The sequence below is a fragment of the Callospermophilus lateralis genome, chromosome 2 (genome assembly GCF_048772815.1).
Source record: "Callospermophilus lateralis isolate mCalLat2 chromosome 2, mCalLat2.hap1, whole genome shotgun sequence".
In the NCBI taxonomy this organism is placed as follows: domain Eukaryota; kingdom Metazoa; phylum Chordata; class Mammalia; order Rodentia; family Sciuridae; genus Callospermophilus; species Callospermophilus lateralis.
In genome coordinates this window covers 63637890-64214605 of record NC_135306.1, presented here as the reverse complement: position 1 = coordinate 64214605, position 576716 = coordinate 63637890, and the positions used below count along the sequence as shown (strand labels likewise).

Here is a 576716-nt window from a genome sequence, read left to right as displayed (position 1 = left end):
TTGATGGTGCCACAAGTAGGAATTTTCACACCATGAAACTTTGTTTTCTGCATAAAATTATTTAAAGTGTTGGATAAAATTACCTTCCAGCTATGTTTATAACATAGATGAAACATAAATGAATTTTGTGTTTAGATTTAGGTCTCACCACCAAAGATATCTCATCATATATAGGCAAATATTCAAAAATTCAAAACACTTTTGGTCTGAAGGATTTCAAATAAGGGATACCCAACCTGTGATTCCTCCAACACTGATACACAGATTAATATAATCTCAATCCGAATCCCAACAGATTGGTAAATGGAATTGGATAAGCTGATCCTAAAATTTTATTTTTAAATACAAAAAGCTTAAAATAACCTAGACCATTATTTAAGGAATATGTTAAAGATACCTATTAAGAACATCATCAGAAGACTTGCTCTACCTATTATCAAATGAGTGTGACAGTGGCATAAAACCATACCAATGTTTGAATAGACAGAATAAAGAAACAGATATACAGATATCTGGACACTCAAATTATGACAGAGGAGGTACTGTAGTGAAGAATGCTAAGTACTTTTTTCAATAAAAGAAAGGAGGGCAATTAGATAGTCAAGGAAAAACAAGATCTTAGGTTTATTTCACCACATACATATATCAATTATAGATATAATATAGACCCAATGTGAAAGGCAAGACAAAAATATTTATAGATGATAATATTGTAGGTCTTCATGACTTTGCATTAATGGAAGCATTTATACATTTGCACCCAAAGACCTGTGTTGATATTAATAAGGGCTTTAAGTGGGAATTGACTCAATCTGTACTCAAATTCCAAGAGCTTTTACATTCTCACTCCTGAGCTTTCTATATTCTTTGATCATGATTCCCTGCCATACTCATCTAGGACCACTAAGAACCAAGAGGTACCTTGGACCTGAAGAGATGGAGCCCCAGTACTTTTATGTGTTCATAGAACTGGGCTTCTCTGGACTGAGAATCTGAGTACTGAACACCAATTTTACAACAAAGACACTGAACACTGATAAAAGAAAGACAATGTTTACTTCTTTCCAAAGATTCTGAATTTTATCTATCAATAGTTTTTTGTATGTGTGCATTTATTAGGGATATACAAAGTAGAGTTACAGGAGCAGAAGAAAATGAGTTCTCTGCTAAATTTATAGTTTAAAATAATTTTTTTTTGGTGGCCTACATAACTGCGATTTGTTTTACCTTTAAACAAGAAGAGCTTCAGCATGTAAGCAAAGGAAACTGGACTTCAACAAACATGGACTGAAATGCACCTAGAGGACCAGAATTGATTCTAAAGGACATTGTAGTTTGGGCAATTTCCATTATCTTTAAAGAACTAGCTATTAGCAATAGGCTGACTGAACAAGTCATCACTAAGATTAATAAGCATCATAAAGTTCTCTCTCTTCATACCCCATCCCTAAAATTCCTCTGACCTTTGCTGCAATGTTTGGAATTTCAGCTTTGAGGAATTTCTTAAGGTTTGGTCTCAGTTAACACTGTGAGGAAGATCTATGTTGTTACTAGCATTTTGGTATAAATAACCTAATTGAGAGAATAGGTTCTGATGGGAAGAAAGCATGAAGCACTAGCAGGAATGGAATAATGGGCTTCCACATGGCAGAGGCAAAAAAGTAAGAAAGAGAACTTGCAGAAAAGGTGCTTGAAGAAAAAGTGGGGTGGTTATAGGTCAGGCTTGGAGTCTGGCAGAAAGATCTGGGTTAGGATTGGGGATCTATTGGGCTAATGATTTAACCAATCAGAGCCTCATTTTTCTCAGCTGTAAACTGGAAACCTATGCTACCTGCCTTTGTTTAAGAACTAAATGTGGTCATTATGTTAAGAACACCTGATTCAGCATTTAGAGGAGAATAGGAGTTTGTTAAGTGTTAGCTCCGATATTGCAAGTTTGGTTTTGCTTTCACCGGGAAAATCTCTTTTGAGTCAATTCTGTTGTCATATCTTATGTCTTTCTAGACATTTAAATGTTTTCATTGAATCTATCCCTACTGGACAACTTAGAAACTATTCTTTAGAAAAAAGCAGGATGAGTCTTTTTGGAATTTCTCTTCTCTTTATTTTGGTACTGTCTTTCAGAGGAGCTATCAGCAATTTGAAGGAAATGAAAACATCATTTACTTCACTTGTTTTCTTACTTTAACTGGACAACGTTTCTTACCTCTTTCTCCTGGTGAAATGTATGGATTACGGATAAATGCACATCATGATCTAAAATAAAGCTTGAGCAGTTTGGTGATGACTCAGGGACAAAGATCTTGATATAAAGTCTACATTCCCTAGGAGCAAAGGCCCTTTCTTAGAACAAGCCAATAGAAAAATATCAGTTATTGAAAAAGAACCTAGACATTTATCTTTGATACTTTTTTTTTTTTTTGGTACCAGGCATTGAAATCAGGGGCATTCAACCATTGAACCACATTCCCAGTACTATTTTGTATTTTATTTAGAGACAGTATTTCATTGAGTTGCTTAGTACCTGATTTTGCTGAGGCTGGCTTTGAACTCATGATCCTCCTGGCTTAGCCTCCTGAGTTACTGGGATTACAGGCATGTGCCACTATGCCTAGCTGAGAAGTAGCTTTTATTTTTTTAAACCATCCAAAATAAAAAATATAATTTATATTACTACCCAATACACACATATGCATTTTGTATCTGAAATAAAATTTTCATGGAATAAAGCTTACCCTTACTATTTTAATACACTCTGAAATGTTCCGCTTTATTTAAGTTTTTGAAATACTGTTTGAGAACATTATTTTAGTTTTATGTTCCACGCTTCAAGAACCACTGCTTTAAGTTTTTACTTATTTTGCTTTTCTGAGTAACAAGGCTTCTCAAGTTGGTTTTAAAGGCATTTAATTTTATTATTAATAAAAGGCATTTAATTTTATTTATTAATCTTCTTTTTTCTGGGATCTGTCTCTCCAAAGGTAAATATGAAGAGGATATTAGTTAAGATGGAAGAATTGGTAAAAATCAGTTTATGATCAGCTTGGTTAATTTACCTGATGCACAAGTTAATGCACTGGGGAAACACTCATCATCTTTTAATTCCCTGCCCATTTAAATTCTTTCATTCTTCACTACTTCATCCTTTTCTTATTTCCCCCAAAGACTGACTTTCAAGTTGTTATTCAGCATAACAGGCTTCTTCAGCTGGGGAAAAAACTAATATTTAATGGGCAGTGATTATGTATAAAATACTTTAGTGCATTATTTCCTCCCAATAAGCACTTACAATATTTTTTTAAAAGTTCATCTTATTTTACTTATGAGGAAGCTGGGATTTAGGGAGGTAAAGCAACTTGCTCAACATCTAAAAACTCAAAGAGTTAGTTTGTGGTAGAACTGAGCCACAAACCTAGGTCTGGCGAACGCTGAAATAACTGTGAAGCATTTCCTTGATATCCATATGAAGTTAAAACCGTGAAAAAAAATAGACCTTATGCTTTTAATCTGCTAACTCTAAAAAAGCATGTTTGTATGCTTCTCTTTGAATTTTTTTTTGTTCTTTTTGTTAAACTCTTATATTTACCAATCATTATATAGAACATATGTTGAACTTTCCAACATGTATATGTGTGTACATTCTCCCTGGCACACCATTTATTCATTTTAGAGTACTCCAGGGCTCATAGCTGGCTTATGCAACTTTCCCCACAAGGATTACATGCTTTCTGTTGCCTTCACAAAGGAATTCAGGATTCTAATTTATCTTTGCATCACAACATTTGCTTTTATTAACTTCTTCAATATTGAAGAGAAATCAAAATAAAATGCTTTCCTTCATAACCCTTAGTTCTAAGTAGAGCTCATTAGGGACTTGAAAATAATCACTTTTAAAGCTAATTCTTGCATTGGAAAACACTCTGTGTGATGTTAAATAAATTTTGCCTGTTTGAGGAGTCAGACTGCATTAAAAAATAGTGCCTATCAATTTGCTTTAGGAGCAGGAATAAAGAGTGGACTGCGTCCATCCCTCTACTCCCATGAAGCTGTAGAAACCGGACTGAGGTTCTAGGACACCTCTCAACCTCCAGGAGACACCAGATCAAAAGCTGAAGCAGGTACCCAGCGCCTTTTTCAAATTAACAGCTCTGGTTTACCTACTACATGAATCCTAGTACTGTTTCCACCTACAGCAAAAATTTCAACTCTGAAATGTAAAACAAAAGGAATAATTATAAAATTCATGCTTTCACCAGTTTGCAATCAACCAATGTCCCTTATAATTTTTTTCTCCCTCTCCCCTCTTCCCCGCTAGTATGTGCTCTTCACATCTTGTACTGACCCGTCCTTCCTGGTCTTTTCACACACAGACTCTCAAGAGTTTCTTTCTGATAATTCTTTATTCCAAGGCAGGGGCAGTCATAGGGTCACATCATTAAACTGGAAAGCCCAGTCATCCCTGGGCAGAACTGTCAGTACATCTGACACCTTTACTCCAAAGAAGAGCAGTGGTGAAGAGAGTGGAATTTGAGGTTAAATTTCACATTGCTATTAATGATTAGCACGTTTCCCTAGCAGGATATGAGGGGCACCGAGGATGGAGGTGTCCCCAAGTCCTGTGAGATTCCTGGTGTACTCGTGATGCAATGCCAAAGTGAGGACCCTGGAGTCACCTTCTAAATAATGTCCTCTGTAATGGTGAGGTCTTTCTTAGGTCTTGATACTCCTTATACTAACTCTCTGACTCATCCAAGATTGTTAGAGAAATAGACATTGCTTTAGTATCCAAAAGATGCTATGGGAAAAAATCAACCTTTGCTTCCTCACATGAACTGGAAGTCCCCATCATTCTCAGGCTTACAGTGGGACATTCCATATAATAGGATGTCTGCTAGAACTGAACTAATGTGTGCTTTTTATTCCTCTGTGAGAGAACCTGCTTTGGAGCTCACAGGTAGTCAGAGGAAATGGAGTGTGGTGGTACACACTTGTAATCCCAGAGACTCAGGAGGCTGAGACAGGAGGATCACAAGTTCAAGACCAGCCTCAGAAACTTCATGAGACCCTGACTCAAAATTTTAAAAATATAAATGAATAAATAAAGGAAGGAAGGAAGAGGGGAGAAGAAAAAGATTTGGCATCTTGGAAGTCAGCTACACTTCAAGAGCAGGTGCAGGGCAAGTGACCCTGCAGAAATGGTAAGATGAGGCTCTGTACACCCATCAGTTATGAAGGAGAAGCTAGAAACTGAATCTCAGAATAAGTAGACTTTTGTCCCCCAAAAGAAGTACCATCAGCCGGCCTCTTTTCAGGTTAAGAAAGCGAAGGTGATCCAGACTCTCAGAGCATAGATTAGCTGAGTATTAATTAGGAACTAAGGAAGAACAACTATAGAAAACTTATGTCTGAGATCAAGATGGAGAGTTGAGCTGCTTCTCTTAAAGAACCACAGAGGTCTGGACATGGGGTAGCTTCTGTAGACATGAATCTTCCCTGGTACTGTCAAGGACAAGTTCATAACAGTGACACGAAGGAGAGGAGAACACTTAGATATTTAAGTTTCACTGACTTGTGGACTACATATGGCCCAGGAATTTTGGGATAATTTTATGATGATTTATGCATTAGTTTCTTATTGCTGCTATAACCAATTATGATAAGTCAATTATAACAAAATTTGTGATTTAGCGGCTTAAAGTGATACAAATGAATTATCTTACAGGTCTGTCATTTGAAGTCTGAAGTGGGTACTATTGGGATCATCAAGCTGTGGTCAGGGCTGCATTCCTTCCAGATGCTATAAGGGAAAATTCATTTCTTTGCCTTTTCCAGCAATTAGACACTGCCCATGTGTTGGCTGATGACATTTCTTCCTCTCATCATGTCAGGTTGTTTTTCTTACACTGCTCTCTCTCCCTCTGGTTGTTTCTCCTGTATCTTCTTGTACTCTTAAGGATTTTTGTGATTATATTGGGATCACAATGGTAGAAACCTTAATTCCACCTGCAACCTTAAATGTCTTTTGCCATGTAACCTAATAATTCACAGGGATTAAGGATTAGGCTCCAGGGATTAGGACACACACATCTAGGGAGAGGGACATTTTTCTGTACACCACACAGAGTAAACCCAATAGGGAGATAACTGAATTTCCAGGTAATAGGTAATTAACACAAGCTAGCTAAAGGACAGATACAGTTCTGGTTCTCAATGCCAGCTGCATATGTAATCACGTGAAATCTTCGAAAAAACACTAATGTCCAGGTTATACTCTGACAGTCAAATTTAATAGTCTGTCATGGGTGCCAGATGTAGTAATGTTGGGAAACAGATCTAGATGGCCCAGGCAATTTTTACGTGTAGGCAGGTTTGACAACCACGAGTAGTGGACATGGGAATTCATCTCTTAACTCTAGGGGATGAGGACAGAAATCCAGACCAAGTATGTCTTAGAATCCTATTTCTTTTTAATTTCCTTTTATTTTTTAAATACATGACAGCGGAATGCATCACAATTCTTATTATACATATAGAACACAATTTTTCATATCTCTGTATATAAAATATGTTCACACCAGTTCATGTCTTCATACATGTACTTTGTTTGGATAATGATGTCACATTCCACCATCATTGCTAACCTCCTGCCCCTTCCCTTCCCCACCCACCCCTCTGCCCTATCTATTTCTCTCATACTCCCTCTCCCTACCCCACTATGAGCCTGTCACCTTATATCAGAGAAAACATTCACCATTTGTTTTTTGGGGATTGGCTAACTTCACTTAGCATTATCTTCTCCGACTGCATCCATTTACCTGCAAATGCCATGATTTTATTCTCTTTTTGTTCTTTTCTAATTCCTATCAGTTACTTTTCTTATCTATCTCATCCCACTTCTTTAATTTACCTCGAGCTATCAAATTTAATATATGAGCTTAAAATACTTTTAGAAGTAAAGCAATCTTCTCCTAGGAAAATATTATTTTAAATTGCACTTTATACATTTTAATTTACTCTTCCAATCTGTCTAAACTTGTTTCCCAAAAACTGTTTTAACTAAAAAATTACATCATTAAGAGTTCATCAATAGTAATTTATTTCATGATACATACCTAGCTCATTTGTAGTGTAGAGTTAAGCTATATTTCATTTACCTTAATGAAATCTATTTTTATGAGGCTTCACTCTACAGTGTTTACTTCATAAACACTTCATGGTATTTGAATCAGTTTATGCATTTTCCATTTTGTTACTTTTCTTATTTTATTTTATTTCATTCTTGCATATAAAATTGTTGGTAGTTGCCATGGCAATTCTAATTGATTTCTTTCTGCTGTTTTTGCAGGCTTTTAAAAAGATTTGCACAATACATCCTTCATATTGTTATTTTTATCTTTGTAAGTTTGTAATGGGCTCTCAAAAAAAAAAAAAAACTGGGTAACAAGAGAATCAGATGCTACTTTGCTCAGTGTCAGAGGCTGTGAAGAACAGAAGAAAACTGAGGAAGAAAAGCCAAGCTGAAAAGGGCAATGAAGAAGAGGGTTAGAGTTCAAAAGTAAAAGTGTGTGTGACATAAAAGAAAGAGTTCAGGTGTGTGAGTCAGAGCCATGCAAGGGCTGAAGATGTGCTTTTAGAGAGAATTGAACTTGACAATGTGACTCAGCTCTGGAAGACCCATTAATGATGGAGGGAGAGGAAGAAGAAGGGAAATGTGAAATGTCACTATATTATTTATATCCTTGTGGATGTCAAAACCTCCTGCTACACACACACACACACACACACACACACACACACAGTAGGGGGAGACTAGCACACATTATGGAATGCAACAGTGTATCTTGCATCAGGATCAGCTCACATTCTCATTTCAGTAAACCAGAAATGCATACTCTGAGCAGAAACTGTGCTGTTGATTATCTGCCTTCTTCTAGAAGGTGTGCTACCATTTGTAGTCCCAGAGATCCTCAGGAAGAGAAGAAAGATCCTTGGGGATATGGAATGAATTGTGTTTGGTTTCAGTTTCACTGTATAACTCCAGAATATTTACAGATTTTTTTCAAATGCTAATTGCTATGGACTTTGAAAAAAAATACAATAAAGTAAAAAAAAAATACTAACTCTTGTAGAGTAGAGAATAGTTAGATTTAGCATATAAATATGTATACTATGAGGATTATGCAATGGTTAAGACCAGTTGTGACTTTTCCTTTGAGCTTCCTGCTGCCCAAAGCAAAGAAGCAATCATGATCAGATGCAAGAGTACAAATGTCCATGAAAGAGAAACATTTGTCAGGTAGATTGGGGGAAAAAATGTATTTCCAAGAATTGAGACAGGTGAGAAATTTCCCTAAGGAGTTGATATTTGTGAACAAAGACCTTAACAATATTCCTGCAGTATGAGATAGCAAATTTCAAATATTTCCATCAACTGAGGTAAAAGACACAATGCTGGAGCACAACTCAGAAAAGGCTATTTAATAAGGGCTAAGAATCCTCAAGGTCAAATATCCTGTTCTTGGATGGTCTTGGTGATCAAAAAGTTACTCTAGGTAGAGAGGACTACATATCTATTTTAGAAACATGTTTTGCTCATTCCTTTTCATGCTAAAAAATCAAGAGATTTAGTGAAGCCATCGCCTATAAGCCATTTCAGATTCTCACTTTTCAACAAAGAAACATCACTTCATCCTTGTGTACTCAGATGAAAAAAGATCTCGGTGATAGTAAATGTGATTTATCTGAGGAACTCATTGTAAAACTTACATTACACAGGCTTATGTGAAATATGCAAAAGCTTTGGGAAATAAATGCCTAGAATAACCTACCATAAAACTTTTAGATAAATTATTATGACCTTGTTCTTCTGGAACAAACATAAATGTGTTTCCGATAAATGCATTTTATTATGTTTTGCTTTGTAAGACCACCCTATTATAAATTCAGGATGGTTAAAAGAAAAATTTAAGATCCTCTCTTCTTTTGGCAGTCAGAGCAAGGTTTTTTAAACCAAAAACATATGTTTAAATTTAGCTCCACATGTGCCAGCTATCTATTGACTGAATGCTGACATGTGTTTGAGCTCTAGGGATCTCAAACCTCTCTCTGCTTCTCTCCTAAGTTCCCCAGAACCACACCTCAAAACCACACATCACACACACACTCACACACACACACACACACACACACACACACACACCACATAGTGGGAATTCAGATAGTTGGCAGGTAATGGGGAGCTAGCATTCGGAGAAAACACTTTGTTTGATGGAAGAACAGCATGGAACACTGGGTGTAGTACCTTACCTGAGAGGCACAAATGAATGATTCTTGGTAAATTCTGAATACCCCTTGAGCTTGTTCATTAGCAAATTGTTTTCCTCTGTTTCTCAGTGGTGTACACAACATAGTAAAATCAGTGAATTTCTTAATCAGGTCTTTCCAAGGTAAGTGAAAGCATTCCACTGGCAGGGTAATCATAGCAGAGAGAATATAGCTTTGAAAACAATCTGGTTTTGTTCCCCTTGGCTGCTGAATCCTGAGTCTGGTGGCCATGGTAATCGCCTCATAAACCCCAACTATGGGGAGCTGTTTGACCAGCTGGGGCGGTCCAAAATTCGTCCCGTATCAGTGATTGGTGCCCAGGCTGTGTTTCCCACGCTGCTGTCAGCCAATGGCCCAGCCGGGTAGGAATACCCAGGAAGGCCAGTTCCTGGGATTTGTGGGACTCCCAGACAGTCACAGCCTAGGATGTTTCTCTTTGACCTCTGCTTTTTCTTTCCTTCACTGGGTTCCTGACTTGTACTCCATCTGAAGACTCTAATCTTTTTTTTTTTTTCAAGTTTCTTCCCCATTTGCTCTTATAGAGGGCAGTTTCCTAGTAAAACTTTGCCTTTTAATCATTAGACCTTTATACAGTCGTTGAGTTCATGCCATCAAACTCATACACGCAATGAAATGTATTTCAGTTCATTATCCACCTTGACCCCTTTTCCTCCCGTCCTCCTGCCCCTCTCCTGTTCTCCTTCCCCTGCTCTATAGACTCCTTTTCTTGTCTTATGAATTTATATTTGATTGTTTTTTTTTATGTCAACCTAGGTATCTATCTTAGAGGACCAAGATTAAATAACCATACTCTGTCTTTAAAAGTGAGTGGTGTTACCTACACTTAAAGAAAAGCATCATCACACAAGTAAGACTAAATTAGTATTCTGCTGGAAAAGGATATTGCATTTTCAGCATACTGTCACTGTAAGTTTGGACCCTAGTTTGAGCCAGATTGAAGAACCTTATAAGATGACTTCCCAAAACAAATTCATAATTTGTTCTCTTGTCCAAGAAGCCACAAGCACCCATCTAATTCTAAAGTCATCAACAATCAATCCATTCTTCCTAATAGTGCTGAGATTTTGTTTTCTAGAAAACTGCTTTCACATAGAAACACACCTATAAATTGTATCAATAAGAATTTGTATGAATTATGGGTTGGGGATGTGGCTCAAGTGGTATCGCACTCACCTGGCATGCATGAGGCACTGGGTTCGATTCTCAGCACCACATAAAAATAAAATAAAGATATTGTGTCCACCTAAAAAAATTAAAAAGTAAATATGCATATATATAAAGAATTTGTGTGAATTAGAATATCTTCTGTGGCTCAAGCCCCAACTTCTATTTGATTAGAAGTATTGGCAGTGTTTAGGCTTATATTGTTTTTATATTACAGAACCATCCTGAAATATTGGAAGGTCTGTATTAATTTACAGCCCTCAAGGAAATGCAGCCTTTTAGAGTTCTGTGAGGTTAGTAGGAATCAAACCCTTCTCTCTATAAATCTGGAACCTCCTAAAAAATAGACAAACGAGTCAAAGACCAAAACATCAACTTTTAAATATTTGGTAGACCTTGCATCTAGACCATGGATGACATTTGCCCATCTAATCTTAGCACAAAAATAAAACCATAGAACTCCTAGCTCCAGGCCTGAGGATGGCAATGGAAAGAATGCTACCTGAATCCAAGGAGCAGATTCCAGAGAAACATCAAGTGCTGTCAGAAAACAGGCCAGCTCAAAGATAAAATTGCAGGAAAAGGACCAGTCTGTTCTCTGCCTCACAACTAAGTTACTCTTCCTTCCGTGGAGTGTAGTGAGAGAGGGGCAGAAAGAAAATTCCTAATTCCTCTAAAATGACAATTTTATTGTGTGGGCCATGCCAAAAACACAGAGAGAGGGAAAAAGTTTATCCTATAAAGCCCCAAACTCTTATCTACCTATGAAGCGGTCAGTGGCATCAGCTTTGCATGCAAAGGTCAGAACATCATTGGCCATCAGTTATGGGCCAGGCAGAAGGGATGTTAAGCAGAAAAAGCAAGCAAGCTTTGCTTTCCTTCATTTCATTACTATTCACATGTTTCAGAACAATTCATTCAAGATTCACATAAAGTTAGCTATGGGCTTTTCTAAATAGAGCTCTTACATCTTAAAAATAAATCCAAGGCTTTTAAAGCTCTGTAATTATCTTGTCTATTATCTCATCTGCTGCTTCATCTTTCATTCCCTCCCTTGATCTTTTATCTGTATGGGGGGTTGCCATTTTTGCATAGCTTTTAAAGCAAATTCTGGATATTTTCAGAGATGGGGGAGGGGGTAGGAGAATAGATATGTCACAACTCATGTTACTTACTCATTTTTCTGGAAGTTAACTCCTCAAGCACTTGATGAGTTATAGGCACCTGGGCATTTGGGTTGGGATTAAGAATTTAAATTGTGTGGTTTCGTCAAGGTAATCGCATGTAAGGATAAAAATGCTTATGATTTGGGGCACTGTGGCAGTTACACTTTCATTTAAATCACATTTTTAAACTGTACAGTCTTAGGGACTTAATGACTTATGTAACTTAGTGATCTCTCTTTTCTGGTGGGGAAAATGTGTAGAAAATGTGGTATGCCTCAGTACAAAAATCATATTCAACTAAACTACTACATAAATAGACATAATTATATACAATTTTGTTTTAAAAAGTATTAAATGCTCATGCAAAATTTAGAGACTACAAAATATATAAGATAAAAAAGACTATAAAGCAGGATAAAAACCATGTTTTTAATTATCAATTGATGCAACAATTATTAGCATTTTGGTGTGTGTATTTCTATGATTTTTACAACACATCATACACAATGCCTATACATTTTGGATCATACTAAGTAAAGTTTTATATTTATGTTTTTCATTTACCATTATGTTGTAAGCATTTAACCATGTTGTTATATAGATATAAAAGTATGTTTTTGATGACAGAATGTATAAGAATTTATCTAGTATTTTACACACCACTCTTAGGCATACAATATTTGTTATTCTGAAATTTTCCTTATTGCAAATGATGTTGTCATAAACATTTTCATATGATGTTATTTTTTAAACCATATTGCTGATTATTTCCATAGGATATAAAGTTACTCATTTAAAAGAATTAATATTTAAAAACCAATGATCAAATGACCAATTATTAACTTAGTTTGGGGGTGGTTGCATGAAAACCCTTCCTTTCTGGTTTCAGAATAAGTAGGAGGCCAAGTTAACAGTCGGAATGTTCATTCAGGAGTGTAGAATCAGGGCCAGGTTGGCAGTCTTGAAGGATATTTTCTCAGTCATAGTGAGGTCTGATAGCTATGACTTATTCAGTTAAAATGATGTCTTCATGCTAAAACATTTTGCCATTACCATCCCTATTTTTACTGCAAACTAGATAGTTCTTGGCTTGTGATGTTTACCATATTATGAAGCACTTCAAAACTCTGCATGTGCCCTGGTTTCTCTGCACAATCAACAAAGGGCTTTATTTTTCCCAGTTGAAATGCCAGCTACAGGGCCACTGCTGGGCTTGGGCTTTTGGAAAGAGAACACAATCATGTAAACTACTAAAAGAGATGGTCTAGGTCAAGGCACACTGGAGAATTAAATATTCACTAGGCAGAACAAAGCATCTGGCCTTGACAGTGACAGACTCACATGACAAGAACTAAAGATGAGGAGGTATTGATTGCTCAGATGTAGTTATGATAGCTTTTCCTATTGGTGAATGAGGGATATGTCTATTTTTTCACATCTGACATGCATATCTGATTTAATATGCACTCTTGACTATTCTATTTTTCTCCTAATGGTTTTGATATGTTTGTATTTCTCCAGGGAGTTGTAGAAGTATATATCTCTCTCACTTTCTCCCAGTCCAACCTTTACCCAAATATAGTTTTATTGTTAGATGTGAAACCAAATTCAGACTTCTGCAGAGATTGAATAACAAACTAGTGAGGAAAAGTCCAGGCCACTCAGGCCTGGGAAGTTCACTGTTGTCTTTATAGTTCTCATAGATATGCCTGCCTCTTTTAAAAGAGAAAGTCAGGCACCCTGATGTGCAGCTCTTTGGAGACTAAATTAGATTAATTAGTTCCTTCGATCATTATCTCTTGGGAGTTTATAGACTATGGGAGTATCTTTCAACTCGACAGATTTTTTTAAATGCTGATAATAGAATCAATATTCTACAAATACAGAGGGAACAAATACTTGATGGAATGAAGAGCGTTCAGAATTCTGAATTCAACCAATCAAAAGCTGTGATTCATTCATTCTCTCAGCAAATATTTATTGAGTATCCAATATGGTGATACTAAACTAGACAGTGTGAATACAAAGATAAGCATATAGACAGGACCCTTGTTCAATTTTTTTAAAACTCACATCCTGATGAAAGTATAGAAAATAAGCATACTCTTATAGTTTGGATATGAAGTATCCCATAAAACCTCCTTGTGTTAATACAGGAATATTCAGAAGTAAAATGATTAGATAATAAGAACTGTAACCTAATCAGGCTATCCTGATTAAGTGGGTTGTAACTGTAGGCAGTTGGAACATGGCTACAGGAGGTGGGTCACTGGGGGCATGCCCTGGAAGTGTTCACCCTCCCTGGGCCCCCTCCTCCTTTTCTCTCTCTACTTCCCACCTTCCATGAAGTGAGTAGTTCTCCTCCACCCTACCCTTCTGCCATGGTGTCCTGCTTTACCTTGGTCTCAGAGCAATGGACTCAGCTGACCATGGACTAAACCTCTAAAACCATGAGCCAAAATAAAACCTTTCCTCCTCTTGTCAGGTATTTTAGTCATAGTGATGCAAAGCTGACTAACACACATACTCAAAATAGTACAATATGGGGAGCTGATAAGTACCAGAGGGGGAAATGAAGCCACGTAAGGGGATGGGGAGTGATTAGGGTGCTATGTTAGCTCAGGTATCAGACCTGAATGAAATAAGGGAGCAAAGCCATTAGAAGGCTCAGAAGAAGAGTTTCCAGGGTGCAGGGAAAAAAAAAGTTAAAATCCTGAGGACAGAATAAACTTTGCATATTTGAGCTGCAGCACAAAGGCTACTGTGGATGAACAGAGTGAGAGAAGCAAGGGAAAGAATGATCACAATTGAGTTCAAAGAAATGAAGGAAACCAGGGCCTTTTAAGTAATGTACAAAGGTCTCAATTTTATTCTCAATGCTTTGGGGGGTTTGATTTAAAGAGTAACCTAAACCAATATACAGCTGGGAAGTAGTGTTCCAGCTGCTCTGTGGAGGAACAGGAATAGAACAGGAAGACCATGAGTAGTCTGGCGAGGGTAGAGGGTGACAGGGACTATGGAGATGGAGAGAGTAGTCAGGTTGATGATATATTTGAGATAGCAAATGAAACCTGCCAGAGATTGGATGTGGGTTGAAAGAAGAGAGAGTACTAAGAGGGTGCAGCAGTGTTTGACTACAGAAACAGAGGTAATGGTGTTGCCTCTGGCTGAAAGTGAGAGTGATAGAAAAGGGTAGGAGAAAAATGCAGGGGAATTGTAAGTTCTAATTTGGATTCATTAAAGTTGATCTGCCTATTAGATATACAAGTGGCTGTGCATCAGACAGTCAGGAAAGGTGAGGTTACAGTTCAGGAAGAAGTCATAGGTTGAAGTATGTTTATGAGTTATCAGAATATAGATGGTATTCAAATCATGGGACTGGATGATATAACTTAGGGGCAGCGTGTGGATGAAGAGGAGAGTAAGAATTCAGTTGAAAACATGGCAGTGTGCCAACATTAACAGGTCATTAAGAAGTACTTCAGGGAAATTGAGAAAGATCAGTATGGAGAAGTGGCAAAAATTGCAAGATGGAGGTCATTGGTTGGCTGATTTATTGTCCATGTAATTTATAGTCCAATCCACAGTTGTTTAATAGTGAGAGGGAAATTATTAATAATTTTGCCAAGACATTGTGCAAACTGGGACTTTCTTGGGTAAGCAAGACCATATGGTTAGTGAAACCATTGTTGACCTTGATACAACAGGTTGCAGTGGAGCTGTGGTAGTAGCAATCTGATTTACATGGCTGAGGGTAGAATAAAAGGTGAAGAAAATGAGACAGTTCTTTTGAGAAATTTTACAATAAAGAAGGGAGCAGAAAAATGGGACATGGCTAGAGGGTATATAAAATCAAGGACAACTTTGTTTTTAAATAGGAGATATTAACCATCTATGTATGCTAGTGTGAAGGATAGAGGGGGCGATTAACTGAAGAAGCAGAGTCTGTGAGCAGGGAACAAAAATGGGATTCTGTGCTCAAGTGGAGTAGCTGACATTAGATGTGAATGGATTCAGTTCACCCCTTTCAATGAAGGGAGGTGTGTGTATATATATATATATGTGCATATTTGCTAGATGAAGCAGTGAGAAGATGAATTAGCTCCTTAGCCAAAGCAAGAGATTCTACTTTTTGTGGAAATCCTCTTTTCCCTCCCAGGAGAAGTCACAGCTCGCTATTTGGGGGCAATTTTCTTTACAGGCGTTAAGAAGAGATATGTGAGCTATTTCTTCTCTCAGGAAAATGCCCCAATATGGGCCCTTAATAGTTTAGCAGCAAATGTGGAGATTCTCCCAGGTCCAATTTAGATCGGGCAAAGAAGATGAATATTACTAGTCAGTCAGCAACTGCCTATAACAGATGTTTTTGTTGAATGTGAACATTAACAGTTCTATTTGGCCTTTTCAGAACTGGAATTAAGAAATACAAGAAATAGCCAAGGGTACATTGAGACCAGGATGAAAAAAAAAAAAAAAACCAGTCTTTTGACCAGAGCTACAAAATATAGCATCTAGTGAAAGCTTTAGCACCCAAGAACTGTGTGACCCTGGGGAAATCACTGTGCCTTCATTGTTTTATCTGTAATAGAGATAAAAAAAAAAAAGAAAGTAAATGTCCAGCTGAAGACAGAGGCAGGTGGACATGTGGAGTTTTATCAAAAAAAATTTTGTAGGAATTTTAGGAAAATTAATACTTCTTGTGAGGGCAGCATAAATTTACAAAGCAAATATGAATTTCAAATGATTTAAATCTAGAATTAACTTGGTTCAGCTGATTCAGTAAAGAAAACCAGAATTAAATGGTTTATATTCCAAATGACATTCTTTCCAGCATCAAACTTTTTGAGTCTGTTCCAAAACAGGAATAATGGCAAATCCCATTACCTGCCCCCCCCACTTCTGATCTAAACTTCCAATTTCTCCAGTCAGCCAGGTACAGTTGCTTAACAAGAATTTATTCATCTGGCACATGATGCCTGAGCAGTCATTTCCAGATGTGCATTTAGCTAACACAGACATTGGCTTACTGCAATGAACTCATGGTGTGGGTCACCTTTAGTGTTCTCTAGCTAGCAGTTACATCTGCTAAGGTACGGCAGGTAGGACCCAGGCCTTCATCAATAAGACATTGCCACATGCTCCTTACTACCCTACCACTTATGTGTGCCACTGCCATGGTGAGAAATGAGCTATAGACTCTACCAGAATAAGATCAGTGTTCTGTAAATTGGTTCTTGACATTGTTAAATATTATGTCCCTAAGAATAGGCTTTTAAAATGGCATAGAAGTAGCAATTTATAGATGATAAACTGCAAGATACTTTAAAGAACTGGCTACTATTCTTAGTTATTGATTGTATGGACCATGCATACAGTGAATGACTAAGTTCAACCTTGTCATAACTTGCTATCCATTGCATCCCAAACCTGCTCCCTCATTCTTGATGGGTTAAAAGCAAAGGGTGTATTACATAGTAGCTATAGGTAAAAGCTCATTATCTTGAACCCATAACTCCAATAATGACAAACATTTACTCTGTGACTATTTACCATAAATAGCATTGGTTTTAAAATTGAAACATGTTCTTTAAACTTTCCATTTTCTATTAACACAATATAAACTTTGAAAAATTAGAATAACTAAGGAATATGGTATTTTATGTTAAATTTTCAGTTAGGGTTCAGGCTCAGATGCTTAGAAACCAATGCATTTGGAGCCATTTCTATGGGCATTGACCTACCACTCTGAATTTTTCTGTAAGGTGAAGAGATAATAATCACCCTGATGTGAACTATGATGGAGCATTTAGACAGTTGTTCTGATAGTTCATTGACCCTATGAACTCTTAACTTTTGGAAACCTCTCTTTTTTATACCTAGTAAAATATATTTCAAATTAAATGTAATATATATTTGAGTTACATATATAGGTCACCTCATCTATGTGACCTCATGTCACAGTTTAGATACATGGAATTAAATACTTGTTAATTTCAAGGGTGCTACCTTCCTTACATATTGTGGAGCTAATAAAACGTTTTTTACATTTCAAACATTTCAGTACAAGTTGAATTAAATACTTCCAAATTTTAATATTGCAATTTTCTTTTTTTTTTAGATGGACACAGTACCTTTATTTATTCATTTTATGTGGTTCTGAGGACTGAACCCAGTGCCTCACATATGAGGGGCAAGTGCTCTACCACTGAGCCACAACCCCAGTCCATGCAATTTTCTTTTTTATGTTTTTAGAGTCAATTTTTATTTTTTGGTAATAGCTCAAACATTTTATAGACCCTTGAAAAACTTATGGGCCTGGAGGATGGTACTTTAGGCATAGATAAAATAACCCAGGCTGTAGACAAGATCCTTGACCTTGAACATTGGGTGAAACTTCAGGTCTGTAAGATTTTAGAGAAATTGCACTGGAATGTAAACATTTCCTACAGTGTCTCACTTTTAGTTATCAAATAAAAGTGAATACTTTTTCATAACTTCTCTATTTAGACTCTGATTTTCTTCTGCCAGTCTTTCACAAGTCAGGCAAAAACTATTACAACCGAGGGCCAACAGATTAGGCTTACTGAAAGTTAGTCAATCAGACAAATATATTAATATAATTAATTGGTTAATTTAGTTAATCAAATAATTAATCAATTAAACTGAATACCTTGCCTATTTTGTAATCAATTGCTATGAATTATTTCTATTTAAATACAAATGTTCAGCTTTATCGAAAATATCTCTTAACTTCCCAACAAAGATTTTCTACTTACTTTTTTTTGGGGGGTGGGTACTGAGGATTGAACTCAGGGGCACTCGACCACTGAGCCACATCCCAGCCCTAATTTGTATTTATTATTTAGAGACAGAGTCTCACTGAGTTGCTTAATGCCTCTTTTGCTGAGGTTAGCTTGGAACTCACAATCCTCGTGTCTCAGTCCACTGAGCTACTGGGATTACAGATGTGTGCCACCAGGCCCAGCTCTACTTACTTTTCTTTGACTATGCTTAACACTTTTCACCATTGTTTGTCCTTCAATTCAGTCATTAAACAAATATTATCAAGTACCTACTAAGGTTCAGACATTGTATTAGTGAGGACTTGACAATGAATAAGAATAATAATACCAACCTTTAATGTATTCCTATTCTAGTGAAGACAAATAATAAAATACCTAGACAAACCAAAATGACACCAGTTTTTTGACATGTACAGGCTTCCATGCAAAACACAAAGTTAGAGTGGTCAATTTGTTTGATTTGGTGGGAGGGGTGCAGGGAGGAAGGTTCAGGAAAAGCTAATTTCTGGAAAATGTGTAGCCATTTACCTGACATACAATTGGGCAAAATTATCCCAAAGAGATGTAGTAATATGAGCAAGGGCATTAAGCAAGAAATAGGTTTAGGAGACATTATTGAATGCATGAAGTTTATCTTCATTAAGCCAAGACAGTAAAATGAAAATAAATTATATTTTTTAGTGTAAGTAATCTATTTAAACTTAAATACTGTTGTGAGTTTTCATACACCTACGTTTTTCAACTTTCCAATATATTTTTTTAGTTATTTTAATGTTGTGGAAAACAACCATTTAAGAAAACATATAAAAGCATGTATCTGAGCCAGGTGTGTAGTGCCCACCTATAGTCCCAGCTACTCTGGAGGCTGAGGCAGGAGGATCATCTGAACCTAGGAGTCCAGGACCAACACATAAAGACCCCATATCTTAAAAAAACATAACACACACATATACACACAACACATGTCTAAGAGCATATATTTTTCTGTTGTTTCGGGCTCCAATGTGACTTAGCACAGCACTATTAGACCCTGTTTTTATTTAAAATTCTGTTTCACTTGAAGTTCATCATGGATTTTTTGCATTAATTTTTAAAACATATTTCATTAGAATGTGAGTTATCTTGATGACTGAATTTTCCAACAATTCCTTATATTTTTGTATCCAAGGTGAATGTTTTCTACCTTCTCCCTATTTCTAGCCCTAGGAAAAGCCATTAGATCTCTTATTTTAAAGATCACTTTTTGACCATTTTGAGCATGGATTGCTGAAGACTTTGGTGGTTATAAATGGAGAAGTAGAATAACATTTTAGGTGGAAATTGATGGAAACCTGAACCAATGTAGAGAGGGTGACAGAAAGGACCCTGGGAATAAAAAAGGTGTTAAGGAGAAATAGAGAGAACTTGCTAAAAAGTGCATGTATGGAAATATTCTCTATCCTGGGATTCACTCTCTGAATTATGACATTCATGCCCAACACCTTCTCCTTCTTTCAGCGATCCCTTTTAGGCCATTTCACACCATGGCAAATTCTTCCTTCTCCACGTTTTCTCTCTTCAGTTGGATTAAAAATCTCTTTGTTGTCAAAAACCATATCTTATATTTCTTTGTTTCTCTTATTTTAATTACAAAGTAGATGTTCAATAAATAAATACCTGTTGAAAGGACTAGAATTATCAGCACTTTTGAACATTGCCCCAAGAAAGAGCACATAATAATTAAGCCAACAAAAGAAGTTTGAATTGTCTTCCTTGGATATATTTTTAAGGTTAGGGCACTCATTTGTCTATCCAAGATGGCACAAATGACTTCTTAGGGCCCTTTCCAATGACATGATTAACAGCTCTTTTCTGAAAAGAGTTTTATGTATGTTACTGCTAATAGCAAGAGAACTTCTCCTGGGGCCATTTCCCCTTTTATGTGATTACACTGATATTTTAGAGAAAAAGAAATTACTACATCCCAGCTGAGAAGTTCTTTTGAATTTATAAAATGCAGAGATTTTTTTTTATAAGCACTGTAAAGTTGAGGCAGGCCTCTTATCCAATCATCAATAGATAATTTTGGTTATTATAACCCTTCTTAAAAAAAAGTTCTTCTGTGGTTACCAAAGTCCAAAATTCAATATTAGTGTTGCCCTTGACAACTGAATGTAGAGGGTTTCTCTGGGAATTATTCCAGTTATAGTAAAAAGATAATTACAATTGTAGAAAAATCTTGACTTAATATATCTGAGTGTGATTTTATTAGCTTTCCATTTGTGCTAATATCTTGATCCATTTTACCAGAATCTATTATTATTATTATTATTATTATTATTATTATTATTATTATTATTGACAAGGGGGCTTTCAGTAAAGCTCCTTAAAAAGGGATTAGATCAATTCTGTACATATTTCTCATGTCCTACCTTTTTCTCTAGATGGTGGATATAATACTGAAAGTGGACAGGACACCTGGTACAGAAATGGAGCTCCCTTACTAGCCCTGTATTATCTGCATCTAGGCTTCTCAAAGGAAATCATTACTATGTTTAAGCTACTGTTTTTCAAGTTACTAGAATCAGAGCTCCACATACTATGAAACCAATAACAGAATTTGGTGTCTCAAAGAGAAATGCTTTATGCAAACCTAAAATATAGAATTGACTTTGTGGAAGAAATAGGGCAATGAGGACTTGGAGAAGCTGGTCATTGTTGTTATGCTGTGGCAGAGAGAGATTCCCTTGATGGAATTTTTGCCTGCTTTCATGGAATGCAGGCAATGAGCTGAGGCTGTCCAATTAGGAAAAGTGGTATTAAAGATTTTATATCTTAGCATGTGCTATTTCAACCACTTTCAGCAAAACTGATTGAAGTGATGATCCAGACTAGAGCTACTCAGGCTGCCGGCAGAGAAGGAAGGAAACGCCTCCCCCCCCCCCCCCCAGGGAATCTTTTCCTGCCAATGGTCTCCATAAGTTGTGGTGAAAAAAGTCATAAAGGTGGCCACTTCTGTTTTCATACTTGAAGCAATTATAAACAGTGGTTGACAAACCACAGGGTAAGTACTGGTACTCCATTGGAAAGAGGCCCAGAGCTTGCTGATTATGATGGGATCAAGAATGTTGCCTTTCTTCTGGAGCCTGTCGTCTCTGTTTGCCTCAAGATAGCAGTCATTGAGGTCAAAGCAAGGCCAAAGGGCAGAGCATAAAGACATGCAGGTAAAGAGGAAATTACTCAGGCTTGCATCCTACATCTGGATAAGACATTTGGCTGATTTCTTAAACTTGGACTTAACCAGAAACAGCAAAACTGAACTATGGTAAAAGGAAACTGTATTTCCAAAGTACGTCCCTCTCTTCAAAACTGGCCTGAAATAGTATATGTCTGGGCAACTCTTAGAACAGTTCCTGATCCCTGAAACTACATCAATAGAAAGTTTTCTTTAAGAATTTGTAGCCCTGAGAAGGGCATCTTTACCAACCCATATCCAAAAGGAAGAACCAGAAGATGAGGGGCAGGGATCCTAGTAGATCCTTCCAGAGAGGCCAAGTTGAGCCAGATTAGCCAACCACGTTGTTTCATAGCAAGACAAGGAGTCGTTGCTACTCTGCCATGTGAAATTGCTTAACTGGCATGGATAACTGATAGTTCTCCTTTCCAAATGGGATCTTGCTACAGAAGTCCTGTTTTTTCTTCGTACATTAAGGGCAGATTACTTATCCTTTGGTTTATAGGCCAGCATTTTTCCATCTGTATCTGATGAAAAGACTGCAGATCATGCAGGCAGCCTTTATTTTGAGCTGATGCAAGAGACTTTGAGGTTCTATCACTCTGATATTCTTTGTCCAAAAAGAAACTGGTATGCTGATACTTGAATGATTGGCATGTGTAGGATTGTATATATTTATGTGCAGATGTGAGTTTATTATAAATTTTATATATAAAAGTGGAGTAACACATACTTCAAATATAATAACACACATCCTACTCTTCATGGTAAATTGCTTACAGTCAATTGATTCTCACCATACTTTCTTTTTAAACAATTGAAAAATGAGTGTTGTTCCCACATGCATGTTCATTGATGTTTTCATGAGTAAGATGAAAGTGAAGCACTAAAGATGTGTTCAAAATTCCATCTGTTTATTGATGATGTGAGTGACTTTTTTCAGATCATCATTTTCAAATACTGGAAGATGATTTTCTCATTTTTAAAATGCTATTTACAATGAGTATACAATGTATAGACACAAACATGCTTTTAAGTTTAATTTGTATTAGTAACATTTTCTTCATCATTTTTAGGACTAAACAATCAACAAGACCATAAATCAAGCCCTGATTTCTTAAGTTAATGACAATGAGTGTGACTTCCATAAAATATCCTTATAGGTAGGCAGGGGAAATAGGCATTTACCCTTTGTCCTTTGCCTGGCCCATGTGTATTAGTTAGATTAGTACAGATTATGCTGCAATAACAATTTAATCCCAGCATATCAGAGGCTTAACATGATGAAAGTATGATTTGCATTTCATGTGCATTGTAGTTTGCTTGGGTAGCTCTGATCATGAATCACTTAGGGATCCAAGGTGTTGGGGCTCTACCATCTTACAGATGTACTCTTTGGGCTTGTTAGTTTTCATGATTGGTCTTTTGTGCCTCAGCCCAGAAATGAAATACTTGATTTCTTCATATGGTCCAATGGTCAGAATTATTCATAAGGCTTTATTTAACTGCAGGGTGAACTAGGCCACCCTGCAGTTAGATAATTACATGGGGAAAAACACATTTAATTCATGTAAAACTATTATCATTATTATTATTGTTGTCGAGGATTTAAACCAGAGGTGTTTAACCACTGAGCCACACACATCCCCAACCATTTTTTATATTTTATTTAGAGACAAGGTCTCCCTGAGTTGCTCTGGGCCTTGTTAAGTTGCTGAGGTTGACTTAGAACTCACAATCCTCCTGCCTCAGCCTCATGAGCTGCTAGAATTACAAGTATGTGCCACTGTGCCAGCTAAAACCATTATTTTGGAATTTCTGTTATAATTAAATGAATTCCAAAGTGATAGAATGGGTACTAAGTTTTATAAATGTACTATAGGTACAGTCAATGGCATATAGAATGTGTTATATTCTAATTCTGCTAGAAGTACATAAAAGACCAACAAATGAAATAAAGTTGAAGGCTGCTACCTTAAGTATTCCTTCGTCCAGGAGAAAAACATACATTCTAACAGGATACTACAGTTCTTGTGTATAGTGGACCCTTTGTATCTATGATTTTCATATTTGGGTATTCAACCAACTGCAGATCAAAAATACATGCTTTTTTCAATTGCATCTGTACTGAATATGTATGGAATTTTTCCATTATTATTCCCTAAAAAAAGGCAGTATAAAAATTATTTATATAGTTTTTATATTATATTGGTATTATAAGTTAATCTACAGATGATTGAAAGCACATAGGAGGATATGCCTAGGTTACATGCAAATACTCTGCCATTTTACAAAGGTGCCTTGAATACCTTGGATTTTTGGTATCCTCAGAAGTTCCTGGAACCAATCTCCCAGAAACACCAGGAATGACTATACTCCCGAAGCAGAAAGAGACATGCAGAGAGCAGTTTTTATATGAGAACTAATTTTAAATAGCTTTTTCTTTTGCATTCCTAAGTATAAGACGTTTACCATAATCTGTCCCAGGTATCCATCTGAGAGGAGATTAGAAATGAAAGCAGGGAGGTATGCAAACAGAAAGAGGAAATAATATTTAGCTCTTGATATTAGAAATCAGATTGTGAAACAAGAGAATGCCTTGCAAACCAGATTATTTTCTTGAGAAGAATTTTTCCAAGTTCCTGCATGACCCATTTAGCATACCAAGGTCAAATGTGTCCTTAAGGCTGATCTGCAGTCACAAAGAACAAAGATATGACATTGAGTTAAGAGAAAACCCATCCATCTGATCCAAAAATTATTAGGAAAAGAGGAAGGACAAGAAACAGGGAAGAAGAGTTTGCAATTTGACAGGAATGTACTGGTTTTCCCTCTTTGGGCTTAGGCTAAAAGGCCACTTTCTCAATGCATTAAATCAATGATACAGCATCTGAGGGTAAGGAAGAGTTATTTGTCCCCACTGCCCTGGGGTACAGTCACAGAAGTATAACAAACAGATTTATAGAGAGGAGCTCCTGCAGGTTCGCATACCTAAGGTGTTCTTAATTCTTGTATGATACAGATAGATACTGAGTTGAAGTCAGTGGGCATTCCGTGGGGTCTACCGTGACTGGATGAGATGTTGAGGTGAACAAAACAGGTGACACAGCTAGAGGGTTAGTGGACTGGAGAACTACAGAAACTGAATGAGGAAGCAAGGCAGAGAACTCTGCATGAGTGCCAGTGGAGTTAAAAGAATGGATCTGAGGTTAAGCCATCCACAGACCCCAGTGTCCAAGGACGGTAGGGTGAGGATTGCATGAGGGGGCCATAGACAATATTTTCCAGAGCCCCAATAGGTTCTTACTAGCATGCCTCTGAGGTGCAGCATGCATTTCTTCCCTACCCAACATTAACCTCCACAAAGATACACTGGTTCCCTTGCCCCTAAACACACAGATGTCATTAAAAATAAATAATTAAAAAAAAAAGGACAGGATCTTTGAGAGCAGGAACATTTTTTTCCCCCCAGAGACACTAAACTTTACTTCAAGGGAATACTTAAATTATTGGATTGAGCTAAATTTACTGTAGATCAGATTATTTAATTTATATTCCTATAAACCAGTTAGTATATACTGACCTTCAGGAGGAGCCCGAGTAACTGTGGATGTAAAGGAACTAGATATTCTTGGTGCTGCTGTTAAATTTTGTGTCCTTATCACAGAAATTCTGCTGTCAGCCTCTCTTCATATGATTAGCTTGCAGGGTGTGCTGCTGGTGCTGTCCCGGGTACAAGACAATCAAATTTGCCCCAGTGGAGGGACTGGTGGCTCACTAGTCAATATTCAACTTTGCTTCCTGTGTGAGTAGCTTACAGATGTAGCACCAGGCTTCCATCCTTTCCCAAATTATCTGGTCAGTTATCTAGTGTTTACCAGTAAACAGCCACAGTGCTATTCCCAAGTAATGACTGTGTAGGGCCCCTCCTATTCCTAACATATACACATGATGGGCAGGGGAATGGTGGTATATGTGTGTGTCTGTAAGAATGGCTACATAATTCACAGGGCCTACTGAGCAAAGAAAATGCAGGATTGCTTGTTCAAAAATAACAATGTCAAAACAGCATCAGGTGATCATTAGACTAAATGTGAGGGTCTTTTTAAGTGCAGGTGTGTATGTCATGGAGGACTATGTTGTGTGATTCCTCTTGGAGATCTGCATAGTGTATTATTTTTTATTCTTCTGCTGCAGTTTTTAGAGTTTAGATGGAGCTTCATGTGAGGGCCTGACCCTTTATTAATAGCTTTTGGCCTAGGATAATGGTGGAGAACGTGTGGACCCTGGTTCAAATTTACAATACTAGCTGTGTGTTTGAAGGTATGTTACTTATTTTCTTTGTGCTTCACTTTCTCAATCTGTGAAATAGGATATAAAAATATTCTGAGGTATAGACTATTAAAGGAACTATAATAATTCAGTTAATAACTGCAAAGTTCTTAGAACAAATCTTGCCATATAGTAATCACTGTGTAAGTGCTAAAGTAAAAATTTAGGAGGCACTATTATGTGATGCCTTAAAGTTAATTCCCCTCCCTTATTCAGGACTACAGAACCATTAACCTTCATCAGAAGCATGCCTGTAATCCCAACAGCTCAGGAGGTGAGACAGGAGGATCATGAGTTCAAAGCCAGCCGCAGCAACAGTGAGGCACTAAGCAACTCAGTGAGACCCTGTCTCTAAATAAAACACAAAATAGGGCTGGGGATGGGGCTCACTGGCCGAATGCCCCTAGTTCAATCCCTGGTTACCCTCCCCCCACAAAAAGGGGGACCATTTATGACCAAAGGGCTATCTGGGTCAAGAAGGGACTGGCAATTTGGGAGTCTCCTAAGATGTTAATGGATGTGAACAAAAGGCTTTCTATTTGGGAAGCCTAGGACACCTGGGGCTGATCACCCCATTCTTCACTGATGTTTCCTGCTTTCCTTACATATAAAGTAAATAAATCACAATAAACAAAAAGAAAACCAACAATAACAAAACATCAGTACATTCTTTTAGTTGCCATGGCTCTTTAAAGGCTTTTAGAGTATTGTAGAGAAACAAAACCAGTTGACTTATAAACTCTTTAGAGATTCAACTGGTATAATGGTGCAGGAGAAGAGCTAAGGAGTTATATTGCCTAGCTCAACAGCATGTGAACAGGCAAAGCTGTGTCTGCAAGTGTCTCTATGGGAACAGAGACAATCTATGGAGATGGGGAAAGACAAGGGAGAGAGTGGAAGGCAGAGGAGAAGGGGTTTGGTGGAGAGGCAGAATGTGGGCATGCCATTTGCTGATTACAGGCACACGTGGAGTCCAGATGATCGCCTTCATGTCTCTTTATTTGGACAATCAAGTAAGTACCCTTCCCTTCCACACAGTCTCCACATCTGGTGTCCTTGTTTCGTTTCCTCCCTTTACCTTGCCTGGGGCTTCAAACTTCAAGTGGATTCACTTTGTTTTTCCTTAACCTTCTCTTCAGCAGTAAGAATGTTCATGAAATTGTGGTTTTGATGACACTTTTTTTTCCCCCTCTAAAAACTATATCAAAACTAATGTACAGTTACTATTTTTTAAAGTTGGTCCATGCATCTCCTAAAATATCTTGAACTACTAGGGTTCTGATCTAATGAGGTTGATTCTATTCCCTGGCCCCCTAAAACAAGAAGTATCCTAGAGGTGTGAAGGAGCCTTTGGACTAAGAATGAAGTGAGGCCATTCTCCAGGATGGAGCATGGTGTGGGCAGGTCTCCTCTCTTTCTCCACGAAGAAAGCAGAGGGACGGATGGGGAGGTGAGAGTTCACTCAGGGCCAAGAATTGGAAGGAGCTGTACTGTGATAGCAATGAAATATTAACAACAAATAAGACTAGAGCAAACCATGTCTACTGTTGTGCTAAAACCTCAGCACCAACAACCTGAAGACCTTAGGAAGTTGTTGAACTCTCAAAAAGACTTGACCTTCAAAGCCCTTGCCCGAGTAACAGTAGGAGCAGTGGTAGATTAGGAGGGTCAGAGTTTCCAGAGTTTTGGAAATGTTGAGCTTGGAATCATGCTAGGCAAGAAAACCTGGTCATCCAGAGGTGGGTCGAAGGATAGAGAGAAGCAGGAGGGCTTGTGTGTCTGTATGTGAGGACAGTGTTCAGTGAGACTGGACAAACAAGAGGATCAGTTGAATAAATTCATTCTCTCTCTTTTTCACGCATGTGGACACACACACATGCAAACACATTCTTTCCATCTAAGGTTTTTAAATGTCTATAGACTTTCAGTTTGATTTTAAATCCCCTTTTTAAAAAAAATAAAAGGGACAACCCTTCTTTTGACATAAGCTCTGAAATTCATAAGAAGTGCCTTGTAAAAATTTATAGCATTTTTGAATGGATTTTTTTTTTTGATATTTTCAATTACAGATTTACGGCAGAATTTTTCATAGGCCTGAACTGTCTGTTTAATATTAAAATGCTTCTCGTAGGGAGCCATCTGTTCTATGATCAGGCATGGAAATTCTTTACAGGGCTTTACATCAGCGCTCGCTCCAATGTTTGTCATGCTTCAAATATCCTCAGGCACTTGTGTTTCCATTTAGGGGAGTAAGGTGAAGGACTTAGAGGCAGGACACGATGTCTCCCTGATTATTCAGTGGCTGTTACCAAAAACACTGTGTTCAGCATATGGTTTGCTAAATTGTCTTTTTCCCTGAACTACCCTCAACATTCTCCTGTTTTCCTTTACAACAACAAAACAATACCCCGAGAAAAAGGACATTTTGTTAATCTTTGAATCTCCTCTTGGAACATGCCTTGCTCAGTGCATTAATCAATTCATTTTTTTTCTTCAAAACTGTTCTTTTAAAAAAAATGAATATGCTTCAGCTCACTCCTCCCCACCCCTGAGTTCTATTTACCTGAGCACTATTATATTTCAGCAAAACCTATTTTAACCAAATAGGTTTCATCTCAAATTCTCATTCTTGATTGGAGCTGGCTGGAAAAGCTTGGTAGGAAGGATCTTGAGGCTGTGTTCAAAATTGATTAACACAATTGATTACTTATGTCTGCAGTGGATATGGGAGTTGTGAGCGCGGGTCACATATGCCATGTATTTGCACTCTCTAGCCTATACTTTTTACTTGTCCCCCTATTACTGGCTCATGAATAAACACTGTGAAATGGCTGGCCTTGAGGCAAGCATCCCCAAGTAGGGTTAACTTCTCTAGTTTGAAAATGAACTTGAACTTGACCTCACAATAATATTAACTACAACAATAATAGCAGCTGCATTTGTCCAACATTTGCTTTATCTCAAGCATCACTGCGGGTAATCTACAAACATTCAGTAGTTTCATTTACTTCTCACAAACATTTCATAATATAGACAATTTTTCTCCCAGTTTCAGAGAGAAGAAATGAAGGTTTACAGAAGTTGAATAATTTTACTGAGCTCATCTCTTTGCTCAAAGCATCTACATAAATTCTTATTGTTCTGGATCCTTTGAACCAGCACTGCCTTCCAGACCAACTAAATCACTTCTCTCCTTACATTCAAGTCTTAGATTGATCTTTCCCTCTACATGTATCTCCCATGCCCATGGACTCCCTTGATACAGTAGAGAGAAATGCCAGCCTAGTACACCTAGGATGGACACTCTCTGACTCATGATGAGATCTTCTCCATAGCTATGAAATATTATTCCATATGGCTCATCATTCAGCCAAACTGTCAATTCAATTTTTAAAAAATTCTCTTTTAAATGGTTTTGCAAATTTGTCTACATTTTCAATTTAATTAAAGTGTTATATATCTCAGATAGGTTGTAAATTCAAAACATTTAAGTGGATCCAACTGAGCTTTTCAATAGTTGGTCAAAATAAATAATCAATGCCATCTACCTAGTAGTCCTTCCAGGAAAATTAATTGTGATAATAAGGTGAAATGAACTTATGGTCATATTCCTCTGTAAAAATGAAGGAGACAGTCATTTTCAAAAGGTGACTATATTCCTTTCCTTGCTGGAGGGCCAATAATGTTGATCACTGGCTTAAAGATTCTCAGGCACAGGCATGAACCAATGATATGGATCCATTGAATTTGCCTGATGACACATAGACCTGACTATAACTTGCATTTACACCTTCTCAGGAACTCATAATAGTTCACTTCCTCTTAAAAAAATAAAAATAAATATCAAAAGGAAATGTCTGTATAGTTTAGAGACAAGATCTGATGAGTGGTACACTGTTGTTTATATGCAAATCCCAAACAGGAAAGAAAAATCAGCCTAAGTTAATACTTTAGGTTCTGTTCATGTGTCTGTTTTCAAGGCTGTTTGTGCTATTTTGCCTAAGCAAAGCATTTGTTTGCCTTGTTAAGGTTTACTTTGCTTTAAGATGTTAGTACATGAAAGGGTTTGGCAAACTTATCTTGCTGAGGCAAAATTTGAAAAATGAGAAATTCAAATACATGTAAAGTGTAGACATTTGCTTTTACTAAAGTCCATTTTGGGTCTATCTAGGTTTGTTCTTTAACCTGACAATTGCTTGGACAGAAGAAGTGTGAACCTGCCCAATTTACACCCTGACTCGTCCACTCCCCGGGACAGACATTATCTGATGTTTGAGCTGTAGCACTAGTTTACCATTCCCATCAAGGAGGCCAGTTCTCCCTCTTCCTGTGTGTGTGTGTGTGTGTGTGTGTGTGTGTGTGTGTGTATGGTGTGTGTGTGTGTGTGTGTGTGTGTAAAGGGAACTAACATAAAAGGTTTGTATCAAACTTTCCTTTATTTATGTATTTCCAAGGATAAGATAATATACATTTTTTTCTATCACCTTAGTGGTGAGTTCAAATTCTACTATCAGGACTTTGGATTTGTGCTCCCCAGCTCTTACAGAAAGGCTAGAATTTTAATTTCCTAATTTAACATAATGCTAAAGACTTTTCTCCTTCTCTTTCCAGTTCTAAGAACAGATTATTCTTTTTCTATTCCTGAATTGAAGATACTAAACATTTTGGTCTTAACCTGTTTTTGCTTATATCACATATGTGGACCTTTAGGAAATTGTAGTCTTATTTCTAGACTTAACTAATGTACTCTTTTCCTTTCTCCTCTGCCCACAGACTCATTCTTCCACTTATCAATAAGCATGTTCAAATATTTCATCCTCTCTGTTCACATTGCCCTTCTATGCCCTGCACAAAGTATGTTAAAATTTCTCATCTTTTCCTGTACTTGGGTTGGGCCATTGTTTTTTTGAAGGTATTAGTTACATCCCCAACAGGTGACACATGAAAATCAAATCTTCTGCTTCAAAGTTACCGACATTAACCCCTCCTCCCTCAATACAACCCCAAGTCTCTCTGCCTGCCTTTGTTTTTTCTTTAAATTCCATAACCAGACTATTTCTCTGTGTGGGGGTGGGGACCATCGGACCATCGTTCCCTCCAAATAACCTTGACCTCTCCTTGCCTGCATTCTTGTTTATTTGCCAACTGGAATGATATGAAAAGGATTTAACATGAATGGGGGCTCATTCCTTCCATGTTCTTCAAAGTACTACTTCAAGTTAAATAGTTTTTGAATTAGTTTAGTGCCAGTCACTACTCAAAGATAGACTTAAAAATCCTTTGCCCTATTTTTATCCCTAATTCTTTCCCATTAAAACCTTTGTATAATGTGTTAGTACACTCAGTACATTTTCTTGACTTGGGAACTAATTATAAATGTTAGAAATCAATTCGGGTCGTGTTGCTAGGGCCTGGTGCTGTGCTTCCATTTGATTTTCCCATCACATTAAAGAAGAAAACAGGCATATCCCCTTCTCAAGAGATAGGAGGAGCAGCAGGCCCTGCCATTCAAGGCTCAAGGAGTCCACAAATTGCTTGCCTCTGTGACATCATGTACCCGAAAGAAATGAAAATCATTCCTCCTCTCTCTAATTCCAGAAAGGGATGTACCTTGAGTAATTAGCTCACATTCATGGCTGTTAAATTAGAGAACAAAATTATTGGCTCCATCTCCACTTTTTGCCTCCTACTTGCTCCCCAAAACTGAAATCAGAATTATTTCATAGTTTATAATTCAGTTCACACCATATAATCAGCTTAATAGCTCTCCTTGCTAATGTTGATAAATGTCTATCTTAACCCATCTTTAATAATTCTTGCTGTCAAGGGTAGGGGCCAAGAGAAGTGATAAAACAAACCTTTGAATGCTATTTTTTTTAGCAGCTTTAGGTACAGGTTTGATGATCCCAATTCTACTCAAAAAATTATCTGTCTGTAAAGCATTTGCCTATTGGCAATTTTCAGCTAATCCCTTTAAGCATTGTAAGGACATTTATCTCTAGCTTTCTCTCTGTCTTTTTATTTTAATCTCTTGTTTATCTCTATTTTCAGAAACGTGTTAGATAGTAAGGTAAATTTTTGATTTCAAAATAAGTCACCTTCTGAATAAAAGAAGAGAGAGTCAAATAATGCTGTGGAAGAATGTTTCAAGGTCTACACTGTATTCAGTGAAAAGTGTTGTTAAAAAAACACATAGGGACCATCTCATTTTCCTCATCTGTCTATCTTTCTCATATACACCCATATTTAGAGAAAGATTATAAGGTAATACACTAAAACCTTATTAGGAAATAAGATTATTGTGGCTGATCTTTTTATCTTTTTCAATTTTTTTTATAGCAAGAATGCCTGGCTTATATTAAAAGTATTTTTAAAATCAGTAGTATTTTTATTCTTTATCATATGCTTGGATTGTGTCTAGAAGATAGATATTAGAATATTTCTTTGTTTATAATTTTGAATCAGTGAGATTCTTTCTTTGCTGCTCTATCCTTTCCTTTTAAATTTTTAACTGATAAGCTACCAAAGTCAATAAGGAAAACAGGCTAACAGAAGGACAAGAGAGAGTCATTTCACTTGTCAGAAATCACTAAACAATTAGAGAACACAGAGCTCTTTGCCAGCTGCCTGCTCTAGCACGTGGTAGAGAGATGGTGTTCTGTTCCCAACGTGGAGGGAAGGTACATCAGGAGTGGAAAGGATTTAGAAGCCTCCTCCTCCCTTATTCTGGGAGTCCCTGCCCTAGACATCTGATAAAAAGCTGACATTTATTGAGCTTATTTTGTGTCTGTAAGGTTCTAAAAACTTGCTGTGTTAGGTGATTTAATCCTTCCCAACACCTATATGGTGGGAACAACTAATACCTCCATTTTGCATATTCAGAAACTAAGGCACAAAGACATAATAATTTGCTCAACATCTCAGTCAGTAAGCAGAAAATCTGGGGCTTGAGTCAGCCAATGTGGCTTTAGGCTTGTGCTCTTCAGGGCTGTCCCTTACTGCCTCTCTTGTGTCCCTGCTGAAATGAGGTCCAGTTGTCATTTAAACACCTCCGCTAATATGAAATGTCCCACCTCCAGTGATGGCTAGTTCCACCTTGATACTCTCTATCCTATCTAGAGCTGTACCAAGATAGGTGGGTGCCCAGGCAACAGGATAAGTAAAGGAATGGCTGTGTTTGGATCCCTCTTTTCCCAAAGCAGATACTAGTTGGAGGACTTGGCTAAAGAAACAGTGCCCCCCACTATCTGCAGGTGATATATTCTGAGACCCCAATGGATAACTAAAACTGCAAATAGTAACAAGCTCTATATATACCATGTCTTTTCGTAACCATGATAATGCATAATTTAAAAATCAAGCACAGGAAGAAATTAAGAATAACAATAATAATAATAAAACAATGACAACAATACATTGTAATAAAAGTTAACTTGAATGTGGTCTTTCTTTGTTTCTGCCTCTCCATTCCTCCTTCTTTCCCCATCTCCTGCAAATATCTTACTTTACTGTATTCATCCCTCTTCTTATTGTTAATTTTAGATAACTGAAACCACAGAAAGCAAAACCACAGATAACGGGAGACTACTGTAGTTTATTTGGAAGTGATCCTGGAAGCAGAAGTGAGAGATCAGAGAAAATAAGACCAGGAAGGGGAAAAGCAATAAAGGGAACCTTGTTTGTTATGGGCAACTGAAGTTTGATCTTCCCCAGTATCTAAAGAATCACAAAGACCCACTCAGCACTGACCCACTCAGGATCAGAAAAGCTTGGATCTTTACACACCAACAGCTATTCTTTGTTAGTTGAGGGTTTTCATGGGAGTGGCAAATAGGCAGAACTTCTGGGATGCTCCAGAGGTTGAACAAGATGCCCTGGTGCTGCAGAAAGCCCTCAGCAGAGAAATAGCTTGGGCACTTGGGTAGGATGATATCAGTGTGTATGGAAACTGCCCAGCAGAGCTACAAGAGAACTCAAAGAGTTGTGTGGTGGGGCCTCAACATTTTTCCTCCTATGAAGGAGCTTCAAAGCAATATTGCTAAAGATTTCTTCAATGTATTATTAGAGGGAAAGCTGAAGAGTAGTCAAGGGATCTCAAGGAGTGGTCCCATATCAGTGGCATTAACATTGCTTGGGTCTTGATAGAAATGCATATTCTCAGGACCTCCCTAAATCAGATCTTCTAAATCAGAAACTCAGACAATGCTGCTCAGCAATCTCTGTGTTAAAAGCCCTCAAGGTGATTCTGATACAGTAAAATCCTATGAATCACAGAGTTCAAGATGGAGAGGACCCCATCCACAAGTCAATTTATCTTCTGGGGAAGACAGAGATCTACAACTTTTCCATTATCAAATATATAGAGCTCAGGTCTTCAAACCTTAGGTTTCCCAGGGGATTGAAACAAATATTTACCCCCTTAGGTTTGTGTATTAGTTAGGGAAGATGCTAAGCTGCTGTAACAAAAAGAATCCCAAAGACAGTGGTTTAAATAAGATAGAAATGAATTTTTTCTCTCAAGTAACAGTTGAGTCAGTTTAAGTTGGTGGGGGAAATCTGTTGTACAGAATCTTTCAGAGACTCAGGCCCTTTCCATCTCGGGCCTCTTGCCATCTCCTTGGGTGACGCTGTATGCTGGTTGGCCAATGCTAGGGAGCGGTCTTATTCAAATGCTGACCCCAGGGTGTGAGGGATGGAGAGGATGGAGACAAAGTCCAAAGCCAGAAGCTCAATAATTTGCAAGTAACAAGTATCTGAACATGTCATATCACCTAATATTCAGTTTTTTCATACTTGGTCATGTGACCACATGTAGCTGGCAGGGAGGTTAGAAGCTTGGTATCTCTATTCCTTGGATAAAGGACTCTAGAAGATAGTCAGCAGACAAGTCACCATATGTGCCACAGACCATCCTCCTGACAAAAGAGCTACTGCTGCTGCTCTGTTTTGTACTTACTTATACTCCTCCTTGTTCTGGTAAGACATTGAGTCACCTTCAGGATAAGCATCAAAAGATCTTGGTCAGGTGGCTTGGTAAGACAAACACATATCACCTTGAAAGGGAAAAATATAACACATTGATGTCTTTTAAACAAATCCATGCTCCGGTATAACAGACCAGAAACCTGTCACCCAGTAAAGAACGAATTATTATGAGAATGGGACAGAGATTCCTGAAGGTAATGAAGCATACAACAGCATCAAAATTTCTAGATGGATGTGGGAACGAAAGGGACAAGAAAAGGATGAGCCCAAAAGAAGCAAACAGAACCAAAGCCGTTCAAACCACAAAATTTTCTGGCTTGGCAGGGCCAAGTTGCTGAGGTCACCCTGTAATTTTACTTATGTGTCTCTCATCTATGGGTTCCAAATCAATCTAGCCAAGTCACTTGTCCAGCAGGTTAATTCCAAGGGTTGGCTCCCAACAGGCTGAAATTGGGTGATTGTGATTTGCAATCCCTGGCAAGATCAGGAAGGCTGAGTAAGGCTAAGTGCTGTGGGACAACAAGGGTCCAGGTACAGACATATGAATGAACCACAAGTCCAGATGGCAGAAGTTCAGCTAAAAACATTAGGATGCAAAAACCAAGTGAGAGACTAGGGGGAAATGGAGCAGAATAGAACAAGTTGGAAAGTAAAAGGAGATGGGTAATGTCTGAAAATGGAACTGAGTGGTCACATTCTCTGGTTGATGGACACGTTCTGTGGGTAACTTGGAATAGCAAAAGGAGTCAGGGGAGATGTGGGACAGGAAAGCACAGAAATAATGCTATTTTGAACAGTGTAACTCTCAGAGCCAAAGGCAGAGAACCGATCTCTATTATTTCTTGAGTAATATGTCACCTCCACACAGTCTCTGGGCATGGATTTAAAATAACAATTTAGAATAAATCATAATTAGAAAGCTAATTAACTGAAGCAAGGCACAATAAGAGACACAGGCCTTGAATTGTGCCCCTGAAGCCAGCTGACTTGTGCTTTTGTATTTTTTTTCTTTTAAGAGGAGGGACGATAGATTATATCTAAATATATCACAGTAAACCTAACAACTAAGCATGAGCACAATTAAGACACTCTACATAAAGCAAAAAGCTTCTCCAGTGTCATCAAGCAGCAGTGTTCTTTTAAATTTAAAGCTTCTATGAAACTTAAAAGGAAATACCAATCAGCAACCCTTTATCCTTTTAATGAAGGCCAGCACTCTCATATTTTTATCTTTGCTTTACAGTACACAGAAATAGCCTCTGAGTATGTTGTTTTCCCTCTGCTCACTACAGAATTAGCAGAAAATCATACATCCAAAACTATTACTCTCTATTCCTTCATCCCTTCTTTTAATAGATGAGAAATCTTCAGCACTATTTAAATATGCTCACCTGCAAGTATAACATATTTAGCTTCAGATACACAAAAGAAATAGACTTGTGTAGATATTTTAAAGGTCCTGGCAAGCCTTAGGGTTCCATTAGTATGCACAGTTCTCTCCTTGGCAAAACAGCAACCTAGACAGGGCTTGTCTTTTGTACCCACTTCTCCTTCCAAGTCCTGTGTGTCTTCTTTCTATTTTCTGCTCAAGATCCAGATACTTTCTGATGATGTATGGTGTATGTGATCTAGAAGCTTGGAGTTTGGAACTATAGTGCCTGAGGTCACCCTGTAATGAATTGGGTCGAGTAAGTTACATAGGCTCTCTCAACTCCACTTTCCTCATCTGTAAAACAAGGACAAACTTAACAGATGTGTTGTGAGGATTTAGAGGGTTGATATTGAGTATAAATAGTCAACATGTGAGATGTTTTCCACTATTGCCTCTGATTGGTCAATGCAATAGCACCAAACATGCTTGAGCTATAAAGATAGTACTAATAACCCTTAGGATATCCTGCCTGCCTGTCTCAAGGCTCAACTTCCTTTAAGTCCTTCCTTCAACCAGCTGACAGGGAAAACAGGTTGGACATGGATTGGGCAGCTTAGGAGGCTTGAGAAAGGAGGACTGCAAGTTCAAAGCCAGCCTCAGCAAAAGCAAGGTGCTAAGCAACTCAGTGAGACTCTGTCTCTAAATAAAATACAAAACAGGGCTAGGGATGTGGCTCAGTAGTCGAGTGCCCTGAGTTCAATCCCTGGTACCAAAAACAAAGAACATGGATTGAAAACAGGCTCTCAAATGTGAATGTCAATGCAAATCATATGGGGAACTTGTTAAAATGCAGATTTAGATTTAGTAGGCCTTGAGTAGAGCCCCAAATTGTGCTACTCTAGCTGATCCTTGGATCACAGTTTGACTAGAAAGAGGAAGGGATCATCAGAATCTAGGTTCTAATCTACCGAAGAGCTCTTGGACTTTGGCAGCCAATTTCTCAACTTCTGCTGGTTTGTTTAAGCTACAAGGGTACCAAAGTGGATTAATGTATAGATTAAATGAATGAATGGATATTAAATGTTCAGCAAAATGCCCAACATATAGCAATAAACTTCCAATAATTAGTAGCTACTAAGTCATTAGGAGCAGGTTTTTAGACATTAATCCCCAAGGGAATTTACATTTTAAAAGAGGAGACCTAGGGCAGTTGAATTTAATTGCTTTAATTCATAGTTGTAATATAAAATGAAAAAACTACAAAGTTGATCTGATCACTAGTGTTACCACACCCAATTTTCAAGTCAAAGGCAAAAATGTACAAGGCAAGCTCTGTAATTCCTAAACAAAATTTCAGCTCTACTACCAATATAGCACAGAATCTGTTATCCTTGAATTCTCTGTCAGTCAGCAACGTCAAATTCTTCCACTTTAAAACTTCACCAGTGACTTCTGCTTCTGGCCAAAATGATCTAATACAGACAGTAATTTCTGAACCAGAAATATTCAAATATCCAAACAAAAATTAAAAAAATATAAAATGTATAATATATATTATATACACATATAAAATATAAAAATAAAATATATATTATATATAAAATAATAACATTGAGGACACTGGCATCAGGAAAAGATAGACAGTGATTCTGGAGAGAAGGGGACAAATAGAGGAGACCTGGGAATTCTCAGCTTATTGATTGCTTTAAGAGCATTTCCAGGCCACAGTGCAGAGAGGAAGAATTCAGGTAGAATCCTAGAGAGTCCCTCTTTCAGTTGAGGAAGCAAAGCTAAGAATCTAGGGAGATCTTAGCAGCTGGAATTTTCAGAAGAGAGTACCAGAGAGAGCTGCATAGGAAAGATGACTGGACATCTGAAGAAGGTTCAGCTGGAGAAGGCAGTGGAGTACTGAGAGGGTGCGGTTCTGAAGAACTACTGAGGCTGAAAATAGAACCATAGGGGAGGATTGAGGGCATAGGGCCAGTGCTCTCACTGTGTCAGGAGTAGCAACCATTCCCATAGACCAACTTGGAAAACCAAACAATTAGTGGAGTATTTGGTAGAATACCTAAAAGTTCTTGCCTCAGTAATGGGTAACAGTTATCCCTAAACTAAATGCTACTTTAAAAAAGACCTAAGAGGATCCAACTATTTCCAAAGTAATTCAACTGTATCACACAACAAATATCTCTTGCATTCAACAAGGGAGAAATCACAAAGTATGGCAGAAAATCAAAGAATATGAAGTATGCAAAAAGCTATGAAATTAGGACATATAACAAAGAGAAAAATCGAACAATTCAGAAATGACAAATATTAGACTTAATGGAGAAAACAGATGTTACAACTTTATACTACTAGATGTTCAAATATTTAACTAGACATGGAAGTGTAAAAAGACCCAATATGAACTTCTAGAGATGAAAACTGTTAATGTGTCAGATGAAAAAATGTTGGCTAGTATTAATAGCAAATTAGAAATTACAAAAGATTAGAAAACTTATAGGTCTATCAATAAAACTCTCCATATTTAACACAGAGAAAAAGATTTTTAAAAAATGAACAGAGCATCAGTAAGCTATGTGTTAGTTTCAAATGGTCAAATATAGGTATAGTTGGAGTTCAGTTCTATCCAAAGGAACAAATAAATATCAGAAATGATAATTACCATGTAAGTGATCAAAACCTCAAATAAAAGGTAAAGATTATCAAATTGGACAAGAAGCAGAACCCAACTATAAATCGAAGGAAAATTAGAAAGTGTTTTGAATTGAGTGAAAGTGAAAACATACCTTGCAAAAAACATGAGTGCCACCAAGTAAGTCCTTAAGAGAAATTCTACAGCATTAAATGCATATTTTACAAAAAGAAGGGTCTCAAATCAATGATCTCATCTTCTTCCTTAAGGCTAGAAAAACAGGAGCAAATTAAGCCCAAATAAACTTGAAGGAAGGAAATAATAGAAAGTGGTAATCAACAAAATAGAAAACAGAAAAGCAATGGAGAAATATCCATGAAATTAAAAAAATTAGTTCTCGAAAAGATGAATAAAATCAATAAAAGTTTAGCCAGGCTGATGAGAAAGAGAGAAAATATGAAAGAAGGGATGTGTACAGGGTAGAGACACAAATTAATATTACCAGGAATAAAACAGGGCACATCACTACAGATCCCACATTAAAATGATTAAAAGACATTTTAAAAATGGGGTTGGGAGGGAGAGCAAGGGAGGAAGATTACCTCTAGATAGGGAATAGGGGTGGGAGGGAAAAGGAGGGAGAAGAGGAATAGTATGGAAGGTGAAAGGAGACCCTCATCATTATACAAAATACATGTGTGAAGATGTGAATTTGGTGTCAACATACCTTATATATAATCAGAGATACGATAAATTATTGTATAATGGTGTATTAAGACTTATAATGCAAAATAAATGTTTAAAAAGGCAATAAAAAATAAAAATAAAATAAAATTAGAATATCATTCAGCCATAAAAAGGAATTCCTGTCTTTGCAACAACACAATTGAAAACAAAAAAAGAAATTTTTAAAAATGGGAATATTATAAATAATATCATGCTACAAAACTTAGCAACTTTTAAAAAATGGACATATTTCTTAAAAGATACATTACTAAAATTCACTGAAGAAGAAATAACCAGAATTGCTCTATATCAATTATAAAAATTGAATTTATAGTTAAACATCACCCACAAAGAGAAATTCAGGACCAAATGGGTTCAATGATGAATTCTACCAATTATTTATAGAAGAAATAATATCAATCTACACAAACTCTCCAAAACTGAAACACAAGGGAATAATTTACAACTCATTCCATGAGGTCAGCAATACTTTGATATCAAAACCAAAGACATTATTAAAAAAAACTATACATCAATATTTATCATGAATACAGGTGGAAAAATTCAAAAAGAAGTTGAGCAAACTGAATTCAACAATATATTAAAAGGAAAATACCTCATGATGAAGTAGAACTTATCCCAGGAATGCAGAGTTGGTTTAACATTTGAAAATCAATAAACGTAATTCAATGATTTAGCAAACTAAAAAAGGAAAATGATATTATCATCTCAATAAATACAGATCCACTTAAAAATTGAACATACACTTTTTATTTTAAAAAATAGCAAAAATAGGAATAGAAGTGAACTGTCTCAGTGGAAGAACATTAATGGAAAACCCACAACTGGTGTCATACTTGATGGGACAGTTTCTTCTAGTATTTAGGATCATGATAGCAGTATCTGCTCTCATCTTTTCTTCTCAAGAATGCACTGGCATTTCTAACCAATGCAATAGGTCAATAAAAAGAAGGTAGAGGTCTTAGGCTTGTGGCTTAGTAGTAGAGCACTTGCCTAGCATGTATGAGGCATTGAGTTTGATCCTCAGCACTGATATAAATAAATAAAATAAAGGTCCATTGACAACTAAAAAGTATTTTTTTAAAAAACTAAGGTAGAGACATCTGACTGGCAAGTAAGAAGTAAAATTATTTATTCACAGAGAATATGACAGTCTAATAATGACAATTGTAGAATTCTACAAGAAACATACTAGAACTACCAATATAGCTTATTTAATGCAGCTTCAGTATACCTGGAAAATACAATCTACCATGTCTAAAGATTATCAACCAATGATCAGAAATGGAAATTTAAGAATAAGACAATTTACAGTAGAATCAAAAATATAAAATACATAGGATAATTCTTAAAAATAAAAACAACTGTGTAAGACCAGCACATTGAAATTACAAAACATTGCTATAAGATAGTAAAGAAGATTTAAATAATTATTCAGTTATTCATTGTTAAGATATTAGTTCTTTACAGATTGTTTTGTAGATTCAATGCAATATCTATCAAAATCCCAACAGGCATTTTTTTTCCTTTTTTCTTTTGGTAGGAATTTTGAAATCCATATGGAAATAAAAGGGACTGAGAATAGCCAACAAAAGAACTGTGAAAAAGAACAAGGTTGGAGGGATAACACCAGCTGATTTCAAGACTCAAAAGCTACAGTGATAAAAGATAATGTGGGTGTCAAGATGGATCAATAGAATCTATCAAATGGATCAATGGGACAGAATGGAGAATGCAGAAATAGACCTGCATGTTTATGGACAACTGATTATTATTATTATTTTTTTTTTACAAAGGTGCAAAAGTAATTCAGTGGAAGACTGGGTCTTTTCAACAAATGGTGCTGGGTCAATCCATATCCGAAAGCAAAACACAAAAACAAAAACACTTCAACTTGCTCCTTATGCTGTATACAAAAACTAACTTAATAGGCCTAGGTAGAAAACCTTACAACTATAAAACTTCTAGAGAAAAAAAAAAACAATAGGAGAAAACCTCTGTGATCTTGGTTTAGGCAAAGATTACTTTGATATGACACCAAAAGCAGAATCTATAAAAAAAAAAAAAACGATTGATAGATTTGACTTAATAGAAATTTAAAACTTCTGTTCTTTAAGATTATGAAAAAGCAAGCCACAGTCTGGGATAAAATATTTGCAAAGCATGTGTCTGTTAATGGACTTACATCCAGAGTATATGTAAAAAATAATAAACAAACTGTCAATGCTCAGCAATAAGGAAATCACAACCCAATTTTTAAAATTGGCAAAAGCTGCTGAGATCTATTTAGACCTTTCACTAAAGACAACATGTGGATGGCAAAAAGCATACACAAAGCTGCTCTACATCATTTGTCATTAAGGAAATATAGATTAAAACCAAAACGAAACACTATTACAGATCTATTAGAATGACCATAATTTAAAAGACTAATTAATTGAGCAATAGTGAGGATATGAAGGTAATACAATGATCGTGGAAATGCAAAATGGTAAAGTCATTTTGGAAAACAATTTGCTGGTTTCTTAAGTTTTAATATATCATTCTGCTCCTAGGTATCTATTAAATAAGAAAATATGCACATGTTCATATAAAGACTTTCAAACAAATGTCCACAGCATTTTTAACAGTATTAGCCAACACCTGGGAACAAGCTACAGGTCCACAAATAGATGAATGGGTAACTTCATCATGATGCATTCACACAATGGAACCCTGTTCAGCAATGACAAAGTACTACGGATGCCTGTTGCAACACAAATGAATCTCAGGAAAATACTGAGTGAAAGAAGCCAGACAAAAGAGAGTAATTGGCACAACTGAACGTATGAAATTTATAGAAAACCAGAAAATACAAACTAATCTATGTTAATAAAAATCAGATCAATAGTTGAGTGGGGAAGGGCAGTAGAGGGAAGGAATAGTTACAGAGAGGGACCAGGAGGCTTTGGGGGATGGTGGGTAAGTTCATTGTTTTGATTTTGAAGCATGCATATGTCAAAACTTCTTAAAGTCTGTCCTTTATGTGCAGTTTATTTTATGCCAATTATGTCTCAATAAAACTTACAAACAACAAAATCCTCACCTGCAACCTCGGTGTCTCATTGTCATGTAGTTCCAGAAAGCTGCTGATATCATTCACAGATGAAAGCACCATGTCATTTAAACACAATTAACTCCTTCTTCTCTGTTCTCTAAGCTCTATTCAAAATCATGTCAAATTTGACATGAGAGTGATTTCAAAATCATAACCTCACTTTATACCTTTATCATTAACCACAAGAAGTGTGTCCAGCATTTTTAAAGTGCCTATCATTCAGATACAGCCCTGTGGAGCCCTGAGAATCGGCCTGGCTCTGGTTAAAATAAAGAATCAGGCACCACAGGCTGACTAAATGGTTTTAGACAAAATTAGCATTGACATACAATGTAACTGGGCCCTGGAAATTTCTTAATTTGGGTCCTTGTTGTTGTATGTGTTCTACCCCTGTCCCCATCAGCCCTGAGGAGACTTCCTATTATCCATGAAATCTTCAGAAAGACATACACACACCAGATAATTCACTCCATAACAAATTGCAAGATAGTTTACATGTTGGATAAGGCTTATCTCTAGATGAAAAATATCTTGATATTTGACATTGAGAATTAGGCAGCTGAATATTTTTTCTTCTCGCTTCTCTACACTGTAAGCATCTGATCCAATTATGTTTATTTTTATATTCCACTGCTTTTCACCTTGATCCAAGCAACTGTCACCATTCACCTGATTACTGCAGTGGCTTCTGAACTAGCCTCCTGCTTCTACCTTAGCCCCCTTCAGTGTATTTGCAGCACAGCTGCCAGAGACATCCTATAAAAATAGAAGCCAGGTCACATCACTTCTCTCTACTCAAAGTCTTCTTTAACTCCTATTTCTCTTAGGATAAAATCCTCATTCTTCCGTGTGTTCAAGGACCTTTGGGACCTGATATCTTTTCAGAACTCATGTCTATTTTTCTCAGTCTTATTCTTCTCAGTTCCCCTGGTCTTTGCTCCTAAGACTTGCCAGGCATGTTGCTACTATAGGGCTTTGTACCTGCTATTGCTCCCATTAGTCCCACGGTCATTGGTACAGCTGGCTCCCTCATCCTCTTTATGTCATTGCTCCAGTGCATTATCTCAGTGAGCTCCATCCTGACCATCCCATTAAGCTGCAATCCATGGCTCATTTAACTTACTTATTTGTTGTTTATTATCTGTCCATAAGGGCAGGGATTTGGGTATGTTTTATTCTCTGATAGATACCACGCTTCCAGAAAAGGGCCTAGTGCATAGTAGGAGCTTGGTAAATAGCTGTTGAATGAGTGACTAATTCTGTATTCCTTGATCGAGACGAGAATTAATACCCCTAATGACCTCAGCCTGCCTATGTGTAAACAGGCCAAGATCACCTTTCATCAGGAGGAGAGAATCTGAACTCTGAATTTAGGCAGGTTAGGAATAAGTCTAGGTCACCACAGATGACATTTTAACTATTTTATGCCAATTATGGCATAAAATTAGCTCTTAGCATTTTAACTATTCTCCTTTCATTGTTTTTAGAGTTTTGTTAGCATGGCTACATTGCTTGTTCTCAGAGAGGCCCATCTGTCTCCTATCTCTTCCCCACTCCATCTGTCTTCTCATTGCCTGCTCTCTCTCCCACTTTCTCTCTCTTTGACCTTATTATTTGAATAAGTGCAAAATGTCTTTGGCACTACCCAGAGTGAATTAAAAGCTGAAAGCTCTTTCTGTTGATACAACAGAGGGAAGCCAAGTGAATCAATTAGAAGAACGGGTGGAAGAAAGTGTGGTGTGAGATGTGTGCTTGCTTATTTGTTTATTTATTTATGTGTGTGTGTTTAAACTTCACTTCATTTAAAAAAAAGAATTTAAGCTGAGCCAAGGACAGAGTTTTTTTCCTTCTTATTTTAGTCTAAGAAAGGGAACTAACATTTTCAAACATCTACAATTTGTGATAGGTATTCTGCAGACACATATATAAATTAAACATATGTATCTGATTCAGATTATAAATTTAGAACACTGTATTTTATTTTTCAACTTTTGATGTAATTTAAAAAAACTCTCAAATATACAGAAAAGTAGAAAAAAATAGTAAAATGAACCCTCATGTTCATAATGTTTAACAATTGACCATATTTGTTTCATCTGTTTTGCTTTTATCTTTTATCATATTTGTTTTATCTATTTAACCTTTTGTTGAGTTATTTAGAAATAGATATAATGACATATCACTAATAAATATTTTACCATCCATTTCTAAAAATTAAAGATATTCTTTTACATAACCACAATAACATTATAACACCTAAAAATAATTTCTTAATATTCAATCTATATTTAAATTTCCCAAATGGACCACAAAATTTATCAAACAAAGATGTAATCCAGGACTATGCATTCATTTAGTGACATGTCTTATATCTCTTATAAGAATATTTTTCCTCAGCTGGGCACAGTGGCACACACCTGTAACCCTAGCAGCTCGGGAGACCGTGGCAGGAGGTTCATGAGTTCAAAGTCAGCCTCAGCGAGAGGCTAAGCAACTCAGTGAGACCCTGTCTCTAAATAAAATACAAAATAGGGCTGGGGAATGTGGCTCAGTGGTCGACTTCCCTGAGTTCAATCCCCTGTATCCCCCCCAACCAAAAAAAAAAAAGAATATTTTTTCTCTATGACGTTAGCCCATTGAATAATTCAGGTCAGCCGACTGTAGAATCATTCCCCTGTCATGTTAAGCTTTTCCCCAGCAACTCCTGTATTAGCTGTAAGCTAGAATTTTGGATCTTAAGGCTTGATTAGATTTGGATGAAACATTTTAGCAAGATTTTCTCAGTTACTTTATGTATCACACTAGACAACACATTATAACGCCCAGTTGCCACACTTTCAGTGACATTATGTTTGATCAGGGGATTAAGGTGGTCACGGGTCAGATCCCTGCCTTATAAAGATGCAGTTCTCCCTTTGCAATTAGCAGCAAATGTTGAGTTTTCTATCAACCTTTGATGTAATAGTTTTAATACTTGCTGATAACTTTGTGGATGTCAATTATTTTGTCACAGTTGCAAGATTTTATTTTTCTAATGGTATCATTCACTACATGTATTAGCTAGCATTTTTTTAAAAATCTGTAAAGAAGAGATTACTTTCATTGAGGTTAATTCTCTTCCCTTAGTAGCCAATTTCCAAAGTAAGAAGTTGTATAAGTCACCCCAACAATGTGAGGTGAAATTTTTCTGTTACTTTGTTTTGTTGCTTGGGGTTTTTTGTTTTTTTTTTTTTTTTTGAACCAGGGATTAAATCCAGCGGCACTTAATCATTGATCCACATATCCAGTCCCCCGACCCCTTTTTTTAAAAAATTTTGAGACAGGGCCTCATTAGGTTACTTACAGTGTCTCACTAAATTGTTGAGGCTGGCTTTGAACCTGCAATCCTCCCGTCTCAGCATCCCTAGCCAGTGGGATTACATGCGTGCACCACCATACCTGGCTTTTTTTTTTTTTTTTTTTAAATCTTTTTGAGTATTACCTATAGTCATAAATTTGACGTACTTACTGTGCTTTAATTTGGTACAGTTATGCTCTTTGATGTTCAAATTGTCCCATCTGGGCTGTGGAGCTGCTTAAATCTGAATCTTTTTGACATTATTCAATTAATCTTTAAATACTTCTTAGCATTTTGGCCTCAAAGTGTTCCAATTTACTTGTGTAACCCCTGGCCCAGAATACAAAGCATATATGTCTTTAAAGAGCTATGATTCCTTTGAGTAGGAAATAATATTTATAAACCAAAATCTTCAGGCCAGGGATGCTTATTCTTATTGTGAGTCATTGCTTCTAGGTCTGTCAGTATTCAAACCTAAGAAATATTTTTTTTTTAAATAGCAAGAAGTAATAATGATATTCTAAAAGTTCATTTCATGATCTGGAGTTTTTCCTTAATTAATTGTATATTTATTTTATTTAGAATGTCTTGATTTCTTTCTTTCTTTTTTTAAATACTGGAGATTGAACCCAGGAGCATGTAGCCCCTAAACCACATCCTTGGCCCTTTTTATTTTGAGACAGGTTCTCACTAAGTTGTTGGGGCTGGTTTTAAACCCACAATCCTCCTGCCTCAGCCTCCTGAGCTATTGAGATTATAGGTTTGCACCACCACACCTAGCTAGAACGTCTAGATTTCTAACAACTTTTTTTTAGCCTATAATAGTCATAAAATGTTTTCAAAATAGAGATGCTAATGCTACTACCAATAAACTTACTGAAAAAAAGTTTAAGATATCTTAACAGTATATTTTTGTCCTTTGATATTTTTGCGCTTATTAAACCAAGAAGCTGCACATCTTGTTTCTTGTACTTTAATTAGTAAGTGGCAGAACTGAGACTCTGCAGATTTATTTCACTCCAACTTTTTCTTCCTTTCTGGACATTCTGCCAAATTATAGGTAGAGCTGGTGGTAATAGCCAGTTGAGGCAAATAGATAGACAATGAGGAGCAAAAATTAACAAACAGCAAAAATTAACCAACCAAACAAATCCAGAAAGGAGATTGAAATACTTGGTGAACCTGGAGGCTGACCAAAAGTCTGGTGGAGGTGCATAATTTGAAAAATCCCCATAGATTCCACATCCATCCCCCAGGCTTCTTCTTTCCCTGCATCTATTATTCCTGAAGCATGGTCCCAGATTAGCTGCATTGGCACCTCCTGGGAGCTGTGAGAAATGCACATTTGCAGGCCCTGCCCCAGACTTACTGACACAGAATCTCACGCGCACTGGGCCAGTGATCCATGTTGTCACAACCTCTTACAGTTTCTGATTCATATTACACAATATTACCCATACATCTCCATTTTTTTTCACTCAACATTATATCTGGTATATATAAGAGAAGGTACTTTTTGTGGTGATTAAAGGGATTGGAGACACAGGATAAGAAATGAAGAAGAGAAAAACCAAAGAGGAACGTTTGGATCAACACTGACGATATGCCATAAATGAAGGGCTAAATGAAGAGCATTCTGAAGCACTTGGTAACATTTCAGGTTTTCAAATCTAGCTATGTAGAGGTTTCTTCTCAATGTCATGATCAGGTCACAATGTACCTCAGACTGAATTTTTAGAACTGTAAAATGGGAACAGTTATAGCCTACCTTACGAAGTTGCCAAGGGAAACTTGTGAGAGTTTTATGAATTGCAAAGAGCTGTGTAATTATAAAGTATTATGAGGTGTTATCCATTTAAAAAAATAATTGTTTTGTCATGAAAGCTGCGAGAAACATGGCTAAAAGGCAGTTTTCCTTATGATATCAAAATAAACAGGAAGAAATAAAGCTTGCTTCTATTACAAAAACATTTCCCTAATTTGAAGTATGTCAATGATCAGGTTAGTAACACACCAAGGGTCACCAAAGAAGGAACAGCACATTTATTTTTCCCTTTAAAGCACCTGTTGTTTTTGTTGGGATAAGAACATCATTACTGATGATGTTCTTAGCTTATACTTGTTTATGCAACCTGTGGTCCATTGTTCCCACTCCACAGTAGCCACAGACACAGACTAGGGTGACTGGTGGGTAAGGAAGATGCTCAAAAAATCTCAGTATAATTAGACATAAAGCCAGTCCCCTATTAAAAATTTGCAGTCTCAAATTTTAGTTCTCAATATTCTTCTTTCTCTACACTTTTTTTGGAGGTGATCATTTAAATAATTTGCATGGGACAATAGCACTTTTATGTTAATGAGACACAAATTTACAATTTTTGTCCACAGCTCTTTCTTAGACCACATCCCCACAGGTCTAATGGGTTTGTGAACATCTTTCAGTCTTGGAGAGCCATCAAACTTGATATATCCAACACACACCCATCATCTGCCTTCCCGACCCCTACTACTTTAGTTTTATTATTTTTGGAACATCACTCTTTTTCCATATGGCAAGGATAGATGCTTCTGGGTCCTCTGGATCAATGACTAGTGATCAAGTTACTTCCATTCTACCTTTAAAATATCATTTGAAGGCTATCTCTTCCTTTTTATGCTTTCATCCCTGTTTAGGTTCAGCACTATTTTTTAATGTAGACTTTCGCTACAGCCTAATTTTTTTTCATATGACTTTGATCTCCTACCATATTTCTTGTTCCAGAAAATATCTGACCATAACAGTCAACATTCACTGAGAATTTCCAATGTTCCAACCACCATTAGCACTTTCCATGATTATCTCATTTAATTCTCACAGAGCACAGGTATTAATAGATGATTCCATACCTTTGTTAAACCTCCACCTGCTCCTCATCATTTCCCACAATAAAATCTAATGCTTTGTTAGTGCCATCAATCAGATCATAATGGAATTAAATTAGAAATCAATGATAAAATAAAAAACAAAAGCTACTCCAATACCTGGAGACTAAATAATATGCTATTGAATGAACAATGGATTGCAAAAGACATCAAAGAGAAGATTAAAAATTTCTTAGAGGTGAATGAGTACATACAACATATCAAAATCTCTGGGACACTATGAAGGCAGTACTAAGAGGAAAGTTCATTGCATGGAATTCATACCTTAAAAGAAGAAAAAGTCAGCAACAACAACAAAAAAAATGGCCTAACATTACGTCTCAAAACTCTAGAAAAAGAAGAACAAATCAACACCAAAAGCAGTAGAAGACAGGAAATAATTAAAATCAGAGCTGAAATCAATGAAATTGAAACAAAAGGAACAATTGAAAAAATTGAAAAAACAAAAAGTTGTTTCTTTGAAAAAAATAAATAAAATTGATAAACCCTTAGCCATGCTAATGAAGAGGAGATACAAAACTCAAATTACTAACATCCATGACGAAAAAGGAAATATCATGATGGACACTAAAGAAATACAGAAGATATTTAGAAATTATTTTGAAAATTTTTACTCTAATAAAATTGAAAATATCAAAGACATCGACAAATTTATAGAGTCATATGATTGGCCCAAACTGAATCACGATGATATACACAATTTAAAGAGATCAGTTTCAAGCAATGAAATAGAAGATGCCATCAGAAACCTACCAACAAAGAAAAGCCCAGGACTGGATGGATACACAGCTGAGTGCTACAAGACATTTAAAGAAGAACTAATACCATACTACTCAAATTATTTCATGAAATAGAAAATGAGGCAATACTTCCAAACTCATTCTATGAGGCTAATATCACCCTGATTCCAAAACCAGACAAAGACACATCAGTAGAGATATTTCAGACCACTCACCTCCCATCTCTTCTCATATTCACTTGGTTCCAACCAAATGGGACTACTGTCACTTCCCCGGCCCATCACATTTTCATGATTGCTTTTACCAACACTATTGCTCAGCCTTTCCAGTCTTTAACAATGGTTACCTTTTAAACTCCAGCTTAAATGCTACCTTTTTTTTTTTAACCAAATGTTTACTGTTTAATGAAGAAAATAAATATTTATTGAATAAATATTCTTTCAACCAAAATTTTATTGCTAAGCTCACATGTTCCCATACATATCTCCAGCACAATCCTTAGAAATCTTTGAGTAAAGGTAAGATTAACATGTCTATTTGCTCTTCATGATCATAATCTCCTTGAGGATAAAGCCATGTCTTAATTTTTGTGGCACAATCTACCACCCTTTTGACTAGAATTCATGCATGATGTATTCATTCATTCAAAAGAATTGCTTAAAGACTTATGTTCCAGGAACTAGGGATGGAGGACAAACAACATAGTCATTGCCTTTTGATGTTTCTAGTCTAGGGGGCTATAAAATTTTGTTTACTATAATTAGAATACAATGTGATACGTGCAGGAAAAAATAGTGATTAAACATGTTTACTGAGGGCAAAGGTAGGTGACAAGAGATATTGAGTCTGTAGGAATGAGTTGGAGTTCACTGGGGGAGGAAGACCATCCAGAAAAAAGAAACAGGATGCCAAGGGCTGTGGGAATGGGACATTATGATATGGTCAAGCAAATGTCAATAATTCTGAATCACTGGAACTCAAGAGGTCAGTAGAAGTCAAGCAGACAGATCACAGACAGACTATGATAACTTAGGTACCAAGTCCTGCAGTATTTTTGGAGGAAAACGAATACATATTTGTTGAATCAAATAACACATTTCTAGGTAGCTGAAGCATATTTTCTCTGGATTTGTATGATCCTAGAATCTCAAGCCACATTATAAATCAATTCCTTTTATCTAATTGCATTTGTGGATTACTTAAATTTTGCAATCTCTTGTTTGGCTCCACACTATTCTCTGAACTGCTCACATCCATTAGCAAAAACTGTCATGAAGCGAAGCAGTCATTCTAAAAGCAGAAGGGACATGTGAGAGGCATGAAATTGGAAAAGGCAGCTTCCTCCCAAGCCAGGAGAGTCTGATGCAATCCTCTAAGGAAGACTGTATTATCGAGAATGATGTAAATTGCATCAACTAAGTTTAAGAGTTTCTCTCTCTCTCTCTCTCTCTCTCTCTCTCTCTCTCTTTCTCTCTCTCTCCCTCTTTAATGAGGGAAGAGCTTGTTCTTTAAAATTGGTTGAATTGTCAGTAAAATTATTAATTTTCCTTGGCAGCACAATATGCAAGCAATCTAAGTTTCAAGCTAAACTGCTCATATCAGCATTATTTTTTCAAATTAATTCTTTGTTTTTAAAACCTGCCCTTTTTTAAGAAGGAAATCTAGGATCAATCATGGGCTCTAAATCTACTTCCTTCCCCTTAACACAAATCTATACACAAAATGTCCAAATGCCTCAAAGACTTGTTTAGACAAAGGCGAAACTTGAAAATTCATTAGTCTACAGGTGCCAGGTCAGCCTGGACTAAACAGTGTGCGTGCTGGTTGTGCCCAGGCAGCAGATGCATCTCCTATGGAGATGATGTGGCATTATAGCATAGTGGGCTCTATAATTAGGTCTAGTTCACAAACCTGAGCTATAGCTTCCTATAACCAGGCCCAAAAGAGCTTCAGAGTGTAGCCACATAGTAGGACAGAATAAATCTTTCTTAGGCTCCATGTTGAGCTCATTCACCAAAAAAGACTAAATAATCTGGCTGGGGTTATATGGCTAAGAGGAAAGGGGTGCAAGCAAAGTTGAGTCTTCAGAATCACAATGCTTTTCCCATTAAAACCAAAAAGAAACTTGTTTTGAGTCTAAGGATGGAAACTGGGAGGTAAACCTTGATTTGGTTGCTAAGACCTTATATCATTTTCAGCTGTTCTTTGCAAAGGACAATTCCTTGAATCTGGGGTGAGGAGACTCATATTTGGTGGCTTAGAGCACATAACCTTTAGTTTTAAAGGTATTTTGGAAATATCCTCCAACACTCTGTGCAAAGCTACTTTTCTGCCTCAGCGACCTGCTGACATTATGCAGAGAAAAATTTTTAAATGCTAAATTTGTTCAGTCAAGATAGGTACTTCATATACAGATGATAATTAAGTGACATTCAAGCACAATATAAAGATTTTATAATGCATCCCATCTGGGTGAAAAGTCTCAGAAAATACTTGTACCAATTGAGATGTATAGTATATAAATCCTTGGTAATTTCTTTGTGTTTCAGCCACAAAGAAGAATATACACTCAACAAGTGATATCATGATAAACCCTTTAAATTATATTTTTTCTAAATAATAACTTCATTGAAACAGGCAATGAAGTAGTAAACATTAGATTCTGTGATTAAAAGCCAAATTGCTTTTGCTAATTTGAAAAGTAAACTTTAACAATTGTATAAATTTCCTCCAAATTGAGTTGTTCCTCAAATTCTTATCAATATTGCATCATATTCCCTTCCACCTCACTTTTCACTTACTAATTTTTTTGATACTCTCAAGGGTGATGTGGTCCCCTCTCCAAAGACAAACAGACTCAACATACCCCAAGGAAGGCAGAGTGATGCAAAGGATGGACAGCTGGACTGGGAAGCAACAGATTCCCGTGTTCAGCCTTACTCATTAGAGATAGCACCCAATTCTAGGTTTCAGGTGTTTATTTGCAAAATGAAGCAGGCAGTGGAGAAACTGAATTAGATAACTTCTAAGGTTCTCTTCACTTTTCAAATTATAGACCTCTAGCAAGTTGATTAAATTCTCGGAATGCCAGCCTCCTCATCTTGAAGGTGAATACTACTTTATATGGCTGTGCTTATGAAAATGAGTGTTTGGGGCTGGGAATTTAGTTCAGTGTTAGAGCACTTGCCTAGTGGGAGAGCACTTACTTGCCTATAGAAGGTCCTGGGTTCCATCCCCAGCACTGTATAAAAAAAAAAAAAATGGAAAAGAATGAGTACTCATGTCTTCTTGAGCCCCTATAAATCCCAGTGGAAAGACCAAGATGGCTATTCAGGAAGCTTAAGCTTGCTTTGGGGACATATAATGTTACTCATTTTTAAAAATTTAGTTGGTATTTTCAGAGAGAAATCAGAGAGAAAAACATTCCACAATTGATGATGATTTAAAAGGAGGAGGGGACAGGGAATAAATTCAATAATTCAACACTCTGTGTACACAATCTGCAAGACATAAAAAAAAAAATACCTCCAGTCCAAGTTACAAAAACTTAAAAGCCAATCCTTATGGTACATGAATGACTGATAAGGTAAACTGTATAAGGAGTTTAAACTGTTAGCATCCCACTCTATTATAACCCTACCAGATATGTTCCATTCTGGTGATTACAAATAGTCACCTGGCCTCACCACTTTCATGATTGGATGCCTGGGGTATACACTAAAATGCTCACACCCCTATCCTTCTCTTACAGTAATAATTTTCCTTCCTCCCCTGCAAGCTGACAAAACACAGCCTGCTTTTTGGCTCACAAGTACCACATGCTGGTCATACACAGCTGCTTACAAAAGCACAGACTTTTTCTGCAGGGAAGAGTATTTCAGTGGTACTTGGGAGTTACAGACAAGTGATTACCTCAAAAAACTGATTTTAAATTTGGGTTACACAAAAAGGTTGGTTAATTCTTGGTAACTCTTCCCCCGCAAAAGTATAAACACATACCTAAACTGAAAGAAAGTTACAGATCTTGCTTATGGAGGCCACTGCATTCTTTCATGTCCCATAAATAACAGTGTTCATGTCTAAGAAGTCACTGCACTGACATAAAACAGTGTATGCACACACATTTCTTAATCTCTGCCAACAGAGATCATCAAAGTGAGATTTGTTCAGAAGGATACAGATGCTGCGAGTCTGTAAGGTACTTCTGCAATACAAATGAAACAGGCACTCAGGAGAAAATATCCTTTGCCTCACTGGAGAGAGGAACCAGCCAGGGGGCCGCCTGCAAGGGAATCTGTGGCTCTCGCTGCATTTCAATGCAGTGCTTAGTTTATTCACCAGGGGTCATCAAAGGTCTGGATTTTCTTTGTCTACTTGTTGACTCCTATGTATACTTGCACTTAAGAACCATTGAATTCTTTAGAATTGTACAGGGGGACTGTGGCCTGCTATTCCTTCTTCCCACCTCCCAGCCCACCCTACTACTTAGCTTCAAATTATTACTCTCTATTGATTTTTACCAACACTACGCAGCCAGCAAGTCCATTAGATACATATGGAAATGCCTTTTCTAACTAACCAACTTATTAAAGAAATGAGAATAAGGAAATACTGTATTTAATTAGTTTTTTTTTTTTTTAAAAATCGGTTTTTTCAAAGTTTAAAAAAGTAGAAAGCTTGTCAAACGGTTGTTTTCATGAACCAAATTACACATATGGAGAGCAAGGAGTCAAAACTCAATCTTGTTAATTTTACTCACCAACTGGGATCCTGAGACCAGAGCAGGTTATTGGAAGAATGGATCAACGTTATTTGGTGAAACTTTTTTGGCCCTGTTGGAACAAGTAAATAGCAATGATTTTCCAGGACAATTTTGGCCGTGGCAATGAAGGACAAGGATTTCATAGGTCTTGGGGAGCTTGGTCATGTTTAGATTGAACATGCCCTTTTAGCAGCTCAAAGTATTTAATCTCAGTTTTTCCTTGAAGCACCCTTAAATATCTTTATAATAGAGTTATTGTATGCAGTTTGATCACCTGTACTCACTGTAAAAACCAAACTGTATTTGTTGAAAGCTCAAAGGTAAGGCATGCTTCAGCCACCACAGGAGTGGCCTCAGCTCATAATCTTCCCAGGCCTGCACCCTCCTATTTAAGCATTAGCACTGATTCCCCAGACCCCTCTCCTTCCCCAAAGTAGACAAAAGAATAGCATTGTTATTCGGGTGGAGATATTCGATCTCTATTCTTTTTAGACTCTATTTTCAAGTACAATATTTTTAGTGCCCAAAAGTCACCTGGCTCTAGAATATGAGAGTTGGAAGTGGCCTTGAAATCAAAGTCAATCCTTTTATATTACATGTTTGGAAATTGAGCTCCAGAAAATGTAAGTACTATTGTAAGTGAGCTGCTAACCAAAATGGATCTACTTGCTTCTGTTGCACTGTTTGCAAATAAAAATGCAGAAACCTTACAATACAAAATATACACAGTAAAACCGTAGAAAACAGGCAAGCAAGAGTGTGAGATGAAGAAGGAGTCAACTGTGACAAATGGCACAGTTGATGCATTTTGCTCTGAGAACTCTGGGGCGACCAAGGGCATGTGGGGGCCCTGAGGACTGCTGACTCCTAGGACTGCCAGTCATTTTCTTACAGGTTTGTCAGTGATGCTATAAAAATGCTGTGAGACACCCGGGACCATGGCTGCATCAATAGAAAAAGAGGGTTTGCTAAGTCTTGCTATTATGAGAGGGATTGTAAAGACTGATACAAGACAGGGTTCTCCCTCTGAGAATCCTGAAGGCTTTGGAAATCTTCACTCCACACCAGTTCTGAAACAAACACTTCAGCAAAATGTACAACAGCACAGGACCTGGTTTTTAAGTTAGGAAACCACTACCTGTGACCCATTAACCTCATGGAATAACGTTGATTTTCCGATCTTGAAAGAAGTGGGAGGTAAGGCCAGGTCAGTTGCTTTCTATTTTCTCTTGGCATGAAGTATTTCTTAGAAGAGGAACTAGAAAACCCTTAAGAAGCAGAACTTGCCCACTGACCTTACTCTGTTTAATGGGAAATCATATAACCCAACATCAACTCCTGCAAAAGAACTATTTTTTTCAAGTATCCTCCAACTAAATAGCAGGGACAGTTATTTCAAAGTGACATTTACACTGTCAATGGGGAACTGAATAGCTGAAGGGTAAGATAGTGATCAAGAGAAGATTTAATCCCAGGACTAAAAGAAGGCAGGTATCTGTGAAAGAGATAAGAGAGCCTGAAGCTGCTCATAGCTTCTTATGTTTAGACAGTTGGGAAACACTGCAAGCTGCACATGGCTTTACTGGGGTTTGTGTGTGTGTGTGTGTGTGTGTGTGTGTGTGTGTGTGTATGTGTGTGTGTGAGAGAGATGATGATCAATTTTCTCATCCTCAGATGTACTCATTTTTGCTCCACTATGCCCATGTCCAGGAAAATCTCAATCAATTAATAAATATTTTGAGTCCTATAGGTAATAGACAGTATAAGGACACAGATCTATTTTTAAAACCCTTGTTTTCTCTCATTTTTAGTTTTGGGGATTTAAACATTTTGGAATCTATATCAAAATTTTGTCCTCTCTACCAAGTTATTGTGTATTTTCTTGTTTGCTGTTCCTTGTGTTGTGGGTGGTGGTGAGGTTTCAACCTCCTATTTGATAGAGATTAAATGTTTTTTTAAGAGGCATTGAGGAAAACTGGTAAGTTTCTGTTTTATGAAAAGAAGAGAAGACTACAGTGAGCACAGATCATAGCCACCAATCATCAAATGTGCAGATGACCATCCTTTTGTTTCTGTAAAACACAACATAATGAGATGAATTTTTGCATGTAATTATTAATAGTCTAGAATACATCAATGAGCAACCCAGAGGTCTAAGAACTACCTGGAAAGAAGAGGAATTGAAAGTATTTAGCTTTAAACACAAAAGAAGTTAGGGGAATATGTTAGGTATCTTAAATAAAACAAAAGCTATGAAGGGTGTTTTTTTTTTTTTTTTTTTTTTTTTTTGGCTTATAGAACTATAACTTAGCTGGTAGAAGTTTTGAATTGGAAGGTTCAGAATCAACCCAAGGAAGTCCTTCCCATTGACAGAATGGGCCTCCTTATACTTCAATACTCTCTTAAAACCAAAATGTTTTAGCAGAGGCTCAATGACCACCTTACAGGGATGTTCCACAGAAGATTCCTGAAATGGAAAGGTGTTGCATTAAATAATTGCAAAGTCCCTTCTTACTCAAATATTATAGACTCAATGTAACAAAATTAGATGAAAACAACCTATAAAAGCAACATGTCGAGTGCATTTAAACTCAGATCTAGATCAAACTAAATGATTGTCCTTGCTTTTGGTAATTCGACTTAATATCAAACAAACATAAGACTTTTTTCCCTCACCCCAGTCCTCCACATTGCTAATCCATTTTCCCCATCCTTATCAGGAATAGATTTTCAGCCAATTTTAAAGATATATTTAAAAAACATAAGTTATATATACCAGAAATACCCAAGTAACACTAGTTTTTATGGGAAAATTATTTGTCTATCATATGACAAAATTCCAAATTAGGCATTTGGGACTGGTATGGGAGCTTCATGGTGATGTCAAGGACCCAGGCACCTCACTCTTTTTCAAAACCAATATGTGTTTTTTACCTCATGGTGCAAGATAGACTTTGGAGATCTTGCCCTCATCTCAGGGAGCAGGAAAGTGGAAGGGGAGCAAAACCACTTACATACACTTTTAAGTAGCTTTTCTAAAATTCTCCCAAGATGCTGTTACTATATTATCAGCTAGATATAGATTCTATATTTGGATAGTACTGGCCCAACTAAAACTCAGCTTCCTGTTACTATGAGAGAAAGAAAGAACTAATATTGACAAGCAACTGGTAGTTTCTCTTGAAGAGAATTTAGGTATTATACAAAACAACATAATGTTATTGTGTTGCTTTCTATTTTCCCTGAAAAGTAAATTCATTTAAAGCAGAGATCAAATGGTAGTGGTGATGGGGGAGGGGTTGAATGGAATTTTACCTTGAAGAATGATACAAAATTTGTGCAAGTATATTTATATTGTTTGATACTTAATGAGATTTACCCTAAAATATCAATTATTCATCACTTTTTTCCAGAATGAATTGTGATGATTATATAATTTCGTGTCTCTCTAATAAGAAAATAATTCGATCTAATAACAGGGCATTTGTTGTTTTCATTTGTCTTTTGCTACATGATCGTGGAGAGAATATTTGTGAGAAAATATGTTTCCTTTTTACCAAGAGACTCTCTCGTGTCTTTGATAGCCAAATCATTCTCTTATTCTATCACCCAATTCCAGATGCTTTACTTCAAATTTTTTTATTGGTTTTCTTCTGTGAGATGTTCATTTTTCAGGGACTTTGGGTATGATATGATGAATTTTTCAATATAAATTAATTTTGTGAAATCTTATATAATTTATTAGACTTGCAACCTCAATTTGCAATTGAGTCTTACTACCAGATGTTCACAATTTATTATATGGCAGAGATTCATCTAAAACATTATGACAGATGTGTAGAAATAGATAAAACTCTTTAATGATGAAGCATGTTTAGTTGGATACTGATATGAGAAGTGGACAATTCATTGGTAAGTATTTTTGTGTCATGAAGGCACTCGACTCCACACACAATTTTAAGTGCATAATTTTAAAGTTTTGGATAAGGAGAAATTTCTGGACTTCTATTGTAATTGTTGCTTGTTTGTTTTTGTCCTGTATGTTGTACTTAATTTAGGAAGTGAAGACAAGAAATAGATGTGAGATTTATATAATTATTACCATATATTAAGTGATATGCTACAAGTATTCTTCCTGCTATTTTATATAGTCCTCACAACAAGCTTGAAGAGGAAGATCTTAATTTCCATTTATAAATTGGAAAACCTGGAGAATCTAAGTAATTTGCTATTATAGACAGTATTATAGAGTTCTCCTCTAAGTCCAGGACTGTCTGACTCCAAAGCCTGTACTCTTTACCCTAAAAAATATGTTATGCTTTAAGTTTTGATCAATGTGTTTTTATGAATTGTCATCATTAATGGAAAGGACAGACAGGAAAGAATACTTGTTTCTGGTTAGCTCAACATAAATCAGACTGGAAAATTCTGAGAAGGCAGAGGCCTTCCTATCCTTATGTTTTCTCAGCACCATATAAATTAGGATGCTTTCAGCAGCAAGTAACCTGGACCAGCAACATCAGCATCACCTGGAATCTCGTTAGAAATACAGAACCTCTGCTTCTACCCTGAACACGCCAAATCAGAAACTGAGGCTGCAGCCCAGCAGTCTATACTTTTACCAGCCCTTCTGTTAATTCTGTTGAATGTTAAAGTTTGAAAATGTTTCAGACAATAAGGAAATTCATTTTTTCACTAAGCAGGAAGTACAATGACAGTGTATCTCTAGGTAAAGCAGGATCAGGGCCAAGTTCTACTTTTCCTTGACTCTTTTTTTTTTTTTTCCTTTTGGAAACAGCAGTTGAACACAGGGGCACTCAACCACTGAGCCACACCCCATATCTTTTTTATTATTATTATCATTATTATTATTATTTTTATTTTGAGACAGGGTCTCAGTAAGTTGCTGAGACTGGCTTTGAACTTTCAATCTTCCTGTCTCAAATCTCCTGAGCCACTGAAATTACAGGCATGTACCATCTCATCGGCCTCCTTGACTCTCTTGCGTCTGTCTTTCCATATGTTGGCTATTCCTTCAGCTGATAACTTCATGACCTCAATGTACAGAGGCAGAAAAGGAGCCATCTCTTCCTGGGTCTTTTTCAAAGATTAGAGATACCTTTGCCAGAAGCCCTCCCAGTAGACTTGTCCACATGATGCAAAGAATCCTATTACCTGCCCATGTCTTGAACCAATTACCACAAATGGAATGGGACCCACAAAGTTGGCTAAAAACCTCAAGACCCACCCTCTGTGACTTGGCTCTTACCGAAAAGGAAGCATACTTGAAGAGATCCCCATTGGAAGAAAGCAGAGCAAAGAAGCGGCATGTGGAAGTGGACAGTACATGGGCTTCTGAGACTGGCACCTACAGACAGGAACACAGTTGGTCTACACCACAGCAAATTCTTTTATTCCACCAGGACTTCAATTTAGAATCTGCACACTGGTTTCAAAAATCTGATCATTCTAACTTGTTAGCTTTTTAAAATTGCAGGTCAAAGATAGCAACCAAGAGATCACAACATTTTTACATTGTGGTGATTATGGTCTGACATTTAAAATCAGCTAGGCATAATAACATATTAAAAAGAGTCCTTTACTAGCATCATTTAGTGATCTGTTTTATCTATTTTAGCTAAATGTTCTATATTTTTATACCAGAGCTCTGAGATAATTATAATTAAAAGGACACAAAACTATGACTAAAATATATATTTTCCTTCTACAGTCTTTGAGCTTCTTCAAATGACAGGTGTTTCTTAAAAAAGGAAATTCTATTCATTGCTATCTCTGCTATCTTTCTATAGCAAAAAACAAATTTTAAATAATGACTTTTTAAAAGAGAGAAAATCTGAAACGATGAACAGATTGCTTTGATCAATGCTTTTCTGAACAACGCAGACAGTTGTTTGGAGACAGGTAGGAATACATCAAACATTTATTTTTTGCTTGATTCACACATGAAGCTATTAGCCGGGAAGATTAGTAATTACCAAATCCTCTACTCAATCAGACATGAATGCCGCATAGCTCTGCAATTGTTTAGCTGTAATATGGAATTGATCTCAGCAGATGTAGTAAACTGTAGTTCATATCCATAATAGTCTACAAAATATTCACGCAGCCTGCATTTCATTGTTGTTCTGCACTCAGGCCCTCCTCAACCCTCCCATTTCATGAGTTTTTCAATTAAGGGTTTGCCTCATTTATATTCTACATCTGATCAAACACCAAAAAATGTGGATTAGTCACATTCCTACATAAATTTGAACATTATGTAACGAGCGTCCCCGCAGTTTGAGAACAAACCTCAACGTGGTATTTTGGAAAGAGCCCTAGGCTGGAATAGCAAAACTCTCTCTGGCTTCTAACCGCTACTCTGCCACCAATCTGCCCAATAATTTGGGGTGATTCATTCCCTTTACACTCTTGGGCCTCAGATTTCAGGGACAGAATTAAGTTGGCACTCAATGTCTGTAAATTCCCTGTCAGTTCGACTGTCCGGATCAGACAAAGATCAGAGGAGAGGCACCTTGGCAGAGTGTGAAAAACTCTTAGGTTCACATTTCAGCTGAGCTACTTATTAACTGTGTGACCTTGGGCAAATTATTTAAAACCTCTGAGAGTGTTTTCTCATGGGTAGAATAGAGATAATATCAACCTCACTCTCAGGTTATGAGACTGAGAAAAATACCCTGGAAGTAACAGAGTTGGATGCTGCAGTTGCTATTATAATTTAAATGGAGAAGAAGAATTCCACCTTATTTTCCCTCCTCTTCACTACTGAAATTCTTGGGGCAATAAAATAAAATAAGTTAAAAGGTAGTGTCAATATCTGCCTCCAATTTTTTGGTCACTTATTCATTAACCCTTTACTGTGAAGATATGGACAGTTGACCATGTTTTTCTCATCCACACTAGTTCTGTGGTTCTCAAACTTAAATGTGCATCAGAATCACCTGCAGAGCTTGTGAAAACACAGATTGCTGAGCCCAAGTTTCAGCACTATTAGTGCAACAGGTCTGAGAACCTGGATTTCTTACATGCATACAATTTATATTACTGCTGATCTGAGGACCACAGATGATCATCAGAATTTGAGAAGTTTACAAAAGAATACCAGTTTCTAGACCTACGATGGAAGTTCTGATTTAGAGAGGCTAGTTGCATCCTGGGAATCTCTGTTTGTAACGCTCCAGAGGTGATTCTCATGTTTAGCAGATTTAGGAACATCTACTCTAGCCAGTGCTAGTTCCCGTGGCAAGTAGCCTGGTGGATTTGTTGATGCAGCAATTTCCTCTTGCAATTCTTAATCCTGATGGGCCTCTCCTTCAATTTCATTGTCAAATATCATTATTCAGAGTCAATTCAACTTTTCTTGATTAATGAGAGTGGCTCCTTGTTTTGATCCCTGCTATTATTAGAAGTTAGAAGTCCTGATACTTTATAAATACTGTGTTTCTGCCTTTTAAGACATGTATTATTCTGCATCTTTTGTATTGTTCATTTTTCTTCACTCTAGCTCTTTCCCCTGACATACCTAATAAGATTTTCAGGGCCCAGACTGTGTTCTATGCAAAGAATGCCCTAGTTATAAAGACTTGCTGAGAATAGGTGATCAAAACAAAGATATTGAACTGCTGGGTACAGTGGTACATGCCTTTAATCCTAGGGACTCAGGAGGCTGACGCAAGAGAATCACAAGTTCAAAGCCAACCACAGCAATTTAGTAAAGTGCCTCTGGGTTCAATCCCCTGTACCAAAATGTGATCTTCAGGGAAAGCCAGTCCCCACTATGTCCATCACTATTGTCAAACCTGTATGTTACCCCTAAATGTGTCCATAGTGATAGCTAACATTAATTAAGCTAACTTAATGTACTTTTTGAGTGTGAGCCAAACATAGCACATATCATCTGGCTTAACTCATCTTGCCAACATCCTCATTGTTTCCCTCTTAAACTACCCCTTTCACTTAGAACAACCACAGCCATCTTTAGCAGATGGGCAGAAGTGAAGAGATCAGAAGAAAAGTCAATGAAGATAAGCTAGAGGTCATAGTAGCTGGAGGAGTTGTGTCTCTACTGAGTCAGCAAATCCTAAACCCTGCAGTGCTGGCTCAGCAGCCCTGAATCCAGCCCCTTCACACAGGCTGAACAGACAACCACTCAGGGAAGACAAATGCCCCCACCTTTCTTTTAAACAGATTTTGTTTTAAAGAGTAGTTTCAGGTTTACAGGAAAATTGAGAGGAAAGTACAGTGATTTCCCACATGCAAACCACAGTCTGAACTCATTAACCTCCCCCACCCGTGTGGTACATTTGTTGATAGATCTTTATCCCCCAGAGTCTGTAGTGTTCACTCTTGGTGTTGTACACCTGGGCATGTCTAGATAATGACATGCATCATCCCCCACCAGGGGTCCAATCAGAGCATTTACACTGCCCTAATCCTCCACGCCCCACCTATTCACCTCGGCCTCCTCCAAACTTTGTTTCTGCATAGAGTGTGAGCATGGGATCAAAAACGCTAAAACAAGTACAAGAAATTAGAGGCCGACACAACTAATTACAGTATGTGTGTGTTATTAAGCCTCTATGAGTCTATTTCCTTACTGGCAAAAAATGAAAATAACAGTATCCATTTTTATGAGATCCAGTGAGATAATATCACTTGAAAAAGAGTCATTTTAGAAACTAACTACATAACACTTGTGGAGTTCAACAGGTGCAGCCCGTTGGGGGTGTTTTAAAAGTGTGGAGGGGATTGTGGATGCACATGCTCTGAAGAGTATTCAGTTGATGGGGATCAAGGGTGCTCTGTGTCCTACAAGAGGCAGGTGGTCCTGATGAATTTTCCTATTGTAAGTGAATTTTTAAGTTATAGACTTTTTAATTTGAGAAGCCAGATAGTCATGTAACAGAAAAACTTACATGTGATAGTCCAAACATAGATCCTTACTTGGTTTAATATGCAGACGTCAAAAAATTTTGCATAGTTGTAATATGCACTTAATTTTCTAATATGTTGTAATATGCACTAATTTCCATGTGGTATTCAGATATTTAGTTAATTTTAACTGTAACAATTCATAGTGATTTATATATATGTATATATATGTACATGCATGAATACTCATGTGTACAAGTATGTATTTATATGCCTACACAAATATACACATATATGCATATGTAATTGTCACAGTGGTTTATGAATTTATATGTATATACTTACATATATATCCATATGTAATGTTCAGTGATTCATATAAATATATAAACAAATGCATTTATACTCATATATACATAGATATACACATATATTTGAGTATGAGGCCCGATTATATTGTTGAATACGTATTTTTTACTATAAATCTTTTTTTTTTTTTTTGCCCTTTATGCTAGAGCTAAAACATTACACTGACGTTTTTGAGATTATGCTTGTAAATAAGCTTTTTTATCCATGAAGTTAATTTCAGAAGAGTGAAAGGGGCCACACAAAACACTCTCTACAGGGACAGCTGGGACAAGAAGGTTCAGAACTGCTGCACTAAAGAATGTGAATGCCTTGTTATTTGTCCTTGGTTTTGCATAGGAGACTGACAGCATTAGAATTAGCTAGGGAGAGCTGATTCTCTGCTCTTAATAGTGTCAAGGACATTCTATCTAGCATCGCTGTACTCAGTTCCTTTGTCCTAGAGTGTGTGCCCATTCATTATGGAGCGCTACAGTAATCTATGGACAGATCAGAAATAGCTTTCCCAAAGATAAGTCAGCTATAGGTGTAGGAGGTAATCCTAAAAAAAGAATGGCGGCTGGCACATTTGCATCCTTAATTTAATATCTGTGTGTGCATTTGTGCCTGGGGGCTTAGGGAAAATACCACAGTGTCTTTTGTCAGCAACTGTGCAAAATGTCAATTACAGCATTTATCCTAATACGGTTACATCCCACACTGCGTTTAAAATATTATTCTACTTTTAACCACCTATTGGAGATAACTTTTTCCTCAAATGTGTCAATAAGTGCACCAAAATGTGTCTGAACATTTGAGATGAAAGAGGTCTTGGGCCAAAAATCAAGACTGAGACTGTTCACCTTACCCCATGCCCTAGGCATGTCAACCAAGAGTAACTTCTTCACTCTTAACGGTCACTTTTGGAACTGTGGATCATCACCTCCAGTTACACTACAGGAAATAGAGACAAAGGATCAGGGGCACATTTAGAACTCTTAAATAAGTGGGAAAAACTGGGAATCAAACCCATATCATTTGATTCCAAAGTCAATTGTCCAAGATATTTCCCTACTTTCTGTCCCCAGGATGCATGAATTTTCTATTTTATACAAAAAGTCTTTGAGCTCCTCACCTGGAAAGGACAAGCAATGGGTGTGATCTTGGCTCTGCCTTTTAATAACTTCAAAGAATTTATGGTAGACCAACAAATATTAATATCCCACAGAGCCACAGAAGAAGTGGTAGTAAACTATCCACAAAGATGGTGCCATCAATTCCTTTTCCCTTACCTGGGCATGCCTCTTCTTGCATCAAGAGGTGAAATCCATCTCTCCTCTCCTTGAATCTAGATCGTCCTTATAACTGGTTTTGGCCCAGAGGGTGCAGCAGAGGTCCCACAATATCAATTCACCATGTAGGTCTTAGGAGACTCAGAGAACTTCCTGCTTTGCCCTGTTGGAACCCTGAGCTACTTTGAAAGGAAGTTCAACTACCCTTCTTGCCAATGAGTTTTAGCCATCCTCCAGCTGTCCCAGCCCCTCCAGCTCAGGCACCCCGAAGCTGAAGCCATCTGAATCCTCCAACTGCAGTGGAGCTGCCCCTAGCCAATATCACATGACACAGAGAAGAACCACCCCTGCTGAGCCCTGTCTAAATTCCTGATCCTTAGAACTACATGAGCAAGAAAATGTCTTATGTTCTAAGGCATTAATTTGGGGAAGATTTATTAAATGTCAATAAACATCAGAGATGGGACTATCTAGAGGAATGAGACTACTGGAGTTAATGTGAGAGGGATTAAGAGAAGTAGCAGAATTTGAGCAGAATTGAAGTAGAATTTAGTCCAGCAATGCGAGTTGAAGGGAGGAGTGGACCATGAGGGTCAAGCTTCCATAGTCCTCACCCCGCCTCACTGCATAGTAAGAGGAGCATGTGTCTATTTTAGAAGGAAAACACAACAATTGACAATGCATTAAAGACATAAGAAAAAGACTTGATGACAGGAATTTTTGCCTTTGCCAGGAGGAGAAATACCTATATTCTGCAGCAACCTGTAAGAGACCACAAATAGTGCAGGCCTTAGTCCACCATGTATTCACACAGTCCTGACCCTCCCCTCCCCAACTTCATGTTTGTTTCTGCCTATTTCTCTTCAAAGGTACTTCTCATCCTTACCAAGTTCCTTTATTTGCAGCCATAAAATGCACACTAAGATTTTCCCCCTTGTGTTTTAATTTTTATGACTTCCAAGGAAGCACTCTCTAGTGCATTTTTCCTAGTAGATTCTCTTGAAACGGGTATGGAATTATATGGTACCCAGTGTGCAATTAATTTGTTAAAAAGAAAAAAAAAAAGATTTTTTTTTTTTTTTTTTTTGCAAAGGAAGCAATAAAAGCCAATGACTTTTGCTAACTTTCTTCTCACAATTTCTAATGAGTCAACATGTGTTGAGAAGAAGAAATTAGTCAGAGAAGAATGTATCCTATTATACAGCTCCACTTTTGCAAGCATGAGTCAGAGATTCCCATGCTGTGGTGTTCTGGGCACCTGGCTACCATGAGTAGAGTTGGGGGTGAAAGAGCAACTTTTCTTGAAAACTTAAAAGGAAACTAGCAAAGAGTCTTTTGAATCCAATTGAGGAAAAGAACAAACTATCACCAGACTTCGGTTCTATTAGCATGGAAAATGTATGATATTGTTTTCTCCTATCTGGGAAATCATCTCAACTTGTGATTTGCCTGGGGGAAGCCACTGCCCCAATACACAAGGCAAACAGAAGCCAGATAAGCATTCTGCATGCAAGTCTCATAGCCGATCTGGCCAGATCAACAATTGTTTTTACCAGTGTATTTCCCATGTGCCTTGTTTGTGAAATTCTTCTGCACAAAGCCCTGAGCTAGGAGAAAGGAGGGAGCCCAAAAAGAGCAAATCTCTGCTGCCTTCTCAGGGGTCAGCAGAGGAGACAAACATAGAGATAATATAATAGCAGGAATTAAGAGGGGAGGTGGTGTGAGTTTGTAGAATGCACTATGAGGATGGAATTTGCCAGCATCAAAACACTTGCAAATTGGAATGAGATGTTTGTGGTTGGAGTTGCCCTCCCCCTCCCCTCACCCCAACAGTGTAAATAGGATCAGAAAAAAGAATGCAAGCTATCTTCTTATATTTGGACAAACACATATACACTAAACATATTTCTGGAATCAAATAGGAACTGACAAGAAGACAAAATCTTTGAAAAATGAAACTAAGGGTTGAGGAGCTATTGCCCAGTGAGGCTGGGAAACACATTCATGTCAAAGCCAAGTTCAGGACCCTTGCCAATCCTTGTGCCGCCTCACACAGTTGAAAATGTTCTTGATACATTCCACCTCGCCAGTGATTAATAATATCATGGCAAGAACAACAGCATGTCTGAAGGCTGCCTTTTGTAAAATTTCAAAATCTTGATTATTATTATTTTTTAATTGAATTAGGAACTGGAAGGAGAAACATATGGGAGGGCACAGAAGTGGTAAGCAATTATTTTTAAGTTGGATATATTCAAGTAAATATATCCAACCAGTAAATATCAAGGACCCAACCAGTAAATATCACTGTGGGAATGCTAACATGGAAACTGGTTTCATCTTTGTTTATTTTGTATTTAATAAACATTTATGGGGAAGCTGTGTTCAGGGTATTGTGCCTCCTACAGACCTGCTCAGCCATCTGCCTGGTCAACCTTTCTGCAGAGAGAGATGGCCGGGACTGCAAGCTCAGCATGTCCAAAACGAAACCCATCTGGCCCCAAGCCTGTTTCTCCGCCTGCGTTCCTTCTCACAGTCCATGACGTCACCATTCTCCCAAACGTTCAGGCCCCCATCCTTTCGATGATCTTCAGCCTTCCCCTTCCCTCTCACCGCCCCCCATGCCACATGGATGGCCAGATGTGATCACCTGGCCTCACCCTTCCATTTAATTCTTCCTGTCTTTCTAACTCCATCTGCATAACCCCTTCATCCCATTGCGAAGGCCACCGTTCATTTTTCCCTCTCCACTTCTGTTTGCACTAGCAATGGGGAGGAGAATTCTCTGTCCCAGTGATTTGAAGCTGAAAGTATGGAAGGCCTAGAGCTGCGTCCAGGGTCCCTCGGCCACACCGGGAGGGTTGTGTCCCAGGGCAGAGCCAGCCCAGAGAACACGCACATCATCCTCATCCCTTAGAAGGGGCTCAAATATAGACAGAGACCTACTTTTTTCTTTTTCCTTCCAATGAAATACACATATCCCAGCTTATTACTCTGACATGAAGATTTAGGACACTACACTGGTTGAAACTGTTTTTTTTGTTAATACCCTAGCAGATAAAAAATAACTTGTTAACATTACATAGAATCCCTTTACAATCTGGCCATCTAATTTTCTGTCAGTTTCTTGATTTTTAAACCTGAGTCTTCCAAATAGGCTCTTTGCTCTCATGGTTCAGTAACTTTTCCCTCAGACTTTTATTTCTATCTGTAATATCCTTTCTTCTGTATTTTGAACTCCTATTCAAACTGTGATACCCATCTCAACGGTTGTGCCAAAATAAAGGCTTTATTCCCACTTTCATCCTCTTGTTTCCCACCTTCATCCTCTGTGTACAAGAAACATTATAACATTTTCCATGTTGAGTTTGTTGTTACTTGTTTGTAACAGCCAAGTGTGTTACAAAAAAATTTTATACAATTTAACCTAAATTATGAGTCTTTTGAGGGGATGAGCCAAGTCTCATCCTTTCCCATCTCATAAGCCTTCAAACAATCGTTGCATTAATAAATAATCCTATTTTCTTCCCAATAATCAACATTCTAATCTTTAGCATCATCTGATCTTAGACATTGTTTTGTTTATAACATAATTATAACGGTGAACATGTATATAGTACTCATTATGTCCTGGGAACTATTATAAATGCTTTGTTTATTCTATCAGTCTTCACAATAACTCTATGAGACTGGGAATCATTATTATACATATGATAAATGAAGCACAGAGAGGTTAGGAAACTCTCTTATGGTCTCACAGCTATGCAGTAAGCAAGTACTTGAATCCAAACATATTAAATCCAAAGTCAGGACTCTTACTTCTACACTACTCTACCACTCATAAGACTACAAGGAAAATATTCTGGCTCACTTTCATTTTGTGCAAAACAGACAGTTAAAAATGTGCAAATCATTCGATAATGCCATTTAAAAAAAATCTGTCAACCAAATATCAGTGAGGAATATATAGTCCTGGGACTGCTCATTTGCTGCTGGTGGTGAAAATTGGAACAACCACTTAGGAAAGCTCTTTGCCATTATGTAGTAAGTCTGCAGATACATAAAGCTTATGATCCATCCATTTCATTCTCAGCCACAGATACCCTAGATAAATCTGTGCCACATTCATCAAGATAAAATGCACAAGAATGTTCACACCGGCATTGATTTTAATAGTTCAAACATCCCAGATAGCCGTCAGTGGTAGAATGGATGAACATATTGTTAGATTCTTATGATAGAATACTACAAAGCAATGAAAATTAATGAATTACAAATTCTCCCAACCACACAGATAAAAATTCATAGATAAAAGGCTGAGGGAAAGAAGTCAGATACAAATGCATTTACAGTATCTGATTTCATTTAAAGGATGGAAAGAGGCAAAACTAAACTCTACTGTTATGGATTCATATTTGGATGAGAAGATTAAGAATGATCAAGAGAGTGATGACTACAGAAGTCTTGCTAATGGTGACCCTGGGGCAAGAGGGAACTGTGGTCTGGAAGGATTCAATCAAGAACTTCTGGGGAATGGAAAGGATTATTTTTTTTGACTGGGGTGCTAATTGGTTAAACTTTAAATATAGCTCTTCTCAGCATGTCAGTTAAATTTTACCGAGAACAATGAATTGTTATTTTTAAGTGATAAATGAGAGAGTACCTTGAGAGAAGCGGGCAGGGATGGAAGGAAATGAATGGGGGACGTTACATCTCTCTTGTTGTCCCTTTGTCTTTGGATCATACGCAAGATACAAAGTCCCAGGAGACAGTGCCTGGGTGTGGAAGACCATACCCTTTGCCTGTAATTGTGCCAGGGCAGGGAAAGCAGGCAAAGGCCCTAGTGTGGGGGCCCCCTAGGGGCAAACCAGGGTATTAAAAGGAAGGGGGATTTGAATGCCAAAGGGGCCCAAACCAACAACATCTTGAACAAGTTCTAGAACCTTCAGAGTTTTTTTTAACATATTAAATGGGAGGTCATACATCATTGTCTCATCTCAGTGAGATATAGATCTAAATTTTTTTCTGAAAATCTGAAAGCTCTGCATAAAACATTCAAGAACTTTATTTGGGATAGCGACCCAGAGAGGACAGCCAAAGATGTGGTGTGCTATATTTTATGGTAAGTCTTTGAGGGGGCCAAACCCCATTTCTAGAAACAAGGGCGGTTGTGGCCAAACTGGAAGAACACACTGACTGGAAAACAACTGTGAAAATAAGCAAGAGAATTAAATAAAAAAACAAAACAAAACAAAACAAAACCCATTTCATTTTTTCTGTCCTTCCTTTGCTCAGAACAATGAAGCCACAGACCCGGTGAGTTTTGGCAACTTTGCCACAGACAAAACCACCACGGGGGCCCGTTGCCTTCTAACACACGATTATGGTGGTGGTTTGTTTTGAAAGTCAGAACCTGCTGCATCATTCATTTCAAAAGCTTTTAGGGCTTGTGCTTGTTTTGTTCTCCCTTTCAACAAGAAAAGCAGGGAACAACAAAATTCCACAAATTCTTTCATATAAATTATTGACCAGCTTTTAGGGTAACCTCTGTTATGCTGCCGTCGTCATCTGGTACAAATGCACTTCCTGGAAGCAAAACAGAAAGGAATGGGATTCCTGTCATCCCCACTTGGTGTAGTCGTCAAGGTAGCGCAAGACTGGCAGCTCTCTCTCCAGGGCGTCTATTAAAGGGGCAATGATAACATCAGTCCAACAGCCCTCCAATATGACTAAGACTTGGGACTTTAAAAAAAGTTTTCAAGTTTTTCCCCTTTATTTTCTTTTCACTGCTTTCACTCTCTGGTCTTGGGTATGCTTGGTGATCTGGCAGTATGACATTAACATCAAGACAAGGTCATTACCCCATTTAGAAGGAATTTGCAATGAGGGAAAATAGAAAGGGTTGGCAGTTTATGAGGCTTATGTTTTTCAGATTGTATCACGGCACAGATACAACGATTTCCCAACAAATAACATCCTTCACTGAGCAGATAGGTGCAGTTTAAGCATGAAATAGATGCTTTAAATGATGCATTTAAATGCTGACCAAAAAAAAAGTATTGTTGTGGAAAATTAAGATGTGTTTCAGCACTGTGGGCTAGTTAGCACTTAAAATTTTTTTATTTGTTTGCTTGCATTATAAAAACTGTATGCACATTGAGGAATATGAAGAATACAGAAAAGGAGCAAATCACATATGAGAATAAGTCGCCATAACCTTGCTACACAGGCAACCACTTGAGATTGTGCTGTATTTACTGACTTTCACACCATATTAGGTCATTGTCCAATGTATCTCACTGGAAGTTTCACAATATGCCTAAATAAAAGATTGAAAAACGTCCATGTTAGTACACATGGATTCATCCATTATAAAATTCACAGAGAGTTCTAGTGATGAAGTCTGCAATCTAGCTTACATCAATAATAAATCAGTCAAACTTCAGTGTCCCTCTCCTCAATTTCTCATACTGTTCCATCTCAGCTGGTGGGTCCTCATTTCAGGTCTGGAAGGACCAGGGCTTGGTCATACTGTGTCCTGGCTTATCTCTGTCTTCCACTGGAATAAGCAACCTTGGCTAATATCTTCTAGTTTTTAAGACCCCTGGATTTTTGCGGTCAGAAAATACAGTCAATCCCCAATCCTTCCAACAGTTTAACCAAAACAAACGCCCCCAGAACCAGCATCGCAGTTGTCAGTTTGGATGCTGTCAGACACCTCATGCCATGACAGGGGAAAGGGACATACGGCAGCTGCAGATATTTCCCCCATGATATTGTGTGCTTCTTTCATCTGGTTAATATATTTTTGGAAGCAGAGGGTTTTTTTGTTTGCTTCCTTTGAGGTATGTGTAATTAAATCTATAGATATTATCTCTGTGGCATATTCCATTGCTTAAGATTTTTCTTATTTATTTTTTAAACAAGTTAGCAAATGTTCAAGTCAGGGGTGTTGCTCACTGTATCCCAGCCCAGATATTTTCAACCACTCACTTCAGTACTACCCTCATCACAAACAATGCAGGGACCAAAATTCCCCACCTCCGCAAAAGCAATTTTTGAGCTGAAAAATATCTTGTGATATTGTAGGGAGGGAATGTCCACACCACGCAGTGTGACAGGGATCAAGCCTGCTCTGGTGACACAGATGGGTGCAGTTAATTGATGAGGCCCACCAGGGCCAACTTCCAACCTGTACCTCTGGAGAATCCACTGGCATGGATTCCTACTTTGTGGGTCAGGGCATTGGCTGATAGCACTAAGTTCTCTGAGACCTTTGGACTCTTCTCCAAGTTCACTTGGCCTCTTCCTTCCCCAGGATCAATTCCCAGGATCATGGGAACATGTCAGGTGAATTTCTTATTCCCCCTCCATCTCTCTTTCTCCATTTCCCATTCCTACTTCACAACTTGAGTGAGGGAACTAATGATTTCAGTGCCCTTAAGTCTGGAAGTGGCAGCATCACTAGCACCAAACAGGAAAGCTGTTTCCCCTCTTCCTTGGGGCTTTGTCTTCATATTCCTCTGAGGCAGAGTATTTTTGGGCCAACCTGCAGGCAGTGCTACCCCTTCCTCTGACTTAAAATGTTTAGAATAAGGGAAGGCAAAAGGAGAGAAAAAAAGAGCAGGGTTCATATTAAAATAAGACAAACAGAAATCAAAGAAAATTCATCTATACAATAAAGTTGCATTTATATAAGTTTTCTAAAGTTAGCATTAAAAATACTTTACATCATCCAGAGTTTATTTACATTAAGCACATTGAAGTTTGATATTCAGCTGGTAGGAAAAAGGAAGGGTTTAAAGAATAATCTATGTGCAGATGTCTAGTCATTCCAACTATTCTGCCTGTAAAATAACAATGAAATCCCTAGCAATAAATTGAGGAATGGGTAAGAAGTTTCTGCTTTCCTTCAGGGCCATTCCACTCTGTTATGATACTAAACCTATGACCATAATCCATGTTAAGGACTAAACAAGATAGTGGAGTGCAGTTTACCATAAGTTAAATTACCAAATAAACAAGTAAATCACATATTTATCTCTGATAGTTAGACAGATATACAGAGGACTCTACTGTAATCCAACTAATGAGTTATGCTGCTGTTACTATATTGATAGTTTCCTTCCATGTTTTTAAATATGTATGCATACCTCTTTACCTGCATCTCAGTATGAGCATACATACACATATATTGTTTCTATTCCAGTGAAACACTGTTAGCTGAATACTTTCACACTCCCTAATTATTTTTCAGGTTCATTGTCTTTAAAATATGTATATCCCCAGGCTAGGATTGTGGCTCAGTGGCAGAGTCCTTGCCTAGCATATGTGAGGCACTGGGTTTGATTCTCAGCACTGCATATCAATAAATAAAATAAAGGTCCATTGACAACTAAAAAAATTTTTAAAAATATGTATATTCCCTTTTCGGACACACAAACTAAAAATATTTTGTAATCAACACAGACATTTAAAATTTCATGGCATTCCTCTTTGTGCAATGTTTTCAAAGAGTCTTTGAACTCCAAAATAAAATTAATGGCAACCTGTACTCTTCTATCAATAATAATGTGTTTTTTGGGTAGAAGCCTATGAAAGTTTTTGTGGTATAGGTGTTGGGTGGGGAGTCAAACTTTTGCTCACAAAACAGCTGGGTTTATCACCACCATTTGTTCACTAATTTGTTTCTTTCCATTATTTGAAATGCCCATTATATTATAAATTAAATTCTTATTCTGTTCTTAGAGATTTATGGCATTCCAGTAATCTGATTGTTTATTTCTACACCAGTATCATATTGTTTTAATTATCAGGGTTTTACAGAACATTTAATGATTTAGAAACTCTTTTTGTTTTCCTGTATAAATGTTTTCCCCTAGGTTGTAAGCTTCTTAAAAACAAGGTCTATGTCATTTAAATACTGTATTTATTGAGTCTGTACATAGGCCCAACACAATATTATGCAATAAACATACCTTTTATAGGCTGTGTAATTTTGGTTCCAAAGCTTGCTTTATATACTCTTCTTATGATTTCTTCCCATCCTAATTTCCTCACAGGAAAAAAACAAATATATACAGGTTAGACTAAATGGTCAAAAGCTCCTTTATGTATCAAACACCAGCACACAGTAGGTCCTCAGAGAATCTCCATTGGTTAGTCCATATTGCCCCCTGCCTACTCAAGTAGAACAAGCTGAAAAATAATGAGAACCACTTACTTACAGCCAGCTTAGCATTTTGATGGAATGAACCATGAAAAAAGTTTTATCCTAAGCAAAAGAAAAATCTGAAACCTCCTGAGATTGCTAGATCTGCAACTGCAGTTGCAACTGCCCTAACAAGGCACAGAGCTCTGATGTCCATGAAGCAATCAATACAAAGGTACCATAGTGAGTGTATTAGCTTCCTATGACTGCTGTAACAAATGACACCAACTTAGTGACTTAAAACAATGCACATATATTTTATTATAGTTCTGGAGATAAGAGGTCTGAAAACAGTTTCACTGGGCTCAAACTGAGGACCATTTACCCTCCTGAGACTCTAAGGGAAATCCATTTTCTTACCTCACTCTTTGCATTTCTTAGCACCTATCCACTTCCCCCATCTTCAAAGCTGCAATGGAGCATCTTGCTTCCATCATCATACTGGCTGCTTCTTCTGCAGTCAAATCTCCTCAGACCCTCTCTTCTGAGAACTCTTATGGTAATATTTAGAGCCACCCCAGATAATCTAGGATAATCTCTTTGTTTCCAAATCCTTGATTTATATCTGCCAAGTCCCTTTGCCATATAAAAGTTTAGAGCCTGGATTATCTCTGGGGTCATTATTAAGCCTACCACAATGAGTGATTCCAAGCCTTGGGTTTCAACTGCTCCCCCAGGGAAGAATCCTCATCCAGGGAGACTCTTGCTCCTTCAGTTATAGAATCTGAGTCCTGCTCTTAGAATTTTCATTCTAGTTGACAGAGAAGATAACCTACACACACCTTTAACCAAATAACATATGTATACAATAATATGTATTAATAAGAACTATTTCTTTAAAAGTAAGGTAGTAGAAATGGAAAATTGCAGAGCAGAAGTGGTGGTACTATTTTGTATAGGGTTGTCAGAGATGGCCTCTATAATCAAATTATTTTGTTAAAAAAGGAAAAGTAAAGGAGCAAGTCATATGGCAGGTAGGGGAAGAGGATTTCTGGCCAAAGAATTCACTCATGCACAGACTCTGGTCCTTTAATATATTCCTATGTTTAAGGAATAATAAATAATAAATAGGTCAATCATTGTAGCTTCATCTTCTCAAATATTCCACAACTAAATCCTCCTCCAGAATCTCTTTCTCTCCTCTCTTGTTCAGTCAACTTAGAGCTTCACATGCAAAGGGGATAAGGCTATGTCACCCCAAAATATGCCATTTTGGCATATTGATTATTTTGAGCTGGAAACAACTGAGAATCAACACATGAAGGAAATACTTTCTGCCTAAGAGCAGGACCTAAATTTCCTCCTTGTGAAGGTAGTATAAGTATCCCTACTCTTCTTATACCAGGTTGGAGACAGTGATTCTCATTATCAAAGCTAGAGAGCTGATGCTAAGCTGAGTCTGCATGAATAGAATTGCTAACATCAATAAGCATCATCTTCCTGTTTTCTGCCTTTTGTTAGTTTAATTCAGATTCTAGACATTTAAATAGATACAAAGGTAACTAAAACTTACTTCCTGTCTTATACATGGCATTATATTATTTTTCTACGGTAATTCCTATTGATTGCCTAATGTGTAATAAGTAATGTCCTAACTACCATCACAAAATTAATTTCCTTCAACAAATGGACAAACTGAGGTAGAAAGAGGTTACAGCAAGATTGAGCTGCAATTTGAATCCAGGCAATTTTGTTCCAGAGCCTGATTACACCACACCATCTCCTCCATCCCCTACCATTTCCATAGACATCAGAGCTTTTGACTTTCCCAAGAATGTTTTCCTCTACCCTTAGACTTTTTTTTTTTTTTTTTGGTACTGGGAATATATGAATATAGGGGCACAAAACCACTGAGCCATAACCTAGCGCCCACCCCACCTTTTGTATTTCATGTAGATACAGGGTCTTGCTTAGTTGCTTAGGGCCTAAGTTGCTGAGGTTGGCCTTGAACTCATAATCTTCCTGTCTCAGTCTCCTGAGCCACTGGGATTACAGGCATGTGCCACCATGCCCAGCCCTAAGATTATTTTTAAAACTCACTTGTATTGCTTTTCGAAATTTTTCCTTGAGATTTCTCCCCTAACTCCCATCTCCCACTTCTCTATAGTCTGATGGCATCAGCCCTGTCCATCTAGTTCAGGTGGCTATTGGTCCTTTACTTCCAGGCATGATCACTCTCCCAAAGGGAACCATATGTTCCCTGACACAGGCCTACATCCCTTACTTCCACACAGCATCCAAAGGGACTGGCGCTTGGGAAATAATCCTAGAATAATGACTTTTCATCAGTTCAAACATGCACACTTTTGTTTCATTAAACATCTTTGAAATCAGTCTTCAGTGATAGTGTGTCAGAGTTAATGGTGATGGGTTTTTTTCCCCCTCCTTTCTTCATGGCTTTGTAGATTTGATAAAATATACTAATTAAAAATCTTGACCTTGACCCTTCATTTGGTGATTTTTGTATTATGAGAATGTACTACACATGGTGGGCTGTAGAGAAAGTGGCCTTGCTCTTTTCTGACCACACCAGTGCTGTAGCAGAAAGCTCTTTGATACTATTCAACACTCAGTAAAATTCCATTTATTAGGCTATTTATGTGACTTCTTAAATAAAGAAAAAAATTTTACATGTAGAAACTGGTAGTGAAAAACTCGAGACCTTTGTTAAACATTCAAGGCCCATGTTGCTGACTATAAAAAGAGGAGCCCACTGAGCAATGGAGAGCGTTTCTGAAGTACACAGATAATGTCATCTACAATTTATTTTCTCTGCTGAAAAAAGAAACTCATGCAGGAAACATTTTAAAACCAAGTAAATAAAACAGAGATGCCCGTAATTTCCTGCAAGACTGATTAAAAATAGGAGCTCTGCAATCATGAAAGTTGCTCATCTGGCAGCTGCAAGGCCATACCTCGGGAAACTGAAATCGCTGGCAGCTGCAGAAAGCGGTATGAGGCAGGTGTTCACACATGCCCTTTGGGGGAAAAGGCTATATTTCAGAGGTTTATGTGAGCAAATATATAAGTTACTTAAAACAATTTTTTAGGTGCTGGGGATCAAACCCAGGGCTTTTTGCACATGCTAAGCTCATGCTCTACCATTGAGCTATACCTCCAGGCTCCCTAACTTCTTAAAATACAAGGTAGTTGTCAAAAGTTAGCTAATTTTTCATTTCCATGCCCACCCCAAACCCTGTACCTCTGCACAACCCAAGCTCTCCATAGTGAATTCTAATTCTAGTACCCAAGAGAGACTGAAGTTTTCTCCAAAAAGAGGGCTGCAAATAAACATCAGAGTTTTACTCTCCCTTCCTTTTCTACACCAAAAATATCACAAACCAACGCAGATGTTAGCTCTGTTACAAATATTTATGGCTGTCCTTTTTTTTTTTTTTTTTTATTTCCTCCTGAATTACAGGCACATGGATTGGATCTTCAAAGCAATGTACAGGGTTTAAGCTGAACGGTTCTCATCCAAGTCTATGGGAGGCACACAGCAAGAATCCTGTAATATCTCAGAGGATTTATTTCTTTTTAAGTTCTTTTATAAGAAGCCTTTGCAAAGGGATTTACAAGAACTAAAGATTATTTAGTGATAATAGATGAGAAATGGAAGTGTAAAAGGCAGCCACATTCCCACCAAAAGAATTCCGTATAAATAATGTCATTATGGCACAAAGAATACCAGATGAATTTAATCATTAGCTTCTAATTGAAGAGCTCTGCCAAATTTGCTTCTCCTTGCTACTTGAGCTATTTTCTGTTCGGGGGAACTCTGTCAAATGTAAACAAAGAGTACATGAAGGAGCGTGATCAATCACAGAGCTGGTGAGACAAGGCTGGACTGAGGAGATGGTGGTGAGCTCTGGACATTGCATCTTTTATTTCTCTCTTGCCCCTGTGAACTCCCAGAGCACCCTCCTAATCGATGAATTTTCACCAGTGGAAGTCAAACAGAGGCTTCCTGAGGGATGGAAGGACAGGATTCTCCCAAACAAAGCAAGGACCAAATAATGCTTCCAGATTAAAACAGTGCTGTCTTAGAATGAGGGTTTTCACTGAAAGAAAAAAAAAAATGTAACTAAAATACACACCACATTTTTAAGGCAAGGACTTTACAACCAAATAAACATTTCTAGGCATTCTTAAACAGGGCATGCATATACCCAGATTTCTATAGGAATCCTCATAAAGTTTCAATTACTCAGAAAGTTCATGGCCCAAATCAACTGAATTGTGTAAATTAACTAAACATTAACCAAAAATGTTCCCATTTAAACCTCGAACGCTGGAGTTTTTATAAATGCTCAACTTTCTTTCATGTCTTATCCAGTATAGTGGTAAAGTGACCACATTTGAATTATTTCTTCTGATCATTGGAGATCTTCTAGTTACTTAGGTTTATCTTTGACTTTTATTTTATTTATTTATTTATATATTTGTTTTTGTGTGTTGAGAATGCAACCAGGTCTTTGAGTAGGCTCAGCAAGAGTTCTTCCACTGAATCACACCAGGGCCCCCTGCACATTCAATTTACTTTTTAAACATCAGATCCATTTCTACAGAAGTTGAGGTCTAGAAGGTAAATTGATACCAACGAATCCCTTGGAATTTATTTAAAGATCCTTAACACAAGTTTCCTCTTCTGACAGAGGGAAATTCCAGTTAGCTGAAGATTTTTGTTAAAACAGACACTAAATATTCCTTTTAAATAATGTCCTTATGGTACAAAGAAGGCCAAATTTATTTACTTATTTTTGTGATGCTGGGGATGGAACCTGGTTCTCCTACACTGAATACTTATTATTCTATGCTCTTCCACTCACCCAATTCTTGTCTGCATTAGACTCTAGTCAAACCTTTTAATTCAGATTATTCAAACAGGCTGCATTCCGAAAACTGAAAGAGGGTAAATTGGAAACAAGTCACTCACGTCTGTACATATGACAACACAGCTACTCTAGGTAACTGTTATCATGTGAACTGGTACAATGCTCTCGTGTTTTCACAGGTGAGGCCAGTGTTGAATGAAGATGCTCACTGTTCCTGGAAAGAATGGGAATGCTGTGGGATGGAGAGGAGTCAGCTGACTCATGACAGTTCAGGGGAGAGAAGCAAGTGCCAAAGCCATGTTTGGTTACCTCGCCACCAGAAAAGGAGGCACTTTCTTATGAGTAACACTCACTCCTTAATAAACCCCAAGGTGAATGCCTATCTCTTAAGGACTTTGTGGGAGGTGGACAGCAGACCTACTATGTTCTCTGAGGATTAAAACTTGCTCAGGGACTGAGTGAATTCACTCAGCTTCTCAGAGAAAGAGCAATATCAGACATGCAGAGGAAGGTTTAAAGGTTTAGTGCTTCCAAAATCATTCTCTTCAAGTTTGAGAGTATACGCAAAAAAAAAAAATATATATATATATATATATATATATATATATATATAATATAATATATAATATATATAATATAATATAATATGTATTATATATATATATATATATATATATATATATATATATATATATATATATATATATATATTATACACACACACACACACACTGTTCCAGAAATTTCCATCTAAGCCACTGCTCTGGGTTTTCTGCCACTCCTACATAGTCTGGATTTATTGAGTATTGCTGGGAGTCTATAAAGGAGAGAGAGAGAGAGAGAAAGAGGGTGAGGGAAAGAGGAGGGGAGGGGAGGGGAGAGGAGGGAGGGGCCAAGTAGCCCTGTTGTTCCTGCTTCCCTTCTACTCAGAACCTAGCTGAATGCAAGGTCCCTTTGTGTCCAAATGTAAACACAATTCAGAGCTTTCCTACACTGTTTTACCCATACCATCTACCTCATTCATTTTTATCTATGTTTGTCTCTAGCTTCATTAGAGATACAAAGCCACATCTAACCTCCGTTTCCTTGTTCTTGTGTGGCACTGATGTAAAACCAGCCTTTGGGATTCCAAAGAATTTGGAATTCAAATGGGATTGTTTTCAGAGAGAAAGGCAAGAGAAAGGGATGTAAGTATGTAAGTAGAACTTTCTGTTTTCATTTGCATAGAACTTTGTTTGCATGGGAGTTTACGTGTCCAAAAACTATGAATGGAAGGTGAACACCCATGAGGGTAAATTATGCTACTGATCAATTTATCATCACTCCTCTTCTGTGAAAATGGAGCTTGCCATTTTAAACATGTTTCCTTTGCTATTTAGTATAATATTTCTTTTTTATATAAGGTCTTATTTTCAGTTCTTTTATTGAGACTTTACACCAAATTTGTTATTTTATGGTATACAATTCTGTGATTTTTTTTTAAAGTCAAATCACAAAGTTGTACAATTGCCACTAAAAAATTGTACCATTGCCACTAAATCTATACCATGTAGATGACCCCCAAAAGAAACCTTGTAACTGTTAGCAATCACTCCTAATTGCCCTTTCCTTCCCTGACTTCCTGGGAAAATTAATCTATTTTCTGTCTCTATAGATTTGCCTTTTTATAAAATATGTCACTTTTTGTTGTCTCTTGCTTTTTCACTTAATACAACATTTTCAAGTTTTAGCCATGCTATAACCTGTAATAGCACACCATTCCTTTGGTTTGGCTAAATAATATTCTGTTGTATAAATATGTCACTTTTTGGTTATTTCATATTTTTATTCACATTTCTGCTCATTCAGTTGAGTTGTTTCCAGTTTGGTGCTATTATGAACACTGATGCTGTGAACATTCATGAACAAATTCTCCTGTAAACATTTGCATTCAGTTCTCTTGAGTTTATAACTAGGAGTGAAATTTTGGGGTCATATGATAATTCTATGTTTAACTTTTTGAAGAGCTGTTTTCCACAGCAGTTATACCATTTTACATTCCAACCAGGAATGTATGAGAGTTACTATTTAAGTCAGTTTGAGTTGCTATACAATTACCACTGACTAGATGGCTTCAAAACAAAACTTTCTTTCTCACATTTCTAGAGGCTGGGAGTCCAAGGTCAGGATGCCAGCATAGTGGGGTTCTGGTATGGGCCCTCTTTCAGGTTGCAAACCGCTGACTTCCCACATCTTCACATGGCAGAAAGAATGAAGTACAGAGAGATGCCATACGGTTTTCAGTCACCTTCTGAACTTTCTATTTTATTCCATTGGCCTATAGGATCTCACTGCCCTGTAGTATTTATCTATTCATGTGCCAATACCACATTATTTTTATTATAGGAGCTATATTTTATTCTTAATGACTAGTAGTTCTAGTCCTTCCTTGTGTGTGCTATTTTTTAGTGTTTCCTAGTGATTCTTGTAAGTTTGTATTTTCATATGAATTTTAGTATCAACTTGGATATAAAAGTTGGGATACTTCATTGTTGTTTTGTTTGGAATTGTATTGAATTTATAAATTAGGGAAAACTAATTTTTTTTTTTTTTTTTTTTTTTTTTTTTTTTTTTTAGCAGGGATTGAAACCAGGGGCACTTTATCACTTAGCCACATCCCTAGCCCCTGCCCTTTAAAAAATATTTTATTTAGAGACAGGGTCTTGCTGAGTTGCTTAGAGCCTTACTAAGTTGCTGAAGTTGGCTTTGAACTCTGTGATCCTTCTGCTTCAGCCTCCTGAGACGCTGGGATTTCAGGCATGCAGCCCTGTGCCCAGCAACTGACATCTTTTTCATGTTAGCGTTCTCAAGAACAGGAAATCGATTTCCAATTGTTGAAGTCTGTCTCACAGGAGTATTTCAGAATGGTCCTCATGTAGGTATTGCTCACCTCTATTTAAACACATTCATAATTATTTAATCTTTGCTGCTGTTGAAGTGGGTATTCATTACTATTTTATATTTCATAGGGTACTACATATTATCTACAACTAGAAGTAGCTTTCCTGTTTATTTTCTCATCCTCTTTTAATTGATCTTTCTTATGTAACTGCATTTGCTAACACATTTAGTGCAATATTTAATTCTTGCCTGGATGCTGATCTCAGTGAAAATACCTCTAGAATTTTCCCACTAACTAGAATACTAACTAGACTAAGGTATACATATTTTATCATGTTGAGAAAGTATCCCTCAATTTCTACTTCCCTGAATGTTTTTATTATAAGTGGATGATAAATTTAGCCAAAGGCTTTCTCGGATCTGTAGAGATAGACACAAGATTTTTTTCCTTAGATTTATTACTAAAGCACATTGTGTAAATAAATTTCTTCATATTGAACTAAGCTTGCATTCCTTGAATACACTCTCCTTGTTGTATTATATTATGTATCCAATTCTGCTTGCTAATATTTTTCTTGTTGTGTCCCTCAACTTTTGACATACCTCTATAAAAACTCTATTCAACAAATTTTCTTCAAATTTCTAGCTCATCTGAAATTATTTATTTAGAATTTTTTCATGAATGTGTCATGGCTGACAGTTTTCTGTCATTTATTTTTATAGTCTTAGTATATGTATAAAGTTTTATATTTGCTTCATGTCAGGGATTAGAAATTGTTTCTTCTTCATTAATGGAGTAGGATAATTTGTAGAACACTGGGACAATATGATCTTTGAAGATTTGGTGGAATTCATTTATGAAACCAATGGAGTATGATAACTTTTGTGGTGAGGGCTAGTTCCTTACTATTATTTCTTTTATAGAAATGGATCTGTTCAATCTTTGTACTATAATAACCTCAAATTCAGTAATCTAGATTCCCCTAAGAAATCATACATTTCACTTAGGATTTCAAATTTATGTTTGTTTAGAAATCTGCAAAGAATGTCTTATAATTGTTTTTAATTTATTCTGCTTCAATAGTCCTACCTCTACTGTCATTTCTTAGTTGGCATGTTTTGCTTTACCTATTTTGCTAATTATTTTCTTCAGAAATTACAATTTTGGTTTGTTAATTAGATCTGTAATTTCACTCTTACTTGGGTACTTTATCTTAGCTCAAGGGGGTATGGCTGCTCCTTATATCTGCTACCCCTCTAGTTTTTAGAGTTTTCCTCATTTCTTACTACCAAATTCCTGGTAATCTTTTTATAAATGATTCTTTACATTAAACATTTCCATTCATATCACTGTGTGGTTTCTACCTCCTGATTAGACCCTGACTGATATAATTGACGTCTCTTGGATTTGTTCCCTCCTTCTACCTGGTTGGCTACCAGGCTCCTCCAGCCTACATCGTATCACGTCTAGAGTACTGCAATAGTCTTCCAACAACTTTTTGAACTCCACATCTCCTATTACAGTCCCCCACTAATTTTTCCTTCATAGTGTCCTCAGGTCACTCTCTCTAGAATTCTATTAATCCATTATTCAATCAATTGAATGTTTTCTCCAATTTAAAAGCCATGAATGAGGGCACTGCCCTAAATGTGAAGTCTAAACTCCTCAGCCTGGAACATAAAGCTGCTTATGCTGAATCCCTTAGCTCTGCAACTGTGTCTTATTTTGTTCCCTTCCTCTATCCTTTTCATTTGCACTTTAGGCCCAAAAAATAATTTGAAGTTCCTTAACAATTGGGCTATCTCATTCTCCTCTTTGTCCATTGTTAAGCTGATCCTTCTACATGGAAATCTGTCTCTGTCTCCTATCTGGTAAGCATCTACTACTTCCTCAAGATTTAAAGATATATCTTTATTTCTTTAGGTTTATCTCCTCCTAGAATGGAAAATTTCCTCAAAGACAGGAACCATATCTTGTCTTAAATTTCCAAATTCTGCCCTAAAGTGGCACTACATAAATGTATGCTCAATGCTAGATGAATGGATGAATTTTTATAAATGCATTCATTCTTGGTACAATGCTGTAAGGGTGAGAAAGTTTCAGCTATCTAAGAAACAACTAAGTCCACTCAGGGGTAAAAGGGCATTGTTTTTCTAAGACCTTTCCTGTGTCCATAAGATGACATGATGAAGGCAGAGTTTGATATGTTGGGGCCAATCCCTGGATCCCCTTCATTATAAGTTGGACGTTCTTGTGCAAGACATTCTGAGCATGGCACTTCTTTAATTACAAAACAGATAAAATGTCAGAGTTGTCTGTATGACTCAGAAGGTGTCCTCAGCTTGGATTTGAAGAAAAGTTATTACTGGAGTCCTTATACAGGCATGGGAGAGATTAAGGAAACTAACAAGGAAGGTAAGGGAAAAGAAACTACCAACAAGAAGCCAATGCCACCTAGCTGTCAAGGAGAAAATGGAAAAACAGTATTCCTGAACCTGCTGAGAACTGCAGCTATAATGAGAGGAATATTACTCAGCCATAAAATAGACTGATGTTGACTACTGATGTCGACTTTGACATTTTTTTTTTTGCATAAAATGTATAACATATTACTTTCATTTGCATTTTCTCTCCACCACAAATAAAAAGAGGTATTTTGTTGTTTGTTCTTTACTTGCATTTATGACTTTTGCCAGTAAATGGATGGATATGGAGACTTATGCTAAGTGGACTAAGCCAATCCCATAAAACCAAAGGTCGAATGTTTTCTCTGATATGCAAATGCTAACATACAACAAGGGGGAGGGAGGAGAAGAATAGAAGTTCAGAAAATTAGACAAAGTTGAATGAAGGAAAGGGAGGGAGACAGGTTTAGGGAAGACAGTAGAATGAATGTGATACAGCTTTCCTATGTATGTGTATGAATACACCACAGTGAGTCTCTACATCATGTTCAACCACAGACTGAGATCCTAATTAGAATAAGACGTACTCCATGTTTGTATAAATATGTCAAAATATACTCTGTCATGTATAACTAAAAAGAACAAAAAGAAAGAAGAAAGAAAGAAAGAGAGAAAGAAAGAAAGAAAGGAAGGAAGAAAGAAAGAAAGTTACTGCCAGAACAAAGCCCAGAGCAGCAAGGTAGAAGGGGCATAAACACCCCCTCTCCATCCTCTAGTCTTTTACTGGCATTTCCCTCTGGGTGAACACAATTAGAAGCCAGAGCTTAGGGAGCCTGGTGACAAACGACAGAGTCAGCTCCATCTTCCTCTGAGTTCAGAGCAAGGTGGAGAAGGGCAGGGGACAGCTGGGAAGATGCAAGTGAAGAACAAACAGCACAACACCTCTTTTTATTGTTGGTGGGAGAGAAAATGCAAATGAAAGTGATATGTTATGAATTTTATGCAAAGAAATATTGTTTGCCAAAGTCAACATCAGTAGAAAGCTCTGAATATTCAATTTTTTTTTTCTAGAAGGGAAGCTTGGGACTAATATGAGATCTCTGATTGTTTGTCTCCCATTTGTGGCTGGATGACTCTTTTGATTAGAGTCGGGTGCTGAAGAAGCCAAATTCAGAGTTCTAGAACATGTGCACGGTTCATATGGGCACTGATTACAGCCTAGCTTTGGTCTGGTATCTGCCGTTATTACAAGGAGGCTTGAGCACATCTGTTACCACTGCCTACTAAATAATTTGCAGCAGTGTGTGCCCTACCATAGGTATAGGTTACAAGTGAGATACTCAGGCATGAGAAACAATTTTTCTGCAATGTTTTAAAAAAGCTTATACGCAATTTCCAGTAATTATCCAAAGATAACCCAACCCACAACTTTCATACTTCTTAAAATAGACAGTGCTTCTAGGTGGTGTTAGAGTGTAAATCCAGGGCATTATCTGAGGAACACCCCAAAGTCCACCTCCCAAAAGAGCTTTCCCAATCCATTGCCCCAAAATTCTCATGTGAAAACCTCTGGAATCCTCACACAAGTGATCTTCCTTTGGGTTATTTGCAGTCCCACCCTAAAATACACACAACTAGTTAGGATTATTACACATTTGCATGCAGCTGTATTTATCAAGTCAACTCAGTCACTTGTTCGCTTAGTCAATATAGTCAGCCCTTCCCCCACAAGTTGCACATCCACAGATTCAGTCACATATTGAAAATATTCAAAAAAATATTGCATCTGTACTGACCATGTACAGACCATTTTCTGGTCATTAACCTCTACAAACAGCACAACAGCTATTCACATAGCATTTACATCAGGGTATTATCAGTAACCTAGTGATGCTTTAAAGTATATGGGAAGATTTTATATATTATGCGCAAATACTATATCATTTTATATAATGATCTTGAGCATCCTCATATTTTGGTGTTCTGTAACCAATATACCATGATACCAGGGGATGAGTGTATTACCAAGAGCCTACTCTGCACTAGGTACTATGCTGGGAGCATTTGCACAAACCTAGAACAGCACCATGGCATAGGCTATTCAGAGATGGCAGAAGGTTAAAGAGAACTGACAAAATGTCCAGAGCTACAGACCTTATCAGAGAGGATTCAATACTGTGTGCCTGGTTAGCCTAATTAGGGAGTGAAGAGACCTGTGGGATTGGGGCAGAGATAAATAATGTGAGCTCACTTTAGCTTGGCACAGAGATATGTCTTTCAATAATGGCATAAATCATGATACTTGCAATCATTTGAACACTTATTATGTGCCCAATAAAATGCTAATATGTTAGAGATTTCTTTATTTCTGATTCTTTCCTTCCATGAAGGGTATTGGAATACTCATTCTTTTAATGTTAAAATTGAGGTTCAGAAGGGAAGTGATTCACCCACATCCACACAGCTGATAAATGGCACAGTCAGAGTCCACGTCTGCCTTGGGTCTGTGCTCTCTCCACTCTACAACAGCGTCCTTCTGTGGGTTTGAACTAGTAAAGCATCTTCTTCTCCTCAAGTCTAGCTATTACAAAATGCTGAGATGTTACTGGCCTCTTGAAAAGAGAAAATACTAAAGGGGATTTCTCATGGTGTTGCCCTTTACTGTTTTGTTTTCTGAGAAAAAAAAGAAAAAAAAAAACAAAAAACGAGAAAAACTCCCTAACAGATTACTCAACAAATGTTTGGTGAATGAATAGCTCTATAATTAAGCAGCTAGAAATCATGCAACATTTTAAAACACGTAAAACACAAGAAGATGTCTCAATTCCTCCCCAAGAGTCATTTCCCATTAAATCCCAATTTTCCACTTGATGAACTGCAGACCCTCCCAATATCAACAAAGATTAGGCAGCGTCTCCTTGCCAGGCGGAGGCTTTCCCTTGCTTGCTGTCAAGAAGCAAACTATAACAAATTGGGGTTGGACCAAATCAAGGACCCATAAATGAGTAACTTTGCTCAATGGCCTTCTGGCTTTCTTGGCTTGGCACATTCCATGGAGAAATAAAACAAGGCAGAGAAGATGACCCAAGAGTTTCAGGAAGTCCTACCCCCTTTCTTGGAATTTATCAACTGGGTTAGTTCCCATGGATGGCCTGGCTTTCTTTTAATTGCACATTGTCAGGCTTAGAGCCATGAATTTCCATGGGACAGATGGGCCCACAGCCAAATGTTTGTCTCTTCATCTGACTTAACAAAAATCACCCAAGACTGTGCCCACTCAGACCACAATGGGCAAGGAACAGAGACCTAGGTCAGCTACTTCTGGAGATGTGGCTGCTCCCAACCCCACTGTTTCCAGGACATGGCTGATGTAACTCAGTAGCAAATGTCTACACGGCCTGAAAGTGATAGAAAAAAAAGGGGACATAGTTTTCCCCAACAAAAACTAGGAAGCCCAAAGCAGACTCCACCTCATGGAAACAAACCTTGCTGAGACACCATTTCCACTGAAACTCTGTGAAAGACTTCAAATAGAACTGGGGGAACATAACCCAACCCCTCCCCATGATTTCTACGAACTAGGTACATCTTGGTGAACATACTCTGGTTCTTGCTCCATCACGGGTAGGAAAAATAAAGAAGTCAGGGTATTCCTACCCAAACCACTTGCCTCGCCTGACTTCTGCCTGCATCTCCACTGTGGAGGGAAGGCTGAGCATCCTTCTTGAGACTGATTTCTCTCAGTCAGGCCCACTGTGGATCAATTTCTCTCCAATGGCCCTGGCTCCTGGGCTGCAGCATCACCACCTCCTCTTTTTGTCCTTCTGGCCCTACAAATGGCGAGTACTTAAGTGCTTCCTATTATTATTGATGTCTGGATTGCCTGTCTTATTTGGTTTTTCTGTTTCTCCATCATCTGTGAAGCCAATTCTGTTAATAAATTCAATCTGTTGTCAATCGTTGACGTGATTCCTGTCTTCCCAATTAGACTTTGACTGATGACATATATATTCTTCCTCTTGTTGAAAGGTCCCCAGCCAGGAAGGCAAGACATCAAACAAAAGCTTAATCTTCTATCTCTCATGTCAATATGTTCCCCCTTCACCTGGCTGACAACTAGTCTGTGGGTTCACATCAAGTGTGTGAGAAATTAGAACTGTATTTAGAGGTCTCTCAAAGAATACCTGCTGGGCAAATGAGTGTCCAGAATATTATCATCTCTTTCCTGGTCAGATGATGGATGCAAGGATACACAGAATCCAAGATGTGACAACACACTGGAGTTTCTGGACAGGAAAGAGATGCTACTATGTTGGACTGATGAAGGGTGTCTCCATTGACTCTGTTACCAGGTGTAATGGTGGAGCTTAGTATGACCTAAAATATTTTATAAATAAAAGTTACCTTGGACACATATGCTATAGTTTGCATTTGGTATATCACTTTAGATTTATGCAGAAGTTTAATCTCCAAAATTATGTTAATGGTACCAATAGAATGGAAACTTAATCCAACTATAGTGTTTAGAGGTGGGATCTTTGGCAAGTGGTTAGACAAGACCATTAGGATGGAGTCCTGTAACTGGATCTTGCTTATTTTATTAGAGGAGGAGAGAGGCACATATGTATAGATGTATATTCCCTGTCTCTTGCCATATGATGATTTGTACCACCTGCAGACTCTGCCAGCAAAAAGTCATCACCAGATGAGCCCCCATAGATTGTGTAAGTCTGGAATACTGAGTCACGACAAACCTTTTCTTCTTTATGTAGTCTGCCTCAGGTATTTCATTAAATTAATAGAAATGGACTAATACAACATGTTAGACCACTATTGCAATGAATGACAAAACCCAAATAAATTAATTTAACTATAAAAAGAATTAATGTTTCACAAGATTGAAAAGTTAAGAGATAATCCAAACCTTAGAAAGCTGGGTCTGAAAGTTCTCTCTCCACCTGACTTGCTTTCCTTTGTGTTGCATTTATTCTCAAACTCTTCCTCATGACTGCTGAAAGGACTCCTATAGCTCCAGGTTACACAGGATTGTAATATCATTGGTCTCAGAAATACAGACATTCTCTCTCTCTCTCTCTCTCTCTCTCTCTGAGTGTGTGTGTGTGTGTGTGTGTGTGTGTGTGTGTGTGTGACTATAAGAAAAAACTCTGCTGGCCCTGCCTAGATTTTGTAGCCACCTCTGAACCAATTAGTGTGTCATGGACTGCAGGCTCTGGGAGGTCATGCCAAATGAAGTATCCAAGTCCTCAGCCAAAACCATAGGAGGAGAAAGAGAATCCCTCAACTGAAGGAAAGGGAAATGTGGGCCAGTGACAACTGTTGTGTAATACCACCACAAACAAAAAGAAAGTATCAGCTTTGAATTAGACAACTTGAAATTGAATTCTAATTCCATCATCAATTCGCTGTGGAAAGCTAGGCAACGAATTTCATCTCTCTCAGCCTTGATTTCCTCACTTGTAAAATGTGTGTACCTGGCCTTGGAACAGTACTGTGTAAGCCTTTTTAACTAAAGACTCTCTATGCAAGTAAATACTTATGCAAAACAGATAAAACCTTACAAAAGCTGGTGGGAGAGGTGACAGAGGGCTGGGAGCCCCCCCTTGTTGGGGTTTCTTGTGACTTTTATCCCCCTGATGGGACTTCTCAAAACTCCTGGGATCCTCAGAGCACTGTGTGAGAAACCTTGAAGCAGCTGATCTCCAGGGCCTCTTCCAGATTGAACTTTGGGGAATTCTGTGTAGATTGTTCAACCCTCTTTAATCTAATTTTTCTCACTTTCCCTCTATTTATTTTTGGGCCCAAATCATGGACTTTGGCTATGTGTGAGAGGCCACTTAGGAAAAATAATCATTTATTCAAATACCCTGCCAATTTACTTTGGCCTATTTGGAGCTTGTTTTTCCTGACGAGGAGGGAATAAATTTCCCAAACCCACTTTCAAGTTGGGACTAGAAAAGGTGAGTGTACAAGTGAGGAAAAGCAGGCAACGGAAGTTGCCAACGCTGAGCTGAGCTGGAGGCTGTGAATTCAAACAACCTCCTATTTCCCCCTCTTGGCACCTAAGGCCAAGTGCACGCTCTGGAACGGATGGAAGAGGGGATGCTGTGGGTTTTGGCTTCTCAGCTTGTGAAAACTTGCTCTTGGGGAGACACCTTTAGCTCCAACATGAATGTCTTTGATTGAGATACAGCATCGGGAAGAGGAGGGAAGGAGGCAGGAGACTGGGCTTTCCTATAGCCAAAGGTAAGGTGAAGGAGGATTCTTTGATACAAGCTCCACCACGAGTGAGAAATTGGTTCCAAGGAGATTTTGAAGGAGGCCAGGACCTTTGGTTTTCTTTTTCATATGATTGTTTATTCAGAAAATATTCAGATAGAGGCTAAGAAGTGTCAGACACTCTTTGGTAAATAATAGTGGTCTCTGGCCTATGAGACCTTAGAATCAATTGTAGAGACCATGCATCAGGCATGTGGGAAGGCCAGCATTCAGCTGGTGCACTCAGGCTGGCTGGTGACTCATGGTGTCTATTCTGATTGGCTGGTTCTAGGCTGTACTAACACTTCAACATTTTAATATCATCCCTGCTCTGCGATGTGAGAGAAGTACCACCAGATATATGTTCCACTCTACAGTAGCACTACAAAGAAGGAAAATGCCCGGGGGAGCTAAACAAGGTTTTATGAGAGATGGCAGCATTGGGTCTGTGTCCTAAAAGAAAAGTAGGACATCACCAAAGGGTAGAAGAGGAGAAGGGAAAGGATATTGTAGAGGACAGAAGAGCAGGACCATGCTCTATGGCTTGGATATGCACACAGAGCTTGGGAAGAGAAACATGTAGCTTGGTGCCCATGGATGAATTGGAAGTGGACTGTGATAAGGCCTGTAAGTTCTGCTTAGAATCCTGGTCTTGGTCACGTGAGCAGTTGGGAGCCATTGAGAGCTGAGTGAAATATACAAGCTGACATTTGAGCAGATTCCCTTAGCACAGGGATAGGAATGAAGCACAGGGGAAGACAATGGGAAGGCCAGTCTAAGCCACCTGTGCCTATATACCTAACAATTGGTACAATTTCCTTTCTAATCAAATCCAACATTTATTGAACATTTACTCTGTGCCCAGCCTTTTCAAAATGTTCTCTGTCCTGAAATTCTCAGCACATTCCTAGCTCTACTCACTGACCCCAAGTTAAAGATGAGAAGATCGAGGCTTTAAGAAGCAGCAACATCATGATCCATTGGGAGACAGGATTAGGAGGGAAAAGCAGAGGCTGGTATGGAAGAAGGGACCTTTAGCAAATGTCCTGTATGTGCCTGATCCATGGAATGAGCCTGACAGCTAATTTTCACAAAACAGTCTGCACCTTGGTTGATGGCAGTTGCACTTTTCCTGTTACTCAGGCCAAAATTTTTGGAGTCATTTCTCTCTCTCACATCTCACATTCAATCCATCAAGACATCATGTTAGCACTCAGTGTTCAAAATGTATCCAGAACGTAACCAAGTTTCTCCCTACCCTATTGCCAGCTTGGCTCATCTCATCTTCATTTCTTCCCTGGATTCCAGTCATAGTCTTGAAAGGGGTATCTTGTGTCTCTCCTGCCCCCTATAGACTGTCTTCCACACAGCAACCTGTGCAATTCAGCTCTGATTACCTAAAATCATTCCTCAAAATTCTGAACTCCCCAAGTCAATAAAGTCAATGTTCTTGATTTGCCTCTCATGACCAAGTTAAGCCCACTTCTCCATTACCTCCCAACCTCCTCTCTTACTCCTTACCCCATTGTTCACTCCACTCTGGCAACACAGTCCTCCTGCCTCTTCCTCAAATTCACCAGCAGTGCTCCTCCCTCAGGACCTTTGATCTAGCTCCTCCCTATACCTGGAACTTTCATTCTACCTCTATATATCCTCTCAGGTTAGCCTCTCATTCTCAGATCTTTTCTCTTAAAGATAATGCTCACTATCCTACTTAATGTTGAAACCTGATCCCCCACTACTGTGAAGCTATCCCCACTGCATAGAAATTACCACTTTCTAATATAGTATACATTTTCTTATGCATTATGGTTATTGTCTTTTCTTGCTAGAATGTAAGTTCAATGAGAGCAAATATCCTGTCTGATATTTTCTGTCTGATATCTGATTCATTGACAAATTCAAAGTGGCCAGATCTGTGTTGGGTATTTAGTAGACACTCCATAAATGCCTATTGAATGGCAGGAGATGGGGCTATAGTAGATTTTCCAAATAAGTGAAATAGAACCAGCACTTGAACTTAGATGTACCAATGACAAGTCCTGGCTTTTGCCATCACACATGAGTGAGAAAGGAAAACCAGCTGAACTCTTGATGATAATAGCACTGACAGTGGGATTTTACACCAATCATGCCATAATGAGCCATCATTATGGCGGTGGCTGCAGCAAAGAAGAAAGTGAGCTTTGCTTGCTCAGTTTTGTTGCTGTGGGTTATTTTTAATTTTAAATAATAAGATTCATGACTGGAAAAGACATCTTTCGTGTGTGTATGTGTGTGGTGTGTGTGTGTGTGTGTGTGTGTGTGTTAGAGGCGTTGGCCTTCATCCTAGAGCCTTACCTCATTTAGCAGGCATTTAACAGAAGCAGCATTGTTGAATACCAACTAATTATTTGGCAACAGAGGAAAAGACTGAGAAATGGGTGGGTACAAAGCACCTGACAGGATGAAATGTTGGTCATTCACAAGCATCTTTCAGAAGGAGGAGTAGCCAACAAAGGCTGCACTAGGAGCTCCCTGTAGGAACTACTAATTTTCTATCAAGTTGTTGAATCTGGGAGGTGAGGCTGAATTTGCAGGAAAGAGTCCCCAGAATTAACCAGGATTGCTTGGACTCCCCTGGATTTATGGCCTGGAGCCTGGGACCTGGGACGGGGTTAGCTGTTTATCTACACTCCAGGCTTTTCCTGATTAATACTGAGGAGTGCCCCTGAGTGTCCAGAGAATGCAGTGGCCACAGGAACACTGTCTAGAAGAAAAGTTGGGTTGGGAGGGATCAGGGGTCAAATAGAAGAGTCAAGACCAGTCCTCACCCTGGCAATGTAGTTAGGATCTTTCCTTAACTTTATACTTGCTCTAAGTGTGCAGACCCAGATGTGGCTTGGTGAAGAGTGCTTTGCTAAGACACATAGGCTCTCCCGCATGGTTTCTTTGAGCCCTACCTTCTAGTTGCAGTGATGTGTTAAGTGAGTAGGATCACCAAGTACTCAGTGCTCAAAGGACTTTCCTCCTTCTTCCTACCAAATCACTGTCATCATTATAAGATAGGATGCTATGGATCAGCTCCCACTACAACAGAAACAAATTTATTTTGCATATACATCCAATGATTGCCCTTCCCCCAAACTTTCCAACTTACTAGACTGCCAACCACCAAAGATGATATCAAAATGTGATCATCTGTAGAATTAATTTTTTTTCTAAAATAGCTGCTTTACAATAGTTTCTTCTACAAAAGAAACATCCCTGCACTTTTACTCCCAGTTCACTTGTGTTGGTGTGCAGCAAAAACCACAGGTGTTCATTAAATCCCAGTGCAGTTTTAGTTTCCACATTTGTCAAAGGCCATATTTGACTTACTGCATGCACCATTTAAAATTTGCATCCTGTGTCATAAAAGTCCTTATGAGATACCTTCCTGGTCTTACTAGTGCCTTTTCAAATTTCTTAATTATAAATGCTAATCTTGTCTATTCCGCAGTTTATGTTGGCTTTGGACACCCTCCGTGCTGGCAGTTCTCCAGCTGCAGTTGGCATCTGAAACCCCTGCAGAGCTGGTTCAAGACTAGATTGCTGGGTCCCACCTCAGAGTTTCTGGTTCAAGAGGTCTGGAACAGACCTCAAAATTTCCCTATGTTCATATATGAATACACCACCAGTGAAACTCCACCACATGTACAACCACAAGAATGACGTCCTAATTAGAAAAAGTTATACTCCATTATATGTATAATATGTCAGAACACACTCTAGTGTCATGTAAATCTAAAAAGAACAATTTATTTATTTATTTATTTTTTACAAAAGTTTGCACTTCTGATAAGTTCCCAGATAATATGTGTGCTGTTGGCTCTGGGGTCTCACTTTGTGAATTTCTGTTCTATGCTCTCTACTTTTTTCCTTGAAAACAAACAAACAAAAAAAGTTCATTTAGAACTGAATTCAGCTGGAGTTAGCAAATTCAATGGCCGTGAGGTCAAATGGCTGTAGGAGGGTAACTGGGAGGGAAGGGAGATCAGGGCTTAGAGATGCATGTGGATGTAGTTCATGTTTCTCATGGTTCTATGTAAACTTCTTCATGGAGAAAGAACCCAAAGACTGAAGTGATGCATATCAGGAATATTCCAGAATGTAATATTAAAAATCAAGCCAAATAGGCTTAAACCAATTGGCTCATCTTAACCAAAAGGGCACCGATGTTCTCACTTCAGGCATGGATTGGTCTACATGCTGGCCGCTGCTTCTTCTCTGTTTGCTTCTTTTCAAAGAGATTCTTGATTCTGGTCACAAGATGAATAAAAACCACTGGCCAAATCCTTTAGGAAGCCTGCCGTTAAAGTTGCTTCAGAAGCACAGGCTGTGGGGGTGGTGATCCAGAAAAGGAGAAGGGCAAGGAATAGATACACACATCATATCTTAACTATAATGGCCATTCCTACTTGAATACCAAGGAAAATCTGTGGCAATCTAAAAATAGCCAGTACAATTTTAATTATCAAGGCTTCCTGTTACCAAAACCCACCCTCTATTCAGCTAAGAAAATGCCACTAAGACAATTTACCTTGGAACTCTCACATAACCTTTATCTCCTTTGCCACTGGAAAGTGTAAAGTTTATCTGGTGGCCTTCACGGTGGGACCTGTCATTTTAAAAGAAGAATTTACTGGAGAGGGTGACAGGCAAGGGGAAATCATAGCCATCATTTTTCTCAGATCCGCACAAGTACTTTAAAAACAAAATCTTTTCTTCTGCTAAAAAACACCTGCCTAGCTACAGAGTCAAATAGGAGACTCTGAAAGGACATAATGCTATTTTAAGTGCCATTTTCAGTCCCGTAGAGTTTTCATTTCGTTCTTCATGTAATAGGCACATGCACAAAGGCAACTAAGTAGAACAAAGCAGAAAATACCAGCAGGCAACTGACTGCCTTCAGCTACACTGCTCCCCACCCAGAACACTGTCAGTCACTGGTGGGGCCTGCAGAATTAAGCCAGTTGAGAGGTTTCTGCTGTAGTTGTTGCTGTTTATTGTTGGGTCGGTGTGTTTGTATACATAAAGATATATAATATGTACACACACACACACACGCACATACACACACACACACACATTCTTCTGAAGGCTGCTGGTTTCTCAGAACGCTGTGCTGGAAGCAAGGATTGGGTTGAATTTTAAAAGACCCTTTAGAAACAAAGAATGATTGCAAAATTTGTGCTAGTTTTCTGAGTTGTAGTCTGGAGAAAAAAAAAAAAATTATTGGGCCCTGGAAACTTGCCTCCTTGTATAAGACCCTGGACTGTGTATTTCATTATGCTAAGTTGTCACAGTAAACATTTTTCCACTATGATATAAGCTAAAGGATGGGTTGGGGGTGAATTTTAGATAAGCTTGGTTGAAGTAACAGGAACCCACTTATGTATGAAGGGATATGTTAGAAAGACAATGGAAGTTACTAGAATGAAAGGGAGAGAAATCGCTGGACCTTGGGACTTGGTACTGCCAAGCCTCTTTACTTATACTCTTTGTCTCATCCTCCAACCCCACATCTCTCCACTCTGTTTGCCTCCGCCCGACTTCATTCTTTCCTGCTGAAAACAGATTTCCACAGATGGTGGAAGATGGACATTAGCAGCTCCTTGTTCCTGTCCTACAATTTCTATGACCCCAAAGGCAAGACACCTCATCCTTCTACATCTAAGGACAAACTCTGAAGAAAGAGGAGTCTAAAAGGAGGTGAGCAAGGAGTGACCTGAGAGTGGGGGAAAACTCAGCAGAGACTGATTGCCACAAAAATGCCAGCAGGATAGAGCTGCAAGGAGGAGGCAAAAGAATTAAACACCACAGAGGGACCAAGTAGAATGTGATAGAAGCATTCTTGATAAGGTTGAACACCTCCCCCCACCCCCATTAATGTTACATTTGTTTCTGTTCATAGTACCTGGATATACAAAGAATCACATCGCAGTGCCTCCCTTGATTATTGTTGCAAACAAAGTGAAATACATCCCAGAAGGGCCATGATGGGCCAAGCTCCCATCACAGGCTTCTCTTCCCCCTTGCCTTATAATGGTGGACCAGCTATGTCATGTCATGTTTGCTTCTAGAGGAAGATGCTCTAACTCACTGTCCTACCAGGATTATAATTGGAGTTGAGGAAAAGTTGTTTTCTAAGGAAGAGAAGGAACAAAAGTGGTGGGCAACCGATGAAAGTGGTTATAAGATACAGCCAAGTGTAAGCATGGCCCAGCCATCCAAGAACAACAATCATTCGTTATTTAAGCCAACATTTGTTTTGTACCTACTAGGTGTTCTACCTGTTTAGGTGTGTTACACAGACATAAATGGGACAAGATCCAAAACTTTCAGCATTCAAGTTATTTCTGGATAGACATGTGAAAATAAATTGGGTGCTATAGGATCAGTGCTATACAGGTTGAATAACCCTTATCTAAAAGGCTTAAGACAAGAAGTATTTCAGATTTGGGGTACTTTTGAATTTTAGAATATTTGCATATATGTAATGAGGTCTCTTGGAGATGGGACCCAAGTCTAAACATGATATTTTGATCATGTTTGATATACATTGTATATACATAGCCTGAAGGTAATTTTATATGATATTTTTAGTGCACCTGCATTTTGACTGCAAGCCATCACATGAAGATGGGTATAAAATTTTTCACTTGTGGCATTGTGTTGGCAGTCAAAACCTCACAGATTTTGGAGCATTTTAAAATTTGTATTTTTGGATTTGGGATGCTCAACCTGTATTAGAAGAATTTGAAAAGTAGCAAGGGAGTAGGAGAGAGAGGAATGGATTCTGTTGGGAGAGATATATTGGGCAGTTTCATGGGGAAGCAACATTTCCAGAGAGAGCTTAGAGGCCTGGGAGATTTGCAGGTGAACAAGGTGGGTTCTCAAAGAAGTCTCCCTAATTAACCACTGAGCTTAGAAATTAAGTGATTTCACCAAAGTAACTCAGCTAGAGAATGGCAGGGCTAGATCAGAACCCACATTTGACTACCCCAGGAGTGCATTGTCCTCTCCACCACATGAAATTTTGAGTATGGAAGGTCGAAAAGAAATGGTGAGCACTGTCCTGGTTTCAGTATATAATGTCTAGAATCACAGATATTATGTAACCAGGGCATTACCAACTCATTAGCTTTGAAGAATGAGCAGTAGCAAATGCTCCAATAAATTATAAATTTATGCAAAAATTGTCAGGACCAATCTGTTTCAGAAAAACACCACTGGCCACCATAGGCCCTTGAGTGCCCCCACATATTACATTAATAGACCTTGAAGTGCATTTTAATAAAATGATAAGGGTTGAGTTTTAAGACATGCTATTTCCTTATTGAAGCTGTGATTCATGGTGAGGGCAGGACCCTTTGGTTCCCATTAGAAAACAAAAATGCTAAGTAGAGGAGCATTCTGTTTTACTTGTACAAACTAGAAGGGCAGACATTTAGACCTGACAGCTGAGAACTCAAATGTCACTGGACTGAATCAGCTGTTATGAATTTAGCTTTTTCCAAGAGAAGGTTGAGAAGAAGATTCATCTGAGTTCCTGAGCAGAGTTTCAGAAATCCTGTGAAAAGCCAGACTGGAAAAGAGCTGCCATGGGTGGGTCTCTTGGGCTGGATGGGCAGGAGGTTCAGTGGCAGTAATAGCTGGGAAAGACAGTAGTGGCACTAATCATGCCTGATAGAGCTGGTGTGCAAGTCACCGCCCCTAAACCACCAGCTTGGCAAAGGCAGCTCCGGCTCCACAAATATAATGCTTAGCCAGAAACTGACAGAAGGCATCAGGTAGACACTACTTTTGAACTGAGCAAAGGCTTCATCTGTGGCAATGTGATCCAAGCAGAAGTATCAGGAATACCATAGACATCATCTTTCAAACCGAAGATGCAATTAAAGCAAAACAGATTAAGTATTATGCTTTTGTGGATGGCTTGTGGGAGAGAACACATCCCCTCCAAAGTCTCAGTACACTTTCACTCACATCATTCCAGAGAAAAGAGGAACACTGACCATTGTCAAGGATGAAGGGAAAAACCATCAAAAAACATAGTAAACCAGCCACACAATTTGTGAAATGAATTGCCACTCTCTGCAGTTGCATCAAAATTCTGAATTGTCATCACAATAAAAAATAAAAACAAAGCCTCTGAGTGCCATCTCATGGAGAGACCTAACCCACTCATGTCAAGGCTTTTGTCAACCTCTCTTGCTCAACCCTTTTAAGCTGTGGTTATGTTATTGGTGTGCATCAGGTTGGGGAACTTGGAGCCATTTCCTGTCTATCTAGTAATGTTTGTTTGGTTATTTTTTGTGATTTTGTAGATAGACTTTCAAACATATGAATCCTGGATCTACCGTTTACTGGTTGTACAGTCTTGAGTAAGTTACGTAATCTCTGTGAAACACAACTCAGGAGTCTTGGAAAGAATGATTATATGAGACAATAGCTACAAAGTGCTGAGCACAGCACTAGAACACAGCAGTTGCCCAACACGGGAGCTATTGGTATTGTTCTGGATTATTAAATCATGGTCTCTGCCTTTTAACACCTTAGAATTCAATAGGAAAATCTGACTGGCTCATGCAGGAACAACTGAACAGTCCCCCAAGTGGAAGTTGTGGGTATTTCTAAATTTAAGATTTTTTCCTAGTCTGCTGCATCTGGAGGTTTCTGTCCAATAGACAGTGACAGCATTTGCAAAAAATTCAGAGAAATATCACAGACTCTCACAAGACTAAAAAAGTGTTCTGGATTCTAGAACATATCAAGATGTTTATCTAACATGGAAAAGCGAAAAAGACCTAGTGATGCAAACATCTTTGGGCAGTGAGAATATCAACTTTGGCTGCACCCAGGAGATTTTAAAATTCCAATGCCATTCAACAAGATTCCAAAACAATTCAATGGAAAAAAAAGACATTTTTTTCAATAAATGATTCTGGGAAAATTGGATATTCATATGCAACACCTCACAATATACACAAAAATAAACTCCAAATGGATAATAGCCCTATAATCCACTAAAAGCTAAAAGTTTGGCAGAAAACAAGGGAAACTTTCATGACATTGAGTTGGCCAAAGAGTTCTTAGATATGACACAAAAGCAACTCACAAAATGAAAAATTGATACTTTGTACTTTATCAAAATTAAAATGTTTGTAACAAAAAAACATAAAAAAAATGAAAAGGTCAGTCATGGACTGGCAGAAATACTAACAAATCACATATCTGATAAAAGACTTATTTTAGAATATATAAAGAACTTTTATAGTTTAATATGAAGACACATAATCCAAGATGATTTCAATAGACATTGCAACATTTACAAATGATTAATACATACTTGAAAATATATTTAATATCATTAGTCCTTAGGAAATAAAAACCAGTACAACAGTGATATATCACTATGCAGTAACTAGAGTGGCTAAAATTTTAAGACTGAAAATACCTAGTATTGACAAGACATGAAGAAAATGAAAACTTAATTCATTGCTGGTGAGAATGAAAAATAGTACACATTGGAAAACAGTTATTTTGCTCTTAGAAATATACTTAAGAGAAATGTAAACATATTTCCACACAAAGGCACATACACTAACATTTAGCAATATCATTCACAATAATAATGGAAAAATCCAAATGTCCATCAACTGAAGATTAAACAAAATGTGGTAGATTCATACATTGGAATACTGTTCAACAATAAAATAAACATGCTATAACATCAATAAACCTCAACAATATTATGAGATGTGAAAGAAACCAAATCAAAAGACTATATATGGGGGCTGGGGTTGTGGCTCAGTGGGAGAGTGTTCACCTAGCACATGCAAGGCCCTAGGTTCGTTCCTTAGCATCACATAAAAATAAATAATGAAGGTATTGTGTCCAACTACAACTAAAAAATAAATAAAAGTACCTAAAAAAAAAAAAAAAAGACTAGGGCTGGGGCTGGGGCTCAGCAGTAATGCACCTGCCTGGCATGGGTTTGATTTTCAGCATGTAAATAAAATAAAGGTCTATCAACAACTAAAAAAAAATTTTAAAAGACTAAATATGATACGATTCTATTTGTATGAATGTACATAAAAGATAAACTGATAGAGATCTTAGAAAGCAAATAAGTGGTGATCTAAGGCCAGAGATAAGAGTAAAGATTGGACTAAAAATTGGGAAAAGGGAATTCTTAGCAAAAATATTCTAAAACTAGATTTTAGTAATCTCTGTATAATTATTTCGTATATATTTTTAAATAATTGAATTTATGATTATAAAGGGTGAATTTTATGCCATGTAAATTAAACCTCAATAAAGCTTTTTCAAAATTTCTAGTGTTCAAACTTCCCTCCAGGTCTGTTACATTAGAATCTCTGGGGCAGGGACCTGAACATCAGCTTTTCTACAGTTTCTTCAGATATTCCACTGGGCAGCCAATGAAACCCACTGAAGTAGAAGAAAAAGTGTAAATTTGAAATACATCTGCAAAACTCGCCAGCTGTGTGGCTCGGAGAATATTATCTAATCTCTCCAAACATTATTTTTCTTGTTTATAAGATGAAGACATTAATACCTACATCACCAAGTGTATTAAGGCTAAAATGAGATGATGAATTTAGAATTATAAATAATGTCAACTATTATATCTTGTAAATTTCCTGGGACCAATAGAATCTAGAAGGAGATGACAGTTATGTGATATGAATTCATACAGATAGATGTCACTAGTAATTTGGAGTTGTTTTGCAGTGGAGATAAGGTCACATGGTTGAGGTGTTGAAATCTCAAAACCTTCTGCACAGCCTTTCTCAGCTGCTGTAAAGATATTCAGATGATCTTGTACCAATTAGAGTGTGTTCAGCTGCAAGTAACAACATACCTAATTTTTAATGTCTTAAATTGTGATCATTTTTTATTTTAACAGATAATCCAGTGGGCATTCCAAGTTTGTTTTGGAAATTCAAGGACCAAGACTTAACATTTTTTAATTTTGTCATTAATTCCCCAGTAGGCAGTTTCTTCCCACATGGTCAGAAAATGGCTGCTGGATCTCCAAAGAACTCATTCTCATGTAGGACAGCACAGCAAGCAAGGCAGCTACAGAGGAGAAGGAGAAGAAAAAAAAAGTTTCTCTTCAATTACCTCTTTCTTATTGGTAAGAAATGAAAATCCTTTCCATGAAGTCCCAAGAAACATTCCTTTTATATAATCTTAGCTTCAATTGGGTCAAATTCCCACCCTGTTTGCAAGGAAGGAGGAGGAAGGGTCACTGGGGAGGAATCTAAGAGCATCTGCCATGTTACTATCTTCAGATGGTGTTTTACAGCTATGCATATGTAGCAGACAGTGTTCTTAATTACAAGCAACAGAAAATGTCCCTGACTAATTTAGCCAGAAAATGACTTTATTCACAAGATTTTGAGTAATTCAGAGTCATCAAGATGTCTAAAGAATGAAGCTTGAGGTTAAACTGCCAGAAACAACGTCCAAAACCATGTTTGAAATCTGTTCTAATGAAGAAACCCCTGCTTCTGTCGGTCATCCCACTCTGGAGCTGCAGTTTGTACCATTGCTCTTTCTCTGATGAGAAACTGATCTTGTTTTTCCCATTAGGGCCACAACCATTGAAGATGGAGAGTGAGGAGAGAGTTCCCTGGCCTTTGGCTGTTGTGTCAGTAGCTCCCCAGTCGTAGTGTATTACCATGACTGCATCTGACAGAAAGGAGCCTAGGTCATACAATTTTGCTGGCTACAAGGGAGTTTGGGAAGGTGAGTAGCTGGCATCTTTTCTACTTTTAATGTAAGGAAGTATTTGAATGAAGAATGCCCAACTTAGGTGGAGATTTAGATACTAGAGAAGTAGAGGAAATGACACACACATGTTACAGTGTTAATTATCTCATTTGATTCTCACAACCTTCTGGAAATGGGAACTGAAGTCCAGATGTACTGTCCATGTCCAAAAATCTAAGCTCAATAAAAATACTCATACAAGTAAGTAAAGAGATGTTCAAGGACATTCATTGTGCATTATTCTAGAAAATTAGTTGAGAACAAACCAAATTTCCATCATTAGGTATTTTTAGAATAAATTGTGATACTTTTATACAATGGAATGCTATAATCCTTTACAAAATGAAGCAGATTTATATGTGCCAATAGGAAAAGATTTTCTGGATTTATTAGTAAGTAAAGAAAAACCACAAACTCCAAAATGTCATATATAGTATAACTCCAGGATAGTTGCAAGAAACTCCACTTTTATAAGTACATATAGCTATATAGATCCTACAAATATTAAACATACAGTTGGCTCTTCTCACCATTACTCATCATAGATTCAACCAATTACAGATTGAAAATATTCAGGAAAAATTTCCATCTATACTGAACATGTAGATTTTTTTTCTTATCATTATTCCTTAAGCAATACAGAATAACAACTATTTACATAGCATTTACACTGCAGTAGGTATTGTAAGTCATCTAGAGAAAATGGACATAAGATATATGCAAATGCCACACCTTTTGTATAAGTGATTTGATCATCCACAGATTTTGGTATCTGTGGGAGGTCCTGGAATCAATCCCTGTGAATACCAAGAGATGATTGTACACATTTTACACACACATACACACACACACACACACACATACACAGAGACACAAAAACAGATCCATGTATCCAAACTTTTAGTAGCAATTGTCTCCTGGAGATATGAATAATAAACCTAACTTTTTTCCATTACATATATTTGTAATTTTTGAAACTTTTTTTTGCAATAGCTATGTGTATGTATTCAATAAATGCAATTTTAATTGAACCAAACTGATCATACATTAAGACAAATTGTCCATAAAGGTAAAGGTTTCAGTCATTTAGAGGAGGGAAATGGGGATATGTATGTTTATCTTTGCCTGTTTAATCATCGTTGCCTCTAGTTCTGAGATATCAAAATTAAGATTAATGAGTCACTCAAAAAATGTGATCAGTGGGAAAGAAAAGAGAAAGGGGGTTCATCTGTCCTAGAGTGACTGGGCCAGCATGACTAGAGTCAGTGGGCTCACTGTGGGCTGAATGTCAGGGAGGTCATGGGATGGATAATAAGAGGGTTCCAGGCAACAGGACACTCAGGAACAAATGCTTGGTCACAGATGAGGAAAGGATCTGGAGGCTGAATATGGTCAGGCAGATGGAGTAAGACTGGTGCATCTGAGTCAGAGGATGGACCCCACTTAGAGACTGAGCAGGAAACCAGTGCCAGGCCAAGAATAACATCAGGTTTTATTCTCAGGCATCACTTCGTGGACAAGAGACACAGGAATGCCTCTTTTTTAATAGTAATTTTTTCTACCACCATCTATCATTGATGAAAACTGTTTCCAGCTATAGGAATCTTATATTTTATTATGACAAAGGTTACAACTGAAAATGAAAATACTGAAAGAAAGACAGTATAGCTCAGTAGAGAAGAGAGTGGACTTGGGCTTGGTGATTTGGGTGGTCTAGAGATGACCCTGAATGACTGTAGAGAAGAGTCTCTAAATGAATGGTTTGACTTTTCAGAAGTCCCTCTTGGAGAAATGACTTCATTATTTACAGGGAACATCCAACCTAGGCTTCTCTTTGATTTGTGAATGCCCTGGGCTTCAGCTGTGGGAGCTGCAGTGGTGGGAATCCAACACATTCTAACTCTCAAAAGTCTCAAGCATTTGCTATAGAAGAACAAAGAAAGAATGGTTTCAATGAACCAGACTCCAGTTTGTGCTGTAAGTCCTATTGATGTGTCTGAATGAAGAACATCAAAGCTAGTGATGTGACTCATTAGTAAGTCAGACTGCCTGACTCCCTGTGAAGATAGGAGGACAACTGAGGAAGGAGACCCTGGCTGAGGGGTTCACCACATTGTCATCTTTTCCTGTATTTTATATGATAAGGCTTGATGTTGGCAGCTCACAAGACCCCCCGCCCCACTACACTTATGGTATCTGTCAATGCAGGTATCACAAGTAACTGGTGAAGAGCTGGGATTGCAGAGGCAAGGTTCTAAAAAGACAATTTGAGCCAGTAAGGAGTAGTGTACCCTGCTGGAGTAACACTTCAGTCAATATCCATGTAGATTTATGGCTTGGTCTCCCTGGTCCGTTCCCATTCTGAAGACATGACTTAGGTGAGCGATTTGCAAGACAACCTACCACATATCACAAGTATTGTTTTTGTTTTTTTCTTTCCCACTTTGTTTTGCTTTGTTTTCCAATATCAAAGCAACTCTTACACACTAGACACTGCTTCTCCAAAGACTTCAGATGAACCATTTCCAGATGTGCTATTTGTAGCCTGTCCAAAATATTAGTTGTAAGGATGTTGTCAACCCCTGGAGGCATTATAGCATAACACTAGAGCACAAGCTTGGGAACCAGAATGCCTGGGACTGGATCTTGCCTGTGCTGCTTGGGCAAGTTTTTTAATTTCTTTGTGTCTCAGTTTTCTCATCTGTAGAATGGTGATAATCCCACACGGATATTGTGAGGATCAAAGAATTAATTTTCTGTTTTTTTTTTTTAATATAAGAATATGTAGACTAGTGCCAGGTGTATAGTAAACGCTTGATAAATAAATATTATTATTATTCAAGAATCCTGGGCTGAGGATGCAGCTCAGTGGCAGAGTGCTTGTCTAGCAGGTACCAAGCCCGGTACCACCAAAAAAATAAATAAATAAAAGAAAGAAAGAATCCTTTCAGCCAATTGTATAGAACCTAATAGGTTAGAGAAGGATAAAGTCATCACGACCCCAACATCATGGTAGGATAGTCAATTTTGGGAATCTAGAAATGTGATTTTTGTTGGTGCAAACAGTTTAGGGGGCCCAAGGGTTCATCCCATTTAAACCAAACTCAAAAACTGACAAAAGATTTTGTTGCTCCTGTATCAATGTGCTTATTTAAAGCTAGCTTTAAAGGAGGCAAGAGGGCCACCAGATATGCATGTCACATGTCAGTGTAGCCTTTCTTCATATAAAAATCTACATGGGAAGTCAGGGCTTCATTTGAAGGTGACTTGGTGAGCATGGAAGTAGATAGAGCCTGTAGCCTCATGCTGTACAGATTAAATGCAGTCATCTCCACTGTGCATATATTGGGTAGGTCCCCACAAAAGGGAAAAAGTCTTCCAGTCCTTTAGTCAGGAAAACCTCTCTTATGAGCAAGGCTGACAATTCTGACTTATTTCCTTTTTTTCTGGTTCTATACAGAATGTCCCATTGTGATAAAATGCTTTCTTTGGGATTGTGGAGAATATAAAAGGGGCAGTGTCAAAAGCTTTAGATATGCTAATACAGCACTTCTGGAACTATATTCGAGTAAGACCCTCAGTATATCTGAAATGTTTTAGACATTTAGGCTTCAGATGAGTTTCTTTCAACCTGACCTAAGGCAGAGTGGAGTTTCCAGTCCACTGAACAAGGAGGTGAAGCTTTCAATGTACAATAGGATGGAGAAATGTATGTTTACTTGAACTCTTCTAAATGACAGACCTTTATATATTTTATAGGCCATTTGGTGTCAGTTTGCGTAGGGTGAGGGATTCCTCATGAGGACATATTTAGGCTGCAATAGATGGTCAATGAACCACATTCTAAGGACTACAGTTCTATTACTACAGGGCTTTCATCTTTAAAAAGTTGGAAGCAGAATTCAGACAAGTGAGCATGGTGCTATGTACAAGAGAGGCCCACATACAGGACACATAAATAGAAAAGTGGACTTGTCAGATGTGATGTTTGAGTTTGTTTGCTGTGAGGGTGGGCACAGAGGAAAACCATTTTCATCTACTTTTAAAGTGGAAACTGCAGGGGAAGCCTAACTTCCATATCAGAAAATGTGCCGTGTGACTCTGAATAAGGGACAAAGGATGTGGCATCTTCCAAGATGTGTTGAGCCTATGTAGATAAGAGGACTGCCATAGATCTGAATTCCCTGTGAAAGAATAGTATTAACAATCCTCTCCTCCTTGTGCACCCCCTTAGAAGTCCCTCTGCTTTTTGTTTTGATTTTCCTTTCTTTCCAACCCTCCTTTTCCCCTTCCCTCCCCTTTCCCCCATCCTTTCCCCTTTTTCCCACTTGGTTGGTACAACAGGGGGACTTGAGCCCACCTGTTAGTCCTTCAGCCAGAGCAGAAGTCTTTGTCCCTCTCTTGGAATAACTCGCTGAAAACAAAGTGGATTCTAAGAAAAAAGAAATCACGGAGCAGATTGTTGTTGCTTGCTTCTGGCCTAAAATTTTAACCAGAAAGGCAGAAACATCCTTGAAGCTCCTATGTATTTCATTTTCCAAGGGAGAAAACTAGATAAGGGAGTGATTTTTTTTAAAAAAAATTTTTTTTGGCTACTCAGTGGTTAGAATCTCAGCATTCTTCCCTTCATCATGATTAGCTGTGAGAACACACACACCTCTGATGCTACAATTTCTCTATAAATGAATGTTTTCGGTGGGCAGTTACATATGACAGTTATGTACGACTTTAATTTCTAGATCATTTCTCTGCCAACCATTCTGCTTTGAAAAGAATAAGGACAATTTTATTTTTTTAAATTTTCTCAAATCCCAATCTCTCTCTCCCTCCCTCCCTCCTTCTCTCTCTTTTTTTTCTTTTTCCATCTACAGTGGATATTTATTGGTTGGGGTACATAAAATCTAAACACCCATTTTATTTCAGAGGAATCCCAGCAAACCCCTCCCCCAGTGGAAAGACCCTGGCGTACAGGAGAGCTCTTTTCTCCCTGGGCCCTGAGCATGCAAAGCCCTCCCCAGGCCGGCCAAGCTACAGAGCCAGCCCCATCTTCCCTGACTCTTCCTGTGCATGGGTGTGCCTCAGAGCTAACTGCCCAGCTTCTCTGGGATAGTGCCTACTTTTGAGTCTTGTTCTCCACCCTTCCCAATAATTTTGTGAGCTAAGCTAACAGCTTTCCCATAAATTCCTTTAAAATTAATTAATTTATCTGTGGTGAAGCTAATTAGAATTCGTTTCTGTTTACAGGCATAACTTTAAATGATACCTACTCATTCTCCCATTTAAAAAAACTAAATCTATTCTCTCTCTCTCTCTCTCTCTCTCTCTCTCTCTCTCTCTCTCTGATTTGCACAAATACTCAATTGCAAAAAGGAGTAAGTAAGCAAATCATGACAAAGGGAAAATTATGGTAAGAAACAAAGGACAGAATCAGAAATGAGGTCAGTACATATTTTTTTTTTTTAATAAATGGGTAACAAATCTGAACATAAGCTTCCTAGTAGCCAAAGTAATGATCAGAACATAATTTGTCACAATAGTCTGTTCTCATAAGAAGAAAAATAAACCAGTAGCCCCAGGAAAGCATAGCTGATGCTCATACCAAAGAACAATTTCTTCCATGAGTCCTTTTAACGAGGGCAGAGAATGAAAAACTGAACAATATCTGTGCAACAAATGCAATAAAGTTTCGTAAAACCACAGATGAGTAGAGCTAAGCACAGCCTTTTTACGAAACACCATTTAATAAGATCACGTCTCTGGAAGCGAAAGCAATACTTGCCAGTTACTGAGCTCCATGGTGGTCTGGCCTAATTTAGGGCTGTATTTGAAAGAGTAACCCTTCAAGCAGCTCTCATTTAATAAGGTATGTTTCTCAACTAATCTTTTGAAGGGTACTGAGGTAGCAGATTATCCTTTCAGACAAATGTGTGTACAGCTATCTACTGTTTTCATCCCTCTCTCTCTCTCTCTTTTCCTCTCTCTCTGTTAATTGCAAATTCATGTGCTTCCATAGTTGATTATATTGACAGGGTTTTTAAAAATATTTATTTTTTAGTTGCAGTTGGATACAATACCTGAGGATTGAACCCAGGACCTTGAATGTGCTAGGCAAGCATTCTACCGCTGAGCCACAACCCCAGCCCTATTGAAAGGTTTTCTTATGAGATATTAAGAACTTGAGGAGGTGGTATGCTTGAAGAGAAAACCAACCCAGCTATTATCAGAGGAGGGTCAGCAGAGTACCTATGAATTTGACCAAATCTTTTCTTAAAAAGTAAATTAGATTGTACAGCTATGTTCATAGCAGCATTAAGAAGCATCCAAAGTTTCCACCAAAAGAGAAATATATCAAGAAAATATATGTATAATGGAATACTACTCAGTCTTAAAAAGAAAGAAAGGAAATTCTGACACATGCTGCAATGGTTGATGCTTCAGAACATTATGTGACATGAAATAAGCCATCAATAAAAAGGCAAATTTTGTTGGTTCCTCATATATGAGATTCCTAGACAAATTTACAGAGACAAAGTAAAATGGTGGCTGCCAGGGGCAGAGGAAAGAAAGAATAGGGAAAAACTGTTCATGGATATATAGCATTTCCACTGGGAAAGACTAAAAGGTCCTGGAGGTGGATGAGGGTGATGATTGTACAACACTGTGAAGTACTTAATACTATTGAACCATGCTCTTAGAAATGATTAAGGGGCTAAATGTGTGTTATGTATGTTTTATCTCAATAAAAAGTATGAAAAATTAAATTAGGAACACTCCAAAAAGTGGATGAATGGCCCCAAAGTTGGACACTATAATGCCTAGCCACAATAATTTTAATTTGAAAACCTATAAAAGTAGGCACTGCCAAACACCCACCTTAGCCATAAAAAAAAATCCCAATAAATCTCCCAGGTTTAAAATGTCTAGTTTTGAGCAATGAAGTTTCCTGGTGAGCACCCAAGATAAACTGATTCCAAAACACACATTTTGGGTAAGTGAATTTATTGGCCTGCTGCCTAAGGTTGTTCATGATAGCCAGTTGGGAACTTTATCTTATTAACCTCTACAAATGCTCAGGATGAGTGAAGTCCATTTTCCAGATGAGCCAACCAAGAGTCCAAGAGATCAAGTAGCTTTTGTAAGGTTACATAGCTAATAAGTAGTGAACTCTGGATTGGACTCGACCCTCTCCAATGCAGATAGCACCCACATAGCTCTACAAGGCCCTAGCTCCATTATCTTATATTACACTTAATGGATCCTAAAGCAATGGAAATACCACCCTAATTTATGGGTTCTATAGGCTGCTTGGGACTAGTACAAAACAAATAGAAAGGCTTTGTTTTCATCTAAAGGTACCCTGCCCTATTTTTGCCAAAACCCTCACAGCTTACGCAGAGGGTGAGAATGGACGGGAAGTGTATGAATTTCCTTCAACATTTCATTCCATTTTACTTCCTCATTAGCAAACAGACTTTCAATAGAAAGTCTACCATGAGTTGAACTGCCCTGGAAACTGGGAATTTAGAATAAGTCACAGAGAAAATATTTGGTAACTTGAGTAAGAAAATCCCCTTTGATTTTTCAATCTCTGTCCTCAAGCTTTTGAGCCCAGAGCCTGAGGTGAATTCACTTTCCCAAAGCCTTAGCAGGCCACTCCCACAATTCTCTGGGGAAGTTATTACCCAATCAAGCCAGTTTTACATTCTCTCTTGCTCCCCTCTAACCCCTGTTAATTGCTCCTAATTATATACCTCAAGAATTCCTCTCTCTCTCTCTCTGGTGTGTATGTCCCGAAAACACATTGTGTTTTGTCTTCTCCTGGGTTAATTAGAATTTGCTCAAGGAAGCAGCAGAGCTTGGAGCCCTCTGATCTTCTAGAGAGGTCCTGCCCTCATTTGTGTTCCTTACTGAATTTCCTCTACTGTTTTTCTCTGTTTGGACACCTCAACTTCATAGGAATTCACGTGCAACCATCCTAGGACTGGATGAAAAGAGTCTCCTCTCTTTGTTCAGGTATCTTGAATGTTGGCAGGCTGAGGAGTGCTTGCTGGCTGTGCTAAAAGCTCCATTTAAGTCACTTTCTCTTTTTTGCATTGTTTCAATGCAAGCTCTGCTTTATGAAGTTTCGGTCTCCATAAATAATCTGAGAAACTGTGAATTTTTAGCATAATGTCTTCTGTTCCATCCGAGCATGCAATATGTATTGATCAACTACAAGTTTATATTTCACCAAATTTTTTGATTGGTTTTCTCTTGGTGGCTATTAGAGGCATAGAAGATTCACTCCCCCTCCCCCGCATCCCGCCCCAGCACACACCACCAATTATGTGCCCATGACTTTCCAGTTATGTCATTTCTCCTTGGCCTGTGCATCTCAGTTCTTTTAAGAGTTGCTGTGCTGGATCGCCTTGAGATTCAGGAGTGTTCTGATGACCTTTAGGACAATAGTATGTTGTGCTCGTAAAATAATAAGAAGAAAGTCAGAAACTCAGGGTTCAAGCAATGATTCCATCAATATTCTTGGGAAGGTGACATTTTTTTTTTCCTCTGTACTTCAGTTGTGCCATCTCTAAAATGAAAACCTGTTACTAAGATGACATGTGGTGACCTGTGTCTTCATTTGTCTCAACTATTTATTCATCTTGAGTTATGGAGATTTTCTTAATTTTAACATACAAATTGAAAAAAGCTAGAGTTGATTTTTATTTAGTTTTGCTCTCCCCCACAACAAGTGGTTGCTGGAACCATCAATTTCAACTCAGCCAACATTTTTTTTATTGACCATGAATGAAAAGTCTTTTGAGCTCCACCTGGATCTGTGACTTCCCCTCTCCACCCTCTGCCTCCTAGAGGCTCCTAGCTCTGGATCACTGCCCTTTCTCTTGTAAGAGGTATTCTTGCTTTTTATCCTGTGGAAATTTGCCTTATTCCTGCCTCAATTTTAATTTTATTCTGCTCAATAGCAAAAATTTGCCCATGTTTCTCTGAAAGAACTATAATTCACAGAATAGATATAAAGATAAAACTTAAAGTAAACTCTTACGAACATTCGATATTAGTTTTATATTAATCACATGAATCCAGAAATAGACTCTCCTTTTTAATAGAAATAGAGAGGTACCTGCTATAATTGCACCACTTGCCTTGGCTTAGAGGTTGCCATTTTGGACAGCAATGTGAGTTTCCTTTCTTCTTTTTTCCTGCCTATGTGAACAAGGAAATGCCAGAGACCTTCCCACCCCCTCAGCCAACCCAGTACTCCCTGTTCAGGTGCTTCTGCCAACTAATTAACACCTCCTTTGCAAGTTGTAAATTGGAAGGCAGATGCGCATAAAGCAGAACCCAGTGGGGAGCCTCTTGCTTTCTATATACATATATTTCATGAAGGCAGGAAGTGAAATCAAGTAAGTTGATGGGAAATGCATTTTGCCAAAATGGCCACCCCCAGATTCTTAAATAAATTTATGGGCTTTTAACACAAAATAAATTTCTCATGTCTTTGGAGGGAAGTCCCATTTTTATTGTTTTTTCAAACAATCCAATGGATTCTCAAAGTTCTGGGAAAAGGATTGAACATCTCTGGGTAGCACCAAGATAGTCCTAGAGATGCAGGCACATTTGTATGCCTACCTAGGTCCATTAAATATGAAGGCTCCAACCCTCCAAAGACCCGGTTTTGATCATTAAATCCCTTCTTTAATCTCAATCAGCTCCAATCTATGCTTTACCTTGCCATCAGTGTGGGTCTATAAACCAAATAGGATTATGTCATTTACAGAGTTACAATTGTTCTAAGTTTCTCCAGATCCCATAGGATACATTCTAAACAGTTTAGGGAGTGCCCACAGCCCCTGAGGATCTGTCTTTCCTGTCACTCACCTCATACGCACTTCAGAGATGGAGCTCTTTGCACTTGCCTGCACAGATGCCCTCCTTCACAATTCTACATGGTAGATCTGACCCTGCCCATTTTTATCTGAGAGCTTAATGGAAGTTTCAAGCCAGAATTCCCACTTTCTCCAAAGAGCTTGGAAGTAATTTTTTCACTGGCCTGCAACTCAGCTCAGTCCAAGTCAATTCAACAATGCATACTGGGGAATGTTTCTGAGTCAAGTACCGTGCTACGCTTGGGATTTACAGTAATGAAGAGGCATAAGGTTTCTCTGAGGAGTTCACGAGATAGTGGAGTGGTAGAGGGATGCCCAAAGGCCTGTGGCAGCATAGAATAACTTATTTTTCAGGAATGACTTCAGTTTGGGGAGGGCAAGTGTATTGGGGAAGGTTTCACAGAGGAGATGAACATTGGACTGGGTCTGTTGTAGCTTCCTCATGCTTCTTCCATCTCTGGTGGGCATATGTATATGTTGAATATACATATATCAACATCTACTGAAAATTACTAGTCTATCTTTTTAATTTTTTTTTAACTACACAACAGCAGTGGAAAGCGTTACAATTCTTATTACACATATAGGGCACAATTTTTCATATCTCTGTATATAAAGTATGTGTAAGCAAACTGTAAGAATGCACAAGCAATTACTGATAAATTTAGCCAAAATTTCAGAAAAAAAATTGACTTCTACAAAACATGTGAATAATGCAATAGGCAGGTGGAAACAAAAATGAAAAACAGTATCTTTGTCTCCACTTTGTCCTTATTAAGAAGCAAGTGATGACATTAACCAGGTGTCCAAGGGGTAGCCTCTCAGCGAATGTGGTCCACATTTTTGCAGTTCATGTGGGTTGGCTTGATCTGTGATAGCCACTTCTTGATTCAGGTGCTGGCTGTGTCTCTGCATTTGTTCTCAAAGCATGGGGCCTAGATTGGCAGTACACCATCACCTGGGAACTTGTTAGAACTGTAGAATCTCCGATCATTCTGCACATCTACCAGTGGGAATGTGCATTTAAGATCCTCCTCACATAATTCAAATGCCCATTAAAGGTTGACACCTCATTCAAACTTAACAATATCCCTATAAGGGGCCTCAACTCTTGACCTCTGACTTCAAGAACACAGACTAGGCCTGGCTAAATCCCTTATAGTTTGCATATTCGTGTGCAAAGCATAAATGCTAAAGGAGGTGCCCCAGATTGTATTTACTTACATTTCCTCCCCCATCACATATGTGCATCACACACATTTTGAAAAGTAAATCAATAGAAAATGTTTTCTCCATTAAAACTTCTCCCCTGGCTCCCCCCCACCCACCCCACACACACATACTTGTTGCCAACTTTTATATAGCAACTAAGCCAGGGGAAAGTGGCATTTGTCAAAGAGGTCCATAATTTGAGTTGGAGAAATAAGGAAAAAGTTAAATTACTGTTCTCAAATTGTAGCAAGAAGGGAAGCCATTGGCCCTCATATTTCTTTTAGATGTTACTCCACCAGTGGAATGTAACTACCAAATGACCTCTTATTCCACTTAGGAAAATAATAGCAACCAGGACAGGACAGCAGCAGCCTAATACTTTTTCCTTCAGTCCTAAATTCATACCTAAGTTTTCCTCTAAATACCCAAATTCTAACCTATTTAGTAAGAGGTAATATGGAGAGTATTTACTACTCAATCAGTAGCAAATTTTATTCCCTCCCTCTCTCAAACTCTCTCCCCTCTTGTTCTTCTGAAGGAAGTTTTGTTCATTATTTGGAAGGGCAGGACTATACAGTGAGAAACTCTTGGGAGAAGGGAGAGCAGAGCTAGGCTTAGATGAGTGCCTGGTACAAAGATGCTCAACTGATATTTGCTCAGATTTCAATGAAATGACTAAATAAAGATACCCTTGAAAGCTGCCTAAGCAGAGGACTGGCTCCACCCCAACCAGCAAAGTCCTCTCATTTTTTTATCTTTTCTTGGAGGAATGCTGGCCTCACAGAGAGATTACAACCACCATGGTAAGAATATGGTCCTGGCATATTCAGCATAGAAAGGCAGAATGTACAGGACCATGTGAACAAAGCCAGCATTTCTATAGCTAGTTGAGGGAACTAGAAACTTCCATTAAACTCTCAGATAAAGACAAAGTTCTTAAAAAATTTATTTTGAACAAATACAGAAACAACTAGCACCTGAATCAAGAAGTGGACGTCTGAGTACAGACCAGTTTTAAGGACTACATAGATACAGACCACACTCTCAGAGAAGCAATTTTCTTTGTTTCCCTGATTCAGATTACCACTTGCTTCAGATTAAGGAGAAAATGAAGACTTAAACATACTGTCCCCTTTTATATGTGTTGCCACCAATGAATATAAATATGTGACCAATTTCACAAAATTGTTGCTATAGGTTGTAGGCTCGCTCTTTCTTGACAAGTCCATTTCTCCTTGGCCTTATAGTCCTGAGTTAAGAAACCCTCCCTGTCTTGCATCTCATGGAGAAATGTGGCCTGTGTAGACTACATGAGTCAATCTTCTAAGATCTACAACGTGGCAAATAGGTATCTAGCTTTTTCCTGTATACAGATACATGTTCTGAAGAAGCTTATTTTTGTTTGGCCATGTTACATGTTACCCAGATATAGACAGTCTTTGAATTGAACTTTTCCAAGCTACAGGAATTTATTCTTGATGAAAATGAGCTGAGGGAAAAGATACTGAAATGAACATAAAGAAGTCTTGCAACATGGAAGTCTGAGAATAACCCATCGATGACGGCAGGGACAGCACACATAGAAAATGGAAAGCAAAGGGCAGAGGCTAAAGCACTAAGTGAATCCATGTGTGGTGGTCCTGCAAGAAGGGCTGGGGCAGCGGAAGTGATGAACCTGCTTCAATTCTAGGGGCTGGAGAGTGGTCTAATGAATATGACCAAAGGGAAAGAGGCTTCTCAGAAGGCAGAGGAGCTACCCATTAGGGGCACCCCATGGGGCTCCAGAGGGGAAGGACTGAGTGTGAATTTTCCCTGGAAAATGAAATTCTATTTCAGAAAAAAAAGATGGAGAATCTCTTCTCTCTTTATCTTTGGTTTTCAGGATGACTAAGCACATGAGAGTGTAGCCAACTACAATTGAGGAGTCAGATCTTTTCTGAGCCCAAATTCTAAAGAAATCTCTTAAACCATCCTAAACAGGAAATCTGGCTAGCCAGGATCCGTGATCTGCTCTTTTTTGTGGAAGAACCATTCTCTAAGGATGCTTCTACAAATTATTAACAGTGCATCCCAACATAGATCTTTTTCCCTTTGGATTTCTTCTTTTTGCAACTGAATAAAAGGTTTTAAGAAAGATATTTATTAAACACACAATATTTTCTTATGCTACAACAGACACCCTTGCCCATCATTCAACTTACAGGAAATAAAAGGTTCCCAGTATTTTTTCAATCTTTCCTGTGTCCCTCTGAGCCCTTATATTCTTCCCAAGGTACCCACTAGCCTGGATTTTATTATTATCCCTTTGCTCTCTCTATAGTTTTACCACATTCTTATCCTTAAATGGGATTATAGTGTATGTTCTTTGTGATTTGCTTTTTTAAAAAATAAAGTATGATCCTGAGATTAATTTCTGTTGTGTATAGCCATAATTCAATCCTTGCTGTTGCAGAGGATTCCTTTATATGAATGTTTCACAAATAATACATAAATTCTGAACATGACCATCAACTGGCTTGCTTCGAATTTTATTTATTATTATTATAAACAATGTTGCTCTGAATATTCTTGTCTCTTATGACATGTGAAAGAGTTTCTCCAGGATATAAAATGAGAAGAATTGCTGGGTCTTTGTGTGTGTGCATATTTACTTTTATTTGGTACTGCTAATTATATTTATTTATACTCCCACCAGCAGAGTATAGGTGTCATATCCTCACCAACTTGATATTATTAGACTTAAATTTTTTGTCAATCCGGTGTGTTATCTCATTTGATTTAAATTTGCACTTCCCTTTTTAATAATGGGTCTGAACGTCTTTCTACAAGTTTATTGTGCATTTGAGTTTCTTCTCCTGCTAAGTGCCTATTCAAATCTTCTGCCTTTTTTCCCCCTTTATGGAGTTGTTTTCTTATTGATTTATACTTTCTTTATTCTGAATGCTATCATTTTGTTCATCTTATATCCTGCAAATAATTTTTTCCCATTTGTAGCTTGTTTTCTTTCTTCAGGTGTCTGGGAAAATGCATATTTTAAATTGAATGAAATCAGATCTATCTTTTTTTATGGTTTGTGCTATTTGACTTTATTTAAGAACTTCTCAAGTAGTTCAATGTCACAAAGATATTTTCCTATATTTAAAGCATTTTTTCTTTCACATTTAAATCCTGCAGAGACTTATTCATATTTATCGTATGGTGTGAGATAAGGATCCAATTTTAATTTTCCACGAGGATAAGTAATTGTCCCAGCATCCATCATTGTTTCCTCCACTGATTTCATCAGTTATAAATTGTTTCCATACATAGGTAAGTCTGTTTTTTGACTTTTTATGCAGTTTCATTTCTTACTCTTCCTGTAATAATATCACATTATATTGTAATAATTTTGCTATTTGGAAAGGCAAGTAATCACTATTCTCAACAACTCCTTTCTCTATTCTTTCTGTTCATCCTCTTCTTCCCTTCTCTTTTTCCTCCTCATCTTCCTGATCAACTGCTGCTTTCTTTTTCTTCAAAAGACTTCACTATTTTTACATTTTTTTCCAAATTGAGCCCCATTTCCCATAAGTACAAAGACTCATTGGGATCTTAACATCAAATTGTGAATATTATAGATCAATCTTGTGATAACAGGTGGCTTTTGTGACTTTTGAGACTTTAAATCCATGAAATGCGGTGTTTCTTTTCACTTTATTTTTAATCACTTTTAAGAAAACTGTATTTCTATCTCCATGAAAATTTTTACATAGTTTGGTAGATTTATTTCTAGGCCCTCATTGTAGCTTAAAATTATCATTGTGAATGATCTTTCATAAAGTGACATTTTTCTAAGCATTTTTGCTGATTATTTGAAATGAAACAGATTTATTTATATTGCTGTGTAATCCAGGAACATGATAAACTTATTAATTCTGATAATTTCTATGTTTATTATCTAGGTTTTTCAGGAAGATGATCATATCATCTGAAAATAATGAAATTCATTTATTACTTTCTCAGCTCAACTCTGTACCTTAAAACAACACCAGCACCACCCAGCATCAGAGGGCGGAGTCAATCACGTTCTGTTCATAGCACGCTGCTCTCATCAGCTTTCAAGGGCCCTTCTCTTCTTTATTGATTTATATGTTATCTTTATCCCCATACTCTACTGCTGTTTTCCTTTCCCATAGAGACACTTATGCTAATGTGTTTGAAATGTATGTGTGTTTTTGTACCCATGCACACATTGTACATTTATATAAATATATTGTGGCATGTTTTTACTTTATTTTCCTATTTTCTTTCATTCAGAACTAGTTTTTAAAGATTTCTCTATTTTGCTATGTGCATATTTAGGCCTTGTGGATTTTCTCTTTCATTCAATTGCTTCTGGTAGGCATTGCTGCTGTTACTGATATGGTTTTCTATCTCTTCTAGAATATAGGAAAATACAATTTCCCTGCATCTTAAAGTTGGGCATAACCCTGTTAAGTTCTCTATCCAATGATACAAGAATGGAACTCTGCCTCTCATTGCCAGATGAAAGCATGTAGAATCCTGAGTGCAGTGTCCACACTCTCTTCCCAGTCATGGAAGTTGTGAAAGGACTGGTTAATGTGACGTTTTCAGAAGATTAAAGCAAACCTAAAATGCCAAGCCAATTTGACTTCCTCAGGTCTATTTTTATAAAATTCTTCTATATAAACCCCAAAGAATGTGAATTATATGCTTCTATTGCATATACTTCTGTACATATCAGCACAAGCCTATCTGTTGTGGCACATTTTTGAGAAATGTGCCTATTTTTCTGCCTGATTTACTCATTTCAATTCCTCAAATTAGTGTGTTAAAATCAGCGACTAACATTAACGGACATGTCTTTTTGGTTTTTTTCAATTGTTGCTTGCTAATTATTTAGTGTATATGGTTAGGTATAGATGTTTATGATCAATGTAAAACTTGTAATGGAACTACCTTTTGAACCAGTTATCATACTTCTTGGCATACACCCAAAGGACTTAAGTATCTGTTCAGCTCCTTATTCTTGTAATACAAGGTATTCTTTGTTTCTTAAATTATATTTTTCTTAAATGACTACTGTTAAAAATTAGGATTGCATGCTATAAAGATTTAATGCAATTCCTATTAAACTTCCAATGATATTCTTCACAGAAATAGAAAAAGCAATCATGAAATTAATTTGGAAAAATAAGAGGCCCAGGATAGCCAAAGCAGTGAGAAAAGTGAAGCAGAAAGCATCACAATACCAGACCTTAAGTTATATTACAGAACTATAGTAACAAAAATGGCATGGTATTGGCACCAAAATAGACATGAAGACCAATGATACAAAATAGAAGACACAGAGACAAACCTGCATAATACAGTTGTCTCATATTAGACAAAAGTGCCATAAACCTGAATCAGAGAAAAGATAGCCTCAACAAATGGTGCTGGAAAACTGGAAATCCATATATAACAAAATAAAATTAGGCCCATATCTCTCACCTTGCACAAAACCCAACTCAAAGTGGATCAAGGACCTAGCCATTAGACCAGAAATCCTGTGCCTACTAGAAGAAAATGTAGGCCCCAAATCTTCAACAAGACTCCTAAAGTGCAAGAAGTAAAATCAAGAATCAATAAATGAGATGCATCAAACTGAGAAACTTCTTCAAAGCAAAGGAAACAATCAAGAATGTGAAGAGAGAGCCTATAGAATGGAAGAAAATCTTTGTCATCTGTAACTCAGATAGAGCATTAATCTCCAGGATATATAAAGAACTCAAAAAACTTAACACCAAAAAAAAAAAAAAAAAAAAAAAAACCAAAGTCCAAATGGACTAAGGAACTGAACAGACACTTAACAGAAGAAGAAATATGAATGGTCAACAAATACATGAAAAAGTATTCAATACCACTAGCAATGAGAGAAATGCAAATTAAAAACTAAAGTTTACATAAAATTATATTTTATATAATTCATATCACTCCAGTCATAATGACAATTATGAAGAATATAAGTAACAATAAATGTTGGCAAAAATGTGGGGGAAAAGGTACACTCATACATTTTTGGTAGGACTGCAAATTGGTGCAACCATTATGGAAAGCAATACAGAGAATCCTAAGAAAACTTGGACTGACCAGTTATCATAATTCTTGGCATATACCCAAAGGACTTAAAATTAGCATACTATAATGACAGAGCCACATCAATATTTATAGCAACTCAATTCACAATAGCTAAGCTATGGGATCAACTGAGGTGCCCTTCAACAGATGAATGGATAAAGATAATTGTGGTACATACACATACGGGACTATTACTCAACCATAACGAAGAATGAAATTATGTCATTAGCTGGTAAATGGATGGAACTGGAGACTATCATGCTAAGTGAAATAGGCCAATCCCAAAAAACCAAAGGCCAGTTATTCTCTCGGATATGCAGATGCTGACTCATAAAAGTAGATGTTCATCAGATTGGACAGTGGGGAGTGGAGAGAAAAGAGGGGCTGGGAATGAAAAAGACACTAGAATAAATTGGACATAACTTTTCTATGTTCATATATGAATACATGACCAGTGTAACTCCACATCATGTACAACCACAAAATGGGAAATTATACTCCATGTATGTATGATAAGTCAAAATACATTCTGTGGTCATGTATAACTAAAAAAAACAAATTAAAAAAATTAGGGAGATCCTGCTTTGACTGGTCTCCCTGACGCGTCTGATTGTCCTCCAGTGAGGGAGGGCTGGGTGCGGGCGGTCAGTCGGCCCTCTCCTTTCTTGGCTTGTCCTGGTCAGGGTGTGCTCTCCCCAACTCTCCCACAGGTCAGGAGGGAATGAGGGCTAAAAACCCCAACATCTGGTGCCCTAACAGGGACACGAAGAAGTCAGTTCACCAACAGCGAGACAAGCCAAGCCAGCTCCAAGGAATGAAAAGACCATTCTGGACACTTTGCCTGGTTGTGACCGTACTCCTCATTGTCTCCCTCGTGGCATTCATCATGGCCATGGGAATGGAAACTGGACTTGCTGGCCTCTTTACAATAAGCTTTCTCAGCAGATGATAGATGATATGCACCATATTGCCAGCACTGTCTTGGACCTGCAATCTCAACTTGATTCCTTGGCTGCAGTAGTCCTCCAAAACCGTCATGGCCTGGACCTGCTTACTGTACGAGAAGGGGGATTATGCCTCTTTCTAAAGGAGTAGTGCTGCTTCTATGCCAATCTCTCTGGTATCGTCCAGAACAAGATCAAGAAATTACAAGAAGACCTTGAAAATCGACGAAATGAGCTGCAATCCAGCTTCTTATGGACTGGGTTGGATGGATGGCTTCCTTACCTTCTCCCCTTTGTAGGTTCCTTGGTTACTATAATTCTTGTATTTACATTTGGACCTTGTGTAATCAACAGGATCCTCCAGTTTCTCAAGGATTGAGCCAGAGCTGTTCAACTGATGGTGGTCTGGCAGCAATATGCTGTCTTACAAGATACTGACTGGGAACCCTATGAGGTTGGCCACGGCCCCTACCAGGATGTGCAGGTATAAGCCCGGAGCAGAAAGGTTTCCTTCGTAGGTGATAGCCATCTCCCTTCCTTGAGGCTTCCCATTGGGTCTGGCGACCCTGCAGGTGAACTGCCTGAAGAGCCAGAGTGGTAGTCAAGGATGGGTAAGATCCCCAAAGGGGGCCAACCTAAGACAGGCACACTCTCGAGTAAGGCAAACACCTGCTAATAAAACAAAAAGGGGGAGATGTAGGGAATGATGTAACATGTGGGGCATGTTGCATCAGAAAAGAGGAAACCTAACTTGCTGGCGGCTATCCACTTCCTGGTCTTGGGGCCACATGTGGCTAAGATAGCACCTGGCGATCAGCCAGAAGGCATTGCCATGGTTATGATGAAAAATCGGACCACCCCTAGGATAGGCTCAGAACCCTTCTGCCCTCGTGGACAGCTCCTATCTCCCACTACTGCTGTAGGATGGGTGTACACGTAAACTCACCCCACCCTGCTGACCTTTATCCTGATTGGCTCCTGTACATTATATTAACTGTATGTGTTTTCTCATTAAACGAGATCCTGCTTTGAAAAAAAAAAATAGGATTGCAACTTTAGCCTTACCTTGGATAATATTTTCCTGGTATATTTTCCTATCTATTTATTTTAAGCTTTTTTGTTTGCAATAAGTTAACTTAGTCCCATATAGTTGAAACCTCTTTTTTTATTATTTATTTATTTATTTATTTTTTTGGTGGTAGATACTTTCATGTTTATTTTATATAGTGCTCTATTACTTTTATGTTTTTCTTTAATTTTTCTTTTCTTTCTTTCTTTCTTTCTTTCTTTATTTATTTGATTTTTTTCATCTTTCATACATTTGATTCAAGTGAGTTATGCACTTCCATTTTTACTCCAAATACAAATTGCAGGATCACATCAGTTACACATACACAATGTTTACCTAATACCATATTAGTGACTGTTGTATTCTGCTACCTTTCCTATCCCCTACTATCCCCCCTCCCCTCCCCTCCCATCTTCCCTCTCTACCTCATCTGAAACCTCTTTTTTTATTAATCCAATCTGAGAATCTATGTCTTTTAAATGAATTTAAGTATCTATTATAATTACTTTCATATTAGAACATAATTTCCTTGTCTTGCATTGGGTTTTCCAGCTATTGTGCTTCCTTTATGCTACTTCTCTCTGTTCTTCTTCTTTCCTCTATTGCCCTGAAAGTGCTGTGTCTTCATGGCTTGCCTCTTGCAGTGGCATTACTATTGAAAATTGTGAGATTATGTTCACCCCTTTGTGGCTGAGCTGTTCTTTCTGTGTAGAATTACTGGTTATTTTTCTTTGCCTTTGGTGTCTGCATATTTTTCTGTATTTAGTTCTCAACTTTTCTTCATTTCTTGTGTTTGTCAGTACATAGGCTTATTTAATCCAAAGAGTTTCATTTTTATCCAGTTAAGAAAAAGCTATTTTTCATTTTTTCAAATGTTTTTCTTCATTTTAATTTTCTTCGGCTTCTAGAGTTTCTAACTTCTGGGTATTAGTGTTTTTATTTATATGACCCATTTCTTTGGATTTTTTTTCATCTTTTCTTCCTTTTCTCTTTTAGTATTAGCTTTTAGGAGGCCTTAATATGATATTCTACTTTATTAATTCATTTCTTCCAGTTGTATTCATCCTTCTGTCTTTTCTTTCCAAGAATTCCATCTTTCTTAGCTAATATTTCCCCTGATTATTTATATATTTTTTTTTGTTCTTCTTCAATAATGGTAATAGTTTTCCTCATTTCCTTAAATATGTTCACAGGTTTACTTTAAATTTTGTTTTCTCTTTTTCTAATATTTGCTTCAAATGGCATTTGCTGCAGTTTGTGGCACTACACAGGAGTCTAGTTATTTAGCTTGTGAGCTCAAGTCCCCCTGCAGGGATCATTGACTCGTCTGGCAGTGCGTATTTTAAAAGGTCACTATCAGTGCTGGGAGGTTTAAGGGCAAAAGGGTGGGCGAAGCCCAAGGTACAGTGCTACAGAAAGAACTGCAGCACCGCTGTTGGCCATTACATTTCTTTCATCAGGCTCCATGGGGTTTTGAGTCCTTAGACCAAAGCAGTATCGGGGGGCAACCTCCCTAGGCTGTCCTCAGAATCCCTGGGGAAGTTGAGGTGGGAGTAGGATAGAGGGATAAAGTTCACGAGGCAGCTCCCTAGAAGTTTTCATCTATCTCTCCTCCTAGCAGGATTTTTTATAACTCTCATACTCCCCAATATTAGTGCACTGAGATGTGACAACTGACTTCTAAGTGAGAAGGCAGGCAGAGTTGGTCCCAGGGAGATGTAAGGGAGAGGCAAAAGCCAAATCTGAAGTCTTCACTGTCATCTTTTCCTTCGGTCATCCTTTCTCAGGGCTTTAGCTACCTTCCTTCACACCGTCCCACCTTCCAACTCTCACTCTGAGTTGACACTGATTTTGACATCCCCAGGAGTTTCTCAGGGTTTCAGATTTTGTTGCTCTTTCTGTGATCCACATTTCCTTCTTGCTTTTAATTTCTACAGATTTGACTTGATGGGAGGAACCAGCAGTCTACAGTAGTTAACCACCGTAGCAGGAATAGAAGCCTTTATTTCTGTTTTTCTGCCCTCACGGTGCTGAGCAGGATCTCCAATACAACACCAAATGGAAGTGTTGATAATGGATGTTATGCCACAGGGGATCCTAAGACAGTGCTCCAGTCCAAGATGGGAAAATTTTCTGATGCTTTCTTGAATCCCCAGAAAGGATGAATAATAATTAAAGAGATGATTTTGTCTCTGATTCAATATGAGAACTTGAGAACTTGTGGGACTCGTAGGAGTACAATTCAGAATGACACCTTATCTTCCCAGAAATCCAACTGCAGAAGTTCAATGGAATGCTGTTGGATGTGACAGGTATGATGGATGAGATTTAAAAAACCCACTGAAGAGAGCATGTGAAATTCCTGACATGTTAATAAGTAGTTTTTTTTTTTTTTTAAGGTGGTGTAAGCATGGTTATATGGTCAGAAATGTTTAGTAACAGGATTTTCATTCGAAGTTTTGGATAAAGGAAAGTGCACTCAAACAGCACATCTGTTGCTCATCCCCTTGATGCCCTCCCAAGTATTGTAAGCCCATCATCTCAATGCTCCCAAAGCTGATGGTTCTTCAGAAAGAATGCAGCTTCTAGACAGAACATGAGTCATGCAGAATGCACAGGATGGGGAGAGACAGTGAGTGATGGCACTGTGCGTGTACCTCTTGGGGAGACTTACTGATAAAGACCTTCCTCTCAACTCCTGACTGGTCTGAATTCAGAATAAATGATGCAGCAAAAACTCGTGATAATAAAAGAGGAGCAGATTTGCCTGATGACAGCTCAATCAAGTCAGGTTTAGATAAGTGTCTGCTGACTAAGGATCACTGTTCATTCACTATGTTGGTATGTGGTAATCCTGGAACTATTGGACTCCCCTCGACTGTTAGAGTCATGATCCTGGCTCAGAGTGGCCCAATTCATTAGGCCACTGTGGATACCTTTTGGATCACATGCTTACACTCATAAAAACCCAAGTTCTTGCCCCCTCATTCATTGTGAGGTCCCTATTAACTAACATACCAAGTGCTGGGGATGATTGATTAGACTAAAGCTGGGTACCTGAGCCCAATGGGTGCTCAGAATCCTTTCTTTGTGACTTGAAACCCAGATGGATAGGACAGACATCTGTATCTATCTCTATCTATAGGTACATCTTTCTAGTTATCTATGTATATAGAGGGACTGACTGACTTACTGCCTTTTCCCTCTTTAGGTTGGTTAAGTGCAAGCTTGCAAGTGTAGGAGAAACACCATTTGCCAGTTTTGTAGATTAGAGAAGCAGAAGAGTCAGGTCTGCAGAGATGGTAGAACTAGGTCAAAGTGAGAAGAGAGAAAAGACGGAAAGCAAGGGAGCTGAGCACTGGTTAGCTTTCAGTTCCATTTCTGATAGCTCATTTTATTGACACCCTGTGTCTGTCTCTTCAGTAACTTTCCCTTCTCAATTTGAGCAAAGGAAGGTTGGTTTTGTTACTTGCAAACAGAAGTGTTATTGCTTTCAGTCTGGTTATGTAGGATTTCTCTTTTACCCTCTGACAACTTGATTTTTACTCCCAGAACTGTGCTCTCTGCATCAGTCCTGAGGTTGAGCCCAGGAGTAGGGAGGCTAAGAGAAGAAACCTGGACATTGTTCTGTGCAGTTGTAGCCTTTCTGGGTGGAGGATACCTAGCTGATATAATCTCTGTGGTTCCCGTGCTTCAGAAGGGCATGCCCTGTGACTTCAGATCTCACGTGAAACCTCTTTCAGGCATCACAGAAGGCAATCCTGCCACAGGTCACTCCTGGATCCATCATATCAGTGAATCATTGATAGTTCTAACTGCCAGGTAGATTGGCCCTGGCTACACAGTCCCTTATGGCCTGGGAAGGTGAGCAACAATAGTTTCATAGCAAACTTTTCAACCGAGGCAGCAGGCCTGGGAGGGAGGGGGACGACCCAATAGGAAAAATAAAATCATGGATCCTGGAGAAAATACTGGGTTGGAAGCCAAGTGACAGCACAAATGCATGTCTGAGTGGTATAGAACATTTGCTTCAACTCCTTGAATTTTATAGGAAGGGAAGTGAAACCAGTATTTATAGGTAGCCACGAAGCCCCCAAGATTGCTGCAACTCAAGTATAATCCTCATTGACTACAGAATCTGGATTCAGAGTGGTAGTAGTTTGTTTAAGTGATGGAGATGGAGTAAATTCTGTGGCTTTCTCATTGTGACACTCAAACTCCTGGCAGAAGTGCTAGAGCTTGGTCTCCAGATTGTTAGACCAATGCTCTTCTCATGTTGTTTCTATTGTGGTGTTGTTTCTATAGCTGCAGCAGCACTGATCTTAGACCAGCTGGTCAGAGCCCACCCGGGCAGCTTAAGATCTATGGTAAAGAGAAGAATGGACCAACAGTACAGGATTTCCCAAAGCAGGTTTGCTTCTCCCACAGTTATGGACAAGTGTTCCCAATAATAGCTCAGTACAGTTGTTTTGATAAGGGGCAGGGGCAGAAGAAATGATCACAGAGGAAGAGGAAGAGCTAGGCTTACTGTTTTGGTTGTTTCATTCACTAGCTGTTACCTTGGATAAGCTACTATCTTAGCGTTTCAGTTATATTGCAGTATCAAAGGAGGCACCAGGACTAGATAGCATTCAGTGACTAGCTCTAATTGCTCAGACAGGCATGCAGGTCTAGAACATGAGTGGTCCTCTTCTGCCATGGACCTTTGGCTTCAGACATAAACTCTTTATGGGGAAAGGAATCTGGAAGTCTAAGGAGAAGTGAGCATAGGGTATATGCAGGGAGAAAAGAGGAGATGTTGGAGTTGATGGTAAAAGAACCAGCTGTGCTGGGCATGGTGGTGCATGCCTATAATCCCACTGGCTCGGGAGGCTGAGGCAAGAGGATCAAAAGTTCAAAGCCAGCTTTGGCAAAAGGGAGGTGCTAAGCAACTCAATAAGACCCTGTCTCTAAATAAAATACAAAATAGGGCTGGGGATGTGGTTCAGTGGTTGAGATCCCCTGAGTTCAATCCCCAGTTCTCTTCAACACCAAAAAAAAAAAAAAAAAAAAAAAAGATCCAGCTGTGTGGATGGACAACACAAATGTACTCCACAGTACCCCAGAGAGGCTGTTAGCTTAACATGCCATGCACATTTGCAATAGAGGGGAGGGGGTATCCCAGAAAGCAGTTCATCAGCATAGAGTGTAATGATTCATTCTAGATACATGGGCAACACAAAGAACTGAGCTGTACAGATGTTTGGTATACCCTGAATAGGGATGTGGTCTACAGATGTTCAGTTAGCTATAGAGCACAGCCAACCCAGGAAGCACTTGGATTAGAAATGACAATGCTTTATTCTGTTTTATACAGTATTAGACTACAACAAATGTTTGCAGTGTGCACTATTTGCTGTCTGGCAACTGTCAAGGTATTTGTTGAGTCCTGCTACTCTGACAACTCCTTAACGATTTTTCGTGGACTTTACAATCTGCACTGCACAATCTTCTCTCATAGTATTTGGGGTTGTTGACTCGAAGGCTCTAAGAATTCTCCCAGGTCTGCCTCTAATATTTACAGGGCCTGGGGCAAGTTTGCAAATGGAGGCCTATGCACTCATAAATCTAAATATTTAAAAAATTCCAAAGCAAGCTAACAAAACCTTTTAAATAAAATATGTGATCTCTTTTTATCTTAACAATTATACTATCACAACATTCCGGAAGGCCAGGTGTCATTAGTCAGCTTTCCATTACTGTGAAAACCTGAGAATCAACTTAAAAGGAGGAAGGGCTTGTTTGGGCTCACAGTTTCAGAAGGGTTAGTCCATGGTCCTCAACTGGCTCCTCTGCTTTTGAGCCTGTGATGGGGCAGATCATGAAAGTCTGGAGGGCAGGGTGGACTAAGGCTACGCACCTCATCATGGCTGGGAGGCAAAGAGAAAAACAGGAAGAGGCTGTGGTTCCAATATCCTTTTCAGAAAGTGTACCCCTAGTGATCTAACTGCCTTCCACTAGGCCCACCTCTGAAAGGTTCTACTGCCTCCCAGTAGCACCACAGGCTGCTCACCAAGCCTTCAATATCAAGTCTGTCGGGGGGCTTTCAAGATCTAAACTATCAAACCTGGCTTGATTTAGAATAATCTGAGATCCCTTGGATTTTCCTGACAAGAGTATGCAAGAGGCCAGGAAAGCCCATCCCACCTGTGCCCATCCCCGTTTCCTTCAAACACCCGGATCCATCTTCAATCAGTCTTCATTTGTCATATGTAGACACTCTATATCTAGTTCCATCTATAACCCCCCACCCAGCTCTCAGGCTTTACCCTGGCCTCCTCTCAGGCTTTGGGATGCATGTCCTAGAGACCAAATCCACTCATGGAAGAATGAACTTGAGAAACAGTCCTTGCTGGCCCTGGAAGCAGCACGGTGTCATTTGGACAGGGATGTGTAGGAGTTCTAGATATCTGGTATAAGTCCATGAGGGGAACCCGAGTGACATTTGGATGGAGACATTTCTTTGGCCACATAAACTCTCCATTGTGTAGGCTGCATGGCTGAAGGATGGCTGGAGGATGGTCCTAATGGAGCCCTTTGAGCATGGGACCAGTATAGGAGGTTCTCTCTCTCTCTCTCTCTTTTTTTTTTTTTTTTGCTTGTAGACATGGTATTGTACTATCTTTTTGATGGACCCCTAGAAGGTACTAAAGATGCCTCTATGTGTACCACAGTTGGAAATGAGCTTAAGATAAAGACCTATCTCCATAGGCAACATCACTGGAGGATTTTACTACTGGTGCATCCTGGGCTAGCTCATTTCCTTTCTGCTTCTGTACATTGATCTCATAACTATGGTCTGTGCATTGGTCTCCTACTGAATGATCATCCACTCAGGGTGCAGGATCATGATTTTTAAAAAGATGATAGCGACCTTTTAGTAGCACTTAACATGTACCTGGTACTATGTAACAAAAACTATATATGTATCTCATTGTCTGTGAGATGAGTGCTATGATTTCTGCTCAAAGAAGTGGGCTCCGAGAAGTGGAGATTAATAACTTGCTTCTGGGATTGCAAAACATAAGTGGCAGAAAACAAGATCTGCCTGACACCCAAGTCCATGCCCTTTCTTGATGTCTTCCAGGAGGAAAACACAATAGGTTGGCCACTTTCTCTAAAAGAAAAATAAAACCTTGCTGTTCTCAGGGCGCAGTATGTTAGCCTTCAGAATAAATAGTTTTGAGATTCTGAAGTCCAAGTGCCCCCCACTCTGTGTGTGTGTGTGTGTATGTGTGTGTGTGTGTGTGTGTGTGAGAGAGAGAGAGAGAGAGAGAGAGAGAGAGAGAGAGAGAGAGAGAGAGACAGATAGCCAGTAGGGGAGGAGTTGAAGCAGGAAACCCTTTTCAAAAGTGTGTTGAGTGTGTGAAATGTATTCTTCTTTACAAATTAGTCAACATAATGATGGCGGATCTATGTGTTTCTCTGTAATCCATGTGGCAGGCACAGAACAATGCTGATCATATCCTCAGCTACCTGGATTGGGGTTAAGTGGACAACAATGATTCTTTCACAGACCTCATTAGCTTTGCAGCACTCTGGAAGGACCCTCAGTAATGAATGATCAAGACAGTAGTAGTCAAGATTCTCTTCACAAGGGGGTGCTTCAGCAAGGGGGCGCTACAACAGCCTTGTTGTTTCTGCTCAACACAGAACTCTTTTACTGGGTAAGAGCAATCTTTGCACAGGAGCATCCCAATGGTCTGGCAGAGCTTCTCTTTGTCCGGCATCATAGTCTGATGGCACCCTCTGTCTAATCTGCTCTGTTCCTTTCTTAGGTAAACCTTTATGCTTCCATCTCTGTCTTAGCATCTCTTTCCTGGGGAACCCAACTTTGTGCAGACCCCCATACTGCAAACAACCAAAATAAACCACTTGAAATGCCAGTCCACTAGAATATGACATTGTGGGGACTGTGATATGGGTCTCTTCTGCCTTGTCTTCTGAACCTAGTATAGTAACTGGTATGTTGTTTAGATACAGGGCTCAGCAAACAATTGTTAAATGAATGAAATTCAAACAAATCTCTGCATTTTCTCACATTGGGATCATGTAGATCTAAAGTAATGAATGCTTCTGGAATTTTCCCTTAGTTCACTACCTCCTCCTTCTGCTACACTAATATCCAGCCCCCTTCCTTCCACATTTTCTTTTCCTTCCTTATTTTCCAAGAATTCACAGCAGTCACAATCATGCAAACTTAGAAACCCTTGTGCAGTTCTTTCAAACCACCTTCTCATTTCCTCCTTAGCTTCTCTTCTCCTTCCTTCTTAGCAAGCCAGTCACCATATCCACCTGTCAGTCCCAAATACTGGTCCAGGTTGGGTTCTACTCCCATTTATCTGCAAAGGAGGGGAAATTTACAAAGAATATTATAAGGAATGCTGCCCAACAAGGTGCTTGCACAATTTTTTAACTGTCTACTAGGCATTAGGCATAGTGTTAGGTGCTCTTTGTGCACAATCTTTATTTTAAAGTTATGATAAAAATATGCATAATAGCTGGGTTGCAAGCTTGTAATCCCAGCAGCTCAGGAGGCTGAGATAGGAGGATCACAAGTTCAAAGACAGACTCAGCAATTTAGTGAGGCTATAAGCAACTTAGTGATACCCTGATTCTAAATAAAATATAAAAAAGAGCTGGGGATGTTTCTCAGTAGTTAAGCATCCCTGGGTTCAATCCCTGGTACCATAACAACCAACAACGAAATATGTGTACCACAAAATTGATCATTTAAGCCATTTTAAGTATATAATTCAGTGGTTTTAAATACATTCACAATTTTCTGCAAACATCACCACTAGCCATCTCCAAAAAAATTCATCTTTTCAAACAGAAACTTTGTGCATGTTAAATAATAACTCCTCGTTCCCTCTCTCCCAGTCCCTGATAACCACTATTCTATATTTGACTCTTCTAGGTACCTCATATAAGGGGAATCACATAATATTTGTCCCTTTTTTGCCTGACTTTTTCACTTAGCATAATGTCTTTGAGGTTCATCTAAGGTTTAGCACATATCAGAGTGTCCTTTTTAAAGACTGAATGATATTCCAGTATATGTATAAACCACATTTTGTTTGTCTACCATCTACCCATTATTGGGCATTTTAGATTGTTTCTACCTTTTGGATATTGTGAATATTACTACTACTACCATGGACATTAGTATACAAGTCTAGTCATGCACTGCTTAGTGATGGGGACACATTCTGAGAAACAGACGATTTTGTCATTGTGTGAACATCATAATGTACGCTTAACCTAGATGGCAAAGGTCAACACTCACCATGGCCTCCAGATACAATCAAGAGACATGGTGGGGCTGGAGTTGTGGCTCAGGGGTAGAGTGCTCACGTAGCACATCCAAGACCCTGGGTTCGATCCTCAGCACCATATAAAAAATAAATGAATAAAGAGACACAGTAAACAAGAGGCATGAGCCTGCTGCCTGTGTGACACAAGCATAGTTTTATGGTCAGCTTCTTTAAAAAAAAATAAGCATAAGTGGTGCACTCTGAAATAACGATAAGAATATATGTGGTAAATATATAAACCAATAACATAGTGGTTTATTATCATTGTCAAATATTATGTACAGTACATAATTTCAAGTCCTATCCTTTTATAGGCAATAGACTAGGTTTGTTTATGTATTGGCATCACCCACAAGTGTAACGTGTTGTGCTGTGACCTTATAATGGCTGTGACATCACCAGGTGATAGGAGTCTATCAGTTTCATTGAAATATTACAGGACCATCCTTGGACATGTGCCTCATTGTTGATCAAACCATCGTCATGTGGTGCCTGGCCCTGCCTGAATTCTTGCTTCTAATTCTTTTGAATTAAGAGTGGAACTGCTGAGTCATCTGGTAATGATATGTTTGACTTTTTGAGGAGCCATGGAACCATAGTACTAACAAGGTGATTTGGGGAAAAAGGGCCCCTGACCCCCTCTTGGAGAATCACGATGCACATTAGCGTAGGGAAGTCTCTGGGAAGTCCTAAAGCAAAGACATCTATGCAACATTGACCCATCATTCCTCAAACTAATTTGATGGTGGAACCCTTTTGGCAGAATAACTAGGAACATACCATCTCCTGCTGGTTTGGGAAACAGTGTTCTGGGCTTGGCAAGCCTGCATGGAAAGGGTTATCATGGTGCGTGTCATTGTGTATATCATAGTGTATGCTCACACAAACCCTATTGCAATTGCATTGGTCATTCACTCCTTGTGGCCTCTGGATGCAATAACAGACATGGAAATCAAATGAAGCTGCTGACCATACGGTACAGCATACAGTTTTACACTCAGAGCAGAGATGGGACCACCTGCGTCCCTCTAATTAACCTATTGGGTGACTTTCTTCTCTTGATGGTTCTGCACATGCTCTGTTCTCTCTGGTGTGCCCTTCCTCTGCTTCTTTGATTCTTGAAGTTCTACTTTCTCTTCAGGGTTACTTCAGACACCCTCTCTCCTCTTCTGTAAAGCAAGGTGCTTTTTGACCCTGTCCTTCTCTCTCTCCAAGAAGGAATTGGGAACCCCTCTTCTGCAGAGCTGTTCTTATACACAGTTGTCCTGTTGAATAGCCTGTCTCCACTATATCAAAGGAGTTTAACTTCAGTTTGCCTAAACAAGGACCTAAAGAACCTATTAAGATACAAATGCCTCCATCTCACTAAAAATTCCAATTCAGTAACTCTTGATGTACATTTAGAAGCTCTAGAATGTGCGTTTTTAACAAGCCCAAGGCAAAATTCTCAGGCACATGATTCTCAGAATCCCCTTTAGCTATGTGAAGATGAACCACCTCTGCTTTTGTTTGTTTTTCATATAGTAGGCATAAAATAAATGTTGAATGAGTAAATGAACGAAAAAAATGAATGAAAAAACCCCCAATTTCCTCCTCTGTAAAATGATGAACTCACTCAGTTTTCTCCTAATTCAACTTCTCTTTAAAATTTTTGAGTTATTTTATTCCAAATACCTGTACCCTCTGTAATCTAAGTAGCAGACATACAAAATACAAAGCATGTGAAGCCATCAGGGAAACCTGCTGAAGAGGATTTAGTCCCAGCTAATATTTAGCAAATGACTCAGGACTCACAAAGAACCATATTTGGGGAACAACCAATTTCATCACAGGCTAGAGACACAAAGAGAGGCATACACTTGCACCCATGTGAATTCAGCCTCATTCTCTCCTGTAAGTATGAGAACCCAGCAGGCAGCACTATCAGGCTTGACAAGCTCCCAAGTTAGGCAATTAGGGAGCTGGGTATTATGGGAAATCAGGGTCAAGGAGGAGGGCTTGGGATGGTCAGCTGCCATCTTGCCAGGCAGAGGGCACAGACCGTCAGAGCTGTCAGAGACCCCGACTCTGCTACAACCACTTCTCAATGGATAGAACCCAGGGCCTTGCTCACGCGGAGCACGGGCTCTACCACTGATACACCCCCAGCCCTCTGTGGCATCTTTGACTTTCCTTTCCCTGTAGGTTTCAAGAGGCAATTCCAGCTTCTTATAAGAGCTGTGGCCTGAGAAAAATGAAGTCTCCCATTACTTATAACCTCTCAGCATTTCAGAGGAAAAAGGTTAGCTATGGCTGCCAAGATCCAGCAAATATTTGGTTAGCTTGGAAAGAATGGGTGCTCATTTTCCAATTCTCACAGATTTCTCGATGCCCAGTTCCTTTTATTAAAAACGTTAAATCCAGAGATAAAGTCGAATGGCACTCCAGGCTCTAAGCATTCATCTGTATCCCGGGGAGCAGAACCCAGGATCTAAACAAAGAAAAGCTAAATCAATAGAACTCATGAATTTCCTCTAGGAACAGGATCCAATGTAGCAGAAGAATAAGCAGAGAGGCTCCTCTCTGCCGTTTTCTTTGAGTGGGTATTTATGGGAAAGGCTAGGGAATGTTCTTTCGCTTGATGAGGGACAGCAACCATGCCTACTGCCTACTGCCTTTTTATTTTGTACAACCTGTGAATTAAGAATCTTTTTTTTACCTTTTTAAATAGTTGGTAAAAAAAATTAGAAAGAGAATATTTTATGACATCTGAAGATGAGATGAAATTCAGATTTGCATTCCCTAAATAAAGTTTTATTGGAACCCAGCCACACCCGTTTGTTTGCATATTGTCTATGACTGCTTTTGAGCTACACTGGCAGAGTAGTTCAGACAGAGACCAGATAGCCCTCAAAGCCTAAAATACGTACCATCTGCCTCTTCACAGAAGTTTGCATACCTCGGGAGAAGGGGATGAAAGACTTGCTGCTCACTGTTATTTGAATGGAATACTACAAAACATATATGTACAGTTAAATAATTATAAAGCAAACATCTAAATAACCTAACATGTGGATCAAGAAATAAAACCTGTTGGTCAGCAGCCCAGGAGTCCCCTATGTGCCCTTTCTCCCTAACTGGAGTTGATAAGTATCTGGGTAATATTTTTCCTGCTGTTCTGTATACCACCAAAACTCTGTAATTGAATTTTGCTTGTTTTGAAGTATGTGCTAATAGAATAATATTGTGTATTTTCCTCTGTCTGCCTCTCTCTGTTTTAGTCAGCTTTTTTTGCTTCTGTGACTAAAAGACCCCACCAGCACAATTGTAGAGGAGGAAAAGTTTATTTAAGGGATCATGGTTTCAGAGGTCTCCATGCATAGATAGTGGGCTCCATCTCTCAGGGCTCAAGGTGAGGCTGAACATCACAGAAGAGGAGTGTGACAGAGGGAAGCAGCTCACATGTCGAACATGCAGACAGCAGAGAGAGCAACTCCACTCACCAGATAAAAATATATACCCCATAGCCACGCCCCCAGTGAACCACTTCATCCAACCACACCCCACTTGCCTCCAGTTAACCACTCAGTTAACTCCATCAGAGATTAATTCACTGATTAGGTTAAGGCTATAACCAAAACATTTCTTCTCCTCCTCTCTCACATTGTCTCACACATGAGCTTTTGGGAGACACCACATCTAAACCGTAATACTCTAGTTTGTGAGGCTAAACTCTTGAGTTATTTTGTGTGGCTATAATTCTGTCATTTCTTTTGCCACACAGCTTTCACCATGTCCCTCAGGCAGGGTTCACTGATTCATTTTCTTCTTGGTGGACAGATGGGTCATTTCCAGTTTAGGGCTGCTATGAGGCTATCACTTTGAACATCTTGTATCTGAGCCATTTTGACTTTGCAGTTTCTCAAGAAGAGTGGAACTGTTGGGTCATTGGATAGACATTTCTTCAACTCTCCTACTTAATGCTGAACTGTTCTCCAACAGGTTGGACCAAATCACTCCCACCAGCCAATGTGATTTTAAGAAGTATAGGAGCTCTTTGCATCTTCTCAGTCAGAGCTTTTTCTACCTGCAAATCCTGAACCACAAGGTGTCTGTTCACTCATCCCTAGGAGCCTGACAGGGTGGGTACATGAGACCCTTGTCTCTTATGTTTTTTCCTTTTCCTTAAAATCATTCTCAAGTCTTAAAAATGTATTGAGAAATTCAGCTAAGAATGCTCCAGATGGGAGCTTGGCTAACAGGCCATCCAGGTGGGAGACTATCTTGACCCCTCCCATCCACTAAATGGATAGGCCCAGAGGAAGGACAGGATGGGGACACCAGGAAAGGGGTCACTGCCCCTTTCTGATCTCCTGGGGAATCAGAAGGTTGAAAAGTCAGGGAATCATCTCTTGAGAAGCCCATGCTTGTGTCTTGCTGTGTAGGGTTTTAGGAAAATGGGGCTACAATTCCCCTCCTCCAGCATGCTGAAACCCGCACCCCGAGTACCAAGCACTAGAGGCATTTCTGAAGCATGATGTAGCGCTACACTGAAAAGGCACAAATAAACCCCAAACCCTAGCACACATTTATCCAGTTTGTGAAGCGGATTAATAGAATAACCAATAAAACATGTATAAAAGCTTTAATTAAATCTGATGAAATAAAACTTCATGTTTTATTTATGGACACTCCCAACATGTAAAGGATTCGGGGAGACATTCATTTTTACTGCCATTTCGTCCTCATATCTATAATTAAATCCAGGCTGCAGCTCTGGCCCAAAGCAATGCGGCATTTTAAAGCTGGCCTTGGACCCTTCCCCCTCCCATCTGCTTTTAATTATAATTACCATCCCAATACATAGGAGGCTGATGGCAAAACAAAACAAAATAATAAAATAAACAAACAAACAACAGTCTCACTGCCATTGTGTTTCAAAGCAACATGCCAAAGGAGATCTCAGGCAGGAGGGCGTATTCTCTATTTCCAGTTTTATTCTGTACCAAGTGCACAATCCCTTCATTTCACTTTTGACATATAAAAAGGACTTCATGAAACAAGACAAAATAACTTATGATTATATGAAACATAACTGTGACAAATCACAAAACTATACATATTAATAGAAAAAAAGTGTACCTAATTCTTTAAAAGATTTATGACAATAAGCACCAGATGTGCCTCTAGAGTAAAATCGGCCCCATATCCAGTATGATATACGCAGTTCACTTCTCTACGTGAGTGTATATAACTATGTACAAGAGCTGTGTGATTTATGGAAAACAGATTTCCACTTTTTCCCCCCAAAGTGCTTTATGTCAGCAACATTACACAGGATGCTTTGCTGTCTATACAAAATAAATCTCTTCTTTTTTACACTCATCATTTCTCCAATGAGTTTGGTTTTTCTTTTTTGCTTTATCCATAGCAAAAAAAAAAAAAAGAAGAAGAAGAAGAAGAAGGAGGTAACTGCAGAAATTCCACACCACCAACAAAAAGTGCCATTAAGAAATGCTGCTAAAAATGATGTAGCCAAAACAGTCAAATAAAATAGCAAATAATTACACTGAACATTTACAGTCACTATTCCCAATACTTTGTGGCAACTGGAAAAGTCCAGGTTCTCTGAGGGGAGAGTTGAACAGTTATCCTTGTTCAGAACTGGTATCAGTGTACTCGTGTACTTGACAGCTGCTAACTCAAAAAACAATGGAACAAAACCAACACTCCATTATCAGTGGATCTATGCTGTGACCTACTGAAGACTTCTCTTCCATGTTAAAATTACCTATGTAATTTGGGGAAGACATGGGCAAAGGGAGAGACCTGACAAGCCCATTAAATATTTAAATAATCTTTAAATGCTGATCAGAGGCTAAATTACAAGCTACATGTTGATGCAGTCCCTTTAGGGAATCAAGATAATGCAGCAAATGAAATAGAGGTCTCTAAGTGTACTGATTTTTTAAAATTTTTTATTTTTCAGTGTGATAGGATAATTGGCCAAAGGGGCTGTGTGTGTTTTCACAAGCACCGCTTTTGTGGTTGTTTGTTAGTTTGTTCTTAAAGGGGAATGACAATCTCTGGATGCTTATGAAAATGGCTACATATGGAGACTTAAAAAGGCCAGGAAATGGAAGGAAATGATTTTCTGAAGTTCTGCTTTCACTGATACAAAATACTGGTGAAAGTACATAAAAATCTTCTGCAGTGTGAAAGGAAGCAAGGGACACATCTTAAGTCAGAGAAATTCTGGAGTCTAAGGACAACTTGTGTAGTCTGAAGGAACCTGAATGTGTTGTGTCCTAGGCCCTAATTGCCAATGTGCAGTCATCAAGAAACCCTGAGGAGCCATACTGGGCCCTGCTCCTTGCATGTTCCCTCTGACAGCACATATCTCTCTTAGGGGCCAGGCCTTGAAATCCTTTTGAGAAAGGAGGAGTTACAGGTGCTGCTGCCACCTGGCCATTCTTTGGATCCCCCCAAGCCCAGCTTAGACAAGGAAGAATCAGGGTCACTGTGATAGACAACCATGAGACCAGAGCCTGGTTCACAGCATCTCCTCTCAACCAAAGAGGTATATGACATCCCTGATCTCTGAGGTTCAGCATCATGCTTTGTCCTTTCCCCTTTCTACTTGAAATTAATTAAACCACAAAGCAGGGCTGACAGCATCAACTGCAATAACAACCATCCATGCCTTAACATCATTTTTCTCCTCATCACACAAATAAAATACATTTCGAGTTACTTGTAAAAGCTTCAGTATTTAAGAACAGCTAGATGGTCTCTCTAAAGATAGCAGAATCTTCCCTTCTTTCCAGAGTGTGACAGAGGACAAATGAGGGATACTAGTGACCGAGCCAATGTTAGCATGCATGTTTCCATGCTTAGGCCAAGTAACACAACCCACCAAGTTTGTAGCAGGGTGGGATTTTACATGCAGCCTGAGAACTCACTTATCAAGGAAGCTTGATGTGCATCCTTTTGGAAAGCACAGCAGATATTTTTATAAAGTGGATAATTTACATCTTTTGCAGACTTGGACACCTGCATGATAGCTCTCCTTAGAACACAGCTCACTAGCAGGAGAAACTAGATCAACTGTGTTGAAAAAATGGAATCCACACTTGGTTCTTTATTCCCCTCATTCCACCATGAGTTGGAATGAATACTGGGATCAGGTAGAACATTTCTGATTTTGGAACCAGAATGGAGGGACATGTCTATCAGGATACAAACTGTCACAGGATCCCAAGTCTGACAATGAGCTATTTAATTGTCTTGTTGAAGCCAGCAATTATCTCAGTTGGATAAATAGCATTATTTCACTTTTGTTCAGAAATTTTTTTTTTTAAAGAGAGAAAAAGAAACTTGAAATGTGAATGTACCATAATATTGTAATAGACTGAATCTTTGGGGTATGGCCAAGTTTTACAGCCTATGCCCTAGGACACAGTATCTTTTAAATACCTTTGTAAAGGTGTCACTGAAAATTACTTCCTATTTAGGCTTGATATAAAACTGTCAATTGCACTGTGAAAAATTCCAAGCCTTTAAACTAGAGTTCCGAAAAAGGGTTCCCTTCTCAGCCCACCTTTTGTGAACCATTTCCTCTCTTCTCCAAGAGTTGATAGGACAAGGCAGGTGGTGGGCATGTCTTCAAAAAGAGAGAGGGAACAAGTACAGAGGAGACAGAAGTGGACTCCCTGAAGGAGCTGAGCAGAGGCTATGCAAATAAAATGGATATCAGGCCTCCCTGGTTTGGTTTTCCAAGAGGACCCTGGCCATGATGCAGTGCATCCTGTTCTCCTGTTTTCTGGCACATCTCAGGCAGAACACAAGAGTGCAGGCAATGGGGGACCAATCAAATGACCTTTTCCACTGAATGTTTTCAAGTCGATGAGCAGTCAACCCAGAAGGGTTCTTGCTATAGCACTGGGAGCAGGTAGGTGTATGCGTGCGTGCGTGTGTGTGTGCGTGTGTGTGTGTGTGTGTGTGTGTGAGAGAGAGAGAGAGAGAGAGAGAGAGAGAGAGCCTACCCTGTTTCCCTCAGGTAGCCTTGTGCTAACTGTAAAACTAATATTCCAGGGGTGGGGCCAGACAGAGCCACATTGTGGCAAAATAAATTTAACTGGGTGATTGAATTAATAATGATTTCTATCCAAAGAACAAACCTTTAAATTTTTTTCTTTTTAAAGAAGATGTAAGTAACAAGTCTTTAAAATCCAAGAACAAAGTAGAAAGCTGACATATAAAAACTTATTTTGTCATTGGAGAAATACTGAGAAGCAACCGGTTAGCATGAGGATATCTAAGAGAAGAGGGAAACCCAGGGAGTTGCCATGTGTTAAGACCACACTGTGCTTTGGAAATGGATTTCCCTCCTTGTGCCCCAGCAGCCATGAGGGAGAACACTGGGTGAGACAGCTCGATATGCCCCTGCTAATGGGCTGTCCTTCCCTCTTTGGAGTTTTCAGCAAGGGTCATCCCCAAACTACTTTTTCATATGCACATCATTTCATTGGTGTCCTTTGAGGGCTGACATCCAGGAAGTAACAGGTATCCAGTAGAGTGAGACTCTAAATTCCCTTTGAGAAGACAGTCCTGCTGGCCTCCTGGTCCAGCAAACCCAGAGAGAAAAAGGAGCAACTGCAAATATTCCTGTAAAGCCAGCTCTGACCATCCAGTCCTGCCTTCCAAAGTCAGTGACCCTACAGGTCCCACTGATTTGGTTGACATTCTTCTTCGTGCACTCTGTAAGAGTATGAGAACAAAAGGTGGCAAGCAACCAAAAGGTTCTGGATGTGCAGCAGAGACCAGGGATGTTTCTAGCCTTCAGTATAGACAGAGGAGAGCTGGCTAGGACAACGGTCCACAGCACTGATCTGCAAGAACGTGTTGTCTTCAGGACCATTGCGAAGAGACTCCCCAAAAAGGCTTGAGGAAGCTGAAGGCAAATCATACACTGGAAGAGAAAGAAGGCAAGAGGTCAGTAATGCCAGCCATGCTACACAGGCCAGTTGTGCAGTACAATCATATAGTTTCCTACACGCTGGCTGGAGGCCGATGAGGCCACAATGCTAGCCTGATGTAAGCCCTTCAGCAGGTCCCTGTCCTTAAGGAACTTAGTAGGGGAAGAAGGACTTGAAGGCTGCTGGCTAAAACATGACTCAGCACAAAATATGATATAGGTTAAGTACAAGAAAAATGTTCCAGGGAAGGATGAGGGTGGCCTCAAAAAGGAGGCAACAATAAAGTTGAGACATCAAATAGAATGGGGTTCTCACAGATGGAGACATAGGGAAGAATATTCCAGAAGGAAGAAATGGAACAAAGATGGAGGGAGGGATCCAGGGGGCAGGCAAATATCAGGAGAAGAGTGTGTAGGAAAGATATGTGTAGGGAGGTCTGGAGAATGGATGGGCCTAAGCCACTGGGGCTCAAATGTCAGACTTGAAAGAAGAGTTTGTTCTCTATGCAAGTGCAAACTATTTAAGGTACTTGAGCAAGAGGTGGTTGAACTTTGTACCTAATTTTTGGAACACAGTGCTCAAGGTAGTTTGGGAAGCAGAACTATAGAGATGGAGAAGTGACTGGGAATTGGATGGCCATTGCCACAGTCTGGGAGATATGATGGCAACTGAAATGGAGCGTGGGTGAGGCTGAGATGGGATGGAGATGGGAGCCCTTTCAGGGGTACCCCAGTGAGGATATGAGGTTCTCAGGTGCTGGTCAAGGCTGGTCCAGTCCAGTCACAGGAAACCCACCTGGTCTTTCCTGCTAGTTGGCCCGAGTTTCTAAGTCAGAGATACCCAACACACCTGCAATGCCTGAGTGAGTCGAGAAGGCTCTGTGGAAAACATCAAAGCCAGCCTGGCCCATGGACGTGGGGACCAGGCAGTCCTCAAAGGAAGGCACCACACTGCAGGAGCTGCCAGGCGGTACAGTTCTCTGGGAGTCGGGGTAATGTGGGGGGCAGAAGGTCTGCAGCTGTCCATAAAATCCTGAAATGCAAGCAAGGCATTGAGTTACTCCAGGGCACAAGATCATTCCATCCCAGCCAGAACCTCACTCAGCCTGGGTTCATATAAATAAATGCCTTTACCTCTTGGGGCCATTTATAAAATCTTCCACACAAGCTTCTGGAACATAATTTGGGCTGAAGCTCTTTGACTGCAGAGCGATTTCAAGATGTGTTGGCTTACACCATTTTAGTTTGTACTCTAGTATCCAAAGCAGGAGGGCTTCTTACCTACCGTCAACTCTCCAAGAGTCCTGGATACCTAAAGCCTTACCTCCAGGGAACATTCCCACCCCAGGTCTTCCTATCTGGTTTTGAATGCATCTTTGTTAATGTTCTTTATCCTATGTTTTATTCTGTTTTCACATTTGGCAAAATCCTTCAGAAAGCTCTTAAGAAGGCTCCCCTAACACACAAACAACAACAACAACAACAACAAAATAGATCTATTTATCCATCTACCTGTCTTTCCAATGGATAAAATTCATATTTATATCTTCCTAGTTATTTTAAATAGGTACATAGGACTCCTTGGTTGGATATACTATACTTCACAATTATTATTGTTGATCTTTGTAGTAAGCTGGAAAACTGAAAGTGATTACATAATAAAAAAATATGAGGAAAGACTTCTTAATACTTGAGAATTACCATCAATCTCTTGATGATCCTACTTCATCTATCCTCTTCAATTTTTCTTCCTCCCTTAATAAAATTTTCCTTGGTTCCCTATGTGGTCCTAGTCTGTGGCTCTCCAAAATCTTCCATAATTCCTTACCTTTTTCTTCTTTCTCTTTTGCTTCATGATACATTTGAATCAAGAGATTATTTTCTTGTAGTGTAATGTGCTTTTAAAAATATAATAATGCAATTTTAATTCTACACTTTATTGGAGGGAGAGCCGCAGCTCTGCTGCTTTCTAATGCTACATTTCATTGTGCCTGTTTCCTCAACTGTAAAATGTGAATGTCATAGTCTACTTCACAGGGCTATTGTGAAGATTAAGTGAGTCACTGGATAAGGAAGTCTACCTAGAAGTTTTAAAGTGCTTTAGAAATGTCAGTTTATTATTGATATTCCCATTCTGTCTTTGATAGAAAAAGTGAAGGCATTAATAGAGAAAGTGCCCCAGGATCCCATCCACAAACACTACATCATGGACATCACAGAACCAACTCATGGACTTTGGATCCCTAGGTCTGTCTGTCTTTTTCCACTAGATTTGCCTCTTCTTAGGGTTAGAAGGCTTTATGCCTGTAAAAGAAATCCGAGCCACCCGTGCACAGGTAGGAGTGGTGCTATTTGGGTTGTTCTTAGCTGTCTTTAAATAAAACCTGGATTCACTGATACATCTGGCCTACTGCACTCACCAATCTTCTCACTGCTCTTTAGGACCCTCAAGCAGCCTGAGTAAGTGCTCAGATCACACTGGTCTGGGAGGTGTATTCTCTGGTTCCTATGAACATTAACAAAGAATGTGTGCTTAACTGCTCCAGAGACACAGAAAGGCCCCCTGGGAGTTTATGATCCAAAACAGATCAAATGCAGATTTATGCACAGGCTATACTCAGAAGCTAAAATAATAATATTTTTTATAAGCAGACAATAGCCCACCTTATATAGAATTGACAGAAAAAAAATCCACATAAGTTTTGGGGGATGATTTAGTTCTTGCTAGCAATATAGACTACAAAAATAAGGAAATTCCATGTCCAGGAAGGAGAAGAAGGGGAAACTATTGACTGTTCTCTTTATGATTCCCAAAGGACTTTGTATGATCTCAATAGACAAGACAGGCAAAGGACCCAAATAGAACACTCATAAATATTCATATAATTGATCAGCCAACATGAACAAACTGCCAACCCTCAAGCTATCAAAGAAATAAAAATCAAAACATCAATAAAATGCCACGTTCTACCTATCACATTAGCAAAGAGCTCTAGAAACTGTTGTTAGTGCTGATATGTGAGTGCCGAAGAAGGTACAATGCCACAGACATTGCAAAAAGTGTATTTTCCCCAATTCTTTTGGAAAACAATTTTAAAACCTGTATGTAGAAATATCCCAAGAGTATACATTCTCTTGGATTTGGAATTTTACTTCTGAGAAAGTATCCTAAAAGTATAACTATGAAGAAATTCTTCATAGAGATAGACATCACATAGCTGGGCGTGGTGGCACACTCCTATACTCCCAGCAGCTTGGGAGGCTGAGGTAAGAGAATCAAGAGTTCAAAGCCAGTCTCAGCAATTTTGTGAGGCCCTAAGCAACTTAGCAAGACCCTGTCTCTACATAAAATACAAACAAGGGGCTGGAGATGTGGCTCAGTGGATAACTGCCCCTGGGTTTAATCCCTGGTATCATACAAAGAGAGAGAGGGGGGGGGAGGGAGGGAGGGGGAGGGAGAGGGAGATAATCATCATACTGCTAGTGAGCATAACAGCATAACAGAAATTACAGGGGCCAAAATGACCACAAGAGAATGGTTAAGCAAAGAGCGGCACGCTTGCGTGATAGGAACATTAAATGGCCATTAAAACAAATTTTATAGGGAATATTTAACAACATGGAAAAATCATTATAAGATTCAGATTTTTTTTAAAAGCAAGATACAAAATTGAACATAAAGATTAGGCTCAGTCATGTAGAAGTGTCCACAGGATAAAAATTACAAAATGTCACGTCTCTAGATATTTTTTTGCCTTTATATTTTTCTGAATTTTAATAATGGTGAAGAGCAAGTACTGGAGCCAGACTTCCTGGGTTCATATCCAAGCTCAACTATGTACTGTGATCTTGGTAAACTATTTAGCCTCTTGAAGAGTCTCTGTTTCCTAATTGGTAAAATGGGATTAACAGCAGTAAGTATAGCTCAGTGGGTTATTATGAAGATTGAATGAGTTAATATTTACATATTATATAATTTTTATCACTAATTAATAATTTTATATATTTTAATAATACAATTAATATAATGAATATATTTGCTGAACAAGTAAAATAAAATGCAAAATTGTTTTTCAATGATAAGGTTCTCGAAAATAAGGTAAATTTTATTAAGAAAAATGAAATTTCCAAAAAAGCAATTGAGTCCTTCAACAATAACCAAATATAAGAATAGATACAACAGAAGGCATGTGGCACAACCCCAATATGGGATTAAAATTTCAACATTATATTTTTAAAAGGAGACTATACTCCAAGAAAATGGAATATTCTTGGTCCTTCAGAGACCTGAAGCTATATTCTTCTTGCCTATGGTTCCTAGATCCTGCACTAATTGACCCACATCCACTATTTGACACATGCACTAGTGAGAGTCCAAAACAGTAACAAGTCTGAGTGGTTTGAAGGAACCAGAAATTGAAGCTGTGTGGTTTGGGGAGTTCCTTGAACTGATCTTGACTTTGGATACCTGTTTGTTAGACACATGTAAACACAGCATACTCATTAGGAGGAAGGCACTTCCATGAACCATTCGCAGTTGACCTATTACAATGTAATCTCTCCTCAATGAGCAAAATACATGATATTTGCTATCTATACGCCTATGTGGCTCTCAAAATCATCACCCATAAATTCCCTGACAGCAATCCTCAGTGTGATATTCTCCAAGAAGAGAAGACATTTTCCACTAAATTCCCCCAACTCCCCAAAAAGGGACATTAATCATTCAGAGACAGTGATAGAGACATTCACTAGCCTTTTGTGAAAACCAATCCATTCTCCCCTTCTTATCTTCTTTCCTATTTCTGAGAGTGATCAGAGATGTCATATGGCTCCAATCTATATTTGGGTGTTACAGTGTGTGTAAGTTTAAAAGGTCTGTGACATGGTAAAATATATGTGAGGATGTTCAATATTAAACCCAACTCTCTGGACTCCATCTCCCGGTCTGCATTTGAGTGAGGAGGGCAAAGTAGACTGTAATTCCTGTCTCTGGGTATCTTGGCCGATGTGAGAAACTGTTAAAACCAGAATGGCCTCACAGTATGTTTTATCACTCTAACAGCCAACCCAAGAAAAGAAAATCTTCCTTGTTAAACCCTTCCAAGTAACCAGTTACTAGAGATGCCAAATGCACTGGTGTGGATGGCTGTGGTCACTCAAAATCAAAGAGTTTTAACACATTCTCTTCCAGCATATTTCCATAAAACTAACGGAATTTTAAAAAAATTCCATTAGGATCTTGCCACTCACACAAACCTAGAGAAGGAAGGTCTAACACATTTTCTGATGAATGGTTCCTGTATTTCAGTGGTGGGATTTCATGTGGCAAGTTTGGAAGGAACATGACTTCTCGGACCCAAAGCAAAATGAGGCAAGATGTTAACACATTTCGTGAGCCTGAAACCTAAGAGTGATGGCAGGGTCAGCCAATCTGTCAGGCAGTCAGTTGACAGTGACTGTTAAGTGCCAGTAAGGGCACTGCTGGAGAGACCAAAGAAACCAAAGATGATACCTTGTCCTGGAGGACTGATGATATAGTTGGAGTGAGAACACACACATTTATTAATAGCAAATGATCGCACACATAAACATAAGTTGGCAATAAATGTTAGTTGTCACATTTAGTTACAAAATCATCCTCCTCCTTCACTTCAGAAGTTATTTTACCCCCAAGAATGGAAGAGGGGAAGACTTTGCAAATAAACTCATCCTACCTAAATTGTGGTTCTTGAAGATCACAGAGAATCAGTTCCCTTCTGTTCTCAATTTTGAGGAGTTATATTTCCCCTTCTAAAAATGAGCTTGCTTTTCTAATTATAAAAATACTTAGTGCTAATTATAACAACTAGAAAATGTCAACTAGTATAAATAAAAAGAGGAAAAAAAATCATCTTTATTTCCATGATCCAGAAATGGCCAGATACAGATACATATATACAAGACTGAAAATTATATATTCAATCATATGGTAATATATAGTCAATTATATGGTTATATAATTGTATCATGGTTTCTCCTCTAATGCCATCTTAGAGTTTCCTCACATATCAGTAAAATTCATTTGTAAAAGGTTTTCTCCTTACCTTGTCACATAGGCTCACTGATGTCTGTGATAATAGGTGAGACAGAGAGTTCACATTCACTCTTGCTGCTAATGATGACAAACAGCCTATGAAGCTAGGTGTGGATTTCCTTCCCAAGAGGAAGGATAAGTTATAGAAGAAAAGAGTTGCATGACTAAATATGACAACAGAAAAGTCATACCTAGGACAGCACTGCCCAATGGAACTTTCTGGAAGGTAGAAATCACCTTTACCTTCAAAGTCCAACAAGTAGCTACATGTGGTTACCAAGCACTTTAAATATGGCTAGTGTGGCTGAGAAACTGACTTTTACATTTTACTCACATTTAATTATTTCAAATTTAAATAGCTACATGTGGCTTGTGGCTCCTGTATGAGACACATAACTCTAGGGCAATCTGGCTTCCCAGGTTAAGCAGACCTTATTTCAGGAATGTTTCTGATTAAATTCCTGAGAGAAAAACACATGATCCCAAAAGGGTTTAAGGGTTTAAATAAAGGCCAAATCTCAGGTCTCAGGGGTCAACAGTTCCTTTGATTTTTCAGAAGAAACATTATCTGATGAATGTGCTTGATGCTCCTGTTGTGTTTGTATAAAGTGGGTGTGTTAACAATACCTATTTGTAATCACTGATTAAAGAGGATTAAAAGAGACCATCCCATGTAAAGGGATGAGGATGTGCCTGACACACAGTACACACACTAGAAATATTCCTTTTCATTTTCCTTTTTCCTATTCTTTTAATGATACATTCATTTCAATTTCTATGCTTTTACTCACCTGACAACTATTTACTAAACATTGGTTTGAGTTCTGGGGACACAGTGGTGAATAAAATACAATCCATGCCTTCTTGGAGCTTACATTTCAGTAGGAGAAAAAAATAATAAACATATAAATAAGAAATCAAAATAATGTAATTTCAGATCACATATGACAATACAAGGGAATTTTTCTTCAAGGGATTTACAGAGTTGCAATTTTCTCCTCCATAATGCATTCAAGATATGAAGAATGAGAGGCAACAAATGAAGAAGTTTAGACTATGGTTCCTTTGTTTGACCCTCCCCTGTGAGGGCAGGTGTAATCAGGAGGCCACCACATCCCTGGCAGAGAGGTCTTCCTGTCTGTGGTACTAAGAAGTTCACGGCTGGGTAGGGAATCAGATACTGGTGGCAGCAGCAGCTTTGGCAGCCCCTTGGTTTCTTGATGGTATGATTGTTTTCTAGCCAAGTGGAAGGAAGGATGTATATTTAAGAGCTTTACAACTCTAATTATTTTTCTGCAGAGACTATAATTTTGTGGGTTACTTTAGGAAGTGTGGAGTTTTGGGCCTTAGTCATCTGATTGCTGCATATGCAGGGATATGGATCAGCCCAAGTGGTGAGCAGGTGGGGAAAACTCTAGATACAGGAACATATAAAGGAGGTACATGACCCCACTAATTGACTCCTTGGATCCCCTCTTCAACACTCCCCAGGTCTTTGGAGATTCCCCTACTCTCTGGAGATCTGTGATCTGTTCTTCCCTCTTTGTGTGGTATTAAAGTACCTTCTATAAGCCAAGGCCAGGGAAAGGAAAGAGATGTTAGATGGGAACCCCTTGTACTTTCCATGAAATTTGCTGTGACCCTAAAAATGCTCTAAAATATAAAGTCTGGATTTTCTGAAGGTGGCCTGTATGCCATGTTTCTCTGTATTACATGTTCTCCCCACTAAAATATATGTTCCATGAAGCAGGGACCTTGCCTAGTCTGCTTGCTGTCAGGTCCACAGCACTCAAAATCATTCCTGGAATGTCACAGGTGTTTCTCAGTAAACACTTACTGAAATCCACTCACACTTTGTTCTTGCTCTGCAGATTCCTTGGTTTCATTCACCATTGGGATGCAGGGTCAGTGGGTAGGCATGAGGAGGGTTTGCTGAATCCAGGGATTCTGCTTCCCAGTGCATTAAATGGGAATGGGAAGGCAGAGGACAAAGGCAACAGCAAGAGTAAGAAAGATTCCCATGAAAAATGTCCCCTCTGCTCACTGGAGATAGTAGATTTGCCTGGGTTAAATAACTCTTTCTCAGAGATTCAAACACTCCTTGCCTACGTTAAAGCTTGCAATCACTAATAACAGATTAGGAGTTACCCCACTCAACCACATTAAAACAGTCTCTAAAAATATAAAGTTTTGATGGGAAAGAAAAGAAAGGGACAGAAAAGGAACAAGAAGATAAATGTTTTCACAATTCCTGGCTCTCCTCATTTCTTCTCTAACACCCCAGCCATTTGTGAATTCCCTTACTCTCTGGGAGTACTTTGTCTGCCCCCTTTGAATACTTGGGAAATCCATGTCAGAAACGCATGAGAATCAAGAAGAAAAACCTAAGTCAGTCTCTGGTAAAGATCCTAAACATGGTCTCTGGAGTCAAAACCTCTCAGCCAGAATCTATACATTCAAACCTTACTTCAAGAAGACTCAGGGAATCAGACACGGACCACTCACATGATATCTTAGTAACAAGACATCTTAAAGATTCCTTTTTAGGTATCTGACATTTCTTTCTAGGAAGCAGTCAATTCAAACAAATGTTCCCATTTTATAGACAAAGAAATGGAAGCAGAAGAACTGTTGAATACCTTTTATAACCAATATTTTATTTACATGATACTATGAAAGAAACAGAGGCAAACTCACCTAACCACTTTAATATCTTTAAATACCTAGATATTTGGAATTATTTCTGGATCTAGCTTTCACCTTCACACACGTGGGCAGCAGAACTAAACAGCAATCATATGACTCCTACTGAGTCCAGAGCTTCCCCACCGGAAGGTCCTACCCATTGGCACTTCTGTGGAATGTGCTGGTTAGCATTATACCAGTCACTTAGAATTCTGCCATAGGAAGCAAAGGATCTAGTATTTATTTTCTAGTAGACAAGCATTGTCCACATGTTTTACACCAAAGAATTTCATCCTTAGAACAACTTCTTAGTCAAGTAGTATTGTCCCCAGTTTACAAACAAAAGAACAGAAGTTAAAATAACTTATCCAAATCCTTACAGCTCCCATGTATCAGAACCAGGATTCAAACCCTGGTCTATTTGCTGACATTGTTTATGAAGATGACTGGGGCTGACACTTTAGGGACCATAGGAATCTCAACAAGATCTGGCCATTTCAGTTCAGGTCCTTTGTTGGCAAATTGTAGGCAAAGTTAATCAGGCTGGGGCCACATGTTAGAAAGTACATTCTTGCTTGTGGGAAGAGTATTAAATCAATAAGCAAAATTGGTTAGGTCACCTAATGACTGAAAAATTCTAAAAACCTTTGAGAGTAGAAACAGACATTTCAGGAATTTTCTTATGGCCATTTTTTTCTGATTTTTGCCACTATATTATTTCTGCTGATCGTATGAAACAACTGGGATTCTAGTTGGATTCCCAGGTGACCCATTAACCAATTGCGTGTCTTAAGAGTAATTCTTTTCTTTTATGAGCCTCTTTTTTGAAAATAATATCCATTTTATCAGACTGTGGAAAACACATATGACCGTGTTTATAAAAGCATTTGGTGTGTTCCGTGGCACCTCAGGAGGCCCATGGAAAACAGCAGCAACTCTTACAGTGAAATAAAGCTCAGTGAGGTTGGAGGTCTATGCCGCATAAACAGCTCACCAGCAACTCTCACACAGACCCTACACCCTTAGGTGTGCAATGACGCTGCACCTCTCGGTGAAATCACCAGTTGGTCGTCATTTTTGCCTTTGCCCCTCGCCGGGTCCATCAACATCATCCATGTCTTCATTTGATCTGAAGCTTGACTAAATTTCCTTCCCGGAAAGGGCAGAGAAATTGACTCTTTGTTTAAATAATACGGAGTCTATAAACGGGGAAGCTACAGGAACAGCTCACAGACGGTGTTAGGAAGACAGATTTTTCTTTGGGCTGAGAACTGAACCAGCTTGCAAAGTACTGGAGCTATTTAGGATTGACATTTAAGCAACTACTCTACTAAGAAAAGAAAATAATGGAAATAATAACCCTTAAAATTACATTGTGCATGCTTCCACTGAGGGAAACCCATAATGGTGCTCTAAAAGTTAGACAATAGAGTAGTTGCCTGGTCTTGGGCCCTCTGCCCTTGGACAGAGAGGTTGCAGCTTGAGGACTCCAAGTTGGAAGTCTACCTGGTTCTAAGAAGTGGGGCCATGTTCATCTGCATCTCCTGCCACCAACTTGCAGGCCACGGGGAGATGAGCTCTGAATACTCTAGGTGCTCTCTCCATGTGTTCCTCCTCCAATCCACACCTGGTCTGCAGCAAGCTGGTGACAGCATTGATCACTATGAAGCACATTCTGGCCCTTGGGCTTTTCAAGTGATTTCCAGAGATGGGGAGGGGAGGAGGCTGTGGACATGCTACAAATATCTGCAAAGGGTTCAAAACAAGGAGATGGGAGTGGGCAGAGTATGTTGCCAAAAGGGACAATAAGGAAATGAGAAAAAGCAGAGTGGGAAGGAAGGCATGTGTAAAACACTCTTGGTTAAAAGATGTAATCAATTTTCATTTAAATACCCCTAAACCACCCAAAACCCTAGTGCTTGGTGGCCTATGGCTTCCAAATTCTCAAAATGATAAGCTGCCAAAGTAAACTAATTGCAATGTGTCTCAGTAATTGCCATGTGTGGATATATACAGTTATAGTAAAATGGTTCAGTGAATCCTGATGGTGAGAATGCACATTTGAAAATTACATTAAATAGAGATTCTCAAAACCCAGAAGACCGGCAAAGTCTAAGATGGATTTGGAAGCCAGATCTGCTATTTACTGGCTGTGTGGCTTGAAGAAAACCATGGTCTCTCTGAGCCTATGAGTCCTTCTTTATATATGGAGAATAACAGTACTCATAGGCAGCAGAATCCACAGAGGGAAGGGGAAGAAGCACAGAAGACTAGTGAAAGGGATTCAGTGCCCAGGCATTCACGAGCTGCTACCTGTACTCTCTCACCTACAGACTATACCCAAAGCTTCACAAATTCTGAATACAAACAAAGCTGGAAAGGAAGGACAGAGGATTTGGACACTTTGCATTTGATGGCAGTATGAAGTGGGTGACCACTGGTTAAGATTGATAATAATGAGATGGTATTTTTTCCACGAGAAGGGACCGCTCATTGCTGGAATATATGCACCTACTGGGTGACCAAAGGACCAAATGAAATAATGAGTGTGAAAATAATTTGCTAATGGTGAAACCACTGAAAACACCAGCACCCACTGTCTAAACCTAGTGTTACTTATCAACCTACTTTCTCTGATTTACCTTATACAGGTAAATTTTCCCATGGTTGTGTCACGCTCCTTCCCATGATACCCATGTTAGACTTTGGGGTAATTGGACCTAAAGCAGAACAAGGGAAGCACTGTCAAGAATGAAGATTAATACTATCTGCCCTTATCTTTTCATGAGGGCCATCCTGGTGCTCTATGGCTTTTAAGTCCTACTATATTTGTAGGACTTCCCCAGGATGGGGAAGGAGAAGGAAGCTAGAAAGTATTTACCTCCGTCATAGTCAGATCTCTTCTTTTGGATTGCTCTGACTGGGCACCCATGGTGAGGGGGCCCAGGCCAGAGATTTTTAAAGTGAGTGCCAGCAGCATCAGTTCCACCTCTTCAGGTCTGTTGAAACTGAACATTCCTGGGTTCTAAGGAAGAATCACCCAATCAAAACCTCTGGAAGAAGCCTGGAAATGTGTGTCTTTGAAAAGGTATTTCTTAACCTAAAATTTGACAGCTTCTAAGAACACAATGAGAAGGTTCACAAACATCTGAAAATTTTTCAAATGAAATCACAATTGGAAATAAAAAAAGAAAAGAAGGACTCCAACTCCACTTGAAATGGAAAAGGAGGGCTCTTCTAATTGGCATCTTTCCCCCTTGGGCTGAGCCCCAGCCCTTTCTGCTGGATCCAGGATCTGAGGATACAGTGATGATGACTGTTCTATAAAGTTACCCTGAATTACACTCTCAGCAGATATATGGGTCAGGATGACGCACCTGGCTCCTCTCTAGTGCCTTTCCTTCACTTGCAAGTTCTTCATCAAGGTGAAATCACATGACCTCATTTGGTGACTCACAAGTCTTGGTCTCTTTGTCAATGCTGTACTGATTTTGTGGCCTAGACTTCTGTCTGCTGCAACTAAACTTCCACATTATATCTGCTCTGTGCACTAGGTGACTTTTTGCTTCTCTGAATCCAAGTCTGATTATACAATTTTCCAGCATTCTCATCTAAGACTGAGCTCCATGTCATCCTTCCCAGTGAGCCAATCAATGCCTTGATTGTTTCTTCCCCTGAACTTCTGCCTCATAGCTTAATCTCTACTACACACTGTTAGGCCTCCCCAGATCCACTGTTTAAAAACACATGTTGAAATTAAATCTGGGCTCAAGATAAAAGAGTACAGAAATCTGTATTTGTGGATTTGAGATAGAAGAGTGGACGTCTTATCTGTGAAACCTGACAGATGTCCCTTGATCTCAGGATCCCATCACCCCCTTCCAACTGCCACCAGGAAACTTGCCTTTTTAATCTTGTCAAACCTTGCAGACACCAACAATCAATCTGGACAATCCAATTTATGATCTGCCATCTCTGCTCCGCCCCTTCTGTCAAACAGCCTTCATCTCAGTGCTATCTGGGAACACCACTTTGATCTGTGCATCTAGTCTACAGGGTCCTTCCTTTTTTGTTTAATCTCATTCCATTGGACATCAAACTCCTGATTTTTGAGTATGTATTAGGCATCTCAAAATGTGTCAAGTGCTACAGAGAACAAACAGATGACATGATTCCATGGAATATGAGGAATATTCTCTCACTGTTGTGCTCAGAGGCTGTGCTTGCCAAAAAACACACCTACTAACTAATATCACATACCACAGATACCCCTTTGAATAAACAATAGCTCAAGGTGGCAGGGGTTTTGGGTTGTTTTCTATATTTTTGTGGCTTTAGAAGCCAGGACAGGACTTGCTAGAGTACAGGAATTAGTATTTGAGAATGAATCAATGAATGGCACCACAACTAGAGACTTTGGTGAAAATACCATGGTGAAAGGGTCACCATTGAGTTCAAAGATTATGGATTGTGAAGCTTATTACATAAAATAGCTCATCTGAATTTGAGAATATAATGTGACTTCCCTTTCCATCATTGAAGTTTTTTTTCTCTTAAGTGGAAGAAGAGAAACTAAGGTGATGAGAGACCACTGAATCTGAAGACAGAAAAAAAAGAGTGGGAAGGAGAACTGAGTGACCAAACTCATCAAGAGAATACTTTGTGCTCTTTTAGGAAACCATTCAACATCAAAGAACTTACTCAATTACCCTAAACTTCATCTCTAAATAGGGTTAACAATATATATATATATATATTCTTTCTTCACAAGATTAAAATAAAGGTTTAGGCATTCATCCAACAAATATTCTATTGAGTGGTTTCTATTCAATTAACTGGCACTGCCAAAAAATATGTCTTGTCCAGTGGCTCAGGAGGCTGAGGCAGGAGGATCGCAAGTTCTAAGCCAGCCTCAGCAAAAGCAAGGTGCTAAACAACTTGGTGAGACCCTGCCTCTAATTAAAATACAAAATAGGGCTGGGGATGTGCCCCTGAGTTCAATCCTTGGTACCCCGCCCCCCCCCCAAAAAAAAAACATATCTGTAGGGTAATTTATAAAACATATATTGTAATATAAATGCAGATATCGCCACTGAATCCACTGATGCTGATAAAAAATGCTGCATCAGCCCAGATCCATAGATGCAAAGGACCCTGGGTAATTCCTTGGCTAATTCAGATTCCCTGAATCATTTTGCCATAATGACAAGGAAATTTAAGAACTTGCTTTAAGATGTGTGATATGAGGTTGGGTTTGGTGAAGGAATGTAGAAAGGGAGGGGGTTGGTGGTTACACTTAAATGATTTTAAAAAATGCTTAAATGTTTTTACTTCAACAAGTTTGCATTGTATAACATCTAGTTCTCAAAACCTTGCAAAAGAATGAAATGGAGGGTTTATTCACTGGTTTGGTTGAGAGGGAGAATTCCTGTAATCAGAAAGAGCAATGACAAATGTAAGTAAACCAACAAGAAATTCTAAGGTAACTGAGACTGTTTTGCAACATGGTGCAGGGCTGAGCTGATCTGAAGGGGAACACAACAGGCCATTTCTAGCGTTCCACTGTTTTGTTTTGTTTTTATGTTTTATTAACATAGTGGCCTCAAAACCAATCACCCAGATGATCCTGATGTGGGGTTTTTATTTGTCCCCTTTATTTTAAGAAAACTTCACCCATAATTCTTCACAATTTTTTTCCTTTGGAACTCTCAATTGTTTAGCATATTTATAAAGAACATTCCAATTAAAAATATAAGAATTTCAAGACACAGGTTACCATTAACACATTTAGCCCCAAAGAGTTCAACAGAACCCCTAAAATAGAGTTATAAGAAAAAAAATATTTGATTTTAAAGAGTTCCACTCACTAGATGAGCTTTAGGTATAAGAATATTTCTTTCTGAAAAAAATACCTTTACTTCCTCAAAAGGCTGAAAATGCTCTAAATATCTAATGATGTTCATCAAACATTTATCCATAAATGTTTTTAAATGACAGAGAAGTCACAATAGTCAATGAAATGGGGATATTTTTCTAGATAGTTCCTTCTCTTCAATAAAATTTTGAGAAAACAAACTACCATGCTCCAAGTGGTACGGCTTGACTGCAGGGTGAAAGAGCAGGTATATTACTTAATAGAAAATACAAAAAAAAAAATCAAGTTATAGTTCCTGTCATTTAACCCCTATTGTTATTCAAACTTCTTTTATTTTTATTTATTTATTTATTTATTTATTTTTTAAAGAGAGAGAGAGAGAGAGAATTTTTTAATATTTATTTATTTTTTAGTTCCCGGCAAACACAACATCTTTGTTTGTATGTGGTGCTGAGGATCGAACCCGGGCCGCACGCATGCCAGGCGTGAGCCACATCCCCAGTCCCTCAAACTTCTTTTAGTTCAATGAAAATGTAAAGATGTTCAATCATGTTACTAAGAAAAATTAAAATAACTGACTAATCTTTGCGGCACACATTGACAACAATTAAAATACTAGGCAGTGTGAGAAAATGGACACTCCAATTTACTGATGGTTGGAGTCTAAATTTGCATTGCCTCTGTAAAGAAACACGTGGCGGTATCTATCCAACTCGAAACCATGCATATCCATTAATGCTGCAATGTCTCTTTAGAAACATTTCCTGAGAAAATGTGCAAAGGTTTATGTTTGCGTGTTTATGTAGACACACATACACAAACATATACATAAGAAATCAGAACAGTGCTAGAAAAAGAAGAAAATGAAAATAGATAAATGTCTAATAACCAGAGACTATTTTAAAAAGATAATGGCATATTTCTGGTAGAAATATAGAATGGGGGGAGAAGGAGTACATCTATGTACATTGATTGACTTGGAAGGCAAAAGCCTGTATTTTGCAAAGTTAGTATAAAAAACAAAAATACAGAATGTGAGGCTATTTTTATAACATAAGATTTACATATACACATATTCATTTTGTTTCTATAAGCATTAAAAAGATGCCAAAGAATGCTCATGGATCTCTTAACAGTCATTACCTTTGGGCAGTAGAACTGGGATAAGAATAAGGATGCGAGGGGACTTCAATTCTTTATAAACTTAAGTCCTATAAGAACTTTAAAAAAAGAACAGGTAAAATTTTTTCTTTATAATTTAACAAGTCAGTAAGTATTTCTAAATTATAGTTAAGAACTATGCTAAAAGTTCAGAAACCCAGGTTTGTTGATTTAGTAATCAGGCTTCCAAAGTTTCCCCAGCATACATGTACTTGCAAAAACATGGCACATGTTACATAACCCCAAATTGGTCATATTATCTCTGAAGAGATTACCAGAAGTGGAGATTGTGACATGTTCAAGGTGACAGAGTCAGGAAAACAGAGTCGTACAAAAAAGCAGAGCCAAGAAATTTGGAGGGAGACACACGGTTCTCAACTGGAATCCATTATGTAACCTAATAGTTGTAAATGTTTTGAAAACAAAATGCTTTTCAAGCAAGGGACCTGTATTTCTTAGTACTGTGAATCCCTCAAAATATCCCTTCCACAGGATGCTGCCCAGAATTGCACTACTGGACACGCAGCAAGGACCCTCAGGGGTCCTCCTAAAGTGAAAACACTCACGAGAAGGAATCCTATATCAAATGAGCAAGTTATCATCAGATTATCTGGATTTCCTTTAGGCAGAGTGTCAGGCAGTTGATCAAGAGGGGAACAGGCAGAAATGCCCAGAGAAAAGAAGGACCATGAAAACCCCAATATAAGGCACAATTTTGCCAACGGCTGGCTCCACCAATCTGAATAAGTAGGCATGATCAAAAATCCTCCGTTTCCTCTTTCTCTTCTATTCATTCACATGTGTTCAGCAAACATTTATTAAGTACTTACTGTGTGCAAAGCACTGTGCATGGATGCACTCCCTGTGCTGAGGAAACATACGATTTAACAATGGTTAGTAGGCTCAATCATCTTAACATCCCTATTGATCAAATATGGCACATTAATTTGGTGAATTTAATGTATGTATGTGTGCATGCACATGCTCATGCACACACACACACACACACACATCTGTGTTTAGATGCTTTAGACGTTCAGACTCAAATATATATATACACATATTATTCACAGTTCAGTCATTTCCATAACCTATCATTCATTCAAACAGTTCCTCTAGTTAAAATGACCATCTTACACTCCTCCCACAAAACCCAACCTGTTGAGATGCCTACCGCACCCTGCATACACACCTAAATTTAACTTTTGTTTTTTAGACTTCGCACCCTGTCAGAATTTATCAAGTACTACTTATGTAAAACTGTTCTTGGGGTAATTTTGTAGTAATTAAGAATGTGAGAGTAATTAAGGAGTTCTCTGAATGTAATCATCAATCCCTAGTACTATATAGGCATTAATAACATCAGGGCTGATACTGAAAATTATTCCTGATTATGACTGCTGATGATAACATCCGAGTACCATGAAGAGCACTCACTGGCTCATTTCTTTTGTGAATGTCACAACTTTCTCAGTGAAGACTAGGGCACTGTTGATTTATAAGTAATTACATGTGCCTTTTTGAGATTTCAAGAAGTTGTGACACGCTCAAGTTCTAAGCAATACAACTTCTAGACTTACTACTTTATTATTTCACAATCTTGCATATATGCAGTTGTGACTAAATTTCCTGTGGAGGGGAGTATGTTTATTGTCTTTAAAATTTGCCTTTAAAAAATAACCTTTAACGGTTTAACACTATAAACCCCCAGCAATGAGATCAGTCATGGCAGGAACCCAAAGAGCTCTTCCTGGAAAATGCTGCTGCACAATCACTGTGAGTAAACAGCCACCGGAGGAAGAAGTTAGTTAAACTCCTACCTGCCACCTCATTTCCATTTAAATATCAGAGCTCTGCAATTTGATTTCTATAGTTTGAAAGATGCTTTGGTTCTTTGGTAGGACAAGCCATTTACAATGCCCGTTGTATTCTTAGAGGCCTGTTGGTGGTTGGAAACCCTTTGTTTCCCCACACAGTCAATTTGAACTGGGTTGACAAGCTTACAGCTCCATACTGAGGTAGGAAAATGCCACCATTGTCTGGAAGCTGACTGGCCTGCTTCTTTGGGGCCCACAGGCAGGGCATGCTTTAAATCATGAAAAAGATAGCTTAAAAACCACAGGAGTTGTGAGCAACAGAGCAGGCTCCCACTTCCTACTGCCACTGTGTTGATCTCAAACAGCCTGGGCTAAGGAGGTAGCCTCATGGTGTTTTCCTAATGAAATCTAATAACTGGAGCATGGATGATGGAAATCTTTGTGTTGGCAACTAGAAACTCTAGAAGGGTGAAAATAAAAGCTAGCAGTGGAAACCCGAGAGAAAACTAAGACAATGGAGAAGGTGGGCATAAAATGGGGCAGAACCCCTCAAAAGAGCACTGATTTCCAAAAGGTGGTATCATTAAATCTTGTTTTGTGAGATAGGTAGTACTTATCCCATTTTACAGATAAAGAAACTAGCCCCAAGAGCACTTGGAAGACCTTATAGTGTATCTGCCTGCAAACATTATTAACAGAACCTCAGTTTTATTAGGCATGAGGATGCACTAAAGCATCCATCTTGCTGGTCTCCCTAGCATCTGCGGATATCCATGTAACTAAGCTTGGGGTACACTTGTACTTTACTCTTTACCTTCCTTTCTGCCTGAAATGGGAAAAGGTTGTGTAGACATCAGCATTTACACTGTGACCAGGAGGATGGAAGTTCCCTGTTTCAGATGACAAAGCAGAAGATGGCAGGAAGCCTAGACACTGTTGGTCAGGAAAGGCAACTCCTCCACCCAGCACAGTTTCCTGTTAGGCATCTTGTTATGCAAGGAGAGTAAACTCATAAAAAGGTGTTGCTGCTATAACATGATAAACAAGTTCTGTGATATCTTGTGCTCTGCACAAATGTTCATTTAAAATAGCAGGGTCACCAGGTGCCGTGGTACACGCCTATAATCCCAGTGGCTCTGGGGGCTGAGGCGGGAGGATCATGAGTTCAAAGCTAGCCTCAGCAAAAGTGAAGCGCTAAGCAACTCAGTCTCTAAATAAAATACAAAATAGGACTGGGTATGTGGCTCAGTGACCAAGTGCCCCTGATTTCAATCCCTAGTACCAAAAATAAATAAATAGATAGATAGATAGATAGATAGATAGATAGATAGCAGGGTCATTGGGAAGGTAGGACTGAAACAGACCACTCAAAATCTATGAAACCTTCTAACTATAAATAGGAAAAAATTATTCAAAGGGGAATTTGGGCAGCCAGGGCAGCCAATTCAGTGTGATGCTGGACTCCTGAGTGCTCAATAAAAATGCATAAAACATTGAGTGGAAACAGTGTCTTGCAGGAACTAAGACAACAGATGATGGGGGTCCAGTGAATAGGAGGGAGAGAGTGTGATGTACCACTAAATAAGGGGACTGCAAGGCGTGGTGTGCAATTCTCTTCAGCAAGAGCCCCCAGTCTCATTCCAAATTCTTATTAAAACATAGCTGAAAGGGCTTCTGCCTATATAGCAGCTAGATTGAGGATTGTTTGTGTGTGTGTGTGTGTGTGTGTGTGTGTGTGTGTGTATGTGTGTGTGTGTTTCATTTTCTTCTCCTGCTATTCCAGCCCTCCTTAAGATTTTGTGTGAATAAACACAATTCCATGTTATTCTAATATCATTGCTCAATTTACCAGTCACATCCAAGTGAAGCGATCTCTGTTTTGTCCTTAGGAGTTCTACACATGCAGCCCAATATAATGCTGACAGTTACAGCTTAATGTTTCTACCTCTCCCATTCCATTCTCTTTATGGTGCTCCACTTGACTTTCCTAAAATACCACACCTAGTTCTTCATTGTGTAGCACAGCACTGAGCATTGCACAAAACCCCAGCATCCTCTCCCTCCACAGCATGGCTCAGCTGTGCACCTCAGCCACACATAATCTCCCATCACACACACACATTTGTGATCTTCCTGGTGCCCTTTGCTTTCCCTCTGCCTGGAATGCCTTTCCCCACTTGGCCTGCACAATGAACTACTATCTTCAAAACTCTATTCAAGTGTCACCTCTACAAACCCTTCTCTGACACCTTCCTCTGAACACACCAGGTGCCTTCTACTACTGCATGTATCACAGTACACTGATTCAATGACATTCATGTTTGCCTGGCACATAGAAGATGACCAGCAAACACTTGCTGAACTGAACTTGGCCTCTCCTTGACAGACCCCCAAAGCTGGAAGTTTGTGAAAATGCTCTTCTAGGAATTCCCATGGCATCTGAATAACCTGGAGTGAATAGGGGATTTAAAAAGAAATTAGCCATTAGGACCATAACAAAATGTACAAATATCAACTCTCAGGCAACTAATCCAGGCAAAATTCTGAAGCTTGCCTGGGCAAGAGAATTGTCCTAACAAGAAAGAAAAGACCAGAGAACAAGTTTACATCTTTATGTTTACATCTAAAATAAAGGACTAAAGCATACTAGAGATAGCACCCAAACAGAGACTGGTAAATGCTAAATCAGAATGCAAACTTTAAAAAGAAAGAACACCTTATCCACCTTACTTATGAAGAAAATATGAGTGGATGGAGTGGATGCAGAATCAATGAAGTCAAGGTGAGAGAACTTGATAAAGCAATGCTGTTCATCTTTTCAAAGTATATTTTTCACAAAATGCCTCTTCATAAAAATATAACTTGAGCCCATAATGCCTAAGTTTCAGTAAAAATTAGTGACATGACTTAATAAAAACTCAGCAGACCTCATTTTTTCTCATCTGTAAGACCAAAGCCTTCTGAGTTATAATCTTCATAGCTCTAGATAATGCAACAGCATCTACATACAGACATCTACATTTCCACGTGGACAAATGTAAGTGAATATTTCTTTTGGTGTGCCTTTGACTTAGAAACACACTGAATAACAATGTGGCTTGGAAATGCAGACCCCTAGTTAAAGCTGCCTATATACTTTACCAAAGTGGTCATGCCTAGACATTTTATATTCTTACATGTCTTAGTTTCCATCTCTAAAAATACAGTGATGACATTTCCCCCTGACCTTTACCTACTGCAAGGAGGACAGAGGAGATGGGTTGATGATGCTCATTAAAGACAGAACACACACTCACTATAGCTACTAGGTTAGAAACCCTGACACTGCTTGGACTTTAAAAATTGAGTCTTCTAGGGAATGAAGTTCCCTGTCACCAGGCTGTTATATAACTTCAAACAGCAAACATGTCCAACAAAAGAGGAAAGGCCTGGACAATAAACACAATTCACTAAGAAGAGCTCCTCACCCCACTGGGCATAGTGGTGTACATCTGTGATCCCAGCAACTTGAGAGGCTGAGGCAGGAGGATTGCCAGTTAAGGCCAGCCTCAGCAACTTAGGCATCCTCACCCCCAGTACTGTAACACCCATTTGAAAAACAGTTGATTAATTCTATCCTTCTTCTACAGTAACTGATGAGAAATGCTGTTACTACAAAGTTCCAGAAAAATATTTCAGAGGGGCTGGGATTGTGGCTCAGCGGTAGAGTGTTCACCTAGCAGGTGCGAGGCCCTAGGTTCGATCCTCAGCACCATATAAAAATAAATAAAATAAAGGTATTGTATCTAACTACAACTAAAAATAAAATATTTAAAAAGTAAAAAATAAAAAAAAATATTTCAAAAAAATGCTTGAAGGAGAGAGAAAGGCAACATCTAGATTCCTACCTCTCACATCCCCGCGGTGGCCTAGGGGCTAATGCACAGGCATTCTGTTTGCAAGTTCATCACAAAGGCTATTTGCCTATTTTCCCGAAGAAAATTGGTAAAGTCATAATATACCAATTTGCCAAACTATATCCTGAATCTAATTTAGGGCTGATGTTAGCAATTTCTCATTGACTATGAGAATTTTAACAAGCAAAAGAATGAAAGAAAAAAGAAAAGAGAGCCAACAACTTCAAATTGACAATGTATTCATCCATTATTTAACTAAAAATTGGAAATGTGGAAAAAGTATTTTGCCAAAATGATAGGGTAGATCTCATTTTCTGTGTCCTCTTATTTCATTATTCATTTGTTGAATGAGAAAGTGTCAATTACTTATTCAGTAAATATTTATTGAATCCCTACTTTACACCAAGTATTATGCTTGCCCTGGAGCTACAAACATAATCCCTGTTCTCAAAAAGTCTAATAAAGAAAAGGAAGGGAACAGAAAGAAGATAATTAAATTAAATAAGCTCCTACTCTGTGTCTGGTGTTTTTCTTAACAAATTCTCCTAAGAACCAATGAAAGGAGGTGGATGAAACTCTCTCCACTTAGGGAATGTGAAGTGAGGCACAATGATTTGCATGGAGTCACACAGTTTTATAATTGACTGGTAATTTGCATTCAATTTGGTCTAATTCCAAAACATCTTTAGAAAGACAGACAGAAAGAAAAAAAGATACCCATTATCCCGCCACCCTGATGCAGAAACTCTTAATATTTCAATGAATTTCTTTCCAATTTTTTTTCTACACATAGGTCAATCTTTAAGTTCTTAAAAATTTATTTCACAGTTATAATCAAAGCACATTACACTGCATTTCATTGGAACTGTGACACCCTGAACTGTGAAATGCTCCATTATTCTATATTGCAAAAGAAAGAAAAATCACTACCAATTATATGATGCCACTGATTGTGAGGTGTGTCCAGATTTCAGCAGTGCTAAAATGTGAAAGCCAAAAAGCATGTCTTAGAGTCAGTGACCCGTTTGGGAATCTACACAGCCCACACCCATGCTGCCCACCTTCTGCCTGGCATGGGGCAGGAAGCAGGCTCTGTTTACCATTCTTACAGATATCTTGCCTTGGGCATAGCAGGTACTCAAAGAAATACTTCTTGGACAAAGAAGTATACGACTAAAGCTTGAAAAGAAATGTTTAGAAAAAAGGTTAAAAACTACCATGGGCCTGAGGAATGGTGAAAGTTCAAGTTGTACTGGGCAACTATGGATTTGTGGGGCTACACTGGAGAACTGGGGAAAGGGAGAGATGGATGGAACTCTGCACCAGAGCCCAAGGACCTGGCTTTTCAATGATTTTTCTTCCTACAGGTGGCCACCGTCTTTACATTGCCTCCTCTTTACTGCTCCAGGCCTCTACTATGGGGTGCTTATCCAAGTTTAGCTCTACAATTTGGCTTGCTTCTGCCATCTTGGGAAATCAGTCTTTCAAACTCAGTCTGAACACTGATTTAGGTTGGTTTTGGGATCCATTAATTTCAAGAAATAATGAAAATGAAGCCCAATTCAGGAAATAGCCAGTGTCCTTTCTGCTTACATCGAAGGTCTGACTGCTCCAAGAAGTAACAGATACTGATAGTCTCAGGCTATACAATGGAGCATTTCATCATTCTAAGCAAGTTCACTAGAATATGTGCCTGCATTGACAAAATGGGTTTAAATTAAAAAAAAAAAATTAAGCCAGACTTCTTTCTCCATGCATGCTCCTCATTGAGATCAGCCCACTCGAAAACACTGTGATTTCCTAAATCCTTACTCCTTTTCTTCCTTCATGTACCTAACACCTACCCGTGTCTTCTCTTTATCTGTGTGTCTCCCCAAGAGATATGACAACGGTCAGGAAATTCTGCCCTCAGGATTTTACTCATAGATAAATGAATTACAACAAAGAGTGAAGAGAAGTTCTAGTAGACAGATGCAGATGAGCTGCCATCAGTTCAGAACCAGAAGAAATCAAATCAGCTGTGGGACAAGGAAAGGCTTCAGGGAGGAGGTTTCATTTCATCTGGGCTTGAAGGATGAGAGGATCTGGCTTTAATGGGGCTGAGGACAAAGACCCAGCAGAGAAGGCAGGCGTGGCACCACGACTCCCAGGGTCTTCTTTCACACGGGCTGTTTATTATTTAGGACGCAGTTGCCTGGGTCTGTACTTGAGCGCTGGGTCCAGGCAACAGCGTCCTATTCCAGTTTGCCCTGGGCTGACCAGTGTAGGGTGTCATAAGTTATGTCATCTTAGGGTCGAAGCCAGGAAAATAATATAAGATCTCACGCCTATTAAGTGTGAAATTTTAGAGGAAAATTCTAAAAGCCTAAGTCTGATGTATAACAATATCTGAAACCCGTAACTGGTAACTAAGACACTTGATTAAAAGCAAGAGCACGGCAGCACTTCCCAGTACTCAGGGGATTGCTGCTCCCGCTTACCATGGACGTGGATACCATTTGGTTGAAAAGAAGAGTTCGTCTCTGGCTGATAGGACTTCAGGTGTGCACCCGATGGTTGCTGGGTGTGGGGAGGCTGTGTTCTCTGCAGTATTGAGGAAGGAGCCGGAACTCTCCGGGGGCTGATGTGGTGAGGAGATGGAGCAGAAGGTACAAACCTGAGAAAACAATTATAAAGGGCAACATGAAGGACACAAAATAGCAAAGGCAGACAAACCTGCCAAAGCCAGGGCTCTGGCCCTGCACAAGTGTAACAACCAGCCCTTTAAACCAACCTTCAGGACTCCTCTCTCTCCCCTTTAGCCACTGAGTTCTTAATTGAGATATTGAGGGAATAAAAGATACCAACAAAGAAAAACCTAGTCACAGTTTAGGTTTGTCAAGCTTCTTAAGCTGCGTTTCAAATACCCTGGGTTTGGTGAAATGCAAAGCACATCTTTTGCCAGGCCCTCTTTCTGCTAATTTTTAAATCCTCTTGCATTTTAGGGATCTTTGGGGGAAATTTGATCCTGATGTTTCTGAATCATTTACACTTAGCTCATAAACATTTTGTTTTGTAAGACATATCTGAGGTCCAAGAAGTGTTACAAGTCCTTATTATGACCCTCTCTAATCCTATTCTCTTTAAACAATACATTTTCTTTTGCCAAAAATAAATTAACTTAAACCTCAAAGGTCAAGTATGATTTGAAACCCAGAACTCAAGAGGTACACATGAGTTCTTTGCTTGGCAAAATCATTCCTGAGGTTGTAGCAAAAACACCAAGTAGGACATCTTTTGTAGTAACATGTGCCAATCACAAGAATATTGGCTTTGGGGAGGAGTTGTAATGGTGTTTAAATGAGGTGAAGTCTTCACATAAGCAGGGATTTAAAAAAATGGATGAGTACAGATTGATCTTTCAATTTTAAGGGACAATTGGCAAGATCTGACTCATTAGGTTTAAAAAGACAGTGTATTTTTTCCTAACGTTGAAGGGAAGGTACACTTGTGAAAATAAAGTTAAAGTTGGGCAATGTCCATAGAAAACTGAAATGATCAACTTGCCAATTTGGTAGAGGACTGGCACAAGCATGGGGAAGAAAGGAGAGGGTCTGTTAATGCAGTGAAATACAGCCGAAAAATTATTTTGGGAAAAACTATACTAGCAATGAGTTGTTTAGTCTCCATCTCCAAATAATAATAATAATAATAATAATAATAATAATAATAATAAAAAAACAAGTCCATTAAGCTGAAAACTTTTAATCATCTCTTTTTTGTACAGGCTTTGTTTTTTCACTAACACATATAAGTCACCATCTGTTTATATCACTTATTTCACAGGAACAAATAAATCCACTTGGTTGGGCTTTTGTGTAGTGCCACAGATGATAAAAAGGGAGATGAACAAGTATATAAAGTAACTTGAACCTTCTGAACCAGAATATCTAATAAGACATTTGTATTGCAGCAGTAAGAAAGCATGGGACAAAATGCCAGGTTCTTTTTGCTTTTCCCCTGAGAGATGTGATGAGTCTATGTTAAAGAGAGCAATGTAGAAACCAAAAGCAGAGATGTGGACTCATTAACCTCGGGAACAAAGGAGTCAGGGGAGGCTCAAGTAAACCAGCTGAGGTGGGAAGCCTGCTAATCCATCATTTAGGTTTTCACTCTGCCAAAAGAGAATAGTCACCGAGTATCCTGAGCTGTGTAAATATCAGTTTTTCTAGGCATGTCATCTTAATTGGAATTACCCTGAAAAGATGTGTGGAATGGTCCTGAGAGAAAAAAGACAGCAAACAATTCTGACACTGCCTGAGAACATCCAGCAAACTGCACAGGCCCGGATTTCTTATATGGAGGCTATTTTTTGGGGGAACAAGTCCTGAGTATGTTCACACGTCGATCTGCAGTTATGGGAGAGGAAGGAAGACTGTGGAATCAAGACTTTAGGGGCAGAGGGAGTCTACATTACTACTCAATCCTGGAATCTCCTGGTCCTTCAAAGTCCCCAGAGATGGAGAGGGGGATGATTTGAATTGCAAGACAACCTATGTCACTATCAAATTGTCATCTTTGATGTCTCAATTTTGTTTTTTTTTGGGAAAGGGAGAAAGAGCCTCTGATTGGCTTTCTAGTTCTGTTTCCTCATTTTAGAATAAAAGCAGCAAAGCACAGAGGGTTTTTTTTTTTTTTTTTTTTTTGCCTTTTCTTCTGCTACTCTCTTCATGTTGAGGACTGATGGAGCAGACAGATGTGTGGACAGGCACGTCAGCAGGCTTTGGGAAACACGACCTGCCATCATCTGTCTGATGCAGGAGAACAGTTTTGTTTCACAACCCCCCACACCCATAGCACAATAAGACTGACTCACAAACATGGGTTTGTTTAACAGAGTAGAAAATATGAACAAAGAAGAGAAAGGAGGCAAAGATTCTCACAATATAAAAATCTATAAAATATTATACTTTCAGGACTTGGGGAATTCTATGGACAAAGGGTAAATTAGGATTAGTAGCTATAAAAAGCAGAAATACTTAGCCAACCAAAAGAATAGAATCCATCTCAACATTTTAGGAATCATTTACAATGTAGGTTCCATATTTACATGTAGATTATATATGTGTGTGTGTGTTTATGATTTTATATAATTACATACTTATTACAAATTATTCTTTCCTATTCATTCATATAGGTTCCCAAAACTGGCCATTCTGTCTTATTGACCAAATGTTACTCAACCAAATGACAACACTGAGTACAGGGGAAAATGTGGTTAGGTACACAATAAGATTTTAACACTGCTATGGCAGAGAACTGGGAAATAAAATATTATGTCTTCCACTGATTCTACACGTTGCCTTTTGCAATTCAGACTGGATTTTCCTGTTTTTCAAACAAATGAGATTATATGATACAAAGTTAACATAATTTCAAGATATAGTGTAGCCCCGCATAACGTATTAATGAAATTTTAACATAAGGTATTCTCAGTGAAATAAATGTACACATAAAGGAGGCTTTGGTTTGGAAAAAAAATCAAGTACACAAATTTTAACTTCTACATCTACAGAGAAATGAAGTGTGACAAGAAGTAATCGCTGTTTTTCAGACAATTTTGTTAGGAACCAGGAAGTATGAATGTGACTTCTTCACTAATAAGTCCAGCATCAAAAGAGAGTGCATATAAATAGGACAGATTTGAAGCACAGCAGATAAAATCAATTTTGTTAATGCCTAAAACGCTATGTGGTATTTTACTGAAAAACTCTCATGACCTATTAATTTAATTTTCATAAACTTGGTCACTTGTTTACTTGCTCATGTTAAAGCAGAAACAGTAAATTAAAATGTGAGGTAGGAGATACAATAAGAAAGCAGGTGAAACCCAGTCCTATTGCTAGAGGCGAGGCCCCTGAGAGCATCTAAAAAGAATCACAGACAACTCTTAGCAAGAGAGCGGTCAGAAAAGTGACTTCAAAAGCCAAAAGAACTTAAGACACTGGGTAGTTTTAGGCCATTTAATGCAAAAGCAAACAACAAACATGCAGAAGCTCACTAAATGGTAACTTTTGTCACTGTGGTTCAAGGCGGTGGGGCCTCAGAACCCCATTTTCTAACTGTCTGTACCGACTTTCCAACACATACCCAAATTCTTATGCTCTGAATATTCTCCTTCAAATAGTTAAGGGAGGGCTTGTTTTTTAATGAAAAGAAGGTTGAATTAATTTTTGATGCCAAAATAAATTTAAAAATTTAATACAAGGATCGACTGAATTATTTCCAGTTTTTCCTCTATGGAATATCTTCTTCCCCAATGACATCAGGCCAAGGTGACATCACTCTAATTCATTCTGAGATACAGAGTGTCCAAGAGCAGGAGAAAGACCTTCTGAAGTCATTTCTAAGTCCAGTCCTGTCCACCAGCTGTGGATCTGCAGTGGACATTTCAAAGATTTCCTTCCACAGAGTTTATTATTCTCTTCTTGAGCCTTTTACAGGTCCCTAAAATACATGATTGCTGTGTACAGAGGCATAACAGACTAGAGGAAAACATCACTGCTTACCAGAAACAGATCACACAAAAGCAAACCAGAGAACTGACTCAACCATTTCCACTCACTTGGTGGGGGAGTTTATAACCTTAGCAGGAGCAATGGTTTGCCAAGAAGAAAGGCGGGTGGCAGTGGTAGGGCAGGGAATGGGGGGGTTGGTGATGGTAGGGAAGCAGGTTTGAAATGCTCTTAAAAAAAAAAACCTCTTGGGTAGAAGTATTTGAAAGGTTTCTACAAATATTTTTATCTGTGCATCTCAAAAAATGGCTGAATGCTTTGGAGAATTACTTGGCTATACTCCCTACTATGCCTTGCTCCCCTGCTTTCCCTGTGCCCCCTTCTGCTATCCAGCTCCCCAATTTTGCAGTGGGGTGGGGCCACAATCAAAGTGGTTATCCTTCCTTGAAATGCAGAGCTTAATTCCAGACTATTTCACAGAACAGTAAGTCCCAGCTGAGATGAATATACCACTAAGGTTCACAAGCAGAAGAAGTGCCAATGACAGAAGGGCCCAGAAGTCAGGTCCACCTGGCTTGGATCGTGGCTCTATCACTTACTAGCTAGGCAATCTTGAGTAAATCCCTTTACTCCTTCTAGCCTCAATTTCAAGTGTAAATATAAAGATATCCCAACTCTCACTGGGGATCGTAAAGTGTGAGATAATATTTATTGATTCATTCAAGAGATAAGTACTGAGCATGGCTCTTGGCACTAAGGATATAGCAACCAAGAACACATATGCCCACCATTGTGGCACTTATATTTCAGAGACAGAGCAATGAACACATTTAAGTACGTTAACTATGTATTGGACTTGAGGAAATGTGTGTAATAAAGAAAATAAATAATGTGAGTTAAGGGGTAGGGTGGATTATGAAGACTTGGAATTGGGAAGTCAGGGATATCAAAGTACATAAGACAATGAATGTCTGACAACTTTTGGGTGATCAAATACAAGTTTATGGAACAACTGATCTAAATTGAATGCACATTTAGGGGATCCCTGATATTAACCTGTGCAGTACTTGACAGTGCATCTATGGTGTAGATGTTCTGTATTAGAACATCTATAAAGTTCTTAAAATTTAAAAAAAATTCTTAGGATTCTTTTTCTCCCAAGACTATTCAGACGCAGGAACCAAGGTGCCCAGAATGTAAAACCTTTGCTCTTCTTTCTAATTTTGTAATTTGAGGCTCACAGGGAGTCTGGTTCTCAGGCAAGGGTCTAACTTCTTGGTACTAGATTTTTCGATGATGTGTACAGAGCTCACAAACACGTACAGTCATGGAATACTCCAGCTGGAAGGGGACTGGAGTACAGACTTTTATGCATAAAAATAAAAGAGATCCAGAGAGGTGAAGTGAGTTGCCCAAAGTCGCAAAGCTAGTTCTCCAAATACCACTTTACCCCAGGAAGGTAAGAAAGACCTTTCCAGTGGAACGCAAAGCAAGCCAGAGGGGTGGGGTGAGAGAACACTGGAATAGGACTCCCAAGGCATCTGGTAATTTAAATCTTATTATGGGATGGTATAAAGATATAACAGCAACCTACTTCCTTTTAAAATAAATCTGTCAATGCAAGTGCTGCCAGTTTGCTTTGGTGAACTTGTTGAGTCCTGAACTGGGGTCTTTCATGCACGAGCTAGGCATATCCCTTTGTTCTTACTAACCAGATAACTCCTTTTAAGTCAGGCTTTTTCCCTACCTGAAAGTTCAAAATATTTCTACGTCAATTTACAAGTTTATTTCTTTAAACAAAATTTACTAACAGATTGCAGTGCAAGTCAGGTACATGTCCTGAATAATGTCTTCTTCATCTGTGCTGTACCCACAAGCAGCTCTAGCCAGCAATGTGGGATATGTTTTAGCACTGCTGAGGGGGTCATCCCTTTGAAAAGAAGGAACTTATATGTTTACATGATCAATTAGATTAAATGTTGGTTGGCCTGAGTTTGGGATAGCTTTTCCCCACTTCTTTATGCCACCAGGGCTATAGACCTCCCAAAGAAGGGAGAATGCATTAGAACAGCTTGTTTCTTTGTATTCACACACAAAAATATATTGATTTGCTGCCAGAGAGGAGAAATAATGGATACAAACTGGCCTACGATGAATTTGGGGAGGGATTTTTTTATTTCCCCAAAGAATTGCAGGGTATCATCTGTGGTGGTTTTAAAATTCATCTGTGAAAACTAATCAATGAAAAATGGCTTTAGCAGTTGGCCGACTGCAGAGGGGGGAAAAGAATCCTTTTCAAAACTTAAAAAGAAAAGCACAGTTTTAAGGATTTCACATCTGATTTAACATCTAAATAAACCCCCCAATGATAATACCCCACTTTGTACAGCCAGACAGCGCTCCATTTTAGTAGACTTTAGTGGTCTTTATAACGATTTATAAATCACTTCATGAATTCCTGGCTGACTCATCTGGGTGACTATAGTATCTACTTATACTTCCCTTCTGTCTCACAAAAGAGACACTTGGACTCAGTTCAATCCAGATTTGTCCCCAAATGAATCACAGCACGTTACTGGGGGAACTGCAAATTGAATTCGGCTTCAGAGACAATCAAGACCAGCTTTTAGTAATGAAGAAACGGCCGCTGGGAAGTGTGGGTAATTGCAACACTGTCCATCTGGGCAAGACCAAAGCTGGCCAAGAGCTGTATGTCCGTCTGAGGACTCAGTCCCGAAACAGGCAAAGAGCCGAATCTGTCCTCTGGAATAGCTTAGTGTTTCTGTCTCCTTATGAGATGCTTCGTATAATTCATCAGATTAGATAAAACCAAGACTCACAAATGACCACCTGAGCCTCCACTGAGCAGGATTAAATAAGGACTGTAAAGGTGGCTGCAGGTGATCATCAAGATGATCATCAAGAATTTTTAAAGGAGACTCCAGTATTAATCACAATGAGTGAGTGTTGAAATGAAAGGACAGAGTGCTTTGGAGAAAAGTTACCACATTTGGGCATAGGAAGCAGTCTGTATGTCAGGAAAACAAAGTCATCAATGCCCAAGGCACAGAAGTATTTTTTTCCCTAGTAAATGCTCTATTAGGACCCAGGATATTGCTATTCCCCTCACCCCCATCCCCTGTGGCAATGAAAAGGAAGGAGAGGAGAACATTAGAGTATTGTGTAGGAACGAGAGCTGAAGTTTTCTGGAATATCTTGACTACAGAACTGGCTGTGATTCCACTGTTTGTTTCAGATCTGATGTGATGGGGAGAGAGAAAAGAAAAGTTGGGTTCTGCCAAATTTTTGTTTTTCAAAAACCACCAACCAGAAGAAAGTTTATCCAGAGAGGTCTTAGACATTTGATATAAAATAAATTCTACTATTAAAAAAAAAGTTCTGCAATGATATCATCACTTGGGCCACTGTAAGTAGGCCAAATCAAGGGGAGTAATTCATGGCCCTGTGGCAAATGGAAGACTCTCTCTCTTGTTCAGGATGGTGTCAGACATAACTAACGTTCAATCTGTTTTGCAACAGAATGCATTGGATGAGAGAGAAACATTCATAAAAGAGTGTAATGGGAATGCCAGATGAGAACTGAGAAAAATCTAAGTGTTATTTCTGGCTAAACATGAGAACAGGAGGCATAGGTATACAAAAATGGACTATACCGTGCCTTTTTGTGTTTTCAAAAAGTAAACACAGGTCTCTTGAAGACACCAGAAGAATTCTAAGAACCAACTTCAAACACAGTACTTCTGCCAAGTATGGTTAGGTGTCTTTGGAAGTCACTGCCAAATAAGGCTTCAAAAGTCAATATAATCTGTAAATTTTAAGAGAAACTAACTGGGTAGTGCCTTGGCAGCAATGACATGTGCTGTTTACATGTGTTCATTTTTTCATTGTCAGATGTCAAGTTACTATTGTAGCAACAACAAAGGAAATTTTCTGCACCTGTCCTGAAGACAAGACTCAACATTTGACTGGAGAAATGAACTAGAGGAAATAGCATATATTAAAAGACTCCACAATCAGAGAAGGGTTCTTGACTCTTACAGATGGAAAGAGTATAAATCCCTGGATGTTTACTACCATCTTGTGTTTCCAGAACCTTATTCAGTAATCTGGGAAAATAAGTATTTAATAAATGTTCATTGCATTTGAGCAATCTCGAAACTGTTGAGACTAGAAGGCCTCTTGTTAATAAACTAACTGTATTTTGCATTATTAGATGATTGTGAGCTTTTGAAGGCCAGAGGCAGAATATTATAGTTTGGATGTGAGTTGTCCCTCATAAGCTCAAGTGTGAGACAATGTAAGATTTAGAAGAGAAATAACTGGGTTATGAGAGCTTTAATGGAATGAATCAGTGAATCAATCACCTGGTGGGATTAATTGAGTGGTTACTGAAGGTGAGTAGGGTATGCCTGGAGGAGGATGGTCATTGGGGAGTGGCTTTGGGGTACACAATTATATTTGGCAACTGGAGATCTATTTGTCTGCTTTCTGTTCATCATGTAAACTGCTTCCCTCCACCACACTCATCCGCTCTATGTTCAGCCTCATCTTTAGTCCTAAAGAATGGAGCTATGGACTGAGACCTCTGAAACCATGAGCCCCCAAATAAACTCTTCCTCCTCTACCGTTGTTTTGGTTGGGTCCTTTAGTCACAGCAATGAAAAAAAGCTGACTACAACAATTGCCACTGAAGAATTACTATAGATTGTGCTCTGCCAGTTCTCAGCTTGATACCGACACAGACTGGCTTCAGACTTGGTACCAATTCGTGTCCAAGCACATGAAACATTTGCTCAGTTGGTGCAAATGTCCCCTTTGACGTCATCATGTTTGTCCAGAGACCACAGTTTGTGCTTCTGAGAGGTGAAATGGTCCTAATCATTTACTCTGAAGAGAAAAATGACTAAATCAGTGAACATTTTTTTTATCTTAAAACTAAATAGAAAGCAATCAAAGATTTTTTTTTTCTCAGAAAAAGAAGCAAAAAAGACTTATTGAAATAACTGTACCTCTTAGTTTCTGCTCACTTGACAGTCTCCTCACCACTAATAAATAGATAGTCCTTCAGTTACAAAGAGATAATCTATTAGCAACTAAGTCTCCTGAACGTCCCTGGAAAAAGACCATGATTTCTAGGTCATACTGTTAAAAAAGCAGTGGTTTTTCTTAGAATAGCCTGTTTTACCTCAGAGAGAAGGCATTTTGGAATATGTGATGTCTTGATTTGAGTGAGAATGGCTGTTGGGCTTTCACTTAGCTCCATATGACTTGCTGGAGAAAAGAAACACACACTGATATGCTTGAATAATACTATGGCTTAGTGACACTACCACATACCATGGTTGTTTCATGCTAATGCATTACTGTAGAGGTTGCAAGACAAGGAATTCCATTTTACCTCAATCCTTCCTTCTTACCGTCATGACTCACTTTCCTGACCAAAAATCTAAGGGGACTAAAAAAACATTGTCTTGGGCTTACATGAGGTACAGTTTTTGGAATGTGGGAACAAAATAAAGATGGCTGATTTGGCTTTTCAGAGGTTGACTTCTCTGGCACTTACAAAATAGCTCCTTTTATAGACATCCTAATTAGCTGTTTTTTTTTTTTGATGTGTGATTATAATTAAGCTAGAATCAATACATCAAATACAAATACACCGAAGAACCAATGTTTTTTTCAAAATATGATTACATGGAAAATGATCTGATGTAAAAATATATTGGTACCACCAATCTAGCCTTTTGCTTGGTAGATTGGGCATGCAGGTTCACAGCAATGCTTCTGCTTTCCCAGGAAGTGATCTGAAGGAGAAAGAACAGATGGAGGAATGAGAATCATGTGCTCAGGGTTATGATTCCTTTTCCAGAATAATAAGGAAGCATAGGGGTAGTCCTCCCTACTATCCACATCCATTCATTCCATAGAATTCCTTAGATCCCCTTAGAAGCACTGAGGGTTACGAACAGGTGGTTGTCAAACTAGTGTCTGTCCTATGGGAGCTTCCTGTGTAGTAGAATAAAATCAAGTCAGTAAAAAAATTAAAAAATGTAATTTCAGGGGGTGAAATGTTAATGAAGAAAAATATAGAGCAAAGCTAAGGAACAAAGTGAAGTTAGAGAAGGAAAGTTTTAGAGAGTAGTCCAGAAAAGCCTCTGAAAGGCAACCCTTGAACCAACACCAGAAGTGAAAGCACAAGTCATGAAGTTCTGGTCAAAGAGCCTTTCAGGTTTCAGGAACAGCAAGGCCTGGAGGTGAGATAAGTCAGTGTTTCCTAGGAACACTAAGAAGGCTGGTGTGAACTAAGAGGGTAGTAATGGTAGGCAAATTTGGTTGAGTTCAAACCACAGAGGTCCACGTATGCTACAAACAAGACTTTGGATTTTATTGCAAGTATGATGGGGAGGGATCTGGTCAGGAAAGAGATGATTAACTTATATTGTAAAGGAAAGTTCTTGTAGTATAGAACAAAGGCCCTGTATGTTGGTGGTGTCAGAGTGGAAGACTGTGGACAGACAAGTTGAGATGTGGAGACACACATTAGAAAACTATTTTACTTGAGATGGGAGGGGATGGTGGCTTAAACTTGGGTGAAGGAATGGCATTGATTTGGCTTGAAATGTAGTTTAGGAACCTACAATTAATTAGATGTGATTGTTTGGGAAAAGGAAGGATCAAAGTTGACTCCCAGACTTTTTTTGGGGAGACAGGGGGCTGGGGATTGAACTCAGGGCCTTGCATGTGAGACAAGCACTCTACCAACTGAGCTATATCCCCAGCCCCTGCTTTTTTGGTTTTTAACAGTAAACTGAAGATAGCTCTTCAATCTCTATTTTCAAGGCTAGGAATTGTCTGCCTCAGTATCACTCACACCACTGACATTAGGAACAACTCTTAGTACATTCAGCGGTTCTCAAGAAGGGTGTAGAGGGAAAAGGTGTGACTATGTGCAACTGTGTATTGGGAGAGGTGAATTTGGGGCCCTATTTCTTAATACTGACTGTCGAAGTCACCTTACTAGAAAGAAACTGATCCCCTCATAGGTATTAAACAAAGATAACAGTCTGACTTCTGAATAGAAAGTACTATAGCCCAAAGAGAAAGAAGGGTTCTCATAATACAAGGTGAGCTCCACAGCGACAGACTCTACCATTGGGTAATGAGGAGTCAGATGGAAAATAAAGGCTGTTTATGGCTCATATTTGTGTTATGACTATGGATTTTCCCAACTATTCCAATGGTCGACATTGACGAACTTTATTATCTGTGACTATTTGTTGCCCTAGAAGTGAATTATGTTTCTGTGATATACATCAAGGAGCCTTTGTTTAATGCTCACTGAGTAAAATGCTACTACACACACAGCCATGTGGCTGACTCTGAGTCATAGTCAACTCTTCTCTAATATCATAGAGACAAGTGAGGCCAAGTTCTTGCTGATGCTACAGCTCCAATTTCCAAATGTCTGTCATTTTTGCTTCTACCATGAAGGCTATTTTAAAAAGCAGTATTTTTTTTTCTTTTAACACTCAGTGACTCTTCAAAGTCCTGATAGGTCATGACCATATAAAACACACACTTGGAATTACAAAAGACAAAACTCTTTCTTCAAATTGTACAGAAAAGAAAAATGTAAAACCCATAGTGCCACTTCACCAGTCCAAGAGGCACAAAGGATAGGATAGCCTCTGGCTGACAGATTATCCAGTGAGCCAGTTTTTCCTATTCCTTGTCATTTCTTCTGGCTGGCACAGAATGCATTCTGAAATTTTTGTGGGTGGACAACAGGCACATTTGGCATGTATGCCAAAGTTTCCACATTCTTATTGGTCCAATACATAAATTCTTGTGTTCAAGATAAAGCCTGCACTCCTGAATATGGCTAATGAGGCTGCTTCCTTTCTCGGTCACACACTCAGTGCCGCACTTGTTTGTGCTCTTCCCTCTTAACTGTTGCACACAGCCTGTGTTGATACACCTCTCTTGCCCACAGACTGTCCAGTTTCAGGGAGATTTTTCTTCCTCTGTTTCTCCCTTCCCAACATTTGGATGACATGTGATTTCTGTGTACTTTCACAGCCCCCTATATCATCTTTTCTTAATGCTCCAAATATCCTGCCTAAGTGGTCTGCCATTAGACTGAATGCTCCAAGAGGGCAGAACTTTTATTAGTCCTGTTCAGCACTCTATCATCAATTTCCAGCATATTGCTGGAATACTGGCTAAGTGAAAGACTCAATGAGCAAATGAACTCCTAATGCTGAAATAGAGTATGATAACCTTTAGTATTTTATATGGTTCTTATAATTATTTTATATATACTAGGAGAATATGTGGAGAGAAAGAAAGAGACTGAAAAGAGATGAATGAGTGAACACACCAATGCCTTTGATTGCTCAGGAAATCCTGGAGAGGGAAGAACAGCAAAGTAGCAAGCAGCAGAGAATGCAGAGTATCAGGCTTCCAGTATTCAAGACCACAAGAAAGCACTGAAGTGAACCCCAGTAGTGGAAGGTGATAAAGGATCCTTAGCAATGTGCATGTATGTGCGCCTGAATGTATGTATTAGAGCAACTAGGCAGTGTATCAATATATGGAGTTTACATAAAATGGTGGGAACTTTTAAGAATTAAGGCCACTGCCCATCCAAACAATAAATCAAGAAGACCATTCCTTTTTTGGAACCTCTCACCTGGACAATGGCAATTGACAAGGACTTCCTGTTTCCTATGTATTCCTCTCAATGGTCTTTTTCCCTTGGTAAATATTCCTCAGGATATGCCATTGCATAACTCAGATAAAGGCACTCTGGAGGTTATGAGGACACTTAAGGTTCCTGCCCACCAAAAGCAAATAGCCCAGATAGCAAGGTGACATCTGATAAATGGTAAATCCATGGTACAGATAATATGAACTAAGTAATTCAACAGCCAGACCTGTCTCTGTGGGCTATGAGAGGCAGGGAGGCTTCTAATGTTGAGAACTAAGTTGAGATTCAAAGGGAGGGTAGTAAATAGACAAGGACAGGAACAAGGAAAGTCTTCAGAAATAAAGCCTCAATTAAGGTGTAAAACAAGCAAACTAAGTCAGAAGTAGTAAGCAAAGCTGACTTGACTGGAAGTGAAGAACAGAATTAAAAAGCCATTCAATAAAAAATGGCTGCCACCTCTAACCCTTAGTGTCTAGGCAGGCAACCTGTGGTTGGTTCATAAGTCTCTGTCACTACTGCAGAGCACACATTTGTGGACTTCAGAAGGCAGGGAAATGGCTAGTGTTCTCTTATTTAAGATGAGTGACACAAACCCAGTTCACTGGTAGAGCGTCTAACATTTCTCCATTTCAAAAAGAGACTTCCATCAATATTTTTGGTATGGTCTAACAGACAAACTGTGAAACCCAATTAATTAACATGTTCAAAGATTGCAGAGTTCCTCTTGTGGGAAGTCATGGTTACAAAGTACCACTAGTGTGTTGGACATGACATAGTAAAACAACACTTCCCATAAGTTTAAATCAACATGGGGTGATGTGGTACAGTACTGATAAAATGTGTCATTCAGATAATATTTCAAAATAAAAATGGAACCTCATCAAGTTGAGAGAACTTGCATTTATTTTATTTTATGATGGTAAAGATCAAAGAACCTGATGCTAGATGGGTAGATGTGGTAGACCTTTCCTGACTTCTGACAGTGACTCAGCCCATTTTATTAACAAGCTAAAGCTAAGTAAATGATGAATCAATGCCCACAAAGCAGGAAAAGATGCCAGCATCCCACTAAAAATCCCAAAGTGTGATAAACCTATTTCCGTTAAGAAAACTGCTAGAGTTTTTACTGGGGAATTTCCCAGGCAAACAGAGGCAAAGATATATAAACCCCAAACGGAAGGTAAGCACATTTCCTCTTCATGTTTTTATCCGGGTCACTAATAAAAACACAGTGAATAATTCAGGGCTGTTACTGTCATCCTCTTCACCAAACCTGATTGGAAGAGATAACCTGCCACACTCACACTTGCTCACATTCAGCTGGGTTGGTACTGGGTCAGGACACACATCCTGCAGAAGAGTAGGGCAGCAAGGAAAGCCACCAAAGTACAAACGTCCACCATCCCATACAGAATACCGTCCCATCCCTTTTCTCCATCTTCTATTCCATGATTATTTATATTATCAACCACTGTGGATCACTTAACAGCATCCTCTGGCTTCCCTACCTGAATCCCTCAATAATGCCGAGGTCCCATCTACCTGAGTATCCACAGCTAAGCCACTGCATGCCTGCTTCATGCCATATAACATGCTAGGCGTGTTACCTTCTTTGTTCATTTAATTCTAATTCCCTGTAAGTTGCAAATGAGGTCTCAAAAAAGCTCAGAGTAATAGTAACAAAAACAACATGGTATTGGCATCAAAATAGGCTGGTAGACCAATGGTACAGAATAGAGAACACAAAGACTAACCCACAAAATTACAATTATTTTATATTAGACAAATGTGCCAAAAACATGCACTGGAGAAAAGATAGCATCTTTAACAAATGGTGCTGGGAAAACTGGAAATCCATATGCAACAAAATGAAATTAAACCCCTATCTCCCACCATGCACAAAACTTAACTTAAAATGGATCAAGGACCTAGAAATTAAACCAGAGACTCTGCGTCTAATAGAAGAAAAAGAAAGGCCTAATCTTCATCATGTGGGATTAGGCCCCAACTTCCTTAATAAGACTCCTATAGCACAAGATTTAAAACCTAGAATCAATAAATGGGATGGGATCAAATTAAAAAGTTTCTTCTCAGCAAAAGAAATAATCTGTGAGGTGAACAGAGAGCCTACATCTTGGGAGCAAATTTTTACCCCTCATACATCAGAAAGAACACTAATCTCTAGGGTACTTAAAGAACTCAAAAAGCTAACCACTGAAAAAAACAAATAATGTAATCAAAAATGGGCCAAGGACCTGAACAGAAACTTCTCAGAAGAGGATATACAATCAACAAATACATGAAAAAATGCTCATCATCTCTAGCAACCAGAGAAATGCAAATCAAAACTACTCTAAGATATCATCTCACTCTAGTCAGAATGGTAGCTATTATGAAGACAAACAACAATAAGTATTGGTGAGGATTTGGGGGAAAAGGTACACTCATACATTGCTGGTGGGACTGTAAATTGGTGTAGACAATTTGGAAAGCAGTATGGAGATTCCTTGGAAATCTGGGAATGGAACCACCATCTGACCCAGCTATTCCTCTCTTCGGACCATACCCAAAGGACTTAAAAACAGCATACTGCAGGGACACAGCCACATCAATGTTTATAGAAGCACAATTCACAATAGCTAAACTGTGGAGCCAACCTAGATATCCTTCAGTGGAGGAATGGATAAAAAAAATATGGCATATGTACACAACAGAAATTTACTCAGCCTTAAAAATGAATAAAATCATGGCATTTACAGGTAAATGGATGGCATTGGAGAAGATAATGCTAAGTGAAGTTAGCCAATCCACAAAAACCAAATGCTGCATGTTTTCTTTGATATAATAGGCTGACTCATAGTGGGATAGGGAGGGAGAGCATGGAAGGATTAGATGAATTCTAGATAGGGAAGAGGGGTGGGAGGGAAAAGGAGGGGGCAGGGGATTAGCAAGGATGGTGGAATGTGATGGGCATCATTATCCAAAGTACATGTATGAAGACTTGAATTGGGTGTCAACATACTTTATATACAAACAGAGATATGAAAAATTGTGGTATATATCTGTAATAAGAATTGTAATGCAAAAAAAGTACATGTATAAAGGCATGAATTGGTGTAAACATACTTTATATACAGAGATATGAAAAATTGTGCTCTATATGTGTAATAAGAATTGTAATGCATTCTACTACTCTCATATATTTAAACAAAATAAAATCAATAAAAGATAAAACTAAAAAAAAAAAAAAAAAAAAAAAAAAAGCTAAGGAACACCTATGCAGTATTCCCCTACCAAAAATGTTTCAGGAGGACACAATCAAACAAACCCAAACCATGGAGCACTGTACAAAACAAATGTCTTGAGTTCCTCAAAAAACATCAGTGTCCTGAAAGACAATGGTGATAATGATGATGATAAAGCTAAGGGACTCCATTAGATTCAAGGAAACTATAAAGAAATGAGAATTAAATGCATTGTGTGATCCTTTTTAGAGCCCTGACTCATAAAAAGGAAAGAAAATTAAAAAAAAAATCCTCTAGCTATAAAGGACATTATTCACAAAATTTGGAAAATCTGAATATTAATTACTTATTAGATAACAGTAATGTATCAGTATTAAAATATCCTGATTATGATTGTTGTATTGGATTTATGGAGGAGAATGTTTTTCTAAATAGATCTCTATTGAAGTAATTATGGATAGAGTTCAATGATATTTGCAAGTATCTCTCAAATGGTTTAAAAATAATAAGCAAGTAAACAAGTATAGTGTCTCCCACATATGGGGTGGTGAGAGAAAGAGAGAGAGAGAGAAAGACAAAATGGCAAAATATGAATAGTGGGTGAATATGGATGCAGTATATATGGGTGTCATTATAGTATTCTTAAAAATTTTGAAGAAGGAACTAAAAACATAAAAGATATGAAATAAAATAAAATGTCAAAAACAAACAAGCAAGAAGAGCAGCTAAGGAACTTGCCCACAGTCAATTAGCAACTGTCAGAGCTGGGATGCAAACATCAGGTAACTGCATTATCTCGGTTGTTTCTAAAGACAATACTGCTTAAAATCTTTTCTTACATGTATTCTTTAAAAGGATTATACAAGAAGGCAACCCAATGATTACTTTCCTTTGATATTTTTGTTAGGGGTTGTTATGACGATTAATAAAGAGATGCAGTGAAGAGGAGAAGGTTCTGATCAATTGTTTTTGGCTTTACTAACTTGTGGGGTATGATTCTCAGCCAGACAGAAAGAAATGAGGTGACAAAAAGCCCACAGCATACAGAATTTTAAACCCAATTGGAAACTGTATAAAATGTTAGAAGAAATAAGTTCATCTCAACTTACAGGAATATACCAGATAACTGGAAAGGTGTGTCTCTGAACAGTGTCTGTGAACTTAATGGATGATAATCACTTGAGCTTTGCTTACTGAGCCTGATAGGAAAGCTAGAGCATGGTACACACCCACAGAACTATTAAAATAAGTCTGATTTTTGGATTCATATTTCTAATTGTCCATTGGACAAATGTACATGTATCTTTCACAACCCCCTAAAACTCAAATTTTAAAACTCAAACCCCTCTAAAGTCAATTCATCATCCCCACCTTCCCTTCACCCAACAGCCTCTTTCCCCCCATATTACTGCATATTGTATTAATGGTACAGTTTTCCATCTTGATTTCTAGGGGTAAAACTCAGAAATTAATTTTGGTCCCTCCTCGTGTGTGTGTGTGTGTGTGTGTGTGTGTGTGTGTAAAATAATGAGCAGTTTTTCTTCCTATAGCAAATCCTTATTTCTTTGCCTTACTAAAAGTTATCATATTGCTCTCACGGTTTCCAGTAGCAGCCTCAGCCTTTTTCCCCCTATTCCAACTTCAATTACTTCATTATCTTGTCCCCATGATGTCAATATGATTGTGTTTCTTTCCAATAAAAAGCCCATAATGGTTCTTTGCTTACAGTAGGATAAGGGGGGAAATTCCTTATCATAGCATACAAAATATGGTCCCACATGAGCCGGCCCACCATTATCACGATGTGCCTCCGTCAGCCATGTGCACCCTAGAGGCTCACTATCTGAGACCTCCCTGATGTGCCTCCTCTCCTACCTCACATCTTGTACATGTTCTTCTTATTGTCAGGGATGCTATTTTGCATTTATTCATCTGGAAGAGCCTTGGCTTTCCCTCAATGCCTAGATCACTTTACTTACTATACAGACTCTTCTTAGGGTTTGTGATCTTCAAAAGCACACAGGAGCAGAAATATGAGAAGGGTTCATAAAAATCTCTGGAGCCAGTAGAGAATTCAGAAGTAAGAATATTATAAAGGTAAGAGTTGTTTATAGATTCTCCCCCAGAAAACTTTATTCGAGTTACATCAATGTAAAGTTTCCAGTGAACAGCCAGCTCCCTTCTGGTCTATGGCTTTTTATGCTCTGCTCCTAAGCTCCTGCACTTTGGATCTTGAATGTTCCCCATTGGGCATGTGTTGAAGAATAGGCCACCAGTCTGTGGCACTACTGGGAGGTAATGGAACCTTTAAAAGGTGGGGCCTAGTGGAAGGAAGTTAGGTTACAGGGACATGCCCTTTCAGGGGATATTGAGATGTCCATCCCTTCCCATCTCTCTTTGGTCTTGGTTGCAATGAGAGGAACAGGCCTCCTCTGCCATGTTCTTCCACTATGATGAAATGTGCTGCCACAGACCAAAGAAACATGGCCATGTAACCATGAACTCAAACCTCTGAACCCAGGAGCCCAAACAAACCTTTCCTCCTTATAGGTTCATTATCTCAGATATTTTACCAAAGTAATTGAAAGCCAACACACACGCTTACACTACTATCTATCTGGGGTACCATCTTACATCTGGAAAACACCTCAGCCTGTGCATATATTACCTTAAAATTGAGTCCCTAAAATAAACTATGGAAAAGTGGAAAAGACAAGGACATTCTGATGCAGCTTTCCAGCACCTGACACTTTAGCAGCTTTTGCCAATACTGTTTTCTAATGGAAAAATATAACAGATAATGAGATATTTGGTCTCTGTGCTTTGTGTATGCTACTTTTAAAATGTCACCTTTGGATAACTCAACCCACCAACGGATTATTAATAAAATTCAGCAACTGTCAAAGCTCTTCTCCGCGGAGAAAAGTTTGGCGACGACACCTATTACGAGAGAGAGACAGATGGCCTTACCTCTCAGCTCCTGCATCCACAGCTGTGAGTGGAGGTAACTGGGAGGAGGGGTTGTGGGGGCTCCCCTGTACATTATGTCCTGGAGAAGGGTGACTGACAGGATGTGGGGGTGGCCCGGCCCCAGCAGCTGTTCCACTTCGGCTTGAATGATTGCTGGAGAAAATGGGAGCTGAAATCAAGGGAAAAGAAGCATGAGACTCACCCCAAAGGAAGCACACATTTTTTAAATATTGAAGGCTGACAGGAAGCATATTTTAGGGGCTTGTTTGTTTTTCTCTGGGTGGCTTTCAGGGAATGGTTCTCCCCTTCTTGGATATACACAGCTTTTGTGTTTGTGGTGGAACAGGTTCCTTGGCTAATATGCCTAACCGCCATCTCGGGAGCTCATATTCACTCGCTCAAGGCTGGTGTTCACGGTCTGTCTCCTAAGAGCTGCCCTGCCCTGCCAGTTCCCTGTCTGGCCACTGTATAATTAATCAATCTTGTACTGTTTGCATCTATTCAAAGGTTTCTGTGTGCATGCTTTTTAGTCACAGAGGATGAAAGTCAGGTAACAGAATATTTGGTCAGCTGACCGGGAATGGCACAAGACTGTCAGTAACCCACTGCCCCTCCCCCAGCCCTGCTGCAGGGAGCCACAGTGAGTCAGTTGGGTGGCTCTGCCAATGCTCAATCAATGTAATGAGGATGGAGCTCTGCTGATCCCAGCATCAGCGCAAGATCCTATATCCTTTTAACTTTTTAACTTTAGAGTCTAACTGACCCCACACATTTCCCGGATAGTGTGAATAAACTTGGTCTTCATCAAAATCAAAAAGAAGTGCTCTCCCAAGACCACAAAATAGGAAAATGGGGGTCTCAATCACAGCATGTGGGGGGGTCTTCCCCCACTGTTGCCTATTGTGATCCAGATTATGAGGTTTAGAGCTCCATTTGTAGGGGCAGTCTCGCCTTTGAGAACTGTATGTGACCTCAAACTTGAATATGTGCCCATTTAGATCAGCTAATTGGTACTATGTCGCAGAAGAACTTGGGGCTTGTCACTTTCAGAGTCTATCAGAGAGGATCTCAGTGTCTGGGACCCACTCGGCAGACACCTCATTATGCGCAATCACACTGGCATCATTACATGGACTCTCTGAACTTCCTTCTCTGTACAATGCTATCCATGCTCAGCTCTATACCCATATCTGCTCTTTTGGAACTTAGACTGCTGATATCAAAGAATAAATGGATTTTTTTAAATAAAAGAAATCAGGTTTGGGATTAAGAAAGAGAAGACACATTATCAAAAAGAGTTGAAGGTTTAAAAGTTCAGGGAGTAGTATTTTTAGACCAGTACCTCTTTCCCCCAACCTTTCCAGGATAGAATTAAGACCCTGGATGACCCAGCCCCCAAAATCTTAATCCAATGGAACAAGAGTTCAAGTACTTAAAGGAACATGTGAAGAGGCAGAATTACCATCTTCCCGCTCAAAAAGCTACTGACAGGGGTGTGATCTGATTTGAAGGGTTTATTTCTGGTAAATCAGCATTCTGTCAGGTTAAGGCTTGTCCTCAGAAGTCTGCATCCTCCAGAGCCCTCAGCATCCTGAAGAGGTAGTGAGGCCAGAAAGTGCTTACCAACTCAAAAGGCAAGGCAAAGCCTCTGTTGTGTGCGTCAGCCTCTATAAAAGTTGCACATTTGCAAACTAACCAGAGTCACCTTATGAATCACTACCCTCATTTATGCTCTGCTAGCTCAGGGAACCACAATTCTGCTTGTATTCCAAATAATAATTTTACTCAGGGGAAAAGGCTATTTGGATCAACTGTGGCAATAGTTTCAACATTGGTGTTTGTCAGCATGGAGCTTGGTGTTTTATATACTATTCCAGAAACTAATAGAATAATAAGAGGTCACAGAGACACTGGGAAAATGCGGCTAACTCCCCCTGCCCCAATTTAGTGTACAAATGTTAGCTTGTTGTTGTTGTAGTTGCTGAATACACCCATCACTTATTTTCCTCTGGAGGTATTTCTGTAGTATGTCTTTGTGTTTATCACAAGGGAGGCATTGCTCTTGCTGTTTACAACCCAGTGGGCAACAGGGAACTTGTGGTGCATACTCTATGCTCTACTCTGTGGTACCACAGAAAATGTGGTATTTCCCAGTGGTCTCTATTAACTACTTTGCTACATTTGGTATTAGCACAATGAAGTAGCCTGTCACTCACTCAAAGTCAGAATTGGTTGAAGGTCTGTTCTTCATCTTATTTAACAGTCAGGACCAACCATTCATTATCCATCCATCCATCATCCACCCATTATTTTTAATTCAATATTTATTAAGTGTCTACTACACATTAGCCACTCTACATTTGTGAATCTCTGTCATTGAGGAGGTTGCAACCCAGCCAGGGGAAAAGACTTGTTTACATCAATTCTACAAAAATACCAAGACTTAATAGTATAGAGCATTGAACTTCAAAGCACTTTAATACACTATTTTATTTATGGCTCCACAATACTCCCTAAGCTTCGGCCAAACGAGACATCTGACTACATCTCAAACATTTCATGGCAATTTATACTACTGTGCTTTTGCTCATAATGTCCTCTACCTCATTATGCTCTGAGCAGACAATTATTCCACAAACACTATGGAGTACCTCCCACGTCGCAGACAAGGAGCTAGGTCTTGGGGTATACTAGGGAACAAGACATCCTTGGTGCCTGGTATCTCCAACAACATTGTGTTTGTTGAATGAACAAAGACAAACCCACTCTAAATGCCAATGGACTCCATTGTGGGGCTCAGTGTGTAGGACATAGACAGAAAGGAACTTTTATCTACCAACTCCTATCCCCACTGGTCAAGGGTTGCCCTAGGGAAGTGTTAATTTCCATACTTCCAGGTATGCATATGTCCCAGAGTGGAGCACTGGAGAAAACTTGGGGCAGAAAACAGGGACATGTGGTGCAGCTGATGCGAGGGACCGTCAAGCTATGCCTGTTTAAGGGCTGCCACAGCAATGGCCAGGAGAGGTAAGTGGTGGAGAGGGTGTGAGACCGTATATATAAGGTGTCTGGTACAAGGCTAAAAGCTCAAGAACCTGTCTTCAACTGTGCCGAGGTCCACATGTACCCAGGCCCTTTACTGCTAGAGCAGATTCATGAAACCGAAATAGGAAGTGTTCTTCTGACAGGGGCCCCATAAGAATAAGAAACATAAGGCTTCAGAGTTTAATGTTAAGTTTCTGAGTTTGGAAAGTATGCTGAACAACTTCTTATGGAGGATTTAATAAAAAAAAATCACCCTGATGCTAAACAAAGCACATGACCTGCTTCTTTTCATATTAAATGGTACGAGAAGTATAGGAAAATCTTGTTTCTGGTGAGAAACAACCTAGTAGTAAAAGCTTATAATTCAATGCCTATACTGATCACTTGGCATACAGAATTCAGGACAGGATTGCTGGTTCAGATCATCCCCGTGACCAAAATAATGCCAAGAAATGTGGAGAAAATATTGAGACACTTTCTAATAGTCATCCAATTCCTATCTCACATACCCTTCTAATAAAATGAACAACTCTCTGGAGTCATATAGCTATGGCTTCAGTAGGATTGTCCCAAGCCTCTACCAAAGACCTGTATTTCTCAGAAATTGTCATTATGACACAGAAAATGTCTTTTCAGTTTACACAACTTCTAGGAATATCTGATTTTATCACACTGCACATCCAGAAGCAATCTTAATTACCATAGCCCAAGAAGTTTTCAAATTTATTTATGCATTTGTTCATTAAAACACAATACTCCAGCACCTCCTTGGTACCAGACAGGTGAGGCAGGTGCTAATCTCTTTTAATGCTTTGAGCCTGAATACCTGCTGACTTCTCACAGACTTACCCACTACAAAACATGCTTACTGACTAATACTCAAACTTTGCCAAATGATTTCTAACCTTAGGAAGAAAATCTACATGTTAGAATGAAATTGTGAGGTCATTCACAAAAGGAAAAATTTCCTTCCATGCACACTCAAAATGATTTTCCCAACTCAACCAAGGGGGCATACAATGCAGCCTATGGATCAAAGCATAAGGAAGAGAATGGATCCCTCCAGAATACAGGACGATATTAACAAAACTGTTGTGATCAAATCAAGCAGCATACACAGGCGGCCCACAGGGCGGCCTTCATTGTCTGTGTCACCTTGGGGGTCAGTGCTGTGTTCAAAGCTGGAAGAGGGCTTTTAAGTGAACTTCCAGTCATGGCTGATGACTGGCAGCTGGAACAACTGATTAGGCACGGCACAGGAACATATTGGAAATCCTTATTGCTTTTGTGATTAAGAGATGGTGAACTCCCCAAGGAAATAAAAACCTGGTCTTGCGATGAATACGTGAGCCTGGCTTCTAAAAGAAGCCCAGCAGCTCGCCACCCTGCTGTTTTGCCTTCTTTCTCTTTGGGGCCTGGCTTACAGCAGTTACCTACCCCTCTCCACTAGAGGTAGGTGGAGGTGCCTCCGAGGGCTTTATAATTTCTACAGAGCAGCATCTGTTGATCTATGTGGCTCTTAGATTCCATCTCATGGGCCATCGGGACTAAGGCATTCTAGGCAGGTGCCTTTAACTAGCCCAGGTTAATTAGGGTTAATAAGCAGCTCTCTCTGGCCAAATGAAAACTATTAATCTATATTTCTAATGGGTGTGGACAAGGAAGCCTTGGGGCTACATCAACTGTGATGCATTCACTGGGAGGCAAGGTGTGTTAGTAGCATCCCCAAATAAAGACTTCTTTTTTCAGGCCCATCCCCAGAGCTGGGGAAGTCAACCACAGGCATCTCTTGGTAAGTGTGTTTTCATCATTTTGGTGGGCAGAGATGAAGACCTCCCTGTCAGGCTGAAGTATATGCAATACACTTTCCTATTCAAAACTGAACGGGAAGTTAGAGCTCTGCTTCTCAAGTTGTTTTTTTGTTTTTTTTTTTGCTTCTCAAGTTTGAATCATCAAATCAAAGAAATCATCAGAGCAAGATGTAGATTCTGCTTTGCTGTGTCTTGGGGACAAGGGATGTTGAGTTTCTAAATTCCTAACAAACCCTCCAAGTGATCCGGAGACCACACTGTGAGTAGCAGGTAGCCAGTTTCTATCTCAGCTGCATTTCATCTGCTTGCTGCCCCACACCAGGGAATTTATAGTTAAGATTTAATGAGTACTTATTTCAAGTATTTTATAAACATGTTCCCAGTTTACTGGTGATAAACTTGAGGCCTAATCTGATTTCTGAGTGGGTTACCTGGCCTAGGCCTCTTGATGGGTAAATATTAAAGCTGGAATCTGAATCAGGATGATATATATCAGATCACATACCCCTGAACACCACCCTTATTGCTTCTCAATGGCAAGATGGGTTCAAATAAAGAATCAGAGTGTCATGTACCAGGACCTCTGAGCACTCTGTTTTGCAAAGGCTGCTGGCAGTTAAGAGGCACATGAACAGCCTTAACCGTCATACTGTCAGTAAGAGTGAAAAAAGTATATTCCCATTTCTGTTTCTGCCCATTCTAAAAGCACCTCAGCACTGACAAGAGAAGATTTCTGGCTCTGAAGTTTAATTCAGGCTAGAAATTAACTGAATTATTTGGTTTGGAAAACAAACAGCTGGTAGGAAATGTGCTTTTTCCCCAAATAAAGATTTCAGATGCTTGTCAGAGGCATATTGATCCTCTGGTGGGAACAGAAGGAAGGCCTGGAGGGGTTATTCATGAGCAATCAGCTATATGCACCCTTTACCACAGTAAACACCATGTCCTGGGCTGAAAGGCTACTGTCAATACTGCACCAAGAAAAGATTCACGGCTGATCTGAAGCTACTGAGCTGCTTTACAAATCTGCATTTGGAGTCCCTTAGGGTTACTGAAAAGCCATGGTATTGCTCTGGCTTATTCTCAAAGGAAAAAGGAACCAGTCTTACCCACAGATGGTGAATACACTATAATGAGTGTCAGAGTAATGTTGGGATCATGAGAAATGACATTAATCGTTTGGTGACTGGTACATGAGAGGAGGTATGGGCTGACCATTCATTTCTTGGGCAGTATTTCCAGGGTCAAGGTGCAGAGGGGTAAACTAATCAATGAAACCATGGTAAATCAGCTTTCACAGAGACATTAAAAAGAATTAGAGGACCCATGTGAACAGTGAACTCAATCTCGTTTCTCTTTCTCCCCAGAGGAGAAATTTGGACCTGGGAAGAGTTCGGGAAACAGTCAAGCCTCAATGGAAATTTTGGCTCCTTTGGCTTCATCAGAAATGGGGTGGTTGAGAGAGACAGTGTCAGGGTGATAACAAATGGAACAAAGCAAGCACAACGTGAATCAGATAGAACTGTGCTGGCTGCTTGGCCTTAGTGATTACTCGCAAAAGAGTTCTGGGCAAGTCATTTAACCAGTCCCAATCTCTTCCTCTTAAATAAGGATAACATAATTCATAGGATTGTGAGAATTATATAATGCACAACCCCCCCCACAAGCACAGTGCCTGAACTATAGCTAAATGCTCATAAATCACTGTTGCTATTATTTGTCTGTGTTATTACAATTATTACCATTTTAATCAGATTAGAGAAAGACAATGGCATATGTTGCTCTCAAATGGTAAATCTCCAATGAAGTATGATTTCCTGTCTAAATTACAGATGGAAGAATGCATATAAACTACAGACTAGAGTCCTTTTAAAATGCAGAAGCATTTCACACCTTTTCCTCAATCAGTTTTTTATTGTTCAATTTTTTTTATATATGTTGCTAAAAAGTGTTTGGGTCCTGCAAAAAGAATCCTCATAGGGTTAAAATGTTGTACTTTATTTTGAAGGAGTAATGCACACCTTTGAATTACAACCCATAATGCGTTTCAGTTTAAAAGATAACAAGTCATTTTCATGCATGACTGCACTTCGTTAAGGAGCGAAAATGGGCTGTTACTAAAATGTCAACACAATTGTCCCTCTTGAAGCTTAGTTTATCTTGAAGTATTTTTACATTTTCAGCATTTCTTTTTGTTTGTTTCTCCAAGTGCACAAAGATCCAGTTTCCGTTAATTTTCAGAATTCAAAGAAAGACTTTTCATTAGGCATTCTTAAGAAAATGGCCAATATTGGGGATAACTGGTGATAGGCCCCCCGAGAGTGAAAATTTGGATTCCGGTACTTTCTGTGTGTTTTGTGAATTTCATTTTGGAGCAATATCATTGCACTTTCGTTCAATGGAAAATGTTCCCCAACCTAAATGCCCAAATCGGAAAGAGTTTTCTAGTAGGGAGAATGCCTGGTCAGGGTCATTTAGAAGCCTGCATTTGACACTGAAGTTAATTGGGGAATGGGAGAGATTCCTCCACTAATCCTTGCCTTGTGGCTGATGAGGAGGAGATTTCCTTTTTCTTTCCTGCTGATGTCTGGGCATTTCCTCTTTGCCTGCCTCTCCATCAGAAAGGGTGTCACTCCACCCTCCACCTGTATCAGGAAGAAGTACCTTCTTAAGGGTTTCCACACTCATCCCTCTAATCTTTCTCTTCTCCTTGCGGCATGAATAATTTTAATATTGCCAATTGCTAAAAATCTATTCTTTCTGCCTGTCTTTTTTTCCCCTCCCCTCTTTGCAGTGTGGAGTGTCATTATCCAGCAGCCCTGATAAGAGGATAATGAAACAATCCCTTCTCAACCAGATCCGGTGGCTGTCAGACTAAAATGACACCACCCGTACATCCTTGACATGCTACCCTAAGCTAATTGATGGCAAACAATGGCAACTGTCTCCCATGCACTAAGACAAAGAAAACACTCTCATGTCACCTGATGGGAGAGCTACCTGGCAACGGATAAACAAATGTGTTAGCGAGATATTGCATTAAGGTAAGTGAGGGCACAGCTCTGAAGAACATGCCTATTAACTTTGAGCTTACGAGTGCTGCTGTTCACTGGGGAACAGAAATAAATAAGGTAAAATGAGAATTTATTGATGTCTGGACAGTTACATGAATATTCAGGCTCTCTTACAAATAGATATTCCCCCATGAGCTCCAAACTTCTGTGTAGGCTTCCCAATTACATTTCCACATCATGCAGCTGGATTTATAGCCAGGGAAGAAGTTATTAGTGTTTGGAAGAGGATGCACGCTTACATGCCTTTCTGGAATACACGATGATACAACTAGAAGATAATGGTTGATGTCATCCATATAAATGCCAAAGGTTACCATCAAACATCCTGAAATACCAGGTGTAATTAACTTCAGGTTCAGAAAAGCTCCTGAAACACCAGTATTTTAGAACAAAGACATTTTGTTCCAAGTAGAGGGGCATCATTCTGGCAGTTCTCTCAATTTCTGTGGGACCAACACTTCATGCAGTCCTCTTGGATCTTTCCAGACAATGCATGACATATCCAACCTCAAATCTCATACTTTACCCTTTTTCCTTCTACCTCTCAACGTTCCTACATATTCACCCTCAGATAGTTTGTTACACCGAAAGTCAGTAAAATAACTTGAATAAGCAAACCACTCAGACTGCCCTATAGGAAATCATCATTTGTTCCTGGCTTATGTGTTATGTTAACCCCATTTGGGGCAGAGTGGGAAAACAAAATGAAAGAAGATGGAATAGCATGGGTAACTACTCCTGGAGGTCCTTTAAAAATGCTCCTCATTTGTCTGTTTGGAAGTCAAGTCTAACTTGGCCATTAAAACAAACAAACAAACAAAACAACAACAACAAAAAAACCAACAAAGTTTCAGTAAAACACATTTGGTTCCCTAACTACTTATTATTCATTCCTTAGGTATCTCCTACCTGTGCCATGTTGACCATAAAAGATGTTGCTTCTCTTTCAGAGTCTGCTGGGACAATCTCACCAATGGACTTTCACATGACTTCTGAAACCACTTCAGAGCAAGGTGTTTTAGAAAAAGATATTTAGCATATAGACAACCAACCCAGTATTTAATACAATATTTTTCCAGCCAAATCCAGGGTTGACCTACCAATTCCAAACTCACATAGGGAATCTCCTTCTTTTCCAGGTCTGTCAAATGATGTAACAACAGCCCTTTTGGAGGACTGGGGTATGGTGAGGACCAAAAGTTTGCCATTTTTACTAGCTTGAGGCAAAATTGCATGGGTAGTTGGTTTTGTGACTCTAGGCAAGGCCCATTCTTCTTTTTAACTTGCCTATACTCTTCCACTTTGCCTTCAGGTGCTTAGTGTTACCTTCTAGCAAACCATTTTACTCTTAGGACACTGCTAAGTGACTCAGATGTTATCATGGATTTATGCCCATATGTAGTCTTTTTCAAGGAATTTTTATTTAAAGTTCTGCTCCATCTATGTAATAGTGAGTTCAGCCTTCACTTTATATCAGTTGCAAACATCTTCATTGCAGGTAGAGAGTGGATTTTGAAGAAGCAAACCTCTTCCCTTGAGAATGAGAGAATATGGACAGGTGGGTCCTTCAAGTTTGATATTTCAACCTTTTTTTTTACTCCTAGTTGTTAATTTACATTTCTACAAGAGGCTTCAATTTTTAAAAATATAGTTCTTAAAATACCTTTCTGTTGAGGAGTCTTGGCTCATCATAATTAGAACTGAGACCCCTGTTCTTTGGCAGCCCCTTCCTCTGGCAGCCTCATCCAGGACAAACCCTCCCCCACCCCGCCCCATCCATAGCAACCTGAGTTGCTTGTGTGCAGATGTCTTTTGCAATTTGACAACTTTGGTTGTTTGAGAACCTCTTATTTGGAGGTTCCATAGAACACCCCAGGGAGGAGTAGGAGTGGTAGGCAGTACAAGTGGTCTGGATCCCTTCAAGGGAAACAGTTCTGCTGTCATCTGTTTTAATTGCCAGACCTTACAAAATTCTTTAAAAACCCATCAGCCAGAAGACAACTAAGGGTCTGCTAAATCTAAAATCTTACAGAGAACAACAAAACCAGTATGTATTACAGGATCCTAACTTGTCTCACAATGTAGTCTCTTTTTAAATTAATTTATTTGAGTTACTTCACTTTCTGGCTTCCTTGTTTTCACTTAGTCTTTGATAAATGTGTCAGATGTAAGTTTGAAGAGGGTGGGGGGTTAACAAACCTTTTCTGGAAAGAGTCAGATAGTAAGTATTTTAGGCTTTGCAGGCAAGAGGCAGTGTCCACAATTATTTAAGCAACTGTTCTCGTATCAGGCTAATAGGTTTGTTTGTTTTTATATTTAAAAATCTTAAAACCATCTTTAATTGTTAGGCCATGCAAAAATAGAAGGCAGGTCAGATCTGGTCTATGGGCTGTAGTTTGCTGATCCCTACTGTTAATAAATTACCCGTTATATTATAACTACTAAGATCTATCATGAGAAAGAACTGTTTTTGAAATATGAGAATTAAATTTGAGGAAAGCAAATAGTCAAGAATAGTTTTCTGAACTCCTTGGAGTATATTTTGAGATAAATGACATAGTCTGGAAGAGTCTATTTACAAAATGACATCAGGCTATACTCCAGCAATGCCAAAACAGTGACTACATAGGATTGTTCTGGTTGGGGCTGTCAATCAAATTTCTTCCTTCTTCTATCTGCCTCACTTTCACAAATTCACAGTTTCATTAAGTTCATTTTTCAAATAAGCACACTGGCACTCTCTATATAACCAGTCTAAGTATTATTTCTACTTTCAATGGCAACAGAAAAATGTCTAATTTATGGACCTGAAAACAGGTCTTAGGATGTGCAAGGTTCAAGACCTCATCTTGACTTCTTCTTGGAAGGAAGTCTATATATCAGGATATTGATCTCTGAACCCTTCAGGATTAAAGAAATGGGTAGAAAGGTTTCTATTTCTTGTCACACACAGCAACTTGGTTCACAACTAATTCTCTTTAAACAAAGAGGAAGAAAAAAAAAGAAAGTAATATCAGTTGAGTATCTGACGGTTGCTATGGAGTGAACTGAATCATTTTATGCTATCTTATTTAATTCTCACAACAGCTCCATGAGATCAGAATTCTTACCACCATTTTATAGAAAAGTAACATACCCAAACTAAATACCCAGGGAGTGGAGAGCCAGCATTGGACTTTAGATTTAGTTCCATATTTTTCTGCCAGAGCACATCATCTCCAAAGAGCAAAGACAAAGTGGGAGGAGCACTCTTTTAAATACCCCAAATCTACTAACCACTGATGGTAACTACTGAATGAAGCTGATGACATTCTCAGTTTCTTTAGGCTTTCTTTTCTTTTTCTTTTTTCTCATTTCTAAAATCAATCAAGCAAGGAGGTGGGTGATTTATGGCACCCATTCCCTAATGCGTTTAACAGAACTATAACATTAATTCTTCTAGTATTTGGATGAAAGTATTATAACTGATAGATGCTCAACATTATCATATTCTAAGAACTCTTTATGTACTGTAATACAGTATTGATCTCAGTAAGAAAGAAATTCAAGTTAGGAGTCATTTTCTCTTGTAAGTGGCATGTTTGAGCATATATTGGTCATACAGATGATTAGAGGGGCTATACAAAACATGGTCAGTAATGAGTTAAATATGACTTAGGAGATACAGAAGAGTACTCACTCTCAGGTTGTGTATAGATATAACCCAAAATGGTGCGAGTGCTCCAGACTGATGGATAGGATCCTAGACAATTTCTTTCTTATTATAAAATACTCTGAAGACATTACTCAGTTGCTTTTTTCATAAAGTACACCCATTTCTCAGAAATTCCCTATGAACCAGCCTGGGGAGTAAAGCCACCACATGGCCAATGAGAACTTATTCCCCTCTCCCTTGAAGAGCAAGTAGCTCACTTTCCGCAGCTATTGACTCCTAGAAGGTGCAAACAAGGACTTTCCATCCCCAGCAAAAGGGTTCCAGTGACGCTTATAAACCTTTGACTTCTCAGGGTATAATGAGGTGTTAATAGAAATTCTAGGGTAAGACTCACCTCTGAAATACAAAGCTGATGGCTAGTCAGAGCTGAAGTCAGACATAGGCAGATAAGCTCACTAACACAGAATAGGACTAGAGCCCAAAGAGCAAGCCCAGATCCCAGCTACAAACCACAGACCTGAAAGTGAGGCAAAAGCAGCCTGGGAGGACAAACAAGACTTCGAGGAGGAGGCTGCAACTTCTGATGATCAATGTGAGCTGTCAAGGCAGTGTAGATGGACCGATTCATGGCCCAAACACCTGAGCAAGCAGATCAGTCTCTGACAATAGTGAGGCAGATTCTACAGAAGCCAGTCCAAGACACAGTGCTGTTGATTCATTAATGTGGAATGAGTGAATCCCACAATGCTCTCTCTATTCAGTGCCTGTAATACACTCTTAGTACTATAAAGTATAAGTAATATTTGTCAATTCAATAATGCCCTTGTAAATGTGTGTTTAAAACTGTGTTATTCTTAACATTTCTTTTTAGTACCCATGCAAATACTTTGAACTTGAAACATGAACTTTCTCTGTGGCTACAAACACTAGAAATGTCCAGTTACTTTTCCCCCTTATTTTTCATATGAAAGTGATAAAACTATTTGCTTTATTTCTTTTCTTGAAATGTAAATTCAGTTAAAGCAGGAAGTTAGAACTTTGGACCCAGTAGTTTTGCTCTTAATTTCCTAACCACATAGGGCTTTAGCTTCTAATTTCAGAAATTCTATCCTGAATTCTCTGTCTTGCCATCCATCTGTTCTTCAGACCTGGTTGGGGTACACTTAGAGTAGATCCAATCTTCCCTTCTCATGTCCCATTTAAGTGCTGGCAAAATAATATTAAGTGAGGAAAAGAAGAAATAATAGTTTAAAGATAACCAGTACTTTTCCCAATGGGAATAAAACTACAATTGCCCAGCTTTGCTACTTTCCGATCTTCTTAAATGAAGTATGCAATTGTTTTTGCTCACCCATAAAAATATTTTTGCAGCAAAACTTCTGCATATTTTGAAACTGAGTTATTCAGCTTAATCTTGCATGAAAAACTAACATGAATACAAGGAGATAAGTAGATATGGAAAACACCAAATTAAACAGCTTGCAAACATATAAAAGCATTAATATTAGCTTCATACATGCAAATGTGCCCTGTGCTGGCTGGTAATTGACATTTGAATTTTCTTTAGTTGAGTGGTTTTAGGATCTCACTCTTAATGTATGAGCAACACCATTTTAAACATTGGCACAAGATGTAAAGCATAATATCCATCTATAGGCTTCTGTAGTGAGCAACCGAAAAATATACTACAGAGTAATTCTTATTCTAACTACCCCCAACCAAAATTCAGATTGTGTTTTTGCTAGAAGTCACATTTCCATATTTTATAATCCAGAGCAATGGTTTCAAAGTGTGGCCTCTAGACTAGCAACACGCAGTGTCACCTGGGAACTTGTTAGAAACATCTGGCAGAAATGCAAATACTTGGGATACAGATTTGTACAATCAGAAACTCTGGGAGTGAGGTCCAGAAAACTTCATTCTCCCAAGACTTCTAAGTGATTTGGTGCCTGTTGAAGGATTGCTGAGGGCTATGGAAGGCTAAATCTATAGGTTAAAGTTCTCAGTGCCTGTGACAGGAAATATGAGGCTTGCTCCATCCCTTACTGTTTCTCCAATCCAACTTAGTGGGTAAACTACAGATGCAAGAGATGCTCCAAAACAATGAAAGACTGTGACAGCTGCTCAAGGCATCATCTGAAGAGACACTACAAAGATGTTACTGTCAAATGTTTCTCTGAATTCACTTTGTATTGTGAGTCTCCACTTCCTTCTGTCCACTGCCAGTTCCAAAGTGGTTCTGTTGCTTTTTCACCTTTGTGAATTCTAAGCATAGCAACATTTTTTAAGATAATGCAAGTAATAACTATGCATTTTTATAGTGCTCTGTCCTTTTAAAGACTTTTATGCAGATCATGTTGTTTTATCTTCACAATTCTCCTATAAAGGTTAACCTACTGGGAAATGTGGATGTCGATTTAGAAACCTCTAATAAAGTCCCCAAATTAACAACCACTTTTAGAGAACAGACTGTATGAGACAGTTTTATGGAAAATTATTTCTAACACAACTTTGCAAGCTATCCAAAGACAGTAATTGAAGAATGTAGAAACTGTATTAAACACATGCAACAAAATTATATTAAAGTGAAACACTGTTTCATAAAGTATGTTTAACCCTATGTAAATTTAACACAGTGCTATTTATTACAAAAACTGATGCTATTGTAAGAGAAGAGCCCTTATTCACAGTAACAAGGGAGGAAGGAAGGGAATGACTTCAAAAATTCCTGCTCTAAAAAGAAGTCTTTATTTTCCTTCCATATTTCCACATGAGATCTGAGCAAAACCCCTATTTATTTTCCTGAGAAACATAAAGTTACATTCAAATTTTGGTTAATTCAACAGGACTTGTAAAATCTAAACATAAGCATTATTTATAATCCAAAAAATGGGTACCAATAAAATTCCTTCGTTCTTGTAGATTTCTCTTGTTTCAGCTGATTAGCTCCTTACTTGCTAGGCAGTTTCTGTGGGACTCAAGCATCTCAACCACAGTGGCCTCTATGAAGTCCTCAGGGCTCATGTCATATACCAAGGTCGTGTCTTACCGAATCCATAGGGCAGCACTGGATTGTAGGAAGGCATAATTTTATGATCACTCATGGGGCAGATGATCTTCCATACAGTATTCTTTGTTGGTGAGTGGACTTATTAGTAAGACTCAGCACTGGTCCAGGCTCTGCCTGATTTTGTACACTTACCAAAGTTATATTTACCTGCTTCATTGGCAAATCACAGGAGCTCACCATAAGATGTGCACACCACCAGGCCTTCAAAACAGCATTTATATAACAATCTACTGGCTATGAAAGAGTCTATCCCAGATCATCAGATAAATCACCTGAATTTACAGAGGCTGGCCTGGGGCATTATCTATCTGGGGTCCAGAACTTCTGAACAAAAGGGCAGAAAATATAAGTGAGCCAGCCGTGAGGCTTGTTCATCAGTGCCCCGGCCTTCCCGTTAGATCATAACACTGCTCTCAGGTTAGCTCAAGAGCAGGCCTGGGGAGCCCTGGGATTTTTCAGAATAGTGGAAAAGTAAACACCTCAATTTAAAATCATCCTCAGCGTGGCCTCAAGTTATATCTGGTTCCTTTAACCTGGGACACTATTTTCTTCTACAGAAATGAAAGTCTTTTCAGGCAATCCATTCCAATCAAACTTTGTGTTATCACCCTGAAAAGTTTGTTTCAATAAGAGAAGCCAACACTTCAGGAGATATGTGTGATTTCTTTGTATCTGAACTGCTATTTTTTCCTGCTCATCCTAATGCTGAGCAAACTTTCCCTTTCCTGGAACCTTGTAAAGCAAGGTCTACTAGCCATTAAAAACATCCATGTCAAAACAGGACATCTTCAGACTATGAATCTTCAATCATAGTGGCTTAAGACAGATCCTAGCGTTCAATGCCATATTTAACTATGCTCATCCATACTCAATAGGTTTCCACTGAAATATTTTTGTGATGAATCAAATTACTAGCAATTAAAGGTTGATTAAAGACAATCATTAAACAAATATTGTCTTAACTTTGTATAATAGAATGTAAAGGGAATAACTCCAAGTACTCTTGCCACTTAGCCAAGTCTTAATCTTTGTCAAATTGCCTTAACACTTTACATTTTACATTTAACTAATTGGTGAACAGTTTCCTGTTGCACCTTTGTCATTTCTCTTGATTTGGCTTTTTCCATAGATCTTTCATGTAGGTTTGCAGCTGGTGTGCATATGCATTCCTCACCAGTGCATTTCTAGAACTTTCAAAGCTTACAATTTTTGTTTTGTACATTTTCTTTTCACCTGTTTTTGCCTCTGTGTTTGTTGCCTATTCATCAAAACAAAAAAGCATAATCAATTAAAAAAAAAGTCTGAAGCCAAGAAAGTAAAATAGGACCTGATGGAATTAGAAATAAAGAAGCAGAGAGGATAAATTTTCAGTTATAAGCTATTAGTGAAGTAAAACTCTAGGAACAAAGTTGAGTAAGATGGCCACCTGCCTGTTTCAAGTATTCTCAAAGTCACAGAAAATACCAGTCAACCTGAAGATGCTCCATTGATAACTGTGGCAACCGCTTCACCCATCATGGCAACTTATCTGCCACAGCTAGAGACTTGAAGCCAAGAGCTCAAGTTCTTTTTGAGAACCAAGTAATTCCAAAACTTTAAAGACATTACCAGAAATACAAAAACATACACTGAGTCAAATATGATGGTTCTGAAAATTAACCACATGCCATATGCTCCACACAACAAAGGCACTAATGTTTTTCCAGATGCATATATCATGGCTTCCGAAACCATTTCCAAGAGGCTTAAATGCAAGAAGAATGGCCCATCTCTGGTAGCTATTCATATTGGATGTGGGTCCATTTTTTCAATCACTTCTGATTAGCTTTGACCTGAAATGTTGGGTTGCAGATCTTTAGAAAGGTAGATTTTTGGATTGAAGAAGTAGAGGAATGCTTTATAGGTTGTTTTAACCTGATTAATTAATTTAATGGGCTGAAATAAATTTCAAATATCAACTATTTGGCAAATACAAATAAAAGCTAATCATACTCTTTCATGTGTGTATCTAATATAAAATATTAATATGTATGTGTTGGTTACACTGTGCAATGGCATATTTGATATGAGTATATGCACACCTTTAAGATTTGGACAGGCCTTCAAAGCTTATCTCTTCTCCCTGGGTCTCAAAAAGCAGAGCCTCTATTATCTCCAAGAGTAAGTATTGAAAGCACATGTTAATGGTCCATGACACTGGAGCATCATCAAGGAGGTTTTGGTGACTGATGCTCTTGAAGCGGTTGCTTAATGCCCCTCTCCCCTGCATTTGGATCATATGAGAACTGTCAAGTTTAAAAAGCTATACAAGCATGCCTTTCTTCTTTTCTACTGTAATGCACCAGTAAATTCTTTATTCTTTATGGTTTATTAGTACTTTTCAAAAGGAAAGAACAGACTGCTGCCAAACCTGGCAATGGAATCAGATGGGGGTGGGAGTGGGCTTTGTAATTCATAGAAAATAGAAATTTCCCATTGTCTGGAATGTGGTGTCGGTGAGACTTTGTTTTCATAATCACAGCACACAGTAAGAAGTTTCCATATGTAAAGAGAATAATTATGTTTGCACAAGTACATCACCATTATAGAGATGCACAAAAAGACAGGCTGAGAAAGTAAAAGAAAAACAACTTCTTTGTTGCATATGAATCCTTTCTTATTTTTCACTATATACATGCAATTTTCCACATATAGAGTCACGTATTATTCAAACCTGAGCAGAAGAAAGGTAGTCTGGGAGTATCATCCCCTTCTCCTTCTACTCCCCCAGTTGTTGGCAGACCAAAATTAGTGAATATTCTTATAAGTTGGTTTACTGATGTGAACAGTTTTTTAGACCTTTAAAAGGGGCTTCCTTTTAAAATGCAAAGATGACAATCACTGTTTCATTAAGAAGTCCAGATGCAGCCTGTTACCTGCTTAAGGAAAAACATTTCCTTTGAGTCTAAATCAAGCTAGTAAATTTAAGACACCTGGGAGTGTTGGGTGCACTGAACTTTTGGCAGAAGTCCCGAACTAAAAGAGCTAATGCATTATTTTGCTTTGTTTCTTTGTAAGAAAAAAACAGTCTGCTGCCAAACCCAGCTCAGGAATTACATGGGGAGGGGAGCAATTTGCAGCCCATTGATAAAGCCCAATACAGATAATATTAGAAGAATTTTCCCTCCTATGAGCATTCCCTTTAGCCATAGTGAAATGCCCAAAGAGAATGGTGTTGTGGTTAGTTCTGCCTTGGCTGTTCTTACCTGGATAGAGGTCAGGCCCAGGCCCGGGGGAGCATCCCACGGTGCCATCAGCAGCAGTGTCTCTTGGAGAAGTGGCTGGCTGCAGGGGCTGCACAGTGAGGCAATCTGAGAGCAGGTCTGGATGGAGCTCAGTGCTGGACCGAAGCTGAGAGAAGGAGAAAATAAGAGACATGGAGAAAGAAAGCTGGTCCTTGGAATACTTGCCTGGCAAGGTCTCATGCCCTAAGGTTCAATGCAATTCAATCCACAAATATTTATCAAGCAGCCTCTATGGGGAAGGCACGAGCTTTACACAGTGTCAATAAAAGGGCTGGTTTGCCAATACTAATAACACCTGGCAGGTGCTCCAGGAAAGATGTGGCTAGAGGCAAGCAGAGCTGACTTCAGTCCTCAATATTTCCACTTCTGGGAACCCAACTTCCTATTGTATTTCCATTTATTTGCGTTATATCTTATCAGAACTTGTAGTGATAACAAAAACAAACTCAAGTAAGGTTTACCCCATATTGAAAAGTGCTTTTAAAATAGAGAGATACTGTCATGGAATATCTGGAGATAATGAAGAAATATCCATTGAGATTTGACTTCTGCAGATTTTACAGGAAAGAAAAGTACTCAAGTTAAACTTTAAAATATTATGGAGCATGATTAAAAGAAAAACTGATATCATGAACAGCGCCAAAACCCAGTTAGAAGTTACAATATAACAACATGGATTTGAAGATAACCACATGTAAGAAAATTCATTCTTTTCTTATATCTTTATTTATTTTTTATTTTATGTGGTGCTGAGGATCGAACCCAGTACCTCACTCATATAAGGCAAGCACTGTACCTCTGAGCCACAACCCCAGCCCAAATAATTCTTCATATATTAAAGAGTCACATGAAATACCAAACCATAACAAATGTTGAAGTATAGGAAAAACTTTTATGAGTAAACATTTTTTAAATGTAATTTGAATGGGAAAAGTTACAATGGAAGATTTAGTAACATAAAAATATTAACCTGCTTGTCCAAAAACATAATACTTGTGAGGTGTGGTGGTACACATCTGTAATTCCAGTGACTTGGGAGGCTAAGACAGAAGGACTGCAAGTTTCAGACCATCCTCAACAACTTAGTGAGGCCCTAAGCAACTTAGCAAGACCCTGTCTCTAAATAAAAAATAAAAGGACTAGGAATGTGGCCTCTGGGTTCAATCCCTGGGACCAAAAAAAGAAAACAGGAAAAAAACCTTAAGAATGCTCTATAAAGTATTTGTTACCAGTATTGCAAATGGTTATCATTTTTGGTAATTTTTTTAAGTTCAAATTGATTTTATAAAGACAACACTGAGGGGTTGGGGTTGTGGCTCAGGGGTAGAGTGCTCACCTAGCATGTGGAGGTGCTGGGTTCGATCCTCAGCACCACATAAAAATAAATTTTAAAAAAAGGTATTTAAAAAAAAAGACAATACTGAACCTTTAGATACAGGGCTGGGAGATACTTATTCATTTGACAGATATGCACTAAGCATCCCATACTTTGGGAGATGACAGGAATACTTAGTGCCTTTAAGGAACGTATGTTCTTTATGTAGAAGCAGATGATGTACAAATACAGTATACACAACATCAGACAAGGGCAAATGCTATGAAGAAGCATAATGTAGAGAAAGCAGATGGCAAGTAAGGATGAGGGATGGTGAGTTTAGACAGGGGACCAGGGAAAGCTTTTTGAAGATGGCATTGGTTAAAAGCTTTGAAAGAAGTGAGGGAACAGGTCCTGCAGACAGTGGGGAATGAGCATGCCTCCCTGCTGTGTGCTTGGACAATCCCCAGGCAGTAAGGCCTATGCAGACTGGGGACTGAGAGAAACAAGATGAAACAGGGACTGGAAAGGGACCACAGGGAGAGGTTATGTAAAGTCTTGACATCAACAGAAAATGCTTGAAAAGAGAAATGAACAATAAGGAACATTGAAATATTCAGCATACTTGCAAAGCAGTTCAAAGTTAAAACTTTTTTATTTATCAAATTATCAAAAGCTTTAAAAAAGGAAATGGTGGTAGTGAAGTTACAGGGAGAGGCATTCTTAAATATTGTTGGCGGGGGCATTTATATAAACTTTCTAGATGGCCTCAGGGAATACTTTTTCAAGACCCATAATAGAAATAAATTGATTCTAGAGTCTCTAATGACATATAGCAATGCCAAATTAGGAAATGCTATTTAAAAGTCTACAATTAGAGCATATAAATACTCTTACATCTATTTGATGCATTTTGTACCTATTAAAGTAATGTTCACAAAGATAAAAGGAAAACACAAAGTGCTATGCACAAAACGTTAATGATTACATAAAAACACAAAGATAAATACAGAAGGAAATGTAATCCTATATTAAAACTGATATTTGTTCTTAGCCACAACGTTATGAATTTATTGCCTCTGCTTCCCCCCACCCCCACGCTTTCCCTCTGCTTTCAATTCTATATTCCAATGACATGCTAGAGCTGGCATGTATCAACTGAAGAATGCCAACTGTGTACATCTTTTCCAAAATTTCCCTGTAGTAACATCATATTGATAGCTTGAAATTGTTCACAATGAAAATATTTACACCATAGAAATTGGCAATTGCTACAAACTGGGACTTTTTTTTTTATTGGACCTGATTAATAAAAATTATCAGAACATGTTGCTGATGACTATGAACTGTAATCTGATCAGAAAGAAAAATACATACAGCTATGGTTTGGATGTGGTTTCTTTCAAAGGTTCATGTGTTAGAAGCTTGGTCCCCAGTGTGGCAATGGGACCATTAAGAGATGGGGTCTGGGGGGAGTTCATTAGGTCACTGAAGGTGTTGCTTTCAGAGAGAATTAAGGTAGTTCTCCTGGGATCTTGAGTTAGTTGTTATAAGACAACATGCCTAACCCCAGAATCTCTCTGGCTTTCTGTCTCACCACATGATCTTTCCTCCTAGTACGTTATTCCCATCATGACATCATCCACCAGGTGATGCACCATAGGGCCCTTGTCAGTCATGCTGTTTTGGACTTTCAACCTCCAAAATCATGAGCTAAATAAGTCTCTTTTCTTACAAAGAACCTAGTCTCAGGTATTTTATTATAGCAATGGAAAATGGACACAAACACAAACTGATATTTAGAAAGCAATATTTCTTGGATCTTAAAAAATTCCATGAAGAGACAAACATATGTCCAGGTCTTAGTTCAAGAATATGAAAATGGCATAATGACCCTAAGTACAAGGAAGGCACATTTAACACATGTAGCAAATGAGACAATTATAATTTTCTCAGTTTTGGCACATTGAACTCTCTGACCACGACTGTCTGAGTTAATGTCTAACACTCTCCAGGGCCTTTGGAAGGTATGTTTGTTATTTCGGTACTAACCTAACACATGCCACTTAAGAAAACTAGAAAAAAAAAAATCAAGGCTTAGCATGAGTTCTGGTGATCACTTTTAATTTATCTTCCATCATTAAAATGTGATCTGGGGTCCACATGTTCTACTAAGGGCAGACATGAACCCTTCTCTGCTTTTTATTACCAGCCACTCTAGGGTTTTATAGTTATCAGTACCAATGAGGTCTTTCCAAGGAATTTCACGGCCATGGTTAATCCTGGCGTCAAAGGCAGGCAATTCTTCCTTAGCTTCAACAAGTATTCACATTTTCCAAGAGTGTGATTCCATATGACTTTGTGGTGAGAGTTAATTTGGTTTTCTCTGGGATTAGGCATGGTTCTAGAAAGTGCTTCTTAAATTGAACAAGCCTTGAGGACTTTATGCAAAATTTCCAAAAGAGGGCCATATGCACAGATATGATATGTTTAGTATTCCTCCAAGAATACTGGACCAGAAAAGAGCCTTCCAGATAATTTTAGGGTCTTAAATATTATTTAGTCTAGGAATTATAAAATGGGTGAGCCAAGAGGCATATAGAAAAAATTTCTTAGAAGAAAAAGTATCTTTCAATATAATAAAGTTATTTATTTGGAATAAACTATTTGCATAAAACAATTTACACAACTATTTACATAAAACAATCACATATTGTATTTTTCAATATCTTCTTAGCTGCTAGGGATATATGAAGACTACTGAGGGCAATTTTTCAATGGCATAATGGGTCTCTAATTATAGTTCTGGCATGAACTACAGAATCACTGTGGAGCATTTCCAAGTTCCCTGGTGGTAATGATACCGTTGGTCTGCAGATCACACTTTTAAAACTATTGATCTCCAGAGACTTGTACCTAATAGAAGAAAATTTAGGCCCAACTCTCCATCATGTCGGTGTATGAACTAACTTCCTCAACAAGACTCCTGAAGCACAAATAGCAAAATCAAGAATGAATAAATGGGATAGATTCAAACCAAAAAACTTCTTCATAGCAAAGGAAACAATCAAGAACATGAAGAGAGTGCCTACAGAATGGGAGAAAATCTTTGTCACCTACATCTCAGAGCATTAATCTCTAGGATACATAAAGAACTCAAAAACTTAACACCAAAAAAACAAAAAACAAATAACCCAATCAATAAATGGGCAGAGGAACTGAACAGACACTTCTCAGAAGAAATATGAATGACCAACAAATATATGAAAAAAAGTTCAACATCTCTAGCAATTACAGAAATGCAAATTAAAACTACACTGATATTCTATCTCACTCCAGTCAGAACGGCAATTATCAAGAATATAAGTAACAATAAATGTTGGTGAGGATGTGGGGGAAAGGGTTCACTCATACACTGCTGGTGGGAATGCAAATTGGTGCAACCACTCTGGAAAGGAATATAGACATTTCTCAGTAAACTTGAAATGGAACCACCATTTGATGCAGTTATCCCATTCCTCAGTATACATACCCAAAGGTTTTAAAATCAGCATACTGTAGTGACAGAGCTACATCAATGTTTATAGCAACTAAAGTCACAACAGCTAAGCTATGAAACCAATCTAGGTGCCCTTCATCAAATGAATGAATAAAGAAAATGGTATATATATATATATACACACACACACACACACACACACACACACACACACACAATGGAATATTAATCAGTCATAAAAAATTATGGCCTTTTTGCCAGTAAATGGATGTAACTGGAGAATATCATGCTAAATAAACTATGCCAATCCCCCCAAACCAAAAGCTGGATGTTCTCTCTGATATGCAGATGCTAACACACAATAAGTGGGGAGTGGAGAACAGAAATTCATTGGATTAGACAAAGGGGAATGAAGGCAAGGAAGGGAAAGGGGAATAAAAAAAGTAGAATGAATCAGACATAACTTTCCTGTGTTCATATGAATACACCACTAGTGAAATTCCACATCATGTGCAACCACAAGAATGGAAAGTTATACTCCATGTGTGTATAATATGTCCAAATATACTCTAAGAATCTATGGAGAGGAGAGGTAAGATTTTTATGTTATGGAAAGAGGAAATGAATTGTGGAAATAGGATGATGAAAATATAATATTCTTTAATTTAGGACTGCAATCTTATCATCTTATCTTCTCTGATTAGTTGTGGTTAATAGAAATCTTTCTGAAGCACACACTGCAGCCTCTAATTAGTAGGTTTTAGGAGAGGCAGCTGAGAGGAGAAGATAAGGACAAATGATATGGAAGACTGCAAGTCACTGAATTTGCAGATACTAGGAAAGGAAGTTCGAATCCATATGTGGCGAATGTGTCTTGATTTGTATCTTTCCATCATAAAATATCTTGGTAATACTGTGAGAAGACTCTTTTGGACATTTACACTTTAAAAATTTGGTGTCATTTCCTGAGGAAAGAAACTACTTATTCTGAAGTCATATGTACCAACTGATTAATCATAAAATATGCTTAAATTTCCAATATACGAATCTGACTGTCTCTCTTCAAAAATCATAACAATATGGTTATATGAAGTTCATTTCCTAGAAATAATCTGGGGATTTTTTTTCAGAATTAAATTTGTTATGCAATAATATCACAGTGAACCACAATGTATAATTACAATACCTATAAAAACATAAAAAAGAATTTTAAAAAACCCAACTAGAATGTACATTCTTCCACAAAGATAAAAAGAGTTCAAATTTTCAATCGAGTTTAGCTCTTAGAAGAAAGCAAAGAACTTGCCCTTTACTGAGCCTTCACTGCTCTTGGCAGAAAGAAGTGGAATTTGAACCCACTGTTTTTTTCTTTTTTGGGTGATCAGTTCATCTATTTGGAGGTTGCACAGACCTCATGAATGGTGCCCTTGGAATTGCTCCACTCAGCTGCCCTAACGCCACCCTCTGGGCTCCAGAGCAGCACCACCCTCCTTTAGCCTTCCTGCTCATTCACTGAACCACCTATTCTAGGCCTTGTTCTACGCATTTGTAATACAACAACAATCAAAAAAGACAAATTCCTTTTGAGGAGTTCACATTCTAGAGAAGGGAGATAATAAACAGTAAACTAAATAAACTGTCTAGCAGGTGCTAAGTGCTCTGGAAGGAAAGAAAGAAGTGCAGATGGACTTGGGAGCTGTGGTGGCAACTGCAACCTTGAGATCTTTGCGCAAAGGTTGAAGGAGCTGGGGGAAGTTAGCTAAGTTGGTAGGGAGAGAAGAGAGTTACAGAAGGAGGGACTGCAAGGAGGCCATGGCTGGAGTCGGGTGTGAGGTCAGAGAGCTCTTGGCAATGAGGTTCGAGGGAGGCTTGGGGGCTGAGCCAGGCCATGCATTAACCCTCAATAAGCGCTTTGGCTGTCATCCTAGTGCAGTAGGGAAACCTTGTAGCATCTCCACCGCCTGCTCCTGCTTCTCTCATTTATCCACTGGGACGTAGGCACTTTCCTTCTTTGAGGGCAGCTGTGATGGCCAGATTTACTTCTCATCGCCATGAGGCTTTAGAAGACTTGTCTTATCACACACAAACCTAGGTGTTGCTGTGAAGGAGTTGGGGTTAATGTCCACACTCAGTTGACTTTAAGAAAACTAGATAAGCCTCATCCAATCAGTGAAATACATTAAGGGAGCAGAAAATCACAAAAGTTTCACTGAAAAAAGAAGAAATTGTCTCTGAACTAGAAAAGAAGAAAGGTTGTCTCTGGTCTTCAGCATCAGCTCCTGCCCAAGTGTCCATTTCGCAATCCTCTCCTATAGACTTGTCACTTGCCAGGTCCTACAGTCACATAAGCCAATTTCTTTAAATTCCACTCCTCCCTGCTCTCCACAGACACCGGCACACATAACACATAATATACATGGTGCACTGGCTGTTTCTTCTTTGGAGAACCCTGACTGAAACAGATACTGTTACAATGCAGTGTAAAATCACCACCATAGGATGATTTATTTCGGGTTGGGAAGGAAAGAACATCGTGCAGACGAATCCCACAGAAAAGAGCTGGAGGTGAACAGTCAATGGGACACACTTTTAAAGACTGCACTGCAATTCAAGGGGTGTACACAGAATTCCCTGCAACGTACTTGATGCTGTGCACCTCGTCACAGCTCTAGGAGGTATGTGCTACTGTGAACTTCATTTTGGGGATGAGAAGCTAGAATCACACAGCTGGTGTCTGTCAGGCTTGCGTCCTGGTGTGTCTGAATCCAGTCTGACAACTTCCTCCTGTCCCTCACCACATGGCATAGACTCATACTTCCTCTTCCTCTATGACTCTGTTTTTAGCCAGGAGCCTATCATTCAGATCTTGATCAAGAAGGAGTAAGGACAAAGGGTCCTCAGGTTCTCTGGAAGAGTCCCTAGCATATCTTGTCATTGCTGTGTGAATTCTGACACCATGCCCCTCAGGACAAGGGGCTTCTTCTGTCGGATTGGAGATGGAGGTAACAAAACAGAATGGACTACTACTTTTGGTTTTCCTTGACCACTGCCTTGCAGGTTTGTTACCTGGTTTGATCCTGGCTCAGCAGCAAGGTATATGCAGTTGAAAAAATAAAGCAAGTGCTCCTGCAGCTTACCTTCTGCAATCTAAGTACATCTGCAGGGTTTCCAGAGCACCATCTTTGTTCGCTTGGTGACGGTGGATGCTGGGATGGTGGCACTCTCATGGTGACTTTTTGATCCTGAAACAAGATGATCTTGACCAAGAGATGTCCCTGACCCTAACAGAAGAAACCTCCCTATGTTTTCCTCTAGGTTCTGACTGCCTAGCCCTCTCTTGGCTCTTCTTCTTCCCACTCCTTCCCTGGTAGATGTCTTCTTTTGTCCTCTGTCTCCAGAGAGCGCAGCCAGACTTTGTGGGGACAACAAACAAACTTACATGCTTTTTCCATACCACCTTAGGTGCGGAGGTCAGGGGCAGCCTCCGTGGGGAAAGGACATTGTGAGCTGAGAAATGAATGAAGCAAGGGAGCCAGATACGTAGCTACAGAAGTTCATGCAAAAGGAAGTCACTGACAGATTCTGAAAATAGCTAATGGAGAGGAGCACACAAGGAACAGTAGGAGGTGGGATGTAGGGTTAGAGAAATGTTGGTGGTGTCACACTAGGTAAGGCCTTCAGGCACATGAAGGCTTAGCAGTCAATATTCTCTAATGGCAAGTCAGCAGAGGTGAGCAGGAAAGCGAGTGGTTTGTCTTACATTGTAAAAGGACTGTTGTTTCGGTGTGGAAAACAGGCAAGAGAGTCCAGGGAGGGGTTGTTACAACTCCCTAGATCAAAGATGCTGATGCTTATAATTGGAATGCAGAGAAGTGGTCAGTTTCTGTTTTGAAGGTGGAGTTGAACGCAGTCAGGAATATGAAAGAAAGATAAGAATCAAAGAAGGGCTCCAAGTTCTGGCTCAGGGAGAAGCAGAGAACAGAGACGGCACAGAATGGAGGTAAATCTTGTACCCTGAGTAGAGAGAACCTAAAAGCACCTGCACATGAGCAGAGGTGGAGGGATCCAGGAAGCAAAATGGGGCAGGACACTAAGAACAACTCCTCCTGGTGCTCTTCCTTCCCTGGTCCATCCTGGGATTCCATGTGGACTCTCCTACAAGTTTATTATGCCACGCTCAAGAAAACATCCTCATGGATTGTTGAGCACACCAGACTCCAAAGAGTAAGACATTAGCATCCTCCATACTGTGACCACACCATATCAGAAGGATGGATATTTCCTTTAGGTCTCATAAGAGCCTGTCTTACTCTCTGCAAACAGCCTATGTGGTCACTCCTCCTGCCCCGAATGGCCTCTCTCCTCTCAGTATAAGACCCAGTTTGTATCTTGCCTCCTGTATGAAGCCTGCCTGAACAGGCCAGTTCACTTTGGGCCTCCTAGGGGACAGGGAGAGGTGCAGAGTCTGCTGTTCACATTCCTGTGACTGGAAAAATTGAATGAGGGCTTTATTTCTTGGTGTGAGTTGAGTCTGCACAATTATGTTAAACCATCCACAAGAACCTGGCTGACCATCTGCCTTGACCTTTTCAACCCAGCAGTGCTCAACAGTGTGGTCTTAGCATGAGCATCATGGTGAGTTACTCAGTCACTAACTGCTGACCCGTTCAATATGAATGAGCTGTAATCTTTTATCTAAAGGAAATAACAGTATTTAATGGTGTGTGATATACCTAAAATAAATAATGTGTCATCTCTTCACTTTCTCTCCTAAAGGAGAATTTTCAAAGAGAGCAAGTTTTCCAGAGATGCAGGAGAGAGGAAGTGCAGTGCAGAGATTGTTGATACCCTCCCCAGGTCCCCTCTAATCTCTGTGATTAGCAATGTACCACCCCTCCCTCAGCCTTGGTAAACTCATTCCCCAGAATTTGTGTACTTTTTAACCAAAACTGGTGCCTGTCCTCTATCCTTCCCCAACATCAGTGACTTTGGAGTGCTCCTTTGCCTTGAAGTGGGACAAACTCTGAGATCTAAGTTATGTCCCAGAGTGGTATGGAGCTGAGGTAGAGACCACATATTACTACATATTACCCTTTCCTGCTCCTCTCTGTGGAGCACTTCCTTAATAAATCATGTGCATGTACATGAATTGTTGGCTCATAGTCAACTTCTGGGGCACCCAATTTAGTAAAGATTCCTAACTCAATGTGGGTTCGGTTAGGGCTGCCCACAGCCTATCAAGAGAACTTAAAATGATACATGATACATCTTTCTTCTAGACTGGCTCAGCCCACACACCAGGGTGTGTTAGTCAGCTTCCTGTTACTATAACAAAATACCTGAAGCAATTAACTTATAAAGAGTAAAAATTAATTTTGGTTCATGGTATAGAGGTTCCAGTCCTAGACTGAGTGACCACATTGTTTGGGTTTTCTGGCAAGGGTGACACATCATAACAGGAGGACATAGCAGAAAAAAAATACAACAACACTCATCTCAGCAGTTAGGATACAGAGAAGAAGAGGCTGGGACCAGGTCACCACAATCTCCTTTTAGGGTACCCTCAAGGCCTAAGGACCACCCACAAGGCTCTACCTTTTAAAGGTTCACCACTTCCCAACAGTGCCAGCCTGGGGACCAAACCTTTAACACATGGACCTTTGGGGGACACTCATCTAAACCACAGCAATTTGGGAACCAGATTTTTAATGAAAGTGATTCTGGATCATCACGGGCAATACTCAAAGCATAATTATGGAGATTAAATTAAAAACAAAACCCTAATTTATAAGAACAAACAGCAGCATGCACAGGGGCTTCAGATACCCCTGAGTCCAAACCTCATGTATACTCTCCCTGACAGCAACCCCAGTTGGTGGCTCTTCAGGATCTGCCCCTCGATATCCTAAAGTAAAGGGCAACTTCTTCTCTTTGGCAGTGAGTGTCCCTTTCAGACCATTCCATCCAATTGTCAAAACATTTTTGTATAGTGTACCCTTGTCAAGCTCTCAGCAACTATTAAGACAGCCTGTACCCTGCCACTCAAGCCTATCATCAGATTCATGGACTTACTACGAAGACAGGAGAGAGCTCTGAGTCTCGGAAACCAAACTGTGACTCTTTGGGTGTCAATAATCCTGATCTTCAATGAACCATTTTAGGGTTTAATTTCCTGGCTTATCCAGGTGCAAGTAAACAAATTGGCTTTTAGCTTCTGTACAATCTCCCATTATTAAATATTTATTCCAAATGATAGTTTTTTCAACCCCAATAATGAAATCACCCATCAAAGCTTGACAAGGTTTCTGCATATGGAAATTTGAGCCGCTTCCCTTACAATGCAGGGATTTTTTCCTAGTATATAAAAACAAGGCACCATCGATTGTGATTTGTATTTGTTTTTTTTTTTTAATTCAAGATTATTCTGTTAATGTTTATAAGCCCTCGAAACAAGAGACAGAAATTCTACTCCTGTCATTTTCTCATTTCAGATATGATTGAATAATTGTCCAAGATTAAGTGAGTCAAGTGGAAATAATTAGGAAAGGGAAAAAGGCCCAGAGTCTTCAATTTTCAGTTCCATTACATTTTATTCCAGGAGCAAAGACATTCTGTTAGTCTGGAGCGAGACATTTTTCCAAAGAAAATGAGGAACAATCAAAGGCCTTTTGTTTCTCTCTCCAATGAGCACAGTCCATCTGGGCCAGGCATGTTTTTGCATCACCTTGTAGGGACTCCTTTGTTCTCCAGAAATCAAATGTCACCAAAATATGCTTCTAAAGAAACTCGGCCAGAAGGAAAGAGAAGTAGGATTTTTTTTTTCTTTCTCCCAGAGGGTTAAGGTTTATTACTAGAACATTCTTATCAAGTGTTCTCTGTGACACTTCGAGCAATGTGGATCTCAGGGAATTAACTCATTGCCAAAAGGCTTAAAAATAATTACAATGAATTAACCTATTATATTAATTACAATTAATTTTCAGTTGAATCTAAGAATTCCATCTCTAGGGGATTCCTTCGCACTGACATTTATGAAGTGGCTTTGGCATATCATAGGTAATTAATCTCCAACAATCTGCTATCAGATTTGTTTCCTTTGGGAATGACCCATTTGCAAAGAGGAAAAGAAATCAAAATGAAGATTTAGGAAAAATGGCACTGGAAGAAATCTCTTTCGGAACATAAGCATCCAATCGAGTACCCTGAGCTTTTATAGTGAAGGCAGCTATTGGGTTAGCAGTGATTCTACAGGCCAAAGATCTTATCCATGGTTGATTAATGAACACGCCAATATATTTGACTGGGTACACATGCCAAGGAATATCTCAGTAAGATACATGAAAATCAATTATTATAGATATGACAAAATGAATGGTTATGTAGTAAAAAATGATGATCAATGGGGACTCTCCACAGAAGTGTGGTATTTCAGAGTAAAGAGGAACTAGAGTCCAATGATCCTACCCACCAGTCCTACATGCCAATTGAAATTTCCACAGTGGAAAAGTTTTGCCACGCTGTTAACTGGTAGTCACTGGCTGTATGTGACCAATGAATACTTGAAAAGAGGCTAGAGCAAATGAGGAACTGAACTTTTAATTTTATTTAAATTAAACTAAATTTAATTTAAATTTATAGTACTGAATTCCATAGCACTACTGCCTACCGTGATGTCAGTTCAGCCTTGGTCTAAATCCTTTTCATGACAGACAAGTTGCTTCCTTACCATTCAGTACCCTCCCTTGCTAAACAGGTCTAGTCATTAGAAAGTTCTCTCCCCTAAAGGAAGCTGCTGTAAGTTTGTCAGTTCTCCCTTGGCAGGGTTTTTCCAGGCTCATCGTTGTCAGTTTTAAAATAAAAATTAAAGGACGTTTAAGTAGGAAAAGTTGGGACCTTTAACAAACCATGGTTAAACTACTTCAAGACCCTGGGAAGGTGCATTCACTTTTCAGAATACAGTTGCCTTTCTGTAAAATGAGGACAGTACCATAGCTCTCTTGGTTGTTTTAAGAACTACACGAGGTAAGCACTGAACACTATGCTTGGCACACAATAGTGCTTAGTAAAACACCAGTCTCCGTTCCTCTACATAGTATATTATTCTACTCACCACTCCAATTACTCTGTGTAATTGATATCCAAATACTAATAGAGTGAACAAGTTATCACACAAAGAGAAGACACAAGAGGACAAACATATTCTTTGTCCTAGATTTTCTAAACTCCTTTTTGTATTTCATCTATTAATATATTCTAAAATGTCAATAGCCTTTTAAAATCCATCTTATACTCCTCATTCATTTAGTATATAGTTATTGAGCCCTTACCTATGCCCCCAAACTATGCTAGGTCTAAGAGATAAAGTAATACATAAGAAATTGGAGGGGTGGGGTTGTGACACAGCAGTAGAGTGCTTGCCTAGTATGTGAGAGGCCCTGAGTTCGATCCTCAGCCCACTTTAAAATAAAGGTATCGTGTCCAACTATAACTAAAAAATAAATATTAAAGAAAAGAAAAGAAATTGAATTTCTCTGCCCACCTGGCACTTATAAGGTGACGTAAATAAAACTTGTCATCAAGTAAAATCCTTAGATCTTTTTTTCATATGTGATGTTCTTTATTTCTGATGACTCTTTATATTGAAAAGCTAACTTTCTAAAGCTCCACTGCTGTTTGCTGATACCAAAGAGCAGCAACAGGTCAAAAAAAAAAAAAAAAAAGGATGGGTACAATAGGTCCAATAGACCCAATTCAAATTTCAGCTCTGCTACCTACTAGTGAGGACTTCGGCAAAACATTTAATCTCTCAAGATTTGAGAATTTCCTTATCAGGGAGGTGATGACACTAAATTTGTAGGATTGTTACCAGGAAACATAGGTGACCCCAGGATGATTGCCAGTGTTGTAAATGACTATAATTATTATTATTTTTAATTAAGTGTGAAGCTGTATGGTTGTTAAAAGTGACACCTGTGTTAGCAACATTGGGTTCTTGCGTATCCTCAGAACCAGAGCTGGCAACAGCTAATCAAGACGTGAGCACAGCTTTGCAGGATGAACATGACCCTGGAAGTATTCTATCTCAAAGAATATAGCTAGTGTTAACTCTCTTGGAAGAGACCTAAATATTTTAGAAATAGCAAAACATTTTCAGAACACTCTGGGGGTGCTAATACTTTATCCAGATGTCCCCTTTACCAAAATCTGTTCTACTATCTAGCTATCATCCTGGACAGAGCTGGGGAGTTAAGGTTCAAAGGGATGTTGAAATCAGAAAGGCATGCAGCTCTTATTTTTATTTTTATATTGTTACATTTGTAAAAACACCATTTTCCTCCTAAGTCAATATTTTTCTAAAACTGACACCAAAAGTCTTCCTTTTTTATTTTCTGACTGGAAAATGAAACAAAAATTGACACAAAAGTGAGCTTCATGGTCAAAGTCGGGCTTCCTCTAGAGGTACATCTCAAAAGCAGAGCACTAAACCAAAGGACAGACTCTTTTATATATATATATATATATAAATAAATTATTAATAGGGAATTTGTCACTTGTCATTGCAGTTTCTTCCTTCAGCCTTTGGGCCCTGGTTGGGGGAAGTGAAGACTCAAGGCAAGACGAAGGGTTTACTTCTATCATAGCTTCACTAACTTCTTTGACACTGGCTTGTTGCACTAATGCGACCATGCACATTCCATTTCATCCATTCAAGTGTAGCATTTTTCTTTCTATTCAAGTATTCTCCAGGTTTAATTAAAGCAGTCAGCTATCTGGTAATTACTTCCCCTGTCCATCTTACCAGCTCCGCATTGTCTTCCCCTGAATTGATTTCTGACTACAGCCTCTGCCTATGCTACAGCTTAGGAGGTGCAGGGAGGGACTAACTACAGAAACTGGAAGATTTCATTTTTATTCTTCCTTTCATGTAATTAAAATGGATTGACTAAAAAAGATTTAGGGCCGATTTTAATGTGCATGAATGTTTGGACAATTTTTAAAATGCCTATTTCTAACAGTTGAAGGCTGTCACTTCACTGGAGAGTGCTTGCTTTTTTTGCTATCCCACCCATCCCACACTTAACAGTTTAATCTTCCTTAAGCACATCATTGACAATATCACCCCCTCCAAATCAAAGTCCCTTGATCACTCTGCCCAAAACATTACCTGTAACCCAAACTTTAGCAAGCTGCCTCTCCCCTGCTCATGTTCCCTTACATACCATGGCTCTGGTAACACAGAGCCAAGATGCTCTTTCTGTTGGTTCTCATTCATGCCTTATTCTGTACTTTCAGCCACAAACTTCCTGCTGGTCCCCTTTAGTCATGCTCTACACATCTACAACATATTCTGCATATTCTCCAAGCCCAACCAATGCCATTTTCCCCTTGAAGTTTTCTCAGACCTTCCCAAAATCATTTCTTCCTTTTTTTTACATTACAATAGCAATTCCTTTTCATTTTTGTGATGGCACTTTTGGTTTTCTATAATAGTTACTTATAAACTCTATTTCTCTTTCACTCTGTTGTTACTTATAAGCAATATGTATGTATGCATGTAAATCACAGAGGACATAAAAGATCTTTCTAAACAGATGCTCCTGGCTGATGGATCATGCAACCTAAAATAGTGTTTCTTTTCACACAAAAGGGATCCTATAAGTGTTTGAGGAATATGTGAACAAATCAATGAATGAATAACAAATGAATCAATAACTGCCAAGGATTCATTTATCTATGCGCATTCTTTAGGGCAGACCTCAAAGACAGAGGGAATAATGTCTTCCATGCAGTAAGAGGAGAAAATAGGGTGAGGCAGTTCAAGCATGCGTAAATTATCAATTAAGAATAAAACAGGAAATAGCCTAGTGAAAAATCTAAATAGAAGTTAAAGGAAAAAAAAAACTCTATACACTTGGGAAGTTTATTTCCTTATAATACTCAGTCCCCATTCATGCCAAATATTACTAGTTAATACTATTCACATTTATATACTGTCTCTTGGTGTGCAAATGAACAATCCTTCCAATAGGAAATGCTAATTCATTACATTTATACATGTGCGACATATCTCTCATTCATCTGGGAAGGCTGGGAACACATCCAATTTTTACCTTGCTTTAAAAGATTCAATGTCTAGTGTATATTTGATAAGTAGAACACAGGAATTTCAAGCTAAGTGGGCCCCAAACTATGCATGCTATCTTCCTTTTTGACAACCTACACAGCCAAGATGAGAGCTTCCATCTTCTGACTCCTGTTTGGATAAATGACCAGACACAGCCCTGGTTGCCCTGGCTACTGTGCCACACTCAGCCTTTAATACTGCTCCAGAAAATTTGTTCTTCTGAGATAATACTGAAGATAAGAACTTGCCCATAGTGTTATTTTTGTGAATGGATAGAAGTGTTTTACTGATGGTCTCCCCTCTTGTCTGAGGACTGTATATCTTAGAGAGACGTATGAATCTTATGGCCTTTCAATGCTTTGGTGAAATGAAGTTCCTTGGTTACCAGAAGGAGGAGCAATGCAGAAAAGTGCCTTAGGCAAAGCCAAGACAGGGGCTAAGTCCCCTAGGGCCTCCCTGTAGTCTGTGTAGCCTCTGTCACAGCCATCTTCATGTTTAGAACCCACTATTGCTTTGGGGATGTTAACATCACTTCATTTTTCTTCATCTACCCCCTGTAATTAACCTAGTCCCTTTCCAATAATTGAATACATAACTAAAAAAATAACCCCACCCTAGAAATCCAGGCTAGAAAGCCAAATATCCACTGGAAGTGTAGGAAGGATGATGAGGGGTTAGAGGGGCCACTCTTGGTACAACTGTGTCATCTCAGAAGCCTTGTCTTAGACCACATCAGCCTTGCTAGTTTAGCAGAATGGAGAAAAACAAGACCAGGTGAAGGTTAGCGAGCAGAAACAGGTGTCAGCAGCCTGGTATGTTATTCCTGGATTTGAAGAACACGATGCTTTTTCTTCCCCAGATGTCCTGCCACTTGCAGGTCTCAGCATATATACTTTTGTTCTCAGGGTCTACAAGGAACTCCAAACTCAGCGGTCTGCTCTGTCTAACTCCACTCTCAAATGCTCCAGGCCTCATGTTGCTTGTCTGTCATAATTATCAGCACCCTCTTGGGAAGACGCTATTATTGGAAGTAATTTCACATTCTGACACGGCAGGAAGCTAGTAGAAGTTGTAACTACTTCAGATCTCTGCACAGAGCCCTGTGTGCTGGAAACTTTCAGTCCACTAAAAATGAATTTATCAAAGAAATACTCTTCTATATATGCTGAGGAAAGGCAAAGTGCCATAAAAAGACATGCCTCTCTTTCTTCCCCAACAATCCTCCAAAGTAGAACTAGGGAAGATTGAGGTGCTGTCGAGTCAGACCATCAACATTTCAAGTCACCGTGGGGATGTGTTTTTTCTTAAATCTGATTTTAAAGAGAGAAAATCAGGTATTTTTTTAAATCAGAAATTAACAAGTAAAACACATCTCCTAGTCCAGGTAGAAAATAATCTTAGAAACAAAAGTAGTGACATCAAGAAATAACAATCTGTCCTTTTGAGAATCCCATTTTATCACCCACAGGAACTCAGGTCTGCACATTTTAGCAGAAACTCATGTCTGTTGATAACAGAAGACACATGCCTTTGTACAACTCCCATCGTAATCAAACATCAAGGAAAGGTAGAATGAGAAATATAGGCCACTTAATTTTTCCCTAGTACCATGAAGATCAAAAGAATATCTCTATTCTACCAAGGAGACACCCCCAGCTTCTGCCTTCCCACCGGGGGAACCAAGTCACGTCCTTGGTTTCTCACGTCATTACCATAGCTGAAATGATGTAACAATAACAGCAAACAGGGGTGTCCCTCTGCGCCAACTCTAATCAGTTTCAAAGTATGTTTTGTTGGTTCTCATTGACGCCACTCAAAGGAACTGGTCACTCGTGGTCTCAAAAGTTTTACAACAAATTGTGTGATTAAATTCCTTAAACACGTCTGTCCATTACTAATCCTCTTTTGCCAACATCCCTTTCAGAGAAAAATTGCAGCGCTGCATGGTGCCTGATTTATATTTCATTTTGAGAACAGGAAGTAAAGGGATTAAAGTTAAGGATTAAAACACTTACTCTTTACTGCATTTTTTTTCTTGTCCCAAATGGCTTCCTGGTTGCCATGGCTACTGTTCACTGGTTCTTAGCCCTGAATGCAAGTCTCTTTGCATTAATAAAATATTTTAAATGAGACTTCATAGAAAAACAATAGGGAAAGTAGCTTTAAGTTCAATTGCTCTTGAAAGAAGCAGCTAGAATTTTCTAAAAAATTGTTTCTCTTTTTCCCTTCATTAGTAACTTCAAGAGGGAATCTTGAACTAAAGGACAGTATAGGAACAATCTAAAGATGAACAATGCAAAATCGGAATTATTCAGTAGGAGCACAAAGAGAGAACTGAGATAGTAAGTTGGTCTTTAGCTTAGAAACCAGTGTTTGTAGGAAGATTAAGGGTCCCTGGGAATTTCTCAAATGTTGTAACACCACATAACATTTAAAAGGCAAAAATGCACGTAAATGCAGTGTTGCAATTCCAAACTGGAAATACCAGGCAGGAAATGAAAATCTGAGGTTTTCACCACCACAAAGTTAACTTAGCCATATCAATGTAAATATCACTGCTTTGTATCCAAGTTGCTGGTGTTCCCGGTGGCAGCAACCACTAAGAGTGTGGCCAAAGAGGCAATACCCGTGAAAAGCACATGCTGTCAAGACTGACGACATCTCCAGGGAGCAGGGGACATGGTTGGGGATGAGTCAGGTGTCCAGGAAAACAGGTGACATTGGTAAGTGAACAGCCACATTGCACTTGACTTGTTCTTTTAAAAACACTCTACTAACACCCACTTTAGACTATGCTTCCTATATTCCTTTAAAAATCAAGGAAAACTGAGGAGACTGCAATTGGGTTTTAAAAATGCAGTTTTACTTTCTACTTTAGCTCCATTGTACTTTCTAGTCTTAAAGCCCAATAGCAGGAGAAGCTTTCGTATAAATTGTGAAGTGACCTCTAAAACACTTCTCCATGCTACCCCCTGCCCCATGCTCTCTAATGCTTAGTCCTTCTCTGCCTGGTCATGCAGTGGTTTCAAGTTATTCCTTTAGTCCGCAGGGACCCACTGAAATGACCTCATCACAGTCTATGTATGCACATTATTTCTCACTTCTTCCATCCCATACTGCTATTTAAATCACCATTCCTGTATCAACCCCCACAGGATTTAAGAGCGTGGTTTCTTAAAAACTGGTAATTAAAGCCATATTGATACATTAATGGGAATACAGGGACCATTACATTGCTTTTGCCATATTAAAAAAAACAAAGTTACACAAGGATCTTCTGGGGATAATCCCATAACCAGAGAGAATGACTATGATGGTGGCAACTTCATGCATTTTTGTAAAGAATCAGTTGTCTGTAATTTTGGTGTGTGTGTGTGGTGGGGTGAGGAACTCCCAAATCAAACCACGAGATACAACCCATGGCAAGACCCTAGAAGCTAAAACAAATGTGCGTCTCTCAAGTTTGTATATATCTTATGAGCAGAGGCACTAACTGCCTTTCTGGACCATCTTTCCTAAGACGTTTACATACTGAATAGCTTGGGAATAAAACAGGACAGTGCCACCCTCCTGATCAAAGGCAGGCATGCTACGTTCACTATGAAAGTTTCCCTAAGCTCTGAATTCCCTTCTTGTAACACAACCCACCAAATGTGCCTGGTCTTCTTCATGTTACTTTGTGGGAACTGGGATTTAAAAAACTAACCCAGGAAAAGGATACTTTGGCTCCTACTATTGCTATATGATAAACTGTGTGTCTCTGACCTGGGAAGCTCATGTCTTCTGCTAGCATCCATGAAACTGCAGCAGGCTAACTTGTTAGCTTACCCAAGGGCAAAATCTCAAGACTCCTTCTAGTTCCTGCCACCTACAGGACCATCTCTGAAATGTGAAAAGTACTAGAAAATACAATTTTGTGGGGGACTCTGTTCTATATAATCAATTTGAGTACCGTCCCACCAATCAGCATGTCAGTACCACTCCAGAGGCCCAATCTCAAGTGATTTAGCTAAAGAAAAGCCACAATGGCCATAAGGAGTGATCTGCCCACCAGGTCATCCTCTTGGAATAGCCCCAGGATGAGCCCATAGATAAGCTTGACAGGGTACTTAGCAAGGGAAATAGGTTGAAGAGTGCCCTGAAGGAAAGAAATGGGGGCTGGCTCCCATGTGGGTCCCAGTCTAGGATCAGGGTGTCCTACCTGAGTGGTACTGCTAGTCCAGCCACCAAGAAGGAGGCTTAGAGAGTTTTGAGAAAACACAGAGGCTCTGCCACCATCTTTCATAGAAGGCCATGAAAGAACACATGGGAGTGAACCTCATGCTAGAACTTAACTGACAAGTTACAAATCTGCGTATGTTGGGATATCAGACAGCCCTGGTGAGGATGATAATGCGAAACCAAGGAGTAATGCATGGCATTAGAAAAGCTCAGCTTGAGGACCCTTCCGCTCTCTGAGTTTGCTTTGTAAAGTCATTTACCTTCTCTGAACCTTAGACCTTCCATTTCCAGAATGAGATAAAATAGTATCAGGATGCCCCAACTGGATGATACCACCAGGAAGGAGCTAGGAGAATTTTTAAGGAGGGAGCTCAAAACCAGGAGGCTTCTTGTAGAGCTGTTTTGAAAATCGAAGGGGTAAACAGGCATGAAAATGCTCAGTGAACAGTGCTACACAGGTATTTGATGATTACTATTGTAGTTCTTCCGATTTCTTTTATTATTTCATAAGAGAATAAAAAATGCTTAATTGCACTAGGGCCATTATGTTGTTATGTGTCATACATAACCATTCACCCATTTTTGCTTTCACTGATGATCCTGAGTTTGTGAAGGTTTTTGCTGTGTTGAGGTCTCTGATCAATTTCTAGGCTAATATTCTGAGAGAGAGAAGGATCATGATTGGGGTAGAGATGGGAGGTGGGAAAAATACTATGAAACATTAAATCCCTCTTGCTCATTTATGTTATGATTTAGGGTCCTTCATATGTCTTCAGGGTTTTTTTTTTGACTGAAAATTGGGGGATTTGTTCTTGACATATTTTTGAACATAAAATAAAAAGATCTTTAGATACAATAGTAGAGAGGGAGTGGACTACCCTTGATAACTATTTTGAGTACAAAAAAAGGAAAACTGATTTCTGTTATTTGTGTCTGTACAGATGAGGAAATGCCAATGATATCTTTTGTACTATCATTTCAGAATACAACTTCTATCCAAAGTCCACAGTGGTAAACGCTACTCAAATTTCTACAGCCAGTGCTGTGTGCTAAGCTGGCTGAAAGCACCACTCTGTGCAGAGCTTCTTATCTGTCATTCTCTGTCAATGCTCTACCTGGTTCCTTTTGAATACCTTTTCAGAGCCCAGTAATGTCCTGGAGACACAGGTGAAAAAGACTACTCACGGCAGTGATTTATACTTTCTATCATCAAAACTTAGTGGTCTTAGTTCACAATGCTGTAGGATTTTGCAGTATAGCTATCACTGAGTCTGAAAATAAATAAAAGCTAACGTATTATACACAGAGGTATCCTGCATTGTTCTTCCAAGATAAAGTGTGGAGTTCACTAGTTGCCTCTAATGTATTTTCCAAAATGAGGAGACTTAAAATATTGCTTAGACCACTCAAAATAAAGTACCCTTCTCATTTAAAAAAATCATGTTAAGGACAAAGGAAAAAAACTATTTGCTGAGCACCCCAATATTCTGGAGTCTGGGAGTTTTTGCAAAGTCCATTCACATGCATGATCACATTTGAATCATAGAATAGTTCCAAGGAGGTAGGAACATCAACTTGAAGCTCAGAGAAGGTAAACAATTTTCCCCCAAATCACAGATGAGTTTCAAATTCAGAAAGGCATTCTTCCCAAATCCTTTCTTGTTCTTCTACAAGAAACAAGATAGAACCAACACTGTCAGAAAAGAGTGGTTTAATTAAAACATGGGAAGCTAGGTTTAATCAAAATGGTGGATGACAGGTAGCCTTTTGTAAGAATGATACAGAAACAGAAGCCTTCAAATGGAAAAAAAATCTAAAAATCTGATTCTATTAAAATATATCTATAGTAAATTTTCTATAAATAAAAATTCCACATAACAAACCAAGTTGCAAAAATGGCAGACTACTAAGAGTATTTGCAATACGGATGATAATAAACTTGTTTATATCTATTATGTGTAAAGAGTTACTTCAAATCAATATAAAATTCTCATTAAAAAAAGAAAAGATTTCAGACAATTCATAAAACTGAAATACAAATGGCTAATAAATAATGGAGAGAGAAGCAAATTTACCACCAATCTAAGAAAAGCTTCTTACATTAATAATTCATCTGGGAGGCTGGGGCATACCTCTGTGGTGGAGTGCTTGCCTAGTATGTATGAGGCACTGGGTCCAATCCTTAGCACCAAATAAAAATAAATAAATAAAATAAATATATTGTGTCTATCTATAACTAAGAATTATTTTTAAATTCATTTGTTATTTATCATATTAACATGTATACACTCACCTCATATTTTTTAAACAAATATAAGAAAATTTCATTTTTTATCATCTTAGCAGGGATTTGAGTAAATTATTACAATTGTTTTGGAAGTTATTTGAGCAGTACATTGCTAGGAACTTATTACTTTAGGACATTTATTAAGAATCTATGCACCAGATATACATCACAGAATTATCCATCATAATAAAATTCTTAAAACAACTAAATGTCTAAAATAGTAGATTGATTGAATGAAAAGCAATGTATCCTTAAAATAAAGCCATTAGTAGTATAGCTGCTGACAAAGCAAAACATTTACTACATCCTATGTAGTAAAAAAAAATAAAAGTAGAGATACCCCATAATATGTTTATATATGATATAAAAAAATACATGGGAAGATATACACCATTGTTAAGCCATTGTGATTCATTGCTATTCTAAGATAAAATATTTTAACATCACAAATCAGGGTGTGTTATGATCCATGGTGTCTTGGTTTCAAGGAACGTACATATATACTCACTGTTTATAAAAATATAAATAATTATGCAATTTTAAAATGAGGATAGACTCTGAGCATGATGGATTACATAAAGCTCCTCCACTACCTGGTTTGTTAGTGGGGAAAATGCCTAGGGAGGAATGTTGGAAAAATAATTGCTGGAGGTAGGATAGGAAGGAGAATAAAGCCCAGGACAGGAAAGAGGACAGCAAGAAGGCTCACCTAGCTAGTCAGGGAATTCAAGGTCCTAAGCTCAAACAAACTCTGCCACCAAAGACACTTGCAAATATGATTATAAGAGCATGCCATGAGAAAGTACAAAGAGATAAGGCCAGAAAATGGAGAAAAGAGATATCCGTATTCCAAATTTCAGTAAGGCAAAATAAAGCCAAGTAATGTATGAAGCCAAGAAAGGAAGAGAAGAAAGCTTAAAGTTGATGCATGGAAAGATTCTAGAAAGAATTACACAATCAGTAAGCAGCAAAGAAGGAAGAAAGTCAGTAGGAGAAAGGACTAGGTTATGGAAAACAAACAGAAAATCATTTCCTATTTAGATGCCTTTAAGGAAAGATGCACACAGGATGAGCCTAGTATTCACAGGATATTTAGCAGTCTCTCATGGCAGCATTTTGAAAGACTGAGAAACCTAGAACTGATGCTAGCACAGCTGGGTGTAGTCACAGTGAAATGAGCCACTGTATCTAACGAATACTGATTAATGGAATATGCCAACCCAATTAATTGCCTTTCCCCCTCAATCCCTAATTCATGCCCACATTACGACCATCATTACCTCTCTGAATCACAGATCTGACCACAGCCCATGTTTCACATCAGAGCAGGGTATAGAAGGCCCTTTGACATCAATTCCCTTGTCAGTCTTTTCAATCCCAATTCTTGCCTCCTCTATAGCCAGTAAATGACACTACAGGTCTCCTGTGTCCCCTTGCTGAAACCTTGTTCTCTAGCATGAATAAAACACGAAAATAAAGAAAGCAATGGGGTCCATATGCTTAAAAAAAAAATCCAGAATCTGGATAATAAGAGAAAACGGTGGAGAAGCAGGAGTGATTGCAGCATTTCTGCAAGCATCAGCGAAGCCTCAATGGAAAATCAGCAGCAGCCATGGAAGCCAGAACTCCAGCATCTAGCAGGTGTTTCAGGAAGGGTGGTTTTGACTCGCTAAATAATAACATTGACGACAAAGGCTGTCTCACAAGTTAGAAAGCTTAAAATTACCTGAAGAGGCTTTTTAATATCTTTTGGGATTTTCAAATGTTATTTCCTTACTAGACTGCAGAGTACACAAGGTGACATTTAAGGGCTCTTTACAATGCTGATGTGCTAGAGTTCTACTGCAGCTATGTCCACAGCTGGCCCTATGTAGGAGCAGGGCAGCAAACACCCATCCTAGAAAACCTCTTAGAAAAACAGAACCTTCTATTCCAGTTAAATTAATAGCCTTAGTGAGGCAACTACTGTCTTTTAACAGTTAACTCAACTTTGTCCCTATTCTACAGAGGACTCCGTAAGCATTTCAAATGACACTTTGTTGAGTTTGTAAAGAGGGCTCTGGATTAAGAGTGGAAGAATAATCTTTTGCCAAAATGCTGTGTGGAACGCCAAGATTGCAAACAGTGTGTCAAGACTTAATGGATGGCTTTACATTAGGCAGTATTAACTAATTCTGGCACATAATTCTGTAGACCTTTTGGCTCATAGGAAAGCAGCATACCACCTTGGCCATCATACTTGGCTCCCTTCCCCTCCTAAACTTTCTCATTCCTCAGGAATAAACTGAAGAGACTAGAAGTAGTAATAAAAGTCCTGAGTCTAAAGGCCAAAAGAATAAAATAACATATACATGACTTCGAAAGGTCAAAGCATTAAATGCAGGCAAAACAAGACCTTTTTTTATTATTATTATTATCACTATTACCACAACCACTATTAAACTATCAGAATCACAGAGGTTGAACTGTACTTGTTGAACAATTCAAATGGTAACTGCAGAAGGCCCAAAAATCAATTAGTCAAATTTCCCTGCCCCTCAAGGAAGAAGGCTAAGTCAGCTGGGGCCAGAAAACAAACCAAAAAAATCCCAACTCTTTTTCCCTTTAGAAAATGCTTGCCTTTATCTGCCTTTCACCTCTTATTCCACTAATTAAATGCAGTTTTCTCAGCAGAAATGGAGGGTGGTGAGCCTTCTCCCGTGCATCATAACACCTTCTAATAATAACCCACACCTTACTACCCGCTTGAAAGCCACTGCTGCCTCCTCCAACGCTGAAGCTCCATCTATGTGCAGGGCTGCAACAGGCACTGTGTACAGATTGCCTCACTAATCACTAGAACAATCTGAGAAGATGGCTGATACTGTCCTGATCTTACAAATGAGAACCTGAAGTTCAGAAACATGAAGTCATCTCTCAAGGCTTATGCCATTAAAATAAAAAGTAGGGCTTCGAATCCAGCCTCAAAAGTCCAAATGCAAAACAACAATAAAACAAACACCCACCAGATAAGTCAACATGGAAGTAAATGTGGTAAGCCTTTTGCCAGTTTAGAAAAGAAAATTCAGAAACAACCCAACAGCATGGCTATAAAACTCTTCAGCCTGAAATCTAGAACCATATATGTCTCCCACTCATGTAACAGCAGGTATGGAAGAACTGACAGAGGCAGGGACTTCCAAACCAAAGACATAGCAATTTCTGGATGAAAACAGGCATTTGGTTAGTCAGGTTGTCTGACTGAGATTTTAAAACACATAAATATGACCAGAAATGTTTTTCTATGTAGGGAAAACACAAAGTAGATATAATCAATTTATAACCATACCATGATCTGTTTCCATTAATTTTTTCAATGGCTAAAATCTTTGTAAGGGGAAAATTAATTAATGGAAGAATTTGGAGTAGATTACTATCAGCTTACTCAAATTTGAACAACTACTTGTCTTCTCTTAAAAACTCTTAATGGATAGCATGTTTTTCCAGTAATAATAGCTAACTTTTGGGGCAAGTATAACATGTCAGGTACTACGTTAGATGTTTTACCATCATTATCTCAGTTATTATGATACAATTGACACTGAATTGACAAACTTTATATGATATAGAGTTATGAAAAAAGAACTGATTTATAAGTTAAAATATTATGATAAACTTGTATGGTTGTATAAATTTTCTGATACTATAATGCAACATATAAGTTACGAATACAACATATCCACTTATTTGCTTCAAGAATGATTTTATTTCACTCTCTCAGCACTGTGTCTTTACATTGTCTTGAATATGCTTGCTCTGAAAAGTCAACATTACAATGAAAGAGAATGAGATCAGGTCTAACTAAAATAATTAATTTCCTTCTGCTTCCTAGAGAATACTTTTCACTAATATAAAGAACAGTTTGGGGTTTCCCATGCTCCATTTTCATGTGGCTAGTGTCACCTTCAAAATACAGAAAACTCAGTTAAAATTTAACATGATAGATTTCAGTGATAGTCACCTTTTTACGTGTACTTGGCCAGTCTACAGTCTCTGTTATTCAACAAAATATTTTCTAATCCAGGTATTGCTGTGCAGGTATTTTTAGATGTGATTAACATCTTCAAACAGTTGGCTTTGAAGTAAAGGAGATTATCTTTGATAATGTGGGTGGGCCTGATCCAATCAGTTCAAAAGCCTTAAGAGCAGAACTGAGGTTTCCCTGAGGAAGAAAAGATTCTGTCTGTGGAATGTAATTTCAGCGCCTGGACAACCAATCTCAGAAACTAGGAGCTCTGGTGCCATCTTTATTTTTCTCTTCCTCTCACCCCGGCATTCTGTATCTTACCACTTTCTGTCCACTCATTTTCATTCCAGCTGCCAATACTTTTGTCCAAACCTTTATTAGGGTATGTAAAAGTGCACATAGCACTAGTTGGTACAATTGCTTCTAGTCTGTTTCCATTCTACACTTCAATTCACAGTCTACAAAATCAGCCTGCTCCTTGTCAAAATCCATCCTTAACATCTCTGATGGCCTCAAGGGAAAGAAGCATATCTTACCATTTTTGTATATCCAAGCATTTAGCAAAATATCAGACACATAGTAAATGTCGAATAAGTATTTGAATAATTTGCAATTCTGTATCAGTAGAAGTTAATCCTCCAGGGCACAGAAGCACAGAATATCCTTAATTAGGCAAAGTTTCTTTCTTTTTTTTATTGGGGGGAGGGTGCGGTGGGTGGTGAAAGTAAAGCCAAGTGAGAAAGTCACAATGTGTCTTATATTTAAGCTCAGAGTCTTCATTTTAGAAAGTCTGAAATCTATGGAGCTTCTCCCTTGGAAAATGCATTTTGCATATAATTTCTGGGAGTTCTTGAGTTTCCTAAAACCCATCTATCCACGGACTACTCCCTATAGTTTATGAACAAAAAGGGAAGAACCCCTAGATAATCAAATATCACATATTCAAATTTGATTTTAATTCCCTCTGGTTTGGGACCCAGTTTCCTTTCCTTTGTCTGGACTTTTTTTTTTTTTTTTTTTTTTTTGGTAGCACCTGCATGATTTTTAGAAAGACAGGCTAATCACTGAAAGATGACTCCACCTACAAGAAAACTATGTTGTCAAGAAGGAAAGTATTTCCAAGGACACTGTTGATCTGCTGTCAGTCACAACAGGTTTTTGTGGATGGCAGATATGTAGTATAACAATGCTTTCTACTAAAATAGCTCCTCTCTCACCTCTCGGGTCCTGTGCTTGCCTTTCAAGCTAGCTAAGAAGGTGGAGAAATGGAAAAACTAGGGGAATGTAACTTAAGTCACAAAACGATTTGTGGCACTGCTTAAAAGGAGCCCATACCTCCTGATGTCCAATCCAAACACTGGTCTGAGACACGGCCACCTGCCCAGTATCCACCAAGAAAACTTTCTGCATTAGGCTTATCCAAGCCCTTGAGTGAAGTCACCCTGAAAATAAATCTTCACAGCTCAGAGAGCCAAGATACAAACAAATGGAAAAATATTGCCCAGGGATATCAAAGACAAAGCTCAACTGAAGCTGAAAAGGGATGACAAGTGAGAACTAGCAGAGGGAACAATAATTGCAAGAGGGGCTTGAATGCTGTGGAAGTGGAGAAGAGCAGATACCAGAGAAGGGCAATGGTGAGCTGCATCACGATATCTTAGGACACTATATTTAGGCAGGTGAGAGACTGAGCTAAATGCTTTTATTCCAAAATGAGTTTCATTAAGAATGCACAAAATTTAATAAGAGATATCGAGTGAGAAGCTTAGAAGGATTCTGTCAGTCCGTCAATCAGAAAAGCAATTATCAAGGAACTACTTCTGTATGGTAGGTGTGCTAGGCACTGTACAACCCTAATGGCTCATTAAAGCACCTGCTACCAGGTCCCCATTCTTTATAATGGTTGGCCAGAACTATGCCAAATACCCTCATTTTAATTTTTCATTCTTTTTTTTTTTAGGAATTAAGAATTTCTAGGATAGAAATAAGAATTTTAAGAATAGAAATAAAACTATCATACTATATATGACAAAGCACTGGACTGTATTCAAGAATAATATAAAAGCCCACTGATCTCCATTCTTTGGAAATAATAAAACATATGACCTCATTTCTTAACAATCTCCATCATTCACACAGGGAACTATGTACCATGTTCTAGGAAGAACTGCCTTTCAATGTTTCTGCTCAGCTCCTCCAAGAGGCCTTTCCAGACCATCTCCCTCAATAGAGCCCTCTTTGTTAATGTTAATATAAACCCCCTCATGATTTCCTTGCTTACATGTAGGTGACTTATTTTCTGTCTTTTATTATTAGATTTTATCAAGAGACTGTGGCTCTTCAAGGGCAGAAAACATGTCTGTCTCATACATTTTTACATCTGTGGGTCTAATTCAGTGCCTAGCACAGAATAGGTGCTTAATAAACATTCACTGAATGGATCAAATGAAACTTTATTCTATTGTGTTTCTCAAATAATTTACTAGAGGAATAGCTTGATGAGATGCTCTGCATGACAAAGATCGGCGTCCTTGTCTAATAATTTGGGGCAATGCCTTATGTTATCTTTCTTAAGGAATATTGGTAATATCCAAGGTTCTGAGAACTATTGCAAGAAGGAAACAACTGAATACCATTTTTACTAAACTTATATGAAATAAATGACTTTTAAAAAGAAATGTCTAGCTTGGCACAGTAGCACACTCCTGTAATCCCAGAGGCTCAGGAGGCTGAGGCAGGAAGATCTCAAGTTCAAAGCCAGCCTCAGAAAAAAAACAAGGCACTAAGCAACTCAGTGAGACCTGTTTCTAAATAAAAAATACAAAATAGTTGTGGCTCAGTGGTCGAGTGTCCCTGAGTTCAATCCCAGATACCCCTCCCCGCAAAAGGAAATATCTAATAACACCTTATGAAATGTGTTCCAAAGGACATACCTTAGGAAACAAATTTCACCCTAAATAAGACCCTGGGTTATCTCTCCAGAGATGGTGGGTGTTTTGCTGTATTTACAAGGGTGGAAAGAGTTTTTCTGATAACTCAAGAAAGGACTTGAAGCTTATTCTAATTCACTGGTCATTCTCATCGACAACCTTCTCCAATTTTTTCTAATGTGAAGTCTCAACTCTTTTAAAATAATTCCCATCACCTTGTAGCTTCAAAATGCTCTCAAAAGCAAAGCTGGACTTCTATTGGGCTTTCTTAAAATGCAAACTTCCAGGTAACCGGTATCAAGTTCAAATCAGTATTACTGACCTAGGGTTAAAGTTGAGATTACTTCTTTCATTTAATTAATATTAGCACCACTATTTTTACTGAAAAATATTTGTTTAACTAAAGCATCTTCCTGTGCCTTACTTGAAATAAGTTCCTCTTAACTCAGGCATCAGGATATCTAGGTATGTGTCACCATCATTTTGAAGTGTGATGTAAGTAATTTGTCACCAGCAAATTGTTAAAAGTACAGAACTTTGTGACTCATTTTTTTAAAAAGAACATTGTGCTGCTTGAACATCTTCACTACAATAGCCTGCTTCTCACTTACTTGCACTCCATATAATTTTGTAAATGTGAGAGGAAGGGGTGGGCTAGTTCTTCCTGAGATGATATGTCTGTGATATGTGCCTATTACTAATGTTCTGCTACTAGTGGGAGTGGTATAATTTATTTCTGAGCAGAAACAAGAAAGAAAAGTGAAAAGGCATTGCAAAATCCATTAAGACACCTGATTGCATACCTCACTTGTGCATGCCACCTGCCATATAGACCATGACAGAAAACAACTGATAGAAAAAGTGAACCTCATTAGTCCTTTTAATACATGCTTTGATTCAGGGACAAATTTTTTTTTCACATAACTTTTCATAAAGCAAGGTGAACCTATGTGGTACTTAATGATGTTGTTTATAGTTTTAAATATATAGAGAGAGGTGTTGTCTCTGAACAGATTCCAAAGAATTGCCAGTTCTACACGAAGAAAGTTGCATTAAATAAGTGACTCCACCTTAGCCAAAATGCTATATAGAGCTGTCCTCTAAGTCAGAAATATAAATATATGCTGCATTCACACACATTTCAAATGCTAAGCTTGGTTTACAATAGCCTGCGTTGAGGTCATAAATATGAAAGTCATCCACCATGGCAAACCAAAGGTGAATGTGTAACAAATATTGAACAAATCACACTTAAAGTTTGGGATCTTTGTGGAAGTATAGAATGGATGAAAGATGCCTATTGCCTCTAACTTTTGGCTAGGCATTCCTTGCATTCACTTTTTTAAAAGTCCATTTTGATAACAGGCTAGATTTGAAGGAAACCCCTCTTATGACACTTCCAAGGTGAAAATGAAAAATTCTGATAAAGCTCACAGCCTTGAGGAAAATTTCAAGTGGCTTATTGCCTTAGTTTTCTCTTATTTCACTCACTCATTATCAGACAGAATTGGAGGACAGGTTCTGTCTTTGCACTATAGGCTAAATTTTATTCTCAGTGGAGACCATTGCTGGTGACTTAAGTCTTTCTTTCGCTACCCATTTATCTGTGTAGGTCTGTTTCAAGGGACTTGAAAACTGCAAAGTGCATTCAGTGGAAGAAGTCTGTACACTGGCTGATGGAATGTGTGGGTGTGCATGGTTTATGCAAAGAGAAAAGTTACTCTCTGCATGCAATGAGCCAAATTATCCCAATTCTTTTGCAGGAGGAGAGTTTCTTTTTTCCATCATCATCTTTCTTTTTACAGCTTAAATAATGTTTAGCTGAGCTTTCAGGTTCTTCTTGGTTTTCAATAGGATCTGTCAGGTGTGGGAAAGGGCCACATGCCCATGGCTAGAATATCACTTATGAATTCTTGGGCTCTCCTGATATATATTAATCTTATGGCTATGGATGCTTTGTTGCTGGCCCTGATTTCAGAGTAGGGCCACATAAAGCCCGAAACGTTAAGACCAAAATAATGTCATTTAGTGTCTAGGGGAGGTTAAAAAGAGGATTAGAGGCAGGCAGGCAGGCAGGGTATATTAAACAAGTCCGTGACTAACAGGGTGTGACAGAAAAGAGTTTTATTCTTTTCAACAAAACAATTCCCTAGGGCTGGGACCATTACTCCACTGTGCCTTTATCACCTTGGAATTTTTATGGTTATTCTTGATGAATTCACATTTTTGTAAAGGCTTTTTTGAAATGATGCCAGTTTTCAATTTTTAATTAAAGTCGTAAATAATCTTAATTCTGCCTTAAAAGGTTTATTGTTTCTTTCCTTTTTTTATGATTACTGCCAGGAAATATTTCAAATACCAAGTCCTGATGTGAGTAAGCAATTAGAATCTCTCCAAGGTCTAGTAACAACATTGTACCATGTAAATATAACACACTAGTATATCGGTGCAAGATTCAGAAATGTGGATTGACTGATTTCTGGTTTATTAGCAACTGCTTCTCCTGGGAGGATGTTTCCTCTTTTTGTTGGATGGAGCAACTTTCATCATTTTGATTTTCACAAGCTAATCCATCACAGATTCATAAACACATTTTTAAATAAAAAGGCATGTTAAAATTTGGAAAATAAACACTGTAAACTTGTCATTTAGGTCTGGGCAATGGAAGTCAACCAAAGCCATTTCAACCATTTGTAGGAAAACAGTGAACCTCAAAAGCTAAATCATTTGAAAGATAATATCTCACTTTACATAAAAAAATGAAAAACTGTGGGGGGATAGTAGGGGATAGGAAAGGTAGCAGAATACAACAGTCACTAATATGCCATTATGTAAAAACGTGAGTGTGTAACCGATGTGATTCTGCAGTTTATATTTGGGGTAAAAATGGGAGTTCATAACCCAATTGAGTCAAATGTATGAAAGATGATATATCATGAGCTTGTAATGTTTTGAACAACCAATAAAAAAAACAAAAAAAAGAAAAACCATAATTTTGATATGAGATGATAATATTACTTGAAAATGTACCCCCTGTCATCTAAATTGCCTGTTGAAGATTGTCAGTAAATGATCAATAAAATTATATTTTGTGGTCTCAAGGTCTGTTTTTCTTTTTCAATTAGTGTTTCAAGAATCTTTCACATTGTCAAGACTAATTTTCCATTATAATGAGGCTAAAACATAACATATTTGAATTAAAAAAAACATTTCTGAAAATATCCCATGCTATATTCTATACCTGACACCTAATGTTACCTTCTTAAATTTAACATCATCTTGCTTATTTTACGTATGGAACTAATGTCCTTGCTCTGTCCATGATGATCATGTTACATTCTACACAGGTGCTTTCCACTCTTACTGATAAATTTGGTATTACAAGTGAAGCCTCACAAATTTGGGACAACCTGTCTACAGACAATGTCAGTCTTAGAGTAATAACCCTCTCATCGAAGAGGGCTTTTTTTTTTTTTTAATGTAATTTGTTATTTCAAATGTGTAAAGTGTACATGGATAATGACAAAAATGACACTGATCCTACTGAAAGTACTTAATGATATTCAATAATGGTGTGTTATTTTAAGATTAAGCATCATCCTTCCAATTATATTTACATTATTAACGTACTTAGCAGTTTCATTGTTTTTCTAAAATTCAAGAACATATCCAATCCATGCCAAGTGATCACAGATATCAATTTATTAAGATTACAAGTAAGGAAATTTTAAATACATCTCTAGAGAAAAAATAACTAATTTAGAATTTGATTTACAAGATTGGGTTTTTATGCAATTAAGTATATCTGTCAAATCCTCCTAGCTGAATATTTTTCTAACTCACAGGGAAGAGGTCAAGTTCTTTCCATGTGTGAGACCTTGGATGGCATTGTACTAACACCTCTCAAGGCAGAAAAAAATCACTTCACAAAAGACTATAGAACATTTCCAAACATCACATGTTAAATTCCTATAAGCCATGAAAGAATGGATGCAGGATTTCTTACTAGAAGCCATGGTACCTAAAAACCCTTGCCATGGGGTTCAATCACTTGAAATAAGTTGAATCTTAAAATGTCCTTAACTTTGCTATAAATGGCCCTTCAGTGAATCAGGTGTCCATCTCGATACAAATGAAACACTCAAAAGCCAAGGGAGCTAAATATGTTTTCTGCTGTGGACAGAGGATACTAGTTTGTTCAAAAACATTTAAAACTCAGTTACTAGGAAACGCCTTGAAAGAAAATCAGCTCCCTGTCGCCAGTGGTGTTGAATCCCAGAGTGCCAACAATGTGTGGCCCTGCATGAGGTCAGAAGAGCAGGTCAGGGACTGGCTGCTTGATCTTTAACATTTATTCCACATTGGAGATACTATGATTTTTATAAACTTTGCAAATTGCATCGATCCTTCAGTGAAATCAAAGTAACTTGGATTTCATTTTTTTTTCAGATTGTCATCAAGAAGTTTCTAAGCTTAACATGAGGAATGTTCTTTTCTTTTCCTAGAAATTCACCTACCTTCTTTATTAGAGCTATAATGATCTCATCCAAATGATCATTTATGGAAAAAACGTCTCTCCAGAAAGGATTTTTGTTGTATTTTTCTTTAGCCATTTAAACTTTATTTCCACAAAAGCCTTTTGTTATTTACTAGTTTAGATGATTTTCACTAGTTTTCTCTGATTCCTATTATACAAGCCTTCCCCAGAAATTCTTATCTGGCTCTATCAGCTTTGTAAACCACAGCCTTGCTATTACTTCATGGAAGACTTCCCTCCTCAAAAGAGTTATATGCTAAACCTTATAGCATGTTAAAAAGTATAAAAATTTCCAATGCCCTGCAGAAGCTCTAAGTTCTGCAAGAGTCATTTAAATGTGCTTTTTCTGGCTTGAAAATCTTCTTTTAAAATTACCTTTTTCCTTGCTTGTTGATCTTTGGAAGAATGTGCCTTCACATGCTTTCTTAGGGAACTTGGGTCTGTGTAGCGTTTGGTACATCCTGGAATTTGACAAGCATAAGGTTTCTAAATAAGAAAGAAAGAAAGAAAGAAACAGCTGTGGTTAAATCATAAAGGTAACTGAGGAAGGTTTTGCTCAAAGACTATTCAGAGGATGAACTGTTACCAACTGATTGATGCAGAATGCTGGGTAATACTCATACATTTTAATTAGAAAGCCCAGGACCTTTGCATCATGGTAAAGAAAGAGTAAACTTTAGAACAAAGAGATGTCCTATCCTTGATGGCTTTTAAGAGATTGCTTTAGATTGCACTCTAACCACAAAACCTCTTGTGGCATTTTTTAGTGTGGAAATTATTAGTAAGCATCTCCAGTCATACTTACAGTTATGTTTCCCTGAGAACAATCTTTGGTACTGTCAGAAACTAGTAAACACATATTCTTTAAGGGTTCAGGTAAAGAAGCTGTAGAAAAGTCCAGAAAAGACTGGGTATGTTTCAGAAGAAACCTGATTCAGAAAGAGGGAGAGAATGAAGAAGGAAAATTAGTGTAAAGTGAGTAAGAGACAGTAGGTTTCAAACAACAGACATGAAAAATCAGTCAGAAGAGCATTAATATTATTAGTTGCAGAGCAGTCCTGGTGCTGAGCCTGCATGAAGTGAAAAAGCCTTTGGCTGAGCATGATGGGAACGTGGATTTTGGCTATTCCAATTCCCCATGCTCCTGAGAGATGTGCAGTGTGGAGCCCAAGTCGAGGTTCTGTTTAATTTTTCTATCGTTGGTGCTTGGTACATAACACTTAGGAATGAATGAGTGAATGAATGAATGAATGAGAACACTTCACATCCCTTCAAGTTTCAGTATCATCACCTACTATTAGTATAATGACAAAATTCTTATCCAGGATTTTAAGACTATGATTCTGTGGTTGCAAGATAAATCAAAACCTTCTGCTTATTCCAAGAACTGAAAAAAAAAATAATCACAGGATTAACTATGTTTATAAGATGTATTAACTGTCACTGATCTACTTAGTATCTCATCAGGTGAGAGATGAAAGCTGTGCCTACATGATGTGAATATAAGAAGGAGAACTGAAACCTTGTCTCTAAAGTAGGATTCTTGCTCTAGAAATCTGCTTTACTACGGACAAAAAATTAAATAAATTTTTCCCTGTTCATGTTGTGCTCCTGTTTTCCTGTGCATGCTTATCATTTTGTGGACCAACGGTGACCTAGATTAAATCATTGGCCTTGCTGGAAGCAATAGTTAGGTTTCGCTACTTTTTTGTCCACAATTTTTGATTCTGAGAATAAAGTAAAATCATGAATATATAATTTAATTTGGTGCATCCCATTTGAATTCTAAGTCTGATATCTGATATATTTGATCATTGACCAACTGACTGACTGAATGAATGAATGAATCACCCATCAGCTCTCATGCTTGTAGAATGTACTAGGTGCTGTATTATATATTAGGTAATCTAACAATGAACAAGGCTTTTAATACCTCAATTTTTACAAAATGGTGAGCCAATTATTGGCTAAAGTCATTCACCAATGAGTTTCCACTATGTTAACGAAGGTTTCTTAAACTTGGGAATCTCTTCTAAGATGGCTTTCTTAACTAGCCTTACCTACGCCTCCTTGGCTTTAAGGGAGCAAGTAGCCAATATCTTATGACCAAATAAGCTCATGCTTTGAGTGTGACAGAATGCTTCATGTAAAAAGGCTTTATGAATATTAACATTTTATAGAAACCAATGCCACTATGATTTGGGTTCATCATGTCTCCCTGTATCTAATTTTGAGATGTTCTTGGAGAAAGCCTGAATACACACCATTTCTCCTAGATGTCCTTGACTCTCTCCTTATTGTCTGCCACCTGGGACTGGAATGACAAAACAGTAATGCCAGGGACTTGCCTAAGTATAATACTGTCATGGTTATTTGATCTCAAATTACCTAAGCCTTAAATGGTATGCTACACTTTATCAAACTATATATTTTATTATTTTCTATCTGTACTGAATACTTACTTACCTTGCTTAGATTTCAAACAAGGAAACAGAGAAATGAATTAATAAAACTCTTCAGGGTTAGATTAAGAACTCACTAATATTTATGGGAAAATCATTATCCTATGAGTAAAGAGTCCCCTTAGTTGAAGAAAGATAGCATTTGCATAAGGAGTAATTAATGAAAGAGAACAGGGATCTAAATTTAAATTGGAAATTCTTCAAGCAAATACAGTTTGCTTTTTAAAACAAGTTGTTTAATTTCTATATATTTTAAAAGGGTTCCCAGTTTGTTAAATGTACTAAAAATTTAAATAGGAGCTAGCTTGGAAAATGATAAATGAAAAATGAATAAATGAAATAAAAATGATAAATGAAAAGGAAAACTGATCATTTAAAAAGATTTAATCAAAAAATATTTTTTTCATAAAAGTAAAAACAGCTGAATTGGAAAAGCTACTGCATGAAACTAAAATCATGAAAATTTATTATGTTAGGCAGCTTTCCTCAAAAGTTTTTAAAAGAGATACGTATTTTTAAATTCTGAAATAATTTCTGAAAATGCTCTTTGTTTGATTAGCTAAAATTAGCACCAAGCAGAAAAGGGTATTATAGAACTATAACACTCGTTCTCACAATAGTTCTTTCAAACTACAGATAACTAGCTAGAGTAGAAGCAATTTCTCAAGACAATCTTGTCTCATGAATGTTCATTCTTCCATAATAAAGTTTAATGACAAATTGGAAAATTTATTGGATTTGACCAAGACCATTTTAGACACAACAAAAATAGGGCATTTTAACATAATTTATTCTTTTTTCCTTTTATACATTAAAAAATACCACTATTCACCACATTTATTCATTTTATATCCTATTCTATTGGCCCTAAAATCAAAATTCAATTCCACTAAAGCAGAGAGGGCCCATCACATACTAATTGTTTCAACTGTATTTCAGATATTTACTAGGCAAATTATCATATTTACATATATTAAGAGGGAATTCTATTTAGAAAGGTTATGTGACATATAGCTAAAATGACTTCTATCAATATGACTAATAGAGACTAATATAAAATTTAATAAATATGTCAACTATAACATCAGAAGAATCTTAAATATGTATGAGAAGGTGTGTAGAAATAACAGTATCTTTTCAAAATTCAAACTCTGGTGTAGTTTAATAATAGACATCAGAATGTTAACACTGAGAAAGTACTGTCATGAATACATTATTTGCAAGAATGAGGGATAAGAGATCTGTGATGTGTATAATACATTTATCCTGATGGCTTTGTTAAGTGAAGCAAAATTACATAGGTCTACCTGGTCTCATGTAAGGAAAATGGCATCAAAGCCTGAGAAATGCAAAAGGAGAGCTATCAACATAATTGGAAAAATAAAAGACAAGAGTTACAGAGGGAAGGCATTTTCCAATGAGCAAAATGTGGCAGCATTAAGGGAGTTAAGGCTGTAATAATAAAAGTCAACTGCTCTCATGGGGTTGGTGTCAAAGGATATATGGCTATTAACATGGAGGAGGCATGATGAGACTCAACCCACGGGAGAGATTCGCTGTTTTCTTTTTAGATTGCTTGAAGGTGAAAATACCAGGTAGTTTCTAAAGCAAAAGGCCAGATTCATTCTCAAACCATGCCAGTTCTTATATCAGGAGGAAAAAGAACCCAGGTCAACAAACAAACAAAAACTACACCTTGTATCTCTAGCAATAGTATGTGTTATCTATTTTGGTATGCCGTGATATTTGAATACTTATTTTAATGCCCCATCCCACAGTGGTCATCCTCTGGGCTAAAATCTTCTGCAGGACAGCCCATCAACTGCTTCTGTTTTGTACACCTCCTAGGAAGTTGTAACAATTAGGATAACCTGCAACTACCAAAACTGAAACAGCCACAAAGGTGTCCTTTGGGCACCCTTCTGGGTTCCACTGCTGCCCTTGGCATGTCCCTATAACCTGCAGTCCACAAAGCAAACACTTCCACCTTCCCACTGTCAAAATGGTACTTCCTCACACCCAGGCTGTAAGATGGAAAAGTGCCTGTCATTCTTACAGTGTCCAGATGTGTTCTCTGGTGCTTGGCACGGTCACTGGAGTTGCTGAATGCCTTCTGACAGCCTGGATGCTGGCATAGATATGGTTTCTCGCCGGTGTGGCTCCGCAAATGAATCTTGAGATTTTCAAGCCTTGAAAAGGCCTTCTTGCAACCTTCAAACTGCAAAAAGAAAAAAAAAAGTTTTGGTTGTTGAGGACCTTGAATACTTGAGTCTGGGGAATGGGGTTGGGGAGTCCTTAGTTTGTACTTAGCCTAAAACAATAAAATGAAATGAAATCCAAACAGTAACAAATATTACGTCTAAAAATATCCATATGTTTATGCAAAGTGCACTTTTCCACTGAATATACATGCCACTTTCTCTACCAGATTTGGGTCCTGAACTGATTTCTGTGATTACTTATGTCAGAGAAAATTCACTGTGAGCCATCTGGCTCAGTTAATAAAAATATAGTAATGTGTGTCTTAAAGATTTATTAAAAAATTAACACACTTTTCCATTTCCAAATTGGTCTAAATTGAAGAAACTAGAAAGGAAGAAACTTTTTTTTGACAACAAATAAACTAATGGGAAAAGTCAGAGTGAAGTATGAGAATAAAGGGATAATTGAAGATCCAAGAGTCTAAGATGAAAAAGCACATGTCCACCATAGCAACATGATCAGAAACTTCCTTAACTATAAACTTGTAGGGGTTTTTTTCAACTCCCCAAAGAGTGACCATGTTCACATGCAGCGTGATGTCAAGTTAACCAGATAAAATTCTTAACATGCTTTCAAAAAGGAACAAGAAAGTAGACAACTCATTTAGCGCTAAATCATTTTCCACATGAAGTAAGAGCTTAATTTTTATTTGTATTTTTTAGAAATTTTGTTATCCAATTCATAGAGAGGAGAATTAAAATGAAAGGTTGGAGAATTTCAACAAATGCGTCACAGGTTTTCAATAATATTTATTGAAAGTAACATTTACTTAATGTCTTCTGTGGGAAAAATATCAGCTCCTATTTATTATTACAGGGCCAAAGTGATTCTAATCCTTAAAGTGACAATCTAATAAAGAAAATGTGTTAGGGAAAGCCTATAAATGAAGCCTAAAGGTGAGATGGGGATTTATCTTTTAATTCTCCCTTTGGTGCTAAGCCCTGGAATATTTATGTTACTTTGACAGTTTTAATCCCATTTGAGTTCCCAGTGGAAGGGAAAGTTCAAAATATAGAAAAAAACTCCCAGAACAAAGTATAATATGTTTAAAGCAATCAAGAAACCTCACTCTTTAGAGGTGAATGTAGGGGGAAGCATGAGATAAGAAAGAGTATAAGTGATGAAGATTAGATCAGGATGGTTTTCATTCAAAATTAGCAGGGATTACTTAGTCTTTTTGCAGATTCTATAAACATTCTTGGTTCTTTAATTATTAAAATAGATGGTAGAAGACATTCTTCATGAGGGTATGATCTAGAGCTGGCCAGTTTTTTTGTGATTGATTGGTATTTTCACCTTTAACTAAAGGATGAACTAAGTAGAAAAAAAATAATCAAACATGTCATAATTCCATCTATTTAAGTGGTTCAGATTTTGCATGCTGGAGTATTTTAAGAAATTTATGAAAGTTGCACTTATTTTTGATTGAGAGTTATACATGTTTCACAGACATATGTTGGTTTATTTCAATTTTGATATTTTGCTTAAAATAATTTTGGTGTTTTCCTGATTTCTATTTCACATAAAAATAAATTTAGACTGAACGGAAGATGAATGCTGACAAAGCCAAGTACTTTTTCAGCAGTGAAGGACATATAATGCCATATCGTTAGAGGAGAGAGGACGTGAGGGGTTTATTTCAGTAGATTTTCAAGTGGGTCTCCTGTTTAAGGATAAAGGGGACTCAAAATTAATTCTCAATTCATAGCTGAGAGGTCTCTGCTGACCAAACCCTTTTTTTAAGGTTCTCTTTGAATGACAACCAGAGCAAACTCCTGGAGCTCAGTTTATTTTACTTGGAATCACCTGGTGGACCACACTTAGATCTGAAATGAGCCTGTGGTTTGGGACAGGCCAAGTTTGTAGCCTAGTTCCTAGCAAGGCTCTTTTGTAGGGTGGATTCCATTCTAGGACACATACCCACAGCTGGGTAGGCCCCAGGATCCACTCCCTTCCACAGTCGCCTCAGATCCTGGTCAGAGAGAAAGCTGCATTGTTTTGGCACCAGCAGGGAAATGGAGAACAACTTTAGAAATGATTAATAAGTTTTCTTTGAGTACCAGATAAAACAAGATCCCTAATTCTTCCCCAGAGTGGTTACAGGGATCCCATATATGAGGTAGACTAATTCAAACTGTCCACACAATCAGACATAAACTGCACGTAGGCCAGTATTTCCAAGGTCTTTCCAGTTCAATGTACACCTTAATGTCCAGTTAGAACTCAACTATTGCTATTAACAAAAGCAGTAATATAAGCCCCAAAGGGCTCACTGCATTCCCAGCCAATCAGTGAAGAATGAATGACATCTCAGAACATCCTGATGATTTTTAAATAGCAAGGATGGAGGGAAGAAAAGAGCAATCAGACTGAAAAAGACCACAAATGAGGGTATCTGTAAAATAATGAAAATCCAGCTGATATCAGGTGGCTTTTCTGTAGTAAAAAAAGGCCAGAAGATTACTGATTAAAATTATAGCATATTCAGGGGAAGAGATTAAGAGTGAAGGGTTTGATCTCACTGACTTGTACAAATAAAAGCAGGACAAAGGCAATTTCATGGGTGCAGGGGATCATAATATACACCACCCACTCACTCTTGTTGAAGAAATTCACTTGAAACCATGGACACAAGACCAGTAAAATCTGGTCCTAAAGGACTGACAGATGGCTTAGTGGGGGGCCTAACACCCAACACATCACAGACACCTGGATGAACTTGTCACACCTAGGATTCTGCAAGAGGAAGGAGGTGCTGTTTGCCTCACTAATGGCATCTGGATGGAACTTGAAAGCAAACAATTTTATAATGAATCATTATCACTCATTATGGGAATAACCCTGTAATTCCACATAAGAATTTCCTCTCCCTGAGGCATTTTTACCCCCAGACTTATAAGTTCAATTAAATGCAAATGCTTTAAAAATAAATGAACACTTATGCAGGCTTACAAAAGATGGTTAAAAAATATATCAAAACTGGATTCTTTGGGTGGGTGGGCAAATAGATGCCTTTTATCCTTCTTAGTATTTTCACATTTTCCAAATCTTTAATGAGTGTGTCTGTCTCACCTTGTAAATGAACACCCAAGTGTAGGGAAGCAAGGAGCGTTAGGAATGTTGCCCTGGGTTTGATCGCATGCTTTCTCACTGAAGTTCCTACAGTACAAGAGCCATCTTGAGTTCTTGGGTCCAAACTGTCAACTGACTGCTCCTACCACTGCCACCAACCAGTTCTTATGCAACGACTGAGTGATAGCTTCCTGTCAGGTCCTCTCCTTTCTGGACTGGCTGTGGAGACACAGACCCAAACCCCAGTGACCATAACTGGATCACCAAGCCTGAGGTTGTCTAAGACTCAAAACCAGAACATGCACAGGAAGATTAGAGAAAAACAGGACACAATCAAACTCTCAGAGCCCAGGGTAAAGGTAAACGGAGAAAAACAGGATATAAGAGAAAACACAGGGCAACAGTGTATGGGGTGGTGGTGGTGGAAAGGGGATCTGGTATTCATTGAGCATTTATCCCATGATAAGTTCTTTGCTATATATTTTCTCCATGTTAGTGATTTTATCTATTTAGCACTTCCCCCATAACAAATACCAAGTTAGCACCTACAAATATGGACAGTGTAGTACGCAGTAGGAAAAACAAAATGAACAAACCTCAAAGTTTATTCATGCCAAGGTCAATGGATATGGCTGGGCAGGTTCTACACTAACAAACCCTGAGTAGCGAAGCTCAAAGACATGATTCCCCGACCAGCATCAGCATTAGCATCACCTTCAAACTTTTCAGAAATATGAGTTCTCTGAAACATACCCCAGACAGAGTCAGAACACCAGGGGTGAGGCCTGGCCATCTGAGTACAAACAAACCCTCTAGAAGATTCTGATGTGTGAGCAGGTGAGACAGGAAATGCCACTCCCACTGGGATCACTTCCATTTTCTTATAACAATCTTTGGACAAAAGGAAAGTGCTCTGGAGGATTCACCGACTTCTAATTTGGAAAAGAGTCCTATAGATGACCATGGTAGCAGCTATCCTAGAACTAGAAAGAGAATACCTCCATCCCAAGGTCAGGCAGGGTTATCTTCATTCACATAGCAAATGGGACAAAAATCCCAGAATGCCAGTCTCTTACTAGAAATTCTTTAATTTCCCAACTTAAATCTGCTACCCAGGAGATGTCTGGTTGTAAAATATTTGTGCCTCCAAGTTCCCTTGGTGGCCTCCTGACCAAGAAAACATCCTACATTTCTACTGGGCATCACATCTCCTGTTGAGAAAAAGCACTGAAGGGGAGCCCTCATTTTCCATTTGCACATTTCAGTGGAATTACAGACGCACATGAGAGCAGTGCATGAAACTGTAAATGACAGAACTTTAAAATACTGCATTGCATGAAGTCTCACCCTGAGAATAATCTTTTTAACTCTGAGGCTGTTTTTAATAACAAACTTTAATTAGAAATTTTAAGTTGCCTCAAACCTAAAGCCTTAGATTGCACCACTTTGCTAATTTACAAAATTATTTCATATTTAAAGAATCACACTGGACTGTAATCAGTATCTCTATATATTAGTTTGACTATGGATTGTTGACATTAAGGAACATTAAGATGACCTTTGAAATATTAATTTCCATTTCTATTAGGGGCTTTTGTGTAAGGTTCTAAAAATGAAAGGCTCATTAGACACGATTAAAATAGGATTTATTCCATATGTGTAACCAATAATCAAGTAGACTATTACTCCCTCCTCTAATCAGCTACTTAAGAGTCCTGAAAAGCACAAGGTTTGTATTCAAAACACTAAAAACAGCAAACCTTACTGATGAGGTTGCTCTACCATTGCTAATGTCAACAAAACCCCAACAAAAAGGAGTCTATGATGCTGGACATGCTTTTGAAAAATATACATTTGATTTCAATTAAGGCTCAGTGTTTACAGCCCTTGGAGGTATACACTTTCACAATTTTATCAGTCAAGACCAATTAATCCCATTAGTGAAGGCTAACACTGTGATACACAGCAAGAACTAACTGATGGATCACATGCTAGCTTATATCTCCACAGACAGCCCAAAGACAGCGATAAAAAGTATGGATGGAAAGGTCAGCAAACATTTTTAATACCCTGGACACAGTCAAGGTGATTTCCACAGTTCAGTCCAACAGTTCAAGTCCACTTGAATCAAGCGCAAGCCTTCAGAAGGTGCAAATAAAAGACTGCTTTAGTGACTCAGAAATAGATGGCTAAAGGAATAGCCAAGGGCCAGCTGATACACCTCTTGCAGGCGTTCAGTTGGCATTTAGTTCTCCAAGTTTCCATCCAGAGCAGTGCTCCAGCTTTATGTGCACATGAATCACCTGGGGGTCTTGCTGAAATGCAGATTTTGATCAGTACATCTGATGTGGGACCTCACAGTCTGAATTTCTAATTATCTCCCAAATAATGCTTGGAAATGCTGAATGTTCAAAGAGTATACTTTGAGAAGCAAGGTCCTATGGATTACTAGTGGCCTTTGTATTGAAAATACAGTTTGGTGGGATTTAGAAAGAACAAAAGAATTACAGAAAGAACGAAAGAAGAAAGGGTTTTCCTTTGATGAACAGCTTTGTCCTTAGAGTATAGAACAGTACAATCTAATTTTAAAATTTATGTTGGGAAAATAACAGAAAAAAAGAAGGCAGAAGAAAAGTCAGTTAAAAAAAGAAAAAGAAAAAAAAAAGGCGGGTAGGGACACAGAATCCAAACAGAAAGACTGCCTGAGTACAGTGGGGCCATGTGATTTTTTTTCTCCTTCAGCTGACTTGCATTTGGACATGACTCTCCTTGTGCCACTCTGGTTTCTGTTTCCAGTGCATTCTAATTAGTATTGGATGCTCCAGCAAACCTTAATATTTACCACATCAGTTCGTAGCAAGTGTTACATAAAGGGAATAAAGAACACAATTCAAATGTTCTGTGGCTTTTAAGAAGTATCTAGTTCCTGAATCCATCACACTGAGGAACAGTGATTTCCTTCTGCTCCTAGTTCCATTCAGATAATAACTGCACAAGTAGGAAAGCAAACATGTCTCTGCATGTTCTTACTTGGTGATTTTACTCGTGTTCACAGCTGAATAGCCCTCTTATCCATAAGAGAACAAAGTACCCAGGAGCTTCTGTTTCCTTTTGGTTGCTAAAAAGTAATATCTGATGTTTTCTAACATTTCAAAGGCTCTACCCCCAGTAACAGTGGCCTCATTGGAAATTATTTAAAGTTGTAGTAGAGTTATTCTTGGTTAATTTTGAGAGTCCTTTAACTTCAGGGAAATCAATGCCACTTAGACTGAGCTTCCAAATGCTCCAAGTATGGAAGTACATTTGTACTTCTGTTTCCTATAACAACTTTCAAAGTCTGACTGCCCCCAGGTTTGGCTGGGGTAGCCAGAGGGAAGAAGAGGTTATGACATTTTGGCCTCAACAATTCAACCAATTTAGTACATGCCACTTATCTGGTAATTCTGAAGTGGCCTACAGTCCTCATTTATCTAGATTTTCTGAAACTATTAAAAATTGTGTAGAATTAATATAAAACCTTTCCTGTAATGTTGGCCTAAACTGTAATAGAATCCAGTTACTATTCTTTTCTTTGTTATTCTGGTATACAAAATGAATCTATTAACTAGTGCATAAATACAATGTCCTGGCTTTTCATGCTTCTCTGTTTTGATTAAATCAGTAAGAAATTTGTATAATAAAAAGATTACTTAACTGGGCAGTATTTATGTGGTTTTTTTTTTTTATTGGTTTAAGGCAATTCCTTATTTGTTTTTGTTTTTAACCTTTTTGGTTATGAGTAGCAATTGGTCCTTAAAAGAGTCCTGTAAATGAAGTAGCAAGATAAATGAGGGTTGACTTAAAAAAGAAAATGGGAAGACGGTCTTTAGAAGCCACATGACAATATGGAGAAAAATATGTTATTTCTGTGCCAACAATTGAACCATACTAAATTTTTAAGAAAATTATCAAGTATCTGGTTTATAACAATTCAAAGGAGTAGAACACAAAAGGAACCTCATCATGGGCATTATATTCACAAATGGAAAAAGAATCCTCCACAGTACAATGCTGGTATTTAAAGCATATCACGTGCCCCTCTCCAGCTATTCAACAAATATAAGGTATCATGTATTATTCCAGTTGTATCAATACAATGCCAGAAAAACTATAATTTCAAGCAAATTATTATTTCTATGAGAGGGAAAATAATGAAAAACTGGTTGTCTGGGGGTAGTGCAAACACAACAATAAGTTTCTGTTGTTGTTTATTCGCATTGATTTCATGCAATCCATGAGTATACATCCACAAGAGCATGCATGCTTCAGGGGTTGACAGACCGCAATAAATGCACTTTGATTACGTGCCAGTGGAGCAAATATATTTTATGGCTATGTAATTAGTTGTGCATAAACACGCCCAAAACAATTAAATTATTTAATTTCCTATGTATCTTTGTTTCTGACCACCACATAGTCAGGTATAATTCCAACCTCTGATGTATGCATGCTGTAGTGGATATATTTTCACAGATTGCATGAAATCAATGCTAATGAACAACAACAAAAACTAATTGTTGTGTTTATACAACCCCCAGCCAACCACTTTTTCATTATTCACCCTCTCACAGACGTAATTATTTGCTTGCAGTTGTAGTCTCCCAGCATTGTATTGATGTGCCATGAATAATACATGATATCTTAAATTGCTGAAGAGGCTCCATTTTGCCTCTTACCTTCGCAAAAGTTACTTACTCCCTGTACATGTAGTACAAAAGCACAATACTTCTGTGAAGTATATATCAGGCAAACAAAGAAAAGCAATGTTCAGATGTGTCCCTACTCTATATTAAAAAATTCTTTCAAATCTTAAAGCACAATATTCTAAGTGACTAATTTCTTGCTCCATAAAATGGATCCTGTACATATTGAGCAATTTCCTGCACATTCAGCAATTTACTAGGCTCTGTGCATGGTCCAGAAGAAACATCAGGCTCAATCCTACCTTTCCTGTATCCCTAGTACATCCAGAAGATTGACATTCATTCAGCCTGTCCCAACACCCTAATACAATTTTCTGCATACTGAAGGCAAGATGAACATTAGGGAGATAAAATGACTGAGAGAAGTGGAGGAAACTGTCCTTTGCATTTTTCTGCAGTAATCGCTTCATTTTTTTTTAAAGACCTCTGAAATGTTCTCTGAAACTTTAGTTCCTCTGAAAGAGCTGGCTCAGAGATATATTTTCAAATTTGAGCAGACAGATAGGGATCAATAAAGTAAAAGAGAACTACAGAAAAGGAAAGGCAAGGAAGGGAGAAAAAAAAAAGGAAAGAGAAAGACTACAGACTAGAGAAGGGCAGAGAGAGGAAGAAAGCACAGGGAGACCCAGGACTTGGCACATATGTGGTCAGGTCCATTCCCTCTTCCTGTGCCCCCGCCTCCCACCTGGGCTCCACTCCATCCCAGCTGCGGTTCTCCAATTAAGCAGCATGTTCCTTTTACCTCTTGCCTTTCCAAGTATGACTCCCTCTGCTGTGATATCCTCCTGACCCTTTAGCTTGGGGCCACCTCCTCTGGGAAGCAATCCCACAGGCTTTCAGGGAGGCACAATGCTTGGGTCCCCACACATCCCCACCACGCCTTGCCGACTGCCTCACCAGCACATGGAGGCACGCTAATTGGATTGTTTGCTTCCCTGACAAGGCTGAGAGCTTTATGAGGACAAGGAACTGACTCTTATTAATCTTTTTATTGCCAGCACTAGGTACAGTGCTTGGCACGTACTCAAGTGATCATAGATTATTTGCTAAATAAATGCTAAATGAAATGGAGAGAATGAACTCTTTGTAAGAAAGTGTATTGATTTCCTAGACTTCCTTGTGTAGTAAGCTCATTACGGCCTTTAATTAGGTAGGGCTAGTTACTGCTCATGATGACATCAAATGGTCAACATCACAAAAGCTATAAAACGCATTTATGGGTTTTAGACGCTAGATTTTAATGTCCTATAGAACTACTGTAAAATGTACATTTAATTATTTTAATGTCTAACTATGTGGGGAAAAATACTAATAGCAACATATGGTTGTATTTTTGTGTGGATGTGATGGATTAACTTCTTTATTGATGTTCTAACAAGACTCTAGCAAGACTGGTAAAGTGAGTGAGCTGTTTTCCTACCCAACCCATTTCCAAGTTTGAACTAAACACACACAGATCCATTAGGAACACATTATTAGTAATAATTCTAGGCATATAAATGTGTGCCTTCTTCAAACATAAAGGAAAAGAAACTGTTTTAAATTGCCCTTTAAAAGTTGAGCTAATATGCTGCTCTCAAATATGCCAGGAAACAACTTCTCATCAGAGTTTCTCATGCAAAGAAAAAAGATCTTTGAGACCGGGCCCTTAAATGCCCTGAGTCAAGTGGCCCCAAAGAGCAGGTCAAGCAGTGTCCCATGATGCCACACCTCTGTCAACCATCCTACAGCCAGACTCTCTAAATGGGAAGCAGAGGTTCCAATGCCAGTCCCAGGTCATAACTACACAGCTACAGAGTTCTGTTCTGTTGAGGGGCTGTAGCAAGGCCTTGGAGCCAACTCTCCCATTGGCAGTGGACTTGGATGCCCTGTGATTAATTGCCTTTGAATGTAAAGATGAGAAATGCCATTGCCTGCCTTCAGTTTTATTAAGAATTTGGCACACTTGGTTTAAGAGAGCTAAGGAATATATTTATTTACTATGATGTTTCCCAAAATGATTGCTGAATTCTGTCATCTCTTGACTGAAAAACTGTTTGCGGGTTGAGACAGAATGTATGCTAACATACATTCAGCAACACAAACCTCCAAGACAAACTGTTTAAGTCAATTTGCTTATCATATAGGCACATAGGTGCAAATATGTGCATATGCACTTGTGGGGACAGCCACGGGCACACGCTTTAACACTTGCACACATATCCCACACAGATTCTGTAATAGATGTGTGTGTTTAAGATCTGTGTGCAGGGGTGTAGAAGCAAGCAGGAATTTGCCAAGAAAGAAAAGGAAATTCACACACGAAGAGAATAATTTACCATAAATTGGCCCACACTGAGTGTATTCCAAAAAACGGAGTGCAAGATGCCAAATTTTTAATGGCTCTTGCTATTCCAGATCTGGCCCTGACAAGCTTTGGAAGAGATGCAAGTGGGCAGGAAAGATGGGATTAAAAAATTATATCTTAAGCCTTTTTCACTTTCAAATGTAAAATTTCCACCACTGTGACGGGGGAGAGAGAGCGTCAGGGATGTTTTCCTGACACTGCTTTCCTCAACAAAAAGCCATCGATTTCCATTATGCATTGCTTAAATATGAATCCTGTACCTCTTGCTAAAAGTCATCTGCAACTGGTTGCTTAAAAAAGAAAAACAGATATGAAAATAATGGAACTCAAACCTTGCATTAGGCCTGGAACTCCACACAGAGGGATCGTCTCAGAACGAAGCCTCTCTGCAGTTCCACATTTCTAGAATTGAGGATATTTTGTGACAACTCACAGTTTCATCAAAATCACTCACTCACTTGCTTCCAAAATGCCACCTCTCCAGTTCCTTTACTTTCAAGGCTGAGCTTTCTCTGTGACTTTCTATCACAAGCCCGACTGGCACATAGCAGGTGCCCAGAGAATCCTTCATGTCTTCCATCTGCTCTTCTTCCTTTCTCTGACTTTAAAGCACTCTATCCGGTGTCTGCTGTTTTTCCTCCCTGGGTGTGGAGGGAATTGCGCTCACTCTTGTCCCTGCCTTCAATAGGCCTTGGTTCACTCATGGTCTGCAAGAAGGGGGTCATTAAATCCAGCAACTCTTTTCAATGATGCACTTTTAGGTTTTGGACATACAGAATATTCAATCACTGTCAGGCATGCACTGAATTTTCATCCCAACAATTCTTATGGAAATACTGTGGCTAAAAATCCTAACCTCAACCCCCTGGGCTCTTCTATTTAAATGCAACTTGTACTCCCTCTCTCTGGGACTCACTCCATTTATCAAGAGAATGATAAATCTAAGCAAAATTCTACCTCAAGTTGTAAAATTGGGGATGGATGTGAGTTTTTCATCACCTCAGATATTTTAGATTTGCTGAGAATATTGGTCTAATTAGAATATTTGGTCACAGCATTGAAATTATGTTACTCTTGTTTCATAGTCTCCAAAGAAGTAAAAGAATGAATAAAATGAGTCATTTCCAAAATGCGTTTCTTCCTTTATTTTTTCTTTGCCATTTTACAAATCCAACAATCCTGGCAGCAAAGTACTTAGTACATAATAAATTCCCAATCATTATCACCATCTATTATGTATTCAAATTACCTAGTATATTTTTTTAAAATCCCTGTTTTATAAGTGTAGGGAACTGAGGCCTAGAGAGGCGAAGTGACCTGCCAAAGTCACATGGTTAGTAAGTGGCAGAGCCTCAATTAGAACCATGCACTCTTCTTCAACTATTTAACCATACAACTCCAAGGGAATGTAACTTCTCAAGAGATCAAGGAGATTGGGGGCATGGGGTATCTTGGAGGAAATCCAATTGCATTTTCTTTTCTTTACAAAGTGAAAGATATTATTAATTTTAATTCACGAGGACCAACTATCCTAAACCATCCCAATCATTCTCACCAAAATCTAAGCAGAGGTAAGCCATTAGCTATGACTAGAAAGTAATGTGAGCCTTGTGTTCTTGGCATAATCTTCCTTTTAACTAACTATAGTTCTCAAATTTGAAAAAAAAAAAATGTGGTATGCATCTGTGAGCTGCTCAGAAGTGTAGGCTGCCCAGAAACAAATACACAGTGAGACCTGGCACGAAAGAGTCAGTACAACAATCCTAGAAGAATCTTACAGTTGTACATTCACGCAAACAGTATAATAGCTTACACCACAAACCCTCATCTCACTAAATATATGGCATGTCCTGGAAATTAGTACCAACTTACCATTAGTAGCAAAACTTGTTCCTTCTTTGATGCACACCTAGCTAAGCCTTTCTTCAAAGTAACTTTACTAATGGAGAAAAGAAAGATGTTTTAGTTGCCATAATCTAATATGTGCCTGATACATATTAGGTGTTCAATAATTTTTTAAAAAATATGTTAATTGAATATTCACCTAAATGTTGTAGCTCTTTCAATTCCATTGAGGAAAAATTCCTTGGGACAGAGAAAAACTATTGTAGTGTTTCCCATCTTTGAATGTAAGAATCCAACCTGCATCACATCAGAAGATACGTGGTTATCTATGGTGAAACTCTGCCTAGACCTTTCCTCTGAGCTCCAGGTCCTACTGCCTATTCAATGTCTCTGTACTGAGAGTTCACACGCACCTCAAAGTACATATTCCAACACTTAACAATGATCTTCCCCCAACAGAGTTGCATTCCTGCTTTCTACTCAGCCAGAAATGCAACCCCCAAATCTGGAAGTTATCCCTGCCTTCTCCCTTTCCAGAGGGCCTGCATCTCCAGGCCCTCAAGAAACATTCAGACATGAACACTTCTCTCCATCTCCCTCTGACCCTGTCTAGGTGAAGCCACCATCACCCCCACCTGGTCTGCTTCTCCTGTTCTCCTGGTGTTCTAGTGAATACCACTTGTAGTGTCCCCTAGTCTTCTCCCCATGGCTCTCCCTGATTCACTCTTACCCAATCCATCCTTCAGTACCCACACCGCTGCCAAAATAATCTTTTGGAAACTAGAAATCTATTGAAGTTACTCCTCTGTGTTAAAGTTTTCAAAGGTTTCTCCTGGGTTTTCAGGTAAAGCCCAAAGCCTTGCCATTGCTTACAATGTGTGATATGGCCATGGGCTGTGTTCCTCTAAGGTGCTGCGCCCTTTCACACTTCAAAGCACTTGTACATGCTATTTTCTTTACCTGGGAAACCGCTTTCCTTCTATTTACCTGGTTAAATCCTATGCATGTATTAGAGTGTAGTTGAAATATTCCTTTTTCAAAAAAGCATTCTGTGTCCCAACATAAGGTTTAGTCTCCCACATATGTGACTTTATATGTCTGTAAAGAACTGTTGAGTCCCATTACGACGGGGACCAGGCTTTTCCTTTCCATGATGCATGGTGTGCACAGAATGCTCCCAATGCAGACTTCGTTAGTAATGGACAAATGAGTTATTAAAAACTAAAATTCAAGTTATTCACATTTAAATGCTCTCTCCCTTTCTTTCTCTTTATATAACTATGTTTCTAGGCTTTAAAATCCACTCAGAACAACTCTATTCATTCAAACAGTGGTCATTCTAACAAACAACGGGGAATAATAAAAGATGAGTAGAAGTTAAAAAACAGACACTTAGGTCTAAAGACAAAAACTGTTTGTGAAGTCCTCTATAAATTCTAAGAGCTACATGAAATCCTAATTTTTTTCTAGATTTCAACTGCATACACGGAAATATCTCAACTCATTTTGACAAAGTTATTCACCAGGGAGATGAATAAATAGCTTCACTAAATACATATGGTGCAATTACATCCAGCAACAAGTGACAATAGGTCTTGCTTTAGAGTAATCTAAAAATTCAAAGCCCAATTATTTCAGCTACTTGGTAAATAATACTGAAAGGACGTGGTAGTAAAGCAACTTCAGAACATACTGTATTAGTGAACTCTAATGACGTCTTCATGATCCACAGAGCCACTTCTTTTTCTTCTGAAGGAAGAAAGCTTTTTGCAAATTAAGAAAAAAAAAAAAAGAAAAAGAAAGAAAGCAATCCATGAGCTACAGCCAAGAACAAAATGAAAGCAGGGAGTACTCCTTTTGATCTTTCAAGAGTAGTATTTAGTTAAAGAATGTATGCTGGACTACAGAAAAACATGACCAGAAACATGAGCATTTAGGATCCCAAAAAATACAGTTGTTGGCAGCTGGCCTTTTAAAAATATATTTATAAGGAAAGAGAGAGAGAGCATGCAAAAAGATCTGTCTCCACAGCTCCAAATTCAGGGTGAACTGACACTGACTTTAATGAAAGGGGTCAGTTTCAGACTTCTTTTTAGAACGCAGAAGCACTGCAAGTAATTGGTATAATTAGCAGTTTAGATATGCAAATCAAATTCAAACTTGAAATGACTGAGATGGAAAAGCAATCTCAACAGGAAAAAAGAGAAGGAAAGGGAGAAAGAGAAAAGCATGTATGTGGGGGTGGAGGTGGAGACTCTCACCTGCCTTTCTGGATGATCTGAGATTAGCTGAAAATAGTCAAGGTAGATTCTGGACCTGACTGATCACTACCACCCTTACCTGACTTGAGGACAGCCATGGAGAGGGAGAGAAAACCGAACCTGCCTAGCCACAGGCCCACTTGGACCAAGAGAATTTGGAGAATGACAATCAACAAGGCAGACCAGGAAATAATCCCAATTTAGAGCTTTTGTTTGCATGCTCACTGGCTTGTGGTGTTTATTATTTTTCTAATTTGGGCAAACCATTGCTTTTGGTACCTGAAAAACAAAATCACATGGCCAATTAAAACATTTGTTTAGGGGGAATAAGTTAGTTTCCATTGGCTTCCTTCTTTTGCACCTCTCTACCAGGAAATGGTAATGGACCTCCCAGCTCTTTTGCCTACATGTTGCACATTTGAACCAGAAGCCTGCACAGAATAGCACCACTCAGGGGATATCTGGCACACACTGATTTTTCAGACCAAGCCTGACTAGGCTCACCCAAATTGCACTTTGTCTGCAAGTGTATCTTCCTTTCCTAATTCTCTATCCATCTGCCATTAAATAATCATCTGCAATTCAGTATCTTCTGGGTTCCAAATCAATCTTTTTTAAAAAATTATTTATTTATTCTAATTTGTTATACATGATAGCAGAATGCAATTCATTTCATATTACACATGTAGAGCACAATTTTTCAAGTCACTGATTGTACACAAAGTATTTTCATACCATTTGTGTCTTCATACATATACTTAGGGTAATGATGCCTAACTCATTCCACCATTATTCCTACCCCCACACTCCCTTCCTTCCCTTCCCTCCCTTTGGCCCTACCTAAAGTTCCTCCATTCCTCCCATGCTCCCCCACCTCCATCGCCATTATGAGTCAGCATTCTCTTATCAAAGAAAACATTAGGCTTTTGGTTTTGGGGGATTGGCTTGCTTCACTTAGCATTATATTCTCTAACTTCATCCATTTTCCTGCCAATGCCATGATTTTATTCTCTTTTAATGCCGAGTAATGTTCCATTGTGTATATATACCAAAGTTTCCCTATCCATTCATCTACTGAAGGGCATCTAGATTGGTTCCATAACTTAGCTATTGTGAATTGTGGTGCTATAAACATCAATATGGCTGTGTCCATGTAGTATGGTGTTTTTAAGTCCTTCAGGTATAAACCAAGGAATGGGACAGCTGGGTCAAATGGTGGTTCCATTCCAAGTTTTCTAAGGAATCTCCATACTGCTTTCCAGATTGGTTGCACCAATTTGCAGTCCCACCAGCAATGTATGAGCCAAATCAATCATATCTGTCCCTGTTTCCAGAGTCTAGCACAGTGCCCAGCACCTGCCATATACTCAATGAATAAACATTATCAAATCTGGGACTAATAAGTAAGAATGGGTGAGATTATCCAAATGTCAAAGCTATTCTCTGGAACACATTTATTCAACAATCAGAAGTCAAATATTGTGGCTGGGGCTGGGGCTCAGTGGTAGAGTGCTTGCCTAGAATGTGTGAGGCACTGGGTTCAATTCTCAGCACTGCATATAAATAAATAAAATAAAGGTCCATTTACAACTAAAAAATTTTTAAAAAATTTTAAAAAGTCAATTACTGAGAATTTATCAAGAAATTATTGTAAGGAGACAAGGCATGAGACCTGAAGGGATAATACACCTACTGGTATTTTAGGACAGTGATTCCTGGACTGTAACCTCCTGGGGAGCTTCTTATAAGGCAGACTCTGGTAGAAAGTCTATATGTTTCTAAAAATCTCTCAAGGGCTGGAGATGCTGCCTGTCTTCAGGACACAAAGTTTGTAATGGTAAGGTCCTAGAAGAATCTGACAACACAAACTCAGCCTTTTCCCCAGGTGCATCTTACTTAGTTTGCATTTAAAAAATTATATTGTAATTATTGCCTAAGTGGCTTCTGATTTAGATATGGTTTGGAATGAGGTGCTCCCCCAAAACTCCTACATTAACACAGGAATGTTCAGAGGTAAAATCATTGGATTGTGAGAGCTGCAACCTAATCAGTCCATCCTCGTTTGAAAAGACTGGTTGGTAACCGTGGGCAGGTGGCGGGCAGTTGGAGGAGGTGGGTCCCTAGGGGTGTGCTTGAGAAGGGTCCTTCTTCCCTGTAGCCCCCCGCCCACCTTCCTCTGGGCTGCCCTGAAAGAGCCATGCTTCCACCATGCCCTTTAGTCATGATGTTTCCTCTCACCTTGGGGCCCAGAGCAAAGGATTTGGTTGATGATGTACTAAACCTCTAAGCCAAAATAAACTTTACCTTCTTCAAGTTATTCTTGTCTGTTATTTTGGTCACAGTGATGCAAAGCTGACAACACAAATATTCATATAAATGTCTTCTTGGATAAAGGATCACCATTTCTTGATTTTCTCTGGGACCTGGTGTCCTGCATTCATACAGGTTTGCCAGTGAATTTTACCTCTCTCTAGAAGGTTTAGCCATGTCTATATTATTCCAATGAAAGTTTCACATGCTTCAGGAGTTTTGGCCAGGAAAAACATAGGTGAACTTGGATTTTTCTATGGGACATCCTTTTTGATAAAAATGTTTGTGTATATATATTCCTCACCCTTTGGAAAAAATTAATGCTTATGCAGCATTTAGAAATTAATACAGAGATTCCTCTTCACCTATTAGGATTTCTTCCCATTTATATGGTCAATATTACACAGATCTTTCTTTCTAACAGCTTCCAAGCCTTTGTGGATAGCCTCAAATGGGCTGACGGAGATTGATATTTTGATCTTTACATTGACTTCCACTTCCCTTAATATTCAATGATTCTTTGTAAGGTGACAGTTTTTGTGCCCTAAAACAATGGCAAAGAGATAATAGTTGTTTTCTTCAGGCAATATCTGAATATTTCTATGTACAAATGGTTTTGTCTCATATTACCATGCAAAGAGCTGATCCACGTTTAATGTCTTTTGTATAGATTCAAAATAGTTTAAAATATCTTTCCGATTACAATTCCTTTGCAAGTACTTGCTGTTGACTCTCCTGGAGGAATAATGCCAATGGTAATTAGATTTGCTCATTATATATATATCCTTCCTCCACTTCCACAGACACACACACACACATGCATACACACACACTTGCACTTGCTGAAAACGTCAACATGTTGCTTTATGTCTGTAGCACACCAATCAACATATCAAAATCCAAATTTAGAATCCTAATTCACAATACCACTTTTTTCGTTTTCTCCCCCTCACTTGGAGTAAATTAAATTCAGCCTTTGTTGGAAGGAAATGTAAAATGTGTTTCACACATATATTTAACACTAATCTGTTCTCCCTACCTTAATTATGCTTTGAATTTCTGTGGGATTTTTTTCATCTTCCAGGGACTCGATTTACTTTTATAAATATTCATTGATACCCTCATCTTTGTGAGTGCTGCAAAACATAACACTGGATTTTGCATTTGGAGAAACTGAGGCACCAAGCAGAATCAATGAGGGATTGTCACTGGAGACACTTGCAGGGCTAAAATTCTGACTTTGAAGCTCTGCTGATGAAGAGGCCACCATTTTAGAAATAATGGTACAATGCTGGTGGATCAAATCAGAGGTAGCCTGCTCACAATCTCGGTACAGCTACATTCCTTATTTTGTCTTTTCCTTAGTACAAAGTGCAGTAACAGAATAGCTGCCCTGTGGTCAAAGAGAAATGATTACAGAAAAGAACAGTTGGAGAAAACAAGGCAAAAGTACTTGGATTTTAGTCAGTGGGAGTCCATCACAGTAACTAATGGGCTGAGAATGTTTCTATTTTTTTTCATCAAGTAATCCATATGCAAATTTCCTGCAGCATTCAATATGCACTTCCAAGCTCAGTAAATGTTTTCTATTCTTTTCTGCTTAGCTCTCTCAGCTTTTTCCAATTAGGCCCTGTTTATTTAGAAAAAAAGGAAAATGTCTAAAGCAAGGATTAAGCTCTGTATCTTATGGAGAAAGGATGAATATTAGAAATTCTTTCAGGATCTAGAGGATGCATTCTTTACTCATCCTCCCTGCTGGGATGGGTAATGAGAATAAAGTAAAAAAGGGCTGAAGCTTTTTAGTTCATTTGGTTTGTTCAGCTGAAAACATGCCTTTGACGATCCGGAATTAAGTCCAAAATTCATGACAATTCAGACAATGGTGCACATGGAATAAGCCTGTGGATAAAAATAAATAAATAAAAGAGGGATGTGAAAGCTCAAAAGGACCCACCTGGTGAGCAGAAGTTCAGCAAAAGCAAGAGAACTCAGGACCCCGAGGGGACAGAGGACAGGCTCAGGGAGAGAGCACACATGGCTGAAGTGAGCAACAAGGCCCAAAGAAGAGGTCCAGGAACAGCTGTCCCTAGGGAGAGTCACAGCTTCGGGAGGTGGTAGCCAGTGAGGACAGAGAGTGAGAGACAGGTCCTTCCATCCTTAGTTCCTACACCCCGGAAGATGTGTGTGTGTTCTGCCCATCTTTCACAGGCTTTAAATTCCAAGTTGAAGGTCATTTCATGCTTAAAGGGAAAAAGGAAGCAGGATCAACCAAGGTTTTTGCACTCAGCTACAGACAGGTTCTATTTGTTTACTTATTTAAACAAACCCAGAACTTGAATTCCATAGAAAGCAGGATGGAGGTGTCCTGGTGCCTGAGAAGATAGATATTTCTGCCACCATGAATGGCCTGCTTCAAGAGGTTGTTGTGAAGCCCAGAGACAACTGTACAAGATATTTACAAAATGAAAGCATCATACTAAGGAAAGTGGGGTGATTCGCAGTGGTTGAGTTAGCACTGGATTAAAGAACAGAAAATATCTAACATGCTTCCAGGATCACAGAACATATCTTCACCTAAACAGGGATGTGAAGAGTTAAACACAAAAAGCCCCCAAATGTCAGACTAATATTTCCTTGCAGCACTTAGAGATTCAAAAGCCATAGGGGAAACCAGTTGATCAACTATAGTTAAGGGTAGACCTTTCACCTGGTGATTAAATAATATATTGAGCTCTTCAGAAATCCTCACATTGAGTTTGGTGAGGCAAGATTTAAAGTACAAAGAGGCAAAAATCTAGGGGCAGAAAGGTGTCATTATAATCAGCAGAAGTTTCCCTTTAACTATAGGAAAGACTGGGAACGTGAGTGAAGTAATTAGCACTGGGAGGCAAGCAAGTGGCTAGGACCAGAGTGAAGACTGTTTCCCACCCCTCAGTATTTCCTACTATAAATTATCTTCTAAGGAATTGGAGGGTGGAGGTGGGGAAAAAAGAAAAACAAAAGAAAAAAAAATTTATCAACTCTGATAAAACCACCTGCTTACACTATCCATGGGGAAAAAAAAACCACTTTTGTGGTTACACTACCTAATGGACATTTATAAAAATTAAATTCTATTCTTCAATGAACCAGTTGAAAGAAAAAAAAAAACAAAGCACCTCCAATAGTCTTTTTCAATACTCGGTTCCAAGACACAGCCATGCTCTCAAATTTCAATTCCGTAAGTCTCAAGCTTAGAGAAAAATAAACTAAACAAAAGCCTGCCAAAAATCCAGGCTGGCTATTAAAATGTTACAAGCAAGCGCCGTAGATTTGAGACTATAGATGGTATCCAGATCAACAGAAATGTCCTGGACAGAAGCCTTCAGATCACCATGGAACAGCTCTGATGGCCTTTGTCTAATTCTGTGGAGACTCAATCCCCAAGCAGAATATTTTTGGCCTGTCAAATAAAGGCCTTTCCCAGAAAGCCAAAGGGCTTGGAGACATCATTCGGATTCTCAGCCCATTCTTAAGTAACTGAACACATTGGATCTAAGTCCCAGCTTTAGGGTGAACCAAAAGACATTACATGGAGGGCTTTTGTTTTCCTTTTGATTCCATGGACCGGTTGTATTTTCCCCTCCTTTCATTACCCAAGTAGCTTCTTCCTTGAGCCAACTTCGAAAAATTCCCCAAGAATAATTCTATTACAGAAACAGCCTTGTATGTGAGAAAGCAGTGCAGGCTTTAATGACTTTGGATATTTAGCCTTTATCTGGCTTTTTCTTCTGCAGCTTCAATGAAATGATGGGAGCTCCCCCCAAAGAGCAGGCTTGTGCCTCGACTCTCAGGCACATCAATGACAAGAAAAATCTACACTTGCAGCCAGGAGCTGATTAAACCCCTGCATCTTCCTGGGCAAATCATCTAAGAACTCTGTCCTCGAGAACTTGCCCTGGAACTCGCAGCATGGCATAGCAGTTGGAGCTAAAACCTGAAGAATCTTTTCTAGGCCTCTCTAAGCCCCCAGCCTCCCACTGTGCAGCGGAATGGGTAGAAAGTCTCAAAGTTGGGCCATATCTATATATCTGTTCCTTCTTTGAAGGTGTGGCCTAGGGGTGTCAAATGGAAAAGCAGGATAAAAAAAATCATCAAACAGCGAGTTTGGAGCCCTTTCCTGAGAGTGTTTTACACTGCCTACACATTAAACCTGTTCTTGTTTATGCAGTAATCGATGTATTTGGATTGAATAACACTTCCCCGGTTTGGCTGCCTAGCCAATTAATGTCTTTGCTTTCACCTTTATAATTAGCACATTTTGAAGATGATTTTAAAAGTTGCTATTGAGGTATTGAGGAGAAGGCACCATGACTGTGTGTGCATGAGAACAAAGACTCAAACTACAGGGAGTTGCGAGATGAACCACGAGATGGAATTTGCATACTGCAGGCATGTCAACCAAGGGACTTATCAAGCAGCCCTAAGGATATACCACCAGGACAGTACTGACACAGAAAATTAGATCCTCATCCCAGAGGCAACATTAGAGAACAGTGATTTTAAATAGAAGCCATATTTAAAATCTTACTATTCGGCACATACTTTCACCACAACTCTGAAAAACAGACAAAGATAGAATTCTTGGTGAGGTTTCTTTAATTCATATTCCCAGACTGGCTCAGATGCTCAAAGGATACAGCTTCTGAATGTTTTCTCCTTTTGTCTTAAAAATGAAGCATTTACATCATCCTCTCAGGTCCACACAAAGACTCACACCGTACATGTTGCAAGACTGTGCAAAATGTTCTGCCTGAAGTGCCCATGTTGCAAATCAGGCAGTCTCTCGGGAATGGGAAATAAGGTCCCAAACAAAGGGATTATCATGGTTAATGAATCAGACCTTTTGTGCCGGAATTCTGTGGTAGCAAATGTTACACTCTTAAAGTGCTTTATAAAAGGTTGATTGCTAATGGAAAGCTTGACTCCTCCCATCATCCAAAGTCCGGATTTTCCACCAGAATGTTGCAACATTGCCTTCCATTCTCTCAGCTCCCTGGAAACATATTTCAGAGGTAAATGTCTGCCATATGCAACCACCAACCCCTTAAGTGAACAACTGTTCAATTCAGAGTTTTCATGAATCTTCATGTGCTCTTTTACCCCATGTGAAATAATAAGGCTTTCTGAAGATGAGGGGAAGAGAAAGAAAGGACCATTTTATTGAGCATCTAGTATGTGCCAGGCCATGGGGTGAGGTGCATTCACATAAGTTTCCTAAATTAATTTTTTTTTAAACAGGCATGAATTATTAGGCTAAGTTTACTAGTGAAGGAATGGAGACTCAGAAAGTATGCAATAATGTCTAGCAGTAACATTATCTGGGATTGAAATTATGTGTCTAAAAAGTCCCTAATTATTTCTACTTACTTTGCTGAGTTCTTAGTAGGCTTTACCTCATTTAGTTATTCATCTAATAAACATGTATTGGGTTTCTACAGGCTGGACTGCAGCACATGAAGATGAATGGAATACAGTTTTTGTCCTTAGGAAGCTTGCCCAATATTTGGCTAAATGGGCACATAAACAAAGAAATACAAAACAGTGTAGCATAATAAAAGACAAGTGGGTGTCAGAGTATGAATAGGAGTTCAATGTGTAAAGAGTAGCTGCCTAGGGGAATCCAGACAGAATTAAAAACAATGGTCAAGCTGGGTGTGATGACGCATGCCTGTGATCCCAGAGGCTGGGGAGTCTGAGGCAGGGGGACCAGAAGTTCAAAGCCAGCCTCAGCAATAGCGAGGTGCTAAGCAACTCAGTGAGACCTTGTCTCTAAATAAAATACAAAATATGGCTGGGGATGTGGCTCAGTGGTCAAGTGCCCCTGAGTTCAATCCCCTGTACTAAAAAAAAAAAAAAAAAAAAAAAAGAAAGAAAGAAAGAAAAAATAAAAAATAAAAAGTCAAGACCTAGAGGTGGGTAGAAAAACAGACAACATGCTGTGAGAGCAAGCTTCAAGAGAGCAACAAGAAAACCATGATCGTAAAATACAGAAAAAGAGGTTTGAGTTAAACTTTAGGAAAGTCTTGTTATAGTCTGGATATGAGATGTCCCCCCAAAGGCTCATGACAATGCAAGAATGTTCAGAAGGAAAATGACTCGATTATGATAGATGTAACCCAATTAGTGGATTGAGCCATTTGATAGGTTAATGATGTGAATGGATTACTGGTGGTAACTATAGGCAGGTGGGATATGGCTGGGTAAAGTAGGCCACTAGGAGCATGCCCTTGGGAATTATATCTTGTTCCTAGCTCCTAGTATACCTCTCTCTCTCTCTCTCTCTCTCCCCCCCGCCCCCCATTCTTGGCTGCCGTAAGCTGAGCAGTGCTTTGCTGTGTTATACTGCCATGATGTTTGCCTCACCTCAAGCCCAGAATAATGGGGTTGGAGAACCATGGATTAAAACCTCTAAAACTGTGAGCCCAAAATATAACTTTTCCTCCTTAAAGTTGTTCTCAAAGGTATTTTGGTCACAAAGACAAAACGCTAATAGGAGCCTTGAGACCCACTCTGCACTTGACACATTGTTTTCAGTACACAGTCTGTAAATGTGTGGTCTGTATGTTTGTGAACCTCCCAAATTCATGTCTGAAATCCTAAACCTAAACACACGATAGTATTTGCAGGTAGGACCTTTGGAATGGTATTAGCACACTTATACAGGAGCCAGAAAGCTAGCTAATTCCCTCTACCAAGTGAAGATGCAGGGACAAAGTATCATCTACCAGTCAGGAAGCTAGCCCTCAGCAAACACTCAATCTCCTGGCACCTAGATCTTGGAACTTACCAGTCTCCAGAACTGTGATAAATGAATTTCTGTTGTTCAAAATACCTGGCCTATAGTATTTTTGTTACAGCAGCCCAGAAAAGTAAGATAGTTTCAAAAAATGAAATTAACATGTAATTCCTTTAATTGAAATGCTCCACTGGCTTTCTACAATACTGTATCCCCTCACCCTTATCTATGGTTTTACTTCCCATGCTTTTAGTTACCTGTGGTTCAATAATTTGAAATGGAGAGAACTCCAGAAATAATTAATAAATATGAAACTACACATAACTGTGAGTTGTGTGAGGAGATCTTTCCCAGTTGGCTCCATCCCACCTAGGATATAATTCATTCTTTTGTCCAGTGTATCCATGCTGCATATACTACCTGCCCTTTAGTAACTTAATAGCCATCTCAGTTACCAAGTCGACCATCCTGGTATCTCCATACCTGGGTTCAAGTAACCCTTGTTTTACTTAATAATGACTTAAGGCACATCTACAATTCAGATAAATCAAAGAGAAGCTGTAAAGTGCTTTCTTTAAGGAAAAGGGAAAACAATAGTTTATATAGAGTTAATGCTATTTGCAGTTTCAGGGACCCACAAGGGTTTTTGAAACATCCTCCATAAATATGGTGGAATGACTGCACTCTTCATAGTTGGCCAAAAAGATTCACGGGTTCTGGTCTTGCCACATGTCTGACTTAATGCCTTTTTTCTTTCCCATAAGCATCCTGGCTACTCTTCTCACACACAGGAAGGCCTTCCCACTGAGGGTCATTCACAGGCCTTTTCCACGCCCAACACCTGCCTCTGGCTCTCCTCAGGACAGTTTCTTCGCCTCAGATCTCAACTCGCCCCCTCCAAGACTTTTCTGACCACCTTCCCTTGGGTGGTTCAACTGTTGCTATGAAGTCCTACTGCCCATATCTCAGACCATGACTGTATTTGGAGACAGGGTCACTGTCATTGAGGTGCGCCCTCATCCAACATGTCCAGTGTTCTTATAAGAAGAAATTTGGAGTCAGACACAGAAGGAAGAGGATGTGAACACACAGGAAGAACACTGTGGGGGATATGAAGATGTCCATCTGTAAGCTAAGGGAAGAAGCCCCGAACGCATCCTTCCCTCACAGTCCTCAGAAGGAACCCACCCCAAGGACACCTCAATTCTGGATTTCTAGGCTCCAGAACTGTGAGGCATTATGTTTCTGTCAGTTGAGCCACCAGGATTATGGTACTTTGTTAGGGCGGGCCTGGCCACCTGCTGTGTTTACTTCTTCTATATCACTTGCCAAAAACTGGAACCATCTGTTTTATGACTTGTCTGTGAACTATAACTTCCAATTAGAATATAGTCTTCCTGCAGGCAGGAGTCTTTCCCCTTCCTTGCTTTGCTCATCTTATTCCCTGACACTCAGAGCACACATGATATGTCCACCTAATAAGTCCACAGTAAAACTTTCATTGAGTGAGTTAGTAAAAAGATTGCATTTTGGTGAACTGATAAGTGTCACCATTTATTTACCATGCACTTTAGTGAGCCTATACTTGGTCACAGGGCCTGACATCCTGGGTCCATGAAGGAAAACTAGTCTGTGGGACACCAGTGAAATTTGCCAGTAGTGAGGTCAGCACTGTCCACTGATGCCGTACAAGAATTCTCATTTTGCTCTTTATCCAAGGTTTTCTTTCTTTCTTTCTTTCTTTTTTTTTTTAAAGGAACGTAGTTTGAAAGATCCAGTTGTTTCTTTCAATGTCCTGATGTCCCGCCAAACCAAATTCAATTGATTGAAATATAGCCTGCTGATGCTTTTGTAAGGCTAAAGAAGCGGATGGCAACCTTCCACCCCTTTGCTGAATGGCATAATTGGCCTGCCATAGAGAATTGGGGAATTTTAACACATTCCCCATTTGGCCGAGCTTACCAATTATTCCCCAGTTGCTATCAGAGCCACAGACTTTTCTTCTTTGGGGTCATTAAGCTTGTCAAAACTAATTTGTCACCACAACTGCTGACCCTCATTGCTCTGACAGCAGCACAAGCATCACCCTAAATAGGCTCTTGCATTACAAGAAAGTAAATGGCTCATCAGAACCCACTGTGCTCTTGCTGTAAGGCTTAAAATGGCCTTCTGACCCCAGAAGATGTGGAAACAGTATCCCATAAACGACAAAGGTCACAAAACCCATGTACTAATCATTTTTGGTGTTTTAAGAAAATGAATAAATAAACAAGTGAAACAAATAAATGCCTAGAAACTAGGCTTGAATCTGATATGTGGCAAAAGTACGCTATTCTCTGGCTATGACAAAATCTGAATATATTACATGTTCTCTCCATGCAACCATCCAGTGGAAGTCAGGTGGAATTAAACGTGCCATAAATCATAGGTCCTTAATAAGCCAGTCAGAATAACATTCTTTGAAAGTTTCTTGATTGTAAATGCAAAAATATTCCAACATCAAGGTTGCCAACATTCAATAGGAAGAAGGAAACTCACTGCAAGGAAATAGCGTCCCATTCTGAAACAGTACTTTGTGGGCTCACCCATACTGAGAATAGTTACTAACCATTTGCTAAATTGGCAGGTTTAGTGGGTCTACACATAAGTCTCTGCACAGGCATACAAAGGTAGGAACAAATCTATTAATTTCAAAAGAATGAGGGTCTCTTTAGTGATTGCCAATCAGATGCCATGAAAAGTTGCTTTTAAGCTCAAGGGTACCATTTAGTACATGAACTAATGGAACCTCAAATACAAAAATTAATTACAATCTCAAGGTTATCTTCATATAAACACAGAATAGGAAAACAGCATTATCAAAGAACTTTCATTCTTTCATTCTCAGATTAGGAACTGAGTTCAGAATAATTGGCTGCAACTAAATTTTCTTGGTGGCACTACAGATGAGACGCAGTGATAACATTTGTAATTGGTGCGGCCAATTTGGAAAGCAGTATGGAGATTTCTTGGAAAGCTCGGAATGGAACCACCATTTGATCCAGCTATTCCACTACTCGGTCTATTCCCTAAAGACCTAAAAAGAGCACACTATAGGGACACTGCTACATCCATGTTCATAGCAGCACAATTCACAATAGCAAGACTGTGGAACCAACCTAGATGCCCTTCAATAGACGAATGGATAAAAAAAATGTGGCATTTATACACAATGGAGTATTACTCTGCATTAAGAAATGACAAAATCATAGAATTTGGAGGGAAATGGATGGCATTAGAGCAGATTATGCTAAGTGAAGCTAGCCAATCCCTTAAAAACAAATGCCAAATGTCTTCTTTGATATAAGGAGAGTAACTAAGAACAGAGTAGGGAAGAAGAGCATGAGAAGAAGATTAACATTAAACAGGGATGAGAGGTGGGAGGGAAAGGGAGAGAGAAGGGAAATTGCATGTAAATGGAAGGAGACCCTCAGGGGTATACAAAATTACATACAAGAGGAAGTGAGGGGAAAGGAGGGAAAATATAAGGGGGAGAAATGAATTACAGTAGAGGGGGTAGAGAGAGAAGAGGGGAGGGGAGGGGGGAGGGGGGATAGTAGAGGATAGGAAAGGCAGCAGAATACAACAGACTCCAGAATGGCAATATGTAAATCAATGGTTGTGCAACTGAAGTGATTCTGCAATCTGTATATGGGGTAAAAATGGGAGTTCATATCCCACTTGAATCAAAGTGTGAAATATGATATATCAAGAACTATGTAATGTTTTGAACAACCTACAATAAAAATTAATTAAAAAAAAAATAATAATAAAGGGAAGCAACAAATACCTAATGTCCATACTCATGAGTTTCTTCCCCAGCAATATTCATTTTCTCCTATTAAAGGGGCCGCCAGTTCCCCAATGAAAATTAACACTGTAAGTGTACAACTGGCACAAGGATTAAATCTCTTGAAAAAAGGCCAAGTCTTTAGTTGTTTACTTATATTTATTCAAACAAATCTGTAGGCTCGTAATTGGTCACTGATGTCATTCCTTTGAGCAGTTTTCTGTTTGCTTCTCATTTGAGAAGAGATTACAGGATGGGTTGAGGAGCAGAAAAAGAGGGGAGAAACAAAACACAAGGGGCGGGGGACGCGGAGGCCAGAATTTCATGGGAGCACAGATTCAGCTGAATTCTAATGATGTCACTCAGTGTTCACTTTGGCAACAGGGATCCCCCACCCCCAAATCCTGCACTTTCGGCAAGGAGTAAGCTAAAATCTTGGCAATGGCAGAGTAGCAAAGTCCTGAATCGGCAGCCAAGATCTGGATGTGAATTTTAAGTTGTTTTCTCCCCAAATGTCCAACAAGATCTGTTATGATTTAAAAAGGGGGAAAGAGACTTATTGATGTCTAAAAAGCCACATTTCAGAGTTGCCAGTGCTAATCAATAACTGGGATTTGACAAAAGACCATGTTAGACTCAATAATGAAAAGGACACACACATTAAGGCAAGTATAATTACATGGTATAAATAAGAAAGAGGTTGCCAGAGACTGCGTGTTGCCAAGTGCCTCAAATATTCATGTTCTTTGAAAGACGTATTTTTGTGTCTACGGGGGATGAATAAACCTTGCTAAAAAAAAAAAAAAAAAAAATAAGGCTCTTCCCAAACCTTTGCTCATTTCTGGAATTAAACCCTTTTGCAGGTTCTGAAATGTTTGACTTTGTTTTTCATTAATTTGACATGTTCACACATCCCCTGCACTTCTGGAGCTCTCTGGCTGCGAGATTAGTGATGGAATACTGGGGTGAGGACTGCTCCCCAGTGTGGCTGGCCTTGTAAAGATGGGCCACTTGTTCACATAAGATGAGTTCAAGCTCTGCACTCTGCGAAGTGTGAGTTATCACAGGAAACTGAAGACTTTTGTTGCTTAGGCAAGTGAGCTCCCATCTCTGAATCCTTGTTAACTCAGCCAGGTTCCAAATCAGCTCTGTGCTCATAGGGATCATTCTCTAACATGGAGATCAGATATGAGGAGCAATGATTGCTGCATAATGGAGGCTTCCTCCTTGATCCTCAATTGAACACCCACAGATGGGGCTGGGGAGCACCTCTACTGCATTTCTCAACTCTAGAAATGCAGGCAAAGCAAAGGTTAGGTGTCTTTGAAAACCCAGATAATGTTAATGTGAGGCTTGGATGGGGGCAGGGCTCACTGAGACAATTAAGGATGATGGCTACAAGTGCAGAAAGCATTAAAATGGGTAAGTTCTATGAACACAGTGCAGGGACTGGGGCCTTCCTATCATTTAAGTGAGTTTTTAGTTTCATTTCTGAATCTGATTGTAATGGGGCTTCAATAAACTGAACACTATATTCCACTGGTAACTGGGAAGCTTTCACCAGTCTATGAAGGTGCACAAGTGCTTTGGGCTGCCATACATATTTTATTATTATTATTATTATTATTATTATTATTATTTGCAGTACTGGGGACTAAACTCAGGGGCACAGTGCCACTGAGCTATATCCCCTGTTTTTATTTTGCAATAGGGTCTCCCTAAGTTGCCCAGGCTGGCCTTGAACTTGCAACCTCCTGCCTCAGTCTCCCAGATAGCTGGCATTACAGGTGTATGCCATACACACTTTGAGTAAACAACAGCACAAACATGCTAATTGGTAGAAGTTCCTGGTAGCTTCAGGCACTTTCCATGCAAACACAGAGAAAGTACTGGGTGGCAAAGTATACTGCTGGTCCAGCTATTAGCAAGGAGAGGATGTATTATGTTTACCACAGATTGATGGGTCTAATTTAGAGAATCATCAGTAAAAGCTGTGTATCTCCTCAGCTTCTCACATAGCCTTTTGGAGACAGAAAGATAAATCTGAAGCTCAGAGCAAGCTCATTTAATTTTCACCTGACATCCAATAATAATGGAAGCATCTTATAAAGGTTATGTTTCAACGAAAAAAAAATCTATTACTGGGCATACAAAACACACTTGGATTAATTATATTTTCTTTGCACTGCATTTGACAAAAGGTCAAGAAATGACCCCCTCCCCTCCAAAAGGAACATATGAAGAGAACTCTACTTATTATATGAAATTTCCTTTTTCTAATTTCCCAGGAATTCAATCACATACTCTGTACTTTAATTAGTTACTATGCTTAATTAAATCTGATGTTCTAAAGAGATCTAGCCAAATACATTATCAGACATATAACAAGGATCAACTACTCTCCATCAGATGATATTTCTATATTTCTAAAGTTGCCTGTGTCTAGAATATACCTTTCCTCTCATGCTGGAATATTTGAAAAGGATAAGAGACAGGAATGGAATCTTTTCATATCTAGTCTTCCTAGAAGGAAGAAGGTGAAATGATTTATAATAGATAATGTCGAGGCCCGTGTACTTTCAGAGTTTCTGGATGACGGCGGACATTAGGGTGAGATTACATTTTTTAAGTAAATTAGAAGTGTTTCAACTTGAAAAGTTGTAAATAATGAAGCACATCTTAAAGAGAAAGGAAATATTCCTAAATGAAGAAATTTTCAGCAGGGTAGAGACCTAAGTTTTTGATGCCTCTTTGAAGTCAGATATAAATAATTCTGTTCTAATCCTAATTCTGTTAGCTACCAGTTCTGATACTGGGTATTTTAAAAAGCAGAAAAACAAAATAAAATACCCTGAGAGTCACAATTTCACAGTTTTCATGCTTAAAAATGAAAATAATAGCTTTATTTTAAGATTTCTATAATGCACACAGTAGATATGCTATATATATATATATATTAGTTTCCTTCCCCCTACCTCTTTACTAATTCTATGCTATACTCCATTGGTTCATAATTTTGAATCAAATCCAGTGTCTTAATCCTCAAAAGCCTAAAAAAAGTTGTATAAGATCTGCAGAAAAATTTAAGCTCCCTACCCTCCAACCAAGCTTTTGTGGATGGGTAAGGATGACCAGTGGAAAGGGTAATATGAAGATGCTGCTTCCAAGACCAGCTGTGTTCCTAGCCCTTGAAGTGGGCAATACATCTCTCAAGACAAGCTGCAGATGTTCCAGGTGAGAATCAAGAGCTTCTGGCTATCAACTCGTCCTCCCGAGCCTGTGCTGGTTATTTGGATTCTAGGAAATGGAAGGAATTAGGAAATACAAAGGGAATGAAATACACTACAACTTCATATATCCTGACCATCATGTAAGTGCGTGCTGCTGTATCTTAGACCTTTGCTACCACCATGATCCATTGGTTCAACTTTGAGTCACACATCTTCATCCACTTACCATTTGACTACACAAATCCAGGGGTGGTCTTGAAACTGAGAGCATCAGTAGTAATGCCTGGTGCTTGGTAGAAATCCAGAATTTCAGACCCTATCCATAATGAACCAGAATTAGAATTTTTTTGAACAGTGAACCCAGGTTTAAAACATGAAATAGTGGTCATCTCTCCTTTCTTAGACTTTAAGGTAGAATGTAAACTCTAAGAGGGAAGGGGTCTTCACCTTTCTTGGATACTGATGGATCCCCAAAGACTAGAACAGTGCTTGCCACATACTGAGTACTCAGTATGCAAAGAACTGTACATGATTGATTAAACTCATCACTATTGCAATAAGATAATGGCTTGCTGGGATGGAATTCTGGGAAATGACTATTGCAATCATCAGGAGAAAAAAAAAAGCTTATAAAATTAAATGCACAAAATATTTATTGAGCAAATTCCAAGAATTCTGAGACTATAATAAATCAAACAGGTGTTAGTGGGCTGAAATTGACTTTATTGAAGCAAAGCTTTTTTCTCTGATGATGCTAATTGATGATATAAAAAGATGTCACATGAGCTGCTTTAAATTTTTACCTCTTTAAACAATTTTATTAAGGTAAGATTTACATACCGTAAAATTCAACCAATTTAAAAGTGAAATTCAGTGATGCTTAGTTTATCTATGGAAGTGTACAACTCTTGCCATGAACAAGTTTAGAAAATTCTCAGCACCCCCAGTGAAGGTCCCCAAGCCTGGGTACAGTTAATCCTTGTTCCCATCCCCAACTGGAGACAACTGCTAATCTATTTTCCACAAAAAGCTGACACTTAGAAGACTCCTCCACCAGGGATACGAATGATACAGTACGTGCAATTCTTCCAGGGTGTTTAGAAAAGAAGATCAGTAAGGATCTTTGCCAGCACTTGGCTAACTCTCAGTTGCTGTATGTACTTGAAAATCTTTTTTTTAAATCTGTTCTTCTTTAACCATCTCTGTCCTATTGAAATATCAATATTAGTATGTAAGAATAACCATGCCAGCATATTTATTCCTTCATTTGTTATAGAGGCAGAAACATGGACCACATACTTGAATCCTCAGTTACAACACGACAGTGGTCTAGGATATGACACAGTGCTTAGGAAGAACGTGATAGAGCACACAGCTGACCTGGAGAGAGACACACAGGAGACTGCCGCAAGAGAAAGGCACCGCCCTGAGAAATATGAACAGTATGATCCCAATTTTGGTAGGAAAACATCTATGTGTATACCTTTGTGTGTTTCTATAACCATAAAGAACACGTGAATGGCACATACCAAACTGTTAGCACTTACTATTTGTGGGGTGGTGAGGGGGCAGGAGGTGAGAAAAACACTTTGTGTATTGTAGTGAGCAAATGTTGTTTGGCTGTTTGAAAAAATACCCATAATTTTTATCTTTAAAAACTATCATTACATTTTCCATTAACTCAGATTAAACTTCCTTTTCTCTGCCTCCTCACCACAAATCTAAATTCTTATGGTTTTCCCAAAATGTGTGGGCTAATGTGTGATGTGGATTTTTTGAGATCTCTGGGTTATAACTTAAGAGGTTTTGAAATTGGATTTCAAAACCACTGCTGCTAGTGTAAGGGGATGAGGACCTTGACAATATGATTTTGTCATGTAGCAGAAACAGCATGACAGTCAGGATGAAGCCTCCCCTTCACTGGCTTCAGAATTGTTCTAACTGAATGGGACAGAGAGAGATGGTGCCTGCTCAGACTCATGCGCTGATGAGAAGTGGTCCAACAGCGCTGTCTCCAGACCACTGTGGATTAATTAAAAAGACAACATTTATCAGTGAAGCAGCAAAGGATTTGTTAAAAAGGAGAAGACCGTTTTCAACATCACAAAATGAAACAGGGAATATTTGCACATATGAAAAATACACATTTGTGTGACAGACCTCCTATAAAAATGGTAAATGGAGATGCATTTGCAAAGACGTTGGACATAACTGCAAATGGTATTTGAAAACTCAATAAGGTTCTGTGGTTCTATGTTTTCTTCCACAGGGAAGTTTCTTCTCCCTTATAAAGTTTTGTTTTTCTTGACAATTTCACCATTATTATTTTAAAAATAAATTTCTTAATTTAAGTATTATATCCAGGAAACCACAGAAATGACAGTGTACAACTCAGTTAATGATTGCAAATTGAACACACTCGTATAACCACCATAGATCAAAAAAGAGAAATACTTCACCATTATTTCTGAAAGAAATTCAGCCTTTAATTCCAGGGCAGAAAATCTGAATTACCAAATACATTTGGTATATTTAGGCAGTTATTCTATCCATAGGGGTTTAGACTGGGCTGTCTGGATAAAATTTAAATATGAGTGAGTGAGCAAATTTAAATATGACTCCACAGAGTCTAGAGACAAAACATCCCTTGGAAAAAATGTGTTCGGCTCCATCAACACAGTTTGCTGCTTTTTCCATTGTGTCACAAGAGCGACGGTCAGGACCAATGACTAGTCCATGTTTGAGTCACAGAACTAAAGCCAAACCCTTGACTCATCTCTGGGTTCATTTGTGCCCTGAAGTTTCCTTTGTCACCAAGGTGTAGTGTAATGAAATGCATATGACCCGGCAAACTGAACAATGAGCTCCCTGTTCAAAGAAGGTAAAACAGACGATTAATTTGTCAGCACAAAGTGAAGACTCAGAACGCTGAAATATCAATCTCCTTTTCAGCCTATTATTTTTTTTCTCTGAATAAAAGGTTGCTTAGAATTCACATTCAGTTTAGAAATGTACACGTTCCAAGGTGAGCAGACCTTGCACAGTAATCCCTATACATGGCAGGAAACATCTCCAAGGAAGATAGGGTCTGGAAAAAAGTTTTAAAAATGCCAGTGTTTCCACCCACCATAGATCTTCTTTTGTACTTGCACACACTTGGATGTACAACAATTTCTTGGCTTGTTCAGAATTGATATAAGGTAATCAGGACCAATTCCATGAAAGCAGAGCCCTCAGGACCATGATGTGATGGTCACTCATAGCAAATGGCAGCTTTTGCTGAGATGAAACCGCCAAAAGCCCAGGGCAACTCTCAGAGTCTTCTGGAGCGCTTTTCTTCCCAATCCAACAAGATGACTGAAGGACTTAATTTGTTGTATATAAATTAACCAAAATCACTTGGGTCCCTTGTTTTTGAGTTCCATGCTCTCCTGGTTAGAAGTCTCAAATGATTGTTGTCAAAGTCACTAATGATGACTAGAAAGTTAGGAAACCTAGCACCACAGTCCAGAATTGTGCAAAATTCAAACAGAGGAATTTTCAGAGTTCACTTTTAGGAAGTTAGATGAGGGGCTCTGTAGATTATTTTACTTCCCATTTCAGGACAAGTTTCCATGTTGGTGGATAAATGCTACCTATGATAAAATATTTTATTTGCAACTGCACAATAGTTTTGTGTTATAAATGAATAGCACGCACTGCATTCACATAGAACCAGGAAGTCAATAATTTAGTTTAATCTTTTTTTTTGCCTAAATGCAAAAAGTATAGTGATAATTTGAAAATTATTACTAAAGGTGGTTGTCAGAGCTGGTACACACATAGAACCAACATGTGTCTGGCACAGGCCTTTTTGCTAAAGCTCAGAGATTTCCTAAAGGGAGAGTAAGCAAGACTCTCACTGTTACACTGATGCTGGAAAAGTTTGGGGATTAAAATAGCCACAGCCAAGATTTTTTTTTTTTTTTAATTTATACTTGGTGCTGAGAATCGAACCCAGTGCCTTATGCACGCCAGGCAAGTGCTCTACCGCTGAGCCTTAGCCCCAGCCCCACAAACAAGATTTTTTAATGGTGAAAAAAAAAACCCTCTAAAATGATTTAATCTCACAATCTTCTTATGATGAAAAGATAAATAATTCTGATTCTTTTCTGACAGAAAACTGTGGCAATTATGGGACACAAGAGTCCAAAATGTAGTTTTCTTCTATTCAACTTGGGCAAACTAAGGAGGAGAAATTACCGTTTTATCAACATAAAAGTTTGCCATAGCCATCCTCTTCCAAAATTTAGAACTAAAAGACTATTAGTGTTACATCCTTAAGCAATGATTCCCAACCAGGGTGACTTTGCTCTCCAGGGGAACACTTATCAATGTCTGGAGGTGTTTCCAGTTGTCCTGAGTGAGTATGTATGTGTGTGGAGGGGTGGGGGGTGGTACTACTACCATCTAGTGAATACAGACCTGGATGCTGCTAAGCATCTTGCAATGCACAGGACAGACCCTGACCTCCGAGGGTTGCTTATCATGGTGAGGATGAGCAGCTCTGTCCTACAGTGTGGTGATACAGGATTATTTGTGGGAGCAGAAAGTGACACCACTTTGATAATACATGCAGAACCCTCCTACCAGCTCGCAGTTCAATTTCTTTCAAACTTTTATTTACCAAGTTAAGTACCTCAGTGAGAAGCTGGCAACTGAAGAAAAGATGAGAAGATAATTATTCCCCAAGTCAAGCAGTGAGCTCAAAGTAGGTTCAGAGGTTCCAAATCGGCTGTATTCACTGTGCTACATGACCTTGGTCTTCAGGGCGAGAATAAAATAGGGTGACAAGACAGAGCAGGAGACAGAGAGACAGAAGGGAGGGGAGAGAAGAGCCTCATGGTTTCCACCTCAGACTAGAGCCATGGCAAGCTAGCCACATTGTGGCTCTCACAGTGAAGAGAATTGGGGACTTATTTCAGATGCTTTCTGTTCACATGAAGATACTAACCACTTCCTGCCTGATGTCACACATCAGAAGGAGTTTGAAGCTGAATTCTGTTTTGTATTTAATGATGCCACAGACACAAAGTAGTCTAGCCTGGGTTGGAGTAAAACAAGCTCAGCCTAAAATAAATAAATAAGAGTCATTGATCTGATTTCTGTGCAGTCATTGCTTCCCTACAAATGGAATTCCTTAGAAGTGAAAAAATTCTAAAGAAGTCAATGGGTAAACTAATAACAGATCTTTGAGAAGAAGAGAAAGAAATAATGAGAGAGATGTTTTGTACTATGGAGACAGGAACCCAAGATGCCTGCCAGGGCTCTACTGGCACCATGACCTCCAGGATACAAAGTTGGTTCTAACACAATGAACAAACCTGTGGACATACAAGAAAGCATGATAGATGCATAGTTATCTGATTGGCACACCATAACTGCTCTACTTGGTGTATTTACACTTAAGTCTGTGATAGTAGTTCTTTGAGAAGGATTGTCTTGTGTTTTAACTGACAAACAAATTCACACATTAAGTCCTACTACACTTTAGAATGTAAGACTATTTTGCTGTCTTCCTAGAATTACAAAGAAAGGAATTGGCTCAGATCTCACCATCTGGTTCAGGCCATCAGTGGCCACTGGTGACAGTGCTGGGGATGCTGCTGTTTTGAGTGGCACCTGTTTGCTAATAAGAAGACAATGAAAAATAGGCACGGTCTGCCCTCCTTTGGTACAAGGAGAGGCTTCTACTCAGAAAGGTGTGTGAGGTCACATGTTGCCCACATGACATACTCAAGTGTCAACATTTCCTCTCTGTGTTAATTTTCATGTCTAGGTTAGAATACTATAGACAGGGTGCTATTCTGCAGAATTCTAAACTTCTATGCTACTTACAAAACAACAACAACAAAAGCTATCTTGACAAGTGATTTGGAAAGGATGAAACTAGATATAGCTTCTTTTCTTTCTTTTTTGGGGGCTAGAGGGCAGAGTTACTAGGGATTGAACCCTGGTGCTTTACACTGGTAGCTCCTTTTCTTGACCCAGCAAAGCTTGAGACCCTCTTCTGTTTCAGGGTGAAATATGTGCATATGTCAAAACATCCCAATTTTTTTATTCCACTACCAATAAAACTTTTAACCTCCCTCATTCTCTACTCTGGTTGGGTTACTTCTGGATCGTGTGTGTGTGTGTGTGTGTGGGTGTGTGTGTGTGTGGAGTGGAGTGTAATACAGTCATTGCTCAGTAATGGAGAGCATTTTGGCTATTTTAGGAGGTAAGGTCCCTGGGATACAATGTCTTAGAGAGGAGGCTCCCAAAGAAAACATTAGCCTCACCCTCAATTTTTTGTTTTGTTTTGTTTTGCTGCAGTGCTGGGAATTGAACCCAAGAGGGCTCTACTGCTGAACTAGATCCCCTGGCCTTTCTTTCTTTTTTAAGTTTTGAGATAGGGTCTTGCTAGATTGCTGAGGCTGGCCTCAAACTTGTAATCCTCCTGCTTCAGCCTTCCTTGTAGCTGGGATTACAGGCATGCACACCGCAACCATCCTCTGCCTTAGTTATTTCATGCCAGCAAACTTCCACACTATTTCTGGTTTCTTGGCTGAAATTCAGAAGTTTTTGTGAGATTTCTGATGGATTATCATGGGGTCACTTCTCAAATGCATGGTCTTTCGCCACTTTTCCTTGTCAAGTAACATGAAATGCACTGAGGACAGAAGCTTTAGGACTTGAGGTTCTAGTTCAATTAGAAAACTCTTTCTACATGTATGTTTAGCTTTTTATGATTTCTAATATTAGTAAGTGTATAAGTATTTACTTATTCTTCAACTTGTTTCAAAAATGATTCAAGAGAGACTTCACTTAGAGAAAAGCAGAGTTTAATTTCCATACTTTAACGATTTCTTCACTAACCACGTGTTTCAGTGAGTTAGAGCTGTCTAGCAAATCTATCTGACACCAACTGCAAGAGTTAACCTCTTAAGACACTGGGAGGCACAGAGCTCCACACTTCTGACATCATCTGCAAGTTGTGAGGGTGGAGAGGGGCTTCAAACACCTTCAGGTGCAATAATTCACAAGAAGGGCCCACAGAAGCCACTGAAGCCTTTATATTCATGATTATGATGTATTACAGAGAAAAAGTATGCATTAAAATCAGCCAAGAGAAGAGATGGACAAAGCAGAGACAGGCAGAGCTCCAAATGTGAATGCTTTCATTGTCTTCAGGCTGAAAGATGCCCCCCACCGGAGCCCCTTCAAAAAATTGATGTGCAACAATTGCCATCCAGGGAAGGCCACCTGAGCTTGGTGTTTAGAGGTTTTATTGGGGTATATTATGTAGCCATCATTGTTCTGTGGTTGATCTCAGCCTCCAGGTTGATTAATATCATATTAATCATATTAATATCATGTGACCCAAAGCCTCCACTCTAAACCGCTTGGTTGGTCTTCTTGGTAAGGCCATTCCCACCATAATATTGTTGGTATTAGAATCTACCCTTAGTTCTGGTACATCCAGCTCCCACACTAAACAAAGATAATCTTAATCCAAAGTGAGAATAAATTACCTCCAGAAGTAGAAGGCAAAAGAGCTCTCTTTAGGCAAGATCAAGTTCTTTATTTCAGAAATAATTTACCTCATAATAATTTACCTGTTTTTCCTGAGGATGCTAATCCTATTCTCTTCCTTATTTTGATATTTACTACAGAAAACATCTCCACAGAAAGCTGTTGGGAAGTTTTTAAATGTGAAGCAAATTAAATCTGCAAATAAGTATCTTCTGATAACATGAAAGTAAGGCCATCACAACCAGAAGGCAACCTCTAAAAAATATTTAAAATGTAAATGAGAGTCATGGAGGAAGAGCTTGAAAAACACATAATTAAGAGTGGGAGCATATTAACTTCTAATATTTTTTAAACTTTTACATATTTAACTTTGCCTTTGAAAGCTAAGTTTTTGATTGTACCCTATCTTAAGCCTCCTGGGTCTATGTTAGATTATTTCTGAAAAGAAAAGGAAATTCTTAAAAGAATCAACATTTTATGAGCTCGAATCACTATGATTCTTGTAAATACAAAAAATAAGTGGACATATGGTACAAATTCTCACTCGTTTCTACTTTATTTTACAAGTGAGATGTGTAAAGCTCTTCAAGACCTTCTCCACCATACATGAAAACAGAGTAAAGAGTTTTGGATTTACATCTTTTTCCCCCTTTTCCAACATGAAATTTTATGAATTACATGTAGTGGCAGGTCAAGAATTGGGTTTCAATAAATTAGTGAATGGTTTCTACTGTAATCAACAAATTGAGTAAGTGTGAGGGGACTCTGGTTTAATTTCACCTTTTTTCTTCTTTAAATTCTAGATACAGAAACTTCCTCTAAGACACAGTTGACAGTGGGGCTGGGGTACTTATTCAGCAGAAGCTGCAGATCACCTTGTCCATATAGAAAGAAACAGTAAGTTCCATAAAGACTCTCTGCTCCATCTGAAATTTCTTCTTAGTAATTTTAATGCATTAGACAGACATATGTGGCCTCTGCTAGTTTTTTGAAGTCAATCAACACCATTTGTGCCCTCAGAAAAGCCAATTGCTCACTAATACAGAGGAGAGTACATGGGGAATTTACAGTGAAACTATTATGAGTTTAAAAGAACAGCATTCATATGTTTTTTTCCACCTAGGAAGTGTTAAAGACTATGGATTGCAGCTCAGGGAGAATTAAAGTCTCTATTTACACATTTCACTGTGCCTGTGAAGCTGAAAAAGAAATGAACTCAGTTGTGAAAGTACGAACCTAGCTCAGGCACATGCATTGTCTTAGTGTAGGAGAAAATTTCATTTAATGTCATCGGCTAGAGAACAGTGAATATTCAGGAATCAAAAAGCACCAGAAATGTTAACATTAAATAGAAAAAGGAACAAGAAAAAGGAAAGGTGATGAACTAGAAAAGATGATAATGTCTATGGAGGATGTGTGGAATTTGGAGGAAGAGGCATGAAAGGGAAGAGAAGCCTCCTAAACCAGGCATTCTCAGCTGGGGTAGGAAAGATTAGAATTTCCTGGGGTTGCAGTGTATTTTGGAAAAGGGCATTAAAGATTATAATCTTATATTTTCAATACAGAAAAATATTTTTCATTTTTGCAACACTAATCTTGGTGAGTCCAGATCTACAAAGTCTTCTTGGCTAATGAAAATAAATCCATTTGAAACTAGCAACCAAGAAGATTCTCAACAGGAGAGGAGTAGGCAGCTGGAGGAGTGATATACAAGACAAGTACGCTCCAAGAGGGCACAGGATATGGTGGGAAGAGCTGAGGATCTGTGCATGCTCATCAAAAGAGGGCATGAGGGTTTAAAAGATGGAAAAACATATCTGAAAATTACTAATGCTGTCAGAATTCAGTAAGAGTGCTACTGCTCAATCAAGTTAACCTGGAGGTCACTTGACTTTATGGAATACAACTTCTAGAACTTTCTGGAACCTTGCTGGCCTTCTGGCAAAACACTGCATTTTGATTTTGCATTTGCATGGCATCTCTTTTTTGAAAAGCTAAAAGCACTTAACAGGTGCTTATTTCTTAAACCTCTCAAATATAAGGCCTAAAATACACTAAAAATCATTAACACTCTTCCAAACTAATATATTTTGCAATTTTGTATGTCACTGGTTGTTGTCCATCGAAGAAGAAGAAGAAGAAGAAGAAGAAGAAGAAGAAGAAGAAGAAGAAGAAGAAGAAGAAGAAGATATATATATATTCATCATATAAAGATCCTACAAAAACATGAACACATTCAAAAGCTCTTTCTGCTTCCACAGACCTCATTAAAAAATTACACCTGTCAATAAAACACAGATATATTAGGTGAATATAAGGAAAACTGCTAAGGTAAATCAGTAATTTTTTAAACAACTCAACTCCACGTAGGTGGAACACCATAATTCTGTCGCTGTCTCATCAGATCAGTAGCCAATCAGGTCCTGGCGGGCCATATGTGTATTTATAAATGTATCTGCTAATGTAAAGGTCGTGCTGCTCACTGCTCAGGGAAATCAGGCACATTTGGAACCATCCCTAGATGATTTTGGTTTCTTTAAAAAAAATATTTTGACAATTTGTGACAAATGCAATCCTGCCCCCATATGTTTTATACTATTTAAAGGGAAATGACACCCAGCTGCCTTCACCAGCAACACGTGAGATTTTTTTCTTTTAATAATGAAGTCAGAAGGTGGGAGGGGAGGCAGGATACCTGCCACACATATTTTAAAATGTAAATATCTTTTCAAACTTTGTATGCCTACACTAGTCCAAGAGGTTTCTAAAATCTGTTATTGCTCATGACATAGGAAATCACAATTTTTTTTCTTCCCAATTGGAAGAGGAAGTGGAGGGGAAAAAAAAAAAAACACACAGGGAAGACAGGAGAGCAATAGCAGATTCTTGCCATAAAATGCTATCTTCTGCCCCCTGGCTTATTTTTTTTTTTCCTGCTAAGCAACTCCCCACTCCATTTTCTAAGCAAAGGGAGGAGAAGGACCCTGCTTGCAAGTTCTCCTCTGACAACCTCTACAGAAGTCTCCTACGAACTAATTTAAAACATTTTCATCAGGGCTGAGATTAACATTATAAGGCTGCAAGAGCCGGAAGTTCAGAATAAACTTCCAACACTACACATCCACTTCCTTGCTTCTCACCCCATTCTTCAGTACCAAAGGAATAACAAGGTTTCTCTATGGTGTGGACCACAGAAACTTTCCAGAAAAACAAAAACAAACAAAAAACAAATTGACAATCAGATGACATCTTTGGTGGAAAAGAAAAAAAAAAAATGCTTCCCGCAAGATGGAAAGGTATGAAAATATTTTGAGAGAACTTGTTTAATTGCCCAGCAATGCCTTCCGTTCAATTTAGCCCTCAAATCAGAATAACCATGACAGATGGCTCCTGCTAGTTAAAAAAAAAAAAAAAAAAATTAGCTAAATTTTCAGATATCGCAGCCTTCTGTCATGTTCTCCGACTCCGAGGTCTGTGTGGTTTATTTAGCAGGCTCTGAACTGCGGGCTGCTAGTTGGTGACCAGCTCTCACTCTGTATCGGCAGAATTCACACTACTTGATACCTTATGCTCAGAACTTCAAGGGGGGGAGAGATATTGTCAGTTCAGATGACAAAAGACCTCCTCGGCCACCCCTCCCCCACCCACCTTGGTCCTCATTCTACACACCAAGCAGTGTTTCAAACATAAAGACCAGGAGGGGCACTCTGGGCTCTATCAGGCTTGCCATCTCTTTGTAGCAGAATAAACTCATATCTGATGCTATAATTACAACCCTAATGGACACACTTAATTTATTTTGGAGAACTGAAGTTGATATCCACTAGTGCTATTATTAAAAAGACTAATGAGAGTTGCTCAGCAAGAAAAGAAAAGATTTATTGAATTCCTTTTGGCACCCGGCACAGCTTAGTAATTTTGAGAGCCCATCAAAACGGCAGATATATACCCTGCTCAGATGTGCTGTACGGGATGTGAGCTGGGTTTCAGATTTTCAATAACAAATCTGTCACTCCGATTTTAATTAGACGGCTTAAAGCAGCTACATCAATAATGGCAGAATGACGGCTTAGTTCAAAGATCATAGAGATGTTACTCTACTTTAATAGTTCTTTTATACAAGTACATATTTCAGAAGTTTGCAAGGCATTCATCTTGACTACCCCTTTCACCAAAGAGGGGGAAAAAATATTCCTAATTGAATTGAACCACGAACACTAGCAGTCATCACCATTTCTACACCAGGCTGTTGCATCCAGCTGGTTAGGAGGTCTAATTTCACACCATGCAGCAATGAAATGCTGCTAACTTTTATTTGTGAGTGTAAAACAGTAATATTTCATGACAGCGAAAGGCCAGTTGACGCCGCTGGGTGCACCCTCCGCTCGTCTAAACTTGAGAGACAAATGGAGGTCTCCCTTGAGTACTGACAATCAGGGATTTCTCATGAAAAGCTTATAGAATAGAGGGAGGACTCAAGCTGGGAGGAAGGTTGTAGCCCTCTGGAGACACTCACATGTGACTGTGAACACTCTCAGCCTGCATGGCACTGGAAAATGGAAGGTAACCTCAGAGTTAAGAACTATAGCCAAAGATCTCACCATAGTTTTATAGGGAAAAAGCTTATAAAGAGTGGCCATTGTATTTCCATTGAGCTTTTTTTTTTTTTTTTTACATGAATAAAAACTTATTAGTTGCATACATGAATGTTACATAAATAAACACTATTGCTATACAAGAATATTATTTATATACTAGCATATATGCTCTGCACTTTGGTGGAAATTTGAGTGTGTGTATACAGATACCCAGTGTGTTACAATGCTTGGCCAGTGATGGGCTACTTATATAACAGTGGTCCTATCAGTTGACAATAGAGCTAAAAAATTCCCATCATAGCTGCTGTGACATTATGGCCCAATGCATTACTAACATGATTATTGTAATGCTGCTGTAAACAAATCTATTTTTCTGTCAATCATATAAAAGTATAGCATACAATTATGCACAGTACTTGGTATGCAATACTTGATAATTAATGTTACTGCCTTATGTATTTATAATGATCTACTTTCTATCACTATTTTAGAATGTATTTTTCCTACTTGTTAAAAAAAAAGTTAACAGTAATACAGTATGTGGTATAAACTTCAGCAGGAGCCTCATGTGTCTTGTGTTTACTATGTCTCTTGATTTCAATGAGAAGCCAAGTCAAGTGATTGACCTGTACCATCTAGGTTTGTGGAAGCATACACTATGATGTTTAAACAATGACAAAACCATCTAATGATGCTTCTCAGAACATATTCATCTCATTAAGCAATACATGCCTGAATTTTTCTTTAAAAATGAAACCATGTTGTATATATATTGTAATGTCTTTTTGCTTAATAACTTATGGTTATTATTTCCTATATCAATAAATTGATTCAAAGCCATCATTTTAACAATTATATAATATTCCATTGTGTAGAAAATCGATTAATTATTTAACCAATCCCCTCTTGATGGCTATGTAGCCTCAAATTATTTTTCAATATATGAATATTATATTAATATGTGAGTATATGCATATATACATACTAATTATGTACCATATACATAATTTTATTATTTTATTATAATGTTATCTTAGAATGAATTCTCCTGGGTCAAAGTAACTGCATTTTAATAAAAGATTTTGTATTTATAAAACAAAACTTACTGGTTGCATACATAAATGTTACATAAATAAACACTATTACTATACAAGAATATAATTAATTATTTTAATGCCTAGAAGCAGCTTCTCCTGGATCAAATCCTGACAAAACACTCTAAATCTGCTACTATAACTTTGACAGCATTGTGCAAATCTGCAATTTCATCTCCTCTTTAAGGTTGATCATCACTCTCCAGAATCATCTGAACATTCTCTGGACTCAGTCCCTGAGAGTCACTTTGATCTTGTCAGTCCTTAATGATGTAGTGAAGGTGATATCTACTCTCCATAGACATAACTACAATCCTTTTGACTTCTGCAGGATCTAAATATGGCATGCTTAGGATGGAGACCAAGACGCACATGCCGTGCCATTTCACTGTTCTACACCAGGCTGTGTGACTTTGAGGCAGTGACTTACCCTCTCGGTGCCTCTCAAGTTCTCTAAGTACCTCCAGTAAGAGTTCCAAGACCTCTTGGGGATTTTCCTTTGTGTTCCCACCACACTCCACACTTTGCCTCGCACAGCACTTATCACACAGTTTGAGGATGTCTGGTTCCCTGTCCCTCCCCAACACTAGAGCATTAGAAATAAGATCCATGTACATCAATCTTCATCACTACTATGTGCCATTCATTGAAAAGAATCACTGAGCACCTACCTTAAAAAGATCATTGTTGAGTTTCAGATGATCTCCTTAGAAGAACAAGGGATAATGTAGAGAATACACAGACACTACTCTTGTGTGGCCATCCTCCAGTGGGTGGAGGAAAGAAGAGGACTAGCTGCTGAGGGGTAAGGGGTCAGAGGAGGTTTCCCACAGAAAGTGAGATCTGAAGAAGGCCTGCTGGCATCTGCTCATTCCTCAAGCAACTCACTCCTTCCTATTGACTTTATACACTGCTATCCTATATAATATGTTGCTTCATAAAAGGGTGGGTTTTTTTAAAAAAAGTATTGCTTCATTAAATATTTTTTCAAATGCACCTCTTTGTGTAAACAGTTAGGCACTAAATAAAATGACCAATTTCCTGTTTCTCTTTTTCTTTTTAATGCTAGGGATTGAACTCAGGGCCCTGAACATATTAAGCAATAAAGTCACTTTCAAGCCAGCATAATTCCCCAAACAACGAGATCATCTAGTAGGAAGTGGTTAAGTGCTGAGAACTGATAATACTAAGAGGCACAAGCTCCTGCCATGTTAGCAGCAGAGCTGGGATTAAATTCCTCTTCAACAACCTCCAGAGCCCACCTCTCTCCACTCCACACTGAGCTGTAAGCTAGCCCAGCAGGCTGCCACAGCATGTTCATTCAAATTTGATGGGGCTGCACAGCATCGCTATTGCTCTGTCAGAGTTTCTTTCCCACATGTCTTTTGCTGTGTGTCTGGACACTTTTGACAGCACACAATGAACATAACCTAAAATGAGCCTCACGTTTTAAGTTCATACAGAGTATGTTCAAAGTGATCATTTTAAAAAAATCAGGAAGCATTTTAATTGAGATTTCTTCTCAAAATGCAGGTAATTGTAGCAGTAAACCCCAGGTGAATGCTTTAATGTGCTTAGAAAGTACTGCTCCTGGCCTGACTGTCCACATCAGATCACTGTCCAGTTCTGCCTTCTGCTCCTCACGGCTTTTCCTTCTCTCTCTCTCTCTACATTTTTTTTTTTCTTCTTGCTTCCCTACTTCCAGCTGCCAGCAAGTCAGATAATTAAATGCCAAAGCAGTGACACTTGGCATTTCAATGAGTGCTCTGTATTTACTACACAGTCTCTCTCAACAGCCCTCCTGCTCAGCATGCGTGCAGGCTCTGCGCTACTCTGCTGAACTGAAGCGCTCCTTTGTTGCAGAGCTGGACCAACTGAAGAAAGATGAACTCGGGCAGCAGCCCAGAACTGAGAGGAGGGAATCAGCAGATTCCCCACCCTCTCTCCTTGCCACTTCTCAGAGTTTATGTCCTCGATTCAATTAAATAAGCATTTGTTAAGACCTTAGCCCTCTGTGCTCAGCTCTCTGCTGGGACACTTTTTAAATGGATTTTCTGTTAAAGGGAACAGAACTTTTGGTCTTTTCACTTCAACCAGGTATTGTCGGAATACTGTATTTTATTTGCTTGGAAAGTCATTTCACCTTTATGGCTCACCCAATTTTGTATGAAAGCTATTAGAACAGAAGTAGACATTGGTTGCCAAAATCTGACTATCTTCTAAGGCTGTGTAGCTCATGCATTGGAAGAACTGCAACATTCAAAATGTGCCTCTCCCCTAAATATCATGTGTTCATGTGCCATCCAGCCACCACCTCCTCCTGGAAGTTCTCCCTGACCCCATGAGTTGAGGTGAAGTGCCTTCCTTGGTGTTCTCAAGCAGCTGGTATTCAGCAGGGTCCTATACCATAAGCTAGGACAGGAAACCTGCCTCACACACCACCACTTTCCCCTGCCAAACATAATGCTCAGAGCATAACAAAAATGCATTACATGGTTCCAATGAAACTGCTTTGCAAGTGAGCTGGTAAAGTATTTTCAAATCCTTTCAAGTTGTATTGTACTAACTATGGTTCTAAAATTATCAGTGTGACTATTAAATTCACAGATCACTTTTATTTATTCATTCATTCAACCATTTAAGCAACACATATTTATTGAGCACATACTATTTTACAGGCATTGTTCAAAACACTTGGAATTCAAATGTGTCCTTTCTTCCTCCTATAAGAACCTCTCCTTTCTCCAGTCAAGAAGGCAATTTGTGGGCTACAAGTAAAAAATTGACTCCTGAGTGCTTTTGGAGAATTGAACACCACATCATAGTTAGTCTGAGACAGGGACTATCACATCAGTCTTTACATTACCAATGCCTCAAAGAGAACATGGCATCCAACACATCTCAAGAAATATTTGTAAAAACGTGAGTAAACAAGCAACCACAAACATGATAGACACTGCTTCATTTAAAAAGAAAGAAGGCCTAGGTTTTTCAGTTTTAATTTTTTGGGGGGTGCTGGGGGATGGGGGTGGAGGGCATTGTAACTATTTTGAATAAAATTGCTTTTGTGATTGTTTTCTCAAAAAAATAAAAATAAATAAAAAGAAAGAAGGAAAAAGAGAGCACTTACATACATGGAAACAATCCTAGTATGGAAATTTCATTTGGGGATAAAATCAATAATACGTAAGGAAGCTACAGATCCTTGAGTGATACTATTCCCACCCCATATGCCTCATTCCCCATGACTTATAAACTGCTTCCAGTCAAGACAGAGTAACAAAGACTGGATTTACTCTCTGATCAGAAACACACTCCAAAATATATAAAACAATGTCTTTCAAGATACTGAAACTCAGACAATGAAAAATGGTGATCCCCAAAAGAAAAAAAATGAGGTGAAGACTACTATTTCCCCACTAGCTTCATGGAGAAAATTTCCAGGAAGATCCCTTAAGTTAAGAAGATAGAACAAAGAGTTATTAAGGCAGCCAGAATTCATACACCAGAAAAAGAGGATCCCTTCCAGTATTCAGCAGAGAACTGAAGAGTGCATGGGTGTGAGTAAATTACCTGAGTGCAAGGGTTGGAGGGAAAAGTGCTGAGAACTCATGGAGCCCTGTTACTACTTCCTTCAGTCAGCCTGGAAAGCCCAATTCAGAGGGGAGTGGGGTCTGTATTCAGGAAGGTCCTGTCTCAGTAGGAGGATAGAATTAGCTCACCTCAGAGTTGCCTAACAAATAATACCAGCAAGATCAAAAAGGATCAAATTGTTTTTAAGGAATGTACCTTTATCCCAGGGCAAAGTGTGAGAATATTTATAGGAATCCTCCTAGCAATATCAATCACTAAACAAAAATATCAAGTACCCAATAAAATATTCACATTGTCTAGCATTCGATCAAAAATTACCAGGCAACAGATCCCTCCCCAAAAGAAGATACAGGTGGCAAATAATCATATGATAAGATGTTCCACAGGGCTGGGGTTGCAGCTCAGTGGTAAAGTGCTTTCCTACCCCATGTAACACACTGGGTTGGATCCTCAGCACCACATTAAAATAAATAAATAAAATAAAGGTAGTGTGTCCATCTACAACTAAAAAAAAATTTTTTTAAGATGCTCCACATCATATAACATTAGGGAAATACAAATTAAAACAATGAGATACTACTGTCAAAATCCAGAACATTGACAACACCAAACACTGGTGAAGATGTGCGGCACCAGGAACTCTCATTGCTCTGGGAATGCAAAATGGTACAGCTACTTTGGAAGAAAGTTTAGGTGGTTTCTTTTAAAACTGCACATAATCTTACCATATAATCAAGCATTCATACTCTTTGGTATTTACCCAAAGAAGCTGAAAACGTAGCCACACAGAAACCTTCACATATATGTTAATGACATTTTTATTCATGACTGCCAAAACTTGGAAGCAGCCAAAATGTCCTTCAATAGGTGAATGGATACACTGTGATACATGCAGATAATGGAATTTTATTCAGCACTAAAAAGAAATGAGATCTCAAATTACAGAGACAGGGAGGAACTTTAGACCCATATTAATAAGTGAAGGAAGCCAATCTGGAAAGGCTGCCAGTATGTAGCCTACAAGTATGATTCCAACTAGATGGCACTCTGGAAAAGGTGAAAGTATGGAGCTGGTAAAAGATCAGTGTTTGACAAGGATTCAGGGGAGAGAAGAATGAACAAGCAGAACACAGAAGGATTTTAAACAGTGAACTCTAAATGGTACTGTAATGGTGAATACATGGCACTATAATATTTATCTTAAACACAGAATGTACAACATCAGGAGTGAATCCTAATATAGTCTTATGAACTCTGGATGCTATAATGTGACAACATAGCTTCATCAATTTAAAAAATGTATGTTCTGGGCTGCGGATGTGGCTCAAGTGGTAGCGCGCTCGCCTGGCATGCGTGCGGCCCGGGTTCAATCCTCAGCACCACATACAAACAATGATGTTGTGTCTTCTGAAAAACTAAAAAATAAATATTAAAAAGTCTCTCTCTCTTTAAAAAAAAAGTACATTCTTATATGAAAAAGATACATTCATCCTCCCTTACTAACTCACCTCAAATCTCTAGCAATTAGAGAAATGCGAATCAAAACTACTCAAAGATAAGATCTCAACTCTAATCATAAATGCAGCTATTATGAAGACAAACAACAATAAGTGTTGGAGAGGATATGGGGAAAAAGGTATACTTACACATTGCTCGTGGGACTGCAAATTGGTATAGCCATTATGGAAAGCAGTTTGGAGATATCTTGGAAATCTGGGAATGGAACCACCATTTGACCCAGCTATCCCTCTCCTCAGTCTATACCCAAAGGACTTAAAACCAGCATACTACTGGGACACAGCCACATCATTGTTTATAGCAGCACAATTCACAATAGCTAAACTGTGGAACCAACCTAGATGCCCATGAATAGATGAATGAATAAAGAAACTGTGGTATACATATACAATGGAATATTATTCAGCATTAAAAGAGAATAAAATCATGGCATTTGCAGGTAAATGGATGGTGTTGGAGAATATAATGCTAAGTGAAGTTAGTCAATCAGCAAAAAACAAATGCCAGATATCTTCTTTGATATAAGGAGGCTGATTCATAGTGGGGTGGCAAGGGGGAGAATGGGAGGAATAGACAAACTCTAGATAGGGCAGAAGGGTGGGAGAGAAAGAGAGGGGGCAGGGGATTGGCAAGGATGGTGAAATGTGATGGACATAATTATCCAAAGTACATGTATGAAGACACGAATTGGTGTCAACATACTTTATACAACCAGAGATCTGAAAAATTGTGCTGTATATGTATATGTGTAATAAAAATTGTAACGTATTCTGCTGTCATTTGTTTTTTTAAAAAATCGATTAAAAAATAAAAATAAAAAATGTATATTCTGGTGGGGCATGTTAATAGTCAGGGGGGCTGTGCTTACTGGGGGGCAGGTAGTATATGGAAAATTTCTATACCTTTATATCAATTTTGTTATGAATTTAAAATTGTTCTTTTTTAAAAAAAGTCTTTTTTCAAAAACCCCAAGTTACCAAGCATGCAAAGAAGCAAGAAAACATGACCCACAACATGAAGAATAATCAAGCCACCTTTGATGGATGTGGTAACTGGCAGGGACATTGGAACTAGTTGACATAGTCATTAAAACAGTTGTTGTAATTGCATTCCTTACATTCAAAAAGTTAAGAAGAGACATGGGAGATGTATTTAAAAATAAATTAAACTTCTTGAGATGAACATAGCAATGTCTGGTAGGAAAATTATACTGGAAGGGATTAACAGCAGCGCTAACATCGAGGAAACAGACTAGTAAAGGTGAAGATACAGCGACAAATACATCCAACAAGAAACACAGGATGGAGAATATTTGTAAATGAACAGAGCACCAGCAAGCCAACCCAAATAAGTGTGGCTACACAGGCTGTGTTCTTTCCACAGTCGCGCCATCTCGGTTGAACACTATCAGTGACTGTGGCAACTGACTGCTCAGCCCCGTCCCTCTACACATATCCCAGGTGGATTGAAGTACACAGAGAGAGGTGAATGGGCCCTGATACCAAATGCAGTCCTGCAATTGATGCTATGGGTACAAGGATTCAAAAGCAGGAAAAACTTTGGTGGAGCAAACAGCTGTTTTTACACAATAAATCCTTATAAAAACCCAACCAGTTCCGAATTTACTCTTCACATATTAGTATGGCCCAAGGCCTCTAAAAACCCAGCATCTAATTAAAGATAACATAACATTTTTACTATGGCCCACTATTCAACACATAAAATTCTTTTCCCATGAAAATAGCTTACATTAATACGGCAATTAGCTCAACTAATTTTTTTTTTTTTTTTTTTGTAAAAGAAAACAGGCCTTGCTTCCTGTCTCCTTTCCAAGAGCATGTGGCAGGGTCTTGGGGCCCAGGGTGTGGATGCAGCCACGGCTCCAGTTGCTGGCACTGAAGGTTTGGCACCAACTCAACCACCATTAATTCATTCAATTGTTCAACCAAGGGATGGCACAGACTCAACGGGTCACAAAATCCAATAGCTGGAAGGGACAGTGAAGGATCATCAGTTCAATGGTCGTTCTGGGTGCCCAATATTCATCCTCCCTTACTAATTCACCTCAAATTGTTTGGGGAAGAATCAGCTCTTTTCCACTAGATGGGTATGAGCATGAGCGCAAACTCAGGAGCTGGCTGCTGTCTGAAAGCCAAAGGGAGCAACCCGGTCAGTTAAGGGCTGTCCCCGTTATCTACTAGAAGTTGTGCCAATACTGGATAGTCTCCTCTGGGCACTGAATTTTGAATACGTCATTCAATTGTTAAAGAATTGGTTGGAGATAGTTCGTCATAGGAAAAAAAGTACACTGACCACAAATCACACTCATACACAAAACCTGAAAGATGCCTTGGGTTCTACTCTGCCCCATGCAAGCTCCTCAAGGGTCCCTTCAGTGCTTGGAGTCCTCGCTATCCTGCCTTAGTTACTTCACCTTTGAACTGGGTTTAATAATAGGCCCTACCTACAAAGGATATTATAAAGGGGAGTTAATCCATAGAAAGTACCTGGAACCCAGCAAGAGATGAGTATTATCAACAGTAACTCATTAGAATAGTAATAGTATCATTGCCATTATCATTTTCTATTATTTTACATCTATTAAATGGAAGAAAATACCCACCATATGAATTTATTCAGGATCAAATGCCATACCGTATGTTAAAGGTGTCATTTAACCACTCAGTGCTATACAAATTTGGATGGTACTTATTACAATTTTGAAATCTTTAGCTCAGGTTAACTGTTTGATGGGATTCAGAGAATCTTCAGACGCCCTGAAACAGCATGCCAAGTTGCTGAGTGTCTGTGTGTACATGCATCTCTATATTTGGGGCAGGGGAAGAAGGAATGGCCCATAACCTTCATCAAACTCCCAGAGTCATACATTTCCCTGAAAGGATGCCCACCATTGTTCAAGAACTTTTGGCAAAAGATGTAAAATTCATTTTGACCCTTATATATCTAGTGTATGAAATTGATAATGAAAATAGCCCCAAGGGCAGGCACTGCTTGGATAAAATTTCTTGAGTTTCCCATGTTTCAGAAACCTTCAAGACCTAGGGACGGATCATCCCAGTGGGCTGGTGGCTTAACTAAGGGCTTGCTGGCAGAAGGAGGAAGGGTGCTCTGGTTCCAGCTGTACCACCAGCCACTCTGTTCTACCGAAAGTAGTCACTTAGGCATTGTCTTCGTCACAATGTGACAAGCTGTATTTCTGTTAAGGTGAAGATTCAAAAGTGTTTCTGGATTGATTAAGGCCCTTCTGGCACATAAAGCTAACTTGAAAATTCGAATAGTGTGAGAAGGGTTAGAGGTGGAGAAATGATGAACTGGAGTGGAACTTACATCAGTACAGGGCACAAAGTGACAACTATTCAGGAATTAATAAAAAGGTATTTCCTTTGTACATGATATCATAGGAATGTTAGAGATCCAGAGCTTTGTGACTCCCGAGCATTCTTCCACCCCCTGTACCTCAGTATCCTCATTTGTCAAATAAGGCATTTGTAAAGAGTACTTTCAGTTCCCTTCAACTCTATCATTCAGAAAATTGGTGGGAAAATGACAATTTTTTTTCATAAAAGGTCAAACATTTTACCTGATGTCAGTCACACTTGTCAGATCTAAATTATCACAAATCTAAAGCAACAGAATCCAAAGTAATGAGTTTTTACAGCATAAAAAATCTTCAAGATAAAGCTCCCACACTCTGCCCAGAGCTTTAACAGCTGGACAGAACATATTAGCCCTCACCCACCGACACTAAAGTGGAGGTTTCAAAAATGACAGGAGAGGCAAAATGAAGATCATGTGACAGAGTTCAAATGATCACTAAATATAGGAGAGAAAAGCCAATAAAATTAAAAGTTTACTTGTAAATAAAATAGGGCTATTTCATTATGAAAATAAGGACTGCAAATTTTAAAGTAATTTAACATGAAACTCATTTCCCTTCTTAATTAAAAACCCAGATAATGTCACATGTAATTTAGAATGCGAAATAGATGGCAAATGTGAGAGTAACAGAAAAAAGATTTTCTTTTCTGAGGAATATCTGGTAATCCAACTCATGTCCCCTGAAATTGGTGTATTCTCTGCACTCATGGAGTTTGTTCTCTTTGGAGATCTGCACTGCACATGAGTCCTTGCAACTACCTGTGACCTGCGTTATATATATATATTTTTATTGGTTGTTCAAAACATTACAAAGCTCATGACATATCATCTTTCATACATTTGATTCAAGTGGGTTATGAACTCCCATTTTTACCCCAAATACAGATTGCAGAATCGCATCGGTTACACATCCACATTTTTACATAATGCCATATTAGTGACTGTTGTATTCTGCTACCTTTCCTATCCCCTACTATCCCCACTCCCCTCCCCTCCCATCTTCCCTCTCTACCTCATCTGCTGTTGTTCAATTCTCTCCCTTGTTTTCCCCCCTCTTTCCCCTCACAACCTCTTATATATAATTTTGTGTAACATTGAGGGTCTCCTTCCATTTCCAAACAATTTCCCTTCTCTCTCCCTTTCCCTCCCCCGACTTGTCTCTGTTTAATGTTAATCTTTTCCTCATGCTCTTTCTCCCTGCTCTGTTCTTAGTTGATCTCATTATATCAAAGAAGACATTTGGCATTTGTTTTTTAAGGATTGTCTAGCTTCACTTAGCATAATCTGCTCTAATGCCATCCATTTCCCTGCAAATTCTATGATTTTGTCATTTTTTAGTGCTGCGTAATACTCCATTGTGTATAAATGCTACACATTTTTTGTCCATTAATCTATTGAAGGGCATTTAGGTTGGTTCCACAGTCTAGCTATTGTGAATTGTGCTGCTATAATCATTGATGTGGCAGTATCCCTATACTACGCTCTTTTAAGGTCCTCAGGGAATAGTCCCAGAAGGGCGATAGCTGGGTCAAATGGTGGTTCCATTCCCAGCTTTCCCAGGAATCTTCATACTGCTTTCCAAATTGGCTGCACCAATTTGCAGTCCCACCAGCAATGTACAAGTGTACCCTTTTCCCTACATCCTCGCCAGCACTTGTTGTTGTTTGACTTCATAATGGCCGCCAATCTTACTGGAGTAAGATGGTATCTTAGGGTGGTTTTGATTTGCATTTCTCTGACTGCTAGAGATGGTGAGCATTTTTTCATGTACTTGTTGATTGATTGTATGTCCTCCTCTGAGAAGTGTCTGTTCAGGTCCTTGGCCCATTTGTTGATAGGGTTATTATCTTATTGTTTAATTTCTTGAGTTCTTTGTATATTCTGGATATTAGGGCTCTATCTGAAGTGTGAGGGGTAAAAATTTGTTCCCAGGATGTAGGCTCCCTATTTACCTCTCTTATTGTTTCTTTTGCTGAGAAAAAGCTTTTTAGTTTAAGTAAGTCCCATTTGTTTATTCTTGTTATTAACTCTTGTGCTATGGGTGTCCTATTAAGGAATTTGGAGCCCGCCCCCACAATATGTAGATCGGAGCCAACTTTTTCTTCTATCAGATGCCGTGTCACTGATTTGATATCAAGCTCTTTGATCCATTTTGAGTTAACTTTTGTGCATGGCGAGAGAAAGGGGTTCAGCTTCATTTTGTTGCATATGGATTTCCAGTTTTCCCAGCACCATTTGTTGAAGATGCTATCCTTCCTCCATTGCATGCTTTTAGCCCCTTTATCAAATATAAGAAACTTATAATTTTGTGGATTGGTCTCTGTGTCCTCTATTCTGTACCATTGGTCCACCTGCCTGTTTTGGTACCAGTACCATGCTGTTTTTGTTACTATTGCTTGTAGTACAGTTTGAAATCTGGTATTGCTATACCTCCAGATTCACACTTCCTGCTTAGAATTGCTTTTGCTATTCTGGGTCTTTTGTTTTTCCATATGAATTTCATGATTGTTTTATCTATTTCTACAAGAAATACCGATGGGATTTTGATTGGCATCGCATTAAACCTGTAGAGAACTTTGGGTAACATCGCCATTTTAATGATGTTAGTTCTGCCTATCCATGAACAGGGTACATTTTTCCATCTTCTAAGATCTTCTTCTATCTCTCTCTTTAGGGTTCTGTAGTTTTCATTGTATAAATCTTTCACCTCTTTTGTTAGGTTGATTCCCAAGTATTTTTTTTTTTTTTTGAGGATATTGTGAATGGAGTGGTTTTCCTCATTTCCATTTCAGCAGTTTTGTTGCTGATATACAGGAATGCCTTTGATTTATGCGTGTTGATTTTATATCCTGCCACTTTGCCGAATTCATTTATTAACTCTAGCAGTTTCTTTGTAGACTCTTTCGGGTCTGTTAGATATAGTATCATATCATCTGCAAATAGTGATAATTTGAGTTCTTCTTTTCCTATTTTTATGCCTTTAATTTCTTTTGTCTGTCTAATTGCTCTGGCTAGTATTTCAAGAACTAAATTGAATGGAAGTGGTGAGAGAGGGCATCCCTGTCTTGTTCCAGATTTTAGAGGGAATGCCTTCAGTTTTTCTCCACTTAGAATGATGCTAGCCTGAGTCTTAGCATATATACCTTTTACAATGTTAAGTTCCTGTTATCCCTAGTTTTTCTAGTGTTTTGAACATAAAGGGGTGCTGTACTTTGTCAAATGCTTTTTCTGCATCTATCGAGATGATCATATGGTTCTTATCTTTAAGTCTATTGATATGGTGAATAACATTTATTGATTTCCGTATATTGAACCAGCCTTGCATCCCAGGGATGAATCCTACTTGATCATGGTGCACAATTTTTTTGATATGCTTTTGTATTCCATTCGCCAGGATTTTATTGAGAATTTTTGCATCTAAGTTCATTAGAGATATTGGTCTGTAGTTTTCTTTCTTTGAAGTGTCTTTATCTGGTTTCGGGATCAGAGTGATGTTGGCCTCACAGAATGAATTTGGAAGTTCTCCCTCTTTTTCTATTTCTTGAAATAGCTTGAAAAGTATTGGTGTTAATTCTTCTTTGAAGGTTTTGTAAAACTCCGCTGTATACCCATCCGGTCCAGGGCTTTTCTTGGTTGGTAGTCTTTTGATGGCTTCTTCTATTTCTTCCTTTGTTATTGGTCTGTTTGAATTGTGTGTGTCTTCCTGACTCAATCTGGGCAGATCATATGACCTAAGAAAATATCTACCCTTTCAAGAAGACTGAAAAGCAATCTTTGACCAGCCTTTTGACTTCATTACTGTTCTCTACTTAGAACTTATATAAAAACTGCTGCTGTTCCTATAGACTGGATTAACTAAAAAGTAAATACATTGTAAAATATGATATAGGGCTTCACTGACTAACTCAATCAGTAAATAATTTTAATCTCATATTGTTGTTAAGGCAGTGAATATGAAAGGCCTCAAGGAATCCATAAAGGCCTGAAACACAGTCCCTGCCTTAAAGAAGTTTATAATTCTACGGAGAAGTTAGATGGGACAAGTGATTCTCGACTGTGCAAAGCATTAGTAAGGAATGGGGCTTGAGGGGAGGGACTTGTTCACAGTGAAGTGAAATCTCAGAAGTGGAGAATTTGAGAAAGAGTTTAAGTTAGTGACTAACTAGTGATGCCCAAGGAGGATGAGTGGGTAGGAGGGAGTGAGGACTTGCCTTGTTTTCTCGTCTCAGTAACCAAGAAAAGGGTGTCGTTGTTGTAAGGGAATACAGAAGAAAGGAGAGATGCAATGAGAATGCAGGAGGTTCTGTTTGGAGTTTTCTCTTTCTTTCTTACTTGTCTGTGGGGGAAAACAGTTTCTATGGGAGGTGGGTATAGGGCAAAGAGGCTGGGTTGTGGGGTCTGACACACAAGTTTGGATACATTTCCTTACCTCTTAGACCTCAATTTTCTGGGCTGCACAATGGAAATCTTGCTAATACATTATAGAGTGCTTCCTGGTAAAGAAACAGCTCTCTTCCAACAACTTGTCAGAAGGCATCTTTAACACAGCCTGCACCCTAGAAGCATCTCATGCTTGTTCCAGGTTGCAGCAACACTGAGGCCAGAGGTTCTATGGTCTCCATCTTAGTGTAGCATGGGATGCTGGGAGTGAACCTGTCTGCACCATGTTTGAAGTTCTTATGCTTGGCACAATGGCAGCTGCATGATCAACTGCAAATAAATTCTCCCACAGTCAGCCTTGGAGCTCAAGAGAAAAGTCTCCAGAGTCCAGAACCCAGAGTCTAAAGGGACATGTGAGGCACAGTTGATTTGGTCTCCTATAGTAATTCTCAGCATCTGGTCTGCAACGGATGTGCCACGCCTCCCTCAAGTTCTGACTAAGACCTCTGCTAGGCAGCTCCTTAATCCATTCCCATGTCTCCCCTGGACTGCCACACCAGTTGCATTAGCTATCTGTTTCTACAATGAAATGCTTGAGATAATCAACTTAAAAAGAGAAAAAGGTTTATTTTGGCTTATGGTTTTACAGGTCCCAAGCCATGGCCAAGAAGACTCAATATTTTTAGGTCTCTGATGAGGGTTCCAGATGATATTGGCAGAGATTATGTGGCAGAGCAAAGCCTCTTACCACTTCAGCCAGGAAGCAAAGAGTGAGAAAGGATCTGAGGTCCCACAGTTCCCTTAAAGGGCATGCCCCTAAAGACCTTCCATTAAGCCCTACTTCTTAAAGGTTTTTCACCCTCCCAATAGTACTGTCATGGAGAGAAGTTTTTATTTAATACAGGAGGCTTTGGGGGACATTCAAGATCCAAACTATAGCATGAGGTCCACTGGCTACATCATAACTCATACAGTCTTTGGTTTCTTGACTTGCCATCCCAATTCTTTGAAAAACAAATGGGATTCTGTGATTTGCTGCTGAAACAGCATGAATGCATCTTCCGTTTTCAAGAAAGAGTCTTTGAGGCCAGCAAATAAAACTATCAGATCTTCTCCCACCCTCCCTGCTATAAGCCTCTCTGTGGGGTCTTCTAGTAGCTGGTTCCTTTATATATCGCACCCCTGTGCTTTAGCACATGCTTCTCTGAAAGCAAAACTCTTCTATCCATGTCTGGGTTCTGGGCAGAGCCTCCATACCCTCAAGACACTGCTCAAGTGTCACCTGTTCAATGATGTCTCCCTCTTTTACTGTAGCAGACACACCTTCCTAACTCCAGATCTCACACAGGTCATGACTGAGAGTGCTAGCTCACTTAAAGGCAATTATTCTGAACCCATGTTTCAAATACTCAACAAGAAAGCCCTATGAAAGCCCCATCCATCTGAACAGAAGCCCTCAGTTTAAAGCCCAGCTGCATGAGTACAGCTCCCTCTTTGCATGGAGCAAACCTGGGCCAGGCTTATGGATGGGCTATCAGTAATTTTTCATAAGGAACATTATACCATTTCATCCCTTGAGCTTGCCTATGTGCAACTGTACACAAAATCAAATTGCCTTGATTGCTAATGGGAGCTAATTCAACCTAGTCAATGTTGGCACCTTGTTTGGCTGGACTCTTAAGCCCACTTAGCTGTATAACCAAGGCCAACTTTTTGTTGATCTTTTCTTCATAGCCTTCATTTTAGTATTCTGTTTCAGGTTTCATTTGTGAATAATGCCATTCTTCTACATCATGATGTGTCTCAACTCTATTTTTTGTTGTTCACATTTCTGTAACATGGAACACTCCAATGACTTAAAAGCATTACTGCACTTCTCTGAATTGCACACTACTATGCAATAAAATTCCAGCAATCTACACTTAAAGGTATATTAAGAGTCTAAAAAATTGCTTGTCATCACCACCATTCAAAAAACACAAATAAGACCATAGAATTAAGAGTCTTGATCAGTTACCAACATCTAGTTCCAAGGTCTAGAGGCTTACACAGAACACCAGTTGGCCAGAGCTGTACCTTTCGACTCTAGGGAATCAGAACTGCTTTGTCTTTTGGCTCACTCAGGATGCTTGTGCTAAGAGCATGCCACAGGCAGATTCACTCCCAGCATCTCTGCCATGCCGAAATGGAGACCACAGAATGTCTGGCCTCAATATTGCCACAGCCTGCAACAAGCGTGAGATGCTTCTAGGGAGCAGGCTGTGTTAAAGATGCTGCTTGACAAGTTGACGCAAAAGAGGCTATAAATATGCCATTGGTTCCCGATGCTGGAAAATTCTTTCTGACATGAGAATGGTGTTTCTCACTGACACTGAGAAAAAGCACTTCAGATTAGTTTCAGGCCAGCTGAATTTTGATGGATCTCCCAGTGAAACTCTTTGGTAGAAGCCTCCCTCCCCTTAAATGCCTTCAAAGCACCCTGTTATTTTTCTTTGGTGGCTCTTAACCCTTTTTAAGTAAATAATTCTGTACTACCAGTCTCTCTCATGGGGATGCAAGCTCTATGAGGGCATAGATCTTATTGATGTTGTTCATAGCTGAGCTCTCATGTTACAAGCAGAGTTCCCAGAACATAAGTCATTCAGCAACTATCTATGGAATGACAAACTCTGCAAAACCCCCTAGCTTTCCTCACCCCAAATTCTCTCCACTGTCTCTATCCTCATCTCCTCTCTAGACTGCCTCATGGTTAGAATACAGTTAGTTCCAGAGACCTATTGCTGTTCCCGAACAGAAGAATGTAATTAGAATACTTCACCTTGCTGGCATTTTGAATATAAAAATCAGTAGAGTTAGTGACACAGATATCAGACGCTAAATATTTCTATTTCTACAAGAAGAGAAGTGAGTAGTGGTAGAGACATGTTCATTATTTTTATAGCATTTATAATTTAATAGAAAGGATAAACTGAAAAATTAACATCAGTAGACATGGTCACACACAGGAAGTTCTTAAATGACGCACAAAGAAGGATCATCTCAAGGAAATGGAAATATGATATATAAAAATTACTGGCCCAGATGCAGCTTATTAAAAGTTGCCTGGCTTAAGGCTATTTTACATTATTTTACAGTTTCATGCTTTAAAGGGATCCAAATTGACTGTGATGAGTAAGGTACAATTCCAAAACTAATTCTAAACTTCTTGAATTTTAAGTGGAATCCAAGAATTTTCTCTTCACTGCTATTTCAACCAATTTTCCTTATTTCTCTCCAGGGACTTGCTATGTTTGAATGTTTTTGTCCCCTCTAAAACTCATGTTGAAACTAAATTCCCAATGCAAGCATTGGGAGGTGGGGCTTAATGGGAGGCATTTAGGTCATGAGGGTTCCACTCTTATGTTTGCTACATAAATAGGACTTGCAGGAGTGGGTTAATTCTCTTCTGTCCTCCACCATGTGAAAATATAGTGTTCCACCTCTATGAAGGTGCTACTGGATATAGAGACCAGGTCCTTACCAGACACTAAAACTGCAGGCACCTTGATCTTAGATTTCCCAGACTCCAGAACTGTGAAAAATAAATTTCTGTTCTGTGCAAATTACCTAGTCTCAAGAATTTTGATAAAGCAGTTCAAAACTGACTTAGGCCTTCAGAGATTAGGGAGATGCAGACAAATTCCTCATCAACATAGAGGCTATGGATTGGAGGTATGAACTGGTTTCTCCTCACAGCCATGGAGTCAGTTCTCTCATCAAGATTCCTATTCAGTGAGTGCCTGCTACCAGGCAAAGCTGAGCTACTACTGTGAGAGATCCTAAAGAATAGTAACCTCATGTTAAGTAGTTTAATGTAACCATTCTACAATGTATTTATCATGTTGTACATTATAAATACATAGTTGTCACTCAGTATTCATGGGAGATGGTTCCCTGGTCCCTCTCAAATGATAAAATCCAGAGATACTCTAGCCTCTATGTAAAATAGCACAGTATTTGTATACAGCCTATGCACATATCCCATATATTTTAAATTATTTCCAGATTACCTACAATACCTAAAACAATGTAAATGCTATGTTAATAGTTGTTGTGCTATGTTGTTTAAGCAATAATGACAAAAATAGTCTGCACATGCTGGAAATCAGATGCAAAATTTTCCTACATATTTTTTATGTGAGGTTGGTTGAATCCACAGAGGTAAAAACATGGATAAGATATAGAGAGGCTGACTGTATAAAATTTGTATTTGTCAATTATAAAAAGTGGGCAGATCTGCGACCGACCGGCGGAACAGGCCCAGCGGCCTGCCGGCAGGGTAGACACATCACCCCAATTGGAGAAGGGGCAGAGCAGAGCCGCTGCCCGCACCCGGGAAAGGCACAGCGACCAGCCGGCGTGGTAGTCAAGTCACACCAATTGGAGTAGGGTCAGAGCAGAGCTGCAGCCCGCGCCCGCAAGGTAGGCAGACCTGCGACCGACCGGCCGAACAGGCCCAGCGGACTGCCAGCAGGGTAGACACATCACCCCAATTGGAGTAGGGGCAGAGCAGAGCTGCCTCCCGCACCCGGAACAGGCCCAGTGATCCACCGGCATGGTAGTCACGTCACCCCAATTGGAGTAAGGGCAGAGCAGAGCAGCCACCCGCGCCCGGAACAGGCCCGGTGACCCGCTGGCGTGGTAGACACGTCACCCCAACTGGCGTAAGGGCAGAAAAGAGCCGCCGCCCGCGCCTGCAAGGTAGGCAGACCTGCGACCGACTGGCAGAACAGGCCCAGCGGCCCGTCAGCATGGTAGACAGATCACCCCAATTGGAGGAGGAGCACAGCCGCCGCCCGCCCCTGCAAGGGAGACTTTGCAACTATACAAGAGCAATATAAATATATAGGGGGAAAATTCAATAACACAACAGTTTCACCAAGCAGAAAGAAATGCGATCAGTATGAAAAGACAAGGAAAGAAAGGACCACAAGCAATGCAGGTCAACTCAACGTTAGAAGAGGTAATATCTGCAGCAGATGGAATGTCAGATAAAGTATTCAGGATATACATGCTTCAGATGATCTGGAGTCTCAAGGAAGACATTAGACAGCAAAATCAGACAATGAAAGATCACTTCGACAATGAATTACATAAACAAATCCAAGAAGCAAAAGATCAACTATATAGGGAGTTAGAGGTTATAAAAAACAAACAGAAATCCAAGAAATGCAGGAAGCAATAAACCAACTTAAAAACTCAATTGAGAATACTACCAGCAGAGTAGAACACTTAGAAGATAGAACATCAGACAATGAAGACAAAATATTTCAACTTGAAAAGAACATAGACAGCTCAGCAAGACTCTTAAGAAACCATGAGCAGAACATCCAAGAAATATGGGATAACATAAAGAGACCAAACTTAAGAGTCATTGGGATACAGGAAGGTATAGAAGTCCAAACCAAAGGAATGAGCAATCTATTCAATGAAATAATTCGAGAAAACTTCCCAGACTTGAAGAATGAGACAGAATCCCAAATCCTAGAAGCCCACAGGACACCAAATGTGCAAAATCATAAGAGATCCACACTTAGACACATTATAATGAAGATGCCCAACATACAGAATAAGGAGAGAATTTTAAAAGTTACAAGAGAAAGGAAGCAGATTACATTTAGGGGTAAACCAATCAAGATAACAGCTGACCTTTCAACACAGACTCTGAAAGCTAGAAGATCCTGGAACAACATATTTCAAACGCTGAAAGAAAATGGGTTCCAACCAAGAATTGTGTATCCAGTGAATTAAGCTTCAGGATGGAAGATGAAATTAAAACCTTCCACGATAAACAAAAGTTAAAATAATTTGCAGCTAGAAAACCATCTCTTCAAAACATCCTCGGCAAAATATTACAGGAAGAGGAAATGGAAAATATCAATGAAAACCAACAGCGGGAGGCAGTACAGTAAAGGGGGGAAAAATAATCAAAGAGGAAAACAAACCATGTTTAGTAACATAAATAAACAAATATGGCTGGAAGAACAACCCATATCTCAATAATAACCCTAAATGTTAATGGCTTAAAGTTACCAATTAAGAGACACAGGCTAGTAGAATGGATCACAAAACAAGACCCAGCATTATGCTGCCTTCAGGAGACGCATTTGATAGGAAAAGAAATACATAGACTGAAGGTGAAAGGTTGGGGAAAATCATATCACTCATATGGACTTTGGAAACAAGCAGGAGTGTCCATACTCATATCAAATAAAATAGATTTCAAGCCAAAGTTAATCAAAAGGGATAAAGAGGGACACTACATACTGCTCAAGGGAACCATACACCAACAAGACATAACAATCATAAATATATATGCTCCAAACAATGGTGCAGCTATGTTCATCAAACAAACTCTTCTCAAGTTCAAGAGTCTAATAGACCACCATACAATAATCATGGGAGACTTCAACACACCTCTCTCACCACTGGACAGGTCTTCCAAACAAAAGTTGAATAAGGAAACTATAGAACTCAATAACACAATTAATAACCTAGACTTAATTGACATATATAGAATATACCACCCAACATCAAGCAGTTACACTTTTTTCTCAGCAGCACATGGATCCTTCTCAAAAATAGATCATATATTATGTCACAGGGCAACTCTTAGACAATATAAAGGAGTAGAGATAATACCATGCATCTTATCTGATCATAATGGAATGAAACTGAAAATCAACGATAAAAGAAGTAAGGAAAAATCATGCATCACTTGGAGAATGAACAATAGGTTACTGAATGATCAATGGGTTATAGAAGACATCAAGGAGGAAATTAAAAAATTCTTAGAGATAAATGAAAACACAGACACAACATATTGGAATCTTTGGGACACATTGAAAGCAGTTCTAAGAGGAAAATTCATTGTTTGGAGTTCATTCCTTAAAAAAAGAAAAAACCAACAAATAAATGATCTCATACTTCATCTCAAAATCCTAGAAAAAGAAGAGCAAAACAACAGCAAAAGAAGTAGAAGGCAAGAAATAATTAAAATCAGAGCTGAAATTAATGAAATCAAAACAAAAAAAACAATTGAAAAAATTGACAAAACTAAAAGTTGGTTCTTTGAAAAAATAAATAAAATCGACAGACCCTTAGCCATGCTAACGAAGAGAAGAAGAGAGAGAACTCAAATTACTAGCATACGGGATGAAAAAGGCAATATCACAACAGACACTTCAGAAATACAGAAGATAATCAGAAATTATTTTGAATCCTTATACTCCAATAAAATAGAAGATAGTGAAGGCATCGATAAATTTCTTAAGTCATATGATCTGCCCAGATTGAGCCAGGAGGATATAGACAACCTAAACAGACTAATATCAATTGAGAAAACAGAAGAAACCATCAAAAGACTACCAACTAAGAAAAGCCCAGGACTGGATGGGTATACAGCAGAGTTTTACAAAACCTTTAAAGAGGAACTAATACCAATACTTTTCAAGCTATTTCAGGAAATAGAAAAAGAGGGAGAATGAAAACTACAGAACCCTAAAGAGAGAGATAGAAGAAGATCTTAGAAGATGGAAAAATATACCCTGTTCATGGATAGGCAGAACCAACATCATTAAAATGGCGATATTACCAAAAGTTCTCTACAGGTTTAATGCAATGCCAGTCAAAATCCCAAAGGCATTTCTTGCAGAAATAGATAAAGCAATCATGAAATTCATATGGAAAAATAAAAGTCCCAGAATAGCAAAAACAATGCTAAGCAGGAAGTATGAATCAGGTGATATAGCGATACCAGACTTCAATCTATACTACAGAGGAATAGTAACAAAAACAGCATGGTACTGGTACCAAAACAGGCAGGTGAACCAATGGTACAGAATAGAGGACACAGAGACAAATCCACAAAACTACAACTATCTTATATTTGATAAAGGGGTTAAAAGCATGCAATGGAGGAGGGCTAGCAACTTCAACAAATGGTGCTGGGAAAACTGGAAATCCATATGCAACAAAATGAAACTGAATCCCTTTCTCTTTCATGCACAAAAGTTAACTCAAAATGGATCAAGGATCTTGATATCAAATCAGAGACACGGCATCTGATAGAAGAAAAAGTTGGCTATGATCTACATGATGTGGGGTCGGGCTCCAAATTCCTCAATGGGACACCCATAGCACAAGAGTTAATAATTAGAATCAACAAATGGGACTTACTCAAACTAAAAAGTTTTTTCTCAGCAAAAGAAACAATAAGAGAGGTAAATAGGGAGCCTACATCCTGGGAACAAATCTTTACTCCCCACACTTCAGACAGAGCCCTAATATCCAGAGTATACAAAGAACTAAAAAAATTAGACAATAAGATAACAAATAACTCAATCAACAAATGGGCCAAGGACCTGAACAGACATTTCTCAGAGGAGGACATGCAATCAATCAACAAGTACATGAAAAAATGCTCACCATCTCTAGCAGTCAGAGAAATGCAAATCAAAACCACCCTAAGATACCATCTCACTCCAGTAAGATTGGCTGCCATTAGGAAGTCAAACAACAACAAGTGCTGGCGAGGATGTGGAGAAAAGGGTACACTTGTACATTGCTGGTGGGACTGCAAATTGGTGCGGCCAATTTGGAAAGCAGTATGGAGATTTCTTGGAAAGCTGGGAATGGAACCACCATTTGACCCAGCTATTCCCCTTCTTGGTCTATTCCCTAATGACCTAAAAAGAGCATACTACAGGGACACTGCTACATCTATGTGATGTTCATAGCAGCACAATTCACAATAGCAAGACTGTGGAACCAACCTAGATGCCCTTCAATAGACGAATCGATAAAAAAAGTGTGGCATTTATACACAATGGAGTATTACTCTGCATTAAAAAAATGACAAAATCATAGAATTTGCAGGGAAATGGATGACATTAGAGCAGATTATGCTAAGTGAAGTCAGCCAATCCCTTAAAAACAAATGCCAAATGTCTTCTTTGATATAAGGAGAGTAACTAAGAACAGAGTAGGTACGAAGAGCATGAGAAGAAGATTAACATTAAACAGGGATGAAAGGTGGGAGGGAAAGGGAGAGAGAAGGGAAATTGTATGAAAATGGAAGGAGACCCTCAGGGGTATACAAAATTACATACAAGAGGAAGTGAGGGGAAAGGGAAAAAAATACAAGGGGGAGAAATGAATTACAGTAGAGGGGGTAGAGAGAGAAGAGGGGAGGGGAGGGGGGGAGGGGGATAGTAGAGGATAGGAAAGGCAGCAGAATACAACAGACACTAGTATGGCAATATGTAAATCAATGGAAGTGTAACCGATGTGATTCTGCAATCTGTATACGGGGTAAAAATGGGAGTTCATATCCCACTTGAATCAAAGTGTGAAATATGATATGTCAAGAACTATGTAATGTTTTGAACAACCAACAATAAAAATTAAAAAAAAAATAAAATAAAATTACAAAAATGAAAAAAAAATGATAAGATCAGAAGTGGGGAAAATTTTGTTGTAGCAATTATTTGTAGTATCATGCATATAAAAGCTCATCAATTTAAAAATGAGCAAACTGTGCTATGTTCATACAGTGTAATAAACTAATTTTGTGTGAAAAAAGTAATCAACTGCTTTATTAAAAGAAGAAGAATCTCATTCCCATCTTCAAACAAGTTATAATTTTGGGAGAGCATATGCAACACTAGGAGAAAAAATTTAATGTTAATGGCTTAAGAGATTAAAGTAAAAAAACTGGAAACGAGAGAAAAGAGCTGAGTTAGGAGACTAGGAAGTTTACAGGTTGGAGGAGACCCTGAGCAATTTGTCAGGACAGGGAATAAAGGAGATAATTGATTTCTGTTGGGAAGGAGATGCCAGGGCAGGGGATGGGCAGGCTTGTGAGGGAGAGTGCCAAGCTCTAGAAAAGGAACAGAGACATGGGTTGAATATAGGGAATAGGAATTTAGAGGATCCTCAAAAGGCTAAATAGGACCACCATAGAATTATATCTGGAAGTCCCCTCCCAATATCCCCCAGGCCTTGACTTTTACCCACAGTTAAAATTAAAAAAATATTAAAAGGAGTCATGGAAACCTACATATGCTAAATGTTAGATAAGGAGGAGAAGGGGATGGTGTGAGAGTAGCTCTGTAAGGAACTGGAAAGGGGCAAATAAAATTTAATGGTACTGGAGAAGTAGAAAAGGGGATGGGCAGTGGGCACAGACCTCAATTCCAGAGGCAAAATGCAAGACCGGACACGTTGCCCAGACTCACCCTCAATGGTCAGGACAAAGCTGACTGAAAGCTGTGCTTTCCTCAGCACAGCTCTGCCTTCCCAGGTGTTGAGGAAGCTATTTATAGAGTCAGACCACTATTTTGTCAGTTTGTCAGGATGTCTGTCATTCTGGAAATCAAAAGTCTTTGGAAACTAACCTTTGCTCTCTTGAAAATATGTCTTTTTCATAGTTCATTGGGCACTTTGGCAGGGGGATTCAACTCCTTGGGTCACTGACACAGCACTGCTAAAGAGGCGATGGGATGCACTAGAATATAAAGCCATTGTAGCCCCTTGATGGCTTATGAAGTTGGTGCACTACCCCAACACTCTTGACCAATAAAGCAAGCAAAGCCCATGGTAGATGGGTGGATGGGTGGATGGGTGGATGGGTGAAGTTAGCATTTTCATTCATTTTGCTAGCATATTCACACTTCTTGAAGATTTTTAACAAGAGACTCTGTCAGAGAATCTTCCAGTTCAAACTAAGAACCTGACTGGACTGGGGCTATAATGTGGCTGTCTGGCTTTCTAGGGCTGTAGTTGGCATCATAGTTAGTAGTTTTCATGGGACCTCTCTGTATCGTATAACTTTATCCAGCAGGTACACAACAGTGGAATCTTCCCAAATCAATGCCCAGCCACTTTCTGGCAAACTATTTTTACAGAAGGACATTCAAAAGACCAAGAGATGTCTCAAAAGTTACTGGAGAGCTTTGATAGTCTCTGTGCCCCCATATCTGCCACAGAGGGAGGGGAAAGTTGCATATAGCTTTAATCTTATTCCACTTGCAAAGTAATTGCTTACACTTAAAAAATGCTGGATCGGTCTGTCTAATTTTATTATGCCTTTATAGAATGTCACATTTTAATTCCTTTGTTGTTTCCACGTAGTGCTATTGTATTTACTTGCTAATGCAGAGAACAGAAAAGAACATAGCATTCCAAAATGTACTCTTTTCTATGATTTGCCCTTCCTGTGTCAGCATGGGGTACCTTTACTTCAGTATCATTTTTTTCCCACAGATTCATAAATTAAAAATTAAATTAGCAGACTAAACTGGCTCTTTTATTACTCCTTCATATTAAACACAATTTCTAGGACAGCTTGGCATAGAAACTTCATTCCTCCTTCATGTCCCCCAGCCCAATGGAGTCATGCTTACTCATGCCAGTCTCTGAAAAGCTCATCACAACGCTAGTCTTTCTGACTTATAAAGATGAAATGACTTGTCACATCCTGTAGTGCTTATGTTTTGTTACACACTATACTGTTTATATAACTGACTGAACTCCTCTTTAGCAAGTGGCCCACAATAGAAAACAATGAAGTCTCTTTTATTTATAAAACCCAGGGCCTTTTATAAATGTAAGGAAAAAATGCTTTATAATATGATATCTAAATAAGTATAAACGAAAAGATACAAAAGTTTCTTCTCTGTTTTGGTCAATCAAAAGGGCCAAGACTAGTAATAATTATAGATATCCACTGACTTTTTTTTCTAGCCAATGAATAGGTTCAAACTGTTCTTTTGAAAAAAAAATGTTTGTTTCTGAAACAGGAAGGAAATTGGTCTCTCAATTGTCCCCATTCTGTGTAGAAGGCTTTCAGCAGCTAAGCGAAGGAAGATAACAGAATCAAGGGTTGTGTTACCAGAGGGTCACTGGCTCTTAAGTGTAAGTAGGAATGATGCAGAATCAAACTTCCCTGAGTTAGAAGAAACTAGAGTCAAGGACAAAATGAAGGGCATTGATGGGAGCTTTTTGCTAACAAACCTTCTCTTGTATTGGTACACTCCCTGTATATGGAGCTTAATTCATGAAGAAAGCCATATTCTTCTCACTTTCAGTAAGAATTAGACAGAATGTTCTGACAATAGAGAAACTCCACAATTTCAGGGATTATTGATTATAAGGCACTAATCCCTGATATGTGAATATTCAGGGACACAAAGCCAACTTAGGTTCTTCTTTAGACTATTTCCAGCCACAGACTGTGTAGATATACAACAGTTATCTCTTAGATTCATTATTTTTCTTAAGAAATAATATCAACTAGTAATCACAGGAGATTTTTCAAATAATAGAAATTTTAGTAAAGAAAATAAGCTTCCGTTTCATGGGGGAAATCTAAGATTACTCTAGGAAGGAGGAGGTTTATTAATATGCCAACATTCAGAGAGGCAGGGGCTCCTGTGTTAGAAGCATTATGTACAGACCCAAACAATTTAGTGATGCAACCATCCAATTCTGTAAAAATTAATTCTCCTTGTTTCCCTCTAGTTTCTGTCATTCCCAATTTAAATGAAAGCTTTATAACATTGCTAAACTATAAACTGCATAGTTTGTTCTACCCACATTAATTATAAATTCATTTGTGGGGGGCGGGGGAGAAGAGAAATAAATCAGTCATGCTAATTTAAAAAATTAAGCGAGGAACTGTCAAGAATGGCTTCCCTGAAGGAAAAGGAAGTCTTCTTTAGTTAAATTATAGAATAATTTATAGAAAATTAAAACTATCAAATGAATTCTCAATACTTTGGAGCCACTGGGACCAGCCAACAATGGTGTTTTGCATTTTTGCATTGTAGGTTTGTGTTTCCTCTGACAAGTCATGGGTCACCCTCTGCCCTTTGCTAATACCTCCTGTGAGCAGAGCAGAGCTAAATGGACTGGCTCAGCACTTTAGGAGCCCATCATGACGGGGGCACAGAGGCTGTGATGCTGCTGATGATAATTTTGTTCTGGGGCTTTGATGATTACTAGGAATCAAACTTTAAGTATACACTGAAGCTTTCCTGTGTCACAACAATTTGCAAAATTCTCTCCCCCTTTCACGACCCCCATTCTCATCTTTCAGCATATTTATGGAAACTGTATACTAGTAGGAATACTTTCATACCACCATTAATGCTACCCTTTGGTCTCTCTCCTGTAGTACTAGTACCATATGTACCCATGAGTTCCCAATTAACATGAACTACTTCACAGAGGCACAGGACTGGGAATCAAACACTAAATACCTTGAGATCAGGCCCAATGCTCATTAAAATGTAGTAACTGTCTAACAAGTAAATGCTGCTGGCATGGACCAGGGAGGAGATTCAAAGCGGTGGTTTACTTGTTCACATGAGGCCATTCATGTGGAAAGACCATGCTCCTCCTACCAGCTGCACTGTGGCCTCAGAGGGGAGTTAAGGGAGAGGGGGAAGGCTGCAGGTGGGATCAAACAGGACCACATCTGACAACACTCACACAATCAAGAGCACAAAGGGTTGACTTAGCAGATGATCACAAATCATCCTGAATGAGGTCCTGTGCACCTATTGCCACTTAGTAGGTCACCAAATGCCAGTGACTCTAATGGAAATTTTGACTCCAGAGTGCGGATGAGATAAGGCCAAGAAATGCACATAGAATAGTGCAACATTAATAATAAAGGCACACATGGAAGGAAGGAAGGAAGGAAGGAAGGAAGGAAGGAAGGAAGGAAGGACAGAAGGGAGGAAGGAAGGGGAGAGAGAGAGAGAAAAGAAAAAAGAAAAAAAGTCCTTAAGAAAGTATGTACACACTTTTAACCTGATACTTGAGGTAGGCAAGTTGAATCAGCAAATGGGTCCCAGATTCATCAAGCGACCCAGTCTAGGAACCCTCTTTGTCCCCATGAGACCGACAGCCTTCTTCTTTACCAGGGGTACTGGCAGGGGGATCTCCCACCACTGCCCTCTGCCATTGAGAGAAACCCAGGATCCAACTCTGTGAAACCTCTTTAGGCAACACCAGCAGAGACCAGCAGGGCCCTCAAAGGACCAGATCAACTGAGCCATTCAAAATATCCCCACAAAGACTTTGAGAGTCAAACAGCCATTGGAATCGCAGTCCCTTTAAGTAGGCAAAGATCCATGTGCTAAACCTCAATAGGGTGACTGCCTACTAAATCAGAAACCAGAATTCCCACAGATAACATATAAAATGTTCAGGACACAATCAAAAATCACTCATCAACCAAACCCAAGAAAATCACAACTTGAATGAAAAAAACAAAAAACAAACAAACAAAAAAATCTCACTAATGACAACGCCAAATTGAATCAGATAAATTAGATGCTGGAATTATTTGAAAAAGATTTTAAAGCAGCTGCCATAAAAAATACTTCAAGAATCAATTATAAGTTCTCCTGGAACAAATAAAAGAAGCGGGGTGGGGAGGTGGGGTGTAAATCTCAGCAAAGAAACAGGAGCTATAAAAATGGAAGTTATAGAACTAAAAAGTAGAAATTTAAAAACTTGGTGCATTGGTTCAACAATAGAGATGACAGGAGACAGAATCAATGGACTCAAAGCCAGAATAGACTTTGCTGAGTGCCAACAAAGAGAGTGAGGACACTGGAAATAAAGAGCCTCAGGGACATCTGAGACAATATTAAAATATTTTTATCATCAGAATTCAAGAAAGAAAAAACAAAGACAGGGGAGATTGACAATGTTATGTGCACATACAAATATAACATAATGAATCCCATTATTATTTATATTTATAATGCACCAATAAAAAATTAAACATAAAAAATATATAATGGCTAAAAATGTACTATTTTTGCAAAAGACACAAATCTACAGATTCAAACACTTAAAGAATACAAACAGGGTAACTCTGAAAAAATCTACTCTAAGATGCATCATAATTAAAATCTTAAAAACTAAAGATAAACAGCCTTAAACACAACCAAAGAAAAAAAATGATTCATTATTTATATGGGAATGCCAATTCATATGATAGTGACTTTGTCTAGCTATATCAAGATATAGTTGACAATTCAAAATTATATACATTAAAGGAGTATAACATGATGATCTGAGATACTCGTGTGTGTGTGTGTGTGTGTGTGTGTGTACGTGTAATTATTCACCAGGATTAAGCTGGCAGTGAATTTTTTTATTTGTAATTATGGAAACCAAAATGAAGTAGTTTCAACGGCTGAAAGGAAGGCCCTGTCAACTGCAAATTTCATATCCAGAAAAATTATCCTTCCGGAATGAAGGGAAGATTAAGTATTATCAGATGAAAAAATAAAATCAAAGAATATAGTGCTAACAGACCTACCTTTAAAGATTGCTAAAGGAAGTCTTCAAATAGAAAATAATAAAAGGAAGAATCCTGGAGAATCATAAAGGGAAAAGATAAAATGAAAAAAGCAGATATATTGGTATATACAATTAATTATAATTTCCCTCATGAATTTTATAAATTGCAAATATGTTCAAAACAAATTATTATGTCATCTGATACTCCAGACAATATTTTAAAATGGGGAAGGTAAAGGCACCTAAATAAAATCATAGTTTCTATCCTTTACTTAAAATTTTATGAAAAAGCATAGTCCAAAGTTAAAATAGTAATGAAGAATAAAGTGGGAAAAACCTTTTTATTTGACATTAAGACTTACTGTTATAGTAATCAGGACAGTGTAGTATTAAAGAAGGGCTAGATAGATCAATAGAACAAAATAGGGCTGGGGTTGTAGCCCAGTGGTAGAGTGCCTGCCTAACATGTGTGAGGCCCTGGGTTCAATTCTCAGCACCACATATAAATAAATTTATTAAATAAATGTCCATTAACAACTGAAAAATATTTTTTTAAAAAAAGAACAAAATAGAGAATCCAAAAATAGGTGCACACAAACATGCTCCATTGATCTGCTACATCGGTTACAATTCAACTCAATGAAGGAAGGGTAGCCTTTCAAGGAATATGCTGGAGCCTTTGACGAATCACAGTCAAAATATGAACTTTTACCCAAACCTCATACCTGTTGGAAAGATTAACTCTAAAGGGACTATACAGCTAAGTGTAAAACATTAAACTATAAAATTTTAGAAAAAAAATTTTTAAGAAAAAATAGGAATAAATCTTTGAGATGTAATATTGGGCAAAGAATTCTTAGATGTGGTACCAAAACCACAATCCATAAAAGGAAATATTGATAAGTTTGTCCTCATCAAAAATTAAAATTTTGCTTGGTCAAAACTCATGAGAAGAAGATGAAAAGGCAAGGAAATCAGGAGAAATTATTTGCAGATCACATCTCCAACTAAAGACAACTCTACAGATTTTTAAAAAAATTCTCACATTAGTGATAAAACAATTAGAAAATGGGAAAAACAATTAGGAAATGGGAAAAACATGAACATTTTGCTGAAGAAGATACAAAAATGGGAAATAATCATATGAAAAGATGTTCAACATCACTAGCCATCAGAAGAATGCTATTAAAATCAATGAGATATCACTACATGCCCATCAGAACGGGAAAAAAAGTGACAACACCAAATGCTGGTAAGAATGTGGAGAAAGTGGATCATTCGTAAACTGCTGATAGGAAAGTAAAATAATACAGCCACTCTGGAAAACAGTTTTCTTCTAAAGCTAAACATGAAATTATCATATTACCATGAAATTACAGTATTGGGCAATTATCCAGTGAAATGAAAATATATGTCCACACATAAAAATTGCTTTGTTTGAAAGGGCTCAAGTTGAATCAGCTTAGATGTGCTTCACCAAAAAATGGTTAAAGAAATGAGAATATTGTGGGAAAAAACATACCATGTAATACTATTCAGCAATAAAAAGGAATAAAATATTGATACATCAACTTGATGAATCTCCAATGAATTAAGTAGGGTGAAAAAGTCAATCAAAGAGGTTACATACTGTTAAGACTCCATTTACTTAACATTTTTGGAATGTAAAACATTTAATAAGAAAGAACAGATTTAGTGGTGTGAGGAGGACTAGGGCCAGGGAGGATAGGGGTGGCGGGGAGTGGGTAAGATTATGAAAGGGAAACAGGGGAGAGGGTTGGAGTGTGGGAAATACTTAGTATCTTGATTGTGGTGGCAAATATAAAAACTGACATTGACGAGATAATGGTATAGAACTACACAACACACACACACACACAGAAATTCAAGTAAAACTGAGGAAATTTGAATAAGATTGATGATTTGTATCAAGGCCAATATCTAGGTTATAATATCATACTAGTCTTCTGCAAAATGCTATCATTGAGGAGAAATTCAAAAAGTGTACAAAGCTGTCTTTGATTTCTTACAAGTGCATATGAATCTACAATGATCTCATAATATTTTTCCTGAGAAGTTCACTTGATGGCCCATGTATATCAAGGCCAGTTGTACCGTGTGGAAAGGGCCATGGGCGAACTGCTTCTGAGTACAGGTTTTCATCATTTGGTTTATCATCATTGAAGAGCCGCTGCTTGATAAGGAAGGGAAGGAGGAATGTTGATTCATTCACACGGTATTCGACTCAGACATGCTAGTAACCAGTCTATCAGTTAGCAATTACTGATACCAACAGGCCTTAAATCCCAAAGGACGATGACACATCTATTTTATTCATCAAAGGTTGGTCTGCATCTGGCACAATCCCTGACTCCTGGTAAGTGGAATTGATACCTGAGTGACAAAATGTGTGATATCTTAAGGAAGTTCCTGACAACTAGGAGTTTATAATATTTTGGCCCCACTGAGCAAGTAGGAATGTCCTGGAACTCTGAGGATTGTCTAAGCCTATATTCCTTAAAGGTTCCCTTTAAAATAGCCTACTCTTTCAATTACAAAGATTGGTGAAGGAACACTTGAATCCCAGAGAGCCAACTATATAAGTGGAATGTGTCCTGCCCTTAAGTCAATACTCCTTTTCAAATAGCCAAAAGTATCCATGTTTGTTTCAGTAGTCAAAATGTTACAACTAAAAATAATAATAATTGGTAAGCATTAAGCATTTAAGTATTATGAAAAAAAATATGTTAAATTTCATACCAGTTGCATTTCATAAAAATTGAATGACAGAACTAAGCAACTCTATTGCTTCCAAACAATAGGTTCATACCTGGCAATAAATATGTCCCCAGATTTGAAGAGCAAGCCTCATCAGTAGGGGCTCTTTGATGTCTAGAAGGTCAAAGTGAAACAATTTTGTGGAGCCAGGAACCAGGTTGGTGTTTCTGACGTAAAAATTAAGGCTATGGAATAGGACAAGAGATTTTCAATATTTCTACCCCAACAAGTTCTCAAACAGAAAGTAGCTCCCAGTATATCAGTTAATGAAACAAAAATAATCTAAGTTCTGGAGGTGTTAGTGATAAAACCAGAGGAGTGACACCTCAGACATCTTGTAACAAAGTCTTGGGAGGCGTGTTACTGAGATGCCTTGGGGATCAGTGGGCAAACTTGTGTAACTATAGCCATCATTACAATGAGCAGATACTCATTTTAATTTTACTTTTACCTTCCCCCATAAAGTCTCTTCAGTGAAGATGGAAATAACAGCTTTCACTGGGCACAAGTCTAAAGACAGTTTACTAAGTATACGAGATAGCAAAATAAAAATAAAATAAAATGAATCAAGTGATCTAAAAAATCCTGGATGTAACAGCTGAATCTGTGATTTCATTTGAAAGTTTAATATACTGGGAACACTTAAGAAGACTATATACCACGTCTGTTAACTCTACTTGTTGGATCTTTATTTGCCATATTTCACATGGTGATGCATGGAATTACTGATAATTTCATTTTTATTTTAATTATGCTTTTGTATTTAACTGTTGCTAAACTTGGGAGTTGCTAATATTTCATACAATTACTTTAAGTGAGTTGAGTTTTTTAATTTATTTTTTATTGATTTTTTAAATAAAATAAATGTCAGCGATATTCATTACAATTCTCATTACATGTACACAGCATGATTTTTCATATCTCTGGTTGTATACAAAGTATGTTGACACCAATTTGTGTCTTCATACATGTACTTTGGATAATGATGTCTATCACATTCCACCATGAGTCTTTATTGCATCTTAAGACCAATTACTTTTAGAGGAATTAAAATCATATTTTATAGTCTAAAGTCAGTGAGAAAATAAGACTCCCCTTTTAAAACTTTGCTTTAGGGCAGCTTTGTCTGCATGCTTTCCAAAAGCAATTTGGAGTAGAGGGGAGTGAGTTTTTTAGTTTCGGCTATTCAAAATGTAAAAGTTCAAAATCAAAGCAAAAGAATTAGTGAAAATGAGTTATTTTAATGATAGCTGTTTCTTTTGGGGAGAGAAACAACAACAACAACAACAACAAAATCCTTTTCCTTCATAAAGGTTTGACTGAGGGGAGTTTAAACATACAGCATTTCCCTTTTTTCCCAAAACGAATGGATAGAAGTCCTAAACTAAATCCACACAAAAGAAGAGATTTTCATAAATGGCATAGTTTGGTAAGATTATTAACCCAGCAGCTCAACCTGAATAAGTATACTTATTTCCATTATTAAGCAATAAATCATGTTAAACCTGGGTTATGGGCATAGTCATTAAAACTATTCTTTCTACTTTTTGACAATTTTGTGAATTTCTATAATAAAATAAAAAAAAAACACCACAATGTATTCAGCATCTTTGTAAAGATTTCCTTGGTCTCTCAATGTTGTTACAGTTTTAATTTAGCTGATGTGAAACAAAAAAAACAGGCAGTGTGATATCCAATCACCTTTACTTAGACCACTTCCGATAAGGTCACTTTTCTCCCCTAGGAGGTACTACTCAAAATTTTCCTTAGTTTGATGTGTGTGAAGATTTTCCACTTGGGAATAAAATCCTCAGCAAATCCTTGCAGAGTGTTTTCCTTGTGTGACATGGAGCCAACCAGCTAAGGCTCTCGGCAAGGCAGGCGGCCAGGGTAAATCGTATCTTTCCTGGCTTCACACGTGAGCCAGATGTTGGGGATTTTCTGAACTACAGGATCGTGGAGAAGAAGGTTTTTGCATTTCCTGTGTTTTCACTCGAAGCTCTCAAAGCTTCAAATTTATAGCCAGTCAACAGTGTCATGAACTGGTCTGAAGACATCCCAAGAGAATAACCCACTGACAAGGCGCCTTGCTCCTCTGTGGCCTCATAACATCTGTCAGATCAGGATGTCTCTGCACGGCTTCTCTCCCCAACCATTTTAAGGAGAATCAGAGAAGCAGGTGCACTATTTCATCTTCTGAAACCTGCAATTCAAGGAAGTTCTACAAACACTTAAAAACAGTTTATTTTCTTACTGATTGCATTCTATTAAATTAATAGTTGCTCATCATAGTTAACTGAGAAATACATAAAAGTATGAACATAAGCGCATATTATATGTGGATGTGAAAATCCTCCATAATCCTACTATCCGTGGGGAACCAACATCATTTTCATATATTTTCAAGAATGAGTAATGAATTCCTCGTGATCCTAATAAATGTCTATATATGTCATCATAAGCATGTATGTTTGTGTGTATATACAAGCATATATTTAAACATCACATCATAAGTATTTTCCTGATTATTAAATATTCTTAAATCATTTTGATGGCTACATAATTCCATCAACTAATTATCTTATAATTCATTTTACCATGTGCCTACTGCTGGAAATATAAATTGCTTCCCATTGTTTTTTCCTCCACTGTAATTAATTTGCTTTGCTACACTTTGAAGTATTTTGACAAAGGAAATACTGACACATCTTTTCTGAACAATCACTTACCCTCTGTTTAATTCACCCTATGCAGGAGTAATGGGTTTCAACCTCGAGTATGTATCAGAATTTTTCAGAGGGCTTATTAAAAATGCAAATTTCTGGATCCTACCTCTACTTCGCTCATTGAGAAGGTCTTGGATCAGACCTGAGAATTTGCATTTTTAACAAAGTTCCACAGTCTGGATCACACTTTGAAAACCACTGGAGAAGCACTTGCTGGGTTTGTGAAATGGATATAGTGAGCATTTTCACATTGTGGTCTCACATTCCCTTTTACTCTCCCATTGAGAAATTAAGAGCTGCTTTAGTCACATTTTACAGCACAGCCTGGGGCCTGACCTGTTCATAGCCTTCCTCTTTATGTTGAAAATAAGTCTGGCAAAAATGTCATGCTGGCAAGAGAGACTTCAGTTTTGACACCTACACCTTGATCTGGGATTCGTTTTCCTCACTCAAGATTTGGCAAAGTATATGCTTTCCTTAATGTCAGACTGTGAAAATACACTCTGACTCACAAACCCAGTTTAAAACACCAAAGGAGTTGACAACAATCTCCATAACCAATGATTAATAAAATATCTTCATCTTGGGTTGTTTCTCACACTTTGCTTGTATAGTAATATCTAAGTATTTATATAGGATCTCTGATTGTTGTGTGAATAAACCATAAGAACCAAAAACTGTCCCTTTAAGCCTCTCCCTCAAGGTCAGCCTCTGCTCAGACCTGCCACTAACATTACCTTCCTACAATTTAAAACCAGATATTTATATTTTTCTGTGTCCCCATCAATATGGAAAATAAAATGATCAGAGAACCCACTTCTGGTGCAGCACATCTAAAAGAGGGGTTCAAATGGTTTTAAAAATATCTTTCATAATGCATGGCTGAACTAGCAATCCTGAGAGAGTACTTTAGGAGCCAGAAACAAGCAAGCAATCAAAAGGACTGCACAGGAGATGAAGATATTCTAACAATTTCAGTCTTGGCTTCTGAGGGGCCACATGGGAAAACAAGACAAAGCATGGGGCCAGATTTGGATTTGAGTTCAAAGAGAGACCCATTCATAAAGCAAGGACTTCCAAATGGCAACAGAGTTAGAAAATGAACTAGGAAACAAAGCAAAGAAAAACTTGACCTACAATAAGGCCATAGGCAAGATGTCTTGGCTCTCATGGAGAGGAAGAAAAATGCTTTCTTTAGAATTTTTAACCACATGGTTTTGAATCCTGAATTCATGTTATCTGTGTAGTTTAAATAAAATGCCTCAACCCTGATTTGTACAGTTATAAAGTTATAAGACTCCCTAAACACATAATTTAATTAAAAAGTTGGGGGGGGGCAGGCTAATACTCCCTGAAAGAATGCATTTAAACCTAGGCCTCAAGGAATTTCCAGAAATAAAGTTCTAAAGAATGTGAGCTCATAGCAAAAAGTCACAACTAGGAGTGGTTGAAAAACAGAAATAGCCAGCAGAAATTACACACTAGAGAACAAGACCTGAAAAGATTATCAACCATGTAAGTATAGAAATATCAGATATATACATATAAATAAAAATTTTTGAGAAATAAAAAAATGGATGTAGGATAAAGAAGAAAGACATTGTAAAAACAGACCAGGAAGCTTTAAGAAAAACACTAAAAATGAAAAAAATAAGTATATAATGACTCAAAATGAAAACTCAAGTTATGAGTTAAATAGCAAAGAAGATATGGCTAAAGAGAGACTTGGTAATCTGGAAAATGGATGTGTACGAAATAGGTGGAATGCAACAGAGAGACAAAGTGCTGAAAGACAGTTTAAAGACACAGAAGGCAGACATAAATATACAAGAGCATTTTCATGAGAGTTCCAGGAGGTGATAATTCAGTGATGTAAGAAGGAAAATATTTGGAAATAAAAATATTTGAAATAAAAAATGAGCACTAGTCTCAATAACAATATCTTTGAAATGATATGAGAAATGACTATCAAAATTGCATGCAAATTATAAATATATTTCAGGAAAAAGAATGAAAAGTATTTTCAAAAAAATAAAAACAGAGATCTTCACTAAAATAACTTACAAAAAATATTTTTTGAGGAAAAAGCAAAATTATATCTAAAGTAACTTCTGATATAAAAGAAGAAATGGGAACCAAAGAAAATAGGAAAAATATAAGAACACAGAAATAGTGACCATTAAAATAATACCACTAATATTAAATTAGTGGGATTAAAAAATTAAGGTTGGCAAATTCTAGAGGATATAATTGAATTCTGAGAGAGAGAGTTAAGTAAAAATGTTCTTTGGGGAAAAGGTAAAAACATTAATCAACTTCACCCAACTTCACCTTTTTTTTTTTTTTTTTTGAGAGAGAGAGAGAGAATTTTTAATATTTATTTTTTAGTTTTCGGTGGACACAACATCTTTATTTTATTTTTATGTGGTGCTGAGGATCGAACCCAGTGCCCTGTGCATGCCAGGAGAGCTAGCTACCGCTTGAGCCACATCCCCAGCCCTAATTAACTTCACCTTTTGTTAAGTTAAATATGCAAGCTAATATGTAACCATTTGTGGGATGCAGCTGAAGTACTTTTTCAGGGGAAATTCATAATCTAATATGTTTGTGTTAACAAATAGTAAACTAGGGGGACGTAATAGAAAATTTAATAAAAATGAATAAAAACAACATAGAGGATGAGTTAAAATCTCAAATGGGTTCTCTTGGAAGATAAATAAAATTGAAAAATCTCTACTAAGATTAGTAAAGAAAAAAATAAAAAAATAACCTGAATTAATGATAACAGAAATGAAAAGAGGACGTACCTACAGATGCAACAAATTAGAAAGCAGTGATCCTTTATACCAATACATTATAAACCAAGATGGAAAGGACAAATGTTTAGAATAATATAAATTACCACAGGAAGACTTAGGATAAAACAAATCTTGAATGATCCTACAACCATTAAAACAATCAGAAATTTAGTCATTCATTTTTATTACTTTTTTGGCATATCTATCCCTATACATCTGTTTGAAAACTTAAGCAAATAAATATACATACACACATGCAAAGACTTACTTCTATTTCTTAAACAAATTGTTATAATTAATACACTTTTTTGTACCTTCCTTTTTTCCATTTAATTGATTTATAGAAATATTCCTCATGCTTTTACAGGTTCAAAGTATGCAACTGTTTGGATATGTCATTGTTATTCACCCAGTCCTATAACTGCACATTTTGGTTTCCAATATTTTGCCATTACAAAGAATACCACAATAAATAATTGGTACTGATGTTTTTTTTTCATATTTCAGAAGTGTTTTATCAAGCTAAAATTTTAGAAGTAATTTATTTAGTTAAAAGGAAAAATAAGTATGCAGCGATTTATGTGCAATTATCCTCACAAGGAGGTTGCAATCATTTTTCATTCTCATTAGCAATGAACCAGTAGGGTTGTTTTTCTAGACTCTCCAAAAAAATACTTTCCTAATAAGATTGAAGGTATATGTACTAATAACCAAACATTTATAATGTAAATTTTTTAAAGTTACCATTTATAAAACAAATGTCAAAAATATATAATAAACCCTGGGCTAAAAGAAGGATTAATGAAAGTTTAGTGAGATTTTTAATTTAAAAAATATCTTAACAAAGACAGATGTAAGTTGAGAGACAAAGCATATTCATGGATAGGAAGATTTACTATCATAAACATATCAATGATTCTAAAATTTCAATACAAATTTAATAAACTTCTAATCAAAATCTCAACAGGATTTTCTAAATGTATATGGAAGAACTAACAACCAAGAATGGCCACGAAGGCAGCCTCAAAGAAGAGCTAGGCTGGGGGACTTAGCCCACTAAATAGTTAAACTTAATCAGTATGTCATATAATATTTAAGTTTGAATAAATATGCCAAGGAAAGAACAATTCATATACAAAATCCTGTTATGTAATAGAGTGGCATTGAAGATCTAGAGGGAAATATGGAATATTTTTAAATATACTGCTAGAATAACTGATAATCCAGAGGAAAAACAATGGACATAGAGCCCAACATCCCATCATTACCAAAACAAACAAACAAACAAAAATTTCAGATCAATCAAGAACTTAAAAGTGAATAAATACAAATGGTCAACAACACATTCAGGTTAAAATACAGTATAATATTTTGAAGATCCTAAGATTTAAAAAGGTACCATAGTTAGAACATACAAAGCACAAGACATGATGAAAAACAATTGATGTTTAACTCAAAGAATACACATCAAATGCTATTAAAGTGAGTTAGAAATCCAAGTCACAAACTAGAAGATAACATCAAAGGATAGTACCCAGAATAAATAAATAATTTTTACTAAACAGTAAGAAAAAGAGGTGCCACCCTACTTAAAAGAGACAAAATATCCATATTTCACAAGAAATACAAATGGCCAATAAACACAGGAAAAGAAGCTCTGCTTTATCTTAGAAAAACGCAGATTTGGGGCTGGGGATGTGGCTCAAGTGGTAGCACACTTGCCTGGCATGCGTGTGGCCCGGGTTCGATCCTCAGCACCACATACAAACAAAGATGTTGTGTCTGCTGAAAACTAAAAAATAAATATTAAAATTCTTTTTCCCCTCCTCTAAAAATAAATAAATAAATAAACTCAGATTAAAATTCTAAGGGGACAATATTTCACACCGAATGAAGGGGCAAAGATCAAGGTCTGATTCATGAAGAAAGAGGATTTTTCATGTCCTGATGGTAGTATAAACTGATAACTTCATTGTGGAAGAAGTCATCAAATCTGCACATGCATAGGTGCTGCGATTCAGTGATCTTTCTCCTAGGAAAGTCTTATACTTATGCTTCCAGTAAACAAGTAGAAGTTATCAGAGTAGCCCTATTCAGAATAAGGAAAACTTCACATAATCCAACAACCCATGATGATAAACTGAATAATAAAATTTGGTAAATAATTGCTTGATAAATATTATAATGTTATGAAAATTAATAATCCATAGATTCATATGTCAACATGAAAACCATGCTGAGCAATAAAGGAAAATCACAAAACCAATACAATCAGTATCATTCTATTGTATACACATCAGAAGCAGGCAAAACCAAATTATGTATCTTTGGGAATATATTTTGGTAAAACTTTGAGGAAAATCAAAAAACTCATTAATACAGAACTAAAACAGTCGTTTCCCCAGAGTAATAGAATCTGCCAAAGATACAGAGAAAAGACTGAAAGAGATTAGTATTCACCCTTCTCTTAAGCCAGATATCAGATTCATCAGGATTATTTTATCATTATTATTATTATTTTCAAAAGAAAAAATACAGATTTTATATTCATTCTCCAATAAAGATACATTTCATAATTTCCAGAAATGTAATAAGAAAAAAGAAAAGATAATTTTCTTAGTCCTTTACCTAAAAGCTTGTAGTAGACTTAGTTTCCTACATGATAAAATAAAACCTCCTGCCAAGGCAGACTAGGTTGTTCCCCACTGCCTCCAATTACCTTACAGCCTTTTTTTCCCACCACCAACTGAATTCTAGTGACGTCCTGTATTATCAGAGCCCCAAACACACAGCTGAGCTGTGTACCTGCAGCTCCCTCTGCCTGGCAAATGTTCCTCTAGTCTCAATCTGGTCAGCTCCTCTATTTTCAAAATCAGCAGATGCCAGATGCTTTATAAAGTCTTCCTTGACAATTCTGATGGTCACCTCTTCATCTGTACTCTCCCAAAGCTCTCTGTTAGTATTTCTATTTACAGGTCCTTCCATCCTTGCCTGTGAGGTCTCTGTAGCCAGGGGTTGTGTTTTAAATTTATCTCAACCAACATTTTCTGTGTATTTATTTCATGTGATACAATATGACAGGTGCTTGCTTATCTGCTCAGATGATCAGGAATAGGGCCTACTTCTTATTCTCAAAGACCTTGCAATCAAGTTATCCTCATGGCATGTTCTTTTTACTGATTACTGAGTCTGAGAGTCTGACGTGTTGCAGATTCTTGAATGATGTCAGATGAATCAGTGAATGAACAAATTGAGGGATAAATAAGAAATAGTCTTTTGTATTCCAAAAAAAAAAAGAAAGAAAGAAAAAAAAGAAAGACCTTTTGGCAGTGAATCCATTTATCCATTACTTAAGACTGTAAATTGTATATGCCTGTCAAAGATTAAAGTTTACCTAAAGAAAAGACACAGATGTGTTTCTTAATGGTGGAGTTCTAATTATTCTCATGGAATTTCCAGGAATGAGTAATTCATCTACCCAATCAAAACTTGAATTCATTATGTAAAACAATACCAAGCAATAACACAAGACAAGTTGTGTTAATGGAAAATGTTAATGAAGGTATTCCTTTTTGGTCTCTCCCATTTGAAACTGTGTTTGTAAACATGTTTACTTGCTGTTCAATTTGGTTAAAAGAAAAAAAAAACCCAACGAAAGATTGTAAATTAAGCCTTCTTTTAAATTTTTTAATTTCTAAATAGCTTTGGGCATTTAAGTAAGCAGTCAGTCATCATAACTGCCACTGATGAATACTTCATAGGAAGGAATGCTAAAAATGATGCATTTTGTAGATATCTGAATTCAGCAAACCAAATTCAGGAAGGAAAGTAGGGATCATCTCTGTGATATGGCTAGGCCATCTGGATGTAACTTCATTCTGCCCAAACTGGTCTCTATTCTTTATGGCACAAATATGCTATCATTATCCCTTAATCATCTTCTTGGCCTCCTGGATGGTTTGTACAAGTCCCACTACAGCATGCTAACTAATGACCCCTCTAATGATGTCCACGACTTATCCTAGAACCTGTGCATATGAAAAGGGACTTGGCAGATGTGATTAAATTAAGGATTTTGAGATAGACAGAAAATCCTCTATTTAGGTGAGTCCAATGTAATCACAAGAGTCCTATAAAAGGAAGAGAGCAGGACCAGTTATTAGTGGGAGACATGACAATGGAAAAAAAGAGGCTGGATTGTATGTTTCAGAAGTGGGTCACAAGCCAAGGAATATTAAGTGACTCATGCAAGCTGAGAAAGGCAAGAAAATAAATTCTCCCTTCAGAGCCTCCAGAAGGAAACCAACTCTACCAGCAAGCCCAGTAAGCCTCATTCTAGTCTTTGGATCTTCAGATATACAAGATAAGAAATTTGTGTTATTTGTATTTGTGGTAGTTTGTTACAGCAACAATAGAAAACAAATTTACTCACTGACTGTACTCACCCTGGTTGTATATTATCTTACTTCACTATTGTTCTGGGACTTGCATAAAGCTCAATTCTCCCATCTCTGAAACCACCTTTAGGCTTTGTACTTTCCTATGATTTGTATTAACCTGAGACTTGTTTGTTACCTGTAGCAGATACTGTTGGTGGGTTGCCCCAAAGCTACTCCCAACTTTGGCCTCTTTGTTCCCTTATGTTACAGTGGCTTGAAAGACAAACACTCTTTCCCAGGCTCTCTTGCAACTGGGGATGGCAGTATACATGGGTGTCTGCTGGGAGAAAGAGAATGCTGAAGGAAAACTTCTGCTTTTTTGATAAAAAGTGAACATGTGACCAGTGTCATTTCTGCCTTGAATTTGTGATGGTTAGAGTTGAATAGGTGTCTTGCCACAGTGAGCAGAAAGAAGATCAAGAGAACGTAAAAGGCATAGACTCTGATATTGTTGAGTCACTAAGACAAACCATACTAGTCCATCCCTGGAAACTATTGTGAGAACAAGAGCTCCTCTTTATTTTATTTATTTATTTATTTATTTATTTAATTTCTTTCACCCACTATTTGATGTTACCTGGCACTGAAAGCATTCCTAATTTAATATACTCCCTTTCTCTAGAAGCCTGCATTATATAACAAACAACTAGACATAGAGGCTTAAGAAAACATAACAGATTCCTCCATGGCACATAGTTATGTGCATTCACACACACACACACACACACACACACACACACACACACAGCGGGGAGGTGGTATGGTGAGAAAGAGGAGAGAGAGGAAGGAGAAACAAACCTAAACTTGAGTCACTCCTATCAAACCACAGACAAAAAGAAAGGCTAAGGAAGAGAGTGGCAGGCACTTTGATTGCCTCACTCTTACAGAAGTGTACCCTTTAAATACACATTGAAAAACGAAAAGAAAGTCAGGTTGAGAGTTCCAAGATCCCAGGGATTTCTTCTGCCACCTCATTTCAATACATTGAGTACCTATAGGTCTCTCCAACACCATTCTGCAAACCTGAATACCAAAGCAACCTGAAGGATCATTACAAGAAGCTTCATTTGCCAGTTCCAAATAAAGCACTAGAGCACTGGAGAACACACATAACATAAAATTCCCAAAGCACTAATATGGATGATGGTGAGCTGAGTAGAGGAAATTAGTGTCAATATCAATTGCAGCTTATTTTAGGGATGAAACTAACAACTTTCTAAAATTCTCTCTTGGGTGCAGATCTAATGGTTTTCCCTGTCAGAGGTGAACTTTGTTAAGGTTCTCTAGAAAATCTTTTGTGGCTAAGGCAGAAATCTAAACTGGGCTCTTTCATTAGACTATTCCATTTATAAGGGCTGTCACTGAGTATCACAACATTATGATACATGTCACTCAGCCAGCTGCCACTGGACAATGCGGTGAGGGAGAGGAGGCACTGCTTGGTGCATCCCTTTGAGTGACAGAGGTGCTATGTGTTCAGCCTGTCACCACTGATCTCTTGTAGCTTTTCCCAATAAATTGTATGTCTCACGTGCCACCTCTAGGCACATTCTTTAGCTTTTTGCAACCTATCCCACTGCCCTGGAACAAGTGTGCTGTGGACATGATAAATGGTTTATGGGTGAGAGGTTGGAAAAAGGACAGGAATGGAAGGTGCATTTGTTAACCACCAAACATCTGGCCTTTTATAATCATTAAGTACTCAGATTAATCAGAATTTCTAATGCCTATAACATTTTACCAAACAATCCCACTGCTAAGAATTTAACCTTTTCCTATACAATAAAAAAGTGGCCTGTCATTCAATCACACATACATATACATATATATGCAGACACACACACACTCGGGCACACAAAAGGCAAATAGAAGGCAGAGAAGCCCAATGGCAAAGAAAATATCATAATGTTTATGTTCTAGATGAAAATATCAAGTTTTAGAGGTCTTAAAGGCTTTCCCAAGTTTATTTAGTAGAAAAAGGATAGTGTTTAGAATTAAAACCCAGTCGACTGGTTCTAAAACTGCCACACCCTTTCTTTTAAAGACCAACATTTTCAGGTTAGCGTTTATGATGAGACTTCAGTAATGATATAGGCCAAAGGTAAGGATAAAGGAATACATAGTTTTATCAAAAACTCCTGGTGGTGCTGCTTTACTCAAAGAAGCACCATGAGGTAACAAATGATCCATGAAGTCCATTGGGTGCAAGCTGCCCAGGGAAGGGACAAGGTTACAGTCAATGCCCAATGTCATCTAAATACTTTCCTGTCAATCAAAATGAAATGATGATATGTTGGTGCCCTAGGCATTTCTGGGACTAACTCAGAGGCTCATTTTTAGAAGGAACAAGCCTTGAGATCATGAGTCCAAATGAACTTTCCAGAAGAAAAGACAACCAGGAGAAAAACCCAAGAAAGCAAGTGCACAAGTAAATATCTCACAAGGCCCCAGTGCTTGGTTCACCCTGATTAATCCTTTTGGGAGCTGCCCTGCCTCAAGGGCCTGTAAAATAGAAGGGATGTCCAAAGTTACAATGAATAATATCAAAAAGCCCTGCATCCTTCTGAATGCACATCAAAACAGCCAAGATCTGAGCTGTGGAAATCTTTCTTTGTCCCTGCACAAGGACAATGAGAAAAGGAAAATCCAAAGCTCTCTGTGTCCCTCTCTCTTCCCAGTTCAAGGTTCCTTTTCTTACCCCAGTTTCTGCTACATCCTTCTCCCTGGATATCCTCACTCAATTCTGTACCACAGTTAAGAGATGTACTCTGATAAGGTCTCAGTTAAAGAGGCAAACAGTCTCAAGGTTAGTTGAAATTTTAACAATGATTCATTGACTATTTAGCCAAAAAATTAAAGAAACACATATATGGTGGCAAATTTTCAGTCTATGAAAAAATTTGATGGGATATTACAAATCCTTGAATGCATGCACAGGCACACACACACACACACACACACACAAGAAATACATAAAAGAAAGATAACACACATGTCTAAGTATCAGGAAAGTATATGCAGAGCACAAAATTCAAGAAGTAGGTATGTATACTCTTCCTCTGTAGGATTTAGGGAGCAATCACAGATGTTCTTGAGGCTACTGTTTATCTCCAAATGCCCTTGGGTGTCATTCCAACCTCTGTGACAGAGTGAAACCACTGAGACCAAAGGCCAGCCTACTGTTGGTAAGCTTCTCTCTGTGAACACCAGGGCTACACACAGGTGCTCTCTCTGCACCTAAGCTCCCATTTACCCAAAGAAAGCCCTTATTTCACGGTTTCCTAGATTTTTTTTTCTAAGACCAACTCTAGCAAACTCTCCAGTCTTTGAAAGTTGTTGACTAAGAGTGGCTGAGAGAGGGCTTGGTCTCACTTTTATATAGCTCAGAAGGAATGGTATGAGATCCTTGAGGATCACTTCCATTGGCCCAGCACAAAGATTGGTACTTGGCTCACAGTAGGCTCCAACAGTAGATCTGTTTAGTGGTCCTAACCTTCTTCATCAGATGTCCAGCAGATCAGGTAGGCTGGACTTGCCATCAGCCCCCCAGAACGAATGCTAGTCCTAAGCACAGTGACCAGTGTCTTCCCCTGCCCTCATTCCTTGAAGAGAGGACAGAAGTTATGTGTTCAAAATGCGCCTGCTGTACATTCAAGACTCGCCCCTGCCTTAAGATCCCTCTGGATAAAAGAGGATGGGTTTGAGGAATTCTATGAAGGGAGCTAATTCAGGTGCTCCCTTCTCCTCAATTTGACCTCTTTTAACACAGAATCAAGGATTGATTTACATGGTCAGCAGGAGCCTCTCGCAAGATTCTGTTTTCCTTCCACTTATCTATAGCATGAGCAACTCAAAGAGGACATAATCCACATGTTTGCTTACAGGAATTCTGTGACAAGAAAAGGGACACAGGCTGGGAATCTGGAGCCTTTCAACTCCAATCTCAATCTATGAATTAAACTCTAAGGCTAATGACTTTGAGAGTTGAAAGAAACTTCAAAGGTGATAATATATCAATAATTACATTTTGCAGATGAGGAAATAGAAACAGTGAGAAGTAATATGAACTAACCATGGATATGAACTTGGCCCAACAGAGTCAATGCTGGAATGTCCATCTCTGAACTCATAGCCCAGAGCTCTTTCCACTGCAGGATCAGAGTTCTTTTTAAAAAAAAAAAAAAAAAAAAATATATATATATATATATATATATATATATATATATATATATTTTAGTTTTAGGTGGACACAATATCTTTATTTTTTATTATTATGTGATTCTGAGGATCGAACCCAGTGCCTCATGTATGCTAGGCGAGTGCTCTACCACTGAGCCACAACCCCAGCCCCAGGATCAGAGTTCTTTATGGGTTAGCATTCAAGAAAGCGTGAGATGCTTTCTTGCACCCAAGCCGAAAAGGCAATTTATCCACTTGACCCTCTCAAATTTTTTGTCCTGTCTTATACACAAGAAAACGAATGAATCTAAAGATGAATCTCATAGAATTTAAGATAAAACACTGAGTCAGTCTCTCCCTCTCTCTCCTTCCAGAGCCGTTCCAGAACACCATGTGCGAGAGAAAACAACAGAATGGAAATTGCTCATACGGAGCATGAGGAGGCTGCCCACCTCCCTCGCACAGCCCGTGTGCAAAGACAGCCCCTCAGCTGTGCCGCAGACACAAGGTGGTTCATGCTCATTGTTTATTGTGACAGCTGACAAGCCAGCTGGCATGGATCACTCCTCACTTCCAACAGAGACGCCACCAGGACACGTGTGACAGGCGCCAGCTGCCACTCAAGAAGAGAGGTGGTATCCCTGTCGGCCAGCAAGGTGCAGCCAGTGGCTCAGGTTCTGAGACCTGCAGCCTCCACGGAGCCTCTTGGCAGAGCACAGTGAGACCAGCTTCATGCTTTGAATTGGTGGGAAGTAGTGGCAGCTCGTCCATATTGGCCAGGTTGTAGGGGCCACAGTTGGAGTCAAAGATTGTTCTAATGCTCCCCCACAGGTCTATGTTATTTTTGGAAAAGGAATGACAGTTTCAGACAGAGTAAGGAGGAGAAACAAGAGGCAAAGTGCTGCATTTGAAAAGTAAGCCAGGTGCCACTAGAAGGGCGGGCTGAGCCTTCAGGGATCTGGCAGTCTCAGACACAAGAGAAGCCTCTCTTCCTCTAGCTTTGATTCACCTGGTTTCACTGCAAATGGAGAAGCAGCCCCTTTGAGAGCGAGGGAACACAGAGAAGGAGGGGTCTGGCCACCCTGGTCCAGGTCATAGGGCAAAAAGGATGCCTTCCAGGAGTGGAGAGAAGCCCATTCTACTCCCCAAGTTTTCCTCTGCCAACCTGCTCCACAGAGTGTAGAGCTAGGGCTCTCCACCTCAGCACTGCTGACCTTTTTGATGGGATGATTCATTGTGAGGAGCTGTCCTCTACCCTCTAGGGTTTAGCAGTATCTTTGGACTCTCTTCACTAGACTCCAGTAGTACCCTGCTCTCCACCAGTTTAACAGTCAAGCATACCTTAAGATAAGTTTCCTGGGGGAGTGGAGGGAGTGGCAAAACAGTGTAGCTCTCAATTGAGAATCACTGGTCAAGAATACAGGCTTAGGTCCCAGACACCTGGTCCCCTAATCTCAACTCTGCCACTTACTGGCTGTACAACCTTGGCCAAACTATTTAATATTAGTGCTTCAATGTCCTAAGTTATAAAAAGGGAGGATGTTAACCTAGTCCACCTTATAAAGCTATTGCAGATGTTATTTTTTTCCTACATGTGAACCTCTGTGGATGGTGTCTGCCTCACAGTACCTTCCTTTCTTCCAGGTATATTCCATTTCTCCATTAGGGTTCTATATTAGAGTCTACCACTGAGACCATCTGGGTACCACTTATAAATCAAAAGAAAAGGAAAAGACATAAATCTGCTCCAGAAATGTTAGGTGGGGGTCTCAATTTTCCTCATCTTCCAAACTTTCCCCAGCAAATCACCTGCTCTGGTGCCCTAAGTGGCTGAGATCATGTGTAAATATATCCTTTGCTTTCTGCAGCCATCTAATCTTCAGAAAGCTGAATGTGGTATTCCCTTTAACAGGGAAATGCAGAGGTACTCAAGATGGACTGGTGTGTAGGGGAGAGGGGTGCCTAGGTTGGCTTACCACTTGCTTGCATTTTTCCCCCACACCTATAGAATTCTGATGCTCTGAAAATCCTATTTGCAAATTCCTTTAACAAGAGCAGAGTCCTAAAATATATACCAGCTTTATACCTACAAAGTTCTATAACAGAAATTTGAAGAAAGTCTTTGGAGCCCAGGGAGGGGAGCAGGCAACCGCTGATGCATGGCCTTTTGAGGATCTGACTTTTAAAGAGCACTCTTGCCACCCTTAGGGAGAGAAGGAGTAAGAACCAGGGTTTCTGTGGCCAAGGAATTCACAGACAAATGACAGATGAAAACAGAAGCAAAGGCCCAGAAGACAAAAAACATATGGTTACATGTCTTGATGTGGGCACATGGCATTCAGTGACCCACAGGTCGGCCCTATGTGTAAGGCCTTGGGGAACAGATGAGATGCTGCACAACACAGCACATGGTGCCCTCCCTTGATCACAGGGATGAACAGGTATCCTATTCATACCTACCCGTAAGTTTGCAAAAGGTCTAACACATAAAGTTGCCCAAGCAGGGAAGAGAGCCTAAGATCTAGCACCCCATCTGCCTTTGCCATCTCTGGTCCAGCTGATCTCACTGACTCAGAGGTTGTTGTTGGATCTTTATTTTCTAACCAATTTTTGGTCAACAGCTGTCCTGTGGTCAGTTGGATCTGAGGAGGCTGAATACCTTGTTCCCAGACTTCATTTTCATTTGCTGTGACTTTTGTGAAACTCTAGGGATTCATGGGAAAATGGGCATATCTACACTTAACTTTTTTTTTTTTTATTGTTTTGACACACCCGCCAAGAGATTGGTCTCTCTTTCCAGCACTGCTTTCAAAAATCAGGTTTTTATGGTTGAGAATTCTCATTAAAAATGATTACTTTTGGCAGCAGAAGTCAGAAAGGTGACAGGAGAGAGGGAAGTATTAGAGGCACTGAGATTTTTTTTCCTTCCATTTGCAGAAAGCCTTCCTGTAAAACAAACATTATGTGGAGAATGAAAAAAAAAGTTAAAGTGTACAACAGAACCCCTTCTAACCTTTATGTGTGTCATTCAAAAGAATTTCACAAGTATAGGGGCTAAAACACTACCTTATGACTTCTTCATACCTACTCATTAGGCTGCAAACCCCTTAAGTGTGGGGTAGTATTTTCCATAACTCTGATGTCTCTGTTGCACTTACTAAAATGCCTGACACTAGAAGAATTGATGGGTGCCTCATAGGGAGACAAATCAACAAATTACTAGTAAGAAGTAGATGAATGTGAATACAAATAACCCTATACATTTTGGAGACCTAGTGTAAGATCTAGAAATTTAGGTAAAATAAATGATTTCTGGTAACTGTTCTATTTGTTTTCTTACCCAGGTCAGGGACACAATGATCATTCTTAACTCCCTTCTGATAATTTCCAAAAGGATAAAGAGCATATAACTTTCCTTGATATTTTTACTTAATTAAATACTTGTGAAATTTCTTGAGGATACTGAGAATCATCTTTTTGTTTAACTAGCTTATAAAAACATTCTTCTTTCCACCTTGATGTAAATTATGCATCAAAGAGGCTGTCAAGGAAGGTGGGGACCTAGTGGAACTTAGTCACCATCTCTCTTGACTTGTCGTCTTTCAATGTTTGTTTGTGTGTTGGATCTTCACCTATCTCTGATCCTTGAATAGGAAAAGAGCTATCCCATGGGAATCTTCTGCTCTTGGTGACAGTTTATTCTGGAGCATGGTAATGCCTGTGAACTGACTGGTGGCTCATGATCTTCTACCTCCCCTACCTTCTACATACCAGCACAAGCATTTCCCAGAGGAAGAGCCACTGCAGATGAAGTGATAGACTTTAAGATAGCCTGAATCTAAAAACTGCTTCCATAGCACATTCTATTTCTCCTTTGTAGATTTTCTCTTTTGAAGGTTGTTGTGACTTTTATCCCCAATATCCAAGGAAGCAATAACAATTACGTTAAGATTCAAAGCATACAGTCTCGTGATATTATCAAATTTCTGTCCTTGGAGATTCACTGTTTTCTCTCTACATGATTGCAGCACTTAATATGTCAATACAACTAATCTGTGTACACATGTACACATTTATCATCTGTATTCAGAGCGTACACATATCAGGACTTCAGCTAGGTTCATCTGGTTTCTCTGTGGTTCAGAACACAGAAAGGCTCAAGATCTACTATTATTAGCTTAAAGTATTTTCTGGGTATGAAGTATTAGGTCACAGCTTCCCTTGCTTTTCTAGTCAAAACTTACTCTTTTGATATCAAAGGGAAGTCGTGAGTTAGAATTAAAAAGCCTGGGAGCCATAACTCCTCCAAGTGTCAGGAGAGTCCCAGGCAGGCTAGAATCAGTGTGCAAGTGCAAGACAAGACAGCTGACAGAGGCTCACAGTAATCTGGAGATTACTGCAGGGGCAGTAAAAGGCAGACACATTGGAGGAGGGATTTCACATGGGGCCCCAAGTCAAGGTTTCCATCTGGACTCAACATTTGCTGCTAGCCAGTAAGCTTTGATACGTACCTTGCTGGTGGCTACAACACTAACTAATGGTTGTCTCAACAGAACCTGCAGTGTTTCTCAGACCAGCATGAGGATAACAGGCATATGTATACTGGAGAAGAGAACTATAGAAACAAGTCACAGAACCAGAAAATGGAGAAGAGGCCTTAGAGATTACCCTGAGTTGAAGAGCACCACTCTCTCACCCCAGATTCATGTCTACCTAGGACCTCAGACTATGATTTATTTGGAAAAAGGTGTCTTTGCAGATGAAGTTAGTTAAAATTAGGTCATAACGGATTAGAGTGGGCCCTAAATGTAAAATGACTATTTTCCTTATAAGAAAAGGAGGGACACTAAGACACACAGAGGGAAGGAGGCCATGGGAAAACAGAGGAAAAAACTGGAGTAGGTAGCAATAAGACAAGAAATGCCAAGGACTGACACCGCCACTATTGACTAGGAGGAGGCAAGGGAAGATCTTTTCTTCTGTAAGCATGGCTCTCCCAACAGACTTAATTTCAAATTTCCAGTCAATAGACCCATGAGACATTACCTTGGTGTTGAGCTATTCAGTCTATGGTACTTTGATAAAGCATCCACAGGGCACTTACATAGAAATGATCTGGTACAGTGCCTTTAAAGCACAAAGGTATAAACTGAAACCTAGAGAGAGCTGGATAACTAATCCAGTGCACAGGGCTGAATCCAGGAGAAGCTGGACAATTCAATGACTCACTTACTCATTCATCTATTCCTCAACAAATGATCACTGACATCTTTTTGATTCAGAGGAGGCTGCTGTGCTAGACCCTGTAAAAGACTGGAGAACACTAAGAGCTCTCCTTTGTGGAACTTCCATTCTAATAAGTGCAATAGACAATAAATCAGTACTTACACAACCAATTATTTAGCTACTAATGGGATGAAAGCCGAGAGAAAAACACAGTGTCCACTGAAGCCGATGATGTGGTCTTAACCTGGGGACTGGGTAATGTATCTCTGAGGAACTTACATTTAAAAGAAAATCCAAAGGATAAATTAGTCTGTTGACCATGGCACACAAGGCTGTGTCTGCAAGTATATGAGCAGGAAAACAGGTTGAATTAGAGAGTACCACTGATAAAGATTTTGACCTTCTCTTCAATGTCCTTTCCACCATATCCTAAGTTGCCTTTCCTGGAAACTCATACCAGAGCAAGATAATGTCACTGTCCTTTCAAGTTATACTAGTGAAATGTTAACTATAAAATATTTGCAGCCTAAAAATGACATAGGAAACTCTCTTTTGCAGTGTTCCCTGAACTACCCTTGTCTAACCCAGAAATATATGACAGTCTATCTGAAATATTTCACCTTTTGTGAAGTTGGGAATACTCTCTCTCCCATCTCACATACAACACCTGTGACATTGTATCTTTCCTGTCTACAGAGAAGTTCAACAATAATAACAGGGACTTTTCTCTACCACGGCTGGCATAATCAACAAGGCCCTGATAAAGAGAAATTTCATGAATATAGTATAGTTGATAAATCTGTCCCAACTACACATGCCTATCAAATTCAACAGTTGCTTTGTGGAAGTTACTAGCATGTGGTTCCATTACAACCTTCCTACACATTGAATTTCTTGTCTGGTAAAGGGACCAAATGCTAATCCAAAGATGGGTCACATTTTCCACTTCAAATTCATTACATTCAAAGTAAATCGAGTGGAGCAAATGACTGGCTACCCGCAGCATCCTCACTCAGAAAGTCAACGGCCACATAACATCATCATCTGATAGAACCTTGAAAGTCTAAAGCTATTTTATATGGAGTCAACCATGAAGTCAGGAAGAATTCAAAACTACTGAAATTCCTATTGTTTCTAAAAAGGAGCTCCTGGCCCAGCTCTGATTTTCTTTCTCTGTTGGGGCCTTAAGTTTTGTGATTCCTTTACTTTTCTCATTTTTTCACTTCACATTAAATAAATAAGAATTATATATTCTGAAATAGAACAAAAGGACTGGATGAGCTCAGCATAGTACACTGGCCAAACATGCCAAAGGGGCATTTTAGAAGAAATCATGTGAAGTGACAGAGAGGTTCCCCAACACTAAGAAACAATGCAACTTCTCTGCCTAGCGATTTTTGAGCTTGTTTGCAATAATTGCCTTTGCCCACCCAGCCCATCTTGTTCAGGGAAGGCTCTGATGTTTTACCACAATTGCTCTGCTCTAATGCCGACTTGAAAAACTCCTCCACATGGATGCACTCAATCACCCAGCATTAAATGAGACATCTAAGGATTCTGCCACTCACCATTTCTGTCATGTTTTCTCAGTCCTTTGAGGACTCCATTGTTGTGCAAAGCCACTACAATCCCATTACCAGCTGGCATATGATCAGATGATAACTGAAGTGAACACAAACACTTAAACAGCACAAGGAACTGCTGAGGTCTCACTCATGGGCAATGCAGCCCAAGAGATTTTCTGACACCCGATCTGCAAGCTGAACAATCACATTGCAAAATGCTTTCAATGTAGAGGAACAACCTTTCAATCGGTCATCATGTGCCTGTCATCTGGTCCTGAGTGCTTCTGAAAAAAAAGGCAGTTTGGCTTTTATTCTTCTCTGAAAACCTTTTCTCTTTCAGAAACCACTAAGTTGTTCTAGGTTTCTTCCCACTGCACCACCACCCAGATATTTGCAAAGGTCAGTTCTTATTAAAAGCTGGCTTTGTATACGTCTCTATAGTGTCCAGGCGTTTGCTTGGAAAGAGGAAGAGAGGGGCTAGTTTAGTTCTAGAGAAGTAACTATAACCACTTCAAAGAATTGCTTAACTATTCCTTGACCCATCTTCACTCTGTAGCAGGAAGAGGCAGGAAGCATGCTCTTCTTCAACCAACAGATGGCGCAATTTGGGTGCTGAAAGCCTAGAAAGTGACAGAAGTACACTGCTCCTACCTTCAAGAAGTTGACAATCAATGTGTAGGAATATTCATGTGCACGCTAATGTAAGGACAAATATAAATGTTGCATGAAGGATACAAACTGGGTGAAAACAAACATTTGGAGAAAGGAGAAATTTTGTGGAGCAGAACTTAGAAGTCTTTCCAGAGTAAAGATGATCAGAGACAGGTGGTTAGGGTGGAGATACACAGATCTGAAGTTTGTGAGGATTCCCAGAGAGGAAATGTCATAAGTAAAGACAAACCTCCCAGGATCACAGCTTGGTGTTAGAGTGACTCAGAGAAGTGCAAGAAGGGGCAGGGGGAAATATCTTCCCTCAAAACACCTGTTTCTACAGCCACACCTTTTCAAGGATATTTAAGGATGGGAACCAAGAATGGTGGAAAGAATTCAGCAGATGCTGTATGTGTCTGCAAAGGCCGGTCATTTCCTTGTGTAACTGGAACACCAGCAGGAAGACCCAAAGAGGCAATGACCATGCTGAATGACTTACTAACTTGCTCCTCCCCTGGCTCCAAAGGGGCAGGCATTGCCCCTGAGGCCCAGTTCTAGCCTGAAGAATCCACTTCTAAAGTTAAAACATCTCAGCACGGCAAGAATTCCCAGGAACACAAGGATTCTCAAATGCTTAGACTTCAAGAGAGATGAAACTGTTCCTATAAAGTAATCACAATTGTCAAGCACATCCTGAAAGGGAGGCAAGAAGAAAAGAAGCGGGGGTTGAGAAGGAGGGATGAAACAAATAAACAATTGCTTGCAAGTGGCCCTTGTCCTTTCTTGATAGCAGGAGGGTAGAACATAAAATGGACAATTAGGGTGAGGTTTTGGGATAATCTCTAGGCTCTGTTTCTTTTTTCTCTTTCTTCAGTGTCACAGAGTCAGTACTGGCAGCCCTGTGGGAATTCACAGGCCCATCCCCAGCAGAACCCACAGTTGACAGGAGTCACTATGGAAGGAAACAGAATGAATCGCTTCTTGCTGATTTTGTGTGTGTGTGTGTGTGTGTGTGTGTGTGTGTGTGAACTAAAGGAACACTTGGGAAGTATTTTCCAAGTCATAGTTTATCATCTGGGAATTAGACTGAGCCTGTTAAACAAACTAAAATATAAGGAGCTTCACAGGTTGTTAGCTCAAATTGGGATCTTGATCAAGATTAGCGGGTTTAGAGGAGGGAAAAGCTGAGGAGAGTGGCTTAGAGTTGTTTTCAAATCAAAAGTGCAGTAGCTCTCAAACCTAAACGTCTTCAACCTAAACTCTGGGACCTGACAGTGCATTGCTAAAAGCTGTGGCAGTGAAGCCCGATCCCCCTGGGAGGTAGGTATACACATGTGGGGAAGAGAGAGTGCTGCCCTAGTGATTCTGACCCACGGCCCTTGGAAATCAAGGCACAAGAGAGAGGCACAAACTAGAAAAGACTCTGTCTGTATTGTTGCTTGGAGGAACAAGCATGAATAATCTTTGAATGAGACGGGCCAGGGTTCAAATTCCAGCTTTTCTACTTCCTGTGCATGGTATCATCCACCAGGCACACATCTTAAATTCCTATTATGGAATAAGGTAATGGCATTTCCTTCACACAGCAGTGGGAAGGGTCCAGGAGATGGTGTGAGCAAAGCAGCAAGCACAGTGTCATTTAGCAGGCAGTTGATAAATGCTAGTTTGACTCATTCAGTGCAGAATGAAGTATGGAGGTGAAAATATAATCAAAGTTGGCTCTTTGTAACATTAAAGCTTCATAACAAAGGATGGATGCTTATATGGGATGGCATTTGAAAGTTTAAACAGTGCTTTCATATTTGTGACTTTTTTATTACTCACAAGCACCCTCTGGGATTAGTAGGAGATAATAGGGACCCAGTTCAGTCATTTGCTCAACATCACAGAGTCAGCAAAGATACACAGAGGTAGGACTAGATCATATCCCACGTGTGGACCTCTTTGATGCCATCCCACAGTCTCACTGGCAATTTAAAAACCCAATGTATACTACCCCCAAACCTCAGTACTTAATACCATAAATGTATTCACTTGGCAAATATTTACTGCATACCTACCACATGCCACATGAATCCACCAGTAAATGACATCACAAAGACCACTGCCCACAGAGGAGTGGGGAGGAATAGCAAGGAGAAACCAACAACAAACAGGAAACGTATTAAATAATCAAATCCAAGAGCACGCTAGAAGTTGGTGTAATAGAAAAGAAGAAAAGTTGGGGGTGGGCTGGCAAGGTTCTGGCAGCAATTTGAAGGAATTCTGAGAGTTTGTCAGTAGATATGACAGAATTCCAGGCGAAGGGAAGAGCTAATGCAAGGATGCTAAGTCTGGAGTGTGCCTGGTAGGCAGAAGGAAGAGCTGGGTAACAGGAAGAAAAATCTGTTTGTTAATAAAACTGGCATAAAGGTGGCTTGGGCGTTGTGAGCACACTGCAGTTCCTCCGTGCAAGGATTTGGGTTGTCAAGGCCTCTCTCGAACCAAACATGCCATAGTCTATTTACATTTATATCATATCTGAACACCTGGACAATTTGAGAACATTTCAACAATCCTTCTGCTTAGTATTAGAGAAACACAGTTTTATAAATTCTTTGGAACTGTATTTCTCACCTTTTAAACCAATTAGGTTAGCTCTTTATGTAGTCAAAGAGTCAAAAACCAAATACCTATTTAGTAACACGGATTCTGCCACCGGGCTTTTCACCTTGGTTCTGATCTTGAGAATTAATAACTTTTCCAATAAGCCTGAGCTCCCAGCTATGAGATGCTTTTTCGACTTCTCTCCAGTCATTTACATAGCACAAGATTATAAATGTCTGATGTTGTATGAATTAGTGCCGAGCTGCAAGAACAAAGCAAATAATTAGCAGCAGCACACATGGTGGATTCTATTTCAATTTCTCTCTCGCTGCCACCCTGATATAAGCAAATGATACTGGTCATGTATCTCCTGATCACAGTCACAGTAACACTCAACACAAATCAACTTCCACCTGCTCATGATTCCAAAAATAGAGCAGCACAGAGATTTCTATGTGCTACAGAAAGCTGTGGGTCTCAGGGATTGAAAAAGACCATTTCTGATGCAGGGCTTATTCAAGAGCAACAGGACCCAAGCATCTGCAATTCTTGGACGAGTCCCTGAAAAGAGTCAGAAAGTCTCTGCAGTTGTCACCTTAGCATTTTACTACATTATACACAGTGAAATGTATATAAAATGCTGTGTGTGCGTGTGTGTGTGTGTGTGTGTGCACGCGCGCACGCTCATGCATATATGTGTATAAACCATGCAATATGATGTTAGGAATGAAGTTTGGAGGATGGTTCTAACTAGAGAATGTGGGCCATCAAAGAACAAATCTGAAGAACTAATTCATGTTATTAAATAATTTGTAACATTTTACTTGAAGAAGAAATGTCTCATTGTCCTTTGTCAAACCTATCTGAGTCAAATTTATGTGGCTCATACTCACTTTATTGAGTTTATGTTATCATCAGGTAGAGACAAGAATGTATCCTGTACACAGTAAAGCCACACAAAATAAGGCTATGTGGAGCTTCTCATCAGCCTGCTATGTAGTAATCAAGGATTAGGTAATTTCCCATTATTTATTTTGTGCTTTAGAAATCAAGCATCCCTGATCCCGACTCAAAATTTCAGTTCCTCTATTGAACACTGGTAAAATTTCATTTTCAATTAATGTAACATAGCATTGAATTTAACATAAGGAGGTCTTTGCATGCTCCTAACATTATACCCAAGGTCCTAGAGAGTTTCCTTAAACCAGCTCTAAGAAGCTCTCTGGATTTCTATCAGAGACAATCGGCTAAAGCACTTACCCAACTTTCTGAATTTTTCCCACAACTAGCCATGTGACCAGCTGGGCTTCATCTGGGTAATTTACAAATCAACTCTGAATTTATTCAGTTTATCTGGAGCAACATGTCTCTAAAATTTGAAACTCTCAAAGCAGTGATTTTGGTGCACTCTCTTGCCAAAACATAGGACCTGTATACACACAATCACAACAACAACAACATATTGACATGTTAGCAGGTCAGGTTTTTTGGTCTCCACGCCAGCTTAGGCACTTCTCAGTTGTGACATGATTTAGATACCTCCCTAAATGCAACTTTATATTCAAAGTTTACTTTGCCTAGGCATCAAGCTAAGACCATTTGACAGAATTTCTCAGTTAATTCTTAGATGATCTTATAAAATGGCATCCCCATTTCACAGTTAAAGAAAGGGAGGATTCAGAGAGCTCAAGCAACTGTTCATGTCATCCAGCCAGGAAATGGTGGAGTGTAGCTCCCTGGTACTGGGCTTGGTTTGATAACTCTATGATTACAATTCACTCCATTCATATCTCTCAGTTTTCTCTGTTCTGAGAATCTACTTTATAAAAACACATTTCCAGCATGGATTATTTTTGGAAAATCCCTACCCTCATCCAAAACCTGGTTCCATCCATTCATGTAGGAAAAAATAAACTTCCCAAAAGCAAGTATGTATGTTACTTAGTGACTGGATTTATCAAAAATATACTATCCCGATTCCTTAAGAACTTAAACATACATCTAACATATGACCCAGTCATCTCCTCCCTAGATATTTGCCCAAGACAAATTCAAACATCTGTCCATGCTGAGACTTGTACCTGAAGGTCCATAGCCATTTTATTCACAACAGTCAAAAACTGTCTCATAGGGAAGGGGATACATAAAATATGGTGTGCATGCACACAGTGAAATACTACTGCTCAGGAATGTCAAGGAACTCCTGAGACATGCAACAATACGGATGAATCTCAAGATGATTACAACAGTTAAAGAAACCATACACAAAAGATATCTGAATGAGATACCATTGATCCAAAACTCTAGAAAATGCAAACTAATTTACAGTGACAAAATCCAGGTCAGTGGTTGCCTGAGGCCGGGGGCTGAGAGAATGGATTGCATAGAGGCATAGGAAACTTCTGGAGGTGCTGAATGTGTGTTATTTTGTTTGTGGCAATGATATAATAGATATACACAGTTGTGCGATTCACTGAATTCTCTCTCTAAAGGATGTAATTTATTCTACATAGATTTTAAAATAAATCATAAAGGTTTAAAGTAGAAGCCATTTATATGTCAAAGTCAAGTTAGCAAATCTTTTACTAAAACATATTTAATTTTTTGAAAATGCCCAGTCTTTATCTGACACATCATTTGAGCTATCCTCACTACTTATTTTAGATTTTACGTTCCTAATTATCAAAAATAAGTCCTCTTTTAAGTCCTGTGCAGTGACCAACACAGCATTAGGCCATGCAACTATTCAGAAAATTTTCTCTAAACAAAACTACATTCTGTCATTTTTCTTTGCTTTCCAAAAAAATCTTGGGAACAAAATGTAACAAGAGCCTTGTAGTTTGGTCATCAGACTCTAAAAAATATCACCAAATAAATGTTTGATCTGGTTTCTAAAAATATGAGGATTGCCCAAAATATATGACTCTCGGTGAAGAACTACCACAAGTCTTAGAACTTCTCTGAAATCCTCTTGATGTTGAGACAAGTTTGATCCTGTGGATCATGCGGGAGTATTGCCTTTCAAAGTCAAGTGAACTTACCAGTTTTTCATAAGACAATGGATCAAGGGGAAAGAAAGTGACAATATTGGCCCACAAAATGGTAGAGGCGAGAAATGTGTTCTCAGCTCTAGAAAAGGATATGGAGCCATTAGCACTATGACTGCCCGTGTTGGTCCACAAACTCAATGTTATTGACCTCAGTGAGGTAATTATACAAACTGGGAGTGTTTAGAAGATAATTTAGCATTTTCACATTGCTGTGTTGGGGGAACTCAATTCTTGGTGAACGGGGTTTAGGTCAGATCTCCATTGCTTTCAAACACACGTGACAAATTCAGTTGTGTATGACATGCACATGTTTCATTTAAGGTGGATTAATATTTAAAAAGAAAAAACTGGTTCTCCTCCACAGATGGTTCGAGAAGCATAACTGTATAGCACTGCTTACTCAGTGAAAGTTAATTTTTCCTAAAGTGATGATGGCGAGTGCCAAAGAGAGGCCATTCTCTATCATCTAGTCAAATCCGTGCAACCCCCAGCCTGTCTGCAGGTGTTCAGACTGAGATTGTAAAGTGAATTAAATAAACCTTCTCTAAAAGGAAATTTATCAAAAGTGCTATGTTTCCATTCTAATTAGGATCATGGCTGTACAAGCCGCAAGTACGGTTGTCATCACATCAAGAATCAAAATGCAGGTCATGATAATGACTGTGTGGATAGAATTAATTAATTTCTTTTTCTTTTTTTCTGATTTTTTTTTTTTTTTTTGCATCCCTGTAGGAACACAGTTATTCTTGAATCAGCCCCATTAGTTTTTGGAATAGCAAAGGTAGCAGACACAGATGGGGCTGCTCCATGTGGCCACTGCTTTAATCTAATTAGGGCAGAACTAAAGGAAGCCCAAGAAACTCTGTCTCTTCATTTCCCCTGATTTTCACAAAGATGAGCTGCTGGGGCACTCAGAGTGTGTGAAGGATAGGCTGCCTTGTGCTACGCAGAGAGCCCATGGGAGAAGGCCTCCTCTCAGAATCACCAGCAATTAGGATGGGCAAGAATGGGGACCAGGACTTTAAAGAGTATAGGCAAGATTACTTAATGTTTATTCTTTTTCTGTAGCTTGGCTTAATTGTCACAGTCTTCCCAACTTCCCTGATTAGGTTGCTTCTCTTATTTATCACAGATATGTTAAATTCTGTTTGTGTTTCTTTGATTGATACCCATCTACCCTACTATTCAGTAAGTTCTGTCATGCAAGAATCATGCCTGTCTCTCTTCATCACTGGATCCCCAGCACTTAAGCAGAATGAGTAATAGTACATTCTCAGTAAATGTTTGCTAAAAGAAGAGATGCATAAGTGAATGAATGAATGGGCACATGAAGTCTCTAGATATCAGACCATACTTACAATACTCTGACCCAGGTTTCTAGAATTAAAAAAAAAACAACAACAACACAGAATTAATCATGAGTTTCTCATTGTTTTTAAAGCTTTTGAAAAGGTAACTCATAGAAGGAAATATTTCTAAGAATTCAGGGGTAAGATACATGTTGAAAACATTAAATCAAAGTTCTTGGCCATGAATATCTTTGTAAATGAAAAAGCTCTTTTGGGGAATAATCAAGAGATATGAGTTATTCTGTACTGTAATTAGGACAAAATGTTGCAAGTAATGTTTAAAACAAAAGTCATGATAGAGAACAAATATTATAATATGCCCAATCTATGTTTTGTGTCAAACCATGATCTCCAAAACTCTTATCAATTGCAGGTGGTAAAAACCTGAGGAATTTGATTAGTTTACAAAGGCTTTCTTCCAACATCAATATCATAAATGCACATGGATATAGGTCCTCAGAATCCCAGCAGCTAAAAGATCTGCAGTTTAGTTGGAGTGAATGTGTTTACTCACTAAGCACTTGCTGTGAAATAGCAAGTCATTAAGCTATACTACAGACCAGTCCTGATTACCAAGCCACACTGACATAGGCCCACTTATTTTTCCTAGCAAATACATAATTTTTATTGATGTATGTCTAAAAATAATACCTTTATGTTATTTATCCTGAATCTACAATGACTATATGCATTTTATTAACATGCACTAAAGCACAAAAGCTCAACAAAAGCATCGGAATCCATGTACTTTAAACTTAGTTACCTCCGTTTCCTCCCCCAAATTTGAGATGACCCAAGAATGAAGGAACATCTGTATCTCAATATCACACATATGTCTACATGAATGGGGGGGAGGGGAAAATCATACATATAAGTGTAGTTCAAGTAAAACAATACAATAAAATATTAAATACACTTCCAAGCCTAGAATCTTCTAACTAGTAGCTATTTTAATATCTATTTTCTTTAATTATACCTGTTAGATTATTTTTAAAGTAGGTGTTAAAGCATTTTTACCAATATCATTTTTTTCTGTGCATATTACCAGGGAAAAAGGAAACAAGTGACAGAATTAACATTTGCTATCCAGGCACTGTAAATTATGTCTTATTTACTCCTTATAATACTTCTGTAAGATATGTCTTATCACTTTCTTATTGATGAGAAGAGAGAAAAGGAGAAAGATTAAAAGTTACCCATCAGGGAAGAGATGGAGCTGGGTTCAAACTCCAATTTGTCTAACTCCAAATGCCATGGATTCTTAAGGTTCAAAGACATGTGGGAAAGGATTGGCAATGGGGTTTCTTCAAATTTCAGCCCTGCTCCACATTTCTCTCAACAATAAACATAAACCAAACCTTGGTACACAAAAATACCTTGTTCTGCTATACTGTAATTAATCCCACTCCTACAGTAGTTTCAGTCCACGAGGACACAATTTTAGTATCTTGGCTAGAAGAACACATCTATTTAATCAAACAACACTTAGTCATTGCAGAGTCCCTAAAATGATTCCAGAAGATTCTGAAAGATCTATCCAACCAGGTCTTTAAGCCACAAGAAAACAAGGTACTTCAGCAACAGTGTAATTCAGCAGTTGTTCACAGCAGGAGTTTTGCTAAAGGAGTTCACAATTGGATACACTAGAATGCCTTTCAGATTCCCAGTTGGTAAAGGACAACCAGTTCATTTGAGGATTGAAACATTTTCAAAATGCACTGTAAAATTAGACATATTCTTTCTCATCTAGGTTTGTGGATCTTCATGTCTCTCAAATCTATTGTTCAGTTAATTTGTGCATGCATGCCAGAATATTCCAATTTAAATCTGAGCCTGGGACATGTTATATTTTGTTTCTAGCTGCAAGAGTGTGAATGCCATAAATAACATGTACTGTGCTTGTTCTCTGTTCCTAAACAGTCTGATAAGCTCATATTGAAATCATTTCAGCAATCACATTTGACAGCACACTAGAATCCTGTTCAATCCAGCCTCCCATCCAGTCCATTATTCTTGCCAGTTTCCAGGCAGACGAGGCATTCAGACACTCATCTCCAAATGAGAACAGTCCTAGCGGAACCCTCGCAGGAGAAGTACGCTCTGGCTAACGGGCCATCAATCTGTCAGTAACTCTTAAGATCCCTCAGCCTTGTCCATTGAAAGGCCAGCTCACAGCCTTTAGGAAGGGGGAACCCAGAGAGTGAGGGTCCTGTCACCTCCATTTCAGTGGACCCATCTGCAAACATATGCCAGACCAGACTAGCACAACCCAGCTTTACCAGTGACAGCACAGCATTTTTCTTCTAATTAATCCATGCATTCATTTAACAAATAATAACTAAACATCAACTAGGTAACAGAGATCACCACATGCCATGGAGAAATTTGAAGGCAGACAGCCTCTAGGGTCAATTTCTGATTCCATTATACATAGCTGTATGAGCCCAAGTATTTAAAGTTTTCTGGGTCTCAGTTTCTCCACCTGAAAGATGAAAATAACATACAACATTTCATGGATTGCTGTGAAGATAAAAGATAATAATCCATTTGTAAGACATCTAGCACAATGCTTGACTTCATTAAAAAGATATTCAGTAAAAATTAATTCGCTTTCTTCTTTCTCCCACTGAAACCAATGACTTTTCCATTTTCTCATATCATGCAAACTTTGTGTTAAAATTGAGAACATATACAACACTGAGGAAGAAGCAGGATTTGTTCTCAAATTTCTATTTTTCAGTCAAATATTTACTAAAGTCTAACATGTACACAGGAAAGAGTATAAATAATAAGAAAAAAACTTGCTGATTTTTCCCAAAGTGGCACACCTATATAACTCATATCGAGAAAGAATATAAGAAGTCCTTCAGGAGCCCCCTGACCCAATTCCAACTACTGTTCCCCAACTCTAACCTCTTTTCTTAATTCCAAGACCACAGATCACTTCTACCTGCTTTTGAATGATGTAATATTTTAATACTGTCCATGCAAACAAATGGCAAGCGAAAATACAGGATACTTTATATGAATGAGCTAAGTCAAAGGGACAGTATTATAAAATAAATAAATATACTGATAGTAGTGAAGATAATAAAAGATCAGATGCTGCTAGTATTGTGAGGGGTTCTCTCTCTTTTTTTTTTTTATTCCTTCTGCAAACACTGTAAACACACATGAGAAAAATCTTACATTCAGGTGGCTAGACTTGTTCTGTATGCTATGTAGTGTGGCATTTGACTGATATCCATATTACTACAAAATGATAAAGAAGAAGAAAATGTATTCTGTAGAAAGAGTAGATTTAATTATGAAAATAATTAAATACAAATAATTAAATACAAAAAAATAATTAAATACAAATCAGACATTCCTTGCCCAAAGTTAAGTCTTTAAACTCACTGATATTTCCCTCACTTCCTTAAAAATCATCTTTGAAACACTTGGGACCTTTGGGAAGCAAATTTTCAAAACTCTTCAGTCAACTGCCCCTTGTGATTAGAAATTCCAACAGGTTTTGTCTTCCCCTTAGACCAAAACGTGTGCCCCACCTCACATTAATCACAGGACTTGGAGTTCACATAACTCATACTCCCTGAGGGTAACAAAGAAGGAAGCAGGGACAAGGCAAGACATGCCCAACTGTGGTTGTCAAATATTCTACTATAGAATGCATCGTAGTCACTGACATCATAGCATCACACACTGATCTTATCAAGAAGCTACTCATAAAGATGCTCAACATCATTAGTCATTAGAGAAATGTAATCAAACCCACAGAGAGGTACCACTTCAATAACCACCAGGATGGCAACCAAAAGGGGGGGAGAAGGAAAGTAACAAGCATTAACAAGGATGTGAAAAACTGAAACACGCATTCCTAGTGGGAAAGTAAAATGATGCAGTTGTTGCTGTAGAAAATATTTTGGCAGTTCCTCCAAAAGTTAAAAGAGAATTACCAGGGCTGAGATTGTGGCTCAGTGGTAGAGCACTTGCCTACCGAGTGTGAGGCACTGGATTTGATCCCCAGCACCACATAAAAATAAATGAATAAAATGAAGGTGTTGTGTCCATCTACAACTAAAAATTTTTAAAAAGAGAGAGAAAGAATAACCAGATGACCCAACAATTCCACTCCTAGGTATACTAGATATATACACGAAAGAACTGAAAACAGGCTTCAAACAAGTACTGTACTACATATACGTTCACAGCAGTACCAATTTTGCTACAACTGACAAAAGGTTGAAATGATCCAAAGTTCCATCAACAGAAGAACGAATAAATAAAATTTATCCATATAGTGGAATATAATTCAGCCATAAAAAGGAATAAAGTTCTGATGCTACAATGTGGATGAACCTAAAAAATGTGGTAAATGAAGGAAGCCAAGCTAATGTAATATATGATTCTATTTCTATGAAATGTCCAAACTAGGCAGACACTTGGAGGCAGAAAGCAGATGAATGGTTGTCACAGGCTGAGAGGTAGAAGGAAGAGGAGCCACTGCTCAGTGGGCAGGGGATTTCTTTTGAGGTGAAAAAAAGTGTTTTCAAATTTATAAACAGGTGAGGTTTGCATAACATTGTGAGTAGTTTGTTGAACTACATACTTCAAAACAATTTTTTTCATATGAATTTTGCTTCCATTTTTAAAAATGTCAAAAGAAGAGAAATTAAAAGGGAAAAGAGGAAAGAAAGAAAAAGAAAAAGACACTGTTCATAGTACCAAAGAAAAACCACTGCTAGAAGAATGATAGTGATAGCAGAAAAGTCAAGCCGCTCAATTGAAAGGTCAGTTAGACATCCCTCCAATGCTTCTAGCCCCTCTCTCCTGTGACACGATAAATGCTTTTAAATCATTCTTTAAAACTCTAGTTTTTCCTGCCATTATATATGTGGCAAGCAGCATAGATTCCAGTTAGACAGGAAAGGTCCGGCAGACAGCAAGGTCCAGAAAGATTAAGTTCAGCAAACTCAAAGGAACCCAGCAGGCACAATGCCAGGAAGTCAGGCAGAAGCAGCATAGGTGGCCCTGAGCAGCAGGACTCAGTGAAATGCCATCACCAGGCAGACCTTGCCTGCCAAGACTGCCTCTCTATGGCTACCAGGGCCCTAAAACCATAGAAGTTCATGGCACACTGAAAGAAGCTTCAAAAGTGAAGCTGAATGCTTAAGACAGAACAAGAGAGGTTGGTTTTGGCAGAGGCCCCTTCACTCCTATTTGTTGTTGTTGTTTTTTAAGATCTTTCTTTTTATTAGTTGCACATGACAATACAATGATCTTGACATATCACACATGTGAATCAAATGGGGTATAATTTCTCATTTTTCTGAGTGTACAGGGTTGCAGAATCACATTGGTCATACAGACACGTATGTACATACAGCAATACTAGTGTCTATTTTATTCTGCTGCCCTTCCTATCCTCTCTTCCCCCCTCCCCTCCCATCACTTCTCTCTACCCAATCTAACATGACACATTTCTTTTCTTTTTTCCCCCTCACACCATCATACATGTATTTTGTATAACGATGAGGGTCTCCTTCCATCTTCCCTGCAATTCCCTTTCTCCCTCCCATTCCCTCCCATCTCTCTTCCCTATTTAGTGGTAATCTTCTTCTCATGCTCTTCCTCCCTACCCCATTTTGAGTCACCCCTCTTGATGTTTTTTTTTTTAAATTTTTTTAAATTTTTTAGTTGTCAATGAACTTTTTAAAATTTACTTATATGTGATGCTGAGAATTGAACCCAGTGCCTCATACTTGCTAGGCAAGTGCTCTACCATTGAGCCACAATGCCAGCTGCACTCCCCCTTCACTCCTTCTTGGGCTTTTTAGAATCATCCCCACCGGCACTAGAATCTTCAATCCTCTCCAATGTGACTTTTATGCAAGTCCATGAAAATGACACAATGGAGAAGAAATGAAGAAGTATGTCATCTTGTTTTCTTCAGAGAATTCCTCCACTTCAAATAATCTTATGTTTAAAAGAAATTGTCAGTTTATAGATCTATCTAAAGATGGCAGAATGGCCCATCCAATGAACTAAAGTTATAGAACCATAGGTAGCAGCCCAACAAATCTGACTATTTCTAATGTGGATCAATAAAAATGTCAAATGATGAAAGGGTAAAAGATAGCCCTCTGTCAAGGTCACAAAGCATCTTTCAGTTAGACCTGCTCTAGCATTTTCAGGAGAGAGACAAGAGTGTAAGTGGAAGCCCAGATACCATTGGCCAAGTTTCTACTTGGCCCAGCCAACTTCTGCCCACTGGATTCCTCTATTCCTCATAGCCGGTGACACTCTTGAACACCACAAAAAGGATCCTGATGTGTCAGTGAATTGTCATAACATTCCTAATTATTAGGGATGCAGGCCCACCTTCTTATGGGAAAACTGTCTCGCTAATTAACACAGCCCTGCTCTGGACATGCTCAAAGGTCTGTGCTAATTCAAGAAGTAATGGGAAAATACATTGAGAATCCTACTTTAATTGAAAATATTCCTCAAAGAATGTGAGGTTGAAATGTCAGGTTGGATTTAAACTTCTTAGAGTTCTGCACCAAAGGCATGGGGCCAAGAGAGACACCTGCACTCTGATTTGCCCCATTCTCTCCCCACCCCAGTATATATCTGTTCATCCCCCACAACAGAAGTTCTCTGACCACACCACACAGGGGGGTATACCTACTTCATGAGGATAGACCATAGAAGATACCGGGCTATTTGGGCTGGGAATTCTAGGGCCCTGAGAATAAACAGCAAGATCTAGATAAATGAGTAACATGCTGAGGCTATCCTAGGCACAGGTTCTTGGGCCTGTGCATTCCTTGTCCCATGGAGAAAGTAAAAGATCAGGAAGGGCTACAGCAGAGTGCTTCAGAATTGTGCTCTTCAAGATATGTGTTTTAGTCAGCATTTTTGCTGCTGTGACTAAATTGCTGAAGAAAAAAAGTTTACTTGAGGGCTCATGTTTCAGAGGATTCAGTCCACAGACAGCTGCTCTATTCTTCAGAGCTCAACGTAAGGCTCAACATCATGGTGGAAGGGTATGGTGGAGGGAAGCGGCTCACATGATAATCAGGAAACAGAAAGAGACTCCACTTGCCAGATACAAAATATATACCATACAGGCATGCGCCTAATAATCCACCTCCTCCAGCCACACCCTATCTGCCTTCAGTTTCCACTCAGTTAATCCCCACTAGGGGATTAATTCGCTGTTTAGGTTAAGGCTCTCAAAACCCTATCCTTTCTCCTCTAAACCTTCTCGCATATGAGAGTCTGGGAGACACCTCACATCCAAACCACAACAGTGTGCTCCACCAAAAGGAGTCCAGTCTTGACCTGGGAGCCCTGTGAAAATAGTGCATCCCAGGAATCACTTTAGATTGCTCAATCCAAACCTCTAGGTGATACCCATATATATTCAAGTTCAAGCACAGGTATTAAAACAGGGGCCTATTTTGTTCAAATCCAAGGGAGATGCTATGCGCAGCAACTGCCAATTCTTGAAGCTTCTACTTACCCAACTTCATAAATGAATGCCAGCTATTTCAAAACTAAAATTCCATTCTTACACATGACAACACAAGGACTTGTTTAATTCTCCAATAATGTAGACAACGGATTCAAGAAAACTGGAATAACATGGGACCTCTAGGTTCAGATAGAGCCATGGTGTTTTAAAAAAAACTATAACAGATCCATGGAAACTTTATTAGTTTTGTCAGGGCATAATACCACAAGAAAATAAGTTAGAAACAGAAAAATCTGGCTCTATAATTAAGAGCAGGATTTCCACAATCTAATTATTATATGTTCAATTAAAGTAGAGTTCTTGATATATTTTTCCACTGTTGCTTGAATTATCACAGACCTGTGAGCATGTCCAGAGCAGGGGTATTTAATTAGGAAGAGAATTTCCCAATAAGAAGGTCAACCCACATCACCTAATAATTAGGAATGTTATAGCAATCCACTGACCTTTCAGGGTCCCTTTCTTACTATTGGCTGTCCTCAGGGATTCACTTGAGAGCCACATTAAAATTTTTACCAGTTGTAACTTTTACTGCTGCTTTTGTAGACGGTCATATTTCCAAGTCTTTAAGAAATAGTTATGGGAGTCATGTGATACTAGAATCACTGGTGCTTTCTTTTCTCTTGTGCCTGTCTTTCTCTCTTTAGGGCTTCTTTAACTTCAATCTGAGCCCTTTTTGGTTGAGGAGTTTATTAGCAGCACAATACCTCACACCTCAGAATATGGAATCATGTCTTCAGAACCTGCACATCACATGGTATCCTAGAATGTTCCACCTTTGCACCTAGAGAAAGTGGGGCCAAAGCAAGAACATGGGGAAGCTTCCTTCGTTTTCCATACTCTGGTAGCAGCAAGATGGCACCCAACGCCATTCCCTGCAAAGACTACTGTATGGCCAGGTAAGCCAGGACACTGAGGTTCTGAATAAGTTTTTAAAATACTGTGTTGGACAAAATTGCAGATGGAAGAATAAAGCAGAAATATACAGAAAAGTAGCTATACTAGTTCCAAAGTACAAGGAATAGCCATGATCCCAACCAGACTCCTTATACAGCTGTGTAGTGTGCTTGCTAGGCACTTCCAGACATTTATGTTGTCATTTAAATTTCACAGTCATTTAAGGTGTGTGTTATGACTCTTGTACAGATGAAAACAGTTAACACATGGATTTCTAACTGGAAGACTGGAAGCCATGATTCAAAACCAAGTCCAGGCAACTAAAACTAAAGTTCTTGGCCAGCTCCAGAAGGTCCAATTAGATCTCCATTTGCTTGATACTTTCAGCATGTTCCAAAGCCCCTGTTTCCTGATCTACCTCTCATGTCTCCTACTTACATCTCCACATCTGACCAGATCTCTTTGACTCTAGCACTCATAGATCCTCCATTTTTTCTTTTTCATTTGCACTACTATGGGCCCAGATGAACTCTGGTCACCTCTCCTCTCTGATATTGCAATGGTGCTCTAACTAATCTCCTCTATCCAGACTCACTTCTATCTAGTCCACACTCTTCACCCAGTGTATAATGAGATTTCCAAAGCCCGGGTCAGGATGCAGCCCTTCCTCAGAGACTATCCAACACCTGTCTTGCCTTCCACCACATCAGTCTTCCTATACTTGACCTAGAGGACTGAATCTATCCCACCCCAAACATAAGCCCAAGACTTTGATTGTGGATCACTCCATTCCCTAGCAGAAGATTGCCGGTTTCTTCATTCTTCTCCATTCAAAATGTATCCATTCCTTCAAGGCTCAATTAGATGCAACCTCCTGCTGCCTTCCCAGTTCCCTCTGTCAGAAAGAATCCGTCTTTCCTAAGTACTCCCCTGCTAGACGACTTGTCCTTGAGCTACATTTATTGTACTCTTTAGGTATTAATTTGCCCAATTCCCTGCTAGGCAGAAAGATTCAAGGTCATCTTTAAAACCACAATACCTACAAGCTTTCACAGGGAGTCACCATCTGAAAGCCCCAAGTAGGAACTTTCTTTTAGAGTTTAAAGGTTTGTTTTTTTTTCCTCCTCCTCCTCAATGAAAATTCTGGGACTGATTATATTTCGCATTTTGCTTTTGTTCTTTTTTGTTTTGTTTGCTGGCTAAGAAACTAGAAATCAATCTCTGCAGGTCTTGCCCTATTCTAAATTTATTTCTTCTCCAATGTTTTCTACTTTCTACATGTAGTTTTACTTTGTGTTTCCTTTAATTTACCTCAATTTCTTTGAAACAAGATGGGATATAAATAAATAGATGTGTAAAAAGGAGTAGGTTTTTGAGAAATGATTGACAATTTGAATCAAAAGCAAGATCCCTACTGGGAAAGAAGTGGAGAACTCAGTCCAAATCAGTTACAGTTTCCATCAATAGCCAAAAGGGGAGGACATAAGACCTAAGAAAGAAGCAGTTTGGTCCCTGAAACTCAAAGTGTGCCAGAGTGGAAAATAGAGGGGAAGCTACTTTGAAGATCTGTAGTAGTGCAAGCTCCAGATATGAAATATGTGCCCAGTAAGTGCAGCATTACCTGAGAATTATTTACTTGAACTTCCACATCCCCAGTCCATTCCCACCAGGGGATCACTAGTTGCAGTGGGACAGAGGTAGAGAAAAACTGAGGGTGACACACCAAGAGAAAGTTTCAGAAAAGGTGATGTTGGGAAGAACCATCCTTGAAGCAAAATTCTCTCCTTACTCCTTAACATTTGTGTTAAGGAATGTGACTTACAACTCCTGAGCTCCAAGAGAAATGAGATCCAGTGGAAGAAGCTGGAAACGAGGGCAGGCCGCAGGAGTTTCTGATTCAAATCACTGCAACTATGGCACAAAGAGTCAGCACTGAAGAGGGTGTACATGTATCTACATTTTGCCCTAGAACTTGAACAGCCAGATGACTTTGAGGAAGTCACTCACTTCTCCAAGCCTATTTCCTCTGTTCCAAAATGGAAATCACGGTTCCTTCCTCATTGGGTCCTTTGAGGATCAAATGAAATGACATGTGAACCTGCTTTACAAACTTTCACAGATTTATTGAGAGGCATCACAGCATCACAGGGTCACAGGTCATAGATGCCAAATGGCCTATGATGTAAATTCTGTCATTTTGTAGCTTTGAGATCACATGCATACCTCAGTTTTATCATTTGTAAAATGGGATAACATAACCTTAAATATCTAATAGGGGTGACATGAGGATTACATGAGGTTTGTTTTTTTTTTTTCAACATAATGAAGTACCTGGCATATATAATATATGTTGCACACAAGTTTCATAAATACATCAATTAAAAAAAGCCCCCAAATCAAGTACTATGCTGAGTGTTTTCAGAGACAGACAGGCATGCACGCACACATGCGCGCGCGCACACACACGCACACAGACTCAGGCATTATTTTTAGGCTGTGACTCAAGCATTAGAACCAAATTCTCCTCCTGAGGATTATTTACAGATAACAACCTTATCACTGAACTCATCTGAATTCTGCAATTCTCCTGAATTTCCAATTTCAGGTTCCATCTTGCCTGTGTGGTCACTTAATTTGCAGTATCTCTCCCAGAGTGGCTGTGATTTCTTTATGCTCATGAAGTATTCAAGTGACTTTTTAAAAACACCATTTGTTTAATGAACTATTATTATGACAGCTGTGGAGAAATTTTACTTTGATGTTTTCCTGAAGGAATATTTCAAAAACACCTTTAGCTGCCCACGTTCAAGGAAGGCACAAAATCTAGATCCAGAAAGAGCAATATAATATATATATTTATATATATATATATATATATATATATATATATATATATATATATATATATGTATATTATATAGCAATATATTTTATATATATATAATATATTATATATTATATATAGCAATATATATATATAATTTTTTAAAAAATCACTTCACTGAATGAGACATTTACAAGATAGCCTGTTCATCTTTGTGACCTCAGAAGATTTTTGATTTTTATTTGTTTGTTTGTTTTAAGTGAAACATTAATGAAGGAGAAGAATACCTTTTCCCTCTTCCTGTTCACCTGGCCTGGAGGAGGTAACTTGGTAAAACTTCAATGAGGCCCAAGTAAATTTTGTAGTTGTAATTAATCAAGGATTTTATTTTAGGATGATTAGCAGCCAGCCATATTCCAGTTTTGACATTCTAAAAATATTATCCCATGATTGACTACTTCTTTTGAAGTGCAGCAGAAAAGTTGTCCAACTTGTTACCAAGCTCAAAAATCCTCTCTGTTGACACAGAAGGAAACCTCTAATTACATGAGTCACTGTAGTTTTACAACTGAATAAACTGTTAACTAAATGGGAAAAATTGTCATCAAGATGATAAAGGCCATTCTGGAAGTCCATGCCAAAGTACTCCTGACTTGTACCTCTTAGAGAAACAAGCACTTGTAAAGAGATTGACGTCCGGGAGATTAAACATGAAATCTAATATGCTTTCCTGGTCTCAATAGGCTGCTTTATTCCTGATTAAAAGGAAAGGAAATTTCCTGGGCATGTCCCTTCAATGTTTTTATCTTAGGAGTGCGAGAAGAATCCATTCTGTAAATGACTGGGGTGGCATCTTATAAGACATGACGAGCCCTTTGGCTGTGATATTTTATTCGTACTGTCCAATATGTTTTTAAGATTTTTTTTTCTTCAAAGTTTATATTTGTGTAGCTTCCTTAATCCTGATTTCTTAAATGTTTGGATCTAGCCTTCAAATGCATTAAACACTGCACATACAGGTATCCCTGTCAGGAGTCATCAGGAAGATGACATCCTGGGCTCCCTTTTAATGCTGATCACCTGCCCATGACTTCCAAGGCAGCCTGATGTGCACAACTGAAGAAGCTGGTGTCTTCTCTCCCTGTAAGTTGCTGGATAAGGCTGAAAAGCCTGCCACAACATTAGGAACTTATGAACTTTCAAGGAAAAGTAGAAAGAAAGCTAATGTAACAAATATGGGCACCAGACCTCAGTCTATCTTTTTGACAGTTGCAGAAAAAAACGTCTTAAGGACTCTTCTACACCCCTAGAGTGGTTACACATTTTCATTTAATATGAAACTCAACAGGTCACCTGGTTATCCTTTGGAGGGGGCTCAACATATTCATTCATAAAGACACTCTGCATACATTAAAATGATCTCTAAAAACCAAAATTCAAGGACCTGATTAAGAACAAAAACCAAAACCAAAAACCATGATTTTCTCCTACCTGCCGGGTGCTATATTATTTAGCCACTGAAGGACAAAACAAGAGAAGCCACCAGACATTCTCTGTTGTTATCCATGCACCTGTCTTGCTCTCTTCCAAACAATTCATTCCCCTGTGAGTTACCAACTGTGGAAAGAAGCCCAGTCTTTATGGAAGCAGTTTTTCTCTCAAGGCTTTAGTCCACAGGATCTGTAACTTCAGAGTCACAGGAGAGCAGCCCTAGAGGCAGCATACAGGTTTCCTGGTCTAACCCTCTCAACTTTCCAACCAGAAAGATGAAGCAGGACAAGTGAACCAACTTGTCCAAGATCACACCACTCGTCAGAGCCCGGCACAAGACCCAGCGAGCTTCCAGTCGAGTGCACTTTCCCACTTATTTCCTAAGATATGTGTTTTCAAATTCTATTAGGGTCTTGAAATTTTCTATGAGACATTGGGTGTTTTTTCTAACAATTACTACAGTGTTATCTCAAGACGGGCATTACATGAGAGTTAGGATGCTCAGAAGGGGATGGATTAGAAGTACCACTTTAGGATTACTCAAGTTCACAGTGTGAATTGGAGGCTTGGCAGAGCAGTGTGCAGATGCAAAGGCCAGGGCCGGTCTACCCCAAGCATGCAAGCTCAAACTGGGGAGACCTAGGTCTTAAGAGGAGAGCCAAGGGGCAGCAGTTTCAACTGACTCCAACAAGAGGGTAACTGAGATCCCCTGTTCAATGAAATTACAGCCTCCAGACACTTGCAGAAGAGCCTCCTCCATAGTCCTTGCACATAACTGACCAAATGTTTACCCACTAGCCCTTTCTTTATTTCTGGATGAATGGAGATTCTAATAGGTGATGTAAATAGGGTCACGGCAGTCACAGAGTTGATCGTCAAAGAGTTTGAAAACTTCTAAAGCACAACAATTGTGTTTTTAATATGTTTAAATTATTAAGCATTGTACCTCACAATATAAAAAAACTACATTAAATAATAGTCTCCTAATTCCACAGATTGTCTGTTTAAAATAATAAGTTAATTCAATGATTGAATATGGTTGTTAGATTTCTAAGTTAACCCCCTAAATCTATTTTAATAACAAAATATCTTAGTATGCTATCTTTCTGTAAATTGATGAAATTCTTATTAATAATATGTAACTACATAAGGACAAGAAAGCACTGATATTAAATAAGAGGTCTTTTCCTAAAATCTCTAATGTTAACAAATGAAAGAAAACAGATTAAATAAATAAGGACATGGAAGAATGGGAAAATCCTGAATGGTAATTATGAGCACTTCTGAGAACTATTAAGGTTAACAATAATAAGAGTGTTTTCAATGGAACTAAGTGGGAAGTGAATTAAAAGATGGAGGAAAGGAAGAAAGGAGAAAACACTATGTAAAGACAAAAAGAGGTGAGGGAATGATATCTTCAATTCTGTGTCAGCTGTTTGGCAATGCTTGGGGACATTTTTGGCTTTTAAGGAGGTGAGAGTGGGGAATTTGCTACTGAAATCTAATGGATGGAGGCCAGGGAAACAGATAGACATCCTACAGGGCACAGGACAAGCTCCCACAACCAAGAACAATCTAGCCTCCAAAGTCATTAATGCTGCTTTTGAGGCACGCCACTTTAGGCAAACCAACTATTCTCAATTTGTTTTGAGTCTTGCATCTAAGATTTGGAGGAAGAGTGATGGGGCTGGGCTGTTCAACAGTCAAAGCCACCTCAACTCACTGTCCCTGGCCAGAGCCCCCTTTCTGCATGCACGTATATGTGGTTACCAGGTTCCTGCTCAGTTATTACATAAAGAGTATTTCACTTCCTAGTCAAATATGGTGTTTTCTGCATATGCTCTGTTGGTCAGGAACCGCAGAAGAAAGAAAAGAGAGTATGGAATGATTTAGATACCCAACTCTCACCTTGTCAGCCTAGCACTTCCTAGGACCAATCTTGACTCTTCATTTGTAAGTATCTGAGTTTTAAAAATGAGGAAGCCCAACGGTCAGCTGAAGAGAGAGGTGAAATGGGATTAGGGTTCACTGTCTACCATAGATTAATCCAAGTGGATTAATTCAAGCAGATGCTGGGGGCACTGCTGGCTCACTTGTGCATACACAAGAAGACAGGGCTGCTGCTGCTGAGAGTGAACTGTGTCAGAGGGCACGACACTCTCTCCCTCTCTTTATTCGACTCCCAGAACAAGTGCAGCATAAAATCTCTCACCATCTACTGTCTGTTTTACCCCCAATCCTTCACATCCTCTGTTCCAAAGATTTCCACACTGATTCTGAGCAATTTATGTCAGCCCAGGTGTTCAGAGTTCCAGGTTGAAACATTTGGTTAATTAACATCATGCTGCAAACACTCAAAATCACTTCAGCTGCCACTAGAACAAAACAAAACTCCCCAAAACAAAAACTGTGGGGAAATATAAACAAATGGCAGTATTCTGTGGAAAACAATGTGTGATTTTGGAGACAATAAAAGCAGCAAAGGCTTTCTTGAATTAATACTGTGGTCCTTAAAAACATTTTTTCTAAAATGACTTCTATTGAGTTTGCGTAAAGACTTGAAAGTACACATATTTATATAGAATTCAGCTATGTGCCAGGATGCCAAGTCATTAGCACTTGCTTGAAAAGAAAAAAAGGTACAGTGAAAAAGCAGCGCGAACCCCAAGAGTGGCAATTTGGGAAATATCAAAGGAAATGGCCATTCTTCTATTGAGAATCCAAAATGGCCTTTCTCCCCGAGTTTTGCAGTCACAATGCTCTCAGCTGCAGTTCTCTTTGCACTTAGAGTTTTCCAGCCCCCACTCCTTCCCCCCACCCCACTCAAGGTCCCGATTTAATTCCTGCATTTTAATCCTTTTAAACACCCATTTGTTCCTTTCTTTCCAATCACTTTCAGTAAACCTTCATGTTTTTGGAAAGGGGCCAAAGGTAGTTCTGTCAGAATTAATTTTTTAAAAGGTATATGAACTGTGGAGTGTAGAGAAAGAACTCCAGTTTTCTTAGTTTCGAGGCAGGGAATCCGGGTAAGGTACATTGAGTTCTTGATGTATTTTCTTTTCCAAGTGCTAAGGAGGGGAGGGATGGGTGGAGAGCAGTTCTGGCTTAACACTTGGTTGGATTTCCAGGTGGCATTCAGGTGTGGCTGGTCTGAGGTGACCAGCAGGCTAACGGCTCCATCAGAGTCAGTCTACAGGTAAAGCTAGTGAGAGAGAGGCCTTTTATATACTGTCCCTTATAGTTTGTATCTTAAATGTCCCCCAGAGCTCCTGTGTCCTCGACGTAGCAGTGTTTCAGAGGTAGGGCCTTTAGAAGATTACTGGATCGTGAGGGTTCTACCTCTGTGAATGGATTAATCCATTTATACATTCATGGCTTAATGGGTTTGGGGAGAGCAGCTTTATATAATGGCAAGCTACTTCTCTGCTTCCTGGTCGCCACAAGGTGAGAGGCTCTGCTCCACCAGGCACTCCCCATCATGATGTTCTGCCTTGCCACATTCCCAGAGCTATGGGGCCAATTGACCGTGGAATGAAACCTCTGACACTATGAGCCAAGCCATGAGTATTGTGTCACAGTGATGGAAAGTTGACCACAAAGAAAAGGTCACCCCCACAGGTTTGATTTAAACAATGCCTCAGGTGTTTGCAAGCTGCAAAGGTATGTTTTTGAGTACACTATTCTACCTATGACTTAGCTCACTTTTAGGAAAACCTTCTGAGTCTGAGTAGTAATGAATTTGTGAGTAAAGCCTAAAGAAAAAAAACTGGAAGACCTCTATTTCAACCATCTTTGAGCCACTGGGTATTGACAGATATTCTTTAGGATAAATTAACACAAAAGGGAGAAGAGAATCTCATTTTAGGACAGGAAGAAGACAGAGCTTCTGTTCACTGGTGGGTCTGGAAAACATGATTCAAGTTTGGTGGGTTGGGGCACCCAGGTATAGCAGTGGCAGGAGCAACAGAATCTAGTACCCAGAGCACCCACAGCTGGCTGGTATCCCACGGGGCACTATCAAGAAGCCGAGGTAAAGGTCAAGGAAGCAGAGCAGGCAAAATTCACTGTTCGTCTGCTGTGACATTACTGTCATTACTATGACAAATACCTGAGATAATCAACCAAAAAGGAGGAAAGGTTTGTTTTGACTCTGTTTCAGAGGTTTCGATCCATGATCACTTGACCATATTGCTTTGAGCCTGTGGCATCACAGTACATCATGGTGGAAATGTGTGGTGGAGGAGGCTGCTCACCTCATAGTAATTAGGAAGCAAAGAGAGGGAAGAGGCCAGGATCCCAACATTCACATCAAAGGCATACCCCTGAGGACCTACTTCCTATCACTAGGCCCTACCTCCTAAAGGTTCGCCACCTCCCAATAGCCATACAGGCTGGGGATGAAGACTTCAACACTTGGCCCTTCAGGGACGTTCAAGATCCAAACTATAATAATACCACTAGACTCCAATACAGACACCCTTTAGTATCCCCGAGAAGCTGGAAAACATCCTGGGGATGTCCACCAGAAAGGAGGTGGGCCAAGGAGTCTCTTCAAGAGAATGAAGTTCCTACAACAGAATAAAGATCAAAGTCTTTGGAACACAGTGTAGCTCTTAACTCTTAACTCTTTACATGTAAACCCACCAATTCTCTATCTCATAGTGCCAAGTTCTACAAAACAGGCTAAATTAATTATGCATATGACTACATGACTATGACCAAAGACTACAGGAGATAATAAACAATCTACCAAAGCCCCCTTAGATTATTAACATTTATTATTTTATTTCTCTGATTGTCCCTTTGGAAAATAACACATAGTCTTTCTCTGTCCTATCCTGCTGTATCACTGCTCTTTTATCGTCTGCTCCTACTATCCCATGTCTGGTCCTAGTCTTGTTTTTCAATTAAGATTTTTCACACAGAATAAATATGATTTGTCCTCAAACTTGTGTGGGAAGAGCACTTTATGGGCTAGCTCATGGATCAGCTGTCTTTGAGTCAGGTGCACATCTGTAATCCAGGGTTGGGTAGAGTAGAACATAGTGGCTCTGGGCATGACTGACACAGCAATTGCTCACAGTATTGTCACAGAGTTAGACACATTAGCAAGTTGTCTCATAATTGTTTGAAAAGAAAAACTAATTAAGTTAAATTCACTTTTTTTCACCGTTGGAAAGATCCATTCCTAAATTATTCCGGTTATTATCTTAAAAGTCCCCCAGGATAAGAGAATGATTAAGAGACCACAAAATCCAACAGGTGAGGCAAACATCTGATCACACCAAAAGTATGAGTAAATTCTGAAATAGAGAAGCATCTATGAGATGTTCAGAAAAACAGGAGTATAAGACAGGACAAAGAAAGGAGTAGAGTGTGTCCTTGGCATTTGGCTATTGTGGGGAGTCGCTAAACTTGTGCTATGATCAAATAACTAAGCCCCTGTTAGGTACCACCGTTCCAAGTTCTGGCCATTTCTTCATTCAAGATTGTGTCTCCAAGGCCTTTTTTTTTTTTTAACCATAATCACTATCTGCATCCTTAAAATAAGCCCTACTACTGGAGGAAACTGTCTTGCAAATAAAAGAAACTAACATGCACTGAGCCTTGCACATTTCACATAACTAAAAAGCTACAGGAATTTGAAGTGTTCAGAAACTCTTACCATAGAATGATTTTTTTTTCTTTTGTACATGCAGTGTAACAACTTGGATAAAATAATTTCTGGCCCCAACAGCCAAAGCCTGGATAAAGTCAGACAACAGGCTTAAGGTGAAATTAAACATAGCCCCAGAATCACAGCTCTAGATATTATGAGTCCCTATGACAGAGATCACTAATGCTTCATCCCTGTCAGAAATCTTTTTAGTCATCATGGAAAAATGGAAGGTGCGCCAAAAGCTGAGGACTGGTAAATGTCATTCAAGTTTTCAAACTGAAGAAGTAGATTCTAAAAATTGTACAAATGTTACCTTTGAAGAAATGGGGAAAAAAGTTACAAATGGTCTGCTCATGAAAACCCAGAAGAAGAAGAAGATGCAATCACCAAGAGGCAGCAAAATTTTAATCAGCGTTGGTTAGATTAGCTTAAGCTGGTGTTTCCCTTTGAAACAAAATATGGACATCAACAGTGTATTTTACAAAGTATCTTGTGGTATTCTTATAGGTGATGAGGGACTTGGTTAAAACTTATTTATATTTCATTTTCAAAGCTGATATCCACCTCAAGAGAGGTTTCTAGTAGCCACAGGATTTCATCTTTGGTCTGTCCAATTCCGCACTTTTATCATGTCCTTGGATAAGATAGAGAGAGCATCCCCTTCAAATCTTCAGAAGCTTAAGTCTGAGAAAATGGAACGGCAGGCATGAGACATGGATTAGACCTAGAGGGATATAATGTTCTTTGGCCCAAAAGGCAACCATAAGTAGAAAGCTGAGAGATGCAAGGCTTAAGTAGCAGAAAATACTAGACTTTCATCAAAATAAAGCTACCCATGATCCAAAAGCAGATTCAGATCACCAATAAAACTGGAAAGATAAGTGGCATTTAATGTACACATGGTTTATAGAATTAGGGAGGTTATAAACTATTTATATTCTGGACCATACCTGGAATGTTGTCTTTTCTTCTAGTAATACAATTTTGAAGGACATACATTCACTGCACTATAGAAAGAGTTACCAGGAGTGTGCAAAAACTCTAACTTGCATCATATGAAGAATAGCCAAATGAACTGTGTATACTAACCTGGCAAGTACAGGTTGAGGAACAGGGCAATACTTTTGGAAATAAAGGAAAGGTGGTCATGTGAAGAATGCCAACACTTCATCTTGGTATTTCCAAGGGATAAACGAGATGAAAGCAGTACAGGACATCTTAGCTTAGTGTGAAAATAATGTCGGCTTTGGCAGATATCCAAAGCCCATGAACCACTGATGGGAAATTAGAGAATAGTTCAGACTTTAAGATGGGATGTTGGATTGGGTAACCCTTTAAGGCCCTTTTAAATTTGAAGAGTCTATACTTTTCCATATTATGTTTTTAGTCTTGTAGTTCAGTTTTGATCTCATCAGTTCACTGATCTCAAAAAACTGCTATTTTTTTCCCATTTGAAACTATAACTTTAGTCTATCATTTGAAGCTGGTTCATTTACTTTTTGTTTTATTTTTACAAATTTCTTGAGTAGACCTACTATAACCTGGGAATATCCTAGAAACTAGAGACACCAGTGATGAGTGGATGGTCCCTGACCTCAAGGAACTCACAGTCAGGGGAAGGAAAGAATTGAAATATAATAATGTTGGCATAAAAAGAGTTGGTTCAGGGCATAGCTGATGTGAGTACCAAGATGGGACCCCACAGAGCCAAGGAGGACTTAAAGAAAGACAGGAACTCGGGTGTTAGAGCTCCAAAGCCAGCATTCCCAATCTCTCTGTGCTCCTTCTGTTGTGTAGAGAAGTCATTCCAAGCAGTAGTATGGTCAAGGCTGGTGAATTCTCTGAAATGAACTCTTGTTAGGAAAGGAGGGGTACAAATGGAGCCTCACTTCACTGTCCTTTAAGAAGAGATTTCAAGCTACTCTTTAGGAGAGAGCAGTTTGGTAAAGGTGCCTGGTCCTCCTGGCCATTTCTGGGGAAGGAGAGAGATTCTGACAGCCACTGGACCTGGTTAAGCCAGGGGTAGTCACACCCTCCACAACTAGCTTCGATTTGGTAGACCCAGGAAGGTCTTTGTTCTCTAATTCCAACTTTCCCAGCAATCTCTGAATGGGAAGAAGTATGGGTAAGACTCAAGAGTGAGGCAGAGAGGGGCACGGCCTCACCATGTTCCCAAACCTAACCCATGATGAATCCTAAATAAAACAGGCACTACGTCCATTTATTTGTATGTTCATACTGAATTCAACCAACCCCTGAAGGAGTGGTAACACTGGGAATCAAACCTTACTGCGACTTTATAGCAAATTCCATGATGGACATGCTAGAGTTAAACAGAATGCCACGCTTAAACCTAACCACGGAGTGCAAACAGTATTTTCTAATTCCGAATGACATTCGTGAGGATCAAGAGAAGAAAACATATTTAGCAGAATATGTGAGGGTACAAATCAAGCTGTGAGATGGTTTGGGCACTGCAAGGGATCCTGCTGACAACTTATTACCCTGTGGATCTAGTTAAACAGTCCACCTTACATGCTGATATTATATGGGGCTACCATACAGTCACGTCGTGGCTCTGTACGTGCATAATATAATATAAACCACTCTCATAAATAGAAAAAAGTTAGCCTGCACAGTCAGAAACAGCTTGCTTAACCACATTATGGTATTTAACTGTGTGCTTATTTTTAAATTGTACTAAATTGCTCTGGAGGCAATGACCTAATGAGGAGAGAAGCATCTCTTCATGGAGCGCAGGGAAGTGTCTTTTAAGACCATAATCAAAATCCCCTCTCCAGAGTTCAGAGTCTGTAAAACCTTCTCAGTAACATCACCCCTTCCACGCACTGTCTTCTCAGGTGCCCATCAGGCAACCAGGCCTTCCCTATGTACCTATGAGCTCCCTACAAGAAAATCTCACCAACAACTTTTTTCGTTATCTTCTAACATTTTAGCCCTTTACTGGAAACAGGCAGTACAGACCTCCTAAAAACCATCTCTATGGTGCTAGTGACTTCACTGAATTCTTTAATTTTGAAAGAGTCACCAATATATAATGGTGCAGGACTCAAAATTCTTTTGGGTTCCAACTTAGCAGAATTTGATCTGCACCAAATACCACACTCGTCCAGACTGCTGAGCACAAGTGCCTGAGTTCTAACCAGAGAGCAGTTCTGTTGGGCACCGATGAGCTCTGTGCAAATTATCACCCAAGCACACCGTCCAAGAAACACACAATCAACAACCAATCACCACTACCACTGTCTTTTGATACCAACAGGCTATGTGTTGATAGACGCTGCTTACGAAGTCCAGGACAGAGATTCCTAGATCTGCTGCTGGCGTACAGTTGAACTATTAGAATGCATCTCAACTGGCCCATCAATAATCCCTACTGAATACCTAAACCCCCCCTGCCACTTCCCTGGCCATCTGGGGTCCCCCTGCAGGACCTCTCCCTACCTCCCTCCTACAACATGATTGTTAAAGGTCAAAGCCTATATAAAGGGGATGGTCCAGAACAGGTCCAGGCCCCTTTTCCATCAGGTGGTATCCATTCTGACTGTTCAATGCCTATGCTTGATGGGCTATCTATTAAAGACTGTGGCTATCACCAGAGCCCACAGCCCAGGGATGCTGTCACAGATCCTGTGCTGAGCCCATTCATATTCTGATTCTTTCAAACATATATCCACACCTCCAACACAATTATGCACACAGAGGAATTAGCTCCCTGCATAGGAATCCTCTGAGGAATGTCTCAAGAACATACAGTGTGTATTTCTATACAGAATAAGCTATGTCAGATGAGGGTTCTATGTTTTTTTCATGCCTTTCTTGCAGGATTCAAATATTTTAGTGGTAACTATTTAAAATCTTCAAACACTAGAGTCCACTGAAAGTCAGTGGTTTCACTTTTATGAGTTTGGTTTGGCTCCCCTCCTCGCCCCCCATCCTATCAGAAGAGATAAAAAAAAAAAAAAAAGTAAGCCTTTGCACCTGCAAGTGAAACCCTAAACCTACAGTCAGGGTCATTGTAGTTGGGGGAAGCTGAAAGTTTCACAACAAACTACAGAGATTTATTTTTCCTCCTGTTGGAGAACAATAAACTCCTTCTGGCGAATGTAGTATCCTAGGCGAGTAATTACTACTGAGGCACATGTTTCAAGGGACTGCCTGAAAGCATCCATTGATAATCTCCTGTGAGGCCTAAAATTCCCCTTGTACTTACTCCCAGCTCCTAAAGAAACTGGGTCAAAATGAAAGCAGACAATGGGCCTCAGACAAATAGAACAGACCAGGCTTCTCTTGTCTAGTATTTGTTTATCAAGAAATTTAAACATTCCTTAAGCAACATCGTCATGCTTATTTCTAATATGGAAGTGGAAGGAAAAGCAGACCAACAGAAAAGGAAAGTGTATGTGGTGGTGGGAGGGGAGGAGGTTACCACTTACAGTGGTTAAGTGGACAGGAATATATGTGGAACATTCTGGATTGTTGGAAATTGTTAATAGTCCCAACCTTTCCTAAGCCAGTCTGATGGAGGACTTTATGGTTAAGCCTAAATATACCAAAATCCACCCATCCAAAAATATTATTTAAACATACTTCCACCTCCTCATAACAATTCAGATCAGAGGAACTGGTAAGAAAAAAAAAAAATGCCTAGCTAGCATTTCACTCATGTCACTCAAAGAAAGAACAGGATCCAAAGGATTCAAGACACCAGAGAGATATTACTTCAGAACTTTTTTTTTTTTTGAAGAACACAGCAATCATTCTTACCAGATATTTGAAAATTCTGCAAATGCCACTGATAATTCTTCTAGGCTACAGAATTTTCACCAACTTCTTCCATTCCAGGAAATGTCAGATGGATGACTCACCAAACTCAACTAAGAAATATGCTACTACGACGATGACTGTGGTTAATACTGTAAAGTTTGGTAACATGTGGTTCCCTCCACCCCCACCCCTGCCATTTATATTTATTTAGGTACAAGGCCCATAGAAGGTACTAATTTGTATAGATAATACATGCATGTGTGAATGATCATCCTAGAGGCACACAATAGGTTGGTGGCTGGTGAGGCCAGGACTATACCAGGCCCTGAAAGCCAGGCCAGTGTTCCTCTCTTGCCCCCAAGCTGTCTTAACCCACAGCCACTTCTTCAACTTAGTCCTAGGATACCTGTCCAAATGCGCTTCACCTGCTTAATTCCAAGGCTGCTCCTCTTGTTAGGAGTATCTTTCCCCTACCTACTCTTTATTCCCAAGGCCAGGAAACAAGCTCATGGGGAGAATGTTCCTGTTATTAGAATATTAAATTAACTTGTGATAGGGGACCAATTTGCCTCATCACTCAGACATAGAAAACAATTAGAGATTAGAGTGCTTTGGGGGAGATTCATGTATAAAACACATCTTGTTCACCTCTAAATAATTTTAAAAATAGGTTCACAGGAGATATGTGCACACCTGAATATTTGTACACCTGTATTTGGGTTAAATTCTGTTTTAATCAGTCCCTGAAAGCCCCCTTTCAGAGAGTGTGGACCTAAATAATTAACCAAATAAAACTTTTCCACATCCACCCTGAAGTAAAGGACTAAGCCAGACAGCTACAATTAGTTTGCAGGATATTTTCCAAGTATATATAAATGTCTCTCAGTATGGAATAGTGTCAACATCAAGCTCAGGTTTAATTTTTTTTAATTGTGGCAAAATATATATAACATTTACCATTTTAACAATTTTAAGTCTACAATCCATGAGTACTCAATGCATTCATAAAGTTAAACAAACACAACCAAACCACTATCTACTTCCAGAAAGTTTTCATTACCCCAAAAGGTAACCCCACAACCATTAGCAGTCATTCCCCATTCATCACTCCCTGAAACTTCTAGTCAACTATTGATCTGTTTTCTGTCTGTGGAGAGCAGGCTGTGTCCTGCTCCGAGTCACTCCACAGTGTATAGGACAGCAGTTTTTAGGCTGTGCCTGACTTACTCCATTTCAGAAAGCCGTAGTTCATGATGAGTTGCTCCATTTTTTAGAACAAGGCCTTGTCTGCAGAAGTAAACAACCACCATCTGCACAGTACATCTTAAGGCATACACTGATAAATAAATTAATTGTGCTAATAAAATGACCACCTGTGAACTTATTGAATTAAGTCAGATGCATGGGCCTAACTCCACAAAAAAAATCCAGGCCCATGAGCTTATCAAACATAACAGACCACCAAATTAACCAACCTCCTCACCTGAGATCCATAAAAAGAGGAGCACGTCAAGACTGGACAAAAAGACATACACTGACCCATCATCAGACCATCCAATGAACTCATCATGAGGTAGACAGGGAACTTTCAACCCCCTGTCCCTGGACTTCAACTAAGTTCAATCTCCATGCTTGATGTTGCCCGCTTCCAATTACCTGTGTCTGGACCCTAGCCTCTTAGAATAAGTTCTGTATTCTGAAATCTATGTACCCTGAGCAAGTTATTTGGCTGGCTGGTAATCTTATCTGACCAACTGCAGTGACTCTCTTGCATTTGTATCTGCTCTCAGTGTAGCCTCCTGGAACACAGTAACCACTTTAACCCTGTCTTAGCCTTTCTGTAATCAGTTTTATATATCATTATGTAAAGTGTGATGTGTGACTTGAGTGTCACAGATATTAGTAATTAAGATTGGAATTTTAAAAACTACTTACTGCTCAGTTTATTACACAGTGAATTGTAACCAATATAGGTGAAATACCTTGTGAATTTAGTGTTTTTTTGATAAATTCTGAGAGTATAAGAAACATACAAACATGTTTGGTCTATGTTAATGGCATAGCTTGTTCACGATACTATCTACATAGATTTATTTATTCTGAACATGTCACAGAAATCAAAAACATGGCCTTTTGTGTCTAATTTATTTCACTTAGCACAACATTTGAAGATCCATCCATGGATCAGAACTTTAATCCTTTTCATGGCTGAGTAATGCTCCATTGTATAAAGATGCCACATATTTTATCCATTAATCCACTGACAGACATTTGGGTTCCTTCCATCTTTTGGTTATTGTGAATAGTGCTACTATGAACATTCACATATAAGTTTTTGTATCTGTTTTCAATCCCCTTGGGGAGATATATAGATATAGATACAGATATAGATATAGATATAGATATAGATATATAAAATGAGTGACCAATGCAGGATTCTCTGTGTCACCTGGACTCAGCACACTGAACACCTTCTCAGACAGAACCTTTTGGTCATCCAAACTAAAAAGCTCCTTCTGCCCATCCCACAACTTCTCTCACATCATCCTGTTTCACTCTCTTCACAGCACTTCCAGACACTCTGATATTACAGTTATTTGTTTAGTTGTTGATTGTTTATCATTCTGTCTTTCTAGACTACAAATTTCATGACAGCAAACTCTTCGGTTCCATGTGACACAGTATCCCCAATGTGTCAGGCATTTCTTTAGTAGATAAATGTCTGAATTGTGTGTGAGCCAGGTTCAGTCCCACTTCATTTTCTTTCTTCATAAAGAAAATAATTCTGGATGGCACCTGGCTCCAAAGCCTCAAGAGATGAAGGAAACATGGCCCCAGACCCACCGGATTAATGACACCCTTGACCCACTGTTGAGTGCTTAGAAGTCAAACGTACATTGAAAGCTCTACCTTTCTTTATTCTGCACAGACCATCAAACATTGCCAAGACTTGTTTTTGTTTTTGAAGTAAAGATAAAGGAAGGTTACTAAAGGTTCTTAGGGTAAGTTTGCTTCAGGCTTTGATTTTGTTTTGTTCTGCTTTGTTTAACAAATAAAAGCCTTCAAGAACTTACTTGAAGGTCAAAGCCAAAAGTCAAGTTACTCTAGAAGATTCTTCAAGTGTACACTCTTACCCTCCAGTCCTTTCCACAATGATCAGATTCTTGCTATTTGCATGAGAAAGAGGAACCAGTCAAAAAACATCTTAGTTGAGCATAAAGCCTTCAAAAGGTCTGAGGCTTTGAAAGATGAAGAGGCTTTGGCGGGGAGAGGTAAAACTGCTTGCCCAGGAAGCTGTGGTGGCCAAGCAGAGAGCTGCTCCACACTCACCAGTGGAGAACCAGCTCCCTGAGGTCAGAAACCCCATCTTCAGTGTCACTGCTTGACTCTCAGTGGAGCAGAGCCTGCAAACAGTGTACTCACACAACTCCAAGGGACCCCTTCAGTTCCAGGCTCAGAGCAGATAAGTATTTTCCCAAGCTCTGAGGAACCACCTGAATTTAAAGGTTGACAATAACGATCTCGGTGGGGGTCACCTGAGGCTGTGCTCTGGAGTCAGCAGTCAGAGCCCTGTGGGGTCTGCAGGTACAAAATGGCCAACTATAGAAAATAAGGCAAATACAGGCCTGACAGGGTCTTGGGTGAAGTCAAGTCACAGGTTCACAGGTTACACTAGCTACATAGCTCCCTCCAAGGCAATTCAGTTTGCAGACCTAAGTATCATTCTTCCTGGACCTTCATTGATGTCTTTTACACACCTGTGCTATTTCTCAACCAAAAACACACACACACACACACACACACACACACACACAAAATAATAGCCCATCATAAACACGATAGAACATTTGAACCAGAGTTGATTTTTACAATTTTGTTTTATGGAGGGAACTATATTCTTGACCAACACATCTTAAAAAACAAGTTTTCCATATCTTGCTCATTTGTGCACTTGCCACTGTGGGCTTTCAATTCTTAGAAGATTCCAGTTTTAAAAATGAAGATAATGGTCCAAACAATGTTCCCTCACAGCTTTCTCCATAGGAGCTACAAATGAACCTTTCTGGGACTTCCCAAAGACCTGCCTAACATGGATAGCTAGGACTTTTGAAATACTCATTATTACGTTACTTCATTTTAAAAATTCTATTTTTCTCTTTTCCTGGTCTAATGCAAAAGAGGAGAACAAGAGAAGGCAACGACTTCTTTATGCCTTCCTTTACTTTTACATCCTGGACCAAGAACGAATAGTGCAACTGGGGCTTCCTGCATCTTAGCATATGGAGATGTCATTCTTGACATGAACAGACTTGGCAAGAGTCTTCTGTTTTCTCTTTCCTGGGCTATTCTGAGAAATGTAGCTACAGATGTCGAGTCTGACTAAGCAGAATCTGGACTCAGATCCCTCTAAATTTCAGGTACAATTAAATCAAGGGTGCCTCTGTGCATCCCTGTTCCTGATCCTATATTTGTATGCCCCTGAGCATTACCATCAAGGATCTCTACTAAGCACCATCCATATGCAAGTTCAGAACCAGAAAAAGAGATCAAGACAGGAGAGCTGCCTCTCAGGGGTTTACAGTTTTGAGACACAGCAAAAATTCAAAATATAATATTATACCATAGAGAACGTATGATGCTGAGTCTCCTAATAAGAATTGCAGAACCTTCTAAGGAAGGTTCAGCTTGAATTTTGAGATAAATGTGTTGTTACAAAGAACATTTAGAGGCCTGTGAAGGATACAAGTAAGGGTGGTGCTGGAATGTTCTCTGACTGGCTTTCATTTCCTATGGATCTATAATAGTGAGCTGGCTCATGGCCATCAGTGACCAACTTTCAGCTTTCTTGAAGTGGGGGGTATAAAGGAGCTCTAAAAATATCCTGGTTTTCCATCCTGATAACATTTCTTTTTATAGGTAAAATTGGGTTAAAATGAACATCAAGGGCAGCGGTGATGAAGAAGTTTGTGGTCTGAAAGCACAAGTGGACAGAAGAAGCCCTCTTTCTTCACTGGCAAGGTGATAAGGAGAATGAATGGTGAAGGGTTGATATGTCCAACTGAGTTCCATAATCAGTTACACCCATCTCTGTCACAGCCACCATCATCCAGCTAGAGGGCTGGCCCTGATTCTGTGGACCCTAGGCTCCTTAGAGCACTGGAATAGTACCCAACACAGTCCACAATAGCAATTCTAATAGTAGGGGCCCTGCAAAGTGGAATGTCTGATATTTAAGATCCCTCCAGCTCAGAAAACTTGAATTTGAGGGCTAAAGAAGAAGGATTGAGAATCAGATTGTCCTCTTGGGGATTTTATTCTTATTTCACTATCATAGTAGAATGTTCTATGGATGCTGCTGCTTCAAATGCAGGACTCCTTTTTAGGTTACTAGTTTTAAGGATGACTAAGATTGTCACCATCTGCTTAAGTTATCAAAATATCCCTTTTTCCAAGTAGAATTGAATGTTTCAAATGGAATACTCCTGGGAGAGGGATCAAAACGAATGAAATTCAACCCAAGATTCAAATACCAGCTTCTCATGCGCTCCTAAATTTCTTCTCATGCAAGACCCTGATTCTAGCATATTGAGCAATTTCATGAAAGATCAATAATGCCTTAAACAATCAGAAACTGAGATAATCCTGATTCCAGGGCTCACTTCCTGGATGTACAATCTGTGTAGATGCACAGGACCGTATCCCTAGAAGGTTTCTACACTGGTTTAATGCTCTGCTGTCTTCCCTTAAAATTAACAACCTCTGAACAAGGGTCCCACATTTTCATCTTGCACTGGGTCCTAAAAGTTGTGCAGCTAATCCCATCTAATTTTAAATTGAAATTCATCTGGTTGGGTTCATTCCCAAGAAACATATCTAATAAAGATATCAAGAATAGATATTAGAATAGAGATATCTTTATTCTAAAGAGCTAAAAAGGAAAGTACAGAAACAGGTGAGAATGAAATATTTTTTAAATGGATAATCACACACAAAAAAAAAAGCACTTTTTTTTTTTCCCCTCGAAAAGGTCTGAGTTCAGCAAGATTTGGGGTCAGTTTCAGACTCATTATTTGTCCTTGACTGAAAGGCACAATGTAAAATCATATTTTGTGTGAAGCAGTTCACTCCTCTTCAAATGAAAGAAAATTGAAAAATAAATAAAAAAAGAAAGAAAGGTCAAATCGACTTCCCAGGGAAGAGAAAAATGCAGCTTGGAAAAAAAATAGTTTACTCAACTTTTTCAATGATACCAAAGGACCTTTTGACATTTCTTGGCAAAGACATGACAGTACTATTGATGTATAAGAAAAAATGGTCTTCACTAAGAAACTTCAGAAAAGAGGCCTCAATGACGGGTTTATGCAAAATGTACATAGCCCTTGCTATGAACCTTGATCTTCTTTACATGTAAAATATAAGAGTGTTAAAAAAAATAACTCTAAAGAAAATGTAATATTCTAAAAATATCTGTAGGTATGCATCTCTATTCTATATTCTGAGCTTTGGAACTCAGGCATTTTCTTCTAGTTTCCCTGCCCTTTTAAATGGGTGATCTTTCCACAAAAAAGAAGCCAGGGACAAAAGACAAAGGGAACATCACTTGATGGATGCATAGTACAGAATCAGAAATGTACCTGGAACTCAAGCTTTATACCTAGGAAAAGGGAAAGGAAGTAAATCCAGGATTTTACTATGAGCCTAGCTCCTTGGGCCTCACTTCTTCAGAATTGTCAACAGGCCTTTGATTTGTTTTCCTTTGTTTTGTTTTACTTTTTATTCATATTTTGTTTATAATTAATAGCTACGAACCACATACAAACAATAGAGGGACACAAAAGCATGACAGAGGATAAGCATACACGGTTCTGGGTCCAGAAGCCGTATTTCTATCCAATAATATTTTTCTTTGCTGACTGATCTGACTTTCTGGACTTCCCAGACATGCTTCTCTACCCCTACTTTAGAAAAATATTGTCCCCATCTCTCTGCTGAAATTCCTTATTTATTCCTGCATGTTATCCTTTTGTTGTTGTTGTTGTTGTTCGTTAAATCCTTGAATATATTTAGCACAATCTTGGAAACCCTGCCCAATAATTCCCAAAGCAGGCCATCTCTGTGTCTACTTCTACTGACTACTACTTCTCTTGGCCAAGAGTCATATTTGCTTGCTTCTTTATATACCTTATGACATTATGTTGTGATGAACATTTTGTGTAAAAGAACAGTAGAGACAACTTTAATAATTATTTATCCACAGAAAAACTTCCCACTTATGTCAAGCCTATAGTTGGGAAGCAGGGCCTGGGTCATCTGATCTATGGTTGAGCTGGGTAGGATTTCCTGCATCTGTACTTACATTCAATTCACCACTGGCTTCAGTATTTTGAAGATGGGATCAAGATTGCTCCTTTTAGCAGGCTTGAGATCTGAATACTGGAGCATTCCAGAGATCTCTCTACACTTTAGTACTAAACCACCAGTGTTCTAAACTGGGAGATAACTCTCTCAGGTTGCTTTTGGGGTCATTATGATATTCTCTTAATTCTCCGCTATACCTCCTGGCTTTCTGCATCTCTGGAGATACCTCTCTGATCTGCCCTCAACTTATGAATGGTGGACCCAAAACATTTAAGGAGTGCCACAATGGGAGTTCTCTCAGCTTTACTGCTTTGTCATCTGCAATTTGCTTTCAAGAAGAATCATGTGTGCCAAATGGGGAAATCCCATCAGCTTTTTTAACCTGCCCTGGGCCTTCTGTCCACCACCCCAACACAACTGCTGAAGAACCACGGGAATGATTCAGAGAGTGGGGCAGGTCTTGTTTGGGGTTGGAGATACTTGGGATTCTAGCAACACGTGGCCATTCAAAAGCAGTTAAGAGTTGGGCTGATTCTCCTTACCCTGACTCTGTCAGATTCCTCCTTTTCTACCTCTCTGCCAGGGATGAAAGGAGCCCTGTGGTATTTCCTGTCCTAGGAAAAGCTTATCACTTTCTGAAACTTAGTATATTTATATTTATTTATGTTACTGACTCTCATTTATTTTAAAAAAATCATTTTGTTGCTTTTCTGTTACGGCAGGTGGGAATTTTCCTTTCAATTTTCAATATCTGAACCATATCCCTAATTCTACTTTTAGGGCCATATTAAATTCTGGATCTTTCCAGGAACCCAAGGCTCCTGGCCAGTCTGACCAGCTGCTTTAAGCTGCAGCACAACCAGACACTTCACTGGATGATATCTTAACCAAACACCCAGGTTGGCAATTTCAGTCTATTCCAAACCTCTCTCTCGATGGAATTTTCACACCATATTTCATTACACTCTCAGTTCTCCAAGACTAACTGCCTGTAATCAGTCTCTAATTGTGCTTACTTCAACTCTTCAATTCAACAAGTACTGTCTTTTCAACCACAAACCTGGTACCTGATTCTCCTCTTAGACAACCTATTTCTTATCACCTTGGGTGATGGACCCTCTCGACTGAATCTCACACTTGGTCACTTGTACCTGATGGTTCTTCCTCTCAGCTAATAAGTGGCATTCAGAGAATATTACCCTTTTCCTCCATAAGTCCCTTCACCTCTGCCCAGAAATAAAAATGTTCAACCCTGCTCACAGGTACCATCTTAGGCCCTTACGTCCTTACCTTACCCACTTCCTATTGGTCTTCCAGACTCAGGTCCTGCCTATAGTCCCTTCTTTCTAGTCTATTCCTTTCATACTTCAGATAAAATTTCTACCCCATTTTACTGTCCTCTTTGTTCCCACTTGATTTGCCTGTCCCAGCCTGTCCCAGCACCTTTCTCTGACATGATTCATTGGCATAATATGGAGACTAAATTGTCTTCTTGCCTACCCATTCCAAGGGTAGAAAGTTAATGTCTATAAAGGACTGCACCTTCTTTGAGTCAAGGAGCTCAATAAATGCAAAGTCCTAATAAAATGATACAACATCATTCCTATGACTTAGTGACTTATTTAAGTGAAAGGGAACATTTCAAGATGATAATCTTCAAGAAGTTGGATAAGGTGTTCCTTGAGAATTCCTTGCTATTTTCCTCATACTGAAAATACTGATGGGATGGGGGGAGACGTGGAAGGGAAAGATAAGGTTCTAAACTTCCTTTTGCCTTTGTGTAAGTTTCTGCCACAAGTATATCTTAGTTTTCATCATCCAAAAATTCTAAGATGCAAAGGGAATTAATACTGGTTTAGGATTAAAAAGACTGGGTGGTGGAGTGGAGTCTAGTTTCAACTATATCATTTATTTGCTATGTGATCTGCTTCAGTCACTTTATCCTCTCTGATCTCTTCTGCCTACCCTATACTTGTTGTGAAGATTAATATAAATAATATATATATATATATATATATATATATGAATACAAAGCATGACAAGTAAATAAAACACAGAAGAGACAAATTCTTATTGATATGTTATTTCTTATATGACTAAACACTTGTAATGAATTTATCCACATCTCTTAGTTCCTTATCTCAACAGACTAACATATAGACAGCAGGGTTCCACTTCTGCAAAAGTCAGCACAAAAGAAAAATTAATTTCTAAGTCAATATCACATTAGTTCCATCTAGGGATGTGATTTGTATACTTCATAATACCCCAGGAGCAGATGAGACATGTTCTTTTTTACATATTACTTGTGTTATTCATTGACACTTTTTGTTGCTATGACCAAAAGACCTGACAAAAACAACTTCAGAGTAAGAAAGATTTATTTGGCTCATGATTTCAAATATTTCAGTCCATGGTCAGACAACTCCATTGCTCTGAAACTCAGGTGATGGCAGAACATCATGTCAGAGGGCATATGGTGGAAGAAAGTTACTTAGCTCATAGTAGCCAGAAAGCAGAAAGGAAGAGAGAGAGAGAGGATTCAGAGAATAAGATTCAGTCCCTCAAGGCACACTCCCACTGACCTACTTCTTCTAGCCATGCCCCACCTACCTACAATTACCATCCAATAATCCATTCAAATTATTAATGCATGAAAGGGATTAATCCACTGATTAGGTTAAAGCTCTCATAATCTAATACTTTTACCTTTGAACATTCCTGCCATTGTCTCACTGGAGCTTTTCTTATACTTCTTTTTTATTCCCCACAGTAAAATTCCAGCCCTTATAGAAAATATGATGGAGAACTAAGTATGGAAGAGACTTCTGAAGGTATGTAACAAATTATGCTGAAAGGAGGAGTGATACCTTTGGCCTGTTGGAGCAGGAAAACCTACCCTTATTGAAAAACAAACTTTACCAGCAAAAATGGTTTACCTGAGGGATTAATGATGATTAAACATCTGAAAATATATCCATGTTAATTCAGTACATTAACAGAATATGAAAACCAGCCGGTGTTGTGTTAATACAGGTTAAATAAGCCCTTGACTATTCATACTCCCATGAAACACTGTTCACAAGAGGCTAGATATGGAATCAACCAAAATGTCCACAAACAGATAAATAGATTAGAAAAAAATGGGGTACCTACACACAGTGGAATACTCTTTCGCAATTAATAATAAAATCCTGTCATTTGTGGCAATACGAACCAAGCTGGAGCATATAATGTTAATTAAAATAGTCCAGGTCCCAAAAGATAAATACCCCAAGATTTCACTCATATATGGAATCTAAAAAACTACTCTTATACAAATAGAGAGTAGAGTAGGGGGCACCAGGAGCTGGGAAAGGTAGAAGGTAAAGGAAGATTGGTTGATGGGTACAAAATCACAGATAGGAAATAAATCCTGTTATACTGTTATAGACAGGGTGATTGTAGTTAACATTATATTGTATATGTCAAAAGAGATAGAAGAAAGAATTTTGAATGTTCTTATTATAAGGAAATAATAAACGAAATAAAGGATAAGCTAAGTATCCTGATTTGATCATTACATAATATATATATATATATGCATCAAAACATTATAATGTACCCCACAAATAATACAATTATTATGTGTCAATTTAAAAAAAGTAGTCTTCCTCTACTAAAAAAAACCCTGATAAGTGTTAACTCTAATTCATAACTAAAAAAAATACTAAAAATGGTGTTGTATTAAAAACATATTCACTAAAATCAGAAGACAAATATGTTTGCTATCATCTTACCACTTGACAATGTACCAAAGGTCCTAAGCAAGGCAATTAAACAAGAAAACAAATGATATATGAATATTAGAAAGGAATAATCTAGAAAACCTAGGAAAGTCAATTTAAAAAATTAAGGCCAATGAGTTATTAAAACACAAGATCATTATAGATAAACTTTTCTGAATACTACCAACTAATCAATATATGAACAAATGTATAATAGGATCTCCCCCAATCAGATGTGTGTGTATATTGTATTCAAAAACAAACCTACTGATAATGGTGAGATACACATGCAAAGAAGATCAGAAAATGGGAGGTTTCATGAAATAAGAAACATTATGGTCCAGATGTCAAATATATTTTAAAGCTAAAAGGCATTTTTTTTAAAATTCTGAAATGTAGAAACTCAATCATTGACAGGTAGACCACTGAAACAGGGAACTAAGGAATGGATTGAGGCAAAAATTAGAATACAATTTATGCTAAAGGAAAAGAACTCAACGGAAAAAGAACAGACCCCTTTTAAAGATGCTAAGAAAACTGAAACTTATTAAGGAAAAAACTAGATTCATATCTTGTAATATACATAAAAATAAACTCTACAAGGAATAAAGAAACAAAGATGAGGTAAAAATTTTAAAAGTATTAGAAGAAAACACCAGAAAATGTATTTTTTAAATGTTAGGATAAAGAAAATTTTCTTAAGATAAAAATGCATAAATAAGTGATTGATGGACATGACTACTGAAAAACTGAAGCTTTTATGCTTACTAACATAAAACTTACACATTCAAGTTCAAGGTTTTCCTTGACTGCTAAATTTTCTGTACTACTAATTTTTACTTCAGAAAATATATCTATCAGATTTCTAATAATGGTAGGCAAGATTCACATCTCCTTTTGGCTTATTCCCTTCTTACCAGTCCCAATTCCAGATCCTCTTCTCTGGAAATATGTATAAAATTAACCAATATCAGAGAGAAAACTGCTTAAATCCTACTTCATTTCCATTTTCTCATACAGGAAAGTGGGTTTCAAACTATGAAACAGAACTAATTCAGAAGGGGAAAATAGCAAGAAGGCTATTAAATGGGTCCCAGTGTTAAATGGGTCCTAGTGTCCTCATACAGATGGGTCCTCATTCCCTAGGAAGCTGTAAGTGTTTGTAGATGTGACTGGATCACCATTATCCATCATCTGGGGGCAAACATGAGAAGCCTCAAGGTGAAAACTGGAACAGTTTCTGAGTTTTCAGAAAATAAAAAAAATTTTAAAAAAGCTTAATTCTGAAAATTACAAAAGGGCAATGGATTTAATCCCACTCCTGGCCAAGACTGTAGAGGTGGATTTTTTTGTGTGTTTTGATTTTATTTTGTTTCTTTTCTTCTTCTGTAGACCTGGGTTTTCTGTTTTTCTAATTTTCACAAACCAGCTCTTCCCAGGGGTAAAGCCACCACTGGGCCCCTCTCAGGTTTTCCCCAACTCACAGCCACTATTCCTCAGGGACCACCACACCAGCAACCAACCCCTGACAGGAAGAGCATCAGAAACTTTTAAATAAAGGACAATTCAAGGGCAAGGAGAGGGGTTATTTTTTTTAAGTACTATATTTGCTTTATTTTCACACACTGTATAAAGTTCTTCACTTTTTATTTTACCTCTTCTGAATCTTTTCATACCAACACCAAAACAGCCAAAGTGAGAAATCTTCTGTCATTTTTCAAATTTTAAGGTATTAAATTTGCTTGTTTTATACAAATTCCCAACTCTTCTGCCTTAATGCATTAAATAATGCACATGTCATGTTCTTCCAATTAATAAACAGGCTTACTAAAATAGAACTCTCTGTGTAAACCTTTTAAGTTTTCTTCAGGCCAGAAAAAAATCAAGTAGCAAAATCCAAATGTTTCCAAATCTACAAATCAGTGTGATGTTAATTAACTCAACTGACAAGCATAGAACATTTCAGGTGAAGAGGTTTATTCAAGATGTTAGAGTATGACTACACTGGGTATAGATGACACCCATAAAAATTATATGGGTAAAGCATGCAATATATTTCATCCCTGAGTTAGTGTCAGTTCTAATTTCAGTTAGAAAGGGCATAGGAAATAAAAACAAAAAAGACTGGACTTTTAAAAATGAGATTAAAACAAGTATAGGTAAATATTTATGAAACATTTAAAAATATGAGACTTCCTGGCAAAAAAAAAAGTGGTGTATCAACATATACATATAACTCTGCCTTCTTCCAGAATCTCAGTAAAATGACAACCCCCAAAACACAAAACAAAAACAGAGGAAACTGAAATCCTTTTAGGAATTCAGAAAGGGAAAATTCATAAAACATAAATGTCAAGGCATTTCTATTTAAAGAAAGAACCAAAGATACTCGTTTGTAAGTAAACCTTGGGCTGGGGATATAGCTCAGTTGGTAGAGAGCTTGCCTCACATGCACAAGGCCCTGGGTTCAATCCCCAGCACCAAGAAAAATAAAATATAGGTAAACCTTGTTTATAGCAACCTCTTATACCAGAAGTAAATAGAAGAGAGCCCAGAAGATCATTAACACTCATTATTAAGAAGCAATTTACAGCCTATTTAAGTCACAGAGTTTCTAGAAGCACCCAGGCAGGGAGGTCATCTGGGTGGGAAAACCCCTAGTGTTTAGTCCCAGTTTTCCCTGATGCTGATGTCTGCACCCTTTTCAGAAGCAAAGGCATTTTCCCCAGTCACCCCTGACTGTCAAACATGAATATAAAAGTAATAGGTTGGTATCTTGTCACTGATGTTATTCAGTTCTCTATCTTCTACCCAGGTTACTGAATTTCTGGCTCAGTAATATAAAACTATACTAAAACCATCCCTTCTTCCTTCCTTCTGAGACAGAACTCATCTTTTTCTAACTGCCAATCCCAAATCCACCCTTGTTCATCCTGCTCAGTGATACTAGAGCTGGACCCTGTAAACATTTCTCCTTTGCCAGCTGGAGAAGTAAGAGGCTTTGCCAATAGAGGGAGTTGGAGGGACACTGCCAGGCAGCAAGGAAAAAGGTGAATTGGTTTACCTCCTTGCTTCTATCACACTGCTGCAGCAATGTGCAGGAGGTACAGAAGCACTTGCTCTCTAGTGATTTTCTCCAGAAACCCAGTGGACAGCTTCCTGTGGACCCCAGCCCATTGGCAAGCAGAACCACTCAAGTGAGATGCAGCCAGATCCTCCCCAACAATGTCTAATTCTCAACCTCAGTTAGGTGGAAATAGTCCTGCTTCCAAATTCTTAGTTCCTTCCCTGCACTGTCCGCCCCCCACAGACCTAAAGGAAGTTATTACTCCCTGAACTCGTGTCTCCTTAGAATCTTCTTATATCCTTTAACTTACACCCATAATACCTTAAACTAGTTAAACACTATTTCATATTAGATTTCCTCTTAAATTACTGGTGATGTCTCCTCATCAGAACCTGACTGATACACTGTCTCAGTACTTCATTCTACGTTGTTTACAGGCTTGAACAAGAAAAAAAAAAAAAAGACCTTAGAACGCAGGATGAGATGCTGTGAGTCAAAAGAAAGAAATTGTCATAAAGGATCCATCAGAGTAAAAGCATTTCTGCTAAATCACTGTACTACAAGTAAAGGAGAATTTTTTTTGAGAATTTTTAATTTTTTCTCTTCAACATATTCAGGTGCAAATTCAGGTGGGCACTTGTGTATGAAATGATGTTGAGAGAATGCTCATAAAGGGGAAACTCTTAACGACAGTAAAAAGATTTTTAAAAAGCCTTGCCAAATTGAAACACAATAAAAAAAAGAGACAGCAGATTGGATTCCAAGAGATAAAAAGAACAAATAATATCTCATTTCAAGGGAGAAAAAACATAAGTATAAAGACAAATAGGGAAAAAAGGATTCCAGCAAATAATAGGTCAAATAATAGCAAATAATCCTAATCTTCTCTCCATGACATTAGTAATTAGAAATAAAACAAAGCAACAAGCACTGAGCTTTCAAAGAAAAAGATTATGATGCAATTGTTCAATATTCAGGAAAGTCATTGTTCCAGGGTAAAATATAACAGAAACAGTCCTTAGAAGGTACCAAATCAGAAAGCAATATGTTATATATCCTACCTGAAAAATGTCCTTAAAAAATCTGCTCCTTAAAAACTGGTAGAGAAATAACTCAAAATTAAGAGCTCATGGAGAAGTATTAGTATAAATGGGCTACTAGAAAGCATGAGTTCAGAAACTAAAATGTTCTAATTAAATTGCAATGTCATTTACAAGACTATAAAATCTTAAGGCAAATTCTTAAAATTGTTTTTAATTAAAAATGCAAGATGTAATAAAAGTAATAACATTTAAATCGTCATCATGATCTAATTTTAAATCTCCAGTGCAATGAAGTTGTAGTAAAGATGCTGTATTTCTTACACAGCAGAGAATAAACAGGGTATTTCATTCATGAGTTTAATAATTTGAGAAAAACAAGCTGTAAAATATTTCATTGTAAAATTAATTTAAACCTACAAATATGATTTATAATTTCCAAATCACAAAAGAGGGAACACACAAAGAAACATTGTAGGCAAAGAAAAAAGACTAACATAATCTAAATTTTAAGTTTTTGATAAGTTTACTATTTTTCACTTTTATATATTTTGTTATTTCCAATTTGTTTACAATGGCCATGTATAATCCATATAATCAGAAACACAAATAAATAAATACTGGAGAAAATCCTAGGGTTCAAAGAGTAAGAGTTTCAGGGGAGACATCCCCATTCATCATTCATTGCAGTTAGTCTATATGACCTACAAGTGCCTCCTGGGGAGACCACATAAAGGGACAGACTCTAGTCACATGGTGGGAACACTAAGAGAGTTCTGTCAAGGGATTTTTGTCCTTTCTTGACTACAGGTTAAGGGTTTTTATTTCTAATTTTTCAGTTGTGTGTGTTTTTATTATGTCCATTCAACTTTTCTCCCAAGGCAGTCAAGTAATAAACCCAAGAATATCCAAAAAATAAGGAATCATGAGACTCATCTATAACACAAGACCCTTCTCTTACCCATAGAGAACTAAAGCCCAAAGAAGTCAGTGGCTTGCTCAGGCCTAGCCAATAGAGTTAGTTCAATAAATGTATGGGATTAGCAGAAATACTATAAAACTCATGGTTTTATTAAGCCCTGAGGGCCTTGGATAAGGCTCAATAAAATGTCCTGTTGAATATGTAAGAACCTGCAGAGCACACTAGATTTCTAAGATACTGGCCAGCTCTAAAACTTTATGGTTGGGGGAATTAATTGGTTACTTTGTCTTCCAGATTTTGAGACTTATAGGTTGCTCCTTTGGGTCCCTTCAGCCTGTGGGCCTGAAACCAGTAGAGAGGCTGCCTTGCTGGGCACTGAGCTCTTGGATCAGTTCCTCAGCCATTAAAAACCAGAGGTTCTATCTGAAGTGTGAGGAGTAAAAATTTGTTCCCAGGATGTAGGTTCCCTATTTACCTCTCTTATTGTTTCTCTTGCTGAGAAAAAACTTTTTAGTTTGAGTAAGTCCCATTTGTTTATTCTTGTATTTAACTCTTGGGCTATGGGCGTCCTATTAAGGAATTTGGAGCCCGACCCCACAATATGTAGATCGGAGCCAACTTTTTCTTCTATCAGGCGCAGAGTCTCTGATTTGATATCAAGCTCTTTGATCCATTTTGAATTAACTTTTGTGCATATCGAGAGAAAGGGGTTCAGCTTCATTTTGTTGCATATGGATTTCCAGTTTTCCCAGCACCATTTGTTGAAGATGCTACCCTTTCTCCATTGCATGCTTTTAGCCCCTTTATCAAATATAAGAAAGTTGTAATTTTGTGGATTGGTCTCTGTGTCCTCTATTCTGTACCATTGGTCCACCTGCCTGTTTTGGTACCAGTAGAGCCCTAATATCCAGAATATACAAAGAACTCAAAAAATTAAACAATAAGATAACAAATAACCCTATCAACAAATGGGCCAAGGACCTGAACAGACACTTCTCAGAGGAGGACATACAATCAATAAATAAGTACATGAAAAAATGCTCACCATCTCTAGCAGTCAGAGAAATGCAAATCAAAACCACCCTAAGATACCATCTCACTCCAGTAAGATTGGCAGCCATTAGGAAGTCAAACAACAATAAGTGCTGGCGAGGATGTGGGGAAAAGGGTACACTTGTACATTGCTGGTGGGACTGCAAATTGGTGCGGCCAATTTGGAAAGCAGTATGGAGATTCCTGGGAAAGCTGGGAATGGAACCACCATTTGACCCAGCTAGCGTCCTTCTCGGTCTATTCCCTGAGGACCTTAAAAGAACATACTATAGGGATACTGCCACATCAATGATCATAGCAGCACAATTCACAATAGCTAGACTCTGGAATCAACCTAGATGCCCTTCGATAGATGAATGGATAAAAAAAAGTGCATTTATACACAATGGAGTATTACGCAGCACTAAAAAAACGACAAAATCATGGAATTTGCAGGGAAATGGATGTCATTAGAGCAGATTATACTAAGTGAAGCTAGACAATCCTTAAAAAACAAATGCCAAATGTCTTCTTTGATATAAAGAGAGCAACTGAGAAGAGAACAGGGAGGAAGAGCATGAGGAAAAGATTAACATTAAACAGAGACGAGTGGGGGGAGAGAAAGTGAGAGAGAAGGAAAACTGTATGGAAATGGAAGGAGACCCTCAATGTTACACAAAATTACATATAAGAGTTTGTGAGGGGAAAGGGGAAAAAATAAAAAACAAGGGAGAGAATTGAATAACAGCAGATGGGGTAGAGAGGGAAGATGAGAGGGAAGGGGAGGGGGGATAGTAGGGGATAGGAAAGGTAGCAGAATACAACAGTTACTAATATGGCATTATGTAAAAATGTGGATGTGTAACCGATGTGATTCTACAACTTGTATTTGGGGTAAAAATGGGAGTTCATAACCCACTTGAATCAAATGTATGAAAGATGATATGTCATGAGCTTTGTAATGTTTTGAACAACCAATTAAGAAAAAAAAAAGAAGATTTAAAAAAAAAAAACAAAAAACCAGAGGCTCAAAACCAGCCTCAGCAACAGCAAGGCACTTAGCAACTCAGTGAGACCCTGTCTCTAAATAAAATACAAAATAAAGCTGGGGGTGTGGTTGAGTGCCCCTGAGTTCAATCCCCAGTAACCCCCATCAAAAACAAACAAACAAACAAACAAACAAAAAACAGAGGTTCAGAAACCTTCCCACTGTGACCTCCAAGAGACAATAGATTAGAGATAAGATATCTACATACAAAACCATTAACAGATTTAAAAGCATGTGGTCCTACATGACTTGAATACCCAGTTCCTGGGTTTGGAATAGCCTGCAGATACTCTTGGACCCTTATTATCTGAAAAAACTAAGGATTCTTTTTAACCTGTCAAACACTAGGCCCCTTTATCCCCAGAACATCAAAAGGTTTTTGCTTTTGTTTTGTTACTTTCCCAACTGCATGCCTATCTCTTGACTGATAGCTGAAAGTTCCTTGAAATGAAAGTATGTGTGGAGGGGTACTTTTTCTGGTCTACTGTGCATACTTACAGGGAAATTAAGCCATTAAATTTTGTCAAGAGCCTTTTTACAGTTGTTTTGCTATTTTGCCAAAGTTCTTTTATGAAAGATTTGGGAATCATTCTAAAATACCACGGTGGATTTTTTCTTTTTTTCTTTCTTTCTTTTTTTTTTTTTTTAAAGAAAAACTAACCCAAAGACATTCTGCTTTCTTCAGCTTGAGGTGTTATTCTGAAAAGTTCCACCTGGAAGCAGAACCCTGTGAATGATAAGAGCAGCCCTGAGTGTTCCCCAGCCTTCCTCATCATCACCGTCAGCATCCAGGAGAGACCCAGGGACCAAGCACAGAGACACAGGAGCAACCATTCATCCGCAGCCCAGTTAGTCCAGCTTGTATTTATCTATGATCAAGATTCTCAAGAGATTCTGTCCGAATCTTTTCAGACAGAATGTATACCTATTGGACCTAATTCTGTCCTCATTCTCCCTGGTAAAGGTGAGATTTTGTGGTTGAGAGAACGTTCTAGTAAAGTACTTCGAATTCTTCCATTAGCTAACCTCCTCTTTGTGAGAAAATTCCATGGTGACCCATTCTGGGCTAATTCTTCTCTCTCACATATAAAGATTTAATGGATAATGACAGGATAAATTTAAGTTGCACCTGGGAAAAACAATGAGGAAACTTATAAATAAGTAATATTAACCACAAGATTTTATTTATCATATATGATCTCTCTAGTATTATCATGGCTCTATACCCTCTGTGAGCAAATGACCCCAAAGGAAGTTGTAATGTGAGGTGTGTTGTGTGTGTGTGTGCACACGTGCGTGCGCGAGCCTGTGCCCACATGAGTGTCAGAGAGAAGAAGAGGAGAGTGAGCGAGCACTCATAATTGTCTCTCACATACCTAAGTGAAACATTTGTAATAATTTTTGACATTACTACTCTAACCCAAATACTCAAATTGTTATAGCCCAAAGAAAGTAATCAACACTCAAATATTTAAATAATTAAACAATCAACTAATCATTTAATTATGTCACCTGTTGCCAGTGAGTCCACGTAGTTACAAGAAAGCTATTCTCAGTTCTCTTATAGGTGGGCCAAAAGAGCCCAACTAACACAGTAAAAAGCTTCAGGACACGGCAGCAAGGTTCCACCCCTGCTTTATGTATCTGAATCTTCACATTCAGAAATATGCACATGGACTCTCACAGGAAGCAGTTATCTTTGTCATTATTCCTCCCTTTCACACTTGGGGTCTTAGTTCTCTTTTAAAACTCACTTTTGATGCTTTGGCCAATGTTAAGCAAAGCAATCTATAAAGCCTTTCAATTTCAAAGCACAGCTAATACATCCAGAGCTCCCACTCAGGAATTGTAACAAAGTACTCCTTGAATTTCAGTCAGGAGACAATGTATTATTGGGGGGCACTGGTTTTGAATGCCCATTAACACAATTCTGAGGTCCAATGCAGTTAGGAAACAGTCACAGAAGACAGCTGCTACACAAACAGCAGGCCAATCCAACGTCCATAAGGAAATAAGGCACAATTAGATGTGTCTAAAAGCTTGCAGATTCATATTCTCTGTCTACCTCTCTCTCTGTCCCCCTCTTTCTCTCTCACTTTCCCAGGTACACAGTAAGTTCCTTAAACAATCCCAAATAATGCCTCATAAAACACAAAATCATCAATTAATTGTCCAAAAGTTAGACTATTCATTTTGCCAATGGGGTATGGTGAGGTTGTATTAGAATTAGAGCTTGAAATGAGCTCTTCCTTATTCATCAGTGATCTTGAATTCTCCAAGAAGGCTTACAATCTTTGATCTCAGATTTGGATTTTTAAAAGGATTGCATGGATATGTGCTTAAGTGTTAAGCAACAGAATGCTACAGAAAAATCTAAATGACAGCTGCCAATGTTCAGACCTGAAGGAGTTTTTACTGCTACATATCTGTTCCCAGGACTGCTAGAATCAGAAGCATAAGGAAGAATTCAGTTTTCCCTTTACTGTACTCCTTGGACCCCATAATTCCTAATCTGGCATTTGTATTATTTGGGAGAAAAGTTACTAAGGTGGTTTTATAGTTTTAAACTACTTTCTGATATCTTTTTGAAAGTCTCCCTGAGAGTTTCACAAAAGCTACAATAACTCATCATAATAAAACAAAAGTCAAAGTATATAATATCAAAAAACACACCAAAAGAGGAAAGATCTTTGGAATACCCATTTGTGCCTGAGAATGAAGCACACAGCTCTGTGCGATATAAGGAATGGAGCTCAAGAAAAATCATTCCTTGGGCCCTCCCATTGTCCCGATCACTAAGGAAGGCCCAGCAAAGCCAAACAGGAAGACCTTCTCAAATCAAGGAATCATCCTTTTTTTCAGTTCTCACATTGTCTCAGAGGTTCTCCACTCTGTCGCATGGGATTGCTTTTAAGTTTTTCATCTCTATATAGAGTTCAGCTTGATAAAGATATCCAGACTTGACCATATTCTGAACTTGGGTTCGCACTCAACTCAAATCCCCCAAGGAGGGGATCTTTGTGCCATTTACAACTACCATAGGATTTGGATATTGTGGAAAAGGCCAATCTATGGAGCCCCCAGTGGACATGTCCACAAAGACCAGCAGCATACAATGTTCCCACATGGGTAGGGACTGTTTCATGATGTCTCCCCTAACAATGGAGTCAGCATGTCTTCTATCCATTAATAATGCTTGGTCAGTAATGAGTTAATTTTTCCAGAAGGGGGAGGGTTTTCTATAAAACTTCCAAGGCCATTTTAAATAGCCATTATTGAGCCATCAGGATTTGGTTCCCATGTATGAAATGCATTCACTGTAAATAAAACATGACATTTTTTTCCTCTTTACAATTTGCTGAAACGTCTAGCCAAGCATGAACTCCGCTTTTTATGACATCCTGCTTATTACAGAGATTTCTGCACATGACAGAGTATTGGCTTTCTAGAGACGACTGTGCTTTTTTGTTGTTCTATCATTGTGCTGCCATTGTGGTTTAGTTTCTTTCTTCTATATAAGTAGAGTGAATTCAAAAAGAGAACCTGTGCTACCCAGGATCAGCCTGACAAAGCCACACTCTTCATTTTATAGTTCACTTAGAGCCCCAAATAGAACTGAAAGCCCAGATTAGTAGTAAAACAACTTTTAAATAAAAGCATATATTTTAGCCATAGAGCATGATGTGTGTGTTTATAATCCTTTCTCTCTTGAGTTTATTACTTTATCTTTTTAAATATTGTTCCCTTAAGTAGTTATGTATCTCCCTTTTTTTGGAGGAAAAATAGCTTTCATTCTCAAATTGGAAACCAGCTTGATAACCTACAACCACTGCATTTGTGTTGCACACCTGTTCCGCAAGTGCCCGCCAACCAACTCCCATGATACAGCAGAGACAGAGATACATTCACCGATTATGATTTACAAGCATAATCACTATGGCTGGGCTGGCACAGAGCACTGATGGGAAACATTCGTCTAAATACAGGGTGAATACAGGACACTTCAAATAGCACTTCTCAAACCTCGGTGCTCAGCCCAGTCACCTGGGAATTTGTCCCATCTTTTAATCATCAGGTTTCTTCATATGCTTCAATTCAGAAGAAGATTCAGAAGATCTTGGATAGAGCACAGAATTCTCCATAAGTGCTTGGGTCATTCTAAGGCACTCATAGGCTACCACACCTCAGGACTCACTCATAAGAGGAGTCTGTATTTCCACGACCAGGGTTGATGCTGAAAGACAGACACTCTGGGCAAGACAACAGGGACAGAGCTGGCAGAGAACCACTCTGCACAGCTATAAAGCAGAAACTCAGGATGTCCCCTACTGGGCCATTCATTTATAGGAAGGAACACATCACTATCTTACACATTCACCTCTCTCTCGAAACATTCTTCCTAACTCCAACAAGGACCTACCCAATACCAGGGCTACATAACAGGATGACCAAGAATGTGAATTCTAGAGTCAGACCACTTAGATTCAAACCGTAGCTCTACCAAGAACTTTACTTCTCCCTGCTTCAGTGTCTTAATCTCTGGTAATGGCAATAATGTAAAGTGTATGAAGTAGTACCTGACACCCTGTACCTGAACACAAACCCCTGCTTACAGTGCAGGACCACAAAACAGTCACTAAAGAGGTGACATGTAGAATTCTTCCTCACAAACTGAGGGCCAAAATGCAGTTCTGAAATTTTACTTTTTAAATGTGCACAAGGCAAGTACTCCATCATTCCTTCCAGTATTTCTCTAACACTTTTATTTATTCATTTTTTTAGTTGTAGATGGATACAATATCTTTCTTTTATTTGCTTATTTTTGTGTGGTGCTGAGGATCGAACCCAGCATCTCACACGTGTGAGGCAAACACTCTACTGCTGAACCACAACGCCAGCCCCTTCTTTCTAACTCTCCATCTCCTATTGTTGGTGCCTCAGTCCTCCCTAACTCTCAGAGTTAGCCTTCTTGTTAATGTACCGTGAAGCTAGATCCAAGCCAGGAATGGTTGGTATCATGAACCAGGAGTCTCCAGAGGGGCCGGGCCTGTATTCAGTGTGGGTCCCTGACCAGCTTGGATTTCAGGTTGAAACAGCACTCCACCTAAGCCATGGCTGGTCCCTGGGCTTTGTCACAGAATTCCCAGGAATCCAGTTCTCTTCATTTCTGAACACTTGTTTTCTAAGGTTTCTGTGGCTTATGTACCTCTAAACATATCTACCTCTTTTTAGCTTTTTAGCTTTCTAGAAGGCTTCAAGCCCCAAGATCTTAAAGAGAGCTAGGCATACTTTGTTTCTGTTCTTCATCTCTTCTGTTGTGGATGATCCACACTGCATCCTTTATCAGACATGGAAGTTCAACCCAGCTATATTATATTCTTTTATGACTCTATATTTTATAAATTGGTCATCTAGGATATCAAAAGATATTTGCTTTTCTTATTCCAGTAATTTGGAAAAATCCACTGTGAAGCCATACTTAGGGTCCTACACCTATACCAAGACACAGCACTTGTTTAAAGAAACAACACAGGACTTAGTTACATTTCAGCTTCCTGGTCTTAGCCATTTTTTGTTACCTCCAAAGCCACCATGCTCTCAGTAGATGAGATCTGGCCTCCATCTGGTAATTAGGTTTTTTCAACAAAGCATGGAATTTAAGAGCCTAAGCCAACTTAAGAGGATCATCTACTATAATAGTCTAGATTCTTCACATCCAGAAACTGAAGTTCCCACTTAAGAATCTTACTCAAGGTCACAGAGTTAGAGGGCAGCATACAATGTCCTGACTGCTTCAGCAATCTTTCCACTGATGCCAGTTTCACCATGAAGATACAAAGACTTACTCATCAAATGAGTAGTTGGCACACGATAAGAAGAATGATGAATACGCTCAATGACAGAACTGAGCTTTTAAAAGACTGAGATGATTCACAAAACAAACAAAACAAAACAAAACAGAAAACACAAGGAAATTGTTAGAGTTGATGGACATGTTTAGTATCTTGATTATGGTGATGATATCATGGATATATGCATATGTCCAAACTCATCAAAATGTATACATTAAATATGTCAATTTTAACATCAATTATACCTCAATAAAACTTTTTAAAACACTTAAGAAAACAAAAAAATATTCAATAGGAACTTATATATAGTCCCAGATACAGTCTTTTAAAATAGGATTTTATGTTTGCAGAAGTTCTATTCATAATAACTCAAAACTAAAAACAACCCATACACTATCAACAAGTGTATGGCAAATAAATGGTGTCATTCCCATACAATGACTACTACTCATCAATAAAAAGTAATGATCTCCTTAAACATATGACAATAAGATGAATATCAAGAACATTATACTGAGCAAAAGAAGCTAGGAACAAAAGTTACATACTGGGTGATTCCATTTACGTAAAGTTCTAAAAGGGGCAAATATAATCAATAGTAAGAGGAGAACTGGCTGCCCAGGTCCAGAGCTAGAAAGAGACTGACTACAAAGGGATACAGGAGACAGAATACAGGGGTTATGCAGGGTATTCCCTATATTGATTGGGATGGTAGTTTCACAAGTATATACGTTGGTAAAATTTTATAAAAATTTACACTTAAAATACTTTTTACTGAATGTCATTATGACTCAATGAAGTTGATTAAATATTACATTTCAAACCTGTGAAGAGCTGGAAAACCTGAATAACAGTTTCTCTCTATCATGCCATGAGAATCATAATCCCCAATGTGAAAAAAATACTGAATTTTAAATGATTGTTATAAGGTTACCATGAAGCAGCAGAATTGCAAAAGAAAAAAAAAGAAGGAAAAACAATGCCATCCTAGGTTGTTTTACTAGAACTGCATTTTTCAGAGAAAACAAAACTGTAATTCCATTGTGCTCTGCATTAGTTGTACCTACAGTGCTGAGCTCCTGTGACCCATGCCTTTGCTTATTTACCTACAATGTTGTTCTGAGCACCAAATTAATTTTTCTTCATTCAAAAGAGAAATGTATTATAATTAATGTGTTTTAATTAATTGTAAACTATATTTAAAACACAAGTAAAATAGAAAAAGAAAATTAAAACCGACCATAATATCTCTACCTTGAAATAGTCACCATATGTTGGACATTTAGTACATATCCTCCCACTCCTTCTTTAAAAATGTGGATGTAAGCATGAACTACCAAAAAGGAATGATGCTGTGCATGCCATTTCATATCTGTCTCTTTTTTAACCTAAAAACATAATGTGATTTCTTTTTGTATTGCTAATTTTTCTTCTCCATCATCATTTGTATTATCTTCTGACTATCCCACGGCCTCTACCAATCCCCTATTCTTGAACATACATGGGTTTTCCATGTTTTTAAAAAGTATCAGCGATTCTGAAATTAATAGTCTTATAGCTAAATTTCTGTGCACACCATGAAAAATTCATAAGGATAAATTCCTAGATGTGTAATTGCAAAGACAGAAAGTATGCATATTTTTCAGGCTTTCAATAGACACTGACAAACTGAGAACCAGATTTAAAAGAGATGCTGACAAACTGGCAGGTATCTGCAGGATAGCAACCAAAATGTCTACACAACATGTCCTCAAGGCAGGTTGAAGGGACCAGGAATATTTGTGGCCTAGAGAAAAGAAAACTTAGACAAGAAAGATGAATTCTTGGGGCTGGGGATGTGGCTCAAGAGGTAGCGCGCTCGCCTGGCATGCGTTCGGACCGGGTTCAATCCTCAGCACCACATACAAACAAAGATGTTGTGTCCGCCGAGAACTAAAAAATAAATATTAAAAAATTCTCTCTCTCTCTCTCTCTCTCTCCCCCACTCTCTCTAAAAAAAAAAAAAAATTCTCTCTCTCTTTAAAAAAAAAAAGAAAGATGAATTCTTTCAGAAAAGGAAAGAAATTTTAATTGTTTTCTTCCACATTTAAAACTGATTCAACAATAGAATAGGATACCTTAGGAAAGAGTTCATTCCTCTGTTGTTTACTAAGCAACTGCATCTCAGATTCACTAATGACCTTTCTATGCTATGTTTTGTGATGCTGGGAATCTCCTACCACAGTTCTCCTTTAACAGAGGGCTCCTTTTCAGTCTTTACATATAGGGGGCGCTGAGGGAAACAGAAGGAGAAATAGGGAGGGTTCCTTCCGGCCTTCTCTTGACTGCATGGCCGAAGAGCAGTTCTTCATTTTGTGGCCCAGTGGATTCCATCACTTTTCCATACACCCTCAGAACCAGCTCTATCAGCAAGGTCTGCTGCTGAGAGATCTGGTTCCCAACCCCATAACCTCCTCTGAGCTTCCAAGTTTTAATAATTCCAATTTCTTCCCCTTGTTCCTCTCTCAAGATGTGACAGCTGATTCCTATAGTTATATCCTTCCCCTTTCACTTTTTTATTTTGATACCTAATTAACAATTCTCTGCAGTTAACTCTATTAAAGTGATGGAAATACTTTTACCTGTGGCCTAAGATAATACAGAGCAAATTCCTGGGCTGAAAGTAAGTTGTACAGAAGAGTGGTCTTAAAATGATGTTTATCAATGCAGTCTTTTAGAAAATATAATCTCATGTCAAACACCATATGTAATAAATATAAAAGTAACAGTGCTCTGGCTAAAATGGGGCTAGGGAACATACTGGCCCTACTTGCTTAGCTCTACTCCAGATACTTCTACATAGTCCTGCTCTACTCTACCACCCCATGCTTTCTGGGAAGTCCCTGGGTTTGGCAAAACCCAATCTAACAATGGCTGATCTAGACAACTCAAGTTCATTTCCAAATCTTCAAATTCTTTAACTATGTAATTTTTCTTGAATGGTCCCAGGGCTCTCTTGAGATCTATGTGGTACCAAAAATAGCTCAAGAAAAGCACAAGGCACCTGTTATGGGATGCCTGATACATCTCTCTATCTCCTCTAATAGTTCTGACCACTAAAGGATGCCAACAGGTCCCTTTCAGCCAGGCTGAGGTACTGTAGTAGAAAACCCACAATTGTGGTGCTTCCATTCCTATTAAGGATAAGTCAGCATTTCTCATTATAATCCCCCTCCTTTCAGAAGTTTCTAACATGGCTATAAAAATCTGTTCTAGCTTAAAATTTGGAATTTAAAGTTTTTGGCTTTAGGCTATACTTTCTTTCAGTGAGGCTACTGAAAATGTGCTTAGCTTCTTCAGAACTCAGAGAAGACACTGGAAGTTCTGAGTAACAGGAAGCTAAGCTTTGATTTACCCAAACCCCACCACATACACTTTTTCTCCAGAAAAACTATTAAGCTTCTTTTTCTTAAAAATACTTTTCTTTCTTTCAGATCATTTGCTGAAAAGGTAGCCTTGTTCCTTCAGGAAACTGTTAAACAGAACCAAGCCTTTATGGCACTCGAACTTCTCCAGGGCAAAACAGTTTGATGCAAACAAGATTTCATATTAAACATTTTCTTGCACTCATGTCCACTGTGGTTTGGTTCCTGTTCATGCCATTATCTTCTCTGGTCCTCTGCAAAACGGCCATATTCTTTTCAGCACAAATTTCAAAGATATAAATTTGCAAGGATGATAGTTTAACCTGTAAATACATTTTTCTGTACATCTTTTCAGCAACTGCCAACAAAACTCACGAACAGGAATTATTAGAATTATTCTGTCTTTACAGAAGAAAAGACTGAAGCCCAGAGAGTTCGACTTGTTTAATATCCTTCTCGAAGCCAAGTTAGGCAAAAGACTGCCTGGATATATAACTTGTACTTGCTCTGAGTCAGATGTAGCCTTCTTAAACTCCTATAGTACCTGCAAATACAGAAGAAAGCAAAAGTGGGGGCCACACAATCCGGAAACATCTGCAAGTCTGGAGTAATTCATTTTGTTAATGGGATTTTCTCATCTGCCTGTCCAAAATTTTCCTCCTATCAGCAGTGGTCAGAGTAGTTTCAAGGCCCTCATCCTGTTCCTCTGCCTTTGGGACACCATTAAAGTCACAGACAGGGATATGCCTGTATCCACAAGTATGTCATTAGCTCTGGGAAGAACATGAGCTATGCAGCCAGAGAAGCCAGATTAAAATCCTCATTTCATCACTCAAAATCAGGAAGAATCTGTTTTTCTACCTCTGAAAGACAGTTTAAAAGGAAGAAAAAAATCTACATGAAAAAGTTACTGTGATCATTCAAACTACCCAACGTGTAAGAGAAAGTTAATCATAGTTACTGATAAGCAAACATAAACATTGCCCTAAAAAAAAAAACTAAAAAAGAAAGAAGACATTATGAATATTTTTATAAAATATGGAAAATATGCACAATGATTTAAAAAGATTACATAGGAGGACCCATTTGGACAGTACTATCGTGAAAGTGCCTGTGTAGGAACCTTCCTGCTTATGAACACTGAGTTACTCTGAGCATACTGGTTCCCTGGTGAAACCTGGCCTTAAGATTGCATTGGAGTCTATGTGCTTTGTTCCAAATCCATCCGTTTTTTTCTAAGATACCTCACCTATTATTTTACCCACTTGTTTGAGCAGAATTTTTGTATTCATACACATTTCCTGAGCATCTACCATCTCAGGCACTATATTAGGCTCTAGGGACACAGACACAAATCAGGACTCAGACTAGAGGTGAGACATGGGGCATCCCCCATAGATACACTTTGTAAAGGTGCTCAAAAAACTCAGTGATTCGAATGGGAAAAATATTTTTATGCAATACTTAAATTAGTCAACATTAATATAAAAATCTGTGATGAACAAAATTCCAGCATTTTAAATACAGACAAGATCATTAACAGTGCTGTGTTGAGCCATATAGAAACCAAGGCAAAGGATCCTGCCCTATTTAAAATGCAGTATTTCATTCATCATGGATTTTTAAGTTAATATCACTAACTTTAAATGTTACATTAAAGTATTATTTACATTCACAAATGTAAATGTGCCCCTTTAGATTTCTGACCCTAATCCTGACCCTGAATAGTAGTTGGCTGAATTCCATAGAGTTGCCAAATGAAAGATGTCTATAGATTAATGACACATGACAGATATCAAAACTGAGAAAGGTACAGTACCAGGGCAAATATCACAAGGTTCTTCAGTAGCAATACTTAAAATCAGGCCTTCTGCTGGATCATTTTTATAGCTCATCACACCCTCCACATCCTCTTCACTTAAGAAAACAGCACTGGAGGTGGCTCTGCCTACCATCTCTGACTTGGTACACACAGAGCTCCATGGGGCAAGTGGTTTCCATAGGTAGTATTTCCACTCCACAGGGCATTTTTCCAAACTTCCCTGGCTGGTCAGGTCATGACAGTAGAGGATAGAGTTTACACCAGAACGATTTGGCCACCATGAAACCCTTAGCCATTCTCAGGTTACACAATGAGCTTCATATTTAATGTAAGCTGTACACTCAAATTCCAGCTTATCACTAAGGATTACCATGTGATATGGGAACATGACTGCCAGCAGACTGGTACAAAAAAATGACCCACTTAAATATCTTTTCAAAATATTAAACATCAAGACCCCGCCCCCCACAGCCCTCCCCAATTCTCTTCACCCATCTTCCTTTACCACATTCAATCCTTGCTACTCTTTGCACACACTTACTACAAATGGAAGAGGCTATGTAGTAAGTCAGACTACATTTCCCAGCTTCCCTTGCATCTGTGTTTGGCCATGTGCCTGAGCTCTGAGTTCTGGCCAATGGGATGTGAACAGTCTTTCCTCTTTTAGGCCTCTCATGAGTAAATTTCTTTTTCTTCATTTCTATTATAGTTAAATGGAGAAAGCACTGTAGACCTCATGCCAGTGGAACCTAAGGTGGATGGAACCTGGGTCCCTGAGTGAACAAGTGAAAAGCTCTTACAATTAACTGGAATTATACTTTAGACTATGATTAAGCCACTTAAATTTGGGGGAGTGTAGAGTTTCCACTCCACAGGGCATTTTTCCAACCTTGTCTGGCTGGACTAACCTATTGTACATACATACTTAGTCGACACCTCACTGACAGATTGTATCTGATGCATCTCTATATTCTCAACAGTGAGCTGCACACAGTAGGTGTGCAATCAAACTCTATCATAAATTATCGACTACAATCTCCCTCTTGAAGTTCATATACATACAAGAGCCTCTACCACCATTCCCAATAAAATGACTGATAATGAATTGCTCTCCTTCTCTTTATACTCTCAAACTTGAAGGCAAAATATTCCTAGAAACCACTGTTAATTATGATCACTAAACAGAATGATTCATGCTTCTTAAATGCCACTTCATGTGCATAATCAGCTAATAATCTAAATGTAAACAAACATCCAAAGACAGAGGACTCGAGGCAGAATGGGAGCCCCAGACACATACTTGAGTTTTCCTCTGGAAAGATTTCTAATGCACTCTGGTGTCTTAGGATATGTTTGTGCTCTGTGCATATCACAGCTGACATCTTGTCAAAACCAAGGGAAATAATTGCATCCCTGAGTAAGAGTATCATGCAGACAGCAATTTAAACGTGGCACCGCTTATCAGCACCGATTTACTAACATCTCACTGTATATAACCATGTGTGGTAGGAAAAAAACGTATACATCCTTATCAAGATTCAGGCATAAAAACAAAATCTGTTAACACTTCCAATCCAAAAATGATAGGACAAAGAAAAAGAGAATAAAATGAAAAGCTGTTATTTCTTCTCAGAAATAAACTCTTAAAGAAATCTAAGTCCTAAACTTTACATCTTCATTTGAGGAGGGGTGGGCAAGACATAAACCAGGTCTTGAGGGAGAAGAAAAACAACCTGTCTTATGAGGTTATTAAGCTAACACCTCAGCAAGCCGCAGGCATGCTACTCATTTATTACACAAAACCGAGATCTTCTGACAGTCCATAATTATGTGCTGAGAACTCTAATGAATAACTCTGCATCAGAAGGATTCACAAAACTTTGATCAGTGTCCCGAGAGGTAGTGGGTCAAGATGAACCTTGAAATCTGATTAACATCACCCATCCCCATCCAGCATTCTAAAAATACTCTTTTGTAGCTCCCCCACTCTTTGCTGGGATATTTTGAAAACATAATTTTGTCCGACATCCTAGAGCAATTATACAAACTATTAGCATTCATTTTTGAAACAGACTCAAGATGGATTTTATATAATTTTCCACACATGTTTCTTGACACCTTTTTTTGCTCCTAGGCCTGTGGTCATAAAAAAGTCAAGTTTTAGGGCTCAATGCTATATTGGATGGGCAATGGGCTATAATTTAGTGCCTCATCTTCTGCCAGTGCCAAAGTTTTTAGAAGACCTGGGTTTGAAGTGATGATGTGTTTAAACTGAATTACCCACACACCTTTTTTTCTGTTCCCTTGGTTTTAAGACTCATGAATCAAGACACAAAAATTTGATTTAATTAAAGTTGTATCATCTGGAAATGGAATAGAACTCATACCTGTGGTTTCACCCACATTTTGATTCAAGTGGTGTGTGTGTGTGTGTGTGTGTCTGTGTGTGTGTCTGTGTGTATGTGTGTGTCGTGAAAATACCATTTCCCTGTGGTCCTTCTTAGTGAGATAGTGAGGTCAGAGCAGGAATGTGCCATCACTCTTTATGGTTATGTTTAAAGTGGACATCATCAATCAATATCCTACTCTTTTCACGGCAGTCTATAATCCTTATGATAGCTCTCTAGGTAACTGCTAACAGACACTTGGAATTAAAATACTACAGAAAACCCAATTATCAGCCTTGAATTTATATTATTACTAATGAATGTTTGAAATGAACAAGGTTTTAGTGTTTTCGTTGTTCAACTCCCCCATTTTACAGGTAAAGAAACCAAGAAATGGAGAAAATTACCTGTGGGTATTTCTTAATTGAACTTTGTATTATATTTTATATTCTTTGTTGGTAATGATTTATACCACTGGAAGATCTGCACAATAAAGTTTAAGAATAAAGGGGTTTGAGAAAACCACCTCAGGTGTGTTCTAAAGACCAAGCCAAAAAAAAAAAAAATCCATTGTATAAAATGCAAGAAGAGCTATAAAAACCACTCTCTGCCTCGAAATCTGTGCAAGATGAGCAGCAAGCTTACCAAACCCTTGCCCCATGTGCCACTTACTGACATCAACATTTTCTGATTTCATTTACTACTTCATACAAAAATAAAAGACAGCACAGGTAGAAATCATCTCCAGAGAAAGAAGCTGCGTTTCTTTGACTGGCCTGGGTTCATCACCATCTAGAGCATGCGTATGTCTTCCCACCTCTCTCCAGGGGTTCTGATGGAGTCTCTTTGGGCCCAGTCAGCATTCAGGGTCTGGGGTTAGGTTTTGAAATACAAAATACAGCAACTTTTCCAGGTCCAGTTTAAACATGTTTATTTGGTGTTTTGGGCTAGTTGCACTAAAAAGAGAGCAAGAAGTCTTTTAAAAAGAGAAAAAAAAAAAAAAAAAAAAAAGCTACAAAGCCCTCAAAACCAGTAGGAAAGTGCTGATACCAGAAATGTGCAATCTCTTTCACACAGACACACAATCCCTAGGCTTCCCTTCACTGTAGAGGGGCCCTTGAGATATCTTTTATCTTGGGGTTCTCTACATTTGAAGAACACTTGATAGAAATGTATATACGCAAGGAGAGGGGAAAGATGGCCAATTGCTAATGCTGTAATGCAAAAGGCTCCAGCAGGTTCTCCGTGGCGGAGGAGAAACAGCCACGAGAAAGGACTTCGCACAAGGAGACAAGGAGGAGCAGCTGGGGAGGAGGTGGAAGTGGGTGACGAAGACATGGAGCCAGAAACAGAGCTGTGAGGAAGAAGGGGGAAAAAAGGCTGAGCAGCCGAAGGATGGTGGTTAAAATAACTCGTGGTAACAGAGTGTTCTTTGTTACCACACACTGCTCTTTGTTATCACACATTACAGAAAGTTATAAACAACAGAAGCATGCCGAACAGTAAAGCTGCACTTCAAGCTCCAGGCTCTGGTGACCTAACAAACTCCCTGGCTTCCTCCTCTCGCAGACTGACGCCGTTTCTAGAACACCACGTTAGGACGGTGGCCGTTAATCTGTACATCTCAATCAACGCACAGGAACCTTCTCTGATGTTTGGCACTGTGTCCTTCAAAGAAGGCTTTGTGCTCACATTGATGCAACCAGAAGATGCAAGCAGAGTTGATCCCATTAGTGATAAAGAGCATCAGATTTTTCAAGCAAAGTGCTGCAAAACTTTTTGAAAAAGTCCTTCGGAAGTCCATAGAAAATGATCTCATTTGAGTTTATAACTATTCAATAGAAATAACAAAACTGACTTTCCGTTGAAGACGGTAGACAGACCCATCCCAAGCTTGGTGCCAGAAACATCCCATGGTGGCTCTGCTGATCCGCCCTGCACCCTGCCTTGGCCACTCTAGACAACCAACTGCTCTCCCCACCAGATCCCACATGTGGCCTCACATTTACCAGCCCCCTTGGGGAAATTCACTAAGTAAAGAACATGAGAAGGAGAGGTGGCATGTGGACCCGTTTCTTTTCATGGCCAAGGGTGGGGATCAGTCCATCACCTCTCTCTTCAGGATTCTCCTGAAAGAACTTTCTTCCCTTGCTCAGATAAGCCACATTCGCCTCATCCATCAACATTAGCTTTCTAACTGCCTAAGCACTCTCCTCATCTAGACATGACTTGGAGCGAAGTAAAGCACCTGTCACTCAGGAACACTCCTTGCTCCACGTGCTCTTCTTCACTGTTTGTCATTCTGCCTTTATAATCAATCACTTCATTTCTACTACTGATGGCTTTTTATCTGCCAGCTGTTTAAATATTGATCTTTTCTTGGGGTTCTTTTCTCATTTTTTATTCTGTAGTCTGGGGATGTTTCTCTAGAGATCATTGGCTCTTTCAGCACTAGAGATTATTTCCAAACTCATCTAAGTCAACTAAGCAGGTTCATGAGTCCTGATGCAGAGCATAGCTTCTGTGTCCAGAGCCCATTCTTCCTCTACAATCTCTCTTGGACCTCACTGCCAGGCATCTCCACCTTCTCCTTCTACCCTGTCCAGGTGATAGCCATAGTTGCAATCCTAACAGATTTCCACACTGACACGTTATTCCCTGCCCATCCATCATAGGGCCACCAAAATTATCTTTCTAAAATGGAAATATGCCCTATTAGTCCTACTATGCACTTCCTCCTTCAATCGTGTCCTGTCATCCTTACTTATACAACATCCTAACTTCACAAGATGAGAAATTTAACATCTCTGACAATCTGGCTACAATCTCTGGCATATCTACCATGGATGGATCCTATTCAAACGTGTATCTTCAGTGGTCTATTTCCTTGAACATATGGTTCTCTGGCTGACGATTTACTTGACTTTACCTTATTCTGGTGAAAGCCTCACAGCCCAAATCTCAGCTGACCTTTATGTAACTTTCCCAACTGCACCCAAGGGCAGTGACTCATCTTCCCTCCTCTGAGTTATCTGAATAACTATTTTCTATCTGTATTATATCACCAAGCATGTAATATTTCAAGATATGTCTTCATGTGTATCGTACTATAAACTTTCAGAAAGCAGGATTCTATTCTGTTCTTTGTGTTCCCAGGACATAACACAGAACATATGCAGATGTTTATTATATTTGGTTGAGTTCAATGAAATTAAAAAATAATCAAGAAACAAATCTTTAACAACCAATCAGACACAGGAAATTATGGAAACTGGGTGCCTCTAGAGAGGAAGGATGATGGCATGTTTTGAGACAGGTCTTAGTTTCCACTGTATGCCCTTCTGTAGAGTCTCAGAATTCTTAACCCCATGTGTGTACCACGTTTTAATGTACTCCTGAGGATGTTTATAGTACATGCCCAACACTGCACATGCTGGGGATGTTAGGCATCATGAAGCAGTTTCATTAGCCAAAGAAATCTATGAACTTGGATAACCCTTGTGTATTAATCTCATTTTCCTCTCAACTGCCACAGAACCTTGTGATAACTCAGTTATAACATTCTTCGCAATCTAACTAATAATGAAATTATCTATTCAGAGTCCTCCATCCTGGATCATGAGCCCCTGGAAGGCAGAGGCTCTCAACTTCTTTCCTCCATGGACTCTCCAAACTCCTAGTATAGTGCTCTGTGTGTAGCTGAAAGTCAACTTGTAATTGCTTAACTGAACTGGTGCTGAAAAAAAATGGCAAATTCTAAAATTAAAAAACAAAAACAATCCAATCATTATATACTGGTTTACAGCCAATAATCAATGTTTAATGGAAGAAAGAGAAAACGTGAAATACTACTCATATGTAATAGCAATACAGGTTAATCTGATCAGATTGAGTGCAGAGATAGAATAACTGCAAAGATGTATCATCTCTATTTTCATCCCTTATATCGGTCATAGATAAACATATTATTACATCTCTACTTGCAGGGGTAAAACATACTTGCAAGTAAAAGCCTTGCATATATGCATATCCAAAACTACATAGAACCACTATTGAGTAAACATGAAAAAATGTTTTGATATGAAAAAGAAAGTAAAATAGGATTCTTAAATGATATCCTCATAAACAAAACAGGAAAACAAACAACAATTTCCACATATATCTAAAATCTAACTTATGAATATACTCCAACCAAATTCTTTAGTGCCAGGGACAGGGTTGAAAACCCCTTCCTACAAAGAAGAGTAAAAAGTATAGATACAGAATTTAAAATCTGTTTGTACTGAAAACCACATGAAAATTTAGAAAACAACAGAAGATTTAAGGATAAGAAGTACAGCCAAGAATTCATAAAGATTCCCTAAACACCTAAAAAGTCAATCATACTATCAATATTCCTATGTATACTGACAACTAAAAGCGCTAAAGTCCCAAACAACCCTATTAACACAGACCAAGCCTGCCCGTTTCCTCCACAAAGTCTTCACTGTTGTCCTTCCTTCCCAAGCTACCTCTCGTCCACCATACACAGGATTGTTCTCTTTGGCTCCTGAACACACTTGGAGACTTATTCGTACCTTGCTTCCCTCACTGATGTCCACTTCATGTTGTGGTTAGTTGTGTACATGGAACGGCACCTGCTGAACTTTAGACAGCTGCTGACAGACTCCACTTCTCATTTGCTAATAAACCCCCAATGCATTTGCCAAGACTGAACCCAGCTGACCAGCTGGACAGCTGACCACAGTCACAGTCAATCCAGATCTGTCTTCCACCCCTCCATATCCTGTAAGAATTCTGCTTTTCAAAGGGAGAAAAGATAAAGAGAAAAGCAGAGAAAGGAGATGACAGGAGAAGAGAGTACCATGTCCATAAATGTGAAATGGTGAGTTTAAGAATTAAAAAGACAATTATCAATTAAGTATCACTTAATTATTGATCTGCCTAACACCATCGCCTTCGTTTTTGTGGTACCAGGGATTGAACTCAGGAGCCCTCAACCACTAAGCCACACCTTCAACACTTTTTATTTTATTTTTTATTTTTGAAACAGGGTCTCATTAAGTTGCTGAGGCTGGCTTTGAACCTGTGGTCCTCCTGCCTCAGCTTTCTGATTTGCTGGAATTACAGGCATGTGTCATGGTGCTCGGCCTGCTTGCCTTCTTTTTAAAAAATATTTTTTGGTTGTAGTTGGACACAATATCTTTATTTCATTTATTTATTTTTACGTGGTGCTGAGGATCGAACCCAGCGCTTCACACCTGCCAGGCAAGGGCTCTATTGCTAAGCCCCAACCCCATCCCCATGCCTGCCTCCTTTTGAGGTCAAGAATTAGATTTAATTTATGTTTGCAGTCCTGTGAGATTCACCCAATCCTAGATATAAAACTTACATTTAATCTAATAAATAATTATCGAGTGAATCAATAATTAAAGGGGACAGGAAGGTAAGAAAAAAAAAAAACAGTATCACTTGATCAGTGCCCACTGCAATGACAGATGAATGAAAGTCAGCTGACCTGCCTGCAATCCTCTCTGTTTTTCCTGTCTGGAGTGTGTCCTGAGTGATCTGATAGTGTGCTTGTCCCTTAAGCCAAATTTGAAAGGAGATTACAAATAAAACTTCATGGGATAATCATTATCTTACTTCTTAAACTCAGCATTTCAGGCTAAATTTATTTCAATAAGTCTTTATTCAGCATAAACTATACAAAGAGAAGGTGTGTCTCCACAGCCAGAGAAAAGAAAGGCAAGTGTGACCTTTACCCGCTCCTGGAGGACCCTGCAGTCCAGTGTGATGCTCCTTGTACACCCTTCAGTGAAGGAAACTTATGTTATTCCACATTTATGAAATCCTGTGTTTTAATACTGTGGCCAAAATGGATATATTAATACTTCTTTTCAAAATTCCTAATATTCATAGCCAAAAATCCCACATGGCAGCCTGCCAGTCCAAAGGACTTCACTCCCAAATGCCTTTCTTCATCTCTCAGAAAGAAAATGAAACAGACAGCTTTTCATAGAGAGTTATTACTCGATTTTTACAGAAACATCTATATCCATGTGTCCATGTTCAAACAAAGCTATGGGAAGGCTGTCCCTTACAACTTCCTTCAAACGAAAGGTAAATGTTTGCTTTACTTTTATTTTTATGGGACTAGTCCTAAGTATTTTGATCTGAGCTTGTCATTCTTGACTCTTCATTACCCAAATATTGGTGTTGCAGTGTGGTAGTTTCAGCTGAGCTTCTGTGGAGACGCATGGCTCATCTATAAAAGGGACAGACCTAGAAGACGAGAAGCACCTACACAAGACCTGAGTTTCATGCTTGTTTATCTCAAGAATAAATATGAAAATGCCTGAAAAGTCTAATCCAGAAAAGACAGTACTTAATTTTTCTTTCACATAAACTTTAAGATGAAAATGTGTACATGCATGTAGTATATAAGTTAATAAAACCTATGTATCTAAACATGCAATCTTACAAATGCAAACAACATATGAATCAGAGAGAAAGAAAAACATATTACTATTTCAAATTATTGAGGAAGAGCACTACCAAAATATAAAAATAACAAAAAAATTAAAAATGAAATCCTCAGGTGTCTTCACTAGTAAAGAAAACTCCTACATTTGCTGGTGATCAGAGAGAGGAGTATTTCTATTGATTCAGTTAATGGTCCTCTTTGTACCTTGTTCTTGGCATAAAGGATGTGATGTCCAAGAGCTTTGCACTTCATTTGGTTCCTTCTACCCTGTGTCAGTGAGCATTGTCCCTTTGGACTAACAAGAACTTTAGGGTAGTATTTCCTATACCTACCTCACCTAGGCCAAAGTGTTGTCCCAGAAATACAAATGAAGCCCCTAAAATCCTGGTCCTAGGTACAGAACACAGCTGACCTATACTGCCCTGTCCCTTCCACAGAGGCCCAAGACCTCAACATCCTTCAGAAAACATGAAGCTATCCCTTAGGATGCCCCCTGGCCTGGAACCTTAGCAGACTCATAACTGTGGTCTGGCCATCATCAGTACTTCATCCCAGTTTAAGGAAAGCCCTTGAATTCATTTCTACTGAGAATCTGAAACTGATCTGCACAAAACAAGATTTGGTTACAGCATCCAGGTATATCACAGAAAGAGTTTTATTTTAGCCTTATTTGGGATGTAAGGTTAAAAAGAAAAATGAGGCTTCCCAGGCAGAATCTGGTGAGAGAGAGAAATAAAGATGGAAGGGAAAATATCTGTTTCCAAGTCTCTCAAACCCGCATTGCTGTCCTGCCTCCCATACCGAGGCCATCAAGTTCAGGAAAGGAACTCCCAGCTCGGGACACGCAGGTCAAGAACACTGGAATCAGACAGGCTTAGGCTCTTCCACTTGGTTGACATGGCTTCTGTGTTTCTCAGTTTCGTCACCTGTGGAAATATTAACTGAAGCTCTCTCAGAAGACTCCAGGAAGGAAAGATGGTCTCAGTCAGGTGTAAAGGTAGTAAGCACAGCAGGTCAGTGGGGATTATTACTGTTACTGCTATGGCTAGGGCTGCTATTAGTACTATTGCCAATAAGCCAAAGTCACTAGGCATACATTCTGCAACCAAAGTCCATGTACAGTACAGCAATTTTAATTGCAAGTTCTAGAGACTGACTGCAAACCCCAGTTTGGCCACTTTCTATGCAAATTCTTAGAAGAATTTAATCTCTCTGTGACTTAGTGTTCATACATAGAAAGAGGATGATAATATCTATGGGGTTATTCTGAGTATGATCAATATATATAAAATGTTTGTATAAATGATATATAGTAAACAATTTCCATATACCCTCAGAGTCTGAAATAAAAGTATTACTACTATTGAACACAGATCACTTACTATGAGCCAGGTACTTCATTAAGCTACACACATACAGTATATATGTATTCAGATATATTTAATCATCTTCATTTACAGATGAGAAAACCGAGGCATCAGTTGCTAGGTAACATTCTGGCCTCATCGTCTATAAGTGGCAGAGTCATGATTTAATTCCAGGCAGTCTGACTCCCAAATGCTCTTAATCACTATGCTATGCTGCCTGAAAAAAATATTAATAAAATAAATGAAGATTCTTGCTGGAAAAATAATGAGAAAAGTCAATCACCTTGACCACAATGTTTTCACTGAGCGTGGACCACTCTTGCAAAGCAGGCACAAAGGGAGAAGCATGGCACATGGAGGACAGGGGAGGACAGATAGGCCCAGCAGGGACTTTCCAGCCAAAACCTGAACCAGAGAGTGGCCTGAAGACTCCAAAACAACCCAGTGTGCTGGCCTTGAATCCAAAGTCACTTTGCTTCCTAGCACCTTTTAAAATGACAAGGAGCAAATGCTTATCACATTTTTGGCCTTGTAATGGTACCATGAGGGACAGTAAAAACAGAGACTGAAAGAGGGCCTTGTAGAAGTTTACCACAGACCAAGGCATCTTCCGCTCCCCTCCTGATCCAGTGGCTGAGGTCGACTGGCCCATCTACAACTTTTCTAGATTACAGCAGAGTGTGCTGCACCTGGGACATTTTCCACCTGAATTTTAGACCACTTAAGGTCAAAGGAGCATTCTTTGGCCATGACAGGACAATTTGACTAGAGGTCATATCAATACTTCACTGTCCCCAAGGCCTCATCTTATAAAACCCCCTCTCCAAAACTGAGGAATTTTAGGCCAACTGTGTGTTGAATCAATAGTTTGCTATTGACTAGTTCATGTGAGTGATTCATTGCCTTTTTCCATCCTCTTTGGTTTCAGTCTCCTGCAAATGTCTAAACTCCTGATTCCTGTAGATCAGCTGTCTGGTGCTTGTGCCCCAGTAAAAGATTTTATGTAATTAAAATTTCAACCCCAAACCAGACAATGGATAGAAAGAAATAGGGAAGGAATGTGAAGAGAGACGGGCCGAGTAACAATAAATGTTATGAGTTGGATCTTAAATGTCCCCCAAAGGCCTGTAGTCTAAAGGCTTGGTTGCCGGTCTGTAGTGACAACAGGAGGACATGGAATCTTTAGGAGGTGGGGTCCAGTGGCAGGAATTTGGGTGATTGAAGATGTGTCCTTGAAGTTGACAATGGAACCCTAGTCTCTTCCTCTCTGCTTCCCAACCACCATGAGGTGGGTAACTTACTCCACCACATGCTACCAATCATGATGTTCTACCCACCACAGCCCTGAGATAATGAAGCGCCAACTGACCATGGACTGAAACATCTGAGCCAAAAGAAATATTTCCTTCTTTTAAGTTGATCTTCTCAGCTATTTTTTCCCAGTGATGAAAACCTCACACAAGATGAAAATAAGATAGGTTATTAAAGTCTTGAAAAGACAAACATTTTTTAATCTGCCAAACCAGCAGCATCAGTGCTCATACACTGTGTTGGTGACGTGTGGGGGAAATGGTGCTCTTCTGTAGTGCTAGTGAAAGTGCAACTCAGTATAATCTTCCAACATCTATTCAACTTTAAGCACATATGCCCTTTGAACAAGCCATTCTATTTGGGGGCCTAAATATTAAAAATAAATGTCATCTTATCTTACACCAAGAAGGTATCCAGCTGTGAATGAGACAGTTTCATAATAACAATAGTACCTTCAAATTATATGTTCTACAGCTTTGCCTTCATTAACAAGTAGTTAGAGATCATATTTACTTGGGTCTCCAGATCTTTTGATTGCACTTGACTGGGTGGTTTGCAGAGGTGGCTGCTGTGTTTATGAAATTCAAGGGTAAAGGTTATTGGATCATGGGTCAAGCAATGTTATAAGGGGAAGGGTCTGGACCTAAGAAAGGACTTGTGGAATCTAATCTGTCCTCTATCAACAATTCCGTCCTCTTGAATAAGACCCTTCATTTCTCTGATGCCTCTCATCTGTGAACCACGAACATAAATGAGAAATACATTTGCTTCACATGTAATGATCCATCTACCCTAAAGCTAACTGAGCTGAACTTCAACCTGCCCACAAAAGAGAAAGAGGAACTTACACTTTAGTGAGTTCCTACTAATTGCTTGGTATTGTTGTTATTTATTACTTCTTGATCCTGCCAGCAACTCCAGAAGGTCATATTATTATCTTCTTTTTACAGGCCAGAAATCTGATATTCAGAGGAGTTAAGTACCTGGCTGGGTTTCACTGGTAACAAGTACAGGGGAAGGAATCAAACTCAGCATGTTCTAACCCAAATGTGGGTTTTTCTCATTTTCTTTATAGCCAATAACTCAGCGTTTGAGAAAAAAAAAATTCCCCACATACTTTGTCATAACAAGAATATATATGAGTGCAAAGCAAAGAGAGGGAGATTTTTCAGGAAAAATACAAAGACGTTTGTTAACTAAAGGGCTAAGTATATAATTTAAAAAAAAATCCTCCAAATTACCAAAAGTGACTAAAAATCTATGTTTCTACATAATGCCAAAATAACCTGATAAGCTGTTGCTAGTTGCCTCTATTTAAACTAACATAAATATGGCGTTTGGTTTCCTCCCAGGTGTGTTATAGACACTGAATCACTACTAACCTAGTTCAGGAATAGTTTCGACGGAAAGGTCATTTGTATAGTTAACTCGTATCAAAAACAAAAGCAACAGTACATTCATTCTACAAATAATTTCAGAACTCTTTTTAAGGTCTCAGTGGCCCTTTCTTTTATTCAGTGACCACTTCTAATTTTTAAAAACTAGGGTCAGAGGTTAAAAAGTAGAGTCTTCACGTATTTAAAGTTAGTGGCTGAAGAACTACAATAAAAATCACGTTTAGTCTGAGGTCATTTGTAGTGGGGATTATTTCTTCCCTGAGTTCAGAAGAGTCATCTGTGATGTGATCCAGTCTTCTACGCACAGCTAGTGGGAGAGGAGAGGGGACAGGCAGAGCTGGAGGGGAAGGAGAGAACTTATAAACTAATGGAGGAAGGAAACAGAGGATGGAATATGGCAGAAAGAAGTCTCTCCTCATACCCCATTAGGGAGGCTTCTGTTAGCAGAACTCTTCTTCCCAAGAGGATTGCATGGGTTTGGGGAGCTGCCCATCTCTAATCCTTTGGGCCCAGAGCATCCTCTCTTAGAATTTCCTGCTATTCAAGCTTCTTGGAAGGAAGGAAGCTTCCACTGTAAATTAAGAGACATAAAGAAAAAATTCTTCCAGAACTGAGAGTGAAAAGCAGAATGAGCCTCAGGTTGAGTGAAGACAAACACTAATAGGACATCTACCATGTGAGAAGCAACAGGGAGAAACATGGGCCTCCATGAAATCCTGAGCTCACCTCAGGATGGACGGGGTGTGCCCACCTCATGCTCTTGTCACTCCCTCATTGAGGTCCCCTGTGAGCCTTCTGTGAAAAGAAAGACGGAGGAAAAAGGCATCTCCTATGACCACCTCCACGAGCTTCCTCCCTCTTCTGGAAATTTTTAACTAAAGACCTTAGGAATTAGAAGGTAAGTCAATGCAAGATGTTAGAGATTGGACCAGCATCACAAACTGACCAAAACATTTGCCTCTGATGTGTGCCAAGCTATTGCTGAAGGGGAAGCACACTGCTCACTGTCAACACCTTCTCCTCATTACCTCCTGACTATGGTCAATGTGGGCAGTTCCCAGGAATCATGTCCCAAGACACCAGGGGGGCCTGGTTTGCGTCACCCACAAAAGCAGCAGGAAGACCCACTACCCAGTTAAGGCACAAAGCAAAAATAATACAACAGAATTCTTAAGTTTCCACTTCTTTATAGGTCTTCTCTGGGCTCTGTTGTGTTCCGTTGGTTTATTTGGATGTTTGTTGTATTATTATTACAGTTTTCTGTGATCCGAAACAGTTCATAACTTTTGAAAATTAAGGTCTCAGCATCACACTGAAAGGCCCATAGATTCTTGTACACAGCAGGATGCTGGATGATTAAAGAAAGAAGAGCTGGTATGGTTGAGGGTTATGAAAATAAAAACAAATTTCAACCTCTCATATTTAAATTTCTCATCGAAGCTAAGAAAGAACCCATTTTCAAAACTTGGTAACACTTTCTGACTTAAATGCTAATTCCCTTTTGCAATTCTTGAGTAATGAGTGCCTTTTAAAACTCCTGCAGCCACATGGAGCTATGGCATCCACTGACCTTGGTAAATTTCTAATAAGATGTCCCTCTGTGACACAAAAATTACTAATGGGGGGGGAACAATGAAGTGGGGGAGGAAGATGAATGATGTACAAGGGACACTGCTAACACTTTCCATGAGCAAGATGGATATGCTGTGTAAAAGAACATAACAAATCATTTCATCAACTAACCCTCACCCCTAAAGAAAGCTACCTATACATTTGGCAGCAAAACCCAGTAAACAAATTACCCTGAGAGATTAATTAGATGTAAACTAAGGCCACCATAGCACACTTTCCTTCCAACTCTGCACCATACAAGCATGCCTAGAAACTACTGGTGCGGCTCTACACTCAATCTAATACCTGAGTTATTGTAATATTCTATCCTATCCCCTGATGTAACATCATATTTCTTCATCTTTTTACTTTCTTTTTATAGTAAAAAGTTATGATTAAAGGTTGAGGCATAAAAGTCTAGGGATCATGATTCAAATATAGATATACTCATGAACTAATTTCCCTACAAGTTCATGTACTCATCTCCCTCTCATCTATTGACTTCCAAAAGACATAAAATGACCTGCAAATACAGATCCAAGTAAGGAATACCTGCCTAGGTCAGAATACACTTATTATTACATTCTCATAGTCAGCTTAAGACGACACACATTGTTAAGTGCATTTGAAGTCCTCTAAGGAACAGAATGTGCCTCCTAGAGACAACTGGTTCACCCCTTTCTGACCCACAGACTAACAGAGGGTGTGCACAGACAAGGCTGTACTGACTGTTGGGGACCTACGCAATAGGATAAACACTGCCCCCTCCACCTCAGGTTGTACTCTCATCCTCTCTCAAATGGATAAAACACTATAAAATCCTCTTTACTGCTTCCTGGTATTGCTCCCAGAATCCACTGTCCACACTGCAGTCAGAGACCATTTAAAGCACATGTTTAATCACTTCCTCTTTTTCAGAATATTCTGGTAGTTTCCCACTGCCCTCAGGACTAAGTCCAGTATCCTGCAGCATGGCTTACTGACATGGAGGGCCACAGAGGACAGCAGCAGTGGCAATGGCACCTGCAGAAGCTTGTGGGAGCCTGAGGCCTGCCCAGAGGGAAGTCCACACAGTAGTCCCCCTTATCCATGGTTTTACTTCTTCAGTTTCCATAGTCAACTGGCATCATTATGGGTCAATGATGCTTCTTCTGAGATACTGTCAGGTCAACAGCAGCCTAGCACTGGGTCACAAGGTCTTCGCCTCACCCCTCACTTCATCTCATCATGTAGGCAGGCACTGTATCATCTCATATCCTGACAGGAAGGGTGAGTTCAAGATGATTTGAGAGAGAGACCACAGAACATAACTTTTATTATAGTATGTGTTTATAATTATTCTATTTTATTATGTTAGTGTTGCTAATTTCTTACTGTGGCTAGTATATAAAGGAAACTTTATCATAGATACATGTATAGAGGAAAAACACAGTGTACCCAGGGTTCAGTAACATCCATGGTTCAGGCACCTACTGGGGGCCTTGGAACAGAGTCCCTCTGTCTGAGGGGGGACTACTGTATTTATTTTCTAAGACTGCTGTACAAAGTGTCATAAGCTAGGTAGTTTAAAATAAATCTATTGTGTCATAATTCTGGAAATTAAAAGCCTAAAATCAAGTGTGACGCTGAGAGCCGTGAGAGATCTGTTCTGTGCATCTCTCCTAATTTCTGGTGGTAGCTGGGAATCTGTGGCTTATCACTAGCTGCATCTCTCCCTTCTCTGATTTCACCTTCATCCATTCATGCATTCTCCCTGTGTCCCTATCTTTTTAAATTGTCTGCTCTCCTGTACATATGTATCTGTGTCCAACTTTTCCCTTTCTTTAACACCAGTTGCATTGAATTAGGGGCCACCCTAATGACCTAATTTCAACTTCAACTTGATTCCCTCTGTAAAGATCATATTTTCAAGTAATGAAACATTCTGGGTATGCTGGGTGATGACTTCAACATATTTGGGGGATGGGGGGAATACAATTCAACTCATAAAAAAAATGAGTTTGATGGGGTTTGACTTTCTAAGTCCTTTCCAAATCTAATTTCTATTGGTTTCTGTTTTCCAGGACACAACAAATTACATCTTAAGTATGACCAGAAATATGTGACCATGTTTTAAAATGTAGTCTGCATTAAATGGATATCTCACCTCATTCCGCAAAGAATTTAAATTCCTCAGAATTTGTTTTCAACTTTAATTTCCTAACATTATTTTGGGTAAAAATGATTTCATTTATAGCATAATATAAAGACGCATACAATTTCTTAGCTTAGGCAATTCCCTCACATAACATCTGTGAGCCTCAGTTCTCCAGTCTGGAAACAATGGAAAATTGGAAGCAATGCCCATTCTGCCTTCCATATTGGATTTTGAAACAATAAAATTACATACCATAGAAGAATGTTTTCAAGGCACAAAATAGTATAAAAATTAAAAGTAATGGTATTTCTCATTTAGTTTTCTGTTACATACTGGTTACAGAGTTCCTACAACAGAAACCAGGTTGGGGAATATGAGAGTATGAGATTTATACTAGGAGGTCATTTCCCTTACTTCTTAATTGGTCTTGCTCCCTGCCAGGACTGAAATGTTAAACTACACACTATCCTAGTCACTAATCCCATCTTCTCACATGCATTCTGGTCCCACAGAATTGATTACCCATGGCAAGAGGACAAATAACTTCTGGAAAACATGAAAGAGTATATTAGTGTATTTTTTTTAATGGGAGTGTAAATCTGAATAGAGTAATGAAGATGTGAACAAAAACAAAGAAACTGACTTCTAATATTCCTTGATAATATAGTTGAGATATGCAGTTTTTGTATTAAGTAAAGATACACTTTTGTAGAATAACCAAATTCAAAGGACAAAATTACATCATTAACAAGATTGAAACGGTTCTATGTCAAATGCTGGGATCTTTCTTCATGTCAAATGCTGGGATATTTCTTCAACCAAAGAAATAAAACCAGTGGAGCCTTTTTCTTTTGAATTTAGCAGGACTCAAGTGGCTATTTTTACAATAGCATTACAAAGTTAGATAGTGTTTTAAGTGGTATAATATTGAGGGGAGTGGAAGTCCAACCATAGAGAGCTATTTCACTCATCCATTGTATCACTCTATAACTTCAACTAACACTGGGGTAATAAATGCCCTCAGAGATGGAATTCTAAGCATTCTATGAACACAGTGCCCCTCCAGAGACCTTCTAGCTGTACAGCACCAGAGGGTACCCAAAGTAAATGGCTTCCCCAGAGTTGTGAAATATAGTAGGCCTGGTGGAAATAGAGGAGAGGACTAGGATCAGCAGAATATGGAATGAAGTAAACATATCTCACAGTAACTTCATGGGAGGCTGTGATGGATTAGAAAAAGATACTGGTCTCGGAGTCCAACACCCTAGGGTCCTGGTTCTCAATCCTGTACTTACTGGCTATACAACTAGAAAAAAAAAATCATGTTCCCTCCCATTAAAATGGAAATGAATACTGTGATCACCTTTTCTACCTCAAAGGATTATTGTGAGAATCCAAGTGCTTTGTAAACTTGACTTAACAAATGGAAGATGTTATTATCTTGGGTAGAGTTCAGCTTCCCTGCAGTCTGTTTCAGATCATGAAAACTTCTACTCTCTGGGGTCCAAAAGCAAATGTCCAAATACAGCTGTTCCTACTTATTTTTTTTCTGTCATGAGCATAGTGGGATTTTTATTATTTGATATAAACCATATAAAGCTGTTTGCATTTGTCAATTCTATTATTGCCACTAGTTGTTCTGTACAAAATATTTCTAAATCCAGTTGTAACTTAAGTCTCCTGGGTGGAGCAAGTGAGCTAACAATCTTATTATTTGGAAATTATTTTTCTAGGGTAATACATGTAACTACCAATAATTATCCCTACTATTTTCCTGATTAAGATCTAGAAAGCTGTTTGTTTTTAAACTGCTTACAATTAGCTTATTTTTTAAAAAATCCAATTTTATAAGCACTGCTGGCCTGAACAGTTGTAGGTGGCAAGCTTCTCTTGGCTTTTCATAGCAAAGCTGGGTTGTTGGGAGAACTTTTTTCCATTCTTTCTTTTTCCATTCATTTTCTTGGATACCAAAGGTACATTCTTTCAATGGGTTATGCTTTCAATGGGTTATTCTTTCAGTGGGCTTCACTTCTAGAATGAATAGGCAGAGCATCCAAAGACATGGACATAGTAAACTTCAAACTTAGGTTCCACATTTCTGTATATTTTCAGTACACTGTGGTTTCACTATGAATATTCAGACTGGTGTGAAGTTGATTACTGACAAAAATTATTCTCAGCTAAAGCTAAATTCTGGATTAAACAATTGCACCATCTCTACCCTAGAAGCTTCCCCATCTAGAGAATAAATTCTAGTACAACCACCCTTCCAGGTCAGGGAACCAACCCTCCATTCACATCTGTATTTCTATATAAAAAGGAAATCCCAAGGTCAACTAGGCACTTGAAGAAGTTTATATGTCTTCCTCCTACAACACTAGAAGGATAAAAGATTGTTCCTAATCAGCTAGTCATTAGACAGTGCAAAGGTCATGGCCAACATCCTCAGTGAGGCTGGGGAAGTGGGAGAAGCTAAAGCTCTCACTTGGCAGATCCAGGAAGGGATTTTTTGTTTTGTTTTGTTTTGATTTATAAGCCAAATATTTGTGTTTTAGGCACTGGCTGAAATCTGAAAATATCTCTATGTGAATAAGTCCTACAAACTCAAGGTCCCCTATCCCCAGGATTCTCAACCAGGAGCAATTTTGCCCCTATGAAAATGTACAGTCATGACAGCATACATTTTTCATTACTTCTGGATATAGAAGTTGCAACTAGTATCTAGTAGGTAGAGGCCAGGGATGCAGCCAAAAGACCTTCAATGCCCCAAAGAGCCCTTCACCAACAAAGAATTACCTGGTTCAAAAGTCCAAAATGTCAACAGTGCCGAGGTCAACAAGTTCCACCTCCACCAGTAGAATAGGAAACCTTAACAGAGTATATAAACAGTCCCCAACTAGATCCAAACTCCCTGAGATATAGACTTACAGATTAAATGCCACTGTTTGGAAGCACTGAACATGCTTTTTTCAGATACAGGATAAAAAACACAAAGAGAGCTTCTAAGTACTGTTACAGTCTCCATTTTCTCTTCACTGTCATCCTTAAGAGATTTGCAGAGAAAGAGAAAAGAAGGAGTAGGTGCTAAGAAGATGGAAGAGATGGGAGACAACAGAAGAAGAAAATAGCATAAGAAGAGAAGCAAATTCTCTATGCCTTCTTTGGATATAGATAGGACATAACAGTCAAACAAAAGAGGCATCCTGCTGGAGCCAACCAAGTTTTATTGCCATAGACATGAACATCATAAAATTTCCCCAAAGCTAACACATAAGGTTTTGTTCCCTAGCTATCATAATCCATAGTAAATAAATTCAACTCACAGTACACAAATGGTTTTTCATTAAGCTGTTTCTATATTAAGAAGTAATATCATTGTGTGATCTTAAAATTAAAATGATTTCCTCAGATTCACTGGGCTTCTCTAATCCACAATAGTGCCCAAATCCTTCATGCAACATACACACTTAGAACATGATCCTGAGTCCAGCCCATCAGACCTTCCAGCCAGAGCCACTGCATGCTGCTCCTCATCAGTACCAGGGAAACATCTGGGCAGCAGGCCTTCTGTTTCAGTCAGCTTTTCAGTCTTTGTAACCAAAATACCCAACAAGAACAGCTTAGAGGAGAAAATTCATCTGGGGCTCATCATTTCAGAGATCTCAGTCCTCAGATGGCTAACTCCATTGCTCTGGGCCCAAGATGAGGCAGCACATCATGGGGGAAAGATCCCATGAAAGAAAACTGCTTAGCTTATGGAAAATCAGGAAGGGTGGGGGTGGGGGGGGAGAGAGAGAGAGAGAGAGAGAGAGAGAGAAAGGGCTTCAGGGAAGATGGACCCTTCCAGGGCATATTCCCAGTGACCCACCTCCTCCAGTCACAGCCCACCTGTTTACAATTACCCAATCAGTTCATTCTAACCAAGAGGGTCTGATGATGTTACAGTGCTCATAATCTGATCATTTTACCTCTGAATATTCCTGAATTAACAGGAGATTTAAGGGGACACCTCATTATTCAAACCATAACACCTGCTAAATACAAGTCAGCAAGGCAACTGAGTAAATGCATCCCAGAACAGAAGACACTAATAGAGGGATTTATTAAAAGGCAAATCTTGCCATCTCACTATTAGAGATGTAGAAAAGCACTACTCATTTTTGTTTGAATCCCCTAAACATATAGTAACCTATGGAGCTATCCAGCCTGTTCCTGAACCCCTGTCACCCTAAAGATAGGGTGACTTGGTACTGTTTCTCAGAATGTCTGCCTATGCACTGTTAAGTTTTGTGGGAATTAAAATATATGAATTCTGTTGTTAATGCCCTTTGATTTCAAGACCTTAAGACTATGTTGATAGCAATCAATTTATTCCTGGAGCACGTTCCCCTTATTTTCTGCCTGCCTATCTTCTGGTGTAGAAGCATAAGTGAAGGCATTTCCATGGCAGGCTAACTTGGAACAACCTCTTCAACCTGTATTTCCCCTTAGATAGCCCCTATACATTAGAGGTGGAGTCAGGGCAACACAACAAAGCCAAAGGAGATGCAAAACGTTTGGTAAAGAGGAATTTCCTCCTGCTATTAATTATTTTTCCTTTCATGCACCTGCTATGGGATTTGGAGTACAGACACCAACTTTGTCATCCTTTTGCTTCTCATTTCCTTTTAAATTAGGTCAGCCATTCTCATAACTTTAGGTACCATCTATACTCAGGTGACTCCCAAAATCATATCAGTTAAGACATCTGAGCCTCACAATCACTATTTGAATGTCTAAGAAGATACTCATACTTAGCAAATCCAAAACCAAACTCTCTGCTTCCTTCCCAAGTTTCCTACAATTACAGCATCTCAGTAAAAGTTAGCTACAATCTTTCCCGATACCCAAGTCAAACACTGGAGTCATCCCTGACACTACCATCTCCCATATTCCATATCTAATCCATTGTGAAATCCTGTAAGTCCGTCCCATATGTTGATATGACCAGAATCTGTTTATCTCAATTTTTACTACTGAGCATAAGTAGAAAGATGAGCTAAAAGGCTACTGCAGTGATCCCTGTCCACCTCTATTCCTTGTTCCCTTTCAATCTACTCTCCACACATTCCCAAATGATTCCATTAAGACATAAGTCAGAGCCGACCACCCTCCATTCAAAACCATGCTTTCAGTGAACTAATAAGGACTTAAATAACCCAGCCCCAACTTTTTCTCTCAGTTTACCTTTTCTCTTGTTTGCTCACTACACTCCAGCCACTATGGACTCCTTGATGTTTCTAGAATACACCAGGCTAACACCCTTCCTTATGGTCTTTTCATAGTTGTTCTCTCTGCCTGGCACTTTCTTCCCTTACCTATCTACTTTATTTGCTATCTTCCTCCTGTGAATTATGCTCCCAGAGAACAGAATGTTTTTGGTCTGATCTGTTCTGTCCACTGCTCTATCTCCAGTGGCTAGAAGACTGGTTGGCATGAAACAGCTGTTCAACAAATAGTCAAATACTTGAAGTAGAGATTTCTGTTTTGAATATGGGGGTCACTCAGAGATCACAGAGAGCATACATACCAACAATTAAAAGAAAAACTCTGCATTAAAAGGTAAATAAATACCAAGTATTTAAATATCTAAAATATTTTAAGTGAAGCAATTAATGTAAACAATCTTAGAACTTTTTCATGTTATAACAATTTTCTTTTATTTCCTTTTCTCTTTTCACTTTTATAATAGCATACCTATTTGAGTGAAAATGAAGGAGACAAAGCAAAGTGATGTTGAGATGGTCAGTAGATTGTTTTTTAGAGAATCATAAATTCTGTATTTGTTTGAACCCCCCCCCCACACACACACATTGCAGACACCTTCAATTAAGCCTATTCTAATCTCAGCTAAGTGAGAATCCAACTTCAAAATTTCACTCCCAAGCACAGCTGTTTGACAAGTGCAGCAGGGGCCTGTCAAGACACTTGGCAGCATCATTCCTTTGGAACACAATGAAATTTTTTTTTTTTTTTTGGCAACTCCCATTACTCACTGATGGTAATTAGCAAGCCAATCTTTGGAGAAAACATACAATCAAGCAACTAAAAATGCCTTTTATGGAACTCCTCCTTCAAAATACATCATTGACCACAAATGGTCAATATGCACTCTTTATTTTGAACTAAATTGCCCATTGATTCACCAAGATCTATGTTCCTAACCCTGTGGTCTAGTGAAATTCATTTTTTCTGAAGTTCTAAATTCAAGAAAAGTGACGGTGACACAGTTGTTGATTTTGATTTACTACCTCAATAGAGTATGCAATTAGAGTGATTTCTCCATTATTTGCTCAGATTATACAACTCCTTCCTTGACTGGTTCCATCATAAAGGACCTGTTCCACGGCCACAGAACAAAATCAGGGTCACAATCTAAATACGGCTTTCCAGAAGCACACAATGGAACAGGATCGGGGTGACCCAGACAACTTGAGAAGCTGGAGTCCTTACTCCACAGTGGGTCAATGCACTGGGCTGTTGAGGGGAATACTTGTTTCAGGGAGGGACAATTAGAGGCACTTATAATAAACTCAGCCCCTGCCTTGAGAACCTGAGTACTTCCCACCTCAATTTATGATGCAGCTTGGGAACTTTCAAAAACAAACAGTGCCTGTCCCACTGTCACATCTTTACAATGACTTGAATCCCAGCACACCTCCACCAACACCTTGGACAAGTTTCGACAAGCGCAGCTGAATCACTTGAGATGGGCCAAAAGGTCAGGGCCCTGAAACTTTGACAGCATGATTATCTAAAACCACTGGAAAGCACTCCATGCATTTCAGAGAGCAGGTAGACTTTCCACTAGACAAAAGCAGCTTTTGTTTCTGTATATGTGACGCCTCTTAATTAGAATCAATGATTTTTTTTTTATTGTAGCTCCTGATAAGCTTGTTTGCCTAGCTTCATTTTCCTAAAACACTTTAAACGTTTCTAGGAAGGGTGAATGTCGGCAGAACACTGAGATAGGCCTTGAACCAGGGCTGTGGTATTGCATGGTGTTTACAATTTGTCATCCTTGGGGGTAATTTTGCAAGCTTAAACACACTAAAGAACATATTATAAAGAGCCAGGCAATTTCATTTTGTTTGAATATATTTATGGAATTGGACCAAAAGTGTCCATAGAGGCACATTGTCATTTTTTCCTTGAGTATGTGCCAGTTCATGACCAAAAGCAAGCATTCAGAGAATAGAAGAGCATTTATGACCACACTGTGTGTATCAAATAAGCTCCTTTATGAACAGATGGGGAATATTGTGTTTCAGGGTCTCAGTAAAATAGCCCTTCACACCAAATTTCTGTGCATAATAGTGGATCTCTTAGTGATTCATTTATGACCTTGCCCTTGATAATGAGCAGATCTCCCTGATGGGTGAATGCCTGTGGGACATGAAGACATTGCACATCCTCATAGCTTGGAAAGATGATGAGCAATGGGGAATTATACACCAAGAACATGTAATTTGGATAAGGTGGGAAAAACTGAGTAATCCACTTGAGATAAGGAGAGTTTCCCCAGCAGTGGTGACTATACGGCAATGGAATCCTTGGAGAGTAAATAAGAAAGGAACAGTTGGGCTGGGGAAGATTTAGTAAGTTGAATAGCAAGTTACAGGAGCCAGCACTGATAAGAAAAAAAGAAATGGTCTTTAACAAAACCAGTTTGATGAGACAGGGTCACCACTCATGGAAAGCTCAAAAATCAAGACTGAAATATTTCCTCTTTTCAAGGGACATAGAACACCTAGATTAGTCAGGGGTGAAGCAGGGGGCACTTCCAGTTCCCTAGGCAGATGTCATACTCTGCTTAAGTTTCCTCCTCGGCACTCAGACCACACTTCCCAGCCTCCCTTGCAGTTAGTTGGGGCCATGTGATTTAGTTCTGCCCAAACGAAGCATGTCACTTCTAGACCTGACTCCTCCAAACTTCTCAACAGCTTCTCTTTCACCCTAGACTCAGACTGCTGAGCCATGAGACTGAAGGATCCTGAGTTACTATATGATTACAAAGATCCAGCTGTACTAGAACATGAGCAATAATAAGTCTTTATTATACCAAGCCACAGATTTGAAGTTGTCAGTTATGGAGACTAGATTATCTTACTATATTCCAATTACGTTCCCTTCTTGTAATTTGCCTTTTCAAAATCATATTACTGCCTAAAAGTATGGTTCATCTCATTTTTAAAAAATATTTTTAGTTATCCATGGACCTTTAATTAATTAATTTATTTATATGTCGTGCTGAGAATCGAACCCAGCATCTCACACATGCTGGGTGAGTGCTCTCCCACTGAGCCACAACCCCAGCCTTCAGCTCATTCTTAATCAGAAGTTCAGAGAGCTTCAAGAGCAATGGAAAAATTAATTTGCTTTTAGATCAACAGAACACAGGTTACCTAAGAAAACAATAGGTGGCATTCTTTTTGAGAGGAGTTGAAGGAAACAAACTGTTCTTTCCTATTTATAAAAAGTCAAAAGCAGTTACTTTTTTGTTTTGTTTTGTTTTGTACTGGGGATTGAACGCAGAGGCACTTGATAACTGAGTCACATTCCCAGCCCTATTTGGTATTTTAGAGACAGGGTCTCACTGAGTTGCTTGGTGCCTCTCTTTTGCTGAGGCTAGCTTTGAACTCACAATCCTCCTGCCTCAGGCTCCTGAGCCACTGGAATTACAGGCATGCACCACCACTCCTGGCCTACTTATTGTAAATACTTTGTTATACTCTTTATAAAAAATTTCAAATATCCAGGCAAGAATAGAATAACGTACCTCTATCTACCACCTAAGCTTCAAGAATGTGTGGTGTGGGCTGGGATTGTGGCTCAGCAGTAGTGCGCTCGCTTAGCACGGGCGGGGACCTGGGTTCGATTTTCAGCACCACATTAAAAAAATTAAGGTGGGCTGGGGATGTGGCTCAAGTGGTAGCGCGCTCGCCTGGCATGCCTGGGGCACTGGGTTCGATCCTCAGCACCACATAAAAATAAAATAAAGATGTTGTGTTCACCAAAAACTAAAAAATAAATATTAAAAAATTCTCTCTCTCTCTCTCTCTTTAAAAATAAATAAAGGCACTGTGTTGTGTCCATCTACAACTCTCTCTCTTTAAAAAAAAAAGAGTGTGTGTGTGTGTGTGTGTGTGTGTGTGTGTGTAGGTACAAGCATGCGCACATGTTTGAGGTCTACTCTATGTTAATCATTGAGCCAGGTGCTGTCAGTAGAACTCAAAGGTGAATATTAAATGATCCTTGAGTATGTAGTAGAAAGAACAGACTGAATCTCAAACCCCACAAATTACTTAGTTCTGAGGGTTACAGTGAGGGTTAAAGTAATCTAGTAGCTCAGAATTTATATCATAATCATTTTCTTTCCCCTCTAACTCCCCAAAGGAGTTTTGGGAAAAGGTTTAATACTTCCTTTCTAGTCAAAATGTAGCTCCCGTTGGGAGGGCCAACACACTGAGACTTTTCTTAACCATTCACCATTATGTATATAAATTACTCTTTCCCAAAGATACTTCACAAAAGAAAGCTTCAACTCTGTGAAGTTGGGGAAAAATTAAGGAGTAAGGACAAGGCCCCTCATAACAGCATGGAGACACTCAGGGACGTCACCGCAGATGAGATGGACAACAAACTTGTTTTTATTTCAGAATGTTTTATAAGGCTAGGTTCCTCCATTTTCCCTTCATTATAACTGTTCCCTCAATTCCAAATCCATTCTCTTGACTTACTTATCCTTTGAGCTTTTCTGCATAAGGTTCACACTAGAAATTATGACTGGGAATGGGGAAACCCAGTGTCAAAAGACAGAGGTTAGCAATAGCAGTTATTTCTCATCAAAGGACATGCTCAACAGGTCCAACAGTGCTGAGAAATGAAAGCACTGTCAAAAAAAAAAGTTCAGAAACACAGAAATTATTCTGGAAAACAGTCTGAGAAACTGTCTCATAAATGTGAGCAGCAAGGACCCAGGACCAATCAGATGTCCTATTGGGCACTCTGAATGCTTTCATCCAGAGCAGGACTCTCGGAAAAACAGGCAGATGACTTGACCCTGGGCAGCCTAAATCCAGTGAGGCTAGTGCTGCTAGAGCAGGAAGCTCAAATAATAAAAGACATATCTTCCTCTCACCTGGCCTTCCCCAGTCTAGAGAGGATGGGGCCCTATAGAGTGACAGATGGTCACTAGAATTGGGCACTATTTTTATGAAAATTTATTTGATTTTCTTTCCTTTAAACATCTTAAGCATTTAGCTCTGCTCTCTATTAATTAGTCTGAGCAGGGGGAAAAAAATCCAAAGTAAATTTCAACAGTAGAAGGTCTGACAAGCTCAGCAAAAAGCGCACCAGTCTAAACCTTTGTTTAACAGTACTTCTGTCTCTTTACAGATTAAAAAAGGAAATATTTAACTAATGGAAGAGAATGTATGTAGCCTCTGTCCACATCTTAATCATTCTACATAATTGATCAAATGTCTTAGGTCTCCAGTCCTCCCTAGGTTTTTAATTTTTGTCTTTAAAATTCACAACAGAAAATGCTTTTATGCTTGTCTCCATTCATGTGTTTCCCTGGCTGGTCTCTTGACAAAAGAAGAAATTCATGTTTCATATGATAGCTGCTAACAGGTATATTTTAATTAAAAAATTAAAGTGTAAACTTGCAGAGATAATGGACTTGGTTGGAGGGAGTCAAAGTTTCATTTTGCATATACTGAAATACAGTGTTTGCTACCTCAATGAAACCACTTCCTCAGTTTTATTTTTTCTTTTATTAACTAGATTTGCACTTATATTAACTAGGCTTGTGGTTCTTCCAAGTTTTAGTAACATTATCCCTATAATAAGGCCTTCACAAGTCCTTGCAGTCTTACTTCGTACCTAGTTGTGGTCTATCAAACTTGTGGGGAACTGTTTTTTCCTCTGGGCTCTTTCATACCTCTGTGCCTCAGCTTGAATGGCCTCCTTCCCTTCTCTGTAAGAATTAACTACTCTCTTCTTTCAAGACAGAGTCACCTCCTCTGAGAAGCCTGCCCAATCTCTATTGGCATATTTGAAAACTTCTTCCCCTATTTTCCCATTAAAACAATTTGCATAGGTCTATATCACAGCCCTTGTTTTACTATTTACACTGTTACCCTCAGAAGACTGTGAGCTCCTCAAAAGAATGTCCAACCTAGCTCTGTACTCCTTGGGTTGCAGTACAGGGTGTGACACTTGGTTTATGTTCAGTGACCAAAAGAATGAATGAACTTGCTTTGGGTGGGCCCATTAGTACATATGCTATTTGGGTAGGTTAAGGACACAACCCTGTTTTCCCATGATGATGCTGGCTTAGACTAATATTCCAGTGAAATAGGAATCCTTTCATTCTCAACCGTGTTCTGACTTGAATAAGAAATTATATAGTCAGCCTCGGTTTGGAGAACTGGGTATAACTGGGTATAACTCAGGCATATTGCCCTTGACCACACAAAACCTGGTCATCTCATTTTCCAACTTCTCAACAACCTCTCAAATTAATCATTTTAAATTCTTTTTAAAAATTCTTCTCCTAAAGAATTTATCCCCTCCACTCAAGTCCATACCTATGGCACAGGAAAATAAAAACAAATACTGTGCTGGAAAAATAAGAATATACAATCTTCATTCTATTTTCTCACCAAATTCCATAGGACAATGGCACCTATCCAGACTAACCAATCTCTCTGCTAGATGAAGAATATGTGGCTGCCTAGAGTTGGAGCAGATATGAGATCAAGCTCTGGTCTGGGTTTGCCAACCACACATCCATTGCCCCAGGTTAAAATAACCATTGTCTTATGGATAGTCTAGAAGTTTCAGCTCAGTAATTATAGCAGAAACTAATAAATCTGCCTACAAAAAAAATAAGGATCTCTTTCCAAATCATTCTGTCCCAAAATTGAAGAAGACGTTTCTGAAAGATCAAAGAGAATCAGACTACCTCTTTTTTAAGAAGCATAAATGTGTTTGTTTTTTTACTCCACACAAATTCTATCTGGACTCAAAGATATCAACACAACCACTTAAAGAAGAGATAATTAAGAAATATTCCAAAGGTCACAAAGGACATTTCTAATAAATTGCCAAACTAATTTTCAACACTGGTGCAGTCTGAATGAACTAAGAAAAACAGACTTTTAAAACTACATATGAATAAACCTCAAAAGGTTTGCCATATACCCCCTTAACCTAATCATTTATGAGAAGATTTACATAGTGCTTTCTAATTTTAAAAACGTTATTTCAGGGCATAAAATTAGAGAAGAACCACAAAATAAATATGAACTAAAAGGAACATTAACCATCATGTAGTTAATGATTTTGTTTAATGAGAATAAAGCCTCAAATATTTAACCTCTTAAGAGTTGTTCTCATTATCTATTATTTTTCATTAATCCTAGAATCACAGGGCAAAGAAACATAAACCACAATTTACTTTGAAACATTTGCCCAAATCTGCTATACATTTATTTTTAGGACAAAGTTCATAAAAGGCCACTTCTCCAGGTAAACTGGATTAAATGCCTTCTAAAGGGAAATCAAATTAAACCACCACCAAATGGCAGGTTTCTAAACAGTGCTTTGGGATGTGAAATTCGATTTGACAGACGCCTTATAGACTGTGGTCAATTCCCCATCTGATGAGAATTTCTGTGGTTTTGCTTTTACCCATACTAAGAGGTTCTTAATTTACAGTGACATATATATGTCCACAGTATACTCGACATGTATATACATAGAGAAATATGTTTGTATCTCTTTCTTATATAAAAATCACTGGGGGAAAAAAATCTCGAGATTCAGTTAAATCATTGAGTTTGCATCTAATATTTGACAGACTGATGCCTTGTGGGATACGATTTGGAAGCTACACTCTCTCTGATCTTTACCAGATGTTTCACTGGTGCTGTTTCAGCCTCAAGAGACAAAGAGGATATTAATGTTAATTTTATTTATTTAATCACATCAGGCAGATTTGATAAAAGAGAAAATCCAATATTTTGGTAATTTACCAACTCTTCAGAAATGTCCATAGTAGCAAAAGAAAAAAATGTTTTGAAGATCACTTTATATTAAAAGCAGAGAGGCTAAATTATGGTTGTGAGGAAGAATTCTCTTACCTTCAAAAAATGGGAAAGATGTGACAGATCTGTCAGTGTCACTTTTAACTCAGGGAGGCAAGAAGTAGCAATGACAGATATATACATCAACACAAGGCCCATCCCGACCTTTAATTTACTATTAACTGTAGAGAAAGAATACTCTGACCATGAGATGGACACTGTCAAAAGCCTCCTGCCACCACCAGAGCTGCTGTAGTATCTTCTTATCTCTCACCTCTGTTTTTTATTCCAAGGGGAAAATGAACTACCCTGATCATCACCAGGACATTGATGATAATGAAGACATATTCTCTACTAAGTACTGCCTCCCTACACTTTAACCTTGACAGGGGAGGCTTTTATTTATCTAGAATTTGTAGAGTACTTGTTTTCAGTCTTGGCTGCTCATTAGAATCATCTGAAAACTGCTCCCCAGACAAAAAACATCACAAACTCAGGGGAGAGACCCAGGTACTGATACTCTGTAAAGGTCTCCAGGTGAGTCAAATGTCAGCCAAGCGAAGAATAGTGCTTTAGTGGAGAACAGCTAAAGTGGAAAAATCAATTCTTCTAGGCTTTATGCTCACCTGAAAATGGCACGTATGTAAGGAAGCTGAAGTGTTATCTTAATTTTCTTTTATTTTTAAATAGAACACATACTTCTGAAACATTTCACACAGAGAAGTTTACGAAACATAACAGATACCCGTGGCACTGTATTGCCACCACTGAGCTTAAGAGAAACTAATATTTTACCATATTTATGTCAGTTTTCCCTCTTTGGAAAGAAGATGAAGCAAAATCCCCACATCCTATTTCTTTCCTCTCTAGAAATATCCCCTATCCTAAGGTTACTGGTTAATCTACCCACAGGATTTCATTCCTTAACCACACAATTATTGATCCAAAACAACTCTATACTTTGCTGTGTTTAAATGCACATAAATTGTATTATACTGCATTAGCCCTTTTGCATATAAATTCTCACTCAACAATTTTTGAGAGTTGCTCATGTTGATACATTCATGGATATATTCCAATAATTTTAAACTTCTTTATATTATCTCATTAGGAATAAATCATAGTTTATTGATTCATCTTATGTATGGAGAGTTATTTACACTTTTTTAAAAAACACAAATGCAATAAACATCTTTTCTGGGGTTTCTCTGTCACCACATGCAAGAGTCTGTAGGTTACACACTTAGACATGATTCTAGTGGATATGCTTAGCTCCAACCTTATTAGGTATTCCAAATCACTCTCAAAGTGGTTACACAATTTACTCTCTCCAGAAAAGTTAGCATACTCCCCTTTCCCCATACCCTTATCAATACTTGGTAGTATGAAAATTTACTCATTTTGGCCTATATAAAGATTTTGAAGTGTTAGCTAATAGTTATAGTTGAATAGTATTTTCCTAAGATCCCTTCTGGTCATGTTATTGTGGTCATCATATCAATGCCAAATCTTACCAAATAACAAACTAAAAGACATAAAAAATCCTTCTACAGCTTACAATAAATTTACTTTTCCCTAAAAAAAAAAATATGCTACAGGGGTGAGATTGTAGCTCAGTGGTAGAGCACTTGCTTCGCCTGTGTGAGGCACTGAGTTTGATCCTCAGCACCAGATAAAAATAAAAAAAGAAAATAAAGGTATTGTGTCCATCTATAACTAAGAAAAATATTTTTTAAAACATACTACATAGTCAGTACTGGCCCATGAACCCATACATCAGACCATAAAAGAAGAATGGGGACATGGCCCCAGTGCTGTATTTATTTTCTTATGTTCATGAACTAATGTTACTTAAAAAGCAAACTACCCAATATTCAAGCCAAAGAAAATACTCTAGGTTTGGCCAGGCAAAATGCCTGAGGAGAAATGAGTCAATTCATACAAAATTCAAAGCTGTCTATGGTCAGTGACATTTTCATGAAAATCTGTGGGTGGGTAAAAGTTTTACAAAATTCCTTTTTTCTATTGGATAAAAATCATCCAGGAAAAATAAGCAAAATTTAAGTGGCAGCCCACATTCCCCCTAATTCCCTTATTAACACTCCCTAACCTCCCAGCACAACTGCTTGCAATTGTGCACAAAGGCAAGTACTGGCCTTTCCCACCCTGGCAACAGAATCCCATGCCCCTGCTCACTCTGTCCTGATCAGATAAGTTTTCCCAGCAGAGGCACTAACTGAGCATGCCTGGCCTCATTCAAAACATACCTTCCTGGGAACACTATCAGGCCAGGCACTGCACACCCTTAAACTTAATGGCAGAAAGACCTATGTATGGCAAAAACATTGTCAGTGTGCGCTCTGTTGGAACCATTACTATGGATACAGTTAGAGACGGTTGACATAAAATGTGGCTCTGGGTTAGACTTTATGTTGTCCTCCTACACAAATCAACAGTTTGAAAAAGAGACAAATTCTGGGTCTCCATGACTGTTCTAACTTGGAAATCTAGAACCTTACCATTTCAGGAAAACTTATCAGAATTCCACATAGTTACACTGGGAATGCCCCCACAGTTTTTATAACTCCAAGATTTACCAAGGTTGGGAGTGGGTAAACATAGGAAGGTCAAAATAGAATGATTCAGCACATAGAAATTGCTTTACTTAATAGACAGCAGTGAATGGACTTGAGTCCCTTTAAATATAATACTGCCATATCCCAGTTTCTGATTTAGCTGAGGTCTGTCTGTCTGCCATGGCCTTTACTTCTCAAGGCCTTTTTGTCCATGGCTGGGAATATCTCTGCCATTGAGCCAGGCCTGCAAAGAGAGCTTTGCACAGAAGCAGTAAGAATGAGATCTTCAGAACTGTGGGATTATTTGGGTGGGGAAAGGAAAAGAACCCATCCTCTTCTTACAGTAGTTGAACCAAATAAATAATTCATAACCCTCCCCTGGTTTTGCCATCTACAGTCCTGAGTGATCAGAACCCCAGAGTTCCGGGTAAAGCTGGAGAGTCATAATCAGAAATTCTGAAAATGCATTCTCCCATGCAGGAAAGGGAATTTGGCACTGAGGGAGGACAGCAGTGGCAGCCTCTTCCTGTAAGCAGGCTGTAGCCCTCTGACACACCCTCCAGTTACCATAACTTCCACAAGCTCTTTGTGCTTCTTGTAGTCATGGTCACCAAACACAAAGGGGTCATCTGCCCTTTCCTGGGTCAATAAGCAATTGAGTGAAAATGATGAGTAACTCTATCATGGAAAATTAAAAGCAGTTAAGCATATGTAAAATAGACTGGACCTTTTCATTGAAACCGCTCCTAGCCTTAGAAGCATGTGACACAGCCACAAAAAGCCAAAGATCACTTCTCCAAAAGAAGAATGTGGTCATTTTACTTGGCAGGATCTTTAGCTTTGATTCAACTACCTTCTGATTTTAAAGCAATGAAACAACCCAGTGTTAAAAGTTCTTTGTGTCTGGATTCCAAATGTGTAAACATTCATTTTTCAAAAGCAGAAGAATACATTATTTCAGGTGGGCATCCACTTTAAGCACAATGTCTTCTATCCATGCTAAATTTTCATGCAAAACATTCACTGCCAGTTGGCTACAGTCCTACAAATCAAGCAGATGACGAGTAAGTCAAGGGTCTTCAGAAGAAATGAAGTCCATAATATGTATGTTTATGTGAAAATGGATGTCTTCCTGCTATAAATATATATTCCCAAGACTGGAATTGCAGCATTAGTCAGGTCCTAAGAAACCCTGCCTTGGATAAACATATTTGCACTATGATATGTGTAAGTAAATGGTTTGTGGTTCTAGATTTAATATGCTATTAAATTAGCAACCTGCATTTTGCAAAGATTCCATCTAGAAGTGGGGAGTGGGCAGATTAAGAGAAAAATTACCTCCCATACCCATCCTGAACAGTACAATAAAGAGCTATGCAGAGGTCTGCAAACATTTACCTTTCAGCTTATTCTTTCACTCAACTATTTCTATCTTTACTATTCAGCATGCACTTCAGCAAAAGTCAACCTTATAAAGTTACACATCTTTTAAAAGTCTGGGAACAGTGGGGAAAATGGGGAAATCCTGTTGCATAAAAATTAATTTTGCAATGCAGAAAAAATTTTTTTTGGATAATTCAAGGCTTTATGTTTATTTCAGTAAAGCCAAATCCAGTAAACTATTTTCAGCCAGGATTAGTCAGAACTGAAAGGTTGGACTGTTTTCCTTCAGAAACTGAATGTCTTTCCTGCCTGCAATAGGATGGTGTGTTCCAAACAGAGTAAATGGAATTGCCTACAATTGCCTGTCTCTTTCTGGCATTTTTAATGCAGAACCCTACTGAAAGAGTGAGGTTTTGCCTCCTGGAGTGTAATTATTCCTTTCACTCATAGAACCTGACATTCTCACAATATATCACCTTCAGGTTTTCCTTAAGAAAAATCACAACATGGGGCATAATGTAACCATGAGAAATGCAATTTCATTCCACCAAAAATTCTTAAAACTCTTTCAAAAATACCTACTGGATGGTGAAATAATACTTACATTAATACTTCTAATACTTACATTACAGATGTCATCTGTTTGATTTGCTTTTGCATGAATCAGAGAACCTGGCTAATCTACAACGAGACATAAACATGGTCCAGATTCTCTGTATCACGACATGCTATAGAGAGAAGGGACTGGGGTCGGGGAATCACAGTCCAGATAAGTTCCTTTTTAAAATAATGTATATATTTCACATATTTAGTGACCTCCACCATACTCATTATCCAGGGAGCACACAGAATTCTCAGATTTTAACTTTAAAGAAATATTCCTGCCCATCTAAATTAATATAAACCATATGTTCTTCTTCTTCCAAGAGTTAAGTAAGCTGTCAGATTGTGCAAAGCCATCCCTGTGATCCCAAGGGTGATGTCCCACTTGTAAACCCTGAGGGCTTCTCTGAGGTGTGAAATTATTGTGAAATAGTTTAAGAATCATATTATTCAAATATAGTAAATTTTGCCCAGAAATAGAGTTCTAGGACTGATGCCGGGAAAAGGGGAAGGCAGGGGAAAGTGACACCAGGCCCACTTCTTTCAATGCCAAAGGTACATTAGGCACATTCCCTAATCCACTCCCTCCTTATATCTTTCCACAAACTCTCTCCTTAAAATTAGGTGAGATCCCTCCAGGTTCTGCTTTGTGGTATCCTCTGGTGTTTTTATGCTGGCTATAAATCATTAACTAGTCCCACAACCCTGGAAAGTACAGTGTGCAGGCGTGTGGGTACATGTAGCCATAATTTTACTAGCCAATTTGCTAAGTGGTGAGTTCCTTTCTTAAATATCAGAACACCCCTTTCCCCCACTCCAATTCTCACCCAGTTATTGGAGGGAAAGAAAAATCTGAGTATTTGCTTTGGAAGAGAGCTAAAGCTCGCTGGTGGTGTGATGTGTGTTCCTTTGCTCTTGCACGTCCACGCACATTAAGGAAGCTCCAGGTTGTGTGTGGCCAGCATTTTTTCAAGATTACGGACAGTGGGGCAGACTGGCCTTCCCTGCCGATCATGTCCCCTTTCAGAAGAGAATCTAGAAATGGAGAGAAACCAGCAGCCTCTAGCCATCAGAAGAACCTTTCCCTTTCTCAAGCTGAAGAGGTATCCAATCTCATGGACATCCCCAGCAACACACATCCAAACCCACAAATGAAGAAACTGTATTCAGACTCATGGGCCAAGTTTAGAAAAATACACACATGAAATACAAATGCTAGGCCTTGGAGAAAGGTCACTCCTGGGCTTCAGAAACTCACCGTACACTTGTTGGGCTTCTCCCCAGAGTGGACCCTCATATGGATCAGCAGTTTATAGCGGGCGTTGAAAGGCTTGTACCTTCTAGGGCAGCCAGCCCAGAAGCAAGTGAAGTCTTCCCCCTTTCGCTGATCAATGTGGACCTTCTCGATGTGCCGCACAAGTTCCTCCTGCTGGTCATACAAGGCGCTGCAATCTATCCAGCGACAACAGTGCTTGCCCCCACCATCATCCATCTCTCCATCATCGTCCAGGGTGGCTTGAGGCAGTGCCAGTGGCTGGCTGTGGGCCACTAGCTCTGGGTGATGAAGGTGAGGGTGGGCATGGTAGGGTGGTGGGGGACCTTGAGGCGGTGGCAAGGGAGGGAGGGGGGGCGCAGGCGGCAGATCCAGGGTACCACCTGGGAAGTCCTCCAGTCGCTCAGTCTTGAGCATGCCAGAGGGTTGGCCTTCAGGACCTGGCAGGCCATGCTGCACCACCATATTGTTGACCTGCCCGGGCTGAAGGCCACCGTGCTCCAGCTGTTGCATGCGCTCATACTCCAGTACTCCATCATCACCATAAGCCGGTAGGGCCAGGCCACCACTGGTCACCAGCACACCCTTCTGGCTGCCAGGTACTGCACATGGCTGGGGGATACAGCTGCCGCGCACCCCCAGGAAATGCCCGTAGACCTCTGGCTGCGGGGACATGTTGGCTGGGGATGCCCTCGGCCCATTGATGTAGGCAACCAAGGACGTGGGTGAGGTACGGATGATGGTATTGAAGTCTATCCCGATGCCATCTGACAAGGGCGACAAGGACAGTGCTCTCTTCTTGGAGCGGGCCGAGTGGGATCTGGTGGATGAATGCCGGGGACTAGGGTAAGGAGAGTGGGTATTTTCCATGCCAAAAAGATAGGATGGCAATGAGTTAGAGACGCTATTGCTGGACATGGATGTCCCCGGAGGAAGGCCAAGGAAGTCCCCTAGATCCACACCATTCTGAGAGCTATGGTTGGAGGAAAGCGAAGGCAGAGCCCTGTAGCCCTGAGACCACTCTTGTTTCACACTCAAGGCCGATTGACTTTCCGTGAGACTCAAAGTCGTGGATGCCAGAGACTCCCGTGAAATAAGGGACCTGGAACAGCAGCCAGAAGAGAAGAAAAAAATAACATTTTAACAGGATATGGATTGCTTAAGAGCTAAAAGAACACTGCACTTACAATCCCTTATGTATTTCCCCTAATTACATTCTCCACTAAACACACATTCTTGGGTTCAGATAAAATCCAAGGCTTTTCGTTCCAGGTAAATAATATTTTCCCAAGAAGCACAATAAAAGCTAATGCTTACTGAAATAATAAAACAAAAGATATATTGTTATAATCTCAGAACTTTAATTATAATAAATAGTGCTTGCTTTATTTTCAAATATCCTTTTTAATGTAGGGGGAAAATTAAAGACCTGGGAAAAATTATTAATGTCTGTCACAGCAAACCAAGTAATCAAGTATTTGTTAAGTACCTACTGTGTGCAGTATGGTATGATAGGCTTTGCAGTGCTTACAAATCTAAACAGAGTACCAGCCTTTAAGTAACATCTATTTGGGGAGGTAACAGTAAACTTTACTTCATTAACAACAACAAAAAAGAGTAAATCCTTAAAGTCAAAGCATAGTCCAGAGGATTCAGAAGCTTTACAATTTAGTTTCACTGATATTAACAAATAAGTAAGATAATAATAATAATAATAATAATAATAATAATAATGATTAAAGAGCAATTTATACTGGCAATACTCAGTTACAATATCAAATCATCCCAGTAGGTGAAAAATATATATAAAATACATGGACTGGTTTCAATTCTTAATTTTTTAAATAAAACATAGCTATAATATATAAGGAGTTCAAACTAAAATCAAGTCATATTTAGAATTACATGCTGGGGCCATATAAGGTTTAATCACACTTGCTTGCCTTGGGTTTTTGATGAGTTCTTGTTCTTAAATCAGAGCAGCTTTGGGCTGAAAGTAGATCATTCACTTTAAATTGCTTGTTTTACAAGATTTCCCTACCTGTTCTTACCCTTTACTAAATAAGCTTCATGTCTCACAATATATTGTATAGATAACAAAATAGTCCATAATGTAGCTCAGGCCCCTTTAAAACTCTTTTGCTTTATTACAGCATGGTTGCTTTAAAAAGAATTGAAGAAAATAAAAAGCTATGTACCTTAGACAGAAAATCTGTCACAAAGAGGATACTCATGTAGACATTTAGAACAGGCACTGTATTCCCTGACTTAGACTCAGTGTACAGCAGAAAAGCTGGCTTATTTATGTGTATCTGCACTTGCTTTCTACAGAGAGCTATTTTTGGGATAATAAAATTAATCATAACAAAATGTTATAGAGAATGTCTGCCTTCCCCAAAATGAATACTTTTACTATCTTTAGCTGTTAAATATCAACCTGTTGCAAAGGAACAAGTGAAAAAGAGAAATACTTTTATCCCACCTGTTCCTCTTACTCCATTTCACAAAATGGAAGCCAGGAATGTGGTTTCCTATGAGTGTGAGATATTAGCAAGAAAACAGCTCTGAAATGCACACTATGGGGTGATAACACTGTGATCAACATGATGTTACCATCAGGCGAAGTAATGTTTACCAATGACAAACTCAGCCGGAATGTATGTCCAGTTGCCCTTGACATAGATTTTTTTCTTAGTCCACATCCTTACATTTGGGTTGAAGTCCTTTTTCAAGCCCCAGAGTGTTTTCTGAACCATCTGTTTTTTAATTCCCCGTGGACACTTTTCAATTATTTTCTTAGCACACTTGCAGCTTGTGGCTCTTCCTGCAGAGCTCAGCAGAAGGCTCCTGGTGATTGGATGTCAAGGGCCCTTTGGTCCCTTCCCCAGTGAGATTCAGGAATTGCTTTCAGACCCAAGCTAAATCAGTAGATATGTCATATTTGAAGCAGAGACAACTGACTTTGCTTTACACCCTGAGAAAGTTTATAGAACATCAAGAATAAGAGCTTCACTAGAGCCATGTGGCTGAGTGGATGTCCATTCTCAGGTGGCATATTTGGCTGTCACTGTCATTTTAGAACATTTCAGATTTTTAAGCAGTGACCAACAGAGAATTTTATCTACCTCTATAAATTTTGCTTATAAAATTATATTATTTGGTTTGAGAGCAGCCTATAGTGAGACTTGTTCATTGTTCCATTGTTGAAAGACGATTCTCATTTTTCTCAAATTACACCTGACTATGGCTTAAATTAAATCTGAATATAACCCTGTGTAGATGCTTTGCTTAATACCTTGGACATCTCAGTTTTCTAAGATAGTTATCATATATTTTTCAAAAAGCAAATCCTATATTCTATCATTAAAGCAATTAGTATGAATAGGGCTGTGTCTGTCTCTCTCCCTCCCTCTCTCTCTCTCTCTCTCTTTCTCTCTCTCTCAGCAGCCAGTCTCCCTCCTATCTCCTATGCAGTAATCCAGACCTTTTACAGTTCTAATGCATGGAATCTCTCCCCAATACACCAGTTCTCAGTAAGAGTCCTCTTTCCAAAGAGGTTATATACTAACTGTGCACCTGGAAGCATATGTGGGTATTTTCCTCAACAGAAGTCAAAGTCTCTCAACAGAAGAGGCATTTTTTAATCTCCCTAGTACCTACCAGAGTGTTAGATAAATACAGAGTATTCAAAAACTTGTTAATTAACAAAGTAAATAAATAAACATCATGATGGTAACTATCCAATATTCGTAACTTACAAAGCATTTTTCTTATGTTATCTTATTATTTGACACAATATGTGAGGCAAGTAAACTGTATTTTTAATCAATTCTATTATACAAAGAATAAAACTAAGGTTCTGTAAAATTTTTCCTAGTGACACACATACCAAAAAAAAAAAAAAATGGGGGGAGAGGACAAAGTCCTCAGTGAATAATAAATGAAGCAGCATGTGACATACAGAGCCTTAGCTGGATCATATACATTCTCTACTGCTTTTCTCACACTGCAGCTCACATGTGGTCCATAATGCTCTGCTTGACTACAAGACCTGGTAAACCCGGCTTCAAGTCACACAAGCTACAATTGGAACACAAATTTTCTGTTCTTTCTGCAACAATATGTTGAATGAGTGTGAGGGCTGCCAAGAATTCTTGCCTGTAACCCCTGCTGCTACAACACCAGACCTGTGGGAAGGAAAGTGACAGAGTTCAGAGCGCTGTGTCACCATACTGAGAACAATCTCCATTTCCATATGTTCATCTGTTCCTAAGATTACTATTTCTGGTGCCTGGTTTATTTGGAGCTATATGTGAAAAGAAGGTAGATATATCTCAAACAAAATAAAAGCAATACGAATACCCGGGAACCATCAGCAAAAAGGATTACGGTGGCTGATAAAGTAAGAGCTAAGTAACTCTCAGTCGTAAGAGGTAGGATGACCCAAATTGAATTATTTGGTTCAATGCCAAACTTAAAAGAAGTTCTAATTTAAAAATAATGCAGAAAACTCTCAAACTGACACTCATAAGAATACATATATTTCATATATACACAGATATGGAAAGGAAGACCAGTCCTGGTCTATCTGGAACTTCTTATTTATGTGTCCTGGTAAATCACTCAGAAGAATTAGCAGGGCATCTGACCACAGAAGGGTTTTATAAAATGTTAGGACTCATAGAGAGTTCAGAGTCCATTCCTAACAAAAAGACAATCACCCCTAAGAATTTCTAATAGAAGAGAAAGAGAAATGTGGTGCCTTTCTGGATGTAGAATGTATTATCAGGCAATGGGTGAGTTTTGTGACTGACAAGCAAGTGGCACTGGAGAAAGCATTTAGATTTTCTGTGTCTTGGGGTCCATGATGTCTTCAACATGGACAATACTAGAAGGTAGTACAAATATTCAATCATAAAGTGCAGAATCACAATGCTTGTGCAAACAGCAGAAAAGCTAAATATATTCCAAACTCATGCAAATTTCTTCCATTGCCCAACTTTTGCTAGATGGGGATATGACTCCACTGGATAAGGCTACTATACCAGTACGTTGGCCTTGTCATTTTAGGAGAAATATGCACAACAGCCTCTGTGGTATAAACTTTTGGCAATGCCTAAATTGAGAATGGTTTCTTGATCTTCTTGATTTTCAAAATACTAAGGGGTAAGTTTGCATTTATCATTAAGTCAGAAATGGTTGGGAAATTAATGAAAGCAAATACTCAGTACTAGGGCAAAATTCTCATCAATTAATTAGACAGAACCCAACAAAGCTAAGAAAAAAGTGACTTTTTCAAGATGAGCACCCAAGAGAAAAATGTATACAAATGAATTTTTAAAAACACAGTCAATGCATCCATGAAAACTGGTCAATGATATCAATAATTAAGAAATGCAAATTAAGACAAAATATCATTTTGTACCTCAGATGGAAAAACTTATACTAAGAAAAACTTATAAAAATAATAACTAATATTTGATAAGGTCAGAGAAAACAGGCACTCTCTTAGCCTGTTAGTGAATTTATAAATGGGTAGGTCTTTTCTATAGTGCAATTTGAGAATACATATTAAGAGCTAAAAATTGTACATTTCCTTTAACCCAGCAAATTGTACTTTAAGAATTTATTCTAATAATCAGAGAGGTGCAATAAAAGAGTTACAGGGTTAATGCAATAAAGCATTATTTATAATACTAAAATAAGGGGAAAGAACTAAATCCCTAGTAATAAAAGACTGATAAGAATTACTTTTTATTTATATACTTTCTTTATAAAATGGAATTTGGAGCAGAAAGAAACCATTATGTGAGGCTGAAGAAACCTTTATTACAAAAGAGTTTATAATATATGAACTGAAAAAAGTAATTATAAAACTATGTCAGTTATTAGGTCAATTTAGTGGAAAGAAAAGCCAATACTTACGATGCATGCATTTGCATACACCTGGAAGGATGTCTATCCAAATTCTACCCACGATTGTCCTTGAGTGATATAATTTCTACTTTAGGAATTACGGGAATTATATGGGTAATTAGGCGGAGCATCTCTCCAGTCCCTATTTGCCTCCAGCAGACTCCTGGTGGATAAGGCTCTAAGATGATGACCTCAACATCTTCTCTGTGACACTGACATGCCTTCCAGTTTGAACTGCTGCCTCTTACTCTTTCTCCCCTCTGATGGAACACACAAACCAATTTAAAGATCACAAATAATATGCGACCTTTCCAAATTGCTAAAAGTAGGTTCCATCCTTCACTAAGCCACTCCTCAACTCGTGTTTCTTTGTTTATCCTGCAAAAAAATTTTTTTTTTCTCATAGAAGAGCTCACGGAATACATAGTCAAAAACACTTGTCAGTATTTCTTTAAGGTGTTGCCTTTTAAGGATATAAAATTATGCTAAGGAATCAAATGTGCCAGAACACACTGAGATAATGACCCTCTCTGGCCGACCCATGAAAAGGACTGCATAAGGTATGTGGCTTGAGCAGCCTGTGCTCTGCCTACCATCAGCTCCTCCATTAATTATGACTCTGCCTTCAAGGCATGGGCTGGACTTGCCACCGACAGGAAGCTGAAGGCTTCCCAGTGACACCCACCCATGAGCACAGTTAATTTTACATGCAGCACTCAGCAAGTCTGAGGAGTCCCTCAAGGCATAATCATCAATGGGAAAATGACAGCAGCTTCCCATCACAAAAAGACTCAGCTGAAAAACAACTTTCCACCCCATGAAAAATTGGCATAAATAAATGATCCAGGAACTATGTTTTCAGAGTCTCAAATGGAAGCTAGGAGGATTGTGCAGGAAGACAAGAGCAGAAAAGATGGGTAGTAGGAAGGAAAGGAAGAAGAAATAGAGTCTCAGAACCACAGGTATCTTAGTGGGTTACAGCCCCACAAGAAGAAGAGGCAGAGGCCCAGAGAGTGAAAGTCCTTTGCAGGATCAGTTACAGCAGAACCAGGACTCATAGGCAAAAACTTTGGATTGTGCTTTTCAAAGAAGATAACTTCTGATGATAAAATATTAACTTAAAAAAGAAATGGACCTTAAACTATACAGTATTTTGGTTTTATGATCTCCCTAATATCAATCTTGACAGAGATAAAAATTTGTCTGAGGGGTGATTTCTCTTTTCTAATTAATTCTCCCCTATGAAGATAGATACGTGGTACTTATTGTGCCTACTTATTCTGCCACCTAATCAGACATCATGTTGAAATGTTATGTAACTCATATGTTGAGAGCCACAGCCGAAGGGGCCCCAGCAAACATTCAAGCTGATGATTGGCTCACAGCGGCCCCAGCAACATCTAGCTGATTGGCTCCTCTGCGGGAATGCTCATTAGGCTGTTTCCCTGCCCTTTCAGGCCACGGAGCTGCTCACTGGGGGACTTTTTTGGCTCCGCCCACGCGACCCAGCCAATCGGTCTCAAGAGCAGGAGGATTGTGGGAGGTGGAGAGGTTGGTGGTTGGGAGAGTGGCTTGTGGGAAGCTGGTGGTGGCAGTTGGGCTCTGAGGGTTTTTCCTGAGGAGCTGTTTTGTTTGGCGTGTGTGGTTCAAAAAATAAAGTTAGTTTCTTTTGACAAGTGGCTCCTGAATTGTGCCCAGCCAGACTGCGGCATTTGGTGGCCCGCACTCATACATGAAAATACGTCTTCCCGACATATCATAAAGCCTTAAAATGTGTGATTTCTGTCTTCATTCTCTCTGCTATCTCCCTAAACTCTGACTCTTACACTACACAGACAGTATAGACGCTTGATATTGATACATATTTGGGTACATTGGTCGATGGGTGGGTAGATGGATGGATTGAGAAAACAGCTTGATAAGCAGTGTTGAGACTGAAATATAGACATCAAAACCTGTCAGGTAAAAAAGACGTGCCTGGAACACTTATTAGACCATGACATGACTTGCTTCACCAGGAACTGACAAATGCACATATTGGCCTTCAGTCACTGAAGCTCAAAATCTCAAAATGGGCATTCATTTTAATTATACCACAAGATAGTAGATATTAAACCATTTCTCCCAGTTAAGAGGATACAATGGCACATACTTAGTTTTTAGGAGCATTCCCCTACAACACTCACATCAGAAGAGTTGCTTGGGAGCATGTGTGTTTATGTGCATGTGTGTGTGCATGTGTATGTGCATGTGTGTGTGCGTGTGTGCGCGCCCATGCATTCAGGGATAGAAGGGAAAACACATGTGGGGTGTGATTATACCATAAAGAAGGGGGAAAAAAAAGTAACTTGAGACCTGGTATCTGAAGGAGGTATATTCAGGTTGGCTGCATTCACTGCCCTCTGTAAGCTAGGACTGATCTGCTTGCATGCTGTGGAGACCTGGCTTGCTGGAGGTGAAATGGGTCCCAGTCGCTGAACCATCATGGGACTGCTGGTGACCACTAGATTGTTGCAGCTGCCTTTTCCAATGGACTTGCACTGAGGCCCAAAGCCAAGAGCCCCTAAAAACAAATGAATCAGGTTAGCTTTTATGTCCCTTAAATCAGAGACCAGTAAATACACACATGTGCACACTTATATCAGGACCCATCTCAAAAGACAGTCCTTGGATCTTCCTTTTTTAGTACGGGCAATATTACCAAAAATGTTTTTCTAATTCCAACTGGAAAGTCATAAAGCTACAACAGACACTCTTCCATAATCGCCACATATATAAAATGTGGTTAAATTTCACTTCTAGATAGAAGTGAGAATCTTGTTTTGAGAATGATATTGAGAGGTATATCTTATATCTTTACCTAAAGGGTTAAGGTGGTAGGGAGACAGAATTACCTTCATCAAACCAAAGTGTTTTCTGGTGTTTTTTTTTTTGTTTTTTTTTTTTTTTGGTCTCCTCCCCCTCCACTTGAATCACCCAGCAAGGAAAGTTGATACTACTAAAAAAAATTTTTAAAAATAAAAACCCGTTTAACTGGTTCACTTCATTCCAAATCTGGACTTCCAAAAAGCCTGTTTAAAAGGATATAGTATGACTGTGTACCTCCAATCTTGATTTTTTTCTCTTTATCCCAATATGCTGTCATTAAACACATACCCAATTTTTTAAACAATCAGGATGAGAGTCTTAACACACTCATTTAAAAAGCAACATGGTAACTAAATTTGACATAGGTTTTTCATTTGCATTAGTTTACAACCTTTCAATGTAAAAAGTGTGGTACATACCCAAAGGAGAAAGAAAAAAGAAGAAACCCACAAGAATCTGTGTCATTATGGAAAAGTGAAAAGCAAGGGGAAAAAAGGCAAACGCTGCTATGATTCATTTATAAAAAATAATAATAATAGTTGAATCATTCTAGACATTCTTTTTACATGGATGTACTTGTTCAAACTTTTTTTTGGGGGGGTGGGCAACTACCTGGCCAAGTGTCAGTAACTAAATACTCTGTTCCCACTTAAAACAAATGAAAATAAATATGATCTCAGTTTTAACAAATCGGAATCTAAAATTTTCTCACTTAAGTTCACTTTTTTTTTTCATTGATATAATTGGGATTGTAATAGGTGAAAAGTGTCACTGTATCTTTCCTTAGCCCTGGGGACATGCTTTCCTATTTTGTTTTCCCCAAAATTAAATCAATAGCCAAAAAGTATTTTTACTTATCATCTTTTGAAACATTTTCTTCCAGAAGTCCCTGAAGCCAAAGGACAAACAAGACAATTGGAATAATAGCTATGTCCCTATCGATATAGCCACATCTCAAAAAGGCTGGTAGAGTGACAGCATCCTTAGCTGGCAGGAGCCTTGCTCCAGACCAGCCTTTAAGGAAACTAAAATTCAGATGAAATCCAAGCAGAAACTGATACTGCGAGGAGTGTATCTTTGTGACACCTGCATGCTTAAGTTTGGGCTCCAGGATGCTTGGCTTCTTCCTGTACACTTTCCAAGATCATTAACTGCAACAGAAATTTCTTGGATTTCTGTTCTGCAAATACACCCACCAGAACATCTCATCTACCCTTCCCACTGCAGCTTAAGTTCGATCCATCTTCTTGGGCCTTGGACAATCAATCATAGATACTCTGTTTTCATAACTCATAAAACATCGTACTATCAGGGCTTCATATTGACACCTAGATTAGTGTGAACAGTTTTATGGAGTGCATCAGAACTTGAACATCTTTAAAAATTCTAAATGCCACTTCCTTCTGACCTTGGAAAAGGTAATGTTGTGGTTCATAGCTTAGCCCAGTATGTAAAACACCTGAATTGCCCCCCCCCGCCCCCCCCCCCCCCCCGTTTCATTGTTATCAGCCCTTGTTATCAAAACAACATCAGATGTTAAGTATTCTGTCAAATACCATATAGTCCTATAAGGAATTCAATCATTTCATGTCTTAATCTTTTTAATAAACAAATATTAATATCCATCCACCCCTAAAACAGAGACACACAGAAGCTGGAACAGCACACTTAAAAAATAACACTTGATGGCTAAGCAGATTAATATTTCATCAAATCTAAAATGCCAGTACATTGTAAGGCACAGCATTATTTTGGTTACCAGTGAGAAACATGAACAGCCAATTAAATTTGGAGCCTGGTGTTCAAATTTCAGAAATGTTGTGACATTAAAATACACATACCTTGAATCAATAAATACCAATATGATCAGTGAAAATTTTATTTTAACCCATGTCTTGTTCAAGTTCTTCTCTCCACCTGGAATGCCCTTACTCTAACTAACCTACCTAGTGAGAACCCTCTGCATCTTAAGGTCTCAATTCAAAGGTTCCCTCCTCTATGAACTCCCTTCTCCACCTCCAAATGAGCAGATCTGCCCAACTCTTCCCTTTGTTCCCCTTTGGTCTCCTGTAATATACCTGCCTCAGTTCCCGGAACATTTCAGGAAATGAACTTTTGCCTGCCTTTCATCCTCCCAGTTTTTATATTTTACAGCTTTTGAAAGGCAGAGCCCTATGTTTGGGGCATCTCTGCTCCCTTAGCACCTAGCCTGGGGTCTATTAGTACACATTGAAGAAGGCTTAGAGGAGATGAAAGAATGAAAATAGAAGATAGTTATAGTGAGCATTAAACACTGACAAATTATTTCCACTGATTGTCTTTTTTGAAACAGTGCCATTTGGAGAAAAAATAAAAGCAATTTCAAAAAGTCAATCCTTTTGATGCTTCTCCACAGGGCTGCTAACTGGAAGATGGAGTCAGTGGTTACAGTAACTATAAATCCATTTTCCCGGGCCAGAATTTTACACAGGTCATGCTGCCTGTGTAACCTTCTACCCTGGATGCGTATATCCACATTATTTTCTTGTTCTGTAATAAAGAAATTAACATTAGCCCTTCTCTCTCCAATATGTCCATCAATTTTTTTATTGTCTCACCCCCTGATCCCAAATTCACTGGTCAGCTTTAATGTCCTTCAAAAAAAAAAAAAAGAGAGAGAGAAATGACAGCTTCTGACAGAATCATAGATGATAGCCTCAAACCATGAGAATGAATGGTGGACTTCTTGGGAACAGGGAACGTTTGTATGTAACTATAAGAATGTTCTGGAAAACAGCATCATTTGCCTCATAAGTGGAGTGAAACAATATCTGACCAAGAGCCACTGCAGGTCAATGTGACCATCTAATTCTTTTTCTAATGCCAGACATAATGACCACCTCCAGGCTATTCAGAATCGGGCAGTGCTCTGGAGTTCGGACTTTGGGGACAGCCAGCCTCGGATCAGCTAGGTGCGTGACCTGGGCAGATTACTGAGCATTTGTATGTCTTATTTCTATGCCTTATCATCTACAAAACAGGAAGAAAATTAAGACCACCCACAAGGTTGTTGTGCATCTAGTATTAACATCACATATAAAGAACTCAGTACATTATCCAGCACATAATAGGTGCTCAATGGCCATCCACGGCTATTGTTTTTGTTATTGTTATTGTTGTTTCATGTTTGTCCTTGCTTTTTTGCTCCATTCTTTCTTGAAGTAAGAAAAAAAAGTTTTTTATAATTCCTTGCACAAAACAAGATAGTAAATGGTGCTGTTTAATTCTCTGACCATTTCCAATGTTCTTTCTGCATCGAGCCTGGAGCCAATATTTTTTTTTTTTTAAATCAGGTGTCATCACAGATAGAAGAAAAGTTTGCAATTGGCCAAGTTTGAATGTTCCTTGGCTTGTCATTCCCTAAAAACAAACCCTACAACTTCTCTGACTACCAGATGTGCCAACTACTTGTGCACTGGTTTTCGTTTTGAAAGATCGCTTATTTTTAGAGACAACCTGATATGTTTTAAAAATGTGTTTACTGTTCAAATAAGGATCTGAGAGGATGGCATTCAGAGCACACATACATTCTAGCCAAAATCGCTGTGTGTTGGTATCGAGCCCAAACATTTTACATTTTCAAGTTTCTGAACTGAGAGGTCATCTTAGAGGGGCATGTTTTAATCAATGTCTTCATCAGTTAAAAGGGTCCTCCTGAAGTTGAATAGTTGATTATGTTGCAATTATCACTGGCAGGGCTGCATCTTTTCTAACTAGTTATGACTATTCACAGGTTCTCCTAAAAGTGATACAGATACAGGGGACTGCAAAAATGAGATACACCTGAGGAAAAAGGGAGGAGGAGTCAAATTTTTTTGGATGTTGTTCATTCATTGACACTTATCAAATGCCAATCATGAATCAGGCGGTCTGTGGAGACAGTGGTAAGCAAGGTGGACATGACCCCTGATGGAACCCACTCTCTGGTCATGAAGAAACACCACAGACCAGCCATTCATTAGGAAAGAAGTGATCCCTACTCCTAGGGTGAGTCAAATGCAATGCCTTTTAGAAATTAGAAATTATCATAGAAAAGCAATTTCTATGTGGTTCAACCTATCAATTTCTAAATGTTCAACACACAAAAGTAGGGTGTTTTGCAGAAATATAATAGCAGTATTCAAATCCCACCTTCACTGGCTGTGTGACACTGGGCAAGGTCTTTAAGCTCTCTATGGTCTCAGCATCCTATTCTAAAATGGGGACATAACATATCTAACTCACAGCGTTGTTCTGAGTACAAAACGGATTAGTATATATTAATATATGCCTCAGCATCTCTAAGCATTAGGGTTTTCTTCTCCAATATTTTATTCTAGGAAATTTTAAAACCTTAAGAAATGTTGCAGGAATAGTAAAATAATCTCCAACTCTTATCTAAAGGTCTGTGTATCCATTCATCTCCTATAAATAAGCTTACTATTTTTATTGTTATTAATATTAATTTTTTAACCATCTAAGTTACAGATTTCATGCCCTTCATTCCTACATATATCACCATAATACAGCCATCAATTCAAGACATTTAGTAATGATATAGTATTAGTGTATAATATAATGTCTATATTCAAATGTTACCAATGACACATTTAAAGCACTTGTTTTCTAATCCAAGATCAAAATCAGGCTTTGCCACATGCTCAAGTGGGTCTTCAAGAATGCATTAACAAACCACTGGACATTAGGACGCTGAAGGCAGATGGAAACACTGAGGAAGAAGTGAGAGGTTAACAAAAGAGAAAACAGGAGTCAAAAACATGGGTTTGTATCCTAACTCCATCATGGATTGGCTGTATGTCCCTGGTCAAGTTACCTGAGCTCTCTGTGCCTCAGTGTCCTAATCTCAAAAGTGGGGTTAATATCAGCAGTTATTTCATTCTGCTGTAATTTATATTTAGGGCTTGGCACTTAATAAGTGCATTGCAAGGATTAGATAAACGTTATTAAAAAACTTATCCCTGGTACCTTTCTGGTATTGTTCCTAGGGCCTCTTTTTCTCTTGAGTGCACAAGAACAATACATTAAGGCCTCCTGGCCCAAGACTCTCTCTCTCTCTCTCTCTCTCTCTCTCTCACACACACACACACACACACACATATCCTAATTCTCCTTCCCCGCAACCTACAGACTTTACGCTACTCTTTCTCTTCACCTCCATATCATCTTTCTTTCAGCTAAATGTTTTAAGACTCTGATTAGCTTAGACTAAGATATCAATCACTAGCCAAATACCTCAAGAGGATTTTACTATAAAACAACAATATAATAGAAAAAAATTTCAAGACTTTCCTAGCATTTAAAAAAATAATTTTTAAAACTTGGCAAGAAAAAATAGAAGAAGTATTCATGTAAACCTCCCAGTAAACCTTTCATTCATTTTATGCAAGTTCTTTTCCCAGGCATACACAAAATCAAGGTAGTCTTGAAGCGCAATGTAAGTCATGCACCAATGAAGTCTCTGCAACTTTGAGGCTCAAATTTTCCCCTTATTTTTAGTTGTAAATATTTAAACATCTGTATCTGGCAAGATTTCCTTTAATAAATCCAAATAAATGCCTAATGTAAAATAGGAGTCTAATACTCCCATCAAAAGTAAACAAATTCCAAATGCCATTGGAAAATACTTTGATTTTGCCTGGGAAAATGCAGCTGGCCACCGCCGCCCGCTCATGTACGTAACTCTGGTTGTTTAGAGGTTGACTTTACCTCCAAGTTTCTTCATCTCTAGGAATGAGACAACACTGCACACCCTATATGGCTGCTTCAAGGATTAGTAAGGGCCAACAAACAGGATGTGCTTGCCCAGAAGAAAGTAGCTATAATTTTTGTTTTTGTTTTTGTTATTATCGTCACTACGTTACAGAACAATTTTCTGAGTTATTACAATTGGGCCATCATGGGGGAAACGATTATCAAATTCATCTACGTAAAATGGTTGGAACACACACCTCTTCTTGGTTCATCATTTTCTAAGGAGAAGTGAGTCTCAGTACATACCTGGGCTTTCTCTGCCAAAATAAGGAAGAACAAATGGGGACAAATGTCTCAATTAAACCCTTCTTTCATTTCCCTCTTGGAACTAAGCTTACCCACAGAGAGACCGAGTTCTCTTCCACATGGAATAAGCCTACCTGGCAGGCTTATTCTGACAGGGCCACCCTGGATGGGGTAGGTAAAATGATCTAACACTAGGGTCCAGTTAGCAGGCCCCATGGGCTCATTCACAGAACTATGCCCCTCTAACCTATCCTCGATCAGGAAAAACAGATATTCTGATAAGGAAGAAATAGTCTATATATTGTGAGTCCCCTCACAGACTCAAAACTATGTTCAAAATCATGGCATATACATTGCATCCATAAGTTTTATTAACTTAGTATATGTAAAAGCATCTTCTAGAATGTACTGGTGATCTTTTATTTTGGAATACTTTTGTTGGTATTTAAATAACTAATATGCATTTGTGTGTATGTGCTTTAAAAAGACACAAATGCAAAAGTATGTAGAGAAAAAGTTCATATTCTTATACCTCTCCATTATCATTCCTTTAAGATACTCAACTAAAACAGTTAAATATGTATTCTTTCTCTAAGCTCATACAAACATGAATATGTATGCCATAATTCTAAAAGCAACATGAGTTAGACACACATTGTCCCCTCTATTCTTAAAAAAAAAATCAGAATGTGCCTATTTTGATGAAGAATAAGATCTCAAAACTAATGCTTAAATAACACATTTAATTCCATAGCACAAATATTCTATTCTTATAATGAAACATAGGTACCTATCAATAACAAGGTATATAATCTCGAGCAAGGCATTTTATCAATCTGAGTCTGCCCTTGTTCTTCTCCCAAATGTGATGACCACCAGGTATATGGGAAAACTTTGAAAAGTATATATTTTTCACCACAGGAAGACCCAGGTAGGCTTTTCCCCAAATACTATACGAATACAAGTCAAAGAGGCTGCTGAAGTAGGGTTATCAGATTCTCTCTGTTTTCACTCACATTTCTCCCTAGAACCTGGAATAATAAACTCCTGCATGTCAAACATATGAGGCTTGTTATGTAGTGTTTTGCCAATTTGTAATGTTTCGCAGCTAAGATACAGCAGTGACAATGTCACAAACATATCTGGGTAGTGTGCCACTTGAAATACAGTAAGGCCTGGGTAAGTGGCTAAGAACACCAAAGGATGAGAATCAGAATGAAATAACTGCTTCTACAGGCAAGGGCAAAGTACTTCAACCTGGGCAAATATTACAAATGCTCCAAATGGTACCAAGCCTATGGGAGGAGTTCAGGAACACTAGAATAGAGAATCCTGTCTCTATGGGACTTAACAATCTCCAAGAGCTAAAACAGACTCACCTTGGAACAACCATATAGTGTGACTGGTTTAAACATGAAGCTAAATCATAGAGACAGGAGCTCATAGAAGAGGAAGGGCACTAACTATATAACAAAAAATTCACTGAAGAAGAATAACCACAAAGCCATTTCCCAAAGTTCTTCAGTGTGTCCAAAAGTGTTTCATGATAAATAAGTGAAGCTCAGGGAGATGTCCATGGTCAAACAATTCTGAAAAACTCTCATAAACATCTTTTTATCAGATCCTTTAAAATGCAAATGCATATAATCACTCTTTGGGAGAAGCAAATAATATGCAAAATGCATTTGTTTGGGGAGGGTTTCCCCTTAAGGACTCACCCAAGACTGGCATTCTAAGGAGCACTGGTTAGAAACCAGTAAGTTAGAATATGAAGGACAAGAAGCAGGGGAGTGAGAAGAAAATAGTAGGGTGTAGAAGTGGAAACAGAAGTGGGAGGCACAGTGGTCCTAGGAATGAGGAGTTAGAATTGCCTGAAGGAGGTGGCTCTGACCAGGAGAATCAGCAAGGACACAGAGCTCAGAGGCTTGGTTCAGGTGACCTAAAGGCCATGTGCTATAGCATGGATCTGGAATGTCCCCCAAAGGTCCAAGTGTTAGAGAGCTGGAACCCAGTTTAGCACTCTTGGAAGGTGGTAAAAACTTTTAAGAGTTGGAGCCTAGTGGGAGGTTTGGGGTCACTGGAGATATGCCCAAAAGGGATTATGAAACTCCAGTCATTTCCTTCACTCTTTTTCACTTTCCTGCTATTAAGTAGATGGCTTTGCTCACCATATGCTTCCTACTATGATGTACTGTCTTGTCACGAGTCAAAAAGCAATGGGACCTACTGATCTTGGACTGAAATCTCTGAAACCATGAGCCAAAACAGAGCTTTTCCCCTTATAAGTTGATTCTCTCATGTATTTTATTATAGTAACAAAAAGCTGAAAACAACCTGATTTAAGAGCTGGACATTATGTATTCACCAATGGTTCCAAATCTGGCTATATGTTAGCATCCCCAAAGATACTTCCCAAAAATGCAAATTTCTACGCTTCATCTCAAACCCACTAAACCAGATGGTGCTGATAAAAGGTTGGCTGGTATGCATTGGCTCCCCATGTTATGGGTAATCATGCATTCCACTGGAAGCAGAGTTCACCTGCGATAAATCCAGTAGAAAGGGGCAGGAAGTCAGAAGAAGCATATGAACAAGAAAGTAGATGAATAGTGCAGAAGGTCCAGTGTGGGAAATGACAAAAGAAGAAAGCACTGATTATGGCACTGAATAAAGTAAGATTGAGGATTTTATAACTAGTTGAAAAAGATTCAGAAAATCAGGTTTCAAAGCTGAAGTCATTTTCTGATTTCATTCCAAAGTGAGCAGATAAATAGTTCACATACAAACCATGAAAATGCCAACTCCACCACCTACCCCTCATGAGTTCAGCTCAACCCTTCTATGTTTATCCCACAAGAATATAACTTCCACACCAACACTCTTCCAACCTCAGTCAGCATTCAGGAATGTTGTCTACAAAGTAGGAACCATCAGCTTACTCATTTGATTCATGTACTAAATTAAGTCACATTTATACCCTGAGAGATTAAAAACTATCATATTTCTTTCTATAACACTCAGTGCCCTGGATTCCCAACCATGAAACCTCAGTCTTACTCCAGCAGCTGGGCACTCCTGGTAAGAAGTTATTAAGAATACATAGCTCCAAGCCACTTCATAAAGATGGGAAGATAAATTAAACAATATTCCAGGGTTTATATTCTAAAGTCCCATCAGTCAGCTATTGTACATCAATTATCAACTAATTAGTAGAGAGTGCTTATGCTGACCCTTCTGTTCTCTCTTGTAATGATTTGCCAAGTTAAATGAAAGCTGCTCTGCTCCATAGAGACTCTTAATATAGCAAGAGTGTTAAATAAAGTTCACCTACAATTAGCCCAGAAAACCAAAGAGGAAATGTAAGCACATTTTACTGCTTTTCCCTTGACAAATTTTTCTCACAATCCCATGGGAAGAGAGCAGCTATATTTGTTAAATAAGCAAACTGTTACTCTGAAAAAACCGAAATACCAGTACAAGTACAATTTAGCAATTTATCACTCATTGATCAGGTATCTGTTTATTGCACCAGGCTCTGTGCTATGGTATATATTCCAGGGAGTGTAGGTGCAGAGATGAGTCAGACTATTCTTGCTTACAATCTAATTTAGTGTGCTTAAACCAAGGTTTATCCAATGGATTAATCTTTGGACATATATGAAGGTGAAACTATCAGACTTTCAAAAAAGAGGATTTCTATAAATATAAGAATGAATGAGCGGATGGGAGGGAGAAAGCCAATTTTAATGGGAGAAAACTGCTTCCGTTTCTCAAAGACCATGCACACAGGTCACATTTACATGACCTGGTGCTATACTATACTAATAGAACCTCAGGCCTTGGGCTAGCCCTTGGTCAAAGAGCTTCCAACCAGAGTCTTAACTAACACAGAAAACATTTGGGAAACACCCTTAAACTGAGTTGCCTGAATGCTGAGTCCAAAAAGAGTAGAAACAAGGAAAAGATCCTATGAACTGGAAGAGGCTTAGTGGAAAAGGTCAGATTTGAATTGAGTGTTTTTAATGGCTGGAGGGGAGAGGGTAGCATGGACTGGGGCTGGCCAGATTAAGTGAGCACAGGCTGAGAAAGTATTCCGGAAGCAGGATGGGAAAATAGAAAGGAATGGAGCTGCCAGAGCCAAAATGGTTCCACCAGCTGTGTGACCTTAGGCAAGTCCCTTAAATTCTCTGTACCTGTATCCCTTTTTGGAAAAAGGGGTAATCATTATTCCCACCTTCCTAAGTATGTTGGCAGTACCAAATGATCTATCTATCTAAAGTACTTAGAGAAATGTCCTGCACAGTAACTATTCCATAAGCCCTCGACACTGATAGTCTTACTAAAGTATTACAAATATCATAACACGCAACTTTCAAAGCCAAGCACCCCAAAGAGCTACAATAGGTTTTTTAAGTATAGGTATTATGTAGTGGGAAACTATCACATGTGATGTAATATCTATTTTCAGCTCACAGAGAAGCAGAGCAAAGGCTGAAGGCAGACACCAAGCTAGGAAGATGTTGCCATGATCTCAGACAAGAGCAGGCAGGGTAACCCCAACTTGTCTTATTTAGAAAACAAGAGGGTTACTGAATTGCCTTTAAGAAACTCAGTAGACTTCGAATCTTTGCTTCGTAAGTCAGGGTCATGTATATCCTAAGTTACTATTTCTACCTCACCCAACAAAAAACAATGGTTGTAAGGAAAGCAGACAAGCTGCCTATCAGTGGGACCCCTCACCATAAGGAACAATGCCTGGGACCCCTCTGTCAGATATTTGGTACTCAACAAATATTTTCTAGAAGAACAGGAAAAGAATATGACTTTAGAGCAATTAATTGGGCAAATATAGTTCAAGGACACAAATGGAGTTGAGAAGGTCCTGTTTTAAATGCATATGAATCATGATATGCAAGAAAGATGAGGTCTCTAGTGGACACAATTGTTGCTAAGTCCTTGTCTCTCAATTCCTGAAAGCTAGAAATATCAGTTTGCCCCCTCTCTCCATATCTCCACCTGCTGACACACATACACACTCAAAGGGAAGGAAGTGTAGTCTTAACCTATTCAATATAAATCAATGACCTTTTTTTTAAGTATCTGAGAGCTAGTTCAGAAGCACGCTCCCAACCAATCCTTCATACTAGACATAATTTCTTAGTACCTTAGAAGCTTACACAGTCACCATTAAATACTGCTAAGCTAACTTTGTCCCCCCCCCACAAACAGTAATTCCTCACAACTGTCCAGAGACACATTTTCTATCATTAAGTGTTTTCTGTTCCACATTTTGCATGGGCTTGCAAGTCCAGATGGCATGCCCAGAAGCATCGGATCTGGAAAAAGGGCAAATGGTTATAAAGATTACATTCTCCTTCATTAAAAATTAAGTCACTCAGACTTCTAAGAAGTGGAAAGTACCCTGCTTCCTCCCCAGAAGTCCCCCAGGGCAGCTCAACTGTCTCCTCAGTCAAATACCCTTGACTCCTCTAGGCTGGAGATTCTTACTCCACGTTTCAAAGCCCACTCAGAAGCTCAGGTACATGGGAAGAAAACTCACTGAGTGATTATTTGTATTTCATGCTCCTTCATCTCTGGAGAGGTTGTTATAAAAGAGCTCAAAGTACACAATGCTTGAATTTGTCTTCTCTTCTAGTCCTGTGTGGAATCCTAAGTCACTGACATGATTCCATGTGCTCTGAAGGCCACAGAACCTTATGACAAGAGGGGCCCTCCAAGAGAAGACAGAATGAGAGACAAAGGTGACACTTTGTCCAGAAGAACAGCAGTTTGATGGTCCCTGGAGTAAAGAGGCAGCACCAAAAGGAAGTCCATCAAGGTGAAGCATAACTGGCAAATATACAGCTCTAGCAAGGCTTCCCACATCTAAGCTGCACAGAGCGCCAGACTCCTAGAGACTGTGTGGGTATGGTTAGGGGGGCATTTCAGCAAGAGTGACCTGATGGACCAAGAACCAAAAAGGCTCTTGGAATGTTCTGCTCTGCACAAAGATCCTATGAGGCATTGTCTTACTTGGGTAGGGTGTAAGAACCCCAACCGACAATGACTGAGATTAAATTTCCCATTAATCTGCAAGTTGGGGTCTTGGGGTTTAATGTGCTCTGCTTTAGAGAAAATAATTTAAAGAACCATTTCTTCTATACATGAGTTGGTAGAATAAATCATATTCACCATAGGTTCATTTAAAAGTGAAAAGATACAAAGGCCGAAATATCAACCCTTTGGCTCAAGCAATTTGTCATTGTATAAAATGACATAACTTTAATCAAACTACCAAAATATAAAAACAAAATTCTAACATCACAAACCTCAACACACAGGCAATCTAGGTGAGGCCTATATAATGTGAGTTTCCTTCTGTTTCCTTCACTTAGTGCTATTTTTGAACTTATAACTAGAGTAGCTGGACATGGTGGCACAAGCCTGAAGCTGAAAGATCACAAGTTCAAGGCCATTCTGGGCAACTCAGCAAGATCTTGTCTCAAAAAAATAAATAAATAAATAAATAAATAAATAACATAAAGGACTGAGGCTATAGTTCTGTGGTGGAGTATCCCTGGGTTCAATCCCCCCCCCATACCACTCCCACCAAAGAAAAGGAATATTAGAGTAATCTAAGCATTTCTGTTCACACAACTGGATCGTGTATTAGTATTAAAGTGACCACAACTGTTTTACCTCTACCCACCACAGACACTGTACCAGCAATGACTCTTTGACAATAATATCTGCATGAGGAAAAGCAACCCAATTCTTTCCCATCAAAACACAAAAGCAATCCTAATACATATTGATGCCAGGATGAAAAAAAATCTAAAGTAAGAGTTATGGTTATGTTCTTCCTAAAATAATTCTTTAAGAAAAGAGTATTACTTGCTTATCTGAATTTGAATACTAAAACTGAGAATCAGTGTGAGTAAAAAGTTGAATGTTAAATCAAACTGAAAGCTTATTTCCTGACTAGAATACAAATTCTTAGTATAAATAACACACCATAAGCAACATAAGACTCTATGGCTTTCGGAGAAGAGGAGAAATACAATTCTTCCCTAATTCTCAAAGGGTCAGTGACATAGAGGCCTTAACTTGGTGCCTGGAGAGCTTCCCCAGCTCACTGTCCCAGGTGAACCAAATGATAAATTCTGCCAGGATTTGTTCTCCTCTGCTCTACACATTCCATAACAAAACAAAAATAACAACTACAGGCAGGAAGTCTCACTTTGATCTTCTTATACCATGAAAGAACATGAACCTTGAAAGAAATCCACAGTTTTTAATAAAATATTATGATAAATCCTCACAAGTCACAAAGATTACTCCTTATAGTGTGCAGAAAAAGCTATGAAGACATTGCCAAAATGTATTCAATAAGGAAGACTATTAGATATCAAGACCACACTAACCCTAAATTCTCAAAATGGAATCTATTTGCTTCCAAACTTAAATGATTTAAGTGTATGAAATTTTAACACTTACAGATGTGCATGTTTCGGGAAAAAAAAAATTGAGAAGTCAAACTGTGGTTGAAGGATTAATGAGGAAATAAATCACTTGGACCAAATTTCACAAGAGTCTATACCTCTTAGCTATAGCCAAACCTATTCTCTGAAATCGTCATCTTTCAAAATAGCCAAAAAAGAAATGAAATACAAAGGGAGGAGTCTTTACTTTTCTTTTTCTTTCTAGCCTTATTGGGGTATGATTGATAAGTAAAAAAAAAAATGCTAAATTCAAGAGTACAAAATACTTGATGTATACATAAACGAACACCACAATCAAGTGGTTAATACATCCATCACTCACCTAGTTACCGTGTGTGTGCACACATGCACATGTGTTGAGACCTTAACATCTATCCTCCTAATAAATTCAAGTCCACAATACAGTGCTGTTCAGTATAGCCACCAAGCTGTACTTCAGCTCTCCAGAATGTATTCATCTTGCATAAATGACACTCTGTACTCTTTGGCCAATCTCCTTCTCTTTACCCCATACCCCAACCCCCTAGCAACCACGGTTCTGCCCTCTCTGACTCTATGGGTTTCACTATTTGAGATTCCACATATATGTGAGATCATCCAGGATTTGTCTTTCGGTGGTATCTTTTCTCCTTTCATTTTCTGTCAAACACAGTGAACGACAGTGCTAAATGTCCTGAAGAGATTTTTCTCTGTGTTCAGAATTCGAGGATCCAGCCATGAGAAACAAAAGGGTATGGACAACTTCTTCCTTCCTGGAGAAACACAGTGAGCACCTTTGTTTGAAAAGATTTTCCCACTATCTGCTTTCAAAAATGTGTCAGCAACGTTTAAAGTGGGGGCTGGGGGGAAGACAGGGTGACTGGAATGGTTATTATTCACCTCAGGGAAGAAGGCAAGGGGACAGAGATTGAGAAACCGCTTGTCCCATGAATGTTGTTCTGTCATCTGACACCGGCAACACCAGGAATGCGAGTAACACCTCAGTCCAGAGGACGAAAGAATAGGTTCAAGAGAATTTTGAAAAGAAGACATATAATTCAGCTCACCCGACTTGTTTTTTGACACGTAGCCTTGAAAAGAACAATTTTACCTCAGAAACTTGGCAAATGCAAACTGATTTTTTGATAAGTTATAACGTGCAGTTTGCTAAATGCATGAAGAGGGGGTGAGGGAGAGAAAGGCCAGGTATCTGAAGACAGGGAGGTTGTCAGGTTTCTCGTTCCTGTGTCATTTCTGTTTAGTCGGTCAAATGAAAATTCAAAACCATATAATTAGATGGTTGTTTATACATGATTAAGCATGAGCTCATTGGGCTTCACATGCCAAAAAGTCAGAGATGTGGTTAAGGGCAAGAAGGAACTATTAATAAAAGGAAATAAAGCTGTAATACATTTTTCACTTATGAATAAAAATAATTCAGAGGTCTCACGATGGAAAAAGAAAGGAAAAAAATCAACCATGAGCAGGGGCACAAAACCAGATAATTTTATAAATGGTTAGAATTCATGAGATATAAAAATATAAGTCACTGATATAAAAAGGCTTTTCCTCCTCTATGATTCTAATCTTATTTTTTTTGCTTCTCGTAAATATAACTCACAATGAAAGCATAACAAAACTTACCTGTATTATATTTCTTTAGGATTCTTCTGGGAAATATTTAAGCAAGAACATGTTGTTCATTTACAAGACTTACTTGTTCTTCATAACTGTCTTCACCAGAATCCTCTCTGGAGGAACCAGAACTGGAAGTAGCTCCCTGACAAAGGCAAAGTTTTTCACAATGGGCAGTTTTCTTCCCAAAATGAAATGAGCCCAGTGAAAGCAGAGTTTACCAGATCATAACCTGCACAGAGGGACGGCCGACCTTCCCAGACCTCCCAGAGAATCTGTGAGCTTAAATCAACTGTTCATAGATCAAACACCCAGCTACAGACAGGTCAGTCTTTCAGATGACAGAAGGAAGGGACTCAAGATCAGCCGACTACTTCACCTTAGGTAAGGTTTCCAAGTCCCTGCTACAACCTCCCTTACTGGAAAGTACACCAATACAGGATTTCTTAGGAGGCCACCCAAGCAAAGGAAAACCTAATGCTAGAGGTGGTTCATCGGTGTTGCCAGTGCTACAACTAAATATCTTTGTGTACAACTGCCATGACGTGTAGTAAAGCCAATAGAAGGGCAGACATAATCTAAAACTTAAAATGAGTAAAGCCCATAGGAAATCCTTAAGAATGAGACTAAACTGAACCTAACATGCCAAAAGCCCACAATACCTAAGATGCATAAACACTGACTTTTACAGGATGATTTTCAGAGCAAAATTTCCCAAATCACCTCAGTTCCCAAGAGAGACCTGCAATCTCAAACTTCCTGACTTTCCCTCTCCTTTCTTCATGTCCCCCTCTCTGTCTCTGTGCCTCTTCCCTTGAGCATTAGCCAAGTCAGTTCTGACTCCCAGAGCAGTCTTCAACCATGTGCATACTTACTCAATAGAATTTATGCAAAATATGCACAGGATTGAAACCTAAATGAAGAATAACAAAATATGGTAACTCCTAAAAAGCTTATTCCAAGAAACCAAGATGACCACAGAGTACACACCTGAGTAGACACAGGTGCATGAGATGCAACACAATACTCATAACTAATGTAGCAATTTTATCCTACAAAATTTTATATATTATCTACCTGTCTTGCATGAAATTCACACTTTGTTCTGAAGATATTTTTCAATTATTGACCTCATTGGGTCAAATTCATTTCTCAACATATTTATTTACTGTTAGAAGTCACCCAAAGCTGAGGACTCCATACACATTAAACAAAATTCCATGTGCTGGCACTTCATAAGATTTTTGTCTTCAATGTTGAAAGAAGGGGACAAATTTACTAGATTAATAAATGTGGATTATCTGGAAGAGTTTAATACCTACTTTAGTACTAGATAAGAAATGTGAAAATTTATTCCTAAACAATGTGTGGCATGTAACTCAAAACCGTTTTTCATCAATAATTAATATTAATAATTAACAAATATAAACAACAAAAATACTTTTGGATATGTTTCAGCTGGGCCCTTTCCTCATTCCACAGGCTGCCTACTGCCCCTCTTTACCCTCTATTTGGGGTTAATGACTAACCTTCCCTCATCTCTGACATGCGACACTACCCAGCAGCAATCTTCCCAAGAATGCATTCACAAATGTATCAGGCTGGAAAAAAAAAATCTTATCAAAGTCACTTGAATCTGGCAGATGGATTTTGAAATTAGCAATTGCAGTTACAATTCACTCAACAGTGAATTAGAGTTTTGTCCAGTAAAGACAGAACTCTGAAGAAAGTTCACCTCAAATACCTATTTTCTTACCTAAAGATGGATTCTACTGTCTTTGATTAGCCTAGTAATAAATATTAAACAATCCTCTCATAAACACTGCCAAGGGGAAGGATAATACAAGAGCTAGTCATTTAAAATAGGTCAGAACCAATAATATCAGGATTATTTTCTAATAATTGTACACATTTATAGGACACCATGTGATGTTTTGATACATATATACCAAAGATTTTACTTATCATTCATTCTGAACAGCACTCTATTTGACTTTTTAAAACCACATTGCTATTCATTCTTCATCTGATTGCCCAATAACATCTTCAGAGTAAAACACATTAGATCTTATAGCAAATTAAAGGCATTTCATCAGCTGCCTCTAATTTTCCAGCCACCCTGCCCTAGCACCTGACATTTTAAAATGTAAGCCTTCTGCAATTAATCTCTTCTGGCCATTCATCCCTTCACCAAAACATATGTTACCCAGGTAATAGCCTTAGAAATTTTGAAAGCTCAACATTCTGCTACATTTTAATGTTTTGCAGCAAATACAAGTTTTGAAATTCCATTCCCCTTTCTTCACATACTTCATTCTATACATTACCATGATTCTTATGGGAAAAAAAATGATTAGAATCAGCAGCAAAGGAACCTCATGCTTAAATTATTCATGTTCCCAGGCTGCTTGGCCACTGTACTTCAAAGTGATAGAAGGAAGATGTCCTTGCACAGTGGGGCTTCCATATAGCAGTATCTACTTGGGTACATGTGTGGGTATAGAGGTGTTTATGTCCTGATCTTTTCGGGGGCCCCAGACAGCTGTGCAGGGTACTTTACATATATTTCTAGGGATACTTGCTCTGTTAGTTCACAAAGTGTAGGCAGCAGGAACATTCAGGGACTACTAAGACACTCAGCAACGGCTGGTGTGGAGAGAAAGCCTCTGACAAGCACAGCCTAAGAAACAATGTCTCCCTTCAAGTGGAACTGCTGGTGAAGTGAGCCAGAGCTGACCGGCGTGAACAATACTGGGCAGGTCATTAACTTGCCTGGGTCAGAGCAGACAGCGATGAGCTCACCCACCTTTCTGGAAGCACTATTTTAGTTGCTGAGTTTATACAAATAAACCCCGTAATTTTCTAATGGCTAAACTAGGAATGTACTCGAAAATAGCTAACTCTCTGCAAATCCTGCAAAAGATACCCAGGGAATTCACGAAAGTAACATGTAGAGTCTGTTGTTCAAGTTTGCACACAGCTCTGTAATAGCTACATCTGTATTGTGCTGAAAATAAGCACCCACATAAGCAAACCAGAGTTGGATTTCTTTTGTTTTTGTTTTTTGTTTTTAAAGTAAGGGGGTTACCACTGTGTTAGGTTTTCTCCCTCTCCTTTTTTCTTTTGCATAGGGAAATAAGTTAGTGGTTAACTACACAAAGGAGTTAACATTTAACTTGAAGGCTGGGAATGTGTGAGCTCCTAATTCCTCCCCACTTATTCTTATTATAGCAAGAAGAGCTTCAGGAAAACTCTTACTAATTATCACCGAGTCTGGATGAGATCTGGCTGCATCAGTTTCCTTGCTGTATTCACAGGAGGTTTGATTCGGCCTCAATTCACCACTGTGTTCCTTCATACATACTCCACTCTGGGCAGCCCAGAACCTCCCCGCCCCCTAACACATACACCCTCCATACTCCCATGGACAAAGACCAGCTCAAACATCACCTTCTCCTTGAAATGAATTCTTGTCTCCTAGTTTAAGTTCACATGATGTATCCTCCTCTAAACTCCCAGGTGACCTTATTTGTCATCTTTTGTGTTAATGATCACTCCATACCTGTGTCTCACCTTCCCCGGCCCTTAACTGTAGTTCAGTCAGTGAGGACAGGGACTATATCTTACCTGGCTTCACCAGCAGGCAACTCCTCACCCCCAGAGCCCCAGACCAGAGCTTCCTGTAGAGGACAGACACCGCTAATGTTTTTGGACAGGTAATGCCCACACCACAGCTGGGACATGTTTTAGTACAGGGTCTCTTTCCATAGATAGGTTAGAAAGGACTAAAAGGAGAATGGAATTTGATTATTTAAAGCAGGGTGAAAAATAAAAATAAAACAGGGAGTTTACTGAGAAGCCAGAGTGGGGGTGGCCCGGTGCCAGAGCCGCCATTCCACCCCACCAGGCACACTCCACCACGGAACACAGCTCCTCCCTACCCAGGCAGCTCTTTCCAAACTGTTTGACTTTTCACCTTTTCTGTGAAGCCCTCCATGGAAACAGGATTGTAACAAGCCTTTCTCCCCTTTCTTAGCTATTCATAAGTACCACAAAGGAGACACAGAGGTTACCTAGCTATTAGTGTGAGATCATAGTCCCTCACCAAGAACTTACACTATTACAACTATGATCAGTACTGCTAATGTTAATATGATTCATGTATGCATTAAAAATAAAAATGAGAATGGACGTTAATGATGGAAGGCTCACTTGGTGCCAGGGGAGGAGGTCTGGCTCTGTACTTTGATTAACCCATTTAGCTCACACAACAACCATGTTTATTGCCATCCCATTTTACAAGGGAGGAAACCTGAGGTTAAGAAAACAGGTAACTTTAGCCATGTGCAGTGGTGCACATCTGTAATCCCAGCAGCTCAGGAAGGTAAGGCAGGAGGATCGTGAATTCAAAGCTAGCCTGAGCAACTTGGTGAGGCCCTAAGCAACTTAATGAATACCTGACTCAAAATAAAAAATAAAAAGGGGTGGGGTGTGGTCTAGTGGTTAAGTGCTCCTGGGTTCAATCCCTGGTACCAAGAAAAAAAAAGAAAGAAAGAAAACAGGTAACTTGCTAAGAGTGAGGATTCAAAGCAGAGTAGTTCCCATGAGGAAATGCACACAGATGTCTGTGAGCTCACACACCTTAACTACCAGACTCCATACAATTGGACAAATATTCCTAAATATAGAAGATATAGGACAACTGGAAACCCACTTTTCTCCTAGAGACAGAACAAATACCCACAGCTTCCAACATCTTGGCTTCAAGATGTAAGCAAAAGGCAGGAATGATACAGGAATTTATTCTGTGTAGGTACCATCAATGGTGTCAGGCATGCAAGTATAAACAAATGAGACTAGTCTAAGCTTTTCAGTGGTGGCTAAATGTCTACTATACAACCTCTCATTTTATTTTGATACATGACATCAAGTTCCTTTGTTTATCCATTCATTCATTTGGTGGTGGTTAAACTGCACCGTGCCAGAGGGCGAAACAGATCAAGAGAATAACAACACAAAATATTATCCAGTAAAATAAGGTTTAAAAAGCTATTGGAATACTAAGGAGGAGGAGATGTGATGATGATGATGATGATGATGGTAACAACCATGACAGTGATATTTAGGAACAAAACATGAAATACTCACCTGCATAAATCTTACTATAAGGAGATTTATTAACCTGCTATTTATTCAACTGTCTTTAATGCACACAGCTCACCAGGATACAGGATCAAAAAACAGGATGCACATACATGTACATACACACACACAGGAGCACAAGGATGGCCATATATACCAGATATAATAAGAAGTAAAGAGAAAATACCTTGAAGGGACAACTTTCCATAAAAACTGCCCTTTTATAGGGCCCCTTTACTCCTACAAATCAGCTTTTCTTGAAAATACTATAAATACAGCCAAAAGGAGGTCTTTTTAAAAATTCTGCCTTAATAAACAGCCCAAGCTTCCATCTTGCAAAACTGCATTGACTTAAAAGCAGTGTACTAACCGTCCCCAGGTAAGCAGGTGCACCCTGCTTTCACTATTCATGCTACCAAAAGCATACTGACAACCAAGAGAAATGTGGACATTGGGGTGGTTAGGGTCAGTAGTATGGAGGCAAAAGGACTCTATGCCAGAACAAAGTCAGGAAGCCAGGAGGCTGAGTTTATTTTGTTGTTCTAGGGGTGGGAAAATGCGGCCAAATCACTTCAACTAGTTTGGCAAGATCATATAATGAACCACCTAGCACCAGATGTGATGCAAACCCAATGCTCAATAAATACTAATTCCCTTCCCACCTGTAGATACATCTGAAAAACTATAATTTCTCATAATCTAAAAGACTACCTTTAAACCACAATAGATAATAAAATGATTTCAAGGTCCTCTCATGAGAAACAGATGTATCCCTACTCCTACCATGCTTTTAATTCATAGAATTACATGCCAAGAAGGAATATTAGAAATCATGTGCTCAACCTGTTTGTTGTACAGAGGGTAAACTCAAGACCAGAGAGCTAAAGAGGCTTGTCCCAGTCACACAACTAGTTAATAGCAGAGTCTGTCCTTGCCCAAACATCCAAGTACTCAGGCACCCAAATAAACCCAGTTTCTACTGAATCCTACTATTTGGGGGGCTTCTAGTCATAAATGATGCTTATTCATGCAAACACCTTTGAGACACTTAAAAATGTGTTGCACCAACAAAATACAGTGAAATGGCAGATGGCAGAGTCCTTTCTACACAATGAGCAGTATGTTTGAGACAGAAGTGTCCAGGAAAAGATGAGGAGCTGGAGGAGGAAAGGAATGAGCATAGAGAAAGGTTCAGAGATGAGAAGGAATACAGAGACCCCCATATTTTACAACCGTGCATCAAGATCAATTCCATTTCAATCCACAAATGGAATCTGACAACGCCTCCAGAGACACTTCTCTCTTCCTTTTGTCTTCAAGCCTAGAGGATACAAAAGCCATCACTCCTACAGATCAGACAAAAAATGTAAGAATCTTCAGAAGAAAAAAGAAACGAGGTTGTTTTGTTTCAACATTTTATACAAGGAGGTTCAGTTTGAGTTGCTCATGTCCTTAAGCTTTAGGTTTTAGCAGAACCATGATTAACCACAGGTTTCAGTAGACCCAAGGCCTATCTGTTTATCTGCCAAATGTAAAAGTGCTGTGGAACCCATGTTCAGGCTGCTTTGGAAAAGCAAGCACCTTGCTAAGAAGAAAAAGTCTAATTTAAGCATATCAAACTTGACAGCATAATTTTTTAAAAGATTTCTATCTCAAAGAAAGTTTACAAGCAGTGAGTGAGGCTACAAGGCCATTATTTCCTGGCACAATAAGAATTGAAGAACAATTGTCCAATTAGCAGTTATGGACCCAGGGAATTCCTTTGCATTGTGCCCTTACTTTCTTTGTCTTTGTTCTAAAGAAAAATTCTGCCTTCAGGAGTCTGAAATAATGAAAGGGTCCTTCATTATGTCAATAAGCTTGGATGGAGTCCTGTGGCACAGGGACCTTGCCTGGTAATGAGGCGTAAGAAACAGCTGTGCCTAGTTAAACCTCCTCATATCCTCCACAGTAGGAGGCAACCCAGTCTGAAGTCCCCAAGAAAAGGAGGAGGTCCTATGAAGGTGACAGAAAAAGGGGCTTTGGGGATAAGACCCTCAGTCCTCCTTGGATTGAAGTCTTACCCACAGACGTCTCAAAATAAGAACTGGAAAACATGAAAACATCAAATAAAATTCCATTTTATACAATATGGGATGCCCGAGTCACACAGATCTTAGATGAAGAAACCAGAACCTCAAACGTTCCCAACCCCAAATCTCATCCAATAGGTAACATAGGTTTTCCTCACTGCCATTCAAACTTCTAATAGCTGGCACTCAGATAGCTGGTGAAAGTTCCACTTCCTCCAGCATCATTCATAAGGAATGTGTGGACCTCAAGAAAGCAGGGTACAGCTCAACCAAAGAAGAACTCCTAGAAATCAGAAATGACTGTGGACACTCTATGAAGCATAGTTTTTGTCCCTGGAAGCATTCAAAGTGGGATTGTCAGGATACTGCAGAGAAGACAGGAGGAGGAAAATGGCAGAGAAAATGTCTAAAATCATTCCCAAGTTTATAACAACCTGAAGCCATTAAACAGTGTCAAGTTTTACACTTTTAAGAGAATTTTTGCTATTCTCATCCAAAGGCTATTTTTGTGTGTGTGTATGCTCTTCCATTCTAGGCTCCTGCTCTATGTGAAATGATGAGGGTAAATTAACTTTTCTAGACCTCAGATTTATTATTACTAAAACGAAGGCCAAGGATTAGCCTCTCAAGTCTCTTCCAGCTTATATGCTTTCTGAATAAGCAGAAGGGTTTATTCTTTTCACCAAGTTAAATTTCAGAAATTCTGCCTTTCTATAAAATTCAACAGGATCTGCTAAAAATTACTAGAAAAGAATTCAATATGGTGACAAGACACAATATAGATATGACAAAAGCAATAGGCTTCCTATATACTATCAATTATGAGTTTTAAAATAAAAGAAAAATGCTTTAAATTAAAAATTCCTAGGAACAGCATGTAATATGAAGAAAATTATATTTTTTTCTCTGAAGACATAAATATAGATACATACATATTTCTGGGGCAGAGAAATAAATATAGCAAGTATGCTGATTCTTTCAAATTATTTCATAGGCTTAATGCAATTTCTCAGCATCTGCATTCTTGATATTTTTCATCCCCTAATTCTCTGTTGCATGGGGCTCCTCTGTGCATTACAGGAGGCTGAACAGCATCTCTAGTCTCTCCATTCAAAAGAGGCCAGTCAGCACCTTGAGTTCTAATGACCAAAACTAAATTCTGCCCAGACATTGCCAAATGTTCCCACTCAAATAGAGAACCACTGACCTGATGCAAATTCCAAGTTTATCTTTCCTTATACATTACCTTGACAATGGATTCTACACTTAGAAGAATAAGAAGTAGAACACTGGTCAAAAGGTTTTGAAAAATAAAATAAATACATTAGAAAGCTATGAAATCACAACTATGGAACACAGAAGGAATATTAATTAAATTGAACAAAGAAACAGAAGCCTTAGAGCATGACCTCAGATATATAATAAAAATTATCATATGATAACATTACAAATGAGTAGGGAAAAGAAGATCAATAAATAGTAGTGCTATAACTGCTTGTTATAGTTGGGGGGAAATCAAAGCCAAATTGTTATTCACAATACATACGTTCTGATTATCTACCACTACATAGCAAACCATCCACAATTTGGAATCATTAAAGTAATAATTTATTATCCTTTGTGGTTCTGGGTGTTATGGGGCTCAGCAGGGATCATCTCTCTAAGGATCTTTTGTGCACTGCAGTCACATGTCAGCTAAGGCTGCTGTCACCTGAAAGGTAGACTAGATAGACTTTTAAGGTAGCTCATTCCTATGTTGAAAACTTATGCTGGCTGTCAACTAGAGGCTCAGCTGGGGCTGTCAATGGCAGCACATGACTTAGGCTTCTCACAGCATGGCAGCTGGCTTCCAAAACACAGAGGGAGCTTTCAGATCAGTTAAGGACCATGCCTGCCATAGGCACACATCGCTGCTTCTGCCATATGTTATCCTCCAAGCCATTTCAGGGCCTGCCCAAATTCAAGGGGATAGAGAAACAGACTCTATCTCCCAGGAAGGGAATCACAAAACCACACTAAAAGAGCACATGGAGTAGGAAAATACAATGAGCACACACTGATAAATTCCAGGGAAATAAAGAGGAGCTAAATATTTTTTAAAAAAATATATGAAACAATGAAAAAATACACCTGAATTTTTATCTCACTTTAGGATGCATGAATCAATGATAAAAAGACATAACTAAAAAAATATTTTAGGTCAGTAAGTACTATAAACAAAATGAAAACACAAACAAAAGACTAGGAAATAAACTAACATTTTACATACAAAGGGTTAGATAATATACAAAGAGATCTTTACAAATCAATAAAAAAGACAAACACTCTTATGTGGGGAAAAGCAAAGGGCATAAATAGTTCATAAAAGAAGAATCCAGTAGATTAGAGAAAAAACAGACATTCAATATTCTGTTAGTAGATTGAGATGAGAGTGTAATATGTAATATAAACCTTTTGAGAAGGAATTTAGCACAAAGGTACTTGAAATATTCATTTGACCAAACCGTCTACCCTAAGGAACTATTCAGAGGTTTAGACCATTGTTTTTAAATATATTTGTGAAAAATATAACTTTACTTTCTAAAAAAGAAAACCTAATTTTAAAATGAGAGTACACATCTTAAAAACTTCTGCTATACTTAAAATTCATAGTTTTTGAAGAAGGAAGAGCTTCATGGGAAAAGTTCATGACAAAATGTGAAGAAAGGAACACAAAACATTATTTTGAGTAAAATTACCACATATCCACAAGTATTTATCTCCTAAAATATTAATAATTGATAACTCCACATTTATGAAGTACTGGGAGCTGATTTTTATCTCATCATTTTTTCAGTATTTCTGTTTGTATAATAAATATTTAGTCATTAATTTTTATCCTTGGGAAAAACACTAGTTAAAGAAAAATATTAGTACTGATGGGTTAAAAAAAAAAAAAAAACTAGAAAGGTCACATGTTACTAAGTACTGCCAAAAGATAAAAAGCAGGAAGCAGGTTAAAAGCAAGAGAGTAAGAGAATAAGCATGATTGTACAGCCAGTGACATCAGAATTGGATTACACCTGGAACCACTGACCCATTACATAGCCCATTGGGTCATCAACCAAGTCACTTTCCCAGGACGGTAAACGGGCCATGGCATAGATGTATGCACAGTTGCTCAGTGAGACCACTTCATCTAGTCCATTTGTTTTCTTTAGTGAGCTCAAAATGTTTCCACCTTAACAGACTTTCAAATGATGAAATATTTAGGAAAAAATTATAGGACATTGGCCACCAGCAAACTTCAGTTGATTGATTGATTGTACTGGGAATTGAATTCAGGGGTACTCTACCACTGAGCTACATCTCTAACCCTTTTTATTTTTTACTTTTTAGATAGGGCCTTGCTAAGTTGCCAAGGCTGGCCTCGAACTTGCGATCCTCCAACCTCTGCCCCCGAAGTAGCTAGAATTATAGGCATGCATACCCTTCCTGGCTTGGCCTCCAGCAATATTTTAACCAAAGGCCTTCCTGAATTTCATAAGTTTCTGATCACGGACAGCCTCTACTGTTCTTTCAGATAGAGAGACCATGAGTATAACAACTCCCTCACCCCTGGTTCATAAACTCTAGCTTGCATCAGAAACCCCTGGGTTCTCAAACTTTAGAATGCTGAGGAGCTTGTAAAAACTGGGCCTCATTCAAAGTTTCTGACTCCGTGGGTGTAGGGTGCAACCCAAGAATGGGCGTTTCTAACAAGTTCCCAGATGATGATGCTCTAGGTCCTGTAACCCCGTACTTTAAAAATAGTCACTTCGGGAGATCATATGAAGAGCTAAGTATCTTCCCACTGTGTACTATTATTCACTTAGTCCTCATTTCTTATACTAAGAACATATTATTTGAGATCTGTTAAATTTCTTAATTATCCATAACACAAATTACCCAAGAACTTCTAATTCCAATTTCAGATGGAGTTGTGCACTCAAAAGCTAAGTCCAGCCCCAGAGGTGAATATTAATCACCTCTCTGGAATTCCTCTTGATTGACAAATCAGACCCTTTAGCAACCCTGAAATCTGCCATCCTTCACTTTTCCACTCTCCCATAGAACAAACCAAACTCCCCCAACATTCCTATAAAAAAATTCTTCCCTCCCTTCTTCTTCTCTCCTCTTCCTCCTTTAATCCATTGTCAGCCTTTTCCAATGTAAATTCCTCTACTCCCATTTCTCCTTCTGTCGCTCTTTACTAACTAGCATATTAATATTCAAAAATATATGAGGTGAAGTGTGGTGGGATGGGGTATCCTGGGGAACCATGAGACTTCTTTTTTTCAGTTAATATTGTACTTTCCTCAATGGACAAAGAAGAAAGAAGGCCTGAATCACACAAGCTTTAATCATTTTTGCTCCTGCTACACATCCATCTGTCCATCAATTCCTTCAGCCATTTAATACATTTTGTTAGATATCTACTGTAGAACAGGCCCTATATTAGGTATGGAGAACCTGGAAGTAAAAGTGGGATCATTTGGGAGGTGACTGGAGCACAGACATGCTTCACGGGAAAGTCGAATATTTAGCCTGAAGATGAATTCAGACCTGAATTTTATGTCATGCATGCAGTGGTAGATATCTGAAACACTTTTCTTCAGAATTTCATTCTTTTGATTTCACTACATTAAAATGTACCTGTCCTTGTTAAGGGTAGCCCTATATATTGCCAAGAGTAATTATACCTATATATGAAAAGGTGCCATGCCCCTGTCTAATGAGGAGGAACATGGATGTCTTAGACACACCCTTTAAGGATGAAAATTGGGAGTCTAGAAAGTATCTGAGACAAACCACATCCTTACCTGGTTCTGGTTTCTCTGAAGTGGGTCCCTGAAAGATGCTCTTCTCTATCCTGGCTTGCACATGGTCCTGGGGTAGTTCTCAAGGAGTGTGCCGTCCCAGCAGCATAAACACCACTAGGGAATTTGTTAGAATGCCAATTCTCAGGCCCCACCCAGACCTACCAAAACTTTAGGGGTAGGGCTAAACTCTTGGCATTTTCATAGGCCCCCCGGCGGGAGGGGCTTAATTGTTCTCCTAGGTCACAATCAATTCTATTGCCATGTCTATTATAGAGCCTGTCCCTCTACTATCAGTACATACTATTAATACAGGTCTTAAAGATTTGTTAGGCTCTTTTATTCGTGTATAACTGTCATTTTCAGAAAGTCACATGCAGGTTCATAGGTCATTTGTTCAGAGCTAGGCTCTTTGGTACCTGGCAGAGAGTGGGTTCCTATGGCTAAGACACTGGCTCATGGAGGAGACACTGTGAAAAGAAAGATCCCCATTGACAAAAGTCAATATGAGTAGCTCTTTAAAGGTAAGTCATAGGCTTCTTAAACTGGTATGACTTATTACCAAAACAGGACTGGTTTTGCCTGATTTTCAAAATTCTCAGAGCTCTCAATAAGGCATGTTTTTTGCATACAGTTGAAAAAGGCCCATGTAAATCCCCATTGTGCAATAAAATGTTCATCTCACATTATTTAGCATCCTCATTCTCCCTTTAGGGGATGAGAGAAGGAAAGGGTAGAAGATGCATATTTTTAGAATCAGGGAATGATTTATCATTCAATGAAACAGCATAGATAGAGGCTTAAATCAAGTGTGTGGAAATAATATGTTGTTATTACTTGTCTTAACTCTGCTAAATTATAACCTATAAACCCTGCAGTGCTTGACTTTAAATATCCCATCCGCATTCGCAGGAAATCTAAATGGTTATTTCCTCCTTTAGCACATGCATTGCAGGAGGATTTATGGTTGTTTCCACAAAGCATATATGAGGAGCACGTTATCCAAGATGTCAGTGTAACCAGGCACGATTGATAAGCACACAGCCTACATCACATATGTATTCTGGGAGCCTTTATGTGCAGTTAATTAGTTTAGCTATTGCTTTCATGGTTCATTTAGAAGCCTCATGCTTCATTAAATATCAATAAATTTTATCCTCAAAAAACCTTTTCAATAAAAATATGATTGTCTCTTCAAGTGATAATCTTGTTAATGGATGTATATATTGCAAGTATGTCTATCAGGACTGACAAAACTCTGAATTGCCATGGTTGCAGTACCCTGAAGTAATATGCAAATTTTATTCTATAGTTTAACACACATGCCTCATCCACACATATTTTCTTACAGTAGGGGAAAAAAGCCTTTTTTTTTTCTTTTCCAAAAATGATGTGTCTTTTAAGCTTCTATTTTTATTTCGTCAAGAATGCCTACTTATGTTTCATAAGGCTCCTTTTCTCCATTACATTAATTCTGAGTTTCTCTTTATTGGAAAGACTAGCTTTTAGCAACTCTCCATTGTGCAAAAGAAAAGTTTTCAGTAAACATGTGTTCTTTGCTTCCCTGGTGCTTGCGTCCATAAAGGGCAGGGGTCACAGTAACTGGGCTATGACCATTGGCCCTACCAGTAATTTATCTGGGTTGCTCACGGAATGCCAAGAGCAAATGGCTCAGGCAGGGATATCAGGAGAGAAAAGGGATAGCCTCATCTATGAAAACAGAAGTAGCATCTCTCGCACTCTCCCCTATATTTCAGGTCCAGCTCACATTTTCTGGGAAGATGTCACCAATCTGCAGAAGCTGCCACAGAAGCTGCCACTCATTTCCTGTAGCACTTTGTCAACACTTTCATTACCGAATGTATTACGGTGGTTCATTCATTCATTTTTCCATCCATTCACTCAACAAAAATGTATTCCTGAGAATACAATGGTAACCAAGACAAGGTCCCCCCCTTCTTAAAAACTGTATATTCTAGAGGTGAGGGGATCTACAATAAAACAAATAAATAGATTAAATAAACAAGACTATTTAGACAAAGGTAAGTGCCCATGAAAAAAAAACTAACATGGGTAGGTGTGATGGGTGATCATGGGATGGGAGGCTCCTCTGGAGTACATGACAGGAAAGGCCTGTGGACAAGGTACCAGAAGCTGAGGTGACAGTGGTGAGAAGAAAGCAGTCATGCAACACTATGGGGGAGGTCTCGGGGACAGAAAACAGCCACGCACAAAGACCTACGGCTGAATCAGTTTGCTGTGTTAGAGGAGGGAAAAGAAAATGAGTTGAATAGAATGAACTCAGCAAGGAGGAGCATGGTCCCCAATAAATGTGATGACCTGCCTGTCTCTTGAGAAGCTCCTAGAGAATGGGGCATGGATCTTACTTAAGTTTGCAACTCTAGTATGTAGCCCTATTCTGACACATGGTCCAAAAATGTGGGATGAATGAATAAGCTGAATGAACCATCTCCCAGGGTCACATATTACACCCTCAGGGTTTTCTATCATTTTGGATAATCTCTGCTTTCTCCCTTGCTCCCCTCTTTCAATATTGTGTTCTATCCTTCCTGTTCAAAAAGAGCATACCAGAGTCTCTTAAATGTTGGAGAAGGGTTCTCAAAGTTATTTTACATCAGAGATGATGAATTTGTGCTTGGGCATGCATATGGTTTCAATGAGTCCTCATGTGACCAAGAATGAAATGTATTCAGGAAGGAAGAACTACAAAGACAAGGTTTCAAATAGTAGCTTGAAGTTACTCAAACTCCTGTCTTGAGGTTTATTTGTATAATACTTCAACTCAGCCAATAACAGTCAACCAAGAATAAGCACTAGTATTGTCATTATTGTCATCATCATCACCATCATCTCTCTGAACACAAAATAACATATATAGGGCTGGGGCTATAGCTCAATGGTAGAGCACCTGCCTTGAATGTGTGAGGCACTAAGTTCTATCATCAGCACCACAAAAAAATAAATATCCATCTACAACAAAAAAAAAAATTAAAAAATAACAAATATAAACTTCCCCAGTGAAATTTATTATCATGAGGCATGAGGAAAAAGGAGACACCCTGCAAGAAATCCATTTTCATTTTACAAAATATTTTCAGTTCTTTCAAAATTGGTCTATTTTGCCTCCTCTGCTTCTTCCTTTGTAACAGGCATGGGAGATGGGAGACAATTTTAAAGTAATGGATCAATGAACGCCCGGTTTCATTTCTTCCAAATAACCTCCAGGGGTGATGAGGAACATTGACACTGACAGGCTTCAAGACCACCATAAATCTACAACGCCAAATGTGACTGCATTGGATATGTGTGGGAAACACAAGCACGCCGGGTTTATGCACACCAGTAAAATTCCAAAGGGGGTCCAATGCCAGGAAAATGCCTTATTTTGTCAAAAAGTACGTCTCCCACACAGCAGCAGGTCTGGCATAGCTTGAGCCACATGTTAAAAACAAAGCAAAGTGACATGTGATATGGGCCTCACTGCCTGATGACAGAATTCACGAGCTGTCTTCACTCTGAGCTTTTCTGGAACAAACTGAGTCCACATAGCCCAAGCCTGTTTGACAGTTTTGTCTTATTATCCTGTTGTTTTCTGCAAAGTCCTTGCCTTTTAGGTAACTGAGTCTTGATTTCTTATTGCAATTTCAAGACTTATCCCCATATTACAAATAATAATCTAATTCCAAGGAACTCTATACTTTCCAACCTCGTCTTTACAGAAGTTACTATTGCAGATATAATAATGTTTTTAATGTTTTAGAAGAATGTAGATGCCCCAAAAGAATATTTAAATCAACTGGCAAACCAGGTAGTTGTACCTTTCTTCACTATCATGGTATGGACAGTACTTTAGTATCTCCATTGATAATCATTATAGTCTCAATTGTACAAATTTTATGAAACACAAATTTTAAAAAATAATATTAGCTTCTGAAAGGCTAAATTTTCACCAGGTTAACTATTTTGGTATTTCCATTACACCTGTTCTGTACAATAAGAAAAAAAGGAGCTTTTGCATACACTGTGAAGAGTGCATGTAAGTGGTTTCAATAAATGATTTCAAAACCACATCTTTGTTAGATGCACTGTTTTCTTCCTTAGAGTCTACTCATCTCTCTCCCTCTTATCCATCCCCAACTATTATGGCTTAGTAACTATTATGGTTTCCTTGCTGTATTACTGTACAATTTCTTTTGTTGGTACAAAACTAACAAAACCACCAAAAAACAGTAGCTTTATACTGCAAATATTTATTCTGGAGTCCTATATTGAGGTGTTAGCTAGGCTGTGCTCTCTCTGAAGCTTCTAGAAGAGGGTCCTTTTTTGTCTCTTCCTAACTTCTGGGGCTTGCTGACACTCCTGGGCCTTTCTTTGCTTACAGACACATCTCTCAAGACCTTTCCTCTACTGCAACATGGTCTTCTCCCTGTGTGTCTTCTGTAATCACATGGTTTTTTATCTCTGTGTCTATGTCCAAGTTTCTCTCTTTTCATAAGGACACCAGTCATTGAATTAGGTCACACTCTAATCCACCCAATGACCTCATCTTTTAACTTCATTATATCTACAAAACTTCACTATATCTACAAAACCCCTATTTCCAATTATGGTCACACTATGAGATTCCAGATGAGCATGAATTTGAGGGAAACACTATTCAATCAAGAATGACCATTAAACCAGTATCCTTCAATTACCAACTTTTCCAAGGAGTCCGAAGGACGTTTGTAGATAAGACAATTACTCAAAGGGCAGGTGATATAATTCAGTGAAGAAGTCTAACAGGAAATCTGTCAGAAGCTTAATGATTTCAGGACTGAAGTACTGGCAGTACTATGAGGTCAATCACCAAAAGATCAAACCATGCAAACACCCCTACTCAGTCACCTTTAAAAATTAAAAAAAACAAAAAAAAAAAAAAAAAAAAAAAAACATGTTTCTTTGGCTGAATTAATCTCTTCTCTGGACCCAGCTCCCTAAGTGGGTGCCCTCTACCTTATGCTTATACCATTCATATGAGTAGAAGAAGTACTAACAAAGCCTGGGCACCATGCTAGGTATTCTATGCAAAACAGCATCACCTCCATCAAAGAAAGGAAGAAACTACCTTTCAAAAACATAAACCAATCAGTACGAAATCACATAAGAAAGCTAAGTTTGAACTTAGATCTTCCTGGATTCAAAGCTTCTACCTCATTTTTATATCTAAGCATTTGCCATCCCCTTTAATACACACACACAAAGAAGGAAAACACACACACACACAAATCTACCTCTTAAATGACTGTTTCATTTACCCTGATCATTTTCTCAATCCATGCAACATTGGAGCTAGAAGATACCTCAGTTATCATCCAATATAATAATTTAATTTGATTAAATGATTAAATTATTGATTAAATAATTTAATTGTACACACTGAAGGCCAGAAATGATAAGTGAGTAGTCTATTCAAGATAAAGGGAGTTATTTGAGACCAAACTGGGAATTTGGCCTCAGACACTCGGCTTCTTGTCCAGCTTAGCAATATGCAGCCTCTCTAGTGGTATTTCCAACTGCATAATATGAACATATATAGGCAGAATGTCATGGTGGTCTAGAGCATGGACTAAAATATAGGCCTGTCACTTATGTATGTGAGCCTGTCATTTAGTAGCTTAGCCTCAGTAGGCTGAGCTGTAAAATGGAGATAATAAAAGCATTAGTCATAGTATCTAGTATCTCATAGGATTGTTCAGAAAATAAATGTACCCAAAAGACTAAATGCTCAATATATGTCAGTTGGTGACAATGGTTTGGGAAAATTATTTACTACTATTACTATTAACACATGCTATAAAAGCTACAATTGAGTGACTTCAGCGATTTTCATCACTGTCCATTTCTAGCAATCATGCTGGTTACAAATCCTCATTCAAAGATACAATGGCATAGTAATTTCCTGGTCTTTCATAATAATTAACTTTGACCTCTTCCATAATCTACTTTCTGTCCACTCAATTGCCATGTCTTCCTCTATACACAAAATGGACAAAGCTCTATATTCTGGGTTTAATTTCCCTGAGTGTGTGAGTTCACATTTAACCGCCTTCTTCAAATGATAGTGGGTCATTTAGTGTCCTTAAAAGCCAACAGTATTATTGCATCCTGACTCTGTGACAAATCCTTGTTCTTGTCTCTCATCTTATCTCTGTCTCAGGAAAGCAAGCCCTGGGAAAATTATACAAACAGCCCCAAATATTTGAAATCAGCATTGTGCTCACATGCTTATGTCTCTCTGAAAGCCTTAGAGCAGTTCTCTTTCAGTTTTATTCTTTCATTAGCCCAAGGCTTGCTAATTAATTGGAATTTTCCAGAGCTTTTGTTGTTGTGACAAAGGCGAACAATGAAAAAGCTCATTCCTTCATGTTAAAGAGGGTCCATCCACCCTCCAAAGAGTGCAGGGAGGCACAGAGGATAAGAGGGAGGATTAAGTCGACTTTGAAAGGGTCAGTTCCTGCTTCCCTCTCTCAACCCACAGCTGCCATCATCTTTACCTAACCTGATTTATGGGAAGTGACATCTTAACCATGGCTTTTATCCCTCCAGAGGAGAGGCTGCTTAGAGAGCATTATGTATGATCTAAAATTAGATGGCAAAGGACATCCTGTAAGTGGGAACAAATAAATATTGGGATGCAAAAGATACTGTATAAAGTGAGAGGCTTATTTGAAAACAAAAATTTATGGATCAGGGAGGAAGGAGTAAAACCCAGATGAATACTTCTAAGCAAAGCAAAGACCAGACTTAAAAGAAACAAAAAGATGCTTAATCTTGACAAAAAAATAGCACTGTTTAAACCAAAGATAGCAAAGCAGCTGGAGACTAGGGGTAGTGAAGGGGAGCAAAGAGAGATTAATTCCAAAATTTTGTTCTTGGTTTCCTTTTCAAAGTATCACTCTGTAGTTTGGCACACTAGGTTACTGGAACTCATGGAAACTGACGTGGCTGTGTTTCATCTACACTGTGAGAGATTCTATCATACTTCTGACTTTGCGGATGCAAGAGAACAGAAGCTGGTGGGGTCCTCAACCAAGGCAAATAGGCCATTTCCAACATCATCCCTACAGAGTTCCTTTTGACAGAAACATTTCCTTGAATATCCAAGGCAAAAAAAAAAAAAAAAAAAAAAAAAAAACCAAAAAAAAAACCACTATCCTTTTTAAAACCACAATATTTCCATAATAAAAAAAGTTTTCTTATTTTTAATTTATAGATAGATACTTATAAAAAATTGTTTCCAGCTAGTATCCAGACCTACACATTATGACAAGGAGCTCCACTAGAGCTCCACTACAGCAAAATCAGAAAGGCCTCTAAAATATCTCCACCTCCAGTTACCTAAGGAGCCACCAGGTTCTGAACATACTGAGTTTGAGCTGCCTGCACAGATATCCAGATGGAAACACACAGAGACACAAAATTATACAACTGGACCCAGAACTAGGCTCTAGGAATTCAGTAAGTATAGTCCTTTATGCAATCAAGACTACCTAGGGATTGTGTGTGTGTGTGTGTGTCTGCATAGAGAATAAGAACAGGGGTGGAACTCAAAGACTCCAAGGTTTAGAGTAACAAGGCTAAAAAAAATATGCAAAAGAGGAAGAAAATGTGTGCTGGGGTAGGGTGGGGGAAGCCAGGAGGAGCAAGAGCAGAGGGAACTACCCTACAACTTTTAAAAGCACAGAATCTAAAATGAGACTACATAGCTTCAAATACTGAAACCACTATTAACTGGACTTGGAACCTCAAGAAAAGCACAGAACTTCTCCAAACCTCAACTTCACCTCTGGAATATGGGGAAGAGAATTGCTGTTCCAATGTAAAGTACTTGACACGGTGCAATAGTTTGGGATTTTAAATGTCCCCCAAAGGTCCATGTTTTGCAAGCTGGTCCCCAGTCCATATTGCTATTAGAAGTGGTTGAACCTTTTAAAGATAAGACTTGGTGGGAGGAAGTTAGGTACAATGCCCTTGAAGAGAGTTGTGAGACCCTAAACTCTTCTGCTTTCTCTCTTTCACTTGCAGTGAGGATTCCCTCCACATCATGTTCCCTCTGTGATGTACTACTTTGCCACAGGCCCAAAGGCAATAAAGCCAACCAGCTGTGAACTGAAATCTCCAAAACTGTGAGCTAAAATAAATGTTTCCTCTTTTTAAGTTAATTATCTCATGCATTTTATTAAAGCAATGAAAAGCTGACTAATGTACACAGTTGTGTGTGAAGCATTCAAACACTGTTAGCCATGATTACTGTTTATTAAGAGACACTAAAATTAGAAGAGACAGACATGATTGACCAGGAGCATCTCAGATTGCTCCTAGAATTGTTCTGATACACTGAAGGGTAGAAAAGGAAAGCTTCAGCCCAGGAGACACTGGAGAGTAATACAGAAGCCAAAAAGAAAGCTGGGATGAGGAGGATGAGAAACCCCAGGATGATTTTTACCATAAAAACAGGCATATGATGTTTAGTCACCTTAAGAGGTAATGTGGAGAATAAATCATAAAGATAATCATCCTTATAGCAATGGCAGCACAAAGGAGAGTTGCACTAGGGATCTGAGTTCAAGTTACAGTCTGAATGTGAACCAAATGGAATTTAGAAAAGGTCCTTTGGAGACTTCAGTTTCATAAAGTTCTGAATGTCCACTACAGTCCCTTCTAGTTATCCCAACTTATGACTTTTTGGCATTCTATAATTTAACTTAAGAATTGTGGCTAAAATGAAAACAAAAAAATTAGTGAAGACATCGCGGAACCATGTGTCTTCAGCCTCCCGTGTTCTCAGAATGAAAGAGAGGACAGAGGAGGAGTTCCCTTAAGTTTTAAAGGGCACGCAGTGAAAAGTAGAAGCAGCCACCTCTTCCTGCTAGTTCCTCTTCCACTGACCCCAAAACAAGAGGCAAGAGAAAGGAACAGGACAAAAGAAACTAAATCAAGGCTATAAAAACCAAAGCTGTGCTCCTGTTCACCAGGAGTTCCAACAAAGCTTTCAGCATGGGGACAGGGAGAAGGTGATATAAGACAAATAAGCACAACTCAAATGGAGGATCAGAAGACCAGGTAACGTTGGATCTGAAGGGATAAATATCACACCTACCTATTTCTAAGCCCTAATTGTGCTATGGACAAAAGTGATTCCCAGAGAAGAATGTGAATTGCCTAAGAGGAAAAAGTTAGTCTGGCAAAGCTGTCAGAAGAGCTCATGTTTGCTGACTTAGTCCATTACAGATTCCTTAGAATTATGCATCTAACTGATCAAATTCCAAATTACAATTCCTGATAAGAGACTCTGAGGAGGAGGTAATGGGAATGACTGTCTGAAATTCTTGGGAAATTTTTTGGATTTCTCCCATTTTCGCAGAAGGCTGAGAAGACAAAGAAGAAAGAGCATCCAACGCATTAAGCTGCTGCTACACACCAGACATTCTACTAAGTGGTTTCATGTATGTGCTCACATAAGCCTCTCCTCTTTGTGAGTCTAGGAGGTTCTGAGCTACCTGAGGAGAAGGGTAGTGTCTTATTCATCCAGGAATCCTCAGCACCTGACAGACTGCTGGTGTTCAGCAGGAACTCAATGTGTGCTTGCTGAATGAAGATAAAATCTTCCTGGTGCACAAAGTAAGGATCAGGGTAGTTATATGACTTGTTCTAGGTGGCCGTGTCCCTGGTAAAAGTGGCAGCACCAGGATTTGAACTTGGGCTCATCTGCTGCCATAGTTTGTCCATGTTCTTTTCACCACATGACTGCCTTTTATGTATTTTCTCCAAACCCAACGAAAATGCTTACTTTCAAACACAGAAGGCTGGCTGATTTATATCACCCTATAACTACTGCATCCTTTTCATGTTTCTCTAAGTGTATCCTCTTTCAAAGTATGCTTTTCAAAATGCCATTTTGTTACTCTTCTACAGTAGCCAAGCCTCAACAGAGTCTCTAAGGTGGGTGACGTGTACACACTAAAGGGCCGACAGCCTGGAGGCAGAGGATGATGGGAGGAGCACATTAGCTTTGTCCTCCAGTTGAAGGGCTGCTTCTGAGCAGAGATAACACAACTGCCCTGGTAAAATGTAATCTTGCCTTACCTCTTTTAACAGTAAAGGTTTCATCTGAAAACTCAGCAAGCAAATCGTACAATTGTCTTATCCCCCGCACCCCTATTTCTGTCTCTGTCTCTCTCTTCCCCCCAGCACCTCCCCTGCCCCACATACACTCTTGCCAAAGCTTCAGACTAGCTCTCTATTGTAAACAACTGTCTAAAGTATATCCAAAAATAAGGGTTTTTTTCCTAATTACATGTATAAGACAAGTTATGTCTTTCTGATATTTTTGACTTGAGGCTATTAAACGGACTCTATTTGTTTCATCCAAGAAAGCCCAAAGAAATGAATAATGATCCAAAACAGATTACACTTGAATGGTTCTGTATATTATATGCAAAGAAACAGTCCCACAACAAAGTCACTAAATGAATGTCACTATGCCTGAATAGAGGAATAAAATTGAATTGTGATAAAAGCAAGTTGTTTAAAGGATCTTTAGTTCATGTCTACCAAATTATTCTGAACATTATGTGCTGAACAAAGGCTCTGATACTCATATTATTAAGTAATAGAAACATTTTGAGAAATAAGCCAACATTTTTACTTTAAAAAAGATTTATGTATCATTTTCTGGTTTTATGAGTGTTGTAATTGTCCTCCAAACCTTTGAACAATGCCAAATTCTTTTTCCAGCTGAACATTCTACAATATTAAGCTCTCTGTAACGCCGGAGGCCATGTCAGGATGAGTACGGTGAATTAAACAAGAAAATTTCTGGAAGTAGGCATAAGTCTTGGTATCTGGTTAGGTCTAATCACGGAAGCATCAACCTGTTTAATCCAAATTCTCTACCTGTTTGATAACCAGAAAATTTAGTTATGCAAATCATGGTAGCAATGTTGGAAAATATGTTACTTAATTTCTAAGCATTGAGTTACTTAAAGGCTCACATAGCATTGTGGTATATTTTTCCCTGTGGAGTAAAAGATCATCACTACTCTCTTCAGTAAAGATAAGAGAGATGACTGTCCTCTCTCTCACATCAGGAGTCACCAACTCTAGTTAACTCTTGGACAAGCTTTCTCCTGCTGTTCAACATTGTTGACTGGTAGTTCTCTGAATTTAATCTCAAAAATGCAAACTCTACATGGCTTGGCAGACACAAGGAAAGCATGAAGAATGGCACCAAGAGTTAATATTTTGTGTTCATAGACCTTTTAAAAAAAATAACATCGTTACTAGCTCTAGATTCTGGAAGTTACTAAACAACTTTGAAAGCCCTAAGTTTCCCAAGGCTTTCAGATAACTCCATGGTGTTGTCAGATGTGAGGCCTTAAGATATCCTTTTACTTAGTGAGGCAAAAAGAACATGAAAGAATGCATTTGAGATCTGGGTACCAGTCTCACAGCTGCCACTTATCTGCTGTGCAACTTTACATACTGTGTAAAGTTTACATCTGGCCAACTGTTGAAATTACTAAGCGATGTGTAGTTCACAATAGTGAAACTGTTGAAATTACTAAGCTCTGTGTAGTTGACAATAGTCGGAATCGATGGTCAAGTCCTCATTTGGATAATCATGCTATGATTTTTATAAGAGAGTGTTCTTGGTTTTAGGAACTCTACACTAAAGTATTCTGAGGTCAAGGAGCTCGAATTTGTGACTTATTCCAAATAGTCCAGAAAAAAAAAAATCAAGGAAATGATGGTGCCAATATGGTAAAAACTTAATATTTGAAAAATCTGGATAAAGAATACAAGAGAATTCTGTATACTGTTGGTGTGACTTTTCTACTAAAGCTGAAATTTTATAAAAATAAAGTCAAAATATATCACTGGCATATAATTGGCAACAAGTGAATATTTGCTGAATGACACTTTAAATATTCTTGGGCACAGTATCTTCATATGCAAAATGAGAGAGAGTTAAATCACAGGGCTTTTTAAAACTTACCTAGTCTCAACTGCCTCTGATTCTGTGATTAGTAGGGATTTGCTTAATAAGGTAATTTTCCTAAAACACATGGAGAGAAGATTCTCAACAGTAGTAGACATGATTCCTGCCTTTAAGAAAGTTCACTCAATAAAACAGAGACAAGTGTTGAGGATGAGTGAAAGCTGACTGAGGAAATCTTCCCAGAAAAGAAGAGTTTCAAATGGGCTCTTAAAGACAGTGAAGATATAATCAGCAATAAAGTTAGAGGGGAATTTATGGAAAGGCCACTCTTTGATACACAGGTGTGGATATTGGCCTGAGGAAGTCTCCTGGCAGGCACATCAAGCAAGTTTGTTTTGGTAGGATGAGTGATCCTGGGCTAGTTAACAGATGTACACTGGCAGGTGAATCTGCGAGCAAGGCATGGGGGCTGGTGTGAGAAGACTTTCTCAAATTTGGGGGAAAGCTCTAACTCAATATGCCATGTACAGTGAATTGAAGCCTTTCAGTCATCGGAAAGGACACATTTAAATCTTATTCTCCAAGTACATACCCAACACAACAACCCTAAGATCAAGTATCTTGTTCAGTCAACACATTGCTTCAACCTCACACTGCCCAGAGTAAGCCTTGGTCAGAACTGCGACATGCAGTGGAATTGCTTTCTCTGTTTTACAAAGTCAAAAGGCTAACCATGGTCTGACCTTTCCCACATATTCAGGGTACGTGTTTTATGGGTAACTTTCCACAGAAGCAAGAGCATTCAAAAAGATTTCATCAGAAATACCAGTACAAATCATTCATGTAATTATCATGAATTTGAATATCTGGGGATAACACCCAGAGTCAGGTGGGGGACACAACTAAGTAGAAAAATTAATTGCCCGAATAATAATTATTTAACTAAGAAACATGAGCCCAGAACTGTGCTCATGATACTTGGCATATACAGATCACACAGTCTCTCATATGATGGTGATCAAGCTTCTATCTAAGGATGAGATTTATTATCACTCATGTATGTGGTGAATGCAATTTTATGGGTATCACCTGAAAGTTATATTTAGAATACCAATAGTATTCATTCCTGAAATACTATTGGTTTCCATTACTGAGAAGATATTTATCACAATCTAATTCTGCAGGGATGGTCTTAACACTTTCTGTCTCTGTGTATGTGTGTGTGTGAGTGTGTGTGTATAATATTCACCATAATGATATAAAGATAAAAGTGTTCTTTTTAGTCACTAACAAAGTCTGGGGAATAGCTTAAGTTAAGCCCTAAAAAATGGAATTTGTTGTACCCAAGACTAGTAATAAGAAAGATTCTGTAGATGCTGCTTAAAGAGAGATTAGATTAAAATTTAACCTATCACATTCTGTTCTCCAACTTAAAAGAAATGTTCAATTCTGTCTTTGTGCTTCCATTTTTAGTGTTTAAAAAAAAAGAAAAAGAAACACAGATGGAATAAACCTCATTCACTTAATTTGAAAATCAGATGCAGACTTCAAACTTTGAAATAAGGAAAAATTCTTGCTGGCTGATTTCTTTAAAGAATGTATCTTTAGCCATCTGATGGAAGAACTGCTACGTCACTCAGTGTGACCTTTAATGGATTGATAAGTTATCACATGATATAAAAGTTTATGACAAAGGGCTGGGATTGTGGCTCAGTGGTACAGTGCTTGCTAGCATGTGAAGCACCACATAAAAAATAAATGAATAAAATAAAGACATTGTATGGATCTATAGCTAAAAGTTAAAAAAAAAAACATTTATGACAAAAGCAATCATATTAAAGGAATCTTACTTACTAAGACAACCAGAACTGCTTTTCTTTTTAAATAACTTAAACACTGCAAGTTTACAATGAATGCAGTTTGGAACTACCGCACCACACACAAAACAAAAGCTCAAATGTCAATTGGCTGAATGATGAAATGACTCAAGAGGATTGACTCCTAAGTAATAGATTTTTTTTTTTCAGGTATGAATACTTTATTTTGAATTGCCTGAATCCAAAATATAGACATTTAGCTTCTTGTCTCTATACTACTTTACTTATTCCAACATCATCTTTTTCAAAATGTGTTATATGGAGCCACAGAATTTAACAGGTGTCTTGGAATTCCTCCTCCTGGAACTGTCAGAGGATCTGGAGCTTTAGCCTCTTCTTAGGGTTGCTCCTGGCCATACGTTCATGAGCCTAGTCACTGTGCTCATCATCCTTATCACTGGCTCTGATTCCCACCTCCACAGCCCCATGTACTTCTTCTTCTCCAACCCATCCTTGGCTGACTTCAGCATCAGCACCCCTACAATCCTCAAAACACTGGTGAACACCCAGACACACAGATAACCCACCATGGAATATATTTTAAAAGTCATTTAAAGGGAGACCAATAACCAAATGCTGAGAAATGGCAGAATATCTTTGTATTTTGTTTATATTTGAGGTAATAATTACCAAAAAGATTTGTGTGGTTTTTTTTAATTCCAACAACAAATTTGCAGAACTTTTTTTTTTTTTTGGTAAATCACCTCTGTGATACCAGGTACCTAGTGTGTAGGGGTATGTGAAAATTGAAATTTAGTTCTGTCTCCAAATGCCAGAATCTGAGGGAAAACATGTGCCCCCAAATGATTCACGTTCAGGCTTAGAATAAATCCATGTGACTATATATTTTCTTATTTACTTGGAAATTCTTGCGATTGAATCTTTCTTGTCACTGGCAAGCTTTCCTTTCCAAAGCAGTGGCTCACACCTAGTCCTCAGTATGCATAGTCCCTTGGCTATTCCATTCCTCAGGGCAGCCTGGGCACTGACAGACGCTTAGGATCACCTACTTCATCCTGGTCAGTAGGTCTCCTACTAAGTAACTGATACACTGAAAGTGATTTCTCCTTATTTTGTAAAATTTGAGAAATGAGAATCTGGAGTTGATTCTAAACATCTGAGATCATCCTCAAATCACAATGTAAAGTTTATTTAAAGTCCCCCTTTGATCAATACAAGAGTATTTAGCACTGTGTAAAATATCAGCTATACGCAGAGGTACTTGGACCTAAGTTTGATAGTAAACACGATATAAATGTTTTTGTAAGGAATAGGTGAATAAATATTAAATAAGAATGTATCATCTGAAATGAATAATGGTACAAAGAGCTTTGTATGTAGTTTCTACAGGAACCACAGGGAAGTCTGTATCAAGGTGAAAAGCACTGAGAAATAAGTTCAAGCTATGCGACATTTATACCTGATTGTTGTAAGAAAGCCTGAAAGCTGTTTGCAAGAAAGCACTGTCTTAATCAGGGCCATACAAATGCCCATTGAGGGCAGGCATGGAAACAGTCCAAGTTCCATCTAACACTATGCAACTGTGTAGGAAAGCAAGCAAAGATGGCTGTTGTTCTTCTGATTTAAGAGAGAACAAAAGTCTAAATCTTTGTGTGAAATCCTCTCATTTCTAAATATTATCTCTGTAATTTTTTTAACACTGCATGGACTTAACAAAACAGAGCTGTGGGCCACATTCCACCCAGGATTCTCCCTTCATAACCTCTCATCTTAATCCTTCTACATATCAAGAACTCACTACTTATTTTTAACTTATCTTCAAGCAGGGCTTAGGATAGAAGATGGTGGTATTAAATTAGACAAAATAGGAATCCAAATGGGAAAAAACAAGCATGGCTTTTAGGTGTCTAAATTTCATATTAAGGTCCTTAAAGCCTCCGTAATTACACTGAAACATCAATCGGCAATTCATTTCCTCCTATTTTATCACCTATTCTCACCCCAAGTAGACTCCAACTCCTCTTCTTTGTTAATCATGTCATTTATGTCACTTTTTCTTTTCATAAATAGTTTCAAACTATTAATATATTTAGAAGCTATATAGTTTTAACACAATTGTCCCAGAAAGGTTTTTTCTGAAGCAATAAATATTATTGAAAAGTTCTATATTAAAAAAACAATTATCACTGGAAAATATTGGAAGATTCTCTTTTCAAACGACTTATGTTCTTGGGCCTTTAGCACAAGAAGACATGAATCCTAGTCTAAGAACCCAGTCAAAATAACCATATAAGAATTTCCAGAGAGAAAAAAGAACCTAAAACCTTTAAATGAAAAATTAAACATTTAGGATTTCCATATTTCTATTTTAGTTCTAACCCTAGTGCTTCACTACATTTAGATCTCCATGGGAAACTCCACATAAGTAAGCAAGATCATGAAACCTTTTGCAGAAGGAACAGATCTTTAGAAGAAAAAGTAATTAAGTAATAGTTTGCCCTCAAAGATAAAGGTAACTCACTATTCAAAGGATAAAGCACTAATATGTGAATTTCCTCATATATACAATAAGCCGCATTTAAGTCTTAGTTATCAGCAAATTAAACAGACCTCTGTAATAAACCTACATAGAAAAACAACATAACCTGTGAACTTCAACTCAAAATGTGACTTGGACATGTCAAGAAAAACACAAAAATAGATATTTTTCAATTCACTGATTAACAAAAATAAAGTTTTAGAACATAACATATGAAAATATATAAATTCTTTCAAAAGAGAATATTTACATTATAAAAGACGTAGGGTATACATCCCACATTCTACTCTGCAACCATATTTTAGTGAGGATCATGAAAGGGAAAAGAGAAATGAATTATGCAAAAGCTGTGTGTGTGTGTGTGTGTGTGTGTGTGTGTAATCAATTATCTAACTGACATTTTTATAAATCTACCACTACTTTGCTTTTTATTACATATGCTAAACAAGCAGATGCTAAAGTGTGTAAACTGTGAATTAACCTCCCTTTTAAATTAATTGTTCCTTTGGAAATGCTTGCTTTTAAATTCCATGCTGCCATTGCTTCATCTTAGAGATGTATGTCAATCTCACACCAGGTTCTCAGGTTATGTTCCAGGAAGCAGTACATATTGATTCCATATTTAATTACTTAATGATTCATTTGTATTTTGTTTATACATTGACATCTGACCTGGTTTAATTTTGATTCTTCCAATACGAGCCATCAAGCCTGTAAGAGTTTAGAGTTGACCATCTTCACAGCAAATATAACAGGGAACATTTAGCATAATGACAGGACTCAGATACGGGTCAAAGGGACATAGGCAAGGCATCAGAGGGGCAATGAACAGTGGCAGGCTTTCTCTAAGTACATGGTTTCCTGAGTTAATCATCCTTCCCTCTTTTAAAGAGCAAACCATTTAACCAGGAGGTCTCCTAAAAATTTATATTGTTTCCCTACATCCAAAATTCTCCCATGCTAACTAGACTTGAGCATGTCTTCATTGGAACCACATACTCTCATCTCCAAATTGCTTTATTAAAAGGCAAAAGCCCATGTGCTTAGTCCCCAGCTTGGTGCTATTATGAGCTGGTAGAAACTTTTAAGGGGTTGGACCTAGAAGGAGGTTTTCAAATCATTTTGGGTATCGAATCCTGTCTCTTATTTTTTATAACTCTTTTGTTCATTGTCATAAGATGAACAGTTTTTCTCTGCCATGGACACCCTGCCATGATATGCTGCCTTGTCACGGGCCCAAAAGGAAGGGGACCAATTGATTACAGACTGGAACCTCCAAATTGAGCTCAAATAAAATGTTTCTCTTTATGTTAATTATCTCAGTTAATTTGTTGCAGTATGGAAATCTGATTAACACAAAAAGGTAATGTCAAAATCTAGTAATAGGGCTGGAGGTAGAGCTCAGTGGCAGAACGCAGGCCTAGCACGGATGAGGCCCTCATTTCCATCCCAACACGAGGCACAAAAGTATCTGTTAACAATGTCATTTTTTCCAAAATGAAGAATTCAAAAGCAGTTTTCTAAAGGGCTAAGAAGAGAGATTGAATGCTGGATTGTTCTGGGCACTGGATGAATGAGGCTTAAAAGAACTGCCTCCTTCTCCACAGTAATAAAACTCATCCCAAGCAAGATACCTTCTTCCTAGTCACAAATACATAATAAAAAATTAGGTCTCCAGCTATTGAAGACAAATGTATCAAATGTTTATATATCCTCTGAGACACACATAACCACAACAAAGTTCTTTACCATGGTGATCCTCACTCCCTGAATATGAGGAATCGCTATGTGTTGTTCTCTTGGAGTTGCCTGAATAATCTCTCCATCCAGGACTATCCTTATGATTTTTAGGATTATAACTACTCAAGTCCCTATTGTACTGAATAAGAAATAAACTTCAGAGCCCAGTACTCCCCCCATGTATTACTCCCATGATGCAGAGAGGAGGGCTAGAGGAGGTGAAGTGATGCAGCAGCCATGGATAAAAGAGTTCTTTCCTATCAACTCAGGCTCTGCATTATGCCTATGAAACATATTCTTTTGTCTTCACTGCATCATACAGGAAGTATTACCCTCTTCATCCGATGTATGGAAGATCTTGAGGCTCAGAGAAGTTTCCTGATGGGGTCAAAACCCCACAGACAGGAGATGATGTAGGATCAAAACCCAGGGCTTCTCCTTTATATGAGCTGAAGAAGACGTCTTTACATTGTTACATCCTAACTAAGCCCCAACGCTGGCTGCACAGTGAGAACACTGAGTATGCCAAATGACACAAGGAAATATCTTCTGTTCACAAAACCAAAAACATGCTGTGGAAGGCAGCCCCTGGCCCCTTCCTCATTCCATGATTATATCAGAAAGCAACCCAGAACCTAGATACTGGGAAGATAAAAAACAAAAATAAACAAACAAACAAAAAAAACCCCACTCATCTCTTCCTCTCTTATAAAAGAAACACACACTCAGTGTGAAAAACTGGGAAAATATTTTTAAAGTCAAAGGAAAAGTAATAACGACTCTATCACATTACCTAGAGATAATCATAGTATTTTGAGCTATTTCTCTCTATTCTGTTCTCTGTACTTACACATATTTTGAAAGCATTCAGCCTATATTTGATGCGCAATCTTACATGAAATTCCACTCGTTTAATTATATATTTAAATTATTTTAACACCTTAAAACTATTTGTAAACTTAATTTTAATATTTTACCATACAGAAATTAACAGTTTACTTAATTATTCCTTTAATGTTGTGAATTTAGGGTAAAGATGATTTTTTCACTATTTAAAAAAATACTGCAAATAAAATCTCTATGCACATTTCTTTTACCATATATCAGATAGTTGTCTTAGGGTCCATTTCTAGAAGTGGGGTTATGGGGTTATATTCAGTAGTGACATCAACACATTTAATCCCTGACAGTATGGGTATCCTCCTAAAATTTACATCATTACTATCAATGAATGGGAAACCCATCTCAAAGAGTGTTGTTTGTCCTTGAGTACTACCATCTTCATCAATATGATGGACAAAAGAAATATCACCATTGCTTTAATTTATATTATTGAATTCAATGAGGTTGAGCATTTTCTCCAAAAGTTCATTATTTCCTCTTTGTGTGTGACCCCTTTGTGATTCTGCCATTCACCTCTTGACTGGAAGCAGATGACCTTGATTATCTTTTCCTGTCCTAAGGAGCAACAATGTAACAAGAAAGAAGGTCCACAGAGTCAGAAGACATATCCTAGGCCTAGACCTTGACCTGGACCTTGCCATCAACTAAGTAGAATTCTTGGGACTAATCACACACGGATCAAAAGCTTTCAAATTTTGTTTGGCATGGTCAGGAGAAATTTTACAGAGCACAGCATATACAGTGGGTTAGAGTGAAGGCGTTCGACCTGAAGCCTCCTTCTCCGGCACCCCACCCATGCCCACTAGCATCTGAGATGCCTCAGAGGAACTATAGGGTTCTAAAGAATAAAATAAAACACCACTGAGCTTGTTGATTTCTAAGCTCTCTCTTAGCTTTTATAAAACCCAATCTTTGCCTACATACCAAAGGGAAACTTTAGAAGTCAAACTAAGATTCGGTGTGTTTGGGAAGTCAGCATTTAAGAAAGAAGAAAGAAGCCTTCAAGTGGAAAATATTCCTAGTGAGCCTGAGGTATTTCTTTTCTCTCTCAGAAAGTGCAGTTGATACAGACAAAGAAAGCAGGACTGAATTAGCTATGTGACAGAAAGACGGGAGTGTTCCAAACGCTGAATGTTTCCAGCAGATGTATCCGCCATTCTTCAGAATTCACTGACTCCCATCACAGCTTGGGTCTTGGATGTGCTGAATCAATGTGAAATATTTCTTCCTTGATTCTTCCAGCTAAAGCTAAGAGTCAAAGCACATTGATTATCATTACCTTCAGGGAAATACAGTGATTTATGGAGCGAAGCTAGCAATTATTCTGTCCTTTCTCAAAAGCCCCACGTTTCAGTACAGCTTTTCATGGGACTGCTTTTTATTCTTAAAGATATGTTCCTATTTCCAAATAAACTAGAATGACTCTGGCTGGTTGCAGAACACAGGATGGACAGGTGGACTAGACACTAAAAACACAAGGAGATCTGTGGGGTGCCAAGGAAGACACAAGCCCTGTCTTTAAATTTTCTGCCCCCACCCCCCCGCCAATTTACTCTTCCACAGTGCCTGAGATACCTATGCACTCTTTTAGGTCAATTTTAGGTCATTCTACAAAGAGGAGTGGGGGAGATTGTACAGGAGGTCATATGAACCATTATCACTTATTAATTGCCTTTGGGTTAAATAGATTTACAAATCTTAAGGCAACAAGGAGGAGGCAGAAGAGTGGGCAAAGCAGGGAAGATACATAGAAAAATCTGCAACTGGAAGCAGTGAGGAGTCTAGATTGCTGAATACAAATGAATAGCTGTTGAGCATACTGAATTTTGCTCTGTTCATAGCTTTGCCTAGGGCTTAACCTAAGTATATCTTAGATATTCCAAACATGCAAGTGAAAATATAATCTGTGTCAAAGGATTCATGGTTTATGATAAAAACAGAGAAATATAAATTCCAAATTTCCTATAGAAATTCCAAAGGTTGTCCATTTTTGAGTGCATGGAATGTATATAATGTATATAATGTATATAATGTATATAATGTATATAATGATTTATTATTATAAATGTATATAATGTATATAATGATTTATTATTATATCATTACATACACTGGGAGTTGACTGCTAATCAATGTATACAGTGATCAGAAGTCTTTCATGAAAGGCATTTTTAGTTTCCTAACCCCACCCATTACTCATTAATAATATTTCATTAAAATCATGAAAAAAGAAACAAATATCTTTGAGGGTATCTAACAGTCATTTAAATAAATTTAAGAATTTGGAGAAGAGGTTTTACTATTTGGGTTTATATTTTACAGTTTCTACAAACTTAAAAATAAATGTTTAAAGACAATATGAATTATTTAGAGCTGCAATTACCAGAGTTTTTTGTTATACAACTTGGCAAACAGCCATGGTGCAATCACAAAAAGTCACACTTCAGTCTGAGCTACGAATGGTGTAATAATTCACACCTTGGACATTGTTTCGCCTCAGTATCTTACTGCTTCAGTAAAGAAGTTTATATTTGGAGAGTTTGCAATATTCAGTATGAAACACAGAATCCAAATGTGCAATCCAGACAAGAGAAATTTACTGGCAATTTGAGAGCACTGAGACTATTAATAACAGGCAAGCCAAAAAGTTACTCTTCTATCCCTGTTTCAAAGTTTTCCCTTAGAGACATGCATGTATTTTCTTCAAAAATTATTGAGACACTACCTAAAACAACTTGTCATTGAATTATAAAATATATACAAACAGTCCCCAACTTTCAAAGATGTTCTGTTTTAAGATTCCCTCGTGTAGGTAGCTACACATCCCTGTTTGCGTGGGATATCCTGGGATCCATTTATAGCACCCCTTTCACTCTCAAAGCTCTCTTGGTTTAGATGATAAATTACTTGGAAACCCTATTTATGAAGTCTGACTAGTTTTTAAATGCAGGATACAATTTTCCATAGGGAATAAATATAAGATTTTTATACAAAATCATCATTTAAAAATTAATTTTAGCACCAGAATCTACCAGAGTAATCATTTTTCTATAAAAAAGTAGGCTTCAAATTCCCTCTCCATGAGCCCATTTCATCTTCTTGAACCTCTGCCACACATTCTTTGCCCGTGGATGGATACCCCATTTAGAATCTCCTCCAGCTCCAGGTAACCAGCAGTTACCTATGTCAAGGATGAGTTGGTGAAAGGCAGTGGCAGGGATTCTGGGACAGGGAATTGTATGATTGTGCAGGGAGGCAAACACAAGGAGAGGGTAGGACCTGGGGAGACTTAGGGGAAAAAGTTATGGGACAGAGTTTCCTGCCAGCATGATCCCCAAAGCTACTCCAGTACTAGGTCAGTAAAACCCCATCCCAAGCATATGGCTCCACCCTGCTCAACACTTAGTCCCAGGAGGCAATATGACACGGCAGAAAGAACACAGTCTCTTCCTCACTTGGGGCTCAAACTTGGACCATTTAGCTGCTCCATGCCTCAGTTTCCTCATCAACAATAAGGACTCCCACACAAAAAAAATTTAGGGCTATTATGAAATCAAATGAAACATGAAACAGTCCTGTGACCAACTGCCCAGTATTACACATAGTTGGCATTCAACAAATCCTAAGCCTATCATCAGAAACTTTGTTATGGAAACTTTTTCTTTCACAATTTAATCAGAGAATTCTGTCCTTATTGCTCTACCAGAGAACAGACCCCACTCTTATTAAATTTTTCCTATTCTACCTTCCTTAGGGCAATTATAGTAGAATGTTAAAAGGAGGAATATAAAAAAATCTTCCTGTTTTAAATGCAAGCACTTTCTACCTTGGGGATCATCGACTTTATTTTATATATATAAGAGTTATAAGTTGGACAGTCACAAACTAGAGATAAGTTTTACCACTATCCCCACCAGAGGAGTGGTGAGGTAGCAGGGGACAAACAGCCAGTGAAAAAAATCCATACAAGTATAGGTGCTGGTTCCAAGTAAAGGTCCCATTTGATGTACAGGTCCCTTCACTCCCTAACTGCCACCATCTCCCTGGGCATCCAGAATGTCGCTGTCCATTTTGGAGGTAGAAAATAAGCTGTCTTACAAGGGCCCTTAGATGTTAAAGAAGGATGTCCACTCCTGGTAGGTAAGAAGAGGTCAGAGAGGCTGCCAGGCTCAGACAATGTCAGTCCTACTGAAAGAAGAAGAACAGATGACTAACAGTCAGCCATCCTGGGGATGCCTTTGCCAGATAGTAGCTAACAAGAAGGGCTACAGGCCTAGTTCCTCACCACAAGCATCATTCAGGGATTCTTAAGGATCTGTGGATACTAGGCAGGTCCCATCCATCTCCTAGACACTGAGGCTGCCCTTGGACAGCACTTGCTCCATACACACACCATCTTTACTTCTCACCTTCCCTGAGACAATGGCACTATCTTCTGGCCTATTCCAGCCACTTCCTGGTCTGTGAACTCTGTTTCCTGATGGCAGCAGCCAGGGACTCCAGCATGACTGTGCTCCCTGGCATCCATACTGCTACTGCCAAGAGCCCTCCACACAGAGGGGTGATATCAAAAGACACTGTAGAGAATATCTGTCCTTTGGGGTGAACCTTCAGCTTTATCACCTTCCTATGTTGGAGAATTTTTCACCAAGCAAAGCTTTCTTCTCCTACAGAAACTAAAAGTACTATATAGTTTCCCAAGCACATGTAGACAAATCACTGTGTCATTCTTCCCATCGAGAGATTTTTTTGAAGGCAGAGATGATAAATGATTCTTCTAATATACTGCTTCTGCCTAGCATAGTAGGTAGGCACTTTAGTTAAACTAAATAGTTAATTTAACTGCAACTATAATTTAAATTTATGTGACAAATTTCAATATCTTATTTTTATTACCATAGGAAATCAATGGGGAATATGAAAAATTATTGACTCTCCAGTTATGAAAGTAACAAACTCTGGGAAAAAAAAAAACTTTTTAACTTAGGCCATTTATACTGAAAAGATCAATTAACAGGAAATAATATTTATATATAATTAATTACACATTCCAAATCAAGGGTATAAGTTACTGCAGCCAACTTCTGATTATCTTTGGCAATGGATAAGCAAATTTGTGGGTAAATACTAAGTCTAATCTAAATCCAACAACAGGGAGCCCTTATATTCTTTCATGAAGATATGTAACTTCACAAGGATGTTGATCAGGAGAAAATGTGATAATAAGTTTATTTTATCACAAAACGAAATGCCATTCTGCAACCAAATAGCAGAAGGAATGTAATAACATTATTTTATTTTTCTTAGCAGCTGTATTAGACTTAAGATTTGCTTTTGTTGGACAAATGATTAGATAAGCCCCCTTGGTGGGCATCTGAGAAGGGCCACAAGAATTAAGGACTGAGAGATGCGAACAGAATTGTTCTGCAATAATCATGAACAAGCTGGGCACAGTGGAGCACACCTGTAATCCCAGCAACTCAGAAGGCTGAGGCAGGAAGGAGGATTGCAAGTCCAAAGCCAGCCTCAGCAAAAGTGAGGCCCTAGGCAACTCAGTGAGACACTGTCTCTAAATAAAATACAAAATAGGGCTGGGGATGGGGCTTACTGGTCGAGTGTCCTTGAGTTCAATCCCGGTATATAATAATAGTAATAATAATAATAATAATAATTTATTATTATTATTATTATTATTTTAAATATGTTTGTTTAAGAGAGAGAGAGAAGAGAAGAGCAACTCTGTTGGCATTTACGTAAGAGAAGCATCCCAGGGATGGGAAGCTATGGGCCAGAGGAAAAGCCTAAAGAGACTTAAGACAGCAGACCTTTCTGCTATAGATACTAACTCTGCACTGTACAATTTTTGATAAGGTCTGCACTATTCAGTGCTTTAATGCAAGATTTCTGCCACACAATCCAGCAGTGTACTGTGGCAAAAAAATAATTAGATACATAAGCACTAAACATATGTTAGCATTACCACCACATTTACTGACATAAAAGATATCTAATGTGTACTTCTGCAAAAGTAACTTTGGGGTACAAATTACATATTATAAATTTGCCTTTTGAAGTGTATAACTCAATAGTTTTTAGTAAATTATGCAACAACCATAATCTAGGATTGAAATTTGTCATTTTCCCAATAGGATCCATGGTGCATACATATGGTTAATCGGTTCCCATCCCCAACTCTAGGCAACTGCTAATTAATGTTCTGTCTCTACTGATTTGACTTCTTGAACATTTGATACCAATGGAGAATACAAATCACAGCATGTGGTCTTTTGCGCCTGGCTTCTTTCACTTATCTATAGTGTTTTTGAAGTTTGACCATGTTGTTACATGTTTCATAACTCATTCCTTTTTATTGTTGATAAGTAGAAGTTGGTATAGGCATTTTATTAGATGCATATACCAAATCCTACTTATCCATTCCCCAGATGACAAACATTTGGTTATTTCTGTCTTGACTATTATGAATAATGCTACTTTGAACATGCCCATGCAAATCTTGTGTTGACATACTGATATATACTTTTAGATAGGGGGAAATTATAGCATATCAATTTTAGGAGATTTACATTTTAATATCTTGGAAATTAGGGTATGTCTTATAATTGATGGTTTATGTATTTGTCATCCACAAGGAAACAAAAGGCATAAATTAAAATTCTTTAAGGGAGGAAATAAGGGGAATAGATATAAAAGTAAAAGACTGAGGAAAGAGAGATTCAGTCATGTAGATAATAAAGCACACTTTAGGAGCACATTCAGTAAAAGGTACTCTTGAGGAACAAAGTCAAGGTACAAAATCCTCCTTCCTCACTCTTCTCCTTCCCTCTGAGTCCAGCAGAGGTTTCCCATTGGTCAGAGCCAATTGGAAGCCAGAAGACAAGAGAGACTAATGACATTGTCTTGCAGGGAAGACAGCAGGGCAAAGAACAGATATGGAAGGGCAATCAGAACACATACCTGGCACAGAGTATCAAAGTCAAATTACCAGTTTCTTCTTTCTTAGTGATATACAAAAATAAAGGTGCATCCTCACTTGAGCATTTTAGATCTGCTGAAGTAAGATATAATCCCAGTTTCATAAAAATCACCACTAACAATACATATCCATACGTGGAAAGAAAATCTGGAGACAGATACATTAATAAATACATACTTACATTTAGATGTATGTGTGTGTGTGTGTGTGTGTGTGTGTGTGTATATATATATACATATAACCTATGAGAAGGAATTTTAAGAGGAAACTTACTTCTCTACATTAAAAATTTCTGTAACATGAGAATATTTTATCATAAGCATATCCTATTATCAAGAAACACTTAGATCTTCATGGTTTCTGAATAGTAAGCCTTGTTCTTCCTCTTTGAATTTCCTTTCATTTCAATTAACTCCCTTTTGTACTTCCAAATCCTCTTCCATAACTGATATAGAACCTGGCCTTCTGCCTTACGTTTATAAAGCATTTTAATAAATATGTGTTACAGAGAAAAGTTTTACAGGTAAATTGATAAATGAAAGTGAATTAAAGCTAATAGTCTTATCATTGATCTCATAGGTACCTACCAGTCCAAGGAAGTTAAAGACCACAAGAAAAATGCTGATACAGAGGAATGTAAAGGGGAGGAAGGAAACGAAAAAGAAAAAAAAATAGTATTTCTCAGGAAAAATCAAGATAAAATGGAATTTTGCTAATGGAGGTTAGAAGAAAATCATTAAGATAAAACGTTTTTGCTTTTCTAAGTGTCTGCTTATCTTCATATCTTTAATATTTTTATTAGTTCACTATAGTTATACATAATATTGGGGTTTATTATATAATTATACATTCATGGAATGTAACTGGTCCCATTTTAGTCCCCAGTACTTCGTCCTTTCCTCCTTTCCTCCCTCCCACTGTTCCCTTTCCTCTATCAGTCTTCCTTCTATTTGTTTGTTTATTTATTTATTTATCTTTTAATCTATGCTTTATAAATACACACAAAGGTGAAATTCACTGTGGTATATTCACTTACATATATTTGAGTCCAAAAACAGGACCATAATATTTCTGATGAGCTCAAAATAAGTTTTTGCCACAAACATTTAGCACAGTAAAGGAAACCACAGTTGAGAAGTAAAACAAAAACGAACAGAACTGATTCTTTTAAAATTACTATTTCCCCATAACATTTTCCAGAATCCCTCTATCTTCTTTCTTTATTCATGCTGTGCCATTAGTATCCAGTTTTGTTTAATTTATAACGTTACACAAAGTCAGGAAGTGCCTTTTAAAGTTTCTCAGAATGAACTATGTATAAATATTTTAGTAAAATATCTTAATAAAATTCTAAAAAATTGACCACTGAGTTATTACTTTCTGATTTTAATTCAATAACATGATGCATCAAATCATCTTTTAAAGTGGGATGAGACTAAACAGTTAAGCACAGTTTATGACATCATTTATGTGAGAAAATGTGTTCCAAGTTTTAAACAACCAACTTACAAACAAACTTTTGGAGTCCAACCCATTCCTGTGTTAAGAACTGCCTGTACTGGTTTCAACCTGGGAAGTCACCAATGCTTTAGTCAATCAAGGTTGTTGGCAAAACAGCACAACTGGCTCATTTAACTATACCATTCCACTTATTCATCTGTCCACTCATTCATGCGTGTATGCATTTAGCAAATATTTATGGAGTGCCTACTTTAGCAGGGCACTAGCTAGAAGTGAGATAATAGAAACAGAGCTGAGTAAAACATGGTCCTGCCAGCAGGAAATCTCTTAGTGGCACAAATAAACATTCTAGGACATTACTAAGAAAAAAAAAATGGGGATACAGGGGAAGAAAGAAATGTTAAAGACATTCAAGGAAAGAGAGATCATGGCCTCACAGAGAAATAATTCAATGTGGACAGGAAACTCCAAGGAAGCCAGCATTTTGGTCAATTTATTACAAAATCTAAACTGGCAAGGTATGATGCTAGAGCTCTGATCATGAAGGAATCAGTGGACCATTTTAAGGAAGACAGACCTTATTCTTTCAGATTCTGCTGGTAAACCTTTGATGAATTTAAGCATTCAAATAAAATGCTCATACTTATATTATTGCCAACTCATCCTGGCAACAGGTAAAACTTAGGTCAGCAAACTACTGCCTATGGGGCTTTTGTTGGGCCTGTGAACTAAAATTGTCTTTACAGTTTGAAGTGGATTTTAAAAATTGAAAGAACCATATTTTGTGAGACATGAAAATCACATATGAAAATTTTGATGTCCACAAGGAAAGTTTTTAAGAATTTTTAATTGATACATACTAATTGTACATATGTATGGGGTACAGTATGATATCATGTGTAATGACGTGATGTGTAATCATCACATAGATAATGTTTTATTGGAATGCAGGACACACTCATCTATTTACATTGTGCCACTAGTTAGAATTACAAAGGCAGAACTGAGCAGTAATGACAGACACCAGATGATCTGCAAAGCCTATAATATATACTATCTGGTCTATTACTGAAAAAGTTTAATTCTTGGCATAGAAGATGGATTAAAGAAAGGAAAACAGGGATATGACTTCTGCACTTGAATCTTCCAGTTGAAAAATGGCATGGGCTGAACTAGAGTAGTGGTAATAGAGGTGGACAGGACAGGGCAGTTTCATGACACAGGGTACCCATCACCAAGGTGTGTGTATGGGACCAAAGATAAAGTCCGGGATCATTTCAGAGTTCTATTATGAATAACCAGGGAATATGTTGGTATCTCCACAGAAGATGGATTAATACAGGAGGGAAGCGAGGAGGCATGAGGTAATATTGAGGATGTCTCTGTGGAGATATCTTGAAGGCAACTGGAGAGACATGAGCTAGAAATGCAGGTTGCAATGAGCTGCCATTCATTTCACATCTGCACATGGTATACTAAAACCCATAAATCATTTCCCATGTGCCAAATATGTACTTTATTTCTTCTGATGAATGGGCATTTTGACCAGTCACATAGTAACCCTGCCATACTTGTCAGCCAGATGTTCAATTCTGGCAGAAACAACATTGTTACCCAAAAGTGTTTGTGTAATTACATGACATTTTTTATTACCTTTTGGGCTTACTATTTTAGTAACAATGAAAAAAAAAAAACAGAGATTAAAAAAGAAAATTAAAGTGTTGACATTAGTAAGAAACATAAGTTTCACAGAAATCAGAAAGTGCTAACATGTCACATAGTCACTGAAGTTAAACTGAGAAAAGGCTGATCTAAAGGAAAAGCCCTTAATTGAGGAAAACAGATGTGCAATTTTGGAAATAACTTCTGGTTGAAGAAACTATCAACGAGAGGTATAACTAGGAATTTTACAACAGTTTTCCCATACACAGTGTCTTCTAGAATGTTTCTGACTTGTACATGTGACCATTTTATGTGTTTTCAGGAACTCATTTTGTCTGAGATTAGGAGACTCTCTATAATAATCTGTGAACAGAAGTTGAAAAGATACAAAAGATGATAGTAACCAACGAAAGCAGGAGCGAGGAGAAAGGACTGCATCCTAGGGTAACCATGATGATTGATGAGCAGAGAAAGAGGAGCCCACAAAGGAACCTGGAGTATGACAGCCAAGAAAGATGCAAAAAAACCCAGGGAGGTTGGAGATACCAAAACAGAAGGGTATTGCATTTCTAGAAGGAAGGAAAGAGTTATGACCATTTCCAGGAAAGCAGCCACTGCTGTTGCTGCCCAAGATCGATCTCTCTCTCTCTCTCTCTCTCTCTCTCTCTCTCTCTCTCTCTCTCTCACACACACACACACACACAGCACCCCAATTTGCTTCTTTCTCTGTTCTAAGTCATCTGATCTGTATTTACTAATTTCAATCATAGCCCTAAAGATAGGTCATAGCTAGCTTAAACCAATCCCCATATTCCAAAGCCCCTATCCAGAGAGATAAATGGTTTAGGCACAGGCAAGAACCCAAGCAGAATCAATGGAATGTGAGATGTTTGCTGGGAACTCTGGGAAACAGATTTCTCTCTCTACCCTGGAAGTTTTGATATGAGGATGTGGTATCTGAAGCTGTTTACAGACTCATTGTAAAAGAGGAAAGTCTAGAGCTGGAAGTTTGAAAGGTGAGTGTGACATACACCAGAGGCTAAGGATGAAGCCAAAATGTAGGCATAGACAGAACCCAGGTCTACAGAATCATTTCAGGTGATAGCTCAAGTTTTATCTAAGGCCAGCACCCACTTCAGGATTTGCATGAGACAAAAATTCTGTTATTGTTAGGTTGACTGGATTGGTTCTAAAGACAATACAAAGAATCCCGGCTGATGGAGGGGTCAACCATGACCTTAAAGGAAGTAGCTTCCATGAATCCCTGGACACATGAAATATGAATAACTTCCCCTTTAAGAAATACGAATGAAAGGGAGCATAAGCGGCACTTAAAGAATGATCAGATGTGGCAAAGGAGGATTGCTTTGTAGTTCTTTGCTGCTATTGTTGTTGTTGTTCATCGTTTGCTTGTTTGCTTGCTTGTTTCAAAATATAAGTTACCTAGTTACCTATGCCTGATTAGAAATTTGATAGAAGGGTCTGGCACAGGGCTAAGTTGAAGATATGAAAAGAAAAGTGAATCACTGATACAAGATCCCTCCACCTCCAAATTGTGGAGGGAAAATCTATATGCTTTCTGATCACTGGACCTAAAGAATCTATTACAGAACTGTCTGAAAAGGCGATTCAAAAAGCAATCAAGGGGATATGCAGATAAGTTTTATCTTCTGTATTTTTAGTGAAGGCATTTTCTTTTAAAGGTCAAAGTGTTTTGTCCTAGAAAAAAGAAAGCTGCAGGATGTTATAATGAAGGCCTTCTAAAAAATTCCTTAAAGACTGCTTTACACAGGATCTCATTCACCAAATTTCAGTATACAAAGACTACCTGGCATCTTCTAACCTTCAAAAGAGATTTATTTTCTACAAATAAAATTACTATTTCCAACAGAAAGTTATAATAATGTAAAAACTCAGAATGCCTGCCAGTAGAAAATGTAGACATAGCTTTATGAACAGATTAGGAAAATTCCAGACAGCATATGTGCAGTGGATTTATAAGAAAACTACCGCATTCCCTGACCTCTGAGGTCAATAAAATGAGAGAATACTTCATAATCTTTCCCACAGCATGTCTCTGGGTTGGAAGAACCAAGAACCTCACACCTTAAATTCTCAGGTCTAATGAGGAGTTTGAACCATCCATAAATGAAAGGTCCTATCTGTGAAAAAATGCAGAATTGTGGTAACTGCCTGAATGAAGATCTTTGATAGATATGAACTCTGGGTCAATTTACACCAGAGCTGAACTGTTTAACTGTCTACTGAAATGTGACCTGTCAAATCTGGGAACAATTGAGAGATTAACATAGTTTTCACATTTTAATATAGACATTTGGCAGATTGTGCTGGGGGGAGGGCTCTAATCCATGATACTGACAAACAACAACGGCTTAAGGCCCTTATTTGGACATTCATATCCACTGAAGCCAAATATATTTTTTGTGGAGCCAAAGGGGCTGGAAGCTGACAAAGACAACTTGCCCTTTCAAAATTATAGCATCACTAACCCAGGGCCGCTGGAAAGTCAACATATTCATTTCCCTCCAGGTCACACCTCCCAATTCACAATGATACGGGGACCAGTTCAACACTAGGTTCTGACCCAATCTCCTCCTCACACAGAGCACCTTCAGGCCAAAACTGCCCTGCTATGTCCCCTCACTGCAAGGAGGGGACATAGGCCTCTGCTGGCCCTGCCTAAACTTAAAAGTGCACACAAAATATTTCACAACAGCCAACCCAGGAAAGGCAGCACTCTCAATTTAGCAATTTAGCAATTTCCATTCTACCCAAAGTAAATAATCATCATCAGTAATTTGTATTCGTCAATTGAATTGCAAAAGAGACATCTGTAGGATTAAAATGTTTGGGTTTTTTTTTTTTAAGTCTTTACCTCAAAATGATGCTCATGGACTCACTGAGAGATGAAGAACGAATCTAGGAAGCGTCATGATTATTTGTGTTTAAATTTGCTGCATTTAAACTTCAAAGCAGTGCTACAACACAAAGCATTCTCTCTCTCACTGATCCTGCAGTGCAAATGAGGAAACAGCAGCAGAAGAGATAGACAGGTGGACCCAAGTTACATGGGCTAATGAGTTAAAAGCAGGGAACTTTGGAGCAGACAGCCTTACCACACTGCTTCTGGGAAGGATATGAGGGGAGTGATTTTTTTTTAAGATAACTTTTAGGTTACTAATTCTATGATTCTAATATTGCTTTGCCTGGCTAAAGGACTTTCACCTTAACTACCATGAGAATGCTGTACCCTTGAACAAAGTGTGGGGGGGTGGCAATGACAGGGTACTTAAAACAGCAGAGTTAGTGCGTGTGACTCAACAGCCATCCTGTACACCAACAGCAAAGTTAACTTCAGTTCTATTAACATCACATTAGCCTCCCTGCCTGCCAAGGATAAGCCTAACCAGGCCTGTAGTTTTCATTTTGGTTCAGTCCCCTGGGAGAAGAACTTTTATCTGTCAAAGCAAATTCTTGCCACACATAAGTAATCTAAGAAACTAGAAGATTTCTAAAATATGGCTGCTTTGTATGACCATAAGCACACATTCTTTTAAGTTAAATGGGGGATGGAGAGGATTTCGCGTTTAGATCTCTAGTTTAGATAGCAGGGGCCGTGGACAAGTTCTGGTCTTCAATAGGCACGTCTCAGTGCAGGTTGGCCTGACGTCAATAGAAAGGAACTGAGCAAGAACCATGCCCCTGAACAGCTTCCAGAGAGTGGTCTTAAGAATATAAAGTCATACTATGTTGCTCAACATGGTGAGGCCAGAGCATTTGAAAACCAGTGTGCTATTCTGTTCATGCTGGAGTGGGCAGGAATGGAAGACGGCGGTTCTTCTCAGGGCCCTTTGTGAGGGGCGATTATGCAATTCAACCATGTCCCCATGCTCTTTGTAGAGTGTGAATCAAATTTTCTGTCAGGGAATAGTATTTTCCACACTCGTGTAGAGAATGATTTGAAAAACTCTGGTACCTTGCCAGTTTTTTTAAAATTCTGATTTTATGTGACAAGGGAACGTGTCAATTTTTACCCAAAGCCCCATGCCACTTTCCAAATGCTGGGAGATGGAACTCAGTGGGTGACTGCTTCTTGGCAACACGGATGTCCATCACTCCATGTTCCCTTTGGCAGAGGTGACTCTGTGGCTAGAAAGCAACTCCGACCCCCGCCAGCTTTTGTGATATTCTTTCCCATAACTTAGGCTGTCAGGATGGGAAGAGGTCTAGGTCCCTAACTTGTCTGATGGTGGACCTCTTCAGTAAAATGCTAATGAGCACATTTCCCACAAATGCACATTTTTATATAAATAGTTTACTCTTGTTACTGCCCAGACCAGGTATACCTTAAACTATACACAAAAGTGCCATTTTAAAAATAAATTATAAACGTGAATTTATAATTTATTATAAATTAAAACAAATAATAAAAGTACTAAGATTTTCTTTGTGAACTTAAATGGATGTCCCTGCTCTACTTTGAAGACCCCTGATAAACCCAATCCCATCATTTTGAAGATAAAGATAGGTGGTTCAAAGAGGCAAAATTACTTCCCATGGGAGTCACTGAATTCATCTAGAACCATACAATCTGACTTCCAGATGGGCTCCTTCCTGAAGTTCCTCAACAGGAGCTTGAGCTAGCTCTCTTCTGAAGTACATGAAGTCCCAGGGTCTCTCATAATGTTGAAGCCTGTTGCTGTCATTAATGGATATGTGTGTCAGGGATACTACACATCCTGCAATGCATAGAACAGTCCCACAAGTAGCAAAAGAGTCCCTGTTGGAGAAACTCTCTCCGCATGGGCTTTCCTTTCCCAATAGAAACTCCATCAGTGACAAGCCTGTGATATTCTCATTGTACCTCTCATCCTTTTTTAGATCTTATAAATCACATTAATTTCATTCCACTTTTTCCTCCAATGTTTACTATAATATTTGGCAAAAAAAAATTCTCATTGCTAGAGCTTTGTAAGATACCTCTCATTTTTCTCCCTCTCTACCAAGGTCTCTTAGCTTCTATACTATTGACATTTTCAGCTGGATCATTCATGTTGGGGGGGGGGCAGGCTATACATTTCAGGATGTGTAGCAGCATCCTTGATCTCCATCTGCCAGAAGCCAGTAACATCCCTCAAGTTATGTCAATCAAAATGTCTCCAGACATTAACAAAATCACCCCCAGTTGAAAACCACTGTTCTAGCCAATGTAGCAAAGAAGAAGTCTATCTATGTTTTCTGCCAATATCTATCTGTAGCTTAATGTCTAAATAGGGCCCAAAGTTCATGGAATACAAGGATGATACTTTGTTCAACTTCATATCTCCATTTCTGGTCTAATGCCTGGCACATAGCAGGCACTCCATAAGTATTTACTGAATGAAAGAAGCCTTCTTAAGAACAATATATACCTTAGTTAACTCAAGCCTTAACAAATGAGCCTAATTCCAGTAACAGAAGCTTCACAGACCTTCTTGAGAAAATATCAGCTATTATAATAGCTTTGCAATGTACGAAGGATTTGTGGTATGGTTTATCAACCCATCTTTGAACAACCCAACCAGAAAGTAACCATCAGATTATTGTGCCTCTTGTTATCAGTGAGTTCGGCATCCAATTGCTTTCATATTTTGCAGTGGCCTTAGTTTATCTTAACATTCCCCTGTATTATCTGGAAAAGCATTTGAAGATTGGCAAATCTGAAAACAGGACTATGCAACATGCTTTGAATTAGAATAGAATTTCAAATGCGGCCTGCTTAAACTCATATCCAGTAAGCTATTTATGACTGTTAAGTAGGGATTTTTTTTTAAGAGAAAACTTTAGTAAGCTGCCCTGGAACTCTTATTATATGGGGATTCTACAATCCAGGAAATTTAAGTCTTTAGCTTAAAATAAGCAATGTTCAGGCTGGGGTTGTGGCTCAGTGGGAGAGTGCTTGCCTCGCATGTGTGAGGCATCCAGTTTGATTCTCAGTATCACATATAAAAATTAATAAATAAATAAAGGTCCATCAACAACCAGTAAAAATATTTTTTAGAAAATAAGCAATGTTCTCTGGAAGATAATAGAGCTTCAAAATACAGAAATATAATGCTTATCCTGCTAGTCCAAAGAAGAAGGACACCTGTAGGCCCCTATCAGCTCCATAGTCTGAAGTAGCTTCATTTGTCCAAGCCATTCTCCTCACCAGTAGCCACAGATCATCTCATCTCTGGTCCTTTTATTCTATTGACCCTGTCACTCCACCTGAAAGTTTCCATTTTCCCTCTTCAAGATAAAGCCCAGAAAGCCTTCTCTGACATCTTGTATCCCAAAAGGCAGCCCTTTGCTTGGAGTTGCCATTGTATTTATGGATTTATAATTTGTGCCATATTCACCATACTCTTCTCCACTTAAGGTTTTGGTTATGATTTAGACTACACTGATCTCTCCAACAAGCCTAAATTCCCTGCTATCTATGTCACCCATGCCCCACTAGCATTAGTTTAATACTGTCCACATAGCAAGCGTTCAGTAAAAGTTTGTTTCTTGGGTTATTCCAAATTGCACTAAATGTATAAACCTGTACCTTTTCTTTATGTGCATTTTCATGGATTCTAAGTGATTTTTCTAAATTCAAGATCCACTTGGCTCTACTTTAACAAGACCTATAAAATATAATTCTCATTGGCTATGAGTTTTCCAGCAGGGTCCAAAGACAGTATCTCTTAGGGGTCCTAAATTCACAGTCAGAACAGAAAGAGACCCATCAAGCTTCGCTCATTCTTATACACACTTTGTTCTGAAAGGAAACATGCAGGTTGCTCCTTTAAATGCCAGCACATGCCACCAGATGACAGGATAAAAAAAATACAGTCTTTGTTAAAGGCAGCCCTGAAGAACAAGGGTCACTCCACAAACATTGCTAGTAGAAATGTAAAATGGTGTAGCAACTTTGGAGAACAGTTGGGTGGTTTCTTAAAAGCTAAACATAAACTCACCCAGATAGCCCACTCCTAAATCTTTTCAGAAGAAATGAAAGCATCTATCCCCTGAAGAACTTATGTGTGAAAGTTCACAACAGCATAATTCATAAAAGCCAAAAATGGAAACAAGGCAGTGTCCACCATCTAATGAGTAGAAACGTAAAACATGGTATATCAATATAATGGACTATTATTTGACAGAAAAAAATGGAGATGCTGATATATGCTACAATACAATTGAACCCTGAAAAATTTTTTGCTAAGTGAAAGAAGTCAATCAGGGAAGATCACATATTGCATGATTTCATTTGTATGAATGTCCAGAAAAGGCAATTCCATAGAGACAGAAAGATTAGAGGCTGCTGGGGGCTGGGAGTGAGAAAGAGGATTAATTTTAAGTGCACAAATACTGGAGTACTAAACATGTTCTAAAACTGGATTATGGTAATGATTGCACAATTTTGTAAATTTACCAAAAGTCATTGGATTGTATGGGTGAATAATATATGCAAATTTTAATTTTTAAAAATCCAATATAAAAACAAATAACAAATGTCACCAATGCACTTTCTTCATGAACTGACTTTCACCTCTTTCCCCCATCCCCAGTTGAGTTCTGGGGGCCACAGTGATATCTGTGGTTTTACTTCAGAACTATATGTGATTAATCACACCTTGGAAATTCCTGGGAATTCATTCATTCATTCATTAAGAAAATATTTGCTCAACTCTTTTTATGTGCCAGGCACTGTGTTGGATATTTGAGGCAAAACAGGAGATGGGAGATGTGGTTCTTTGCATTACAGGAGCTAAGGATTACAGACAAAACTAGGCAAAATAATATAGTGTAAAGTGTACAACAAGGCAGGGGCATCTTACCTAGGTGTTGTTATCAGGGGCTCTCAGTGAAGTCTAAAAGGCCAAGTATAGAAACAAGGATAAGGCAGGGGAATGGGAAAGCTTTCCCTGCAGAGGAAACCGCAAGTCTAAAGGATAGAAGCAGGAGAGATGCAACACTGGAGAATGGATGCTGTTCCATCTAGATGGGTCATAGTGTGAGGGAAAGTTTTAGAAAAACATGCGGGGTAATATCTGGAGCCCTGGAAACATTGAGGAATATGGACTTTATCCTATGTGGTGTGAAGAGGCAATGAAGTATTCTCAACAAGGGAATAATATGTCAGTTTTGAGGTTTCCTGATAGAAACAAGACCCATTAAGAGGCTGCAAGAGAGTATGCATCTGAGAAGCAGCAGAAGTTTCCATGAAACAAAACAAAACTATGTGAGAAGTGAGTTGTTCCTAAGTGCTATCAATCCATTCTCATTTAAGCCTCAAGAGAAAATACCAGAACCTCCAGAAGCTGAACAGATTAAGGTATTTATCCTAGACCATTCTCCTCCAGGTATCCATTCTCCCTCCCATGCCCTCCTCAATCTGCCTAGACCTTATGCATTCTTTATGTCCCAGTTTAAAGCTTTCCAGAAAGCCATCCCTGACAACCCAGCCACACCCTAACTTGGGCTAGTCACCTCTCCTATATACTTTCTTTGAAACACACTTATGTTTCATTCAGCATATATTATATCTGACTGCAATGAAAGTGTCCATATTTTAATCTGCTTTATCACTAAACAACGTCCATACAACAGAATTTTCTACAATGATGGAGATGTTCTACATCTGCACTGTCCAATATGGTAGCCACTAGCTATATATAAGCACTTGAAATATGGCTGGCATGATTAAGAAACTGAATTTAAATTTTATTTAATTTTAGGTAACTTACATTTAAATTTCCATAGCCACACATGGCTAGTGACCACTGTAATGGACAGCCCACTAAGTATTATATTCTATAAACCCAGATACTATGTCTCATTCACTGCTAAAATCCTTGCATGTAGAAAAGCACAGTGGAGGGGGCGGGCAGACAATAGAAACTTGGTAAGTATTTATGACTGAATAAAAAAGATACAACTTTGAGTGTCAATATTTTTATGAATTCATTCATTTATTCAACAAACATTTATTACCTTACTCACAATGTTACCAGTTTTGTTCTAGACATTGTTTACAGACAAATGCCCTGTTTTGCTGGAGCTTATGCTTTAATAGGGAAAGCAGAAAATAAATGTGTAAGCAAAAAAATAGAAAGAAAGAAAAGAAAACCAACAAAATCAAAAATTTCAGAGAGAGAGAGAGAGAGACAGGTGCTATTTATAAAAACAATAAAGCAAGATAAGAAGATAGTGATGACGAAAGTGTGTGTGGTCTTAGAGACATTTCATCTCACTAGTAGCAGTTGCCAGAGGTTCTAATGTTCCAGTGTAGGTTGTAATCCAGCACATATCAAACAACACTCATGATGAAAGTTAATGGAAAAAACTTTAGCAGAAAGTGGGATAATTGCTCAGAAATATATTCTGCTCTCTGATCATCTTGTCATAAAAGCTTTCAAGTACACATTTTTGTGGAAAGGACACAGCAGCAAAATTGACCCATATTCTATTTCAAAGCTATTAATGTGTCAAATGGTTAGCCCCAGCAGGCAGAGAATTTCTGCAAACTTTGGGGAAAATCATCTTCTGAATTACTTAGTGTCACAACATGTGTCAGAACCAGTGGCCAATCAAAATCTCACCTGCAGCATGTATCTTCTGTTGTACATTTAGATTCACTTCACATTAACTGAGCATCTCCCTAAATGCCAGGGCTATACAAAGCACCAGGACAGAAACCCAAAAGTGTCTGCCCTCCACAAGCTCCCGCACCAGGAAAAACAAGAGAAACCTCATGTAATATAGCAAAGACAACTCGGGCAGAGCCACGAGTGTCACTTTCTTTCTTTCGGTTTTCTTTAGATTCCTCAATGTTCTTTATCCCTGGTCATAAATTACAGCCGAGGATGCTGTACTCTTACTGAAGACCAAGGTTATTTCACAATTTCACATCTTAAGTAAAATGAAAATTCCCTTAGCTATCATGGCTTCTAAACACCATTAAGATTAAAAATCATGTAGCTGGGAAACATGTCAGAATATAAAATGCTTTTTGTAAGCTTAGAAAAAAGTTAGCCTTACAATGCTAGTCAATGTTATGTAACTCATGCTAATCACTTATCCAAGGGGAGATTCACCAACACTCTCAACTGGACTTTTAAAATATTTGCCCATTTTACCTGAATTAGAGATTTCAATGGGAGTGAACAGAATGGTACTCTGCACTGGCAAAGTCCTTTATGATCATCAGAATAAAAATGATAGCTCTTCCCTCACAGTATTAGTTGTTTTGTATACAGGTTCACTAAAGGAAAGAAGAGAGACTGAAATTTCAGTCTTGTGAAAATAACGACATAACTTCTCTGCGATCACTTCAGGCATCCTCCCGGAATAAACAATTACGGGGGAACAACTCAGTGTGAATAACTCTCCAACCTCATCTCTCAAAGTATTCTGTTAATTGGTTTAAACTTCCACATACAATTATTGGGCATAGGACTGCCAGTGTGTGTGTGTGTGTGTGTGTGTGTGTGTGTGTGTGTGTGTGCGCACATAAATACAAATACATATGCTCAGGGAGTTCCCTTCTTTTGTTAAGGATGATTGCAAGTTTTGCAGAGGTAACACATGACTTATCATTTATGGTGAAGAAAAAAAAAGCTGGCTTTACTGCAACTCCATTAAGAAAGTATTCCTGAATTTGCCAATGCTCTGTTTTCATTTTTCAAGCATCAGAAATCCTGGAGCTTCTCATTAATGCCATTGCCTGGGTCTATGCCATGGAATCATCTTTCTGCGATTCAATTTCTATGCAATGAATGTTCCCATCATCAGCTTCCATTTCCAATACCTATCAAAGGCTGTAGACTCTAAAAACATGTCTGTGTAATTTAACCACTTCAAAGTTTCCCCATAACATTGTGTTACTACAAAGTCATGTTCCAGCTTTCAATGTCTGTCTTCTTCAATAGTATGACAATACTTGGTTGGTATTTGCCTGTCTTTAAAAGAAAGGAAAACTCAGATGTTTTCAAAATCCTTTTTCAAAAATGGTTCAGCAATATAGGAATAAACATACAAAATTTAAAAATCAAAATTTCTAATAAAATTGTTAATTCAAATCTAACGTGCTGGGCGCCATGTTTTTTGGTATGATGTCCCATTGTGCCCTTCCTAATGTTTGAGAAAATCATGTCCACATAAATTCATTACATATGCTCAGAAAAGATTGTTTAAAAAAAAAAGACTTTGACTTTTTCTTCTATTTAAATAGACATATGCCAGGACAGTTTTTCTTCTTTAGTTCTAAATTAATTCCATGCAAGAAGAAAATGTGGGTTGAACTGGCCAGTTCTTTGGACTTAGAGACCCACAGCAGTGGTTCTGAAAAACAACTGAAGACAGTCAAGGTCTGGCTGACACATAAATTTACTAAGATGCATACCTGGTTGTTCTTTGTTTTCAGTGCTAGGCCAATATTCCTAAGCTTTCCAGTTCACTCAAAGTCCCATGAGGTCTAGGACTCAAGTTTCCAAACTCCCCAACTTTCCTGGTAAGTTTGTTCTTACATAGCTATAGTTCTGTAAATATTCATTCTCTGACAAATGGATGTGGAGGAGGGGGCTGTCACCACAAAAAGAGATGAAGCAGATGAGGAATGTCACATGCATTATATTAAAATCAAAACCCCTCCTCTCTTGAACAGCAAACTGGAATCAATCTGATATGTACAACAGCATGAGAGAATGAAGACCTCAATACATTAATAAGTGAACATTCAAAGGGGAAGGAAGACACATTAAGGGGATCACTGCTACCAGCAACTGTGATTCTATAAAATGTAAGAGTGAAGTGAACAAAAGATAAGGTCACGTTTCCAAAGTTAACTCTAGTTTTCTTTTGTCATCCCCTTCTGTGATCTGCCCCACTCCCACAGAACAATTAAGTGGGGTCCAGAAGCATGAAGTGGGGCACCAGGGTGACTGGTTCATGAGCACAACAGTGATGAACCTGAAACCCTAGCAGCTAAAGAAGACTTTCATGCTTCAGAAGAACATGTTCAGGAAAGAATAGAGCAGGGATGTGAACTCATTCATTTGGCTCAGATGGCATACTCAGTTGTAGGCCATTAGCCATAAAAGCATTGTGGCATATAAAAAAAAAAAAAGAAAAGAAAAAAAAAAAAGTGTTCAGTCTTCCCTAGTGTCAGTACATGGTCTCTCACCCTACCTACAGCAGGCATCTGACTCCTCCCAAACAAGGCAACATCAGCAAGCAGAATTGCTAAGAGTGAAAAACTTCAAGCACATGCAATCATACACAATGTACTGCCCAGGGACAGTCCATGTGTCTGAAAGTTTCACCTTTCTGTAAAGAGACCAAGAAATGTCATGGTTTAAAGGAAGTTCGCTTACAGTACCCTCATCTTCCCACAGTTGCCTCTTTAGAAGATGCACTTTACATGTATATTTTGAGTATTAAAAGCTCCAAAAAAGGCAAGGCCAGTAGGCATTTAAAGTTACCTGTTACAGGCTCCAGGCTAAGGTCCTATGCCTGTGGTCCCTTGAAAAGTAACTCTTGAACAAAGAGAACTCCTCATTTTCTGGTCACTTTCAGTTGGCATCCCAAATCACATTTCAAACAAAATTAAAATAAACAAAGGGATTTTTGTGGAGTTAAATTCTGCAGCAGCATGAAATAGTATTTAATAAAACAACCAACAGACAATAATGGACTATTTAAAATTAAAACAAGATGAGACTTACAAACATATGGGACTTATTTAGCATCTGCTATGAGATTGAAAAGCTCATCAAAATGAACTTTTCCTTCTCCTTCTACCTCCATTAAGATTGACTTAAGATTCTGCTCTAACAAAATGACATAATATATCTAATACAGAACTCTTAATCCTATGACCAATCCTGTTGCTCCTCAATCTTATCCATCTACCCAGATGCTCAAATCAAAAAGCCAAACGTCATCCTTAATTTCTCTTTCCTTCTATTAATACATTTTAGAAATCAGCCAGTTTTTAGTAAAATTTCACAAATCCACCTATGTCTCCGTATCTCCAATACAACCACCAAGGTCTAAACTGGAGTTGCCGAATAGAATTTTTGTTGGAAATGTTCTATATAAGTACTGGCCAATATGGTAGAGGCTAGCCACATGTTTCTATGGAGCACGTGAAATGTGGCTAGTACAAATGAGAAAAATCCTGATCTTTTTCCAAGTTGATTAATTCTGAAGTAATTTAAACATCCATGTGTGACTAGTAGCTACCATATTGGGCAGTCAATTCTAAATCATTGTCTTTCTCTTAGTCACTCACAACCATTCTGTCTCCCAAAATCCGTGCCCCATATAAGAGCCCAACTGATCTTTCAAAACAAATGTAAATCAGAGCTAGCATCCCACTCCCTCCCACCTTAAAAAACTTTCATGGCTTTATCTTTGGCATAGTGCTCAGAACTATCTGAAACAATCCCTTCTGTTTCTTTATTGTCGTTTTCCTCTTCTAGAATGTGAGCCCATGAAAGTCAAATTGGTAATCACTGTATCCTTATTATCTCCAACACTGCCTAGTACATAAAGACAATTGCTGAATGAATAAATGAATTATTTAGAACAGAAATCAATTGATTGACTGATTTACCCTAATCCTCCAATAATGGAGATGAGTAGTGAATACTCTGCTAATTATAGCCAAGTACTTTGAGCCCTACACCTATATGCCAGTGAATTGTCATGAGATACCTATGTCTTCTTACACAGTTTCCCTTGTGACCACTTGCACAAATCAACTTACAGACCTAACCAATACCAGGCACACAAGCTACAGACACAAGGTATAAGTCTTAGAACTATCCTTCCAGCTTAGGAGTGGCATGTTCCAACTCAGAGTTTTCTAAGTGACAGGTATAACAAGAGAAGGGTAATCTGAACACCCACTGCCCCCAGGCCCAATGACTGCATCTGATGCAAATCATAATCATTGAACTGTATAGAGTATAAATATCACCAAGTTCTATGCATTTAAAGATACAAAAAATGCTGAAAAGTACTACTAACTCACTCTTCAATAAGTGTGAACAAGCTTATCAGTCTTAAACCATCATTCAAATATTTAAAAGTCACTCACTTCTTTCAAACCCATGGTGAACACAGAAACAAAACACCACCAGTTAATCATCTGACCTTAAAGTCATACTATTTCAAGCATCTTTTGATGAAAAACTACAAATACCTTTTTTAAAAACTCCACAAACAGGCCAGGCATGGTGGCGTATGCCTGTAATCCCAGCAGCTCAGGAGGCTGAGGCACGCACGAGGATTGCAAGTCCAAAGCCAGACTCAGCAAAATCGAGGCACTAAGCAAATCAGTGAGTCCTTGTCCCTAAATAAAATATAAAGTAGGGCTGGGGGTATGGCTCAGTGGTGGAGTACCCCTGAGTTCAATCCCAGGTACCAAAAAAAAAAAAAATCCACAAATAGCACAGCTGAGCTAGTGAAGGAGTGGGGAGCCTTGACTGGTATAGTCAGCACATGCAGCAGACCCAAGTTGGACAAGACAGGTGTGGAGGCCTGTCCATCACAACTGCTGTGTAGAGAGGTTAAGGCCCAGGAGACAGTCCACATGATTAGGAAATTGAGAAAATACACATACTGAGTATAATAGGAGTAGCTCTCTTACTGTGAGAGAAAGGAGATACAAATATGGAAAGGAATAAAACTAGAGTAAACCCTGTAGTGTTAAACTAGAACTGAAAGTATTAATCCACACTCATGTATTTTAACATCTACATATAGATATATATATAGAGAGAAAAATATATAGTGGCTGTGAGTATAATATATGTGATATTTATTTATTTTTGAAAGTTTTTCCTAGTTCTCCCTGCTGTGAGAGCCTAGAAGCCATGAGACCTCAATAGCTTTAGAGTTTAGTTTCCAAATCTATTGAGCACTAAAAGGAACAAGAAATGGCTGAATCCAGGACTAGGGCAAGAAAGCAGTAGATGAGCCCAGAACATCTTTCTGTCCTTCAAAGAATAAGGAATCATCAAAGAATGATAGGGACATTTCAGAAGGACTTCAGGCAGCTTGAAAGGATCCCCACTGATTAAATACAGGAAATGTTGAATATCTAAAGAAATATTGGTAGCAGAAAACAAATAAAAACCACTAACCTGTCATATAAATCATCATTGTAAACTTTAGAATAAAACTAATAAATTTAGAAGGAATTATGGTATTAGAAAATAGTCAATGTTCCTAAAAGCAGAGTATACATTTGATGGAGGAAAAGATATTTAAAAATCTTAAAATAGTTCCACATCAAATCCTTATTAATCACTTAAAAACTCATGAGTACAAAATATTTACCAAACTCTCCAGTGGAGAAACAGGGCACACACTATCTTTGCAAAAGAACAGAAATTCACACCCATAGCACTGGACAAATCAACCCCTACTGATTTCATGCACTATGGACAATAATCATGTCTGACATATTGCTGTCCAGAGTACAGAACCTGGGCCTCATTATCAGGCAACATTGGCAAAGTAGCTAATGCTCTTTAGAAATGTAGTTATCAAAAGAAAAAAAGCAATGAACTACTTCCCAGCTGGACATGGTGGTGCACACCTATAATCCAAGCAACTCTGGAGTCTGAGTTGGAGGACTGCAAGTTCAAGGTCAGCCTCAGCAATTTAGTAAGGCCCTAAGCAACTAAGTGAGACTCTGTCTCAAAATAAACAATAAAAAGGGCTGGGGATGTGGCTAAATGGTTAAGCACTTCTGGGTTTAATCCCCAGAACCAAAAAAGAACTATGCCTGATTAAAAGACACTACAGAGAAGGATCTTGGAGCATAAAGAAAGGAAAAAAATGGAAAAGAATTTCCTTTTTCTTCTTTTCTAGGAAATTTGCACTGAAGTATTTTTCAAAGTATTAGGACAACATGACTACAACTTACTCTTAAATGATTCAGGAAAAAAACAGCAATATGTAGGTCAAAACTCTTGACATCTTTGAAGAGTACAGAGTGAGGATGATAGGGTAAAAATCAGACAAAATTTTAAAATACAGGGAATCTGGGTTAAGGGCATATGGGAATTCTTTGTATTATTTTTACACCTTTTCTATAAATTCACAATATTTTAAAACAGAAAAGGTAACCAAAAGTATATAGGTATCAAATGAAAAGGGAAAGAAATAAATTACTTTTTATTTGACATTTTCTTGGAAACTCAATCATGTGCAAAACACATGTACAGTACAGAGTCCATGTATTAGTTGGAAAATATTTTTCCCCATTCTCTTTAGATGAATAAGAATATAAAGATCAATTAGTGAAGTAAAAGGCTTTGAAATTTCTGTATATTTAATTCAGGTATCTGAACTGATTTCCACCCACACACACAAATTTCCTTCGATATTTAGCAGTGTCTGAAGAAAGAGCTACTAGCACACAGGATGGAAAAATCTAACACTTGCCTTTGGCTAACATACGATTATACTGTAAGAAAAAGGGGCAAAGTTGACACATGGAAATACCAGGAACAGAAATGTTTGGGAAAAGTGTTGTGAGGATCTCCAATGACTAGAAGAGGCCAAGGCACATGATGATAGCAATCAGACAGTCTGAAAAGGTAGCATCTTTAGAAGTCCTGGGGCTGAGAACTATCTCTAAGTTCTTCAAAGGGATCCCAGAAGTGACCTAGGTGAAATTCCCCACAGAGGGAAGAGGGAACTGATGTCTGGAGTCAGGCAATAAATTGTCTCCAGTTTGAGGCAAAAACCTGAACCCAGAGCTACCATATCTCCATCTCCCATGCAACACTTCATTTAGGACACACAAGATCCTTCTGCATGGCAAACCCAGGACACTTTATGTTACTTATTGAGAAGTCCAACCTCCACCATATGTGTGTGTGTGTGTGTGTGTGTGTGTGTGTGTGTGTGTCTTTATAAAGCATATTGGGACCAGATCAACAGCCAGTGGACAGAACCAGAAGTAGAAAGAGGAAAAAGCTATTTTAGCTCTTGGAAGGATAAGGTTGGAGCTTTGCCACAGGCCCCAAAGGAGCCTCCAAATATCTCTGTTTTTATCACTCATGCTGCCAGTGCCACATCTAGCTCCTCTCCCTCTCTTTCTTTGCTCTCCCCAGGATCAGTGAAATATGTGTGACATCACTTTGCAAGCTCTAATACTGTACAGATCTAAGCCATTATGGACCATAACTTCTCCACACAGAGCAGCAGAGTTCACCTTCCTTTCTCTTCTCCTGTTATAACCCTCAAACAAAATACTGTTCTATCTACCAATCTCTCTCTCACTATCCACCTATCTAAAAGACAACTTTTCTCTGCATCAGGTTCCTCATGACTCAGTTCTTCCAGTTCTTACACTGAATCATCAGAGGGCCCAGGAAAATGGGCAAGCCAAAATAAGAAGCTTAGAATAGGCCCATCCTTTCCCCTCTTGTTTACCTGGCCATTTCTTTTGTGAATCACTTAACACTCACCACCTACAATAAACAAAAATGGGCCCAGCCAAGACTCTGCTTAATCTCTCAGCACTGGAGCTTGCCAAATGTTTCAAATCACCATCTAGTATCAAATGCACGCAGAAATCACTAATTCAGTAAGCAGGTGTTTTTAGATGTTCAGGTCAAAAAACAGTGCTACTTTAAGAATGAGACCCATATCTCTCATCCTGCACAAAAATCAACTTGAAATGGATCAAGGATCTTGGAATTAGACCAGAAACTATGCAACTCCTAGAGGAAAATGTAGGGTCAACACTCCAACATATATGCACAGACAACACTTTCTCATTAGGACTCCTAAAACCCAGGAAATACTGCCAAGAGTTAATAAATGAGATGGCATCGAATTAGAAAGCTTCTGCAAAGCAAAGAAAATAACTAGGAATGTGAAGACAATCTACAGAATGGGAGAAAATCTTTGCTATACTTCTGACAGAGGATTAATATCTAGAACATATAAAAAACTCAAAAAACACCAACCCCCCCCAAAAAAATTAATAAATGGGCAAATTAATTAAACAGGCACTTCACAAAAGAAAAAAATACAAGTAGCCAACAAATATATTAAAAAATTTTTTCAACATCACTAGCAATTAGGGAAACGCAAATCAAAATTACACTGAGATTTCATCTCACACCAGTCAGAATGGCAGTCATATTCCATTATTGTCATGTATGTAAAAAAAAATTTTTAAAAGAATACAAACAATAATAAATGCTGGAGAGAATATGGAGGAAAAGGACACTTTTACAGTGTTGGTGAGATTGTAAATTGGTGCAACCATTATAGCAATCATTATGGAGGTTTCTGAAAAGATTAGGAACCCCCAAGACTAGGTCATATGGCATGGAACCATGATATAACCCAGCTATACCACTCCTTGGTACCTATCTTGAAGAATTAAAGTCCTCGTGCTACCATGATACATGCACACCCATATTTATAGCAGCATAACTCACAATAGCCAAACTATGGAACCAGCCTAGATGTCCACCAGCAGGAGAACAGACAAAAGAAAAAATGTGGTATATGTACACAATGCAGTTTCACTCAAAGAAAAATGAAATTAAGACATTTGCAGAAAAATGGAGGGAACTTGAAAACATTATCCTAACCAAAATAAGCCAAACTCAGAAGGTCAAGAGCCATGTTTTCTCTAGCATGTGGAAGCTAGAGAGGAAAAGAGAAAAGAAGAGTGGGGGTGATAGCATGAAAGCAAAAGGAGATCAGTGGAATACAGAAAGGAGGACGTAGGAGGAGGGGGAGGAGGTGGGAGGCACAGAGGAGGAACACTGGCCAAATTGCATTGTTGTATTGTGTACACGTATTAATAAGTAACAACAAATCCCACCATTACATACAACTATAGTGCGCCAATTAAAAAAAAAAAAGAAGGAGAAAACAATGCTACTTTAAAAGCAAGAATAAAAGTATCACCTGGACCAGATCTGGGAAGCATCCAGTCCTGGAGAATGTGCTGTAACTATGGGCTAGCAATTTGAGGGGAAAATTATGTATATCCTTTATATCTTAACACACTGGCTTAGCAAGCACACGTTTGAGATAAAAGACATCAAATTCATTTTCTGCCAGTAAGAATTAAAAGGGGCAGTGTATCATTCCTTGGGCCAATGTGTTCAGTTACAAGGCTACACTGAGCAGAAGGGGAATAATGGATTATGCCTCTGTTCTATTTATCTCAGTAGCCCTCAGGTTTACTACCTTAACTGCTGTTCCCTAGGAAATTAGAGGAGGATAAAAACACTCCTTCTCAAATAGGCTGGGATCTTTCCAGAAAACAGAAAAATCACTTTTTGAATACCTACATCTCCCACACCCACACTTCACAGGGGAAATCTTTTTGTATTCATGAAGGTGCTTTTAGATAAAGTGGTCCAAAATTTTTAATTTTACAAATTAGGAAACAAAGAGACAAGTGGAAGAAGGCATTTCACCTCTGTACCAACTCTCCTGCCTCTCCACCCCAGCACATCCCCACATAGCTCCAAGCTGGAGTGAGGCCTCACTGGTCTTCCACTGTGTCACTTTGGGCAATCTTGTTGGTGGCACTGATTTGTGACTTCTCCTCTAATACGTATAGACATATTTATGAGTTGCACATATGTCATTTCTTTAATCCACTGTCCCTAGGTTCAAAGTCCCCAAGTTCATCTCCCTCAAAGACACAACCAGACTGCCTCACAAATGAACCATGAAGAACCAGGCCCCTCCAATACCCATCCACCCTGCAGCCTGATCTTTTTGAGGACCCACCTTTATTTTCTATAGCAGCTGGGACATCTGTTTATTCTTTGGGTTGCTCTAAGCTCCCTAATGAGAGAAGATTATTCTAATCCACCTTTGAACCACCACAGGAACCTCTTGAATGACCAATACTCATATCAGAAGTCACTGTCTATGAATATGAGCAAGCAAGTTTGCTCTAGAAGCTGACCAAAGATTCCTATCAGTTTCTGGCCAATTATTTTAAAATTTCATCTATATTTCAAAAGGAGGGCTTGGGTTTTTTTTTATTTGCTTAAAAATATTGATGCTTTTCTACATTGTTTGGTTATGAGTATTAAGAATTCTTTATGAGGAGGGGTAGCCCACACAGTATAACTTAAAACTTAAAACGTGGCAAATTTCTATATGCAGGCCTGTTCTCTATAAATCTCAGATCCAATTTTGCAGGCATATTGGTAGCTTCCATAGTGAAACAAAACAGAACAAACAAACAAATATGAGAAAATGCCCTCGAATTCAATAGCTCTCTACTCTTCTGCAGCAGTCAGAAAAAAAAAAAATCCCACAGTGTACTGCTAAACTCACAATTAGAAACATGCTGAAAGTGCCAAATTGTATTTATACTGAGACCAGGAAAGCTCTCATGATCACACAGAATTGGCTCAGAGCAAACTATTTTTATGTGGATCCACAAACCCACAGAGTACCTTGAGTTTCAACTTGGTGCAGGGAGGACTCAGTTCCTAATCTATGAAACAAAAGCGACCAAGGTGATCTCAGAGTATTTCTAATCTTAAAATACATTAAATCATGATTTTAACAAAGCAAATAAAGGCTTGCAAACATAGAATTTTTCAATAATTTTTCATCTGGCAGTCATACCAATAACAGCATCAAAAATCCTAGGAACATCTACCACTGAGAAGTCTTAGAGGATGTTGTTTATCATTCACTGTCCTCTTTAGGAAGAGTCCCTGGGAAAATCATTGTCTTGTGTCTCATTAGGAACAGCCTTACTTCACTATTTTACCATGATTCACACATCTGACACTGTTTCCCTCATCGCATTGGCTTCAGGAAAACTTGGAGCCAAACCACTGACTCACCTCTAGCAAATGGAACAGGGTCTTCTGAGATGCATTTTGGGTCCTAACTTCATCCTTTATTTCATCCCATTTTCTTTCTCCCATGTCCTCACTTAGCTGTTTTTCATTGCTTTCAGTTATTTCTGTTTTTAAAGCAACTTTTAACCCTTTTTGAAATAAAGGTGATACTTCTAGCTACTTTTTACTGGCATTAATCTCAAACAGCAAAATCATTCCTTTAGTGACTTGCATTTTTCAACACTGTCACTATACCAACACATGAAAGCATCCAAGCACCCATTTAATGTTCTCATATATATAATCCTATGCCAAGATTTAGATCAAAATTGTCATTTTGAGTATCACTATCATTACTACAATATTTTTAAACCCTTACATTCACATATATCTGTGTAGTATCTTTCATGTGAGCTTTATACACTTGTGATTTGATTTGCTTTTTCTCAACAATGATGAGAGTTACAGCAGGCATCCTCAAGACTGTCTTCATTTGTACAGATAAAGAAAACAAGGCTCAGGTAAGTTATCGTGCCCATGTATACAAAGTTAGCAAGATAAGATTAGTTTTATTTTGGTGGAAATTTGGTCTTGGCCACATATGTGAATTTATCATTGCAATGAGGTTCTTTACTCTTAAGGGTTCAACTTGTCAGATTTGAATTGACAGTTCTCCATCTCAGCCCTGAGAATTGTGGCCTCCTCCTGATTCGTTTTATTTTACCCTCCAGCTCTCGCATTTTCCCCATAACTACAAAAGATTGTCTCTCATATAGTTTACCCTTTGAAATTCTGAGCCAGGCTCTATGACTCAAAACTTTTATTAGGCTGATCTTCTAAGTAGCATCAGCCAGTGTGTGAAAATGATATCAATGAGTCTTCGGTAATGGAACCTCTCTACACGATGAGAACTAGACAACCAAGACTCTGGAAAATTTTTTAAACATTAGAAAATGCATGAGTAATTTATTTCCTCCATTGGAATTCAGTGATGGCATTAAGAAAACTCATTCCTGCGACCTAACAAGGAACATAAATGCTTTAATGTGGTCTGCTAAAATACTCACACAGAGTAAAACTACCTCTTGAGTCACTAGAACTAGAGTAAGACCATTTAGTAGTAGTAGATGAAATTTACACAAGACAGGCTTAAGAGAAGATCCAGCTAACTGCTTCTTCATGATGAACTCACAGTACTTAGACCACATCTAAGGGAAAGAAGCAGAAAGTTCAAATCACATTAATTTCCAAATCATTGTCGTTGCTAACGTATGAGAGGGTGATATGTTGACAACCTGAACTCTTGAGACCTCGAATAAACCACAGTCTATTCATCCTATGAATCATGAATTTGGGAAGTAAGGGAAAGACTGCCTATGCAAATTTCTCTGAGTTTTAATTTCTTCAGGGAAAATGAAGGAGGAGGAGGTCAAAACAACCACAAATTTTCTAACTCAATGTTTTAGGACTATAAGAATATTTATTAGCACCATCTACCTGAAATATTATCATTTTAACATGAATTTATCATTTTAACAGAATTAAAAATAGATATAATGTGAGGGTAATAAGTAATGTTCTAGCACATCTAAATCATTATCAGAAATTTGACTATTTTCTTTTAATTAACTTCAAAAACTTAAGTGGTTTGACTACTAATTCCTGCCCATGACACAATATATTCATATAAATATCTTTTTATAGGTTAATTCTGCTTTCTAATACCTTGACAATAAGTATGAATAGAAGTTAAGTTGGTCTTTTACTTGGTTAATTATTTTTTCTTATTTACATTTATCGCCTACTTTATCCCCAACTAATCTATAAAACTCCCTGAAGCCAGGTCCATATATGTCTTTTTAACAACTTTATGCCTACTTTTAGCACATAGTCACTAGAATAAATATGTTTTAAAAAAATTTTAAGAAATTACCAGTAGAGATAACTTACGAAACTCAAACAATTTTAGTTCTTTTCCTAGTAAAGATTAAAGGGCACTTTGCCTAGGCTGGAACTTGGCCTCACAGAAGAAAACCCCGTTAGGCCTAAGAGGGAGTAAAAACTAAAAACGAGCTAAGCAGGGTTCAAGATAAGAAAATTGTATGGCTTCCTGCTTCTTTCTGAAGTAGAACTTTATAGAACTGCTTCAAAGTTGGGAAATAGCAAGGTATGCAGAGAAGAGCCAAGTCTCCTTCCTCTGGCCACTGCTTATCTACATGACCTTAAAGCAAGTTACCTAACTCTCTTGAATCCTGGTTCAAAATGGGATGGGAGCAATGAGATAACCTCACAGAGTTGCTGATGAGGACCATAAAGACAATGGGTACAAAGTGTCCAGTTTATACCGTGCCCTCTGGAATTGGTGACTTATTATTACTTTGAAATAAATTCCTAGAAAATTAACCCACCCATTTAAAAAGGAATCAGAATTATTTATCTTTAAGGGGTACACAGTGATCTCAAGCATATGCAGATGAGATCTGGTGATGATAAGGATTAGGGGCACTCTGGGAAGAAAAACAAAAGTCCTAGCAAGCAGGTAGGAAGTCAGGGGTAGAGAGAGGTCTGAAGAAGAATGACACAGCAGTTCTGTCTCTTTCTTGGCTGAGGAGGGAGGGTGCAAAAGTCTCAGCTGTTTCTCAGCAGCAGATGATAATCTCACCAAGCACCCTATTTTCTTTTCTTTCCTCGGTTGGGTATTCTTCTCTGAGGTAGTTGATATTCCCTGGTCCCAGAAAGTCAGGGTTGAATTTGTCATACTCCCAAAGAAGATTTTGGGTCATGTTATATTACTATTTTTAAAATAAGTTAGACCGACATAATGATGGTCTTGAGCCGGAAATTAGGAAGAGTTATTGAAGCAAGACTTGTGGAGGAGGCCACAACTACAGGATTGCATCACAACTTCTTTGGTATGGAGTGCTGTCCTGACATCGTGGCAAAATAGGGGACAGATCAGTCAAAAGGTTCGGGTGCAAAGAATATTCATGATTCTGAATGTGTGCTCTGCTGGTTCCATATGAGTTTCTTACTAATGACAGGAAGAGTGACTCGAATATCTAAAGAAGTCAGTAACTCTATAGGCCCAATACTAATTACAGAACACAAAGGAAGATTTGAAGAACGCTGGAATGTATAAGACAGTGGCATAAAGATACATTGCAGGCCAACCTGGGACTTCTATACTATCAAAAGTTTCAATAAAGACAAAAATTCATGGGTGTCATCTGGTTATGAACCCAAAGCATGATGCCAGGTAAAAGAGATATGTGCTGCCTTCAGGAAGGAAAAGAGAGAATCAATGCTAATTCAACTAAAAACTAAACTGTTGGGGCTGAGGAACCTCCCTTCACTTCATTATCTCCAGGGTCTGCCCACAGACCCCAGGGATTTCTGCAAAGAGATGATGACATCAGAAAGTGTTGTCAAAATCTATTTGGGATCACATGGTTTATTGGGATCCATACACATTTAACTTAGAAAACACTGTTGAGGACGAGGGTATCAGTTTCCCACCCTCAAGCTGGAAGAATTATTCTCCCCATACTTAACGTGAACAAAAGGGGTGTGGCCAGGATAATCACCTCCTAACAACACGATCAAAGCCTTGTATTGCCAGGGAACAGAAATAAGGGAAAATTTTTGAAAGACGAATTAGAAATTAGTGGAGAGAAATTTAAGGTGGCAACAGAAAGAAAGAATTGCTCTCTGGAGACTAATGATGAATTTAGTTTTAAAATGCTGTGTTTTAAATGCAGATGGATGTCTAGGCACAAGTGACAGGAAGTATGGGGGAGGGTTCAGGGCTGAGATGGAGAACTGTCAATTCAAATCTGACAAGTTGAACCCTTGAGAGTACAGAACCTCATTGCAATGATAAATTCACATATGTGGCCAAGACCAAATTTCCACCAAAATAAATCTCAAAAGATATATTTTTGTTCATATAAAATCATACTCATAATTAGTGAAATCTAATGTGCTAAATGTCTGGTCTCACTAGATGTCTGCTATAAATACGGGCTGGGAGAGGGAAGAGATGCAGCATCCTGTTAAAGGGACCTCTCTACAAAGTGCCTCCTAATCCCCTCTGTACGTATACATGCCTGTGCAAGCCTCCAGGCTTTCAGGTAAACACATCTTTGCTCTTAATAATCTGTGAATACAACGATATGAAATGAAAAATGATCAAAAATGATGATGCATTCCATCTTCATACAGCCCCAATACAGAAATTGCTGGTGCCACCTATTGTTGAAAATACAGAATTGAAGGGCTGGCCTATGAGCTGACTTCCACACAGGAAATTCTGCTGTTATTTTTCTGAACATGAAGTTTCAAAATCTTCTCACAAGGGAAGCAAAGAGAGTTCATTCTACTCTTAAATAAAGCAAATGTGTCATGGACATTAACAGTTCCTACATAATGAGTCGCTGAGTGTTAAAAATCTAGCAGCAGTTAATTGTTTTAATGCAATCATGAGATTCACATACACTGATAGGGAATGGATTCCAAAATAAATGGTGAGTTATAAAAAACAAGATTTCAGAAAGATGTGTATTAATATGTTATAGTCTATGAATAAAAGGGAATATATACATACACACACAGGAAATCTCAGAGAGGATAAGCAAGAAGACAGTACTGGCCTTCTCAGAGGATGAGGCCTGAGGAAATAGGCCAAAATTGCAGAGACTTGCTTTCACTAAACTTCCTTTTAATTTGTGTGAAAAATTTGCCTTGTACATATTTTTTAAATAATTTTTAAGAATAATTTAAAATGAGTTGGGGCACAGTGGCACATACCTATAATCCCAGTGGCTCAGGATGCTGAGGTAGGAGGACCACAAAAGGCCAGCCTCAGCAATTTAGTGAGACCCTGTGTCAAAATAAAAAAATAAGAAAGGGCTGTGGATGTGGTACAGTGGTTGAGCACCTATGGATTCAATCCCCAGTACTGCCAGGAAAAAAAGAGAGGGGGGGAATAATTTAAAATAAGTAATAATTTTAAATGCAATGGTTAATATTAAACTATAATACTTGAGGAAAGAATGTCAAGGTATCTAACTTTGGTTGATTATCATGACCAACAACCAGCATTCAGGATCCAAGCAAAAGAGCAACACCAACTAGAAGAACTGAAGAATGGTGGTGGATCTGTGAGTTTAAAGAAGGACTGAAGAAGCTTCTGACAGTAAAGCACATTTAGAAGTGCCCTGAAGTGTGAATATCTCTGATTCCCTTGGTTATTTCACATTTATTAAGATGTGAAAAAGATACATAAAATATTTCCAGTTTTATTAATATTTGATTTTCTAAAAACTTGGATGAAAAAATTTTTATTACAATCTTATTTCTTATTTTAAAAAATAAGGAAGAAAGAAGCCCCTAACAACCCATGAAGCTTTTTCAGTTATTTCATAACATACATGAAAGCTAAGTAGAAGTTTATACTTGAGTACACATCACATCAAATGTCACATCTCCTGAAAATTGGTTCACGAGAATAATTTCTGTAAACTTACTTACTTCTTAATATTATTCTCCCTAACTTGAGATAACACTGACATTTACACTGAAGGTGGAGCTTTGAAATTTATTCTGAATATTGCCCAATCCTGGTAACACCAGGAAGAAAGTAAATCTCTTTACTAAAACAATTCTGCAAGAGAAGGAAGAACAGGCAAACAGCAATACAATAGTACCTCAATATTCCTTGGAAAGGATTTGGAAGAAAAGTGAAATGGTGCAGGGCAGGTCAAGGCAGTCCTTAAGTTCAAGCTCAGAAACAGTTCCTCTGATCCAAACATTTTTTATTTATGATTTTTAATTTTTTTAAAAAAATAAAACCAGTAAGTATCATTAGTCCCAAAGGCAAGATAAATCTCCACTAACCAGAAAAGAAATAGAAATTCTAAAAAATGGGACCAAGGGCAAAAAAAAAAAAAAAAAAAAAAAATGTAAGACTCCCAAGCCAGAAGCAGGCAGAAGACTCAGAAAAATTGGACTCCTGAGAGAAACAAGAATCCAAATTCTCCAAACTGACACAGGGATGCATTTGTTCTTCTACTTAAGCCAACGAGGGAGAAAGGGGCTTCCTCCTTCCTCTACAGATATCCAAATTTTCACACTGAAAAAGAAGCTATACAAAATAATGAAGGACATAGTATGTTGGTCTCCAGATTTATCAGCAGCTAGAACCCAAGAAAAGAAGGAAAGAAGTTTTAGGAGAGGAATTGAGTCAGGTTGCCTGATTGTTCCATGAATCTGTGATAGTCTCTCATTCAAGAGCAAGGAAACATTAAACACCAGCGTGATACCTACTTATCAACCGGACCAGGAGAACTAGGTGTAAGCAACTGTAAAACCACTAAAAACCACAAAAGAAGAGAGAATGAGAGAAAGAAACAATAAAAAAAAAACATAAAAATCCCTTACATTCAAACTGAGCCCACAAACTAAATTCCAAAACACATAAAAGAATCTAACTCTAAGAAAGTCAAATCAACCATCAAGTTATGAATTCAGCCCAAATGAAATTAATTTCATAGACCAGCCAGACAAAAACTTTAAAGATGTTCAGGATGATTAATGACATGAATAAAGAAGTATCCATTATAAATAAACATAATTTATGAAAATAAAACAGTAGAATAAGAATAAAAAACAATTAAAATCTTGGAAAGTAAAAGTACAGTAAACTGAACTATAAAAATCCAACATATGGGTTAAAATCTATACTTGATACATTCAAAAAGAAGACTAAACTGAAAAATAATGCTTAGAAGGTGTTATCTTGCTTCACCTAGAAGAAGCACAGTGGGGAAAATACTCTTTTTTGAAATTAAGATTCAATTAAGAGATTTGGGAATAGATTAACAGGTTCTAACATGTATGAAATAATGATTTCAGGAAAAAAAATGGAGGGAATTACAACGATGAAATATCTGGCCAAATCTCTCAGAACTGAGAAAGAAATAAGTTCTTAGTTTGGAAGCATAAATGGGATAAAGACATACCCACACCCAAATAACACTGTGGTAAAACAACAAAAAAAAAAAAATCAGAATAAAGCAAAACTCTCAGAAGGATTACAATTGGTTGGTTAGCAAACTTCTTAAAAGCAAAAAGCAAACCCCACAATAATAAAATCGTCAATGTTCTGAGGAAAATAGCTATCAATCAAAAATTTTATGCTCAACTAAAGTAGAAGAACTGAAGAATGGTGGTGGATCTGTGAGTTTGAAGGAGGACTGAAGCCAAATCATGAAGCCAAAATAAGGACATTTTCAGACTCAAAGATCAAGAGTTTTACCACTCCCAGATCCTCATAGGAAAGTATTATTAAAGAATATACTTCAAGGGAGCCCTAATGGAAGACTGGAACAACACTGGTCAAGGACCTGGGTTGTCACCATGTTCCTATGAAAGCCCTTCCCTCTGTTCCACGATAGGCAATTTGCAGAAATAATACCTTTCCCAAGTTACCAGAAATCAAGACAAATAATTTCCTTATGACTTTAGTGTTTTTATAAGAAATAGTTGTATAAATTTATTTAATTCACTGTTTCACAACTCAAAACATTTTTTTAAAATGAAACAAAGAAACCTACCTTCAGCTCTATGCTTCTTAGGTTCCTGTCTTCACACTGCCATTTATTTACTATATGACTTTGAGCAACATGATAACTGCTTTGAACTTCAACGTTTTACTTAAAACATAAATCATAACCCCTAGTAGTTTGGGGGTTATGAAACAAGAAACTTTCATTATACAGGCACTTACAAAAGGCAGACTACTACAAAAGTTCTTACTATTATCATTAAGATGGTCCTAGAAGTACCCATATTAAAGATGAAGACTTTGGAAGAACTTTAAAAGGCATCTAAAATTAGGAATCTACCCATGTTATTCCTATTCTTTTGTGTCTTCCTCCATTTACTAAGTCATATCTAAACATTCAGCACTAAAGCCAGACACTGTGGTAACTTCTGGAAATCTAGTGATACAAGAGGCTGAAGGTGGAGGATCCAAAGTTCTAGGTTAGCCTCAATAACTTAGTAATGCCCTCAGCAGCTTAGCAAGACCCCCTCTCCAAATAAAAAATTAAAAGGACTAGAGATACATACAGCTCAGAGATAAAATGCCCTTGGGTTCACTCCCAGCACCAAAATAAATAAATAAACAAAAAAGAAAATAGCATTCAGCACTAACATAAGAATAAGTGATAGATTACAATGACCCAGAGAACTTTATCCATCCTGAAGAGGAGACTGTTAATACAACAATAATGGAGTGGAATCAGTGTGGGGGCAAGATATTTTTGTGTTTGGGCCAGAATCTTTTCTTCTCTAGAATACTGTCAACTACCGCACCCCCATGACCACCACTACCATGAATGACAGTAATGCCTGTATTAATAAGGAGGATGAGCTCCATTGGCTGACTGCATTTTGGTCAATAATATAAACATATAGGTGGCATCTTTTTTGAAGGTGTCTATCTTCAAACCCGACAGGTGAGGTGATTTGCTGAGCTCTTGGTTAACCATTGCTTATCTTGTGATAGCCTTCTTTCAAACACCCAAAAATTACAGCCAGCCATTGCCACTACGAAACCCTCAACCCAGGCACTAGCCAGACCCACTCCAAAAAGTATGTACTTTGTACCAAAGCCAATTTCTTCCTGGGTCTTTTTAGGTACTATTCAAGGATTGCTAATCCCGAGGGGTCCAGAATTTCCTTCAATGGGTCCAACTTTGGCAAGGGAACATTTCCTTCAAGGTCAATGAAATCTGCAGGGTTTATGAGACGCTCCAAGGGGCATTTCTAAAGATTCTTGCTCCAAGGCATGGTACCCTGTTGTGGTCCAGCTGCACAAATCTTCATCCCCCAACTTCCTGCTGAAAGACCTTTGGCCGAGGAGACTCATTAGAACCTGTAATGTCACTGGTATTATTACTTCATGGCCTCCTCCCTGAGGGGAGTTCTTCTATGAGCTGTCTCAGCCTTTGTTTTCCTTTCTGATTCTCACTACACTTAACTACTTGCTGCAAACCACTAGCCCAGTGATCAGTTAGGATGTTAATTTGCTGTGGGTCTAACATACCACCCCCACTCCCTAGTCATTAGTGGTGAGAAGCTAAGCAGAAGGTAATTTTAGATCTGAGAAGATGCTTGGTCAACCTTTTCTCCCTACCTCATCAGTCTTCAGAAACAGGAAACCTGGTCTATAAGGCCAGGGAGAGGCAGGAGGGCACCGTGGAATTAATGTGGTTCAATAAATTCAGTAGTTTGATTGCAACATATTAGCTATGTCACCTGCAACAAGACTTCTAAACGCTTCTGGGTCCTCATTTGTAAAGCTGAAGTATAACTAGAGGTACCTCAGTACACCCTTGGGGATTAAATGAGCACATGTCCAACACAGCAACTGGTTCAAAGAGAGAGGTCAATTAATATTTGCTATGTGACTTCATTATCTGTCTACTGGTAATATGGAAAGCTTAAGTGACCTGTTCAAGGTCACTCCCCTATTTCAAAAGAGGTTTATCTGACTTTAGACCTCATAGTCCCAGTTCTTCACTCCCTCACCAAGACTGGAGAGTTTAAAAAGACACCAGTGCACAGCTCCATGACCTCAGTCCTACCTGTTAGGCAAGAAAAGGTGCACCCATCAGACTTAATAAGAATGTGAAGGGGAGCTCACTGAATAGGGAAATCTGGGAAGCATCTCTAAAATATGTGTACAGGGAGAGGGCTCAGGTGTGTGTCACTGCTCAGGGCTCAAAATGGAACTTTGATTCAGTTTCAGGTTTCTAACAACTTAGTCATCAAGCGATGCTGGAACTAAGCTCAGAATGTTTCTTGTAGTGATTCAATCCTTTTGGTAAGTGCCAAACAGAGCAGAAGAATTCATTCACCCCCCAGTTACTCTTGCTGGCTCTATACTAGCACCCTTCCCAATGGCCAAGTCCTCCTTTCTGTACTTCCTGGAACCAAGGTCCTCTGTGAGTGTGAATATGAGTGTGTGAGAATGTAAAAATGTACTCCATCAAGGGCGCTGAAGTATTCCCAAAGCTAGCAAAATCTTTCATCTTGGATGGAAACCAAGATCATTATCATTTAATCACTTTGCTGTACTTAAACATCAATAATAACGGGGCCGTGCGTTGGTGAAAACTGATTAAAGAGAACCAAAAGAAAGGAACAGAGGACTGAGTCAAGCTCTCTCTGCAGAACGCTTCCCGGCATACTGATGAACTTCTTTTTCAGATGCTGCCAATTGACAGAAACAACAATCACCCCTAAAGAGCAAAATAACTATGTAAAAGAGATTTTGAGTATGGCTCAAGCTGCTTACTGATTAACGCTTTTGCACACAACACTCTGCACAAACCTGCGTAGTCATTGTTCCTAGTAAAACAAGCCTTTGTTGACAACTGGAGACAAATGATCCTTGCTGACCAAGTTCACTGTTCTCACACAGCTTAATAGTTGGAGCACTGCTCCCTACCCACAGCCAGGAAAACTTGACGTGGTTGTCAAAAAAAAAAAAAAAAAAAAGAATGAAAAGGAAAGGGAAAAAAGCAAGTAAGAAAAAAGAAAAACTAGAGAAGAGGGGAAATCTTTTGTTTTGAAGGTGAGAAGGAGACTGATGACCTCATGCACTAAATATGTGTGTGGTTTATATCAGTTTGTCTCCTTCACTTATTAAAGTTGTGAGTTTTAAAATGGTTTCTGTTGCAAACCATTTATAATATTAAGAATTCCCATTTTTTAAAGTATTTTCCTTTCCACAAGGGTTAGGATGTGACAGATTGAATATTTGTTTTCATGTTTAAACAGTTTTTTGTTACAGTATTTGCAAATATTAGCTGTAACAGTGAACTGTAGAAGCAAACCTCATTTTAAGAAAATCTGGGTGGAAAAATATCTGAAACGTCAAGCAGAACAGTCTAATTTTCACCACATGACCAAAAGAAAATTTCACTTCAAGGTGACTGTCAATAACAAGTTTCCCTCAACATTTCATTTACTCACAGTGTTGAGCCCCACAATGTGAAAGGCATCTTAAGGTGCTTTTAATATTGTTTTATCTAAAACAATATTCCACTTATTAAAATCTCACTTATTTCCTAAGTATATCAGCCCCAAATCTATTACATAAGATAATTCGAACCAGAAAAAAAAACAAACCCTTCCAGGAAGAGCTATCTAAAGCTTCAGATTGGCAGAAGGTTTTCTTTCTTTTTTCTACAGAAATTCATTAAAAATGTATTTTTGTAAGTCTAGGATTCCCTTGGAGATGACTCAATACCACCTCAGGTGAGAATCATTTCCAGCAGCCCTAAGTTTAAGGGAATCCTTCGATTGGTGTAGTGGCAGTAAACCCAGGTGGCTACATCCATTCTTCCTCCACAATGTGAAAAATAAGTTTTAGAAAGTAATCTTAAGGATAAAAAGTCACCCAGATGTTCATTTCCTTCACTCATCCTATCTCAAACATAATTTCAAGGAAATAATCCAAAACAAGGAGAAAGGTGTGATTATGCAAAGATTTTCATAGCAGGTTATTCGGAACAGCAAAAATATCTTTGAAATAACCTGATATTCAACACAAGGTATGGTGAAGCACAGTCTCCAGGTGGAATATTATGGAATCATAAAAATTTTGAGTATAGAAAGAATGAATAGCCATTCATAGCAACTTTACAGCAGCCAGAATAAAATCAGACAGATTTTATTCAAGGAGCTGAAATATAAACATACTTCAATGGTAGAGTTCTTGCCCAGAATGCAGGAGGCCCCAGGTTCAATCCCTAGCATAGCAAAAAGAAAAAAAAATGATAATAATTGAATCTATAATAGGACTACAAATATTTTTAAATATGAAAATGAAAGCAAAAGTAGTAGTTAGAAGTGAAAGAAGAAATCTCTACTTTAGGCTTAATCTAATGATCCCTGAGGCATGGGCTGAAAACCTACAAATATTTTTTGATGATTCATGATTAATTATTACTTTTTAAACCATAAACCCAGTTATTTTAGTGCAACACTTTCACAATGATAAATTCCGTTATTTTAGTGTAGTATTTTCATTATCAAATTCTATCATCTTTTTTTACCCCCAATTTCATAAATGTAATTTTTTAAGTATGGTTTATTAAACTGTTGATTCTTTGGACCCACTTAACCCTCTCATTAATTGGGCCTCCTTCCCATCTATCTCTTTTTTCACAATGTTTTCTCCACAATTCCACTTGAGGTTAGCTTTAAATTGAGAGTATAACTACTGATAGGTTCATTTTACTCTTCCTGTTTTTTGAAACACTGGAAACACATTTTGTCTTTTCCAGTCCTCTGCTATTCAGTACTTGATCCAGTTTGGTGTGGTTTTAAATAGCCTCCCCTTCCTTGGTTAATTCACTAGCCCAGCAGCTTCACATGGACAGGTTGAGTCTCCTGCATGTTCCCTTTATTCTACCTTTGACCAGGGATTGCCCGGAATTCCTTCCTCAGAATTTCTACCTAAGAATGTCCTAGAACAAAAATCTTTCCCAGGAATTTCCTGTTGCCACCCTGTCTTGTTTCTGTACCAGCAAGTACAATGTCAGGGGTATGCCTTTAAGACCCCTCCCTGAGCAAGGAACTGGGATTTCCCATGCCTGTTTCACATGGATTTTATTTCCCCAAAGTGCTACCTAAGAGACAGAAACAATGTCACTAAAGGGAAGACCAAAAGGTAGGAGGGTGATCTTTAAATACACACTCAATATTTAATCCTCCCTTACCCCTTACCTCTGCCCAGAACAGATAAGACAGGAGGAGAGAGAACTGTTACTTTAATAGGAAGACAAATATAACTGTGAATATAACTCTTTTGGGTTTGAGAATGAGAGCTTCCCCACATGAGAGAAGATATTAATCATCCCCCACATTCTAACTTCCTTCCTGATCTACCTAGAGCTACCAGTTTATAATAATAATTTTTTTTAAAGTGCCAAACATTTCTCCACCTTGCTGTGCTAAACCACTGTAGCCGCCTGAACTCACAAAGGCCACTAGGAAGTGACCAAAGAAACCTTAACCCTTTCTGAGAAATGAAATAAAATTTCCACCAATTTTCTCAGTTCTTAATAGCAAGAAAATGAACAATTTTCTGAACAAGCTTTCCCCCTCTGTGTCACTCCTCATGAGTCAGACACACCTATCCACCGTGGTATATGTCCACTTGACATCTTTCTTCCAGAGCTGGCTCTCTCTAATTAAATCCTGAAGCACTGATGTCCCAAATCTTCTGTGAGTCAGGCTTTCCCTGGGGGTAAGAGTTCTGAAATGACCAGTGGAGAAATGGACGCTCACTTCTGTAACTACTGCAGCTGTCACAGCTGCTGGTGTGCATCTTCCCCACGAGGAAGCCAGTTCAAGACAAATGACAATCGGAGGTTGTCTCTAGCCATGGCAGATCACAGCCAATGTCTCTTGCCCTGAGGTTGGGGAAGATGAAGTTCTCATACCTCTGTAATCCATATTCCCAGGAGCAGACCTAGGTTATAGGTTGCAGACTCTGTGCCTTTCCTAAAGACTGGGGAGCAAGCTCTAGTACTTCATCACTCTGAAAAGACACAGTCACAACATCCCAACAAGCCAGCCACTGAGATCTTGGTATCAAGGTTGAGCCACCATGCTACCACCAGCTTTCCTTAAGCCCATTGTAACAGAAGGCATGGACTAGAAGACTGGAGGAATCTGAACAATTGTTAACATCCTATGCCTTCCTCCCTTTTATAGAAGCGTTACTAAAAAAGTTATCTAAAAATTTTTTGTCATTTTTCCATTACCTCCATCCCACGCCTTATTAGATTATATCTAGTATATTAAAGAGGTTTCCATTTGAATACACCAACAGCTTTATCTAAACACTTATCATCAATAAGTCCCTTCTGCCCTGGTGACTGGATTTCAGAAGCATTGACAAATGGTGCGTGCATTCCTAATTCTGAATCATTAGACCTTTACCAGAATAAAGGGTAACAGCCCTTATCTCACTCATCTGCATTATTTTATTCACAATTAATTTATTTTTTTTCTAACTTTAGGTTTTTTTCATGCTGAATTATTTCTGAAATCATTTAATTTTATATATTTTCTTTTCTTTTTTTAATACTGGGGATTGAACCCAGGGACACTTTACCTCTGAGAATGTTCCCAGCCCTTTTTTTATTTTTTAGTTTGAGACAGGGTCTTGCTGAGTTGCTGAGGCTGGCTGTGAGCTTGCAATCCTCCTGTCTCAGCCTCCTAAGTCACTAGAATTGCAGGAGTGTGCCTGTAATTGCTGCAATTTCATATATTTTCAATTGCATTTAGTCAATAGATAAAACCATAATATGTAAGTAATGGACACATATTTAATCTTTCTTGCAATCAACTCACCATCTAAAGCATAACATTAACCCTCTTCCTAAAGTTTCCCCTTAAAAAACCCCCAGTAATAACTACAATAAGTTGGCATTAATATCACAATAATAATAGGTATCTTTATATTCATTTTGTAGTCCACATGAATTAGTATTAAAATCAGAAGAAAGCAAAGAAGTTAGAAAATTTTAAAAAGCAAATTGAAATCCTAAAGGGAATAAGACAATCATCTAAGTAATATGGCCATAGTCATCCAATTTCAGTAAAATAATAATCAAATAAAAACAATGACACAAGAAGGAAAAAGAGAACTTTGGCTACTCTGAAGAAAAGAGTATGCACATATGCATCCATGAGTGTCTGCATATCGTTTTAACTAAATTTCTACTGAAATTAATCTTTACTGGTTATTGTTCTTTCCTCCCAAACTATTGATTTCAAATTAAGTTCTCTCCCCCGAAACAATGCCCCTGTCTCCCCACCCTTGGCAAACAATGCCCCTTTTATAAGCATGTCCATCTCAGAGTTTCCTTGCGTGTTTTTACACTCTGAAATCTGAAGATGCATTAAGTTCCAGATGAGATGAAGTGTAGTGGGGTAAATAGGAAAGCTTGTGCTTTCACAAGTATTCCTAACAAACAAGGAAAATTATCTCAAAGCCCAAGGAAAAGGATGGTATTTCCCAAAGCAATTCACTTTTAGCTCAAGTCTTGTTTTAGTTTTCAGATCAAAGGAATGTCACATCTTGTCCATCATATAGTTACAATTATTTTATTTTATTATTATATATAACTTTTTTCCTTTAATTTTTATTGTTGGTTGTTCAAAACATTACATAGTTCTTGATATATCATATTTCACACTTTGATTCAAGTGGGTTATGAACTCCCATTTTTACCTCATATACAGATTGCAGCATCACATCGGTAACACATCCACTGTTTTACATATTGCTATACTAATGTCTGTTGTATTTTGCTGCCTTTCCTATCCTCTATCCCCCATCCCCTCCCCTCCCATCTTCTCTCTCTACCCCATCTACTGTAATTCATTTTCCCCCTTGTTTTTTTTTCCCCTTTCCCCTCACTTCCTCTTGTATGTAATTTTGTATAACCATGAGAGTCTCCTTCCATTTCCATGCAATTTCCCTTCTCTTTCCTTTTCCCTCCCACCTCTCACCTGTTTAATGTTAATCTTCTTCTCATGCTCTTCCTCCCAACTCTGTTCTTAGTTACTCTCCTTATATCAAAGAAAACATTTGGCATTTGTTTTTTAAGGATTGGCTAGCTTCACTTAGCATAATCTGTTCTAATGCCATCCATTTCCCTGCAAATTCTATGATTTTGTCATTTTTTAATGCAGAGTAATACTCCATTGTGTATAAATGCCACATTTTTTTTAATCCATTCGTCTATTGAAGGGCATCTAGGTTGGTTCCACAGTCTTGCTATTGTGAATTGTGCTGCTATGAACATCGATGAAGCAGTGTCCCTGTAGCATGCTCTTTTTAGGTCTTTAGGGAATAGACCGAGAAGGGGAATAGCTGGGTCAAATGGTGGTTCCATAACTAGAATCAACAAATGGGACTTACAATTATTTTAATACAAAAATAATATAGCCATTTTTTTCCTAAGTCATGAAGTAAAACTTTACCATATTGATCTGTTACTTTGGGTCCCGCAGCAATGAAAGCAGCTCATGGAATACTCTGGAGCATGAGCAGTAAGGAAAGCCGTGCTGTTGTGGACGCTTCCTCACCCATCCTGGACCCTGGGACAGAGTTTCCAACCTGGTCAGTTTCAGGAACATACTGTCTTTTAAGGTTTCCCATGGTAATACAAGTCTGTTTTTCACCTTCTAATTCTAGGGCATCTCTAGGAAGTGGGAGAAATATGTGCCAACCAATCTATAGAAAAGCTGCTCAGGCTTGGCTATCAACCAGGAAATCCTATACTTATTGCTCAACAAGGCTATTTCTGAGGAACAATTCCCTTTATTCAGAACTCTACAGGAATCCATCTGTTCCCCCTAAGGTGAAATCAAACACACAGTGGCATATCAAAGGCCCAGGCTCCACAAAACACCAATTTCAACCGGTTTAGGGGCATGATTAGTTCATATCAGGGAGACTGTCTGGTGGAGGTTGTCTAACAACAGGTTCCACTGCTAACTGGGTTCTAAGACTCAGAAATGACTTGCTCCCTGTCCTAGCCATGGGACACATACTTATTCATTATGGTGGCTATTAGCCATGTGTGGCTACTGGGCACTTGAAATATGGCTGGTCTGAATAGAAATGTGCTGCATAGACTATACATTAGATGAAGAAGATTTTGCACAAAAATGTAAAATATCTAATTATCAGCTTTTTATATTAATTACATATTGAAATAATACTTTAAGTATACTATTATATAAAATGTATAAAAATTAATTTCACTTTATTTTTTCGATGTAGCTCTCAAATTTTTTAAATTACATACATGGTTCATGTGTTTGGCTTATATTATATTTCTACTGAACACCACTACTACCTTGAATAAAGAAAAGCCAGGCTTGTCTGTACATTGATGAAATTTTAGTGAAATGCAGACAAATTAATCCTGCAACTACTTGGTCCCACGTCAGAGACTCTGAACCTTGGATCTTCAAGGTCTTTCATATCTAAGAATCCACTTTTAAGAAACAACCTTAAGGAGACTGAACCTTCATCAATTTTTTAAAATTTTTATTTATTCTTTTTAGTTATACATGACAGTAGAGTCTATTTTGACATATTTAGTAGCAAACCAATTTACAAATCAGGGAGAGCTTAGCAAACTGATATGAGAGTCAGATCTTGTTTAACCTGTGGCAGAGAACAAGAAAGAGGAAGAGAAAGTGGCCAGAAAGGATCAGTTAAAAGAAACTGAGGTAAAAGGACCTTTCTCTGCAGCCAGGTTATCCAGGAGACAGAACCTCAGCACTTTGGCTTTCAAATTACACCTGTGAGAATGTCTATGACAGGGTAACCTTACCAGATGTCTCCATGTTTTATCTGCCCAAACTATGATATGTGTGTGCACTTGTATGTGTGTGTGTTTTATTTACACACTATGCTTTACACATGTTTATTTTTACACACATTTACATACACACACATTTATACATACAGAGCTAACAGAGATACATACATTTAGTACTTCATTGTTAATTTGAAAGTTGTGGATGGGAAATGACTCCATGCTTTTTCTCTTTTTTTCCACTTAGTAGATTCAGAATAAAGAATAAATGAAAAGAGTTATATCACTTTGGGATAATTCAGACAACACATTAGAAGCAAGACCTAATTATTATTTATAAATGGGTAAAAGGCTATTATCAAGGGCCAGAACATCAGAGCAGATCTGTAAGGGGAACAATAAATGCCTTCCTGGTGGTTTTCTTAATACAGGGTGGCTTCTCATTTGCTGGAATGGAAAAGATGTGGTCCACGTGGATGGTAGGAAACCAAATGCCTTGAGTTTCCAACTACCACAATTATTTTACATTAGGAAGTAAATAAAAATCTTTTTAACCCATTTAGTATGATAGGCTTCCTTCATCAAGTATAACTTGGGAATCTGAATAGAGGATCTTTCTCTTGCACTTTTCCTATTTTGAGGAAATGGACTTCTTTCCCTTACTCAAAACTTCTGGCAAATTTTACACACACACACACACACACATACACACACACATACACTCACCCAGAACCCTTCTTCTTGAATCCCACCCAAAACATTCTAAGCCTGTCATAAGTCTTCCCGGACCACCTTAAATACCATACTCTGGACTTCTTTAGTCGTGCAGGCTGCTGTCCATTCAACTATAGCTGAATCTCTCTTACCAACTCACCAGAATAGCTGCTGTCCACCATTCCCTGTGTGAAAGACACTAACAGTTGCCCATGGCACAGTGAATGCTCTTGGCTGGAACGCTGCTTTCCAATATGCCAATTTATTTCAGCTCCCACCAATGAAGTTGGATATTTACCAAGAGTGACTGTGTTTGTTCCCAAACCCGTTTATGACAGACATGGTTATGACAGTGGTATGCTGTTAGTATTTACATAATTTAATTAAATATTACATTAAAAGAGTAGAAAAAGAAGGCAAGCTGTTTATCTACATAACCTACATTTTAAAAAGTTTGTTTTTTTTAAAGGTAAACAGCTTTAAAAACACTGCTGCTAAATTAGATGTGGGTTAGATATCTATAAAAGATCTTTGGGGGAAATTTTAGAATCAAAAAAGTGTTTCTGCACTCAAGATTGCTTCACAAATATTTTGAAGTTCTCATTCCATGTTAGAGAAATCAATACCTTTAAATTATACAAGAGCTATGCAAGAGAGATGATTGAAGTGGACTCCAAAAAGAAGACCCTCAATCAAAGAAAAGTCATTGGTCCTACATCAAAAGACGGGTAAATAAATAAGCATTCAGATGTTTAAGTTGCTGAAACATGTTTAAGGTATGTATATTACCACCTGAATCAATTTTTTAAAAATCATTTACGTAACAACTGGTTAGTTTGGAGGGATTCTATTGCTTGGCCTCCTATCCTACCAAGATTTTTACCTCTCTCAAGTACAGATCATTGGGCTCATAGCCCTTGGCATTCCACACAGGATCCAGTGTTTTACAAAAGGTATAAGTCATATTTTTGCTTAAGGAATCAGAAGACCCAAATTCTGTGCTAAATCACCACATGCCAGCTTTTGACCTTGAAAATTTCTCGATTTCCACATGTACAGAGTAGGAACCATAATAACATCTGCCCGACTTACCTCACAGTGTATTAAGGAAACAAGCTGATAGAGGCATTTTTAAAGTACAAGGAGCCACATATATGTAAGGATGGATGCCACATGTAAGGTAGATGCTAAATACTATTTTCCTAGATGAATGAATAAAGAGATGAATTTAGGAAGGAAGAAAGACACAAATTAGCACCCCTTCAGGAGTCCAATGACACTGAGAAAGGTTGTTTTGAAAACTGATTTGATTCAATTCCTATGCATTATTGTTCTTTCCCAAAATGCCGGATACTGGCTGCCAAATGGTCTTAAAACACTGTTCAAGTCATTTCTTTCCTCACACATTCCAATAACTTACCTCTGCCAGCACAGTAAAGGGCATTGGAGGATGTCATAACATGGCTCCCTGCTAGTTCCACAACCTTGTATCTCACTCCAGACCCTTCCTGAACACTTCCACGTCTGCAGCCTTGCCCCTGGCCTGGAATGGACTCTTTCCAGAAGTCCACCTCTGAACTGAAAAGCTCAAAAGCTTCTACCTTCTGTATTCCTTCATGTCCTCCAGGCTCCCATCATATTTTATATTTTTATTATAACCCTAACTCTCTGCCTTATGGTATAATTAAGCCTACCTTGTTAAACGCCCCCAGGATGGAGACCATCCTTTTCATCTCTAAGACGCTGAGTATCTTGAAGTGTCCTGTGCTGAAGCAGGTAAGGCCTGAATGCAGAGTTCCAACTGACTATCAAAGTAGTTAAAGTTCACAGGTTTTGTTCACTTTCATATCTTCGGTTCCTTGCTCTGGCATTTATTTTTCCTTTTCCAGTTTGACTTAGCAAACTACATAAAGAATAATCAGGGAAAAGTAATTCTTGGCTGTGTTTCTGCCTCTCCTATCTGCTAGAAAAGGAAATAGCCATCGTGAGTAGGTCGCCTTTCATTTATGAGGCTAAGAAGTAATAAACACTCTTAACACGGTTCTTCCATTTAAATGGTTAATAACGCTTTCACTGGTCATCATTTGAAGTGCTTCTGCACACAAATGTATGTGAAGTCAGTCACTGCCTAGAAAAAGAAACAGGTCACAGGTTCCCAAGAATACAGATAGGAAGTAGGCTTCTCAGGATCTTGTTTAAGATAAAATATTGTCACCACTCCACAGGAGATTTTGATAGCTATAATTTACATGCATTTTTTCAAGTGCTACTTTTAGCTTCTTCAGGATTTTTAATGTCTCCAACTTAAATTTAAGATGTCAATAATCTCTGATTGAGCCATAGCCCAACACTGCAGAAATGCATTTTCCAAAGAAACTGGATTAAAGATCCTCACTGGCTGTTGCTGACAAGGCATCTACCTGCCATGAAGTGTACTAAGGTAAGTAAGAGCTGGTCTCATCCTCTACCTCCTATCATTTCCTAAAACAAGAAGCATGTTGCCTTCTATGGAACCTATATGGAGTTTTAAACAGGCTCTTCAAGGTCTGTCCCTTGTAATGCCTATGAAACTGTAAATTGTTCTTCAAATGGGTTGAAGAACATTGTCCAATGTGATAGCCTCCATCATTTTCTCCAAGCTTTTTGACATCATTGACAAATGATGGCACCACTGGAGGAAAAAAACAGCTTTACTCTACTCATGCATAGCTTAGTTTAGGCATAATACAGTACATTTGGGACAAGCAGTTGAATTCTTTACTCAATTTATTTAATTTGCCACCTAAACAGCAGAGTTTCTAAACCACTGCGAGTTTCAAAATCTATGGACCTCTTTTGTCAGCCCTCCCTGAGTTCAGTGCGTACTGAAAGGCTGGGAGAATGCCCTCCCTCAGCCATTAGCAAGTATCTCAAGCTTCCATCAAGTTTAAAGCGCAGAACTGCCTGGATTCCCTCAATCGCTGTTTCCCCTCAGCTGACACTATTATCAGTCAAAACCGACTGTTTCAAGGGGATATCCAAGATCCCTAAGGAAAGATGTTTTAAAACAAAGAAAATAAAAGATGAACTCAAAAAAATAATCTCATAGTATAAATAAAGGAATAAAGAGATATATGTTATATAATTGAAATTTAATGATATAAACTATATTAAAATATATAATTATGGTAATATATAACTATAAGAATATGATAATATATATAAGAATCATATGACATATAAACACCCTCACACACATACTGTCTCATCAAATCAAATGTGTATATATGTTCTGAGGGTTAACAGACTCTCCCTAAAGTTCATTCATAGATCCCTAAGGATGTTAATAATTCCTGTACCAGAAGCATCCCTATTAAAATCAGAATCAAGAATGATTACTACCACCATTAAAATTTAGCATTATTCTGGGAGATATCTATAACTCAACATGATATGAAATAAGACTTAAATATTAAAAGCAATAGAACTATCATTCCTGATAAACTATGACAGTATATTGAGAAAATCCAAGAGTATAAACTGTAACATTAAGTAAGAGAATACAGTGATGAATGGATAAAACTACACTAAATATGTTTAATATATAATTAATATATTTAATAATTTGAAGCTATTTAGAAACAAAACACTAAAACACCCCGTAGGACATTACTTTCATTCTTTTCTTTCCCTTTTATCCAAGCAACATTCCACATTCCTAAACACATGGTAATAATTTGACCTCTGTACTTTTCCAATCCTACTTCTAAACATAGTTCTTCAGACTTACTATCACAAAGCCCTATGTGTCACCCAGCAAACAATTTTCCTCTAGTAAACACCACTGAACCCTTGTGGATTAGCCATCTCCTTCCTGCCCCTTGTCCCTGCATAGCCCCTTCCCAAAACATTAATTAGAACCACACCACTCAGACCCTATCTCTTTAAGAGCACAGATGAGTAACACATTCAGTATTCTGCAAAACTCAACAGTGAGACTACCAGGACCTTAAGTTTCGTGAGATCTAAGGGTTTCCAATTACTCATTTTTAGAAGGAGCTAATCAACTGCAGAACCAGTGGTACCCAATTCCCTACTATTATAGTCAGTACCCTCTTACATGTGGAGAACTGAAAGCACACCCTACTCATGAGAAACACCAGGAGTTGCCTCATCTAAATCAAACTCCTCATTACAGAGGAAAGAAAATGGATGGAAGTCGGGGGTTGGGAGACTACAGTGGGAGGAGTTGAAGCTGATCCATATTCCCTTTTTATATAGCTAGCTGTTGTCAACTCACCAAATCCCCACCCCCTAACCCCTGTATCTTCATTCTCAAGACAGATTCAGACCAAAGTTAAATGGGGGCGCGTTCACTTTATGCTTGCAATGGTGTTATGCAAGAGTAACCCAAAGAACATAAGATAATGCTTAACCAAGGCAAAGGAAGCAGGGCTTGTTCAAATTCACTTCTACTCAGATGGGGGTGGGGTGGGCAGCACTTCCTGTCACTGAGACATGCAAACTAGAAAAATAGATTTACTGGCTTTTGAGCCTTCTGGAATAAGATACCATACTTTAATTCCAAGAATGAAGTAAATCTCCTTCTATCTATGTAAACCAAAGTATAGAAAGGAGGACAGTGTGCTTGAAGAATTTCAAAGACCTTCAAAAGAACTATTAACTGATGAGTTATTTTCATCAGCAAGATTAGGCTTTATTTGCTTAAGTCCTAGATTTCCAAGAAATCAAGTAATTTAAGCAAGGGAGGTGGAAATAGGGAGAAGGGAAGAGAACTAGGTGTTTTTGTGGAATGGTAGTGACCTCAGGCCTTCTACCTATTTCTACCCCTTAGCTGACCAGTTATCTGACAAAGTTCACTGAAGACTGATGCTGGACTTTAAGAGACTTCCCAAGTCCACCTTACATGTGGACATGTACATGTACAGCACCTGTTCTGTTCACTTCTTTTTCTGGGAGCATAAAACTCAAGTTCATTAACTGCTTGAAGCCTCTCTTTCTTGCCATGTCTTCCTACTACCCAGATTGCCCTATCCAATAAATATAGCAGCCACGAGCACATGGGACTACTGAGCAACAGAAACGTGTCTGGTCTATACTGAGATGTGCCTACTAAAACAATTAAAATTATATCTATGGATCACATTTGTGACTATTATTATATGTCCACAGGTTAGAGCTGCTATGGAGATTTAAAGATATTCCCATAGCACTGCTATGGAGACAATGGTACTAGAAGCAGAGATGTTTAAACCCAAGCAGAAGGTACAAACCAATCTTTCTAAATTTTATGGCATCCTGGAAAACTGACTGAGGAACTGAGTCCTGGTTAGCTTATCTCAAGGTAAAATCCATCCATAGGGATCATCTGAGTCCTATCCGTGAATTTAACACAAAATGTTGCAAAGCTCTGATGCTCCACTCAGGGCTAAGGTCAATGTCCCCAATTCACTGTAAACACCTCCACCGTACTTCAAGGATAGTTGAAAATGAGGTGCTTGATAATTCTATCACAATGGAAGCAAGGAGAGGTGATGCATGAATGGAGAATAGAGAAAGAAGGGAGAAAAGAAGAGATAAGGGGGTACATAGATAAGGAAAGAGAATGGGGGCAGCAAAAGTATGGCTGGAAATTGGAGATTAGGAAGAAAAAGAGGTTAGGAAGAAGAGCTCTGTGGTAGAAACCAAATAAGTAAAATCACACTGCTCAGAGTAATTCTGAAGACTACAACTGAAAGGTCCAGTATCAAAAATAAAGTGACAACTGTTCCCAGAGAAAAAACTCAAAGAGGGTCACTCAGAGAAGAAAGGAACAAAAGTAAAAGTAACTGAGACCTCTGGGGCACTCTGAGCCCTTAGAACATCCCTGAGCAAATGATGAAGCCACATTACGTAACTCACTCACTTCTCTGCCTTTCATCTTCGTCAATGGCCATAAACCTGCAATTTCACTAAGTGCAATTCCTATTTCAGAGAGTATTAAAGCACGTGACCCTGCCTCACAAACCCATGAAAATGGGTCCTTTTCACTCTCTCATCTTGAATCTCAAAGAAGCATACTCTTGCTACAAACAGATATGGACCTCTTTTGAGTTTTTAAGGGCCAAACATAACTACATCACAATGAGCATTCACATAATATCATCTCCAAAGAGTGCTCTCCAATGGATGAAGGCAGTCCCTGGTGACAAGAGCCATGTCCTGAAAGATCCCAGGCGAGGTAGTTGTCTAGTGCTCTGAACACAGTCTCATGAAGAGGAATATAAACAGAAATGAATAGGTAGAGAAAGACCCAGTCTAATCCCAAAAGTCTCTTGAACCATACATCTGAACTACATGACATACAGTTGCCCTGTTTTGGAAGCCAAGGTTCAGTGCTGCGGAACATGGGGAGAAAGAGGAAAAGGAGACAGAAAGCTCTCTGACTCTCCCCTAAGTGGGAGGTAACACTAGCCATTTGTGAGTAGGGTCTACTGCCAAAGTTGTACCATAAAATCCTCATTGGAGAGAAACTCCATCATGTAGATATCTGCTATTTTTTTTTTTTTTTTTTTTTTTTTTTGCAAATTCACCACAGCCCTCAGAGGTACACTTGAAAAAGTACTGAGTGGTATGGATTTGGGAAAGATACAGGGTAGCAAAAGGTCAAGCTGCAGACGGCAGCATGATGGGTCTCTGTCCTCCCTTTTCTTCTTGCTAAAGACCTAACATGCTAAACTGGAGGTCTACAAATATTTCTCAGTTCACATCGCTCTGTTGTCTCCATAGTTTTTTCATGGCACATGACCCTACCTCATGAGAAATATCTAACAGTGGTGATCCCAAAACATAGAAAGTACTTATACCCTAACAACGTAGTAGCCATTTGAAAAGAAAAATAAAATATAAATTGTTAAGAAAGGGATATTTTTTATTTCATTCTTAAATAACCACAATTTTTAATGGGATATGCATATGTAGTTTCTCAAACTTTGGAAACAGACTGGACTCTGCCACCCTATTTCCAGCTCCACATGGATTTTTTATGTGGTACTGGCTTTTTATCACGGCAAATCCCGAAAGTCCTGCTTTGCAAAAATATGACATGATTGAAAGGAATGTAGTGATCTAATACTGAAACTATGAAATACCTTAAGCCAGTAATTCACATGGTAGCTGACAGATGCTGATTATTTCTGTTTAACTCAAAAAAAAAAAATTAAAATATCCCTCAGCCTCCCTATGAATTCACTGTTACACTCCAGGGTGCCTCTGTGAACAGTTTGGGAAACTATGAGGCCAGACTCTCCCAAGTGTAATTAAGAGTACTTTTGCTGTTTTACATCTGACAATAGAAAAAAAATTTTAAAGAGCTATGTGGCCTGCACTGAAATGGTCCTGGCTTGACCACTGAAGTCACCTCAGACCTACCCTATGAAAAAATGTGTTCCACCTTCAGATCACAGAAGCCTTTGGGTAAGTGATAAACTACCCGATAGCTGACAGTAAACTCCAGGACAGGAAGGAAAGGGGTGTGTTGTTACTGGATTAGGTCACATTTTTTTTTTAACTACTTCATCCTAGGTATAAAGTAGGACACTGTTTAGAACTAAATTATGGTTTATTTCATTTTCAGTAACTTGTATGTGAAGTAAGTGTTGACTCTATCTCGGATTATTAACTGAAAAAAGAAGATACCATTTGCATGTTTTATTTATAATCACATAATTTTGTCTCTGGTATGCCTGAAAAATAAGATCTATGACAAGCAAAAAGAAGGAAGAAAGTTAGGCTTGTCAACTCATTCATCCATCCATCCATCCATCCATCCATCCATCCATCCACTCTTCAGAACTTCTTTTTAAGTTTCTATCATATTCAAAACACAGTATATGTCACAGGAGACATAGTAAGTAAGTCAGATTAAAAACATGGCCTTTGTCCTCTTCTCAAAGGCAGCAATGGCCTTCCTTTTCCCCATTAAACAGAAAAAAAAAATTCTGGCTTCTTCTAATCTGACTTTGCAGCAACATCTGACCTAGCAGATCACTACCTCCTTCTTGAATTGCTCTGTTGACCTGGATTCCAAGACACCCTCTACCCTAGTCTTCTTCCCACCTCACTGGTTGCATCTTCTTAGTCTCTTCTTCTTCCTGATCTTCAATGTTGATTCCCCGTGGCTCAGTTCTTGGCCAATTTCTCAACTTCACTCTGTTCTTGGGTGAGCCCCTGTAATCCCATGACATTAAATATCATCTCTATAAAACTGACTCCCACATTTCTATTTCTGGTTCCCATGTCACTCCAGCACCTCAGACTTGTACATCCAACTATGTACTCAACATTCCCACATAAAAGACTAACAGGTATCCCAAGTAAAATATATTTTAAGCAGAAACTTGATCTCCAACTCCAATCCCAAACTTCTCCATCTCAGGGATGGTATTATCATTCATTCTATGCTCAGGACAAACACATAGAAGACTTCCTTCTATTATTATTGTCCCAAAACCAATCCTTAGCAAGCCTTATTGGATTTGCTATCTCAAATCTAAACTTTCCACCAATATGACCCAATTCAAGCCACCATCTATATCACCAAGGTTATAGCACTACACTATGTTATATTTTGCCTCTAAATGTCACTTTCTGAAAAATGAAGTGATTGAGCTAGAATGCAATATCCTAACTGGTTCCCTTCCCTTCGAGCCTATTGTCAACACAGGAACCATATATCCTTTTTAAAATGTTATGTAAATACTTTACTTAAAACCCTTCAAAGAGTGCCCATCACACTTTGCAATCTCTGAATTTCCTACTTCTTCTATGAGGAACTAAGTGGTCTAGCTGTACCTAAATCAATTCAGGACCTATGTACCTGCTTTTCTCTCTTCTGGGAACACTCAAATGCTTTAGGTCCTCATGATTCTTCAATTGAATCAGAAAAGCCTTTCTTAAGACACTCTTTCTAAAATATTCTCCTCATCCCTCTGAACTCCTTTATTTCATTTTGTTGATCCCATAGCCCTTATTGCACCATGACGTCATATCTCAGGTATTCATTCATTGGTTGCCACTCCCATTAGCATTAGGTAAGTGCAATTATTTGTCACTGTTCACAAAGGCACGAAGTGTGTTCTCAAATACACAGTGAAATAACATCTTCTACCCTTAGAGTTCACATCTTGTAAAAGATGAGAGAAAAACACCTTAATCTCAAAAGACCCAGTTATCTGATTTGAGAGTCTATGCACATCTCTTAATGTGCTACTTAACATATTGGCATTTCTTATGTAACAGGCCTTATGTTAAAATTCTAGGCATGCATTATCTTACTTAATTTTTTATGAAGTAGGTACAAATATTATCTCTTAGAGTGGGTAACTCCCTTGCTTAAGATCCCAGAGATTTTGAGAGGCAGATCAGGGACTGAATCTATGATCTATCACACTCCTTCCTGGTCTGTACCCTTAGCCACTACACTATGCTATATATTGCCTCTAAATGTCACTTTCTGAAAATGAAGTGATTGAGATAAAGTGACTTCTAATGCTTTCAGGCTACTTCCTAACACAGGGGGGGAAATGTTGTCACTTGAGTTACTTGAAATTTTATTAAATTTTAAATCCCACAATAAAACTATTTAATCCAAATACAGTCTAATGAAGATTACTGGCCACATACTGATGATGCTAAAACATGCACACAGAGATCATGTGTCACGTTAAGATCATGAGGCATCAAATGAGACTCTTATCATGCCACTTCACCTTCCATATTACCCTCATTATGAATTCTCCCCTTCTAACAATTATAATTAAACAAGAACTGGTAGAGGTGACAAGTTTACAACCTGCAGTCAACCAAAGCAGAATACTTTAATAAAATTCATTTATTCTGATTCTTAACTTCATCTGTCACCAGGAAAATCAGTCATCTAGTTTATGCAGAAGGGACCAAATCAACTCCCTGCCTCAAACATCTGGTAACTGTGCAGGATGTAATGCTTCTCACAGACTGACACAACTCTAAGAAAATTTTCTGGGACCCTATAGCTCAATTCTAAACCAACTCAAGACCTAAGAATAAATACCATAAAGTCAGAGATGCATAAGAGACTTTGTTTCTTTCTTCTACTAACACAAACTAAGAACAAACCACTTGAGCATCTTATCAAGGTACCAATGGTCTTACTACCCATGCTATCTAGCAGATACAAATACAAGCCTATATTTTGGATACACTCCTTTATCAACCTCATTATTATTGATTGTGTATGGGATGGATATAATCCACTATGATAGTGACAGACAACATAATAAATAGTAAAAATCACAACGCAGTTCAAAGATTAGAAAGAATTATTTGGAAAACAAGCTGAATCTGCATTCAATTTTACCACTGAGCATGAGCCAAAACTATTGTGTTGTTCTAAACTTATGAAAAAACTCTATCAATTGTGACACTGGCAACTCTCAAAACATAATTTCAAATCTGTTTGGACTCAAAATAAACCCATAAATTTTATGAAACTGTTGATAAAGAGCCTGCAATATGACCCATTTTTGTACCAACTTCCAGGACTCAATTCTTTCACAAAAATCAAGGTGCTGGAAAATGTGGGGATGAGGAGGTAGAGAGAGAGAAAAAAAAGAGAAAGCCTGAGGGTAAAGGGCAATGCCATCACTTGAAGAATAAGAAAAAACATGTCCCCCACATACCCATTATCCCTCCTTAACCTATGATAAGGTACTTTAAGCCAACACAACTTATATCCCATATTCCAAATCTGGTATCATTTTTGCTAGATTTTTCTAGTTCCTGGGCCTTTTGTGGTCTCTGGAGTAGATCTCCAATCTTCAGACCAAAGATGAGTCTACAGACAGGCCACCTATAAAGTGAAAGAGTAGACAGCTCCCTAGGAACAAGTAAAGGTAGCAGGAAGAACCATTCTCTATTGACTAAAACCTCCAGGGAAAAAAAAAACTTAGGCTTTCCCAGTTCCAGGAAAGATTAATTTCTGGATGAAGAAAACTGGAAATTTAGCAAAAAAAAAAAAAAAAAAAAGAGAGAGAGAGAGAGAACATCTGGCCTCACAGTGTCCAAATAGCTGAGTAAAACAAGTCTTGACAATCCCTAGCTTCTTAGCTGTCAATAGTACTACACCTACCAAGTCTATATCTGGCACATGTAAGGAAACTTTGCTAACTCATCCTGCAAAGCTAGCTTCCTCTCTGGCTCTTACTTTCCAAAGGGTGGCCAGGCTCCTCACACCACAATGAGAGCTAGAAAGAATCTCTGAAATCATTTCTTTAAAAAAATTATTTTTTAGTTGTAGTTGAACACAATACCTTTATTTTATTTATTTATTTTCATGTGGTGCTGAGGGTTGAACATAAGGCCTCACACATGCTAGGTGAGCACTCTACTGCTGAGCCACAACCCCAACCCTGAATCTTTGAAATCATTTCATTCAACTTTTTCATTTTACAAAGAGTCTAGATTACTAATGTGACTCCCTTAGAATCCCAAAGAAACCTACATTTTTAGCCTCATCCTCTGACTTACCAATATCACTGCTGAAGAAATGGTAGGATTTGCTATCTATCCATTCATCTATCCATAACTAAATAAGAACACAGGATTTTTTTATTTACCAAATATACTATGTTGTAGTGTCTGAAGGAATATACTCTAGAGCCAATTGACTGGTTTATATCCTGGCTCTGCCACTTACTAGCTATGTGACCTTAAGAAAATTACTCAACTACATCTTAATTTACTCATCTGAAAAATGGGAGCAATTATAAATAACAACAACTAGCAAAATGGTAACCACCTCATTGGGTTTTGGGGCAGTTTAACTGCAATATGTGTGACACTTATACCTGAAAACATAAAATATCAAACATTGATAATAACATTTACCATATCGTAAATCTTATGTAATGTTAACTACCTTATCCTTTCAAATTTGATTAAAATGATAAAGAAGTCATGAAAAGGAATTTGAGGTCTCACTTTGTTTATTTTTCTGGGTTTGTTTTGAACTCTTCAAATGTACAAACTTGAATTGGCACAAAGCATTTTGAAAGATATTCAACATTATGGGTTAGTATACTTTGCCTAGAACTAACTAGTCCTAATATGTTATGCAATTTAATAACCACAGTAGATGGTGGAAATGTCCCACTAGTCACTGGTATAACCCTGAATTTTGCTTTGGGAATTATTATTGATTTGACATCCTCATATAGTACTCCAGGATCTGCAGTGATGCTTCACAGAAAAGGAGTCCATACCTGTTGTTTTGATTCTGAAAGAGTGGCTAGAAGAGCAGTTGGTCCCAACTCTTCAGGGTACTGGCTGGGTCTCAGCTCCAAGACTCCAGGCTCTGGTAATTTCCAGCCTCCTCCTTGTGATCCTCCAGCCCTAGGTGGGAGCTGTTCCTGGAGTCACTGTCTATGAATTAACCTCACAGTTATAGTGTGTGTGTGTGTGTGTGTGTGTGTGTGTGTGTGTGTGATTTCAGTCTTCATTATCTGCTGAACATATTTCTGAGATTTAATTTTCTATGTTAAATAACTAGAGTACCTTCCTCCTTCCTGACAGAACCCTACTGGATATACCATTGGATGGGTTTTTAGTCCAAGCTCTCACAATGCACAGAATCACCCCTTACCATTAAAATTGACAGAAAAGGCAACTCATCTGAAACTATAAATCTTCACCTGAAACATTCAAAGGAAGCTCTTCTTAATATCTAGTTTCAATTCTTCCTCCTGAGCCAAGATCACCTGTTCTCAGCCAACGATGACCACCAACATCCTCTACACTGCCCATATAGACTCTGTGTCATCTACATATATTGTATGAAAAGTGTGGCTTAAAGAAAGAAAACCCCAAAATTTTCTAGTGTGCCTTAAAAAGAGAGGAAAACCAAGACAATAATTGTATTCTTTATCTATTGCTACATAGCAAATAACACAAATTTAGTGGCTTAAGTCTGTGGCTCCTCTGATTTAGTGGCTCCTCTGATTCAGGGTCTCACACAGGCTTTGATCAAGGTGTCAGCTATAGCTAGATCCTCATCTGAAGGCTCCAAGGGGGAAGCATCAGTTTCCAAGTTCATGTGATCAATGGCAGAGTTCATTTGCTCCAAGATTTCTGGACAGAATCTTACTGTTCTTTTCAAAATAAACATATACCAGACCATACTCCACCACACAGAAGTCAGCCTCAGTTGCTTACCACATGGGTCTTTCCAACATGGCCCTTGCTTCATGAGAGCATATAAGCTGGGAAGACAATGGAGAGTCTCAGCAGAGACAGAAGGCAAATTTTTGTAACCTAATGAATTTGCTCTCTCAGCCTATCTTTGAGCTAGGACACTGGTCGTCTTCTGCCTTCAGATTCAGATTGGAACAGTATACCAATGGCTCTCCTGGGTCTACAGCTTGCCAACCGCAGCTTGCCAACGGCACTCGCTCGCTCAGGCTCTCCCTTTCGCATTCATACTACCTCCCCTCCCCCATTGGTTCTGTTTAGCTAGAGAGGTCTGACTAATACAGATACTAAGGAATTGAAAAAGCAATCTGCAAGAAAAGGAATGAAGTGCAAAAAGAAGCAGAGATAACAGATCACGTTGCCCAAAGAGAAGTGTGAGGAGGTATCAGGTGCTTATAGTCTCTCAGGAGATCTAGTTGTACAGCCTCCTCTTGGATACCATAAGATACCTCTGCTTCCTTTTATAATAAACCCCCTTTTACATAAGCTAGCACAGTGGTTCTGAGAGTCTTGAACAAGGTACTTGGGAAACCAGTGTGATGCAGCAGGAAGCACTGTTCTCTTGCTCAGCTCACCATGACGCCACCAGGAACAAGGCTCACACCAAGCCTGGATTCAGTTCCCAGCTTTGCCACACATTAGCCATGTGACACTGCTAACTCACTACATCTTTTCAAGACTTAGGTTTCTTAATCTAATGACACATGGGGTTTTTATGAGAGGCCTTGCAGGTTTGTGCCCTAGTTATGTGGCTGAGCAGCTTTGCTGGCTGTGCACCAACCAGCCCAGAGTAAGGCTCAAAAATTAGCCATTTCTCTATCTCTCCTTTCTAATGATCTATCTTATTGCATCAACGCCACTATTTTAAGCAAATAACAAGGGGCACTTTTAATACAAATCAACACAAAACACCTGCAACAATTTACTTGGCAGCTGTTTTTCTGTTTCAGCTTGCTCTACTTTTCAAAATAAACATATACCAGACTCTATCCCACCACATATAGTAGAAATTCTACTGGACATAATGTATCTTTCAGGAAATTATTCTCAATTTCCAAGAGCCCAACCTTTTGAGTCAAAATCTATGCACCAAGAAAACAAAACAACATCTTACAGTGAGTGATATTTAGGACTCTGGAGACATGGATTTAAATGCTCAGCTCCTCTACTAGGTGTTCCTGGGTGAGCTTGTTAATCTTTGTAAGCCTCTCTTTTCTCATGTTTTCAACAGGGATATTTCATAAGGTTGTGGAGGATTATGTTAGGCTATATAAAGTTCACCACAGTTCTAGAGCATAGAAAGTCCTAAATAATTGCTAGCTAGTTTATTTTCAATCCTAAAACAACCAGAAATTTATGTGTTATACATAATAATATACTAATAATCATTCACTGGTCCCAAGAGGTAATTTTGACATTGACTTATATCAGGCCAATCCTGTTAAGTAGGCAATTAGGTAAGAGTCTGAATCTAAATGCAATCCAACTTGTCCCCTAAATACAGGGTAATCATGAATTCCAGTCTGTGCAGAATAGTTCTGGGCATAATTATTAAGAAGATCCATTATCATTTTTGAAAGTGATAATAAATGATATGCTTGCCCTAAATCAAGCAAAACCTTTAGATGGGAAATCAACTTCTAAAATATTTTCTTTTAGCTCAATGCTTATTTGTTATGGTTTAGATATTTTTTTCATTCTAGTTTCTGCAGCAAACTGTGAAAATGTAGTGTTTGGAGCTCTAAACATACACATCAAGAAGCTTTTCATACTGTCCAGCCTTAGGAGTCATAACTAAGCTGCAGACCTCTCTACCGGAGGACTACCCACATGAATGAAGAGGGTGGTAGATAAGCTCTCTCATGCAGCAACAGGTCCTGTGGTCAATAGACACATACTGACCCACACCAGTGTGTAATCAAGGGACAACCACACTACTAACAGCCCCTGGCTGTTTGCAGTTTAAACTGTACATTCACATTTATCATCTAATCCTTAAACACAAGTGCCATTTCTTCTTCTACCATCTTACATGCACCAGAGACTTGCATACAAGTGGGTAACAACCTGGAAAGCCAATCCATATGGCTCAAAGGTTGTCAAAGGACACTCAACCTCATAGGTACCCAAGATCCCCAACCCCAGCCTTTCTCGGCTTCTTAACTGTCACTTTCTATCCACTTTCATGGATATGAAGACTTGGTTTTTGGTCTTGCTCCAGTTTGAACCCTCTCCTCCATCTCCATCCTGACTCCCTCACGCTATAATGTCCCACTCTATTTATCAGCATCATGAACCCAACGCCAAAGAGATGCTTGGACATGTTACTATTCAAGGACACATAGCCAGGTATGCCGTTTGCCTATAATTCCCACTTGGCAATAAGGATAAAATGTTACTTCCATTTTACAGAGGAAGAAACTGAGGTAGGGAGGCCAAATGGCTTGCCAAGATCACACTCCAGCAAAACTGGACTGAAATATGAGTCTTCTGAGTCTAGCATCCCTGCTTTTTCTGTACAGCAGTGCTTCTCCAAGTTCAATGTGCACTTGCAAGGTCAGCTATGTAATTTGTAAGGACCAGTGCAAAGTGAAAATGCTGGGTCCCTTGTTGAAAAAGTAAGAAAAAAAAGTTTTCTTTCTTCCTCTAGGCCTCTCTCCTGACTTACTGGGTACTTTTTAATTTGCTATTTAGCACTGGATTTCTTCCACACTAACTAGGTGCAGACCTTGTAAGGTATCCAGAGCCTCAACTACAACGGGCCCTATGACACACTACTCCCGTCCATGCCTAGATCTCTGCTTGGGGAAGAAAATAGCAGTGGACTCCTGGAGGGGTCAGGAAACCAGTGGCCATCCTGGCACGTGGGACCACACATGAACTGAGACTCAAAGCCCCACCCCTTGAATGCTCCAGTGTCCCATTAGACTGCTTATAAAACACTGATTCAAAGATAAAATTAATAAGAATAACAAGACAGCAACCACAGAAGATTAAACCCCAAGTGCAGAGCATCTCTCTAAGCTTCGGACCCTGTGAAGCCGCTGATCACACAGTCATGAAGCCATCCCAGAGCACATGAATCACCCAGGATCTTATTAAAATGCACATTCTGATTCAGTAGGTCTAGGGTGGCCCTGAGACTGTGCATTTCTCACCCGTGCTTAGAGGAGGCAAAGACTACTGGTCCTCTGGCTAGAGTTGAATTGCAAGAACCTATACCCCACAAGATTCATCTTTTAACTTGTTTTTATGTCAGAGCCAATTATAGACCTTCTGCTTCTTTAATTATTCAAATAAGGCATCCACAAAAAATAGGTATTAAATACACATCCCCATCCATTGTGTCTTTATAATGTGGTGAGTCAGAAGCAACAAAATCTATTCGCATTCATGCCATCCACCTGCCTGGGTATAGAGACCATACAGACAGAGGCACAAAGTACTCATGCATACACTGCTGTCACTCGCGTGGCCATAACACAAAGGCTCCTTACCAAGCAGACAGTGCTCTCCAGGTTCCAGAGGGGCCAGTTGTTGGAATCCATCAAGTAACAATGTCCACAACAGGAGCAAGGGCCCATTTCTCTCATGAGAATGATGGCTCAGTGGTTTGCATTTTTAAAGGCGTACTCTCTCAGGAATAGTAGCAATGTTAAATTCAAATGGCTAGAGGGTGGCCAAGGTTTCTCAGAACTCCTATAGTATGAAATCTCAAATCACAGACTCCTCTTTCGAGGTAAACTCATACGGTACATAAAGAATGAGGTGGCCAGCAAACTGAACCTCAGTTTCTTCATTCCCAGTATGGGGCCAATTAACACCCTAAGAAACAGAATGGTGCCTTCAATCATATCACAGGGAAAAATAAACAGGAAAGTTTGTGAACTACAAAGTACTATGCAAGTCCAAGGCTGTTCCTGTCTAACAACCTTTAAAAATGCTATAGGTGACTAATGGATGTTACATTTCAGTTTCAAGTCCTGTAGCATGGGGGGAGGGAGGAGGTTGTTAATGGAATGCACTGTATTCTTTTAAAGGTGGAATGTTACCAGACTGACAAACCTCTTTTATAACCAGAACAAATCGTGCCTACCATTCAGCATTACTTGGAAATCCATCATCAATTTGATTTACACCCAGCATCAATAAATCACACAAAGTAGACCCTGTATAGCTCAGGGAGTAAACAGAAGTAAACATTGTGTTTCACCTGCCTTGTTGGCAAGACCAAATGAAAACTCTGGCTACTTCAATTGGAATAATGCCTTTGGTCTCTGGCTGGTTTGGTTATTTTGGGAACCATTTATGGAATATTAACTTTATTTGCTCTAATTCTGCAGGAAGCCGCATTGAAAGTACAAGGAAATATAAATGATTAAAAAGCCAAAGTGAAAAAAAAAAAAAGCAGCCAAATATTTTGCCCCAACATTCTTTGCTAATATCTTAACTGTATCTCTCCCCACATATGGGGCCCCATTTGCTACTCTTGCAGATTCTAATATGGCTACATTCAATAGGGTGTACACACTGCTGTTAGTAGGTTTCTTTCATTGTCTGTTGTTTTTCCGGGAATAAACATAACTGAAGGAATGTTACAGGACAGTAACATTTTAAATCAGTGGCAGTATTTTCAGTTTTATGATGTTGCAGTAGGAGAAAAACAGGAGGTTCACTGACCTACTGAGGAATCAAAACACTAACTTTAGGTCCAGATTACAAACCAACTGAATTAGCCAGCCACAAACAGTTAAAAATAAAAAACTTGATGTATTATTTAATGTACATTAATTTTTAGACCTCCCAGGCTCACACAATACATTATCTTTCTTAAACCAAGTCTTTACAAGATGTACACACCACACTTAAGTGACACAAAAGAGTTTTTTAATCCCAATTAGTTTGGTGTCCTTTGTTGATATTATTCTGGTTTTTTTTTTTCTTCTGACCAACAATAATGAATAACCCACAAGCGCTAATGAATAACTAACTCCCTTTGTCTCCAAGGACAGCAGAGTCCAACAAGAAATGTCAGAGCCCCTGAGGTAAAATAAAAACCTTTATAATGAAAATCTTCCCAATTATATAGTCCTCGGGGTACTAGGAATGTAGAATTGTCTTAAATATTTAAATAGTTGTGTCAAATGTGCTTAAAGTGGGGATCATAAAACTGATTTCCCAGATGCTTTGAAAAATGCATTCCTACCAGTCTAATTACAGTGAGTAACTGTTGGAACAGGAAGTAGGGGGAAATGCTATTATTGGTACAACATAACTGGGATCCTTTGCCCACAAATCCTAGCAAGGCCAGTAGGCTGCCAACTACAGAATGTCTCCCATGCTCACACAGTGGCTCAGATAAAGAGGAACACTCTTATCTCAAAGCATTAAAAATTTACACGGAGTAAGCAATCAATTTTAAAACTAATTTCTACTATCTTATAAATGTTGAGCTAAAAGTAGCCCTTTCCTCTATTGTAGGACAGAACAAATTAAATATACACTGAGGTTGCTGGGAACCAGGGTTTGTGCTGACTATAAGATGCAGAGGTATGGAAAAACTCTCATTTTGCCTTTTAACTGAAGCGCATTATCTTTTTTTTTCTTCTTTCTTTTTTTTTTTTTTTTTTTAGTTGTAATTGGACACAATATTTTTATTTTATTTATTTGTATTTGGTGCTGAGGATTGAACTCAGGGCTTTGCATATGCCAGGTGAGCGCTCTACTGCTGAGCCACAACCCCAGCCCTAGAACACATTATCTTTTTATAATATATTTCATAACAGTTTGTGGAAAGGGCTTAGAAGCAATGACATCTTACAGTCAGTAAGGCCCTACATCTAAAGATGTCCCAGTAAGGACATCTTTCACACTTTTTTTCCAAATACCATTCCCTCACAAAAATTAATGATTTCAGTCAGGTCTGGGGCAGAGAAGTACAATTGAGCCTAGAACATCTTGTTATGCCTGAAAGCGAGGTAATGCCTAATAGGAACATGTTAAAAGGACACAGGAACTCACTTCAAGAGGCTCCCTCTGGGGCTGGGGATGTGGCTCAAGCAGTAGCACACTCGCCTGGCATACGTGCGGCCCGGGTTCGATCCTCAGCACCACATACAAACAAAGATGTTGTGTCCGCCAAATACTAAAAAATAAATATTAAAAATTCTCTCTCTCTCTCTGTCTCTCTCTCTGTCTCTCTCTCTCACCTCTCTCTTTTAAAAAAAAAAAAAAAAAGAGGCTCCCTCTGGCCAAATTTGGGACAATTCAGACACCAAAACAATGATGGTAACAAAAGATAGCACAGTAAATTATTAAAAAGAGAATCCATATGTCTATAACAATTCTCAAAAATGGGGCAGAGAAACTCTTCTTTCTAGCATAATATCAGCTAATAAACACAGAGGAAATAATAAAAGAAGGAATTCACTATTAGCAATCACCAAGGTAGAACTGATTCAGACAAGGGTCAGCAATGGAAGCTATGAAGGTTGCTAGAGAACAGGGTATTCAAATACGGATTACTGATTAATTTTGAAAGGGAAAGTGTCCTTCACAATGTGGTGATCTGGTAACATCCCTTTAGCTAGGCAATCAAATGTGGCATCACAAATCCCAGGACAAAGAAGTATTCAGTGCTTCTAGGTTTAATGCAGTGGGTAGTTCACAAATCACCTATATAGGCTTCTTGCCCAACATGGTTAACCTAAATGCAATCTCCAACAAATAATCTGACAAACTAGACTATGTGACAAGAGGATCCACCATGTAAACCTTTAAAAATACCAACATATTTTGTCATGAAACACAAAGAAATAAGGCAGAGGAAGAGTGCTGCTGTAGAATAAGACCACAGAGATGACTACCAAATACAACACATGATCTTTGATTCAATTCTGGTCACAAGAAAAAAAAAAATACCTATAAAGAACATTTAGATGACCAAGTGGAAAAAGAAAATAGTTTCTAAACAATAAATGGAATAAAATAATATAAAAATAATTTGATATGGACTATATTTGAACTTTATGTAAATAATACTATTGTATCCGTTAAATTCCTTGGTTATGATGAATATTTTTTTGGTTATACAACATGAAGGATGCCTGCCTAGGAATTAGGGGGTGTGGGGCCAGGGGGATGTTACAGTGTCTACAATTTACTTTCAAGGGGTTCAATGCATTTCAAAGAAATAAAGGTGGCCGATAAATAGAATAAAATATACTCTAATAGAACATAATACAAAATAACATAAGGCAAGATTAAACTTTATAAAGTATTCAGAAACAAAGTATGAATTTTACTCAAGAAATAGCTTATGTAATGAACAGCTAATTGAAGAGGGGAGAGCTGGATGGGTGTTTGAAGGGGACAGATTTGGGGAAAACTGTCCCTTTGTCTTTTGGCCTTTGTCCTTCTTCCTTCCTCCTTTGCTCTTTTCAGAATGCAGGCTCCGGGCAGGGCTGAAGTGAGGCAGCCACTGTGCAACCAAGACTATGGAAAATTCTGTGATCCTGGACCTGATACAGCGGAGCTGCCAACCATTCACAACAAGCACCCACCCCAGCCTTCTCTTTGTATGAGAAAAATCACCTCCTATAACAAAGGTTCCCAAATGCTCTTAGTGTCTTGGGAATTTTTTTCACAGTGCCCCTAGGCCAAAAGAAACACCTAACAACTGCATGCATTAAGTAACTAGGTGTCGACACTTAATGGCCTTTATGTACTAACAACTGTTTGAAAAAAGTAATACACATAAATTAAAAGTAATGTTATTATTTTATTCCTAAATAAGTTCAATTGCTAATGAGATATGTGTTCCAATTGTGCACTCTACACTACTCACACATTGGAGTAAGATTGGACATTGCCATCCTCATCATTTCGTGCTCATACTGATTGTCACTTAATACTTGCTGCTTTTTAAATTGTGGTAAAATATACAAAACATGAAAATTTACCATTTTAACCATGCACTTGAAAGAAAAAGAGGTGGCTGAAAAGTAGAATAAAATATACTACAATAGAACATAACATAAAATAATGTAAAGCAAGATCAAACTTTAAAAACTATTCAGAAACAATGAATTTTACTTAAGAAATAGCTTATGTGATGACGGGCTAATTAAAGTGGGAGAACTGTATGGGAGTCCTGTGAAAACTGTACAGATCAGGTTAATACATTCACATTGTTGTATAACTATCACCATTATCCATCCATTGCCAGAATTTTCTCATTCTCCCAACTGAAACTTGGTAGCCATCAAACACTTACCCCTCATTCCCCCTTCCCCAAGCCCTTATGCAAGCACCTTCTATCTCTATGAATTTGATTCTTCTAAGAATTTCCTATAAAATAAATCATACACTATCTGCCCTTTTTTGATGTGGATATTTAATTTAGCATAATTTAATTCAAGGGTTTTCTGTGTTGTAGCATGTGTCAGAATTTCCTTCTCTTTAAAGATTAATATTCCATTGCATGTTTATACCATATTATACTTATCCTTTAATCCAGTAATGGATCCTTGCTTCTATCTTTTGGCTACATGGATAATGTTACCATGAAGATGGTGTACAAAGTACTTGCTATTTTTTTTTTATAATTGCAACTATGGAAAATGTATCTTTGCAAAGATAAAACCTCACCAAAAGGAAAGAAATAAAAGTGGCTGATGAATAGAATAAAATATACTCTAATAGAACATAATACAAAATAACATAAGGCAAGATTAAACTTTATAAAATATTCAGAAACAAAGTATTAATTTTACTTAAGAAATAGCTTATGTAAGGAACACCGTAAAATTTTACTACTGAAACTATCAATCTCCGCAAGCTAGTAATTTGCCTGGTATTCAAAAGATGTCATGCATCTTATATTCCTTTCAAAATATAAAATGTTTTTTATGCTCAAGTTCTCTGTACTACACCAGTGACCTTAATGTACTCTTTGAGAACAGACTATATGATGTTAAAACTATTGTTATTTTCATTCCAGTGGAGCAGATTTTACTCCTTAAGTACTATAAACATTCCTGCCAGATGAATACTTCTCATAAGGCTTCCTTGGTGATTCTGTCCTTCAAGTCAGATGCTCATCTGTGTGACAATCTTTAGGTGGATGAAATTGTACACAGCTCCACTACTTTCCTAAAAGTTAGTACAATCACTCTTCAGGCTCACAGGATGCACTGTCTTATCCAACATCACCTTTTTTCTTGCCTTTGGATTCAAACTGAAACACAGGCTCTTCCTGGTCTTGGGCATGCTAGACCAAGAACTACACCATCAGCTCTCCTAGTTCTCAAGCCTTCAGACTCAGACTAGAATAACTATCTGTTCTCCTGGGTCTCAGTTTGTCAATCTACCCTGCAGATTTGGGGACTTGCCAGCTTCCATAATCCTGTAAGCCAATTCCTTATAATAAATCTCTCTATATTCACTTATATACATTTAAATATATAAATGTATGTTTTTAATAAATTTATTTATATATGTAAATGTATGTAAGTATATATATACACATATGTATATATACACACACATATATAAATATACATCCTATTATGTAGTGATAATGAACTCTCAGGTCAATACACCTTGGAATGCATATAAAAAAATAGTGCTGCTTCCTGCTTCTCCTCCTGTGGGCTTTGTGGAAAGCCCCAATTAATAGTCCCACAGAGTCACATATTCCACCAGTGTCCTAGGAGATAACAGCCAAACTCCTTGGCATGTCATTCATAATCCTTCACTTGCCTTCTACTTATTCCTCTCCAGACTCATCTCTTACTAGTCTCTGTACACTAAACCCATGTAGAACTAGGTAAAAGTTCATGAAATGCCCCAGGTTTTGAATGTGCTTTTCTCCCAGCCCAGAACAATTTCTAGACAGTCCCCTCCAAACATACATATGTCACATACGTATGCATGTGCACACACACACACACACACACACACACACACACACAGAGGACATACACTGTACAATTCCAAGACTGGCTCCTCACTCTGTGGGTGTCTACCTAAATATTTTACTCTCCTCCTAGATCCTCCTACTAAGCACAGACCAGAAATCTCTCTCAACCGTTGCCATACACTCTTTCAGAACCCTTACTCTGTTTTAACTGTCCATATATTTGCCTGAATCCTCCACCAGCCTGAGGGCAAGGACTAGGTTTTATTGGCTGTTGTATTTCCAGAACAGTGGCTCATCCAAAATATATACTCAATAATTATTTGCTGAATAAATGACCCAATGAAGTTCAAACAGTCCCAGATAATCAGTTACTGACTTAATTTTGGAATTGTCAACCAAGATTCAAAAAGGACACATTCAGCTATTTCTGGCATCATCCAGACCACTGATGGTATCCAAGCTGTAAAGCCAGGAAGAAGAATAACAGAGTATCTTCAGTTCCTTACCTGTGCCTATGCACACCCCAACCATTTCAGTCCAAAACATGTACTATAAGCTAGCAAGCTGAGCAAGGAGCCACAAAGCCCACAGGAGGAGAAGCAGGAAGCAGCACTATTTTTTTATATGCATTCCAAGGTGTATTGACCCTGAGAGTTCACTATCACTTAAGTATCTGAAGCATTTTTTTCACCATGATTATAATTATAGCCATGTCTGGTCACCATCAAAGCAATATTCCCAAACTCCTTGCTGGCTGGTGCCCTTGAAGTTATTTATTCTTTCCAGACCTAGTGCCCTTATCGGTAGATCAGCCATAGTATACAACTGAGGGCTGTTGTGAGGAATAACTCAGACTATGTACTGGAAAGCACTCTACATGCTGCCTGACACATGCTAAGTTATACTTTAATAAATTCAAGTTATTAATATTATCACCATTATTATTGTCAGTCAGGTTTATAAACACAAGTACCTATGAAAGCAAGTTACAGTTCACTAGTCAAGCATGAGCTGAAAGATTTTACTGGGCCTCAGCCCCTGAAAACCCAAACGCTGCAGTTTGATATTAAGGAATTAACTTGCCATGCAATGAACATAGCAACCTAACAATGACAGAGTTATTGTGGATATAGCCCCCAGGGAAACTTTTTCCTATACTAAACATCAGTACCACTAAGAAATAAAACAATTCAAAACCAAATCTAGACCAAATATAAATAAATTTTTGAAAAATGAAAAGAAGAAAATAAAAAACTACATGTGTATTTGGTGTTGTGCTTTTCTTAGTGTCTGTGTAGAAAAATACAGACACTAAGACAAACAACTCTTTGGCTACTTGCCTGATATAAATCATTATTCACCTTAATTAACTGAGTGAGTGGCTGTTCAGAACGAGACTCTTAATTCTATTTGATGATGTGAGTACTTTTAATAAAAACATTTACGACTAAATGCTAAAATACCTTAAGGAATATATAATTGTGTTATTTTACATAGCAAAGCTGTGTTTTACATGGGATACATGGTCTTTCTCTTTTTATCCTAAATATACGTACAATCTGCAATGCAACTTCATTAAGTCAACATCAATTTCTAGAAAGAGTGTGTCATTCAAATAATTTGCTATTCTCCAACAATTATTCTTTAATTTAAAATATATGGTAATTCAAACACTATTAAGTTAAAAGTACATTCGCTCTCTGCATTTCAAATTAATCATTTTCTAGTTCTCTACAAGTATCAAACACATCTTTCACTATTCTCTTCCAGCTTGCTTTCTTCCTGTTTCTAGTTATATATTCAAAATTATAGGTTTTGCTCTTAAAATAATTTTTCTTATCATTTACAGTTACTGATTCTTCATTTATTGGCTGTTAAAATATTCCTCCTTTTTTAATCCTTCTTTTCCAAACACCACCTTTCTTCTAGCGCTTCTAACACTAACATAAATGGCAGTTCCAGTCGCCCGTCTCATCACCCATGGCCTGTAGAATAGAGCCGCCAGCGAGCCAGGACACAGCTATAAGTATCGGAGGACAGGATCTTTCTAATCTTTCTCTGGCCCTTCTGCCACCACCACCCACCCTGTCTCCATATTTTGAATCTTTCTATTCTACTTTCCACTCTATTTCACAGTCCAATGAGGTATACCACACATGTGCTCAGCATCTACCCCCAACAGATACACACCCCTTTACCCAGCAAACTTATATATCACTATGAGACCATGAACTTTGACCCTGAGATTGAATTATCTATCTTCCTAATTTTCTAGCAGGAAAGAGACTGGGGGAGAAAAATTTTCCATTTTTTCAAAGATCCCAGAAAGACAATCCTACCTTTCCCAGGATTTGGAGAAAAAGGGTTTCCAAACTCTTGCTGCTTTGGCTTTAAAGTGTGTGACCCTGACATGCCTCCAGCCTGGGTGACCTGGAATCGTGGCTTCCCATTGGTGAGCACTTGTCTCCTGGGGCTCAGGGCAGGCAGGTGGATAGAGCTCTCAGCCAGGGTGTTCTGAGGAGCCATCCCTCCTCCTGAGGGCATCTTGAGGTGGAGGCTGTTAACAAGGCTTCCAATAGCAGGGCTTGGTGTGCTGCCACAGGACGAGGGGCCAGGAGTCCCCGAATGGGCTCGGATGGGAGGAATATGTTGGCCACTGACCATCCCAGGCCCCTGTGGGGTTCCTGATGTCCGGTGGAGACTCATGCCGCATGACCTTCCATTCATTCTGAAAAACCTGTGGCCAGGATGGTCAAATATCCAATGGCACTAATGACTCCTTTCAGGCAAAGTCCAATAAGTTATCCATGGTGTGGGTTATAAGCCTGTTTAAAAAAATAAATGCGGGCATTTTTTAAAGTAAAAATAAAAATAAAGTACAGTGAAGAGTTTTTAACCTCTGTAGCATTTTTACCTCTGAAGCATTCATTTCAGGAAGAAAAGAAGCCCTCTTAGCAAAATGACCTTTTTTGTAGAATGAAGTCATCAAATACATGGCTCATTGGCAGGTATTCTCCCCTTCTGTATTCATGGTAAGTATGGACTATGGATCACTACCTTGTTTTGTTTGCCACTGAGCCCTTCTCAGTACAGTGCTTGGCAACTATGACCAATCAGCTGGTGCCAGCTTGAAAAATGAAACTTATCTTGCTGCCTGAAGGATCTGTCCATACTAGTTCACTTTTGTACAGTGGTTTTTAGAAAATCCAAAAGCATCACCTTCCTGAGCTATGAGACAAATGCTACAAAGTTCCTGGTAAACAAACACAAAGCAGACAAGGCCTCTATACTAGATAATAGGGATATTACACCACCTCTGATCTTCAGTCTAAGAGCAATCTTTTTACAATCTCTCAATTTACAAAAGATTAAATTCTGGGCCTGAGAATATCGCAAAGGTTTCATAAATCCTTATATTCAAACGTTCACAGAAGCATTAGAATTTTGGTTCTATATGGATCCTACATTACAAGAACAGAAATAAAACCAACACAATACTCCAACCTTCCACTGAAGTCCTAGAAAAGAGAAGACTGTGCAAAATGCCTTATAGAAAGCACAAGGAAAGAACAGTCCTTCTAACAGTAAGATATCCAGTATGTTTACAGTGCAAGATATACTGGACATTGTCCATAGTCTCATGACGTTTCCTATGCAGGAACCAAGAGAAGGACTGACATTAGCACAGGACACCATCATCTATCCATATGTGATACTATCAGTTCTCCATTGTTCTAAATTATCAAGGAAAGCCCTTCCCTCTCTTGAATAATGTGTATGCAATGAGGTGGCCAAGTGCCATGATAATGCCACTACTCTAAATGTTTGATAGACACGTTCATAATATGTCTTTTATACTGACAAGATAGTCATGGAAAAAAGCCAAAGTTGGACAAACACAAGAAATAAGGACAGCGTATAAAGAAGAAACATTCGGATGTTCTCAACTGGATGATTCTCACTTTTGCTGTGAGATCTCCTCAAGGTCTGAAACAAACATTTTCAACTCCATTTCAAAACAAATGACTCCTTAAGTCATCAAGGAAAGAATAGTAAGAAAGGAAAACTTCTGGTGAATTTTTTTTTCTTTTATAGTTTCCAGAAAGTCAAATATATTTAAGTTTCAATTCAAGTGTTCCATATACCTTCTGCAAAATTTACCATATGTGCCTATCTTGAAGAATTTCAAAAATAATTAACAAAATAAAACCTGGAATGTTTCCTCATTTTCACCAATTCTATATTTTGCTAAGAATTCCATTGGTCTCTCACATTCAACACTGCCTTTCCATCCAGTCCTAGGAAACTCAAAAATACTCCTCAAAGTCCAGTCTCACTCCTGCCCTCCCCTGCCCTTCAGTCCCTTTGAAGGACCGACAAGTTCAAGTTATCCAAACTAAATGATTCATTTATGGAAAATTAAGAAATAGACCCTGATATCAGACTGGTTGTAAAAAAAAAAAAATTTTAACACTGGAAAGATTCCAGTGCCTTTTTTGTTGTGACTCTGTAGAAGAATCCAAGTGTATTCCCAGCCAGTCTGTTGATTCATTTATTGGTTGATCATGAGCGAGAGACATTTAATATCTTCATGCTTTGCCAGATAAAACTTTTCTCCACTCATTGATAAAATAATGTTTTCTGAGCGCTCTGAGCCCTACAAAAGAAATCACTTATTTTTGTATCCACCCAATAAAAAGGAAAGAAAAGGCAATGAAAAATGTCACATTGGCAATTTTTTTGAAAATGAAGAATTGTTCAACATGACTGGAAATATGAGTCACTAAGACCAGGATCCAAGTGACAAGTGTCTGCAGATTTGCAGACTGTGGCCATTTTCAGGTTTTTAAAAATAAGGGAGTCATTTTTGGCAAGAAGATCATACACAAGCAGGAATTCTCATCAAAAATTTGGATAAAAACACCTAAGTAAATACTTAGCATTAGGTTCGATCATTAAAAAGGTGAGTCTGCAAGAAGGGAAAATAATTAAAGTGCTGAGAACTTAATTAAGTATCAGGCACCTGTCTGACTTGCAATGATTTTCTTTTTTTTATAAACTGCACTCCTGTTTTAAATAGCTTTAGGTTGAAAGTAAAAACAACAACAAGATATACTTAAATTTTATTACTGAAAAGGCAGCAGCTAAAAAGTAAAGTAACTAATACCAAGAAGAAAAAGCAACAGGTCAATGGCATGTGAGCTGAACAAGACCTCAAGACAAAACTAAACTACATGTGAAAATATACCTAAATTCTCATCTTCTTATTAATGTGCCAACAGATTTTTTTCAAGCATTAGATACCAGAATGCAAATATAAATTTTGTTTATTCTTATTATAATATGTTGTATACTTCTTAGCTAAGCTATAAGAACAGGACAAAATTTTAAGTCTACATGGTAACCAAAAAGGAAGAAATTGCTCATTTTTAAGGACACATGCTTGTAGAGTTAAATTTAAAAAGAGCACTCAAACAGTCAAGAGGCCAGAGTTTCATTTCTGGCAAGCCATTTGTAATGTGTCTGGACTTAAAGAGATTTCATCCCCAAAGGTTGACTATGATCATGTGGTCTCTTGACTTTCTGTTATTCCAGATAATTGGAGTATGAAAGATTAACTAAAATATCCACTGACTGTAATCAGGAATACATATGTAGATTCTGCTGCACCCAAGGCCCTTAAATCTAGGGTGACTGGGGAGACATGGAAGCAAAAGTAATGTCAGTGTCGACCAGCTCCATCAAAGCAAGAGCAGACAGGAAGGTTCTCCTGCCAGCAGCATGCAGAAAGACAACACTAACCAGGAAAAATGAGTCCACTCATTGCAAAGAAAATAAAACCACAACTAATTTGTAAAAACACCTAACTGGTAGAATTCCATGGGAAGAGTCTCTATTTAAAAACTTGATCAAATTCCTCAGCATTTTCTCCTTTTGTCCTCCATCCAACTACTCTACCCCAGGTCACCACCCAACAGAAAAAAAAAGGAGAAAAAGAAAAGAAACTAAAGAAAAAGTATAAATTTAGGACATTTTAGATCTGGTATATTGACACATTTATGTTTTTATACTCCACTGGACTGCAGGACAAAAATGTTCGTTCAGCTAATGAGTCAACACGAGAGTTAATAAATCTTTCCTCTTGACCATTTTCAAACTCTTAAAACACACTCCTGTAAATCAGGTCAGGGAGGAAATGACTTAACCCCTAAGGAAACTAAGGCACAAAACCATTTAAAATTGCACTATTTTTCTGGAAAAGCATGACTTTAATCAAAATATAAAATCATAACTCTACATTCTACCTAAGGTTCCAGGCACTGTTCCTCGTGGATTAAAAAATTAAACAAACGGAAGCAATGTTAACTCATCCATTCGAGAAAATTCCAAAAACACAAGTTCCATAATGTCTATTTACAGCCAAAGGCCCTTTCTTAGTAAATATCATTAATAGGCTCATCTAGAGTCATAATTCATCTGATGAGCCAGTTAATTATTAATTTTCATACATCATTTCATTTCCTTAGGCTACATTTAGCCTCTGTTACATTTTCCATTCCTTATGCCACAAGTATTTCTTACTCTGCACAGAATACCTGATAATGAAGCATAAAATACTCGTCAGGAAACAAACTTCTTCTGAGTCTGTATATATGTGTTTATGTCTAAACCATCTCAAATAAAGTTCTTATTGATTCTCCCTTTTCCCCCCTTTGGATTAATGATTGTATAATTTCATTAACACAGCCTTTTCAACTCAGCTGCCTTGATCGTTAATAGGCCCATGATATTCCTGTGGGTTTCTCTTATTACAGCTTTTGTAGCCAGAAGAATATAGAAATGAAAGCCTACTGATAGATAATGTAAGTTATTCTCATGCACAGCTACAGTGTGAAGCACATTCTGCAATTCAATCAAGAACAGATAGAGCTGAATGTTCTTAGATCCCAGGAGTTCATTTTAATAAGCAGAATGTACCTTGTCCTAACACAGGTGACTGACTCCTCAGAAAAGATTGTATAAACAAAAACCAATCATGTAAGTCATTTTATTGGCAACAATATAAACACAGCTATATTAGATGTCACCAATAAATCAAAATTATTCTTGTCTGCAATTTTAACAAGAGGAAAGTGCAAACATGTGCCTGTGGAGCTGGAGGATATTGTGGAGGAAATGTATTGGATGTGTACAATATCATTTCTCTAAATTGAAAGTGGAGGGTGCCATGTTAAAATAAAGTAACCCACAACCAGGTATAGTCATCATTTCTAAGGACTCATAATTTTATCCAGTGAAACAGAAAAATTCACAGAACTGACAAAAGAAGTTACACAAAAACAGAGCTAAACTCCTCATAATTGAGGTATGGAGCAGAAATGCAAGGAGCTTATAACTAATAACTAGAATGTATAGACCTTTTGACTTGAGTGCTCCCAAGGTCTAATGTTGGTAATTATAAAAATACTGACACATTTATTCTGAGCACCAAGATGTACAGATGTTACTCAAGCAATACAATTGCCAATAAGATGAAATCAAAGAAGTTTCACTCTTAGTTACACTAACTAAAAGTAAGACAAATTAGTGTTTCCTCCGGAGATTCTAGACCATTCTTCCAAACGCCCTTCAGAAAAGAAAATGAATGTTATGGATATCACCTAACAGAAATCCTGACTTTCATTTATTTGTGGATTCTAACCCTTAGCTGATAAGCGATAGATGTATTTTAAGGTTTTTTTTTATTTTTATATTTTATAAAATGTCCTCAAAACTGAAAATCTTTCCTGAATATATGAAGTGAAATAACTGGCAATACCATTTTAAATTTTAAAATAATATCTATGATATTAAAATTATAAGTAGTATGGACTGGAGGTGTAGCTCAATGGTACAGTGCTTGTCTAGTATGCATGGAGGCCCTGGGTTCAACCTCCACCACCACAAAAAAAAAAAAAAAAAAAAAAGGTAGCAAATTTGGATATGACAGAACAGGAAAGAAGAAAGGAAGGAGAAGAAAAAGAAGAAGAGAAATGACTGAGTCAAATTCTGAAATTTATTCCAATCAGTCCATCCCAACTTAAAACTCAAAAGGAGCATCGAGAATCTTCAACACAATGATAGTGATTACAGACTGCTGGAAGAAATTCAGAACCATCAGAAAAATACTGCTGGAGGGCAATTTTAAAAGTTCAATAACCTCTTAGAATCCACTTTCCACACTTCAGTACACCTATATAACTCTCATATCCTCCTAGTTTACTAAATGTCATTCATTTTAATAGTGATTACTTGGAAGTGTTTCACTTACTTTGCCTCAGTCATTAACTCATCAATGAGTACAGAAAGGTCTAGAAAGCTGTGGCCCTACCAAAAATGGCAAAGGAGAGGGGTATGATTAGGGATTTCCCTTGGTCAACCAAAAGAAATCATTCAAAATGAGAATAAACTTGAACCAAAAGATTTTTAGGCTAAACAAATAAATTCAGAAAGGTAACAACACCTTGGCCCTGTCTAGGTATGACTAGATTCTAAGCTCCTAGACCAATCTTTTAACAAAGTGCTCTCTCTGCAGCAGTGTTTTTCAAACTGGATTGCAATCAACTGGTGGTCCACGAATCAATTATTCAACAGGGAAAGCATTTTTTAATGAAATAGAACCAACTAGAATAAAACATAAGTTAATATAATATATCCAACGTGTATTAATGGTCAAGTATTTTTTTATTTCAGTTGTTTATGAGTATACATGTCTTCATATCTTTATGCAGACAGTGTGCTCTGGGTTATGATAAAATTTGCATTTTATTGTGGGCCACAGTCAAAACAGAATAATAGCCACTGTTATAAAAGCATTTGAACTCGTTGCCTACACAAATAGCTAGAAAGAACAGTTTCAGGCATAGAATGAGTTGAACAATTGACAAAAAAATAATACCAAAATAGGGATGTATTGAGGGAAAGATCTAAAAGTTTTATCTTTTAGCTTTATAAGATATAAAAATTAAATAATATAAAGCCACATTTCTACCATTGCTGTCATTGTGCCTCTTGATAAATATCAAATTGATCAATTGTGTTCAATAAGTAATAATAATTAATAATTGATTGACGGGCTAACAGAATCAACATCAAAATGAATAGCAGTTTTAGATCTTTCTCACTGCAGAGAGTAGATGACCCGTTTCCCCTGTATAAAACCCTGTTCTTAAAATGCAAAAGAGAAAAAAGTTTAAATTAACACATAACTGTATTTGAGGACTGAGTTTTTCAAAATGTGTTCTTAATATGAGTTAACCATCAGATCCTGAGATGAAATATTTAAAATGGAAAAATGAACACATTCCCTATGATGTCACCACTGAATTAATTACCTGAATTACAGAGAGTGAGTACCACATGGCCATGGTTTCCAACACAAAGGCTTCTTCAAAAATATAAAAGCAAAGTAACTAGCTGGAGAATTTTTCTTTAAAAAGAAAATCCTCACACAAAGATGTACACAGGTAGTAAAATATGGCAAAATAAAAAGAGCATTCTTTGTCATTTGTTCTGTGTAACCTACTATTGAGTCCACATAAATAGCTATTTTCACAGCTAAAAATCACAATCCTCTCAAAAGGGTAAAAACATCTACCTATGGAAGATTGTAAAAATAAAACTAATCATTCCCTAAACTAAATATTCAAGCATATTAAAGCATTCCTATCACACATGTAACTGAGTGATATCTTTCCTTCAGTGTATTTATTGCTTAAAGACAACCAATGTAACTATTTTTAGCTGTTGGTAGACAGAAGTTTTATACAAGTTAAATTATGTGCACTGACATCAGTGTAGAAGTATGAATGTCCACAACAATGACTAGGCTTTTAACCAACATGACAACATATTTATTAAAAAAAAATTTTTAAAACCTCTGTGAATGACTCAGCCAAGTTACAGACAGAAGTGGAATCTATTGGTCATGCTGTAAAGGTTGGGAAAACATTAATCCGTTTCTTCACACAGAAGAATAACAAAATTCATACACAGCCCTGGCATCTGGTTGGTTCTCTGTGTATAATATTCAGTAGGCCTAGAAATGAAACTTCACAGATCTGGCTCAGAAGTGCATAAATAACTGATATTCAGAAAGTCTCATCTCTCTATTAAGGAGCCTAGGACAGGGTCAGATCTTGCACCATGATCCTATCTGCCCATCTGTAGTTCACCAGGGCTTGTTGCCCCCAAAAGGAATTTGCAGCCTTTATGTTCTTAGCCTAGAAGAGATCATGTCAGACAAGAACAGCCCCAATAGCCTTCTTCATCTCAAGTCCACCCTCATTTATGAAGAGCCTTCATGATTTCAAGCTTTAGAGACAAATCTCTGATTTTGTTCCCAAAGTGGAATATGTGGATCCTTATTTCTGTCCATCATACATCTTGCCTGAGAGTCTACCCCAATAGTCTTTCCCCTCCTTTCTCCTTTTTGTTCTCTTTTTCCCAAACGCCAGATCCTGTTCACCCTCCAAATACACTCTTAAGCCCTCCCTGATACTTTCTTAGTCTCCACATCTCTGATCTTAGGTAAAATAGGAATAATTACACTTCTATGAATAGGTTGTAATATTAGAGAATAGTAAATGAGAAGATGCATGTCACTTGCTTAGCAGAATGCATGAGAAATAAAACCACCCAATAAATGTTAAGTATTTTACTTTATAAACCTCTCTTTTAACATTCATACCTCTCAACATTGCATTATAGTTATTTGCCTATGTTACATCTCTCTGTCTAAATTCTAATTTCATTAATATTTGAAGTTATTCTAATTTATCTTTGAACTCTTCCAAGCTCTTACATTTACATAGATTGTTTTATACTATATCTATATATTTATGTTTTCAGACTACTTTTAACATGTCTTTTAATACTACATTTACATATTTATCATATCCATACTATTAATATTGTACTGACCATCTACACAGAAATATGGTATGAGTTGAACAATTATAACCTATATTTATTATTTATTGCCTAAATAAATGCAATATAAATGAGATATGACCATACAATCATGAACCTCATGCTTTGTGGCTTATAGACCCAATTTAATTACAGCTCCATGTTTCTCAGTCTATTCCTCATCTATTCCTTTCTCTAATAGGAAAAGAAGCATAGAAATCCTATGACATGGGGCTGGTGTTGTGGCTCAGTGGTAGAGTACTTGCCTAACATACATGAGACCCTGGGTTCAATCTCCAGAAAGAAAGAGAAATCTTACAATATACCTTTTTGGATAGGCATATCATTCTTGCCTTTATCTTGGCATATTGGTGAATAATGAAAAATCCTAGCTAAAAGATACAAAACAAATAGTTCACTACTGAGCTCAGGCTTCTTTTACTGTGGGGTTGATGGCCCTCACCTAGAAAATTCCTGAATATATTAAGTGAAATAACTGGCAATACCATTTTAAATTTTAAAATAATATCTATGATATTCAAATTATAAGCAGTACGGACTACTTCTGGATTGCTGAGGTAGAAGGAACTCCTCAGTGTTTTCCTGCTCATATACACAGGCCTGGGGTCTCACCAGACAAGTCACTAGTATTTGTTCAGATTCCGTAACCAGGCTGTCAATATTTAAAATACAGCTTGTTTCATTAGTGTTTTCCTTAATTCTATTATATTAAGTAGTGCCTGACCAACTTATTTCTGCAAGGCCAACTGTTCCTTCATCTCTCAAGGGGAATTCCAATTATCTGACCTACTAAAAGTTTCTGTCAAGTGAAAGAAGTCAGATCCAAGAGTTCATAATGGATTATTCCATTTATATAGATTAAAAAACAAACAAACAGGATAACAGACGTGTTAGAAGTGAGAGCAGTGGTTACCTTAGAGGAAGACAGCAACTGGAATGGCGTATGAGAATATTTCTGGTGTGTTGGTAATGCTGTTTCTTGATCCACATACTAGTTACACAGGTGTACTCAGTTTGTGAAAAATTGTTAAGCTTAAGGTAGGTGAATTCTCCTGAACAGATATTTTCTTTCAATTAAAAAAAAAAACTGACTTTTGTGTCAATTCTGTCTAAAGTAAGTGGGACACTAAGAACACCCGGAACTTGGGCATCTTTTAATTCAACTACCTGTTAATGTCATTTTAAAGATTTTGCTATGACTCATCCTCACTGAATAACAGTGCTTGTTTTACTGAGCAAACTTCCTACATGCCCTTTCTTCTTCTCCAATACATATTGAGTCTATAAACCAACCAAACATAAAGAGTTAAAGAGTAAAGCCTTGTAGTTCCACCTTATTTACAATATAACATCCTCTACAGAAAATAATTACAGAAACACAGGAAATGACTTCTCCAGGGATGAGAATGTGCATAGGATGCTGCTTCCTGAATTATCTCCTTCAAAAGTACTCCCTCTGTCATCTGGGAGAATTGCAAATTAACATTCCAACTCCAAAGATCAATAACTACAATAAGAGAGGCACAGCTAGAAAGAATGACCTCAGGCTTAATTTACTAGCAGGAAAAAACACAAAGGAAAAAAAGAACACTGAGCTCTCTTCTGAAACCATGGAAAGACTACTCTCAGCCATAGAACGAAAGCAGAGCTGATACAAAACATGAATTTTATTTTATTTAACCTCTCCCACCCCACATATTTTGGCCCAGTAGGAATTTCATCCACTAGGTAGACCTGGAATCCATCCAAAGAGAAAAAGAAGTTGTTTCCTACTTGGATAGTGATCACTTCGTCCCAAGCAAACCAACAACCCTAGATAGTCAATCTCTGTTAACCTCACTACTATTAAGAAATTTGGATGGAATCAGAAAAAAAAGATGCTCTCCTAAAACAGCCTGTAGTAAACCAAGGAGAAAGGGAGTTATCACAGCAGCAGCTGGAAGTAAATATTCACACTCAAGAAGGGCTGAATCCTTCCAAATTACTGGTAAGGAAGAATGTTTTTGAAATAATGGAAAAGAAATGTCCCTGCCCTTCCTTTCACAGGTAAAGTTGGGGCTGGTCTGGCTGAACAGACAACTAGTGAAAATATATTAAAATCATAGTACATTTAAGGGTAATCTTAAAACTTCAGCATTTTCTCAACTGCAAAAATAATATATAATACCACATACTCTGTCTCTAGATGGCTTCAGAGTTTCCAGGAACCGCCTTCATTGTTTTTCTGCAAACTTTTGCATGTCACACCTGCTTTACACAGGTGCCTCACTGGAAGCAAACTTGGAGGAGAAAAGGAGGAAAAGGAAGATTTAAATCAACACAAATCAATTTTGTACCAAAAATAAAAGAAACTGTTCCCCAGTTTAGTTTTTAAGGGGAGATTCAGCAGGGAAGGAGACAGACAGAGGGACATCTGGCTACTTCCCAAGACAGAAATCATGACTCATCAAAGCTTTCAGAGGGGACAGAAGAGACTTTGCATTTGTCTTGAGTTCACCTTCAGGCCAAGAAATGCTCTCTGAACTGGGAACTGGGAACCTTACATGTTTGTCCTGGGTCTGCAACGAATGGCAACGAGGTCTTTGGCAAAACCTCTAAAGTTCTGGGTCTAGCTTTCCTCTTCAGTAGGTGATCACTAAGTTCCCCTCTAGCTTTTAACAGTCTAGGATTCCAGGTCCTGTAACCTCAGGGGAATTGGTCCACTGGGGGGAGCTGCAGAACTTCCCTCTGCTCACCAACTCTAGGGCCCTGGGGCCCCAACTCTCAGTAGTTGCTGATGTTCCGTTAAAAGATGGCCCTAGGGAATGGGAGAGGGTGTAGAGCCCTTCTCTCGGTAAAAGGGGGCCATAATTGCAGGAGTTCGGTCCTTATGGACGCTGCTCATTGCGACTCCGGAAGTAACCCCCTTACCCTGTGCCCGGATTTAAGTTTTCCAGAAATGGGGGCCAAGCTGATGCCAAGGAAGCCTGGCAGGGAGGGCGAGGCACACCGAGCAGGGAAGACAGGTTTAGTTGCTGGGGGCCAGAAGGATAGTGGAGAGCTGCGTGGAGCCAGACAGAAGGGCAGACTTCCTTGGTTCCTTACCCCTGTAGCTTGGCGGGCCAGGGTCCTAGGCCCAAGCCCCTGGGTTCCTTGGCGCGGAGTGAGGGGCGGGTCCGGAGGCGGAGGCGCGAGGCCTCTGGGGCGCGCTTTGCCGCGACCCTGTCACTCCCCCGCCGCCTCCGCCCCTACCCTCGGCTGCGTCCGCGAGCGAGCGAACGCAGCAAAACAAAACAAACTCGTGCCGGCTTCCTGTTGTGCAACCCAGTCCCTAGTAAGTCGGGGACTGAAAGGGCTCTGCCGCGGGCTGCCAGCTAGGAAACCCGGGCGGTGGGTACCTTCGCACTGCCCGGCCCGGCCAGAGCCTGGAACCGCAGGAGCCACTGCCGGGCTCGCCGCACTCAGGAGCACACATCCCGCAAGCCAGCCTTGAGCGCCACCCTCCCCCGCCGTGCAAGTGCGCCCATCCTGGGGTGTCCTTTCGCTTCTCGACTCCTAAACACCTCTAAGGAGCCTAAGGGCTCGACTTACGGAACCAGAAAAAGCTTTCCCCTAAATTTCTCCCCCAGGTACTTAATTGAATCATCCATTGGATGACAAATCCACAGGGGCCAAGATTTCCAGACACTTGGGTGACTTCCTTGTCCCCGAGGTGACTTGTCAGCTCCAGTGAGTAACTTGGAATTGTCGCTCCGGGCAAGGTGTGTGTCTAGGACAGAACCCTGCCGGCTCACGCTTTCCAGAGAGCTGCCCGGCCGACTTCAAAATACACACAGGGTCATTTATAGGGACTGCACTCGTATGCAGGACAAAGTCCTCGAGACCGAGACATTTTCCAAACAGAGCTGACATTTTGTCCGGTCCCATAAAAATGTAAACGCGAGGTGACGAACCCGGCGGGGAGTGTTCGTGTCTGAATGTGTCTGCGCTTTTGCAGCGTGGGAGGTTATAGTTACAGACCTGGAGACTGCGGGTCGCTGGACCGGCCCCAGCGACTAGTATATGTACCCCCAAACCGAGGACCTCCCGAAACAATGGGGACACACACTTGGGTGATGCACAAGCTGGAAAACAACCTTCGTGGAGCTCCACAAGCACGTGGAACTTGAAAAGGCAACCACAGCCCGGTGTGTGCGCGAAAGACCTCACGTCACCCCATCAATTCTCACTTCGCCAAAGTTTCCCTTCAATGGGGACAGGGTGGCGTGCACAGTTCCCGTGCGTCCTGTAACTTGCCCTTATTATGTAGCCCTCTAGAACTTGGAGTTTAACAGAAAACACAAAACTCTTCCTAATTAGCGAAACTTTAACACCTTGTGGATTTCCTGTCTTCTACACTCGGCTCTTAGGCAACTAACTGAAAGAACACAGTTTGATTCCTAATTGAGTGTTACTATCAGTCTCAGTAGGTGTAGATCCCTAAAAGACCTACAAATCTGGGGGGTGGGGTGCGCGTATCCTTAAACCCGCGCGAATGCCACCGGCTCAGCGTGGAAAACTATTTCTAATCCCTAGTTTGCGTCTCTGAGCTTTCACTCCCCCACATTCTCTAGCGCCTTGTTTCTCCTAGTCTCTCACCAGCGAACAAAGTTCCTATGGCATCCACTTACCAGGTAACCAGGATTTCCACAACAAAGCTCGGCGTGCGGGTCCCTTCCCCCGGCCAGCTGGCGCGAATGACAGCGGGAGGCCAGCGCGGGCGAGAAGTAACTTGGGGCTCCAGCCCTTCAACGCGCTGCACGGGTTCTGCCTCCTTCGGAAATGAAAACTCCCATCCAAGCTAGGGGACGGAGCGCTGAAACGCGGCCCAAGTGCCGTGTGTGCGCGCGCGTCTGAGAGGGCAGTGGCGGCAGGGGGAGGAGAAGGCAGAAGGCGGGTGGCTGGACCCTCGGCATCAGCTCATTCTCCCTGCTACACGCATACACACGCAAATAATGTTTTTAAAAAGTTGAGTTGAGACTTTGTGCTTCGCCTGTCCTGCTCATCCTCCCCCTGGGCCAGGGGATGTGAGTGTAGGGGCCAGACCCGGGATGCTGGCTATTGATGCCGGCGGGTCGTGTCGGGGGAGCCACGGCGCGAGCCTGGAGGACCGCCCGCCGCGTACCCGGGGTGCTGGGAGGGGCGGCGGTGGCAGTTCGGGTGCTGGTGCCCGTGCGCGCCGCGCTCTGGGCTGCCCCGGAGACGCACTGCGGACGCGACTGCAGGGAGAGGGGAAGAGGGAGGGAGGGAGGCTGCTGGGCGAGGATTGTGGATGTGTGCGGCTGTGAGGGCCGGCCTGCAGCCAGCTGCTTCCTGAGTGTGAGCGCCAGAGGGGGAGGGGGTGGGACGGGGGCGGGCTTGCTGGTCACCAGGCTGGCCAATTCGAAGGCCGAGCTTGTGTCTCCCTTTAGACGCGTTTCTCTCTCTCCTCTCCTCTCCTCTCCTCTCCTCTCCTCTCCTCTCCTCTCTTCTGTTCTCTTCTCTCTCCTTTCTCTGTCTCTCTCTTTCTCCTTCCTCAGTCTCTGTCTTCTTCCCTTGCGCCAGCGAGTCCAAGAACTTCAGAACAGCATGAAGACACTTCGCCTTCTTCCTGGCCTTATTTGTTGCACTTTTTCTAACAACAACAACAAAAAAAAAAGTGATTTGATATCAAATCACAACGAACAAAGGAAATATATAGTCAGTAATAAAATAGAGTAGAAGCTAAAAAGTGAAAAATAGGAAAATAAATGTGATTGGGTGCACATGACAATTTCAGAATTGAATGGGTGAGGCAGAAAAGAGGTCTGTGGTATCTTTTCAAAGTATAAGACAAGGAAGAGAGGAATATGATGGAAATGTGGCAAGAGGATCAAACAGAACACAGGCTTGCATCTGTATAGTGGTGCATCTGTGCGGTGGTAGCTTTCTCCTTAGATTTTCTATGTCTTCAGCTTCATAGCATGCCAAAACTGTGACCCCCATCTCCAGCCTTTTTATTAGGCTTAATCAACAGGTTGTCCTCAGAAGGCCTGCTTTTAGTGGATCCCCACATGTATTGTCACAGACACAAAGACTTCTATCTTAAGAATCCGCGTATGTATTGCAAGCAGTATCATCTTCCATCTAGGCCTTTCTGTAGTGAGAGCATTATTCAAACTTGTGAATTAAATGAATGAAGAGGCCACAGACACTTTTAGAATTCCACCAGTCCTTAGAGTCTGTTCTTCTCTGATTTAAATATAGGTTAGCATTTAAGTAGTAGATGCTATGATCAAGATAGCAGCCCTCAAGGACACAAATTAGTTACCCAAGAAAGCCAAACCAAAAAGATCGTTAGCAATTTTCATATACCTTATTGCAGCAGGAATATTACTAGACTTGGTTTTAATCTACAATAGTAACATCCTCCAAAGAAGTCCAGTTTTTGTAATACTTTTTTCATATGTCTTATTATGATTCTGTTTTCCCTTCCCTTAGGACACAAACTCATCAGAATATTAATCATCAGAATATCTGTCAGCAGAAGTAGAAAGAAGAAAATAAACTAATAAGTATTTGTGATATGTCATTCTGTCAACTTTCCAATTTCTCCCTCTGTTCTTCATCTTTTAAATACAAATACCCAAACCCAAGATGGCAATTGATGGGTTCAACCACACATAAGAAAATACTCATAAAATGAAGCAGCAGCAACATCACAAAAACAAAGAAACCAAGTGGTGAAAATTGCCATGACTATTCCATTGTGGCTAGTTATTGCAACATGCCTGACATTCACATAAAAACTCCTCCTCATTAACTCCAGCCTTTAGGAGCAGAGCAAGATGGGAACATTGACCCTTTGATGCATCACGGGAAATTCTATTCATCAGATTCTTGTGCTGTTCAACTAATCCCCAGGAACAAGACAAGCTTGGATGGATGCTAAAAAACAAAATAATCCTTTCCAACATCCTCTAAATATAATTTCAAATACAATGATTTTGATGCAAGAAATGGTATTTCAGGGATTTCAAGAAGCTTCCCAAACTTCCCACTTGGGATAGCATAGTTGGAAGAGACAAAATATAGTGCAACACCCTACTTTAATCAGTGACTCCTGGATTAAAACACTGGGAAAATTATGAGTCATCAACCTGGAGATCCCCAAAATTCTCTTAATTTACATAAGCCTAGGGGTGGGAATGGCATTTTATTTAAGCAAGGCTTTCATGAACTTTTAACATTCTGAAAACATTTACCAGTAAATAAGTACAGTGTTCTGATTGGTTGGATTCCACCCCCACCCCTTTTTT

At 38.5% G+C, this 576716-nt stretch overlaps 1 protein-coding gene across 1 annotated transcript; it reads right to left on the bottom strand.

The window, feature by feature from the left end:
* Nucleotides 1-139985: 139985 nt before the first annotated feature.
* Nucleotides 139986-561182, bottom strand: Glis3 (GLIS family zinc finger 3). The gene is made up of 10 exons (XM_076843439.2): nt 560790-561182; nt 439371-439578; nt 431085-432201; nt 239456-239617; nt 235313-235423; nt 200979-201123; nt 183079-183247; nt 164119-164294; nt 140979-141161; nt 139986-140122 (listed from the first exon to the last, which is right to left on the bottom strand). Exons 1-10 carry the CDS (start codon nt 561175-561177, stop codon nt 139986-139988), a joined length of 2796 nt encoding a protein of 931 aa, XP_076699554.1. The 5' UTR covers nt 561178-561182.
* Nucleotides 561183-576716: the final 15534 nt, after the last annotated feature.

Coding starts and splice junctions, on each gene's coding strand:
- Glis3 (XM_076843439.2), bottom strand. CDS start 561,177: ATGAATGGAAGGTCATGCGGCATGAGTCTCCACCGGACATCAGGAACC. Junction 432,202..439,370: donor ATACCTCCTTCAGATACCAG/GTCTCAAGTTAC, acceptor CTGCTGTTCCAG/GTCCCTTATTTCACGGGAGT. Junction 183,248..200,978: donor TGGGCCTGACCTCTATCCAG/GTAAGAACAGCC, acceptor CCTTGATTTCAG/CTCCCATTTTCTCCAGCAAT.